Source organism: Lissotriton vulgaris, chromosome 7 (assembly GCF_964263255.1).
Source record: "Lissotriton vulgaris chromosome 7, aLisVul1.2, whole genome shotgun sequence".
In the NCBI taxonomy this organism is placed as follows: domain Eukaryota; kingdom Metazoa; phylum Chordata; class Amphibia; order Caudata; family Salamandridae; genus Lissotriton; species Lissotriton vulgaris.
The window spans coordinates 120387088-120963803 of NC_141695.1; the positions used below are offsets into that span (position 1 = coordinate 120387088).

The 576716-nt window shown below is 45.5% G+C and overlaps 1 protein-coding gene, 1 long non-coding RNA gene and 1 pseudogene across 2 annotated transcripts; all 3 read left to right on the top strand.

The window, feature by feature from the left end:
* Positions 1-156679: 156679 nt before the first annotated feature.
* Positions 156680-188971, top strand: LOC147700970 (uncharacterized). The gene is made up of 4 exons (XR_015297149.1): positions 156680-156967; positions 164275-164334; positions 186175-186246; positions 188912-188971. It is a non-coding gene; the product is annotated as an uncharacterized LOC147700970 (long non-coding RNA).
* A 5771-nt stretch (positions 188972-194742) lies between these two features.
* Positions 194743-452537, top strand: LOC147700971 (transmembrane protease serine 5-like). The gene is made up of 15 exons (XM_086929282.1): positions 194743-194748; positions 195590-195661; positions 214023-214079; positions 279883-280018; positions 285682-285819; positions 293199-293348; positions 298812-298956; positions 324177-324296; positions 350964-351007; positions 351615-351780; positions 353045-353214; positions 397249-397344; positions 435702-435844; positions 438086-438238; positions 452398-452537. The coding sequence occupies exons 1-15, from the start codon at positions 194743-194745 to the stop codon at positions 452416-452418; spliced, it is 1617 nt and encodes a 538-aa protein (XP_086785408.1). The 3' UTR covers positions 452419-452537.
* LOC147700972 (uncharacterized) lies at positions 236591-238455 on the top strand (annotated as a pseudogene).
* Positions 452538-576716: the final 124179 nt, after the last annotated feature.

The following is a 576716-nucleotide window of genomic DNA, read 5'->3' on the forward strand; positions in this document are numbered from 1 at the left end:
GTGGGGGTAGTTGACTCCCTACCAGAGGACCTAATAGTGGGAATTGATAACCCTGATTTCCTTGCCCTCTTCAGGAGAGAGTTGAGAGAACAACCCAGAGAAGCATATCTTGCATCCGAACCTTGGGAGTTGGATAAGGGGTTTAAGTTTGCACAGGCCAATGACCCAACACTTATGGACGCCTGGGAAGCAGCACACAGAGAACAGACAACACCATCCCAAGGGTATCCCAAGTTCAAGATCATGAATGACCTTCTACATAGGGAAGGAAAGGCAGGCGAACCCCTTCAGCTAGTTGTCCCGAAGGATTTTAGGGAACAGATATTGTTCTATTCTCATACACACTTGACAGCAGGAAATAGCGGTGCCGAAAAGACACTACAAAGTATTGTGCGTTTATTCTTCTGGCCTGGTATTTACAAGACAGCCAAGACATATTGTAAACAATGTGAAGTCTGCCAGAAGAAGAATATGTACAGGCCCCCAGCAGTGCCGCTTCAACCTTTACCAATCTAGGTAACCCCTTCGAGAGGGTCGGAATGGACCTAATAGGACCCCTTCCACGCACCCCTAGAGGACACACATATGCCTTAGTCGTAGTAGACTATAATACGAGGTTCCCCGAAGCTTTTGCTCTGAGTGCTCCAACCACAAAAAACGTGGCAGAAAAACTGATTGAGTTATTCTCGAGGGTGGGATTCCCCAGGGAGATCCTCACAGACCAGGGGACACCTTTTGTATCCAAAATGATGTCTGAAGTGTGTAAACTATTAGATCTGAAACATATACGTACATCGGCCTATCACCCACAAACAGATGGTCTGGTCGAAAGGTATAATCGTACACTGAGGTCCACCCTCAAGAAGATGTTAACTGCAGAAAACAAAGACTGGGATAAGTTGTTGCCCTTGGCCCTTTATGTGTTACGGTCACAAGTGCAAAGCAGTTTAGGGTTCTAGCCTTTCAAACTTCTATACGGGCGACAGCCCAGATCTCTGTTGGAAATCACAAGGGAAGCCTGGGAAAGAGAAGAAGCGGCAGATCAAAGGTCCCTGTTAGACTATACTACACAATTGAAATCCTGGTTAGGCAAACTAAGAGATTTAGCCTATTCCAATTTGGAAAAAGTCCAGAACCAGCAGAAACTATATTACGATAAAGGGAAGAAATAGAGAACTCTAAACAAAGGGGACTGGGCCTTGGTACTCCTACCATCGTCCACTCAGAAGTTTAGAAGTGAATGGAAGGGACCTTATCTGATCACAGAGACCATAGGCAAAACAACATACAGAGTACAGGTCTCTCCATCACGCCAACAGACCTTCCACATCAATCTGTTAAAAAAATGGATAGGTCCCCCTCCCAAATCAAACCAGCTAGCACTACCAGGACGAGACGAAAGTTCAATCCTGGAACAACTACCCATTAACCCAGAGTTGCCAAACACCAAACGAGTGGAGCTGGTACAAAGATTACAGCGGTTCTCTTCCATGTTCTCAGACAAACCTGGGTGTACGCACCTAGCAGAACACTGTATAGAGACCGAAGAAGGAAAAGTGGTCAAGCAAAGACCATATCGCATTCCAGCAGCAAGGAGAGCCGATGTAAAAAAGGAAGTCAGGGACATGTTGCAACTCGGCGTCATACGACCATCAAAAAGCAACTGGGCTTCGCCCATAGTGATGGTCCCAAAACCAGACGGGTCAACCCGTTTTTGCATGGACTTTAGGGCTTTAAACGCCATCTCCTCCTTCGACGCCTTCCCTATACCCAGGGTGGACGAGCTGATAGAAAGGATAGGAGAAGCAAGGTACATCACAACCCTGGACCTGACCAAGGGATATTGGCAGGTGCCACTGAGGGAATGCGACCGGCATAAAACAGCCTTTGCCACAGATGACGGACTATACGAATTCAACGTTTTGCCATTCGGGCTCCATGGAGCCCCGGCAATGTTCCAGCGTTTAATGAACACCGTGTTAGCCCCACACTCCGAGTATAGTTCAGTATATCTCTATGACATTGTCATCTTCAGTCTAACATGGGAAGACCACTTAGTCCATATAGAGAGTATCCTCACTGCCTTACTAAAAGCCGGGCTTCATGTCAATTCAAAAAAATCGAGAGCCGCTTTTCCCATAGTAAAGTATCTGGGGTACATGTTAGGGGATGGGGTTATCGCACCTCAGGAGGAGAAAGTAAGCGCCATAACCAAAACACAATTTCCCTCTACCATCAGAGAACTGCGTGCCTTCTTGGGCCTTATAGGCTATTACAGGAGGTTCATTAGTGATTTCGCAAACATTGCAGCACCCTTAACTAATCTCCTCAAAAAGAACTCTAACTTCAACCGAGGAAAGCCTCCTCCCGAAGAAGCACGACTGGCGTTTGAAACCCTAAAAAGTACCATCACATCCAGCCCAGTCTTAATTCCCCCTAATTATGAGAAACCATTCATTCTGTCAACAGACGCCTCTGATACAGGGGTAGGCGCAGTCCTGTCACAGCAGGGGGAGGACGGGTTGGAACATCCTATTCTCTTCATAAGCAGGAAACTACACCCCAGGGAAAGAAAGTACCCGACTGTAGAAAAGGAGTGCCTGGCAATACGATGGGCAGTGGACAAGCTACGATACTATCTAGAGGGGAGGCCCTTCACACTGCACTCCGATCATGCTCCTCTACAATGGATGCAGAAGAACATGTCCCAAAACGCCAGAGTTCTGAGATGGTTTTTGTACCTGCAGCCCTTTTCATTTACAATAGTTCACAAAAAAGGCATAGCGAACAGCAATGCAGACTACCTATCAAGGGCACCTAATCTCCCCGAATGGGAGAATCCAAGGGGGGGAGGTGTGTAGCGAGGTCGGCGTGGAGAGACGCACTAACTGGTGGATGCCTGTTCCTAATTCCCCTCGTTCCCTACAGACTAACAACCCGAGGGCTGAGTGGGACAGCGTTTCGGAGCAGGAAGAGGAAAAAGATTGCGTCGCCTTTAACTGGACCTTCATTGAGCAGGACGCGACTCCGCCCCTCTCTGACGTCAGTGATCACGGACTGGACAAAGAGCAGGAAATCCTGTATGGTGGGTGTGTTCACACCTCGGAGGTCGGAAGCGGAGAAGGCGAGCGAGAGAGGAAGTGCGGAGCTGACGAGGAGGACTGGAGAACTGAGAGTGAAGGAGAGCCAGGAGGCCAACGACCCCGTGCACCGCCGTGCCACACGCCCGAGGGAGGAGTGTGGCTTTCCCAGGTACGGAGACGTTGGGCGGCTTGGGTGGGGAAGAAGAACGCCCCTGTGTAAATTTGTAGATATCCTTGTGCGTGCCTTTCCCGTGTGTGCCCCGATACCCGTCTTTCCTCCCTACCCGTCCGGTAACCCTCACGACTATACCCCTCCCCTTTGTCACGAGCACAGCTAGTTAACGAGAAACACGGGTGTCCCTTCACTTTCACTCGGCCCCTGAAGAGTACGACGTATCCTAACCTTAATCTAACGGCTCCCTCTGTTGGTCTCCTTTTCCCTCGGTATACCTGCAATGGAGAACTGAAGCGGAAGAAACAGACGCCTGTCAGGACAGCCTGGACATCCAACACGCCGAAGACATCGCCACCACGAACAACCTGGAGTTCGCAAGGGAAAGACTAACCTTTAGGACAAAGCGTACCATAAAAATAAAACCTAGCTTGAAGAGATATTCCGGTGTACCGCCTATTACTGAACCAGAGCCCACTACCACACCCCCTCCCACGCCCACAGATGGGTATTTATTGTGGCTTACATGTTGAAGTGGAAATGTTGCTGGATACTCCTGCTATCTACTTGTTGATGAGTGTGGGGTGTCATAATGGCATTTTTGACCCCAGCCGATTTCCACGAATCCACATTAAATATTTATTTATTTTTATGGTTTTTTAAAGCGCAAACATAACCCTTGCGTGTATCAGAGCGCTTTACAAATTTACATAATGCGTTACAATAATAACAATAATATCATATTTGAAGAAGAAAAATACAGGATAAAGGCAGCACCCAGAAAAGGGAGGGTAACGACCTAAAATAATCTATTATGATAATTCAATTCAACAGAAAGTTCGAGTTCGATCAGCCTTTTAAAGTCTGAGGGCCTGTATAATATTTGAAAAGGTCGAGTCTGCCACAGCACTGTATTGCCATCACCACGTTCACTCTCACAGAGAAAGCTTTAACACGAGCTTTAACACAATTAAGTGCCTTAGGGTCAGTACACTCTTCCTGTCTGCCCTGGGAGAGCATTTTTCTGTTTGTTTGAGGAGGGCTGGAATCACGAAGTGACTTAAACGCATACAAAAATGTTTAAATTCAAACTAAACTTTTCCAAATTAGCACAACAAAATGGGATTGTGGGGCCGGGTAAGAGTCTGGGGTGAAAGTGTGGTGCTCCTGTTCAGCTCTTTGTTGCAGCCGAGTCGATATATGTGTGCTAACTTACAAAAGGAGGTCGCAGGGGGCCGATGCAGCCCACTCAGCACAATGGTAGGTGCGCGCCTGTCTTGGACGGCGAATTCACACTCACTGACCCTGCTCATGTCACTCGGAATTACAGCCCAGACGCCTTTTTATGGGCTTTAACTTCTGCATTTAAATGACGACAACCTAGAAACGCTCCTTTTGCGCTTCCAAGCCGTCTTCATTTACATGTAATTGAAGACCCATTGGCGCCCCCCTGGGAACGCTTCCACGCCCCCCCCCAGGTGGGCGCGCCCCACAGTTTGAAGACCTCTGCCATAGAGAGACTGATGACTGTACTACCATCGGGATACTGCTGACTGTATTACCATAGGGATACTGCTGACTTTCTTACCATAGGGATACTGCTGACTTTCTTACAGGGATACTGCTGACTTTCTTACTATAGGGATACTGCTGACTTTCTTACAGGGATACTGCTGACTTTCTTACAGGGATACTGCTGATTTTCTTACAGGGATACTGCTGACTTTATTACCATAGGGATACTGCTGACTTTCTTACCTTAGGGATACTGCTGGCGGTATTACCATGGGGATACTGCTGACGGTATTACCATAGGTAGACTGCTGACAGTATTACCATAGGGATACTGCTGACGGTATTACCATAGTGATACTGCTGATGGTATTACCATAGTAACTCCTATCTGCTCTCTGAACTTTCTCTCTCTTCCAAAGAGTCCATATTGTTTTATATTTATTTATGCAACCTCTTGCCCTTTGTACACTTTCTTCTGCTAGAGTACATTAGTCCATTCTTTATCTCTACTCTTCCGGTGGAAGGAGGGTCTGCATTTCTTCCTCTCCTTCCTATGTAGGACTTCGTGCCCAGGAGTCCACTCTCTACCACGGATCTTGAACCCTCCCAGCCAATAGGGATTGGTTAGGATCCAGTGGGCTATTTTGGCCCACCACACCCTCTAGATGCTTGTGTGCACTTCCACAATAGTGAGCTATGATTTGGCTCGCACATACAGTGTGCAGGTATGTGCCCCTAGTATATGTGCACCGTGTGCTGGAAGTGGATGGGCCCTACCATGTGCCAGAGCTTCAAGCGGTGGAGGTCGGCCCTGTGGAGCGATATGACTTGAATCAGTCTGGGTCGTGCAAGGATGGGCAGCCCTCGTGACTCCATCCACGCCTAAAAACCACTTCTCACTCTCCGACTCTCCCATGTCTTTCACTCTTTTTTTCAGTAATGGGTCAATGTGGTGGACCCTCGAACTGCCCCCTCTGCCCAGATGTTAGGTACATCTACCATGGAAGGTAGATGCACTTACAAACTGGCCTGCATCACACACAAGGCCCTTCACACCCAATCACCAAACTACCTAAACAGCAAACTAGTAAAAGCAGGAAAATCCAGAACTATGAAAAGCACTAACTCGCTTCTTCTCATCCCTCCGAAACTGAAAAAAAAAACCCAATGCCGGTCCTTCTCTGGCAACGTACCCAGGATGTGAAGCGCACTCCCGATTGACCTCCGATGCAACCCCTCCTTCTCTTGTTTCAAAAAGGACCTAAAACTCCTCCTCCTCAACCAATACTTTCCACACCAAGTCAACCATCCTAGACTTCAATAACATAATGGACTCCCCCCTCACGTTGACCTTCAAGGATGGTGATTATCTGACTGTGTCAACCCCCTGCGTCTCTCCTCACTGGATGCATGAGTATTATGTCTTTGCTTATATCTTTATACATCCTCATATCCTGCGATGTTATGCAATCTTTCTTTTCCTTTGTGTATGTAAAGCGCTCTGATACCTACGGGTCTAGCTAGCGCTGTATTGAACTTTATAAATAAATAGATGTTCCTAGGTGATGTGAGGCTCCAGAGAGTGGAATTCTGCCAAGCTCTCCAGTTGTGCCATGTAGGTACTGAATGCATGGCAAATCTGGAGATATCTGTAAAGTTGAGACTTAGATAAGTTAAAATCTGCTCTCAGTTGCACAAATCATTTTTTGTGGACTCCCCCCCCCCCCCAATTTGTCCCCAAAGTTCGAGATGCTAATGAGATCCCACATCTGGAAACTTGCCATTTCTGACAGCCGAGCCAGCAGCTGCCATCCCATAGTAGGGTTTCACTGCAAGCCCACTGGGGCACTGTGATGAGAGCACGGCCTCTGCCGCACCGATGTTACGTCATCCTTCTCGATCTGCACCTCAGTCCCGAACCACCAAAACAACCCGGACTCCACCCCTTTCTTTTTCCCTACAGGAACCAGTCCCAACGCGGAACACAACGGAAGTGCCTCCTCGTGACCCCGGAAGTCCCTCCCCCTTTCAGGAGGCGGATCACAGAAAAGCCGGAAGAATCCGAAACACAGCGTTCAAGCAGGAAGACTCGTGGCAGGAGACGGCGTGCGAAGAACCCCCGGAAGAGAGAGACGATCCGGAACCAGGAGACGAGGTCTGGACGGAGGACTGGTGGAGTCCAGAGGAGGACGCTGGAGAGCGGCCGCAACTCAAGGACGGAGTTGCGGCGGGCCAAGTGAGTACCAGTGCCGTGTGTGAATAGTAGGCGTGAAGAGAGTGTGTAAATATATATGCACGTGTATAATATAGTTTCCCCCTCCTCACGATTCACTGTACACTGTATATAGGTTGTATATACGAGTGAGTGGCACTGTCACGACTGTAGATAAATATCCTTGCACGTCCTGACACCAAAGTCACCCTATTTCCTACCCGAACTATATCTCCGTCCCTCTTACCCCCTCCCGTCCCTTTCCTCACAGTCGTTCTAAACCCCAACACTCCGGTGAAGGAACAGGATCTTGTTCTTAGATCCACCGACAGAGCTAACGGCCCACTTTTCTCTCTCCTTTCCCCCCCTCCGAGGACCACCGTCCGAGAGCTGAGCCTATCGAGACCTCGAGGATTGGCCCGACTACCGTCAAGACCAACGGCTGTCCCTGGAAGACCCAACCCGGACAACTTCCTTCCCCGGAATCGGAATCCCATCCCTTTGGAACTCTCTACTTTCTTGTTGCACCTTTGTATAATAATAAACACCGGCTACGAGATAGCCCACTACATACGGCCTCCACGCCTGTTATTCCGGTCCGCTACCCCCACCAGCCCACAAGTGGTGTCAGAAGTGGGATATACCGGAAGCATGGAGGCCGCGGTGCAGAAACTAGCGGATTCCCAAGAACAGCTTGGGAAAATGATGGAACTCTTCCTCAAGACGGCCGAAGAAGACCGCGGACAATTGCACGATGTCTTGAAGGGGCAAGGAACCGCTCAGGGTCAGGCTCTGGGGAAGCTTACAGATGTACTGGGCCAACAACGACCCATCGCGTCCCTTCCTTCGGTGGTCCTCCAAAAATATGTACCGGGCGAAGATCCGGATTTCTTTTTTACCAATTTTGAACGGTTAGCCACAGCCGCTGCCTGGCCTGCCGACCGCTGGGGTCATTACCTGGGTCCGTTACTAACCGGTGAACTGCAGGCAGCCTTCCAACAGGCCAATGTACAGGGCCTGACCCCTTATGCCGACATCAAGAGGTGTATACTTGAAAGGTTAGGTATCGATGATGAAACCTATCGGGTACGACTCCGTCAAGCAAAGGAAGGACCACAGGAAACACCAAGAGCCCTCTCCTATCGAATCAAAGATCTGGCAGACCGATGGCTGAAATCCGCAACCGCCACTAAGGAAGAAATACTTTCAAAGATTTATTTGGAACAATTCTTGGCTTCACTCCATCCCGCCACTCAAAAGTGGGTTCGTCAGCACGCACGGTTGACCCTAGAGAACGCCATTGAAATTGCCAGCGCGTACAGTCGCGCCCAGGACTTACAGAAACCTAAAGAAGAACATAGTCACCGCCCTCAGCCCCATGGTCAACCCCGAGGACCCCGGCCATTTGTAACCAAGAAAGCAGAACCTCCTCCGTTAATCCCTTATCCAGTGATGTCCAGACCCCCGCCGCCTGGTCCCCAGTGCTACAATTGTGGAGGTTACGGACACATTGCTCGGGTTTGTCCCCAAAAAGAAGAGCCGATGGAGGTGGGAATGGCTCGGAACTATGTGTGTTTGGCTTCTGGCCCATCTCCTCCTGCTTTCCATCGACCAGTACGAATTGATGGACATCAGGTATCTGCCCTTGCTGACACTGGATGCAGACAGAGCGTTCTCAGACCTCAAGAGATACCCCATGCAATCGGACCTATAACTGGTACAGTTGCTATTCAGTGTGTACACGGAGACACCAAGGTGTACCCTACAGCCGAAGTCAAAGTGCAACACTCCCTGGATCCTGGAAGTACCCTGAATGTCGGACTTATTCCTTCCCTGCCAGAACAGGTTATTTTGGGCAGCGATTACCCTGGTCTTCCTCGACTTCTCCAGGACACCACCACTAGCCTAGAGAAGTGGTGGTCCGAAGCTCCTTTTCCCGACAGTTCTCCTGTAGTCGGAACCGAAAACATTCGACCCGTCAAAACAAAAACCCAAAAGAAAAAGGAGAAGAGGAACTACTCCACAGCGTTTCCAGTACGTGTAGAAGAACATCCATGGGAAGTCGACCAAGAATTTCGCGCTGCTCAACAGGAAGACCCTATTCTACAAGAAGCCTGGGGAAGAGCCCTGGACCAAGAAGATCCACAGCATGTAGGTCCTCACTTCTATAAAAAGGACGGTCTCTTATACAGAAAAGGAGGACCCCAACAACCGTCCCAGTTATTGGTTCCAGGACCCTTCCGCGACAAAGTATTGTTTCTGGCTCATAGCCATCTACTTGGGGGTCATTTCAGTGACGAAAAGACGAGTCAGGCTATCCTAGAAAAGTTTTACTGGCCAGGCATCCATCAGCAAGTCAAACAGTACTGTAGAGCCTGCCCCATTTGCCAGAAGAATAGCCGGTATCGCCCTCCTAGAGTCCCTCTACAACCCCTTCCTTTGATAGACATCCCCTTCAGTAGAGTGGGGATGGATATTATAGGCCCTCTGCTCCCTTCCCGAAGCGGTTGTCGGTATGCATTAGTCCTAGTAGATTACGCGACCCGCTTCCCTGAAGCCGTCCCTCTCCGTCAGCCTACCAGTCAGAACATTGCTAAAGCCCTAATTTCCATTTTTTCCCGGGTTGGTTTTCCCAGGGAAATCCTGACAGACCAGGGAACTCCTTTCATATCCTCCCTCATGAAACAGGTGTGCTCCCAACTAGGTGTAAAACAAATTAGAACATCCGCATACCACCCCCAAACGGATGGTCTGGTGGAGCGTTATAATGCTACCCTGAAAACTACCCTGAAGAAACTCTTGGCCCTAGAAAGTAAGAGGTGGGAGGAAATGTTACCCCTGGCCCTCTTTGCCATACGCTGCAAGGTGCAAAGCAGTACGGGGTTTTCCCCTTATGAACTTCTGTATGGTAGACCCCCTCGGACCCTGCTTGATATGGCCAAAGAGGCCTGGGAGGCAGAACCCAACCGAACCCGACCTCTGCCCGAGTACGTACAAAATCTCAAAACCCACCTGGGGCAAATAAGGGACATTGTTCGCCAGAACCTGGTTGTAGCCCAAGCTAAACAAAAGCAACAATATGACAAGGGTACCAAACCTCGTTCCTTTCTTCCTGGCCAGTTGGTCCTTCTCTTAATGCCATCTTCCGACCACAAACTGTTAGGACAATGGCAAGGTCCCTTTCCAATTCTGAGACAGGTCACTCCCGTGACCTATGAAATTGAGCTCGACCCTGTCCGTCGAACCACACAAATCTTCCATGTGAATCTATTAAAAGAGTGGGTTGGACCTCGTCCGGTCCTACTGACCAGCTCCCCAGAGTCAGACCTCTCCTATGACGTCTGTATAGACTCGGAACTAGGGGATCAACGGAAACAAGAGCTCAGGTCCGCCCTTCGACCCTTACAACAGGTATTCTCCTCCTCTCCTGGCCTCACCTCAGTAGTCGAACATGCCATCATTACGGAACCAGGCAAAACGGTCCGTCAGCGGCCTTACCGGCTACCTGAGGCTCGTAGACCCATTATCCGAGAGGAGGTAGCCCAGATGCTTGACATGGGGATCATCGAGCCTTCCAGTAGCGATTGGAACTCACCGATAGTACTAGTCCCCAAACCAGACGGATCGGTTCGTTTTTGTATCGATTTCCGTGAAATCAATAAGATCTCCTCCTTCGATACATATCCCCTTCCTAGGGTTGATGAAATGATCGAACGTATCGGTAGGGCCAAATTCATCAGCACGTTAGACCTTTGTAAAGGGTATTGGCAGATTCCCTTACGTCCTGCCGACAAGAAGAAAACGGCTTTTTCCACCCCTGAAGGTCTATACCAATTCACGGTGATGCCCTTCGGGTTGCACGGTGCTCCAGCCACCTTTCAGCGAGCCATGAATTTGGTATTAAAACCCCATGTTTCTTACGCTGGTGCCTATCTAGATGACATCATCATCTATAGTGATGATTGGGAGCAGCATTTGGGTCATCTCGCCAAAGTAGTACACTCTTTGGGGTCTTATGGGTTCACGATCAATCCCTTGAAAACCACATTGGCTGCTCAGACGGTAAAATATTTAGGTTTCCTGTTGGGGGAAGGATTGATCCGCCCCCAAAACAATAAAATAGCCGCTATCCATGCCATCCCTTTTCCTCAGACCCAGAAAGAACTACGGGCTTTCTTAGGCCTTTTAGGGTATTACAGACGCTTTATACCCCGGTTTTCTCAGATCGCAGCACCCCTCACAGACCTGTTAAAGAAAACTGTAAAAGCCGAAGAAGCACTGAGACAACCCCACCCCTCCTTGCTTGATGCCTTCCAATGTCTAAAAGACGTCCTACTTTCCAGTCCCGTTCTTATCAGCCCAGACTACTCAAAACCCTTTATACTTCAAACTGACGCTTCCGAGCAGGGGCTGGGAGCAGTTCTCTCTCAGAGCGACCACAATGGCGAAGAGCGACCCATCCTTTTTTTGAGCAGAAAATTATTTCCCCGGGAGAAGAACTATGCCGTAGTTGAGAAGGAGGCCCTCGCCATCAAGTGGGCGGTAGACAGTCTACGTTACTATCTAGAGGGTAGAGAGTTTGTACTGTACACTGACCATGCCCCTCTGGAATGGATGGCCCGTAACAAAGGACACAACGAAAGAGTCCTTCGTTGGTTCCTTTCCCTCCAACCCTTCAGGTTCAAGACTCTCCACAGGAAGGGCGCAGATCAAGCCAACGCTGACTATCTTTCCCGATATCCTTGTCAAATTACCCGATCAAGAAAGACAGCTAGGGGAAGGGAATGTGATGAGAGCACGGCCTCTGCCGCACCGATGTTACGTCATCCTTCTCGATCTGCACCTCAGTCCCGAACCACCAAAACAACCCGGACTCCACCCCTTTCTTTTTCCCTACAGGAACCAGTCCCAACGCGGAACACAACGGAAGTGCCTCCTCGTGACCCCGGAAGTCCCTCCCCCTTTCAGGAGGCGGATCACAGAAAAGCCGGAAGAATCCGAAACACAGCGTTCAAGCAGGAAGACTCGTGGCAGGAGACGGCGTGCGAAGAACCCCCGGAAGAGAGAGACGATCCGGAACCAGGAGACGAGGTCTGGACGGAGGACTGGTGGAGTCCAGAGGAGGACGCTGGAGAGCGGCCGCAACTCAAGGACGGAGTTGCGGCGGGCCAAGTGAGTACCAGTGCCGTGTGTGAATAGTAGGCGTGAAGAGAGTGTGTAAATAAGTAGTCTGTATATATGCACGTGTATAATATAGTTTCCCCCTCCTCACGATTCACTGTACTCTGTATATAGGTTGTATATACGAGTGAGTGGCACTGTCACGACTGTAGATAAATATCCTTGCACGTCCTGACACCAAAGTCACCCTATTTCCTACCCGAACTATATCTCCGTCCCTCTTACCCCCTCCCGTCCCTTTCCTCACAGTCGTTCTAAACCCCAACACTCCGGTGAAGGAACAGGATCTTGTTCTTAGATCCACCGACAGAGCTAACGGCCCTCTTTTCTCTCTCCTTTCCCCCCCTCCGAGGACCACCGTCCGAGAGCTGAGCCTATCGAGACCTCGAGGATTGGCCCGACTACCGTCAAGACCAACGGCTGTCCCTGGAAGACCCAACCCGGACAACTTCCTTCCCCGGAATCGGAATCCCATCCCTTTGGAACTCTCTACTTTCTTGTTGCACCTTTGTATAATAATAAACACCGGCTACGAGATAGCCCACTACATACGGCCTCCACGCCTGTTATTCCGGTCCGCTACCCCCACCAGCCCACAGGCACCCAGTGCATTTCAGTGCCGCTTCTTAGTGAGGAGGGGGTTTAGCACGAAGGCTCCCAGTGCTGTACAAGTCACTAAAGAGATCAGTGTTCTAGTGAAAGCAATCCAGCCTTAAGGCCGTGTCATCACTGTCGCAAAAGAACCAGTTGTTCAAAGTAATCAACTGGGACGCCCAGTAATACAACTTAATAAATGGGATCCAGAGTCTCCCACAATCCTTACTCCCCCTCCTCCCCACAAATTAACTGTAAGGGCCCTTATCAGGAACCAACTGCAGCTTGCGCTGCCTATTGCCCCTGCCAGCGCTGCCAATATACAGTACCAGCACAACTAAACAGCATCACACTCCTACAAGTGTGACAATTCAGACTATTCCAGCCCCCCAAAGTTTAAAAGAAGGACTTGAGCGGCAGGAATTTGCTGTTTTCAATGTATATTGAATTCATTAGTAACTGTTGTTCTGCTCATCTGTATATTAGATAGACAGCGCCACCATGTGGCAGACTGTCATAACCGCCGGTGTTGACAATTAAGTGCCAGGGCAGAGAACCGGAAACCACTGGCTCAAATTAAGCACTGGTCCCCTATCATAAGGGGCTTGAATGCACTTGCCAAAGGATACTCTGGAGATGCCACGCACCCAGAGAAAGCCAACTAGCAGTGATCAGTTGGGCTGGAAGAACTGGAGGGGCAGCAAATATGGGTTTCATCATGTGTGTTTTTTAATGTATCCTTGACTTTAAATTGAAGAGTTTATTAACGTAAATGATAGCAACTTAAAAGTGTAATGCTTTTGAAAGCAATTAATTCCATCATTTTTGCATCGCCTTTGTATGGCGGGTATTCGAGTGGGCATGGGGTGAGTGTTGTGCTCTCTGTTAAGGTATATTTAATTGTTGGTATTTTACCAAATGTATTATTGCTAATGGTCTTAGGGAAGAGTGCAATGTGCATGTTACAAAACATGTTACAAAACATTGAGTTACTTGTATGGGTGGACACACAAGAGAGGGCACAACAGGTGCACAGGTGCATTCTCAGCTTGGGCAGGAGAACTCTTGGCCGGCCCTATTGACAGGCCTTTCAGGTGCTTTGGAGCTGGGAGTTTTTAATGCCCTGCAGCCTTGTGTCAACAGAGACTTCAACTGGCCCTGCCTATTAAGGTTTCACAAGTACAGCGTTTGAGCTCTGCTTGTGAAATCTCTTGTATTTACTATTTAACATAGCATGTTTATTTGTAAAGCACACGTTCACCCGTAGGCATCTTGGAGCTGAATAACAGATGTTTATTGTTACCCAACTCAATGGTACTCATTTTTTTGACCTCCGATGGATGAAAGGTTGAGTGGACCTGCCAGGGTTTGAACCTGTGACCATGAGGTCGAACACGGGTCCCTGCAGTGGACACATTAGTCCACTGAGCCACAAGACCCGGAATGTACCTTAAAGGGGGCTCTTATCGGTTCACAAGCAGAATTACTTTGTCCATCCACTGTTGTGTGGGACTTTTTTTGTTGTTTACTATTCCTGGCTGCACACATTGAAACAGCTGTGTTACATTCCTGATCTTTTCATTGTGACGCCTCACAGGTAGCCACGGCCCGTGGAGTGAGTTTCGTTGGGGCGGAGAGGCGGGGCGGGGGAAGGGTAGGATGAGGGGTGCTAAAAACCGGAGTATGGATAATTGAAGGTAATTAAACAATTTAATTAATAAATCAAATTTCGTAGCGCGCCCTGCATCACATTTTGCGATGCAGTGTGCGCTACGAAATTAGTTTTATTAATTAAATTGTTTACTTACCTTCAATTATCCATACTCCGCTTTTTAGCACCCCTCACCCTGCCCCTCCCCCGCCCCGCCTCTCGGCCCCACCAAAACTCCCTCCACGGGCCGTGGCTGCACACAGGAGTATTCATTTGATCTCACTCTACATTTCCCTGTGCTTAGGTTCTTGAATTCGATTTTATGACTTTGTTTTGGGCAGTTATTAGTGTGACTGCATGAGCCTTGTGAAGATCTCACGTCACTCTCTCCCCATAATGGAAGAACTGGACAACACTGCCATTTACTGGTTAATTTTTTAATTGAATTTAAAAATTGCTCTTGCACACAATTTCTCTTCAGGTTTTATGTAAGCCTGGGTGGAGTTTGTGGAGTTACATAGCGGAGTGCAAAAAAACCTCCAACTCGCTACTCGGAGCTCCATGAGCAGCGGAGTGCATTAGATAAATGCTGTTAGCTGTGATTTTCAGTGCCAGGTGCTTGTCAGCACTGTGCAATCATCGTGAACGGCACCATGCACAGCACAAGCGGGGGCTGCTTCCTTTCTGCCGCTCACGTTGATTTTTACTCGAACAGCAGCTTTCTCAACGCGAACGGACGGTTTCACAACGCAAGCGGTCCCGAGCATACGCGACCACTCGCAATGAGAAATCTGATCGCCCGCGTTGAGAAATCTCAAAGGGAAGTTGATTTTCTACGCTCGCGCCTGCCATCTTGATGTTGACGACAGCGAACGAGGAAAAATCTTGCCGGGAGGTGGATTTTCCTCGCTCGCCAACTTGACGTTGACTTGAGTAAAGAAAAATACTCTGCCACGCGAAGCAGAGTTTTTGGGAACTCCGCGAGCTCCGTGTAACACAGAGTGCGGAAAACTGCACATACTCTGTGAGCGGAGCAGAGTTCACCACTCAGACTTCTTTTTATGTTGCTCGTGTTTTTAACCATATACCGCTAGTTAACTCGGATATAAAGTTGGATATCTTTTTTTTTAGGTTTCACCTGCACAAACAGCTTATTGTTAATCTCATAGGCACAATCTACCACATTTACCAATGCTTGTTTTTATTGCTAGCTCATATGTATACCTGAGGAACAGGGCTTTAAGTGGGGCGGGTCCTACCAGGTTTCACACCTAGCAGTAATTTAAAAGCTGACTTTGTAATGGGTCCCTGCTAAGTCCTCACGCATTTAACTTTACAGGTGAAAACACGGATTGATTTCTGAATGACTGTGAAAACGGTTGTATGACACTACAACGCGGGCTATTAGCACGCGTGCCATTACAACGCTGTTTTTACAATGCAAGTCGTTACAACGACTTGCGCTGGATAGTGGAATAGTTAAATTTTCTATTCCAACTCCAGCCCACGTTACAGTAGGGAAGGTGTTGGAATAGAAAATTAAACTATTCCCTATCCAACAGCGCCCTCCAGCGCAAGTCGTTGTAACGACTTGCGTTGTAAAAGCAGCGTAGTAATGGCAGCGCGTGGTAATGCCCGGGTTGTAAATGCTGCTCACCGTGAAAACACCTAGCAATCCATGTTGGTGACACAGTACCTGTTACATTTTACTTTCTAGCTTTAACTAGGCATATTTGCTGTTTCTTGTGTTTCTCTATTTTTTCATGCAGTATTTGACTCTTGTATATTGCACACTGGGAACTGAGTAGCCTGTAGGTGTTCGGTTCGGTTCATGTTATGGGTGGTTGAGTTTGTCAAGGCTGGGCTGAGAGCTTTTTAGCTGAGGCTGAAGGCAAAGTACATTTCTCACCATGCGTGTCAGTGCAGTTTGTCATAAAGATGCTCAGAGTAGATGCTCATCCAATCCTTGGCCTCTCTGCAGAGCACACAGAGCAATGGTTATATATGTGCATATTGAAATAGCCAATATTGTGTGAAAGTGTGTGAAGGAGGCACACAACACAACACAAAATATTGGCAACACCAAAGGAAAAAGAAATGCTGTGTTCCAGGTGGGGAGGGAGAGGTGTGTGAGAGCGGAGTGCATGGTGAAGTGCTGATGATGCACGGAAGGGCATGTAGAGAGACAGTGAGAAGATGGTGATGAAGTGGAAGAAGATGGCGTGTGAGATGCAGACGAAGGATTTCAGAGATGTGGAAGCAAAATGGTGTACGTCCCACAGTGAGACTGTAGTGGAAAGTAGTGTGAAGAGTAGAACTGGGGAGATTGGTACACTCGTGAGGCGACTAACCTTCCAGAGACATTAGTCATGTTTAATTCACAGCAGAAATTTTTTCTGTTTCAATTATTTATAACAAGATCATTTCATTACACATTTTCTGCTAATGCTCACAAGCATTGGTAAAGCCAAAGGTTCTGGCTTGTTTTAGGCCTGTGTTCGTTTTTAGGTTGAGCATTCAAGACCTCTTGTATATACTTTAGTATACATTTATATACTTATGTGTGTATGTTCTTTGTGGGCTCTGAAGATCAGCCCTAGGACTTGTCTGCTTTCGCTTAGGGACTTCTTTTTTTCTGTTTAACTGCCTCTACTTAACTGTCTTGATGGAAAACGACCACCAGAGGTCAGTAAAATACCAGAATTGCTTTTGCTGAGGGACTTTCTTTATTTTTCTGGCAACTGTCTCTATTTCACTTTACTGATAGAAAACTACCAGCAGAGGTCAGTAAAATACCAGAATCACTTTAGCATTCTCTAGATTTCAGTCCATAGAAATTGTCTTCCACAAACACCCGCAGACCATAATATTTTTTTCAAATCTTGTATTTTCAGTGAAATGACTACCCAAGGCCCTAATTTTATATAAAAAACAGATTTTTGGAATATACCATTTCCAGCTGAAAGGCATATTTCTCTCCATGTGTTCCCATACCTGGCGTGTCACGTAGTTTGGTGCGTACTTTCCCTCCATGTTAAAGAACAGTAGATGTTTCAGCCCCCAGGCTAATGTGCTGCATAGTTAAATACCTATAAGGTCCCAAAGGCGAGACCGATTGCATTGCAAATGCTTGTTGTGTGATGCATCTGGATGCAGTAACAAAGATCTCACTGAGAGTGACTCAAATACTGCTCAGGTGGCATGGTGTGTAAAGCACAGGATTTTAGTTCATGTGTTTTAAGCCACAGTCTTAATAGCATAGGCCACGCCTCTTGGACATGATTATGCTTCTTTGGCCACACCCCCTTTAGAGACCCTCCACCTTTTCCATTCCTGTTATAGCAGACCCACTAGGATTGAACGGCCACTAGGTTTTTTTTGCATGATAATACATTTGCCGCATTTGCCACATATTCTATCATCTGCAGATTTAAACAAAAAAAGATTCCAACTCAAATGGTTCAAAAGTTACTAAAAATGCATTGACACCTGTTACCGTGCAGTGGGAAGCCCCTTACAAAGGTTGACTGGTCACCTTTCTGTTGCTTGTTGCTATATTAGGGTGTTAAACAGGTACGAAAGAGATGCAGCCGATGCCCAAACAGTGTAAAATGACAAAATTATGAAGTTATACTGTAGCAAAATGGGCCGCATTGCACCGCATAATTTGCATTTGCCCCGCATAATTTTTTATTCAACCATGCCGTATAATTTGGTCCTGTCTTGCTGCATAATTCCAGTGGCCTTGCTTATAGCCTCCGAGGGGCTCCCTGCAAAGGTAGTGGGTGGCAGCGTCCCTGCCTTCCTCTCTCTTGCAGCGCCGCTGAACGGTTGTGTAACAGTAACCCCTGGGCAGAAGAGGTGGATAGTGCACGGCTGTCTCAGTGCACTACCGTGCTATGCACGCAGTGACGTTGGCCCGGGGTGGGGCGCACCTGGAGACGAGGACAGACAGACCGGGGCAGGTGGAGGATGGTGATAAACGTGCATTGCTACCTGACACCCTGGCTGCACCCTGCACAGATGGAGTCCTCCCGAGAGACAGGTGTCCGGTGACTCCGCCTGCCAGGTAATACAACCAGCTCTGCCCCTTCATTCAGGCACCCGTCCCTGCCCCCACCCAGTACCCCCTCCGCGGGCGCGCGCCGCTTCATTCACTGCGTCTGCTCGGCCGGCTTGGGTTACCTAATGCCGCAGAGATGTAACCTGTAATCTCACGCTGAGTGTACATACACAGGCACACACGGTATGAGACGTCACACCCCCTGGGTATAGACAAATATATGATTGTAAGCGAGGAGATGTCTCCTCCCCGAGGCTTAGGTTAATAGTAAAGAGAGTGTGTCCGAAGACTCATGAGATGTCACCTTTCATGTATATATGTTAATATGCACCGAAAGAGATGTCTGATGGTGAGTGAGATGTCACCCCTGCTTATACCTTAATATGCACCGAAAGAGATGTCTGATGGTGAGTGAGATGTCACTCCTGGGTATACCTTAATATGCACCGAAAGGGATGTCTGATTTTGAGTGAGATGTCACCCCTGGTTATGTGTTAATATGCACCGAAAGACATGTCTGATGGTGAGTGAGATGTCACCTCTCGTAGATATATTTTAATATGCACCGAAAGGGATGTCTGATGGTGAGTGAGATGTCACCTCTCATAGATATATGTTAATATGCACCGAAAGAGATGTCTGATGGTGAGTGAGATGTCACCTCTCATAGATATTTGTTAATATGCACCGAAAGGGATGTCTGATGGTGAGTGAGATGTCACCCCTGGTTATGTGTTAATATGCACCGAAAGAGATGTCTTAGGGTGAGTGAGATGTCACCTCTCGTAGATATATGTTAATATGAACCGAAAGGGATGTCTGATGGTGAGTGAGATGTCACCCCTGGTTATACCTTAATATGCACCGAAAGGGATGTCTGATTTTGAGTGAGATGTCACCCCTGGTTATACCTTAATATGCACCGAAAGGGATGTCTGATTTTGAGTGAGATGTCACCCCTGGTTATGTGTTAATATGCACCGAAAGACATGTCTGATGGTGAGTGAGATGTCACCTCTCGTAGATATATTTTAATATGCACCAAAAGGGATGTCTGATGGTGAGTGAGATGTCACCCCTGGTTATACGTTAATTAGCACCGAAAGAGATGTCTGAGGGTGAGTGAGATGTCACCTCTCATAGATATATGTTAATATGTACCAAAAGAGATGTCTGCTGGTGAGTGAGATGTCAACCCTGGTTACATGTTAATATGCAACGAAGACATGTCTGATGTTGAGTGAGATGTCACCTCTCGTAGATATATTTTAATATGCACCAAAAGAGATATCTGATGGTGCGTGAGATGCCACCTCTCATAGATATATGTTAATATGCACCGAAAGAGATGTCTGATGGTGAGTGAGATGTCACCTCTCATAGATATATGTTAATATGCACCGAAAGAGATGTCTGATGGTGAGTGAGATGTCACCTCTCATAGCTTTATGTTAATATGCACGGAAAGAGATGTCTGAGGGTGAGTGAGATGTCACCTCTCATAGATATATGTTAATATGCACCGAAAGAGATGTGTGAGGGTGAGTGAGATGTCACCCCTGGTTATACGTTAATATGCACCGAAAGAGATGTCTAATGGTGAGTGAGATGTCACCTCTCATGGATATATGTTAATATGCAACGAAGACATGTCTGATGGTGAGTGAGATGTCACCTCTCGTAGATATATTTTAATATGCACCGAAAGGGATGTCTGATGGTGAGTGAGATGTCACCCCTGGTTATACGTTAATACGCACCGAAAGAGATGTCTGGGGGTGAGTGAGATGTCACCTCTCATAGATATATGTTAATATGCACCAAAGAGATGTCTGATGGTGAGTGAGATGTCACCTCTCGTAGATATATTTTAATATGCACCGAAAGGGATGTCTGATGGTGAGTGAGATGTCACCCCTGGTTATACGTTAATACGCACCGAAAGAGATGTCTGAGGGTGAGTGAGATGTCACCTCTCATTGATATATGTTAATATGCACTGAAAGAGATGTCTGATGGTGAGTGAGATGTCACCCCTGGTTATACCTTAATATGCACCGAAAGGGATGTCTGATTTTGAGTGAGATGTCACCCCTGGTTATATGTTAATATGCACCGAAAGAGATGTCTGATTTTGAGTGAGATGTCACCCCTGGTTATATGTTAATATGCACTGAAAGAGATGTCTGATGGTGAGTGAGATGTCACCTCTCATAGATATATGTTAATATGCACCGAAAGAGATGTCTGATGGTGAGTGAGATGTCACCCCTGGTTATACATTACTATGCACCGAAAGGGATGTCTGATGGTGAGTGAGATGTCACCCCTGGTTATACGTTACTATGCACCGAAAGGGATGTCTGATGGTGAGTGAGATGTCACCCCTGTTTATACGTTAATATGCACCGAAAGAGATTTCTGATGGTGAGTGAGATGTCAACTCTCATGGATATATGGTAATATGCGCCGAAAGAGATGTCGGATGTTGAGTGAGATGTCAACTCTCATAGACATATTTTAATATGCACCAAAAGAGATGTCTGATGGTGAGTGAGATGTCACCCCTGGTTATATGTTAATATGCACCGAAAGAAATGTCTGATTTTGAGTGAGATGTCACCTTTCATAGATATGTGTTAATATGCACCGAAAGAGATGTCTGATGGTGAGTGAGATGTCACCCCTCATAGATATATGTTAATATGCACCGAAAGAGATGTCTGATGGTGAGTGAGTTGTCACCCCTGGTTACATGTTAATATGCACCGAAAGAGATGTCTGATTTTGAGTGAGATGTCACCTCTCGTAGATATATGGTAATATGCACCGAAGAGATGTCTGATGGTGAGTGAGATGTCACCTCTCATGGATATATGTTAATATGCACCGAAGAGATGTCTGATGGTGAGTGAGATGTCACCTCTCGTAGATATATTTTAATATGCACCGAAAGGGATGTCTGATGGTGAGTGAGATGTCACCCCTGGTTATACCTTAATATGCACCGAAAGGGATGTCTGATTTTGAGTAAGATGTCACCCCTGGTTATATGTTAATATGCACCGAAAGAGATGTCTGAGGGTGAGTGAGATGTCACCTCTCATGGATACATGTTAATATGCACCGAAAGGGATGTCTAATTTTGAGTGAGATGTCACCCCTGGTTATACGTTAATATGCACCGAAAGAGATGTCTAATGGTGAGTGAGATGTCACCTCTCATGGATATATGTTAATATGCACCGAAGAGATGTCTGATGGTGAGTGAGATGTCACCTCTCGTAGATATATTTTAATATGCACCGAAAGGGATGTCTGATGGTGAGTGAGATGTCACCCCTGGTTATACATTACTATGCACCGAAAGGGATGTCTGATGGTGAGTGAGATGTCACCCCTGGTTATACTTTAATATGCACCGAAAGGGATGTCTGATGGTGAGTGAGATGTCACCCCTGTTTATACGTTAATATGCACCGAAAGAGATTTCTGATGGTGAGTGAGATGTCAACTCTCATGGATATATGGTAATATGCGCCGAAAGAGATGTCGGATGTTGAGTGAGATGTCAACTCTCATAGACATATTTTAATATGCACCAAAAGAGATGTCTGATGGTGAGTGAGATGTCACCCCTGGTTATATGTTAATATGCACCGAAAGAAATGTCTGATTTTGAGTGAGATGTCACCTCTCATAGATATATGTTAATATGCACCGAAAGGGGTGTCTGATTTTGAGTGAGATGTCACCTTTCATAGATATATGTTAATATGCACCGAAAGAGATGTCTGATGGTGAGTGAGATGTCACCTCTCATAGATATATGTTAATATGCACCGAAAGAGATGTCTGATGGTGAGTGAGATGTCACCCCTGGTTATACATTACTATGCACCGAAAGGGATGTCTGATGGTGAGTGAGATGTCACCCCTGGTTATACGTTAATATGCACCGAAAGGGATGTCTGATGGTGAGTGAGATGTCACCCCTGTTTATACGTTAATATGCACCGAAAGAGATTTCTGATGGTGAGTGAGATGTCAACTCTCATGGATATATGTTAATATGCACCGAAAGAGATGTCTGATGGTGAGTGAGATGTCACCTCTCATAGATATATGTTAATATGCACCGAAAGAGATGTCGATGGTGAGTGAGATGTCACCCCTGGTTATACATTACTATGCACCGAAAGGGATGTCTGATGGTGAGTGAGATGTCACCCCTGGTTATACGTTAATATGCACCGAAAGGGATGTCTGATGGTGAGTGAGATGTCACCCCTGTTTATACGTTAATATGCACCAAAAGAGATGTCTGATGGTGAGTGAGATGTCACCCCTGGTTATATGTTAATATGCACCGAAAGAAATGTCTGATTTTGAGTGAGATGTCACCTCTCATAGATATATGTTAATATGCACCGAAAGGGGTGTCTGATTTTGAGTGAGATGTCACCTTTCATAGATATATGTTAATATGCACCGAAAGAGATGTCTGATGGTGAGTGAGATGTCACCCCTCATAGATATATGTTAATATGCACCGAAAGAGATGTCTGATTTTGAGTGAGATGTCACCTCTCGTAGATATATGTTAATATGCACCGAAGAGATGTCTGATGGTGAGTGAGATGTCACCTCTCATGGATATATGTTAATATGCACAGAAGAGATGTCTGATGGTGAGTGAGATGTCACCTCTCGTAGATGTATTTTAATATGCACCGAAAGGGATGTCTGATGGTGAGTGATATGTCACCCCTGGTTATACGTTAATACGCACCGAAAGAGATGTCTGAGGGTGAGTGAGATGTCACCTCTCATAGATATATGTTAATATGCACTGAAAGAGATGTCTGATGGTGAGTGAGATGTCACCCCTGGTTATACCTTAATATGCACCGAAAGGGATGTCTGATTTTGAGTAAGATGTCACCCCTGGTTATATGTTAATATGCACCGAAAGAGATGTCTGAGGGTGAGTGAGATGTAACCTCTCATGGATACATGTTAATATGCACCGAAAGGGATGTCTAATTTTGAGTGAGATGTCACCCCTGGTTATACGTTAATATGCACCGAAAGAGATGTCTAATGGTGAGTGAGATGTCACCTCTCATGGATATATGTTAATATGCACCGAAGAGATGTCTGATGGTGAGTGAGATGTCACCTCTCGTAGATATATTTTAATATGCACCGAAAGGGATGTCTGATGGTGAGTGAGATGTCACCCCTGGTTATACGTTAATATGCACCGAAAGGGTTGTCTGATGGTGAGTGAGATGTCACCCCTGGTTATACGTTAATATACACCGAAAGAGATTTCTAATGGTGAGTGAGATGCCACCTCTCATGAATATATGGTAATATGCACCGAAAGAGATGTCGGATGTTGAGTGAGATGTCACCTCTCGTAGACATATTTTAATATTCACCAAAAGAGATGTCTGATGGTGAGTGAGATGTCACCCCTGGTTATACCTTAATATGCACCGAAAGGGATGTCTGATTTTGAGTGAGATGTCACCCCTGGTTATATGTTAATATGCACCGAAAGAGATGTCTGATTTTGAGTGAGATGTCACCTCTGGTTATATGTTAATATGCACTGAAAGAGATGTCTGATGGTGAGTGAGATGTCACCTCTCATAGATATATGTTAATATGCACCGAAAGAGATGTCTGATTGACGTAAATAATTAATTTACTCTCTTAATTTCTATGCAGGTAAGTACTTAATCAATAATAACTCAATCAGAATGAAAAAAGACAGAGTCCGTGGTGTTAGAGTTTCTAAGGGTTTTATTCCTCATAAAGGAATGGTCTTGATCAGGATATCATGTTCTGACCACCACAGGGGTGACAGAAGGGATAGAGCGCTATATTTTATTGACAGTACATAGCTTATATACTTAATTCATATCATAAAGAATAATGTAAGAGGCGTAACAGCTGAGAGAAGACAAGATAACAGTATACACGTGATACTAATACGTAATCAAGAGGCGTGAACTAGGCGTGAACCAGAGGTGTGTGCTAGAAACGTCACTGATAGGTGACGCAAGTGGGTGGCACCAAGGGGTGGTGCTAACAGAATTGTTGCATTGTCAGCAGAAATCGGAAGCTTGGATGCGCGCGCAGCTGCATGACGTGTGATTGACGGGGTGCAGGGGACTTGACATTTACACTGACGGAAAGAGACAGAAGTCTGGCATGTCAGATCAACTTGTACTTCTATCATATCTGATATCTGATGTTTAGGAACTATACTATCTGGGCGAAAAGGTCTCTAGGGCAGAAGCTATTCTATGCTAACTGTGGATGCGTGTATAAGCGCCTAAGTGTCTACATGTGAAGCGTGGGGCACGGGGCCTTCCGTGGAAGCATGGCAACAGAGGCTATGAATTACTTGCATTGAGACAGGTCGGCCCTTTGGCTCTGCAGCTGGGGAGGATGTTTACAGGATCTAGTAGGCAGGAATGTATTCTCGGGGAGCGGAACAGATAACTCGAAGGTTATAGTCAGTCTTGGCAGAAAGCAGGCTTGAGCTGAGCGCGAGGGGCCGCGCTGAAAGTAAGTCAGAGTTCACGGGTACAGAGGTAGCCTGGGCAGGGGCTGCCAGAGTCAGGAGCCACAAAAGAGGTTCGATGGCAGAAATTCAGGGCCTACTCTGCTAGAGCAGGAAAACATGTAAAGTGTACTACAAAAAGACGGTGGCATAGCATACTTAGGAACGGACTATATAATCCATTCAGGGTGGATCTGAAAGAGGACAAGTTAACGTTGGACGCAAATGTATTTGCGTCTTCATAGCTGGCACAGGAGGGAAGTTACATGCACTTTAAGCCGGTACATGGAGTCGGTGGGGTACGCGCTAGGGAACATAACATGACCAAAAATTTAATTTTCCTCATTCCCTCCTTGTTCCCTACGGACCCTTCATGAAATATCGATCCTCATGAATCGATCAGTTTGTTCTTGCAACATCATTTGTTCTTCTTTCTTTCGATTACGTTTTGAGAGAAAACTGGAGTGTTCAATACAAGAGGTGGCACACAGTCCACAAATCGCTGGCCCACACTGCAGGCACAGGCAGCAACTGAATACTAGGACTAGGCCAATGCCTAGGAAGGATAGGATCTTCCATCCCCAAGCTGTTAACGTTGTCCAGAACCAACCGGACCAAGTCCAGGTGCCTGGATTCTGATGTATCTGATTTGCAATTTTATGAAGACGGGTGATAGCTTGATATACAGATGGTGCGTTTTGTGGTATGAAAACACAGCAACTTGACCCGATGACCTTACAGGCTCCACCTCTATCTGCCAAGATGACGTCAATTACAAGACGATTCTGAAGGACAACAACCCGCATGGCGGACTGCTCTTCTGCTAGGTTACCTAAGGCGGAGGCAGTTTCATTTACTACTGCTTCAAGTGTTCTAGTTAATCTGCGTATTAATTTACTATTCTGGACAGGGCCTAAAAAGAAAAAGAATCCTTTATTAAAATCGGTGTACTGTTCCCATGCCGTTTCTGTGTAGTCGACAAGTGGGATATCTCTTCTGGGTCTATTCTTTACTAGATTGGTATTTCTATGGTAATCAGGAGGAGCTAGAAAAACAGGTGGCAGAAGGAATGCAATGTAACAGGTACCATCCCAATCTGGAGGTAGACGAATGTATGCGGTATGACCACAAACAAAGTAAGAGTGACTGATAGCTTTAAAAGACGATTTTCCATGATCACTGAATTCGACCACAGTAGTGCATTTACTATGACCTAAGTGTACTGAACCTTTCTTCTTGATACATAATTCACCAGTGACTGGCAGTACTGACATAATGGGTAGAACTGGTGTGGCTTCGGATTCGACAGTGAGAATCATAAGGCTAATTGTATAATTACCTAATCCATATACTTCATTTTCTAGATCAGTTCCTATTCTAGTGGGGAGTCCCTCCTTATCTGGGTAACAGGCGTCTAGTAGGACTAAGTTCAGGTTTCCCCAAACCCAGCCCCCATCGAAAACAGCAATATCAGGATCTACAGAATTAATTATTTTAAACCATGCTCCGCAGGAGCCATTGTGAGTGAACGGGTACGGAAAGAGAGGCAGAGCTCCCTTGTAATTCTGGTAGGGAGGGAGTCGGCCACATATCCAGCAATTTGTAGCATTGTTAGTTTGATGAGAATGATGTAACATACTAATGAATGTGTTGTTGCGCAGCGCAAGTCTGTAGGAAAGCTCGTGAGGAGGTAACTCACTAAAAGTGTGTTCAGCAGATACATTGTAAGCAGATTGTTCACGCTTGAAAATAGGGTAATAGATAGGCAATAGGATGCTAGTAATGATAATTAAAACACTGAGAATAAACATGATTATTAGTGTCACTATGCAGTGACTACGAAGTGATTTACAATATGTACGTTTCTTTGCTTCTCTCTCTCTATCTCGATCTAGGGGATACATGTCAGAAACTATTTAACCGATTCACCTAGGGGAGGACTTAAACAATTAAACTGTCTGACTTGCTAGATCGTAATTTCATGCGATATTTTTCTTGAGGAGTTTCTTCTCGTTCAGATTCTGTAAAGTCTTTTTGTTCGACACAGTCTTTGGTGGGGGTGGACGAGTCTCGGTCACGTTTCAGTCCAGAAATTTTTTTATATGACTCGTGTGGACCCACCCCTTTCTTCCTTCGATTTTCACGGCCGTCCTTGTTGTAAGCAGTACGGTCTTCGGAGACTTCCAGCGGGGCTCCAGCGGGCTTTTTCTGTCGAAATTTCGGACGAGTACCGTATCACCAGGACGGACGTCGTGTGGCTTTACATCAGTGTTGTCAGGGAAGGCTGCGGCAACCTGTGAACGACATGATTGGAGTGCAGACATCAAGGAGGCAAGGTAATCTGTCAACATGTTAGAATCAACATCAGTAATCTTTTTTGGAATGGGCGTCCCCCACATATTCGGTGGTCTTCCAAAGACCACCTCGTACGGGGATAGCCCTGATCTCGAATGGGCAACCATTCTCATGTAGAATAGTGCCACTGGCAGGGCGACTATCCAGTCGACCCCTTTCTCCTGACATATTTTGGCAAGACGGATCTTTAGTGTCTGGTTATGCCTTTCAACAAGGCCTGCGGCTTCTGGATGTCGGACACAATGGAACTTCCACTGGTATCCCAGTAATAAAGAAACTTCTTTCATTAAGGCAGATGAGAATGGCTGACCGTTATCTGAGTACACGACGCGAGGCAGGCCGTATCGTGGGAAGAATTCACGAACCAACTGCTTGGCAGTGGTCGGAGCAGTGTAATCTGAGACTGGGTATGCTTCGGTCCAGCGGGACAGAGCACAGACAACTACGAGAACATATTTAAATCCTCGACAACGGTCCATCTGGATATAATCCATCTGGAGGACTTCAAAAGGGTGATCGGGAGGATGAAATCCACCTTGCTCTACAGGGACGCTTTTACCTGGATTGAACTGACAACAGATCATGCAAGTACGCACTTTCTGTTTTGCGGCTGCTCGTAAGTGTTTATTGTTCCAGAGATTTTGCAAACTGTCTAACATTGCTTTCTCTCCTAGATGTGCAGGACTATGTGCTGTATTTATCATGACTTGAACCATAGAGTCAGGGAGAAACCATGTAGATTTTCCCTTCGTCATCCAACCTTGATCTGTCTGGATCCCTCCTAGTTCAATCCATTTCTTTATTTCTTCTGGAGTAGCATGTGTCTGAATGTCAATAACATCTAGTGTGGGATCCCTGACTGTCATACAGTTTGTCGGATCTGTTGTCTTTGTCGTATCATTTGTCTGAGTGTGAGTCAGTGCTGTATGTTTTGCTGTCTGATCTGCCAGGTCGTTACCCTGGGAAACAGAATCTGTGACTTTAGTATGTGCTTTACACTTCATGACGGATATGGCTGAAGGCAGATGTATTGCTTCTAACAGTGCTTGAATGAGAGGACCGTGTTGTATCTTGGCACCATGAGAGGTCAAAAAACCTCGTTTTTGCCACAGCATGCCGAAGTCGTGTACGACTCCGAACGCATAACGGGAATCTGTGTATATGTTGACATTTCTGTTCTTGCCTAGAATACAGGCTCGGGTCAGAGCGATGAGCTCTGCCGCTTGAGCAGACAGTGTATCAATACGATGTGTTTCTTTAACTTCAGTTTCAGTGGTCACTGCATACGCGGCCACTAACTCTCCTGTACTTGTTCTCATGCATGAACCATCTACATAAAGTGTCAGGTCTGGGTTTGTCAATGGAATATCTGTTAAATCTCGTCGGGGCTTTGTTACTGCATTAATGATCTCTATGCAATCATGCGGAGCTGGATCTGTCATAACTGTAGGTAACAGTGTTGCTGGGTTCAGGATACTGCAGCGTCTGATTTCTATGTGTGGCTGGAATAATGTCAACTCGTAACCTGTCAGTCGTGCTATAGTCAAGTGTTGAGTCTGGGTTCTGTTTAACAGAACCTCTACAGAATGTGGGACTTGTACTGTTAACTGATGACCTAGAACAATTGAATCGCTTTGTCTGATTGCTAACGCTGTCGCTGCTACTGACTTTAAGCACGCAGGGAGTGCCTGGGCTACTGAATCCAATGTACTTGAAAAATAAGCGCAAGGCTTATGTGAACCTGCTTGATCTTGAGTGAGGACAGACAATGCTGTACCATCACGTTCTGTAACAAAAAGTGTAAACGGTTTGCTGTAACATGGTGTCGCTAAAACTGGTGCTTGGCATAAAGCTTTCTTTAATTCCTCAAAGGCTTGTGTGTGTTCCTGAGTCCAAGGGAGGGCAATGGAAGTTGCTACCTCCTGCGTCGTTAACTGGATGAGTGGTTTAGCTAGAAATGCATATTGAGGAATCCATTGTCTGCAGTACGAGGTGAGGCCTATAAAGGCCCGCACTTCCTTTTGTGTCTGGGGTCGTGGCATATTTACAATTAACTGAATGCGATCGGGAGTGAGCTGTCTCCCCTCTTTGGACAGCAAGTGACCCAAGTACACAACTTGCTGAACACAGAATTGTAGCTTCGAAGGAGACACCTTGTGTCCCTTGTCGGCCAGGAAATGCAAAACTGTTAACGATGCTTGTTCACATTCGGGCTCACTTCGTGCGGTGATCAGCAGATCATCGACGTATTGCAGTAAAGCGGTATTAACTGGCATTTGAATACAATCTAGTTGTCTTTTCAGTGCTTGACTATAGATGCTGGGGCTTTCTGTAAATTCTTGAGGTGCGCGGGAAAATTTGAAACTTCGTCCATTTAAACTGAATCCGAAGAGATATTGGCTCTCCGGATCAATAGGTACACTGAAGAAAGCGTTCTTGAGGTCAATTACAGTAAAGAACGTTGCTTCTGAATCAATAGCAGTCAATAGGGAGGAGATATCGGGGACCACAGGATACTGTGGTACAATGCATTTGTTCAGCTCTCGAAGATCAATCACCAGCCGATATACTGGCGGTGCATTGCGGTCTGTACGTTTAAGAATTGGAATGATGGGTGAATTACAGATATTGGAGTCGGTCTCTACGACCACCCCCTGGGCAATAAGCTCTTCAATGATTTTCAGTAAAGCCACTACAGCATCGGGTGGTAACTTGTATTGTCTGATTCTGGGTAGGACAACTCCTGCCTTGAGTGTAACACGGTATGGAGTGATATGCATACAACCTACATCAGCTGGGCCTTTTGCCCATAAGTGATCTGGTACATTTTTCAATCTGACATCAAAATCACGTAAAACATAATGACCCTTGAAATCCCGTAGAAAGAGTCTGACTCCCTCCGGGGAACAGCATATTATAGCTCCTAGAGCCTTCAGTGTTTTAATTCCTAACAGATTTTCTGGACATGATTTCGTAAGTAACAAATCTGTAACTCGGGATAATGGACCCACAGCTAATGGTACTGGTTCCGATACTTCATTTACAATAGGCTGTCCTGAAAAACCAAGGGAAACATTCTGTGAGCCTGAGAGGGGTGCCCCTGGGACTTCATTGTGACTGATTGTAGTGCGACTTGCCCCTGTGTCAATTAAAAACTTTCTGTCTTTTCCCAATACGTGACTGTGTACATAAGGACCTTCTTGATCTACAGGAATTTCAATAAGAGGCAAACCACCTTCCCTCTCTAGGCTGTTTCATGTGTATCGGGGGTAATCTGGATATGCAGATTGGGCATACTGGTACATCTGTTGTGAGACTTGCTGAGTCGCGGCAATGGGCTGTGGCTGCGGTACTGCTACGGTCTGTGCTGGGTGGGGTGGAGCATGCATAGGCTGTGTATTCTGCATTGGCTGTTCGTTCTGTGAGGTCTGTTGATGACCATGTTCATGTCTAGGCGGATGCGGTCTTTCTTTAGTTTTACCTGTCGCGATGTTGTGTTTCAGGACTGGACATTCATGTACGTAATGACCTGGCTGCTTGCAATAATTACATGTCCCTTTAACGGGAGCTGCAGAATGATTAGTCTGGGCCCCACCTTTTCTTTGACCGTCGGCTGGGACTGTCTGAGCTACTAGCATTTTCATTTTCGTGTCTTTCATACGTTTCTGTTCCTGATCTTGTTCTTCCCTAATTCTGTTCTGGTGATATTGTAACATTTGTAACATCTGGGATGGCGTATTTGCCTGCCAAGTACTTTCAACTTTGTACACTCTATTTTTTACTAACGGTAGGGAATTCTCTACTAATTTTGATACAAAAAGGTGTGGATATGACTCGCTACTAGGTTGTAGGCCACTATTTATAATGAAACATTTCTCGAATCTGGAATAGAAGTCACTAGTATCTTCATCTTGTTTCTGTTTACAGGACGAGATTGCGTCCCAATCTTCCTTTCTAGTTGTCAATAATCTTGGCAAAACCTGTACTATCAAACCTGGTAATGCTTTAGTCTTATCCCCAAGGCCTAACCCTGGGATTCGTTTGCTTTCTTCGTCTTCTATTTCTGCCCATGCTATCTTAGACTTTCCCACCTCCCAATCCTTTTCCTTTAATTTCTCGTAAATGCCCGTGTCAACAGTACTTTTAACATTTTCATAATATCATCATACGTGTAATCTCCCATCAGTAACATGTCTTTGAGCTCTCTGTGAAAACCTGCAGGGTCTTTATCATGACACGGGACTAATTTCTTCATTTCTAACAGTTCTAACTTAGTCAGTGGTGTGTGAACATACACACGTTTCAAGACTTGATCCGCACCCATAACTGGGTGTACTTCTCGTAAGGGGTTCTGACTTTCAATGCCACTACCGCATTGCATGTGATACGTTTTCCTTTCTGGAGGCGGCGGGGGAACATATTCAGAGCTTATGAAGGTGTTATACTTACGTCGTTGTTCTAGAATTATTTGTATTAATTTGGTACTGAAACCTCTCCATCTATCCATGAGTAGTGCTTCTAATGTTTCGTGTAAGGGCCCTGGATCGGAGTGATTGTTTCTGAACTTGATGAGGAGGTGCTGAATCATGTATACACCTGCTATTTTCTGCTCTTCTGGGGAAAGGTTCAAGAATGTCTGCACTAACGTATCATCATTATATATGTCTGGGTTTTCGGCCCATAACACGGCTGACCGGGCTAGTTCCTGTTCATCCATAGAATTGAGTACATGGTACCCCATTCGGTCTCGAAGTCTTTTATCAGTTTCCTGGAACTGATGTTCAGAAGAATTCGGATTTGTTAAAGCAGAGAAAAGAACTCTCTTGCTTTCCGGACGAATACCTTTCCTAAGGTAGTTTCCCTTACCTACATACGCTATAGTATCTGTAGACCTTCCTGGTGCTTCATGTTCTTCTTCCTCCTCGGAGGAAGCTTTATCATTTTCTTCCCGATGTGCAGTTAATACTGCCTTTCTAATTTTCTGGGACATACTGACTATGCAAGCCCCCCTATCATGTTTTCCTTCGGCTATATTTTGACCCCACTTGTTTAGTCCGTCTAATTCATTTTGATCTGTCTCGGGCCTGTCTCGTTCTCTTATTAGACAATTTATGAAAAATCGTAATATCTGGGCTTGAATGTCAACTTTCTGTTTATGCATGGCATCTTTGACACTGTCAGGGTCTTTCCCTGTCTGTATAAACTCATATAGTCTGTCGAGACGTTCCTTCATTCCTACATAGCATAGCAAGCTATCGGTGGCAGATCTTAATCGTAGTGATGCTAATATCATTAGATCATTTTTTCCGGGGACTGGATCATATCTGCAAACTGACATGTTTTCTTTTAATGCGTCAAGACGCGACAAGTGGGGAGACTGGAAAGGATTCTGCGTGTCCCTTAAATTGAATCTGTGTATCAATGGCGGGGTCTGAGGACCCGCAGTCGCACCTCCTGAGGCGGATGCTTGGGCATTATCTCTCCGCGGAGTCTGGATCTGAACTGGAATTTGTCGTTTAGTAGGATCAGGTAGGACTTGTTTCGGTAGGTCAATCTTGAGTGCGGGAAGCGGCGGAGCCGGCGGAACAGGGGAGGTCTGTCGCGGTACCGGCGGAACCGGATCTGGGGGCGTAATGCCACCCCCATCCCTGTCAGTAGGCGGGGCACGAACAGGCAGATTGGTGTAAGCTGGTGCTACATCCTCTAAATATGAGTTTAGGAATATGTCTTTAGTAGTTTTATGCATTACTTTAGTTGGAACTAATGGTGTCGGTAAGTTTTTCGGTATTTCTGATAGGGCTTCAGATGTTCCATCTGCTGCAAGATACATACCGTTTACAAGATTATTTCGGGCACGGTCTATTTGTTCTGTTTTTACTCGGATCCCTTCAGTAACTAATTCGTTTTCTTGGTCTTTCTCTGATTCTTTAAGTCTGTCTTCTCTACGGAGTGCTTTGTCAGCACGCTTACGTGATTCCTTACGCCAAAATTCTATGGCGTCTTTCTGAGATTGTCTAGCTTTCTTTTTCCACAATGCTTCTTCTACCCTCATGATGCACTCGGCATCCCATGTTCCGGTGACAGGCCATCTGTGTCTTTCGTCTAGGTGTTTGGTGTAATCGGCCCATAAATCTAGATATAATATGGCATCTATGCCATGCTTGTTGTACATAAAATTGCCGGGAGTGTCCCTAGGGGGAATAGGAATTTCTTCCTCCAGTATCCCTTTCCTAGTTCCTATCTGCTTTAACTTGTTGAAAAACGGCATTTTGCTTACTTATTACTGAATGTTCAAACCTTATTCCTTAATACTCTTGACAGCTAGATTATACGAGAAACACAATAATACACGTTTAAACAGTCACATTCATACCACAACATTAATCACATAAGGACATTGAAGACATAAATGACTACCCCCCTATACTGGATGTACTGCTCAACAGTACAGATACACTGGTGTAACAGTGCAGAAATTCGGAATACTAGATATACTGCTAAACAGTACAGATACACTGCCTAAAAACAGTGCAGACCGGACTTGCGTACCCAAACCCGTCTAGATACGACCCAGCAATGGTACTCACCGGGAAGCACGGAAACAGAAGGCCTCGGAAAACTCGACTGGACTCGACTCGGTATTTCGGAAAACTTCGGAAAACTTCGGAAAACTTCGGAAAACTTCGGAAAACTTCGGAAACCTGGTGGGCCTCTTGACACCTCGGACCTTGCTTCTTTCGGCTAGGCTCTGGTCGGGATCCTCCGCACTCCTCACCGCCTCGTCTGGGCACTGATCGCAGTCTTCGTCACCTCCGTGGGTCAGAGGGAGATGCAGGAAATCCTGCCAGTACGCGTTTGTTCCATCTAACTGATGGCAGGGGACATAGCTTGCAACGCACCAACCGGCGCGTGAGGTGGGGGAGGGGTCCCTGTTCGGGCGCCAAAATGACGTAAATAATTAATTTACTCTCTTAATTTCTATGCAGGTAAGTACTTAATCAATAATAACTCAATCAGAATGAAAAAAGACAGAGTCCGTGGTGTTAGAGTTTCTAAGGGTTTTATTCCTCATAAAGGAATGGTCTTGATCAGGATATCATGTTCTGACCACCACAGGGGTGACAGAAGGGATAGAGCGCTATATTTTATTGACAGTACATAGCTTATATACTTAATTCATATCATAAAGAATAATGTAAGAGGCGTAACAGCTGAGAGAAGACAAGATAACAGTATACACGTGATACTAATACGTAATCAAGAGGCGTGAACTAGGCGTGAACCAGAGGTGTGTGCTAGAAACGTCACTGATAGGTGACGCAAGTGGGTGGCACCAAGGGGTGGTGCTAACAGAATTGTTGCAATGTCAGCAGAAATCGGAAGCTTGGATGCGCGCGCAGCTGCATGACGTGTGATTGACGGGGTGCAGGGGACTTGACATTTACACTGACGGAAAGAGACAGAAGTCTGGCATGTCAGATCAACTTGTACTTCTATCATATCTGATATCTGATGTTTAGGAACTATACTATCTGGGCGAAAAGGTCTCTAGGGCAGAAGCTATTCTATGCTAACTGTGGATGCGTGTATAAGCGCCTAAGTGTCTACATGTGAAGCGTGGGGCACGGGGCCTTCCGTGGAAGCATGGCAACAGAGGCTATGAATTACTTGCATTGAGACAGGTCGGCCCTTTGGCTCTGCAGCTGGGGAGGATGTTTACAGGATCTAGTAGGCAGGAATGTATTCTCGGGGAGCGGAACAGATAACTCGAAGGTTATAGTCAGTCTTGGCAGAAAGCAGGCTTGAGCTGAGCGCGAGGGGCCGCGCTGAAAGTAAGTCAGAGTTCACGGGTACAGAGGTAGCCTGGGCAGGGGCTGCCAGAGTCAGGAGCCACAAAAGAGGTTCGATGGCAGAAATTCAGGGCCTACTCTGCTAGAGCAGGAAAACATGTAAAGTGTACTACAAAAAGACGGTGGCATAGCATACTTAGGAACGGACTATATAATCCATTCAGGGTGGATCTGAAAGAGGACAAGTTAACGTTGGACGCAAATGTATTTGCGTCTTCATAGCTGGCACAGGAGGGAAGTTACATGCACTTTAAGCCGGTACATGGAGTCGGTGGGCTACGCGCTAGGGAACATAACATGACCAAAAATTTAATTTTCCTCATGATGGTGAGTGAGATGTCACCCCTGGTTATACATTACTATGCACCGAAAGGGATGTCTGATGGTGAGTGAGATGTCACCCCTGGTTATACGTTACTATGCACCGAAAGGGATGTCTGATGGTGAGTGAGATGTCACCCCTGTTTATACGTTAATATGCACCGAAAGAGATTTCTGATGGTGAGTGAGATGTCAACTCTCATGGATATATGGTAATATGCACCGAAAGAGATGTCGGATGTTGAGTGAGATGTCAACTCTCATAGACATATTTTAATATGCACCAAAAGAGATGTCTGATGGTGAGTGAGATGTCACCCCTGGTTATATGTTAATATGCACCGAAAGAAATGTCTGATTTTGAGTGAGATGTCACCTTTCATAGATATGTGTTAATATGCACCGAAAGAGATGTCTGATGGTGAGTGAGATGTCACCCCTCATAGATATATGTTAATATGCACCGAAAGAGATGTCTGATGGTGAGTGAGTTGTCACCCCTGGTTACATGTTAATATGCACCGAAAGAGATGTCTGATTTTGAGTGAGATGTCACCTCTCGTAGATATATGTTAATACGCACCGAAGAGATGTCTGATGGTGAGTGAGATGACACCTCTCATGGATATATGTTAATATGCACCGAAGAGATGTCTGATGGTGAGTGAGATGTCACCTCTCGTAGATATATTTTAATATGCACCGAAAGGGATGTCTGATGGTGAGTGATATGTCACCCCTGGTTATACGTTAATACGCACCGAAAGAGATGTCTGAGGGTGAGTGAGATGTCACCTCTCATAGATATATGTTAATATGCACCGAAAGAGATGTCTGATGGTGAGTGAGATGTCACCCCTGGTTATACCTTAATATGCACCGAAAGGGATGTCTGATTTTGAGTAAGATGTCACCCCTGGTTATATGTTAATATGCACCGAAAGAGATGTCTGAGGGTGAGTGAGATGTCACCTCTCATGGATACATGTTAATATGCACCGAAAGGGATGTCTAATTTTGAGTGAGATGTCACCCCTGGTTATACGTTAATATGCACCGAAAGAGATGTCTAATGGTGAGTGAGATGTCACCTCTCATGGATATATGTTAATATGCACCGAAGAGATGTCTGATGGTGAGTGTGATGTCACCTCTCGTAGATATATTTTAATATGCACCGAAAGGGATGTCTGATGGTGAGTGAGATGTCACCCCTGGTTATACATTACTATGCACCGAAAGGGATGTCTGATGGTGAGTGAGATGTCACCCCTGGTTATACGTTAATATGCACCGAAAGGGATGTCTGATGGTGAGTGAGATGTCACCCCTGTTTATACGTTAATATGCACCGAAAGAGATTTCTGATGGTGAGTGAGATGTCAACTCTCATGGATATATGGTAATATGCGCCGAAAGAGATGTCGGATGTTGAGTGAGATGTCAACTCTCATAGACATATTTTAATATGCACCAAAAGAGATGTCTGATGGTGAGTGAGATGTCACCCCTGGTTATATGTTAATATGCACCGGAAGAAATGTCTGATTTTGAGTGAGATGTCACCTCTCATAGATATATGTTAATATGCACCGAAAGGGGTGTCTGATTTTGAGTGAGATGTCACCTTTCATAGATATATGTTAATATGCACCGAAAGAGATGTCTGATGGTGAGTGAGATGTCACCTCTCATAGATACATGTTAATATGCACCGAAAGAGATGTCTGATGGTGAGTGAGATGTCACCCCTGGTTATACATTACTATGCACCGAAAGGGATGTCTGATGGTGAGTGAGATGTCACCCCTGGTTATACGTTAATATGCACCGAAAGGGATGTCTGATGGTGAGTGAGATGTCACCCCTGTTTATACGTTAATATGCACCGAAAGAGATTTCTGATGGTGAGTGAGATGTCAACTCTCATGGATATATGTTAATATGCACCGAAAGAGATGTCTGATGGTGAGTGAGATGTCACCTCTCATAGATATATGTTAATATGCACCGAAAGAGATGTCTGATGGTGAGTGAGATGTCACCCCTGGTTATACATTACTATGCACCGAAAGGGATGTCTGATGGTGAGTGAGATGTCACCCCTGGTTATACGTTAATATGCACCGAAAGGGATGTCTGATGGTGAGTGAGATGTCACCCCTGTTTATACGTTAATATGCACCAAAAGAGATGTCTGATGGTGAGTGAGATGTCACCCCTGGTTATATGTTAATATGCACCGAAAGAAATGTCTGATTTTGAGTGAGATGTCACCTCTCATAGATATATGTTAATATGCACCGAAAGGGGTGTCTGATTTTGAGTGAGATGTCACCTTTCATAGATATATGTTAATATGCACCGAAAGAGATGTCTGATGGTGAGTGAGATGTCACCCCTCATAGATATATGTTAGTATGCACCGAAAGAGATGTCTGAGGGTGAGTGAGATGTCACCCCTGGTTACATGTTAATATGCACCGAAAGAGATGTCTGATTTTGAGTGAGATGTCACCTCTCGTAGATATATGTTAATATGCACCGAAGAGATGTCTGATGGTGAGTGAGATGTCACCTCTCATGGATATATGTTAATATGCACAGAAGAGATATCTGATGGTGAGTGAGATGTCACCTCTCGTAGATGTATTTTAATATGCACCGAAAGGGATGTCTGATGGTGAGTGATATGTCACCCCTGGTTATACGTTAATACGCACCGAAAGAGATGTCTGAGGGTGAGTGAGATGTCACCTCTCATAGATATATGTTAATATGCACCGAAAGAGATGTCTGATGGTGAGTGAGATGTCACCCCTGGTTATACCTTAATATGCACCGAAAGGGATGTCTGATTTTGAGTAAGATGTCACCCCTGGTTATATGTTAATATGCACCGAAAGAGATGTCTGAGGGTGAGTGAGATGTAACCTCTCATGGATACATGTTAATATGCACCGAAAGGGATGTCTAATTTTGAGTGAGATGTCACCCCTGGTTATACGTTAATATGCACCGAAAGAGATGTCTAATGGTGAGTGAGATGTCACCTCTCATGGATATATGTTAATATGCACCGAAGAGATGTCTGATGGTGAGTGAGATGTCACCTCTCGTAGATATATTTTAATATGCACCGAAAGGGATGTCTGATGGTGAGTGAGATGTCACCCCTGGTTATACGTTAATATGCACCGAAAGGGTTGTCTGATGGTGAGTGAGATGTCACCCCTGGTTATACGTTAATATACAACGAAAGAGATTTCTAATGGTGAGTGAGATGCCACCTCTCATGGATATATGGTAATATGCACCGAAAGAGATGTCGGATGTTGAGTGAGATGTCACCTCTCGTAGACATATTTTAATATTCACCAAAAGAGATGTCTGATGTTGAGTGAGATGTCACCCCTGGTTATACGTTAATATGCACCGAAAGAGATGTCTAATGGTGAGTGAGATGTCACCTCTCATGGATATATGTTAATATGCACCGAAGAGATGTCTGATGGTGAGTGTGATGTCACCTCTCGTAGATATATTTTAATATGCACCGAAAGGGATGTCTGATGGTGAGTGAGATGTCACCCCTGGTTATACATTACTATGCACCGAAAGGGATGTCTGATGGTGAGTGAGATGTCACCCCTGGTTATACGTTAATATGCACCGAAAGGGATGTCTGATGGTGAGTGAGATGTCACCCCTGTTTATACGTTAATATGCACCGAAAGAGATTTCTGATGGTGAGTGAGATGTCAACTCTCATGGATATATGGTAATATGCGCCGAAAGAGATGTCGGATGTTGAGTGAGATGTCAACTCTCATAGACATATTTTAATATGCACCAAAAGAGATGTCTGATGGTGAGTGAGATGTCACCCCTGGTTATATGTTAATATGCACCGGAAGAAATGTCTGATTTTGAGTGAGATGTCACCTCTCATAGATATATGTTAATATGCACCGAAAGGGGTGTCTGATTTTGAGTGAGATGTCACCTTTCATAGATATATGTTAATATGCACCGAAAGAGATGTCTGATGGTGAGTGAGATGTCACCTCTCATAGATACATGTTAATATGCACCGAAAGAGATGTCTGATGGTGAGTGAGATGTCACCCCTGGTTATACATTACTATGCACCGAAAGGGATGTCTGATGGTGAGTGAGATGTCACCCCTGGTTATACGTTAATATGCACCGAAAGGGATGTCTGATGGTGAGTGAGATGTCACCCCTGTTTATACGTTAATATGCACCGAAAGAGATTTCTGATGGTGAGTGAGATGTCAACTCTCATGGATATATGTTAATATGCACCGAAAGAGATGTCTGATGGTGAGTGAGATGTCACCTCTCATAGATATATATTAATATGCACCGAAAGAGATGTCTGATGGTGAGTGAGATGTCACCCCTGGTTATACATTACTATGCACCGAAAGGGATGTCTGATGGTGAGTGAGATGTCACCCCTGGTTATACGTTAATATGCACCGAAAGGGATGTCTGATGGTGAGTGAGATGTCACCCCTGTTTATACGTTAATATGCACCAAAAGAGATGTCTGATGGTGAGTGAGATGTCACCCCTGGTTATATGTTAATATGCACCGAAAGAAATGTCTGATTTTGAGTGAGATGTCACCTCTCATAGATATATGTTAATATGCACCGAAAGGGGTGTCTGATTTTGAGTGAGATGTCACCTTTCATAGATATATGTTAATATGCACCGAAAGAGATGTCTGATGGTGAGTGAGATGTCACCCCTCATAGATATATGTTAATATGCACCGAAAGAGATGTCTGAGGGTGAGTGAGATGTCACCCCTGGTTACATGTTAATATGCACCGAAAGAGATGTCTGATTTTGAGTGAGATGTCACCTCTCGTAGATATATGTTAATATGCACCGAAGAGATGTCTGATGGTGAGTGAGATGTCACCTCTCATGGATATATGTTAATATGCACAGAAGAGATGTCTGATGGTGAGTGAGATGTCACCTCTCGTAGATGTATTTTAATATGCACCGAAAGGGATGTCTGATGGTGAGTGATATGTCACCCCTGGTTATACGTTAATACGCACCGAAAGAGATGTCTGAGGGTGAGTGAGATGTCACCTCTCATAGATATATGTTAATATGCACCGAAAGAGATGTCTGATGGTGAGTGAGATGTCACCCCTGGTTATACCTTAATATGCACCGAAAGGGATGTCTGATTTTGAGTAAGATGTCACCCCTGGTTATATGTTAATATGCACCGAAAGAGATGTCTGAGGGTGAGTGAGATGTAACCTCTCATGGATACATGTTAATATGCACCGAAAGGGATGTCTAATTTTGAGTGAGATGTCACCCCTGGTTATACGTTAATATGCACCGAAAGAGATGTCTAATGGTGAGTGAGATGTCACCTCTCATGGATATATGTTAATATGCACCGAAGAGAATTCTGATGGTGAGTGAGATGTCACCTCTCGTAGATATATTTTAATATGCACCGAAAGGGATGTCTGATGGTGAGTGAGATGTCACCCCTGGTTATACGTTAATATGCACCGAAAGGGTTGTCTGATGGTGAGTGAGATGTCACCCCTGGTTATACGTTAATATACACCGAAAGAGATTTCTAATGGTGAGTGAGATGCCACCTCTCATGGATATATGGTAATATGCACCGAAAGAGATGTCGGATGTTGAGTGAGATGTCACCTCTCGTAGACATATTTTAATATTCACCAAAAGAGATGTCTGATGTTGAGTGAGATGTCACCCCTGGTTATATGTTAATATGCACCGAAAGAAATGTCTGATTTTGAATGAGATGTCACCTCTCATAGATATATGTTAATATGCACCAAAAGGGGTGTCTGATTTTGAGTGAGATGCCACCTTTCATAGATATATGTTAATATGCACCGAAAGAGATGTCTGATGGTGAGTGAGATGTCACCTCTCATAGATATATGTTAATATGCACCGAAAGAGATGTCTGAGTGTTAAAACCAAGACTGCAGTGTCAACATTATCGGCGCCATCTTGTTCCCCTTTTGAGTCCTTTCATGCGCGTAAGCGGCAGCCATTTTAAAATACCATGGTCTCTCTGCCCATCGCCCACAGCCAGCGCGTCTCTCTCTCTCTCTCTCGACCTCGCAGGTATCCCCCGCGCGCTGACAGCCCCCGCTCTTACATGCCTTGGGCCATAAACCCCTCTTCAGCGCAACTCTGCCTCAGAATCCCATCCTGTTCCCAGCTCAACACCTCCCTCCATTCCTTTCATGATCCCGGGTCCTTTGATACCTGGCCCTGCGGATGCTGTTTATTGCCCCCCCCCCCATACAGTAGGAAGCTTCTCCCATCAAAGGATCCACGAGTTGATCAAAGCCCCCACCCCATGAGATCCGATCAACCACATACATTCCGTGAATCGGCGGAATATCCAGCTGCGCAACAATCGTCACCTGTTGTGACCGGGGTGGGGACTTCAACTGTATATGTGTGTGGGAACGGGCCTGAAGCGGGGATTCCGAGGATGTCCTTTCATACTTCAAAGCATTTGCAAGAATGTACCACATGCAATAAACTGTAATAAAGATCATAAACCTGTGTATAAGAGGCCAGGCCTGAGAGATGCGGTTAGAGCACCTCGAGAAGATACCCTGTTGTCTGATTTGACGTGTTCTGCTCCGTCGGAATAAAACTTCTGTTTCCTGCCTTCCAGTCTCCAGCGCCTGCCTCTTTGTTTGGTAACTTGAGTGGTAATAGAGGCCGTTAGCGCCGGGCAACTTTGAAAAAGGTCGTCGGCCCCTACCCTTTTCTACAAATGGCGTCCCAAATGTGGGGCCCATCAGTGACTCGTGGATCCAGTGGGAGAGGTCCTGACGACAGAGTGAACGACTGCAACGATCGGGAGTGCACCTGCCCGATAGACCCTCGTCTGGCAGCCGATCATCCGAACTTCACTGGTTCCGAACAGACCTCTCTCGAGTGATCTACGGTCCTGACTGGGAACCATCAGGAGTGCCGCGAAGATCACGAAGAATAGAGGACGATCGGGCGCTGGATTCGGAAGACAAGAAACTGTCCATGCGGTCCGGGTAAGGTCGTGTAACGCGACAAATTGCGAAATGATTGTTTGATTTGGATAATACTAGTATTACTCTTTGAATTATTGGTTCTTTTGGAGATTCACTGTCTGCAAACGGAGAAACAACAGGCTCTCTCTTTGCAAGCAGTGAAGGATAGGTAACGCAGACTTTTGTCCCCGTTGTAATCCGTTGTGCCTATCTTCCTCCCCCACTGATTGATTGTTTGGCCCGAACTGTTGTTCGCTGATTGTTTTCTGGAGATTCTCTGTCTGCAAACAGGGAAGAACAGGTTCTCTCTTTGCAGGTAGTGAAAGGGTAGGTAACGCAGACTTTTGTCCCCGTTGTAACCCGTCGTGCCTACTTATTCTCCCCATTGATTGTTTGTTTGACCGAACATTGACTGTTCGATATTGGTTCTTTTGAGGTATTCACCGCCTGCAAACAACGAAGAATAGAAATATTCTGTCTAGTCTTTGCACGCAGTGATAAGATAGGTAGTGCAGACGTTTGTCCCCGTTGTAATCCGTCATGCCTATCTTCTCCCCACTGATTGGTAGCCTGTTTAGCCCGGACCGCTTATTAGAGATGAACCATCCAGCTCCACTGGAGGGCACCCCTAATAAGGACATGTTCATGAAGCATGGATTGATCGCTATAGCTTATAGCAAGCTGTGGGATAAATAGACGAAGAAGGATCAGAAAAGTGAGTGGCCACTGATAGGATCCTTCGACGAGGATAAAATAAGCGCGCTAGAAACAGCCCTTTGGAAACACAAGACAACGCCCACTATGCCCGATAGTCTCGGCATGTGGCGCAAAGAAACCGAACAGCATAAAAAGAGAAATGAAAGTAGGTTGGGAAAAGAGCTGCGAAAGGCAGCCCACCTAGCTGCTAAGAAATTAGAAGAAGAGATTAAGGAGAGAGAAGAAGCCAAACAGAAACAAGAGTTAGCGACATCAAGCCAGTGTCCGGTTAGAACGCCCTCTACGCTCTACCCTGAATTACCCTCAAAACAGCGAGCCAACGATGATCTCTTGTTAGGTCCTCCGATCATCTACATGCCCCCTCCATATGCCCCTTCCCAACCCTTAGTGCAACACCCACTACCCTCAAGCACAGACGAGAATAGTACCAGAGCTTCGGTCCCCATGGCCTCCGCGCCGACCGAACCCCTTGTACTAGATACAGCACAAGCGACAGTGTTAGATGACCCAGAGGCCCAAAAGACAGATTCCACAAGAACGAACAGGTTAAGCAAAGATGAGCGAGCGGGGATCGACAAGATAGTGAGGACACTGGTAGAAAGAAAGGAGAGTGAGGAGCACATCACGGATATGTTCAACTCATATGCAGGGAGCCACAGACGGCACTTTGCCGTACGATTGTGTTATCATGCCCTGAATGCGTATGAGGACCGATATCGAGAAAAAGGTCCAGAGAGCCTAACGACTCTGTATAGAAAGGTCGATATCAGGGATGAGGGCGAGTGTGACGTGACGGACCTCCTTATGCGTACGCTTGAGGTTTTCCGCCACCTCACTGAACAGGAATCGGAAGCTAAACCTACGACACCTGTAGCAACCGAACCACGAACTGAGCGAGCTAGCACCATGATGCCTATAAGAGAGGCGGCCCCCTACTGGGTTCCCCCACGAGGTCTAGGAACACACGATGACGTCAACCACCAAGATGCAAGAGGGAGGGTAGTGTACAACTGGGTCTACCAGCCATGGGATCGGCAAGATATTCTGACGTTCCGGAAATCTCTGCCCGATTTACGTAAAAACCCCACTGCCTTCTACACTGAATTAGGTACAGCCCTAGGTTCAACGATTATGACCCTGGCTGACATCGACTTGTTTTTCGGGTTATGTCTGCCAGCTGATGTGTGGAAGCAAATCCGGAAAGTAGACCACCTTGAGCTGTTCGGACATACCTGGTCACAACTCGATGGCATAAATAGGCAACGAGAACCTGGACAGAAGCCTTTGAAATCCATTTTAGACCTCCCAGACAAAATTGTACAGAAATTGAAAACCCTGATCCCAGAAAAGAAAGTGGACTGGTCGATAGTAACGGCTTGTCGTCAGAAACCCCAGGAAGACATATCGGAATACTTCTCCCGTTTTGAAACAGTGTTCTCCGATTACAGCGGCCAGGACATGACCACTGCAACTGGACACCATCTGTTTGTCCAGAATTATGTCAAGGGTTTGTCGCCGGAGGTCTCTCAGAAACTACAGGCTAGTGAGAGTAGTTGGGCGGCCTCCAAACCTGCGGCTATCCTTCAGATGGCCCAATATTACGAGCACCAGAAAAATGAAAACGATAGAGCGACAGAAAAAAAGAAGAAAGACTGAAAAGAGAGGGTAATGATTGCGCAGTTGCAAGGGGTGACTATAGGACGAGAGCAATACAAAGGGAACTACCAGACAAATGTCCCTAGGAGCGCACCTCCTAAAGACCGCACCCCAACACCCCACATTGGACGTAGAGACATTAGCGAGGACCAGTGTGCCTTCTGCAAAGGATTCGGCCATTGGAAATCCCAGTGTCCGGTTCTGTTGGAGATGAACAGAAATAGGGACCCCAAGGACGTAGCGGGTGGACCGAGAAATAGAGGACAGCAACGGGGGTCCGCACATGACACGACTAACGATAGATCAAACAGACCAAACACATTTGACCGACCCCGACAGAACCAGTACCAGCAGTCTGACTGCGACGATGCCCACGACTTCGCATAGGATTGCCAAGGGCAAGGGAGGGATCCAGTCGAGCTCTATGTTGACCAGCAAGGTCCTTATGTCAATGCTAAGGTCCTAGGTACAAAGTCTCCATTTCTGGTAGACACTGGCGCGACACGTAGTGCGTTATCTAAACGACTGATTCCAAGGGCACCCTTGTCTGGCTCGCTTGTAATATCGATAGGTTTCGATGGAACGCCCTCCACTAACCCTTTGTCCACACCGATCTCCTTTGACTTAGAGAACAACACAACTGACACAACATTTTTGCTTTCCGCCAATACTCCTGACGCCATTATGGGACTTGACTTGCTGAAGCATTTCCGAGCGACTATTAGATGTTCACAAGACGGAGTTCGAGTTTTCCTGTACGACAACCCCATTCTGCTCAGACATTGCCCTTCCCGACGCATGTTTTCTATCACTGACACTGACTCGTCCCTACTTGACACTCTGCCTCCGTATCTGTGGGCCAAGACAGATTCGGACGTAGGACGCATGATGATTGACCCAGTGCACGTCACTGTTCGACCGGACGCAATACTCCCTAAACTCCCACAATATCGGATATCGCCCGAGGGCGAGAAGGCATTGGTAAAGATTATTCAGTCACTGATAGACGCAGGAGTGGTAGAGGAAGTGGTTAGCAATGTTTGCAACAGCCCTATCTTGCCCATCATCAAGAAACAAGGAGAGGGAGATGAGAAAGCATACCGCTTCATTATCAACCTTCGAGAGATCAACAAAGTAGTTGTACCCCAGTACCCTGTGGTCTCAGACATCACCACTATCCTGACTTTGATTCCTTCTACTGCCACCACCTTCACTGTCATTGACCTCAAAAACGCATTTTTCTCTATCCCCATCCACCCAGACAGCCGATATCTCTTTGGCTTCACCCTAAAAGCCCACTCATATAGATTCTGTAGAGCACCCCAAGGCTACACAGAAAGCCCCAGCATCTACAGTCAGGCCCTCAAGAGACAACTGGATGAGGTCCAGTTACCCGATGGAGTGGTGTTGATACAATACGTCGATGACATCCTTATGGCGGCCGATACCACTCCACTAGCAGTCACAGCCACCATTCAACTCCTGCACTTCCTTGCGGAAAATGGCCACAAGGTCTCCAAGAAGAAGTTGCAATTCTGCCAACCCCAGGTCACTTACTTAGGCCACCTTTTGTCCAAAGACGGAAGGAAACTTACTCACAACCGGATCCAAACCATTCTTGAAACCTCCGTCCCTAAGACTCAGAAACAAGTCCGCTCCCTACTAGGCCTCACCTCCTTCTGTCGGCAGTGGTTGCCAAACTTCAGCCTCATTGTGAAACCGCTGCTTTCTCTGCTAGCTAAGGATGTCCCCTTCCCCCTCCCTTGGACCCCTGAATGCCAATCCTCCTTCATAGAGCTACGAGATGCCCTTTGTTCAGCCCTTGTCCTAGGAACCCCCGACTACACAAAGCCCTTCTCCCTCTATACTCACGAAAGGGAGGGGTGTGCTTTATCTGTCTTGACCCAGTCCATTGGCCCAAAGCAACGACCATGCGCTTACTTCTCTGCCACTCTTGACCCCGTAGCCAGAGCCTTGCCTGCCTGCCTTCGAGCTGTAGCTGCCGCTGCTATCTCTATCCGACAGAGTGAGGGGATCGTGCTCTCGAATTCCCTCACGGTATTAGTACCCCATGCAGTTGACACCCTCCTGAACCAAACTAAGACGCAACACCTGACGAGTGCACGACTGACTGGATACGAACTGACTCTGCTTGCACCCCACATCACCCTGAAAAGATGCACCACACTGAACCCGGCAACTTTGTTGCCCCTACCGGAGAACGATCCAAATGTGTCCCCTGTACATGACTGTGTGACCCTCACAGACGAACAGACTAGAAGTAGGGTTGACCTCAGAGACACGGCTTTTCCTGACCCTGACGGAGAGCTGTGGGTGGACGGCTCTTGCATCAAACTCCCCGATGGCACCACTTCAGCTGCCTATGCAGTCACCATGGCCCGAACTGTAGTAGAGACTGCCCGCATCACACAACGATCTGCACAGGCAGCAGAACTGATTGCCCTGACACGAGCATGCATCCTAGCAGCAGGAACCACAGCGAACATTTACACCGACAGCCAGTATGCCTTCGGGGTGGTTCACCATTTTGGGCTCCTTTGGAAGGAAAGGGGATTCTTGACCTCACACGGCACCTCCATCTTACATGGAGATCTAGTCTCCCTCCTGATCGAAGCCGTCCTTCTCCCCAAATGACTTGCGGTCATCAAATGCCAGGCACACAAGAAAGTGACAGACATTATTGGACAGGGAAATGCACTAGCCGACACCACCGCTCGGACCGCAGCTGAGAATAGGACGACGACACGCATGTACGTGACCAGGTCACAAGCAGAGAAATGGACAGACGCTAGGGACACTATTAGGGACATTCAAATGGCTAGCTCACAACACGAATTGACTGAATGGGCACGGGTGGGACTGAAACACGATGAAGGCTGCTGGCGGACAAAAGACACAAACAAATGGTTGCTACCTGACTCATACCTGATTCCCATATTGACTATGGCACACTCCCCTGCCCACATAGGATCAGCCCCCATGATTGAACTTGTCTCCAGAGTTTGGCACAACGACAAAATCACAGACTCCGCCAAACGTCTGGTCCAACAATGCTTGATATGCTTGCAACATAACCCCGGGAAAGGAACTGTGGTACCCCGGGGAGGGTTTGGGGTTCCCAATCACCCGTTTGAAGTCCTACAGATGGACTACATCCAACTAGACAGATGCCAAGGCCTGAAATACGTACTTGTTGTGGTGTGTGAATTCAGCAAATGGGTGGAAGCATACCCAACCCGTGATAACACTGCTATGGCCACTGCAAAAGTACTATTAAAAGAATTTTTCCCTCGCTACGGCCTTTGTCGAATTTTATGGAGCGACAATGGCGCCCACTTCGTAGCCGAAGTTATCCAGCTCATCTTGAAAGGGCTGGGTGTAAAACAGAAGTTCCACGCAGTCTTCCACCCCCAGTCTGCTGGACTTGTTGAGCGACACAATGCCACACTAAAACTAAAACTAGCCAAGATAGTGGCTACCACAGGACTGAAATGGCCAGACGCTCTCCCACTGGCATTGCTATCGATGTGTTCCACCCCCACCAAACACCACTTGACACCTTACGAGGTCGTTTTCGGCCGACCCATGAGCATCTGGTCTCCACCAAAACTGACTTCCATTCATGACGTCCCGGATGTCCTATTGTCTGATTTCTTGTATAAATTGACTGAAACTCTGTCTGTCATTCACCAACAGGTGCTGCATGCCATCCCAGATGCTTCCAGGGGTCCCGGACACGACCTGCAACCCGGGAATTTCGTGTTAATAAAGAACTTCCAGGGCGCCAAGAGTCTGGAACCCCGGTGGACGGGCCCCTGGCAAGTCCTCCTCACCACCCGAACAGCTCTTCGAGTGGAAGGAAAGCGGACCTGGGTGCATGCGCACCACTGCAAACGGATCCCCCCGACTCTGACGACGACCGAAGACGTGACCGTCCAGGAAGAGCTCCTGAACAAAGACCGACCATCACTGAACTGCTATCCAGACACAGAGACACTTGAACTTGCAAAGATTCCTGACCCCACCGTGCCATCCAAAGAAGGGTATAACCTGCGACAAAAGGAGGGAGTTTCGGCTAAGCAGACCATTGACTAAGTCATAATTCTCAGATCGGTGGCCTAACACTACAAAGGCTGTCAGGAGAGAAAGCTAGACGAGGTTTTTGGTTCTGCCCGCTACCGAGCTCCCTTGAAGATGATGGAAGCGCCCGATAAGAAGATGATGGAAGCGCCCGATAAGAAGATGATGGAAGCAACCGGACATCCGAAAATTCGCTACAGAAACCCAAAGACAGACCAAATCCACAGTTCAAAGACAATAGCACTTTTTATCACGATCCTCTTCTGCCTTCTCCTCATGACCACACTCTGGATTGTGGAAGAAAACGCACCCGCTCATGAGACATTCCTGACCACTGCACAGCCTACCACCATGAAGGAACATTATTTGATTTTTCTCTCACCCCAACTCAGAGAAAGGCGAAAGGAGTTTTGGAACAACTCCTTCGTGCAGCTGCTGCAACAGCACAATCTTGCCACCAATGCCACCAACTGCTGGATCTGTGGGTTGCTACCCCATGCCACTGGACATTCGATACCCTTCATCCCTTCACCCTTCTCAATTCACGGCTCCTGCCTTGCTTGGCTGATCCTTTTGCAAGAGAGCTATAGGGACAATGCCACCTCCAGCAAAACTATGACACATTTCTTTCATGAGGTCTGGCGAAACAAAACGAAGACACATTTCTGCCCGCAGACCTCCAACGACTCTATCCACATGGACATCCCTGCCAAAGAACGAATTGAAATGCAGGTGTTCAACAATCCGACCAGACCCACCTTCTCCTACCTTCGGAAGCGAACAGCCGCCACCCTGACTGTGGTCCTATCTGTCATCAACGTCACAGACCTTATGTGCATAGAAGGGCTTGGGACACAGCTGGTGGGCCGCAGTGCTTGCCGCTTCACCAGAACTTTGGACTCCACCGATCCACCTTCCTTTGTATCCTCTCCAAACATGTACTTTGTTTGCGGCACAAAAGCCTACACCTGGCTCCCCAAAGGCTGGGGGGGGCACCTGTTTTATCTCCTTCATTCTTCCTCCGACCTACGTGGCTCCGGTGAATCACCATAGACAAAAACGAGCCAAGGACATTGAACAAGCCAACTCTACAGGAGCACAGTTCCTCGATGCAATGAAGGGACTTGTTCCACTCTGGGGCCCGATGGCAAACAGCCGTGCCATCCGACATTTGACTCAGGCAGTCGAGACAACAATGAACATCACAGCTGGTATCCTTGCAAACAACACAGCCGAGCTCCAAGCGGTCCGCCTGGTGGCTCTCCAGAACCGCCTTGTTCTAGATGTGGTTCTAGCGGATCGTGGTGGAGCATGCCGCATTATTGGGTCCAGCTGCTGTACATATATACCGGACAATTCACCCTCAGTGTACAAAGCCATCGAACATCTCCACAGACTCTCCTCAGAAGTTCACCAGGAGCAGGAAGAATGGTCGCTTGGTGGATGGTTTTGGAGTACTGTTAAGAACTGGGGCTGGAGACTGTTTACCTTTATCCTGATTCCTGTGGTTGTAATATGTGGGTTCTGCCTAGGGATTTAATGCCTGCCACCTCTGTGTTCATTATGTGTGAATTGTATCTGTCCTAAGACTGTGGACTTTGGAAAGGAACGCATGAGAGCACTGTATGATGTCGAGGTTAGGAATCTAATGCAGATAGACATTGATTAGACAAGCTGGCTAGATATGTTCAAAAGGGAGGACTGTTAAAACCTAGACTGCAGTGTCAACATTATCGGCGCCATCTTGTTCCCCTTTTGAGTCCATTCATGCGCGTAAGCGGCAGCAATTTTAAAATACCATGGCCTCTCTACCCATCGCCCACAGCCAGCTCGTCTCTCTCTCTCTCTCTCTCGACCTCGCAGGTATCCCCCGCGCGCTGACAGCCCCCGCTCTCACATGCCTTGGGCCATAAACCCCTCTTCAGCGCAACTCTGCCTCGGAACCCCATCCTGTTCCCAGCTCAAAACCTCCCTCCATTCCTTTCATGATCCCGGGTCCTTTGATAAAACCCCCTTTCCTCTGTGCCCGATTGTCTTACTCGTTCCCAGGCCGCCACCTGGCCCTGCGGATGCTGTTTATTGCCCCCCCCCATACAGTAGGAAGCTTCTCCCATCAAAGGATCCACGAGTTGATCAAAGCCCCCACCCCATGAGATCCGATCAACCACATACATTCCGTGAATCGGCGGAATATCCAGCTGCGCAACAATCGTCACCTGTTGTGACCGGGGTGGGGACTTCAACTGTATATGTGTGTGGGAACGGGCCTGAAGCGGGGATTCCGAGGATGTCCTTTCATACTTCAAAGCATTTGCAAGAATGTACCACATGCAATAAACTGTAATAAAGATCATAAACCTGTGTATAAGAGGCCAGGCCTGAGAGATGCGGTTAGAGCACCTTGAGAAGATACCCTGTTGTCTGATTTGACGTGTTCTGCTCCGTCGGAATAAAACTTCTGTTTCCTGCCTTCCAGTCTCCAGCGCCTACCTCTTTGTTTGGTAACTTGAGTGGTAATAGAGGCAGTTAGCGCCGGGCAACTTTGAAAAAGGTCGTCAGCCCCTACCTTTTTCTACAATTGGCGTCCCAAACGTGGGGCCCATCAGTGACTCGTGGATCCAGTGGGAGAGGTCCTGACGACAGAGTGAACGACTGCAACGATCGGGAGTGCACCTGCCCGATAGACCCTCGTCTGGCAGCCGATCATCCGAACTTCACTGGTTCCGAACAGACCTCTCTCGAGTGATCTACGGTCCTGACTGGGAACCATCAGGAGTGCCGCGAAGATCACGAAGAATAGAGGACGATCGGGCGCTGGATTCGGAAGACAAGAAACTGTCCATGCGGTCCGGGTAAGGTCGTGTAACGCGACAAATTGCAAAATGATTGTTTGATTTGGATAATACTAGTATTACTCTTTGAATTATTGGTTCTTTTGGAGATTCACTGTCTGCAAACGGAGAAACAACAGGCTCTCTCTTTGCAAGCAGTGAAGGATAGGTAACGCAGACTTTTGTCCCCGTTGTAATCCGTCGTGCCTATCTTCCTCCCCCACTGATTGATTGTTTGGCCCGAACTGTTGTTCGCGGATTGTTTTCTGGAGATTCTCTGTCTGCAAACAGGGAAGAACAGGTTCTCTCTTTGCAGGTAGTGAAAGGGTAGGTAACGCAGACTTTTGTCCCCGTTGTAACCCGTCGTGCCTACTTATTCTCCCCATTGATTGTTTGTTTGACCGAACATTGACTGTTCGATATTCGTTCTTTTGAGGTATTCACCGTCTGCAAACAACGAAGAATAGAAATATACTGTCTAGTCTTTGCACGCAGTGATAAGATAGGTAGTGCAGACTTTTGTCCCCGTTGTAATCCGTCATGCCTATCTACTCCCCACTGATTGGTAGCCTGTTTAGCCCGGACCGCTTATTAGAGATGAACCATCCAGCTCCACTAGAGGGCACCCCTAATAAGGACATGTTCATGAAGCATGGATTGATCGCTATAGCTTATAGCAAGCTGTGGCATAAATATACGAAGAAGGATCAGAAAAGTCAGTGGCCACTGATAGGATCCTTCGACGAGGGTAAAATAAGCGCGCTAGAAACAGCCCTTGGGAAACACAAGACAACGCCCACTATGCTCGATAGTCTCGGCATGTGGCGCAAAGAAACCGAACAGCATAAAAAGAGAAATGAAAGTAGGTTGGGAAAAGAGCTGCGAAAGGCAGCCCACCTAGCTGCTAAGAAATTAGAAGAAGAGATTAAGGAGAGAGAAGAAGCCAAACAGAAACAAGAGTTAGCGACATCAAGCCAGTGTCCGGTTAGAACGCCCTCTACGCTCTACCCTGAATTACCCTCAAAACAGCGAGCCAACGATGATCTCTTGTTAGGTCCTCCGATCATCTACATGCCCCCTCCATATGCCCCTTCCCAACCCTTAGTGCAACACCCACTACCCTCAAGCACAGACGAGAATAGTACCAGAGCTTCGGTCCCCATGGCCTCCGCGCCGACCGAACCCCTTGTACTAGATACAGCACAAGCGACAGTGTTAAGCAAAGATGAGCGAGCAGGGATCGACAAGATAGTGAGGACACTGGTAGAAAGAAAGGAGAGTGAGGAGCACATCACGGATATGTTCAACTCATATGCAGGGAGCCACAGACGGCACTTTGCCGTACGATTGTGTTATCATGCCCTGAATACGTATGAGGACCGATATCGAGAAAAAGGTCCCGAGAGCCTAACGACTCTGTATAGAAAGGTCGATATCGGGGATGAGGGCGAGTGTGACGTGACGGACCTCCTTATGCGTACGCTTGAGGTTTTCCGCCACCTCACTGAACAGGAATCGGAAGCTAAACCTACGACACCTGTAGCAACCGAACCACGAACTGAGCGAGCTAGCACCATGATGCCTATAAGAGAGGCGGCCCCCTACTGGGTTCCCCCACGAGGTCTAGGAACACACAATGACGTCAACCACCAAGATGCAAGAGGGAGGGTAGTGTACAACTGGGTCTACCAGCCATGGGATCGGCAAGATATTCTGACGTTCCGGAAATCTCTGCCCGATTTACGTAAAAACCCCACTGCCTTCTACACTGAATTAGGTACAGCCCTAGGTTCAACGATTATGACCCTGGCTGACATCGACTTGTTTTTCGGGTTATGTCTGCCAGCTGATGTGTGGAAGCAAATCCGGAAAGTCGACCACCTTGAGCTGTTCGGACATACCTGGCCACAACTCGATGGCACAGATAGGCAACGAGAACCTGGACAGAAGCCTTTGAAATCCATTTTAGACCTCCCAGACAAAATTGTACAGAAATTGAAAACCCTGATCCCAGAAAAGAAAGTGGACTGGTCGATAGTAACGGCTTGTCGTCAGAAACCCCAGGAAGACGTATCGGAATACTTCTCCCGGTTTGAAACAGTGTTCTCCGATTACAGCGGCCAGGACATGACCACTGCAACCGGACACCATCTGTTTGTCCAGAATTATGTCAAGGGTTTGTCGCCGGAGGTCTCTCAGAAACTACAGGCCAGTGAGAGTAGTTGGGCGGCCTCCAAACCTGCAGCTATCCTTCAGATGGCCCAATATTACGAGCACCAGAAAAATGAAAACGATAGAGCGACAGAGAAAAAGAAGAAAGACTTAAAAGAGAGGGTAATGATTGCGCAGTTGCAAGGGGTGACTATAGGACGAGAGCAATACAAAGGGAACTACCAGACAAATGTCCCTAGGAGCGCACCTCCTAAAGACCGCACCCCAACACCCCACATTGGACGTAGAGACATTAGCGAGGACCAGTGTGCCTTCTGCAAAGGATTCGGCCATTGGAAATCCCAGTGTCCGGTTCTGTTGGAGATGAACAGAAATAGGGACCCCAAGGACGTAGCGGGTGGACCGAGAAATAGAGGACAGCAACGGGGGTCCGCAAATGACACGACTAACGATAGATCAAACAGACCAAACACATTTGACCGACCCCGACAGAACCAGTACCAGCAGTCTGACTGCGACGATGCCCACGACTTCGCATAGGATTGCCAAGGGCAAGGGAGGGATCCAGTCAAGCTCTATGTTGACCAGCAAGGTCCTTATGTCACCGCTAAGGTCCTAGGTACAAAGTCTCCATTTCTGGTAGACACTGGCGTGACACGTAGTGCGTTATCTAAACGACTGATTCCACGGGCACCCTTGTCTGGCTCGCTTGTAACATCGATAGGTTTCGATGGAACGCCCCCCACTAACCCTTTGTCCACACCGATCTCCTTTGACTTAGAGATCAACACAACTGACACAACGTTTTTGCTTTCCCCCAATACTCCTGACGCCATTATGGGACTTGACTTGCTGAAGCATTTCCGAGCAACTATTAGATGTTCGCAAGACGGAGTTCGCGTTTTCCTGTACGACAACCCCATTCTGCTCAGACATTGCCCTTCCCGACGCATGTTTTCTATCACTGACACTGACTCGTCCCTACTTGACACTCTGCCTCCGTATCTGTGGGCCAAGACAGATTCGGACGTAGGACGCATGATGATTGACCCAGTGCACATCACTGTTCGACCGGACGCAATACTCCCTAAACTCCCACAATATCGGATATCGCCCGAGGGCGAGAAGGCATTGGTAAAGATTATTCAGTCACTGATAGACGCAGGAGTGGTAGAGGAAGTGGTTAGCAATGTTTGCAACAGCCCTATCTTGCCCATCATCAAGAAACAAGGAGAGGGAGATGAGAAAGCATACCGCTTCATCATCAACCTTCGAGAGATCAACAAAGTAGTTGTACCCCAGTACCCTGTGGTCTCAGACATCACCACTATCCTGACTTTGATTCCTTCTACTGCCACCACCTTCACTGTCATTGACCTCAAAAACGCATTTTTCTCTATCCCCATCCACCCAGACAGCCGATATCTCTTTGGCTTCACCCTAAAAGCCCACTCATATAGATTCTGTTGAGCACCCCAAGGCTACACAGAAAGCCCCAGCATCTACAGTCAGGCCCTCAAGAGACAACTGGATGAGGTCCAGTTACCCGATGGAGTGGTGTTGATACAATACGTCGATGACATCCTTTTGGCGGCCGATACCACTCCACTAGCAGTCACAGCCACCATTCAACTCCTGCACTTCCTTGCGGAAAATGGCCAAAAGGTCTCCAAGAAGAAGTTGCAATTCTGCCAACCCCAGGTCACTTACTTAGGCCACCTTTTGTCCAAAGACGGAAGGAAACTTACTCCCGACCGGATCCAAACCATTCTTGAAACCTCCGTCCCTAAGACTCAGAAACAAGTCCGCTCCCTACTAGGCCTCACCTCCTTCTGTCGGCAGTGGTTGCCAAACTTCAGCCTCATTGTGAAACCGCTGCTTTCTCTGCTAGCTAAAGATGTCCCCTTCCCCCTCCCTTGGACCCCTGAATGCCAATCCTCCTTCATAGAGCTACGAGATGCCCTTTGTTCAGCCCCTGTCTAGGAACCCCCGACTACACAAAGCCCTTCTCCCTCTATTCTCACGAAAGGGAGGGGTGTGCTTTATCTGTCTTGACCCAGTCCATTGGCCCAAAGCAGCAACCATGCGCTTACTTCTCTGCCACTCTTGACCCCGTAGCCAGAGCCTTGCCTGCCTGCCTTCGAGCTGTAGCTGCCGCTGCTATCTCTATCCGACAGAGTGAGGGGATCGTGCTCTCGAATTCCCTCACGGTATTAGTACCCCATGCAGTTGACACCCTCCTGAACCAAACTAAGACGCAACACCTGACAAGTGCACGACTGACTGGATACGAACTGACTCTGCTTGGACCCCACATCACCCTGAAAAGATGCACCACACTGAACCCGGCAACTTTGTTGCCCCTACCGGAGAACGATCCAAATGTGTCCCCTGCACATGACTGTGTGACCTTCACAGACGAACAGACTAGAAGTAGGGTTGACCTCAGAGACACGGCTTTTCCTGACCCTGACGGAGAGCTGTGGGTGGACGGCTCTTGCATCAAACTCCCCGATGGCACCACTTCAGCTGCCTATGCAGTCACCACGGCCCGAACTGTAGTAGAGACAGCCCGCATCACACATCTGCACAGGCAGCAGAACTGATTGCCCTGACACGAGCATGCATCCTAGCAGCAGGAACCACAGCGAACATTTACACCGACAGCCTGTATGCCTTCGGGGTGGTTCACCATTTTGGGCTCCTTTGGAAGGAAAGGGGATTCTTGACCTCACACGGCACCCCCATCTTACATGGAGATCTAGTCTCCGCCCTGATGGAAGCCGTCCTTCTCCCCAAAAGACTTGCGGTCATCAAATGCCAGGCACACAAGAAAGTGACAGACATTATTGGACAGGGAAATGCACTAGCCGACACCACCGCTCGGACCACAGCTGAGAATAGGACGACGACACGCATGTACGTGACCAGGTCACAAGCAGAGAAATGGACAGACGCTAGGGACACTATTAGGGACATTCAAATGGCTAGCTCACAACACGAATTGACTGAATGGGCACGGGTGGGACTGAAAGACGATGAAGGCTGCTGGCGGACAAAAGACACGAACAAATGGTTGCTACCTGACTCATACCTGATTCCCATATTGACTATGGCACACTCCCCTGCACACATAGGATCAGCCCCCATGATTGAACTTGTCTCCAGAGTTTGGCACAACGACAAAATCACAGACTCCGCCAAACGTCTGGTCCAACAATGCTTGATATGCTTGCAACATAACCCCGGGAAAGGAACTGTGGTACCCCGGGGAGGGTTTGGGGTTCCCAATCATCCATTTGAAGTCCTACAGATGGACTACATCCAACTAGACAGATGCCAAGGCCTGAAATACGTACTTGTTGTGGTGTGTGCATTCAGCAAATGGGTGGAAGCATACCCAACCCGTGATAACACTGCTATGGCCACTGCAAAAGTACTATTAAAAGAATTTTTCCCTCGCTACGGCCTTTGTCGAATTTTATGGAGCGACAATGGCCCCCACTTCGTAGCCAAAGTTATCCAGCTCATCTTGAAAGGGCTGGGTGTAAAACAGAAGTTCCACGCAGTCTTCCACCCCCAGTCTGCTGGACTTGTTGAGCGACACAATGCCACACCAAAACTAAAACTAGCCAAGATAGTGGCTACCACAGGACTGAAATGGCCAGACGCTCTCCCACTGGCATTGCTATCAATGCGTTCCACCCCCACCAAACACCACTTGACACCTTACGAGGTCGTTTTCGGCCGACCCATGAGTGTCTGGTCTGCACCAAAATTGACTTCCATTCATGACGTCCCGGATGTCCTAATGTCTGATTACTTGTATAAATTGACTGAAACTCTGTCTGTCATTCACCAACAGGTGCTGCATGCCATCCCAGATGCTTCCAGGGGTCCCGGACACGACCTGCAACCCGGGGATTTCGTGTTAATAAAGAACTTCCAGCGCGCCAAGAGTCTGGAACTCCGGTGGACGGGCCCCTGGCAAGTCCTCCTCACCACCCGATCAGCTCTTCGAGTGGAAGAAAAGCGGACCTGGGTGCATGCGCACCACTGCAAACGGATCCCCCCGACTGACGACGACCGAAGACGTGACCGTCCAGGAAGAGCTCCTGAACAAAGACCGACCATCACTGAACTGCTATCCAGACACAGAGGCACTTGAACTTGCAAAGATTCCTGACCCCACCGTGCCATCCAAAGAAGGGTATAACCTGCGACGAAAGGAGGGAGTTTCGGCTAAGCAGATCATTGACTAAGTCATAATTCTCAGATCGGTGGCCTAACACTACAAAGGCTGTCAGGAGAGAAAGCCAGATGAGGTTTTTGGTTCTGCCCGCTACCGAGCTCCCTTGAAGATGATGGAAGCGCCCGATAAGAAGATGATGGAAGCGCCCGATAAGAAGATGATGGAAGCAACCGGACATCCGAAAATTCGCTACAGAAACCCAAAGACAGACCAAATCCACAGTTCAAAGACAATTGCACTTTTTATCACGATCCTCTTCTGCCTTCTCCTCATGACCACACTCTGGATTGTGGAAGAAAACGCACCCGCTCATGAGACATTCCTGACCACTGCACAGCCTACCACCATGAAGGAACATTATTTGATTTCTCTCTCACCCCAACTCAGAGAAAGGCGAAAGGAGTTTTGGAACAACTCCTTCGTGCAGCTGCTGCACCAGCATAATCTTGCCACCAATGCCACCAATTGCTGGATCTGTGGGTTGCTACCCCACGCCACTGGACATTCGATACCCTTCATCCCTTCACCCTTTTCAATTCACGGCTCCTGCCTTGCTTGGCTGATCCTTTTGCAAGAGAGCTATAGGGACAATGCCACCTCCAGCAAAACTATGACACATTTCTTTCATGAGGTCTGGCGAAACAAAACGAAGACACATTTCTGCCCGCAGACCTCCAACGACTCTATCCACATGGACATCCCTGCCAAAGAACGAATTGAAATGCAGGTGTTCAACAATCCGACCAGACCCACCATCTCCTACCTTCGGAAGCGAACAGCCGCCACCCTGACTGTGGCCCTATCTGTCATCAACGTCACAGGCCTTATGTGCATAGAAGGGCTTGGGACACAGCTGGTGGGCCGCAGTGCTTGCCGCTTCACCAGAACTTTGGACTCCACCGATCCACCTTCCTTTGTATCCTCTCCAAACGTGTACTTTGTTTGCGGCACAAAAGCCTACATCTGGCTCCCCAAAGGCTGGGGGGGCACCTGTTTTATCTCCTTCATGCATCCTCCGACCTACGTGGCTCCGGCGAATCACCATAGACAAAAACGAGCCAAGGACATTGAACAAGCCGACTCTACAGGAGCACAGTTCCTCGATGCAATGAAGGGACTTGTTCCACTCTGGGGCCCGATAGCAAACAGCTGTGCCATCCGACATTTGACTCAGGCAGTCGAGACAACAATGAACATCACAGCTGGTATCCTTGCAAACAACACAGCCGAGCTCCAAGCGGTCCGCCTGGTGGCTCTCCAGAACCGCCTTGTTCTAGATGTGGTTCTAGCGGATCGTGGTGGAGCATGCCGCATTATTGGGTCCAGCTGCTGTACATATAAACCGGACAATTCACCCTCAGTGTACAAAGCCATCGAACATCTCCACAGACTCTCCTCAGAAGTTCACCAGGAGCAGGAAGAATGGTCGCTTGGTGGATGGTTTTGGAGTACTGTTAAGAACTGGGGCTGGAGACTGTTTACCATTATCCTGATTCCTGTGGTTGTAATATGTGGGTTCTGCCTAGGGATTCAATGCCTGCCGCCTCTGTGTTCATTATGTGCGAATTGTATCTGCCCTAAGACTGTGGACTTTGGAAAGGAACGCATGAGAGCACTGTATGATGTCGAGGTTAGGAATCTAATGCAGATAGACATTGATTAGACAAGCTGGCTAGATATGTTGAAAAGGGAGGACTGTTAAAACCTAGACTGCAGTGTCAACATTATCGGCGCCATCTTGTTCCCCTTTTGAGTCCATTCATGCGCGTGAGCGGCAGCCATTTTAAAATACCATGGCCTCTCTGCCCATCGCCCACAGCCAGCGTGTCTCTGTCTCTCTCTCTCGACCTCGCAGGTATCCCCCGCGCGCTGCCAGCCCCCGCTCTCACATGCCTTGGGCCATAAACCCCTCTTCAGCGCAACTCTGCCTCGGAACCCCATCCTGTTCCCAGCTCAACACCTCCCTCCATTCCTTTCATGATCCCGGGTCCTTTGATAAAACCCCCTTTCCTCTGTGCCCGATTGTCTTCCTCGTTCCCAGGCCGCCACCTGGCCCTGCGGATGCTGTTTATTGACCCCCCCATACAGTAGGAAGCTTCTCCCATCAAAGGATCCACGAGTTGATCAAAGCCCCCACCCCATGAGATCCGATCAACCACATACATTCCGTGAATCGGCGGAATATCCAGCTGCGCAACAATCGTCACCTGTTGTGACCGGGGTGGGGACTTCAACTGTATATGTGTGTGGGAACGGGCCTGAAGCGGGGATTCTGAGGATGTCCTTTCATACTTCAAAGCATTTGCAAGAATGTACCACATGCAATAAACTGTAATAAAGATCATAAACCTGTGTATAAGAGGCCAGGCCTGAGAGATGCGGTTAAAGCACCTCGAGAAGATACCCTGTTGTCTGAGTCGGAATAAAACTTCTGTTTCCTGCCTTCCAGTCTCCAGCGCCTGCCTCTTTGTTTGGTAACTTGAGTGGTAATAGAGGCAGTTAACGCCGGGCAACTTTGAAAAACCTACCTTTTTCTACATGAGGGTGAGTGAGATGTCAGCCCTGGTTATATGTTAATATGCACCGAAAGAGATGTCTGATGGTGAGTGGGATGTCACCCCTCATAGATATATGTTAATATGCACCGAAAGAGATGTCTGAGGGTGAGTGAGATGTCACCCCTGGTTACATGGTAATATGCACCGAAAGAGATGTCTGATTTTGAGTGAGATGTCACCTCTCATAAATATATGTTAATATGCACCGAAATAGATGTTTGATTTTGAGTGAGATGTCACCTCTCATGGATATATATTAATATGCACCGAAAGAGATGTCTGAGGGTGAGTGAGATGTCACCCCTGGTTACATGTTAATATGCACCGAAAGAGATGTCTGATTTGAGTGAGATGTCACCTGTCATAAATATATGTTAATATGCACCGAAAGAGATGTTTGATTTTGAGTGAGATGTCGCCTCTCGTAGATATATTTTAATATGCACCGAAAGATATATCTGATGGTGCGTGAGATGTCACCTCTCATAGATATATGGTAATATGCACCGAAAGAGATGTCTGATGGTGAGTGAGATGTCACCTCTGATAGATATATGTTAATATGCACCGAAAGAGATGTCTGAGGGTGAGTGAGATGTCACCCCTGGTTATACGTTAATATGCACCGAAAGAGATGTCTAATGGTGAGTGAGATGTCACCTCTCATGGATATATGTTAATATGCAACGAAGACATGTCTGATGTTGAGTGAGATGTCACCTCTCATGGATATATGTTAATATGCACCGAAAGGGATGTCTGATTTTGAGTGAGATGTCACCCATGGTTATACGTTAATATGCACCGAAAGAGATGTCTAATGGTGAGTGAGATGTCACCTCTCATGGATATATGTTAATATGCACCGAAAGGGATGTCTGATTTTGAGTGAGATGTCACCCCTGGTTATACGTTAATATGCACCGAAAGAGATGTCTGATGGTGAGTGAGATGTCACCTCTCATGGATATATGTTAATATGCACCGAAAGAGATGTCTGATGGTGAGTGAGATGTCACCCCTGGTTATACCTTAATATGCACCGAAAGGGATGTCTGATTTTGAGTAAGATGTCACCCCTGGTTATATGCTAATATGCACTGAAAGAGATGTCTGATGGTGAGTGAGATGTCACCCCTGGTTATACCTTAATATGCACCGAAAGGGATGTCTGATTTTGAGTGAGATGTCACCCCTGGTTATATGTTAATATGCACCGAAAGAGATGTCTGATGGTGAGTGAGATGTCACCTCTCGTAGATATATTTTAATATGCACCGAAAGGGATGTCTGATGGTGAGTGAGATGTCACCCCTGGTTATACGTTAATACGCACCGAAAGAGATGTCTGAGGGCGAGTGAGATGTCACCTCTCATAGATATATGTTAATATGCACCGAAAGAGATGTCTGATGGTGAGTGAGATGTCACCCCTGGTTAAACCTTAATATGCACTGAAAGGGATGTCTGATTTTGAGTAAGATGTCACCCCTGGTTATATGTTAATATGCACCGAAAGAGATGTCTGAGGGTGAGTGAGATGTCACCTCTCATGGATATATGTTAATAAGCACCGAAAGGGATGTCTGATTTTGAGTGAGATGTCACCCCTGGTTATATGTTAATATGCACCGAAAGAGATGTCTGATGGTGAGTGAGATGTCACCCCTGGTTATACGTTAATATGCACCTAAAGAGATGTCTAATGGTGAGTGAGATGTCACCTCTCATGGATATATGTTAATATGCACCGAAGAGATGTCTGATGCTGAGTGAGATGTCACCTCTCGTAGATATATTTTAATATGCACCGAAAGGGATGTCTGATGGTGAGTGAGATGTCACCCCTGGTTATACGTTAATATGCACCAAAAGGGTTGTCTGATGGTGAGTGAGATGTCACCCCTGGTTATACGTTAATATGCACCAAAAGAGATTTCTGATGGTGAGTGAGATCTGACCTCTCATGGATATATGGTAATATGCACCGAAAGAGATGTCGGATGTTGAGTGAGATGTCACCTCTCGTAGACATATTTTAATATGCACCAAAAGAGATGTCTGATGTTGAGTGAGATGTCACCCCTGGTTATATGTTAATAAGCACCAAAAGAAATGTCTGATTTTGAGTGAGATGTCACCTCTCATAGATATATGTTAATATGCACCGAAAGAGATGTCTGAGGGTGAGTGAGATGTCACCCCTGGTTACATGTTAATATGCACCGAAAGAGATGTCTGATTTTGAGTGAGATGTCACCTCTCATAAATATATGTTAATATGCACCGAAAGAGATGTTTGATTTTGAGTGAGATGTCACCTCTCATGGATATATGTTAATATGTACCGAAAGGGATGCCTGATTTTGAGTGAGATGTCACCTCTCTTAGATATATGTCAATATGCACCGAAAGAGATGTCTGATGGTGAGTGAGATGTCACCTCTCATAAATATATGTTAATATGCACCGAAAGAGATGTTGGATTTTGAGTGAGATGTCACCTCTCATGGATATATGTTAATATGTACCGAAAGGGATGCCTGATTTTGAGTGAGATGTCACCTCTCTTAGATATATGTTAATATGCACCGAAAAAGATGTCTGAGGGTGAGTGAGATGTCAGCCCTGGTTATATGTTAATATGCACCGATAGAGATGTCTGATGGTGAGTGAGATGTCACCTCTCATAGATATATGTTAATATGCACCGAAAGAGATGTCTGATGGTGAGTGAGATGTCACCTCTCATAGATATATGTTAATATGCACCGAAAGAGATGTCTGATGGTGAGTGAGATGTCACCCCTGGTTATACGTTAATATGCACCTAAAGAGATGTCTAATGGTGAGTGAGATGTCACCTCTCATGGATATATGTTAATATGCACCGAAGAGATGTCTGATGCTGAGTGAGATGTCACCTCTCGTAGATATATTTTAATATGCACCGAAAGGGATGTCTGATGGTGAGTGAGATGTCACCCCTGGTTATACGTTAATATGCACCAAAAGGGTTGTCTGATGGTGAGTGAGATGTCACCCCTGGTTATACGTTAATATGCACCAAAAGAGATTTCTGATGGTGAGTGAGATGTGACCTCTCATGGATATATGGTAATATGCACCGAAAGAGATGTCGGATGTTGAGTGAGATGTCACCTCTCGTAGACATATTTTAATATGCACCAAAAGAGATGTCTGATGTTGAGTGAGATGTCACCTCTCGTAGACATATTTTAATATGCACCAAAAGAGATGTCTGATGGTGAGTGAGATGTGACCTCTCATGGATATATGGTAATATGCACCGAAAGAGATGTCGGATGTTGAGTGAGATGTCACCTCTCGTAGACATATTTTAATATGCACCAAAAGAGATGTCTGATGGTGAGTGAGATGTCACCTCTGATAGATATATGTTAATATGCACCGAAAGAGATGTCTGAGGGTGAGTGAGATGTCACCCCTGGTTATACGTTAATATGCACCGAAAGAGATGTCTAATGGTGAGTGAGATGTCACCTCTCATGGATATATGTTAATATGCAACGAAGACATGTCTGATGTTGAGTGAGATGTCACCTCTCATGGATATATGTTAATATGCACCAAAAGGGATGTCTGATTTTGAGTGAGATGTCACCCATGGTTATACGTTAATATGCACCGAAAGAGATGTCTAATGGTGAGTGAGATGTCACCTCTCATGGATATATGTTAATATGCACCGAAAGGGATGTCTGATTTTGAGTGAGATGTCACCCCTGGTTATACGTTAATATGCACCGAAAGAGATGTCTGATGGTGAGTGAGATGTCACCTCTCATGGATATATGTTAATATGCACCGAAAGAGATGTCTGATGGTGAGTGAGATGTCACCCCTGGTTATACCTTAATATGCACCGAAAAGGATGTCTGATTTTGAGTAAGATGTCACCCCTGGTTATATGCTAATATGCACTGAAAGAGATGTCTGATGGTGAGTGAGATGTCACCCCTGGTTATACCTTAATATGCACCGAAAGGGATGTCTGATTTTGAGTGAGATGTCACCCCTGGTTATATGTTAATATGCACCGAAAGAGATGTCTGATGGTGAGTGAGATGTCACCTCTCGTAGATATATTTTAATATGCACCGAAAGGGATGTCTGATGGTGAGTGAGATGTCACCCCTGGTTATACGTTAATACGCACCGAAAGAGATGTCTGAGGGCGAGTGAGATGTCACCTCTCATAGATATATGTTAATATGCACCGAAAGAGATGTCTGATGGTGAGTGAGATGTCACCCCTGGTTAAACCTTAATATGCACTGAAAGGGATGTCTGATTTTGAGTAAGATGTCACCCCTGGTTATATGTTAATTTGCACCGAAAGAGATGTCTGAGGGTGAGTGAGATGTCACCTCTCATGGATATATGTTAATAAGCACCGAAAGGGATGTCTGATTTTGAGTGAGATGTCACCCCTGGTTATATGTTAATATGCACCGAAAGAGATGTCTGATGGTGAGTGAGATGTCACCCCTGGTTATACGTTAATATGCACCTAAAGAGATGTCTAATGGTGAGTGAGATGTCACCTCTCATGGATATATGTTAATATGCACCGAAGAGATGTCTGATGCTGAGTGAGATGTCACCTCTCGTAGATATATTTTAATATGCACCGAAAGGGATGTCTGATGGTGAGTGAGATGTCACCCCTGGTTATACGTTAATATGCACCAAAAGGGTTGTCTGATGGTGAGTGAGATGTCACCCCTGGTTATACGTTAATATGCACCAAAAGAGATTTCTGATGGTGAGTGAGATGTGACCTCTCATGGATATATGGTAATATGCACCGAAAGAGATGTCGGATGTTGAGTGAGATGTCACCTCTCGTAGACATATTTTAATATGCACCAAAAGAGATGTCTGATGTTGAGTGAGATGTCACCCCTGGTTATATGTTAATAAGCACCAAAAGAAATGTCTGATTTTGAGTGAGATGTCACCTCTCATAGATATATGTTAATATGCACCGAAAGAGATGTCTGAGGGTGAGTGAGATGTCACCCCTGGTTACATGTTAATATGCACCGAAAGAGATGTCTGATTTTGAGTGAGATGTCACCTCTCATAAATATATGTTAATATGCACCGAAAGAGATGTTTGATTTTGAGTGAGATGTCACCTCTCATGGATATATGTTAATATGTACCGAAAGGGATGCCTGATTTTGAGTGAGATGTCACCTCTCTTAGATATATGTTAATATGCACCGAAAGAGATGTCTGATGGTGAGTGAGATGTCACCTCTCATAGATGTACGTTAATATGCACCGAAAGAGATGTCTGAGGGTGAGTGAGATGTCACCCCAGGTTACATGTTAATATGCACCGAAAGAGATATCTGATTTTGAGTGAGATGTCACCTCTCATAAATAAATGTTAATATGCACCGAAAGAGATGTTGGATTTTGAGTGAGATGTCACCTCTCATGGATATATGTTAATATGTACCGAAAGGGATGCCTGATTTTGAGTGAGATGTCACCTCTCTTAGATATATGTTAATATGCACCGAAAAAGATGTCTGAGGGTGAGTGAGATGTCAGCCCTGGTTATATGTTAATATGCACCGATAGAGATGTCTGATGGTGAGTGAGATGTCACCTCTCATAGATATATGTTAATATGCACCGAAAGAGATGTCTGATGGTGAGTGAGATGTCACCTCTCATAGATATATGTTAATATGCACCGAAAGAGATGTCTGATGGTGAGTGAGATGTCACCTCTCATAGATATATGTTAATATGCACCGAAAGAGATGTCGGAGGGTGAGTGAGATGTCACCACTGGTTACATGTTAATATGCACCGAAAGGGATGCCTGATTTTGAGTGAGATGTCACCTCTCTTAGATATATGTTAATATGCACCGAAAGAGATGTCTGATGGTGAGTGAGATGTCACCTCTCATAGATATATGTTAATATGCACCGAAAGAGATGTCTGAGGGTGAGTGAGATGTCACCCCTGGTTACATGTTAATATGCACCGAAAGAGATGTCTGATTTTGAGTAAGATGTCACCCCTGGTTATATGCTAATATGCACTGAAAGAGATGTCTGATGGTGAGTGAGATGTCACCCCTGGTTATACCTTAATATGCACCGAAAGGGATGTCTGATTTTGAGTGAGATGTCACCCCTGGTTATATGTTAATATGCACCGAAAGAGATGTCTGATGGTGAGTGAGATGTCACCTCTCGTAGATATATTTTAATATGCACCGAAAGGGATGTCTGATGGTGAGTGAGATGTCACCCCTGGTTATACGTTAATACGCACCGAAAGAGATGTCTTAGGGCGAGTGAGATGTCACCTCTCATAGAGATATGTTAATATGCACCGAAAGAGATGTCTGATGGTGAGTGAGATGTCACCCCTGGTTAAACCTTAATATGCACTGAAAGGGATGTCTGATTTTGAGTAAGATGTCACCCCTGGTTATATGTTAATATGCACCGAAAGAGATGTCTGAGGGTGAGTGAGATGTCACCTCTCATGGATATATGTTAATAAGCACCGAAAGGGATGTCTGATTTTGAGTGAGATGTCACCCCTGGTTATATGTTAATATGCACCGAAAGAGATGTCTGATGGTGAGTGAGATGTCACCCCTGGTTATACGTTAATATGCACCTAAAGAGATGTCTAATGGTGAGTGAGATGTCACCTCTCATGGATATATGTTAATATGCACCGAAGAGATGTCTGATGCTGAGTGAGATGTCACCTCTCGTAGATATATTTTAATATGCACCGAAAGGGATGTCTGATGGTGAGTGAGATGTCACCCCTGGTTATACGTTAATATGCACCAAAAGGGTTGTCTGATGGTGAGTGAGATGTCACCCCTGGTTATACGTTAATATGCACCAAAAGAGATTTCTGATGGTGAGTGAGATGTGACCTCTCATGGATATATGGTAATATGCACCGAAAGAGATGTCGGATGTTGAGTGAGATGTCACCTCTCGTAGACATATTTTAATATGCACCAAAAGAGATGTCTGATGTTGAGTGAGATGTCACCCCTGGTTATATGTTAATATGCACCAAAAGAAATGTCTGATTTTGAGTGAGATGTCACCTCTCATAGATATATGTTAATATGCACCGAAAGAGATGTCTGAGGGTGAGTGAGATGTCACCCCTGGTTACATGTTAATATGCACCGAAAGAGATGTCTGATTTTGAGTGAGATGTCACCTCTCATAAATATATGTTAATATGCACCGAAAGAGATGTTTGATTTTGAGTGAGATGTCACCTCTCATGGATATATGTTAATATGTACCGAAAGGGATGCCTGATTTTGAGTGAGATGTCACCTCTCTTAGATATATGTTAATATGCACCGAAAGAGATGTCTGATGGTGAGTGAGATGTCACCTCTCATAGATGTACGTTAATATGCACCGAAAGAGATGTCTGAGGGTGAGTGAGATGTCACCCCAGGTTACATGTTAATATGCACCGAAAGAGATATCTGATTTTGAGTGAGATGTCACCTCTCATAAATAAATGTTAATATGCACCGAAAGAGATGTTGGATTTTGAGTGAGATGTCACCTCTCATGGATATATGTTAATATGTACCGAAAAAGATGTCTGAGGGTGAGTGAGATGTCAGCCCTGGTTATATGTTAATATGCACCGATAGAGATGTCTGACGGTGAGTGAGATGTCACCTCTCATAGATATATGTTAATATGCACCGAAAGAGATGTCTGATGGTGAGTGAGATGTCACCTCTCATAGATATATGTTAATATGCACCGAAAGAGATGTCTGATGGTGAGTGAGATGTCACCTCTCATAGATATATGTTAATATGCACCGAAAGAGATGTCGGAGGGTGAGTGAGATGTCACCACTGGTTACATGTTAATATGCACCGAAAGGGATGCCTGATTTTGAGTGAGATGTCACCTCTCTTAGATATATGTTAATATGCACCGAAAGAGATGTCTGATGGTGAGTGAGATGTCACCTCTCATAGATATATGTTAATATGCACCGAAAGAGATGTCTGAGGGTGAGTGAGATGTCACCCCTGGTTACATGTTAATATGCACCGAAAGAGATGTCTGATTTTGAGTGAGATGTCACCTCTCATAAATATATGTTAATATGCACCGAAAGAGATGTTTGATTTTGAGTGAGATGTCACCTATCATGGATATATGTTAATATGTACCGAAAGGGATGCCTGATTTTGAGTGAGATGTCACCTCTCTTAGATATATGTTAATATGCACCGAAAGAGATGTCTGATGGTGAGTGAGATGTCACCTCTCATAGATATATGTTAATATGCACCGAAAGAGATGTCTGATGGTGAGTAAGATGTCACCTCTCATAGATATATGTTAATATGCACCGAAAGAGATGTCTGATGGTGAGTGAGATGTCACCTTTCATAGATATATGTTAATATGCACCGAAAGAGATGTCTGAGGGTGAGTGGGATGTCACCCCTGGTTACATGTTAATATGCACCGAAAGAGATGTCTGATTTGAGTGAGATGTCACCTCTCATAAATATATGTTAATATGCACCGAAAGAGATGTTTGATTTTGAGTGAGATGTAGCCTCTCATGGATATATGTTAATATGTACCGAAAGGGATGCCTGATTTTGAGTGAGATGTCACCTCTCTTAGATATATGTTAATATGCTCCGAAAGAGATGTCTGATGGTGAGTGAGATGTCACCTCTCATAGATATATGTTAATATGCACCGAAAGAGATGTCTGATTTGAGTGAGATGTCATCTCTCATAAATATATGTTACTATGCACCGAAAGAGATGTTTGATTTTGAGTGAGATGTCACCCCTGGTTAAACCTTAATATGCACTGAAAGGGATGTCTGATTTTGAGTAAGATGTCACCCCTGGTTATATGTTAATATGCACCGAAAGAGATGTCTGAGGGTGAGTGAGATGTCACCTCTCATGGATATATGTTAATAAGCACCGAAAGGGATGTCTGATTTTGAGTGAGATGTCACCCCTGGTTATATGTTAATATGCACCGAAAGAGATGTCTGATGGTGAGTGAGATGTCACCCCTGGTTATACGTTAATATGCACCTAAAGAGATGTCTAATGGTGAGTGAGATGTCACCTCTCATGGATATATGTTAATATGCACCGAAGAGATGTCTGATGCTGAGTGAGATGTCACCTCTCGTAGATATATTTTAATATGCACCGAAAGGGATGTCTGATGGTGAGTGAGATGTCACCCCTGGTTATACGTTAATATGCACCAAAAGGGTTGTCTGATGGTGAGTGAGATGTCACCCCTGGTTATACGTTAATATGCACCAAAAGAGATTTCTGATGGTGAGTGAGATGTGACCTCTCATGGATATATGGTAATATGCACCGAAAGAGATGTCGGATGTTGAGTGAGATGTCACCTCTCGTAGACATATTTTAATATGCACCAAAAGAGATGTCTGATGTTGAGTGAGATGTCACCCCTGGTTATATGTTAATAAGCACCAAAAGAAATGTCTGATTTTGAGTGAGATGTCACCTCTCATAGATATATGTTAATATGCACCGAAAGAGATGTCTGAGGGTGAGTGAGATGTCACCCCTGGTTACATGTTAATATGCACCGAAAGAGATGTCTGATTTTGAGTGAGATGTCACCTCTCATAAATATATGTTAATATGCACCGAAAGAGATGTTTGATTTTGAGTGAGATGTCACCTCTCATGGATATATGTTAATATGTACCGAAAGGGATGCCTGATTTTGAGTGAGATGTCACCTCTCTTAGATATATGTTAATATGCACCGAAAGAGATGTCTGATGGTGAGTGAGATGTCACCTCTCATAGATGTACGTTAATATGCACCGAAAGAGATGTCTGAGGGTGAGTGAGATGTCACCCCAGGTTACATGTTAATATGCACCGAAAGAGATATCTGATTTTGAGTGAGATGTCACCTCTCATAAATAAATGTTAATATGCACCGAAAGAGATGTTGGATTTTGAGTGAGATGTCACCTCTCATGGATATATGTTAATATGTACCGAAAGGGATGCCTGATTTTGAGTGAGATGTCACCTCTCTTAGATATATGTTAATATGCACCGAAAAAGATGTCTGAGGGTGAGTGAGATGTCAGCCCTGGTTATATGTTAATATGCACCGATAGAGATGTCTGATGGTGAGTGAGATGTCACCTCTCATAGATATATGTTAATATGCACCGAAAGAGATGTCTGATGGTGAGTGAGATGTCACCTCTCATAGATATATGTTAATATGCACCGAAAGAGATGTCTGATGGTGAGTGAGATGTCACCTCTCATAGATATATGTTAATATGCACCGAAAGAGATGTCGGAGGGTGAGTGAGATGTCACCACTGGTTACATGTTAATATGCACCGAAAGGGATGCCTGATTTTGAGTGAGATGTCACCTCTCTTAGATATATGTTAATATGCACCGAAAGAGATGTCTGATGGTGAGTGAGATGTCACCTCTCATAGATATATGTTAATATGCACCGAAAGAGATGTCTGAGGGTGAGTGAGATGTCACCCCTGGTTACATGTTAATATGCACCGAAAGAGATGTCTGATTTTGAGTAAGATGTCGCCCCTGGTTATATGCTAATATGCACTGAAAGAGATGTCTGATGGTGAGTGAGATGTCACCCCTGGTTATACCTTAATATGCACCGAAAGGGATGTCTGATTTTGAGTGAGATGTCACCCCTGGTTATATGTTAATATGCACCGAAAGAGATGACTGATGGTGAGTGAGATGTCACCTCTCGTAGATATATTTTAATATGCACCGAAAGGGATGTCTGATGGTGAGTGAGATGTCACCCCTGGTTATACGTTAATACGCACCGAAAGAGATGTCTTAGGGCGAGTGAGATGTCACCTCTCATAGATATATGTTAATATGCACCGAAAGAGATGTCTGATGGTGAGTGAGATGTCACCCCTGGTTAAACCTTAATATGCACTGAAAGGGATGTCTGATTTTGAGTAAGATGTCACCCCTGGTTATATGTTAATATGCACCGAAAGAGATGTCTGAGGGTGAGTGAGATGTCACCTCTCATGGATATATGTTAATAAGCACCGAAAGGGATGTCTGATTTTGAGTGAGATGTCACCCCTGGTTATATGTTAATATGCACCGAAAGAGATGTCTGATGGTGAGTGAGATGTCACCCCTGGTTATACGTTAATATGCACCTAAAGAGATGTCTAATGGTGAGTGAGATGTCACCTCTCATGGATATATGTTAATATGCACCGAAGAGATGTCTGATGCTGAGTGAGATGTCACCTCTCGTAGATATATTTTAATATGCACCGAAAGGGATGTCTGATGGTGAGTGAGATGTCACCCCTGGTTATACGTTAATATGCACCAAAAGGGTTGTCTGATGGTGAGTGAGATGTCACCCCTGGTTATACGTTAATATGCACCAAAAGAGATTTCTGATGGTGAGTGAGATGTGACCTCTCATGGATATATGGTAATATGCACCGAAAGAGATGTCGGATGTTGAGTGAGATGTCACCTCTCGTAGACATATTTTAATATGCACCAAAAGAGATGTCTGATGTTGAGTGAGATGTCACCCCTGGTTATATGTTAATATGCACCAAAAGAAATGTCTGATTTTGAGTGAGATGTCACCTCTCATAGATATATGTTAATATGCACCGAAAGAGATGTCTGAGGGTGAGTGAGATGTCACCCCTGGTTACATGTTAATATGCACCGAAAGAGATGTCTGATTTTGAGTGAGATGTCACCTCTCATAAATATATGTTAATATGCACCGAAAGAGATGTTTGATTTTGAGTGAGATGTCACCTCTCATGGATATATGTTAATATGTACCGAAAGGGATGCCTGATTTTGAGTGAGATGTCACCTCTCTTAGATATATGTTAATATGCACCGAAAGAGATGTCTGATGGTGAGTGAGATGTCACCTCTCATAGATGTACGTTAATGTGCACCGAAAGAGATGTCTGAGGGTGAGTGAGATGTCACCCCAGGTTACATGTTAATATGCACCGAAAGAGATATCTGATTTTGAGTGAGATGTCACCTCTCATAAATAAATGTTAATATGCACCGAAAGAGACTTTGGATTTTGAGTGAGATGTCACCTCTCATGGATATATGTTAATATGTACCGAAAGGGATGCCTGATTTTGAGTGAGATGTCACCTCTCTTAGATATATGTTAATATGCACCGAAAAAGATGTCTGAGGGTGAGTGAGATGTCAGCCCTGGTTATATGTTAATATGCACCGATAGAGATGTCTGATGGTGAGTGAGATGTCACCTCTCATAGATATATGTTAATATGCACCGAAAGAGATGTCTGATGGTGAGTGAGATGTCACCTCTCATAGATATATGTTAATATGCACCGAAAGAGATGTCTGATGGTGAGTGAGATGTCACCTCTCATAGATATATGTTAATATGCACCGAAAGAGATGTCGGAGGGTGAGTGAGATGTCACCACTGGTTACATGTTAATATGCACCGAAAGGGATGCCTGATTTTGAGTGAGATGTCACCTCTCTTAGATATATGTTAATATGCACCGAAAGAGATGTCTGATGGTGAGTGAGATGTCACCTCTCATAGATATATGTTAATATGCACCGAAAGAGATGTCTGAGGGTGAGTGAGATGTCACCCCTGGTTACATGTTAATATGCACCGAAAGAGATGTCTGATTTTGAGTGAGATGTCACCTCTCATAAATATATGTTAATATGCACCGAAAGAGATGTTTGATTTTGAGTGAGATGTCACCTATCATGGATATATGTTAATATGTACCGAAAGGGATGCCTGATTTTGAGTGAGATGTCACCTCTCTTAGATATATGTTAATATGCACCGAAAGAGAAGTCTGATGGTGAGTGAGATGTCACCTCTCATAGATATATGTTAATATGCACCGAAAGAGATGTCTGATGGTGAGTAAGATGTCACCTCTCATAGATATATGTTAATATGCACCGAAAGAGATGTCTGATGGTGAGTGAGATGTCACCTTTCATAGATATATGTTAATATGCACCGAAAGAGATGTCTGAGGGTGAGTGAGATGTCACCCCTGGTTACATGTTAATATGCACCGAAAGAGATGTCTGATTTGAGTGAGATGTCACCTCTCATAAATATATGTTAATATGCACCGAAAGAGATGTTTGATTTTGAGTGAGATGTCGCCTCTCATGGATATATGTTAATATGTACCGAAAGGGATGCCTGATTTTGAGTGAGATGTCACCTCTCTTAGATATATGTTAATATGCTCCGAAAGAGATGTCTGATGGTGAGTGAGATGTCACCTCTCATAGATATATGTTAATATGCACCGAAAGAGATGTCTGATTTGAGTGAGATGTCATCTCTCATAAATATATGTTAATATGCACCGAAAGAGATGTTTGATTTTGAGTGAGATGTCACCTCTCATGGATATATGTTAATATGTACCGAAAGGGATGCCTGATTTTGAGTGAGATGTCACCTCTCTTAGACATATGTTAATATGCACCGAAAGAGATGTCTGATGGTGAGTGAGATGTCACCTCTCTTAGATATATGTTAATATGCACCGAAAGAGATGTCTGATGGTGAGTGAGATGTCACCTCTCATAGATATATATTAATATGCACCGAAAGAGATGTCTGAGGGTGAGTGAGATGTCACCCCTGGTTACATGTTAATATGCACAGAAAGAGATGTCTGATTTGAGTGAGATGTCACCTCTCATAAATATATGTTAATATGCACCGAAAGAGATGTTTGATTTTGAGTGAGATGTCACCCCTGGTTACATGTTAATATTCACCGAAGGGATGCCTGATTTGAGTGAGATGTCACCTCTCATAGATATATGTTCATATGCACCGAAAGAGATGTCTGATTTGAGTGAGATGTCACCTCTCTTAGATATATGTTAATATGCACCGAAAGAGATGTCTGATGGTGAGTGAGATGTCACCTCTCATAGATATATATTAATATGCACCGAAAGAAATGTCTGAGGGTGAGTGAGATGTCACCCCTGGTTACATGGTAATATGCACAGAAAGAGATGTATGATTCGAGTGAGATGTCACCTCTCATAAATATATGTTAATATGCACCGAAAGAGATGTTTGATTTTGAGTGAGATGTCACCCCTGGTTACATGTTAATATGCACCGAAGGGATGCCTGATTTGAGTGAGATGTCACCTCTCATAGATATATGTTCATATGCACCGAAAGAGATGTCTGATTTGAGTGAGATGTCACCTCTCATAAATATATGTTAATATGCACCGAAAGAGATGTTTGATTTTGAGTGAGATGTCACCTCTCATGGATATATGTTAATATGTACCGAAAGGGATGCCTGATTTTGAGTGAGATGTCACCTCTCGTAGATATATGTTAATATGCACCGAAAGAGATGTCTGATGGTGAGTGAGATGTCACCTCTCATAGATATATGTTAATATGCACCGAAAGAGATGTCTGATGGTGAGTGAGATGCCACCTCTCATAGATATATGTTAATATGCACCGAAAGAGATGTCTGATGGTGAGTAAGATGTCACCTCTCATAGATATATGTTATTATGCACCGAAAGAGATGTCTGATGGTGAGTGAGATGTCACCTCTCATAGATATATGTTAATATGCACCGAAAGGGATGTCTGAGGGTGAGTGAGATGTCACCCCTGGTTACATGTTAATATGCACCGAAAGAGATGTCTGATTTGAGTGAGATGTCACCTCTCATAAATATATGTTAATATGCACCGAAAGAGATGTTTGATTTTGAGTGAGATGTCACCTCTCATGGATATATGTTAATATGTACCGAAAGAGATGTCTGATGGTGAGTGAGATGTCACCTCTCATAGATATATGTTAATATGCACCGAAAGAGATGTCTGATGGTGAGTGAGATGTCACCTCTCATAGATATATGTTAATATGCACCTAAAGAGATGTCTGAGGGTGAGTGAGATGTCACCCCTGGTTACATGTTAATATGCACCGAAAGGGATGCCTGATTTTGAGTGAGATGTCACCTCTCTTAGATATATGTTAATATGCACCGAAAGAGATGTCTGATGGTGAGTGAGATGTCACCTCTCATAGATATATGTTAATATGCACTGAAAGAGATGTCTGAGGGTGAGTGAGATGTCATCCCTGGTTACATGTTAATATGCACCGAAAGAGATGTCTGATTTTGAGTGAGATGTCACCTCTCTTAAATATATGTTAATATGCACCGAAAGAGATGTTTGATTTTGAGTGAGATGTCACCTCTCATGGATATATGTTAATATGTACCGAAAGGGATGCCTGATTTTGAGTGAGATGTCACCTCTCTTAGATATATGTTAATATGCACCGAAAGAGATGTCTGATGGTGAGTGAGATGTCACCTCTCATAGATATATCTTAATATGCACCGAAAGAGATGTCTGATGGTGAGTGAGATGTCACCTCTCATAGATATATGGTAATATGCACCGAAAGAGATGTCTGATGGTGAGTGAGATGTCACCTCTCATAGATATATGTTAATATGCACCGAAAGAGATGTCTGAGGGTGAGTGAGATGTCACCCCTGGTTACATGTCAATATGCACCGAAAGAGATGTCTGATTTGAGTGATGTCACCTCTCATAAATATATGTTAATATGCACCGAAAGAGATGTTTGATTTGGAGTGAGATGTCACCTCTCATGGATATATGTTAATATGTACCGAAAGGGATGCCTGATTTTGAGTGAGATGTCACCTCTCTTAGATATATGTTAATATGCACCGAAAGAGATGTCTGATGGTGAGTGAGATGTCACCTCTCATAGATATATGTTAATATGCACCGAAAGAGATGTCTGATGGTGAGTGAGATGTCACCTCTCATAGATATATGTTAATATGCACCGAAAGAGATGTCTGATCGTGAGTGAGATGTCACCTCTCATAGATATATATTAATATGCACCGAAAGAGATGTCTGAGGGTGAGTGAGATGTCACCCCTGGTTACATGTTAATATGCACCGAAAGAGATGTTTGATTTTGAGTGAGATGTCACCTCTCATGGATATATGTTAATATGTACCGAAAGGGATGCCTGATTTTGAGTGAGATGTCACCTCTCGTAGATATATTTTAATATGCACCGAAAGATATATCTGATGGTGCGTGAGATGTCACCTTTCATAGATATATGTTAATATGCACCGAAAGAGATGTCTGATGGTGAGTGAGATGTCACCTCTCATAGATATATGTTAATATGCACCGAAAGAGATGTCTGATGGTGAGTGAGATGTCACCTCTAATAGCTTTATGTTAATATGCACCGAAAGAGATGTCTGAGGGTGAGTGAGATGTGACCTCTGATAGATATATGTTAATATGCACCGAAAGAGATGTCTGAGGGTGAGTGTGATGTAACCTCTCATGGATACATGTTAATATGCACCGAAAGGGATGTCTAATTTTGAGTGAGATGTCACCCCTGGTTATACGTTAATATGCACCGAAAGAGATGTCTAATGGTTAGTGAGATGTCACCTCTCATAAATATATGTTAATATGCACCGAAAGAGATGTCTGATGGTGAGTGAGATGTCACCTCTCATAGATATATGTTAATATGCACCGAAAGAGATGTCTGAGGGTGAGTGAGATGTCACCTCTAATAGATATATGCTTATATGCACCGAAAGATATGTCTGATGGGGAGTGAGATGTCACCTCTCATAGCTTTATGTTAATATGCACCGAAAGAGATGTCTGATTTGAGTGAGATGTCACCTCTCATAAGTATATGTTAATATGCACCGAAAGAGATGTTTGATTTTGAGTGAGATGTCACCTCTCATGGATATATGTTAATATGTACCGAAAGGGATGCCTGATTTTGAGTGAGATGTCACCTCTCGTAGATATATTTCAATATGCACCGAAAGATATATCTGATGGTGCGTGAGATGTCACCTCTCATAGATATATGTTAATATGCACCGAAAGAGATGTCTGAGGGTGAGTGAGATGTGACCTCTGATAGATATATGTTAATATGCACCGAAAGAGATGTCTGAGGGTGAGTGAGATGTAACCTCTCATGGATACATGTTAATATGCACCGAAAGGGATGTCTAATTTTGAGTGAGATGTCACCCCTGGTTATACGTTAATATGCACCGAAAGAGATGTCTGAGGGTGAGTGAGATGTCACCTCTAATAGATATATGCTTATATGCACCGAAAGAGATGTCTGATGGGGAGTGAGATGTCACCTCTCATAGCTTTATGTTAATAAGCACCGAAAGAGATGTCTGAGGGTGAGTGAGATGTCACCCCTGGTTATACGTTAATATGCACCGAAAGAGATGTCTAATGGTGAGTGAGATGTCACCTCTCATGGATATATGTTAATATGCAACGAAGACATGTCTGATGGTGAGTGAGATGTCACCTCTCGTAGATATATTTTAATATGCACCAAAAGAGATATCTGATGGTGCGTGAGATGCCACCTCTCATAGATATATGTTAATATGCACCGAAAGAGATGTCTGATGGTGAGTGAGATGTCACCTCTAATAGATATATGCTTATATGCACCGAAAGAGATGTCTGAGGGTGAGTGAGATGTCACCCCTGGTTATACGTTAATATGCACCGAAAGAGATGTCTAATGGTGAGTGAGATGTCACCTCTCATGGATATATGTTAATATGCAACGAAGACATGTCTGATGGTGAGTGAGATGTCACCTCTCATAGATATATGTTAATATGCACCGAAAGAGATGTCTGATGGTGAGTGAGATGTCACCTCTCATAGATATATGTTAATATGCACCGAAAGAGATGTCGGAGGGTGAGTGAGATGTCACCACTGGTTACATGTTAATATGCACCGAAAGGGATGCCTGATTTTGAGTGAGATGTCACCTCTCTTAGATATATGTTAATATGCACCGAAAGAGATGTCTGATGGTGAGTGAGATGTCACCTCTCATAGATATATGTTAATATGCACCGAAAGAGATGTCTGAGGGTGAGTGAGATGTCACCCCTGGTTACATGTTAATATGCACCGAAAGAGATGTCTGATTTTGAGTAAGATGTCACCCCTGGTTATATGCTAATATGCACTGAAAGAGATGTCTGATGGTGAGTGAGATGTCACCCCTGGTTATACCTTAATATGCACCGAAAGGGATGTCTGATTTTGAGTGAGATGTCACCCCTGGTTATATGTTAATATGCACCGAAAGAGATGACTGATGGTGAGTGAGATGTCACCTCTCGTAGATATATTTTAATATGCACCGAAAGGGATGTCTGATGGTGAGTGAGATGTCACCCCTGGTTATACGTTAATACGCACCGAAAGAGATGTCTTAGGGCGAGTGAGATGTCACCTCTCATAGATATATGTTAATATGCACCGAAAGAGATGTCTGATGGTGAGTGAGATGTCACCCCTGGTTAAACCTTAATATGCACTGAAAGGGATGTCTGATTTTGAGTAAGATGTCACCCCTGGTTATATGTTAATATGCACCGAAAGAGATGTCTGAGGGTGAGTGAGATGTCACCTCTCATGGATATATGTTAATAAGCACCGAAAGGGATGTCTGATTTTGAGTGAGATGTCACCCCTGGTTATATGTTAATATGCACCGAAAGAGATGTCTGATGGTGAGTGAGATGTCACCCCTGGTTATACGTTAATATGCACCTAAAGAGATGTCTAATGGTGAGTGAGATGTCACCTCTCATGGATATATGTTAATATGCACCGAAGAGATGTCTGATGCTGAGTGAGATGTCACCTCTCGTAGATATATTTTAATATGCACCGAAAGGGATGTCTGATGGTGAGTGAGATGTCACCCCTGGTTATACGTTAATATGCACCAAAAGGGTTGTCTGATGGTGAGTGAGATGTCACCCCTGGTTATACGTTAATATGCACCAAAAGAGATTTCTGATGGTGAGTGAGATGTGACCTCTCATGGATATATGGTAATATGCACCGAAAGAGATGTCGGATGTTGAGTGAGATGTCACCTCTCGTAGACATATTTTAATATGCACCAAAAGAGATGTCTGATGTTGAGTGAGATGTCACCCCTGGTTATATGTTAATATGCACCAAAAGAAATGTCTGATTTTGAGTGAGATGTCACCTCTCATAGATATATGTTAATATGCACCGAAAGAGATGTCTGAGGGTGAGTGAGATGTCACCCCTGGTTACATGTTAATATGCACCGAAAGAGATGTCTGATTTTGAGTGAGATGTCACCTCTCATAAATATATGTTAATATGCACCGAAAGAGATGTTTGATTTTGAGTGAGATGTCACCTCTCATGGATATATGTTAATATGTACCGAAAGGGATGCCTGATTTTGAGTGAGATGTCACCTCTCTTAGATATATGTTAATATGCACCGAAAGAGATGTCTGATGGTGAGTGAGATGTCACCTCTCATAGATGTACGTTAATATGCACCGAAAGAGATGTCTGAGGGTGAGTGAGATGTGACCTCTGATAGATATATGTTAATATGCACCGAAAGAGATGTCTGAGGGTGAGTGTGATGTAACCTCTCATGGATACATGTTAATATGCACCGAAAGGGATGTCTAATTTTGAGTGAGATGTCACCCCTGGTTATACGTTAATATGCACCGAAAGAGATGTCTAATGGTTAGTGAGATGTCACCTCTCATAAATATATGTTAATATGCACCGAAAGAGATGTCTGATGGTGAGTGAGATGTCACCTCTCATAGATATATGTTAATATGCACCGAAAGAGATGTCTGAGGGTGAGTGAGATGTCACCTCTAATAGATATATGCTTATATGCACCGAAAGATATGTCTGATGGGGAGTGAGATGTCACCTCTCATAGCTTTATGTTAATATGCACCGAAAGAGATGTCTGATTTGAGTGAGATGTCACCTCTCATAAGTATATGTTAATATGCACCGAAAGAGATGTTTGATTTTGAGTGAGATGTCACCTCTCATGGATATATGTTAATATGTACCGAAAGGGATGCCTGATTTTGAGTGAGATGTCACCTCTCGTAGATATATTTTAATATGCACCGAAAGATATATCTGATGGTGCGTGAGATGTCACCTCTCATAGATATATGTTAATATGCACCGAAAGAGATGTCTGAGGGTGAGTGAGATGTGACCTCTGATAGATATATGTTAATATGCACCGAAAGAGATGTCTGAGGGTGAGTGAGATGTAACCTCTCATGGATACATGTTAATATGCACCGAAAGGGATGTCTAATTTTGAGTGAGATGTCACCCCTGGTTATACGTTAATATGCACCGAAAGAGATGTCTGAGGGTGAGTGAGATGTCACCTCTAATAGATATATGCTTATATGCACCGAAAGAGATGTCTGATGGGGAGTGAGATGTCACCTCTCATAGCTTTATGTTAATAAGCACCGAAAGAGATGTCTGAGGGTGAGTGAGATGTCACCCCTGGTTATACGTTAATATGCACCGAAAGAGATGTCTAATGGTGAGTGAGATGTCACCTCTCATGGATATATGTTAATATGCAACGAAGACATGTCTGATGGTGAGTGAGATGTCACCTCTCGTAGATATATTTTAATATGCACCAAAAGAGATATCTGATGGTGCGTGAGATGCCACCTCTCATAGATATATGTTAATATGCACCGAAAGAGATGTCTGATGGTGAGTGAGATGTCACCTCTAATAGATATATGCTTATATGCACCGAAAGAGATGTCTGATGGGGAGTGAGATGTCACCTCTCATGGATATATGTTAATATGCAACGAAGACATGTCTGATGGTGAGTGAGATGTCACCTCTCATAGATATATGTTAATATGCACCGAAAGAGATGTCTGATGGTGAGTGAGATGTCACCTCTCATAGATATATGTTAATATGCACCGAAAGAGATGTCGGAGGGTGAGTGAGATGTCACCACTGGTTACATGTTAATATGCACCGAAAGGGATGCCTGATTTTGAGTGAGATGTCACCTCTCTTAGATATATGTTAATATGCACCGAAAGAGATGTCTGATGGTGAGTGAGATGTCACCTCTCATAGATATATGTTAATATGCACCGAAAGAGATGTCTGAGGGTGAGTGAGATGTCACCCCTGGTTACATGTTAATATGCACCGAAAGAGATGTCTGATTTTGAGTAAGATGTCACCCCTGGTTATATGCTAATATGCACTGAAAGAGATGTCTGATGGTGAGTGAGATGTCACCCCTGGTTATACCTTAATATGCACCGAAAGGGATGTCTGATTTTGAGTGAGATGTCACCCCTGGTTATATGTTAATATGCACCGAAAGAGATGACTGATGGTGAGTGAGATGTCACCTCTCGTAGATATATTTTAATATGCACCGAAAGGGATGTCTGATGGTGAGTGAGATGTCACCCCTGGTTATACGTTAATACGCACCGAAAGAGATGTCTTAGGGCGAGTGAGATGTCACCTCTCATAGATATATGTTAATATGCACCGAAAGAGATGTCTGATGGTGAGTGAGATGTCACCCCTGGTTAAACCTTAATATGCACTGAAAGGGATGTCTGATTTTGAGTAAGATGTCACCCCTGGTTATATGTTAATATGCACCGAAAGAGATGTCTGAGGGTGAGTGAGATGTCACCTCTCATGGATATATGTTAATAAGCACCGAAAGGGATGTCTGATTTTGAGTGAGATGTCACCCCTGGTTATATGTTAATATGCACCGAAAGAGATGTCTGATGGTGAGTGAGATGTCACCCCTGGTTATACGTTAATATGCACCTAAAGAGATGTCTAATGGTGAGTGAGATGTCACCTCTCATGGATATATGTTAATATGCACCGAAGAGATGTCTGATGCTGAGTGAGATGTCACCTCTCGTAGATATATTTTAATATGCACCGAAAGGGATGTCTGATGGTGAGTGAGATGTCACCCCTGGTTATACGTTAATATGCACCAAAAGGGTTGTCTGATGGTGAGTGAGATGTCACCCCTGGTTATACGTTAATATGCACCAAAAGAGATTTCTGATGGTGAGTGAGATGTGACCTCTCATGGATATATGTTAATATGCACCGAAAGAGATGTCTGAGGGTGAGTGAGATGTCACCCCTGGTTATATGTTAATATGCACCAAAAGAAATGTCTGATTTTGAGTGAGATGTCACCTCTCATAGATATATGTTAATATGCACCGAAAGAGATGTCTGAGGGTGAGTGAGATGTCACCCCTGGTTACATGTTAATATGCACCGAAAGAGATGTCTGATTTTGAGTGAGATGTCACCTCTCATAAATATATGTTAATATGCACCGAAAGAGATGTTTGATTTTGAGTGAGATGTCACCTCTCATGGATATATGTTAATATGTACCGAAAGGGATGCCTGATTTTGAGTGAGATGTCACCTCTCTTAGATATATGTTAATATGCACCGAAAGAGATGTCTGATGGTGAGTGAGATGTCACCTCTCATAGATGTACGTTAATATGCACCGAAAGAGATGTCTGAGGGTGAGTGAGATGTCACCCCAGGTTACATGTTAATATGCACCGAAAGAGATATCTGATTTTGAGTGAGATGTCACCTCTCATAAATAAATGTTAATATGCACCGAAAGAGACTTTGGATTTTGAGTGAGATGTCACCTCTCATGGATATATGTTAATATGTACCGAAAGGGATGCCTGATTTTGAGTGAGATGTCACCTCTCTTAGATATATGTTAATATGCACCGAAAAAGATGTCTGAGGGTGAGTGAGATGTCAGCCCTGGTTATATGTTAATATGCACCGATAGAGATGTCTGATGGTGAGTGAGATGTCACCTCTCATAGATATATGTTAATATGCACCGAAAGAGATGTCTGATGGTGAGTGAGATGTCACCTCTCATAGATATATGTTAATATGCACCGAAAGAGATGTCTGATGGTGAGTGAGATGTCACCTCTCATAGATATATGTTAATATGCACCGAAAGAGATGTCGGAGGGTGAGTGAGATGTCACCACTGGTTACATGTTAATATGCACCGAAAGGGATGCCTGATTTTGAGTGAGATGTCACCTCTCTTCGATATATGTTAATATGCACCGAAAGAGATGTCTGATGGTGAGTGAGATGTCACCTCTCATAGATATATGTTAATATGCACCGAAAGAGATGTCTGAGGGTGAGTGAGATGTCACCCCTGGTTACATGTTAATATGCACCGAAAGAGATGTCTGATTTTGAGTGAGATGTCACCTCTCATAAATATATGTTAATATGCACCGAAAGAGATGTTTGATTTTGAGTGAGATGTCACCTATCATGGATATATGTTAATATGTACCGAAAGGGATGCCTGATTTTGAGTGAGATGTCACCTCTCTTAGATATATGTTAATATGCACCGAAAGAGAAGTCTGATGGTGAGTGAGATGTCACCTCTCTTAGATATATGTTAATATGCACCGAAAGAGATGTCTGATGGTGAGTAAGATGTCACCTCTCATAGATATATGTTAATATGCACCGAAAGAGATGTCTGATGGTGAGTGAGATGTCACCTTTCATAGATATATGTTAATATGCACCGAAAGAGATGTCTGAGGGTGAGTGAGATGTCACCCCTGGTTACATGTTAATATGCACCGAAAGAGATGTCTGATTTGAGTGAGATGTCACCTCTCATAAATATATGTTAATATGCACCGAAAGAGATGTTTGATTTTGAGTGAGATGTCACCTCTCATGGATATATGTTAATATGTACCGAAAGGGATGCCTGATTTTGAGTGAGATGTCACCTCTCTTAGATATATGTTAATATGCACCGAAAGAGATGTCTGATGGTGAGTGAGATGTCACCTCTCATAGATGTACGTTAATATGCACCGAAAGAGATGTCTGAGGGTGAGTGAGATGTCACCCCAGGTTACATGTTAATATGCACCGAAAGAGATATCTGATTTTGAGTGAGATGTCACCTCTCATAAATAAATGTTAATATGCACCGAAAGAGACTTTGGATTTTGAGTGAGATGTCACCTCTCATGGATATATGTTAATATGTACCGAAAGGGATGCCTGATTTTGAGTGAGATGTCACCTCTCTTAGATATATGTTAATATGCACCGAAAAAGATGTCTGAGGGTGAGTGAGATGTCAGCCCTGGTTATATGTTAATATGCACCGATAGAGATGTCTGATGGTGAGTGAGATGTCACCTCTCATAGATATATGTTAATATGCACCGAAAGAGATGTCTGATGGTGAGTGAGATGTCACCTCTCATAGATATATGTTAATATGCACCGAAAGAGATGTCTGATGGTGAGTGAGATGTCACCTCTCATAGATATATGTTAATATGCACCGAAAGAGATGTCGGAGGGTGAGTGAGATGTCACCACTGGTTACATGTTAATATGCACCGAAAGGGATGCCTGATTTTGAGTGAGATGTCACCTCTCTTCGATATATGTTAATATGCACCGAAAGAGATGTCTGATGGTGAGTGAGATGTCACCTCTCATAGATATATGTTAATATGCACCGAAAGAGATGTCTGAGGGTGAGTGAGATGTCACCCCTGGTTACATGTTAATATGCACCGAAAGAGATGTCTGATTTTGAGTGAGATGTCACCTCTCATAAATATATGTTAATATGCACCGAAAGAGATGTTTGATTTTGAGTGAGATGTCACCTATCATGGATATATGTTAATATGTACCGAAAGGGATGCCTGATTTTGAGTGAGATGTCACCTCTCTTAGATATATGTTAATATGCACCGAAAGAGAAGTCTGATGGTGAGTGAGATGTCACCTCTCTTAGATATATGTTAATATGCACCGAAAGAGATGTCTGATGGTGAGTAAGATGTCACCTCTCATAGATATATGTTAATATGCACCGAAAGAGATGTCTGATGGTGAGTGAGATGTCACCTTTCATAGATATATGTTAATATGCACCGAAAGAGATGTCTGAGGGTGAGTGAGATGTCACCCCTGGTTACATGTTAATATGCACCGAAAGAGATGTCTGATTTGAGTGAGATGTCACCTCTCATAAATATATGTTAATATGCACCGAAAGAGATGTTTGATTTTGAGTGAGATGTCGCCTCTCATGGATATATGTTAATATGTACCGAAAGGGATGCCTGATTTTGAGTGAGATGTCACCTCTCTTAGATTTATGTTAATATGCTCCGAAAGAGATGTCTGATGGTGAGTGAGATGTCACCTCTCATAGATATATGTTAATATGCACCGAAAGAGATGTCTGATTTGAGTGAGATGTCATCTCTCATAAATATATGTTAATATGCACCGAAAGAGATGTTTGATTTTGAGTGAGATGTCACCTCTCATGGATATATGTTAATATGTACCGAAAGGGATGCCTGATTTTGAGTGAGATGTCACCTCTCTTAGACATATGTTAATATGCACCGAAAGAGATGTCTGATGGTGAGTGAGATGTCACCTCTCTTAGATATATGTTAATATGCACCGAAAGAGATGTCTGATGGTGAGTGAGATGTCACCTCTCATAGATATATATTAATATGCACCGAAAGAGATGTCTGAGGGTGAGTGAGATGTCACCCCTGGTTACATGTTAATATGCACAGAAAGAGATGTCTGATTTGAGTGAGATGTCACCTCTCATAAATATATGTTAATATGCACCGAAAGAGATGTTTGATTTTGAGTGAGATGTCACCCCTGGTTACATGTTAATATTCACCGAAGGGATGCCTGATTTGAGTGAGATGTCACCTCTCATAGATATATGTTCATATGCACCGAAAGAGATGTCTGATTTGAGTGAGATGTCACCTCTCTTAGATATATGTTAATATGCACCGAAAGAGATGTCTGATGGTGAGTGAGATGTCACCTCTCATAGATATATATTAATATGCACCGAAAGAAATGTCTGAGGGTGAGTGAGATGTCACCCCTGGTTACATGGTAATATGCACAGAAAGAGATGTATGATTCGAGTGAGATGTCACCTCTCATAAATATATGTTAATATGCACCGAAAGAGATGTTTGATTTTGAGTGAGATGTCACCCCTGGTTACATGTTAATATGCACCGAAGGGATGCCTGATTTGAGTGAGATGTCACCTCTCATAGATATATGTTCATATGCACCGAAAGAGATGTCTGATTTGAGTGAGATGTCACCTCTCATAAATATATGTTAATATGCACCGAAAGAGATGTTTGATTTTGAGTGAGATGTCACCTCTCATGGATATATGTTAATATGTACCGAAAGGGATGCCTGATTTTGAGTGAGATGTCACCTCTCGTAGATATATGTTAATATGCACCGAAAGAGATGTCTGATGGTGAGTGAGATGTCACCTCTCATAGATATATGTTAATATGCACCGAAAGAGATGTCTGATGGTGAGTGAGATGCCACCTCTCATAGATATATGTTAATATGCACCGAAAGAGATGTCTGATGGTGAGTAAGATGTCACCTCTCATAGATATATGTTATTATGCACCGAAAGAGATGTCTGATGGTGAGTGAGATGTCACCTCTCATAGATATATGTTAATATGCACCGAAAGGGATGTCTGAGGGTGAGTGAGATGTCACCCCTGGTTACATGTTAATATGCACCGAAAGAGATGTCTGATTTGAGTGAGATGTCACCTCTCATAAATATATGTTAATATGCACCGAAAGAGATGTTTGATTTTGAGTGAGATGTCACCTCTCATGGATATATGTTAATATGTACCGAAAGAGATGTCTGATGGTGAGTGAGATGTCACCTCTCATAGATATATGTTAATATGCACCGAAAGAGATGTCTGATGGTGAGTGAGATGTCACCTCTCATAGATATATGTTAATATGCACCTAAAGAGATGTCTGAGGGTGAGTGAGATGTCACCCCTGGTTACATGTTAATATGCACCGAAAGGGATGCCTGATTTTGAGTGAGATGTCACCTCTCTTAGATATATGTTAATATGCACCGAAAGAGATGTCTGATGGTGAGTGAGATGTCACCTCTCATAGATATATGTTAATATGCACTGAAAGAGATGTCTGAGGGTGAGTGAGATGTCATCCCTGGTTACATGTTAATATGCACCGAAAGAGATGTCTGATTTTGAGTGAGATGTCACCTCTCTTAAATATATGTTAATATGCACCGAAAGAGATGTTTGATTTTGAGTGAGATGTCACCTCTCATGGATATATGTTAATATGTACCGAAAGGGATGCCTGATTTTGAGTGAGATGTCACCTCTCTTAGATATATGTTAATATGCACCGAAAGAGATGTCTGATGGTGAGTGAGATGTCACCTCTCATAGATATATGGTAATATGCACCGAAAGAGATGTCTGATGGTGAGTGAGATGTCACCTCTCATAGATATATGTGAATATGCACCGAAAGAGATGTCTGAGGGTGAGTGAGATGTCACCCCTGGTTACATGTCAATATGCACCGAAAGAGATGTCTGATTTGAGTGATGTCACCTCTCATAAATATATGTTAATATGCACCGAAAGAGATGTTTGATTTGGAGTGAGATGTCACCTCTCATGGATATATGTTAATATGTACCGAAAGGGATGCCTGATTTTGAGTGAGATGTCACCTCTCTTAGATATATGTTAATATGCACCGAAAGAGATGTCTGATGGTGAGTGAGATGTCACCTCTCATAGATATATGTTAATATGCACCGAAAGAGATGTCTGATGGTGAGTGAGATGTCACCTCTCATAGATATATGTTAATATGCACCGAAAGAGATGTCTGATCGTGAGTGAGATGTCACCTCTCATAGATATATATTAATATGCACCGAAAGAGATGTCTGAGGGTGAGTGAGATGTCACCCCTGGTTACATGTTAATATGCACCGAAAGAGATGTATGATTTGAGTGAGATGTCACCTCTCATAAGTATATGTTAATATGCACCGAAAGAGATGTTTGATTTTGAGTGAGATGTCACCTCTCATGGATATATGTTAATATGTACCGAAAGGGATGCCTGATTTTGAGTGAGATGTCACCTCTCGTAGATATATTTTAATATGCACCGAAAGATATATCTGATGGTGCGTGAGATGTCACCTTTCATAGATATATGTTAATATGCACCGAAAGAGATGTCTGATGGTGAGTGAGATGTCACCTCTCATAGATATATGTTAATATGCACCGAAAGAGATGTCTGATGGTGAGTGAGATGTCACCTCTAATAGCTTTATGTTAATATGCACCGAAAGAGATGTCTGAGGGTGAGTGAGATGTGACCTCTGATAGATATATGTTAATATGCACCGAAAGAGATGTCTGAGGGTGAGTGTGATGTAACCTCTCATGGATACATGTTAATATGCACCGAAAGGGATGTCTAATTTTGAGTGAGATGTCACCCCTGGTTATACGTTAATATGCACCGAAAGAGATGTCTAATGGTTAGTGAGATGTCACCTCTCATAAATATATGTTAATATGCACCGAAAGAGATGTCTGATGGTGAGTGAGATGTCACCTCTCATAGATATATGTTAATATGCACCGAAAGAGATGTCTGAGGGTGAGTGAGATGTCACCTCTAATAGATATATGCTTATATGCACCGAAAGATATGTCTGATGGGGAGTGAGATGTCACCTCTCATAGCTTTATGTTAATATGCACCGAAAGAGATGTCTGATTTGAGTGAGATGTCACCTCTCATAAGTATATGTTAATATGCACCGAAAGAGATGTTTGATTTTGAGTGAGATGTCACCTCTCATGGATATATGTTAATATGTACCGAAAGGGATGCCTGATTTTGAGTGAGATGTCACCTCTCGTAAATATATTTTAATATGCACCGAAAGATATATCTGATGGTGCGTGAGATGTCACCTCTCATAGATATATGTTAATATGCACCGAAAGAGATGTCTGAGGGTGAGTGAGATGTGACCTCTGATAGATATATGTTAATATGCACCGAAAGAGATGTCTGAGGGTGAGTGAGATGTAACCTCTCATGGATACATGTTAATATGCACCGAAAGGGATGTCTAATTTTGAGTGAGATGTCACCCCTGGTTATACGTTAATATGCACCGAAAGAGATGTCTGAGGGTGAGTGAGATGTCACCTCTAATAGATATATGCTTATATGCACCGAAAGAGATGTCTGATGGGGAGTGAGATGTCACCTCTCATAGCTTTATGTTAATAAGCACCGAAAGAGATGTCTGAGGGTGAGTGAGATGTCACCCCTGGTTATACGTTAATATGCACCGAAAGAGATGTCTAATGGTGAGTGAGATGTCACCTCTCATGGATATATGTTAATATGCAACGAAGACATGTCTGATGGTGAGTGAGATGTCACCTCTCGTAGATATATTTTAATATGCACCAAAAGAGATATCTGATGGTGCGTGAGATGCCACCTCTCATAGATATATGTTAATATGCACCGAAAGAGATGTCTGATGGTGAGTGAGATGTCACCTCTAATAGATATATGCTTATATGCACCGAAAGAGATGTCTGATGGGGAGTGAGATGTCACCTCTCATAGCTTTATGTTAATATGCACCGAAAGAGATGTCTGAGGGTGAGTGAGATGTCACCCCTGGTTATACGTTAATATGCACCGAAAGAGATGTCTAATGGTGAGTGAGATGTCACCTCTCATGGATATATGTTAATATGCAACGAAGACATGTCTGATGGTGAGTGAGATGTCACCTCTCGTAGATATATTTTAATATGCACCGAAAGGGATGTCTGATGGTGAGTGAGATGTCACCCCTGGTTATACGTTAATACGCACCGAAAGAGATGTCTGGGGGTGAGTGAGATGTCACCTCTCATAGATATATTTTAATATGCACCGAAGAGATGTCTGATGGTGAGTGAGATGTCACCTCTCGTAGATATATTTTAATATGCACCGAAAGGGATGTCTGATGGTGAGTGAGATGTCACCCCTGGTTATACGTTAATACGCACCGAAAGAGATGTCTGAGGGGGAGTGAGATGTCACCTCTCATAGATATATGGTAATATGCACTGAAAGAGATGTCTGATGGTGAGTGAGATGTCACCCCTGGTTATACCTTAATATGCACCGAAAGGGATGTCTGATTTTGAGTGAGATGTCACCCCTGGTTATATGTTAATATGCACCGAAAGAGATGTCTGATTTTGAGTGAGATGTCACCCCTGGTTATATGTTAATATGCACCGAAAGAGATGTCTGATGGTGAGTGAGATGTCACCTCTCATAGATATATGTTAATATGCACCGAAAGAGATGTCTGATGTCACCTCTCATAGATATATGTTAATATGCACCGAAAGAGATGTCTGATGGTGAGTGAGATGTCACCCCTGGTTACATGTTAATATGCACCGAAAGAGATATCTGATTTTGAGTGAGATGTCACCTCTCATAAATAAATGTTAATAAGCACCGAAAGAGATGTTTGATTTTGAGTGAGATTTCACCTCTCATGGATATATGTTAATATGTACCGAAAGGGATGTCTGATTTTGAGTGAGATGTCACCTCTCTTAGATATATGTTAATATGCACCGAAAGAGATGTCTGAGGGTGAGTGAGATGTCAGCCCTGGTTATATGTTAATATGCACCGATAGAGATGTCTGATGGTGAGTGAGATGTCACCTCTCATAGATATATGTTAATATGCACCGAAAGAGATGTCTGATGGTGAGTGAGATGTCACCTCTCATAGATATATGTTAATATGCACCGAAAGAGATGTCTGATGGTGAGTGAGATGTCACCTCTCATAGATATATGTTAATATGCACTGAAAGAGATGTCTGAGGGTGAGTGAGATGTCACCCCTGGTTACATGTTAATATGCACCGAAGGGATGCCTGATTTTGAGTGAGATGTCACCTCTCTTAGATATATGTTAATATGCACCGAAAGAGATGTCTGATGTTGAGTGAGATGTCACCTCTCATAGATATATGTTAATATGCACCGAAAGAGATGTCTGAGGGTGAGTGAGATGTCACCCCTGGTTACATGCTAATATGCACCGAAAGAGATGCCTGATTTTGAGTGAGATGTCACCTCTCTTAGATATATGTTAATATGCACCGAAAGAGATGTCTGATGGTGAGTGAGATGTCACCTCTCATAGATATATGTTAATATGCACCGAAAGAGATGTCTGATGGTGAGTGAGATGTCACCTCTCATAGATATATGTTAATATGCACCGAAAGAGATGTCTGATGGTGAGTGAGATGTCACCTCTCTTAGATATATGTTAATATGCACCGAAAGAGATGTCTGATGGTGAGTGAGATGTCACCTCTCATAGATATATGTTAATATGCACCGAAAGAGATGTCTGATGGTGAGTGAGATGTCACCTCTCATAGATATATGTTAATATGCACCGAAAGAGATGTCTGAGGGTGAGTGAGATGTCACCCCTGGTTACATGTTAATATGCACCGAAAGAGATGTCTGATTTGAGTGAGATGTCACCTCTCATAAATATATGTTAATATGCACCGAAAGAGATGTTTGATTTTGAGTGAGATGTCACCTCTCATGGATATATGTTAATATGTACCGAAAAGGATCCCTGATTTTGAGTGAGATGTCACCTCTCATAGATATATATTAATATGCACCGAAAGAGATGTCTGAGGGTGAGTTAGATGTCACCCCTGGTTACATGTTAATATGCACCGAAAGAGATGTCTGAGGGTGAGTGAGATGTCACCCCTGGTTATACGTTAATATGCACCGAAAGAGATGTCTAATGGTGAGTGAGATGTCACCTCTCATGGATATATGTTAATATGCAACGAAGACATGTCTGATGTTGAGTGAGATGTCACCTCTCATAGATATATTTTAATATGCACCAAAAGAGATATCTGATAGTGCGTGAGATGCCACGTCTCATATATATGTTTATATGCACCGAAAGAGATGTCTGATGGTGAGTGAGATGTCACCTCTAATAGATATATGCTAATATGCACCGAAAGAGATGTCTGATGGTGAGTGAGATGTCACCTCTCATGGATATATGTTAATATGCAACGAAGACATGTCTGATGGTGAGTGAGATGTCACCTCTCGTAGATATATTTTAATATGCACCGAAAGGGATGTCTGATGGTGAGTGAGATGTCACCCCTGGTTATACGTTAATATGCACCGAAAGAGATGTCTGGGGGTGAGTGAGATGTCACCTCTCATAGATATATTTTAATATGCACCGAAGAGATGTCTGATGGTGAGTGAGATGTCACCTCTCGTAGATATATTTTAATATGCACCGAAAGGGATGTCTGATGGTGAGTGAGATGTCACCCCTGGTTATACGTTAATACGCACCGAAAGAGATGTCTGAGGGGGAGTGAGATGTCACCTCTCATAGATATATGTTAATATGCACTGAAAGAGATGTCTGATGGTGAGTGAGATGTCACCCCTGGTTATACCTTAATATGCACCGAAAGGGATGTCTGATTTTGAGTGAGATGTCACCCCTGGTTATATGTTAATATGCACCGAAAGAGATGTCTGATTTTGAGTGAGATGTCACCCCTGGTTATATGTTAATATGCACCGAAAGAGATGTCTGATGGTGAGTGAGATGTCACCTCTCATAGATATATGTTAATATGCACCGAAAGAGATGTCTGATGGTGAGTGAGATGTCACCCCTGGTTACATGTTAATATGCACCGAAAGAGATATCTGATTTTGAGTGAGATGTCACCTCTCATAAATAAATGTTAATAAGCACCGAAAGAGATGTTTGATTTTGAGTGAGATGTCACCTCTCTTAGATATATGTTAATATGCACCGAAAGAGATGTCTGATGGTGAGTGAGATGTCACCTCTCATAGATATATGTTAATATGCACCGAAAGAGATGTCTGATGGTGAGTGAGATGTCACCTCTCATAGATATATGTTAATATGCACCGAAAGAGATGTCTGATGGTGAGTGAGATGTCACCTCTCTTAGATATATGTTAATATGCACCGAAAGAGATGTCTGATGGTGAGTGAGATGTCACCTCTCATAGATATATATTAATATGCACCGAAAGAGATGTCTGAGGGTGAGTGAGATGTCACCCCTGGTTACATGTTAATATGCACAGAAAGAGATGTCTGATTTGAGTGAGATGTCACCTCTCATAAATATATGTTAATATGCACCGAAAGAGATGTTTGATTTTGAGTGAGATGTCACCCCTGGTTACATGTTAATATTCACCGAAGGGATGCCTGATTTGAGTGAGATGTCACCTCTCATAGATATATGTTCATATGCACCGAAAGAGATGTCTGATTTGAGTGAGATGTCACCTCTCTTAGATATATGTTAATATGCACCGAAAGAGATGTCTGATGGTGAGTGAGATGTCACCTCTCATAGATATATATTAATATGCAACGAAAGAGATGTCTGAGGGTGAGTGAGATGTCACCCCTGGTTACATGTTAATATGCACAGAAAGAGATGTCTGATTCGAGTGAGATGTCACCTCTCATAAATATATGTTAATATGCACCGAAAGAGATGTTTGATTTTGAGTGAGATGTCACCCCTGGTTACATGTTAATATGCACCGAAGGGATGCCTGATTTGAGTGAGATGTCACCTCTCATAGATATATGTTCATATGCACCGAAAGAGATGTCTGATTTGAGTGAGATGTCACCTCTCATAAATATATGTTAATATGCACCGAAAGAGATGTTTGATTTTGAGTGAGATGTCACCTCTCATGGATATATGTTAATATGTACCAAAAGGGATGCCTGATTTTGAGTGAGATGTCACCTCTCGTAGATATATGTTAATATGCACCGAAAGAGATGTCTGATGGTGAGTGAGATGTCACCTCTCATAGATATATGTTAATATGCACCGAAAGAGATGTCTGATGGTGAGTGAGATGCCACCTCTCATAGATATATGTTAATATGCACCGAAAGAGATGTCTGATGGTGAGTAAGATGTCACCTCTCATAGATATATGTTATTATGCACCGAAAGAGATGTCTGATGGTGAGTGAGATGTCACCTCTCATAGATATATGTTAATATGCACCGAAAGGGATGTCTGAGGGTGAGTGAGATGTCACCCCTGGTTACATGTTAATATGCACCGAAAGAGATGTCTGATTTGAGTGAGATGTCACCTCTCATAAATATATGTTAATATGCACCGAAAGAGATGTTTGATTTTGAGTGAGATGTCACCTCTCATGGATATATGTTAATATGTACCGAAAGAGATGTCTGATGGTGAGTGAGATGTCACCTCTCATAGATATATGTTAATATGCACCGAAAGAGATGTCTGATGGTGAGTGAGATGTCACCTCTCATAGATATATGTTAATATGCACCTAAAGAGATGTCTGAGGGTGAGTGAGATGTCACCCCTGGTTACATGTTAATATGCACCGAAAGGGATGCCTGATTTTGAGTGAGATGTCACCTCTCTTAGATATATGTTAATATGCACCGAAAGAGATGTCTGATGGTGAGTGAGATGTCACCTCTCATAGATATATGTTAATATGCACTGAAAGAGATGTCTGAGGGTGAGTGAGATGTCATCCCTGGTTACATGTTAATATGCACCGAAAGAGATGTCTGATTTTGAGTGAGATGTCACCTCTCTTAAATATATGTTAATATGCACCGAAAGAGATGTTTGATTTTGAGTGAGATGTCACCTCTCATGGATATATGTTAATATGTACCGAAAGGGATGCCTGATTTTGAGTGAGATGTCACCTCTCTTAGATATATGTTAATATGCACCGAAAGAGATGTCTGATGGTGAGTGAGATGTCACCTCTCATAGATATATCTTAATATGCACCGAAAGAGATGTCTGATGGTGAGTGAGATGTCACCTCTCATAGATATATGGTAATATGCACCGAAAGGGATGTCTGATGGTGAGTGAGATGTCACCTCTCATAGATATATGTTAATATGCACCGAAAGAGATGTCTGAGGGTGAGTGAGATGTCACCCCTGGTTACATGTTAATATGCACCGAAAGAGATGTCTGATTTGAGTGATGTCACCTCTCATAAATATATGTTAATATGCACCGAAAGAGATGTTTGATTTGGAGTGAGATGTCACCTCTCATGGATATATGTTAATATGTACCGAAAGGGATGCCTGATTTTGAGTGAGATGTCACCTCTCTTAGATATATGTTAATATGCACCGAAAGAGATGTTTGATTTGGAGTGAGATGTCACCTCTCATAGATATATGTTAATATGCACCGAAAGAGATGTCTGATGGTGAGTGAGATGTCACCTCTCATAGATATATGTTAATATGCACCGAAAGAGATGTCTGATCGTGAGTGAGATGTCACCTCTCATAGATATATAATAATATGCACCGAAAGAGATGTCTGAGGGTGAGTGAGATGTCACCCCTGGTTACATGTTAATATGCACCGAAAGAGATGTCTGATTTGAGTGAGATGTCACCTCTCATAAGTATATGTTAATATGCACCGAAAGAGATGTCTGATGGTGAGTGAGATGTCACCTCTCATAGATATATGTTAATATGCACCGAAAGGGATGTCTGAGGGTGAGTGAGATGTCACCCCTGGTTACATGTTAATATGCACCGAAAGAGATGTCTGATTTGAGTGAGATGTCACCTCTCATAAATATATGTTAATATGCACCGAAAGAGATGTTTGATTTTGAGTGAGATGTCACCTCTCATGGATATATGTTAATATGTACCGAAAGAGATGTCTGATGGTGAGTGAGATGTCACCTCTCATAGATATATGTTAATATGCACCGAAAGAGATGTCTGATGGTGAGTGAGATGTCACCTCTCATAGATATATGTTAATATGCACCTAAAGAGATGTCTGAGGGTGAGTGAGATGTCACCCCTGGTTACATGTTAATATGCACCGAAAGGGATGCCTGATTTTGAGTGAGATGTCACCTCTCTTAGATATATGTTAATATGCACCGAAAGAGATGTCTGATGGTGAGTGAGATGTCACCTCTCTTAAATATATGTTAATATGCACCGAAAGAGATGTTTGATTTTGAGTGAGATGTCACCTCTCATGGATATATGTTAATATGTACCGAAAGGGATGCCTGATTTTGAGTGAGATGTCACCTCTCTTAGATATATGTTAATATGCACCGAAAGAGATGTCTGACGTTGAGTGAGATGTCACCTCTCATAGATATATCTTAATATGCACCGAAAGAGATGTCTGATGGTGAGTGAGATGTCACCTCTCATAGATATATGGTAATATGCACCGAAAGAGATGTCTGATGGTGAGTGAGATGTCACCTCTCATAGATATATGTTAATATGCACCGAAAGAGATGTCTGAGGGTGAGTGAGATGTCACCCCTGGTTACATGTTAATATGCACCGAAAGAGATGTCTGATTTGAGTGATGTCACCTCTCATAAATATATGTTAATATGCACCGAAAGAGATGTTTGATTTGGAGTGAGATGTCACCTCTCATGGATATATGTTAATATGTACCGAAAGGGATGCCTGATTTTGAGTGAGATGTCACCTCTCTTAGATATATGTTAATATGCACCGAAAGAGATGTCTGATGGTGAGTGAGATGTCACCTCTCATAGATATATGTTAATATGCACCGAAAGAGATGTCTGATGGTGAGTGAGATGTCACCTCACATAGATATATGTTAATATGCACCGAAAGAGATGTCTGATCGTGAGTGAGATGTCACCTCTCATAGATATATATTAATATGCACCGAAAGAGATGTCTGAGGGTGAGTGAGATGTCACCCCTGGTTACATGTTAATATGCACCGAAAGAGATGTCTGATTTGAGTGAGATGTCACCTCTCATAAGTATATGTTAATATGCACCGAAAGAGATGTTTGATTTTGAGTGAGATGTCACCTCTCATGGATATATGTTAATATGTACCGAAAGGGATGCCTGATTTTGAGTGAGATGTCACCTCTCGTAGATATATTTTAATATGCACCGAAAGATATATCTGATGGTGCGTGAGATGTCACCTCTCATAGATATATGTTAATATGCACCGAAAGAGATGTCTGATGGTGAGTGAGATGTCACCTCTCATAGATATATGTTAATATGCACCGAAAGAGATGTCTGATGGTGAGTGAGATGTCACCTCTAATAGCTTTATGTTAATATGCACCGAAAGAGATGTCTGAGGGTGAGTGAGATGTGACCTCTCATAGATATATGTTAATATGCACCGAAAGAGATGTCTGAGGGTGAGTGTGATGTCACCCCTGGTTATACGTTAATATGCACCGAAAGAGATGTCTGGGGGTGAGTGAGATGTCACCTCTCATGGATATATGTTAATATGCAACGAAGACATGTCTGATGTTGAGTGAGATGTCACCTCTCGTAGATATATTTTAATATGCACCGAAAGGGATGTCTGATGGTGAGTGAGATGTCACCCCTGGTTATACGTTAATACGCACCGAAAGAGATGTCTGGGGGTGAGTGAGATGTCACCTCTCATAGATATATTTTAATATGCACCGAAGAGATGTCTGATGGTGAGTGAGATGTCACCTCTCGTAGATATATTTTAATATGCACCGAAAGGGATGTCTGATGGTGAGTGAGATGTCACCCCTGGTTATACGTTAATACGCACCGAAAGAGATGTCTGAGGGGGAGTGAGATGTCACCTCTCATAGATATATGTTAATATGCACTGAAAGAGATGTCTGATGGTGAGTGAGATGTCACCCCTGGTTATACCTTAATATGCACCGAAAGGGATGTCTGATTTTGAGTGAGATGTCACCCCTGGTTATATGTTAATATGCACCGAAAGAGATGTCTGATTCTGAGTGAGATGTCACCCCTGGTTATATGTTAATATGCACCGAAAGAGATGTCTGATGGTGAGTGAGATGTCACCTCTCATAGATATATGTTAATATGCACCGAAAGAGATGTCTGATGGTGAGTGAGATGTCACCCCTGGTTACATGTTAATATGCACCGAAAGAGATATCTGGTTTTGAGTGAGATGTCACCTCTCATAAATAAATGTTAATAAGCACCGAAAGAGATGTTTGATTTTGAGTGAGATGTCACCTCTCATGGATATATGTTAATATGTACCGAAAGGGATGCCTGATTTTGAGTGAGATGTCACCTCTCTTAGATATATGTTAATATGCACCGAAAGAGATGTCTGAGGGTGTGTGAGATGTCAACCCTGGTTATATGTTAATATGCACCGATAGAGATGTCTGATGGTGAGTGAGATGTCACCTCTCATAGATATATGTTAATATGCACCGAAAGAGATGTCTGATGGTGAGTGAGATGTCACCTCTCATAGATATATGTTAATATGCACCGAAAGAGATGTCTGATGGTGAGTGAGATGTCACCTCTCATAGATATATGTTAATATGCACCGAAAGATATGTCTGAGGGTGAGTGAGATGTCACCCCTGGTTACATGTTAATATGAACCGAAGGGATGCCTGATTTTGAGTGAGATGTCACCTCTCTTAGATATATGTTAATATGCACCGAAAGAGATGTCTGATGTTGAGTGAGATGTCACCTCTCATAGATATATGTTAATATGCACCGAAAGAGATGTCTGAGGGTGAGTGAGATGTCACCCCTGGTTACATGTTAATATGCACCGAAAGAGATGCCTGATTTTGAGTGAGATGTCACCTCTCTTAGATATATGTTAATATGCACCGAAAGAGATGTCTGATGGTGAGTGAGATGTCACCTCTCATAGATATATGTTAATATGCACCTAAAGAGATGTCTGATGGTGAGTGAGATGTCACCTCTCATAGATTTATGTTAATATGCACCGAAAGAGATGTCTGATGGTGAGTGAGATGTCACCTCTCTTAGATATATGTTAATATGCACCGAAAGAGATGTCTGATGGTGAGTGAGATGTCACCTCTCATAGATATATGTTAATATGCACCGAAAGAGATGTCTGATGGTGAGTGAGATGTCACCTCTCATAGATATATGTTAATATGCACCGAAAGAGATGTCTGAGGGTGAGTGAGATGTCACCCCTGGTTACATGTTAATATGCACCGAAAGAGATGTCTGATTTGATTGAGATGTCACCTCTCATAAATATATGTTAATATGCACCGAAAGAGATGTTTGATTTTGAGTGAGATGTCACCTCTCATGGATATATGTTAATATGTACCGAAAAGGATCCCTGATTTTGAGTGAGATGTCACCTCTCATAAATATATATTAATATGCACCGAAAGAGATGTCTGAGGGTGAGTGAGATGTCACCCCTGGTTACATGTTAATATGCACCGAAAGAGATGTCTGAGGGTGAGTGAGATGTCACCCCTGGTTATACGTTAATATGCACCGAAAGAGATGTCTAATGGTGAGTGAGATGTCACCTCTCATGGATATATGTTAATATGCAACGAAGACATGTCTGATCTTGAGTGAGATGTCACCTCTCATAGATATATTTTAATATGCACCAAAAGAGATATCTGATGGTGCGTGAGATGCCACCTCTCATAGATATATGTTAATATGCACCGAAAGAGATGTCTGATGGTGAGTGAGATGTCACCTCTAATAGATATATGCTAATATGCACCGAAAGAGATGTCTGATGGTGAGTGAGATGTCACCTCTCATGGATATATGTTAATATGCAACGAAGACATGTCTGATGGTGAGTGAGATGTCACCTCTCGTAGATATATTTTAATATGCACCGAAAGGGATGTCTGATGGTGAGTGAGATGTCACCCCTGGTTATACGTTAATACGCACCGAAAGAGATGTCTGGGGGTGAGTGAGATGTCACCTCTCATAGATATATTTTAATATGCACCGAAGAGATGTCTGATGGTGAGTGAGATGTCACCTCTCGTAGATATATTTTAATATGCACCGAAAGGGATGTCTGATGGTGAGTGAGATGTCACCCCTGGTTATACGTTAATACGCACCGAAAGAGATGTCTGAGGGGGAGTGAGATGTCACCTCTCATAGATATATGTTAATATGCACTGAAAGAGATGTCTGATGGTGAGTGAGATGTCACCCCTGGTTATACCTTAATATGCACCGAAAGGGATGTCTGATTTTGAGTGAGATGTCACCCCTGGTTATATGTTAATATGCACCGAAAGAGATGTCTGATTTTGAGTGAGATGTCACCCCTGGTTATATGTTAATATGCACCGAAAGAGATGTCTGATGGTGAGTGAGATGTCACCTCTCATAGATATATGTTAATATGCACCGAAAGAGATGTCTGATGGTGAGTGAGATGTCACCCCTGGTTACATGTTAATATGCACCGAAAGAGATATCTGATTTTGAGTGAGATGTCACCTCTCATAAATAAATGTTAATAAGCACCGAAAGAGATGTTTGATTTTGAGTGAGATGTCACCTCTCATGGATATATGTTAATATGTACCGAAAGGGATGCCTGATTTTGAGTGAGATGTCACCTCTCTTAGATATATGTTAATATGCACCGAAAGAGATGTCTGAGGGTGAGTGAGATGTCAGCCCTGGTTATATGTTAATATGCACCGATAGAGATGTCTGATGGTGAGTGAGATGTCACCTCTCATAGATATATGTTAATTTGCACCGAAAGAGATGTCTGATGGTGAGTGAGATGTCACCTCTCATAGATATATGTTAATATGCACCGAAAGAGATGTCTGATGGTGAGTGAGATGTCACCTCTCATAGATGTATGTTAATATGCACCGAAAGAGATGTCTGAGGGTGAGTGAGATGTCACCCCTGGTTACATGTTAATATGCACCAAAGGGATGCCTGATTTTGAGTGAGATGTCACCTCTCTTAGATATATGTTAATATGCACCGAAAGAGATGTCTGATGTTGAGTGAGATGTCACCTCTCATAGATATATGTTAATATGCACCGAAAGAGATGTCTGAGGGTGAGTGAGATGTCACCCCTGGTTACATGTTAATATGCACCGAAAGAGATGCCTGATTTTGAGTGAGATGTCACCTCTTGAGATATATGTTAATATGCACCGAAAGAGATGTCTGATGGTGAGTGAGATGTCACCTCTCATAGATATATGTTAATATGCACCGAAAGAGATGTCTGATGGTGAGTGAGATGTCACCTCTCATAGATATATGTTAATATGCACCGAAAGAGATGTCTGATGGTGAGTGAGATGTCACCTCTCTTAGATATATGTTAATATGCACCGAAAGAGATGTCTGATGGTGAGTGAGATGTCACCTCTCATAGATATATGTTAATATGCACCGAAAGAGATGTCTGATGGTGAGTGAGATGTCACCTCTCATAGATATATGTTAATATGCACCGAAAGAGATGTCTGAGGGTGAGTGAGATGTCACCCCTGGTTACATGTTAATATGCACCGAAAGAGATGTCTGATTTGAGTGAGATGTCACCTCTCATAAATATATGTTAATATGCACCGAAAGAGATGTTTGATTTTGAGTGAGATGTCACCTCTCATGGATATATGTTAATATGTACCGAAAAGGATCCCTGATTTTGAGTGAGATGTCACCTCTCATAGATATATATTAATATGCACCGAAAGAGATGTCTGAGGGTGAGTGAGATGTCACCCCTGGTTACATGTTAATATGCACCGAAAGAGATGTCTGAGGGTGAGTGAGATGTCACCCCTGGTTATACGTTAATATGCACCGAAAGAGATGTCTAATGGTGAGTGAGATGTCACCTCTCATGGATATATGTTAATATGCAACGAAGACATGTCTGATGTTGAGTGAGATGTCACCTCTCATAGATATATTTTAATATGCACCAAAACAGATATCTGATGGTGCGTGAGATGTCACCTCTCATAGATATATGTTAATATGCACCGAAAGAGATGTCTGATGGTGAGTGAGATGTCACCTCTAATAGATATATGCTAATATGCACCGAAAGAGATGTCTGATGGTGAGTGAGATGTCACCTCTCATGGATATATGTTAATATGCAATGAAGACATGTCTGATGGTGAGTGAGATTTCACCTCTCGTAGATATATTTTAATATGCGCCGAAAGGGATGTCTGATGGTGAGTGAGATGTCACCCCTGGTTATACGTTATAACGCACCAAAAGAGATGTCTGGGGGTGAGTGAGATGTCACCTCTCGTAGATATATTTTAATATGCACCGAAAGGGATGTCTGATGGTGAGTGAGATGTCTCCCCTGGTTATACGTTAATACGCACTGAAAGAGATGTCTGATGGTGAGTGAGATGTCACCTCTCATAGATATATGTTAATATGCACCGAAAGAGATGTCTGATGGTGAGTGAGATGTCACCCCTGGTTATACATTAATATGCACCGAAAGGGATGTCTGATGGTGAGTGAGATGTCACCCCTGGTTATACGTTAATATGCACCGAAAGGGATCTCTGATGGTGAGTGAGATGTCACCCCTGGTTATACGTTAATATGCACGGAAAGAGATTTCTGATGGTGAGTGAGATGTCAACTCTCATGGATATATGGTAATATGCACCGAAAGAGATGTCGGATGTTGAGTGAGATGTCACCCCTGGTTATATGTTAATATGCACCGAAAGAAATGTCTGATTTTGAGTGAGATGTCACCTCTCATAGATATATGTTAATATGCACCGAAAGGGGTGTCTGATTTTGATTGAGATGTCACCTTTCATAGATATATGTTAATATGCACCGAAAGAGATGTCTGATGGTGAGTGAGATGTCACCCCTTATAGATATATGTTAATATGCACCGAAAGGGATGTCTGAGGGTGAGTGAGATGTCACCCCTGGTTATACGTTAATACGCACCGAAAGAGATGTCTGAGGGTGAGTGAGATGTCACCTCTCATAGATATATGTTAATATGCACCGAAAGAGATGTCTGATGGTGAGTGAGATGTCACCCCTGGTTATACCTTAATATGCACCGAAAGGGATGTCTGATTTTGAGTAAGATGTCACCCCTGGTTATATGTTAATATGCACCGAAAGAGATGTCTGAGGGTGAGTGAGATGTCACCTCTCATGGATATATGTTAATATGCACCGAAAGGGATGTCTGATTTTGAGTGAGATGTCACCCATGGTTATACGTTAATATGCACCGAAAGAGATGTCTAATGGTGAGTGAGATGTCACCTCTCATGGATATATGTTAATATGCACCGAAAGGGATGTCTGATTTTGAGTGAGATGTTACCCCTGGTTATACGTTAATATGCACCGAAAGAGATGTCTGATGGTGAGTGAGATGTCACCTCTCATGGATATATGTTAATATGCACCGAAAGAGATGTCTGATGGTGAGTGAGATGTCACCCCTTGTTATACCTTAATATGCACCGAAAGGGATGTCTGATTTTGAGTAAGATGTCACCCCTGGTTATATGCTAATATGCACTGAAAGAGATGTCTGATGGTGAGTGAGATGTCACCCCTGGTTATACCTTAATATGCACCGAAAGGGATGTCTGATTTTGAGTGAGATGTCACCCCTGGTTATATGTGAATATGCACCGAAAGAGATGTCTGATGGTGAGTGAGATGTCACCTCTCGTAGATATATTTTAATATGCACCGAAAGGGATGTCTGATGGTGAGTGAGATGTCACCCCTGGTTATACGTTAATACGCACCGAAAGAGATGTCTGAGGGCGAGTGAGATGTCACCTCTCATAGATATATGTTAATATGCACCGAAAGAGATGTCTGATGGTGAGTGAGATGTCACCCCTGGTTATACCTTAATATGCACCGAAAGGGATGTCTGATTTTGAGTAAGATGTCACCCCTGGTTATATGTTAATATGCACCGAAAGAGATGTCTGAGGGTGAGTGAGATGTCACCTCTCATGGATATATGTTAATAAGCACCGAAAGGGATGTCTGATTTTGAGTGAGATGTCACCCCTGGTTATATGTTAATATGCACCGAAAGAGATGTCTGATGGTGAGTGAGATGTCACCCCTGGTTATACGTTAATATGCACCGAAAGAGATGTCTAATGGTGAGTGAGATGTCACCTCTCATGGATATATGTTAATATGCACCGAAGAGATGTCTGATGGTGAGTGAGATGTCACCTCTCGTAGATATATTTTAATATGCACCGAAAGGAATGTCTGATGGTGAGTGAGATGTCACCCCTGGTTATACGTTAATATGCACCAAAAGGGTTGTCTGATGGTGAGTGAGATGTCACCCCTGGTTATACGTTAATATGCACCAAAAGAGATTTCTGATGGTGAGTGAGATGTCACCTCTCATGGATATATGGTAATATGCACCGAAAGAGATGTCGGATGGTGAGTGAGATGTCACCTCTCATAGATATATGGTAATATGCACCGAAAGAGATGTCTGATGGTGAGTGAGATGTCACCTCTCATAGATATATGTTAATATGCACCGAAAGAGATGTCTGAGGGTGAGTGAGATGTCACCCCTGGTTACATGTTAATATGCACCGAAAGAGATGTCTGATTTGAGTGATGTCACCTCTCATAAATATATGTTAATATGCACCGAAAGAGATGTTTGATTTGGAGTGAGATGTCACCTCTCATGGATATATGTTAATATGTACCGAAAGGGATGCCTGATTTTGAGTGAGATGTCACCTCTCTTAGATATATGTTAATATGCACCGAAAGAGATGTCTGATGGTGAGTGAGATGTCACCTCTCATAGATATATGTTAATATGCACCGAAAGAGATGTCTGATGGTGAGTGAGATGTCACCTCACATAGATATATGTTAATATGCACCGAAAGAGATGTCTGATCGTGAGTGAGATGTCACCTCTCATAGATATATATTAATATGCACCGAAAGAGATGTCTGAGGGTGAGTGAGATGTCACCCCTGGTTACATGTTAATATGCACCGAAAGAGATGTCTGATTTGAGTGAGATGTCACCTCTCATAAGTATATGTTAATATGCACCGAAAGAGATGTTTGATTTTGAGTGAGATGTCACCTCTCATGGATATATGTTAATATGTACCGAAAGGGATGCCTGATTTTGAGTGAGATGTCACCTCTCGTAGATATATTTTAATATGCACCGAAAGATATATCTGATGGTGCGTGAGATGTCACCTCTCATAGATATATGTTAATATGCACCGAAAGAGATGTCTGATGGTGAGTGAGATGTCACCTCTCATAGATATATGTTAATATGCACCGAAAGAGATGTCTGATGGTGAGTGAGATGTCACCTCTAATAGCTTTATGTTAATATGCACCGAAAGAGATGTCTGAGGGTGAGTGAGATGTGACCTCTCATAGATATATGTTAATATGCACCGAAAGAGATGTCTGAGGGTGAGTGTGATGTCACCCCTGGTTATACGTTAATATGCACCGAAAGAGATGTCTGGGGGTGAGTGAGATGTCACCTCTCATGGATATATGTTAATATGCAACGAAGACATGTCTGATGTTGAGTGAGATGTCACCTCTCGTAGATATATTTTAATATGCACCGAAAGGGATGTCTGATGGTGAGTGAGATGTCACCCCTGGTTATACGTTAATACGCACCGAAAGAGATGTCTGGGGGTGAGTGAGATGTCACCTCTCATAGATATATTTTAATATGCACCGAAGAGATGTCTGATGGTGAGTGAGATGTCACCTCTCGTAGATATATTTTAATATGCACCGAAAGGGATGTCTGATGGTGAGTGAGATGTCACCCCTGGTTATACGTTAATACGCACCGAAAGAGATGTCTGAGGGGGAGTGAGATGTCACCTCTCATAGATATATGTTAATATGCACTGAAAGAGATGTCTGATGGTGAGTGAGATGTCACCCCTGGTTATACCTTAATATGCACCGAAAGGGATGTCTGATTTTGAGTGAGATGTCACCCCTGGTTATATGTTAATATGCACCAAAAGAGATGTCTGATTCTGAGTGAGATGTCACCCCTGGTTATATGTTAATATGCACCGAAAGAGATGTCTGATGGTGAGTGAGATGTCACCTCTCATAGATATATGTTAATATGCACCGAAAGAGATGTCTGATGGTGAGTGAGATGTCACCCCTGGTTACATGTTAATATGCACCGAAAGAGATATCTGGTTTTGAGTGAGATGTCACCTCTCATAAATAAATGTTAATAAGCACCGAAAGAGATGTTTGATTTTGAGTGAGATGTCACCTCTCATGGATATATGTTAATATGTACCGAAAGGGATGCCTGATTTTGAGTGAGATGTCACCTCTCTTAGATATATGTTAATATGCACCGAAAGAGATGTCTGAGGGTGTGTGAGATGTCAACCCTGGTTATATGTTAATATGCACCGATAGAGATGTCTGATGGTGAGTGAGATGTCACCTCTCATAGATATATGTTAATATGCACCGAAAGAGATGTCTGATGGTGAGTGAGATGTCACCTCTCATAGATATATGTTAATATGCACCGAAAGAGATGTCTGATGGTGAGTGAGATGTCACCTCTCATAGATATATGTTAATATGCACCGAAAGATATGTCTGAGGGTGAGTGAGATGTCACCCCTGGTTACATGTTAATATGAACCGAAGGGATGCCTGATTTTGAGTGAGATGTCACCTCTCTTAGATATATGTTAATATGCACCGAAAGAGATGTCTGATGTTGAGTGAGATGTCACCTCTCATAGATATATGTTAATATGCACCGAAAGAGATGTCTGAGGGTGAGTGAGATGTCACCCCTGGTTACATGTTAATATGCACCGAAAGAGATGCCTGATTTTGAGTGAGATGTCACCTCTCTTAGATATATGTTAATATGCACCGAAAGAGATGTCTGATGGTGAGTGAGATGTCACCTCTCATAGATATATGTTAATATGCACCTAAAGAGATGTCTGATGGTGAGTGAGATGTCACCTCTCATAGATTTATGTTAATATGCACCGAAAGAGATGTCTGATGGTGAGTGAGATGTCACCTCTCTTAGATATATGTTAATATGCACCGAAAGAGATGTCTGATGGTGAGTGAGATGTCACCTCTCATAGATATATGTTAATATGCACCGAAAGAGATGTCTGATGGTGAGTGAGATGTCACCTCTCATAGATATATGTTAATATGCACCGAAAGAGATGTCTGAGGGTGAGTGAGATGTCACCCCTGGTTACATGTTAATATGCACCGAAAGAGATGTCTGATTTGATTGAGATGTCACCTCTCATAAATATATGTTAATATGCACCGAAAGAGATGTTTGATTTTGAGTGAGATGTCACCTCTCATGGATATATGTTAATATGTACCGAAAAGGATCCCTGATTTTGAGTGAGATGTCACCTCTCATAGATATATATTAATATGCACCGAAAGAGATGTCTGAGGGTGAGTGAGATGTCACCCCTGGTTACATGTTAATATGCACCGAAAGAGATGTCTGAGGGTGAGTGAGATGTCACCCCTGGTTATACGTTAATATGCACCGAAAGAGATGTCTAATGGTGAGTGAGATGTCACCTCTCATGGATATATGTTAATATGCAACGAAGACATGTCTGATCTTGAGTGAGATGTCACCTCTCATAGATATATTTTAATATGCACCAAAAGAGATATCTGATGGTGCGTGAGATGCCACCTCTCATAGATATATGTTAATATGCACCGAAAGAGATGTCTGATGGTGAGTGAGATGTCACCTCTAATAGATATATGCTAATATGCACCGAAAGAGATGTCTGATGGTGAGTGAGATGTCACCTCTCATGGATATATGTTAATATGCAACGAAGACATGTCTGATGGTGAGTGAGATGTCACCTCTCGTAGATATATTTTAATATGCACCGAAAGGGATGTCTGATGGTGAGTGAGATGTCACCCCTGGTTATACGTTAATACGCACCGAAAGAGATGTCTGGGGGTGAGTGAGATGTCACCTCTCATAGATATATTTTAATATGCACCGAAGAGATGTCTGATGGTGAGTGAGATGTCACCTCTCGTAGATATATTTTAATATGCACCGAAAGGGATGTCTGATGGTGAGTGAGATGTCACCCCTGGTTATACGTTAATACGCACCGAAAGAGATGTCTGAGGGGGAGTGAGATGTCACCTCTCATAGATATATGTTAATATGCACTGAAAGAGATGTCTGATGGTGAGTGAGATGTCACCCCTGGTTATACCTTAATATGCACCGAAAGGGATGTCTGATTTTGAGTGAGATGTCACCCCTGGTTATATGTTAATATGCACCGAAAGAGATGTCTGATTTTGAGTGAGATGTCACCCCTGGTTATATGTTAATATGCACCGAAAGAGATGTCTGATGGTGAGTGAGATGTCACCTCTCATAGATATATGTTAATATGCACCGAAAGAGATGTCTGATGGTGAGTGAGATGTCACCCCTGGTTACATGTTAATATGCACCGAAAGAGATATCTGATTTTGAGTGAGATGTCACCTCTCATAAATAAATGTTAATAAGCACCGAAAGAGATGTTTGATTTTGAGTGAGATGTCACCTCTCATGGATATATGTTAATATGTACCGAAAGGGATGCCTGATTTTGAGTGAGATGTCACCTCTCTTAGATATATGTTAATATGCACCGAAAGAGATGTCTGAGGGTGAGTGAGATGTCAGCCCTGGTTATATGTTAATATGCACCGATAGAGATGTCTGATGGTGAGTGAGATGTCACCTCTCATAGATATATGTTAATTTGCACCGAAAGAGATGTCTGATGGTGAGTGAGATGTCACCTCTCATAGATATATGTTAATATGCACCGAAAGAGATGTCTGATGGTGAGTGAGATGTCACCTCTCATAGATGTATGTTAATATGCACCGAAAGAGATGTCTGAGGGTGAGTGAGATGTCACCCCTGGTTACATGTTAATATGCACCAAAGGGATGCCTGATTTTGAGTGAGATGTCACCTCTCTTAGATATATGTTAATATGCACCGAAAGAGATGTCTGATGTTGAGTGAGATGTCACCTCTCATAGATATATGTTAATATGCACCGAAAGAGATGTCTGAGGGTGAGTGAGATGTCACCCCTGGTTACATGTTAATATGCACCGAAAGAGATGCCTGATTTTGAGTGAGATGTCACCTCTTGAGATATATGTTAATATGCACCGAAAGAGATGTCTGATGGTGAGTGAGATGTCACCTCTCATAGATATATGTTAATATGCACCGAAAGAGATGTCTGATGGTGAGTGAGATGTCACCTCTCATAGATATATGTTAATATGCACCGAAAGAGATGTCTGATGGTGAGTGAGATGTCACCTCTCTTAGATATATGTTAATATGCACCGAAAGAGATGTCTGATGGTGAGTGAGATGTCACCTCTCATAGATATATGTTAATATGCACCGAAAGAGATGTCTGATGGTGAGTGAGATGTCACCTCTCATAGATATATGTTAATATGCACCGAAAGAGATGTCTGAGGGTGAGTGAGATGTCACCCCTGGTTACATGTTAATATGCACCGAAAGAGATGTCTGATTTGAGTGAGATGTCACCTCTCATAAATATATGTTAATATGCACCGAAAGAGATGTTTGATTTTGAGTGAGATGTCACCTCTCATGGATATATGTTAATATGTACCGAAAAGGATCCCTGATTTTGAGTGAGATGTCACCTCTCATAGATATATATTAATATGCACCGAAAGAGATGTCTGAGGGTGAGTGAGATGTCACCCCTGGTTACATGTTAATATGCACCGAAAGAGATGTCTGAGGGTGAGTGAGATGTCACCCCTGGTTATACGTTAATATGCACCGAAAGAGATGTCTAATGGTGAGTGAGATGTCACCTCTCATGGATATATGTTAATATGCAACGAAGACATGTCTGATGTTGAGTGAGATGTCACCTCTCATAGATATATTTTAATATGCACCAAAACAGATATCTGATGGTGCGTGAGATGTCACCTCTCATAGATATATGTTAATATGCACCGAAAGAGATGTCTGATGGTGAGTGAGATGTCACCTCTAATAGATATATGCTAATATGCACCGAAAGAGATGTCTGATGGTGAGTGAGATGTCACCTCTCATGGATATATGTTAATATGCAACGAAGACATGTCTGATGGTGAGTGAGATTTCACCTCTCGTAGATATATTTTAATATGCGCCGAAAGGGATGTCTGATGGTGAGTGAGATGTCACCCCTGGTTATACGTTATAACGCACCAAAAGAGATGTCTGGGGGTGAGTGAGATGTCACCTCTCGTAGATATATTTTAATATGCACCGAAAGGGATGTCTGATGGTGAGTGAGATGTCTCCCCTGGTTATACGTTAATACGCACTGAAAGAGATGTCTGATGGTGAGTGAGATGTCACCTCTCATAGATATATGTTAATATGCACCGAAAGAGATGTCTGATGGTGAGTGAGATGTCACCCCTGGTTATACATTAATATGCACCGAAAGGGATGTCTGATGGTGAGTGAGATGTCACCCCTGGTTATACGTTAATATGCACCGAAAGGGATCTCTGATGGTGAGTGAGATGTCACCCCTGGTTATACGTTAATATGCACGGAAAGAGATTTCTGATGGTGAGTGAGATGTCAACTCTCATGGATATATGGTAATATGCACCGAAAGAGATGTCGGATGTTGAGTGAGATGTCACCCCTGGTTATATGTTAATATGCACCGAAAGAAATGTCTGATTTTGAGTGAGATGTCACCTCTCATAGATATATGTTAATATGCACCGAAAGGGGTGTCTGATTTTGATTGAGATGTCACCTTTCATAGATATATGTTAATATGCACCGAAAGAGATGTCTGATGGTGAGTGAGATGTCACCCCTTATAGATATATGTTAATATGCACCGAAAGGGATGTCTGAGGGTGAGTGAGATGTCACCCCTGGTTATACGTTAATACGCACCGAAAGAGATGTCTGAGGGTGAGTGAGATGTCACCTCTCATAGATATATGTTAATATGCACCGAAAGAGATGTCTGATGGTGAGTGAGATGTCACCCCTGGTTATACCTTAATATGCACCGAAAGGGATGTCTGATTTTGAGTAAGATGTCACCCCTGGTTATATGTTAATATGCACCGAAAGAGATGTCTGAGGGTGAGTGAGATGTCACCTCTCATGGATATATGTTAATATGCACCGAAAGGGATGTCTGATTTTGAGTGAGATGTCACCCATGGTTATACGTTAATATGCACCGAAAGAGATGTCTAATGGTGAGTGAGATGTCACCTCTCATGGATATATGTTAATATGCACCGAAAGGGATGTCTGATTTTGAGTGAGATGTTACCCCTGGTTATACGTTAATATGCACCGAAAGAGATGTCTGATGGTGAGTGAGATGTCACCTCTCATGGATATATGTTAATATGCACCGAAAGAGATGTCTGATGGTGAGTGAGATGTCACCCCTTGTTATACCTTAATATGCACCGAAAGGGATGTCTGATTTTGAGTAAGATGTCACCCCTGGTTATATGCTAATATGCACTGAAAGAGATGTCTGATGGTGAGTGAGATGTCACCCCTGGTTATACCTTAATATGCACCGAAAGGGATGTCTGATTTTGAGTGAGATGTCACCCCTGGTTATATGTGAATATGCACCGAAAGAGATGTCTGATGGTGAGTGAGATGTCACCTCTCGTAGATATATTTTAATATGCACCGAAAGGGATGTCTGATGGTGAGTGAGATGTCACCCCTGGTTATACGTTAATACGCACCGAAAGAGATGTCTGAGGGCGAGTGAGATGTCACCTCTCATAGATATATGTTAATATGCACCGAAAGAGATGTCTGATGGTGAGTGAGATGTCACCCCTGGTTATACCTTAATATGCACCGAAAGGGATGTCTGATTTTGAGTAAGATGTCACCCCTGGTTATATGTTAATATGCACCGAAAGAGATGTCTGAGGGTGAGTGAGATGTCACCTCTCATGGATATATGTTAATAAGCACCGAAAGGGATGTCTGATTTTGAGTGAGATGTCACCCCTGGTTATATGTTAATATGCACCGAAAGAGATGTCTGATGGTGAGTGAGATGTCACCCCTGGTTATACGTTAATATGCACCGAAAGAGATGTCTAATGGTGAGTGAGATGTCACCTCTCATGGATATATGTTAATATGCACCGAAGAGATGTCTGATGGTGAGTGAGATGTCACCTCTCGTAGATATATTTTAATATGCACCGAAAGGAATGTCTGATGGTGAGTGAGATGTCACCCCTGGTTATACGTTAATATGCACCAAAAGGGTTGTCTGATGGTGAGTGAGATGTCACCCCTGGTTATACGTTAATATGCACCAAAAGAGATTTCTGATGGTGAGTGAGATGTCACCTCTCATGGATATATGGTAATATGCACCGAAAGAGATGTCGGATGTTGAGTGAGATGTCACCTCTCGTAGACATATTTTAATATGCACCAAAAGAGATGTCTGATGTTGAGTGAGATGTCACCCCTGGTTATATGTTAATATGCACCAAAAGAAATGTCTGATTTTGAGTGAGATGTCACCTCTCATAGATATATGTTAATATGCACCGAAAGAGATGTCTGAGGGTGAGTGAGATGTCACCCCTGGTTACATGTTAATATGCACCGAAAGAGATGTCTGATTTTGAGTGAGATGTCACCTGTCATAAATATATGTTAATATGCACCGAAAGAGATGTCGGATGTTGAGTGAGATGTCACCTCTCATGGATATATGTTAATATGTACCGAAAGGGATGCCTGATTTTGAGTGAGATGTCACCTCTCTTAGATATATGTTAATATGCACCGAAAGAGATGTCTGATGGTGAGTGAGATGTCACCTCTCATAGATATATGTTAATATGCACTGAAAGAGATGTCTGAGGGTGAGTGAGATGTCACCCCTGGTTACATGTTAATATGCACCGAAAGAGATATCTGATTTTGAGTGAGATGTCACCTCTCATAAATAAATGTTAATATGCACCGAAAGAGATGTTGGATTTTGAGTGAGATGTCACCTCTCATGGATATATGTTAATATGTACCGAAAGGGATGCCTGATTTTGAGTGAGATGTCACCTCTCTTAGATATATGTTAATATGCACCGAAAAAGATGTCTGAGGGTGAGTGAGATGTCAGCCCTGGTTATATGTTAATATGCACCGATAGAGATGTCTGATGGTGAGTGAGATGTCACCTCTCATAGATATATGTTAATATGCACCGAAAGAGATGTCTGATGGTGAGTGAGATGTCACCTCTCATAGATATATGTTAATATGCACCGAAAGAGATGTCTGATGGTGAGTGAGATGTCACCACTCATAGATATATGTTAATATGCACCGAAAGAGATGTCGGAGGGTGAGTGAGATGTCACCCCTGGTTACATGTTAATATGCACCGAAAGGGATGCCTGATTTTGAGTGAGATGTCACCTCTCTTAGATATATGTTAATATGCACCGAAAGAGATGTCTGATGGTGAGTGAGATGTCACCTCTCATAGATATATGTTAATATGCACCGAAAGAGATGTCTGAGGGTGAGTGAGATGTCACCCCTGGTTACATGTTAATATGCACCGAAAGAGATGTCTGATTTTGAGTGAGATGTCACCTCTCATAAATATATGTTAATATGCACCGAAAGAGATGTTTGATTTTGAGTGAGATGTCACCTCTCATGGATATATGTTAATGTGTACCGAAAGGGATGCCTGATTTTGAGTGAGATGTCACCTCTCTTAGATATATGTTAATATGCACCGAAAGAGATGTCTGATGGTGAGTGAGATGTCACCTCTCATAGATATATGTTAATATGCACCGAAAGAGATGTCTGATGGTGAGTAAGGTGTCACCTCTCATAGATATATGTTAATATGCACCGAAAGAGATGTCTGATGGTGAGTGAGATGTCACCTCTCATATATATATGTTAATATGCACCGAAAGAGATGTCTGAGGGTGAGTGAGATGTCACCCCTGGTTACATGTTAATATGCACCGAAAGAGATGTCTGATTTGAGTGAGATGTCACCTCTCATAAATATATGTTAATATGCACCGAAAGAGATGTTTGATTTTGAGTGAGATGTCACCTCTCATGGATATATGTTAATATGTACCGAAAGGGATGCCTGATTTTGAGTGAGATGTCACCTCTCTTAGATATATGGTAATATGCACCGAAAGAGATGTCTGATGGTGAGTGAGATGTCACCTCTCATAGATATATGTTAATATGTACCGAAAGGGATGCCTGATTTTGAGTGAGATGTCACCTCTCTTAGATATATGTTAATATGCACCGAAAGAGATGTTTGATTTTGCGTGAGATGCCACCTCTCATGGATATATGTTAATATGTACCGAAAGGGATGCCTGATTTTGAGTGAGATGTCACCTCTCTTAGATATATGTTAATATGCACCGAAAGAGATGTCTGATGGTGAGTGAGATGTCACCTCTCATAGATATATGTTAATATGCACCGAAAGAGATGTCTGATGGTGAGTGAGATGTCACCCCTGGTTACATGTTAATATGCACAGAAAGAGATGTCTGATTTGAGTGAGATGTCACCTCTCATAAATATATGTTAATATGCACCGAAAGAGATGTTTGATTTTGAGTGAGATGTCACCCCTGCTTACATGTTAATATGCACCGAAGGGATGCCTGATTTGAGTGAGATGTCACCTCTCATAGATATATGTTAATATGCACCGAAAGAGATGTCTGATTTGAGTGAGATGTCACCTCTCATAAATATATGTTAATATGCACCGAAAGAGATGTTTGATTTTGAGTGAGAGGTCACCTCTCATGGATACATGTTAATATGTACCGAAAGGGATGCCTGATTTTGAGTGAGATGTCACCTCTCTTAGATATATGTTAATATGCACCGAAATAGATGTCTGATGGTGAGTGAGATGTCACCTCTCATAGATATATGTTAATATGCACCGAAAGAGATGTCTGATGGTGAGTGAGATGTCACCTCTCATAGATATATGTTAATATGCACCGAAAGGGATGTCTGAGGGTGAGTGAGATGTCACCCCTGGTTACATGTTAATATGCACCGAAAGTGATGTCTGATTTGAGTGAGATGTCACCTCTCATAAATATATGTTAATATGCACCGAAAAAGATGTTTGATTTTGAGTGAGATGTCACCTCTCATGGATATATGTTAATATGTACCGAAAGGGATGCCTGATTTTGAGTGAGATGTCACCTCTCTTAGATATATGTTAATATGCACCGAAAGAGATATCTGATGGTGAGTGAGATGTCACCTCTCATAGATATATGTTAATATGTACCGAAAGGGATGCCTGATTTTGAGTGAGATGTCACCTCTCTTAGATATATGTTAATATGCACCGAAAGAGATGTCTGATTTGAGTGAGATGTCACCTCTCATAAATATATGTTAATATGCACCGAAAGAGATGTTTGATTTTGAGTGAGATGTCACCTCTCATGGATATATGTTAATATGTACCGAAAGGGATGCCTGATTTTGAGTGAGATGTCACCTCTCTTAGATATATGTTAATATGCACCGAAAGAGATGTCTGATGGTGAGTGAGATGTCACCTCTCATAGATATATGTTAATATGCACCGAAAGAGATGTCTGATGGTGAGTGAGATGTCACCTCTCATAGATATATGTTAATATGCACCGAAAGAGATGTCTGATGGTGAGTGAGATGTCACCTCTCTTAGATATATGTTAATATGCACCGAAAGAGATGTCTGATGGTGAGTGAGATGTCACCTCTCATAGATATATGTTAATATGCACCGAAAGAGATGTCTGATGGTGAGTGAGATGTCACCTCTCATAGATATATGTTAATATGCACCGAAAGAGATGTCTGAGGGTGAGTGAGATGTCACCCCTGGTTACATGTTAATATGCACCGAAAGAGACGTCTGATTTGAGTGAGATGTCACCTCTCATAAATATATGTTAATATGCACCGAAAGAGATGTTTGATTTTGAGTGAGATGTCACCTCTCATGGATATATGTTAATATGTACCGAAAAGGATCCCTGATTTTGAGTGAGATGTCACCTCTCATAGATATATATTAATATGCACCGAAAGAGATGTCTGAGGGTGAGTGAGATGTCACCCCTGATTACATGTTAATATGCACCGAAAGAGATGTCTGAGGGTGAGTGAGATGTCACCCCTGGTTATACGTTAATATGCACCGAAAGAGATGTCTAATGGTGAGTGAGATGTCACCTCTCATGGATATATGTTAATATGCAACGAAGACATGTCTGATGTTGAGTGAGATGTCACCTCTAATAGATATATTTTAATATGCACCAAAAGAGATATCTGATGGTGCGTGAGATGCCACCTCTCATAGATATATGTTAATATGCACCGAAAGAGATGTCTGATGGTGAGTGAGATGTCACCTCTAATAGATATATGCTAATATGCACCGAAAGAGATGTCTGATGGTGAGTGAGATGTCACCTCTCATGGATATATGTTAATATACAACGAAGACATGTCTGATGGTGAGTGAGATTTCACCTCTCGTAGATATATTTTAATATGCGCCGAAAGGGATGTCTGATGGTGAGTGAGATGTCACCCCTGGTTATACGTTATAACGCACCAAAAGAGATGTCTGGGGGTGAGTGAGATGTCACCTCTCATAGATATATTTTAATATGCACCGAAGAGATGTCTGATGGTGAGTGAGATGTCACCTCTCGTAGATATATTTTAATATGCACCGAAAGGGATGTCTGATGGTGAGTGAGATGTCTCCCCTGGTTATACGTTAATACGCACTGAAAGAGATGTCTGATGGTGAGTGAGATGTCACCTCTCATAGATATATGTTAATATGCACCGAAAGAGATGTCTGATGGTGAGTGAGATGTCACCCCTGGTTATTCATTAATATGCACCGAAAGGGATGTCTGATGGTGAGTGAGATGTCACCCCTGGTTATACGTTAATATGCACCGAAAGGGATGTCTGATGGTGAGTGAGATGTCACCCCTGGTTATACGTTAATATGCACGGAAAGAGATTTCTGATGGTGAGTGAGATGTCAACTCTCATGGATATATGGTAATATGCACCGAAAGAGATGTCGGATGTTGAGTGAGATGTCACCCCTGGTTATATGTTAATATGCACCGAAAGAAATGTCTTATTTTGAGTGAGATGTCACCTCTCATAGATATATGTTAATATGCACCGAAAGGGGTGTCTGATTTCGATTGAGATGTCACCTTTCATAGATATATGTTAATATGCACCGAAAGAGATATCTGATTTTGAGTGAGATGTCACCTCTCATAAATAAATGTTAATATGCACCGAAAGAGATGTTGGATTTTGAGTGAGATGTCACCTCTCATGGATATATGTTAATATGTACCGAAAGGGATGCCTGATTTTGAGTGAGATGTCACCTCTCATAGATATATGTTAATATGCACCGAAAGAGATGTCTGATGGTGAGTGAGATGTCACCTCTCATAGATATATGTTAATATGCACCGAAAGAGATGTCGGAGGGTGAGTGAGATGTCACCCCTGGTTACATGTTAATATGCACCGAAAGGGATGCCTGATTTTGAGTGAGATGTCACCTCTCTTAGATATATGTTAATATGCACCGAAAGAGATGTCTGATGGTGAGTGAGATGTCACCTCTCATAGATATATGTTAATATGCACCGAAAGAGATGTCTGAGGGTGAGTGAGATGTCACCCCTGGTTACATGTTAATATGCACCGAAAGAGATGTCTGATTTTGAGTGAGATGTCACCTCTCATAAATATATGTTAATATGCACCGAAAGAGATGTTTGATTTTGAGTGAGATGTCACCTCTCATGGATATATGTTAATATGTACCGAAAGGGATGCCTGATTTTGAGTGAGATGTCACCTCTCTTAGATATATGTTAATATGCACCGAAAGAGATGTCTGATGGTGAGTGAGATGTCACCTCTCATAGATATATGTTAATATGCACCGAAAGAGATGTCTGATGGTGAGTAAGATGTCACCTCTCATAGATATATGTTAATATGCACCGAAAGAGATGTCTGATGGTGAGTGAGATGTCACCTCTCATAGATATATGTTAATATGCACCGAAAGAGATGTCTGAGGGTGAGTGAGATGTCACCCCTGGTTACATGTTAATATGCACCGAAAGAGATGTCTGATTTGAGTGAGATGTCACCTCTCATAAATATATGTTAATATGCACCGAAAGAGATGTTTGATTTTGAGTGAGATGTCACCTCTCATGGATATATGTTAATATGTACCGAAAGGGATGCCTGATTTTGAGTGAGATGTCACCTCTCTTAGATATATGTTAATATGCACCGAAAGAGATGTCTGATGGTGAGTGAGATGTCACCTCTCATAGATATATGTTAATATGTACCGAAAGGGATGCCTGATTTTGAGTGAGATGTCACCTCTCTTAGATATATGTTAATATGCACCGAAAGAGATGTCTGATGGTGAGTGAGATGTCACCTCTCATAGATATATGTTAATATGCACCGAAAGAGATGTCTGATGGTGAGTGAGATGTCACCTCTCATAGATATATGTTAATATGCACCGAAAGAGATGTCTGATGGTGAGTGAGATGTCACCTCTCTTAGATATATGTTAATATGCACCGAAAGAGATGTCTGATGGTGAGTGAGATGTCACCTCTCATAGATATATGTTAATATGCACCGAAAGAGATGTCTGATGGTGAGTGAGATGTCACCTCTCATAGATATATGTTAATATGCACCGAAAGAGATGTCTGAGGGTGAGTGAGATGTCACCCCTGGTTACATGTTAATATGCACCGAAAGAGACGTCTGATTTGAGTGAGATGTCACCTCTCATAAATATATGTTAATATGCACCGAAAGAGATGTTTGATTTTGAGTGAGATGTCACCTCTCATGGATATATGTTAATATGTACCGAAAAGGATCCCTGATTTTGAGTGAGATGTCACCTCTCATAGATATATATTAATATGCACCGAAAGAGATGTCTGAGGGTGAGTGAGATGTCACCCCTGATTACATGTTAATATGCACCGAAAGAGATGTCTGAGGGTGAGTGAGATGTCACCCCTGGTTATACGTTAATATGCACCGAAAGAGATGTCTAATGGTGAGTGAGATGTCACCTCTCATGGATATATGTTAATATGCAACGAAGACATGTCTGATGTTGAGTGAGATGTCACCTCTCATAGATATATTTTAATATGCACCAAAAGAGATATCTGATGGTGCGTGAGATGCCACCTCTCATAGATATATGTTAATATGCACCGAAAGAGATGTCTGATGGTGAGTGAGATGTCACCTCTAATAGATATATGCTAATATGCACCGAAAGAGATGTCTGATGGTGAGTGAGATGTCACCTCTCATGGATATATGTTAATATGCAACGAAGACATGTCTGATGGTGAGTGAGATTTCACCTCTCGTAGATATATTTTAATATGCGCCGAAAGGGATGTCTGATGGTGAGTGAGATGTCACCCCTGGTTATACGTTATAACGCACCAAAAGAGATGTCTGGGGGTGAGTGAGATGTCACCTCTCATAGATATATTTTAATATGCACCGAAGAGATGTCTGATGGTGAGTGAGATGTCACCTCTCGTAGATATATTTTAATATGCACCGAAAGGGATGTCTGATGGTGAGTGAGATGTCTCCCCTGGTTATACGTTAATACGCACTGAAAGAGATGTCTGATGGTGAGTGAGATGTCACCTCTCATAGATATATGTTAATATGCACCGAAAGAGATGTCTGATGGTGAGTGAGATGTCACCCCTGGTTATTCATTAATATGCACCGAAAGGGATGTCTGATGGTGAGTGAGATGTCACCCCTGGTTATACGTTAATATGCACCGAAAGGGATGTCTGATGGTGAGTGAGATGTCACCCCTGGTTATACGTTAATATGCACGGAAAGAGATTTCTGATGGTGAGTGAGATGTCAACTCTCATGGATATATGGTAATATGCACCGAAAGAGATGTCGGATGTTGAGTGAGATGTCACCCCTGGTTATACGTTAATATGCACCGAAAGAAATGTCTTATTTTGAGTGAGATGTCACCTCTCATAGATATATGTTAATATGCACCGAAAGGGGTGTCTGATTTTGATTGAGATGTCACCTTTCATAGATATATGTTAATATGCACCGAAAGAGATATCTGATTTTGAGTGAGATGTCACCTCTCATAAATAAATGTTAATATGCACCGAAAGAGATGTTGGATTTTGAGTGAGATGTCACCTCTCATGGATATATGTTAATATGTACCGAAAGGGATGCCTGATTTTGAGTGAGATGTCACCTCTCATAGATATATGTTAATATGCACCGAAAGAGATGTCTGATGGTGAGTGAGATGTCACCTCTCATAGATATATGTTAATATGCACCGAAAGAGATGTCGGAGGGTGAGTGAGATGTCACCCCTGGTTACATGTTAATATGCACCGAAAGGGATGCCTGATTTTGAGTGAGATGTCACCTCTCTTAGATATATGTTAATATGCACCGAAAGAGATGTCTGATGGTGAGTGAGATGTCACCTCTCATAGATATATGTTAATATGCACCGAAAGAGATGTCTGAGGGTGAGTGAGATGTCACCCCTGGTTACATGTTAATATGCACCGAAAGAGATGTCTGATTTTGAGTGAGATGTCACCTCTCATAAATATATGTTAATATGCACCGAAAGAGATGTTTGATTTTGAGTGAGATGTCACCTCTCATGGATATATGTTAATATGTACCGAAAGGGATGCCTGATTTTGAGTGAGATGTCACCTCTCTTAGATATATGTTAATATGCACCGAAAGAGATGTCTGATGGTGAGTGAGATGTCACCTCTCATAGATATATGTTAATATGCACCGAAAGAGATGTCTGATGGTGAGTAAGATGTCACCTCTCATAGATATATGTTAATATGCACCGAAAGAGATGTCTGATGGTGAGTGAGATGTCACCTCTCATAGATATATGTTAATATGCACCGAAAGAGATGTCTGAGGGTGAGTGAGATGTCACCCCTGGTTACATGTTAATATGCACCGAAAGAGATGTCTGATTTGAGTGAGATGTCACCTCTCATAAATATATGTTAATATGCACCGAAAGAGATGTTTGATTTTGAGTGAGATGTCACCTCTCATGGATATATGTTAATATGTACCGAAAGGGATGCCTGATTTTGAGTGAGATGTCACCTCTCTTAGATATATGTTAATATGCACCGAAAGAGATGTCTGATGGTGAGTGAGATGTCACCTCTCATAGATATATGTTAATATGTACCGAAAGGGATGCCTGATTTTGAGTGAGATGTCACCTCTCTTAGATATATGTTAATATGCACCGAAAGAGATGTTTGATTTTGAGTGAGATGCCACCTCTCATGGATATATGTTAATATGTACCGAAAGGGATGCCTGATTTTGAGTGAGATGTCACCTCTCTTAGATATATGTTAATATGCACCGAAAGAGATGTCTGATGGTGAGTGAGATGTCACCTCTCATAGATATATGTTAATATGCACCGAAAGAGATGTCTGATGGTGAGTGAGATGTCACCCCTGGTTACATGTTAATATGCACAGAAAGAGATGTCTGATTTGAGTGAGATGTCACCTCTCATAAATATATGTTAATATGCACCGAAAGAGATGTTTGATTTTGAGTGAGATGTCACCCCTGGTTACATGTTAATATGCACCGAAGGGATGCCTGATTTGAGTGAGATGTCACCTCTCATAGATATATGTTAATATGCACCGAAAGAGATGTCTGATTTGAGTGAGATGTCACCTCTCATAAATATATGTTAATATGCACCGAAAGAGATGTTTGATTTTGAGTGAGAGGTCACCTCTCATGGATATATGTTAATATGTACCGAAAGGGATGCCTGATTTTGAGTGAGATGTCACCTCTCTTAGATATATGTTAATATGCACCGAAATAGATGTCTGATGGTGAGTGAGATGTCACCTCTCATAGATATATGTTAATATGCACCGAAAGAGATGTCTGATGGTGAGTGAGATGCCACCTCTCATAGATATATGTTAATATGCACCGAAAGAGATATCTGATGGTGAGTAAGATGTCACCTCTCATAGATATATGTTAATATGCACCGAAAGAGATGTCTGATGGTGAGTGAGATGTCACCTCTCATAGATATATGTTAATATGCACCCAAAGGGATGTCTGAGGGTGAGTGAGATGTCACCCCTGGTTACATGTTAATATGCACCGAAAGTGATGTCTGATTTGAGTGAGATGTCACCTCTCATAAATATATGTTAATATGCACCGAAAAAGATGTTTGATTTTGAGTGAGATGTCACCTCTCATGGATATATGTTAATATGTACCGAAAGGGATGCCTGGTTTTGAGTGAGATGTCACCTCTCTTAGATATATGTTAATATGCACCGAAAGAGATGTCTGATGGTGAGTGAGATGTCACGTCTCATAGATATATGTTAATATGTACCGAAAGGGATGCCTGATTTTGAGTGAGATGTCACCTCTCTTAGATATATGTTAATATGCACCGAAAGAGATGTCTGATTTGAGTGAGATGTCACCTCTCATAAATATATGTTAATATGCACCGAAAGAGATGTTTGATTTTGAGTGAGATGTCACCTCTCATGGATATATGTTAATATGTACCGAAAGGGATGCCTGATTTTGAGTGAGATGTCACCTCTCTTAGATATATGTTAATATGCACCGAAAGAGATGTCTGATGGTGAGTGAGATGTCACCTCTCGTAGATATATTTTAATATGCACCGAAAGGGATGTCTGATGGTGAGTGAGATGTCTCCCCTGGTTATACGTTAATACGCACTGAAAGAGATGTCTGATGGTGAGTGAGATGTCACCTCTCATAGATATATGTTAATATGCACCGAAAGAGATGTCTGATGGTGAGTGAGATGTCACCCCTGGTTATTCATTAATATGCACCGAAAGGGATGTCTGATGGTGAGTGAGATGTCACCCCTGGTTATACGTTAATATGCACCGAAAGGGATGTCTGATGGTGAGTGAGATGTCACCCCTGGTTATACGTTAATATGCACGGAAAGAGATTTCTGATGGTGAGTGAGATGTCAACTCTCATGGATATATGGTAATATGCACCGAAAGAGATGTCGGATGTTGAGTGAGATGTCACCCCTGGTTATATGTTAATATGCACCGAAAGAAATGTCTGATTTTGAGTGAGATGTCACCTCTCATAGATATATGTTAATATGCACCGAAAGGGGTGTCTGATTTTGATTGAGATGTCACCTTTCATAGATATATGTTAATATGCACCGAAAGAGATGTCTGATGGTGAGTGAGATGTCACCCCTTATAGATATATGTTAATATGCACCGAAAGGGATGTCTGAGGGTGAGTGAGATGTCACCCCTGGTTATACGTTAATACGCACCGAAAGAGATGTCTGAGGGTGAGTGAGATGTCACCTCTCATAGATATATGTTAATATGCACCGAAAGAGATGTCTGATGGTGAGTGAGATGTCACCCCTGGTTATACCTTAATATGCACCGAAAGGGATGTCTGATTTTGAGTAAGATGTCACCCCTGGTTATATGTTAATATGCACCGAAAGAGATGTCTGAGGGTGAGTGAGATGTCACCTCTCATGGATATATGTTAATATGCACCGAAAGGGATGTCTGATTTTGAGTGAGATGTCACCCATGGTTATACGATAATATGCACCGAAAGAGATGTCTAATGGTGAGTGAGATGTCACCTCTCATGGATATATGTTAATATGCACCGAAAGGGATGTCTGATTTTGAGTGAGATGTCACCCCTGGTTATACGTTAATATGCACCGAAAGAGATGTCTGATGGTGAGTGAGATGTCACCTCTCATGGATATATGTTAATATGCACCGAAAGAGATGTCTGATGGTGAGTGAGATGTCACCCCTTGTTATACCTTAATATGCACCGAAAGGGATGTCTGATTTTGAGTAAGATGTCACCCCTGGTTATATGCTAATATGCACTGAAAGAGATGTCTGATGGTGAGTGAGATGTCACCCCTGGTTATACCTTAATATGCACCGAAAGGGATGTCTGATTTTGAGTGAGATGTCACCCCTGGTTATACGTTAATACGCACCAAAAGAGATGTCTGAGGGCGAGTGAGATGTCACCTCTCATAGATATATGTTAATATGCACCGAAAGAGATGTCTGATGGTGAGTGAGATGTCACCCCTGGTTATACCTTAATATGCACCGAAAGGGATGTCTGATTTTGAGTAAGATGTCACCCCTGGTTATATGTTAATATGCACCGAAAGAGATGTCTGAGGGTGAGTGAGATGTCACCTCTCATGGATATATGTTAATAAGCACCGAAAGGGATGTCTGATTTTGAGTGAGATGTCACCCCTGGTTATATGTTAATATGCACCGAAAGAGATGTCTGATGGTGAGTGAGATGTCACCCCTGGTTATACGTTAATATGCACCGAAAGAGATGTCTAATGGTGAGTGAGATGTCACCTCTCATAGATATATGTTAATATGCACCGAAGAGATGTCTGATGGTGAGTGAGATGTCACCTCTCGTAGATATATTTTAATATGCACCGAAAGGGATGTCTGATGGTGAGTGAGATGTCACCCCTGGTTATACGTTAATATCCACCAAAAGGGTTGTCTGATGGTGAGTGAGATGTCACCCCTGGTTATACGTTAATATGCACCAAAAGAGATTTCTGATGGTGAGTGAGATGTCACCTCTCATGGATATATGGTAATATGCACCGAAAGAGATGTCGGATGTTGAGTGAGATTTCACCTCTCGTAGACATATTTTAATATGCACCAAAAGAGATGTCTGATGTTGAGTGAGATGTCACCCCTGGTTATATGTTAATATGCACCAAAAGAAATGTCTGATTTTGAGTGAGATGTCACCTCTCATAGATATATGTTAATATGCACCGAAAGAGATGTCTGAGGGTGAGTGAGATGTCACCCCTGGTTACATGTTAATATGCACCGAAAGAGATGTCTGATTTTGAGTGAGATGTCACCTCTCATAAATATATGTTAATATGCACCGAAAGAGATGTCGGATGTTGAGTGAGATGTCACCTCTCATGGATATATGTTAATATGTACCGAAAGGGATGCCTGATTTTGAGTGAGATGTCACCTCTCTTAGATATATGTTAATATGCACCGAAAGAGATGTCTGATGGTGAGTGAGATGTCACCTCTCATAGATATATGTTAATATGCACTGAAAGAGATGTCTGAGGGTGAGTGAGATGTCACCCCTGGTTACATGTTAATATGCACCGAAAGAGATATCTGATTTTGAGTGAGATGTCACCTCTCATAAATAAATGTTAATATGCACCGAAAGAGATGTTGGATTTTGAGTGAGATGTCACCTCTCATGGATATATGTTAATATGTACCGAAAGGGATGCCTGATTTTGAGTGAGATGTCACCTCTCTTAGATATATGTTAATATGCACCGAAAAAGATGTCTGAGGGTGAGTGAGATGTCAGCCCTGGTTATATGTTAATATGCACCGATAGAGATGTCTGATGGTGAGTGAGATGTCACCTCTCATAGATATATGTTAATATGCACCGAAAGAGATGTCTGATGGTGAGTGAGATGTCACCTCTCATAGATATATGTTAATATGCACCGAAAGAGATGTCTGATGGTGAGTGAGATGTCACCTCTCATAGATATATGTTACTATGCACCGAAAGAGATGTCGGAGGGTGAGTGAGATGTCACTCCTGGTTACATGTTAATATGCACCGAAAGGGATGCCTGATTTTGAGTGAGATGTCACCTCTCTTAGATATATGTTAATATGCACCGAAAGAGCTGTCTGATGGTGAGTGAGATGCCACCTCTCATAGATATATGTTAATATGCACCGAAAGAGATGTCTGAGGGTGAGTGAGATGTCACCCCTGGTTACATGTTAATATGCACCGAAAGAGATGTCTGATTTTGAGAGAGATGTCACCTCTCATAAATATATGTTAATATGCACCGAAAGAGATGTTTGATTTTGAGTGAGATGTCACCTCTCATGGATATATGTTAATATGTACCGAAAGGGATGCCTGATTTTGAGTGAGATGTCACCTCTCTTAGATATATGTTAATATGCACCGAAAGAGATGTCTGATGGTGAGTGAGATGTCACCTCTCATAGATATATGTTAATATGCACCGAAAGAGATGTCTGATGGTGAGTAAGATGTCACCTCTCATAGATATATGTTAATATGCACCGAAAGAGATGTCTGATGGTGAGTGAGATGTCACCTCTCATAGATATATGTTAATATGCACCGAAAGAGATGTCTGAGGGTGAGTGAGATGACACCCCTGGTTACATGTTAATATGCACCGAAAGAGATGTCTGATTTGAGTGAGATGTCACCTCTCATAAATATATGTTAATATGCACCGAAAGAGATGTTTGATTTTGAGTGAGATGTCACCTCTCATGGATATATGTTAATATGTACCGAAAGGGATGCCTGATTTTGAGTGAGATGTCACCTCTCTTAGATATATGTTAATATGCACCGAAAGAGATGTCTGATGGTGAGTGAGATGTCACCTCTCATAGATATATGTTAATATGTACCGAAAGGGATGCCTGATTTTGAGTGAGATGTCACCTCTCTTAGATATATGTTAATATGCACCGAAAGAGATGTTTGATTTTGAGTGAGATGCCACCTCTCATGGATATATGTTAATATGTACCGAAAGGGATGCCTGATGGTGAGTGAGATGTCACCCCTGGTTACATGTTAATATGCACCGAAAGAGATGTTTGATTTTGAGTGAGATGTCACCTCTCTTAGATATATGTTAATATGCACCGAAAGAGATGTCTGATGGTGAGTGAGATGTCACCTCTCATAGATATATGTTAATATGCACCGAAAGAGATGTCTGATGGTGAGTGAGATGTCACCCCTGGTTACATGTTAATATGCACAGAAAGAGATGTCTGATTTGAGTGAGATGTCACCTCTCATAAATATATGTTAATATGCACCGAAAGAGATGTTTGATTTTGAGTGAGATGTCACCCCTGGTTACATGTTAATATGCACCGAAGGGATGCCTGATTTGAGTGAGATGTCACCTCTCATAGATATATGTTAATATGCACCGAAAGAGATGTCTGATTTGAGTGAGATGTCACCTCTCATAAATATATGTTAATATGCACCAAAAGAGATGTTTGATTTTGAGTGAGAGGTCACCTCTCATGGATATATGTAAATATGTACCGAAAGGGATGCCTGATTTTGAGTGAGATGTCACCTCTCTTAGATATATGTTAATATGCACCTAAATAGATGTCTGATGGTGAGTGAGATGTCACCTCTCATAGATATATGTTAATATGCACCGAAAGAGATGTCTGATGGTGAGTGAGATGCCACCTCTCATAGATATATGTTAATATGCACCGAAAGAGATATCTGATGGTGAGTAAGATGTCACCTCTCATAGATATATGTTAATATGCACCGAAAGAGATGTCTGATGGTGAGTGAGATGTCACCTCTCATAGATATATGTTAATATGCACCGAAAGGGATGTCTGAGGGTGAGTGAGATGTCACCCCTGGTTACATGTTAATATGCACCGAAAGTGATGTCTGATTTGAGTGAGATGTCACCTCTCATAAATATATGTTAATATGCACCGAAAAAGATGTTTGATTTTGAGTGAGATGTCACCTCTCATGGATATATGTTAATATGTACCGAAAGGGATGCCTGATTTTGAGTGAGATGTCACCTCTCTTAGATATATGTTAATATGCACCGAAAGAGATGTCTGATGGTGAGTGAGATGTCACCTCTCATAGATATATGTTAATATGTACCGAAAGGGATGCCTGATTTTGAGTGAGATGTCACCTCTCTTAGATATATGTTAATATGCACCGAAAGAGATGTCTGATTTGAGTGAGATGTCACCTCTCATAAATATATGTTAATATGCACCGAAAGAGATGTTTGATTTTGAGTGAGATGTCACCTCTCATGGATATATGTTAATATGTACCGAAAGGGATGCCTGATTTTGAGTGAGATGTCACCTCTCTTAGATATATGTTAATATGCACCGAAAGAGATGTCTGATTTGAGTGAGATGTCGCCTCTCATAAATATATGTTAATATGCACCGAAAGAGATGTTTGATTTTGAGTGAGATGTCACCTCTCATGGATATATGTTAATATGTACCGAAAGGGATGCCTGATTTTGAGTGAGATGTCACCTCTCTTAGATATATGTTAATATGCACCGAAAGAGATGTCTGAGGGTGAGTGAGATGTCACCTCTCATAGATATATGTTAATATGCACCGAAAGAGATGTCTGATGGTGAGTGAGATGTCACCTCTCATAGATATATATTAATATGCACCGAAAGAGATGTCTGAGGGTGAGTGAGATGTCACCCCTGGTTACATGTTAATATGCACCGAAAGAGATGTCTGATTTGAGTGAGATGTCACCTCTCATAAATATATGTTAATATGCACCGAAAGAGATGTTTGATTTTGAGTGAGATGTCACCCCTGGTTACATGTTAATATGCACCGAAGGGATGCCTGATTTGAGTGAGATGTCACCTCTCATAGATATATGTTAATATGCACCGAAAGAGATGTCTGATTTGAGTGAGATGTCACCTCTCATAAATATATGTTAAAATGCACCGAAAGAGATGTTTGATTTTGAGTGAGATGTCACCTCTCATGGATATATGTTAATATGTACCGAAAGGGATGCCTGATTTTGAGTGAGATGTCACCTCTCTTAGATATATGTTAATATGCACCGAAAGAGATGTTTGATTTTGAGTGAGATGTCACCCCTGGTTACATGTTAATATGCACCGAAGGGATGCCTGATTTGAGTGAGATGTCACCTCTCATAGATATATGTTAATATGCACCGAAAGAGATGTCTGATTTGAGTGAGATGTCACCTCTCATAAATATATGTTAAAATGCACCGAAAGAGATGTTTGATTTTGAGTGAGATGTCACCTCTCATAGATATATGTTAATATGCACCGAAAGAGATGTCTGATTTGAGTGAGATGTCACCTCTCATAAATATATGTTAATATGCACCGAAAGAGATGTTTGATTTTGAGTGAGAGGTCACCTCTCATGGATATATGTTAATATGTACCGAAAGGGATGCCTGATTTTGAGTGAGATGTCACCTCTCTTAGATATATGTTAATATGCACCGAAATAGATGTCTGATGGTGAGTGAGATGTCACCTCTCATAGATATATGTTAATATGCACCGAAAGAGATGTCTGATGGTGAGTGAGATGCCACCTCTCATAGATATATGTTAATATGCACCGAAAGAGATATCTGATGGTGAGTAAGATGTCACCTCTCATAGATATATGTTAATATGCACCGAAAGAGATGTCTGATGGTGAGTGAGATGTCACCTCTCATAGATATATGTTAATATGCACCGAAAGGGATGTCTGAGGGTGAGTGAGATGTCACCCCTGGTTACATGTTAATATGCACCGAAAGTGATGTCTGATTTGAGTGAGATGTCACCTCTCATAAATATATGTTAATATGCACCGAAAAAGATGTTTGATTTTGAGTGAGATGTCACCTCTCATGGATATATGTTAATATGTACCGAAAGGGATGCCTGATTTTGAGTGAGATGTCACCTCTCTTAGATATATGTTAATATGCACCGAAAGAGATGTCTGATGGTGAGTGAGATGTCACCTCTCATAGATATATGTTAATATGTACCGAAAGGGATGCCTGATTTTGAGTGAGATGTCACCTCTCTTAGATATATGTTAATATGCACCGAAAGAGATGTCTGATTTGAGTGAGATGTCACCTCTCATAAATATATGTTAATATGCACCGAAAGAGATGTTTGATTTTGAGTGAGATGTCACCTCTCATGGATATATGTTAATATGTACCGAAAGGGATGCCTGATTTTGAGTGAGATGTCACCTCTCTTAGATATATGTTAATATGCACCGAAAGAGATGTCTGATGGTGAGTGAGATGTCACCTCTCATAGATATATGTTAATATGCACCGAAAGAGATGTCTGATGGTGAGTGAGATGTCACCTCTCATAGATATATGTTAATATGCACCGAAAGAGATGTCTGATGGTGAGTGAGATGTCACCTCTCTTAGATATATGTTAATATGCACCGAAAGAGATGTCTGATGGTGAGTGAGATGTCACCTCTCATAGATATATGTTAATATGCACCGAAAGAGATGTCTGATGGTGAGTGAGATGTCACCTCTCATAGATATATGTTAATATGCACCGAAAGAGATGTCTGAGGGTGAGTGAGATGTCACCCCTGGTTACATGTTAATATGCACCGAAAGAGACGTCTGATTTGAGTGAGATGTCACCTCTCATAAATATATGTTAATATGCACCGAAAGAGATGTTTGATTTTGAGTGAGATGTCACCTCTCATGGATATATGTTAATATGTACCGAAAAGGATCCCTGATTTTGAGTGAGATGTCACCTCTCATAGATATATATTAATATGCACCGAAAGAGATGTCTGAGGGTGAGTGAGATGTCACCCCTGATTACATGTTAATATGCACCGAAAGAGATGTCTGAGGGTGAGTGAGATGTCACCCCTGGTTATACGTTAATATGCACCGAAAGAGATGTCTAATGGTGAGTGAGATGTCACCTCTCATGGATATATGTTAATATGCAACGAAGACATGTCTGATGTTGAGTGAGATGTCACCTCTCATAGATATATTTTAATATGCACCAAAAGAGATATCTGATGGTGCGTGAGATGCCACCTCTCATAGATATATGTTAATATGCACCGAAAGAGATGTCTGATGGTGAGTGAGATGTCACCTCTAATAGATATATGCTAATATGCACCGAAAGAGATGTCTGATGGTGAGTGAGATGTCACCTCTCATGGATATATGTTAATATGCAACGAAGACATGTCTGATGGTGAGTGAGATTTCACCTTTCGTAGATATATTTTAATATGCGCCGAAAGGGATGTCTGATGGTGAGTGAGATGTCACCCCTGGTTATACGTTATAACGCACCAAAAGAGATGTCTGGGGGTGAGTGAGATGTCACCTCTCATAGATATATTTTAATATGCACCGAAGAGATGTCTGATGGTGAGTGAGATGTCACCTCTCGTAGATATATTTTAATATGCACCGAAAGGGATGTCTGATGGTGAGTGAGATGTCTCCCCTGGTTATACGTTAATACGCACTGAAAGAGATGTCTGATGGTGAGTGAGATGTCACCTCTCATAGATATATGTTAATATGCACCGAAAGAGATGTCTGATGGTGAGTGAGATGTCACCCCTGGTTATTCATTAATATGCACCGAAAGGGATGTCTGATGGTGAGTGAGATGTCACCCCTGGTTATACGTTAATATGCACCGAAAGGGATGTCTGATGGTGAGTGAGATGTCACCCCTGGTTATACGTTAATATGCACGGAAAGAGATTTCTGATGGTGAGTGAGATGTCAACTCTCATGGATATATGGTAATATGCACCGAAAGAGATGTCGGATGTTGAGTGAGATGTCACCCCTGGTTATATGTTAATATGCACCGAAAGAAATGTCTGATTTTGAGTGAGATGTCACCTCTCATAGATATATGTTAATATGCACCGAAAGGGGTGTCTGATTTTGATTGAGATGTCACCTTTCATAGATATATGTTAATATGCACCGAAAGAGATATCTGATTTTGAGTGAGATGTCACCTCTCATAAATAAATGTTAATATGCACCGAAAGAGATGTTGGATTTTGAGTGAGATGTCACCTCTCATGTATATATGTTAATATGTACCGAAAGGGATGCCTGATTTTGAGTGAGATGTCACCTCTCTTAGATATATGTTAATATGCACCGAAAAAGATGTCTGAGGGTGAGTGAGATGTCAGCCCTGGTTATATGTTAATATGCACCGATAGAGATGTCTGATGGTGAGTGAGATGTCACCTCTCATAGATATATGTTAATATGCACCGAAAGAGATGTCTGATGGTGAGTGAGATGTCACCTCTCATAGATATATGTTAATATGCACCGAAAGAGATGTCTGATGGTGAGTGAGATGTCACCTCTCATAGATATATGTTAATATGCACCGAAAGAGATGTCGGAGGGTGAGTGTGAGAAGTTGGCCTGATATGTAGTGTTTCCAATTCTGGAACCACTGGGTATCAGTCCAAACAAACCCCAAAGATGTCAGGTTGTAAGTCAACCTTGTAAACAAGCTATCCTAGTGGTAGCATGGACTAAGCAGCCTTAAAGGCTTAACTTAAGAGGTCGTGTTAAGCGAGCTGTTTTACCACATACAATCCTGTAATCAAATGAAAGGACACCACACAAGTATATATTATAAAAATATATGTATTTATTTCTAAATTACTCCCCAGTACTCTTTATGAGGAAAGGGGCACAAGCGTTAAATCAAAAGCACTGTTACACATATAAAGTTGCACGTTTATGGATGAGGGCGGGTGGCCACTCAGACCATATATTAAAAAAGTGGTATAAGTAACACTTATTGAACAATGGTTAGGCCTAGGGCCTAGAGATTCGCTGGGAGCAGTCAGGACAAGCAATGAAGAAGTCGGGAGTAGCCCACAGGAGACGGGTGCAGCACGGAAAGTGCGGCGCGCACCAATGCACTGTCAATGGTGCGTAAAAGTCAATTAAAGTGAATTAAAAGATACTTCCGCTGAACCTAGGAACACAAAACTTTAGACACAGACCCTAGAGGTGTGTACCAGTGTAAAGACACCGGCGTTGCAAAGTTACCTCACCCACAGGCCGTGGGTGCACAGGGTCGAAGTGGCGTCGGGTTCTGTCACGCAGGTTCTTGGTGCTTGGAAATGTGAGAAGTTGGCCTGATATGTAGTGTTTCCAATTCTGGAACCACTGGGTATCAGTCCACACAAACCCCAAAGATGTCAGGTTGTAAGTCAACCTTGTTAGACAAGCTATCCTAGTGGTAGCATGGACTAAGCAGCCTTAAAGGCTTAACTTAAGAGGTCGTGTTAAGCGAGCTTGTTTTACCACATACAATCCTGTAATCAAATGAAAGGACACCACACAAGTATATATTATAAAAATATATGTATTTATTTCTAAATTACTCCCCAGTACTCTTTATGAGGAAAGGGGCACAAGCGTTAAATCAAAAGCACTGTTACACATATAAAGTTGCACGTTTATGGATGAGGGCGGGTGGCCACTCAGACCATATATTAAAAAAGTGGTATAAGTAACACTTATCGAACAATGGTTAGGCCTAGGGCCTAGAGATTCGCTGGGAGCAGTCAGGACAAGCAATGAAGAAGTCGGGAGTAGCCCACAGGAGACGGGTGCAGCACGGAAAGTGCGGCGCGCACCAATGCACTGTCAATGGTGCGTAAAAGTCAATTAAAGTGAATTAAAAGATACTTCCGCTGAACCTAGGAACACAAAACTTTAGACACAGACCCTAGAGGTGTGTACCAGTGTAAAGACACCGGCGTTGCAAAGTTACCTCACCCACAGGCCGTGGGTGCACAGGGTCGAAGTGGCATCGGGTTCTGTCACGCAGGTTCTTGGTGCTTGGAGCTGTTGCAGCTGCAGGCGCTGTGAAGCAGAAGTGTCCGGTGCGATCCAAGGGTGGATCGTAGTAGAAAAGTACCTGAAAGCAGAGGGGACAGAGTCTGGGTCACTCAGCAGTGACCAGGGTGGAACCAGGACGGAACCAGGCAATGTCGGGCGCAATCAGGCGGTTGTCGATAGGCTTCTCTCCGCTGTCACGTGGGCTCTGGGCATCTGCGACGTCCAGGAGCAGGTCACGATCTGTCCCACGTAGGCTCTCGCCGTCAGCACCGTCGGCTTGAAGATTGTAGCAAACAGCACTTGGCAAAAGCAATCCACGCGGAACCGGGAGATTGCTTATCACTCGAACCAGGAGGGTCAGAGTGGGTGCTCCTTTTCACAGGCGCTGGTGCAGATCTGGAGCAACCAGAAAAGCAAGTCGGATTTCAAAGTTCGTCGGCACAGGGGCTACAAGCCAGCTGGCAAGTGACCGGGCCAACGCGTCGAGCGCACACAAGCAGAAGGGCCCCACGCAGCACTCGTCGAGTGTGGAGGGGTGAGCTTTGGTGCAAGTGGAGCTCGGGGCTGGGGCTTCTCAAACCCCGGTGTACAGCTTCGAGGGTCACTCGTGGGCCGCACGGTCAGCGTCTCGTGGCCTTTTCAAGATGGCGTGCCCCACGCTTCCGGTCGCCTCCACGGGTCTCAGCTCTGCAGGGACTGTGGATCGGGCAGGTAGAAGGCAGGCAAGCTTGATCTCGTCGATCTCTGTCGCTCGAGTTCCGGCGGGAACTGCAACAAAGCAAGGGTCGAGGGCTGGATGGTGCCTGTTTGCACAGGGTGGTCACTCCTTGACCACAAGGGAGATTCTTCAGTCTTCTCACGTCGTGTAGAAAGTCGAAGGGGTCCAGATTTCGTTTCTTATGTTTCTTCAGGATGATCTGAGGTCCGTTGGGACTGCTCCCCCTCTTATTCGAATCTAGGGGGTTGGACATCCTGCTAGGTCCCCTCCTATGGGTGGGACCCAGGAAGGGGGTGGTTACACCCCTCTCCTTTGATCCTGGCCGCGCTGGGACAGGGGCTGGGAGGCCCCAGAACCGGTTTGGCCGGATCCTGCAAGGGGCAGCCTTGTGCTCCCCAGGCAGTGTCTGGTTTCATTGAAACCTCCCTACTCCAATCCACTATCTCCTGTCTGGGGTGGTTTGACACCGCCCTGTGACAGGAAACTCTTTGTCCAGGCCTCCTCTGCCGGGTTTCGGTCAGCAGCAGGAGGTCAGACCCGTGTCTGTGGCAGGGGCATCCATTTTGTGGATCTGAGGCTCATTTTAAATCAACCACGTTTCAGTAAAGTAACATGTCTTCTCCCTCTAGAAGGGTGGAAGGCTACCCCCGTCGCCAGAACTGGCGAGGGGGTAGTATTCCAATTCGTATGACACCTTACACGACATGTTTTGATAAAGCCAAACCAAAGTTGCTATATAACCGCGAGGATTATAAGGCGCTTAAGAGTATATGGTATGGCGTTATCCCGGATCAGCTTAGGGAGTTGTTCCCGACAGCTGCAGACAGGCTCAGCTCATGCCAGAGCACCATCTCACATAAAACCACGCACTCTGCCTCCAGGATTGATGAGGCCTTCCATAGGAGTGGCTTACAGGCTATATATGTGTCCAGATATAGGTTTAGATATAGGTATACTATATCTAAGCAAGGGGTGATTACACCCACTTGCCCCAGCTGAGTGATCAGCCAGTTGTGTCAATTTAAGAACCAGCCAGGGGTGGCAAAAGCTATGCTTCAGCCCCTGGTAGGCCTTGGTGGCACCTATGCCCTGGGCACCTATAGTGCATGGTACAGGGGCTGACAAGGAGTCCATTTCCAATTGTGGTATGTACCTATAGCACATGTATTATAAATTTAGAGAGAGAACAGCAGGCTGGGGGTCTGATTAGCAGGCCCACAGCCTCAGTAAGTCGAAAACCAGTGAAGCAAAAAGCAAAAATTGGGGTGACCATAGGATAGCAGACCCTACTCTCCTACATAACCCCCCCCCCAAACGCAGGGACATTAAACTTAACCTTGACCAGATAAGTCTTCATGTTCTAACTGGAAGTACCTGGAGTGACCATCTCCATTACCATGGTCAGTCCCTGGGCGGTGCTCCACTGTAAAGTCCATCCCCTGTAGGGAAATGGACCACCTGAGCAGTTTGGGATTTCCACCCTTCATCTGATTTAGCCACAAGAGGGGCTTATGGTCTGTCTGAATTAGGAAGTGAGTACCAAACAAGTATGGCCTCAACTTCTTCAGGGCCCAAACCACAGCAAAGGCCTCCTTCTCAATAGCTGACCAACGTTTCTCCCTGGGGGTCAGCCTTCTGCTAATAAAAGCAATGGGCTGGTCTTGACCATCTTGATTAAGTTGTGAAAGCACAGCTCCCACCCCCAACTCAGAAGCATCTGTCTGTACAATGAGCTGTTTGGAGTAGTCAGGACTCTTCAGGATAGGTGCAGAGCACATGGCCTTCTTCAGGTCATCAAATGCCTTTTGACAGCTAACTGTCCACTGAACCTTTTTGGGCATCTTCTTGGATGTCAAGTCATTCAATGGTGTCACAATGGACCCATAGTTCTTTACAAATTTTCTGTAATACCCAGTCAGGCCCAAGAAGGCTCTGACTTGTGTCTGGGTAGTTGGAGGAGTCCAGTCCTGTATGGTCTGGATCTTGCTCTCCAGTGGTTGAACTTGACCCCCACCTACTAGGTGGCCCAAGTACACAACCTTGCTCTGCCCTATCTGGCACTTAGTAGCCTTGATAGTCAGGCCTGCCTTTTGCAGGGCCTCCAGAACCTTCTTCAGGTGGATCAGGTGATCCTCCCAGGTGGAGCTAAAGACAGCAATATCATCTAGATATGCTGCGCAAAAGTCATCCAACCCAGCAAGGACTTGGTTCACCAACCTTTGGAAAGTGGCAGGTGCATTCTTCAAACCAAAGGGCATTACCACAAACTGATAATGTCCACTAGGGGTAGAGAATGCTGTTTTGGCTTTTGACTCTTCAGCTGGTCTGATTTGCCAGTAGCCAGCTGTCAAATCAAATGTGCTCAGAAACTTGGCAGAAGCCAATTTATCAATGAGCTCATCTGCTCTTGGAATGGGATGAGCATCTGTCCTAGTGACAGCATTGAGACCTCTGTAGTCCACACAAAACCTCATTTCTCTCTTCCCATCTTTGGTATGAGGTTTTGGCACAAGGACCACTGGGCTAGCCCATGGGCTCTCTGATGGCTCAATCACTCCAAGCTCCAACATCTTTTGCACCTCAGCCTTTATACAATCCCTGACATGGTCAGGTTGCCTGTAGATCTTATTCTTCACAGGCAGATGGTCACCAGTATCCACCTCATGGGTGCACCAGTTAGTCTGACTGGGTGTGAGTGAAAACAATTGTCTGTGGGCCTGCAACACCTGTCTGCAGTCCACCTGTTGCTGCTCAGTGAGGCTGCCTGCCAAGGCTACTCCATCAACTGAAGCATCATCAGGGTTCTGGGAAAGCAGGTCTGGGAGAGGGTCACTCTCTTCCTCCTGTTCCCCATCTGTGGCCATGAGGAGACTCATGTCCTCCCTGTCAACAAATGCTTTCAAACGATTGACATGGAGCACCCTGTGGGGGCTCCTAGGGGTGCCAAAGTCAACCAAGTAGGTGACTTCTCCCTTCTTTTCAATGATAGGGTAGGGTCCAGTCCATTGGTCCTGGAGAGCTGCTGGCCCCACTGGGTCCAACACCCACACCTTCTGCCCTGGCTGGTACTCAACCAGAACAGCCTTTTGGTCATGCCAGGCTTTCTGTAATTCCTGACTTGCCTCAAGGTTTTTGGATGCTCTCTCCATGTATTCAGCCATCCTGGAGCGGAGACCAAGTACATAGTCCACAATGTCTAGTTTAGGCTTTTTGAGAGGTAACTCCCATCCTTCCTTCACCAAACTCAATGGACCTCTTACAGGGTGGCCAAACAAAAGTTCAAAAGGGCTGTAGCCAACCCCCTTCTGTGGGACCTCTCTGTAAGCAAAGAGCAAGCAGGGTAAAAGGATGTCCCATTTCCGCCTAAGCTTCTCTGGTAAACCTTTTATCATTCCCTTTAGGGTCTTGTTGAACCTTTCCACAAGCCCATTGCACTGTGGATGGTAGGGTGTGGTAAACTTATAGTTTACTCCACACTCTTTCCACATTGCTTTTAAGTATCCAGACATGAAGTTAGTACCTCTGTCTGAAAGAACCTCCTTTGGAAAGCCCACTCTTGAGAAAACTGCAATGAGGGCTTTTGCCACCACAGGAGCTGTGGTGGTCCTCAGGGGAATTGCTTCTGGGTACCTGGTGGCATGATCCACTACCACCAGTATAAATCTGTGCCCAGATGCTGTTTGAGGATCCATGGGACCCACAATGTCTATTCCAACTCTTTCAAAGGGTACCCCCACCACAGGTAGTGGTATCAGGGGGGCCTTTGTTGTGCCACCTGACTTACCACTGGCTTGGCAAGTGACACAGGAGCGACAAAACTCCTTGACATTTTCTGACATGTGAGGCCAGTGAAAGTGTGGAACAAGCCTGTCCCAAGTCTTATTCTGGCCTAAGTGTCCTGCAAGGGGAATATCATGGGCCAAGGTAAGAAGACAGCCCCTAAACTTCAAAGGTATAACCAACCTCCTGGTTGTGCCAGGCTTGGGGTCTCTAGCCTCTGAATAAAGGAGTCCTTCATCCCAATACACTCTATGGGTACCTTGAGCATTCCCTGCAGCCTCAGCAGCAGCTTGCTGTCTGAGGGGTTCAAGTGAAGGGCAATCTAATTGGGCCTGCCCCAGGTCTGCCCTTGAGGGTCCCCCTGTCCCCAGAAACTCAACCTGATCAGGTTCAAGCTCCTCTGAGACAGTCTCCTCTTGGACTGCAGAATCAGTTTCCTGTGAAACTTGATCCTCAACCTGGGGCAAGTGGGAAGGCACAGCCTTAACCCTCTTGCTCCTTCTCTTGGGTTGTGGTTGGTCTATTGTTTCAAGATCCACCACTGGTTCAGGAAGGCACTTCTTAGCCTGAGACCTTGTCACTGCAAGGACATGAGCTGAAATCCCTAGCATTTCTGCACGAGTCCTGTACTCCACTTCTGACCAAACTGAGCTTTCAAGATCATTGCCTAACAGACAGTCTACTGGGAGGTCTGCACTCACAACAACTTTCTTTAGGCCATCTACCCCTCCCCAGGAGAAGTTCACAACAGCCACACTATGGGAAGTAGTGGAGTTGCTTGCATTGGTCACTAGGTAACTTTCACCTAGTACAATTTGTCCAGGGTCCACAAAGCCAGGTGCCACCATTGTGACACTGGCACAAGTGTCCCTGTAGGCCTGAGCCAGTTTCTCATTAATTAAGGGAGTCTGCCTATATTTGCCCAGGTTACTGGGGCTTACTGCAGTGGGCAAAGATAAGTCCACATCATATAGGAGAACTGCCTGTGTGGGGATTCTGACTAGGCCAGATTCCACCTCAGTACCCAGGGTCAACCCTACTAAACCCTTTGGCTGTGTACCACCACTGCTGACTGTACTAGGGGGTGCAGTTGCTTTAGGAGCTGCAGTGGTGGGGACTGGATTTTTCTTAGTGCATTCACTGCCCCAGTGTGAAACTGATTTGCAGGTATTACACCAAGGTTTCTTTGGGCCATCATTCTTCTTTTTCTTGTTTCCATTTTGGGAACCCCCCTCCTTATTGCTAGTTTGGGGGCCTGAAGACTTCTGGTCCTTTTCTTTATCTTTCTGATTCCCACCCTTCTGGTCTGTTTTCTTCTGGTCACCTTGGTTCTGGTTTTTCTGCTTAATCCTTGTTCTGACCCATTTGTCTGCCTTCTTTCCCAATTCTTGGGGAGAGGTCAAATCAGAGTCAACAAGGTATTGATGCAACAGCTGGTTCTGACAGTTATTAAGGATCTGTTCTCTCATCATAAGATTGTACAATCCTGTATAGTCTGAAACTTTACTTCCCTGCAGCCAACCCTCCAGAGCCTTAGTGGCACAATCTACAAAATCAGTCCAGTCCTGAGTCTGTGCTTTTTGGGTGTCTCTGAACAACAACCTGTATTGCTCAGTGGTTAGGCCAAACCCTTCAATAAGAGCACTCTTCAGAACAGAGTAGTTTTTGGCATCCTCAGGTCTAACAGTGAGGAGCCTGTCCCTCCCTTTCTCAGAAAAGGAGTACCATAAAATTGCTGCCCACTGATCCTCAGGGACCTGCTGTACCATGCAGGCCCTCTCAAGAGCAGTCATCCATTTGTGGATATCATCCCCTTCCTTGTAGGGGGGCACAATTTTTGTCAGGTTTCTATTGTCATAGGCCCTGTCTTTTTCTTTAGGAACTTTGCTGCCACCAGTGGCATCTAAGCCACACAATTTTCTCTCTCTTGCTAAAGCAAGTTTAGCTTGAGCCAAGGCTACCTCTTCCCTTTCTATTTGGAGTTGGACAGCCCTCATCCTGGCCCTATGCTCTTTTCTCTGGGAGGAAGTCATTCCTCTTTGAGATTCTCTTGAGGCACTAGAAAGGTGAGAGTCCCTTGACAGAGATCTCTCCCTTCTATTACCTGGGAGAATTTGGTTATGAGATCTGGAGTAGTGCTGGCCCTCTCCATTCCCATGTAGGTCCAAGTTGGCCTGGTTAAGCCTGGCAACCTGTACCTGGTTTCCCACCTGATCCTGATCTTCAGGCTCTTCTACATCAGAGCCTTCCTCTTCCTCTTCCTCCTCCTCTTCTTCTGGGAGATTCTCATTCTCAGGGGAGTTTATCCCTTCACCTGAATCTAAGGGAGCCTGACTCACCTTATCTAGATGATCCTTTTCTAGGAGAGCTACTAGGGAAGGAATGGTAGGGCCTCTGCCCTTTTTTAGCCCCCTGGCTGTGCACAAGGCACTCAGGTCTTTGTGGCTAAGGTTGTCATATCTGGATGTTGTCCCTATAGGATCAACTATTACAGGAGCAGAGCCTGAAGCTCTACCTGTATCAGACATGACTGCTAGTGAGGTGTAAGTGGTGCACTTACCTACACTAAGTGGTTTCCTACTGTACCTTGCTAGTGAGTTGTAGTCAGGGTGTGCTAATCCCTTTAATCTACAACTACTAAGTTCAGTAGAACTTAATATGCTAAGCTTTTGATTTATATGTACCTAGAGGTACTTGATGTGATCTTTCAATTTGATAAAGATTGCAATGGTAAAACAAACAGCAAGCTCAAATCCGCACCGCTGCACACCAATGTGAGAAGTTGGCCTGATATGTAGTGTTTCCAATTCTGGAACCACTGGGTATCAGTCCACACAAACCCCAAAGATGTCAGGTTGTAAGTCAACCTTGTTAGACAAGCTATCCTAGTGGTAGCATGGACTAAGCAGCCTTAAAGGCTTAACTTAAGAGGTCGTGTTAAGCGAGCTTGTTTTACCACATACAATCCTGTAATCAAATGAAAGGACACCACACAAGTATATATTATAAAAATATATGTATTTATTTCTAAATTACTCCCCAGTACTCTTTATGAGGAAAGGGGCACAAGCGTTAAATCAAAAGCACTGTTACACATATAAAGTTGCACGTTTATGGATGAGGGCGGGTGGCCACTCAGACCATATATTAAAAAAGTGGTATAAGTAACACTTATCGAACAATGGTTAGGCCTAGGGCCTAGAGATTCGCTGGGAGCAGTCAGGACAAGCAATGAAGAAGTCGGGAGTAGCCCACAGGAGACGGGTGCAGCACGGAAAGTGCGGCGCGCACCAATGCACTGTCAATGGTGCGTAAAAGTCAATTAAAGTGAATTAAAAGATACTTCCGCTGAACCTAGGAACACAAAACTTTAGACACAGACCCTAGAGGTGTGTACCAGTGTAAAGACACCGGCGTTGCAAAGTTACCTCACCCACAGGCCGTGGGTGCACAGGGTCGAAGTGGCGTCGGGTTCTGTCACGCAGGTTCTTGGTGCTTGGAGCTGTTGCAGCTGCAGGCGCTGTGAAGCAGAAGTGTCCGGTGCGATCCAAGGGTGGATCGTAGTAGAAAAGTACCTGAAAGCAGAGGGGACAGAGTCTGGGTCACTCAGCAGTGACCAGGGTGGAACCAGGACGGAACCAGGCAATGTCGGGCGCAATCAGGCGGTTGTCGATAGGCTTCTCTCCGCTGTCACGTGGGCTCTGGGGCATCTGCGACGTCCAGGAGCAGGTCACGATCTGTCCCACGTAGGCTCTCGCCGTCAGCACCGTCGGCTTGAAGATTGTAGCAAACAGCACTTGGCAAAAGCAATCCACGCGGAACCCGGAGATTGCTTATCACTCGAACCAGGAGGGTCAGAGTGGGTGCTCCTTTTCACAGGCGCTGGTGCAGATCTGGAGCAACCAGAAAAGCAAGTCGGATTTCAAAGTTCGTCGGCACAGGGGCCACAAGCCAGCTGGCAAGTGACCGGGCCAACGCGTCGAGCGCACACAAGCAGAAGGGCCCCACGCAGCACTCGTCGAGTGTGGAGGGGTGAGCTTTGGTGCAAGTGGAGCTCGGGGCTGGGGCTTCTCAAACCCCGGTGTACAGCTTCGAGGGTCACTCGTGGGCCGCACGGTCAGCGTCTCGTGGCCTTTTCAAGATGGCGTGCCCCACGCTTCCGGTCGCCTCCACGGGTCTCAGCTCTGCAGGGACTGTGGATCGGGCAGGTAGAAGGCAGGCAAGCTTGATCTCGTCGATCTCTGTCGCTCGAGTTCCGGCGGGAACTGCAACAAAGCAAGGGTCGAGGGCTGGATGGTGCCTGTTTGCACAGGGTGGTCACTCCTTGACCACAAGGGAGATTCTTCAGTCTTCTCACGTCGTGTAGAAAGTCGAAGGGGTCCAGATTTCGTTTCTTATGTTTCTTCAGGATGATCTGAGGTCCGTTGGGACTGCTCCCCCTCTTATTCGAATCTAGGGGGTTGGACATCCTGCTAGGTCCCCTCCTATGGGTGGGACCCAGGAAGGGGGTGGTTACACCCCTCTCCTTTGATCCTGGCCGCGCTGGGACAGGGGCTGGGAGGCCCCAGAACCGGTTTGGCCGGATCCTGCAAGGGGCAGCCTTGTGCTCCCCAGGCAGTGTCTGGTTTCATTGAAACCTCCCTACTCCAATCCACTATCTCCTGTCTGGGGTGGTTTGACACCGCCCTGTGACAGGAAACTCTTTGTCCAGGCCTCCTCTGCCGGGTTTCGGTCAGCAGCAGGAGGTCAGACCCGTGTCTGTGGCAGGGGCATCCATTTTGTGGATCTGAGGCTCATTTTAAATCAACCGCGTTTCAGTAAAGTAACATGTCTTCTCCCTCTAGAAGGGTGGAAGGCTACCCCCGTCGCCAGAACTGGCGAGGGGGTAGTATTCCAATTCGTATGACACCTTACACGACATGTTTTGATAAAGCCAAACCAAAGTTGCTATATAACCGCGAGGATTATAAGGCGCTTAAGAGTATATGGTATGGCGTTATCCCGGATCAGCTTAGGGAGTTGTTCCCGACAGCTGCAGACAGGCTCAGCTCATGCCAGAGCACCATCTCACATAAAACCACGCACTCTGCCTCCAGGATTGATGAGGCCTTCCATAGGAGTGGCTTACAGGCTATATATGTGTCCAGATATAGGTTTAGATATAGGTATACTATATCTAAGCAAGGGGTGATTACACCCACTTGCCCCAGCTGAGTGATCAGCCAGTTGTGTCAATTTAAGAACCAGCCAGGGGTGGCAAAAGCTATGCTTCAGCCCCTGGTAGGCCTTGGTGGCACTTATGCCCTGGGCACCTATAGTGCATGGTACAGGGGCTGACAAGGAGTCAATTTCCAATTGTGGTATGTACCTATAGCACATGTATTATAAATTTAGAGAGAGAACAGCAGGCTGGGGGTCTGATTAGCAGGCCCACAGCCTCAGTAAGTCGAAAACCAGTGAAGCAAAAAGCAAAAATTGGGGTGACCATAGGATAGCAGACCCTACTCTCCTACAGTGAGTGAGATGTCACCCCTGGTTACATGTTAATATGCACCGAAAGGGATGCCTGATTTTGAGTGAGATGTCACCTCTCTTAGATATATGTTAATATGCACCGAAAGAGATGTCTGATGGTGAGTGAGATGTCACCTCTCATAGATATATGTTAATATGCACCGAAAGAGATGTCTGAGGGTGAGTGAGATGTCACCCCTGGTTACATGTTAATATGCACCGAAAGAGATGTCTGATTTTGAGTGAGATGTCACCTCTCATAAATATATGTTAATATGCACCGAAAGAGATGTTTGATTTTGAGTGAGATGTCACCTCTCATGGATATATGTTAATATGTACCGAAAGGGATGCCTGATTTTGAGTGAGATGTCACCTCTCTTAGATATATGTTAATATGCACCGAAAGAGATGTCTGATGGTGAGTGAGATGTCACCTCTCATAGATATATGTTAATATGCACCGAAAGAGATGTCTGATGGTGAGTAAGATGTCACCTCTCATAGATATATGTTAATATGCACCGAAAGAGATGTCTGATGGTGAGTGAGATGTCACCTCTCATAGATATATGTTAATATGCACCGAAAGAGATGTCTGAGGGTGAGTGAGATGTCACCCCTGGTTACATGTTAATATGCACCGAAAGAGATGTCTGATTTGAGTGAGATGTCACCTCTCATAAATATATGTTAATATGCACCGAAAGAGATGTTTGATTTTGAGTGAGATGTCACCTCTCATGGATATATGTTAATATGTACCGAAAGGGATGCCTGATTTTGAGTGAGATGTCACCTCTCTTAGATATATGTTAATATGCACCGAAAGAGATGTCTGATGGTGAGTGAGATGTCACCTCTCATAGATATATGTTAATATGTACCGAAAGGGATGCCTGATTTTGAGTGAGATGTCACCTCTCTTAGATATATGTTAATATGCACCGAAAGAGATGTTTGATTTTGAGTGAGATGCCACCTCTCATGGATATATGTTAATATGTACCGAAAGGGATGCCTGATTTTGAGTGAGATGTCACCTCTCTTAGATATATGTTAATATGCACCGAAAGAGATGTCTGATGGTGAGTGAGATGTCACCTCTCATAGATATATGTTAATATACACCGAAAGAGATGTCTGATGGTGAGTGAGATGTCACCCCTGGTTACATGTTAATATGCACAGAAAGAGATGTCTGATTTGAGTGAGATGTCACCTCTCATAAATATATGTTAATATGCACCGAAAGAGATGTTTGATTTTGAGTGAGATGTCACCCCTGGTTACATGTTAATATGCACCGAAGGGATGCCTGATTTGAGTGAGATGTCACCTCTCATAGATATATGTTAATATGCACCGAAAGAGATGTCTGATTTGAGTGAGATGTCACCTCTCATAAATATATGTTAATATGCACCGAAAGAGATGTTTGATTTTGAGTGAGAGGTCACCTCTCATGGATATATGTTAATATGTACCGAAAGGGATGCCTGATTTTGAGTGAGATGTCACCTCTCTTAGATATATGTTAATATGCACCGAAATAGATGTCTGATGGTGAGTGAGATGTCACCTCTCATAGATATATGTTAATATGCACCGAAAGAGATGTCTGATGGTGAGTGAGATGCCACCTCTCATAGATATATGTTAATATGCACCGAAAGAGATATCTGATGGTGAGTAAGATGTCACCTCTCATAGATATATGTTAATATGCACCGAAAGAGATGTCTGATGGTGAGTGAGATGTCACCTCTCATAGATATATGTTAATATGCACCGAAAGGGATGTCTGAGGGTGAGTGAGATGTCACCCCTGGTTACATGTTAATATGCACCGAAAGTGATGTCTGATTTGAGTGAGATGTCACCTCTCATAAATATATGTTAATATGCACCGAAAAAGATGTTTGATTTTGAGTGAGATGTCACCTCTCATGGATATATGTTAATATGTACCGAAAGGGATGCCTGATTTTGAGTGAGATGTCACCTCTCTTAGATATATGTTAATATGCACCGAAAGAGATGTCTGATGGTGAGTGAGATGTCACCTCTCATAGATATATGTTAATATGTACCGAAAGGGATGCCTGATTTTGAGTGAGATGTCACCTCTCTTAGATATATGTTAATATGCACCGAAAGAGATGTCTGATTTGAGTGAGATGTCACCTCTCATAAATATATGTTAATATGCACCGAAAGAGATGTTTGATTTTGAGTGAGATGTCACCTCTCATGGATATATGTTAATATGTACCGAAAGGGATGCCTGATTTTGAGTGAGATGTCACCTCTCTTAGATATATGTTAATATGCACCGAAAGAGATGTCTGATGGTGAGTGAGATGTCACCTCTCATAGATATATGTTAATATGCACCGAAAGAGATGTCTGATGGTGAGTGAGATGTCACCTCTCGTAGATATATTTTAATATGCACCGAAAGGGATGTCTGATGGTGAGTGAGATGTCTCCCCTGGTTATACGTTAATACGCACTGAAAGAGATGTCTGATGGTGAGTGAGATGTCACCTCTCATAGATATATGTTAATATGCACCGAAAGAGATGTCTGATGGTGAGTGAGATGTCACCCCTGGTTATTCATTAATATGCACCGAAAGGGATGTCTGATGGTGAGTGAGATGTCACCCCTGGTTATACGTTAATATGCACCGAAAGGGATGTCTGATGGTGAGTGAGATGTCACCCCTGGTTATACGTTAATCTGCACGGAAAGAGATTTCTGATGGTGAGTGAGATGTCAACTCTCATGGATATATGGTAATATGCACCGAAAGAGATGTCGGATGTTGAGTGAGATGTCACCCCTGGTTATATGTTAATATGCACCGAAAGAAATGTCTGATTTTGAGTGAGATGTCACCTCTCATAGATATATGTTAATATGCACCGAAAGGGGTGTCTGATTTTGATTGAGATGTCACCTTTCATAGATATATGTTAATATGCACCGAAAGAGATGTCTGATGGTGAGTGAGATGTCACCCCTTATAGATATATGTTAATATGCACCGAAAGGGATGTCTGAGGGTGAGTGAGATGTCACCCCTGGTTATACGTTAATACGCACCGAAAGAGATGTCTGAGGGTGAGTGAGATGTCACCTCTCATAGATATATGTTAATATGCACCGAAAGAGATGTCTGATGGTGAGTGAGATGTCACCCCTGGTTATACCTTAATATGCACCGAAAGGGATGTCTGATTTTGAGTAAGATGTCACCCCTGGTTATATGTTAATATGCACCGAAAGAGATGTCTGAGGGTGAGTGAGATGTCACCTCTCATGGATATATGTTAATATGCACCGAAAGGGATGTCTGATTTTGAGTGAGATGTCACCCATGGTTATACGTTAATATGCACCGAAAGAGATGTCTAATGGTGAGTGAGATGTCACCTCTCATGGATATATGTTAATATGCACCGAAAGGGATGTCTGATTTTCAGTGAGATGTCACCCCTGGTTATACGTTAATATGCACCGAAAGAGATGTCTGATGGTGAGTGAGATGTCACCTCTCATGGATATATGTTAATATGCACCGAAAGAGATGTCTGATGGTGAGTGAGATGTCACCCCTTGTTATACCTTAATATGCACCGAAAGGGATGTCTGATTTTGAGTAAGATGTCACCCCTGGTTATATGCTAATATGCACTGAAAGAGATGTCTGATGGTGAGTGAGATGTCACCCCTGGTTATACCTTAATATGCACCGTAAGGGATGTCTGATTTTGAGTGAGATGTCACCCCTGGTTATACGTTAATACGCACCAAAAGAGATGTCTGAGGGCGAGTGAGATGTCACCTCTCATAGATATATGTTAATATGCACCGAAAGAGATGTCTGATGGTGAGTGAGATGTCACCCCTGGTTATACCTTAATATGCACCGAAAGGGATGTCTGATTTTGAGTAAGATGTCACCCCTGGTTATATGTTAATATGCACCGAAAGAGATGTCTGAGGGTGAGTGAGATGTCACCTCTCATGGATATATGTTAATAAGCACCGAAAGAGATGTCTGATTTTGAGTGCGATGTCACCCCTGGTTATATGTTAATATGCACCGAAAGAGATGTCTGATGGTGAGTGAGATGTCACCCCTGGTTATACGTTAATATGCACCGAAAGAGATGTCTAATGGTGAGTGAGATGTCACCTCTCATGGATATATGTTAATATGCACCGAAGAGATGTCTGATGGTGAGTGAGATGTCACCTCTCGTAGATATATTTTAATATGCACCGAAAGGGATGTCTGATGGTGAGTGAGATGTCACCCCTGGTTATACGTTAATATGCACCAAAAGGGTTGTCTGATGGTGAGTGAGATGTCACCCCTGGTTATACGTTAATATGCACCAAAAGAGATTTCTGATGGTGAGTGAGATGTCACCTCTCATGGATATATGGTAATATGCACCGAAAGAGATGTCGGATGTTGAGTGAGATTTCACCTCTCGTAGACATATTTTAATATGCACCAAAAGAGATGTCTGATGTTGAGTGAGATGTCACCCCTGGTTATATGTTAATATGCACCAAAAGAAATGTCTGATTTTGAGTGAGATGTCACCTCTCATAGATATATGTTAATATGCACCGAAAGAGATGTCTGAGGGTGAGTGAGATGTCACCCCTGGTTACATGTTAATATGCACCGAAAGAGATGTCTGATTTTGAGTGAGATGTCACCTCTCATAAATATATGTTAATATGCACCGAAAGAGATGTCGGATGTTGAGTGAGATGTCACCTCTCATGGATATATGTTAATATGTACCGAAAGGGATGCCTGATTTTGAGTGAGATGTCACCTCTCTTAGATATATGTTAATATGCACCGAAAGAGATGTCTGATGGTGAGTGAGATGTCACCTCTCATAGATATATGTTAATATGCACTGAAAGAGATGTCTGAGGGTGAGTGAGATGTCACCCCTGGTTACATGTTAATATGCACCGAAAGAGATATCTGATTTTGAGTGAGATGTCACCTCTCATAAATAAATGTTAATATGCACCGAAAGAGATGTTGGATTTTGAGTGAGATGTCACCTCTCATGGATATATGTTAATATGTACCGAAAGGGATGCCTGATTTTGAGTGAAATGTCACCTCTCTTAGATATATGTTAATATGCACCGAAAAAGATGTCTGAGGGTGAGTGAGATGTCAGCCCTGGTTATATTTTAATATGCACCGATAGAGATGTCTGATGGTGAGTGAGATGTCACCTCTCATAGATATATGTTAATATGCACCGAAAGAGATGTCTGATGGTGAGTGAGATGTCACCTCTCATAGATATATGTTAATATGCACCGAAAGAGATGTCTGATGGTGAGTGAGATGTCACCTCTCATAGATATATGTTAATATGCACCGAAAGAGATGTCGGAGGGTGAGTGAGATGTCACCCCTGGTTACATGTTAATATGCACCGAAAGGGATGCCTGATTTTGAGTGAGATGTCACCTCTCTTAGATATATGTTAATATGCACCGAAAGAGCTGTCTGATGGTGAGTGAGATGTCACCTCTCATAGATATATATTAATATGCACCGAAAGAGATGTCTGAGGGTGAGTGAGATGTCACCCCTGGTTACATGTTAATATGCACCGAAAGAGATGTCTGATTTTGAGAGAGATGTCACCTCTCATAAATATATGTTAATATGCACCGAAAGAGATGTTTGATTTTGAGTGAGATGTCACCTCTCATGGATATATGTTAATATGTACCGAAAGGGATGCCTGATTTTGAGTGAGATGTCACCTCTCTTAGATATATGTTAATATGCACCGAAAGAGATGTCTGATGGTGAGTGAGATGTCACCTCTCATAGATATATGTTAATATGCACCGAAAGAGATGTCTGATGGTGAGTAAGATGTCACCTCTCATAGATATATGTTAATATGCACCGAAAGAGATGTCTGATGGTGAGTGAGATGTCACCTCTCATAGATATATGTTAATATGCACCGAAAGAGATGTCTGAGGGTGAGTGAGATGACACCCCTGGTTACATGTTAATATGCACCGAAAGAGATGTCTGATTTGAGTGAGATGTCACCTCTCATAAATATATGTTAATATGCACCGAAAGAGATGTTTGATTTTGAGTGAGATGTCACCTCTCATGGATATATGTTAATATGTACCGAAAGGGATGCCTGATTTTGAGTGAGATGTCACCTCTCTTAGATATATGTTAATATGCACCGAAAGAGATGTCTGATGGTGAGTGAGATGTCACCTCTCATAGATATATGTTAATATGTACCGAAAGGGATGCCTGATTTTGAGTGAGATGTCACCTCTCTTAGATATATGTTAATATGCACCGAAAGAGATGTTTGATTTTGAGTGAGATGCCACCTCTCATGGATATATGTTAATATGTACCGAAAGGGATGCCTGATGGTGAGTGAGATGTCACCCCTGGTTACATGTTAATATGCACCGAAAGAGATGTTTGATTTTGAGTGAGATGTCACCTCTCTTAGATATATGTTAATATGCACCGAAAGAGATGTCTGATGGTGAGTGAGATGTCACCTCTCATAGATATATGTTAATATGCACCGAAAGAGATGTCTGATGGTGAGTGAGATGTCACCCCTGGTTACATGTTAATATGCACAGAAAGAGATGTCTGATTTGAGTGAGATGTCACCTCTCATAAATATATGTTAATATGCACCGAAAGAGATGTTTGATTTTAAGTGAGATGTCACCCCTGGTTACATGTTAATATGCACCGAAGGGATGCCTGATTTGAGTGAGATGTCACCTCTCATAGATATATGTTAATATGCACCGAAAGAGATGTCTGATTTGAGTGAGATGTCACCTCTCATAAATATATGTTAATATGCACCGAAAGAGATGTTTGATTTTGAGTGAGAGGTCACCTCTCATGGATATATGTTAATATGTACCGAAAGGGATGCCTGATTTTGAGTGAGATGTCACCTCTCTTAGATATATGTTAATATGCACCTAAATAGATGTCTGATGGTGAGTGAGATGTCACCTCTCGTAGATATATTTTAATATGCACCGAAAGGGATGTCTCCACCCCACTCGGTATGATTTTGCTAGATGCTGAGAAAGCTTTCGACCGAGTGGGATGGGAGTTTCTCTGGTGTGTACTATCTAAATTAAGATTTGGCGGGGAATTCTTGAAATGCATTAAAGCACTATATGACAAACCAACTGCATTCACTAGCTATGGGGGGTTGGTATCTTCAGATTTCAGGATTTTACGAGGAACCAGACAAGGCTGCCCTCTTTCACCTCTTTTATTTGCACTTTCTTTGGAACCTTTCCTGCTAGCTCTTCAATCTCAAACCCAGATCATACCGTTTAAATCAGGACACCAAGAACTAAAAATAACAGCATATGCCGACGACATAGCGGTCTACACGGAAGATGCTGTAGAGGCTCAAAAAGGAATAATCTTAGAAGCTGAGAAATATGGCAAAGTAGCGGGCTATAAATTAAATCTGCAAAAAACACAAATAATAGTTAACTATGCCCCTCCTGTGGTAATGCCTGAGATATGCAAAATAGCTACTTATTTGGGAATAAGAATAACAGCTAATATACAAGACATTAATAAAATAAATTACGATGAACTAATTAAAGCTACTAGGTTACTATTAAAGAAATGGCACAGGCTGCCTCTCAATATAATTGGCAGAATTAATTTGATTAAAATGAAGGTACTACCTAAATTCCTATACCTATTTCGATCTATACCACTAGCACTAAATAACCAATTCTTTAAGAAATTGGATGGAATATTTAGCAGTTTTATATGGGGATATAAAAAGGCGAGAAGATCATTGAACCTTATGAAAAACGACATATCTGAAGGTGGGCTTAACTTTCCTGACTTTAAATTATATTTTTGGTCTGCCTTCACTAATCGGTTACGTTCATTACTTAACGAAGGAGGGGTTTTATTTTTTCATTATTTCATGTTAAAATCTGATTCCAATTTATTCTTATTTAGAACTAATGATCCCAATTACTACAAAAGAGTCAAATTTAAGACAGCAAGAGATATAATAAAGATATGGGGTAACATTCTATCTTTTTGCGACACTAACTTCTTCTATTCAAATCTACCACTTTGGGGAAATCCAGGCCTGCCAAATGTTTTTAATGACAATACTGGTCACCGATGGTCTAGACTAGGTATTAATACCTTAGGGGACTTATATAATGCACAGGGCTTCATGGAATTTGATACTCTTAAACAATTATACGGCTTATCCGAAAACATGAGATACAAATTCCTACAGATACATGACTTCTTGATCAATAAAAAACAAATCTTGGATGTTCCAGAACCCCCAGAATCTGATATTTGGACTTGTTTACATTCATCAAAAAACAAATCTGTTATAAGTGAGACTTATAATACTCTTATTGCTGTCAAACCTAATGATTGCAGCAAGCTCGCTGATAAATGGAGCAGATTACTGGGATCAAATATAACTCCTACACAGATAACAAACTCTTTAATGAATATCAATAAACGAGCAAGATCATCCAGTTTAAGGCTCCAACAATTTAGAACAACATGTATGCTGTATTATACCCCCGAAAAAATTTCAAAATGGTCTCATAACAACATCCAGAGCGATCGAACTAAATGCCCTAAATGTTCTACTGAGGCGGCAGACTTGATACACATGCTGTTCTCATGCCCGAATCTGAAAATCTTCTGGTGCGAAGTGGAAAAAATCTTGCATATGAAGCAGATACAGATACCAGCTCTAACAGCTGTATCAGTTCTATTAGACATTTATCCAGATCCACTTCCACATGCCGCCCTGATTACAATATTAATGTCCTGTGCCAAACTAACGGTGGCAAGAGCTTGGATTAGCTCAGAAACACCAAAAATCTGGGACTGGTGGGCACTGGTAACAGAAATACATTCAATGGAGCTTGCTTTAGCAAACATTAGGGGCACAAAAGCAACGAAAAATTATGAAAAAAACTGGGGTACTTTTATAGAACGCTGATATCACACTTTTGGAAAAGCTGTTTTATTTGACAAGTTTCATAATGCTTGGAGATTGTTAACATGAAACTACTTTCTCCCCCTTTTTTTTTTTTTTTTTTTTTTTTTTTTCCTCTTCCTTCTTGCCTTCCTTTTGCCTTCAACTGCAATACCGAAATAATTGTGTATTTGCTGTGCATGACTGCCATTATATATATGTATTGTGTTTTATGTACTGCTATTATCTTTTTTTTTTTTTGTTGTTGTCTATTCTCCTCTTCATGCTTGCAAACAATAAAAATTATTAAAAAAAAAAAAAGATGTCTGATGGTGAGTGAGATGTCACCTCTCATAGATATATGTTAATATGCACCGAAAGAGATGTCTGATGGTGAGTGAGATGCCACCTCTCATAGATATATGTTAATATGCACCGAAAGAGATATCTGATGGTGAGTAAGATGTCACCTCTCATAGATATATGTTAATATGCACCGAAAGAGATGTCTGATGGTGAGTGAGATGTCACCTCTCATAGATATATGTTAATATGCACCGAAAGGGATGTCTGAGGGTGAGTGAGATGTCACCCCTGGTTACATGTTAATATGCACCGAAAGTGATGTCTGATTTGAGTGAGATGTCACCTCTCATAAATATATGTTAATATGCACCGAAAAAGATGTTTGATTTTGAGTGAGATGTCACCTCTCATGGATATATGTTAATATGTACCGAAAGGGATGCCTGATTTTGAGTGAGATGTCACCTCTCTTAGATATATGTTAATATGCACCGAAAGAGATGTCTGATGGTGAGTGAGATGTCACCTCTCATAAATATATGTTAATATGCACCGAAAGAGATGTTTGATTTTGAGTGAGATGTCACCTCTCATGGATATATGTTAATATGTACCGAAAGGGATGCCTGATTTTGAGTGAGATGTCACCTCTCTTAGATATATGTTAATATGCACCGAAAGAGATGTCTGATTTGAGTGAGATGTCGCCTCTCATAAATATATGTTAATATGCACCGAAAGAGATGTTTGATTTTGAGTGAGATGTCACCTCTCATGGATATATGTTAATATGTACCGAAAGGGATGCCTGATTTTGAGTGAGATGTCACCTCTCTTAGATATATGTTAATATGCACCGAAAGAGATGTCTGATGGTGAGTGAGATGTCACCTCTCATAGATATATGTTAATATGCACCGAAAGAGATGTCTGATGGTGAGTGAGATGTCACCTCTCATAGATATATATTAATATGCACCGAAAGAGATGTCTGAGGGTGAGTGAGATGTCACCCCTGGTTACATGTTAATATGCACCGAAAGAGATGTCTGATTTGAGTGAGATGTCACCTCTCATAAATATATGTTAATATGCACCGAAAGAGATGTTTGATTTTGAGTGAGATGTCACCCCTGGTTACATGTTAATATGCACCGAAGGGATGCCTGATTTGAGTGAGATGTCACCTCTCATAGATATATGTTAATATGCACCGAAAGAGATGTCTGATTTGAGTGAGATGTCACCTCTCATAAATATATGTTAAAATGCACCGAAAGAGATGTTTGATTTTGAGTGAGATGTCACCTCTCATGGATATATGTTAATATGTACCGAAAGGGATGCCTGATTTTGAGTGAGATGTCACCTCTCTTAGATATATGTTAATATGCACCGAAAGAGATGTTTAGATGTCTATTAAACGTCAGCCACGGGTGATAGACTAATATGCACTGTAAGCAAAGAGATGTCACCCCTCCGAGTCACAGGTTAATATGCGCTACCAGTGATACCTCTTAAGATGCGTGAGATGTCACCTATACCTGGTTATAGTGGCTCCTCAGAGCCCCAGACCTGAGGTGACGTCCCATATTACGGTGGCCCTGCCCCCTTCCATGCCTCTGGACACAAACAGCACACCTGTGTACGTCCTCAGGTGTATCCAGGGTGGGAGGTGAAGTATGAAAAGGTAATGGGGGGCCCCCGTCGCTGCCTCGCGCCGGTTGCAGTTTCTTCGAAACACAAGTGACATCACCGCTGGTGCCACGAGCCTGGTGCGGCTGTAACAGTATCCCCCCCTCCTGCCCCCCAGGGCCTCCTCCCCGAGGTATCCGGTTTAGCTAGCATTCTCGCATTGTGCTGTCCACCTTGAAAGGTACCGGCTGCTGCACAGACGTTATCAGGAGGACCTGGAAATTACTCTCTTAAATCCTAGAGGGGCGCGTGCCGAACACTCAAGAACGAGAATTCACCCCATCATGGAATCCAGATATTTTTTGGAAAAGGCGAATGTGTTTGCTTCTTTCTCGCTTTCTGGCACTCGGGAATGACCCTGACTGAGGACAGGGGGCCGCAAGGCGTGTGCGATTGGTGTAGTGAGCTTAACTCCTGAGAAGTGGCCAAGATCCAGACATGTTTCGGCTCTGAGGCTTCTTCAGGGCTTTTGGTCCCCCTGAAGCTTGGACCATCGGCAGGTGGGGGGACGGCCCACTGGAGAGCAGTAGCGACTGCGCGTGAGCTGGAGGGGGTCTTAGGGCACTGAAGAGAAGGATTCCAGCTGAGATGAGGCCGGAGCACGGCATGGCGCCATCATGAAACAGGTAAATGGCGGGAGGGGACACACGGGGGTCAGAGAGTCAGAGGACCTGTGTTCCAAGTCCCACAAGAACCTCCCCAGTCTAGGTTAACTGCAGTGCCAAGTGTCTCTTGTTACCATCCTTGGGTATTGGGTCTCGTGGGCTCTTGCACTTGCAGTATCTGGACATTTGGATGAATTTCTTGCCCATAAACATGGCACATAGACATCTCTAATGACCGAAGCCCCCAGGACAGCAAGCATGTCCATGGTCGGGAGCATTTCCATGGGCCATGCATAATACCCATTCACTCCTTGGCCCCTTTGCTAAGAGTCCCCACAAAGGCTCCATCTGCTTCTTACAAAAGCGGGCATTCACCTCCCATGGATGGTACTGGAGATGACAAAGTGGTCTGATGCACTTTCAGGGCTCAGACTTGCAGATGTTGGGTGAGTCTTCTGTACCACCACCTGGAATCGAAGATCCAACATGGAGCTTAACAGCACCTTGTTTTACATTAATTCTTTATATAGATCTTCATGCTGTGCTAAGGGTGTTTCAAGGCACTGGTAAGGATCTGGAAAAAGGGACAAGAAGAGAGCATTGGAGGGGACAGAATAGGTAGCATGGAAGGTTGAGTGTGTCTTGTGGGTGGACAGGACCTCATCACAACTGTATTATTTCTCAGAACTGAGTGATGGTGCTTCGTGGGGAACAGGCTGTTGTCTATAGTTCACACACATGGATGTAAGTAGCACATTACATTCATACATTCATGCTTCCAAGCATTCGTACAGTAATACATGTAGCACACTTACGGACACTCATACGTTGACAAAAACACTTGCACGAGGTCACTGTCCTATCAGTACTTACCTCGTGCCACAGGTAATAAATGGAACGTTAGTTAGGTATGTATATGATGTATAAGAATGTTGTGTAGAACTGCGATAAAGACTCCCGTGTACATTATTCCTTTATTTACAACACAGGTATTACCTCCTCGTCTGTCTTCCCTTTCCATTCCTTAACAATAAGCAGCTCGTCTGCTCCGCAGAAACCTATTACCCAGCAGAGGGCAAATACTTCCCCTACCTAATATGGCGCTGCCTACCGGCATGAATAAAGGGGGAAATGCACCACCACCATAGCGTGTTCTTTTTTTCTGCCTTGCAGTGCCGCTTACTTACCGTGGTCAGGTAAGTTATGTTTTATTACTTTTTAGTTTTTTTGAGACTTGCTTTAGCAGTCATGTCATTTTCTTTGGCCTACCCGCCCTGCTCAGCGGGTGTTGGTCTTTTGTTTGGGCTGCGGTGCAGAGGGTCCTGGTGCCCGTTCTTGGCCCCTGCATTCCTCCATTGTGGCGCCCGCCCATATGAGCTGTTTTTAGGTCGAGCCTGGGCAGCTCATGCTCTGCTCTGCTCTGCAAAGCATGCTGCATTGAGGTAGGGACTTGATGCTTTGCCCACTCTCCTCTCACATTTTTCATTGGCTTGTGTCATTGTCCAATGTGGCAGTTCATTGGTCAAAAGGATTAGTAGTCCCTCCTTAGTACTGCCTGTCTCATTTTGTACACTCCCATGGTGACACCTCCTGTTACGTGTGTTATTGATCGGTAGGATGAGAGACTTTGTTTCTTTTGTAGCAGGTGTGGTGCAGGAAGCGCCCGTCTTCATTGTACCTGCGGTCATGGAGCCGGGCGCTTCTTGCTCTGCCGGGGATCCCACAGTGGAAGTGCTGCGCCTCCTGATAAATGAGGCTATTGAGGCTGCATTCAGGACTCGGGAGGCTGATGACCCCCCTGCTAAAGTTCCTCGCCCTGCTCCCTTGGCTGATGCTGCTGAGGAGGATGGCAGGAGGGCTCGCTTTATGCAGGGAGCTGAGCTCTTTGACTTGTTTGCCCATATCAGGAATTATCTGGGGTTTCCTTCACCTGCGGTGAATGACTTGGAGGAGGATTTCTTTAACCAGGATCACCAACCTCATCCTGACTCTTTGCCTTTGCACAATGCTGTCCGCAAGGTGCTGGCTCATGAATGGTGAGACGTAGCTAAATCTGCCTTTCCTCACTTTTTGCATAAATGTTACACTTTGGAGAGGTTTTCAGAGGAGTTCATTCAGTCCCTCAAGGTGGATCATCTGATGGCTAGCCTTTCTTCACCTGGCATGGTTCTTTCCGATGATGCCCTCCCTTCCAACCCAGTAGACAAGAAGGTGGTGGGTGCTGTGAAGAGGTCTTCTGCCTCCTCCAATTTTTCAGTTCTGGCTATGGCATTTACCACTTTTATGGCTCAGTCCCTCTTGAAGGATTTCCAGGCTTTGGCTCTCCAGTTAGGTGGCGGTGGGGATGCTTCCTCTCTGTCTGCTCTCATGGAACCACAGGTTCACTACCTGTCCAACAGCTCCTTTGATAACTCGTGTGCGTCGGCTGCTGCATCAGGGGCTTACAATGCTGCTCGTCGCCATATCTGGAAGCGTTTTGGAAAACAGAGGTCTCGTAGAAGTCTGCACTCCTCAAATTGTCATTTGAGGGTTCATAGGTGTTTGGCCCCCAGCTGGAGGAACTGGTCATGCAGTCGGCAGAGTATCGGAAGCTGGTGGCTCTTGTTTGCCCTTCCTCTCGAGGTAGGGGTTTTGGTTAACGACCTGCTTTAACCTTTCCTCCCACCATGCTATTGCCTTTCTTCTGGCCAGGGGTGCTCAACAGCCCTTTTGTGGGCAGGGGTCATGGCTGGGGGGCCCCTGGAGGGGACAAGTCCTGGTTCCGGTGGTGCTTCCTCAAGATCTTTTTCCAAAGCAGTGACTATCCACCTTTTCCAGTTTGAGGTCGCCTTCGCTTCTTTGGTCAGGCCTGGCAGGGTCTTTCCGATGCCTGGGCTGTTCGTATGGTGACCTACGATTACCGGATTGAATTTTCATCTCGCCATGATCCGGTGTTCAGAGCCGCCCCGCTGCCACGGGATCCCGTGAGGCAGGCGTCCTTGCTGAAGGGCATTCAGCTTCTCTTGGAGAAGGCAGTGATTGTGGGAGTTCTGCCCCTAGAACGGGGACTGCGGTCTTACTCCATCTTTTTTTCTGGTTTGAAAGAAGGATACTACAGACTTGCGCCCTGTGTTGTATCTGAAGTTGGTGAATCTCTACATTCCTCATCGTTGTTTCAAGATGGTGACTTTGCAGTCGATCCTTCAACTGGTGCACCAGGGGTGTTTCCTCATCTCCCTTGACCTGACGGACGCCTACCTGTAGGTTCCCACCCATCCAGCAGATCAGCAGTTTCTGTGCTTTGTGGTGGGCTCCCAGCAGTTCCAGGTGCTTCTTTTCGGCCTTTCGTCAATGGCAAGAGTGTTTATGAAGCTCTTAGCCCCCGTGATGGGTATTTTCCATTCCCAGGGCATTCAGGTTTTTCTGTACCTTGATGATTGGATGATTGTTTCTTCTTTTTTTTCTCAGGCCACAGAGGATGTTCATCAGGTCTGTCTTCTGCTTAATTCTTTTGTTTTTCCTCATCAACCACAGGAAATCCTCCCTTCGGCCCTCCCAGTTTCTGACGTTCCTCTGGGCCCTCTTCCGGATGGATCTGGGGATGGTGTTCTTGTTCCCTGAAAGACAATTGCCTCTGTTCAGGGATTCGCCAGTCTCTGTTTCGCCTTTCCCGGAGGGTGGGTCTGTGGGTTGAGGAGACTATCTTTTCTCTCTCAGCAGTCTTTCTTCCAGGTAGGAAGAATTGGCCTGCGGATTCGTTGAGCCAGGTGTTTCCCTCCTCCGTGTCCATATGTCTGTCTCCCACCTTTTTCGGAATATTCATTCCAGGTTTGGCCTTCCATGGCTGATTCTATTTACCTAAGAGGGTACGCTTCTTCTTCTGAATTTTTGCAGATTGGTTCCGTCAAGGTTGGCCTGGTCAATCAATGCTATATCCATCCTGTGGTCCCAAGGGCACCCTCTTCCCCTTTCCCTTCATTCCCCGGGTCCTCAGAAAGATTCTGCCGGATTGGGCAGAGGTTCTTCTGGTTGTTCCGGAGTGGTCCCGGAGGCCCTGGTTTACCCTTCTCTTGGATTTGGCAGTATGTCCCAATTGGCAGTTTCTCCTGTACCCATCTCTGCTGCGTACTCCTCTTCTCAGCTCATCCTCCCTCCTTCGCCTCCGGCTGGGTGTCTGCCACTTGAGAGGATGACTTTGTTGGATCAGAGTTTTTCGCTTGATGTGGCTCAGTGCATCCAATTGTCTTGCAGGCCTTTGGCCCTGAAGTCTTATGGTCGGTGTTGGCGGCATATTGACTTTTGGCGTTGTGGGAAGGGCCTGTCTTCTTCCTGTGATTCTTTCAAGGCGTTGGACTTTTTAAGAGGTGGTTTTGTCGTGGCTATCTCTACTCTGCGTGCCCAGTGGGCTGTCATTCTAGCCTTTTGTGGTTTTGCTATGGCTTCTGTGTGTCCCTTGAGGTCTCACCTTTTGCAACGTTTTTTGCTTCAGCGTCCTGTCTCCCGCTCTCCGGGTCTGGCTTGGGATCTTCCCTTGGTGCTATAGGCATTGACTGGTCCTCTGTTTGAACTCCTGCTTTCTGTTGGCCTTGAGTTTCTTTTGGGGAACGTTTTTTTTGGGTGGCCATTTCTTCTGGTCGGCAGGTTGGTGGCTTCATTGGCTTCTCCCCCTTTCTTACGTTTTTGTTCTAACAAGGTGATTTTGTGTCCTAGTCAGATTTTTCTGCCCAAGATCTTGCCTCACTTCCACTATCAGAAGGATATTGTCCTTCCTGTTTTTTTCCTGACCCATCTTCTCCCGAGGAGGAGGTTCTCCATTCCCTGGATGCCCTGCAGGCCCTTTGCATATACCCGGTTGTACCCGTGATTTTAGGAAGGTGGATTCCTTATTTGTTACCAACGGTCTCTTTGGGATGGGTCTCAAGCCTTCCTTGTCCAGTTTGACTCATTGGGTGAAGTGTGCAGTTCTGTTGTCATAGGATGCTGCTCATTGTCCTCTTCCATCTTCTTTCCACGGGCGGTTCACTCGAGGGGTTTCCTCATCTTGGACCATGTTTAAGCGTGTCTTCTTATGTGATATTTAGAATGCGGTTCCATGGGTCTCTCCGACACTTTTGTCCCCCACTTCCTTCAGATAGCGTCTTCTGCTACTTTTGGTGCTCATGTTTTGTCTGCTCCACAGGATTTTGTGATTTGTACTGCTTTCTTTTGTCATTAAACCGGCCCGTTGAGTTTTTGCTGCATCCTTCTTGACTTTGTTTTTAAATCACCATGTGCTTTGGTTTGGGCTCATTGTTAAGGAATGGAACAGGAAGAAGGATGAGGAGGTAATGCCCGGTTACTCGCCGGTAATCTTCATTACTCTGAGTCCTGGTCTCCCCGTACTATTCCTGAGCCCGTCCCTCCCTCCTTCTTCATGTGGTGATTGTTTTGTGTTTTTTGTTTTTCTTGGGTTTCTTTGATGCTATTGTGGTGATGCACTTTCCCCGTTATACATGCCGGTAGGCAGCACCATATTTGGGGAAGTGTTTGACCTCTGGTGGGTAATAGGTTTCTGCAGATGCCATTTCAAAATCTTAAGTCTTGCACACAAGACAATGTATGATGCCGACCCGTATTACCTAAAAAAAACTTCAATGGTATATACAAGGAAGATCATTAAGGTCCGGCACTAAATCATACCTTGCCCAGCCTCGTATTTGAGCCTTGCGCTACGGGTGCCGCTCTTTTTTTATACCTTGCCCCTATGCTATGGAATAAATTACCTGTATACATTTCATCCATAGCCGATCACAAATGTTTCCACAAAAAACTGAAAACTTGGCTTTTTCCTCACTAAGCTAATTCGTTTTGGATTGCTGTCTGCTCTACTGTCCTTTAGCTGCTGGCGCCATGAAACCTCACGGTGAGATGTGCGCTATACAAGAATATTTGACATTGACATTGCAGAGCCGACGAGCTGCTCATTGTTAAGGAGTGGAACGGGAAGACCAGGACACGGAGTAATGAAGATTACCATAAGTAACCGGACATTTGGCTTCTGACTCCAGGCATATACCTAGCAAGGACCAAAATGGGGTGGGGGAGTGGGCTTGGACCATCCTATTCAGTAGTTGGTCAGTGTCGGGAGGCTGTCCCAAAAGTTTCTGGCCAGTACGGATTAGTGTAAAAATTGTCAGGTTGGACTGGTGCTTTAGAAGCACTGTATTGACCACACTTGGAGACCACCACAAGTAGGCCAGGTGGCCTCCAAGTGTTTCTTCCAGCTAAAAAAAATTCGGAAGGTCCGTCGTCTACTCACGCCCGAGGCAATCACCCAGGTTGTGATTTCCACTGTCCTGTCCCATCTGGACTACCCGAACCCCATCTATCTAGGTCTTCCAAACTACCTATCTAAACGCCTCCAGAAGGTACAGAACCACGCTGCGAGGCTAATCCTGAAACAACCGAGGCGACAGGCAGCTACTCCCTTACTCAGGAAACTGCATTGGCTTCCAGTCACCCAGCGCTGTACCTTTAAAACTGGATGTATAATATTCAAATCCCTGTACTGCAAAAGCCCCAAATTCATTAATCAACTAATTACCAGATACATCCCATCCTGAAACCTACGCTCACTCCATCAGAGCCTCCTGCAGACGCCCCCTTCCAAACTTAAGCGCGCCGGAGGCCGTAGGTTCGCTACACTTGCCCCCTGCCTATGGAACACCTTTCCTCGGGAGATCCGGAATTGTCAGGACCTTCTCTCTTTCCGGAAAGCCTTGAAGACCTGGCTTTTCAGACAAGCACTTCAATAACTCTCCACCCCTCATCCACGTTTATGCTACTGTTGATCGCAGCGCCAAGAAACCAATCGGTGATAGTGCGCTTAATAAATATTTTAATAACATAACATAACATAACCACCTTGAATTCCTCTGATGTAGAACGGTCACAGCCTCTTTTTAACTCGCCCTCGTTGTCTCAGAGAGTAGCCAAGGGTCACAGAGGAACGAAGTAACGCACCAGGGAGAGACACAAAAGGGAAACATGTGGACAGTGTGATTAGAAATAAGGAGTCTGTTGCCACACAAGGCAGCTGACCCCAAAGAGCAGAGCCCCCCAGCCCTCCTATGCCTGCCCTGAGACCTAACGGTGATTTGTGCGCTATACAAGATCCTTTGACTGTGACTTTGACTTCACCCCGTGCTGCTCTTGTGACCCTTTAGCATAGTGCTCGGCACTGGGACCAGGTCCGAGTCAAAGATGGGTTTTGGAAGCAGTAGAAAGTGCCCAGGAGGAGTTATTATCATCCTGGGCCACAGGTGGCACCAAGGCCTCGTCTCACCCTCACCTCTGCTTTGTCTCTGCAGCCCGAAGCCCCCGCGAGAGTCTCCGTGTTCGACATCTTCCCACGGACCCCCGCCGGACAGGTAAGCGCTGCACCCTCACACCTGCGTGGCACACACACTCATAGTACCAGGCGAAGGAAAGGGTGACCACGGAGCCACTAATGACACCAGCCATTCCCTATTGATCATTCAAAAATGGAGAGCAACCAACGAGACATTATCGATCACTGTCACATAGATGTTTCTATCTGTTGTATTGCATGGTCTGCATAGCGCTTCCCGTCAGCTCTCTGGGCGCTCTTCTTTAGACTGCACGGGGAGCGGGCATCAGATGTTGTTTGGTCAATATGAGAGGTGTTGAGAGAGATGGACTGGGTCAGAAATGTACTCTAAATATGGTGTGTCGGACCAGCGGCCGAAGTGCATTCAAAAAAGGTACGGGAAGTGTGACGGTGTATGAAATGGAGGCGGGGTCAGTGAGCGTGGGGGCGGGGTCAACAAGACATATTCTGTACATGTTTTTTGTCTTTCACCTTCTTGTAACTACATATTAAAATAGCTCACTGCTTATATGAAAAATGAATACAAGGCAAGTTAATCAGGGGGAAATGCAGTATAGCAGTAAATTATGAAACCTCTATTAGTTAATGCACTGCAGAGGTCTGGGTGTCACCAGATAGCCACAGAATTGAATCTTGGTTGATGCATTGGAGAATAGAGGCTTGTGCCATTTTAGTGCTACGAGGTCCCAGCCATGACATAAAGCACTGTAAATATATGCCATTATTTTAAATTTGCTTTACAGACACTATAAGGTAGGCTGCTATAAAATGCGAAAAAAGATTTAAGATAAAAACTTGCTTCCAAAATATCAATTGTGGTATTACCCAGACCGTATGTAGTGCATTTTTTTTATATAACTGTTCCTTAAAAGCACAAACTTCACAGATCAGCCTGTTACTCCTTGCACTACCACTTACAAAGAATAAATCTGTGTCATCAGGAAGCTTCAAGTGATTCCATCGATTAAAGCCGATACCGGCTTCAAGGCACCCTTTACATTTCCAGATTAACCAGATGTGCACATTTACACTTCTTTCAGACAAGCAGGCACCCTGGCAAGAAGGCTTGTACAGTTGTCTGCCCCTCCCTCTGTTTTACAGCACAGGAGACCCCACTGCCTGATACTAAAGCTGAAGCATTTGAACAATTAGAATAAACCATGCCAGAACAGTTGATTTTTCACAAAATTCTCTCAATATATACATCAGAGCTGGTCTTTGCTGACAGCACCTTCACATAACAAAATTACCACCTTCACTGCTGCTGCTGAATACACTGAGGCAGCAGGGGGGCCCTTTTGTGTTCACAGGTCAGCTTCTGGCAACATCACAGCAGTGACATTGCCTCACAGGCATCTCCACACTGCCCCCAACTCACCCGAATCACCCGTAGCTCCGGTCTCCCACACAGGTGTCACGCTGTTTGTTGGGGGTGGTATTGGTGAGTGGCCGGAGGGGTAGAGAAAGAACGACAAGGCGAAGGGCTATTGGAGTGTTAAAAAGGCACCTGCACACGTTAACAAATGATTGAAAGCACAGGAGCCACTGGAAGGACGCTGCTGTTTGCACGACTTCAGTGCAGACAGCGCTGGGCGCATCTTCGATGATTGCTTCCAGGGAATGAGACATCCCGCCCGTGCAAAAAGTCAGCCCTGCATAGCATATACTTTGAGTGGGCTTTGGGTCAGTCCCTTGCTCGTGATTGGATGGATTTCTTGTCCATCTCGCATGTCTTCTCTTGACTTGATGCCTTTCCTCCCTATTCTTGTGCGTGTCCCACCCAGGAGCATTCCAGTCTCACAGCGTTCTGTAGTAATGAAGACACCACACTGGTATGATGTAATTCAAGTAGGTTTATTCAGGTAGATAAACAGGTAGTATAAATCCTCAGTAAGTCCTCATGAACAGCCCCACCAGGAGCAGCCTGCTAGCTGCTCAGCCCCATCCACCACTGTCATCACTCATCCAGTCACCCAAACATACCACTCATGGCCCATTCACCAACATTCCATACAGAGCGCACACACACAGGCTGAGCAGCTAGGACATGGTAACATAGAGAAAGAATCATAGCGCAGGAATACTACATATCTCTTCCCTAATAAACAAAAGAAGAATAAAAACAAAGCATTAAAACATGAGCATGAAAGGAAAACTATAAACAAGAAAGTACAGCAAACGTTAACAGTCCCCAACCCAAAAATGAAGGAAACACCGTCCGCATCATAAAAAGGAAATGAACTAATAAAATAAGAGTCAGAAGCCCAGACCCAGGGATGATGGGAACACCGCATCACGAGAGGGTAAGGAACTAAAGACAAGAAGGAAAGGTGGATACAGAATATACCCATCTGCTCCTCTAATAAGAAAAGAATAAACATAAAGATGCTAGTCATGTGGACCAAAGGGACTAAAACCCAATATCCTGCTCCCAACCTAAACAAGGGACAACAGTGTTACGTATGTGCTCTCCATGTAGGGATACAAGTCATGTGGACTAAAGGGACTGAAACCCGATGTCCTGCCCACACCATTTACAAGGGACAACCCGTAAAAAAAAACGTAAATACTCTCCATGAGAGGAGGCACGCAAGGCAAAAATCCTGCAACAACAAGCATTTGCAATGCAATAGGTCTCGCATTAGGAAAGTTTGAGCTATTGGTATTGTAAATGACACATTTTTTATTTATGTTTTGTTTTTGAAAATAGCGAAATTATAGCTTTGTCATTTATAAAGCCAATAGTTTTAACTTTCGCAAATATGACACCTATAGCATTTGTAATGCAATATGTGTTGTATGTACGTGACTTGCATGTATTGATATTACAAATAACAATGGCTTTTAATTTTTTTAAATAATTAATACTTAAATAAAAGTCATAGTAATTTATAATGGCAATAGCTTAAACTTTAGTAAATAACTTTTGTGAAGATTATGTTAAGTGTATTTTATTGTGACGAAAATCCAAGAACAGAAGTGAAATATTAACATCTTTTTGTTACATTTGTAATAAAGCTTGAAACATTGAGAGAAAATATTTGAACCAGTTGTTGAATGGTTGCACAGATTGATGCTGTGGTGGCGCTGAGTGATGTTGTGATGGCGAACAAGTGATGCAGTGGCGTTCAGTGATGCTGTGGTAGCGCATAGTGCTGTTGTGGTGCCCCTGAGTGATGCTGTGGTGGTGCTGAGTGATGCTGTATGCTATGCTATGTTTTGTTTTGCTATCCTATGTTTTGTTTTGTTATTCTATGCTTTGTTTTGCTATCCTATGTTGTGTTTTGTTATGCTATGTTTTGCTATGCTATGCTTTGCTATGTTTTGCTATGTTTTGCTATGCTATGTTATGCTTTGCTATGTTTTGATATGATATGCTATGTTTTGCTATGATAGGCTATGTTTTGTTTTGTTATGCTATGCTATGTTTTGTTTTGTTTGGCTATGCTATGTTTTGTTGTGTTTGGCTACACTTTATTATGTTTTGTGCTTTGTTTTGTTATGCGATGTTTTGTTATGTTATGCTATGTTTTGTTATGCTATGCTTTGTTGTGTTTTGCTATGTTTTGTTATGCTTTGTTTTGTTATGCTTTGTTTTGTTATGCTATGTTTTGTTATGCTATGTTTTGCTATCCTATGCTTGTGTTTGTTATGCTATGCTATGCTGTGTTTTGTTATGCTATGCTATGCTGTATTTTGTTATGCTATGCTGTGTTTTGTTATGCTATGCTGGTGAGGGTGGGTGTGTGAGGGGATGTGAGGGTGAAGGGATGTGAGGGTGAAGGGATGTGAGGGTGAGGGGGTGTGAGGGTGAAGGGATGTGAGGGTTAGGGGTGTGTGAGGGTGAGGGGTGTGAGGGTGTGGGGGTGTGAGGGGTTGTGAGTGTGTGCGAGGGTGTGTGAGGGTGAGGGGTATGGGGGTGTGAGGGTGTGTGTGTGATGGTGTGTGAGGGAGGGTGAGGGGATGTGAGGGTGAGGGTGTGTGAGGGTGAGGGTGTGTGAGGGTGAGGGTGGGTGAGGGGGTGTGAGGGTGTGTGAGGGTGAGGGGATGTGAGAGTGAGCAGGTGTGAGGGTGAGGGTGTGTGGGGGTGAGGGTGAGGGGGTGTGAGGGTGTGTGGAGGTAGGGGTGTGAGGGGGTGTGAGGGTGAGGGTGTGTGAGGGTGAGGGGTTGTGAGGGTGAGGGGGGGTGAGAGTGAGGGGGTTTGAGATTGAGGGGGTGTGGGGGTGAGGATTGTTGTGAGGGGTTGTGGGGGTGAGGGGGGGTGAGGGTGAGGGTGAGTCGCGTACTTGTGCTGGTTTTCTTCTGGGATTAAGCCTCTCTTCATTAATATGCTGCCTGTGAGCCTGCTTTCAGCCTTGCCTAACGGGAGGGGCCTTGCTGTGTCTGAAGGTGACAATGGTAGTTCTTGAACCCTCAGGAACTCTGTGGGTTCCGACGTCAACATAATTCAGCACTCGGACCTTTCACCTCACAGACCCCACGCCAGACGCATGCTTTTTTAAACGACTCCAGCTAGATGCCCGCCTAGTTCAGTGCCTTAATGCAGGACGAGTTCGTCTTATGTTCGAAATAGACCCTCTCTTGTGCAGAATAACCGCTCACGCTTCTTTAACAAGTGGGGGTTGGTGTGATTCCTTCCCGTAATCACGGGCTGTCATTGAAAATTGGGTTACTCCCATACAGACAGACCTCGGCAAAGATAACAAGAACCAGCCACTGAAGTGTCTACATTCTGAAACAGCCCACTTCTCACTTGGTATATAGCTACAGCAGAGAAAGCATCGTTAACAAGCTCTTGGAATTTCTGTGGGGAGGGGGGGGGGAAATGGGAGACAAAGTACGGCCGGCCGTGGGCAGCAACAGCAGGGGTGACTAATTAAGGGGAGGAGAAATGCCTGAGCAAACGGCAAGCTCGTGCACGGGCACATAAAAACAATGGCCTTGGGTAGTTTAGCTGAGACCAAACGAAAGGATGTACGCAACGCCTTCTCCTAAATGCCCCTGACCGTACATATCACACTCAAAGGGCAGCAAAGCGAAATCAGAACACACGTATTGAAACTGCTCTGGAGTTTCGCCACCACAACAACATCAGCAAAAACAAGCGCAGGGTAGTCACAAGACTATATTTTATTGGCTTTGCCCGCATTTTTATGTTAAAAGCAGTAAAAAAAAACATTCAATAACTTAATGAGCATTCGAAATCACCGCCGCAGCCCTGCTCCGTGTAAACCGGAAGTCAGGCACTTTTGGCCGAGACGGGGGCGGGGCCTGCAATCCAGCAGGAAGTTCCGCCCGCCGCCGCCGAGGAAGCAGTGAAGCCGGCCGACTCCGACCAGCGCTGCAGAGGAGACACGAAACACGCCGAAAGAGCCCGGTGAGTGGGAGGGGAGGGGAGGGCCAGGGCTAATGTGAAGGCCTGTGTGTATGCGTGTGTGCGTGCGTGTGTGTGTGTGCATGTGTGTGCGCATGCGTGACTGTGTGTGATTGAGAGAATGCGAGGCAGGGGATAGTGTGCCTGCGTGTGCATGCGCGCGTCTGTGTGTGTGTGCGTGCATGCAGAGGGGTGGGGGCTGCCTGTGTCTGTGTGTGAGCGAGGGCTTGCGCCTGTGTGTGTGCGTGCGTGCATGCAGAGGGGTGGGGGCTGCCTGTGTCTGTGTGAGAGCCAGGGCTTGCACCGCGCATGCGCAGGTATCAGACGCGCGCTCCCGCGAGGAAAAACGCTCGTAACAGATTGGTGTCCTCATTCCCAACTCATTCCCCATACGGGCGGCAAAAGGTCTGAAGCAGACACTCTCAATGCTCACGCATTGAGAGTAAGGTCTGCTCGACCTAAAAAAAAAACGTGTGGCACAAGGTGTCTTACGCACGCAAGGAAAGTGACTCCTTACAATAAGACAAAAATGGGAACATGAACCAAAACCTAATATAATGCGAAATGACCCATACAAAGTGAACTTGTGTAAATAAGAACTGTACCTATAAACTTGCTCCTGTGTAGGGGTTGTGGGAGTGCACAAAAGAAACCAGGAAAAACCTGTGACAGCCATCCCAAAAGACCATGACCTTCCTTGCGTAAGGAACCCTAATTAAATTCAAAACGATACAAACTCATTATACATGGCAATAACCTTAAGTAAATAAAATAAATAGGCACTGTAGACGAGCAATACATCAAAAACAATTTCTGTAAAAATGTGTAAAACAAATAACCACACCGGTGAGCGACACCTCACCGAGTTGTCCCTTGGAAATACTTGGTACCCTGTAGTGAGTGATGACTCACACCTGTATGCTTACAAAGCCAGGTTCACCTTTTCATAACTAAACAGGAGCACTGTGAGCAAAGGTCCCCTGTACATCTATGTATTTTGATGAAAAGAAACTAGATCATATGGGCGCATAGCCCCGCAGTGAAATAAAACGAGAACACACAGTTAAGGATACCACTCCAGCTTCAGGTACTTTGACAAGGGGCAGTCTCACATGGCCATGCGAGACACTGATGCCTCCAGGAGCAATATGTAGCCACCCCCCAAATGTGCAGAAGCGTTAGATGTAGACATGGGGAAAGCAAGAAAAGTACTTGCATATTTTTGTACTATACAGACAAACTAGAGCTGGAGTGGAGCCGATCTTCACTCTAGGACGCTGCCAGTATTTTGGATGAGAAAGTCAAAGAAACAAAAGTGTACCTTTACTTGAAAAATGTCCCCTTTGGAGACTGTACTTGCACTGTAAAATGATGTATGCTCACTCTAACAGTGAGCTTCCGAAGAATATTGAAGAACATGGGGTGATCCGATGCTTGCGTGCTACTTCAGCAAGATGGCGGCACGCTAATGACGCTGCACCGGATCGCTCACGGCGCGTCCGCGCTCAAACGCGTCTCAAAGCAGCTCGATGATTGTTGAACTGCTGCGACATCAGAGAAGACATTAATTCTCCAACAAGCAAACATCATAAAGCAGGTAAGAGCGCACTCAGCTTATGACTCGCGCTGAGTGTGTGCGCCCTATGTCTCTCGCCTCTGTTTTAAATCCAAGAAAGAGCTATTTAACTGCCGCAGATCTGGATGGCTCAAACAACAACAAATAAAAAACAGAAAATGTCTCACCACAGTGTTTCAACCATTTGACCAGAAACAGGTCAAATTTCAACGCGGTTAGAAAATGCCATATTGAAGTCGTCTTAGTACAGTTAAAAAATCAAGGCCAAAAAAGTGTCACCATACTTTGTCCCAAAGGATTTGGAAGGCTTTGTTACTGTGTGGTCTCAAACACATCCTCACACTTTCTGTCAACCACTGCTTGTGAACATGACAGAGAAGTCCAAGTAAATCTTTTTGCGCACCTCCATGCGTGACTCTGTGCAAGTCCCAGTGTGTCGGGAACACTGCATTAACACAGACAGAAATAAGGCACAAAGTGGAATGGAATGGAATGAGGATTTGTAAAGCGCGATGGCTACCCGGAGGCGTCCCAGCGCTGTAGACAGACTGAAGGGTTGTGCTATAGGGATGGGAGTGCGGGAGGCAGAGGAGCAGGTTAAGTGAGGGATTTATTGAAGAGCCAAGTTTTTAAGAGTTTTCGAAAGAAGAGCAGGTTGGGTTCTGACCTAATTGCGAGGGGAAGAGAGTTCCAGATCCTGGCTAGGTTGTAGGCAAGCGAGCGGCCTCCGCATCTGGCTCTTCTGATGCGTGGTACGGAGGTTAGGTAGGAGGTCGCGGACCAGAGGGCCCGGGAAGGACAGTAGGCTACCACCAAGCAGTGATTTATGGTGGGGCCTGTTCCCCAGTAGGATCGGTGTGCAACGCACATGCTCTTGAATTCTATTCTGGCTTTCACAGGGAGCCAGTGAAGGTCCTTCAATCTGGCTGTAACTAGGGATCGGCGAGGAAGGTTCAAGAGGATTCTTGCCGCGCAGTTTTGAATGACTTGTAGTTTGGACAGTGTGGACTGTGGAGCGCCTAGATATAGGGCGTTACCGCAGTCGAGGCGCGACAGGATTAGTCCTTGGACCATGATCCGTCTGGAGTGAAACGGGAGAAGGGGAAGAATCTTGAGGAGCAATCTCATCAGTCCAAAGCAGATAGCGGCTAGTTTGGTGGCTTGGTAGTTGAAGGTGAGATTATGGTCGAGCCAGATCCCAAGGCTCTTAATTTGATCCTTAGGTTGTGGGGGGCTGCCTAGACAGAAGGGCCAGATGGTGTCAATGGATTTCGGGATGTTATTTCCAAGGAGCATCACCTCTGTTTTGTCTCCGTTAAGTTTTAGATGGGAGGCCGACATCCAGGACGTGACAGCTTTCAGGCAATTGTGTAAGCTGTGGTTAGGGTTGAGAGAAGGGTCCAGAGCTACCACCAACTGAGAGTCGTAAGACTTGTTTGTGAAAAAATGTACTTGCAAGTCACACACTGCGCAGCACACATGAAATAAAAATAGTGGCTCAATGTACTTGAAGGCTCACTCGCAGCTTCCATAAAGTTAAAGAATTGGCTCACAGTATTTGAAGTCAGAGAACTTGATGTAGTTACCACTTGAGACTGGGAACAGCACGCTTAAGTAGGGTCTTCCGTTGTAATGGACACTGGTGGGGCTGCATTGCGTGCTCTTTACATTCCCTTTGTGGCTCCTTAAGTTTCTGTGTTTCATCTTGTGGCTCCTGCTTTTTGCATCTTGTTCCTGTGGTCTGTGCCTGTCATCTTCTCCCTGTTGTAGCTTCATCCCAACATGTTGTAGAAGGCATCTTGAAGTCTCTACAGGCTACTCACACCAACTGTAGTGCATGGGGAGGTCTCCAACCCGCCACCAAAATTGATGCAGTAATGAAGACACCACTCTGGTATGATGTAATCTAAGTAGGTTTATTCAGGTAGATAAACAGGTAGTATAAACCCTCAGCAAGTCCTCATGAACAGCCCCACCAGGAGCAGCCTGCTAGCTGCTCAGCCCCATCCACCAACTGTCATCACTCATCCAGTCACACAGACCTTTTGACCGTACTAAAATTTATTTATACAACACTATAGGGGCTTTGAGCCAGCCCTCTTTATCCGTCAGTCTGTTACTATGTCGTTCACATTTTCAACAATAGCAAATAGAGACAGTGGGTCAACCCACTTCAGCCTTTGGCTAACTTCACTATGAGTGACGGCACATTCACACTCCTTTAAGTGCCAGGGACATTTATGTCAATGTGTGCTTTTTGAGACCAAAAACATTTTTTTTGCCTTACATACATTTTTTTCTTTTCAGATTAAAAAGGCCAGGCAGCTCTCCAACCTAGGGCTAGATGTAGGTAATTGTAAATTACCGATTCGAAAATACCGAATTTTACCAATTCGGTATTTTCGAATCGGTAATTGCTATGTAGATAAATAACCGGTAAAAATTACCGAATCGTTAGGATTCGGTAATTACCGAATCGGTATTTACCGATTCAGTAATTGCCATTCATTCCTATGGGCCATGAATGTCAATTACCGAATCGGTAAATACCGATTCGGTAAAATAGTGAAAGAGTCAAGGGTGTCAGGGTGTCACTTTGACACCCTGTTGCACCCCTGATTAGTGCTTGTGTGTACATGTGGCACACATACATGCCCTAAGGGCATGTATGTCTGCCACATGGCACAGTTGAAAATGCATTGATTTGCATTTTCTAAGTATTCCTTATTTACCACCAACTAATAGTTGGTGGTAAATAACAAATCCTTAAAGCACATGAGCACTGTTTAAAGTGCTTCCTATATCTCATTTACCGAATCGGTAAATGGTGATTCGGTAAATACCAAGGGCCATATGTAGGTAAATGGCATTTACCGAATCGTAAATACCGAATTTTACCGATTCGGTATTTACTATTCGGTAAATGCCATGTAGGTAATTATTCTGTAAATATTACCGAATCGGTAATATGCGGTAATTACCGAATCGGTATTTACCGATTCGGTAATTGCCATTGATTCCTATGGGCCTTGAGGCCCATAGGAATCAATGCAAATTACTGAATTGGTAAATACCGATTCGGTAATTTTACCGATTTGTCAAGGGGGACAGGGTGTCACTTTGACACCCTGTTGCACCCCTGATTTTGGCTTGTGTGCAATGTGACACACATACATGCCCTTAGGGCATGTATGTGTGCCACATGGCACAGGTGTACATGCACAGATGTGCATGTACACAGAAATTCGTTATTTACCATGCCATTGTATTTCATGGTAAATAACGAATTTCTAAGGGCCTGTGGCACTGTTTCCAGTGCCACCTACATCCCAAAATTCCGATTCTGTACATTTACCGAATCAGTACTTTACCGATTCGGTAAAATTACCGATTCGGTAAATATATAGAATCGGTAATTTTCAGGCCCCCTACATCTGGAATTACGAATACAAGTCGGTAACGGCCGAAATCGGCCGTTACCGACCGGTATTTTCCCACCTACATATGGCCCCAAATTGGTAAATACCGATTCGGTATTTGCCGAATCAGTAAATTTGCCCCGTACATAGGAAAAGCCTATTACCGGTCGGTAACGGATGATTTCGGCCGTTACCGACCGGTATTGGCCTTCCTACATCTGGCCCCAAATGTTTTGCAAAAACCATAAGAAACAGCGGCGTCTCTTCCAATATGGCGGAGGAGCGTTGTCCCCCAAAACGACAGGAAAGGAAAAATAAAACAATAACAAACATGTTTTATTATCGTTTAATTTTTCCTTTCCTGTCAAGTCTTGGGGCTGGCGCCAGGGGGATGACAGCAGGAGCACTAGTGCACTGCCTTCAGTGCGCATGAAAGTTTGGACCAAACCGTCATGCTGTGCAGGTAGGAGTCCGGACATCACTTAGATTTGGAATAGTTCATTCAGATATCAAGAAGGACTCAGACCCTCAAGAAAGGCGTGTGAATACTGAATGGAGGGGGCTCTATGTGGTCCATGGATGAGTGAAAAAGAAGCACCCACTCAGAGGCACAGCTGAGGGGAGGGAGGCTGCTCTTTGGGATCCAGCCAGGAGGAAAAGAGAAGAAGATAAAAAGAGAATATGCTCCATGGGGTTTACACAGGTGCACAAGAGGAGAAACCCACTGAGTGGGGAAGCTGTAACGTGGAGCTGCGGTTTGTGGGGTCCCTCATGGACTCATGGACACCAACTGGGAAGGAATGGCCAAAGACCAAAGGGAGCAGTGGAACAGGAGCAAACCACATAATGCAACATTCAAGAGCAGGGGGTGGATGTGTTCTGGAGGTGTCCAACATACTCCAGGAGGGCCACAACCATGCCACATTTTCAGGATATTCGCAGATTATGTAAATATGCGCCCCTTAGATCCATTGAGTGTAAAGTGACTATCCTGAACATCTGGCGAACATTCAGCACTCCTAGGCCTGTGTTGGATACCCCTGCTCTGTGGGGTCCGCCCAAGGGTGGAAAAAAGTGTAATATCTGGGACAGCTGAGGACACTGGAGAACGTGCTCTGTGGTCCCCACCCAGAAGCAAGAGAAGGGCGAACGACCAGGGCGTGCTGCATTCAGGCACCTGAGAGCATCCACATGAGAGTACCACGTGGCGTGAAGAGAGGGACCACAGCAGAGCGCGCTTAGCATCCTTTTGTTGAAAGAGGAATGGCACAAGGACAAAAGAAGCTCTGAGAGTGACAGGCACATCATGGGGGTGGCTTCAACATTAGAAATGTCCTAGAGGTACCACTGTGGCGTGTAGAGAGTGACCACAGCAGAGCACGGGTACCTACAGCGCGGAATGATGCAGAGTGTCTGAGGCACCCAAGAGCATAGCAGCCGGTAAAAGGGGGTGCTCTCAGGTGCCATTCAGTGTTTGGGGAGGAAGGAGTGAAAGGAGGAGTGGCAAAGGTCTGTCTGCATATCTCGATAGGCCTAGATTCTGGGCCTGGATACTAACAGGCACAAACAGGAACCATCCCCTTAAACCTTTCCACCCTTTCTATGGACGCCCGAGAGGGATGCTTTGGGTGGAGACAGTGACATGTGAACACCCCTCCCTAGCATCTTAAGTGGGGGTAACCACTGAAAGATTATACGTTTTAAATTGGCCTTTTCAGTTCCCCGGGCCTCAGAGATAAGCTCAATAAACGACCTAAGAAAGATCAGGGCGGGCTAGCTGGTGGGGGTCAAGTGCTCCTATGTGAGTGCTCAGTGAACGAGAGGGAGACAGAAAGGATGCAACGAAAGAAGAAACTGAGAGTAGCAAACTGTAGACGTGGGAGAGAGAAAGGCCAGTAAGAAAAAATAATGCAAGAACGGAAAAAATTGTGGCAGTTAGAACCTAGACAGGGAGAGGGGAAAAGGAAGCAAGGGTTTATGTAGGGAATGGACCATTCAGGAAGGGAAGTCCGGCATGCTCACTCAAACCTACTGCAGCATGGGAAGGAGGCTGAGGGGAGGGGGAACCCCCCTCCACCCCTCATGAAGAACGGCGGATGGTGGAGGCCGGAGTCCTCAGGCTACAGTAGCACACAGGGTGGGGTTTGTAATATATGAAGGCAGCAGATTGTGTGGACAAGACTCCAATCCCAGCAGACCCAGTGCAAGAGTCAAGCAGCAGGGGGCAGTGCTGCCCCTGGTGCTGCTGTGAACTTTCACCTCAGCCCCAGCTGCTGCTTGCATCGCTGCATTGGTCGGGGGGGGGGGGGGGTGGAAAGGGTCTCTTCACCTGCTTCTGTTTGCACATCTGGTTGGTAGGTGGGAATTCCAGTTCAAATATTCGGTGACTTTCAACAGAGAGCTCCTGGGTGGTGAAGCACTCTATACATTGGAAGATGGTGGGGAGTTGGATATGGGCAGGTGGACAGTTGCTGCATTTGGGGTTTTATTAGCATATATTGGTTTCAGATGTGAAGTCATTGATTGGTGGCAGTTCACCCGCAGTCTGTATCGCTAAAATCCCACATAAGTGTTTTCTGTGAATGTATGAAGTTACAACGCATACATTCACAACGCATACCATTACAACAAAACTTTTACAACGCCAAATCCATTACAACGCATGCTATTACAACGCATGCCATTACAACGCAAGTGCTATTACAACGCATACCATTACAACGTAAGTATTGGTAAGTATTTTTTAATGAAATTAGTGTATGGTTTTAATTTAATAAAATATATTTAAATGTAATTAAATTAATTTAAAATAAAATTAAATATCATTAATTTTAAATGTATAATAAATAAAAATAAATCAATATTAATTAAATTATATTTAATAGGGGGTGTTATAGTAGGGTAAGTTTTTGATGGTGTAGGGGTTAAAATTACTATTCTAGCTTCAGGGGGGTGTATTAGTAGGGTAAGTGTTGGATAGTGTAGGGGTTAAAATTACTATTCTAACTTCAGGGGGGTGTATTAGTAGGGTAAGTGTTGGATAGTGTAGGGGTTAAAATTACTATTCTAACTCCAGGGGGTGTAATAGTAGGGTATGTGTTGGATAGTGTAGGGGTTAAAATTACTATTCTAAATCCAGGGGGGTGTAATAGTAGGGTAAGTTTTGGATAGTGTAGGGGTTAAAATTACTATTCTAACTTCAGGGGGTGTAATAGTAGGGTAAGCGTTGGATAGTGTAGGGGTTAAAATTACTATTCTAACTCCAGGGGGGTGTAATAGTAGGGTAAGTGATGGATACTGTAGGGGTTAAAATTACTATTCTAACTCCAGGGGGGTGTATTAGTAGGGTAAGTGTTGGATAGTGTAGGGGTTAAAATTACTATTCTAAAGAAAATTAAATACTTTATAAAATATTACTTACCTATAAAATTATTATTTTAAAAAATTAATATTAGTTAAATTAAATACTACATTAAATGTAATTAAATTATTTATGTATAAAATAATCTAAATTACTATAATAAATAAAATTAAAAACTTCATAAAATAATATTACTTACCCCTAAAAATTATTATTTACATTTTTTATATTAATTCAATTAAATACTACATTAAATTAAGTTACATTATTTTTATAAAATAATCTAAATTACTATAATAAATAAAATTAAATACTTTATAAGATAATATTAATTAAATTGAATACTTACCCATACTTACATTGTAATGGCATGCATTGTAATAGCACCAAAAAGCACCTGCGTTGTAATGGCATGCGTTGTAATAGCATGCGTTGTAATGGATTTGGCGTTGTAAAAAATGTGTTGTAGTAGTAGTGCGTTGTTATGCCCGCATTGTAATGGCTGTTCCCCGTTTTCTGTTGGTCATGATTGGAATTCCAATCCAATCCAAAAATCTTTATTTCGGTCATTAAGACCATAAAAGATGCATAAAAGGACATACAACATTTAAATCAACATTTGATACATGATATACAAATGGGTACAAGTTTGGGAGTAAAAGTTAAATGAGATAAAAATGAGTAAGAAAGATACATCACAATTATATTAATTGAGTTTTAAAATAACATGATGTAGAAACTTTGCCGTAGGGGGCTAAAATTTGGTTTAAGACAGTGGCCGGAACTATCATCCTATGTTGGTAAAGCCTTAATCAACTTGGACCTAATACGCCACATGGCGAACAGATATTTAGAGACTGCAAAAACAATGTTAGGGGAGGAATCAGATTTCAATATTCTGTAGGAAGTTGAACAGTTTCTTATTGCCATGTTTCTGCATAAAGGCACCAACCAATACTTCCTTGGAGACCTATAGGTGGGGCAGAAAAACAGGACATGGATTTCCTCCTCATCACAGGAATTGCAGCCAGGGCATAGTTTGTCCCCTCCATTGGTCCATTTACTCGTAAAGGATTTAAGGGGGAGGGTTCCGAACCGCCACTGTAAAAAGAGCTTCCTTGCAGTTACCGGGTAGATAAAATCCATAAAAGATTCAAATTTATAGGTATTTTTGGATTGGGTAAAACAGTGGGTTAAAATGCCAATGCTGGGTGCAGTTAATTGGGTCACAAGATTTTGTTGCTTGCAGGCTTTCACTAGACTTTTCCGAGGGACCTTGATACAACCAGTTTCGGGGGCCAACCACAATTCATTTAAGCCTAGCCGGAACAGTTCTTTTTTGACAAAAGTCAGCCAAGGGATCTTGTCATTGACGTTTAGATTCATAACATGCACAAGATCACTCCTGTAGTGGTTAAGCTCCTTGGTTGACCAAAGTCTATGCCAGAATCTTATGGGGTTAAGTTCGGCATCCTCCCTGATGGATGATAAGCCCATGTCAAGACGTAGGGGAAGCAAGGGAGTTGCAGCTGGAAGGGCCAGGAGGCGCCTCATAAAATTATTCTCAACGCGTACCAACTCATTTACAGCTTGGTGTCCCCAAAGTTCGCTGCCATATAGTGCAGCAGGTTTTGCTTGGGTTTTGTACATCTCAACTGCGGGGGCTATAGGTTTATATGTTGAGGTATTGGTGATCTTCAGGATAGCCCCAGACAGTTGAGATAGCCTTATTCGCGAGCTTGCAATATGTGGACCCCATGCAAGGTTCTCTTGGAGGGTTACGCCCAGGTATTGGAATGTTTTTACCCTCTCTAAAACCGTGGAGTTTAGGGACGGGTTGGGTCTAGTTGTGGAGGAGGGGTTAAAGATCATATACTTTGTCTTCCCGGCGTTGATCTCAAGGCCAAACTGCCTGCAGAAGAGATCAAAGCCATCCAAGGTTCTCTGAATACCCATGGGCGATTTGGAAAGCAGGAGGGTATCGTCCGCAAACATAATTGCCGGTACCCTCCTGCCTGCCAAAACCGGGGCGTCGTTGTCTCCGACATTGGCTAGATGCGAGATGACACTGTTCATATAAAGGCAAAAAAGAGTTGGGGCAAGTACGCACCCCTGCCTGACCCCCCGGGAAACAGGGAACCTTTGAGTCAAAGCACCACCCCGCCCACAACGTACCTGGGCAAAATTACCCTGATGGAGTCTTATGATTGCCTGGAGTAGGTTAATGGGGACTCCCATCTCCCTTAGGACCTCCCAAAGTTTTTTCCGTGGTACAAGGTCAAAGGCTGACCTCAGGTCTACGAACACCATGTATAATCTCCCGCCCTCGATGGTCACTGTCTTCCAATAAAGGAGAACAAGGCGGAAGATTTGGTCCATGGTGGACGTATTTTTCCTGAAGCCAGCCTGGAGAGGACTTAAAATTTCATTTTCCTCCATCCAATCCATGAGTTGGTCCAATAAAAGTCGCGAAAAAATCTTCTGGGGGACATCTATCAGGCTGATCGGCCTGTAGTTGGATGGGAGCAGAGGACAGCCCTTCTTGAAGATAGGCACTATCTCTGCCCCCAGCCAAGTGCGGGGGATCGCCATTCCACATGCTATTGAGTTGAAGAGGATGAGAAGATAAGGTGCCCAAATATCTGGATGGGACCTAAAGAGGTCGCCAGGTAGTTTATCAAGGCCGGGGGCCTTGCCCATTGCTAGGCCGTCTATTGCACTGGCCACTTCCCCTAGCGTGAACTCCAGAGTATCCCCGGGGAGGGATAGGAGTGTTGCAATGGTGGCTTCAGTATTTTCTATATCGTCTGCGTAAAGTTTCCCAAAATGGTCTTCCCATATATGTGCAGCTATATTGGGTTCGACCGCAGCTTTGGGTTCCCCTGAGCCAGTGGAGACTATGGACCAAAATCTTCTGGTGTCCTTGGCTATTAATGCTGCTGAGAGATCATGCCATCTATCCCAATCCCAGTCTGACCTTGCGCGGGCCATAATGACCTTGTAAAATTGTCGCAAGGCAGACACCCTATTACGGGGGGCGCACCCTCTTTGACTGCAGCAATAAGATCGGATTTAGCCTTTCTGCAGTCCGAGTTGTACCAAGTGGAAGTTCTGGTTTTATGCTTGGGTTTGGGTACCTCTGGATAGAGGACCTCTCCCAGAGTTCCCACTAAGTCCTCGTGTATGGAGGGTAAGGTTTTGGATAGGTCCTGAGCACTGGAGCGACTAATTACTTCTTCCAAGGCCTCAAATCTTGGGAGAACAAGGCTGTAAATTTTCCCAATATTTTCCTCCGACTTGGAGAATTTCTGCCATCTCACCCTACGCCTGTTAGAAGCTAATACAAGGTTTCCCCGTTCATCTCCTTTCCCCGGGGAGGAAAGTCCGGTGGGCTCAGGGAGATAGTGCAAGGTAAGTGAGAGGGCATTATGATCACTGTCAGTGCGGGGGATTATAATAAAGTCCTCAACCTTTGGCCACAGACTGGTATCAACAAATATGTAGTCCAGTCTTGACTCCTGGTTTGGTCTATTAAATGTGCACATTGAAGGGGAGTCTGAGGGTGTGCGGCCATTGCAAGCTCTCAGCGCATAGTTGAGAGTTAGCGACATGATTTGAACCGCAAGTGGCGTCCAGGCTCTGGGATGAGGGGATTGGCACGATGGTATACCCCAGTAATCGTCTTCTGCCATGAGGGCCCCTTCCCTCAAGCCCTCTAAGGGTTCAAAATGACAGTTGAGATCGCCACCCAAGATCACCTTATAATCTGTCGGCAGCTGACTCAAAAAAGATGCAAGGTCTTCTAATGTAGTAGACTCCGCCGTTGGTCCTACTGGGCGGGAATAAACATTTACAATTGCCAACTTCGGGGCGCCTGTCCAGGTTAGCAGAACACACTGGATATCATGGGAAAGCGTGGCTATACTTTCCGCTACACACCCAGTGTGAGATGCTATCCACACCGCCAGACCACCCGAGGGCCTTCCCCTTCCATTCCAGGTAGCAGGGATTTCAAATACAGCATAGCCAGTCTTGTGGACCGGTTCCCTCGCCCATGTCTCTTGAAAGAGGCAGATCTCGTTATTATTTATCAGAGAATCCCATTCTTCAGTTTGTATTTTGTTGAGGATCCCTGCAACATTCCATGAAAGTACCCTCAGGGCTCTGGACTTAGTATGAAGTGTAGGGCCTTGGCCCTCGGGAGTAACTCCACCACTGCGTACATGTGAGCTGGAGAGCCGTGTGGGGGGAGATAAACTGTGTTTGCTTCCCACTAGATGGGTTAGGGTTAGGCCACAGTCATCTCCAGGCAGTTGCCGGGGAGTGTTAAAAGCTTGAGCAGCAGAATTACCGTGATGCTCACTTGAGGCCCCCTCAGTAGTAGAGTGACCAGGGAAGCACCCCTCAAGTCAATCACAAAAGTCTAATCCAGAGAATGCTTCAAATCTGTTGCTGACTTCCAAAGGTGTGAAAGGAAGCAAGTGGTCCATCCCCCCCAATTGGGAGGAGTGGTCTAAACTCCTATAGTTGGAACCATAGCCCCTCTGAGGGACAGATCCCCACCTATGAGCATTCTTTTGGATCAGGGGGTCAGGGTGCAAGGGAAGATAGTGGTTGTTTTGGTTAGGGCCATTAAGGCCTGTCGGTGGCATAGAGGGCCATGGACATGACAGGGGGGGCACTAGAGCTCTAGGATAAAAATAGGTGAGATCACAAGGCATGATGGATTTGCCAAGGTTTCCTGGCATCCACCTCAGAATGTGCCTAACAGCTTCCGGGTCCCTGAAGTTGATCACAATCAGGTCGCCATCTATGTCTTTCACCCGCCCCCCCAACCAGGGGAGTCGGCGCACATGCACTATGTCCCCATTTACGTTCCCAGGGAGTGGTCTGTTCTTAGACAGCCAATACATGGTTTTATTTTTAAGTTGTTGTGGGCCTTCTCGCTTGTCAGGGTCAAGGGTGGGAACACCCGTGAGCACCACTACATAAGGTAGTGATTCCGGAGGCAGTTCAACCTGGGGGATCCTGCGTTTTTGGACTATACTAGGGGGTTCCCTCTCTTCCACCGTCTGGAGTGGTCTAGGTATCATATTATTTCCGCCCTTGGGAATGGCACCAGTCAGGTGCATATCAGATCTAGAATCATTTTTGGAAGATGAAGTTCCCAAGGGGTTGTTGGCCACTTTTTTGGTAGGGAGATTATCCACGGAGAGAGCGGCTGTTGTGGCAATGGTAGAGGTTATGTGAGCCGCCTTAGCTAGGTTAGAGGAAGTTGGAAGGGGCTTCTTGGGTACAGAAGGTTTTAAACTGTTTGCTGAGCTGGCTAAAGCTGTCACTGTAGTGGATACGGGAACAGCCATCTGGATGTCAAGTTTATTGTGAATGGTCAGCTCCAGATTCCCTAACCGCTCTTCAATGGCCCGTAATTTGTCCATAATTGGGGAAGTGAGCGTCCTGAGCATTTGCCCAAGAAACTCCAAGGTGGGGGCAAGCGGGAGGATCTCCTCAGAGTTTGAGTTTGGAGGGGTAGTGACTGCTAAGGGAGGTGGAGTGTCTTGTATGGTCACTGATGGAGTATCGAGTCTTGTGCCTTCAGTTGATTTAGGAGCAGAGGCAGGAGCTGTAGCTGTCCCCCCCCCCCTTGCCCTTACCAAATTCAGTGTGACTAATTTTGCCTTTATGTATGGAGCCCCCCTTCCTCATTCTCTTTTTGGGCGGAGGGCCATGATTTATCTGAGCCACAACCTTCCTCTGCTGATTTTTGGGGATTGTTTTTCCAGTTTGGATGGAGGCTAGCGGGGGATTCGGGGCTACATCAGAAATGCCAAGCGGTGGGGGGGCAGGAAGAGATGGACTGAAGTGATCCACAAGAGAAGATGGTGTAGACGAAATATCTCTTAAGAGTTCGGGGACACCCTGAGATGAAAAGGGGTCCTCAGTGATCAGTTCTATACTAGGTGATCGAATGGGCAGGGATGTACCCAGGGTGGGTCTAGCCTTATGACCCTCGATGGAGCGACGACGCTCCATCCTTTTCTCTTCCAGAGCTTCTTCTCTTTCAATCTCAGAAATGGATTTCTTAAAATAATTGTCCAAAGTGCCCTTGTTAGGATTAGCCCCCGCTTTCCCAGGTGAGACCATGTCCATTGTACAAAAAATAATCAGCTATAGGTAGTAACCAGAAGCAACCGTCGTAATAGTTACCCAGTCAGCAAGTAAAGGGAGCTTAACAGTCACTGACAATCAGCTCAGCCACGTGGAACAGCACAGTGAGGAAGCATACATTAAGGATTCTAGTTCAGAATTTGTGTCTGAGAGACTCAGGGACGGGGCCCAGCCCAGCCTCACCAGCCACCTAACGGCCACACAACGGCCCGCTCTTTGCCCGGTCTTCGCCCGCGCGCGTCCCGCGTGCGCGTTCGAAAGTTGGGCTAAGTGGGAGGAGGAGGGGGCGGGAAGAGGCCCAGGTGCGCGCGATTACCTGGCGCAGCACCTTTCGTTGCCTCGCAGCCCGCTCCCGCTACCACAGTCACTCCCTCAGCTGAAGCAAAGGTCAGGCCTGGAGTGCGCAGGCTGACTCCTGCAGGGTGCCAAAATCAATTCCCCTGGGGCAGATGCAGCGAAGGAAAGAGCACACGGGCTCAGGCACAGTCCAGCATTCAATCACGGCCAGAGCACAAAGGAGCACACAGGGTCGAAGTGCAGTAGTCCCAATCCGGTAAGCAGCAGCAGTGTAAGAGGCTCCCCACACTTTCGAACAGCAAGCACGACTGCGAGTGGAATTGATTGGGCTATATTGGGGTCAGGTGTTGTCACATGGTCTTTATTCTGCAGACACGGGGCCACAGAGGACCCTTGGTGAAACCGAGCAGGGCCCGCAGACCCGTAGTTCTCATACAAGTGTCTGTACATAGTCAACAGGCCCTGTTGAAGCCAGGTTACTACAAGGCCACAGGGTTTACAGAGACTTCAGGAACACTATGGGACATATGTATCATGCCTTTTTTTAGTCGCAAACTCTGCGATTCGCAAAAAAGCAGCGTTTGCGACTAAAAAAGCAGAAAATACGATGTAGGATGAAAATCGCATTGCAAAATTAAGGAATCGCAAAATTTGCGATTCCTTAATTTTGTGTCAGCATTTAAGGAATCTCAAATTGCGATTCCTTAAATGCTATGTATGAAACACCCAAGTAGTGCGATTTCTCATTAAGAAATCGCAAATTACCACCACCTTCAAGTTGGTGGTAATTTGCGATTTCTTTCACAAATGCACTTTTTGGCAATTGTGAAGGTGCCATATGGCGCACATACATGCCTTAGGGCATGTATGTGCGCCATATGCGCACACATGTTCATTTCAGGGGTGCATCAGGGTTTCCTTATGACACCCTTGCACCCTTGAAATTATTCTCAATTTGCGATTCTGAAATTGCGAATCGCAATTGAGAATAACTTCCCATTCATTCCTATGGGCCTCCTGGCCCATAAAAATGAATGGGAAATTATTCCTTAATTGCGATTCGCAATTTGCTTAATCGCAATTAAGGAATTTGAAGAAATCGCAAAAAAATAGCGATTTTCTACATACATCTCTATTTGCAAATCTCAAATTGCGATTTCTAAAAAAATCGCTATTTTAGATTTGCAAATCAGGATGTTGATACACCTGCCCCTATGTGTTGGTGTTCTGCCCTCGGAAGTCACCTTGTTACTTTATGTAAATAAGATTCACAACTGCAAACTATAGGAGGGGTTTGTAATCCGGTTATGAGAAATGTCCTTAATAGACCTCTGCTCTGGGAGCGTCCATGGAGATGTGCTGCAAGTGTCATGCCATGCTTACCTAGACCACTAGATGTCACTATTATCTCTAGAAGTTCATTAACTTCTGTAACTCCTCGCTCTCCCTCTCTCTTTCTCTCTCTCTCCATCTCTGTCTCTCTCTCTTCCTCCCCCTCGCTCTCTCTCTGTGTTTTGCTGAAAATCTCTCTCTCTCTCTCTCTCTCTCTCTCTCTCCCTCTCTCTCTCTCTCTCTCTCTCTCTCTCTCTCTCTCTCTCTCTCAATCTCCCTCCATCACTCTCGCTCTCTCTCTTTTTTTTTCTCTCTCACCCTCTTTCCTTCAGTCGTTGTATCCGCAGCTGCAGAACCTGGCTGAACATGGCACACCTGTCCCTGATCCGGCAGCAGCAGAGCAGGTGAGACACCGTGCCAAACTTACCTTCACTGAGCCATAGCCAAAACATTGTCTGTGTGGCCCACGGTCTCTAGCACAACACTCCTCTACTGTTTATACCTGAAAAAAGAAACATTGTCAAATACAATAGGTCTGCATTGTGTATACAGATGCATGTAACAAATAAAGAGAGGAACTAAAGAATCGTTAGACCAAAAAAGTCACTCTTATTTTGTAAAAGAACCCTCACTCCCCAACCTAGTTGGTGACATGCTTCATCATAGGGTACCCTCCGGAGAGGCCGAGTGCCCCTCTGGTGTTCTACAACACCCGGGTACAGCGGAGCGGGTTATTTTGAGTGTGAAAAAGTTATGGTGCAAAGAATTATGTGTGTTAAAATTGCTTTTATTCGTCCAATAATAGTTTAATGATGGGGGAATAAGGTAAAGGATAAAAGCAGTGTGGTGAGTGTGGACTCGGTAAATTGCCAAATTAGATCCTATGGTAAAGCAAAAACAATGGTCAACATGTTTCAGCCTCCTTGAGTCAGACAAAAGTCCTTGCTGGAGATGAGACCTTTTCTAGCAGTCTCACAGGCTCCCTTCACTGCCCTCCCAATCTCAGGACAGAGCAGACCCCTTGAATTCATCCTTCTGGTGAAGGTGGAATGGCACAACGACAAAGCAAGTTATGAGTCTGGTAGGAAGAGATGAAAGGAGAGATGAAGGGAGAGATGAAGGGAGAGATGAAGGCCATATAGGCAGCGGGACGCCAGGGGGAGTACCAGCAGAGGAAGGAAGAGGGTGTACCTAAGGGCAGTGGAGAGAGAAGCCGCAGGGTCACTGAGCTGCAGTGAAAGAGGGAAAGGCTAAGTAGAAGCTGGGACTGCCATTTGTTGGTCAGGCTATAAAGGCACAAAGCACCTAGGTATCCATATTAATGTCAGGCTATAAAGGCAACAATCACCACGGTGGCCATCTTAATGTCAGGCTATAAAGGCACAAAACACCAAGTTGCCCATATTAATGTCAGGCTATAAAGGCAAAAAACACCAAGGTGCCCATATTAATATCAGGCTCTAAAGGTAAATAAGCAGTAAGGTGCCCATATTAATGTCAGGCTATAAAGGCAAAATACACCAAGGTGTGTATATTAATGTTAGGCTAAAAAGGCAAAAAGCACCATGGTGCCCATATTAATGTTAGGCTATAAAGGCAAAAAGCACCAAGGTGTCCACATTAATTTCAAGCTATAAGGAGAAAAAGCACCAAGGTGTCCATATTAATGTCAGGCTATAAAGGTAAAAAAAGGCACCAAGGTGCCCATATAATATCAGGCTATAAAGGTAAATAAACACCAAGGGTCCCATATTAATGTCAGGCTATAAAGGCAGAGAGCACCATGGGGCCCATATTTATGTCAGGCTATAAAAGGCCAGAAGCACCTAGGTGGCCATCTTAATGTCAGGCTTCATTTTGCGTCTTGACAAAAAGAATAACAAAAGCTGCACTGCATTGAAAAACGATGAAAAAAAAGATTGCCTTGTAATAGATTTATTTGAAGTTTGTATATGGGGCCTCGTCACTGGAGACCTATAAAGGTGCTTTTACCTAGATCCAGTTTCTATGAGTATGTCAAGGAACACCAAGAAATGAGGGGAGAAGAAAGAGGGGGTGGTGGAAGGGCATGGCCTAAAGGATGGAGCAAGCTAAGGTCAACAATAGCTGCCTGTGAGTCATGTAGTCTCTTCAGGTCTGACAGAAAGGCAATACTTGGGGGCAGCAATAAGGGTAGTATTCTGTGTGGGTCTTCAAGAAGCTTGTCCAATCACTGCAGAGGTAAGGTTTGCAGGTAAGTCTTGGGGCCTTTCCTGAAAGATAGGATGTTGTGACTGCGTCTTAGGTCCAGAGGAAGGGAGTACCACTCCAGAAATGGATTGCTTCAGTTCTAAAGCAGACTTGAACATGGGTGTTTCTAAAGATAAGGAGTTCTGGCTTCTAGATTGTTGTGTAATTAAAGGTCGTTCTCGTCCAATGTAAAATAGTCCCTCATAAATTCCGGTGGAAGAAACTTTCCATAGGAAGCGGATTGATACACCAAACGGTGAACAGTATTTGGAAAGAGAAGGTGGTCCTCTGGTGAGAGGAACCAGAAGCTAAAGATGTCTGTACACAGACAGCTAAAGCTTCCTCTAGCCAGACCTAATAATGGGTAGGAACAGGTATGCCGGACTTGCACAAGTATCCTTTTTATGCATGCTGTATTCAAAGAAGTGGGCTTGTGTGTGGCTCTCCGATGCTTCCCAAACACCTGATCCCTAATACTGCCCCCTTTCAGGTGAGTGTACGTAAATATACATCAAGAGAATTGTACATAAGTCACCCATCTAAAAGGTGTCTACAATAATTTGCCATTAAGGGATGTACACATACACGTACTGCAAGTGACAGTACTTAAATATGGACCTAGGAGAAGATATTATGACAGGATTACAATAAATATGCTTCCTTGCATAGCCCTGTGTCATGGTGAAAGCCTGGTCCCAGGGACATCATGCCACAGTCAGTGCTGCCAGTGTGATATATTGTGTGACGACGAGCCTTTAGTTCTGCTATGCCATGCTCCCGTACACCACTAGATGTCACTGTTGTCTGTAGTTCAATAACATCTTTATCTGTCTCTTCCAGCCTCTCTATCCCCCGCTGCAGAGCTTCGCTGAGCACCGTGCCCCCGCCGCAGCAGAGCAGGTGAGACCCGCTGCGCCAGGTATACATTCACTGCCATAATAAACTCGTATCAGGACAGCAGAGTGTGAGGAGAGGTCCTGAGACGGTAATTCCAGATGTGAAATCTCCACCGCTGTGCACTTCACGCTCAGCCTCCAAGGGTCACTGCTTAGGGTTCTCTGCCATAGTGCCAATATCGGCCCAAACACAGACCTTTCTTCATACAACACACCCTTCCACCAATAATCAACACAACACAATTTGATGGAGAAAGTTTTTGCAGTTTTATTAGCATAAACATAATTCCAACATGTTGGGTTATCTTACGACCTATACTGCGCCTAAAGAAATGGGTGCGGGGGGGAGAGAAGCTACGCAGGCCCCCCTGCACAGCGACAAAAGCGCGGGCCATTGAAGGCCCCTCACCGCAGGCGCGACAAAATGGGAACCCCTTCGGCAGCCAAGGCCCTCCCGCATGAGCCCCCCAATAACGACCAGGCCCGGGGCGACCCTATCGGGAGAGCGGGCCGGCGAACGGCCACCGCCGCCCACTACCCACAGCAGGGCACGAGGAGGAAGACAAAAGGCCGCACGAGGAGGCGACCCCGGCTGGAAGACCCCGCGCCGCCACAGGGAAAACAGGTACCCCGCAAAGGCGCCGCGACCCTCATAACAACCCGCAACCCTACCTGAGGAAACCCCCAACGCAACATTGCCCCCGGCAGGGAGGGTTAGACACGATACCCCGGACAGCAGAACCCCCGTCCCAGTTAACCCAAGACCACCGCAAAGTCAGCCCCGATGTACACAGCACAACACCCTCCACAGTTACACCCAGTACCCAGTCCTCACCTGAAAAGCAAGGCCAAAACGCCGGGCAGTCTTCTAGACCCGCGATGCGGGATCAGCCAGGGGGAGGGGGCGAGGGACAGCTCGCCGCTGCAAAGAACAAAGAGGGCGCTTGACTCTCGTCCCCTAGCCTATATAGCCGTTCAACCCCACGCCCAGGACAGGAAGTGACATCACGAGGGGACCACTGGTCCCCCCAACCACTAGACCGCTCAGGGTCTGTGCCATCCTATGGCACTAAGGGTGGCCGCCCTCGTAGGTGGCCACCTTTGGTGTCCCGGGGCAGCCTAACATACTCTTAAGCAACCGCGGCCGTGCAGGTAAGAGCGGTGGGGCTGGGTGGGGGGATTTCGACAGACGACCGTGAGGGAAAATTATTTATTTATTTTATTTCTCTCTTGATCGTCTGTCAAAATCCCCCCTGCCCCCAAGGCCCACCGCTCTTACCTGCACGGGCCGCGGCTGCTCTTAAGAATGAATGATGCTGTTCTTGGTAGGTCCACCGATGGCCCAAGAGAGCGAGTCTGCGGTACATTCAAATATCACGTTTTTGGCTAGAGGTTTTTATGCATCGATAGTAAACACTACAGTAAGACAAGAGATCATTCATTCATACAAACAAAAGGTTTCCCGCCTAATATTTTTAACTTGCGTGCTAGGCAGTAGTCTTTTCAGGTGGCGCACAGCATTCCTAGGGGTGGGGAAGGAAAGGGTTCCTTTTCTTTAAATAACCCTCGCACACTCTATTTATTTATTTCTAAGTTTTATATAGCGCTAGCTAGACCCGAAGGTATCAGAGCGCTTTATAGAATTGCGAGCAAGGCTAATCCAGTCACTAAGTATATGACATGCAACAATCTTAGGTTCAAGTATAAACAACAATATATACACATAAAAAAATAATAGGCAATGAGGGTGGAATACAATATGTACACTGAACAGAAGTTCGGCCCTGAGGGTGATTACTGATTGTGGACAAATTGCATATTTTGAGTAGAGAGAGAGAACGACCTTCTAGGCAAAAGAGGCAGAGAAAGAGAGACTAATAGAGCCTAGTTCAAGAATTGCTCACGTGTTCTAGTATTTGATAAGGAGACAGCGTTTTAGGTCTCTTTTAAAGACAGTGAAGGAGGGGTTGCATCGTAGGTCCCTCGGGATAATGATAATGATAATGAAATTTATAAAGCGCACAAATACCAAAATTATGTCCCGGCACTAGAACCATGAGCGAACAACCAGCCAAACCCCTCACTGAAACTACCAGGTTTTAAGATTTTTTCTAAAGCCCATAAGAGAGCTGGCCTTCCTAATTTCTAGTAGCAGAAGATTCCACAGCTTAGAAGTGCCTTGCTGGAAACTCCGTCCTCCCCAATGCAAAGTCCGAATCTTTGGCACTACAAGAAGTTTTGCACCTGAGGAACGGAGTGATCTGCCTGGCTGGTACCACGCAAAAAGCTCCCTCATGAACAGCGGACCCTTTTGTGTCAAAGCTTTAAAGGCCACGCAGAGCGCCTTAAATTTGATCCGCTGCATCACTGGAAACCAATGGAGCTTCCAAATCTCTTCTGAGATGGATTTATGCTGGGGTAGGCTCAACAGTAAGCGGGCCGCCGAGTTTTGGACAGTCTGAAGTTCTCTCAGGCACTGCGTTTGGGCATTCAAATAAAGCCCGTTGCAATAATCCAACTTAGACTGTATCAGGGAGGCGATGACTACTTTCCAGGTTTCCTCCGGGATACAAGGAAGTACCTTCCTCATTTTTTTTATCAGGAAGTGAGAAGCAGACACAATGGCATTTGTTTGAGTAATAAACGTGAGCCTATTGTCTATCAAAATGCCCAGGTTTTTTGTCTTTGCCGTAGGGAAGGGCGGAAGGCCCATTTCCACAGGCCACCAGAGATTACTCCAGGAAGGTTGCAAGTTGCCAAAAATCATCACTTCCGTCTTCTCGGAGTTTAATTTAAGGAAGTGACTGCTCATCCAGATGTTAATAGCGTCCATGCAGTTATAGAACTGCACCGCAGGGGAGCTCTTTTTCTTATGAGCTGCAACCACAATCTGCGAGTCATCTGCATATGATGTTAACGAGAAGCCGTAATCCCTGACAAGTGATGCAAGCTCAGTGACATAGACATTGAACAACAAAGGGCTCAATGAACTACCCTGCGGAACTCCACAAGGCAGAACATGGGGTTCCGAATTAAACCTGTCGAGTGACACCGTTGATCTCCTCTCCTGCAGAAAGGAGGCCAGCAGGGCCAACGCCATGCCATCCACACCTAAAGTTTTTAATCGGTGGGTCAGGAGAGTATGATCAACGGTGTCAAACGCGATGGAGAGATCAAGTAAGATTAACGCCGCTGTACCTCCACCATCCATGACTGCTCTGATTTCTTCGGTCACCTTAATGAGTGCTGTCTCGGTACTGTGTTCCTTGTGGAAGCCAAACTGAGAGTGGTCCAGCAGCCCATTGTCATCAATGAACTGGGTCAGTTGGGTATTCATAATCTTGTCCACAATTTTGGCTGGAAGAGGAAGGCGCGCAATGGGGCGATAATTTGATGTCATAGAAGCATCTAAGGAGGGTTTCTTAAGAAGCGGGAGAACGGCAGTCTCCTTCCAAGTAGTGGGAAAACTTCCTGAGGAAAACATCTTATTAAAGATGTCTGTCAGCAGGGGACTCACCAGGTCTGCCAGCTCCATCAAAAAACCTGACGTGCAGGGGTCCGAAGGAGAGCCCGATTTAGAGGCCAGAATATGGTGGCTCACTGTATCAGTTGACACAGGAGAAAACTCTAAGAATCTGTTCATGCCGGCAGCTGTCACCTGCGTACTAGGAGCCGGCTGAGCACCTAGGCCGTCTTTAAAATTGCGGACAATGTCCAATACTTTGGTTTTGAAATTGGACGCCATGTCAGCTCTTTAGAAGAGTATTTTGCTGAGTCAATCTGGGCTTTAAAGTATTTGCTTTTCTCTATAATTTCTAGTGCTTTGTAAGACCTGAGGGAAGTCTTATAAATCTGTTTGTCGGAATCCTGGTAGTTCGGATGCCAACGCCGTTCCATACGGCGGCACTTCTGTTTCTCCTTGCGAAGAAGATCCGAGAACCAGGGAGCAGATGGAGCCGCCCGGTTGCCAGAGATATGCTTAATAGGAACCGCTACGCAAATGGCGTTGGATAACCAGCTATTGAAGTTATTAACCGCTTCATGAGTGGGAACACCAATCAGTTGAGCCAGCTCTGAGGCAATCAGAGTGTCCAAGAGCACCGCAGTATCTTTGTTTTCAGGATCTTCTAAATAAAAGTTACAATCACACAAGATGGTGAATTCCTTGTTAACTAACACTGATTCGAGTAGTTCATCAAGATTGTTCAAGAACGCAGCTTTGGCTCCTGGCGGACGGAACACCAGGATACCCTTAAATGAAAGGTTGGCACTAAGTTTGGCAGTGAAGTGTAATGCTTCACAGCCAGAAAGCTGAACCGGATGGACCGTAACAGTGTAGCAGTTTTTTAATATAATTGCTACTCCTCCTCCTCTCCTACTCAAAGGCCTATCCATCTTAACAAAACTATATCCAACTGAGAAGGCGGTAATGAAATCGGGGTCCGAAGCCATGTCCGCCCAAGTTTCTGTTATGAAAAGCATGTCCAGCCCTATATTTTCAATGACTTGGGCTATTTCATACCTATGCTTCCCCAGAGAACGGGCGTTAACGAGCCCTCCATGCATTAAAATCTCAGATCGCCGACTGCCCGCATAGCTCGTGTTTGCGGTAGAAAAGGCAAAACCACAGCCACCGCATCTACCATGGGCATTAAAAGGACATACCTCATATCCCTCCTTTGGATGATTTAAGGCGAGAAGGTCACTCCTAGAGTACAAAAGCCTATTTTCCTGAAAACTGGCAGCATCCTGTGCGCTCAGCGTGGGCCAGGCGTGGACGGGCGCAGACAGGCACATCCGCGGCGCGCCCGCTGCACGCGCTCCGCTGCACATCCGGTACATGAGTGGCTAAATACCTTCCTTCCAGCGGACGACTAGACCGCGTACTGCCGGAAGTAGGGTTTGTGTGCAAAGTAGCTTCAACCGCCCTCCCCACAAACGGCACAGCAGCCGCGGCGGACCGGGGTCGGTTCCAGATATAAAAACAGCAGAGGATGAATGCTAAGAAATAACCCCAGGTAGCAGAAAGTTCCATATGATCTGAGCGTTACCCGAAAAATAGGGATCCTGGGTAGATTTATTTTTTAGTTTGGGAGTAACGAGAAGAAGATTTTTGGAGCTTCTCTGTGATCTGGTTCTTCCTGCTTTTGTGAGTTTGTTATCTAAATAGTCTGGGGTGAGTGAGTGAATGGCTTTGGGGGTGATACCGGCAGTCTTGTAATTGCATCTTCCTTCAATGGGGAGCCAATTGAGAGACTTGAGTGCAGGGTTGATGTGATCATACCATTTAATATCTGTTATTAGCCGGGTTGTCATGTTTAGTACTGATCTGAGCGAAGCGAGGTGCGATTTCTGGGTCCCTGTGAGGATAGCATTCCCTTAGTCAAGTTTGGAGAGGACCAGAGATTGAATGATTCATTTGAAATCACCCGAGGAAATGAATGGTTTGATTTTGTTTAGGTGTTTTAGTGTGTAAAACGCTCTTTTGGCTGCGTTTTTGATGTGATCCTTCATTGACAAGTTTTTATCCAGGGTGAACCCTAAAGATTTAGTCGAGTTGGAAAGAGTGGGAGAACAATTCAGAGCCTTCAGGTCACTGATCCAGTCTTTGAGTGGAAGGTGGTTACTTTTGGGGGAGAACAGGATTATTTCTGTTTTGGTGGGGTTTAATTTTCGGTGGTTAGTTATACTACAATGGATATTACTCAGTGTGACATTGAGATGTAGGATGTCACTGGGTGATTTCATTTTGTAGTAGAGTTGAGTGTCGCCTGCATGAAGGTGAAATTTGATCCCTGCTTGCTTCAGGATGATAGTAAGGGACTCCATGAAAAGATTGAAAAGTGAAGAGGAGAGGATTGAGCCATCAGGGAGAAGTGTGGCTCAATGATTAGAGCGGCAGACCCTGATGCAGAGGTCTAGCCCGGGACCAGGGTTCAATTCCCCGCCTCGGCGTGTATTGGGCTCAAAATTCCACGGACCTGATAATTCTCGCCTGGTGCCTAGTCCAATCATGGAGTCCCACTCTGCAACTCTGGCCAATAGCTTGCTTAATCTCCACAACGGCCCCCACAACTACAAGGATGCCAGGCCTCCACCTCGGGGGTGCCCAGGAGTGGACACCTCACAGGGAAAGCCAGGATGGGTTCCACAGCGGTATTCGTACAAGCGCCTTGAGACCCTTGCAGCTGAGTAGTGCGCTCTACAAGTATCAGTTTACATTTACATTTACATTTACATTTACATTAGGGACGCCAAGAGAAACAGGTGTGGGTTTTGAGATGCAAGACTTGATTCTGATTTGTTGTGATCGGTGTTGAAGGTAAGAAGTGAACCATTTTAAAACTGTGCCATTGATACCGGAGCTTCAGTGATTTCAGTAATGCTGGGTGATTCACAGTGTCAAAGGCCGCTGATAAGTCATGAAAGATAACTGCAAACTATAGGAGTGCTTTGTAATCATGTTATGAGAAATGTCCTTGACAGGCCTCTGCCCTGTGAGAGGCGATTCATGAGATATACTGCAATTGTCATGTCATGCTTACCTTGACCGCTAGGTGTCACTATTATCTCTAGTTCAATAACTTCTGCATATCTCTCTCTCTCTCTCTCTCTCTCGCAGTCATTGTATCCCCAGCTGCAGAGCCTGGCTGAACATGGCACACCCGCCCCTGATCCTGCAGCAGCACAGCAGGTGAGATACTGCCCCCAACTTACCTTGACCGTGCCATTGAGAGAGGTGTGGAGTGTAATGTTGCTTGTTGGAAATGTAAAAAAAATGTAAATTGATACTTGTATAGCATACTACTCACCCACAAGGGTCTCAAGGCACTTGTACGAATACCGCTGTAGAACCCATCCTGGCTTTCCCTGTGAGGTGTCCTCTCCTGGACACCCCCAAGGTGGAGGCCAGGCATCCTTAGCGTTGTGGGGGCCATTGTGGAGATTAAGCAAGCTATTGCCCAGAGTTGCAGAGTGGGACTCCATGATTGGAATAGGCACCGAGGCGAGAATGATCAGGTCCGTGGAATTTTGAGCCCAAGACCAGCCAAGGCGGAGAATTGAACCCTGGTCCCGGGCCAGACCTCTGCATCAGGGTCTGCCGCTCTAACCATTGAGCCACACTTCTCCACTTGTTGTAATGATGTTACCCCCAATGTCATTATCATGTTGGTGTAAAGTTGGGGGTGTTTTGGTAATGTGCCCGGGCTACTGCTAAAGTGGTTCGTCCCACACCACTTGGAACCAGGATAATAAATACTGATGCTGCCCAGCGTGGCCTCCGAGAGGGACCCTGAGCAGAATTAGGATAGTTACTCCATTGTGTCTTTGATCACTTTTTGCAGATCGGCCCTCATGAGTAAAGGGAAGAGGCTTGTACCCAAACTGTGCTAGCCATACCTGCCAGTCGCTGCATCCTGCACAGTGACACAATATTGGCGATGAGAGAGTGCCCCGTGCTGTCCCCAGTGATGCATAGCAGCCGCGTACCCGGTGCAAGGATGCGCAGTGCTCGTGCTGCATGGTAGGCCCAGCCCCGATTAGCCCTGCACGTCTGTTATGCTGTAGCGGGGTCCTCCGCCACGTCGTGCCATGCAAAGTCAGCATCTGCAGCGAGGCGATCCCACTCTTCTGGTCACAGAGCGAGTTCCCCTCGCAGTGGCTGCCTAGCTGACCCACTGAGAGTAGCTGCAATCAGGCCTTCGACGGTGAGAAAGAAGACAGGCAGGCAATTGCACAGATTGGAAAGATTATACCGGCAAACAGTAGGAAATGTATGCTCTGAAAAAAAATGCAAAGACAATAATAAATAAAAAATAAAAATAAAAAGACACCTATGAAAATGTGTTTCCTCAAGCTGATTGTCAAGAAAGGAGGACAAGCGTAAATATAGCACATATTGTTCTCAAAGGAGGGTTCTCACTGACATCAACCCCAAGGTCACACAAGCACAATTATTGACAAACAACCCCACATCCAGGCTGAGGGTTACTGGAGAAGGCACACAAGGGGAGACTCCGAGCAAGGGACTGGAACTGTCTAATCTTCACTTCACTTGCCTTTCCAGCAGTGGAACCACTCTTAGTGGAAGGTGCCCCATCAGCGCAGGCACCCAAGTGGAAGGAGTGGATGTAGAGAGTAATGCTATCCTTGAAGCCACGAAAAACGATAATGCCCAAAAGCGGGCTATGCTGCTCCGTTTAGGGGGAAGAGACATTTATAAAATATCCAAATCAATCAATGAAGCAGCGCCAAAGACACACCTCACCCTCATAGCAGCCTTAACAGCGCATTTTAAACCAATGACAAACCAGGACTATGAAAGGTTTGGGTTTTGACATGCGAGACAAAAGGCAGAAGAATCCATTGATGTCTTCTATGCATGCCTAAAGGAGCTAGCCAGTACCTGCGGTTTCAATGATGAGACTGAAGAAATAAGAGGGAAAATAATCCAGGGGTGGACCTCAGTGAAACCACTTGAGCGAATCCTGGAGGAGTCAGGCAAATCTATAGCTGACATCCTGACGCTAGGCCGGACCAAAGAACTGTACAGAGTAGGAGGTTTTTTGATCATTTGAGCTCCGGGTGCACTGCCCGTTTAAACGCACACCAGTACAAAGTTGCTAATTGTTTAAGGTGCAAGACGGCGAGTGGACAAACCCTAAACCACTCAGTTGAGTAGAAAGGAACTACCCCTATACAATACGCTCTGTTGCCGTTGCACTCAAGACAGTTTATACAATGTTGGGTAACAATATTCAAACAGGAAATAACAAAAAGTGACAGAATTATCACAACAAAGAAACTCTCAATGAATCTTGGAGTGTTCCAAACAGGAACACGGCCGTGGGGTCCGGACGCACTACACGCTGCTTCTTCGCTGCACCAAGCCTGAAGCACCATAGATAACGGAGCCGTACATGGCATTTCGAGGATTCCCGCAAGACAGATAACGAAGCCACATACGGCAATTCAAGTATACCTTTACCTATAGAGTCTCACCCGACTCGCCGTGGGCAACTATTGGGAAGTTTTACACTTTACGATGTTCAAGCTTGAGACTATGATACAGACCCACGAATAACGGTACTTCATCCGAACACTCGATCACTCGAACGGAGTTTCTACGGTCAAGAGCCCGGCTGGGTTGGAATTAGCACCAGCTGAGCGACCTTGTTTGACCGGAATACAGCCATCTAGCCCTGAGGAATCGCGAGTGCGATGAAACACGTGTCGGCTGGCTGTCTACTGCATTAAAGACTCCAAGATTCATTGAGAGTTTCTTTGTTGTGATAATTCTGTCACTTTTTGTTATTTCCTGTTTGAATATTGTTACCTAACATTGTATAAACTGTCTTGAGTGCAACGGCAACAGAGCGTACCGGACCAAAGAACTATCTAGAGCGTGTGCTGCGCACATAGAAGCCACATTACAGAATCCTATGAAACAGAACCAGTCAACATCATAACCCCGGCCCCTACAGCACAACAGGACAGGAGAAGGAACATGAGGACCCGACCTGGACCTAGACCTGAGGCAAGAAGTGCACAGGGTGGGGAAAGCTTAATCATTTCATGAAAGTCTGCAGCTCAGGAAAGAGGCAATTTCTGCACCCCACTGTCAATGCCATATCAGAGGGACAGGAAAAAAGCAGGCAAGAGTAAGAACACACAGACCACTCAGTCCTCACCATTGGTGCAGCCTACCAAAACACAAGGCGCCTAACACAATATCAAATATTAGTGGGAGAGCACCCCTCTACTGTGGTTGGGCATGAGTGTGACGATCAACATAATGTTGGAGGAAGCCTATGGGGCCATGCATTCTCCCCCATAGCTACTCCCGGCCATTATTAAAGTCTTTGCATATGGTCAAGAGAGACCTCTGGTGATGCGAGGCAAATTCAGGACCACCATAACATATGGCTTTCAATCAGTTGAATCGCAAGTATTTGTTACTGAAGAAGGTCATGGCATGCTTCTGGAGTGCTGAGAGGCGAAGGCTCTAGGCAGCGTGACATTTGCATTTTAGATACATCAGGAAGCCACAAATCACATCCCTGATAATTTCCCAAAGCTATTTGACTGCATCGGGTACCTGAGAGACAAAGACATTCACCTGCATGTAGATGCATCAGTACAGCCGATGGCTCTCCGACACAGGCGCATTACACCTCACCTAAGACCTCTAGTGGAAAAGAAACTGAACAAGCTTGAGGCTGCAGGGATTATTGAGAAGGTGGAAGGGCCCACCGCATGGGTGTTGCCAATTGTCTACGCAAGGAAATCAAACCGACCTGGAGAGGTGGGAATATGTGTAGACATGCACCTACCGAATGCTGCCAACAAAAAAAGAAGAGAGTGGCACCTCACACCAACAATTGCTGACTTAATTAGTGAGGCCAGGGGAGCCAGCTGGTTCTCCAAGCTGGATTTGCACTCAGGGTATCACCAGCTGGTTCTTGCTGACAAGTCCTGTTTCATTACAATATTTTCAACACATGTGGGACTAAGGTGTTACAAACGTTTGAGTTTTGGAGTTTCTAGTGCAGCTGAATTATTTCAGAACACAATTCAAGAACTTCTTATGGACCTCCCTGGAGTTCTGAATGTCAGTGATGACATTTTGATTCATGCAAAGATGGTGCCAGAGCACAACACCTGAGTACGGAAGTTACTGCAACAAATTCAGGACTCTGGTCTCACAAATGTAAATTCCTCCAGCAAAGGCTACAGTTTTTTGGCTACATCTTCTCGTCTGAGGGGGTGCTCCTGACCCCAAGAAGTTGTAGGATATCAAGGAGGCACCGGCACCTACTACTGTGACTGAGATGTGCAGTTTCCTAGGCACGGTCAACTATTGCGATTGCTTAATAAAAGATCTCACCTCGCTAACAAGACCTCTCCAAGAGCTGACCAAAGGATCTGTCCCATGGTCGTGGGGGTCAGAGCAAGAAGCTGCATTTCAAGCCACAAAGGATGCATTATCTTCTTCCATACTGAGTTACTTTGACCCTCAATATAGCACCCTGATACCCCTCTATGCTGGCCATCGAGGATTAGAGGCGGTTCTAATGCAGAGATCCACTGATGAAAATGACTGGCCCCTGTTGCTTTTGCAAGTAGTTCACTGGCCAACACTGAACAACAGTATTCTCAAATAGAGAAAGAGGCCATTGCTATCCACTGAGGATGCCGCCATTTCCACCTTTGTGTGTATGGGAAACCTTCCCTGGTCACCATTGACCATAAGCCTTTAATTCCACAATGGGAACAGCACTGAAACCACCACAGAGAATAGAACAGGGGATGCTCCAGGTCCAAGAGTACAACTGTAGAGCAGAGTACCGCCCTGGATCGAATAACCCAGCAGGCAATTTATTCAGGCATCCTCGGGCAACCACTGCTAGTGAGGAAGACAAAGCGAAGGACACTGAAGAGTATGTGCAAATACCTCTATCCTTTGAAGACCTGTGTTGCAACACCCCCAAGGACAAATGTCTACAGAAAACTCTGGAGATGGTAAGGATGAACCAATGGCACAGTTTCAAGAGCCAGTGGGTTTTACTCACTCCTGTAGCATGGCAGGTGTTAGAAAGTCCATAACCTGTTCGCCAAGAACTGAATGCTGATCCAAATGGACGTCTTCTGCTAGGTCATCCCTGCCTTGCTCATTGAAAGGGTGATTCTGCAGGCCCAGGCTGGTCACCAGGGCATGGCGAAGACCAAGGTTCGACTCCAAACCAAGGTTTGGTTCCCCCTAATGGACGAAAAGGTAGAAGAAGCTGTCAGGTCCAGCCCATTGTGTCAAGCAGTGGGGGATGCCAATCTCCATTGCCCATATTAACTGAAAAAGATCTAGGTGGTCCATGGGTATGCGCTAGCATGGATTTGGGAAGTCTCCCAGATGAAAGGCATACTCTAGTGATAATTGGTGATTATTCAAAATATCCGAAAGTAAAAATCCTGTCTTCTCTAAGTGCGTCTGAAGTGGTACCCAAGAAATCATGGCTACCCATGGATTAATCAAAGAGATCAGAACTGACATTGGTCGTCCCTTTCAGGTACAGGAAATAACCTTGTAAATCAGCTCTTTGGGAATTGTCCACAAGAAAATCACTCCAAGGTTGCCCCAAGATAATGGAGAGGCTGAGCGATTCATGAGGACTCTAAACAAGGTCATCCGGATTGCCTCGGTGAGCCAACAGTGCCCCTATGAGGCCATTTACTCTTTTTTAACAAGACTATAAGCAGACTCCCCACTCTACCATGTGTTGAGCGTCTGGGCACCTTTCGATGGGAAGGATCATTGTGGACTCTATTCGTCACCATCCGAAATGGGTTCCTTGTCCCGTGAATGATCATCTGGTCTATGAGCGGAGGAAGACGTCCAATGAAAAGGTCAGTCATCGGCGAAGAGCCCAGAGTTCAAGTCTACAAGTAGGTGACTTATTGCTTGTGCATGATTGGCATTCAGGTACGAAGGTTAGGCTACTGTTCAAAAGTGATCCCTGGCACATACTGTCTCTGCGTGGCACTCAGGTCACTGAGCGCCGTGGGCAAGACACCACAACTTGGTAAGTTTCAGCATTCAAAAAGTTCCATCCCCACCTAGGCAGTGCCCTAGATGTCGAGGACCCTGATGGTGGGGCCATCGATCTCGACGACTGTTCTGAAAGTGAGCATCTGGAGAGTAGACCAGTGAAGGGTGTTGATCCGAAAATCCTGAGTCATAGTGCAGTATTAAACCCCCTAGAGACTCCTGTCAACCGAGAGGCTGATCTCCAACAGGACAGTGATTCTCAAACCAGGTACAGCTCCGTAGCAAACCCAGGCCCTCGACAAGACTGAAAGACCATGTGATATGAAGGGCTGCTTTGTCCATGGTGTGAGGTAAATTCCTGATCCCAGGTATGGTCGGCGTGGGTATATATTATAATGCTCAGCACTTTTTTTCCACAAAATGTCCTTATATGTTTTGCTATTCTTAATATTGTTTCAAACGCTACTGTGCATGATCTTTTCTATTTTGGGAAGGAATGTAATGTCACGCATTGCAATGACGTCACCCCAGGCGTCGTTATCATGTTGGTGGAAAGCTGGGGGTGTTTTTTTTTTGTAAAATTTTTTATTTTGCAGACAAAAAAAAGGAACATTAAACAAAAGGTACCACATACGGCGCACAGATGGGCCCACACAGTGGGAAAGCGTTAAAGTAAGATGAGGCAATGCTGCAACACCAGAAAGCCAGTGGATGAGAGGCTTCGTCAGTTGTAAGTGTCGGCAGTCCCGTTCCTATCCCCCAACATGGGGTCACCCAGTTAGCGCAAAGCTGGGGGTGTTTTGGTACCGTGCCCCGGGCTACTGCTAAAGTGGTTCGTCCAACATCACGTGGGACCAGGATAATAAATGCTGATGCTGCCGGGGGTGGCCTCAGAGAGGGTCCAACGAAAAAAGTACCTTTACATGCAGGGAAGGGAGTGGTTTTAGCTAAGTCGAGTTCCCATCAGTCCACCATCGAGACCGCCCTTCATCATTTGGGATCTCTTTGGCATTAATGATTCACGATCAGGGGTGAAAAAACCTGTATTGGTGCTTGGTTACCATATACAGGAAAAACCAGTGTGTTAATCCTGATGTGAAATTCTAATGTGAATAAGATAGCGTTTCTAGTGGTGAACTGAATAGCAGTGCTTGAAAGAAAGTGAGTGGTGAAAGAAGATAAGAAGATCTAAAATTAGGTAGTGGTTGGGAAAACAATTTAATAAGCACCCTCACACTCCTAAATCAATAAAAACAGTGCTGAATAGTGGTTTTAACAAATGTCCACTATAAGAGAATATTAGGTCGACATGTTTCTGCAGACGAGTGAGGTCAAAGGATCCTCTGCTGCTTCCTCAGGACCATTAGAGCTACTGCTAGGTTTAAAATAAAAGAATCATATCACCTGAAAGTGTATGTATTAACGTCTTCTCATCCTGAAAAACAAGATGAGAATGGTTTGTGTAAAGGTAAAGGTACAGTTTATAAGCAACAATTTATAACCACATTATGCTAACAGTTTATAATGTGCCAGTCATCCGGTAAGTAATGACCAAAAAGTACAGACCGTCAGAATCATTCTGACCACGCCGAATATAATGGTTATATAAGTATATGTTCACTCACCCAACTGATGAGAAGGAACAGCCCCACCTCACCTGGCACGAGCTCAGGTAGTGGATGCACCGCACTAGAAAAGATAACAAACTGAGATGTATTTATATCTATACACACTCCGTGGCGAAAACACCTCCATACAGGCGCCACCCCTGCGTCGCACGCATACAGCCACCCACACCCTCACCCTGGTCGGGTTTCTTATTATGAGCACAATGGTCTCTAGCACTCTTTAAATCAACAAGAACTGCCTTGGTTAATCCTTGCATCGTACATAATGTGACTCACCTCTCCGTCGGTACACCGGTCGTCCCTCTGAGCTCTTTCGTAGGGAGGAAACGACTCGGTGCACCGACGGGGCTTTTGATGTTAGATCTGAGTCCGCCCTGATGCCGCGTCGCGTAGGCTCTGACGCTCCTAGCGCGTCATCCGTGCGCGCGCGTCAGCCATCCCGCTAGGGATGACGGGGATTGTAGTTTAGTTCGGCCCAAGATGCCGGGTTAGATTGGGAAAACCTGCGCATCATCACAGCACATGCAGTGGAAACCGGGAATTGTAGTTTGAAATGACCCGCGGTGCTGTGCCAGTCGGTGTTCGAATCCCCGAAGGGGGGCAAACATCTAGTGAGGCAGAACCCTTTGAAATTACCGCGAGAGGCGGTATTCAAGGAAACTAGGACGTTAATTATACATACAGTGATACATAGGCTACAGAGATATATGGATATATATATATGCCCATACATCAAATAGACAGGTTTGGAAGCCTTTATTCATTTAAAGGGGCACACTTTTTTCACAGTTATCTATGTCAGGTTCCTATCGGGAGACAGAGCATGGTTGTACACACAATATAGATGGGGTAACCCAGGGATCACAATGACATCCATGGGATTTCATCATTCAACCCATGTGTGTCACTGCGAAGTCTGTACACCCATTTTTGCTCACATTTAAATAGGAATTTTGATATATCAGTTACCGAAGAGGCGATCCGTGGTTGGTCCAGTACCGTCCACGAAATATCCGTGGGTTGGTGGCCCATTTGCAAGAAATGACTCGTCATTTTTGTGGCTTGTTTACAGCAACGGATAGAACTCTTGTGCTCAGAGATCCTGTGCTTGATTTTTCTAGTGGTCATCCCCACGTAATTTAGTTTGCAAGGGCAGGTGATTAAATAGATCAGGTTTGAGCTGTTACAGTTGGTAAACCGTCGCAGCTCCCATGGTCTGTTCGTGCCTATGTCAATGGTTACTGTTTTGGTAGTTTGGGGACAGGCTGCACAGTTCCCACAGGGGTGGTGCCCGGTAACTGATGGCATGTCCCACAATGTACCAACTGCACGTGGCAGGACGGTTTTAGGTCTGGTATGGACCAACTGGTCTCTCAAATTTTTTCCTCTTCTGAAGGCAAACAGAGGAGAAGGTATAGGATCAGTGCCTGTTTTAAGGATCTTCCAATGTTTTTTAACAATTTTTTGCACTTTATTGGAGAAAGTGCTGTATGTGTTAACGCATGTCATCCTCTCTTGTTGATTTCTCGGAAGTGCCGGTTCCAGTAAGCATTCCCTATTGTTGTTAGCAGCCCGCTTTTTGGATTGTTTGATGAGCTGTTTAGGGTATTTTTTGTCTAGCAAGTTACTCTCTAAGGCTAGAGAATGAGTGCCGAAAGCCTTTTTAGTTGAACAATTCCTCTGGATACGCAGGAATTGCCCAAAGGGCAAATTGTCCCTTAAAGCCCTTGGGTGGAAACTGTCATAGCTGAGTAGAGAGTTTCTCGCCATTGGCTTGCGGTACAGTTCGGACTGTAGGCCCCCTCCTGATGCTAAGATCAGTAGATCTAGGAATGCTAGTTGTTTTTTGTCAAATTCAATAGTGAACCTCAGGTACTGATTTCTCCCATTCAACCACGTGTGAAATTGGTGAAGTTCATCTTCTGTTCCACGCCATACGACAAAAATGTCGTCTATGTACCTTTTCCATACTCGCAGACACTGAAGATGGGGGTTAGTGTCTACGAGTACGTGTGTTTGTTCAAAGGTATGGACATACAGGTTAGCGAGACTAGGAGCAAAAACACTTCCCATGCTCGTCCCGCTAACCTGTAGGTAGATGGAATCCTCATACTGAAAGAAATTCTCAGTCATTGCGATCGTGGCCAGAGTCATAATAAACCTTACCGGGGTAATGGAATTGAGCTCTCTGGTGTTTAGAAGGGCCTCAATAGCTTCTAGGGTTTCTGATTGTGGGATCGATGTATACAGACTCTCCACATCGAAAGACACCAAGAGGTCGAGGTCTCCATTGAAATCGATGTCTGGCAAGAGTCTAAGAACATCCTTCGTGTCTTTAAGGAAGGTGGGCATCTCGCGCACAATGGGTTGTAAGAAAAAATCTACAAAGGTAGACAGGGGTTCCAGTAGTGAACCAATCCCTGATATAATAGGTCTACCGGGCGGGGGGCGTTGTGGCTTGTGTACCTTTGGAAGTGTGTAAAAGTACGGCATTGTAGGGTTGACAGTACGTAGATATTGAGACTCTTTCTCAGTGATCCATCCTTCTGCAAGGCCTTCCTCAACGATATGGCCAACGATATGGCCAATAACTGTAGTTAGCCTATCTGTAGGATCGCTATCAAGCTTACGATACGCCCTAGTGTCATTAAGTTGGCGCATGCATTCCTTGCGATATGTGTCCACGTCCATTAGGACGGTAGCTCCACCTTTATCAGCTGGCTTTATTACCACTGATTCTAGATTAGCCAATCCCACAACCGCTTCCTTCATTTTGGTTAGTTTACCTCTACAAACTTGCCACACATACACTCCTGGCTTGCACTATTCTACGTGTGTGCTATCGTCGTGTGTCTCACCTTCAGTAACCATGGCCACGAACCCTGGCTTAGCATTTGACGATGCTGAAATTGACTCAATATTAGCTGATAACCCGAGTATATTGGATACTATATCATCGGTTCCAATAACTAGTGATGATGGATGGGCTAAAGTCCTTGTACTTAAGAAGAACCAAGCAAGGGTTAGTGTCCACGGGATCATTATGGCCGAATACCTTAGGGGTAATTGCGCCCCTGTCTACCTTTGTAGATTTTTTCTTACAACCCATTGTGCGCGAGATGCCCACCTTCCTTAAAGACACGAAGGATGTTCTTAGACTCTTGCCAGACATCGATTTCAATGGAGACCTCGACCTCTTGGTGTCTTTCGATGTGGAGAGTCTGTATACATCGATCCCACAATCAGAAACCCTAGAAGCTATTGAGGCCCTTCTAAACACCAGAGAGCTCAATTCCATTACCCCGGTAAGGTTTATTATGACTCTGGCCACGATCGCAATGACTGAGAATTTCTTTCAGTATGAGGATTCCATCTACCTACAGGTTAGCGGGACGAGCATGGGAAGTGTTTTTGCTCCTAGTCTCGCTAACCTGTATGTCCATACCTTTGAACAAACACACGTACTCGTAGACACTAACCCCCATCTTCAGTGTCTGCGAGTATGGAAAAGGTACATAGACGACATTTTTGTCGTATGGCGTGGAACAGAAGATGAACTTCACCAATTTCACACGTGGTTGAATGGGAGAAATCAGTACCTGAGGTTCACTATTGAATTTGACAAAAAACAACTAGCATTCCTAGATCTACTGATCTTAGCATCAGGAGGGGGCCTACAGTCCGAACTGTACCGCAAGCCAATGGCGAGAAACTCTCTACTCAGCTATGACAGTTTCCACCCAAGGGCTTTAAGGGACAATTTGCCCTTTGGGCAATTCCTGCGTATCCAGAGGAATTGTTCAACTAAAAAGGCTTTCGGCACTCATTCTCTAGCCTTAGAGAGTAACTTGCTAGACAAAAAATACCCTAAACAGCTCATCAAACAATCCAAAAAGCGGGCTGCTAACAACAATAGGGAATGCTTACTGGAACCGGCACTTCCGAGAAATCAACAAGAGAGGATGACATGCGTTAACACATACAGCACTTTCTCCAATAAAGTGCAAAAAATTGTTAAAAAACATTGGAAGATCCTTAAAACAGGCACTGATCCTATACCTTCTCCTCTGTTTGCCTTCAGAAGAGGAAAAAATTTGAGAGACCAGTTGGTCCATACCAGACCTAAAACCGTCCTGCCACGTGCAGTTGGTACATTGTGGGACATGCCATCAGTTACCGGGCACCACCCCTGTGGGAACTGTGCAGCCTGTCCCCAAACTACCAAAACAGTAACCATTGACATAGGCACGAACAGACCATGGGAGCTGCGACGGTTTACCAACTGTAACAGCTCAAACCTGATCTATTTAATCACCTGCCCTTGCAAACTAAATTACGTGGGGATGACCACTAGAAAAATCAAGCACAGGATCTCTGAGCACAAGAGTTCTATCCGTTGCTGTAAACAAGCCACAAAAATGACGAGTCATTTCTTGCAAATGGGCCACCAACCCACGGATATTTCGTGGACGGTACTGGACCAACCACGGATCGCCTCTTCGGTAACTGATATATCAAAATTCCTATTTAAATGTGAGCAAAAATGGGTGTACAGACTTCGCAGTGACACACATGGGTTGAATGATGAAATCCCATGGATGTCATTGTGATCCCTGGGTTACCCCATCTATATTGTGTGTACAACCATGCTCTGTCTCCCGATAGGAACCTGACATAGATAACTGTGAAAAAAGTGTGCCCCTTTAAATGAATAAAGGCTTCCAAACCTGTCTATTTGATGTATGGGCATATATATATATCCATATATCTCTGTAGCCTATGTATCACTGTATGTATAATTAACGTCCTAGTTTCCTTGAATACCGCCTCTCGCGGTAATTTCAAAGGGTTCTGCCTCACTAGATGTTTGCCCCCCTTCGGGGATTCGAACACCGACTGGCACAGCACCGCGGGTCATTTCAAACTACAATTCCCGGTTTCCACTGCATGTGCTGTGATGATGCGCAGGTTTTCCCAATCTAACCCGGCATCTTGGGCCGAACTAAACTACAATCCCCGTCATCCCTAGCGGGATGGCTGACGCGCGCGCACGGATGACGCGCTAGGAGCGTCAGAGCCTACGCGACGCGGCATCAGGGCGGACTCAGATCTAACATCAAAAGCCCCGTCGGTGCACCGAGTCGTTTCCTCCCTACGAAAGAGCTCAGAGGGACGACCGGTGTACCGACGGAGAGGTGAGTCACATTATGTACGATGCAAGGATTAACCAAGGCAGTTCTTGTTGATTTAAAGAGTGCTAGAGACCATTGTGCTCATAATAAGAAACCCGACCAGGGTGAGGGTGTGGGTGGCTGTATGCGTGCGACGCAGGGGTGGCGCCTGTATGGAGGTGTTTTCGCCACGGAGTGTGTATAGATATAAATACATCTCAGTTTGTTATCTTTTCTAGTGCGGTGCATCCACTACCTGAGCTCGTGCCAGGTGAGGTGGGGCTGTTCCTTCTCATCAGTTGGGTGAGTGAACATATACTTATATAACCATTATATTCGGCGTGGTCAGAATGATTCTGACGGTCTGTACTTTTTGGTCATTACTTACCGGATGACTGGCACATTATAAACTGTTAGCATAATGTGGTTATAAATTGTTGCTTATAAACTGTACCTTTACCTTTACACAAACCATTCTCATCTTGTTTTTCAGGATGAGAAGACGTTAATACATACACTTTCAGGTGATATGATTCTTTTATTTTAAACCTAGCAGTAGCTCTAATGGTCCTGAGGAAGCAGCAGAGGATCCTTTGACCTCACTCGTCTGCAGAAACATGTCGACCTAATATTCTCTTATAGTGGACATTTGTTAAAACCACTATTCAGCACTGTTTTTATTGATTTAGGAGTGTGAGGGTGCTTATTAAATTGTTTTCCCAACCACTACCTAATTTTAGATCTTCTTATCTTCTTTCACCACTCACTTTCTTTCAAGCACTGCTATTCAGTTCACCACTAGAAACGCTATCTTATTCACATTAGAATTTCACATCAGGATTAACACACTGGTTTTTCCTGTATATGGTAACCAAGCACCAATACAGGTTTTTTCACCCCTGATCGTGAATCATTAATGCCAAAGAGATCCCAAATGATGAAGGGCGGTCTCGATGGTGGACTGATGGGAACTCGACTTAGCTAAAACCACTCCCTTCCCTGCATGTAAAGGTACTTTTTTCGTTGGACTCTCTGTTAATCTTTTGTTGGTGTCAGTTCTGTTTAGGGGGCTTAACAGACAGGGTCTATAAACTTTCCCCTAGGACCTCTTTTGTGTTTGATAGGCCTCAGAGAGGGACCTCGCGCAACATAATGAAAGTTACCCTGCTGTGTCCTTGATAACTTTTTACAAATGGGCTCTCATGAGCAAAGGGAAGTCGCCTGTGCCCATACTGTGCTAGCCGTACCTGCCCACCGTTGCATCCTGCACAGCCACACAACATGGAGCCGTGGCCCAAGCAGCAGACTTCGCAGCACGGGCTCATGTTCGATCCCCAGCGCCAGCGGTAGCTCAGCTCAGCACTGTGTGATTCTGGGGATTGGCTCACGAAATCAATGGCCCCCAGCGCAGTGAGACACACAGGGGTGGTTAATTCACTCTTTTCAAATACCACATTATTATTATAAGCAAATCATTGTATGTGTAGCCCATGGGCTCTAGCACAACATTCCTCTGGTGTATATACCTGAAAAAGAAGCAGTGGCAAATGCAATAGGTCCGGATTGCATACACGGATGCATGGAAACAGCAGTACTGCAGGGGCTGGGTGTCCATCTTGAGTCAGACACAAGTGCTTGCTATAGAAGGCTGCAGAGTGGTATGAGAGGCCCTTGAGTTGTACACAGCTCCTCGCTGCAGCAGGACGTAGGTCTCTGCTATAGGTCTGTTGAGTCAGACACAAGTCCTTGCTGGAGATGAGACCTTTTCTAGTGGTTTCACAGGTGTGGCCCTCCCACCCCCCTCATCTCCAATGACAGGAAGCCCGAGGGCTATGAACAGAGCAGACCCCTTGAATGCATCCTTCTGGTGAAGGTGGAATGGCACTGCGACAAAGGGAGCTATGAGTGTGGCAGCTAGAGATGGAGGCCATACAGGCAGCTCGACGCCAGGCGGAGTGCCAGCAGAGGAAGGAAGAGGGTGCATCTAAGGGCAGTGGAGAGAGAGGCTGCAGGGTCTCTTACCTGTGGTGAAAGAGGGCAAGGCTAAGTAGAAGCTGGGGTGGTCATTTGTTGGTCAGGCTATAAAGGCACAAAGTACCAAGGTTGCCCTCTTAATGGCAGGCTATAAAGGCTAAAAGCACCAAGGTGCCCATATTGATGTCAGGCTATAAAGGCACAAAGCACCAAGATGCCCATATTAATGTCAGGCTATAAAGGCACAAAGCACCAAGGTGCCCATATTCATGTCAGGCTATAAAGGCCAGAAGCACCAAGGTGGCCATTTTAATGTCAGGCTGTAAAGGCACAAAGCACCATGGTGCCCATATTCATGTCAGGCTATAAAGGCTAAAAGCACCAAGGTGCCCATATTGATGTCAGGCTATAAAGGCACAAAGCACCAAGATGCCCATATTAATGTCAGGCTATAAAGGCACAAAGCACCAAGATGCCCATATTAATGTCAGGCTATAAAGGCACAAAGCACCAAGGTGCCCACATTCATGTCAGGCTATAAAGGCAAACAGCACCAACGTGCCCATATTAATGCCAGGCTTTAAAGGCAGAAAGTACCAAGGTGCCCATATTAATGTCAAGCTTCATTTTGAGCCTTGACAAGAAGAACAGCAAACTGCACTGAAAAACTATCAAAAAGATTGCCATGTTATGTTATGTTATAATACACGTATAACGCACACAGCTACTCAAGAGTGTCCCGGCACCAGAGGTGACCGCAAGAGTGAGGAACTGAAATTTAACTGGGCACTTCAAAAAGTAAGGGTTTTAGTTCTTTTTTGAAGAGCCTAGGATCCTGAGTGTTCCTCCGTTCCGTGGGGAGAGAGTTCCATGCCACCGCTGCTTTGACAGAGAGGGAGTGAACCCCCAAACACATTCTGCAAAAACTGGGAACCACGAAATGTTGTTGTGTAGCCGATCTCAGGGATCTGCCAGGAACATAAAAAGTAAAATGCTTCCTAAGGTACAACGGCCCTAATCCATACAAAGCTCTGTGAACCAGAGTGAGGGCTTTAAATTGTACTCTGTGGGCCACTGGAAGCCAATGGAGATCCGGCAGATTCTGTCTAACGCTAGATCTTCCTGAGATGTTCAACAGAATTCTGACAGCTGCATTTTGTATAATTTGCAATTTTTTGATCAGGTAGCCAGGAATGCCAATGTACAAAGCATTGGCATAATCAATGCGAGACAAGATAAGAGCACGGGCCACCATCTTTGGCTGGCCTAGGTAGCAAGGGAAAAACATTTCTGAGTGACTTGAGAGTACCAAAGCAATCCCCCGCAAGCTTCTTAATCTGCACGGAAAACCTAAGATCCTCGCCAAACCAGACCCTAAAGTTCTTAGCAGGGTTGCCCACTGAGTCTGGATGAGGATGGCCTGAGGGCCACAAGGACTCCCTGAAGGCAGGAGGGAGGGATCCATATAGGAGGATCTCCGATTTGTACTTGTTGCACTTTAGTTGTGCTCGTGCAAGCCATTTAAAAACTGCAGAAAGACATTTCAGAGCTGTGTCCGCCGACAAGTCATTATCCTTTCAATTAAAGAAGAGCTGGGTGTCATCAGCATACGCTTTGATCTTAGCTCCCAGCTCCTCTGCAAGGTAAATCAGAGGCGTGATATAAATATTAAAAAGCAAAGGGCTCAGTGTAGAGCCCTGCGGCACCCCTGTGGACACTTTCCTAGGTGTAGGCGAAAATGGGGGCATCCAGACCTGCTGGGTATGATCCGCTAAGAAGGATTTAAGCCAATCCCAGGCGAGACCAGTTATTCCAATATTCGAAGTCGGGCAAGAAGTTGTTGGTGGGGCACCGTATCGAATGCGGCAGAGAGGTCAAGTAAAATCAGGGGTGCTCTGCCACCTGCATCCAGGCACTCCCTTATTGCCTCCGACATTTCGACAAGAGCAGTCTCTGTGCTGTAAATTGCCCTGAATCCAGATTGAGCAGGATGAAGGGCACCGGATGACTCGACATAGGCGTCCAGATGTCTAAAGACAGCTTTTACGCATACCGTCGCCACCGCAGGAAAAAGGGAGATAGGGCGGTAGCTAACAAGTTTGGTGGGATCTAGGGTGGGCTTCTTTAGAAGTGGCAGCCTGTTTCCATAGCAATGGGACAGTGGCAGTTTGTAATAATAGATTAATAATAGTGTTAATCTCTGGGTAAACCACCTCCACTGCCCCTGCTAATAGTCTGGCCGGACAGGGATCCTTGGGAGAGCCCGACATGAGTGATTTGAGTATAGTCAGGGAGTCTGACAGAGCAATTGGAGAGAATTCCATGAGCGGGGAGGCTGACGGAATAGAAGCTGAGATGTACGGAATGGAAGACTCTGTCTTCTTGGGGGAGCCCGTCCCTAGGCTATCCTGGATGGCCTGTATTTTCCCGATGAAGAAGCATGACAGCTCCTCACACCATTTTGTCAAAGCCGGAAGAGCAATATGTTCAGCGCAGGGTGATAAAAAACTCTGGACAATGGAAAATATAGATTTATTTGAAGTTTGTATGTAGGGCCTTGTCACTGGACATCTATTAAGGCTTTATCTAGAACCAATGTATATGAGTATTTCAGGGAACACCAAGAAAGGAGGGGCTGAGAGAGAGGGGGTGCAGGGACAATAGGAATGGAACAAGGTGAAGTCAACAACATTAAGCATCTGACTGTGAGTCGTGTACTGTCTTCAGTTACTTAGGGGCAGCAATTGTATTGTATTGTATTGTATTGTATTGTATGAATGTTTTGTACCGCGCATACTGTCACCCTACGGGTATCCTGGCGCATAGATTTTACAATATCAGACTCAGATGAAGAAGAAGAATCATGGGCGCAGAGAAGCACTAACAAGTCGGCGGAAAAAGCCAGGTTTTCAGGCTGCGCCTGAAACTCATAAGGGACTGACTCTGTCTAATTAAGGTGATTTTTGTGAGTGGGGCTTTTCCTGAAAGATATGACGTCATGGTTGTGTCTTAGGGTCAAGAGGAAGAGAGTTCCAAAAGCTGAGTACCACTCCAGAAATGGATTGCTTCAGGTCTAAAGCAGACTTGAATATAGGTGTTTCTAAAGAAAAGCAATTTTGGCTTATCTATAGTTGTGTAATTAATGGTCGTTCTCGTCCAATGTATAATAGTCCCTCATATATTCCAGTAGAAGAAATATTCCATAGGTGATCCTCTGGTGAGGGGGACCAGAAGCTGTCTCTAGCCAGACCTAATGATGGGTAGGAACGGGTATGCCGGACTTGCACAAAGTATCCTTTTTATGCGTGCTGTATTCAAAGAAGTGTGCTTGTGTGTGGCTCTCCGATGCTTCCCAAACACCTGATCCCTAATACTGCCCCCTTTCAGGTGAGTGTAAGTAAATTTACATCAAGAGAATTGTACATAAGTCACCCATCTAAACTGTGTGTACAATTATGTGCCAATAACGGGATGTGCACATACACGTACTGCAGGTGACAGCACTTAAATATGGACCTATGGGAAGATCTTATAACAGGATTACAATAAATGTGCTTCCTTGCATAGCCCTATATCATGGTGAAAGTCTGGTCCCAGGGACATCATGCCACAGTCTGTGCTGCCAGTGAGATATATTGTGTGGCGACGAGCCTTTAGTTCTGCTATGCCATGCTCATGTACACCACTAGATGTCACTGTTGTCTGTAGTTCAATAACATCTTTATCTGTCTCTTCCAGCCTCTCTATCCCCCGCTGCAGAGCTTCGCTGATCACCGTGCCCCCGCAGCAGAGCAGGTGAGACCCGCTGCGCCAGGTATACATTCACTGCCATAATAAACTCGTATCAGGACAGCTGAGTTTGGGTAGAGCTCCGGGGACGGTAAATCCAGATGTGAAATCAGCACCACTGTGCACTTCACGCTCAGCCTTCAAGGCCTCTGCCATACAGGACTCAATACCTGCCAACTTGAAGAACAATCTCCCAGTGTGAGGAAGGCGGGCCTCGTACCAAGAAGTTATAATAGCCACTCCCCCTCCGCCCCCCCAAAAAAAGCTTTCTGAGGCCGGTGGTGCTGATGTCTTGGGGTGTTTTCACACCCTTTAATGGACTTCGGCCGTTCATAACTTCTCGAAAACGAGCTAGAAAACCACTATTTACAGTTCGTTTACCCTGCCACAGCTTGATATCGGCTCCTCACCGGGTGACCGTGTGTTGGAAGCCGATATTGTGTGTCTCACGGTGGCACCTTGTGAGTTGGCAGTTATGCATACTCTGAATAATGAATGATACTGTTCTCGGGAGGTCCATTGATGGCCAAAATGGGCGAGTCTGTGCCGGTTCCAAATATCACGTTTTTGGCTAGAGATTTTTAAGCTTCCGTTTTAAACTCCACAGTAAGACAAGAGATCATTCCCTTGATGTTGAAGACCCCGAGGGTTTGTAACAACAAACAGTCATTATCATATATTAATAGGTTTATAACGTTCCCTCTTTTCGGGCTGACCCACCTTATACTTAATTCTAGAACATTCCCCGTAGAGACACTTGACAGCAGAGGTGATAACATGAAGCCTCGCTTTAGGCAGCATATAAAACCCAATCCTAAGAGTTAAACAGCCAGAACCCAGTGACAAGAAACAACGTGATTGGTAGAAATCTCTGCAAAGCAGAAATCAGCAAATGAGGGAGAGATCAACAAACGTCATGTGCAGGGCACAAGTCCTTAAAAAAAAGTGGGGGGGGGGGACGCTGACGTCATGACAGGAAGTGACATCATGGAAGGTGGCTTGCATCATCAGACTCATTGCCTCCTCTCGCTCACCTCTTAGATGCGATTGCATCAGAGAAGGCAGCGCGTGAGCAGCGTTCTGAATGAGCTCCAGGGCTTTAAGTGGGAAAACAAAACTGGGGGCGCTCTAAAAAGGGGCGTGACAAATGTATTAAAGGGGTGTGGCCTATACGAGTAGGGGCGTGGTCTAAATCAAGATAACTAGCATTGTGTGCTTAAGAAAATCATGAAGTCGCATCCAGCAAAGGATAATAAAATAGGCAAAAAGTATATTTATTAAGTATAAGCCATAAAATACCAAACACTTTTAAAAAAACATGTACAAATGATTTACATTACTTAGAAATCTATTGCAGGATTTCCCAAAACCCTTGAAAATATTCACTGTGTCTATTTTGCTAGGGTTTCTCACAACAATTTTCTTCAGCAGACCTTCTACCTTTTGCCAGCCATCTCTTTACATACAGCTTTGCGTCAAATGTTTCAAATGGAGGACCATTGAGTTTTACCCATAAGCAAGAAGAAATGGTCTCTACAAGAAGAGAGGCCCTTGTTGGACTAGCAAATACGTTCATTGCACTGAAACCTCTCTCGCAATCCGCATTACTTGCTGGCAGGGTTTCCATGCAAACTACTAACTTTTTTTAATGCTTCAGGGGTTTTCTTTCCAACGAAATCTTTGAAAAGTCTAAAAGCCTGGATAGTATCTCTTGCTGGCAGCTGAAACTCTGAACACAGTTTCTGGATATCTGTTTCACCATAAAGAATGCAATCATCACCAGAAGGCAAGTTGCCTGCATCTAGCACACTTAAGCTGGCTATAAGTTTGTTCTCAGAATCCGGGGCACATCATTTATTGATATTTACAGACAGACTTTGGTAAAACTTATTTGGATTAAGGGCCACAGAGTTACTTTTACCATGGAAAAGAGGAACATTCTTGAGTCGCAGAAGCAAACTCCCCTGGTAAGTCCTTCATTGCTCTAAATATACGCACTTGACTAACCAAAAGTCTGTGGGCATTAACAATTGTAATGTCCCTCCTCTGTAAGGAGAGCGATAAGTCTTTGAGCTCTTGAAGTGCATCACACATTACCCCCAAATCTCTGATAAAAGAATAGGATGTAAGCTTCTTCAAGAGACCTTCAGACTTACTCTGGTCTCTTATGGGTCTGGATGGGTCTTTAGAAGCATTCTCAAAATGTTTGCACAAGGCACGGAAGCAGTTCCAAACAGCTTTCACAGATCTTTAACTGGATGCTACCCATCTACTATCAAACATTTTCCCTATCTTCTGAAGCTGTACACATAGCTCGCTGGCGGCCAGATTTAGCTCTCTCAGGTTTTTTGGTAACATGCTGTATGTGGCATACAATGAGTACATGAAAACCTTGAAGTGATTGACCCTGGCAACCTCATCAACTGTATCTGCCACCGCAAGTTCTAGTCTGTGAGCCAAACAGTGCCATGTCAGTACAGGATTTGGAAATTCTGATTTCAGCAATGCTACTACTCCTCCTTTTTTAGCAAACATTACTGCTGCTCCATCTGAACACACTGCAATCGAGATGTCATGCAGCAGACTTTTTGTGAGTCCAACTTTTTCGCAGTAGCTTAGGAGAGCTGTCTTCACTCCAAGGGCATTTGTTTCTGCCAGCTCCAGCAGGCCGAAATAGATGGTCACTGGGGTACTTTAATTTCCAAAAATGCCATGGAGGTAGATGATTAAGGTAAAAGGATTGCTAATAGAAGATATGCAGGTAAACATGTCACACAGCATTCCCCATGTTATCCTATGGGCAAGATAGCCTTTCAATAGTGAAAAGCGAAATTGGCAGTATTTTACTATCAAGAAATGTTACCCACATTAACACCAAACAAAAAAAACGGGCGTCTGGTCACCCTACCTTTGACCTTTGAGGCCCGAAAATAGAGCCCCCTAGAGCCCCCTTTCGAGGCCCCCAAATACACTGGGGGGCTCAGCCCCCCCACAGCCTCCCCCCCACTTAAAGCCCTGATGAGCTCTGATCTCACCCCAGAGGGGCCAAAGAGCAAATGTGTGGTTTTATTTGCTCCAGTTATTGAGCTCCCGGTAAAATAAGTGGGGGGACGCCGTCCACCCGCGTGGTACTCCGACTCGAGCCTTAGTCATGTGCTTCCTTGGTGTGCTGAAACAACAAGCTCTCATGGGGCCTTGCATTACATGTGAGTACCGACAGTGTTTTTCTTTGCATTCCAATGTTCGCAGTTCTGAATTTGAGGTGTGATACAGGGTTACAAGTGTTGGCATTTCAAAGAAAAAATACCTGCTATGCTTGTGCTAGTCATGTCCGAGATGGAGACACCACAGGGCTGCTTATAACCTTTGACCCCCCTGAACAGTCTGCATTGGGTATGAAATGGAGAACCGCCAGAGGATGGACATGTCGGCCATATTTGATGCAGGGTCATAGTGCTCCCCAACGTGCAACTCGCTGCCCCCCACTGAGACGACTCCAAAGGAGATAGACAAATGCCAGGGGCGTAGCCTTTTATTCACATAGTCACATTGCATCAGTGCGGAATAATAGCCATGGTTAAGCATACATTATTGTTATGAGAACAAAGGACATCAGATCGGCCAAAGACATGGTTATGAGAATACAGGACGTAAGATCAGTAAAACAAGACTGTGCAAGCAATAAAACAGTTGGCAACGCTTCGAATGTAAAAGTGCCAGCAGGCCCCTTTTCCATATACATCGCCTACACCCTCAACCAATGGTATCCGGAGCATAACTTAGTGCCAACTTCTCCTCCATCACTCAGAGGGATATGCAATACCCACAGTTCCACATACACCAGGGCACTGTATAGCGCCCCCTCCCTGCTGGGATACCTGTCACCGGGCAAACCCGCCAAATTGTTAAACTCCAGGCATCCCGGGGTAGGGCAGAAAAGTCCAGGACTACCAGCAGGTCAGTCCCCCCTCCTGCCTGCCCAGTGCCCGCACAAAACACCCCTCCAAGGTGCAAGTTCAGTAAATCAGTCAAAAGTTTGGGTAGCCCCCTTTTTCAGCTTCAAGGTATTCCACCAATTCCTCCTTCCTCCAGGACTGGGTGGGTGGTTGATAAGGTATGTTGGCGGTGCGCGGTGGAGAGAAAGAAGAGGCTGATCCCTCACCTGGCGATGCTTTACAAGTTGCCGCTCGAAGCACCCACAGATGACATCACTGTCACCCTCTTCCTGTTAAAACAGACGAATGACTCCCTGCTTTGGCTCCTGCCCGTGGGGCGACTAAGCGCTCCCTACTGCAATTTGCAAGGGGCGCCTGGTCATCAACCGCACTAGAAGAAATGATGCCTCAGTCTAAACCCCTGAGGAGCTTTTTCGTCTCTGCCACATATAATATTATTATCAATAATTACTCATTTCATTTGTAGAGCCCACGGCTACCCATTGGGTTTCCCGGCACTAAGCATAGGCATAGCCTCCCGAAGACACCAGGCTTAGAAGGGCCATGTTTTTAAAAGTTTGTGAACAGCATTAGAGAGGTGCAGTGTCTTAGGGAGTGTGGTTGGGCTTTCCAAAGCTTAGGACCTAGGTATGCAAATATACACACACCCATCCTGGTTCTCACAGGCACTGCTATCTCCTCCTACCTTGTTCCTTTCTGTCCTCTCTCTACCTCTCCCTCTCGCTCTGTCATAATATTGAAGAACTCACGGCTAACTTCTGCAAATAATGTATACTTAGATGTTTAGATTCTTTGTAAGAGGCTGACACATTGGAAGTAGCTTATTTTGCTGTCCTTGAGCAATATCCCCATTTCACGTCGGCAACTCCTTAATTCAAAGTAATAGCAAGGAATGACCAGGAGGCAGTAACAGTGTTTATACAGAGGAGGCGTGGCCATACAAGGCCCCTCCCACCATCATGCACCCCTCCTGTAATCTGGAGGCAATAGATGCTCCCCACGCTACAGCTAATAAGCTTTTGCAAAGCCAGTAGATCTTACATTTTAGCGTTGCAAATACAGATCTATTGTAGTTGCATTTTTTTCTAACGATGCTCAGCATTGGCAAAAAAATAAACATATACACACGCACACAAATATATATATATATATATATATATATATATATATATATATATATATATATATATATATACACCAATGCTGAATAGGATCATCAAAAAAAGTGTGATGGTTCAAATGCTTTCAAGTGTCATCACATATACGTGCATATGCACTAGTATCACCATACATGTGTCACTACATATGCATCACAACGTGGTGATCATTTTGTTTTTAGTTTTAATTTACTATTCCAAGATAGAGCATCAAATAAAAAAGAAAGGAGCATCCAGGCAGCAAAACACAGTTGATGGTCTCTGTAAAAAGAACAAAAAAGTACACACAAATTTTGAAAAGAACAAGAATTAAGACTTCAAAGGAGAGTAGCTGTGGAGCCGGCAAGGGTGGTGATTGAGAAAGAGGCACCGGTAGGCGGCGGGAGCAACAGGGGGCGCAACAGAGGAGCTTAGTTGGGGGGAGTGACAAAACCAGCTTTGGAGGGGGGTGGGGGGTTTGGTTGAAGCAATTGACAAGAATGGGGGAGGGGAGGCGGGTGTGCCATAGAGTAGCATGGAGAGACGTATGGTAGAAAACGTAGAGTGGAGTGGCATTGGGTAGAGTGGCATAGAGCAGAATAAAGTGGCATACAGTAGAGTGGCAGAGAGTACCCTAGGGTGGCAAAGAGTGATGTAGAGTAGAGTGGTGTAGAGTACAATGGCATGCAGTGTGTGGACTACAGTGGAGTGATGTAGAGTGGAGTGGCATCGAATAGAGTGGCGTAGGGTAGAGTGACAGAGTGCCGTGGAGTGGAGTTGAGGTGAGTAGAGAGTGGAATGGCATAGTGTGGAGTGGCATAGAGTGGAGTGTCAAGGAGGGTGTAGGGTGGAATGGATATAGTGGAGTGGCAAAGAGTTGAGTGGAGTGGAGAGGTGTAGAGTGTTGCAGGGTGTCGTAAAGTGGAGTGGCATAGAGTGGAGTGAGGCAGAGTAGAGTGGCGTGGCATAGAGTGGAATGGCTTAGAGTGGAGTGGTGTAGAGTACAGTGACGTAGAGCAAAGTGGTGTAGGATAAAGCAGAGTAAATTAGAGTGGTGTGCAGTGCTTTAGAGTGGCATTGTCTAGAGTGGTATAGAGTAGAGTGACGTGGCATAGAGTCGAATGGCTTACAGTGGAGAGGTGTAGAGTAGAGTGATGTAGAGCAGAGTGGTGTAGGATAAAGCAGAGTGGAGTAGAGTGGTGTACAGTGCTGAGAAGTCGCACTTTCTGGAGTGACATAGAGTAGAGTGGAGTTGTGTAGAGTTGAGTAGAGTGCCGTAGAGTAGAGGGGTGTATGGTAAAATGGAGGGGGTAGATTGATGTAGACAAGAGAGGCATAGAGAAGGGTGAAGTGGAATGGCAAAGAGTGGCATCAAGAGGCTTAAAGTGGCGTAGAGTATTGTAGAGTAAAATGGTGTAGAGTGGGGTGGAAAAGAGTTGCATTGAGTGGCACAGAGCAGAGTGGGGTTGAGTGGTATAGAGTAAAGTGGCGTGGAGTGCTGTAGAGTAGTGAGGCGTTGAGTGGCATAGGGTGGAGTGGTGTAGAGTATAGTGGCATAGAGTAGGGTGGCATAGATTGGAGTGGCATAGGTTAGAGTGGTGTGGTGTAGATTAGAATGGCATACAGTGGAGTGCCGTAGAGTCGAATGGAGTGACATAGAGTAGAGTGAATCGGAGTGGAGTGGCATGGAGTGGTGTAGATTGGTGTAGAGTAAAGTGGCATAGAATAGAGTGAGGTGGCTTAGAGTGGAGTGGTGCAGAGTGGAGTACAGTTGTCATAGATTGAAATGGAGTGGCATGGCGTAGAGTAAATTGGCAAAACACAGAACAGACAGTCAGTATATAGCTTGGTTGTAAAATGGAAGGCTTCGGTTGACACAAGTAAATGACTGACAGCACTGAAGGACACAGGGTGTGTGGAGGAGCTCATATAAAAAATAAATATCCGTCAGATATAAAAAGGAAAGAGACAGCCACTGCAGTGTCTCACAGTTGGACCCAACCTGCTTGAGCTCTCTGGTTACGGCTATCTTGGTGACGCAGATTATGGACAGTCAGACTCTATTTTTAGTTGTCAGTCTAAGGCCCGCTCTTACCTTGTGCACTGGATTGTGGAATGCATGCAACCTTTAGACACATAGACCATCCCCGACCTACAAGGAAGCACACAACAGAAAATATCTCAGCAGCCCTTAAGAAGGTGCAAGCACGGGACGCCGTGGAACGAGCAGGCGTGGGCAGGGCAACTGGAAGCAGAAGACAAAAAAATATGGCAGGGTGGAAAATTATGCAGTAAGAAAAGGCCAGTTATGCAGCATAACGTGCACAATATGTAGCATTATTCTTTCTTTAATAGTTTGCCATGCTAACAACTACTATTAATACTGTCTGGGAAAAGGTGCACCTCCCTAGCACCAATTGAACACCTAAATGCAGAAATCAGGCACCGAAAAGTGATCTGTTAACCTTTGCAAAGACTATGCCTGCTGGGAGACCTGATATGGTTCGGGGAGGGGGGGCGCCAAGACCCCTCCCCTTCTAAAATACATACGGCCCCAGGGGATGGGTACCCCGGGGCCTATGGAGGATGGGCGTGTGGCCCCCTCCTCTCTTTAGTAAAATACAGCCCGGGGATGGGTTCCCGGCCCTATGGAGGGTGGGCGCGTGGCCCCCTCCTCTTTTTAGTTAAAATACGGCCCGGGGATTTGGTCCCCGGGGCCTATGGAGGGTGGGCGCATGCCTCCCTCCCCTTTTTAGTAAAATACGGCCCTGGGGGATGGGTTCTACTGGGCTCATGAAGGCTCTTGGAGCGGGACCTGAGGTCCCCTCCCTTTTTTAATTGGATTTGGCTCTGGGGGATGGGGTTTCTGGATCCATTAAAGTCTCATGGAGTAAGGCTGTGCGGCCACCTTCCTTTCTTGTTCCCAGGGTGATGGGGTGCTGCAGAAGTGTTGGAGAAGGGGGCTGCATGGGCCCTTCCTCTTTTTTGTTGAATGTGGTCCCAGAGGATGGGGTCCTCGGGGCCTATGAAGGTCGATGAGCGGGCCCTAAGGCCCCCTCCCTTTTTAGGTCTCACCTGCATGGGCTGCGCACATGCGCAGTCTCGCTGGTGAAATTTTATGATTCAGGAGAGCTTGGAGTCTCTGGCTTTAAGCCCCTCCCCTCTTTCCCATTGGCCGGCGTCACCGTTTATGCTAAATGGTAGCCAGCCATTGGGAAAGAGCTTTTTCCTACGTAGACTTTTCTCTCTGTCCCACTTGGACTGGCTCGTCTGACTTCCTCCCGTCGTGAAAGCTTTCTTATCTTTATGGGGCCAAAACACATGGGCCCCATAAGGACAAGAAACCTTTCACGGCAGAAGGAAAGCAGGCCGCATGATTATTTTTGCATCGTGCTTTCACTTTAAAAGGGCGATGCAAAAATAAACAGTGGCTGACTGGTGAGCCCTTTTTTTTGTGTGTGTTCTTTCCTCGTTGGTTTTTGGTGTTCGTATAGCTCATATTTGTTGGTATGGCCTGGTAGCACTATTTTCCTATGCTTGTGAATAGCATTGTTTTGAAAGTACAATTATCACATACTGCTTTCAGTTGAAGACCAACCACAGGTAATTTCGTTTGTTTAACTGCACTGTGAGCAGAGGGCCTAGAAGCCATCTTTCCTTTCGCGAGAGATCGAACCAGATGTGTTTTTTATCTTATTCCTTAGCTTAAAGCCCATACATTGAATATTCACCCATGGTGGGATTCCAGTGGCAAGGCCTCACCGGTACCGCAGTGCCCTGCAGCTGGAATAATATTTCACACTGAGGGTTTGATATTTGAGTAGTCGGTAGCCTGAATGTACAGATGCATTTAACTAATTCCGCATTTAACCTCTGGCTTGGAATGCATCGAACCCCTCCTATCGCGGTTCTGTCAAGGGGTGTGGCATCCTCGTAGTGGGGCGATTACTGCTAGGACAGTGGCAAGCAACCAGTCGTTTCACGAGGCCACCATGACATCATAGTTGTGCATCTAGGCACGCACGCGTGCAAACAAACATGGAAAATCACCCATACGCATAAACGCAAACAAACACACACAGGCAACCACACATACTCAAACATACCCACCCAGACACAAAAACACATTAATTTTTTTCTGAATGTGCCCAATCACACACAGTCAGCTAGTGGATGAAGACAGCTCCCTTACAAACAAGTCTGCAAGTTTTGTGCACATTTAAATCAATCACATTGAATCGTCGGTTACACGTCAGAAAGGATCTCGACTATCTCCACACTGCATTTAATTGCATAAATGCAATATTAATGTGCTTGCATATAACCGTGTTAAAACTCAGTACCAATAGGTGCCTAATAAAACCCTCATAGCACAGTATACTGCGGCACACATTAAAATAACTTAACCCACCAATGCCCATCAAAGACGCTTGCAACATGTCGTAACATGACCACATACTATGACATTACATAAAATAACATAGCAAGGCAAATCACATCAATGTCACATAAGGATGCATGCAACATAATAGCATACCATGGCAACATAAAATAGCATAGCAAAACACAGAATTTTGCGATGTGGCAAAACATAAAGTTACATATTCAAACCATAACTTAACGATAAAAAGACAGAAGTCAACTTTCCACATCTGAATTATAAAATAACAGAATCCGACAACATACGAGGCATAACCACAGCATAGGGTAGTACACCACAATGAATGGTGATGCCTTTCGGTCACTGAGACTGAAGTGTTCTACCTAGGTGGGGTGGTTGTACCTTCTCTGGCCTGCTGTCCTTAACGCACATTAATTTAAACTATCTCACAGTATCACAGAAATTTTGCACTTATTCTAAAAGGCGCAAACCCAAATACACGATTTTTGCTGCTTATTTAACACGGAATGAGATTGTTTCTGCACGAGAATGAGCACAGAGAAATTATAACATTCGCTATATTTGCGGTGTATATATTTGAAACGGAAGAGGCAGTTAAAATATTGAATCGTTTTTAATATTGTGTGGTTAAAAGTAGGCAGCATCGGTTTGCTTTATTTTGGTTTATTTGTTCAGAGTTATTTGTGGATTACCATGTATTTTCTAACATAACTATTCACAGATAAGGTGTATAAGCAACATATGTTGACATATGTTTTCACCACGGGTTGACTATGAATTTGTCATGGGGCATCTTTCAGTAATGTGGACGGACAATGAAGTCTGTCTGTTCGAGTCCGTATTACACACTCAGGACAGTCGTGCACCTTGGTGTGTCCTGTTATTTGCACAAGTACACAATTTCCATGCATCACTAGTCCTGTCATTACCAAGTACAGGTGTGCCCGCCTTTAGGACTGACTATGGCGCTGGCTCTGTCCGGATTCCTGTATCCTGAGGCATGGTGGTGCCACGTTTGCCTCGTCTGTGTGTGAGAGGAGAGGGGGGTGGACGGGCGTCAATTAGCGTAATTATTTATTTATTTAAATTTATATTCCAGCGCACAGTACCCACAAGGGTTTCCCAGCGCCATCAAGGAGACAGCAAAGGGAGGAGAGACCTATTGGCTGAAAAGCTATGTTTTAAGGGATCTGCGGAAAGAAAGCAGGTCTGGTTGCATGCGAAGGGGCAATGGCAGAGCGTTCCATAAGGTGGGGCCAAGGTAAGAAAAGGAGCGCCCTCCCATGCAAGAAAGTCTAACTTTTGGAACTTGGAATTTCTCTTAGGTGGAGGATCTGAGAGTGCGAGAGGGAACATAAGGGCAAGCCAGATGCTGCAAATAACGGGGGGATTAAGCATGCTTTGAACTTAACCTGTTTCTCCACTGGAATCCAGTGGAGATCTACCAGCAGACCAGACGTTGATGCAGTTTTGGGTGCCCGGCAGAGAAATCTAGCAGCAGAGTTTTGTACTCGCTGCAGTTTACGTGTTACCTCTTTCTTGACACTTAAGTAGAGGATATTCCCGTAGTCCAGCCTAGAAGTAACCAGGGCTTGGATTACGGTGCGCTGGGCGTGGGATGGGAGCATCCACATGATCTTCCTCAACCATTTCAGAATGGTAAAGCAGGTAGCAGCAACCTTGGGAACCTGTTGCCGCATAGAGAGTCGTCAACAATGAATCCAAGGTTGCGCACCTGAGTAGAGGGTGTGGAAGCATACCCATTTATGGCGGCCAATGTTGAGGGCCCCAGAGACCTCTATCTTTGCCCAGGATTATCAATCACTAACATGGGCGATCACTCCCTCTCTCCCTAGTTACATGTTCTTGAGTCATAATTGCCGTTCACTGCCCAAGCATAAACGTGAAATTTTCGACTTGTTAACTGATGAAGCCCCTGACGCACTTTTCATCACTGAAACATGGCTTCACGACAGTTCCGGCCCGGATATTGCCGAAGCTTTGCCTGTTGAGTATGCCATTGTCAGGAGTGACCGTCTTAAAAAAGTAGGGGGTGGCGTGGCAATTATATTTAAGAAAAAGTACCAATGTCAGTCTGATCCTGTCATTATAGGCAGCTGTGAAGCATTGCATTTTAAGCTTGCTCTTAACCCTAAAAACACGGGACTGCTAGTGTATCGCCCTCCAGGCATTGTGAATTCCTGGCAGTCACAACTTCTAGAATATATAGCATCCGTTCTTACATCTTCCAGTAATTTTTTAATTGTTGGCGATTTGAATTTGCATCTCGAAGATCCTACGGACAGCGTGGCTGGTACTTTTACTGCGGATCTAGCTTCTATGAATCTAACCTTACATAATAAGGGCCCTACTCATAAAGGTGGGCATCTTTTAGATCCTATCCTTTCAAATATCATTCAACTAGTCTGATTTCCGGCGCTGCCAGTTTCTTGGTCTGACCATTACCTCGTTAAATTTATCATGACGAGTAATGAAGCACAGTATAATCACAATCCTTCTGTGAATATCAGGAAGAGAGACTGGAATAATCTGGATATTGCTGCTTTTAACAAAGCCTTGCTCGATCTTGCGCCAAACAATCTACCAGGCTTTGGTAAAATGGAAGCTGTGGCTAGTTCTGTGAACTCTTGGCTTCTTGAAGCAATTAACATCTGTCTCCCACTTGCTCAAAAGAAAAGAATTATTCATAAATCACCTGCCCTTTGGTACAACGAGGCACTTCGACTTCATAAATCCAGATGCAAAAAATTGGAACGTGTCTGGAGAAGGGATTATTCCATCTCAGCCGGTCTTATTTATAAAACGGAACTAAAGCAATATCACAATGGAGTCAAGCTATCCAGGCTGAATGAAGGCTGATAGCCAGAAACCGGTCCTTGGATGCTTGATTCCGGTCTGGAAAAGACATGGCTTGGTAGTTCGAACTGGACTGTTCCCATGAGGCACAGGGTCAGAGCTGATTTACATATAGCCAGTGTCTAACCCAGGGTGGTGTGGAGTGCAAAAAAACGATGAATTTAGGCCCAGATCCTTGTACTGGGGTGAATGTATGACATTGTTCTACATTTTGTCCATCAACTGTGTTTTTGCAATTTTCACCCTGAGTGTGCTGGGTTTACTCAGACGTGGGTCCCAGGCTCTCCACACCACTAGAGTCAAGCTATCCAGGCTGAATGAAGGCTGATAGCCAGAAACCGGTCCTTGGATGCTTGATTCCGGTCTGGGAAAGACATGGCTTGGTAGTTCGGACTGGACTGTACCCATGGGGCACAGGGTCAGAGCTGATTTGCATATAGCCAGCGTCTAACCCAGGGTGGTGTGGAGTGCAAACAAACGATGGATTTAGGCCCAGATCCTTGTACTGAGGTGAATGTATGACATTGTTCTACATTCTGTCCATCAACTGTGTTTTTTACAATTCTTGTGCCCACACTAGAGCCACTTATGCAAACAAAATAATCACCGAAGCAATAAACAAATCTAAAGTATTGTTTAATGTAGTCAGAGATCTTGCTGGCTCACAGACTACTGCTACACCCCCCCCTCTATCTAGCAGTAAATGTGATGAACTCGCCCAGTATTTTATCTCTAAAATCGAGAATATTTACCAGGATATTGCAGCCCGAGATGACAGCAATGCCTTGATGAATTCACCCTCTATTACGGGGAATGGCGCAGACCCCTTGTCGCTACCCTCAGCTTTGTGCCCACCTTCGGCCTCACTTTTGACCTGGCCTGATCTCTGCCCTTCTACCTTACTGGTGATCTTGAGCAACATTAAGTCAGGCTCTCCGGTTGATCCATTACCCATTTCGAATTTACGTATACTGGAGCTCCCTCAACTTACCACGATTTGCATTTTACTTAATTTTTCACTTAGCTCGGCCACTGTCCCTAGTTGTTGGAAGTACGTAATGTTCACCCCGCTATTAAAAAACCGACCCCGGATCCAAATGTTGCTTCTAACTTTTGTCCTATTTCGTTATTGCCTGCATTCTCTAAAATCCTTGAGAGGCATGTTCATTTGCATTTGTCACAATTTGTGGGAACTAACAATCTTCTTCATCCTTCCCAGTCTGGTTTTCGTCCGGGTTTCTCTACAGAAACCACTCTTCTAGGATTGACGGAGAATCTTCGCTTTCTATTGGATTGAGGCGAAACGGCTGCACTGATATTACTTGATCTCAGTGCAGCCTTCGACACTGTATCGCACAGCATCCTTCTCAATAACCTAGCTTCCTTTGGCATAGGCGAAAAAGCCCTGAACTGGCTTACGTCTTTTCTCACGGACCGTACTTTCCAAATCTTCTCTCACACGTTCACTTCCAATACTTATGTATCTCCAAATGGTGTCCCCCAGGGTTCTATCCGTAGCCCCCTTCTTTTTAATCTTTACGTTATTCCTTTGGCCCATATTGCACATCGTTCTGGTTTAAATTTATTCACTTACGCTGATGATTCTCAAATTGTTTTTTCCTTATCCCAAGCTGATTCTACTTCTTCCTCCTCCCTGCAAATGGGTCCCAGCGAAATATCCTGTTGGATGAATCGCAACTTTCTAAAATTAAACAGCGGAAAGACTGAGGTATTAGTCTTCGGAAACAAACCTGGTCTTTGGAGCCCGAGACACTGGCCATCGGCCATGGGTTCCTTGCCCATTCCATCAGAATGAGTACGTAACCTCGGGGTCATTATCGACAAAGGTCTATCTATGAAAGATCAGGCCAACAAAGTTGCAGCCACCTGTTTCACCATCTTACGGTGGCTGAGAAAAATCTTCTGGATATTACCTCCTAACACCCAGAGATCCTTGATGACGGCCTTGGTGACTTCCAGATTGGACTACGGCAACGTGCTCTATCTGGGGTCTACCAAGGCGGTCATACGCTGTCTCCAATTGGTTCAAAATGCTGCTGCATGGCTTCTCTGTGGTTGCAGTAAATGGGATCACATTACCGAGCGACTGAGGGAGCTCCACTGGCTCAGTCTGGACAATCGGGTAAAATTCAAGGCACTGTGCTTTATGCACAAGATCAAGATTGGAGTTGCCCCCTCTTATCTTCACTCCCTCGTTACATCTATATCCCTGCCCGTTCACTTCGCTCTTCTTCCCAACACTTATTCTGTATTCCTAAATTCAGACTCTCGAGAATGGGCGGCAGCTCATTCGCAACCTTGGGACCCAAACTTTGGAACTCTCTTCCCTTGGTTCTGCAGATGGAGAAATGCCACATTCGTTTCCGTAGAGCCGTGAAGACCTGGCTTTTTGCCCAATAATTTTCCTGGGATTGTAATTTTGCTGCAATTGTCTTTCAGCGCCGGGAAACCCTTACGGGTAGCTGTCACGCTATATAAACTTAATAAATAAATAAATACATAAATAAAATAAATGCCTCAGAAGAATAATCAAGTTAGAGAGTCCTGAGTGAGGGCAGCATCTGCCTTCCTGGGGCCCAGGGGAGGGGTCCCGGCTGCACCCCGGCCTGATTGGATGGACAGGCCCCAGGCATAGCTGGGTTTGATTGTGTCAGAGCCGCACGGCGGGTTGGGGATCCAGAGTAGCCCTGTGTCCTGTCATGGACCCTACCAAAAGCAAAATAACCATTTGACTGCTGTTGGGCAGTAAAACACAGCTATTATCAGGGTTCACCCGGCCTCGGTGCCACTGCACCTGCTGCACCAATGACAGATACTCCTATGATTACCATGCGTATAACCTGCCCTGTGCAGCATTCTTCGCGGGTGCAGTGCCCACTGGCACCTTGCACACTGCCGTCTGCCCACTCCACAGCGCCATTGCTAGGGTTGACCTGGGTAAGGTATCTGGAAAGTCCAAGAACACTATGCGGGGAGAACCAGACACTAGAACATCCGTAATCAGTGGGAATTGGAAAATCACGTGTATTTCACCACCGAACGATTCCATTGTGCGGCCGCAGCGATTATTCCATAATTATAGCTTGGCCTCATTTGCCACATAATCCATTAACTGCTGCATAATCTGCAGATTTAAACACAAAAAATAGTTTCTAGCTCAAACTGTTGCCGCTCAGTGGAAGGCCTTTTGCAAAGGTTGACTGGTCACCTTTCTGTTTGGGTATTAAACTGGTACTAATGAGGTGCACTCAATAAACAAACTGTGTTGAGTGTAAAAAGTGCAAAATAATGGGGTAATACCTTAAAAAAAGTGCATTATGCCACATACTTTGCTCACTCCCCCCGCCCCTCTCTATTGCAGCAGGACTCCTCATCATAGGATCGAGGGCAGCGCACAGTTAGCAGGCTTGTTTTACTTTCCCAGCCACCCTTCCGTACTGCCCCAAACCTCCATCCACGAGACTCACTCTGCACCCAGTACTCTCTCAGCATTCCGTTTTACCCCGCTTTGCTCCCCAGTTCGCCTGCAAGCACCCCTCTGTCTGTGTCACGATTCACATGCGCTGCCTTTTACTTGGCCAGTTCTCTGCCTGCACACCCCGTTATCCCTGTACATCTGCACTCCGTACTCCCCCAGGTTGTGACCCATACCTCTGGACGCCGTGTCACGCACTCCGTGCACCCCTGTATCGCATACCTCTGCACCCCCGTGTGTCATACCTACGCAACCTTGTGTCTCATACCTATGGACCTGTTGCATCTCATACCCCTGCCCTCCTTGTGCCCAGTAACTATGCACCCTCTTTGCCCCATACCTATGCACCCCCTGTGCCCCATAGCTCTGCCCTCCCTGTGCCCCATAGCTCCGCGCTCCCCTGTGCCCCATACCTATGCACCCTCTGTGCCCCGTACCTATGCACCCCCTGTGCCCCATAGCTACGCACTCCCTGTGCCCAATACCTCCGCACTCCCCTGTGCCCCATACCTATGCACCCTCTGTACCCTTACCTCCGCACTTCATTGTATTCCATACCTCCGCACTCCCTGCTGTGTCTATACCTCCGCACTCCCCTGTGTCTATACCTCCGCACTCCCCTGTGTCTATACCTCCGCACTCCCCTGTGTTTATACCTCCGCACTCCCATGTGTTTATACCTCCACAATCCCCTGTGTTCATTCCTCCGCACTCCCCTGTGTCTATACCTCCGCACTCCCCTGTGCCTATACCTCCGCACTTCATTGTATTCCATACCTCCGCATGGGCATCCGCAGAAATTTTTCCAGGGGGGGGGAAACCTGGCAAATGAAGGGGCATGGCTAATGTTAATCAATAGGGGCGGGGCTAAAATGGCAGACAATGCTCAGGCCAAGCTGAGAAAAACAAGCATTGGCATAGCCAATAGGTCTCGCCTTTGGGACCTTATAAGTATTTAGTTATGCAGCAGTCCCAAAGGCGAGACCTATTGGCTATGCCAATGCTTGTTGTTATATATGGGCATTTTGAGAGGCTACGGGACTGGGTCTCGATGTCAGATTGGGAGCACAGCAATGACCTACTCAATTTGAATGCGTAGGTAATACAACCGGAGGCGTGAAATGAAAGGTTCACTACCAGGAATAACAGGAAGGTAGAAAGTTAGGCTGGTTAGAAAGGTAAGGAGAGGTAGAGGCAGGCACGGTGGTGAGGGGAAAAACAGATGCATGCTAGGAGAGCGCTGTGAGGGAGGGAGGCGAAATGGGAATAGGCCCTGAAAGGTGGATCGGATAAAGACCGTAGTGAGGCAAACAGAAGGGTTGCGAGGGGTGAAGGGTAGACAAAGAAGTGAGGTGTGGAAAAAAAAGATTCAGGTGCAGAGATAGGTAAATCAAAGATGGAGAGGGGAGAATAACGCAGCCATAGAATGAGAGAGGGCCAGGTACAGAGGGAGAGGTGTGTCAGAGACAGGTATAGACAGCTGAGGAAGAGGGAATAATAAAGACTGAGGTCAACAGGTGAGGTAGAGGGGTGCGTTGATATAAAGGAAGTGCAGAGATGTGTCAGAGAGCTGTTACTGAAGAGGAAAAGAAGTAGAGGTATTGAGAAAGGAGTAAGGTACTAAGAAGTAAGGGGGTGAACAGAGGTAGAAAGAATGGAAGGGGAGAGAACACGTAGAAGATGAATGTCAGGGTAAAGTGATCTATCAGGCAGTGTGTGCAAGGTGTGGGGTACAGAGGGGTATATTGTGGCAGTGAGTGCGAGGTGTGGGGCACAGAGGGATATCTTGTGGCAGTGAGCGCGAGGTGTGGGGTATAGAGGTATATCTTATGGCAGTGAGCGCAAGGTGTGGGGTACAGAGGGATATGTTGTGGCAGTGAGCGCGAGGTGTGTGGTACAGCGGGATATCTTGTGGCAGTGAGCGCAAGGTGCGGGGTACAGGGGAATATCTTGTGGCAGTGAGTGCGAGGTGTGGGGTACAGAGGGATATCTTGTGGGAGTGAGTGCGAGGTGTGGGGTACAGAGGGATATCTTGTGGGAGTGGGCGCGAGGTGTGGGGTACAGAGCGATATAAGGCAGTGAGCGTGAGGTGTGGGGTACAGAGGGATATAAGGCAGTGAGTGAAAAGTGTGGGGTACAGAGGGATATAAGGCAGTGAGCCCAAGGTGTGGGGTACAGAGGGATATAAGGCAGTGAGCCCAAGGTGTGGGGTACAGAGGGATATAAGGCATTGAGCGCGAGGTGTGGGGTACAGAGGGTTATAAGGCAGTGAAACACAGGGTCGGGACGTCCTGCCAGACATGACAGGGTGCATACTGGCAGATAGATATGTTATTGACACGAGTCTGTGTATGTTTTAGTGAGATCTGAAATCCGGGCTATGCTGCAACCTCCATTTTTGACTTGGGAGGATAATTTTTATTAATAAAGTTTTATATAGCGCGAACAAGAACCCGAAGGTTATCAGAGCGCTTTACAAAAGGGTGGAAGGAAGGTCAAAAACCCAATATCTACATCAAGTAAGAATACGCAACATAAATAATCGCATGATTCACAGACAAATGACACAAAGGAGAGCGACACAAAAAAAATTCAAGCTTTTGCGATAGGTATCATGTGGTGGGAGACCCTCAAGAAGCGCTAACACTTTCCTCCTAAAACCATTCAAGTATAATATGAGACTGGTGGCTTAGTTGACTAATGTGTCCACCGTGGGGGCCTAAGTTTGACTCATGGCCACAGGTTCAAACCCTGGTAGGTCCACTCAGCCTTTAATCCTTCTGAGATCCATAAAATTAGTACCATTGATATCTAGGGTCACCTTTTCTTCTTTCGTCTACCTCTTTCCCCTGTCTTGTTTCAACTACCTGGTCTCATCCCAGGCTCAAAACTTTACAGCGTGGTTGGCCCAATGGCTGCAGTCAGTAACTGAAAGCATAACAGAAACAAGAAGACTTTGCACTGAACTTGCAGAGAAAATTATAACTAACAGCTGATTATAATGATATTTTCGATGCCCATCTTTCACACCGCATCCTCCATCACACTGCCAGGCAGTGCAACCAAAGTGAAGAGAAGAGTGACACCAAAACGCTTTTCGGACAGCACTATGACAACCATGTACTATTCAACAGTGTAGCTTTCTACCCTTCTTATAATGTTCTTTGGCCCCTCAAAAGAGTGCACTATATAAATGCTACAATACAATACTGTATGCTGATTAGGCTCATGTTAATTCACCAGTCAAATACGACAGCCAATATATGAAGAGAAACTAACATGAGTCGACGACGGGTGTTTTGCTGCTGCTCTGAACAGATTTAGATCAAGCCTCGTCAATAGCTAAGAGCAATGGATTAAATTCTGTAGTCTCCCCCACTTAAAGCCACATTTTACATGGCCTGCTCCTCCTCCTTGCATTTGCTGCAACAGGTGGGTCAGCTTAAGAAGTAATCATACCATGCATGACAGTAGACAGTACAATCATGCTAAAGTTCAGGTGTCCACTTAACCAAATAACTTATTCAAAGCTTTTTGTAAAGGGATGAGAAATAGCATTCAAAGTGAACTTATAAATGATTTATAGTATGGTTGAGCTCAACCATCTTACTGAGCCATAATGCATCGATTCCCCCCAGAACTTCATTCAGAAGACCTCTTGCTCTCATGCTACAGAGTGTTAAAAGGAGGTCTTGGTGTCCACACCTAACCACTCGTGCTTGTGGCGCGCAGCTCAAACCGGCCATTGTCATTCTGTGTGTGATAATCAGCCACAGACACAATGACAATAGGCCAGAGGGGCTGCGAGGAGGAGTGCGAGGCGCCCCATCAGGGAGTTTAGGCCTCTGGCAGGGAACAGCTCTGCTCCCTGCAGGGCCCGGTATTATGGACAAAAGGCGTCCGTAAAAGCATGGGCAGGAGGGGCGCTCCAGGGGGGGGCAAGCGCCCCTCCTTGGCCCCCCCCTGCGGACGCCCATGTACCTCCGCACTCCCTGCTGTGTCTATACCTCTGCACTCCCCTGTGTCTATACCTCCGCACTCCCCTGTGTCTATACCTCCGCACTCCCCTGTGTCTATACCTCCGCACTCCCCTGTGTTTATACCTCCAAGCTTCCCTGTGTCTATACCTCCGCACTCCCCTGGGTCTATACCTCCACACTCCACTGTGTTTATACCTCCGCACTCCCTTGTGTCTACACCTCCGCACTCTCCTGTGTTTATACCTCCGCACTCCCCTGTCTCTATACTTCCGCACTCCCCTGTGTCTCTACCGCCTCACTTCCCTGTGCCCCATACCTCCGTGCCCTTCTGTGTCCAATACCTCTGTATCCTATTGTGTCTCATACCTCCGCACTCCACCATGCCCTGTACCTCCACATTTTACCTGTGTATCTAGATGCCCACTCCTCACCCGTTCCTCCATATTTCCCCTGTGCCACATACCTCCGTGCTCACCTGTACCTCCGCACCCCTCTGTGCCCGTACCTCCATTCTACCCCTACCCCCACACTCCTCCTTGCCCCGTACCTCCACAGGGAGTGCGGAGGCAGGGGCACCCCCCTCTGCCCCTGCCTCCTCACTCCCTGCCTCCACATTTACCTTGTGTCCCATCCCTCTGCACTCCCCCTATGCCACTACCCTTGCACTCCTACGTGGGCCGTACCAACATATTTCTTCTGTGCCCCCTACCACTGCACTCCCTAGTCGTGGTACCTATGCTGGGGTACATGGGAGCCCGCGCGAGACCCTCTACAGTGTGCCCCCTCTCCTCTGAACATGCCTATTCCTACGGTCACCTGTTGAGTGGTAAAGGGGCCTCGAGAGTTTGCACCCTCCTACTCTGGGCTTCCAGTGGGGGAGTGATGGGGGTGCGTGCCCTCCCTCCCCAGCCATGATCACCTGCACCTGTCTATAGTGGGCAACACTACCCCCCACCCCTCCCATTTCCATAGGACCCCCCTCTCCAGCCCTGCCAGTGCCCCCCACATACCCTCGCCAGACATGAATCCCCACACAAGAGTGCCTCCACATGTAACAACACGTGCCCCAGATCCAGTGTGCCACCACTTCCAGGAGAGCAGCAGAGGGCACCACTCTCACACCTGGGGCACACCCCTATCAACTCTCAGAGGATGCTACACACCAGGCATGACATCTGTCACCCATCGCCAGGGAGGTCCGCGTGCAGCAGTACCAGAAGGAGAGCTGCAGGAGGCAGCATTGCCAGACTTTGCTACCAAGGATATAGAAAGTGAAAGAAAGGATGACAAACAGAACAAGAAATAGAGATACACTGATAAAGGAAGAAAGAAGCAAAGAAAAAAGATTCAAAGAAAGAGAAAGAAAAAGAGAATGAGAAAGAACAAGAGAAAAAAGAGTGAGAAAGAAACAAGGGAAGAAAGAAAGAGGGAAAGAAGGAGGGAAGGACAAAAAAGACGGATATAACAGAAGAAGAAAAAGACAAGAGAAAGCAAATTGAGAAATGATAATAGAGAATGGAACAAAACAAAAATGAAACAAGCATTAGAAATGCAATAGGTCTCGCCTTTCATTAAGTTAAAGCCATTTGCTTTGCTATACAATACCATTAGCACAGGGCACAAGTCCTATAAAAAGAAATGGGGGGACTGATAGTATGCAAATGACCTCGTGACTTCACGTGCTGAACGTGTCCCGGTGTCTGAAATGACACCGGGACACGTTCAGCATATTTCTGTGGGGCCCAGCTTCTTGGCAGGGGGGACGGCGTCCACCCTTTGAAAAGAGTGGGGGGAAGCCGTCCACTCGCGCGGACCCCCGACTCGAGCCCTGCATTAGCAATGCAAATGGCTTTAACTTAATCAAAGGCGAGACCTATTGCATTTTCAATGCTTGTTTAATTGTATTTGACCCAGGGGATGGTGTCCCTGGATCCATTAAAGTCTCAGGGTGTGGGGCTATGCAGCACTTCCCCGTCTTGTTCCCGGGGTCTAATGAGGCTTCTTCTCTGATGTAATTGATAATATAATACACACAGAGGGGAAGAGGAGGTCATCTGAATGGGATTCCACCCTCACTGGGAAACCCAAACAGGGTTTTAAATTGCCCTCTCACTAGTTGTGGCATGCTTCAGAACTTTTGCCCAGTCAAAACGTATGCCCCTCGCTACCAACGTGTGGGCGGAGCCAAAGCCCCTCTCAGTAGCACTCCTGAAAGCTCTATTTAGGTCTTGCGTGGTGTACTGCGCACATGCGCAGTCGAGCTAGCGAGATTTTATGTTTTTAGGAGAACTTCACTAGCGAGGGTTAAGCCCTGCCCCTCTTCTCCATTGGCTGGCCTCCTAAACGGTGGCTAGCCATTGGAGAAGAGGTCCTAGGGACGTTCTTCTTTTTCTTTAAGCCCCGTCCTTTTCAGATTGGGTTCCTTGACTTACTGCTGAAGTAAAATGGTTCTTATCTTCTTTATGGGTCCAGATGGCCCCATAAAGAAGATAAGGAACCTTTTACCCCAGCAGGAAGTCAGGGCGCCCAGTCTGAAAGGGACGGGGCTCAAAGACAAAAGTCTGTGTCATGGCGAGCGGTTTTCTCTGACGCCGGAACTTTTTTCTCAGCTCGTTATTTCCTCCCGGAACAGCTTGTCCCTTCCGCTATACTTCCGTATAACTGCTCGGGATGCTCTATGTGCCGATCTGGACGCTGCTTCTTGCTTTAACTCTCTTTTGCCTTTGGATCAAAGTTGTTTACTGGCGAACGAAGGGGTTGAGAGCTGGGGACCTTTGCCCCGCTTTAACTGACAGGTCCTCTGAAATAAATGGCAATGCGGAGAAACCTTGCTGCGCTCGGTCAAGAGAGCCTTCACCTGAGAGGCACTGTGACCACTCCTGTAGGGACCTCTCCGGTCCCTGTGCTACCGTAGAAAGGCCGTGCGCCCCCTCCTTAATCACCAAGCGTTCCTATCAGCCTGCTGCTAAGAGTAGTTCCCATTTCCTTGCTTCAAGGAGATTTAGCTGCACCCCGGCCATCACTGAGAGGCCCTTTTACATCTCCTGTGGGGCTCCTTCTCCTGTGGGGCTACCAACGATAAGTCCATACTTTGTTGCTTTGTTGCTCAGCCACTGAGCAGTCCAGACACGAATGCATTTCTACTGAGAAGACACTCGGCCCCTGCTACCTCCATGTGACACTCGTTGAGCCCTCGCTTGAGAGGCATTGTGATGGTTTTCCCTCCGCAGAGAGGCCCCTTGACATAAATAGGCCCGGTTGCCGTTGTCCCGTCACTGAAGAGTACTGCGCCCTTGGCACTTAGGGACTTATTGAACCATCTTTACTCAAACCCGCATACGTAGTCTGCCCCGAAAATGCAGGCGTTCCGGTCACAGAAAAGGACTGTTCAAAGACACTGCCTGCCGTTGATGCCAAAGTACTTGGAATCTCCTTTACAACAGGGCCCGTTGCCACCCTCTCTAAGGAGGTGTGCCACCCCTGTCCAGGGATTCCGAAGCTGCTTGGTGTCCCCACGTCGGAGAGGCTCCACGTCCCCGGCCTGGGATGCCTTAAGAGGAGCAGTCCCTTCTCCCAGAAGAGCCGTAAGAGCCACAATTTCCCCTGTCCGGAAGACACCGATGTACCTTTCTGCTGGAAGCCAGAGGTTCCACGGGTGAATGTCCCTTTCGACGAAAACGCTGAGAGTCTTGGTGTCTCCAGTCCGGAGAGGTCTGAGAGGTCCAGTATCTCCTACCAGGATACCCCAGAGGGGCCCGGTGTCACCCACCAGGAGAGCCTTGAAATGCATTGTGTCCCCTTTGAGGTGGGGCTTGAGACTTCAGGCATCCCCTACTCAAAGTATAATTGGAACTCTATCCCCTTCCGGGAAAACAAAGAGGGGCCATGTATCTCCCCAGAGAATCCAGGGAAAACCTGGCTATCCCCTAGTAAGTGCCACGAGAGGCCCGGTGCCCCCTCCCAGAAACATCCAGAAAACTCTCAGCCCTCAACTCGGAGTACTTTGATAAGCCTCCTAATGCCCCCTGTTCGGAGACGGCCAGTGGCGCCTCTCGGGACACAGTCGGGGTCCTGACCCCGAAGGATGCGGAAAATCCAGGAGTCACAGAGTGCACGAATAGCAGAGAGACCCATGCAGAGTCAGCTGTGGTTTCCACACCCATGCCATCTACCAGAGGAGCCCAGAGAAGCTGTGTACCCCAAGACCAGAGACGTCCTACACCCAAAATGCTGAAAGGTCCAGAGGGCATGTCCCATGTCAAATGAGTCCAAGTGTTCCCTTTCCTGGAGGACTTAGGCATGTATTGCTCATGCTAGCACACCCTGATGATGAATGCATGTTCTTTGCATCAACCGTCATAAGTTTGGTGTAGTTACACTACTTGCCAGAGCCGCCTCACATTAGACAGGAGCTCGAGACACGCTCTGTAGGGAGTCGCGGATTCATGTGTTTTGATTCACTCCTGGAGCTGTGCCTGGTGTCACTGCGGAACGAACATCACAGGATTCTCCCATCTAGACATCTCAAAATGTAAGCCAGGCGGGAACTAGGGGAGGCGGGAGTGTTGCTGCTTGGCTTAATGGCTTTCAGATGTGGGAGAGATGGCACTGAGCACTGCACTGCACAGCACACTACATCATGGGTGGAACTGCTGAGGCGTTCAGACATCTTACATGCCTTCCTGTTAGCTCGTTTGCCGAACCGACAGTCCTGTGTGCGGCCGCCCCCTGCCCGTGAGATGAAGGAACTGCTGCTGCGGACGTGAACGGTAAGTGGGTGACCACCTCCACCCGAGCCCCGGTCAGCCCCCCCACCAGAGTAAACAAATGTGATGTTGGGGGGACGTGCTGTGTTCATTGGGCAGGATGCGGGGGAGGGGTGCCACCACTTTCCAGACACTGCACCAAGGATGGCCCGGACTATGCTGGCGCTCAGAACCAAAACTTTCATCTGTTCATGTCCTTGAAGCTCCCGCTCCACACACTCACAATACGCATTTGCATCTGCGCTTCTCCTCTGTTGAGGCAGAACTTCTTGTCATCTCGCTAAAATTATCGTTCTGACACCAGTCATCTTAATTATGCGGCTATTCCTCTGTCGCCAACAACCCTCCTCCTGACCGCATCAGCTCTATAGCAAAAAGTGTTTTTAAGACGCGCACATTATTTGATCGGTTTCCTTTTAGGGGCTATACCTCCCGTCGGCAGAGGTCTCAGTGAGCGTTAAGGAAACTAAAACCCACACTCAGAGGACCTAAATTAAAGAGGTCTCTTTGTGAAATTGTTCAGCTAATGCCAACACTCTGCAGGCACGCGAACATTCGATTCCTTACGGAGGCTGGCTCGGGCAATTCAAGCCCGAGCCGCCTCACATCAGACAGGAGCGTGGCTCTGTGTGTGTGTGTGTGGCTCTGTGTGTGGGTGTGTGGCTCTGTGTGTGGGTGTGTGGCTCTGTGTGTGTGTGGCTCTGTGTGTGTGTGTGGCTCTGTGTGTGTGTGTGGCTCTGTGTGTGTGTGTGTGTGGCTCTGTGTGTGTGTGGCTCTGTGTGTGTGTGGCTGTGTGTGTGTGGCTCTGTGGGTGTGTGGCTCTGTGTGCGTGTGTGGCTCTGTGTGTGTGTGTGTGGCTCTGTGTGCGTGTGTGGCTCTGTGTGTGTGTCTGTGCGTGTGTGGCTCTGTGTGTGTGTCTGTGTGTGTGTGGCTCTGTGTGTGTGTGTGTGGCTGTGTGTGTGTCTGTGTGGCTCTGTGTGTGTGTGTGTGTGGCTCTGTGTGTGTGTGGGAGGGCTCTGTGTGTGTGTGGTTCTGTGTGTGTGGGGGGCTCTGTGTGTGTGTGGGGGGCTCTGTGTGTGTGTCTGTGTGTGTGTGTGTGGGTGCAAATGCAATAGGTCTCGCATTTGCAAGAGATTAAGCTATTGGCATTGTAAATGACAATGCCATTTATTTATCTGTTTTCAAAACCAACACATAAATAAAAATGTCATTTACAATGCCAATAGCTCTAACTTTTGCAAAGGCGAGACCGTTGCATTGTAAATGCTTGTTTATGTTGATCACATTACGCCTGGTGATCGCGGCGCTGCCAAACCGGACCTTAAAAGGTGGCACAGCTTGTAAGGAAACCAGGACATTTTAGACAGCACAGTACCTCTGCCAGTAGGGCTGGGGCAGGGTCAGTAGTCTGCAGCAAGGCGCACCTTGCCTCAGCGCTGGTGATATTTGGGAGGTGCTCCCTCGCCCTAGAGCTGGCCGTGCCCCTCCAAGCACCTTTCATACAGTGATAATTCGCTGGCAGTGTTCCAGGTGTGTAAAGGTGAAGATGAGTGTTCTTCTGCACGTACACCGGGTGGTGAGGCATGGCTGAAAAACCAGCGCCTTCCTGCAGGAGGGACTTCTGGCTGGAGTAGCGTGGTCCCTCACACACACACTCTCTCTCTCTCTCTCTCTCTCCCTCTCTCTCTCTCTCTCTCTCTCTCTCTCTCTTACTCTCTCTCTCTCTCTATCTCTCTCCATCTTTCTCTCTTCATCTCTCAATCTCTTTCTCTCTCTGTTGCTCTCTCTATCTCTCCCTCTCTCTCCACACATCTCTCTCTGCCCATCACTCTCCCCCTCTCTCTCCATCTCTCTCTCCCTGTCACTCTCTCTCTCTCTTCCTCTCTCCATCTCTCTCTCTCTGTCGCTCTCTGTCTCCATCCATCTCTCACTCTCTCTGTCTCTATCCCTCTCTCTTTCTTTCTGTCGCTCTCTCTCGCTCCATCCCTCTCTCTCGCTCACACTCTCTCTGTTGCTCTCTCTCCCTCTCTCTCTCTGTTGCTCTCTCCCTCTCTCTTTCTCTCTCTCTACATCTCGGTCTCTCCATCACTCTCTTTCTCTCCATCTCTCTCTCTCTCGCTCTCTATCCATCACTCTTTCCATCTCTCTGTCACTTAATCTCTTCCTCTCTCTGGATCTCTCTCTCTCTCTCTCTCTCTCTCTCTCTCTCTCACTCAATCTCTCTCTCTCTCTTTCTTTCTTTCTTTCTTTCTTTCTTTCTTTCTTTCTTTCTTTCTTTCTTTCTTTCTTTCTTTCTTTCTTTCTCTCTTTCTCTCTCGCTCCCATCTCTCTCTCTCTCTTCCATCTCTCTCTCTCTCTCTCTTCCATCTCTCTCTCTCAATCTCTCTCTCTCAATCTCTCTCTGTCACTCTATCTCCCCCTCTCCCTCCACCTCTCCCCATCTCTCTCTCTCTCTCTCTCTCTCTCACTGTCGCTTTCTCTCTCCATCTCTCTCTCTCGCTCTCCCTTTCTCTCTCTCCCCATTCTTTCTCTCTCTCCCCATTCTTTCTCTCTCTATGTCTCCCTCCCTCTCTTTCGTCTCCATCTCTACCTGTCACTCTTCCTCTCTCAATCTCTTTCTCTCTGTCGCTCTCTCTCTCACCATCTCTCTCTATCTCTCCATCCATCTCTCTCTCTCCCCCTTCTTTGTCTCTCTCCATCTCTCTCTTTCTGTCGCGCTCTCTTGCTCTGTTGCTCTCTCCATCTCCCTGTCTCAACCTCTCTCTCTGTTGCTCTCTTTCTATCTCTCTCCATCTCTCCGGCTTTCTCCTCTCTCTGTCTCTCTCTCGCTCGCTCTTTCTTTCTTTTTTCTTTCTCTTTCTCTCTCTCTCTCCATCTCTCTTTGTCGCTCTATTGCTCCATGTGTCTCTCTCCATCTCACTCTCTCTCTCCATCTCTATCTCTCTCTCTTTCTCTCTATGTCACTCTCTCTCTCTCTCTCTCTCTCTCTCCACTCCCTCTCTGTCGCTCTCTCTCTCTCTCTGTCTCTCTCTCTCTGTCTCTCTCTCTTTGTGTCTCTGTCATCTCTTTCTCTCTCTCCATCTCACTCTCTCTCTCAATCTCTCTCCATCTCTATCTCTCTCTTTCTCTCTCTGTCACTCTCTCTCTCTCTTCACTCCCTCTCTGTCGCTCTCTCTCTCTATTTCTTTCTCTCTTTGTGTTTCTGTCATCTCTCTCTCTCGAACACTCACTCTCTCTTTCTGTCATCTCTCTGTCACTCTCTCTCTCTCTCTCTGTCCCTCTCTCCTCTCTCTCTCTCTCTCTCTCTGGCGCTCTCTCTCTCTCTCTCTCTCTCTCTCTCAAGTCTCTCTCCACTCTCTATCTCTCTATCGCTCTCTCTCTACTTCCCCTCTGTATCGCTCTGTCTCTTTCTCTCTCTGAGACATACAGAGAGGGACATGCACACACACACGCTAACACACTCCTAGACAACCATGCATATAAACCAACAGACATTCAAGCACCCACACCCATAGACATACATTTATCACATACAAAGACTAACAGAAATATACTTACCTCTAATCAATGAACCAGAGACATACAGATAAACAAGCACACGCTTACTAATACTCTTATAGACATCCGTGCTCATAAACCAACAGACATTCAAGCACGCACACCCAAAGACATACACGAAGCACTTACAAAATATACTTACCTCTATTCAAAGACCTAGATACATACCGAGAGGTAGGCATGCACACACACACGCGCTAACACACTCATAGACAACCATGCACATAAACCCACAGACATTCAAGCATGCACCCCCATAGACATACATCTATCACATACAAAACCAACAGGAATATACTTGCCTCTAATCAATGAACCAGAGACATACAGATAAACAAGCACACGCTTACTAATACTCTTATAGACATCCGTGCTCATAAACCAACAGACATTCAAGCACGCACACCCAAAGACATACATGTATCACATACAAAGACTAACAGAAATATACTTACCTCTGCTCAAAGCACGAGAGATATACGGATACACGCGTGCACACACAGGCATAGAAGTACTCGGGCACCCTTGCAAAAATCAGACTTGGGGCACCTATGAACGTATACCACGAAAAATGCAGCCTGTATTGAACACAGTTAAAATGATATTGAGCACACGGACATACAGGTAACCAACAGAGAGGACGTCATCCGTGCACGCAGTAGAAATACAGGTAGCTACATGTCGAGAGGCAGGCTTAATCTTGGGCAACATGTCAAAATCTGCAGAAGATCAGAAAATCTTTAAAGTTGATGTGGTATGCGCTCTAGTCTATGAGCGTATACGCGATGACGCGTCACGCCATAGACTGGAGCGGATAGGCGCGCATGCGCAGATACGTGAGCAGAAAGGCGCGAACATAGGAAAACGGCAGTTGGCGACCGGAGCTGGAGGTAGTTAGACGCTCGGCGCCCTAAGCTCTGTATTACTTTGTACGATCCAATAAACCTGAGTTATTTACCTCACCCTGGCTCAGCGTGTACCTGTGGGGGAAGAAAGGAACATTACAGTGGCGACGAGGCTGGCATCCGAACACCACCAGGCGCAGTGGACGACAGCAAGCACCCCCTACAACCCACTCACACGAGCCAGCAAGGCAGGACACCCACAAGGAAGAGCAAAGGGCGTGGCAGCAGCGCAGCAGCACGGTACAGACCCAAACACCAACCTTATAAGTCAGGTTAGTGCTGCCCAAGACACCAGGAGCCCTCAGCCAGCAACCTGGCAACCAAGGGAGACACCCCCAAGCTAGAGGACGGGGGGAAGATTGAGCAGACCGCGCAAAGTGCGAGGGACAACACCCCAGGTAGTCCCAGGGGCCAGGGCGACACGGCAGAGAGCGCAGGAGCATCCGGTGAGCCTACCCAACGAAGGGCCCAGGAGGGAGACCCTAGAGGCGAAGTCAGAATGGCAAATCAAGCTTCAGCCCTGATGGCACCCGTCCCTTTCCTACCCAGACCGGGAGAACCCCAATTAAAATGGGAAGACTGGAAAGAATACTTTCTCAATTACATTGAGGCTCTCGGAGATGAAAGTGAAGGGGAATACACGCCGGAAAGAAAAAAGAGACTGTTGCTCCACAACTTAGGCCCAGAAGGGGTGAGGGTGTTTAAGAATCTGGTACCCAAGGAGAGGGGTGCAGCGGAGACAGATGTCTTTATGAATGCACTGGACGACTTGGACAGCCATTACCGCCCAGCAGTTTGTGTCTCTATAGACCGCTATAATTTCCAACAGAGAAAACAAGAGGCGGGAGAATCCATTGATGACTATGTGGCGGCACTCCGACGCCTGGCTATCACGTGTCGGTATGGGAATCTGCAGGATGAATACATTAAAGACCAAATCGTGATGCACACCATCAGCAGAGCGGTCCAGGACAAGTTATGGGCGATGAATGAGACATCCCTTAAAGAAGTGGTGGCGATGGTCAAGAAGGCAGAAATGTCTAAGCGAGGCGCAGACGCGGCAAAAAGGGAAAGTGGGCCGAGACAGATGATTAACAAGATTGATGAGGCACCACAGTCCAGCAAGTCCAAAAGCACTTATGGAGACCAGAGGAAGGACACTAGAGGGTCTGGAAAACAGACGGCCCGCTCCAGCCCTGGGAACAAATTTGCGTGTTACAGATGCGGCAGAGCAGCGCACGCGGCTCAGGACAGGCGTTGTCCCGCGTTCCGCGCCAGGTGCTCGTTCTGTGGTATGACCGGCCATTTCGAAAAGGTGTGTCGGAAGAAAGGGTCGAAGTCCACTGTTAAGTGTATCGACTCGACCACAGCAAACTTGAGTGAGGAAGAGGACCCGGAAGAAGATGATTTGGTGCTGTGCATAGAGGACCAGGTGCTGGATGTAGCAGGGAAGCGAAGAGATAAGCCCCGCACGGACATGCTCATCGGGGGCGTGAAGGTACATGTGGCCGTCGATTCAGGGTCTCCCTGGACCATCGTGCAAAGATCGATATGGGAAGAGGACTTCGCACCGGTTGTGGGGCCCGACCTAATGCCGCCGGAATCAGACCCATCTCGTATACAGAGAATTCCATCCCCCTGGTGGGGTGCCGGGACTTCGTGTTCGAATTCAGAGGACAGTCGGCCACGTGCACCCTATACGTAGCGGAGAAGGGCCCATCGGTGCTGGGATGGAGTGACGCTGGAGATCTCGGCATCATACTCAATCCAGGCGGGAAAGAGCAGATACTGTTAACGGATGAATGGCCCCTCTCGAAAGATGAAGACTGGAAGGCGGCATACCCCAAGGTCTTTGAAGGCACGGTCGGCAAACTGGACAAATTCGTACATAAAATGGTCCTTAAGGAAGGGGCAGTACCAGTCGTTCATAAGGTCCGGAACATACCCATATCCACGAGTGATGCAGTGCAACAGGAACTGCTGAAGTTGGAAGAACAAGGCATCATTGAGCCAGTGGACAGTGCGGAATGGCTATCGCCCTTGGTGGTGGTCAAGAAACCGAATGGCAAGGTCCGGCTCTGCGTGGACCTCAGAGAGCTCAACAAAAACCTCATCGTGGAGAGATTCCCTCTCCCCAGGATCGAGGAGATGCTGGCGAGAACAAAGGGCATCACCCACTTCTCCACTATAGACCTCACGTCAGCATATTACCAAACAGAACTGCATCCGTCAAGTAGGAAGTACACATCCTTCATAACGCCCTTCGGGTGCTACCAATTCCGGAGGATGCCCTTTGGCTTGGCATCTGCTGCGGCCGTTTTCCAGAAGTTGATGCATAGGTTGTTTAAGGACATCTCGGGAGTGCAGTATTTTCAAGATGACATCTTAGTGATGGGCTCCGACAAAGGAGAGCACGATAAGAAACTGCATCGAGTGCTAGGAGTGTTGCAAGGAAAAGGCTTAACGGCGGAATGGAGCAAATGTAGAATTGGGACTCACTCGGTGACCTACTTAGGGCACGAGATAGGAACACACGGCATCTCGCCGAAGGAACAAAATGTGAAGGCAATAAGGGACGCCAAAGCCCCAGCAACCAAGGAGGAAGTGCGGTCATTCCTTGGAATGGCCGAGTATTACAGCAAGTTTGTCAGACGTTTTGCCACCAGAACCTACAGGATGAGACAACTAATCAGAAACAATGCAAAATTCGAATGGGACGCAGAGGCTCAATCTGAATTTGAGACAATAAAAGACTACATCAGCCACGCTATTCCACTGCAAGGGTACGTCCCCACCGGCAAGACCATAGTGACGACAGACGCAAGCGACAAGGGCTTGGGGGCTGTCTTGGCGCAGGAAAGGGAGGATGGTTCCAAGGAAACAATCAGTTTTGCGTCCCGAGCGCTATCCCCAACGGAACAAAGATACAGCGTAATAGAAAAGGAGATGCTGGCGGTCACGTGGGCCTTGAACAAGTTTCGGCAGTTTATATGGGGCACGAGATTCAAGCTCCAAACGGATCACAAGCCACTCATCAAAGTGTTAACGTCCTCGGGCCATGACACCGCGACCCCAAGAATCGCTAAAATGACTTTGAAGTTGCTGGATTACACCTACGACGTAGAATATCTTCCAGGTACGCAAAACAAGGTGGCTGATTACCTCAGCCGGGCAGCTGCGATGGAGGAAGCGCCGAAGGAGGCCCCGGACAAAGAGGAGATGGTGGCTAGCATGGAGGATCACGAGATGTCGATTAGTGCACAGGAATGGGAGGCTGCCTACGAGCTAGATGAGGAGAAGGTGGAAGTAAGGAGACACCTCACGTCGGGGTGGCCGGACAAAAAGAAGCTCACGGAGGGAGTGCGACGATTCTATGAGATGAGAGAGGAATTGTCCCTGAGCGATTCGGGAATATTCTTGTACAGAGGTGAAAGAGTGGTGCCCCCAGTGACACTGATACCCAGGCTGTTGAAGTTACTACATGAAGGACATTTGGGCATTGTGAAAACCAAGGCGCTGGTCAAGCAGATGTATTGGTGGCCAGGAATGGACGCCCACATAGAGAGACAAGTGCGGGAGTGTGGGCAGTGCCAAGGAGCGGACAAGGTGCTCCGCCCACTCAGACCAGCATTGGGGAAGTTTGACACCCCGCAAGGCCCCTGGGAAGATGTGGCAATAGACATTCTGGGGCCCGTCCTGGACAGTAGAGGTGTGAATAAATACATATGCGTGATAATAGACAAGTATTCCAAATGGCCTGAAGTGGACATACAAGAGTCGATGGACACTGACACGATTTTGAGATTCCTGACCTCGGTGTTCCTACGAGAGGGGATACCCAAATCCATTCTCAGTGACAATGGACCGCAATTTATATCGGACAAGTGGGGTCGATATATGAAGAGGAACGGGATCGAGGTGAAACACACAGCCGTTTACCATCCGGCATGCAACGGCCAGGTCGAAAGGTTCAACCGGGTGCTCATGGGCTCCATTCAGGCAGCCATATCACAAGGAAAGGACTGGGAAGTGGAAGTAATGAGCATGCTATGGGCCTACCGGATCACGCCCTCTGTAGTGGGGTACAGTCCGTTCCAAGTGCTAAGAGGACGGCATCCCTTCACCCGGGACAACGTAGCATGGAGGGAGAAGACCATCACCAGCAAGTGGTCCCCAGCGGTGGTGCAGCACAATCTGGAGAAGGCCCAGAAGATCTACGCAGCACACTATGACAAGCGACGCAGCACAAAGGAAACGGTGCTGGAAGAAGGGGAATGGGTCAGGGTCAAACTCCCTACCCTACAAAAGAAAGGTGAAAGCAAGTTCAGCCGGCCCCTACAAGTTAAGGAGGTACGAGGCAGGGCGGCTCTTCTCAGTCACGGAAAGGTTTGGTCACAAGACCGCATGGCCAGAGTCAATAAAATAATAGTCTGGCCCAAGGCTGAAGAGGGTGAGAGACGGATGGACTACCAGGAAGCAAGACCCCCATCGGGGCACGGCACAGAAGACCGCGGGGAAGGTGTAGGTGAGGACAATGAAGTGGATGTCCAGGGAGCAGTGCCTATCGATGGAGATGGCACGCCGGCGAATGCAGAGCAGAGAGCGGATTTGAGAGAAGTGGGGAGGTCCCAAGGAGAGACAGAAGTGGGAGAGAACATGCCGGTAAGACACACCCGCAGCGGAAGGGCAGTTACAGTGCCCTCTCGTTATAGAGACTTTGTGATGGATGGACACTAGCTTGTGGTGCCACCTCCCGAGGTGCCCCACATAGACTCATACTCACGGCTGGGGGACACTCAACCTGTTGGGGGGAATGTTACATTTTGTTTATATTAAAGGGGGGAGATATGTGGTATGCGCTCTAGTCTATGAGCGTATACGCGATGACGCGTCACGCCATAGACTGGAGCGGATAGGCGCGCATGCGCAGATACGTGAGCAGAAAGGCGCGAACATAGGAAAACGGCAGTTGGCGACCGGAGCTGGAGGTAGTTAGACGCTCGGCGCCCTAAGCTCTGTATTACTTTGTACGATCCAATAAACCTGAGTTATTTACCTCACCCTGGCTCAGCGTGTACCTGTGGGGGAAGAAAGGAACATTACAGTTGAGTGCTAAAAATATTCATGCAATCTTCTCAATTTTATTTGCAGAAGATGAAACTGAACGCTTTAAACTTTACTCAGTTTTTATTTTTCACACATCTCTGAATATTTAAAAAAAATATGCAAATTAAATATGTGAGCCACCAAGCAAAAACTTTGTACTTTTTGGTGTCTGTTGGCACAACCAGCCGATGTTGGGGTCTTATCACAGTGGTGTATGGTGAAAGGGGCAGAAGAGGCATGAAAGTGGCAGACTGATGGCTGGACCCGCCCTCCCCACTTCCGGCGCTCCGGACCGGTGTTTGAGGTCTAACAGAGCCGCGTAATAGAAACAGCTGAAAGCAGCAAATATCGTATCCAAGAGTGCCCTTGGCAAGATTCGAGCGCCATGTGTGCACCGAGGAGGGCATTCGATCAGGTTTCCAAAGCATTGTCTTGATGTGATACCACTGGCACCATGGTGGCACCGATGCCCTTCACTTAGCACCAGTGCTTTAAATGGGAAAATATAAGTGCAGGTACTCATTAAAATGAGCTGGAGGTGTAGTGAGGGGCGGGGCCAAGGGCAAGACAAGATACTTACAACTTCTATATTAGTTGCAGCACACATCAAAACACATGAGAAATGTGTTTGTATAAACAAAGCAGGCTAACTCATTACACAAAATAAAAGAGAAATGTGATAATATGTTAACATTTCCTTTTTTTGCAATAGTTGCACCTTCTTAACGTCATACTGTTAATTGCTATTTGGCATAATACTATATATTATTGCGCATGCTGGTAGGAAGAAACTGAAATACCCCCATGTCGCACCAAAGCTCTTATGGCACCAAGCAAATGAAGCAACTCATCATGACCTTCCCCAGATGACATCTCTTGTCTCTTCCATCAATCTATCCATTCATCCTTTCATCCTAATATTTTCCTGCTGATGTCCACCATTTAACCTTTACATTCTATTGTCTATTCAGTCTTTCATCAAGCATTCAGATTTTCACCACTCCGTCTATCCACCCTTCATATCCAAACCTATCCATCCATCCATCCATCCATCAATCCATCTTCAAACATATCCATTCATCCTTTTACTCATCCAGCTCTTTATCCACCCTTTCCCTAATCCATCAATCCTTTCACTCATCCATCCATCAACACTTTTACTACTTTATTCCATCCACCCTTTCACTCAATCCCTCCTTTCACTCATCCATCATCCACCTTTTCATCCATCCTCCCTACCTTTCATTCATCCATCCAATCTTTCACGTATCCACCCATCATCCACCCTTTTATCCAATCATCCACCCTCTTTCACCCATGCATGTTTTCACTCATCCATCCATCTATTCATCATCCACCCATCTATACATCCACCCTTGCTCACTCATCCATCCACTCAATAATCCACTCACTCACCCTCCCTTTTACGTTATTTATGAATCTTTGTCACAGAGCAAACATGTACAAAGTGCCACACATTTTCATAAAAATACCTCCTGAGAATGTCTTGATTCTCTCCTTCTTTCTTTCACTTTTTTCTTACAAACCAGGCATACAAATGCAGGCAAACACACAAACATAGCAGACACACAAAAGACTTGGGTATGATAAAAGCCATGCTATACTCTTCACCTACCATGGCTTTTTAAATTGCCACCAGGGCCGGACTGGCCGTAGCCTGATGGCCAATGCCAGGGCACTGACATGATTCCTGTGCTTGCTGGAATGCACAGGATAGTGTGACTGTGATTGACAGCAAAGGGCCTGAACGGACCCTGCTCTGAGAACGACAGGGTGATGGTGAGCACCGGCAGTATGCAGGTGAGCCCTACTGAATAGCTCAGCTGGGGCTCAGATCGGGGCTACAGAAGCGGTGCCTTACAGAGACGCGTTCCCCTCCTGCTCACCAGCACAGCCAATGAGCCTACCTTTTTATGAGTACCAGTACTCTTCAGGGCAGTACAGAAGGGCCGGTACTCAGAGTGATAAATCAAAGTAGTGCCGGTACTCAGTACCGGTGAGTAACGGCCCATTAAAAGCACTGCTTAGCACACGTCACCAGTGCCCGCTACCGAAAGCGTGGGGTTGGATCTTCGCCCCTGACCGGCATCCAGCAAGTAGAGCTGAGACATTACTAGTGCCCGCTGTTCAGCAGGGCATTTGCTCTTTCCCAAATGCCAGCTGGCTAGCTGGTGCAGGTAAGGCTTTAAAGATTCCTACAGTCTAGCTGGTGCAGTTGGGGCTTCACAAATGCCCGCTGTCTAACCGGCACAGTCAAGGCTTCACAAATGCCCGCTGTCTAGTCGGCACAGTCAAGGCTTCACAAATGCCCGCTGTCTAGCCGGTGCAGTTAAGACTTCACAGATGCCCTCTGTCTCGTTGGCACAGCATAGACTTTATAGATGCCTGCTGTCTAGCCGGTGCAGTTAAGGCTTCACAGATACCCGCTGTCTGGTCGGTGCAGTCAAGGCTTAATAGATGCCCTCTGTCTAGCTGGTACAGGCTTCACAGATGCCCGCTGTTCAGCTGATATAGTTAAGGCTTCACAGATGCCCACTATCTGGCTGGTGCAGTTAAGGCTTCACAGATGCCCGCTGTCTGGCCTCTGCAGTTAAGGCTTAATAGATGCCCTCGTCTGTTCGGTGCATTCAAGGCTTAATAGATGCCCTCTGTCTAGTTGGTGCAGTTAAGGCTTCACAGATTCCTGCTGTCAAGCTGGTACAGTTAAGACTTCACAGATTCCCGCTGTCTAGCTGGTGCAGTTAAGGCTTCACAGATGCCCGCTGTCTGGTCTGTGCAGTTAAGGCTTAATAGATGCCCTCTGTCTAGCTGGTGCAGTTAAGGCTTCCCAGATGCCCGCTGTCCAGCTGGTACAGTTAAGGCTTCACAGATGCCTGCTGTCTAGCTGGTGCAGTTAATGGTTCACAGATGCCCGCTGTCTGGTCGGTGCAGTCAAGGCTTTATAGATGCCCTCTGTCTAGTTGGTGCAATTAAGGCTTCACAGATGCCCCCTGTCTAGCTGGTGCAGTTAAGGCCTCACATATGCCCGCTGTCTAGCTGGTGCAGTCCTGCTAGTGCTCACCAGCACAGCCAATGAGACTACATTTTTATGAGTACCGGTACTCTCCAGGGCAGTAGAGAAGTGCCGGTACTCAGAGTGAAAAATCAAGGTAGTGCCGGTACTCAGTAACGGTGAGTACCGACCCATTAAAAGCACAGTTTAGCACACGTCACCAGTGCCCGCTACCAAAAGCGTGGGGTTGGATCTTCACCCCTGACCGACATCCAGCAAGTAGAGCTGAGACATTACTGGTGCCCGCTGTTCAGCAGGGCATTTGCTCTTTCTCAAATGCCAGCTGGCTAGCTGGTGCAGTTAAGGCTTTAAAGATTCCTAGAGTCTAGCTGGTGCAGTTGGAGCTTTACAGATGCCCGCTGTCTAGCTGGTGCAGTTGAGGCTTTACAGATGCCCGCTGTCTAGCCGGTGCAGTTAAGACTTCACAGATGCTCGCTGTCTAGCCGGTGCAGTCAAGGCTTCACAGATGCCTGCTGAGTAGCCGGCGTAGTTGACTAAATTATATTTGACAATGATTATCCTGTAGATCTGTCATAGGTTCACCTCTCACTCTTTGTGGTGCAGAAGGGTGAAATTGAGCATAGAACTTTTCTACACATATCCAGTCTTTTAATGCTTGTTTTGAGTGGTATGTAACATGATTTTCTGTTCATTAATGCACTGGCTAGTGGATGAATATATACGCAGTGCTTTAACTACCAATGGTGTACTCTCTTTGGGATGTTTTGGCATCTTCCAGCTCATTTATCTCTTTCCCTGATATAGGACTGGCACCAACTGCCACGAGCCAAGCAGGGTAAGGAGACCCAGGTGTGTGCCTGCTCTTGCCCCGTATCTTGGTCTAGTATCCAGGGTTTGGCGCATTAATGCTTTCCTAGTCCATGGCACCTTTAACAGTTGGCATCAGTGTTACACTTGGTATCGTCGCCCATACCCTGAGTCCAGCACTTATCAGATGGTAGGTAAACACTGCTCCCTACACCAGACTCTCCTGACTCTTGGAGAGCCTCTTTTGCATACCTGAATGATATCCTAATCTTAGAATCTGGGCAGGCGGTGGCATGCCAGACTGGACCCAAGGTAGAATGTTTCTATCCTAAATGTGAATTTCAACAAAGATTGGTTGATTCTGAGAAATTATTCATCTGGTAGCCCCACATATACACACACTATTTATTTGGGTGGCAAACTTTAATTGCTCACTCTATGGACATTGGGATTGACACCACCCTGAGGAGGGGATGAAGCCTGGAGCGATTGCTGCTCTGAAGCAGATTTAAGCTGAGATGGGAAGGGTAGAAATCTGGCGATTGAAAACTACAACAGATAGAGCGTTCTCGTGTCACTCACCCACACATAACACAAACAGTAGAATTGACTATATTATAAGAACGTGGACTTGTTTGATGTGAGTTGGTACGTTTGCATATTTACACAGCTTCCTTTCTGAGCACTCACCTGTAGTGCTAACGAAGAAGCAAACGAGGGCGATACAGAAGTTCCCTTTGTGGAGACTGAAACTTGAGACACTGTCCAGCCCTCCATTTGTCGCACATGTATGAGACCTTACTTCCTATTTCCTTGAGGCTGACAGGGACGCACCACAAACCAGGGCTGCAGAATGGGAAGCCTATGAGGCGGTCCTGAGAGGGGAATTCATCTCCCACATTGGAGGAGTTAAAACTGAACTAGAACAGAAGCTCCGTGATACAGAGGTGGAGATGGCAAGGCTGGAGGAGGTGTCCGACCCGGGGAACTTGCGCAGCCTCGTAGAGGATAAACCGAGACTATCTGACACATGGAACAGGCTAGTTAAGTATGCACTTACTACTCACAGGCAGACTCTACAGCACAGCTTTCCAAAAATGTCATGTTGGTGACACACTTTTTAGAGATGCATCATTTTGTGACACAGTAAGGCAGTGTAGCGAGCCCGAACCACATAAGGGGGGTTTAGGGGAGGGGGGTTTCTCCCCCAGAAGAAAGTTTTGAAATAAAAATGGGCAAATAGTCTCCCTCTGTATGTCTCCCACTGAGGTAATATGAATTTTTATGGTCAATTGTGTCCCCTATCGTAGACCCCAACGGCTCCATGTACGTGCTTCAAGTACATGTATGTTCCCTCCGCAACCAGCTATGAAGACGCAAATACATTTGCGTCCAACGTTAACATGTCCTCTTTCAGATCCACCATGAATGGGTCGGATATTCAGTTCCTAAGTATGCCTTGCCACTGTCTTTACATGATGCACTTTCACGTTTTCCTGGCTCTGGTGAGCTAGGCCCTGATTTCTGCCATCGAGTCCTTTCTGCCTTCTGCCTCTGAAAGCCGCAGCCTGCTGCTTCCATGACCCTTGCCTTACTCCCTGTGCGGCGAGCGGTGCCCGGCTCGGCCTTCTTGCCTGCCAAGACTGTATTCAGCCTTCAAGTTATCTGCTCCGCTCCTCAAAAATACATTCCTGTCTAGTAGTTCAGGTAAACATCCTCCCAGCTGCAGAGCAAAGGGCCCGGCCTTACTGTCTCCATGCAAGTAATTCACTGCTCCTGTTACCATGGTAGGCCCAGGGCCCCCGTACTACATGTAGACACATAGACGCTTATGCACGCATTAGCAGTCAGTATAGAATAGCCTCTGTCCGAGAGACCTTTCCTTCTAGATAACACAGTTCCTCAAACACAAGATATTAGATATGATTTGGGATTAGGTTATTCTGACACGACAGACTTCTGTCTCCTCATGAAGAGCTAAATGTCAAGTCCCCTTCGCCCTCCAGTTCCACGTCAATCACACGTCATGCTGCTGCGCGCGCATCTCTGCCATGTATTTCTGCTGACACTGCAGGATTCCTCTATGGATCCACCTACCTGTGACACTTTCATGTGACGTTGTCTAGCACACACCTCCGTGTACGCCCTCGTGCACGCCTTCTGTTACGTACATGTGTTCTTATCTCTCTTCTCTCAGCTGTTACGCCTTCTGCATCCATCACCATTAAAATGCATTTACTATATATATTGTAACCTGTTAATAAAGCATTGTCTATCCCTTCCTGAACCCTCGTGGTGATGGAACATGATACCTGGTTCGAATCAATTCCATTATATGGAATAAAACCCTTATAAAACTCAGATACCACGGACTCTGCCTTTCATTTTGGATTGAGCTATTTTATTGAACTTTACCACATAAATTCCGCATAGGTAATTTTTATTTACCACATAATTGGCGCCCGAACAGGGACCCCTCCCCCACCTTACCCGCCGGTGGTGCGTTGCAGGCCTAGCCCCCTGCCACAGCCGCGACGGACAATTACGCGTACCCGCAGGATTTCCTGTATCTCCTTCCAGCCAACGGAGGTGACTGAGACTGCGATCGACACCCAGACGAGGCGGTGAGGAGTGCGGAGGATCCCGACCAGAGCCCAGCCGAGAGAGCAAGGTCCGAGGTGTCTAGAGGCCCACCAGTTCCGAAGTACCTACGTCACGAGTCCAGTCCAGTCCAGTGTCGAGTTTCCGAGGCCTTCCGTTCCGTGCTTCCCGGTGAGTACCGTTGCTGGGGACGCATCTAGACGGGTGCATTAATTTGTGTCCGGTCAAGACGGGTTTGGGTACACAGACCCGGTCTGCACTGTTTTAGCGGTGTATCTGTACTGTTTAGCAGTATATCCAGTATGCAGTTATCTAGTTTTATTCTAGTTATTGTTGTTCGTTTTCAAAATGTTTAAATGTGTTTTAATGTCGTGGTATGAGTGATTGTTCGATCTTCATTACTGTGTTTATTGTATTAACTGTGTTCAAGTCCGAGTAAGTATCAAGTAGCCAGGTTCAAAATGCCTTTATTCTCCAAACTAAGACAGATAGGAACTAGAAAAGGGATACTCGAGGAAGCTGTTCCCATCCCACCCAGGGACACTCCCGGATATTTTATGTACCATAAACACGGCCTAGATGCCGTATTATACCTTGACTTGTGGGTGGACTACACCAAAGATTTAGCAGAGAATCAGAGATGGCCCGCTACGGGGACATGGGATGCCGAGTGCATCATGAGAGTAGAGGAAGCATTATGGAAAAAGAAAGCCAGACAGTCACAGAAAGATGCCATTGAATTGTGGCGTAAAGAATCACATAGACGAACAGAGAAAGCGCTCAGAAAGGCAGAGAAAAGTAAAGAGGATTCTGAAAAAGCCAAAGAAAAAGAATTACTAGAAGAAGGGGAACGAGTCAGAATAGAACAACACGACAGAAAGAGTAATGCCATTATGACAGGACTGTATCCGGTCCTGGCCGAGGGCCTGCCCAAGGCAACCCCGGAAATACCGAAAAACCTGCCCCCTCCATTGCTCCCGACTAAATTACGTCACAGGACCTCAGCAGACATTTTCCTTTCTTCCTATTTAGACGACGTAGCTCCCGAATATACCAATGTTCCGCCTGCACGTATACCACCCGCTGATCATCAACCCCCTAATAATCTTCCACCACTTCCTGCACCCCCTATTAATCAGCTTAATCCTTTCGGGCCTGACACGGCCCTACCGACAGATCCTGCTCAAGCCTCCGCTTCAGGAGGTGCATCAGGAGGTTACCATACCCCGCCACCAGCACATCGATTAAACACTAGAGACTTAGCAATGCAACGTACTCCGAAACCGATTACAAGTGAAAAGGCGAAAGAACTTATCACATACTGTAGATACGACCCCATACCAGGCAAAGATGGTTGCATGTTATTAGCATCAATACGCATAAGACGTGCTGCAGATTTTTTAGTTCTGTTTCCAGGAATGATAGAAAATCTAGACAGGATATATCATTTTGTTCAGACGGCGGAGGGTCAGGAATGTATTCAGGAGGCCATGGCGCATCAGAAAGTAGACATTCAGATCCTACTATTAAGATTCCTCATAAACTGTTTCATAAGAGAACGAGACCGGCCTGGTGTAAATAAAGAAGAGATGAAGGTACTAACTACATGGAGTCAGAATATTTCAGACGGAAAACATGATAAACAAAAATGTATGGATTCTATGTGGAGGAAAATCCGTAAAGAAGTAGTAGTATTCCATGAAAAAGAGAAAGCTGAAAGGGAAGCAGATTCAGATGCAAGTAAATCCTCAGAGGAGGAGGAGCCAGAAGATAAAGGAACGATAGCATATGTAGGAAAGGGTAGATCCTTTAATAAAACGATACGCCCAGAAAGCAAGAGACTTTTTCACGCTGCCATGTCAAATCCGAGGACTCCTGAACATTTGTTTCAGGCTACCGATAAAATACTTCAAGAACGAATGGGGTACTATGTACTCGATTCCATGGATGAACAAGAATTAGCCAGGTCAGCAGTACAATGGGCTGACAATTCCGATAAATATAATGATGACGCAATAGCACAAACCTTTTTGAGTCTTTCTCCAGACGAACAGCGATTAGCTGGTATGTACATGATACAGCACCTCCTTATATTGTATAAAAGCCAACACTCTGATCCTGGTCCCCTACCTGATATATTAATAGAGCTACTCATGAATAAATGGAGAGGCCTAGGTACCGACTTAATTAAAGTAATCTTGGAACATCGACACAGGTATAGTGCTTTCCTGAGTCCACAGTTTGTTCCAGCTCCACCCCCAGAAAGAAAAATGTATTACATAGACAGACAGAATCCCTTACGAGAAGTGCACCCAGTCAGGAATGATGATAATACTTTTAGACGCGTGTTTGTGTACACGCCCATAACCAAAATGGAATTATTGGAAATGAAGAAAATAGTGCCTAGTCATGATAAAGACCCAGCAGGTTTTCACCGTGAAATTAAAGATATGTTACTCATGGGAGATTACACCTATCCTGACATTATGAAAATATTAAAAGTATTACTGCCTGCCGGTATTTACGAAAAACTTAAAGAAAAGGAATGGGAGGTGGGAGACAAAAAGATAGATTGGGCTGCATTAGAAAATGAAGAAGCGACTCGAACCCCAGGTTTAGGTCTTGGGGATAAAACAAAAGCATTACCAGGATTGTTAGTACAGGTCCTGCCACGTTTGTTAGCAACTAAAAAGGAGGACTGGGATGCAATCTCAGCCTGCAAACAGAAACCCGATGAAGACACTAGTGATTTTTATTCCCGATTCGAGAAATGTTTTATTATTAACAGTGGCCTGAAAGCAAGTAGCGAGTCATATCCACATCTTTTTGTATCCAAATTGGTCGAGAATTCACTGCCCCAGGTTAAGAACCGTGTACTGAAAGTCGAGAGCACATGGCAAGCTAATACACCTTCACAAATGTTGCAAATGTTACAGTACCACAAGAACAGAATTAGGGAAGAACATGATCACGAACAAAGACGTATGAAAGACACAAAAATGAAAATGCTAGTTGCTCAGTCAGTTCCATCTGATGGTAATAAAAAGGGTATGACACAGTCTAGTAATTCGGCAGTTCCCGTTAAAGGGACATGCAACTATTGTAAACAGCCAGGTCACTATATAAACGATTGTGCAGTTTTGAAACACAATATCTCCACAGGCAAAACTAAAGAGAGACCCCGTCCACCTAGACAAGATCAGGCCCAACAACAAGTACCCCAGAATGTACAGCCCATGCATGCTCCACAACAGACCGTACAGACCGTAGCAGTACCACCGCCACAACCGATTGCCGCAACACAACATGGGTCACAGCAGATGTACCAATATGCACAAACTGACTACCCCGACTATCAGCGATATACATGAAATAGCCTAGAGAGGGAGGTTGGCTTGCCTCTTATTGAGGTTCCTGTAGATCAAGAGGGTCCTTATGTACATAGTCAAGTATTAGGGAAAGACAGAAAGTTTTTAATTGATACAGGGGCAAGCAGGACAACTATCAGTCACGACGAGGTTCCAGGGGCACCCCTCTCAGGCTCACAGAATGTTTCCCTTGGATTTTCAGGAAAGCCTATTGTTAATGAAGTATCGAAACCACTTCCCCTTGCCGTTGGTCCATTGACACGTACTACAGATTTATTACTCACAAAATCATGTCCAGAAAACTTGTTAGGTATCAAGACTCTGAAAGCTCTAGGAGCTGTTATTTGCTATTCTCCGGAAGGAGTAAGGTTGTTTTTGCGTGACTTTAAGGGTCACTATGTGTTGAGAGATATTGATTCCAGGTTACAAAATGTCCCTGCACATTTATGGGCACAAGGCCCCACTGATGTAGGTTGTATGCACATTACTCCATATCGTGTTACACTTAAGCCAGGAGTAGTACTACCACGAATCCGACAATACAAGCTACCTCCAGATGCTGTAGTGGCTTTGCTGAAAATCATTGACGAGCTCATTGCCCAAGGAGTGGTTGTAGAAACCGACTCAAACCTCTGTAACTCCCCTATTATTCCAATTCTTAAACGTACAGACCCAAATGCACCCCCAGTTTATCGATTAGTTATCGATTTACGAGAACTGAATAAATGCATTGTACCACAATATCCTGTGGTCCTAGACATTTCGTCTCTATTGACTGCTATTGATTCTGAAGCAGCGTTCTTTACTGTAATTGACCTCAAGAACGCCTTCTTTAGTGTTCCCATTGATCCGGAAAGCCAATATCTCTTCGGATTCTGTTTAAATGGTCGAAGCTTCAAATTTGCACGCGCACCTCAAGGATTCACAGAAAGCCCTAGCATCTATAGCCAAGCATTGAAAAGACAACTTGACAGTATACACATGCCTGACGACACTGCCCTGCTTTAATACGTCGATGATCTACTGATCACCGCCCGTAGCGAACCTGAATGTGAACGAGCATCACTGACGGTTTTGCATTTCCTGGCCGACAAGGGACAAAAGGTGTCTCCTTCGAAGCTGCAATTCTGTGTTCAGCAAGTTGTGTACCTTGGGCACTTGCTGTCCAAAGGGGGGAGACAGCTAACACCTGACCGTATCCAGTTAATTGTAAACATGTCACAACCCAAGACACAAAAGGAGGTACGGGCCTTTATAGGTCTCACTTCTTACTGCAGACAATGGATTCCCCAGTACGCATTTCTAGCAAAGGCACTCATACAGTTGACAACCCAGGAGGCAGCGACATCGACTGTCCTCCCTTGGACCCAGGAACATACACAAGCTTTTGAAGACTTAAAGAAAGCCTTATGCCAAGCACCTGTTTTAGCGACACCATGTTACAGTAAGCCTTTTACACTTTTTGTCACAGAACGCAAAGGTACTGCATTGTTAGTGCTGACCCAGGATCAAGCAGGTTCACACAAACCGTGTGCTTATTTTTCTAGTACACTAGATCCAGTAGCCCAGGCTCTGCCTGCGTGCTTGAAATCTGTAGCAGCAACAGCTCTAGCCATCAGACAAAGTGATTCCATAGTGTTAGGACATCAATTGACAGTACAAGTTCCACATTCCGTGGAAGTTCTTCTAAACCGAACACAGACTCAGCACTTGACTATAGCACGACTGACCGGTTATGAATTGACATTGTTTCAACCACACATAGAAATCAGACGTTGCAATACATTGAACCCTGCTACACTCCTGCCATTAAATGAGACAGACCCTTTGGCACATGATTGTATTGAAGTCATTACCATTACTACAAAACCCAGACAAGACTTGACAGACACTGCATTACCAGATCCAGACCTGACACTTTATGTGGATGGTTCATGTATGAGAACAAGTACAGGAGAGTTAGTGGCCGCATATGCAGTCACGACCGAAACCGAAGTCATAGAAACAAATTGTATTGACATTCTGTCAGCCCAAGCAGCAGAGCTCATCGCTCTGACTCAAGCCTGTATTCGAGCAAAGAACAAGAGAGTTAACATATACACAGATTCACGTTATGCTTTCGGAGTCGTACACGACTTCGGTGTACTCTGGCGAGAGAGGGGTTTCTTGACCTCTCACGGGGCCAAAATCCAGCACGGTCCCCTCATTCAAGCTCTGTTAGACGCAATTCATTTGCCTACAGCGATATCCATCATGAAGTGCAAGGCACATACGAAAGTCACAGATACCATTTCCCAGGGTAACGACCTGGCAGATCGAACAGCCAAAAATACAGCTCAGACTCACACCCATACAACTGATATGACAAAGACAATAGTTCAGACACCGACACATTGCATGACAGTTAGGGATCCCGCCCTAGATGTAATTGACATACAGACACATGCTACACCAGATGAAATAAAGAAATGGACTGAACTAGGAGGGATCCAGACAGATCAGGGATGGATGACGAAGGGAAAAGCCACATGGTTTCTCCCCGACTCTATGGTTCAAGTTATCATTAACACAGTACACAGTCCTGCACATGTAGGAGAAAAAGCCATGTTAGACAGTATTCAAAACCTCTGGTTCAATAAGCATTTACGAGCAGCAGCCAAACAGAAAGTGCGTACTTGCATGATCTGTTGTCAGTTCAACCCAGGTAAAAGCATTCCCGTAGAGCAAGGTGGATTTCATCCTCCCGATCACCCTTTTGAAGTCCTCCAGATGGATTATATCCAGATGGAACGTTATCGAGGATTCAAATATGTCCTCGTAGTTGTATGTGCACTCTCCCGTTGGACAGAAGCATATCCAGTCCCAGATTACACTGCTCCGACCACTGCCAAGCAGCTGGTACGTGAATTCTTCCCCAGGTATGGCTTGCCCCGTGTCGTATACTCAGACAACGGTCAGCCATTCTCATCCGAGCTCATGAAGCAGGTATCACTCCTGCTAGGCTATGAATGGAAATTCCACTGTGTCCGACATCCCGAGGCAGCAGGTCTCGTGGAACGTCATAATCAGACCCTGAAAATACGTCTTGCCAAGATCTGTAGAGAAAAAGGCGTTGACTGGATAGTAGCTTTACCAGTTGCGCTCTTTTACATGAGAATGATAGCGCATTCAAGAACAGGGCTATCCCCGTATGAGGTGGTCTTTGGTAGGCCACCGAATATGTGGGGGACGCCTCTGCCTCGTAAAATCACTGATGTTGACTGTACTATGCTGACAGATTACCTTGCCTCCTTGATGTCTGCACTACAATCATGTCGTTCACAGGTCGCTGCAGCCTTTCCCGACAACCCCGAGGTGAAGCCACACGCGATTGTTCCGGGGGACCTGGTGCTCGTGAGGAATTTTGACAGGAGAAGTCCGCTGGAGCCCCGCTGGCAAGCGCCGAAGCTCGTGTTATTGACCACAAGGACCGCGGTCAAGGTGGAGGGGCGCAAGGGCTGGCTTCACTCGAGTCATGTTAAAAAACATTATGGACTGCCTCCGAAACTAGACTCCCAGCCCTGCCCCCTTCCAGAGACTGATCCAAAGCTTCCCCTGGTAGAGAAAACTCCCTCCCAGGAATTCCGTATGAAACTGAGGTCTAGCAAGTCAGACAGTTTAATTGTTTAAGTCCTCCCCTAGGTGAATCGGTTAGACAAGTTTCTGACATGTATCCCCTAGACCCCAATAGAGAGAGAGAGATAGACAGAAACAGATCAAGAAACATGAGTATTGTAAATCTCTCCGTAGTCACTGTATCGTGACATTATTGATTATGTTTTTTCTGAGTCTTTTGATTATTGCTGCAAGTATACTGTTACACTTGTATTTTCCTATTTTCAAACGTGCACATTCTTTTTCAAATGACACTGTCGAACACACTTTCAGTGAATTACCCCCTCACGAGTTGTCATACAGACTTGCGCTGTGCAACAATACTTTCATTAGTATGTTACATCATTCCCATCAGACCAGCAATGCTACCAATTGTTGGATATGTGGCCGACTCCCTCCCTATCAGAAGTACAAGGGAGTTCTGCCCCTCTTCCCGTACCCGTTCACACACAATGGTTCCTGTGGTGCATGGTTTAGTTTGATAAATTCTTTAGATTCTGATTCTGTAGTTTACCAAGGCAATTGGGTGTGGGGAAATCTGAACACAGTTCTGCATAAAGTATGTTTTCCTGACAAGGAGGGTCTTCCCCAAAGGACAGGTACTGATCTAGAAAACGAAGTATATGGATTAGGTAATTTTACACTTAACCTCATGATCCTGAATGTCCAGTCCGAAACAGAACTAGTCTTGCCTGCTATGTCAGTATTACCAGTAAAAGGTGAATTATGTGTCAGAAAGAATGGTTCAGTACATCTAGGTCATAGTAAATGTACTACTGTGATCGAATTCAGTGATAAAGGCAAGTCCACATTTAAAGCTTCCCGTCATTCCTATTTCATTTGTGGTCATACAGCATATATACGCTTACCTCTAGATTGGGATGGTACCTGTTACATTGCATTCCTTCTGCCACCTGTTTTCCTAGCCCCTCCTGATTATCATAGGAACTCCCATCTAGTACACAATAGACCCCAGAGAGATCTCCCGATTGTCGACTACACTGAAACGGCATGGGAGCAGTATACAGACTTCAATAAAGGTTTCTTTCCCTATTTAGGTGCTGTCTTTAATAGTAAACTGATACGTAAATTAACCAGAACTCTCGAAGCGGTAGTGAATGAAACTACTTCCGCCCTAGGCAACTTAACGGAGGAGCAGTCTGCTATGCGGATTGTTGTTCTTCAAAATCGTCTTGTCCTTGACGTCATCCTGGCCGATAGGGGCGGAGCTTGTAGAGTCATCGGATCGAGTTGCTGTGTTTTTATTCCAGAAAACGCACCGTCAGTATATAGAGCTATAACCCGTCTCCACAAGATTGCAAGTCAGATACACCAGAATCCAGGCAACTGGACCTGGTCCGGTTGGTTCTGGAGCGTGCTGTCAGCCTGGGGATGGAAAGTCCTATCCTTCCTCGGAATAGCCCTACTCATAGTATTCAGTTGTTACCTATGTTTACAGTGTGGACCAGCGATCTGTGGTCTGTGCGCCACATCATGTATTCCTCATCCAAATCCACATCCTAAATCCCGCCTGAAAAAGGAAGAGCAACTGGTGTTGCGTGAACAAATAAATAGACTAATGCAGATTGATATATCATGAAGGGTCCGTAGGGGACAAGGAGGGAATGAGGTAATATGAATTTTTATGGTCAATTGTGTCCCCTATCGTAGACCCCAACGGCTCCATGTACGTGCTTCAAGTACATGTATGTTCCCTCCGCAACCAGCTATGAAGACGCAAATACATTTGCGTCCAACGTTAACATGTCCTCTTTCAGATCCACCATGAATGGGTCGGATATTCAGTTCCTAAGTATGCCTTGCCACCGTCTTTACATGATGCACTTTCACGTTTTCCTGGCTCTGGTGAGCTAGGCCCTGATTTCTGCCATCGAGTCCTTTCTGCCTTCTGCCTCTGAAAGCCGCAGCCTGCCGCTTCCATGACCCTTGCCTTACTCCCTGTGCGGTGAGCGTTGCCCGGCTCGGCCTTCGTGCCTGCCAAGACTGTATTCAGCCTTCAAGTTATCTGCTCCGCTCCTCAAAAATACATTCCTGTCTAGTAGTTCAGGTAAACATCCTCCCAGCTGCAGAGCAAAGGGCCCGGCCTTACTGTCTCCATGCAAGTAATTCACTGCTCCTGTTACCATGGTAGGCCCAGGGCCCCCGTACTACATGTAGACACATAGACGCTTATGCACGCATTAGCAGTCAGTATAGAATAGCCTCTGTCCGAGAGACCTTTCCTTCTAGATAACACAGTTCCTCAAACACAAGATATTAGATATGATTTGGGATTAGGTTATTCTGACACGCCAGACTTCTGTCTCCTCATGAAGAGCTAAATGTCAAGTCCCCTTCGCCCTCCAGTTCCACGTCAATCACACGTCATGCTGCTGCGCGCGCATCTCTGCCATGTATTTCTGCTGACACTGCAGGATTCCTCTATGGATCCACCTACCTGTGACACTTTCATGTGACGTTGTCTAGCACACACCTCCGTGTACGCCCTCGTGCACGCCTTCTGTTACGTACATGTGTTCTTATCTCTCTTCTCTCAGCTGTTACGCCTTCTGCATCCATCACCATTAAAATGCATTTACTATATATATTGTAACCTGTTAATAAAGCATTGTCTATCCCTTCCTGATACTTCTAAACCCATTCCAAGATGGCCCCGGTTTATTATGACCCGGTCTGCGCTATCTCCAGTTAACCCCTCTTTGCTGTTGACTTCCGCGCGCCGTAACCTGGCGACTGGAGGGACACACCCCTCTGCGCGCGTTTTCCACTCCCTTATCTACACTGGACATCGCCGAACCACCGTGCCGGCTGTCCAGTTACCTGAGTTCTAGTGGGAAGGGTAGGTGCAGAGAAGCCTGCCACCGGCGACCTTTGAGGTAAGGTGTGGATCCGAGCCCTGACATACAGCTTGCAATTTGTTTACACACGCAGCAAGCCCTCTCTCACGATTGGGTTACCGGCTGGGGAAACTTTCCTTAATGATCCCGCTAAACACACTACTTTCCCCATAGGAATTCCTCTCTCGCTGCTGGCCCCACCTGGACAGCTCGTGAGGCTTTAACGAGGAATCCCAACGGGTAAGTGGAACAGTGACTCCTAGACTGGCGTTTTCTTAGGCGCACGCGTTTTTGTAGGCGCACGCGTAGAGCATGGCATGTTGACTTGTTTAAACCCTTCATTTCTGGCTGGGATACACGACCTTCCCGCCAACGTCGAACTAACCTTATTACAGAGTGTCAAATCGCCTCCAATGGTTTTTAATTGTGCGGTTGTTTCCCATTTGTGGCCTAATTCTTAACCTACAAATGTTTGTATAATATTTCATTATTGGCACCACCCACCGCTCGACTTAACGAGGAAGTGCCACCATTACCCTGTACAATACACAGGTGAAAATACAGCGCCTCCACCTAGATGCATGCTATAGCAACCCAGCATGGCAGCACTATGCATGGCAGTTCAGCCACGCGCACTGTTATTTTTAAACCACTCTCACTCACAGTCCTACCAGACCCTGTCACTATCTAGACAGAACGCTACCCACTGGGCACGTATCCTCTGGCACACTGGATACAGGCACAAATATGATGTACTCTGATCCATATTTTCTTCTGACATCAATGTCTATGTGCTTATTTCTTTCCATTGTTCCAGGAGGTCCCTCATAAGGAATCATTTACGAACGACACTATACAGGTCGTATATCAGTGTCCTCTCAATCCGGAGGATGCTAGCAATCATATGAGCACAAAGGTCCTGATGAATCGCCTTTAGGGCGAGAAACATGTTGACCGTTTTCACAACAAGGGTTGAATAAAGGTTTGGTCTCATTGTTCACCACTCCTTAATACCCCTTCACCTTTTTTAACAAAGCAGTGAGCCTGACCAATAAACTCTTCTCTCTTCAGGACTCTACTGACTTTTTTTAGATACACCACCACGCTCACTATTGCACCTTCAATAGGCCCCTCACACCCACACACCCGTTGGCTCGGAATAGAAGATCTCTGCCAAAGCGCAGCTTCCCTTGCTGCCCGACGGGCATTGCACCGCCAGCCTGTCGCAGGAGCAGGATACCGATGATGACGCTGGACGGTCATCGGCTGGGACAACAGTTGTGGTCCTGCCGGTAGCCTGTGTGAGGTATCCTTACATTCTGAAAAGGGTCTACACCATGCACTTAACCCCCACTTTTTTATTGAGTGAGAGAGAAGAGAGGCTGAGCTAAATAATAATTCTTTAGCTCCCCCTGGGGAACTCTGTACAATACTTGTTGTTGCTGTCTCTTCGGACGAGTACATTGGACCCCATTCAAAAATCGTCCACCCCCTTTTTTGTCCCCCTGTTTGATACCAGTTTCAGCGTGCTTTGTGCACGGGAATCACTTAGGTTACCAGGGGCAAGGACCTCCCGCCCCTTGGACCAAACCGCATAGCAAACCCTCAGTACACTCTGTTGAGTGGGTTTATTTGACACTCTGCTCTGGCTTACGTAGCACAGGGCACCCCGACTAAGTCCCCATCCCACACTATTATGGAGGATGTTCCGGGTCTCAGCTTTGACGAAGACACTATTGCTGAAACACTAAGGAACACGCCTTCACTCCTCAACAATCCTCCAACTACCGTATCAGGAACCTCTTCTGACGAGTGGTCCACACTAAGTGAGATGAAAAAAGAACTGATCAGGATAACGATCCACGGGTTAATGATGACAGAGTACCTGAGGAGCAATATAGCGCCACAGGGACTAATTGTTAACATCGTGCCTAGGCTGTTCTTAGACGACAAACGGTTTAAAGTAGACTGGTGCCAGGTCTCTTGGAAGTGTACCAAGGACCTGTTGTTTCTGATCAGCCAGACTGCCAAACGATTGTCTGAAGCGCTCCAAGAGAAAATCTCTGCCATGGAAGCAACCATGAAAAATGCCACGTCTAAAAACAATAAACCAGCATTTACAACAAGACTCGCTGAGATCAACCAAGAGATGGCTGACCACCATGACTTCCTGCTCAAACAGAAAACCACCAAACTGGAGAAAGACATAGCCAAATTTGCAAAGGAGAAGGTCTATCCCTACCTCAAGGATGATTATAAAGGAAAGAAGAACACCTACTCCTCGGACGATAATTCAAGCACAGACAATAGGCGGGGCTCCACGAGCAGCGATTCCAGTGGAGGCTACCCGGCGAGAAATGCACGACCCACACGTCCCTGGCAACAAGGATATCACCAAGGACCAGTATTCCATGGCCCACCCCATGTACCACCACAGTGGCAATATCCCTTCTACCCTCAGGGCCCCCCGCAATTCTACCCCCTTAATCCGCCTCCTTTTCAAGGCAGAGGTTGGGGCAGAGGAAGAGGGCGAAAGCGAGGCGGGAACAAGGGTGTACAGTGGCAAGACCAGATGCCAGAGCCGTCGGGAGTGGAAACCAGGAGCGCGACAACCAGAGGGAGAAGAGTTTGATCGTGAACCTTTCCAACAGAAATCTTACTACTACAGAGGAGACCGTCTTGGAAAAAGGACTGGGCTTTGTCCCTACACCGATCCCCGACTCATTTCAGGAAATGATCGAGCTGAAGCAGTTCTTCAGGAAGATACGTCTCCGAGCCTTCTTCAATGACCGGCCAGACTTACCCTGTGAGGATACGGGTCTCAGGAAGCCTTCCTCCTTCACCCCCACTGATGGGATGGTCCCACCAGAGGTCTTGACGTTCGAAAGAGCAGTTTTGCGCACTATGAAGAACAAACCCTCAATCAAACCTTTTAACAATCTTTCCAATGTTGAAAGACAGGCTGCTTCCTCCCTCGGTAAGGACACTTCAATTGTCATCAAGCAAGCTGATAAGGGGGGAGCTACTGTGATACAAAATTATGACGACTACGATCAGGAATGTAGACGCCAACTAGCAAATACGACCCATTACAGGTTACTGACAGAGGATCCAACCAACCGTCTGACCACCACCGTGATGTCTCTGGTCATTGAAGCAGAGACTAACGAATGGTTAAGTAAAAAAGAGGCAGAATTTCTGGTAACCACCGACCCGGTCATACCATACTTTTACACCCTGCCTAAAATACACAAGGGTACTACCCCAGTCCCAGGAAGACCAATCGTGTCGGGCATCGGTTCAATTTTAGAACCCCTATCTCAATTCTGTGATGCCTTCCTGCAACCCCTGGTTAAATCCATCCCTTCTTACTTGCAGGACACGAGAGATGTGCTCCGGCTTATCGATGATATGGATGGCAGGAAGGATATTGATCTTCTCTTGACACTCGACGTGGAAGCGTTGTACACGAATATACCCCAACAGGCAACGCTGGAAGTTGTGGACTCTCTCCTACGCCAAGAGGAGTGGTTGTCCCCTACCCCGGTTTCATTCATAATGGAGTTGGCACATATTGCATTGACTGAAAATTTTTTCAAATACGAGTCCAATTTGTACCTCCAGATCCGTGGGACATCGATGGGCTCGACCTTTGCGCCGAGCCTGGCATGCCTCTACATGGCATCGTTTGAGAAAAAATGCATCTACCCGCCTGAACACAACCCATTCCGTGAAAATCTCACGTGTTGGCGTCGGTACATCGACGACATCCTGGTGTTCTGGAAGGGGGATCGGACGACATGTGAGGCCTTCTGTACTTGGATAAACCAACAAGACCCTTTCCTTAAGTTCACGGGCACCATTTCCGATAAATCCATACCCTATTTGGACCTCAGCATAATCCTGGAGCCAACTACAATTAGCACCAGTCTCTACACGAAGGAGACTGACAGGAACAGTCTTTTGCCTTACTCCAGTCACCACACGAAATCCCTTAGGGATAATCTCCCCTTCGGACAATTCCTCCGCCTTCGGAGAAACTGCAGTTCAATCGCTGACTACAAACGACATGCGCAAGCCCTGCAAACCAAACTCCTGGACCGGGGGTATCCCACACGCCTTCTAAAAAACTCTACCAAACGAGCCCTCAACAACAACAGAGAGGCGCTCCTTGAGGCACACCCCCAGGAGCCAGATGACAAGATCACTTGCGTTACCTCATTTACAAGAAACTCCTCATTCATCAAAAAAACTGTCAGTACCCACTGGGGCATTCTAAACTCCGCAGGTATGGAGTTACCGCATCCACGGTTTGCCTTTAAAAGGACGGCCAACCTCAAGGACACCCTTATCCATACCCGTCCCAAGAAAACCAGCACCCAATCTGTTTATACGCTTTGGGACCTCCCCCCAGTTACTGGACACTACCGCTGTGGTTCCTGTGTTGTCTGCCCTCAGACCATCCAGGGCAAGACCATTGTACTTAATAAGAACTTCACTTGGACAATGAACAAGCACACCAACTGCAACAGTTCCAGATGTATCTATGTTCTGATTTGCCCTTGCGAATCGTTGTATATCGGGATGACAATGCGTCCTGTCAAGCAACGAATAATGGAGCACAATAGTAACATCCGTTGTCATAAGACACACACAAAGCTGTACGAACACTGCAAGGACAATAATCACTCTCCAGAGAACATCCGATGGACTGTCCTTGAGTCTTTACCAACCCTGAACCAACAAGCTCTGTTCAGATATGAACAGAGATGGATACACCGGCTTCAGAGCGATGAATTGGGACTGAATGATGGGGTGCCTTGGGCGACACTCGCCAGATAGTTATCATTCTGGACCAGTTGTCCAACAGCTAATGTCTTAACATGCCTTGCTAGACTTCCAAACCCATTTCAAAGATGGCCTCCGTTGTGTATGACTAGGGCGGCGCTATCTACATCTAACCCCTCCTCGCTTTCGACTCTTGCCTTTGACTCGCACATGCTAGGGCGAGACCCGCCAGATAGCCACTGTTATTCTGGACCATTAGTCCATTTACCAAGCGCTTTAAACATGCCCCGCTAGACTCCCAAACCTTTTCAATAACGGCGTTAGCACCACCTCCAGCTAACCCCTCCTTGCTTTTTACCCGCGCATGCCAGGGCGAAACTCGCCAAATAGTCACTACTAATCTGGACTAGTTGGCCACTTTCCAAGTGCCCCTAACTTGCTCCGCGATACTTCTAAACCCATTCCAAGATGGCCCCGGTTTATTATGACCCGGTCTGCGCTATCTCCAGTTAACCCCTCTTTGCTGTTGACTTCCGCGCGCCGTAACCTGGCGACTGGAGGGACACACCCCTCTGCGCGCGTTTTCCACTCCCTTATCTACACTGGACATCGCCGAACCACCGTGCCGGCTGTCCAGTTACCTGAGTCCTAGTGGGAAGGGTAGGTGCAGAGAAGCCTGCCACCGGCGACCTTTGAGGTAAGGTGTGGATCCGAGCCCTGACATACAGCTTGCAATTTGTTTACACACGCAGCAAACCCTCTCTCACGATTGGGTTACCGGCTGGGGAAACTTTCCTTAATGATCCCGCTAAACACACTACTTTCCCCATAGGAATTCCTCTCTCGCTGCTGGCCCCACCTGGACAGCTCGTGAGGCTTTAACGAGGAATCCCAACGGGTAAGTGGAACAGTGACTCCTAGACTGGCGTTTTCTTAGGCGCACGCGTTTTTGTAGGCGCACGCGTAGAGCATGGCATGTTGACTTGTTTAAACCCTTCATTTCTGGCTGGGATACACGACCTTCCCGCCAACGTCGAACTAACCTTATTACAGAGTGTCAAATCACCTCCAATGGTTTTTAATTGTGCGGTTGTTTCCCATTTGTGGCCTAATTCTTAACCTACAAATGTTTGTATAATATTTCATTATTGGCACCACCCACCGCTCGACTTAACGAGGAAGTGCCACCATTACCCTGTACAATACACAGGTGAAAATACAGCGCCTCCACCTAGATGCATGCTATAGCAACCCAGCATGGCAGCACTATGCATGGCAGTTCAGCCACGCGCACTGTTATTTTTAAACCACTCTCACTCACAGTCCTACCAGACCCTGTCACTATCTAGACAGAACGCTACCCACTGGGCACGTATCCTCTGGCACACTGGATACAGGCACAAACATGATGTACTCTGATCCATATTTTCTTCTGACATCAATGTCTATGTGCTTATTTCTTTCCATTGTTCCAGGAGGTCCCTCATAAGGAATCATTTACGAACGACACTATACAGGTCGTATATCAGTGTCCTCTCAATCCGGAGGATGCTAGCAATCATATGAGCACAAAGGTCCTGATGAATCGCCTTTAGGGCGAGAAACATGTTGACCGTTTTCACAACAAGGGTTGAATAAAGGTTTGGTCTCATTGTTCACCACTCCTTAATACCCCTTCACCTTTTTTAACAAATCAGTGAGCCTGACCAATAAACTCTTCTCTCTTCAGGACTCTACTGACTTTTTTTAGATACACCACCACGCTCACTATTGCACCTTCAATAGGCCCCTCACACCCACACACCCGTTGGCTCGGAATAGAAGATCTCCGCCAAAGCGCAGCTTCCCTTGCTGCCCGACGGGCATTGCACCGCCAGCCTGTCGCAGGAGCAGGATACCGATGATGACGCTGGACGGTCATCGGCTGGGACAACAGTTGTGGTCCTGCCGGTAGCCTGTGTGAGGTATCCTTACATTCTGAAAAGGGTCTACACCATGCACTTAACCCCCACTTTTTTATTGAGTGAGAGAGAAGAGAGGCTGAGCTAAATAATAATTCTTTAGCTCCCCCTGGGGAACTCTGTACAATACTTGTTGTTGCTATCCCTTCCTGAACCCTCGTGGTGATGGAACATGATACCTGGTTCGAACCAATTCCATTATATGGAATAAAACCCTTATAAAACTCAGATACCACGGACTCTGCCTTTCATTTTGGATTGAGCTATTTTATTGAACTTTACCGCATAAATTCCGCATAGGTAACTTTTATTTACCACACCACCCTCTGTCTCCATCCGTCTGTCTCCCTCTGTCTGTCTCCATGTCTGTCGCCCTGTGTCTCCCTCTCTCTATCTCCGTCCCTCTGTGTCCGTCCCTCCCTCTGTCTCCACCCCTCTGTCTCCCCCCTCTGTCTCCCTCCGTCAGTCTCCCTCCGTCAGTCTCCCTCCGTCAGTCTCCCTCCGTCTGTCTCCCTCAGTCTGTCTCCTCCTCCCTCTCCCTCGGTCTCCCTCTCCCTCTGTCTCTCTCTCCCTCTGTCTCTCTCTCCCTCTCCCTCTGTCACCCTCTCCCTCTGTCTCCCTCTCCCTCTGTCTCCCTCCCTCTGTCTCCTTCCCTCTGTCTCCCTCCCTCTGCTCCCTCCCTCTGCTCCCTCTCCTTCCCTCTGTCTCCCCCTGACTCCCTCCCTCTGTCTCCCCCTGACTCCCTCCCTCTGTCTCACTCTGCCTCCCTCTGTCTCACTCAGCCTCCCTCCCTCTGTCTCCCTCTCTCTGTCTCTGTCTCCTCCCGCTCCCTCCCTCTGTCTCCCCCTCTCTCTCTCCCTCTGTCTCCCTCCCTCTCTCTCTCTGCCTCTCTGTCTCTGTCTCAGCCTCTATCTGTCTGTCCCTGTCTCTGCCTCTATCTGTTTGTCTGTCCCTGTCTCTGTCTGTCCCTGTCTCCCTCCCTCTGTCTCCCTCCCCGTCTGTCTGCCTGTCTCTGCCTCTATCTGTCTGTCCCTGTCTCTACCTCTGCCTATTTCTGTCCCTGTCTCTGTCTGTCTCCCTCCCCCTTTCTGTCTCTCTCTCTGTCTCCCTCCCCCTCTCTCTCTCTCTCTCTCTCTCTCCCTCTCTCTCCCTGTCTCCCACTGTCTCGCTCCCTCTCTCTATCTCTCTCCCTCTCCCTCTCTCTCCCTCTCTGTCTCCAGCTGTCTCCTCACTCTGTCTGTCTCCCTCTCTCTCTGTGTCTACCTCTCTCTGTCACGCTCTGTCTCCTCTATCTCTCTTCCTCTGTCTCCCTCCCTCTTGTATGTCTCTCTCTTGCCTGTCTCCCACTTGCCTGTCTCCCTCTTGCCTGTCTCCCTCTTGCCTGTCTCCCTCTTGCCTGTCTCCCTCTTGCCTGTCTCCCTCTTGCCTGTCTCCCTCTTGCCTGTCTCCCTCTTGTCTGTCTTCCTCCCTCTGTCTCCCTCCCTGTCTCCTTCCCTCTGTCTCCCCCTCTCTGTTTCCTCCCTCTCTGTTTCCCTCCCACTCTGTCTCCCTCCCTCTGTCTCCCTCTATCGGCCTCCCTCTCCCTCCCTCTGTCTATCCCGATCTCCCTCCCTCTGTCTCCTCCTCTCTCCCTCCCTCTGTCTCCCTCCCCATCGGTCTGTCTGTCTCTGCCTCTATCTGTCTGTCCCTGTCTCTGCCTCTGTCTATTTCTGTCCCTGTCTCTGTTTGTCTCCCTCCCCCTTTCTGTCTCTCTCTCTCTGTCTCCCTCCCTCTCTCTCTCTCTCTCTCTTTCTCTCTCCCTGTCTCCCTCTGTCTCGCTCCCTCTCTCTATCTCTCTCCCTCTCCAGCTGTCTCCTCACTCTGTCTCCCTCTCTCTCTCTGTCTACCTCTCTCTGTCTCCCTCTATCTCTCTTCCTCTGTCTCCCTCCCTCTTGTATGTCTCTCTCTTGCCTGTCTCCCTCTTGCCTGTTTCCCTCTTGCTTGTCTCCCTCTTCTCTGTCTTCCTCCCTCTGTCTCCCTCCCTGTCTCCTTCCCTCTGTCTCCCCCTCTCTGTTTCCCTCCCTCTCTGTCTCCCTCCCTCTCTGTCTCCCTCTCTGTCTCCCTCTATCGGCCTCCCTCTCCCTCCCTCTATCTATCCCGGTCTCCCTCCCTCTGTCTCCCCCTCTCTCCCTCCCTCTGTCTCCCTCCCCGTCTGTCTGTCTGTCTCTGCCTCTATCTGTCTGTCCCTGTCCCTGTCCCTGTCTCTGCCTCTGTCTATTTCTGTCCCTGTCTCTGTCTGTCTCCCTCCCCCTTTCTCTCTCTCTCTCTCTGTCTCCCTCCCTCTCTCTCTCTCTCTCTCTTTCTCTCTCCCTGTCTCCCTCTGTCTCGCTCCCTCTCTCTATCTCTCTCCCTCTCCAGCTGTCTCCTCACTCTGTCTGTCTCCCTCTCTCTCTCTGTCTACCTCTCTCTGTCTCGCTCTGTCTCCCTCTATCTCTCTTCCTCTGTCTCCCTCCCTCTTGTATGTCTCCCACTTGCCTGTCTCCCACTTGCCTGTCTCCCTCTTGCCTGTCTCCCTCTTGCCTGTCTCCCTATTGTCTGTCTCCCTCTTGTCTGTCTTCCTCCCTCTGTCTCCCTCCCTGTCTCCTTCCCTCTGTCTCCCCCTCTCTGTCTCCCTCCCTCTCTGTCTTCCTACCTCTCTTTTTCCCTCCCTCTCTGTCTCCCTCCCTCTGTCTCCCTCTATCGGCCTTCCTCTCCCTCCCTCTGTCTATCCCGGTCTCCCTCCCTGTGTCTCCCTCTCTCTCTGTCTCCCATGGTTTCCCTCTCTCTTTTTCTCTCTCCCTTTGTCTGTCTCCCTCTGTCTGTCGTCCTCTGCATCCCCTTCTGTCTCCCTCCTTCTCTGTCTCCCTTCCTCTGTCTCCCTCCCTCTGTGTCTATCTCTCTCTCCGTCACCCTCTCTCTCTGTGTCTCGCTCTATCTGTCTCCCTCCCTCTATCTCCCTCCCTCTGTCTCCCTCCCTCTGTCTGCCTCCCTCTGTCTGCCTCCCTCTGTCTGCCTCCCTCTATCTCCGTCCCTCTATCTCTGTCCCTCTATCTCCGTCCCTCAGTCTCACTCTCTCAGTCTCCGTCTCTCTCCGTCTCCCTCTATCTCTCCCTCTCTCTCTCTATCTCCCTATCTCTCTGTCTCCCACGGTTTCCCTCTCTCTCTCTGTCTCCCTCCCTCTGTCTCCCTCTATCTGTCTCCCTCTCCCTCCCTCTGTCTATCTCGGATTCCCTCCCTCTGTCTCCCTCTCTCACTGTCTCCCACAGTGTCCCTCTCTCTCTGTCTCCCTCCCTCTGTCTGTCGCCCTCTGCCTCCCACTCGGTCTCCCTCCCTCTGTGGCCCTCCCTCTGTTGCCCTCCTCCCTCTGTCTCCCTCCCTCCCTCTGTCGCCCTCCTCCCTCTGTCTGTCTCCCTCTATCTGTGGCCCTGTGCCTCCCTTCCTCGATCTCTCCCTCCCTCCGTCTCCCTCCCTCCGTCTCCCTCCCTCCGTCTCCCTCTGTCTGTCACCCTCTGTCACCTCACCCCAGATTCCCGGGCACACACACAGCTGCCCCCTAGCACTTCACATGTCTTTAAAAGACCATAGAGCAGATTGTCTAGGAATGCCTCTTAATTAGCAGCAGTTATGTGCTAAGTGCCCGCGACACACCCACCATTTGCAGGCGACACAGTACTGTGTCGGGACACACAGTTTGGAAAGCTCTGAGGGTGCACATCTGGTCCTCACCAGCCTGGAGCATGGCCGGATGCCCCCAGCTCGGAGGCATTCGAAACTGCCCGGTAGTCAGTCCGGCCCTGTCCTGGAGCTGAGGAGGAAATGACCTCACACCCACAAATGACCAGAGATGAAATGCAGGGATATCTCGTGAGTGTGCCCCTGCCCTCTCTGTCCTGGTAACAGAGGGAGGAGCTGGAGGCTCCTCACAGCTTAGGAGCTCCTGGAGGTATTCAGACAGGATGTAAAAACAAAAGTTACCTGGTGTGGACAGTGATGGAGAAGCTCCTTAATGTGCTCCTCAAGCACTGATTACATTGAGCCCAAAAAGAGACAGAGATCCAATGCTAAGAGCCTCATATCCCCCCTGCCTATGCTCAGTACTGATGTGAAAATATTAAGCAAGGCCTTGGCTATCAGGATGCTTCGGGTTCTGACTACCTTGATCCGCTCCGACCAATCAGGCTTTATATCGGGCAGGAGCTCTATGCACACACCCAACACATGTGATGACCTCTGATGCTGGTGCTCCTTAAACATTCAGCAAATCAAAAAGGAGAGAGAGGACTAGATAAGCCAGTCCGAATCCCCTGGTTAATATGTATTATCAATAAAGGACTAGCTTAGTTGTGTTTTTCGGGAGACTCAGTGCGTACGTCTGATGGCAAACCAGTTGGTTTGGTTGTTAAGCCCTCACCCACCAACCTAGTTGGTGGCATGCTTCATCATCGGGCCCACCACAGTGACACCGAATGTGTCCAGGGTGTGCTACGACTCCAGATTACTGAGGAGCTGGTATACTTCTCTGAGTGTGCTGTGAGGGGGTGTGTGAGATAGTGATTTAAAAGCTATGCAGTGGGTCCCAGTTCCCGAGGGTATATGGATAACTTTAATATCTGGGCCCCTGCTAGCAAATAAAAAGGCAGTCGGACGTCGTGGAGTGAGTTATGGGCTCCCACGTCCTATGTGGTCTACATGTTTCAGCCAGGCCTTTTGTTTACATCTGGCTTTTCTCAGGACCAATGAGTATGTGTGAGTGAAAAAAATAAATTATATTAAGTGATAAGTGTTGTTAATAAAAGTTTCGCACACGCTAAGGTGCTATACGTGTATGGAGGGGGATTCCCTCCGCTTTAACTTGCTATTTGCTGTTAAAGCCTCCTGGGTCACCTGGCAGGGGGAGAGGACCGGAATTTTCGGTCTGCGAGCTCCTTGAACCTGTAGTCCTGCTACGGTGTCCCCTTAAACATTAGCATGAACTATTCTTACTGTAGAGCAAACATTTGATACAGTTTCATGGCGATATCTCTAGACAGGACTGGAGTGCATGGGTTTAGGCCAAGCTTCTGCTCATGGGTACACCTGCTGTATCAGCAGCCAACAGTGGGGGTGAGAACTGGAGTTTGGGTTCCGGATGAAAGGACTCTGGGAAGAGGAACACAACAGGGGTGCCTGCTGTCCCCGATGTTATCCGTATTTGCCCTGGAGCCTTCAGTCTACAGAGTGAGTGCATCCATGTTGGAATGGGTTATATGCTTTGCTTATACAACTCGTGTGATATCGTACTATGCATCATATGAGACGATGGCATATCTGAGAGCCCCACAACTATTGGTGCCAATACTGGGTCTTGAGTTGACTGCCTTTGGTGATGCCCCAGGCTGAAGGTCAACTGTATTCCATTGCTAGTATATTCTTTGTAGTATTTTCGAGAGTTTGACCATGGGCAGCTTCTGAAGGTGGAAATTAGATACAATTTGGGATATTTGGGATATTTCAATATTCTGCTGCAAGTAGACCCTAACCCACAATTTGACCTAAATATGGGAAGGCTGATGTGGAGACTCGTAGGCCCAGTAGTATTGAAGACGACTTTGCCACTGTCCATAATGGGACGAATAGCACTAGCGAAATCTGGTGCTCCTCCCCCAGTACCTATACATGCTACTTAATACCATCTGCCTCTTACTCTCTAAAGTTTGAGAGCTGGATAGATTGCTTAGTTCTTCGGTTAGGGCTTGGAAGTCCAGCCGAGTTGATTGGACATACCCCCTAAGGGAGGACGGGGGGGGGGGAGTGGGGATTACCTGATATATTTACTCAGCAGCTCAACTACAACAAGTTGCACATTGGTTTGACCAGAATTACTGTTGGGGAAAGGCCTTAAAGCGAGAACACACACAATGCAAGACTGGATTGAACCCTTTTATGATGGTTTTGGAAAAAGGTGGGTCGGGCCCTCCCAAGTCTGGTCAGGCAAGCAGGATGTTATGGTAAACAGGGATTACTGTGGTGTTGAGAAACCAATCTACAACCCAACCATTCCGTTATGACCCTACAGCCCTTTAAAGATATAAATGATAAGATCATACAGGCTGTAGGTGGCTGGAAGGAGGCTTTATATGGTGGGAGACATTTATCGAAATAAGCATTTTCTCACATATGATCAAGCGAAGGAGGCTTTGACCGTTCCCGACCAGTTTTAGTACATATATGTACCGCCTGGACAGCTGGGGTATTATGGGCTGCTTTCCAGGTGGCCCTTCATCAACCCAAGCTATGACTATGCTCCTGTCTCCAGCTATCCGCAGGTGCTGCCCTGGTGCTGCCCTGGTGTCAGATGGGGGTAAGCACAGTGAATTCAAGCGAGAGGGGGTCACAAGCATGCATGGAACCCGTGACGGATGCTAAGTGGATGAAAGCGTGTGACTGAGTGACAAGTCTCACCACAGATGCAAGATTCAAACACATTCAGTTCCATCACCTTCTCATGACCTACCTAAGACCTAAAAAGCTAGCTGGAGTTTACACAACTAACACACCCAGCATGTCCCTCAGTGTAATGACTGGCGGCGAACATCCTACATATGGTACAGAGATGCTCTGAAGTGCTGGGATGTTGGGAGGGGTTGTGAGAAGTCTGCAGATAAATGACAGGTGGCTGCCTGAAGAATCCGTGAAACAATGCTTACTAGGCAGATTTCCTGTCACACGACACTCAAAGATAAGAATTGGACGGCGACGTTGGGCACGGTGCTGGCAAAGTGCAGAGTAGTTGTTCATTGGAAGTCTCCTAGGGCTCCTGAACACAACACAACACTTGGACCAGGCTGAAGCTGATGAGCAGAATTTCGTGGCAGAACATGTGATGCTGGAATACAGAAATATGATACGGAAGGGGGTGTTAGTAGCAGTAGTGGATGGCGTGAAAGCGATAAATTAAATTTATACCTATGCAGGGGAGGGATAAGGGTGGGTTTTGGGACATTGCGAATGCTGGAATGCATATTTCTTCCTTTGTTTGGTCTGTTTTCACTTATAAGTTAAAAGCAATAAGGTCTATTAAATTTAAAAAAAGATGAAATTTTCCTCAGGGTAGGAGATTTTTTTGCTGCAATGAGGGATAAATTTAGAAATTGGTGTTTCGCCACCGATTTCCTCAGTTTAACCAATTCACATAGCGCCATACTTTACTTGGCGAAGGATGAATGGACAAATAGCAGAGGTGCGGGTTTCCTGCAAATCTTCCTGATTCAGAGGGCAACTCCTGATGCTGACCAAATCGATATCTACTAGGACCTTGTAGTGTGAGCACACACTACAGGGTTTGCACTATGCAAAAGGAAAAGCTGTTGGTTTTGTAAATGCTTAGTTACCTTTAACTTCAAAATTTACAAAACCACTCACTGCATTATAATAATATCGAAAGGATGAGCTCTTACTTTCGTTTTTTTTCTTTATTTGATCAGCAGATTGTGGGTAATGAAACAAATTTAAAAAATAAGAATTCCTCCTGTAACAGATTGATTTCAAGCTGGTCTAAATCAAGGTTCTGGTCTAAAGTGATTCTTTTTCTGAATCACACGATTTACCTTTGCACAGGTAAAAATATAAATGATTGCGCTATTGAATATCGAGTACAAGAATATTGTGCCACTCTAATATTGTGGAGGGAATATTGAGGGTCAAAATACAGAAAGGTCATACCCAGAAGGAAGTATAGGTTTACTATTCCTAACTCCACATCCACGTGACTTGATGATATATGTATTGGCAAGTTATACAGATGTGAAGATCGATATACGCTATGCTATGTGAATTTCTAAAGCGCATAGTTACCTGAAGGCTTCACAGCGGTGGGTTAGTCATAGCGGGCACCTACACTTGCAGCGGTACATATGGAGGGTATGGATTAATGGGGTAGAGCCCGGTTTTAAGCTGTTTTCTAAACAGTGTCTCATTGTCTTGGTTTCTTAGTTCTGCTGGCATTGTGTTCCACAGCTTAGGTATAAGATATAGAAAAAATATTCATACTTGTCTTTCAATATTTTGACCACTATATTAGTGTCCTATGACGTCCTGGTGATATTCATTAGCCACACCTGCAGAAGTCCAGTATCTGAACTCAGCCGAGTTTCAGCTGAAGATCTATTAAAAGCCTATGGGCCATATTATCAAGAACGGCAATAACATTATGGCCGCTTTAGCGACAGGAAACTGCTGCTAAAGCGGCGATAAGGGGCTTGATAATATGCCCTAGAGAATTCCAATGGAAGCCCAGGTTCTGGTGTGAAGGACATCAAACCTGGGCTTCTATGGGAATTCTCAATGGCATATTACCAAGCCCCTTATCGCCGCTTTAGCTGCAGTTTCCTGCCGCTAAAGCAGCGATAATTTTAGGGCCATTCTTGATAATATGCCCCTTAGTTGGGTGAACCCACATTTCAGCATTGTATGTAGCTCGGTTTCATTCTATACCACTCCCTCCGCCTGACCTTTCATGGCTCTCTCACCATCTCTCCTTCTTTACCCCTTTCCCCCCAGCCCTCCAGCAGCCCCCCTCTGAGGCAGCAAGAGACCGCCCGACCAGGGGCGGAGCACCCAGAAGGGGATGGCTCCTCCACGCCGATCGAGGTGTCCGCCATCACTGTCCAAACGGACGACGAGCCACCCAAAGCAGGTAAGGGTAGTCCTTGTGAGTGGACATAGAAGGGAAGCAAAGTGCACCTCAGAAAGTAACTATTAAAGACGCATTGGCAACACCAGTAGAATTGACGAGTGCATGGCGTGTGAACCTATTGACTTTTCTGACGCTTGTTTGGCTTTTCCGCACTGGTAAGTGAGCACTGACAAAAGTATTGGACAAAATGGATGCTACAGAAAAAAGGTTGCTTTGATTGATTTGTTGCTGTTCATTACCACCACACCAGGTACCAACTGAATTGAAATGTAAAATGACCCCTCATGCATTGCAGTAAAGGGAGAAGGACACATCCAGACAACCGGTAGAAAAATGGAGTATGTGAAATACTCCTATTGGTGGTCCAAGATGTGATTGAAATGAACTTAAGCCAACAGGTGAACGTTCCAGAGCCAAAGAAGCCAATGACTGAAGGAGAATGACTTAAAGCCCCTTAAAGTAAACATAGAAAACAATACGTTCACCATATGCATCAAACTCAAAGATGAATCCGGGATAGGCGCTGGGATTATGGGCGTGGGGGTGGTTGTGATCAAAGAGGAGTGAAACAAAGCAGACCTCCAATAGCACCCAGTAAATAAGATGGTTGAAAGAAAATGTCCAACTCTCAGTGAAAGAGTGCCATCCACCCAGTCTTAAACCCCTCAGTGGGGTTGAAAAGGGCTGTCTGGTTACTATTGCGATAGACGCAACCCCCTATGTATGAGGGATGAATGGAGCAAGTGGGGGAACCAAGGGTCGCTTGTAGAGCCTGGATCAAGAGTTCCCCTAAAATGCTACATTACAATATATTCCCAGTACATTGACTAATTTAGGCCTTAACTGAAACACGTGGCCCTATAAGCAGTTTGCTAGCCCCAGTGTGTATAGCGCCCCTTTCCATTTACAGACACTTGTAGATGACACTAGACCTTCCCAGAGAATTATTCAAGAAAACTAAGGGCCCCTTTAAGATGGCGGGCGGATTGCCCCCCCATCCCTATTGAAAAGACCCCCATCACCATATTGTTATGGCTGGGGGGTCCGCGGCGGACGGAAAGACCGACCGCCACATATCCGCCCCGTCGACTTGCGACCGGGCGGAAAAGGCTGCAATATGGTGGCGGTGTCTTTTTGGACACAGCCAGCCATATTACAATGTGCATTTAGAAATGGCTTTCCGTGGCAGCAATGCATGCGGAGTCTGCTAGGGGGGCCCGTTGCGGGGGACTCCGAGGGGTGGAGGGTGCACATGGGGGGTACCTATGGTACCCCCCCTGCAGTTCCATGCACAACATGGCAGGCACCGCGCGGTGCCTGCCATGTAGTGCATGGAAGTGCACAACATGCCTCCCTAATATTGTGGCGGGCAGTGCTGAGTGCACCGCCCGCCACAATGTTAGGGATGTAGGATGCGCCTGCCACTGTGGCGGGCGTATCCCAATAGCACCCACGGGACCCCCACCCTTATGGCGAGTGGTTCATGTTCATGACGGGATGGCGGGCGGACAAAGTCCCCCCGTCATCCTAATGGGGCCCTAGATGTTGTACGTGTTCCCTCTGGTCTGATTAGCGCCAAGACACCATTTAGCGCCAAGACACCATTTGGAATTTCCTGCACTGTACACATTTTAATAACATAACATAATAACATTCCTAGCCATGTTTGAGTATTTCCCACGGGTTCCTTGATAGTCTGGGAGAGATGAATAAAGAGACTTTGTAACACAACCTCCCCCCCCCAGCCGGGACAGCACTGGGGGAGGGGCTGTATATAGACTCTCTGCTCGGTCCAAAGGCGGGTGGGAGTTCATTTACTCCATCCTTGGCCTTTCTTAAGGGATGGCTGGGTGTGCGCTGGTGCTTAGGTCAACAGAGGGAAGGCAGTTTTACTTTGGGGGTCACCCCCCGCTTCAACTTGACAAAGCATGAGGGGGAACTGGAAAACCCTCCTCGCCTACCCCTTAGGTTGGATGAGGAAGAACATTGCCCTCTCATAACCCGATGCAGCGGGGGACTGCTGAATCAACATTGCTTCCCCTTCCCTAAAGGTGAGGAGGTGGAACATGTTTGCCCCATTTCCCCTCACCTTGTTTGAGGATTAGGAGAGAAGATGTCTTACTCTTCCCTCTAACTTCCCAGGCATTGCCCAAGTGCTGGAGAGACTTTCACTGCCCCCTCTCACCTTGCTCAATGGTGGGGGGAAATTTGGAAGAAAAAGAAAAAAAAGTGGGGCAGCTGCCCCGCTGCTCTGGGCCACTGAGGAGCGGATAACTCGCCATTGGGAACAGACCGTAGGAGAGGGTTCCAGCTGGCTACTTCCTCCTAAAGCATTGTAGCCCAAGGAGGAACAGGACAGACGCTGACCCACTTGTGCCATCTCCTGCATCCTGTTGCCATCAGGCATCAGAGCAGATGCCACCACGCCTGGTTGTCGATGGCCTGCAGAATGCTAGGGGTTATATAGGTGTGAAGTAACTCTGGCACAGGATTGTGTGAGCCTTGGAGAGTTGGTGCAATGGTTTTTTAAACCAACTCTCGCTCTTGGGCAAGAACAGGAGGACATGGGGTCACACACATGGGCAGGACAAGGGTAGGGGAGATTTTAGACCCCTTTGGGCTGATGTTCTTTTTTGTCTTTTGTACCATTTTATGAAATTTTTATGTATTAGAAGTCACTGAACAAGAAGATTTTCTTGTGCGTTTTGCTATCTGAACTTAATTCAAAATGATCATATATATAAAAAATAAATTTTTCTAAAATATAATCGACTTTCTGTGGGTGTTTTGGTTGAATCCATTTACTGGTTCTTTATCATTTGGGGAGGCCCCTTTTCATGTTGTTGTAATACGTTCTTTTCCCTGATTGGTTACTCCCATAGCCTTTACTTGGTTTAGGTTCTCAGGGTCCCTCTTCTGTTCTTGTTATATGAGATTGTATACCCAACCCTTGCCCTTAGGCAGGGCGGTGGGAGTCATGGGTTCAGATTCTACCACTTCCCTTGAGCCTGATAGGTTACTCATGATTCAACAAACCTCCCAGTGGTGCCATCCGCCAAGATCTAAATCAGGCCCTTTATCTCCTGTGCTTTACGAATATCGGAAGAGATTAACCTGAGTCTAGGGGTTAGGCGGCTTAAAAAAAACACCCAGCAATACTTGGGCTCAACTTTTATTTGAAATCCTGTAGATTTTTTCGCTGACAATGGGAGAGGGCAATAGCAAAGCCAATGGGTCTGGCTTGAAATTGCATTTGCAGCTTCAAGCTGGACGTACAGCTTGGCCAATTTTGGAGGCTTGGGGACAAAGAGAGAGGTTATAGGGGTGTTGCAGGATGACACAGAGAGGATGCAGGGGTGGTGTACAGTGGCACACAGAGGGGTTACAGCAGCAGTCCAGGGTGCCAGTGAGAGGGACTGCAGAGATAGTGGCACACAAATAACCTGCAGATGAGACATTTTCACATAGAGGGGTTTCTGGGGCAAATAGATACTGCAGGTTGGAGGGAGTATAGTTACCATCATATGACAACATACTCACCATCATACGTCAATACACCCACCATCATACGTCAACACACCAATCATCATAAGTCAACACACCCACCAACATACGTCAACACACCCACCAACATACGTCAACACACCCACGAATATAGGTCAACACATCCACCATCATATGTCAACACATCCACCATCCTACCTCAACACGCCCATCATCATACATCAACACACCCACCATCATATCTCAACACACTCATCTTCATACGTCAACACACCCATCATCATACATCAACACACCCACCGTAATACGTCAACCCACCCCTCATCATATGTCAACACACCCACCATCATACCTCAACACACCCACCATCATACCTCAACACATCCACCATCTTATGTCAATACATCTACCATCAGACCTCAACACACCCATCATCATATCTCAACACACCCAACGTCATACGTCAACACACCCAACATCATACGTCAAAACACCCACCATAGTACATCAACATATCCACCATCATACGTCAACACACCCACATCATGCGTCAACCCACCCACCTTCATGCATCAACACACCCACCAACATACATCAACCCACCCACGATTATATGCCAACACACCCACCATAATACATGAACACACCCATCATCATATGTCCACACATCCACCATCATACATCAAGATCCACCACCAACATATTTAAACACAATCAACATCATTCATAACCCATTCAACACCATATGTCAGAACGAATCATTATACTTCAACTCACCAACCTTATACATCTCCACGACCACCATCAGATGTCGACACACCAGCACTCATACGTCGACATAACCTCTATCATATTTTTGAATTCTTTTCAAAATGTTTTTCCGTTTGCAGAATTCCCTTCTCAAGTCCCAGTCAAAATATGTGTATGTTTGGAACTATTTCTTTCTCTAATTGCAAACCTACTCCGCCTTTTTATTTAAAACTAAATTGAGATGTAAAGTTGTGATGCACCTCAGAACTCTTCTTTTGAAGGAACGCTACATAATCACCTTGATTACAGTACAAACCATTAAGAGAAAATGTCTCCTCCTCCTGTCCTCTTGCACTAGCTGTGTCCATCCTCTCCTCATACTTCCCTCTTCTGTACTGCACAGTTGTACCCCTGCCCAGTTCTGTTTGCTTTGTAGCTAAGTTTACAGTATATAATGTCCATACCTACATTTAGGGAGGGGAAAACCGTTGGTATTATTTGTGAGCCCACTCTAAGCTACAGTTTATTTTGGTTGTTTCCACATTCCCACTGTTCACCGAACCTCCCTGCAAACCATACATTTTTACATCCTTGAACTAAACTCACGGCTGCAAAATAATGCATTACCTGTTGTATTTTCTATTGTCGTGAGTACCTTCTGTTTCTCCAGCCCCTGAGTCTCTGAACCAGGACCTGTGTTTTGTAGATGTAGACGATACTTTTTGCACTTCTGCATGAACCTGGGAGTGTCAGAAGCTGTGTAAATGAGCTTCTCCTTCTCTCAACAATCAATTATCATCAAAAAAGTGTGGATCAGCCTTCACTTGGCAACTTCAAAGCATAAGACACAGCCAGTATTAAGTCAAAAAACATTTTGTGCATATGGTTTCTTATCACCTCGCCTCCTGAAGCAACCCAACACACAATAGTGTATACATGGTGCTAGAGATTTAGTTGTTATTTTTGCATGGAGGTGCTAAATATTTAATAATGTTATAAAATGCTCCACTCTGGTGTACAAAAGTCTCCAAGCTGTTCGCAGAAGATGTCCCCACCTCCCAGGCTGATAGGCGCTGTTAACGATGAGAAGAATGCCGGTCTGGTGGCTCAGTGGACTAAAGTGTCCATTGCATGGGTCTGTGTTCGACCTCATGGTCACAGGTTCAAATCCTGACGGGTCCACTCAGCCTTTCATCCATCTGAGGTCAGTAAAATGAGTACCATTGAGTTGGGTAACAATGAACATCTGTTATTCAGCGCCAATCGCCCACTGGGTGAACGTGCGCTTTACAAATACACATGTTATGTTAAGTTCAAATGAACCACAGGTGTGGATTATACATAGGTCACCAGACTGCATATGGTCAATATGTCACACATCATCTTGATTCATGGTTGTCTTCTTCCAGATGTCTCCAGCATTGAGCAGCTCAGTGAGGAGGGCGATCCGGCTCGCGGCTGCTCTCGACAACAATTCTACATCTGGTTCGTGAACGTCTCCATCATCTTAGCACTGACGGCTGCCGCGCTCTCCATCTGCCTCATAAGTAAGTCTGAATCTCCAGAGAAGACCCCTTGAAGTGTCCTCAGTCTCTCTTCAAGAATCCAGAAAACTTAACCTGGCTCCACTGTGAGGTCAGTCCTGTTCTTCTCCTGGTCGACTACTAATGGATCATAAAACTGTGGAGAACACTGGACATCTCATCCTTTCGCCATCCAATCCCAAATCACAATACTGGCAGGTGAAAGCTCGGACCTCTCCTCGTCCAATCACAAACTACAACACCGACAGAGGAAGAACTGCCCCTTTCTTCGTCCAATCCTAAATCATGACACTGACAATTGAACATCTGCCCATCTCTTCATCCAATCCCAACTCACAACCCTGGCAGATGAAGGAGGGCTGGCCCTTTTCTCATTCAATCTTAATCCACAACACTCACAAGTGAAAAGACTCCCTCTCCCCTCCTCCAGTCTCAATTCATAGCATTGACAGGTGATCACGTGTCCCTCTCCCCATCCAATCCCAAGCCATGTCACTGGGAAGTGATGTTCATGCTCTGTGCTCCTCCAAACCCCTCGTGCTCTTGGGGGTTCTGATGGGTTGAGCATCTTGGGGGCCACAACAGGAGAAGTGGAGGGAAAATGTACGTGGCTAATGTTCAACTGCTTATTATGCCAGTAGCATTGGTATGGGTTCAACACCACTTTACAAGGAGCTTTGGTGTTTAAGGGAATGTAGTTACTAAGGATGCACAATTAACATCTTAATTCCGCTAGTGTATTTGAAGACCACTTTAATAGAGTTCACCCCCAAAGACTCTGTGTTTTGTGCTACGAAGAGCCCCTTAGACAGAATCCTGGAGCAGCAGCTGGGATTGTCCATGCACATCTGGCCCTCATATGGGGCTCTGGTCAAAGTTTCCCATTAATTTTTATACAAAAAATTATAATTTTCCTGCTGTCAGTAGCCCAATAATTCATTCAATTCAATGTTTCCAACTTCAGGTTGAGGGGTTCCAAGTGGAACCTCAAAAGGTGGTGAGCCCTTGTTGCATTACATCAGATCAACCCCATGGCCTCCTCCCTCCATGACCCAAATGATTGCTACTTCTGCACAGAAAGAATTTAGACAGGTGCCATAAGTTGGGGTACCATCTTACTCCCCTTGTGCAAGTCAGTTTTTTCAGTTTGGGTGGAAGGGAAGGTATCCTACGTGACAAGGTTTAGGGAGCCCCCCCCCACAAGTCAAGTTTAGGTAAGATTATGCACAGGTGCAACTTTCACAGAATGGCCACCTCTAGTCGGCCACTGGATCTGTTCATGCAGATCTGTATCCCAAAACAGTCTTACTGATTAGGACAGTTCCTTGTCGCGACTTGTCTTTGCTTGTGGGTATTCTCCCAGAGGTTGTGCCTCACGTTTACTTGGGTGCAGAAGAGGTGGCTTGGCGGCTGTTAGAGGGGGTGCCGATCGGTGTACACCGTCAGTGTCTTCGGTAGTATCACTTTGACTGCGGGCCCCTACATGTGTCCACATGGCAGGCTGAATTGGTGAGAGCTTGCCTTCGGCAGGTGTGGCACCGGGCCAAAGGTCCTTGGCAGATACAGTCTCCAGGCCACTGCACAATACCCCTACTTTGATGGCCGACAGCTTCTCTCAAGTGTTTGCCACTCACTGGCAGTGGCAGCATCAGTCGTTTACTGTAGAAGTGCCCTGGCACAGGCAAATTCAAATGACCTTCATCATATAGTTAATCACTAGAATCACACTTTAGGAGAAGAGACGACCCCCACTGGGTAGTCAGTTTCTTTTGTATGTTTCACCCACTGGAGACATAGCTATCTCCTCCTCCTGGACAGTCACTCCGCCTACAAGGCCAGGCACTCTCCTTTTTTTGGGCAGGCAGGCGTCATGGCTCATGACAGAGCCACAGCTTCTTGAGCAGGTTACAGCCATCTGATGATGCCCCCTGCCCTCTGGGAGATTGGGATTCAGAAAGACACATGCCCTGGTTGCAAGACACTTTGTGGTTCGCCTTTTGCCTTGGTCAAGAAGAACGTGAAACTGGAACAAAGTAGGATGGATTGCAGCACATTTTTATGCTCATTTTCTAGATGGGATGTGGATTCAGTTTGAGGTGGTTACTTGTCAGGTGTCAGTTTTTGGCTGTCGTGCAGAGACAATGTTTCTGCAAGGTGATGCCTCTCAAAGCAGGAAGTAATGGATCTGCCCTCATGTAGGGGTATCCAAAACCTGGGCACAAAGAAGAGTCAATATCCTGCACCTTGCTGTCGCCTTCCTGAAGTAGTAATCAGGGACAGGCAAAAGGGCAGTTTCTGCCTAGAATCATTCCCACCTTTAATTACTGATTCCCCCCTCTCCTCCACCATCAACTATACGGCAGAATTACTGCCGGGGTGGGGGCAGGTTTTGCAGGTCCATCAAAGACTAGCTACTCCAGTTCAGAGTCCGTGAAGTCCTGGTTTTATAATGGGATAAATAAAACTACAAGTCACAGGCTGCAAAGAAAAGAACCTGGACTAGAGCACCTAGGTACACATGGATCTAAAATCTTTGACAGGGCTGTCACTGTTGATGTTCTGTGTTTTGCTGTCCATGGAGGCTTATGCATTGCAAACATAGAAGATTTTCTGTGTTTGTACTTTCAGTCTGCCCTTTTCTTTCTGGTTATGGTCTGGCTTGACAGCGCTACTGTTGCCAGACAATTATGTGAGAATCTCCAGGAGAGGCCTAGGCTTTGGCTCTGCCTGAATGCTGAAAGCCAAGAGTACATGTTTTGAATGGGATGAAGTTGTATGCGTCCGTTAAAAAAAGTGCCTTCCCTCCACTCAGTTGTGATCATTATGTTTATTTATTCAGCTACCTTATTTTGAAATTTTAGGGGCACACACATCATTGCAATTCTATAAAAGTGTCTTAGACAACTAAAGAATTGATGGTATTTTCTCTATATGCATTTGGGAGGAGGGGAGTCATTAGCATGCACGGATGTCTAAGTCGGCCTTGACAATGCATTCATAAGCCAGATCTATTGAAATTGCCAATGCTTGTTTTAGTGATATTCTCACTTCTCCTATTATGTTGCCTTACCTATGGTTCCCCTGTGCCTCTCTGTCTATGCATCTGCATTCTTTGCACCCAAGCCCAGCTCCCTGTGCCCTCTTATGTACATATGAAGAACGACAACGAAAACCTCTCCTTAACATTCAATTACTATTCGGGGATTTCCTCCATCATCAAAAAATACATTGTCCAACTACTACATTAATTATTCATCTTTTTACTTATCAAAAATATTTATGTTTTATTATAAATATATTCATTTGTTTTCCAGTTTGTTTACAAAATCTCAACAAGACTGAAGCCCAAAGGGCAAGTAAAATCAATATCTCACAGTGCACTCAAACAATACCAGACACACAACCAACAATCATGCATAACACACTCACACTACATGACACAGCTAACCTGAACAATTCAATACATATTATAGTTCATTTGATAGATACACGGAACAGCCAAAGAAGAGAGTGCCGACACGCGTTTCGTAGTGGGGTGACAAACCCACAGTTCCTATGTCAGGGCGAAGCAGGTCAATAAATCATTAGGTGATCAATTGTCATCCAAAAACACCCTGGTAGTTTCTTATATGTGGTGCGACAGGGGCAGGGCTCTCTATAACAATGGTATTTGAACCTTAAAATCAATATTTCAGGACGTGGCAGGAACTAACTATCTAGACCGAATGTAAGTTATATGCCCAGGAACCTATTTTCTTTCCTCTTCATAAGTAAGATCATAAGTGAAATATTTCAAATTCTTTTGGGGTTCCTTAATAGAGAAGACAATAGGGGGCGATTACAATCTCAACACCGGTTGTGTGGCTGAAGCTTAAAGACTCTCTGCAGAGAATACTGATATCTAAGGGTAGGGGTCCAGAACCCTAAATTGATTATGGTATAACTTCTAGATATTCCAGATTTTACAAAGCGTAATATCTGCGGTCCCGCTCCGCATTGATAGGTAAATAAGTAACGGGTCCAAACAATCGGGCGCTATTGAATTCTTTCAATACCACAGACGGGATGACGCCGCCATGTCTACCAAGAGCGGGCAGACAAGCCAGTACCTCCCCATGCCTTATTGCTCCTCATGCACCATCTTTCCTGTGTTCTGTCTTGGCCTCTGCACTTGTGTTCCTGGGTTTTTGCCCCGCTCATGCCCAGTCTTTTTCTGCCTGCTCATGCCAGTCTATGCCTAGCTGCTTCTATGCCCCAATGCCACCCATGCCCCCTCTGCTTCTCACCCTCTTTGGCTACACCCCATTGCAACCATCTTCCTCCATGCATCACCTTGCCCCTAAGTCAAACCCCACAGGCTCAATCATGCCACTCTTGCTCCTGCTGTGCTGCACTGCTCCTCCTTCCCCTGTGCTTCCTTACTGTCTCGCCTACCAGCCCACCCATCATGTGCCCTCTGTACCTATATGCCTGGGTCTCCTCTAGTCCTGGATCATCTCGACTTTGTCCCATTCACCATCTAACCCACTCTTCTTCCTTCCTACCCATGTGAACCTATGCATTCATAGTTACTTTTATAATACACACCTAACTGGGAAGCAGCAGAACAAAAAACAAACCGAATAGAAGAGCAAAAGCCCAAGGTATGTTTGAAGAGTGTTTACAGTCAGACAGAACATGGGCTCTGTGAAGAGGTGTGTCTTCAGTTTCTTTTTGAGTTGCAGGAGAGTGGGAGTTATAGTGACCAGAAGAGTTTGTGTCATTACGTCCATTTGTTTCTCCTTTCCTAGGCATTCACATGACAACCTGATGCATTCTTGGTGTTCTAGCCTTGTTTTTTACCATTGATTTAATTAGACTAACACAGCTGACAGCAGTGATGGGTCGGTTAAACATTAAAATGGAAACGATTTTCTTAGCGATATGGGGTAAGTTGGATACCCTACTGTGAGCACTTTTTTTTCAGTTCAAAATATTTTATTGAAGAATTATTTAACATATATGAAACACAATACAGAAAATAATACCGAACTATAGAAAATGGAAAACATACTAGAATATCTAAGAGAAAGAACAATTGCATTACCAACATTATAAAACAGTATAAGCATAATATAAATATTAGAACAAACATAAAAGGGCTATATCAATAAAAGATAAATTATTACAAAAATGGAAATAAGTAGCCTAAATTGTAAAACATGTACTAATGTACGAGTCCAAACTAGACCACATACTAGATTTAGAAGGAGAAGAGTCCTTATGAGAATGTGGATAAAAGCATTGCCCACGTCTCAAAAAAATAATCCACTCCCACCATGCATTAACCGAAAGTGAGGTAGCATCCTTCCAATTACAGGTGATAGATTTGAGTGCAGTGGAAATAAGGAAGTCAAAGTCAGTGGGAAAGTATTCCCAAATCCTGGGTGCCTAAGCCAAGAAGACCTGCCTTGTCTTTTCTTTCTAGCACCTCCTTCTTTCTGGTCTGGTGCTGTCTTGTGCTTAGTGTGGCCCTGCATGTCCTTGATGGCTAGTTTTGATGTCAGCTGTACTTTGCTTTGGTTTCTCAGGTCCTTGTAGGTGACACAACTTGTCTTGAAGATTATGGTGGCCAGGAGTGGGAGAAAGTGAAGTTTCTTCAGTGTCGCAGTAATGTGGTTGAGTTTTTCAGGTGCTCAATGAGACAAGTCTCTGCATATAGGATGTTTTCTTTGGGTTCCAGTATAAAGTCAAGAAAGTCGCTGAGCGGAGCGGAAAGTCACGGAGTGGAGCGGAAAGCCGCTGAGCGAAGCGTTGCCTCTATCGAGTCGGGATAAAACCTCTGATTGCACCTCGGTTGTTTTTAGATAGGAAGCGCCTAACATTTTCATGAGGGAGGGTTAGCGCCATTCCATCTTGGTTTTCTTAGAGATGGCGAAGTCTGTGTCAATAGTTCATACAAGAGATTTAGCATTTGTTGTCATAGCCATCAAGTTTCGTGTTTACTAAACAGGCGGAGAACAGGAGTAATTATGCCTTAGCTTGTGTTTTAAGTGCTTGTTATCCAGTTGTAAATTACCCCAACAGTGGTCCCATGCACAAGAGAATTTAGAGCACAGAATAAATATAGACAGATTGGAAACTGTATTAAGTACTGACTTGTCCAGCCGGACAGAGGTCCAATTTTTACTTTAAACAACAAATGTTTTGAAAGGATACCTTCAGCAATTCCATAGAGAAGGGCACAAGCCTGTACCCAAACATATACAAATTGGCATGGTGAGGAAGGTGGACAGAGAATAGAACAGAGTTTTTAGCCAAAAGCTGTTGTTTTCTGTAGATATTACAGTGACAGAAATTCCATTTAACACCATTACTAGCCTAACATAGCAATTTGTACATTTCACAGTATATGGTGTTTTAAATGTCGATGGGACCACTGTTGTCTTCATTAATATGTTCCCCGAGGTCCTGTGCTGACTCGATTGGGTGCCCTTGTTGTTTTGTATAAGTAAATTACCCCAAAGCATGTTTTAAGTCACTGAGTGTTGGCCACTGGGGAGATGTTTAGGTAGACTTTTGTATTGCCGTGTATTGGTGGATCTTGATGTTGTCAGCGAGCAGCGTACACTTCCATGCGTTAAAGATGTAGGGGGAGAGCATGGATCCCTTGGGGGTCTCCGCAGGAGGCTGGGAGATTCTAGGATCTTGAGGTTTCTTTTTGGAAGAACTAGTGGCAACAGGTGAGAAGAGGACGGTGTGAAACCCACAAATGTTTTGAGGGTGTTGATCAATGCTTGCTGTTGCTGATCAACTGTGCCAAGATCAGCTAAGAGGTCAAGCAGGACCATAAGACAGAAGTTGTCATTGACTACTTGGGTAGAAAATTATCTAGTGCTGCTGTGGTGTCTCAAGCTATAGGATGTTGTTCTTGATGATCTGATCCTGTGGATGGGTGCTGCTTTCTCAATTTTTCAGATGAACTCAACTTGAGTGTTTGGTTGATGGTTGATACTTGTCTAGGTCGCCTGGTTCTTGAATAGGTGTTTTCCAGCAGTGGAAGCATCTGTTCTATTTTGAGCTTCTTCGGGAAAGTTCTTTGGCTGATGAAGGGTTATAGGACGGAGGGGTGTAAGGGCACCTCAATGAAGATAGGGTTTATGGGTACCTCTATGAAGATATAACATGTGGAATGATGGCAGAATGGGGTCTTGGGAGGGGCTGCCTTTGAGTGTGTTGAAGAAGCATGTGAGAGGAGGCACACGGTTGTCCACTGTTAGACAGAGTGAAGTCTCAAACTTTACGTCCCATGGCCTGAATGTTTAGGGTGGTTCATGCTCCCTCCATGATAAAACAAAAAGCCTTCCTGGTTTTCATTGAGTTTTGTGCTTCCATTCCTACAGTGAGATACGTCTACTTCCCGCCAAGCCAGAAAGCCTGCCCGGACTATGTGGAGCTCTGCATCCTGTCTGAGAACTGCTCCACTCCTGCTGGTGGAAACGGCTGCTCCGCCGCCAAGCAGCAGGCCAACAAGAGCTTCACCTCTGCATCCAGTGAGTAACCGAGCTGAGACAGGGTGACCCATGTCTATGGTGGGGGCGGAGGAGGGGTTGTTCTTCTCAAACCTGGAAGGTTCCATAACAGACTGTGCTTCAGAAAGTACAGGAGGAGGTGAGGTACTTATGCCATTGGACATCCAAAAGGCCATTCCAGTTGGGCAGAGCCAGCTAGGGTGCAAAGATTCTCAGAGACCAAGGCTAAATTATCTTTTGTCCTTTGTCCCCTAGTTACAAGGCCTTATTTAAGGCTTTGTGTTGTAATTTAGCGCCCTCTTGTGGCCATTTGTCGGGGCAACATAAGGCCTTAAAGTAGCATAGGCCCCAGGGAGAGTCAATTGCATGTCAGGCTCACAAAGGTTAGTACATTGTGGACAGAGTAAGTCACCATGTAATAAGCGCTGGGGATGAGCTAGAATCTGTCCTATGACAAAAGCCATTTTCGCTGAATCTAACAATGGGGTGCTCACCACATTCCGTTCTAAGTGGCAACACTAAAGTGCCAACATTTCAAGGGGAGGGCAATGGCCGAGGATGACTTGTGAGTGGGGGCAGGTGTTTACTGTGTGAAAAACGCTGCTTTGGACATTTCCGGATTTTGGCCCAGTGTTGAAGCTTGTCACTAATATTTCACAAAACACACCTTCCAGGATAGCTGCCAAGGTTTCAGATTGCTTAGTGACATTTTCATATTTCAGTGTAATTATGAGTGACATTCAACGACAATGAGTGACACTTTCTTGTGAATAGTATCATGTCACCCACACTTAGTAGCAGTATGGCACAGCTCATAGCCTGGGTGGGACACCTGTTGCCAGACAGGGGGGGCAGAGAAACATAACATTAGAGAGTCCCTGCCCTAGCCAACCTGACCTCATTGGCTGGCAATCAATCAAATTAATGGCATGATCAGATCATGATCAATTGACAGAGTCTGTCCAGGCTCTCTGCCGTGTGGGATACATAGAGAGGGAGTCCCTTCCTCTGACATATACTTGGTATGGATGCCGACAGAGGTAGGCCCTGTCGTTAACAGATCTTGGTATGGATGCTGACAGAGGAAGGCCCTGTCTCTAACAGATGCCTGGTATGGATACTGACAGAAGGAGGCCCTGTCTCTAACAGATGCCTGGTATTGATACAGACAGAGGGAGGCCCTGTCTCTAACAGATGCTTGGTATGGACACTGACAGAGGGAGTCCCTGTCTCCAACAGATGCCTGGTATGTATACAGACAGAGGGAGGCCCTGTCTTCGCCAGTGGCCTGGTATAAATACTGACAGAGGAAGGCCCTGTCTCCGACGGATGGTTGGGATGGATACCGACATAGGGAGGCCCTGTCTCTGACAGATGCTGGTATAAATACCGATAGAGGAGGCCCTGTCTCCGACAGATGCTGGTATGGATACGACAGAGGGAGTCCATGTTTCCAATAGATGCTTCTCTGGATACTGACAGATGGTGTCCCTGCCTCTGATAGATTATTAGTATGGATACTGATAGACGGAGGCCCTTTCTCTAACAGATGCTTAGTATGGACACTGACAGAGTAAATCCCTGTCTACGACAGATGCCTGGTATGGATACAGACCGAGGGAGGCCCTGTCTCTAACAGATGCCTGGTATGGATACCAACAGAGGGAGGCCCTGTCTCTAACAGATGCCTGGTATGGATACCGACAGAGGGAGGCCCTGTCTCTAACAGATGCCTGGTATGGATACCGACAGACGGAGGCCCTGTCTCTAACAGGTGCCTGGTATGGATACCGACAGAGGGAGGCCCTGCCTCTAACAGATGCTTGGTATGGACATTGACAGAGGTAGTCCCTGTTTTCGCCAGTGGCCTGGTATAAATACTGACAGAGGGAGGCCCTGTCTCTGTCAGATGCTGGTATAAATACTGATAGAGTAGGCCCTGTCTCCGACAGATGCTGGTATGGATACGACAGAGGGAGTCCGTGTTTCCAATACATGCTTCTATGGATACTGACAGATGGTGTCCCTGCCTCCAATAGATTATTGGTATGGATACCGATAAATGGAGGCCCTGTCTCTAACAGATGCTTAGTATGGACACTGACAGAGTGAATCCCTGTCTACGACAGATGCCTGGTATGGATACCGACAGAGGGAGGCCCTGTCTCTAACAGATGCCTGGTATGGATACCGACAGAGGGAGGCCCTGTCTCTAACAGATGCCTGGTATGGATACAGACAGAGGGAGGCCCTGTCTCTAACAGATGCCTGGTATCGATACAGACAGAGGGAGGCCCTGTCTCTAACAGATGCCTGGTATGGATACCGACAGAGGGAGGCCCTGTCTCTAACAGATGCCTGGTATGGATACCGACAGAGGGAGGCCTTGTCTCTAACAGATGCCTGGTATGGATACAGACAGAGGGAGGCCCTGTCTCCGACAGATGCTGGTATGGATACCGACAGAGGGAGGCCCAGTCTCCGACAGATGCTTGGTATGTATACCAACAGATAGAGGCCCTGTCTCTGACAGATTCTCGGTGTAGATACCGACAAATTGAGGCCCTGTCTCCGACAGATGCTGGTATGGATACCGACAGAGGGAGGCCGAGCCTCCGACAGATGCATGGTGTGGATTTTGACAGATTGAGGCGCTGTCTCCGACAGATTCTCGGTGTAGATACCGACAGATTGAGGCCCTGTCTCCGACAGATGCTGGTATGGATACCGACAGAGGGAGGCCCAGCCTCCGACAGATGCTTGGTATGGATTTTGACAGATTGAGGGCCTGTCTCTGACAGATTCTCAGTGCAGATACCGACAGACTGAGGCTCTGTCTCCGACAGATGCTTGGTATGGATACCGGCAGAGGGAGTCCCTGTCTCCTACAGATGCTCAGCGCTGAGCCAGGTAGATGAGGACTCTTCTGTAGGGTAGATAGTGGTGGATGAGGTCTAGGTGTCGTTTGGTGCCGGGTTCTATGCATGAGGTCCATTACCCTGCATCTTTGGATACCAGGTACCTCGCTTGGTAGACAGACTGTAAGGGGATTAAGGCAATAGAGGACTGCACTTACCCTAGCAGTAGGGACAGTTGGATTCTTACTATGGTGCAAAGAACCAGATGTTCAACCCCCCTCAGCTTCCAAAGAGAAAATCTCCCAACTTTACATCAATCTACAGTGGTTCAGCACCCTAAGATATGTGAATCATATCACTTATATTAAATAGGAGTTCAGAAAACGTATTCAAATAGTTAGCACACACATTACATGTTTTCTGCAGTACATAGTATCCATTAGACCTATTGATAATCCATTCAAAACCGTACCATACCAGGGTGGCGTAAATATAGGGTAACGCCAAAATAAACACGCCAAAAAAATCTGGTCTTAACATGGTGACACAAGGAGAAATGCTTTATTTTCCCATATTTTAGCTGTTTCCATGTGTGCTGCATTGTGCAGCACACAAGGAAACAGCAAACTGCCATGCGCAGGAAGGTGTCTCTTCACATAAACAATAGTTTTAAAAATGACGAATTGCAACTTCTGTGTGTGCTGCATAAAGCAGACCACATAGAAGTTACTAATCGCCATTTAAGATTGTTTATGTGCAGGAAGGGACACCTTCCTGCACATAAACAATCATTCCCAAAACACAACGTACCTGCGTTGGCACTAGGCAGATGTAATTCGCACCAGCGCGGGGAAACGCAGAAATGCACCTTATTATTGTAAATATGGGGCAGCCTTGCGTTTCCAAAGTGGTAGAGCACAGCCTTACCCACTTCGCCGCGACAGACATTCTGCCGCTGTGCGGCCAAATCTGACGTCTGCGCAGAACGAACGGCACCCGGCTGTCCTTTGCACATGCCCACCGTGACGTCGTGGTTAAGCCAAGAAGGCTAATGCCGCGCTCCATCTCTTTCCTTGTAAATATACCCCTGTGAGTCTCTGCAGCCATGGGCAGCACTGAAGCTATTAACCATACAGCATGAGCGGAGCTATCAAAGGTTCAGCAGGTTGAGTGGCACCATGGCACAGTGGCCTGAAGGGCCCACGGAACACTGATTATTGTGCTGATTTACCAGTCAGCTAGGGGCAGTCAGTGAGTCCTTCTTCTTTCCTTGCACGTGGGTCAATGGCACATTTGCTACGCCATTGCCTTGCATTGACCCGGAAGCTGAAGTCGACAATTCAGCTGATACATTTACACTTACGGACTCTTTCTCCACCTCCCTCACACACTACACCTTGTGGGGCGGAGGAGGTTGTGCCACACAATGTCCTGCATGTTGCTTTTAACACACTACCCAAAGCTGTCTCATTTCAAAACACTTTTATTTTTAGATTTTTTTCTTTTTTTATGACGATGAACTTTGCCCAAGACACCTTTGAACAGAATAGAGGAGGCCGCTGGGTGGCTCTATCGAAAGAGGCTCGAACTAGTCTTAATTTCCGCACGTTTTCACCCTTCGGGTAACCAACCGGAAGCAGCGGGGCGGCCTCTGTACTCTGTCTAGAAGCTGGGGTGGGTTTCCACTTACCTGGGCTGGGTCTGTGCTTGTGTTTGCGGTCATTAGATTCTTAATGGTGAAACCCAAGAGGGTGAGGGCTGTGCCCTGCTTATGTCTGGCACAGACCCCTGCTGATGAGGGCTCTCTCTGCCAACGAGAGAGAGAAACATAGAGATGGAGGGAGAGAGAGGGAGAGAGTGAGAAAGAGCGAGAGAGTAACAGGAAAAGAAAGAGAGATCGCGAGTAAGAAAGAATGAGCGAGAATACATGAGAGTGAGAGCAGTGACTAAAACAGGGAGTAAGAGAGACTTATAAAAGAGAGAAATAATACATGAAAGAGGAGAGAGGGACAGAGAAATACCTATGAGTATCTCATTTATTGTCGGGGGGAAACAGACAATAAATGAAAGAACGAGAGACACAGACAGAAAGTGATTCTCATTCGAGAGAGACAATAAACGAAGGAGCGCGAGAGACAGACAGAGTGAGAAAGAGACATCTGAAGAGAGATCATAGACCGAAACGGTCTTCAGATAGAAGTTACCTGAGATGGGACCCCCCACCCTCCTTCCAGAGAGACCGGATGGCCCTGGCACAGAGCTCCCCTCCCTCTTTGAGGTGTCCCTTCAATGAGAAAGGGACAGGGCAGGACAGGACTGGACATTCAGCTCCCCTTCTGGAGCCTCTCTCATGCTGCACGCACGCACGTGCAGGCACGCGCCTAGCACCCTCCCTCCTTTCTTTCTATCTTCTAGTTTTGTATGAATTGCAATAATTTTAATTTTCTATTTTTGTATGAATTGCAATGATTTTAATTAATTGTGCAAATAAATCTATCTATCTATCTATCTATCTATCTATCTATCTATCTATCTATCTATCTATCTATCTATCTATCTATCTATCTATCTATCTATCTATCTATCTACCACCCTTCCTGCGGCTAACACGCTCCTCCTCCTGCAGGTTACAGGAACCCGGTGCTGCTGCTGGGGGGCAGCTCCCTGCTCCAGGTCTACAACGGGTCTGAGGGCCGCTACTACACTGTTTGCCATGAGGGCTGGGACCCGGCGCACGGCTGGATCACGTGCAGGGAGCTGGGCTTCAACAGGTGAGTGAGGGCGGAGGTGTGAGGGGAGGGAGTGAGAGTGGGGCAATGGCGCCCGGTCTACGGGCGTCTCTGTAGGGGCCTTCCTTTAAGGCGAGTGAGGTGGGGAGGAGTGAGGGCAGAGAGCGAGACAATGGGGCCCAGCCTATGGTTGCTTCTTTAGGGACTTCAAGGTGAGTGAGGTGGGAAAGTGAGACAATAGTGCCCGGCCTCTGCATGTAAAGACATGTCCTTCAAGAGGAGTGAGGTGGCGAGGTGTGAGGGAGAGTGAGACAATGGTGCCCAACCTGTGGATGTAAAAACCTGTCCTGCAAGATGAGTGTGGTGGGGAGGTGTGAGGGGAGAGTGAGACAATGGTGCCGGCCTGTGGGTGCATCTGTAGAGACTGTCCTTCAAGGTGAGATAAAGTCAGAGAGAAGGTGTGAGGGGAGAGTGAGACAATGGTGCAGGCCTTTGGATGCTTCTGTAGAGAGACCTGTCCTTTAAGAGTAGTGAGAGAGGAGGGGTGAGGGGAGAGAGGGAGACAATGGTGCCGGCCTTTGGGTTGCTTCTGTAGAGACCTGTCCTTTAAGGGTAGTGAGAGAGGAGGTGTGAGGGGAGAGAGTTAGACAATGGTGCAGGCCTTTGGGTTGCTTCTGTAGAGACCTGTCCTTTAAGGGTAGTGAGAGAGGAGGTGTGAGGGAGAGTGAGACAATGGTGCCGGCCTTTAGATGCTTCTATAGGGAGACCTGTCCTTTAAGGGTAGTGAGAGAGGAGGTGTGAGCGGAGAGAGTGAGACAATGGTGCAGGCCTTTGGATGCTTCTATAGGGAGACCTGTCCTTTAAGGGTAGTGAGAGAGGAGGTGTGAGCGGAGAGAGTGAGACAATGGTGCAGGCCTTTGGATGCTTCTGTAGAGACCTGTCCTTTAAGGGTAGTGAGAGAGGAGGTGTGAGGGAGAGTGAGACAATGGTGCCGGCCTTTGGATGCTTCTATAGGGAGACCTGTCCTTTAAGGGTAGTGAGAGAGGAGGTGTGAGCGGAGAGAGTGAGACAATGGTGCAGGCCTTTGGATGCTTCTGTAGAGACCTGTCCTTTAAGGGTAGTGCGAGAGGAGGTGTGAGGGGAGAGTGAGACAATGGTGCCGGCCTTTGGATGCTTCTGTAGGGAGACCTGTCCTTTAAGGGTAGTGCGAGAGGAGGTGTGAGGGGAGAGAGTGAGACAATGGTGCCGGCCTTTGGATGCTTCTGTAGAGAGACCTGTCCTTTAAGAGTAGTGAGAGAGGAGGGGTGAGGGGAGAGAGGGAGACAATGGTGCCGGCCTTTGGGTTGCTTCTGTAGAGACCTGTCCTTTAAGGGTAGTGAGAGAGGAGGTGTGAGGGGAGAGAGTTAGACAATGGTGCAGGCCTTTGGGTTGCTTCTGTAGAGACCTGTCCTTTAAGGGTAGTGAGAGAGGAGGTGTGAGGGAGAGTGAGACAATGGTGCCGGCCTTTGGATGCTTCTATAGGGAGACCTGTCCTTTAAGGGTAGTGAGAGAGGAGGTGTGAGCGGAGAGAGTGAGACAATGGTGCAGGCCTTTGGATGCTTCTGTAGAGACCTGTCCTTTAAGGGTAGTGAGAGAGGAGGTGTGAGGGAGAGTGAGACAATGGTGCCGGCCTTTGGATGCTTCTATAGGGAGACCTGTCCTGTAAGGGTAGTGCGAGAGGAGGTGTGAGGGGAGAGAGTGAGACAATGGTGCCGGCCTGTGGATGCATCTGTAGAGACTGTCCTTCAAGGTGAGATAGAGTCAGAGAGGAGGTGTGAGGGAGAGTGAGACAATGGTGCAGGCCTTTGGATGCTTCTATAGGGAGACCTGTCCTTTAAGGGTAGTGAGAGAGGTGGTGTGAGAGGAGAGAGTGAGACAATGGTGCCGGCCTTTGGATGCTTCTGTAGAGACCTGTCCTTTAAAGGTAGTGAGAGAGGAGGTGTGAGGGGAGAGAGTGAGACAATGGTGCCGGGCTTTGGGTTACTTCTGTAGAGACCTGTCCTTTAAGGGTAGTGAGAGAGGAGGTGTGAGGGGAGAGAGTGAGACAAGGGTGCAGGCCTTTGGATGCTTCTGTAGAGACCTGTCCTTTAAGGGTAGTGAGAGAGGAGGTGTGAGGGGAGAGAGTGAGACAAGGGTGCAGGCCTTTGGATGCTTCTGTAGAGACCTGTCCTTTAAGGGTAGTGAGAGAGGAGGTGTGAGGGGAGAGAGTGAGACAATGGTGCCGGCCTTTGGATGCTTCTGTAGGGAGACCTGTCCTTTAAGGGTAGTGAGAGAGGAGGTGTGAGGGGAGAGAGTGAGACAATGGTGCAGGCCTTTGCATGCTTCTGTAGAGATCTGTCCATCAAGGTGAGGGAGGAGGAGGTGTGAGGCAGAGGAAAAGAAGGCACCAGCAAGGAAGGAGTGAGACATGCACAGTGTTGCATAACCTTGGAGCTTGGTGGAGCTTCAGTGTGCTCGAGGTGTCCTGGCAGGAGGTGGAACAGAAACCTTCTCACACTCTGGTCACACTGCACAGGTTTCCCGACCACCATTAACTCTAAACCAGTAAATGAGGGTTTCCGTGTGCCTTTTTACAAATAAGGGCATCTGTACTAGTTAATGCCAGAATTTCTAAGGATTGTGAAAAGAAGAGGGAACTCCAGGTAAGTTAGAGCCTCTTTATTATAGACCAGTCCCGTCAACTCCCAGGCAGCAACTGCCAGAGCCCCCACATTCCATGTTCCACGCAGGGAACATGGATGTAGGAAGGGTCCATGCAGACACAAAGAAAGGACCCAACACACCTCCCTTCGTATAACAAGAAAAGAAAAAGAAAACGATGAAAGAAATAAAGGGGAAACTAAATGAGAAAATATAATAACAAACAATGAAGAACCAATGTAACCCTTACTGCAAAACACAAGGTAAATAGAATAAACATTGGACAAGAAATGCAAATAACAATACATGCATATTAATACATGGCATAATCACAAAACTTGGTCGGCATAGATCTCATCCTCGAAGAAAATCTTCTCTGAGCAGAAGAGAATTACTGACCACACCCAATTGAAGGAATGACCTTAGAAGAAGAACCGCTGGAGCCAGAAGGTGAATCAAGAGTAGCACGTGAAAAAGAACTGGAGCCAGAAGGTGAATCAAGAGTAGCACGTAAAAAAGAATCGACAGAAGGATGAACACAGACACCAATCTTCCCTCCTACATACACAATTTTGGATTGAGGAACAATAGAAATGGCACACTTATTCCACACCTTCCTATTCTCCAACACCACCACACGTTCTTTTACTTCTTTGACCCTTGCAGGAGCAGAAAAACGAGAATCACCCTTGCGAACAAAACCGGGTTTCTTGATTCACCCTATCACCCACACGCACAGGAGAAACATTCACAAAAACAGTGGCATACTCGGACTGAACAGCCGTTCTAACATCAACGACGCCATTAAGTTTAGATGGATCAACAACCTTCCTGGACATCCAATCTTTGTTCAATTTAGAACCGGCAACCCTACCCCTGAGTAACGTAAAAGGAGATATTCCAGTATTAATATGGGGAGTAGTTTGAAAAGCCCATAACATATCTGCAACTGCAGTATGCCATGACAAACCATTCACAAGAACTAACTGTAGGTGGTCCTTAATGACGCGCTTAAAGCGTTCAACTAAACCATTGCTGCGGGGATGATAAAGAGATGTCAATACATGCTTAATGCCAAGTTCTTTTAGAAAATCTTGCATCTCCCACAAAACTAGTTGAGTCCCATTATCCGTTACCAGTTCATCCGGAAGCCCTTCACGAAGAAACACATCCTTAAGGAAACCAATGACAGAAGATGAATTAACACAATCAACAAATTTGACTTCGGCCAATTAGACATATAGTCTACTAAAACTAAGGCATACAAGGGTGACTCACCAGAAATACCAAAAGGACCAGCGACATCAAAAGCGAGTTTAGACCAAGGGACATTTTTAACTGGCACAGGATTGATGTGTTTTATCTAGGACCCCGATCAATATTGTGACCTCATGCCCCTATATGGCTATAATCAATACATATCCCTATAATGGCATAACAATCAGAGCCATATTTCAGTAACTTGTCTCTGCAGTTCATGACAGTCCATGACACAGCAGAAGCCACTTCCTTTGATTTCTAGATAGCACACCGAGTTCTTTCGACATACCAAACCCCCAGCAACCTGGGAAAGCCCCGCTTGCTTTGTTTTGATTAGTAATAGAACTCCTGCAAGCACTGTAGGAACGACCAGTTCTTAGTGACATCTTTATTGACGTCTTATGTCCAAAAACTTACATCAAACTCGGCACCTTTCAGGTATAAATATACCAACGTTGCCTTAAGCAAGCACACGGTGGTGGTGAATATTGGAGCAGAACAGCTGTCCCCTTGCAGAGAGCCCAGCAGATGCGAGAAGCCTACGGACGCTGCCCCTCCTCCTTGACGCGCAGAGAAAGACGCTGTCTTTTCTCCTGCTGAGAAAATCCAGCTCCGGCGTTTCCAGCCTACCCTTGCGGGTGACTGGGATATCGGGTCCTGAGAGGAGATACCAGACCTCCTGCATTCTATTCCAGAGGTACGGTGCTGACTAAACCCTTAGAGAGAATTCTTGAAACAAACTCTTGGCAAAACCAACATACCTTAAACTGCTACTTACTCCCTCCCATGTATTAGGCTTAGGTCAGGTACACCGGGGTAGGCGTAATTAGAAGCACCAGTTGAGGTCGTTAGCCAATGTATATATGAATGTATATATTTTATTCATTTTAACTATCTTATGGCTAAGAAACCATATCAATGCTTTTACAGTATTATTTCGTAATACTCCTTTTACTGTACGCACTCTTCATAATAACACGTCTTGCAATTGTGGCAATTCATTTCTCTTGCATGAGAAGGAAGACTGCTCAATAAATAATATCTTTTATTGAAAACGCCCGTCTCTCCATTCTCTGCACTCTGGTGAAAGTAAATCTGAACAACTGACTGAGTGAAATAGCTGTCTATTGTTTCACACAACTCTAGAGATTGACTCTTATTCTGAGGAGCAAAGTTGTCATGTTTATGCGGTTGTCGGAAGCTGAATCCCTTCTTGTCTGAGCCAAGGAAGCTGATCACTTCCTATTCAGTCAAGAAAGTTTCCAGTGACCTCTGAGCTAGCTGGCGCAAACCTAACTTAAGTCTAACATAGTCAGTAGAGACCTAGAAGACCGCAGTCCTACGTCTACACTGCTGTTTATGTTATTCCAATGCGCAGGGCCTATAGGGAAAATAGGAACTACAGTACATGGCGCCCAACGTTTGGTAAGGCGATAAAACTAACGCAAGACGTTAGAGTTACTCAGTCGTGCTTTTTCACACAGACCCTTTCTCCCGTATATACTCCAATAGATGTCTGGAGTGGGTGAAAGGTTAAAATCCGCCGGAACTTAGTAGGAAGAGATTCCTATGTAGAGTTCCTGGTTTAGTCAACGTTGAAGGATACAGTGTTCCAAAATATTGTGCACTTAATCTTTGTTTCCTTGGAAACCTGCTCTGCAAACCTTCATTAATACAATGTCAGTAAATGGCAATAACAACGGAACCAATGAAGTTGCAGTAGACGCGAATCAACAAGGTCCCGATGATACAGGAATTAATGAACCGGGTGCAATTATCATCCCGACAAACATAAGAAAATCTATAACTTCAAAACTTATAGAAAACGGACTGACATCACGAGGTGGTACAGTCATTTTTGTGATAGAGGCACACGAATATCGGCAGACAGAGGTATTCTATTCTTGGATAAACTTTCCAGCGGCAAACGCTACAACACAGGAGTTCCCTTTTTACAAAATAGAGGAACCACCGGAAGAGTACACACCTTTCGAGGAGATTGAAATCCCATTAAAATACCAAGAGCACCCGCTCTGGTTTAAAGGCGCCTTAAAACAAAATGATCACATCACCAGGCTCGGTCCACTAGGTAGACCATGAGCAACGTGGCCGGTTCTAGCCAGCTATACACCACATCCTGACATTGATAAAATGTGAAGAGAAGAACTTTTAGCACAGCTAAAATGACTAATTAAAATACACAGACAGTTAGTCCAATATGTAATGCGGACTGCAACAGTCCAAACAGCTGTTAATATTCCACAGCTAACCCCTCATCAGGGCAACACAAATAAAATTACACCACAGAACATACAATCCTGTCTTGGAAAAGCTCCTGCAAAACGGGAACAAATTCCTTTATGGTTAGCACAGAGATTTACTCAAATAGAGGCAGTATTCCCGAATACTACCCCTATTGAGAAACACAGAATTCTGACTATCTGCCTTCCAATGGGGGTCGCACCACATGTGGAGGACTGTGACACTTGGGGTACAGTCTTTGCTTCCATTTACACAAAAACACATGGTGTTCCGTCCATGGCGGTAATACCGGATGTGCTAAAACAAATTCAGAATGAATACGGTCCAGAACCTGCTTTAACTCTTGGTATGAAATTACTGAAAGACTTCAAGCAGGTCTCGGCTATATTACTAGCCAACATAAAAGGAGAAGCAGCATCTGTGGCGATCCTCCAGAAATTGAAAGAAACAGATATAACAGATCAACCAATTGAGCTTGCCTGAATTATAGAAAAATGCTATGAAGAATTAGGTAGAGATGGATTGGGTGGGAAACCAGTAGAACCCCAACTACTCGAAAACCCAGAAAAATTATTTATTAAAAATAGTCTAAATACTCCTAAAAAGAGCTGGGATGGAAATAAACAATCCACTCCCAAAGAAAAAGTTTTCCAGTCCAGAGGAAGGTCTCCTCGGCGGAGGGAAAGAACTCCGACTCGAGAACACCAGTCTCCCCAGAGGGAGCACTCTGAGAAAAGATATAACCTTAGAAATAGGGATAACTTGAAAAAGCCTGATAGATATCAAAGTATTGATACACGTCCCTCTCGATCTTTTTCGCAGAAATCGGAAAGAAGAGGACGGTCAGACCCAAGGGAAGAGCACACCAAGTCCAAAGACAAGGAACCTGCTCAAAGTAAAAAATTACAATTCCCGAGGAAGAAGGTAGCCAGTATAAGAGTAATCGAACATGCCGAGAATACGGAGGACACAGCTGAAAAACGGAGAGTGGGCACAGACAATGCTAGACAGTGCAGCAGAAATCAGCATAGCTCGCAAGATCCTGATGAGTCATCTGGAGACAGTGGACACGAATGAATACATTCAAGTAGAAACTGCAGACACCAGAGTTAGCGAACCCCATAAGATATACGAAATAACACTGCGTATAGAGGGAGATAAGACTAGGAAAATAAGGGGTCTATTTTGGGATAACCTCTCAAAAGGCTATGACATCCTGTTAGCTGAGAAAGATTGGCACCTGGAGTTGGTCAAGGAGTGCCCTCATGGCGAAGAAATGATTATGCCTGCCTTCTCGAATCACGTTCCAATTCACTCTAAATATATATATGCAAGGAAATGGGCAGTAGCCCAGGCACCAGCATTATATAAGAATCATGTAGGATGGGATGAGGACTCTCCTCCTCACAAAATCCAGTTAAAATGTCAACCAACTGCACAAAGGCAGTACCCAATTAAGCAAGAAGCGAAAAAACAAGTCAGGGAGATTTTAGATCAACTTGAATACCAAGGGGTAATTGAAACATGCACCTCTCAAATGAACAATCCTTTGTTTCCTGTCTCCAAACCAGACGATTCGTATTGTCTAGTCTTGGACTACTGACACCTTAACTCATGTTGCAAAACATTTGCAGTACAAAATTCGCATAGTGCTGCACTAATGAATAACATAGTTCACAAAAAATACAAGACGACATTAGACATATCTAATGGATTTTTTTGCCAAAATATTGCACCAGAAAGCAGGTACTTGACCGCTTTCTCAATAATGGGGTCACAGAAAAATTTCTGTCCTGAGAGTGAACACATTACCCCACAAGAAATTCCGAAAATACTGAACGCCCCACCATAAGGCCAAAGCCTCCTTCTCGATGGTGGAATAGGAGCCTTCAGCACCACGGAGAGTCCTGGAAGCAAATGCAATCACTTCTTCACAACCGTCATGTCTCTTTTGCATTAAAACCGCCCTTAAGCCAATGTTGCTAGCATCAGTAGAAACAATACATTTGTCATTAATATTAAATAGTTTTAAAGGGCGAGCTTGAACAATTTCCTTTTTTAAGATGCAAAATTGATGAGCACACTTGTCACACCATACAAATTTGACATTCTTCTTGAGAAGTTCTCTTAAGCTTGAAGTTTTGTCAGAAAAAGTTCCAACAAATTTTGCGTAATACTCCACGAGTCCAAGAAAGGAGCGCAATTGGTCTTTATTGGAAGGTGGAGGAGCATTTTGAATAGCATCTAAAATTTTGACTTTCGGTTCAATCCCCTTAGTAGAGATGTGGTGCCCTAAATAGTGAACTCCCTCACGAAAAAACGTACACTTTTCCTTCTTTAGCGTAAGGCCATGGGTCTTTACTGTATCAAGAACTAATTTTACCCTGCTGTCATGTTCAGTTACCGTAGGTGCATGTACCAAAATGTCATCCTGGAAGAACACGACTCCCGCTGTGTTTCTAAACAGATTGCCCATTAAACGCTGAAACACAGCGGAAGCCGATGCCAGGCCGAAAGGCATGCGTTTATGACGAAACGCACCCTCCGGGGTGACAAAGGAGGTAAGATGTATGGACTCCTTGGAAAGCTCAACCTGATGATAGGCCGAAGAAATGTCGAAAGAGGAAAAATACTTGGCCCCATCAAGCGTAGCCAACATTCAGCAATGGTTGGCGGTCAATCCAAATGTTGGCATTCAAGTCGCGCAAATCCACACACATCCTAAGGGACTTATCCGGCTTACGTGCAAGAACAATGGGAGCCAACCATTCTGATCCCTCAATGCCCTCAATGACATCCATGCGACACAATCCTTCCAACTCCTCTTTCAGTTCGGCACGCAAACTCGAAGGTACTTTACACACTTTGTGCACAACAGCTTTAGCACCATCCTTTAAGACAATGCGATGTTGAAAACCTTTTAGTTTTCCAAGTTTATCGCAAACAACATCGGGATACCTCTCAATCCACTGATCAATGGCCTCTAAATAACTTTCGAAAGTGTCTTTCACTGTTGCCATAACATAGGAGGTCTACCAGGAGATTGAAGAAATGGTGGAGGGGCCGCAATATGATCCATGGTCACAGATAACACGTGGGTAAATGAGTTGCTGCCCACACTAATAAAGATAGAAATGCACTGTAGCACAAGCTAATTCACAAAAATAACATCAAAGCAGTGTGCACTTCTGAAAAGAAACAAAAATGAAGTTGTGTGCATCAGGGCTGATTTTAGTAGAAACAATCCAAAGGAAAATACACAATAAATCCACAAGATGGCACTATTGTAAGTACCAGCAAAATTGTCTCAAGGATAAGACAACTGTGTCAAATGCTGTTCACTTAATGCTCTTAATGCATTTTAAATAGGACATTAACGATGGATATAGCGTATGAAAAATGCTTTCGCAAAGAGTCTTTTCTTACCAAAATTGCCAGCAGCCTTGGGAAAATTGCACAAGTTCATTTATTGGTGTTGCGCTCTTCCGTTGTCATGGAAACAACAGGAAACAGAGAATAAATCAACAAAACGGTTGCTACGTCGTTCTGACGTCTTTTGGTTAGGAAATTGATCTTGTTTCACAAGCGTGATGTGGTTTCAGCAGGCAATTGGGCACACGTGACGTGATGCTGCAGCAACTCGAGATCGCCACAGTCTGCCACCACCAGCTCGCGCTCAACACAGCATCGACGGCTCCTCCTCCACAAACATGGGCGTCCGCAGAAATTTTGCCAGGGGGGGGGGTAAAATGTTAACGTCATCACCATCCTCCAACATGATGTGTGCCAGGTGGGGCACAAGAAACACTGGGGCGCAGAACTAGAATAGACTCAATTAAATGCCAGGAATCCAGGACATGTGACTGACCCTGTCACAGGCCAACAAACACCACCTGTATGGAAAACGGCTGTCTTCAGCCCAATTCGATTTTTATCAGAATACTTTAAAACAGCCTATGATTAAAGCACCAGATTAAATACACTGTATGCACAGTGTGTTAGGGATTATTTGTAGCACACATATTCACCAATATTGGCTTCTTGGTGCTAGAATTAATGATACATTTTATCCAAAGTTAAATCACAACGTCAAAGTTAATAATAAATAATGCAGCAATCACACATGCTAGTGATTCGTCAATGGGTGCTCCCTTTACTAGAATTCCCTGGGCATTGTTAAATTTTACACACATTCAATTAATTTATACAAAATAAAATGTATAGGTCCAAATGTTAGATATATTTTTGAAAAGAAACTTAGAGTCCCTCTATGTGTAGTCAATGTCAAAGTGACAACGTGCGCACGTTTAGGGATACAATAATGGCCACCTCCATTATGCAGAAGCCCGGCACCGTAAATGTGTTGCACATGCGGTGCCCGCAGCAGCGGCACACCACAGGTCCAGGGATGCTGAGTCTTACACAGTGGTCGAAGTGGGGAAAAAAAGTAGGGGAACAGTGGGCGGAGAATCAGAGGGCGGGAATAACCCAAGGATTGGATCTGTGGGTGGAGCCAGAGGTATGGCCAGAATGCGCAGAAATCCCAAATTTTTAGTATATGTTTGGCATTTAACTGCCCAGTTTATTCAACCAATGGATACACATGATTATTTAAGGTTATAATGAGTTATTGACCTTAAAATATATTCACAAAGTGGGATATGCTTCTAATAACAGAATGTACCAAATACGATAAAATGTGGAAACACAAGCCATTTGTCTCCGAGCCATGGAGTTTCTGTCATCAGCACTTCTCCCTTTTCCCACAACAGCAGTTCAAACATGAATGGCAAAATATCCGAGTTTGCAAATGTTTTCTCTAAAATTATGGCTGTACCATATTTGCCGCATAATGCAAGATCTGCTGCATGATCTGACCATTTAAACTAATAAATTGTTTCTAGCTTAAACATATCAAAAGTTAATATAAAATGTGAAGTGTGTTTCTGCGGAGGGGGTGGCCTATTGTAAAGGTTGACTGGTCATCTTTCTCACTGCTGCGTTTGTATGATACACTGGTACTAATAAGGCAAAATCTTTCCCGAGACTGTTAGCATGTGTACACACGTCAAAATAATAAAATATCTGAAAATATACTGCATTACACTGCAGCCTTTTTTTAATGCATAATTAAGTCAACACTACGGCATAATGTTGTCATCCTTTGCTACATAATTAATTCCAGTGGCCCCACAGCAGGCAGCACATGTTAAAAGTGCATGTGAATGAAGCAGGGAGACTGTGAAGTTTGCAAACTTAGTTTGGTGTGCGTGGAAATCCTGCATTGCCAATCCCCGGTGAGTTGCAGCTACTACTGCTGAAACAAGGCCAATGGAGGTACCTATGGGTGAGGCAGACTGGCCTCAAGGGTAGGGCCAGCGACAGCACTGGTGGTGTCCTGTGCATTAATGTTTGTTAGTGCCCCCCAATGACCACCTCTGCCATAGATTCCCTCACTACCACCCTTTAACTATGCCCCCCATTTTCCATAACCACTCTCTCTCAGATGCATTAAATTTGATTTACTGCGCCACTCATACCATTGTAGAGTGTCAGAGCACTTTACATCACACACATTACACAGAGACAATCAATATGTGTGTAAATCACTGTATAGAAAATGTTACATAAGACTAAGGACTACAAGGTGTAGGAGTCACATGACAGCCATACGAGTAGCCCTTATAGTTTTATAGTGATAGGTCTGGAGAAACACAATACCCGGAATTTAAAACATAATACCATGGTTGGGGATTCTCCTTAATAATCAGAATTGATTTTTGTCCAAAAGAACACTTTTTGGGACATTAGGATAATCAAAGACGGGGGGGGGGGGGGGGCATAATGCTCTAATTTATATATTGCAGTTTGTATGCAGCTGTTAGATGACAGTTAATTGCTCACTGTTTTAAGTTATGATTTTACCTTATAAACTGCAAGTAACAAAAGGGTCTCTCTGACAAAAGCAGTAGCCCACTGACCTATTTACATTATGTGCACTTTGTGATCTGCATGGCGCATGTTCTTTGCAGCTGGTACATTAACCCTCTGAGCTACCTTTCCATGAGTCAAAACTTCCACTAGACAAAATTCTGATCTCTCTCTAGGAAGAACATTAATCACCAGAGTCATCACGACATTTTTATTGTTGCCGAAATGTGCTGGAGACCAGGAAGGAGGCAACACGCGTTTTTAAAACCAAACATGATGCCTCCACCTAGTCAGTACCCGGTGCGGTCACACTGGTTGCACTGCCTTATAGCTGGCCCTTCCCAAGGGTCCTGTGACCTCAGTGACTGTTGTTCTAGGGTGTGCTGCGTCATAGGCCTGCCCGCAAGACTGGAGGTGATCTTCAGAATAGATAGTGGTTGACAAGCCTTGAAGGTTAACCTACACTTGTCATGCTAGGGTCCACCTGCTTGTGCGAAAGACACCAGGACTTCTAAGGTTTTGTGAAGCCTTCTAAGGTCTAGCATGTGACTGTGCTCTCGCTGGAGAGTGGTCTGGTGGACTGGTTGTTAAGGCTGAACCTGGTTCCCAGTTCCAAATTCAGCAGCTCTGACCATAGTGCCACATCCTCTTCCCCACTGAACACCGTACTGCCCCACTGAGAAAAACTCCCACTGTCTTTAACTACAACCCAATTTTTACCCGCTATAAACACCTGGATGCAGCTCAATTTAAATTACGCACTAGACAAGAGCAATATGCGGCCTACAAAAAAAAAAGTAACAACATCCTGGAAAAAGCAAACACTTATAGGGAATAAAAAATTTAGCAAACCATGGGAAATGTAAGCAGGAACAACATGGTTACCTTAATGCTTTTACACTCACTATTCAGAAATCAGTGAGTGCTTTTGCCTGAAAAGTTAAGGACACGACTACAGGGCCCTGAATGGACCCATTTCAATGGCCATTGCTTATATCCTTACAAAACGTAAGCAGTATGGTAAAAAGACCACATCCCTGGACGCAGAGCCGCAGCACACATTTTGTTTTCCAATCCACACATTGCAGTACCTCCAGGATTGGTGTACTAGTTCCAAGTCCAGGGAAAACAAAGACAAGAAGACAAAAATAGCGCTTCACTGGCAATCTCTGTAAAAGTGGCGCTAATGTGTTTCAGTGTCAATAAAATCAGTTTTGCCAGTTTGCTACCACTCTGTCTTACTTTATTTAGTTATTTATCTATTTATCTATTTTTCATATTTTTAGCCTTTTATTCCCAATGCTGCACTTTGGAATTAAAATGCAACATTTCCAGCAAAAGCGTCTCTTTTTTGGATCCATTTCACAGGGAAACAAATAAAAGAAAGGAGAGGAAAGAGAGTGAGAACCCCATCTTGAAGTCATGGTTTTCATGGGCGTCTGCAGGGAGGGCAAGGAGGGTCGCTCCAGGGGGGGGCAAGCGCCCCTCCTTGCCCCCCCCTGCGGACGCTCACGTCCACAAATGCGGGCTCACTGGCACACAGCAAATCCGGCTACACAAAGCACTTCGGCGATAGTGCAGCCACAGGAACAGCACGCAAAACACTGCGGCTCCGCAGAATCATCAGAAGAGAAGTCGAGTGCCACACAGCACTAGAAGCCTGAAGCAGGAGCACAGAGACAGCACAGAAACTGGAGAGCAGGACTGGCCAAATCGTCAACAATGAAAAGAAGAGGGAACTCCAGGTAAGTTAGAGCCTCTTTAATATAGACCAGTCCCGTCAACTCCCAGGCAGCAACTGCCAGAGCCCCCACATTCCATGTTCCACGCAGGGAACATGGATGTAGGAAGGTTCCATGCAGACACAACGAAAGGACCCAACAGATTGTGCATGGCTGAAGGCAGGCCTAAGGCAAGTTCGTCTGCGCCCGTCAGCGTCCCGGAAACGGCCGGCGCCAACCCCTATGTCCCTGCTAAGAAACTCTAGTGTAAGATTGACATATTCAAAAGAGGAGCTGCTCACCCCTAACATCCTAACTACCCCTTCTAACACACTACTCCCTCACAAGACAAATCCTACCCCCACCTGCACGCTATGCAGCCTGGAGCTCCAGGTACACCCTTCTAGAGAGGCTAGTGCCGACAAACCAAGCCTTGACCCTATTAAAGCTTTACTTGGTAACGCACGGTCTCTCATAAACATGCAGTATGGTACATGATATTCTTTTTAATGAGAGACCCGATGTCCTTTTCATTACTGAAACTTGGCTGTTGGCCTCCTCCAAATCTGTCTTGCAATCTGCCCAGGGTAGACTGACCTAGCAGGCACCGGGCGTTCTCCAGTGTGCCGGAAGGGTGGGAACTGGTTTTGAAGCACTGGGGGTGCTTTCAGGGCCGGACTGGAAATCAAAACCGGCCCTGGCAAACTGCTCGGCAGGCCCTTCTGGGGTGAGGGGTGGTGCACCGAGCAGTTTGCGAGTTTCGTCCAATTTTGTTACAGGGGGCTGAAATTGCAGACCCCCAGGTGCCAAAAGCCGCCCCCAACCTAACGGCCACTGGGGAAACGCCCGGTGCCCACTACGGCCAGTTCGGCCCTGATTGCTTTTGTTAATAGGGGCCAGCTTTGCAGCCGTACTGCAATATCCGCCCCCTGTAACAAAAGCAGCAGTAGTGTTTCCCACCAGCAACCCCCTCCGGGCCGGTCCGACTTAACTGCTAGGCCTGGTTTGTGTTCTCAGTTCGGCCGTAAATTCCCTCAATGAAGCGGTGGTACAGGTCTTGCCACGCTTCTCATACTGTCTAATATTAGGTGACTTTAATATTCATTGGGACTCTCCCACTGATAAAGACATACTGGGGGTGATTTACTAACATTTTGCGCCGTGTTTGTGTCACAAAAGTGACACAAATCATCTCAAAATCTTTTTTTCTCAATTTACTTTCCAGTGCTAAACTTGTTTAGCGCTGTAAATAATGGAAAAGTAATGCGAAGAAGCGCCTAGCGCTGCTTCGCATTACATTGCGCCATGAGGGCGTATCAAGGGTGATGCATGGGAATTCCCTTGCAACCACACAAGGTTCCTGGCGCAAAACCCAATTTAATAAACAAAGTAAACAGGGTTTCGCTTAAAGAACTGCGTCCTTTCAAAGTAGGCCCAAGAAAGGAGAAATGCTTTAAATTCGACTTCTTTTTCCAACTTTCCACGTGTGCTGCACTGTACAACACACATACAAATTGGGAAACGGCTTCAAGTTAGTCTAAACATACTATTTTCTTCCAGTACAAAACCTATGCTAGACTCATATGGAGACTCCCTTGCACCCTGGCACAAAGGTGTCTCCGTGGCGCACAGCAGTTGATTTTAGTGCCTGTGCAAGGCAGAGGGGAGGAGAGTGCCTTATTTCAGTAAATTGGGCACTCTCCTTCTCTCTCCTTTTCACCCAGCATAGTGTAGCATTTGTGGCTGCTGCATAGCAAATCTCCCCCACTGAGTCTATAAGATAGTATGGCTCCTCTTGGCCTCTCGAAAATGGTCACCAACCCTACACACTCTTCTCTAATACCATTGTCTGATTCATATCGGATGGCAGATGGCCTTTCATGGAGGTTGTGGAGCTTCCTCCACACCTAACAACACTCAAATTTTTCCCACGATCCCTCAGGATAGGCTGCCTAGCACCCTTGAAAGTACTGCACCAAACCTTCCTGGTCCTCTTGATCTAGACACACAGGTATTTGATAATTTAATCTGTTCCTCAGTGTAACAGTTAGACCCCCTCCCCAGAACTCTGACAGGATGAACCAAGCAATCCTAATTTAACGAAACTCTGAGGTAGGAGAAAAAATAAGGCCAAAAGTGCTTAGTGCCAAAATTATAGCTTGGCAGGCAAAGCTAAATACAGGTTGGCAATAAAAACCTATACCAATCTAAATAATTCCAGTAAAAGGATATTTCTTGAGGGAAGGATAGATAGGGTGGAAACCAAGCCCAAAGAGATCTTTACAATAGTCAAAAAATTCTTAGACCCGCTGGCTTGCCGCCACAGTAAAGCTTCTTCTGTCAAGTGGGGCGAACAACTGGCATGTTTTTTTTTAAAAATAACATTTTAGACATTCAAAAAGGTTTAACCATAATAGGACACCTATTCATTGATCCTCCACCCCAAGTCAATGTCACCTGCGTTCTTTCCTCTTTTGACCCGATCTCAATGGATGACTCGAGAGCTGCCATTTTAATCCTTAAGTCTGGTTCCCCCTCAGACTCTTGCCCTCCTTTTGTACTTGCTCAGGTAGTAGACATCATCAATCCGGTCCTGAACTCCCTACTAAACAAGTCTCTGTCATCCAGCATTGTCCATTCTAACTGAAAATAGGCCAAAATGTAGCCTCTTTTGAAAAAATCCAATGCAGACCCAAACATTCCAAGTAGCATAAGGCTTATTTCCTTACTGCCTGTCTCATTAAAACATGTAGGGAGGTTTCTAAACTGGCAGATTTGAGACTATATTGAATCCAACTCTCTCCTCCATCTCAGCCAGTCAGGGTTTAGACCTATATTTAGAACAAAGACAGCACTTCTTGGGGTGTCTGAAGTGATAAAATGTATGTTAGATGCAGCAGCAAAGGCAGTCCTGGTACTGCTTGAGCTTTCTGCCGCATCATGGGTAAATTCCTTGGATAAACCCATTCCACAGCTAACTGAGAGACTGATGCTTCATACTGCGTCCCTGTACAGGACTTGTGTGTTATCCTGCCTACTGTATGACTCTGTTCCCTGTAAAATGCCCTGATGTATAGTTATCCCTATACCTATTGTACCCATCGACCCTGTAAGCTCTCTGATGTACAGGCCTTCTATTTCTGTATTACTCTATGAATATGTAAAGCGCTCTGATACCCTCACGGGTCAAGTTCGCGCTCTATAAAACTTTAAAATAAATAAATAAAATAAATAAATCTGAAACGGTTCTGTACTCTAGGCTACTTGCTCGTCTATTTGGCATCAGGGGCACAGCACTGAAGTGGTGGAAAAATCCTTCCTCGAAGACAGATACCCAGAGGTTTGGATGCCACCTTACTCGTCCTGCAACTGCAGTATCTCGGTTGGAGTGCCCCAGGTCTTGGCCCATAGCCCAACCCTGTTTAACATTTATTTGACCCCTTTAGCAGCATTGGTTGAGTCTTCTGGGGCTAAAATAATCTCATATGCCAATGGCACTCAGCTGCTGCTCTCTTTCAAGAAGGGTGAGCCTACTTCCAATGACGCCATTAAAGCCCTGCCTATCAGCAGTTTTCCACTGGATGAGTATTAACCAGCTTAAATGCAACACCACAAGACAGAGGTTCTTAGTTATGGCTTACATTTTTCCCTCAACCACCTGCATACCCATTGGCCAGATGGAGCTCTCCTACCAAACGTGCAAGCTGATGTAGTAAAAACACGTGGGAGTCAAGTTTGACAAATAGCTGACACTACATAAACAAGTTAACACAGAAGTCGGCACAAGCTTCGGTCTAATGGGAACTGCCAAAACATTTCTACAAATCCTCTCCTTGCCTGTGAGAAAAACTGTGGTCCTGGCCTTGATGGTATCTGATTTTTGGTCTTAGTGCCGGGACACTCCTCAGAGTTGCTGTGCGCTCTAGAAATCCTGATATTCATTCATTTATTCATGGCTAGTTGGTGGTCCTAGCAAAACAAGTGATCTGGTTAATTGTTTCTTTTTGCGTCTTGGCTCACAGCTTAATAGCCTTGATTTATTGGCAACCTGTTCTTTTGGTAGTATTCCTCATGCTGATAGAGAAAAACTCACAAAGCTATACACTCTTATGTGCTGAAAATTCAATTCACCACTCAAGAACTCAAAAAAAACACTTGACTGAATCTCATCAGAACCATATTCCTCTCTCAGTCTAGCTTCCCATTGAAGGCCACCTCATGTAATGCCTTCTAAATACTGCAAAGAAGAGCCCTTCTACAGGGGATGCCTACTGGTGGGGATGGGTGACAGGTAGGGTCTGCATGCACCAGGATCTTGAGCCTTGCGGCGCGTGAGCTCACTCTACAGACACTACTTTTTAGAGCCCCCTCCCTCCCTGATCAAACCTCTCTGAATGAGATGTGGGATATCACATTTGCCCTTTAAGGTACAGTCGCACAAGTTAACGTACATACATGGGAGTGAAATCATCATATGTATAGATCAATGAGGGCTAGCTAGTTTAGGAAGAGTATAGATGACTCAGGTACGTCAGACAATAATAATAAGGAAAAAAGCACTGTTTTCCTTATAAAGCCCTCACCCACCGACCTAGTCGGTGGCATGCTTCATCATCGGGCCCACCACAGTGGCACCGAATGTGCCCCGGGTGTGCTGCAACGCCAGGTGACTGCGGAGCTGGTATATTGCTGAGTGTGCAGTGAAGAGGTGAGACAAGTGAAGATTAAAAAGCTATACACGAGGTCCCAGCACCCGAGGGTTAACAATTTTTAATAAACTGGGCCTCTGTTAGCAGGTTAAAAAGGCAAAGGGACGTAAAAGGAGTGCTATGATGACCTCCAGCGTCCAGTGTGGTCTACATGTTTCAGCCAGTGCCTTTTGAATTCTAAGCTGGCTTTCCTCAAGACCAATGAGATATGTGATAAGGTGCAAATTAAATTATAGTAAACTTAAATTAAGTGTTTGTGTCATACTTTGGCTATGTGTAGCGCACGCTAAGGCGCTGTAACTGTTAGAGGGGGATTCCCTCAAGCTTTACTACACAGAACACATAGGACAAAGACAAGACGTACAGGGTAGAGTCATATTAGAGTGGTATGTCTTTAAACCACTGATTGCCGGCTTATAAGGTGGTGTGCGACCTATATGCAGCTAGAGTGAGCTCATGGCAACTGCATGAAACTGGTGAGGGTTTAATGAAACCGTTAGTGAGTGGTGGTGGGCTAAAAAGCGAAATCACAAGGTGAGGTACAGGTAAGTACAGATACTAGGTCCTCACTCTGTTATTTCTTTGTTAAAAGCCTCAAGGGTCGCCTGGCAGAGAAAGAGACCCTGTGGAAATAAAAGAGTTTTACAAGGCTGCCTAACCTGTAGGGAGAAAGAGTTGTTGCTTACCCCATTTTGCAGGACAAGTGGTCTTGTTTACTCACGAGTAGTTCGGTCTGGTTCCTCCATGGACCTATTCGTCCTTCCGCAGCGCCCGATATGAGGTGAGTGGGCCGCCTGGCTTCTTATTTATGCTACTCGCTAAATGCGGATTGTATGTGGCCCACTTTGAACACATACACATACAACAACCCACCAACCCTTTCTCCACTAACATAAGAATGTGGCATCGATATATCGACGATATTCTCTTGATATGGAAAGGTAACCAAGAATCACTGGATAACTTCATGCTCTGGATTAACCAACTAGACTCCTACTTACGCTTTACATGCACTAGCAGCTCCACTGAACTCCCCTTCCTAGACTTGAATATCAGACCTGAGAATGGAAAACTCACCACCACCACCTTCTACAAACCTACAGCAAGAAACTCTCTACTAAGGTTTGACAGTTTTCACCCCCGGCACCTGAGGGAAAACTTGCCCTATGGGCAATTCCTACGCATCAGACGCAACTGGTCTCTTTCTCTGCCAGGCGACCCTTGAGGCTTTTAACAAAGAAATAACAGAGTGAGGACCTAGTATCTGTACTTACCTGTACCTCACCTTGTGATTTCGCTTTTTAGCCCACCACCACTCACTAACGGTTTCATTAAACCCTCACCAGTTTCATGCAGTTGCCATGAGCTCACTCTAGCCGCATATAGGTCGCACACCCCCTTATAAGCCGGCAATCAGTGGTTTAAAGACATACCACTCTAATATGACTCTACCCTGTACGTCTTGTCTTTGTCCTATGTGTTCTGTGTAGTAAAGCTTGAGGGAATCCCCCTCTAACAGTTACAGCGCCTTAGCATGCGCTACACATAGCCAAAGTATGACACAAACACTTAATTTAAGTTTACTATAATTTAATTTGCACCTTATCACATATCTCATTGGTCCTGAGGAAAGCCAGCTTAGAATTCAAAAGGCACTGGCTGAAACATGTAGACCACACTGGACGCTGGAGGTCATCATAGCACTCCTTTTACGTCCCTTTGCCTTTTTAACCTGCTAACAGAGGCCCAGTTTATTAAAAATTGTTAACCCTCGGGTGCTGGGACCTCGTGTATAGCTTTTTAATCTTCACTTGTCTCACCTCTTCACTGCACACTCAGCAATATACCAGCTCCGCAGTCACCTGGCGTTGCAGCACACCCGGGGCACATTCGGTGCCACTGAGGTGGGCCCGATGATGAAGCATGCCACCGACTAGGTCGGTGGGTGAGGGCTTTATAAGGAAAACAGTGCTTTTTTCCTTATTATTATTGTCTGACGTACCTGAGTCATCTATACTCTTCCTAAACTAGCTAGCCCTCATTGATCTATACATATAACCCAGGGGATACGGGCTAGCCTACCTAGTCCTCTCTCTCCCTTTGATCTGCATAAAGTGAAATCATCATGACACCCTTGCAGTAGTTCTGGGGTGGAAGAGGAACAGACCAGTACTGACGGGGTAAGGAGGCATTTAAGGAAGATCAACAGGGGTCCTTACGTCAAGACGAATGCAAAGTGAGAGCCTATGAAAGGACCATCCTTCTCATTGCAACAGTGGGGAATTACATCTGCCCTTGTAGAACCCCAGAGTAAATGGCATTTTGCAGCCTCCCTCCCCTGGCAATAGGGACAAATGTGATACTTCAAGGAGAAATCTGATGAACTTTGCTGGTTGCACCTTAAGCTGCTTTCAAATGTCACCTCAATGGAACACTTCTCAGAGGTGGACGAGTTGTGGTCTGTCAAAGAAGACAGACTAGAAAGAGCAGGAGAAAGGGAGAGAGCAGATTTGGCCTAGGTTGAGAACCAATTATCCTGATGCCTCCTCGGTCCCTTAAATCCCTCTCCTACCATAATACTATCCTTGGCCTCTTCTGTCCCACAAAACCTTCTCCATCCACATCTATCCTGGTGCCTCCTCTGTCCCACAAGTCCCTCTCCATCTATGCTCTCTATCCTGGTGCCTCCTCTCTCCCCTAACTAGAGTATGTCACATGGTCTATTATGCCAGGACCGGATCCCCTCATGAATCTCCTTTACTACTTTACACTATCACTGTATCCTGTAGGTTCCTTATCATTAGTTTATTGCATCAGGACTCCTAGTTCTCCTTGCGGCTTCACCTTGGGACAGACTCATAGTAAGATCGCAGTCTCAAAGGGCAGTGAGTATTCTTTTTCCTCTGTTGTTTCCAATCCTCCAGGTTGGCAGCCAGATTTCATGCGTCCTTGTGTGTGCATAGTGCCGCTTGTCTACGCAGTGGTCACCACGGACCTTCTGTGTCTCCACTGCCTCTTGCCAAAACCAAGGGCCATAGACTCCTGCTGTACTCAGTCTGTCTTTGTCCAGATGATGACCACTTGAACTGCTTAAGAGACGAAACATCATAGACACATGCAGCTACAAAGACGTTTCTGCAAATTAGTTCAACATAGAGAATAATGGGTGGAACATTATGAACTTCATAGACGCATTGCCCTATGCAATTGTATTATTTATAATCTGTTGCCGTTCCTTCCATAACTTCTTTCTTTGGGTTGTTATTTCTTATCACTAGCACTGTGCATTCACTTTCCACACTTAGCACATATAGGTGTGGTGTTGATGGCAGACATCTATGCCCTCACTGCTCACTATAACTCTACGATGACCAAAGTATTCGACCAAGCCGCTCCGCCAAAACTCAAAAGAATTCCGGACAAGGATCAAAACCCATGGTTCAGCGGAGCCCTGAATGATGAGAGACGCAAACTTTGATCAACGGAACAAAAATGGAGCCAACATCCCTCCCCCCTCCATCTCAAACTACTCCGGAAAGCCAGAAAATCATACAATAAAAATATTCTAAAATCAAAAAAATACTTCTTCAAATCAGAACTAGAGAATGCCAAAAATAGACCAAAAAAACTCTTCGAAATTCTGAAACAACAATCGAACTACTTGGCCAAATCCTCACTCTTAACATCAACTTCACAGCTAAGTAGTACGAATTTTCCTCAGTCTTCACAGCAAAAACGAATTCCCTTCAATTTATCAACTTAGCCACCCCAAAGATCATTCAAGCCACTAACCTGGTACAACATAAGCTAACCCTGCCCAAAAATAACTCTCACTGGTCTACTTTCAAACTTTATGATGTTAATGACATCACCAAAATTCTAACGACTATCAAACTCAACAACCACTTCAATAAACCCGTCCCAACAAATTTCCTACCCCACATCTATCATATCATCTCCCCTCTCTGGACCAAAATCATTAATGCCTCGCTAACACAAAGTCACTTCCCGGACTGCCTAAAAACTGGTCAAGTCACCCCTATCCTAAATAAACCGACAGCTAACACCTCCACTTCCGACCAATAACCAACATTCCCATGCTAGGAAAGGTCTTCAAAAAATGTGTTCAGCAACAACTGAATCTACACATCACAAACTTTAATTTATTGAACATCCACCAATCAGGTTTCAGACTTGACCATTGCACTGAAACAGCCATCCTACATATAGTAGACGACGCCCTCTTAGCTCTTGACCGCAATAAAACATGCCTGCTAGTCCTGCTCGACCTATCACCAGCCTTCGACACGGTCAACCATGACAAACTTTCAAGAAGACTAGAAGACAGGAGGAGCTTTTCCGGCACAGTCCTTCTATGGTTCACATCCTTTCTGGAAAACAGGACGCAATCGTTCATGACCGACAAGATTCTTTCTCTCTCCTCACCTAACTTACTAGGAGTACCACAATGCTATACCCTATCCCCCATAGTATTCAACTTATATGTTGAACCACTCACTGATCTACTACAGTAGGCGAACACCTCCTACCACATGTACGCGGACGACACCCAACTTTACATTAAGATCACTTCCATTGAAGAGATAAAGTCAATGAATCTAGCTCTTGAACAAACCATCTAATGGTTAACCAAGTTCCTCAAGCTAAACTCACAAAAAACTGAATTTCTTTTATTCCCCCCCACCCCCCAATAACTCACAGGAAATAAAGGAATGGATCAAAATGATCACTGCTCTAAACTGCACGGCAACGTTGGTGGACTCTGCAATATCACTTGGAATCACACTGGATAAGAACCTTAATATGCAAGCTCACATGAACTTGATGGCTAAAAATGCCCGCTTTCATCTCAGCTATCTCAGAAAAATGAAGCTATTCATCGAGAAACCAGACCTCAAAATGGCAGTTCAGTCCTTAATCATATCGAGGCTGGAGTACGGATGTTCTACCCTCTCAGGGCTTCCCAAAATCTCTACAGCCCCTCTAAAGCCTGTCTTAACGCCGCAGCAAGACTCATAACAGGATCTAGGAAATTTGACCACATATCGCCACACCTGAAGGCACTCAACTGGCTACCTTATAAAGTTCGTATTCACCTAAAGATGGCTTGCATCACTCACAAGGCGCTACACCAAAACACGCCCCCAGTACCTAGCCCAAAAATGTACACTATCTGGAGAAAACAGACATTCTAGGGGCGCAGATAATCTACTCCTGAAACCCTCACAGTTCAACATGACTAAAAACTCCAACAGAGCTTTTTCTGGAGCGGCGCCAAGAATCTGGAACTCGCTTCCGACAATCATCAGAAAAATCGCCTCGACACCCCTCTTCAAAAAGGAAGCAAAATCATTCTTGATGAGCAAATTCCTCCCTTAAAATCCGCACAAACACCATGCCAGCTTACAACCTCAAACTCATCTATACTCTCCGTCCATTGATATTTCGAAGCTGGGACGTGCACAATCTCGAATTGACTCCTTTTGCTGAGAACAGTTCTCTACTCTGCTTTTATCCCCCGAACTCTGTTATGCTTTGTTGTTACTTTGTATGCATTGTTTTTGTATGCTATGTTGGTACCAAATTTGCTATTCATACCTTGCTCACTAAGTAAAGCGCTCTGTTACCCTACCTTGGGTATGGTTCGCGCTATAGAAAACTCTAAAAATAAATAAATAATAAAATGTATTTAACACCTGTCTATGTCCTACAATATATAAATTATTTTCGACATTGAGTTTTTGTATGGTCATTTTTTGGATGATGGTTCACCTATTCATTCACTGCTTATTGTTATCTATTGAATACCTCACCATAATTGCTCTTGTTGTATATATTACTAAACATGTCCAACTATGGCCGAGGTTTATAATATTCTGTACTTCCCTTTCTGACACTTATCCAACTCCCTGTGGTGCTTTCACCCTCCTCTCTTCAGCTGATCCTGGAGGTTTCAATGATTGTCTGCAGCAGGAGCCTCTGTGGCACCTCTGCATGGCCTTCCGCACTGATCCCTGCCCTGGCACCCATCTTCTCTGTTCAGAAAATGGATATTTAGGCTGAAGATAGATCTTTCTCCGGGCAGCAACACTAATTCATTGATGTCTCCTTGCTTCTTTTAGTCCACTTCATACCCTAATATCTGACATTAGAGATCAATGGATTACAATATGCTCCAGAAGTTAGCAGTTTGTTTTAGGTGAAGCCTCAAGGCTTTCCACCACATATCCCAGGAAGATGAAAACCACAATGTCTTACCTTCCTAGGGCAAATTCTCTTTAGGGTTCTTCATATTTCTGATTTGACCTTTTCATTATCCCTCATTTTCTCTTTTGTCCTTTCCTATTTTGTGTGTGTTTTCTTCTGAATGTGTTTTATTTTTTTGTTATTCCCCCACTTTGTGGTTTGCTATTTCAATCTCTGACACGTTTTGTTCTAGACTTTTTATTACTTTCCCTTTTTTGTACTGTTTCTACTCCCTCATTTGTGTCTTACATTTCACACGCACCCTTCGCTTTGCTATTTTTTACACTGTGCTTCCTTGTATGCTATATTTACTATTGCCTTCAGTGTTTTGTTTTATTGCTTTCATTATCTCACTTCTGTGTGCTTTGTATTATCACGCCTAGTCATTGTGTACTTTATTTTTTACCTTTACCTTTTCCTTCACCTTCTACAGCCACATAGACTCAGAAGCGGTAGATCTGCCTTCACCAGGGCCTTGGTGCTTGGATGGTTTTGCTTTAGTGAACAGAGGTGGAGACCTGCCCAAAACCATTGACAGCTTCCTGCTTCCAGTGTAAGTTCTGGTCATGTTTAGGGTAAATTCATTCTGGGTCCACTGTGAGAAATATTGTGGCAGGGGTCGCGTTCTGAAACATTATATATGTAGGATATGTAATATACTTAACAAACATTTATTTAGTGAATATGTACCGCAAAAATATAGTTTTGTAATTTTGTGTTGCTACCAGGGCATAATTTCGAAAAAAAGAAGTGGGGGGACGCTCAAAGTTAGGTGGTGTCATCGGAAGTGAGGTCACGCCACGAAAGGTAGTCACCTCTCATTACAGGGCTCGCTACACATCAGTTACTAGGCATTGACACGGAAGACGGACACCCAGTCATTGGCCAGGTGTCTCTGTTGCAGGCGTGCCGCAGTCTGGTGCTCCGAACATGGCTTTTGTCCTCCTGCTGCTTCGTGCATCTGCTGTGCCTGGACTTCATGAAGGCCAAGAAGGAAGACCCTGTCTTGGGAGAGCTGCGCTCCAAGAAGATCGAGTGCAGCTGCTAAGGGGAACACTTGCAGAAGCTGGATGCCTGTAGGACTGCAGTCATGCCCACGGCCCAGGATCGACTGGATATAATTAGCATGGTAGCCTAAGCACCATAATTGAAAGTGCAGCTTTTGGGCACTGGGGACGGTGTCCACCCAGTAAAGTAAGTGGGGAGCCGCCGTCCACCCGCGTGGTACCCCGACTCGAGCCCTGGACTTGCTACCAAGGCTTTGGAATACCTTACCAACATCTTTGAGGGGTCACCGCACCTTCAGGTCAAATATTAAGAGACTACGTCCATGGAAGCCTTCTCCATTAATGACATTGTAGTACTGATCTGATCTCTGCCCTCGCGGTCCACTCCCATGCCCTTCTACAAAGGCTGTTTCACTAACCGAACACATACGAGATTCAGCGGTTTGGCAGCAGTCTCCCCAGCTAGCACGGTGCCCGTCATACACAAACTGTTACAGACAAACAGACAAACGTACATGCTGCTTTAAAGAGAAGCTCCTATGATTTCCATATCTCAAATGAACCCTTCTGATCCTGCTGCGGCTAACCTCTGTCACTGCTTTTAAATATGTATGCTATCCTGTTTGGCAGAGGCCATATTGTGCAGCTGGGGGTCGCCATTTTGTTTTCATCCTGCCTCCTGTGAAACCGGATGTGATGCACCTATGAAGATCAGAGTGTTCAGGTCACAGCTACTAATGCTCCAGCATTCCTTTGTGAGAAGAAAACTAATTGAACCACAAGAATACAACATTTTATAGCTATCGCGACAAGAATTTTAGATTCTATGAAGGACACGGAGGCGAGGACTATGCTTACTCAATTTCTTTACTGCAAACACAGCAGCCAATGAAAGTAAAACTACAATAATAAAAACATCAATACCCATGAGGCTTTGAACCACGCCTCCTATGTCACAGCCAATCACTGCATAATCAAGTATACAAAGTAGAGAGACACCAATCTGGCTTCCTCTTTCTTTGCGCGAACTCAGTCCAATAAGAACGAATCAACCAAAGTCTTAACTCTCAACGGAGAGATGAACAGTTCCTTATGAATTCTCAACGGAGAATAATTCACAGCACGCAAAGTCATCCGCTTCTGTCACAAAGACGATGTATCTCCATCCGGAGAACCCAGTCAATTCTTATTGGAATCATTTCCTAGAACAGGAACAAGATTGAGAAAGGGAACCCACAACATCCGTTTTCATCGGGTGGGCATATAACATTGTTAGAACCATATAACATCAAACAACTTCACAGTTGCATAAACTGTCCCAACGGATGGGATAATCCACGCCTCCGTGTTCTTAATAGAATCTAAAATTCTTGTCACGATAGCTAGAAAGTTTTGTATTCTATAGCAGGACCGGAAGCTTCTGATTCTGCTGGTTCAAAGCTCATCAGTCACAGCATTAGAAACATGAGAAATAGGTTTATAATAAAAAACTTTAAACATAGAATCAGAAACGGGATACTAACAAGTAGGCTTTGGAGTCCATAGCCCCTCTGGCAGAGTGTGCACCATAAACAGAAATGTCAACACCTGCCTCTGACATCACCCATCGAACCCACCTAGTTAAGGTAGCAGCAGAGACTGGTTTGAATGGCTTCTGGACAGAAATTAACAATTGACCCAAATGATCAGATCTGTGTGCAATAGTACACTCTTCATAACACTTCAAACACTGTAATACACATAACTTGTTATTATGAGGAAAAGAAGGATACTCCACTGAACGGGACATGGTCTTAGTCCGTCTTGTGATCACATTCTTCAAAGACAAATCAACATTATCCGGCCAGGATTGCAGAAGGGAGAGAACTTTAGAAACATCCCATAAAGTGGCATACCAGGGCTGGGGAGGGTTAGCCACCCGGACTCCCTTGAGTAACTTACAAACCAGGGGATGCATCCCCACAGGCTTACCATCATCAGGATGGAAGAAGCCCGCGCTTGCTGTATAAAGTTGGCAGCTGCCTGTGAAAGTCCTGCAATGCTCTCATGTCTCCTGAGTATGTCCACACCATCAGCGTTAACTGATTCTGCAGGACCAGTCGGGGGAACGGAAGATCCACAGATAACTCCAACATTGTGGGAAACCACAACTGAGCCGTCCAAAACGGCATCACCAACACTAATGAAGCCCCCTGCCGATGGACAAAGGCTGCCACCCTCTGGATCAGAGCAAACTGAGGAAATGCATAGTTCCTCTGATGCCTCCAATGGTGAAGGAACACGTCCGTTCCCATCGCCATCGGATCCGGTCTCCAACTGAAGAGCAGGGGAAGTTGGGCATTGAGGCGAGAGGCAAACAGGTCTATCTGGCATGGGCCTCGCATATCCATGATCTGTGCAAAAAGCAAGGGATGAAGTCTCCAATCGCTGTAATCTCGTAGGAACCTGGAATTCCAATCCGCTACGTGATTGAGCTTCCCCGGGAGATATTCTGCCACAACAGAGATCTTGCGATCTAGGCAGAAATGCCAGAACTCCTTAACTATGTGGACTAGCATGCAGGACTTTGTCCCCCCTAGTCGATTGATGTATCTCACCGCTGAGACATTGTCCATTCGAAGCAGGATGCAACAATTGCTTTTCAGGGGTGAGATAGATCTGATGGCAAAGGACCCTGCCAACAACTCTAGGCAATTTATGTGCAACTTTAGTTCTTCTGCTGACCACCATCCTCCTGTGGTAAATTCTCTACAACGAGTGCCCCATTGGCTGGTGTCGGATTCGACAACCACGTCCGGGGCACCGCCGAAAATTGCTCGCTCATTCCAGGCCGTCATGTGTTCCAACCACCAATAAAGCTCCTCTCGAGCTTCCGGGGATAAGGGAATGAGATGGTCGTAGTGGAACCTCTTTTGAATATAAAAGATCTTGAGTCTCTGAAGGGCCCTGTAGTGTAGTGCAAGGGACCCTGGAAAATGGCCTGGATCGAGGACGCAAGAAGACCCACAAATGTCGCTAGAACCCTCAAGGAAATCATTTCTTTGGACAAAGTGGATCTGATCGCCCTCTTTATGGACCTGATCTTGCTCGGTGGAAGGAGGGTCTGCGCAGAAACTGGGCCTATCAAGAATTTCAGAAATTCCATTTGCTGACTCGGTATCATCACTGATTTCTTGGCGTTGATGACAAACCCCAGATTCTGTAACAGGGACATCGTCCACTCCAAGTGTGTGAGGAGGAGATTCCAATCCTGCGCCAGAATCAACATGTCATCTAAGTACATAATAAGGCTCACCCCCATCTCCTGGAGACAGGAGACAACAGGCTTGAGGAGCTTGGTGAATACCCACGGGGCCGATGAGAGACCAAATGGAAGAGTGCGATATCGGTACCACTACCCTTTCCATTGAAATTGCAAGAATTTTTGATGTGAGGAGTAAACTGGGACAGTAAGGTAGGCATCCTTCAAGTCCAGCCAGACCATCTAGTCCTCCTCTAGCAGGAGATCCCTCAAAAGATGGATACCCTCCATCTTGAAGTGTCGATACACCACATATGGATGGAAATCTCTTAAGTTCAACACTAGACGCTGACCGCCGCCTTCCTTCCTTCTGAACCAAAAAGACGTTGCTGCAAAATCCTTCGGGGATGAAGTCTCCCACGGCAATAGCCTCTTTGGCCAAAAGCTCTTCTAGTTCTGAGTCTATAAAACACTTTTCTTGATGGGAAAAAAGGAGATGGCGAGGGGGAAACACCTGACGGGGACACTCCAACAATTCTATCTGGTAACCCTGTACGGTCTGAAGGACCCAAACATCCGAAGTGAGGTTCGTCCAATTGAGCACAAAATGTAACAACCTGCCCCCTAGGGGAATCAATGGACACACAGGACTTACCAGAGGATTGATTGTCGAAATTCTTATATCCTCGGTTGACACCCCGGTTAAAGCGGCCTCTATAGACGTGCGATCTGGACGGATAGAAACCAGCCTGCTCGGTTCTTGGGTGTAACCTCTGCCACGCCTGGGGGCGTATCCTTTCTGAGGACTTGGGTTTGAGTAGCGGCCGGTCGAGCGTCCTCTGCCACGCCCAACCCTACCAGAGACCTGGTGTAGCACTCTCTTTTAGGAGGCCTGAGATTTGTCAAGGGAAGCAAACGTGCTTACAAATTTGGCGACATCTTTAACAAATTTGTCTCCAAACAACTGACGCTCGGCCAAGGGCCCCGGTTCCGATGAGGCCAACTCCACCAACTGTGGATTAATCCTGAGCAGGACGGATTTCTGTCGTTCCGAAGCCAGGGCGCAGTTAGCGTTCCCTAACATGCAAATTGCTCTTTGTGCCCAACCTCGGGATGGATGACGTCTTCTGTCTCCTGAGCCTGGAGGGCCAATTCAAGAATCTTTGCCAAAGGGCCCGAATGGTCGAGGACCTTATCTTGGCATGCCCGGAGGGCACAATCAATCCCCTTCTTGGGATCCTTTTTATATTTCTCTAGAAAGGTGGTCATCGAGGTATCTATGTCGGGGGTGAGAGCCACCTTGTGGGCTAAGTCTGGGCGGGGACATTCTGACTTTTGGTGAGCCCTGACTTCCTTGTCGAAACCCTTAAGCAGGTGGGTCTGTAAGTATTCCGTAGTGTAGATTATCAAGGAGGACTAGCTAGGTTGTGAAAGGAGACTCAATGGGTACGTATGTGGGCAAACCATTTGGTTTGGTCATGAAGCCCTCACCCACCAACCTAGTTGGTGGCATGCTTCATCATCGGGCCCACCACAGTGACACCGAATGTGTCCCGGGTGTGCTTCGACTCCAGATTACTGAGGAGCTGGTATATTTGCTGAGTATGCAGTGTTGGTGAGTGTGAAAGGTGATGGTTAAAAGCTATACAGTGGGTCCCAGTATCCGAGGGTAAATGGATAGACTTTAATGACTGGGCCCCTGTTAGCAACTGAAAAGGCAAACGGACGAGTTGGAGTAAATTATGACCTCCTTCGTCCTGTGTGGTCTACATGTTTCAGCCAGGCCTTTTCTTTACAACTGGCTTTCCTCAGGACCAATGAGTATGTGAAGGTGCAAATAAATATTTTAAGTGATTGCGATGTTGTTTAAAAATGTGTCTGTAACAGGCGGGACAGGGATAGGCAGGAGACGTGTTTTGGTTACTAAACCACTTGGCTTTATTTGAGTCAAAAGATAGTCTGTACAAGTTTTTCTTGGTACTGTTCTCCTAGGGGAACGGCTTCTTTCTCTCCGACTCTTTGTGATCACCCCTTCCTCCCGTCTCCTTGTCAAAGTCCGCTGTCTTTCGATACTTTCCGGCTCCGTCTTGGCCTTGGCTCCACCGGTAGGGAAAGACAAGAGAGGTATTTATCAGGAAAGCTGTCTGTTATACTAGTGCAACCCGGGGGGGGGATGTGAGGAGAACCCGGTCCTCAACACACACTAGTGGAAGTGAGGGACGTGAACTCCGTGTTATTTTACAACTCTAACAAAAAGGGATCAGGGTTGACTTTTGCGTTTAGCCTTCCTCCCCACCCAACCCGCTATACGAGCACGCACCTCTGTGAGCCACACCCCTCCAGGGGAGCGGCTGGGCGGCTTGTGGGATCGGTGGCCTCCTGGCTTCTGTGCGCCGTCCTCTCTCGGTCCGGCCTCTGCCTCGGTTCTCTCTCGATACTCCTGCTCGCGGGGATTGGCTTCTGGTGTTCCTCCGTCCCCGCCTGCCTCCGGTGTTGGTCTCGCCTCTCCTGATGCCGTCGGCTCTCTTATCACGTCTCCGAATCTCCAGACTTCTCTCCTATCCCCCTCCTCCGTAGTCGATGCTTCTCGCCTTTCTCTTCCGTCTAGCGATGCCTCCTGCACCTCGTCCTCTTCCCACGCTTCGCTGCTCTCTTCCCACTTGCTCCACGCCGCACCTCTCCTTCTGCTGACCGCTCCTCCGGTGTATAGACACACCTGTACCTGTTCTCCTTCTTCTTTTAAGGCGGAATCGGGCCCCGCCTCCACAGTCCCAATGTACCAGTTAAAGGGGCCGCAGTCAGTCTCTTCCTCGTCACAGCTGTAACATTCCTCGAACCGGTTCCACGAGGGAGGAAGCGGGGGCTGTAAAAACAAGAGGGAGGGGTCATAGGTTACTTTCTCACATGGGGGCACCAGGGGTACCCCCTTACATACCTCCCCCCCTGGACTCTTCCGTTCGGGAAGGGGATGTCGAGATAGAAAGTCGGCCTCTTTATTGTCGATGCCTTTTTTGTGATGTACTGTGAAGGCGTAAGGTTGTAGGGCCAGGAACCAACGCATGACCCGAGCATTGTTAGATTTGTTTCGGGCCATCCATTGAAGGGGGGCATGGTCAGTATAAAGGGCAAACGGTCTCCCCTCCAAATAGTATGCCAATTTGTCGACAGCCCACCGGATCGCTAAACATTCCTTTTCAACTGTTGAATACTTCAACTCCCTCGGGAAAAGCTTCCTACTTATGTATAGGATGGGATGGTCAGCCCCGTCCTCCCCCACCTGAGACAACGCCGCCCCTATCCCATAGTCTGAGGCGTCCGTGTGTAGGGAAAAGGGACAAGTAAAGTCTGGGGATGTCAGGATCGGAGTGGATGTAATACTTCTCTTCAGGGAAGTGAAGGCTCTCAGCATCTCTGGAGTGGGGATGTTCAGGGTTTTTTCAGGAAACCTGCTTTGTAACGTGTCTGTGAGGGGAGCCGCTACCTGGGCGAATTGGGGAATGAAACGTCGGTAGTATCCGATCAGCCCTAAAAACGCTCTCATTTCCTTCTTGGTGTTAGGAAAAGGAGTTTCGGCTATAGCGCTGATTTTTTCGATTTGGGGCTCGATTAGACCATGTCCTAGAATATATCCTAGGTATTTCACCCACTGGAACGCCATCCTTGATTTCTTGGCGTTGATTTTCAGGCCCACTCTACCCAGGGTTGCAAACACTTGGTGCAGGTGTGGAGAAGCGTGGCTCAGTGGTTAGAGGCGGCAGACCCGGAAGCTGAGATCGACCGTGGACCAGGGTTCGTTTCCCTGCCTCGGCGGGTCTCGGGCTCAAAATTCCACGGACTCGACAATTCTCGCTCTGGTGCCTACTCAACTCACGGGGTCACACTCTGCGACTCGGGGCAATAGCTTGCTTAATCTCCACTACGGCCCCTCGCGGCGGGATGCCTGGCTTTCACCTTGTGGACACCCTGCCGTGGTTTCTCACAGGGGAATACCAGGACGGGTTCCCTAAGCAAGCGCCGGGACGCTTACGGGCAGCTGTGCGCTTTACAAGTCCAGCACATTTACATTTACATTTACAGGTGGGTCAGGTGTGTTACCCAGTCTGGGCTGAAGACCACAATGTCGTCTAGATACGCAGAGGTAAAGGACGTTAATTCCTTTAAGACCGTATTCATTAACCTTTGGAAGGTGGCGGGGGCGCCGTGGAGGCCAAACGGTAACACCGTAAACTCGAAGTGTCCGTCCTCGTTTGAAAAGGCAGTCTTGTGTCGATCTTCTTCTTTAAGGGGTACTTGCCAATACCCCTTTGTTAAGTCTATCGTACTGATGTACCTGGACTCTCCTAGTTTTTCGATCAGTTCGTCGATTCTCAGTATAGGGTAAGCGTCAAACATCGAGATCTCGTCGAGGGCCCTAAAATCCATGCAGAATCGGCATGACCCGTCCGGTTTTGGAATCATCACGATGGGGCTGGACCAGTTGCTCTTCGAGGGGCGGATGACTCCCAGGCTCAGCATGTCTTGTACCTCCTGTTTGATCCCTCTTCGTCTTGCTTCGGGGATGCGATATGGTCGTATCTTCACGATCTTTCCGGGATGTGTCTGTATTTGATGCTCTGCAAGGGAGGTTCTGCCTGGAATGTCTGAGAACACCTCAGCGTGCTCCTGTAAGGTTTTCCTCAAGTCCTTTCTTTCCTCTTCCATCAGGTCTTCGTTTATCACTAGTTGGTCCAGGGTGCTGGGGTTCTCTGGGGGTTTGGAGTCCATCAAATGAACCCCCACGGGAGGGGAACCCAACCATTTTTTCAACATGTTGATGTGATAGACTTGGACCTTTCATGGTGTGATCTGTAGTCGGTAGCTGGTGTTTCCAATAGTGGCGACTTCCCGATACGGTCCTCCCCATTCGGCTTTGAACTCCTGAGTAGAGGAGGGTAACAGCACCAACGCCCAGTCTCCTATCTGAGGTTTTCTCCACCGTTTTCCTTTGTCATAAAAAGTCTTTTGTTTTTGTTGATTTCGCTCCAGATTGGTATAGGCTAAGTCTCTCAACTTTCCAATCTTGGATCTCAGGTAACGGGCGTATTCCAAGGTTTTCACTGTCTCCTCTGGGGTCTCTTTATCCCAGGCCTCTTTGATCATCTCGAGGAGCGAGCGAGGTTGTCTGCCGTACAACAGTTCAAAAGAGGAGAATCCCAGGCTGCTTTGTTTTTGTCCCCTAAACATGTATAAGGCTAACGGCAGCACTTGATCCCACTCGGTCCCATTGACCTCCAACATTTTCCTCAGAGTGCTCCTCAGGGTTCGGTTATAGCGTTCGACGAGACTGTCGGTTTGGGGGTGGTACACAGCAGTCCGGATCTGTTGGATGTGCAGCAGTTGGCATACCTCCTTCATTAATCGGGAAACAAAGGGGGTTCCCTGGTCCGTGAGGATTTCTTTGAGGAACCCCACTCGTGAAAACAACTCCAGCATTTTATCTGCTATCTGTTTGGTCGTGGTCGTAGTCAAGGGGAAGGCCTCTGGGAACCTTGTAGCGTAGTCCACCATCACAAGCAGAGAAGTGTGGCTCAAGTGGTTGGAGCGGCAGACCCTGATGCAGAGGTCTGGCCCGGACCAGGGTTCAATTCCTCGCCTCGGCGGGTCTTGGGCTCAAATTTCCCCGGACCTGACAATTCTCGCCTCGGTGCCTATTCCAATCATGGAGTCCCACTCTGTAACTCTGAGCAATAGCTTGCTTAATCTCCACAACGGCCCCTCGCAGCGGGATGCCTGGCTTTCACCTTGGGGATGCCCAGTAATGGGTTATCTCGCAGGGGAATACCAGGACGGGTTCCCTAAGCAAGCGCTGGGACGCTTTCGGGCAGCCATGCGCTCTACAAATCAAATTTCATTTCATTTCATTTCATTTCATTTCATTCAAGCACGTATTGGAACCCCTTGCGTGTTTTGGGTAAGGGTCCGATGAGATCCATTCCCACCCGCTCAAAGGGAACCCCTATAATGGGTAAAGGTTGCAGGGGAATGGCCGGAGGGCGGGTCATATTCCGCTTTTGACATACTTCGCACTCCTGGCAATACATCATGGTATCTTTGTAGATACCCGGCCAGTAGAAATGGCGGAGTATATTTTGGGTGTTTTTTTCTGCTCCTGTGTGTCCGGCCACCAAATGCGCATGGGAATAGAAAAGTACCTGTTCCCTAAAGGACACCGGTACTAACAGTTGTTCTGGATCATCCTTCTGTCCTTGTCTGTACAGCAGGTCATTCTTCACAAAAAACCTGGGATACAGGATAGGGTCCTGGTCCTGGGTCCTCTCGGCGGCTTCCCAAGCGTTGAATAGGGTGGCGTCGTTTGTCTGTGAGAACCTAAAACTGCGATCTAGTATCCATGGTTCGGAGGACACAAGAGCGGGGATAGGCTGTTTCGGTGTCTGTACCCGGGTTGGTGTCTTCCCTGTCTTCAGACTTCGGTTGAACATATCCAGAAACTCGGGGTTATCTGTGCCTATAATAAGGTCCTCTGGAAGAGTGGCCAACACCCCTACTCTGATGGTATGTGGTCTGCTACCTTGGGGTTGTATAGGCAATAGGGCTATCGGGTAGGGTCTAACATCCCCGTGTACACAACGGATATTCACCTGCTCCTTGGTTACTATCTGGTCGGGCTTTACGTGTACAACTGACTGCCTACAACCGGAATCTAGTAGGGCTTGGAGGGAGGTACCGTTTACCCCTACACTTACTCGGAACGCATGACCCATCTCAGTTGAATACATCACCAACCGGGGAAGATAGCCCACTTCCATGGGTTCCTCGGGCTGTCTCCTCCTTGGACATAGTCGGGCTATATGGCCCCATGCACCGCAGTCAAAGCATTGTGGCCCACTATGCGGGGGACCTTTGGGTCTCCATGGCCTTGTCTTGCTTGGCTCCGGGACTTTTAGGAGTTTCTTTTCCAATTTGACACTAGGTTTGTGTCTCTCATTTTCCCACAGCTGAGAGAGCCTAGGTTGGACCCGTGAAAAGGTGGTTGCCATGTCCACTGCTTTGGCTGTGGTGAGGTGGTGGTGTTGCCTCAACCACCGCTGAGTCGCAAAAGGAAGGGCCTCCAAGAATTGCTCGAGATACACCCGATCCATAATCTCTTCCTTGGTACAGAGATTAGGGGTCAACCACTTGTCGGCCGCCATTTTCAACCTCACAAACAATATTTTAGAGGTTTCAACCGGCACGCCCCTCTCTTTCCTGAACCTTAGGCGGTAGGCCTCCTGATCCAGGCCCAAGTGATCCAATATTATTCGCTTAATGTCCGTATAGGCGGTATCTCCCGTCGGATTGGCCCCTGGTAGGCAGCCTGGGCCTCGCCCACCAGTAGGGGAGCAAGGAAGAACGGCCATTTGGCCATAGGCCACCCGCAGGCTCGGCGGCTCTCTCGAAATTAAGCAGGAAGGAGTCTGGGTCCTCTCCCGGCTTATACTTCTGCAAGGACACCCCGCTGATGTGTTGGGAGGGTGCCCCTAGTGCTACTGGTCCGGCTATAACGGGCGGGTCAAGGGCGCGGGCGGCCATCGCTGCTTTCATTATCTAGCGGTCTGCATCCGCTGACAGGAGCTGCTGTTGTATGGCCCATTCTATTCTTTCCTGTCCCTTCACCAGGCTCTGTACAACCTCTTCCATCTTCGTTAAGCAGATGGTCCCTGTGCCCGCATTCTCCACCACTGTAACAGGCAGGACAGGGATAGGCAGGAGACGTGTTTTGGTTACTAAACCACTTGGCTTTATTTGAGTCAAAAGATAGTCTGTACAAGTTTTTCTTGGTACTGTTCTCCTAGGGGAACGGCTTCTTTCTCTCCGACTCTTTGTGATCACCCCTTCCTCCCATCTCCTTGTCAGCGTCCGCCGTCTTTCGATACTTTCCAGCTCCGTCTTGGCCTTGGCTCCACCGGTAGGGAAAGACAAGAGAGGTATGTATCAGGACAGCTGTCTGTTATACTAGTGCAACCCAGGAGGGGGGGATGTGAGGAGAACCCGGTGCTCAACACACACTAGTGGAAGTGAGGGACGTGAACTCCGTGTTATTTTACAACTCTAACAAAAAGGGATCCGGGTTGACTTTTGCGTTTAGCCTTCCTCCCCACCCAACCCGCTATACGAGCACGCACCTCTGTGAGCCACACCCCTCCAGGGGAGCCGCTGGGCAGCTCGTGGGATCGGTGGCCTCCTGGCTTCTGTGCGCCGTCCTCTCTCGGTCCGGCCTCTGCCTCGGTTCTCTCTCGATACTCCTGCTCACGGGGATTGGCTTCTGGTGTTCCTCCGTCCCCGCCTGCCTCCGGTGTTGGTCTCGCCTCTCCTGATGCCGTCGGCTCTCTTATCACATCTCCGAATCTCCGGACTTCTCTCCTATCCTCCTCCTCAGTAGTCGATGCTTCTCGCCTTTCTCTTCCGTCTAGCGATGCCTCCTGCACCTCGTCCTCTTCCCACGTTTCGCTGCTCTCTTCCCACTTGCTCCACGCCGCACCTCTCCTTCTGCTGACTGCTCCTCCGGTGTATAGACACACCTGTACCTGTTCTCCTTCTTCTTTTAAGGCGGAGTCGGGCCCCGCCTCCACAGTCCCGCCGTACCAGTTAAAGAGGCCGCAGTCAGTCTCTTCCTCGTCACAGCTGTAACGTTCCTCGAACCGGTTCCACGAGGGAGGAAGCGGGGGCTGTAAAAACAAGAGGGAGGGGTCATAGGTTACTGTCTCACCTGGGGGCACCAGGGGTACCCCCTTACATTGTCGCACTCGCTAAGGTGCGTTACGTGTTAGAGGGGGATTCCCTCTGCTTTACTGTACACATAATATAAATGACACAGACAGACGTACAGGGTGGAGTCAGTTAGCATGATAAGTTTAGGAACACAACGTATTGCCGGCTGCTAAGGTGTGTGAACGACCTAGAACCCGCAGAAAAACGTGGGCATGCTAATTGCATGGCTGGTGTAGTTTTTAAGCGTAAAATCGGTTTGTGGGTGGTGGGCTAAACAGCGGGGTAAGTGCTGGGTGAGGTACAGGTAAGTATAATACGTTTTCCTCACACTTGCTGTTTGCTGTTAAAGCTTCCTTGGATCACCTGGCAGGGAGAAAAGACCCTAGATTTTGTTGAGAAAGGCAGAGGTTAGCGCCAAACCTGTAGGGAGGAAACTGCTGCTGCTTACCTAGATCGTAGTGGTAGGACAGTGTTTTACTCACGGAATTGCCGATCTGCGTGCTCCTTAGACCTGTTGTCCTGCTGTGGTGTCCCGGGTAAATGAATGGGGCCGCTGGTCAGGTTTAAGTAGCCCGTATGATTCACAGCACCTGGAGCTAGATTACAAATAGAAGATGGTGTGGTCACGCTCATAGCGCTGAGTCATCTAGTACCCTGCGCATGTGTGCGGGATCAGTGATATATGCGCATGCGCTGTGGGCAACGGTACTACGAAAGTAGTGCCGCGATGGTGCGCATACGTGTTGCATCGCGAGATTATGGGAAATTGAATAAAGGAAAAACAGAACCGCGATGTGTGGTCTATTTGAATACAGTTAGGGTAGCAGTGTGCGTTTTATGCTAACTGTAAGTGTATTTCTTATTAGGTGCAAACTGGGATACCGAGATATTGGGGGAACAGAGCTTTTGTTTATAGTGTAACGAGGTAGGTAGGGGTTGCTCATCCTACCAGCGCATGTGGAGCGCATGGTAAGATGACCTGCAGTTCAATAATGTACATTAAGTCTTACAAGATTACACGATGAGTGTGGTCAACCTGGGGGCAAAGATGGGTTTCAGATATCATGGTTGGAGCCACTCATAAACGTGTGTTAAAGTGAGGTAAATGGCTCAGGTTGTCAATGAATTCCATGGCATGGAGTCGTTCAGCCCATCTATATGCGTGGACAGGCGGTATATCCAGCGCTGTTCCTTCACAAGGAGGGCCTTTTTATTGAAGTGTGTCACATCAAATTGTTCGATGACTGTCCAGGTGAAGTCATTCGGGGTGTGGTTATGGGTAAGGAAGTGTTCCGTGAGTTTACTTATGTTTTTTCCGCAACGGATGGTACTCCTATGTTCAGTAATTCTTATCTTGACTTTTCGGGTTGTCATGCCAATGTACCTCAGGCCGCACCTGCACGTTATGAGGTACACTAAGTTGGACGAGTTACAGGTGGTGAATTGGCGCTGTGTCCAGGTTTTGCCGTTTTCCAGGGAAAGGGTTTTAGAAGGGGATGTCAGGTGGCAAACGTTGCAATTGTTGCACGGTTGGTGGCCAGTAAGTTTCGGTAGGCCCCAAGCGTTCAAGATCGTGTTTTCTGTGGGGCTGGGGTTCTCCCTTGGTCTGGTAGACACCAATTGGTCCTTTAAGTTCTTGGTTCTTTTGTACGCGAAACGTGGGGTTTCCCAGTTTCTGGTTCCTGAGTTGATGAGTATTCCGCCACCACGGGGGAAGGGATAACAGAGAGGAAGCATGCTTACGCTTCTTTGCGAGGTTTGGAAGCCTGGGAGGAATCTGTGTCAGTACCTGTATCAGTAGTAGTATCCACAACAGGGATAGGAGTGGACTGTGGAAGGGGAAGGGAAGGAGCGGCATCTTTGGCGCTTTCTTTGGACTTGTATAATTTAGCATAGGAATGGACATTAAGCCAGTAGGACCCAGAGGACTCACGCGCCGGGGGAGCAGGGACCTGGTCAGAGTTAGAGGGAGGGAGGGTTTGGGGAGCAGCAGGAACAAGCAATTCCAGGGCCTTATCTAATTTAGCATCAAGTTTCTTATCAATAATGTCCTCCATGGACTCTTCCTCGTAGTATTCATCGTCACCCTGCCCATCGCACGCAGCAGCCTCCTCCTGATAGCAGTCGAATTCTGCCATATTCAAAATAGAATAAAAATTCTGATCAAAATCCCCAGATGGATGCTCAATTATCAGCCCAGAAAAGGGCGTCGGTTGGGAGTAGTGCCGGGCACAGGAGTCAATAAAACACAATACAAAGTCCCTCAAAGTCACTCACAGTCTATGCAGTCCCACTCTAGGACTAATGGAGGGAGGAAAAACCCCTATCTGCATCCAGAAGATAGGGACACCAGAAATTGTGTCTCTCAGGAGCCTAGCCAATGCAGGGGTTAATGATTAGCACAAGCCTGAAGATCGACTGACCAAACGCTGCCTAAAGGTGTGAAAAAAATGGCACTGTTGATATAAATATAAAATACACAGAAAGAGGCCCAGACGACTATTCACGATGACGTGTCTCTGCGTACTGTGAAGGAGAATGTCTGTCTTACGTGGCGCAGCAATCCTGTAATACGGCTCCCCTCCTCATACAGGGGATGTGAAGCAGCTCTGCTGTGGAATGGAGGGGTTTTCACTTTGAGCTGTTTTACCGTATAAATCACTTCTATAACTGTGGAACTGAAAAGAGGCGATTTTATATGTTGTATTTTATGCATTTATGTGACTCATGTACTTTTTGCCCCAGGTGGGCGTCCGTCCATGATGGGGCACATCCCTAAAGGGTTTAAGAGGTGATGAGTTCCTCATTTCCGCAGGCGCGCACTGGGCTGGCAGTGTCAATAGGCCAGTCTCTCCTCAGACAAGGCTGGGCCCTGTCAGTGTGGGATCGGCGACTGTGCCGCTGACAGGACTTCACGCGCGCCTTCCAAAGGACTCGCAGGGCACGAGCTGCTTTCCTCCCATTCAGCGCCCGAATATCATTAGTGACATTCAGGGGTAGACAATGTTATCCTGACCAGCCCTTTGGCATCCCAGCCACTTTGTCCCATCCCAGGAGCCACTAAGGCAAGACTAGATTGTAAACAAAATTCTTTGCCCTCACCATATCCCTTAGCAGAAGATAGGAGTTCTGATGATGAGCCAAGAGGTCAAATGGGTAGATTGTCAAATACCTTGTGATGTCACTTCCAATACCCCTAAATAAACCCAACATAAAAAATGCAATAGGTCTTGCCTTTGATTAAGTTAAAACCATTATCTTTGCTATACAATACCGTTAGCAAAGCAAATGACTTTAACTTAATCAAAGGCGAGACCTATTGCATTTTCAATGCTTGTTATGTTATGTTATTATCAATTTGTATAGCTCACGTATACCCTTAGGTGTCTTGGTGCTTCTGGTACTCCATACTGTGTTGCAGACCAATAGTACTAGAAGAGCCATGTTTTCAGTGCTTTCTAAACTCAAGGAGCGTTGGAATTTCCCTCAAGTGTTGTGGGAGGGAGTTCCACTCCTTTGAAGTATTATAGCTGAAGCGCCTATCTCCCCAATTCACCTTTCTTATCCTGGCCAGATCAGTGTTTGCAGATCTCAAGGATCTGTTAGGGATATACCATTTAAAAAGCTCCCATAAAAATGTTGGGCCTTCTTTACAAGGGCTTTGTGAGCTATACACAAAGCTTTAAAGTTTACCCTTTGGGCAACTGGCAGCCAATGAAGCTTCTGAATCTCTTTTCTACCTGACTGATATTTAGGTATGTCCATTACGAGTCTTGCAGCGGCATGTCGTACCGTTTGCAGTTATTTGAGAAGAGTAGACTGGATGTTAATATATAGGCCATTGCAATAATCTAGTTTGGGTAGGACTAGCGAAGTAACCACTGTCTTTCTAGATTTTAGAGGAATAAAAGGACATATTTTCCTTAAGATTTTTAACATAAAATATGCAGAGGACACCACTTCAGATACTTGAGGTTTTAAACTCAACTTATCTATGATAACTCCCACGTTTTTGGCTTTGGTCACAGGTGTAGATGAGGGGCCGAGATTATCCTGCCACCACTCAGGGGACCAGGGTGGAAAGAGATTCCCTAACATGATCACTTCTGTCTTGGTTGAGTTTAAGTTCAGGCAGTGATCACTCATCCAGGTACTTAGTTGGATCATACGATCATGGAGCTTAGTGGAATGATTGTTGTCTTTGTCCACTGTCAAGATAACCAGTTGGGTATCATCGGCATAGGTGGTAGGAATCAGATTGAAGCTTCTGATTAAAGGGGCCTATTCCGCCACATAAATATTAAAAAGCATTGGGCTCAACGAAGAACCCTGCGGGACCCCACAAAGCAGTGTGAAGGGTGTTGATTTAAAATTGCCCAGATGAACAGATTGAGCTCTATCTGACAAAAAAGAGGTCAAAAGGTGGAGAGCAGCTCCTCCAATTCCTGTTGTCTTTAAATGTTGCACCAGAAGATTGTGATCTACAGTATCAAATGCAGCGGATAGGTCTAGAAGTATAAGAACTGCTGACCCACCGCTATCTAAAGAAGATCGAATTTCTTCTATGGTTTTTTATCAAAGCCGTTTCCGTACTCTTATTGGTTCTAAAACCAAATTGACTATGGTCCAGAACCTCGGTATCGGTGATAAAAGCAGAGAGTTCGGTATTTATGATTTTCTTTATTATTTTTGCAGGTAAAGGAATTCTAGCAATGGGTTTATAGTTGGTAGGATCAATTTGCATTAAGATTAGATTTTTTCAAGAGAGGAAGGATGCAGGTCTGTTTCCAAACAGAAGGGAAGGATACTTGTGCCAACATTTGGTTAAACAATTTGGACAGATAAGGTCCTATAAAATGACCGATACTTTTTAGAATTCTAGGGGGGCAGGGGTCTTCCGGTAATCCTGATTTGGCCGTAGAGATGGATTTAACTATTTGAGTTCTGAGGTAGGGGTGAAGTTAAGAGAGTGTTTTGACTGTGTCTTCCTGCCTTATCTTCTCACCTGATTTGGAGGAAGCACATTGATCAAAGATTTGATCCATCTTGGATTTATAGGTGTGAGCAAGTGTACTGCATAATTCTTGGCTATGATTGGCAGAGTCCTCTTTTATACTTCAAGTCAGATGTTTGACAGTCTGAAAAAGTTCCTTACTTGAGTGACCTGCTTTTTCAATTAAAGATGTATAGTATTGGCGCCTTTCACAGATAACTTTTCTTTAAAGTCTAAGAGCAAAGCTTTGAATTTGACTTTTTCTGGTGCTTCATAATGTGGTCTCCATTCTCTTTCTTGTCTTCTGCAAGCCTGTTTATCCAATCTTAAGGCTTCAGAAAACCATGGGGCTGAAGGCGTTTTTCTATTTTTATTAGTAGTCACAATAGGGGCAAGTGTAAGGCAGTTGGAATCTAACCATGAAGTATATTTTATAGCTGAAGATTCTGCATTTAGCTCCGAGTTTGTGCTAAATTGTCTACCAATGCTAGAGGCTCAATGCTATGCCAAGATCTGCCAGTAGTAATGCTGTGAGCCCTACTCCTGTTGTCACATAGAGGAGGCTTATATCTAAAAAGGATAGCGTGATGGTCAGACTATGTTAGCGGAAGAGTAAATATACTGTGAAGAGCAGGATTATTGGAAAAAAGACCATCTAGAGTATGTCCTGCTAGATGTGTGGGTTCTTCGATAAGCTGACTATCACCCAACTCAGACATCAACTCCAAGAGCTCCTTCGTGTCTTTGTCCTCCAACATTTCTAGGTGAAAATTCCAGTCACCCAAAAACGTAAAACATTTGTGTTGGAAGCTTAGTTCTAAAAGTGGGCTTAAATTAGCCAAAAAGTTGATTCTAGAACCAGGGGGGCGATAGATTAAAAGACCATTAAAAGAGTCTTGACCCCGGAATGAGATTTCATAGTGAAAGGCCTCGCAGCCGGAGGAGAGCACCACTGAACAATGGGCACTAAATTAAATTCTGTGAATTAGTGCAAGGCCACCTCCTCTGCCCAATTGCCTGTCGTGTCTGAACACTTTGTAGCCTTGAGGGACAGCAATGTTAAAATCGGGATCCGAAGTGTCATTGCCCCATGTTTCGGTTATGAACAATACATCTATTCTATTGCCAGTAATGAGGTCAGCTATTTCATAGCTATGCTTTATTAGGGACCTGGCATTAATGAGAGCTAACTGCAGGTCACTAGACCTGGAATTTGGGACACTGACATCAATAGGTAAATCTGTAGTATGATTTAATGTTTTTTGTTACTTTATATTGCACCCTAAACATTGTGCATAGTGAGATTATATTGAATCTTCCCCCGTGAATACATTGCATGAGTGCTGTCTGAGTGAACATAGTGGTCTGAGGCTTTTTCCGGCATAACATAATCTTGTCTTTTCTATGGTCCCTGAGCCAGGGGTTCTGGCCCTAGGCCAAGTCCTGGCATGGACGGGCGCAGACGGGCTTGCATTTGGTGCGCCCGCTGCGCACGTCCGCTGCGCGTCCTATCCAGAGAGCCTCTAAATTGGCACGTCTGGCCACTGGACTGCTAACCTGGGCGGAAGTAGGAGCCCGGAAGGGGTGTTTTCAGAGGTCTTCCCTCCACAACATTCGGAAGAGCCGCGGAGGACCGTGGAAGCCTCAGGGAGGAGTGAACTGATGAGTAAACGTTAGTTTTAAAAACGTGAACCATTAAAAACAATTGTGCAAATAAACAAGTCTAAAAAGAAGTTTACGTTTTAAAAATGTAACCTAGTGCAAAATCAGAAAAGTGGAGCCATGAGCTCCATGAGATCGGCATGAGATTGTGTGCAAATAGCAAGACAAAAGTTAGCAGGCAACCTACTTATGGTCAGGAAGCAGCAGTAGGAGACTTGTTATGTCTGAAGTTGGGCAAATGAAGTTCTCTTCCTCCTTCGCGCAGACTCGCTATTCAACTGTTGCGATTCAATTGTTGCAACAATTCTCTGTGAGTCTTCTCATCCTGTTACCGTTTACTTTACAAGCTTCACAGAGTCTTGGCCTCTAAACCTCGGTTGTGTTTTTGTGAATGTGGCCTTTGCTATGTTGGGCATTTTATGAAAAGCTAATCTGTAATGTGCCATGCTATGTTTGGTTTGGAGCTGTACTGCATAGCACCAGCCCATTAAGGCACTGTACGGATGCCCTCTAAGCATGCAGAAATCCCAAAGCTAACAAGGCCTTGGTCAAATGAGTGAGCATGGTATTGCAGTGTGTAAGCAAAGGGAACTGCTCCTCTCTTCCTCTTGGCCTCCAACACCACTTTTGAAGATAACCCAACCCTCAACCCAATCTATGGACTGTTAGCTGCATGGCCTTAAGGACAGATGACGCTGAGCTTTAGTCTCTGACTCCTTGCAGTGCAAACACCCCATCATGTCCATCCGGCACCCCAGCTCTGCGCTCGGCTATGAGGGGGGACTCTGGCCTTTGCTGCCACTTGGTCCATCTTACACTGCAGAGGGCTCCTATGAAAGCTGTTGGCATAAACCAGCAATTGTTACTGATTCAGCCAAGCAGTGGAATCCGGGTGACCCTTGGGGTGCCTATGCAAGCAGATATTCAAGTCAAGGAGAGACCTACTCTTCATGATTGCAAATGTTGTCTTAATATCCTATTTCTATGACGCGAAAAGGCTAACCCTGGGCATAGGACTACGCTACGCTTTGGAGCGTGCGTAGTTTGCGCTACTATGCACTACGTGAATTGCACGTAAATGGTGTAAAAACGCGGTCCTCAACGTCAAGTTGGCGACCGCGATCGAGCAAAATCAACATCCAGGCGAGACTTTTTCCTCGTTTACATAACATAACATATGTATTTGTAACGCGCTAGTTCACCACTATGGGTATCTCGGTGCTGAGTAACAGATGTTTGTTGTTACCCAACTCAATGGTACTCATTTTATCGACCTCAGATGGATGAAAGGCTGAGTGGACCATGCGGTGGTTTGCGATCAGCAACATCAAGTTGCCGATCACGAGCGTGGAAAATAAACTTCCCGGCGAGATTTTCAACGCGGGGAGGTCAGGTTTCTCATTGCGAGTGGTCGCGTATGCTCGCGATGGGAAATTACCAGTCCGCGTTGAGAAAGCTGCCGCTCGAGTACAAATCTACTCAAGCGGCAGAAAACGACTGCTTGCACTGTGCAAGATGCCGTTTGCAATGATTGCACAGTGCGGACAAGCATCTGGCACTGTGCAACCAGTACGAATTGCATTTTCCCTACTGCACTGCGCAGTTCGCGTAGCTTGCGTAGTGTGAAATGCACTTCGCGTAGATATGCGTAGCGTTACTACGCAAACTACGCCCAGGGTTAGAAAAGGCATATCAGAACTGATAGATGGCTCTGAACCTCCTATAAATGCCACACCACTGTTTAAAGTACATGCCTCACCCAAAAGCAGTTATATTTTATAGCAGCAGTTTGAGTCCAAGTCTTTCAAGATGAATTGAAGCCATAAGATAGAAGGCTGGGCAAAGTTTTCACCGCAGCCGCACCTCATCGCAGGAACTTACCCTCCACAAAGGTGAAATGCATCACCTGAAAACAAGATCAACAAACTAAAGGAAACTTTCGACCCAGGACTTCCTACTGAAATCTTGCTTCTGAAAGAATACATTTTGTTTCTGGTGAAAGCTGAGCTTTTTTTAACCATGAATTTGAACCCAATATAACTTTTATAACTTTTTTTGTTTTAACGAGTCAATCTTTTTTTCAACTTTCATAAAATGTTATTGCGTTATTAAAACAGCGCTAACCTTTTAAAGAACTTCTAAGAATGAACAATTGTAGCTATTTTAAAACCATCAAATGCCTATCAATAAAGTTTAGAGCTTAAAACAGTGTTTCTAATGATTGTTGAAAAGGTATGTCTTGTGGAAGTGTTTTCAAAGGTTATATAAGTTATGCTAGTGATTTATATATTTTAAAATAAATAGACTTTTGTTTTAGATAATAAAGATTATGTAGGCATTTTTGAAAAGCAATGGCAACTTTTTAATATATTATTACAAATACCAGAAGTAAACACAAAACACATTTTACAATTAACTTACAAGCTCTACAAGCTATGATAAATAACCAGATGATTCTGGAATTTAAGTCTCTGCTGCTTTCCAAGTCAAGCTGCTCCTCTCCAGATTGCCTGCTGGCCTTGGAAAATATGGAAACGCCATCACCATCATCATCATTATCTGTCTCTATTTCGGTAAAAATATCATAAAAGACACAGGGAATCGAGGAACACGTTTCACACATTTCAATATAAATTGGACAATGCACTTCAATGATAAAAGCAATACAATTAAAAAATATCATTGGATATAAAAAATAAACTAATAGACGGTAAAAGAACAGACATAAGGACCTACCCAGTACTATGTAGATCTCAGTTATCGTCTTGAGTTTATACCAGCTTGGAAGATAGATATGCAGCCTGAGCAAGTCCCATTCCAGAAGTAAAGACATGTTTGATGACATCAATTATGTTCGCCAGTGCAACGGGGCGTAGTGTTCATCGCGAATATCATCCCGCAAGAAGGGTTGAAGTGATAATTTAGCAACGTCCCGTTGCTAAGATGCAGACAAACTACACATTTGGCATGAACCAGATTCTAATGCAGATGCCTTGGCGGATGTTTGTTACATTCTTCAATTAGGCAAATCATTGTTTCAATCACAGGTTCATGTCCACGTGGAACGTGAATGTGCAAAATCTAGCAAATAACTGTTATTAAAAAAGCAAATGCTAAAGAAATCAGTCACATATGTAATAGAAGCATTAAAACATTTCATACTAACATATAAAAGGACTAAAAAGTGTTACTTGCATTATTAGGTTTGCTGTTCTGTGTGGCAAATGTGTTTAATGGGAATTGAACGTGTACGCTGCTCACAGGGCTGAGCCGGGAGGGAGTCAACGCCCTCCTTCTGATTGTCCATGCATTTCCCAAGTTTGTTGCAGCTGCACACACAAATAGGGGTCTGGCATCCGATTTTAGTATGCACAGAGCCACTTTAAAGTCTCTGGTACCAAGTTCTCTGCAGACAGGAGAAAGCCATCTGCTCCAAGGTTTGGTGTATGCTTTACATGCAAAGAAGAAGTGTACCATGGATTCTTGTGGGCAAGGACAACAGGGCTTTGCTTTGTTATGCAGCCAAGGATTTGTGAATGCATTAATGGGCAGGCTGCCAAGCCTGAACTGGATGTATAGCTTCCTACCAGCCGCCACTTTAATGATGTCAAGGTAACTTTCGAGGGTACAGCTATGCTTGAAATCACTGAATTCCTCATTCACTCTCGCCTGATTGCCAGCTAAGTAGGCAATGCGCTCAACTCCTTCCCAATAGAGAGATATGATTTGTCTTCTAGCGAGGGGTATTGGGCAAACAATGTTGTGTGACATAAGAATTTTGACATGTTTGGTCCAACCAATTTTGTGCATGGTGTCTAAGGCACAGATCTCCTGGAAAGCAGCAGCATAGGGCAACAGTTCCGGGGTGCAAACAATCCGCTGCCTGAACAAAAGGGGACGGAGCTTCGCTAGGTCGCTTATGGGTTTGATGCCCATGACAAGCAGTATTGGGCGAGTGGGGGTACTCTGTGGCAAAGAAACCAAACCTGTTCTCCAGGGATGTCAGGTCATTTGTTCTTGCCATATCCCACAGCTCAGCTCCATAGAGTGCACTGCTCACGGCCTTGCCACTATACAGTTTCAATGCTGGTGCAACAGACTTGGTGTGAGAGAGGCGATGTTCTTTGCGCAGGGCCCTGGTTACCTGGGAGAATTTGAGGAAGGCATTGTTAAGATGGTGGTTCCAGGCCAGATAGTTTTATTCCCAGGTAATTGAAGGAATGGACTCTCTAGTGGGACATTGTCTAGGAGCAGATTGCCCTTGAATGACTTTGTGGGGAAAAGCATTAGCTTGGTTTTTGATGTATTAATTTCAAGCCCCCTCCTATCGCAAAAGAGCTTGAAATTATCTAACAGTTATCGCAAGCCCTTTGGGGTCTTCGAGACAAGAAGTGTATCATCTGCGAATAGAGGGTGGGTATTCTTTGCTTTGCTAAGGACGGGGCATCCACTCGGATGACAGATAGAACCTCAGCAATGTGGTTGATGTACAATGAGAATAGAGTTGGCGCCAGGACACATCCTTGGCGGACTCCCCGCTGGACCTTGATGGGATTGGTAACCTGTCCTTGGCTACCCCAGCTGACCCTGGCAAAATTCTCATCATGGAGCCTAATTAGGAGTGCAAGGATGCCCGTAGGCATGCCCATCTCTCTGAGTACCCACCATAAATTGTCCCTGAGAACAAGATCAAATGCATTTTTTAAATCGATTAATGCAATGTACAGTCTCCCTTTGCCCAGCAAAACCACCTTCCAGTACAGCATAAACAGTTGAAAGACCTGATTGACTGCCCGTTTTCGCCGGAAGCCCGCTTGAAGGGAAGAAAGAATGTTGTTTTCTTCCATCCAATATGTGATTTTGGCTAATAGCAAGGGACAGACAACTTTCTGGACACAGGCTAATCGGTCGGTAGTGTGCAGGTATAGACCTGTTGTCCTTTTTGAAGATGGGGATCACTTCAGCCCCCTTCCAAGATTCTGGGATGCTCCCTCCTCCCGCAATATCATTGGCTAGGGTTAGTATGTATGTAGGCCAGTTTTTCCTGTCAGATCTAAAGAGACCCCCTGGGATGCCGTCAGGGCCGGAGGCCTTGGCAGGTGTAATTGTATCCTGTGAGGCCAGTATTTCCTCTCTAGTAAATGTTAGATCGTGTGGTAGTTGCATTAGATCAGGAACTGTAGCTTCCATGGCATAACTTGTGAAGGTTGAGCAAAGAGAGCCAAAGTGTTCCTGCCACAGATGTGCCAGGATGTTGTTAGCTAGAGGTGGGGACCGATCGCAGTTGCCCTTACCCATGAGTGATCAGGACAGTCGGGCATCTGGACTTGAAATGGACTCTCCAAGTTCTGCCCAACTCCTTTCGTCCCAGTCCCTCTTGGCCTTCACTTGGGCCGATTGGTACGACTTCCTCAGTCCCCAAATTGTCGGTATATCCCCATGCCATGGGGCAAGGGACAGCTCTCTTTTTAGGGATCTGCACTCTTTTGAGAACCAGGAGGTCATTTTCTTAATTTTTGCTTTGCTCGACCTCAGTTTGTGTTGGTGGACAATAACATTTTTGGCCAGCTGGTCAAAACAAGTGTTAGTCGCTGCGGCTAGCTTGTGTGAGACAGTCTCTTGAAGGGGATGAGAGGAATTCTAGATGGTTCTCGAGATCGCATTTTAAGGTGTCAAGCTTTGATTTGTCCGCCAAAATTGTGGACCATTTTAGCCGGCTATTATCATTGGAGTAGATCACCTCCCTTGTAGAGGGGAGGTCATAGACTGCACTGGCATTCTCAGCCCTCGGTTGCTCAATTATAAGGCGCAGAGGATTGCAGTCGCTTTTGCATGTCTGAATGATAGACATGTCAACTACAAGTAGCCATAGGCAGAGAGTCCAAAAGAATATAATCGATCCGGCTCGACCCTTAGGGCCCAGCGAAAATCATTCCCCCTTCTTTGTCTGACAGGGTCCTTCCATTGGCAACCCGTAACCTATGTGTATGGGTAAGGGAATTTAACTGAAATGCTGCTTGGAACCATTTCTTTATTGGTGGCAAGTCCAATGAGGGAACTAAACACATGTTATCCTCCTCGTTGATCTCAAGGATATCTTCCCGGTCGAGGGGCTCACATGTGACGTTAAAATCACCTGTCACAACTAGGGGAAGTTCAATTTGTCTTGCATCCAGTAATTCGTCTAGTGACTGCAAAGTAGGTGACCTGCCTAGTTTGGAACTCCTTGCATAGACATTTACAATATCTAAGGACTTTCCTTGGGGGCCTTTGAGTCTGACGCAGAGGAGGTTGCTTTAGTTGGTGTGAAGCTCCTCTGTTTCATGATTTAGTGCTATTTGGATCGGAATGAGTAGACTCCGGAGGGGCGACCTTATTTAGAGGGAATTGCCGGTTTATAGAACGTGACAAACCCTGGGATTTAAACAGGTGTCAGACTCTAGGTTTCTTTCATGATACAAATATTGTGCTGGTTAATTATCCCATGCCAGTGGGGGAGAGGAGACCTAGTTTCCCCCTTTTTTACGTTTTGTTTGCTCTACCAGGTGCATTGGGCTGAAGGGCGGCGATGCTGCAGCTGGATAAACCATATCGGAGTTCAAGCGGATATGTGTGGTTTCATCCCCATCCTGGTCATTTTCTCCTAGTTGAAAATGAGGTACAGTGTGTGGGGAGGGGCCTTAAAATCACTGCCTCGAGCTCCAGGAGACCACCCTCCGGACCTTTGTTCATCGGTGTGGGAATTAGATTGGAATCGATACTGGAATTACACGCATAATTCTGAGAGGGATCTGGGAATAGTCAGTCACTGTATGACAAAGTGGAAGAGGGTGAATCCCTTTGAGGGACCACTACATTCTTGCAATTGGCTTCCGGTGAGGGGATATTGAGCTTCAATTTGATATTGGTGCTAAGGGGAGGGCAGGATCTTGCTTCCAGGGCAACTAAATCATGCACTAGATTTTCATTCATCAATGTTAGTTGTACTGCATCAACTGGACTATTTTTCAGGACGCCTCTCCCAGCCCTCAAGATGTCATCCCTTATCACGATCGACAGCCCCTTACCTGCCTAAACCAATGGATGGCTTTGTTTTTTTGGGCTTCTCCATATTCAGATTTGTTTTTACAGTTGAGCTTTGGTACGTTGATCATGAAGATATTAGACTGAGGAATGACTTTGGAATTAGACGTGGCCTTAAAGACAGGAGGGTCTCGCTACGGCCTTCAGGTCGAAGGAATGGGTCATTCACCTTAGCAGTGTAGGACCCGGTCAGACCCCTACAATATTCTTTGTAGCCTACTCGAGCAATATTGTGATTAAGTAAATTGCAATGGTGGCCCCCCCTTGCCGCCACCTCGATTATCAACTAGAAATGCAAGAGTGGTGATTAAAGTGTTAGATATTGCTTGTGTGCTATGAGTAGTAGGGTGATTCCTTTATTGGGTTCAGTGTTGCTTCTGTACATGCGTTTTATTCAGAAAATCATTTAGAATGCTCTGCAAAGTAAAGAGGGAGTGGCCTTAACAATCTCTAAGTTGTGTTATTGTCTTTTTGTGGCACATGAAGTCAGAGCTGTCCCGCTCAACAAGGCGTCTCCCTGCAGTGCACAGGTAACACTTCGGAGCATCACACCTGTTCCTGTGGCCCTGTGTGCTGTGTTTGCTGGGCACCATGCCCAGTTGAGTGTCTTTAAAGAAACATATTGGTTGCAGACTGTTGTTATTAGTGATGGTCCTCTGAAACCCTGAACTGTGCATGTTGACGGAGTTCGATGGCACTTGCTTTATGATGGATGGGACCAAGATTTAGTAACCTTTGCAGATTTATCAGAATACTTCGTTAAAATCTGGCATGGCGGCTGTTCAGAATGAGGTATTGTGCATGCATTGTGGTACATGAGATAAGTTCTTGTCTACAGAAGACCTAAACTGCTTTTCAGGTAAATCTCCAGCTTTTCTCTGTAGTTCAGCCTCATCTCAACTCTTGAACCCCTGGGAAATGGGACAGAGTGGGCCTGGAATCACCCTCGCTTCCAATTGATGCAGTGTATTCTATCTGTGTGTCCTGTAGTCTGCTATAGAGGGTGTTATGGGTCTGCTGTTTGTGTGTGGTTCTGCAGTGTTGGAGTGGGGTGTGCTCTGCTGTCCCACCTTGTTACCCTTTCCACACACCCTTTTTTCTACTCCTAGTATCTCTCCCTTGTCTGTCCTTCTGTAGACTGTGGACGTCGGCCTGAAGTGGGGCAGCGCATCATTGGCGGGTCCCCCTCATCTGAGGGGAGCTGGCCCTGGCAAGTCAGCCTACATTGGGACGGGCAGCATGTTTGCGGCGGTTCCATCATCTCGTCGCAGTGGGTCCTGAGTGCTGCCCACTGCTTTGTGCTGTGAGTATCTCTTTTGATATGTTATGTGAGTAACCTACCCCGGTGCTACAGTTCTCATGCTAGCCGATGTGCGTTGAGGACCTCCCCTACGCTGAATGATATTCAACTGTCCATTTGTGCTGTGAACATCTCCCTCTTCCAGGTCTGGTCTATGAGTTATAAATATGCTCAGAATATCCTCTAGGTGTTATCTGCTAATTTGTGTTCTTCGTGTACATGTTTTAAGTACCCTTAGTATATGCGCTGTAACTTTACTCCATACGTATGTTGAGAATGCACTTCATGTATGCCCTCAAGTGTCCTCTGAGTGTATGCTTTGAGTTTCATGACTGCAATTTTCTTTCTTGTTTTAGAAACCTTACTAAGTTGGTCTAGACTTTCGTCATGGATTGCTTATTCAATAGTCTATGCTTCATGCCCACAATCCTCTGGCAAGCTGAGTTATTGCTTTCTACAGCACACGTTTTATCAGGAGAATGCTGACAATATGACAATAGTTTTGTCCAGTTTTGCCTCACCAGTCTTTTTTATGGCGGTCAGCTGTGCTGCAAATGATCACCCCCATGTCTGCCATCTTTTCTCTCTCTTTCTGTCCAAGAGTTGTAGGCACTACTCTTGCCAGGGTTCATTGAGCCTTGTTCTTGGAGGCCATCTGAATCTATGGGCCCGCTATTTATATTGCCCACCCTCATTCACTAGGCTTCAAACCATTGCCGTTACCTTCTTTAGTTGACATTTCTCATTCAAGCTGATCAACCATGCGCTATCCTAGATTTTGCAATCTGCCACCCATGACTTGAAGACCTGGTTCTATGAGGGCCAAGTTTGACCAGACAAACTATTCACTGACTGTTTTTCCGTGGTACCAGCCAAGGAACTCACAAAGATAAGTACTTACTGGTGATTTCAGATGTGATCTTCAGGTCACAAAGCTGGTGCGTCAGAACTTGCTTCAATTTGCACAGGTGCAATTTCACCACAGACCTAGCTTCCCATGGTTAGTTACACTGTCCTTGGAACCACATGCCAGCATTGTTGGGATCAGTAAAAAGATGATTGCCCTACATAGATCACTCATTCTAAAGCCAAAAGGTAATTTGTCATGGTGAGCCTTGATTACCTGACATAGCATTGATTGCCCCGAGGGTCACGTCTCTTTTGCACCCTATGGTTGTGACTCTTCCTTTGTTCACCTGAGTCCCACCCCACCTGCCCCTAAGCAAGTCTGCCTTTAACAAGTAGACCTTTCTACCCTGTATTCCAGGTCCGGCCTGTTTACCGTCAATAACTGGAGGGTCCATGCTGGCTCCACCTTGATTGGGGGATCTGGGATTTATTCAGTGAAAAAAATCTACTACAACGCGCAGTTCTCCACATCTACCACTGACTACGATGTGGCCCTGCTGAAGACATCTGTACCTCTACAGTTCTCAGGTGACCTGGTCTCATGTTAGAAGAAAGTGTGATATTAGTTACCACAGGCTGTCTCACTGCTGGAATTTAATGTAAAAACACAGATTGTAATATGACATATAAAATCTTAACTGTATGTCAATTTAATATAGCCTTATAGCCCGCCGTAGTGGGAAATTTCAGCTAATAAAGGCCCGCTCCAGCGTTAAAGGCGAGGGCCTTTAACAAGGGATCGGGCCTTTAATGGCTGGTCTAGCCCAGATACAGTGTGCTATAAGGCTGTTAGAACATTCCGCCCCTAGAGGCAGCATGTTCTAATTTGTATCCACTCCACTATCTTCAATGGAATGAATGAATGAATGAAGCAGAATTTATAACTGCGCAACTTAGCCCAGTGGGCGTCAAGGCGCCTATCTCAATATAAAGCTGAAAACACCAGATGGACAGAGACTTACTGATACGCTTTAATGAAGCACCAGGTTTTTAGCGCCCGACATTCCAAAGTTCTAATGTGAATTTAATTCTTATATCCACCCACAGTCACATCCCACATATTTGCGTGCTGGTGTAATTTTCTTATTCCAAGTCCAGTCGTAGCATATTTGGTGTAAGCAGTTAATAGTGGATTGACATTTTGTAGGGAGATATTTTGCAAGGTTGAGGTGTTGGTAGTCTAACTTTTGGGGTTTATGTTTTGGGTGTTGTGTTTTCACACGCACCCCAAACTTGCAGTGGCCAGCAGTTTTTCACAGTGTTTGTACCGGTTTCTATTCCCCTTGACAATGACATGTGCACGTAATTGTACATGTGCCCCATTTAACTCCTTCCTGTCTATTCTGACTCGCCTCTCTCACACTCTCCCGCAGCTCCCCCAACATAGTCCCTGCAGCAGCTTGTGAGCTCCCTCCCTCTTTCCCAGGAGCCCCTGCTCCTGGCCTTCTGTGTCTACTAAAAACATCTTCCACAGAAATCTACATATTAACCATAAGTGTACAAAAAAGTGATGGATGGAATGCTTGAATTAATCTCAGCCACAAGTAAGTACTTGGGCTGCATTCCAGTTCATCATTACTTTGTTTCCCATACCACCTCAGTTTTAGCCCCACTATACGCATTTCAGTCTTGACCTTGCTCCAATGGGAACAGTCCAGCCCGAACTGCTACGCCAGGTCCTCACTGAACCGGAACACAGGCAACCCAAACCCGGTTTCACCCTAGTTAGTACTTATCAGCCAACTATAGGTTGGTTCCAGTGACACAGTGTGCACAGGACCCACGTCTGGGCATACCCGTCCCACTTAGGGTGTCACACTGAAGTCTACAAAAAAGTGATGGATGGAAGGTTTGAGTCACCCTCAGGCACTGGTAATTAGTCAAGTCGCATCCCAGTACATTGTTATTTTGCACACTATTTCGCCTAAATGTGGACCCAGTCATATGCAAATCATTCTTGACCATGCTCCAATAGAAACAGTCCAGCCCGAGCTGGACACCTAGGCCAGGTCCTCCCTGAACCGGAACAAAAGCAACCAAAGACTATTTTTGCCCTTATTAGGCCTCACAATCTGGTTTATTTTGATTCCAGTGGCACAGTGTGTAAGGGACCCATGTCTAGTCATACCCGCCCCATTTAGGACATCACACTGAAGTATACAAAAAAGTGATCGATGAAAAGCATGATTTAATCTCAGACACTGGTAATTACTTGTGCCCCACACTAGTCCCTCATATTTTGCACGCCACTCCACCTCAGTATAACAAGAACAATGGACTGAGATGCAGCCAGAGTAATTACCAGTGTCTGAGATTAATTCAGGCATTCCATCAATCATTGTTTTGTACACTGCAGTACATATTACCCAGAGGTGGCCTTTGCTCAGATAGCGCTGTGAGTGAAACACAGTTCAGCACCCCCCTTCCACTTGCTAGCTTTAATTGTCAGTGCTTTGGGAAACTGAAAAGGTAGAGGAGACATTGAAGGAGGACAAGAAAAAGGATAAAAACAGAGTTCAGAGCAGTAGTTACTACATGTTTCTTTAGAGCAAAGTTGTAGAGAGACTGCTGCCTGCTGTCCCTGAGCCCCCTTGAATGTTGGTGCCCCCGCGAGGGCCCTGGCCCAGCTCGCCCATGCTTAAGGCAGCCCTGATAGTAACCCAGCTCTCAAGTGTGACCAGTCACTTCAGTAAAAAACATGTTAAGTAGCTGTTGTTGAGAATGTATTATTTATTTATAATTAATAGGTGCTGGTTAAACTGGGTGATGGGGTTTTCACCATTTAAAAGATATACTATAACTGTTAAACCACGTGTTAGTCCGATGGTGAGGAGACGTACCTCCATTGGTCAGATGGTGACCATGTCTTTGTTATAACGGGTCCTTATGCATCATGTGTGATAATAGCAACAACAGCACAGGGACAGGAGTTGCATGTCTGGATGTGTCTAGACAGCAGGGCATGAGCCAGGGGTGCACGCAGGTGGAGAACGTCCAGCCACTATTTTCAAAGGGTGAACGCCGTCCACCCTGCCAAGATTTAGGCCCCACAAAATAATGTGCTGAACTCGCCCTGGTGTAATTTCCAAACACCATGACATTTTCAGCAGCGCCTGCACGTTGTATGCTTTCTATCTGCAACAAGCAACAACGTGCAGGTCTCTTGGCTGGGAGTAGTCAGGAGCCTCACACCTAGATGCAAATGAGGTGAAACAAGGTTAGCACTTCACACATACTTAACCCATGAGCCGCGGCGTGAATTTCGCCATGGTGGAGGGGGAGTGGCGCTGCGGTGCTCATGACGGTTCCCGGCCGTCATAAATCATGTTAGGAATGTGCTCATGACGGCTAGGTGCCGTCAGAACTCCACCCACGGATTTATTCGCCCGCACAGGCGGGGAATTAATTGCGTGTGGGAGGAGCAGCAAAGCTCTGACCCCCGGCCATCATGAGCACACACCTACCGTGACTCATGACGGCCGGGAGCCGTGATGAGCACCGAAGCTGTTAAGAAAGGCAGCTTTGGGGGCATGGCCAGGCACCAACGAAGATGCCCGCTTAGCCCGGTAGGTCCTCGTAGCCTCAACCCGTCGCCCCGTGAAAATCCGGCATTATCCGTAGGTGCCGCACTTTGCCTGTATTCCGGAGCTGGGGAGATAAGGCGGAGCCAGTGGAGCCCATCACGGTCTTCCTACCTGATCCCGGAGCCGTGCTGTGGCCGGAGATCGGAGGCCGAGCACAAGTCAGAGGCGTTGCTGCGTGGCTGGATGACCTGGGCGCCACGATAGGACCTGGCTTTTGGGCCTTCACGGACATGAACGGGTGCCGCGACTGACGACACAGCTTTGGGCCACGACCTGCTGCAGGCCCCTAACTCTGCTTTGTGTGCCGCCTAGACCCCCTGTGGGCCGCACGATTCCAATGCGGCCGGAGCGGGAGCAGCCTGCGGGAGGCCTGGAAATCGGTGCCGGACATTTTAGTCGGGCGGAGCGCGGAGTGGCACCAACATCAGGGAGCGCCGACCCTGCGCATTGGGGAGCCCTTTACATGGCGAGGGGCCCTGGGAGATGCCTTTGAGGGCCAAGAAGGTACTGAGAGCAGACAACATCGGGAGCCACTGCGTGCCCCATGGCAGACCGCGTTTGCACCCGGTCATAGGAACCAGATGCCCTACACTGTGGACGGGCTGGTAGCCTGTTAATACGTGCACCAAAGACCACGCGCTGGCTGCAGTAGGGCCTCCTGATCTCCTTTGAGAAAGTGGTAGCTGGTGGAGGCAGTGGAGGGGGACCTGGTACAGGCACAGGCAGAAGACCACACTGTGACTCTGGGATCTATGCCAGGGCCTGCTTGGAGATGAAAGGCCTCGCTGGCTGGCCTGGTGACGACACTGCTGACGCAGAGTGAGGGGATCTGATCTGCGAAGGGAGCTGGCGCATAGGGGCAATGTCTTCGGGAGCCACGCTACACGTGGGAGACACTGCATGGCGACAATGCGGCCCAAGCAACCCACCGCCACACAGACCAATAAACTTGATAAGTATACGGTGCAGAAGGGGACACCACAGGCAGACGGTGCAACAGGGGACCCGGCTGGGCAAAAGGAACCGTCGCTGGTGTCCATTATGACAGCCATTGCAAACAAAACAGGTGATGGACAGAATGTGGATCAATGTCACACATTCACCCCAGTCCGAAGATCTGGGCCCAAATCCATCGTTTTTTTGCACTCCACACCACCCTGGGTTAGACAATGGCAATATGCAAATCAGCTCTGACCCTGTGCCCCATGGGAACAGTCCAGTCCGAACTACAAAAGCCATGTCCTTCCCAGAACGGAATCAAGCATCCGAGGACCGGACCGGTTTCGAGGTAACATCTCTCATCAGCCCGGCTAGCTTGACTCCAGTGGTGTGGAGTGCCTGGGACCCACGTCTGAGCTACCCCAGTACACTCAGGGAGAAAATTACAAAAAACAATTTGATGGACAGAATGTAGATCAATGTCTTACATTCACCCCAGTACAAGGATCTGGGCCTAAATCCATCATTTTGCATAAAGCCATTATCTGACCCAGGGTGGTGTGGAGTGCAAAAAACGATGGATTTAGGCCCAGCTCCTTGTACTGGGGTGAATGTAAGACATTGATCTACATTCTGTCCATCAAATTGTTTTTTGTAATTTTCTCCCTGAGTGTACTGGGGTAGCTCAGACGTGGGTCCCAGAGCCTCCACACCACTGGAGTCAAGCTAGCCGGGCTGATGAGAGGTGTTACCTCGAAACCGGTCTGGTCCCCGGATGCTTGATTCCGGTCTGGGAAAGATATGGCTGTTGTAGTTCGGACTGGACTGTTCCCATGGGGCACAGGGTCAGAGCTGATTTGCATAAAGCCATTATCTGACCCAGGGTGGTGTGGAGTGCAAAAAACGATGGATTTAGGCCCAGATCCTTGTACTGGGGTGAATGTAAGACATTGATCTACATTCTGTCCATCAAATTGTTTTTTGTAATTTTCTCCCTGAGTGTACTGGGGTAGCTCAGGCGTGGGTCCCAGAGCCTCCACACCACTGGAGTCAAGCTAGCCGGGCTGATGAGAGGTGTTACCTCGAAACCGGTCTGGTCCTCGGATGCTTGATTCCGGTCTGGGAAAGATATGGCTGTTGTAGTTCGGACTGGACTGTTCCCATGGGGCACAGGGTCAGAGCTGATTTGCATAAAGCCATTATCTGACCCAGGGTGGTGTGGAGTGCAAAAAACGATGGATTTAGGCCCAGATCCTTGTACTGGGGTGAATGTAAGACATTGATCTACATTCTGTCCATCAAATTGTTTTTTGTAATTTTCTCCCTGAGTGTACTGGGGTAGCTCAGACGTGGGTCCCAGAGCCTCCACACCACTGGAGTCAAGCTAGCCGGGCTGATGAGAGGTGTTACCTCGAAACCGGTCCGGTCCCCGGATGCTTGATTCCGGTCTGGGAAAGATATGGCTGTTGTAGTTCGGACTGGACTGTTCCCATGGGGCACAGGGTCAGAGCTGATTTGCATAAAGCCATTATCTGACCCAGGGTGGTGTGGAGTGCAAAAAACGATGGATTTAGGCCCAGATCCTTGTACTGGGGTGAATGTAAGACATTGATCTACATTCTGTCCATCAAATTGTTTTTTGTAATTTTCTCCCTGAGTGTACTGGGGTAGCTCAGACGTGGGTCCCAGTGCCTCCACACCACTGGAGTCAAGCTAGCCGGGCTGATGAGAGGTGTTACCTCGAAACCGGTCCGGTCCTCGGATGCTTGATTCCGGTCTGGGAAAGATATGGCTGTTGTAGTTCGGACTGGACTGTTCCCATGGGGCACAGGGTCAGAGCTGTTTGCATAAAGCCATTATCTGACCCAGGGTGGTGTGGAGTGCAAAAAACGATGGATTTAGGCCCAGATCCTTGTACTTGGGTGAATGTAAGACATTGATCTACATTCTGTCCATCAAATTGTTTTTTGTAATTTTCTCCCTGAGTGTACTGGGGTAGCTCAGACGTGGGTCCCAGAGCCTCCACACCACTGGAGTCAAGCTAGCCGGGCTGATGAGAGGTGTTACCTCGAAACCGGTCCGGTCCTCGGATGCTTGATTCCGGTCTGGGAAAGATATGGCTGTTGTAGTTCGGACTGGACTGTTCCCATGGGGCACAGGGTCAGAGCTGATTTGCATAAAGCCATTATCTGACCCAGGGTGGTGTGGAGTGCAAAAAACGATGGATTTAGGCCCAGATCCTTGTACTGGGGTGAATGTAAGACATTGATTTACATTCTGTCCATCAAATTGTTTTTTGTAATTTTCTCCCTGAGTGTACTGGGGTAGCTCAGACGTGGGTCTCAGAGCCTCCACACCACTGGAGTCAAGCTAGCCGGGCTGATGAGAGGTGTTACCTCGAAACCGGTCCGGTCCTCGGATGCTTGATTCCGGTCTGGGAAAGATATGGCTGTTGTAGTTCGGACTGGACTGTTCCCATGGGGCACAGGGTCAGAGCTGATTTGCATAAAGCCATTATCTGACCCAGGGTGGTGTGGAGTGCAAAAAACGATGGATTTAGGCCCAGATCCTTGTACTGGGGTGAATGTAAGACATTGATCTACATTCTGTCCATCAAATTGTTTTTTGTAATTTTCTCCCTGAGTGTACTGGGGTAGCTCAGACGTTTGTCCCAGAGCCTCCACACCACTGGAGTCAAGCTAGCCGGGCTGATGAGAGGTGTTACCTCGAAACCGGTCCGGTCCTCGGATGCTTGATTCCGGTCTGGGAAAGATATGGCTGTTGTAGTTCGGACTGGACTGTTCCCATGGGGCACAGGGTCAGAGCTGATTTGCATAAAGCCATTATCTGACCCAGGGTGGTGTGGAGTGCAAAAAACGATGGATTTAGGCCCAGATCCTTGTACTGGGGTGAATGTAAGACATTGATCTACATTCTGTCCATCAAATTGTTTTTGTAATTTTCTCCCTGAGTGTACTGGGGTAGCTCAGACGTGGGTCCCAGAGCCTCCACACCACTGGAGTCAAGCTAGCCGGGCTGATGAGAGGTGTTACCTCGAAACCGGTCCGGTCCTCGGATGCTTGATTCCGGTCTGGGAAAGATATGGCTGTTGTAGTTCGGACTGGACTGTTCCCATGGGGCACAGGGTCAGAGCTGATTTGCATAAAGCCATTATCTGACCCAGGGTGGTGTGTAGTGCATAAAACGATGGATTTAGGCCCAGATCCTTGCACTGGGGTGAATGTAAGACATTGATCTACATTCTGTCCATCAAATTGTTTTTTGTAATTTTCTTCATTATGACAGCCATACAAACGCTGCGGGCCACTCTTGAGACCAAGATAGATAAAGTCTCCATCGAGGTCAATCTACTGCGCACGGACCTTGGTAAAAGCTCAGAAAAAGCCAAACTAATGAAGCAGACATCTGAGTTCTCCAAACATCTGCAAAGGCCATGGAACAACGGATCAACGAACTTGTACACCAATACCGACAGATGGCGGCGTGCCTTGAAGACCAGGAAAGGAGGGCCCGCAGAAGTAACATCCGCGTGGTGGGGGTCCCGGAGGAGCTGGAGGGGCCCAGTGTGGGACTCTCCTGCTGGAGATTGTCCAGCAGCAGGAGGTCCCGTGTCTGTGGCTGCAGCATCCATTTTGTGATGCCAGGGCTCTTTTAAAATATTACCGGTTAGACCAGTTTGAACATGTCTCTTCCCTCTAGAAGGGTGGGATTCTACCCCCCGCCGCCAGGACTGGGGAGGGGGAGGGAGGGGGGAGGGGTAGGATTCCAAAGTGTTTGACACCAAACACGACATGTTTCCATGCAGCAATTCCAAAGTTAACATTTACTGCGAGGTTATAATGCATTTAAGAGTATATGGTCTGGCTGCATCACAGAACAGCCTCAGATAATAGGCTCCGAAAGCTGCAGAGGAGCCCAGCTCATGCATGGGCACCCTCTCACACAAAACCAAGCACTCCGCCTTCGGGATTGATAAGGCCTGCCTTAGGAGTGACTTATAGGTTTATAAGTGTCAGTGATTAAAGGTAGATATAGGTAACCTATATCTTAGTAAGGGGTGCATGCACCACCTTACCCAGGCTGCAGCAGCAGACCTGTGGTGCCATTTTGGAAGGCTTCCAAGGGGTGGCATAATACATGCTTCAGCCCCTGCTAGGCCTCAGGGCTACCGATGCCCTTGGTACCTAAGGTACCATATACTAGGGACTCACATGGGTAACCCAGTAACCAATCTGGAGTGTACCTAAGGTACATGCAATCATTTTAGAGAGGAAGCAGCTAGGCTGGGGTCCTCAATAGCAGGGCCCCAGCCAGACTAAAGTCGAAAAACAGTGAAACACTAGCAAAAAGTGGGGGTAACCATAGTCTGCAGATCCTACTCTCCTACTCAACCCCCCCCACCCCCCCCAAAAAAAATAAAGCAGGGACATTAAACTAACCTTGTCCAGTTGAGTCTTCATGTTCTAATTGGAAATATCTGGAGAGTCCATCTGCATTGGCTTGGTTACTCCCAAGTCTATGTTCCACAGTATAGTCCATCCCCTGTAGGGAAATGGACCACTTCAAAGGTTTGGGGTTTTCACCCTTCATCTGTTGTAGCCATAAGAGGGGTTTATGGTCAGTCTGAACAGTGAAGTGAGTGCCAAACAATTGTGGCCTCAGCTTCTTCAGAGCCCAAACCATATCAAAGGCCTCTCTCTCAATAGGGGTCAGCCTTCTGCTAATAAAAGCTACTGGCTGATCCTGACCTTCATCATTCAATTGTGTTAGCACAGCCCCTACCCCCAACTCAGATGCATCTGTTTGGACAATGAATTCTTTGGAGTAGTTAGGACTTTGCAGAATTGGTTCAGTGCCCATGGCCTGCTTCAGGCCCTCAAATGCCTTTTGACAGCTAACTGTCCACTGAATTTTCTTTGGCATTCTTTTAGAAGTTAAGTTATTCAGGGGTGTCACAATTGAACCATACCCCTTGACAAATCTTCTGTAGTACCCAGTCGGGCCCAAGAAAGCTCTGACCGGAGTCTGGGTAGTTGGAGCAACCCATTTCATGATGGTCTGGATTTCGCTCTGTAATGGTTGAACCAGGCCTCCAACTACAAGGTGGCGCATGTACACAACCTGACTCTGCCCTATATGGCACTTAGTAGCCTTGATAGTTCGGCCTGCCTTTTGCAGGGCCTCCAAAACATTTCTCAGGTGGACCAGGTGATCCTCCCAGACGGAGCTAAAGACAGCAATATCATCTATGAACAAAAGGGAAGAGACCTGTGGTTTACCTGAAACTGAGTAGAGTCACGAATGATGACTGAAACTAGACTATGCTAGGGGGAAACTGATTCAAATAAATCAGTTAATGTAACACTAAATAGAAGTAATTTCAAAATTGTTTAAGCACTGTCCATGATGTATAGCTCCCCACAAAAAATTATACTTAGTTAGCACAATCTAACAGGTGAATACGCAACAAAAGAATTTAAAAGGTATAAACACAATTTATTAAAATACCTCCCTAAGAGGGTTACAATCTAAATAAAACACAGTAAAATATTCACATAAGTGAAAATAATCTAAAAGAAGGAAGTGGTCAAAGTACAAAGGTCGACGCTGCGTTTCGGTGTTGTTTTATATTATTTACACCTTCTTCAGGACACTTTGACGATTCACAGTTTATCTAGAAATTGAGAAAACATTTTTAGATACATACTCCTTCAACACATAATCTGTCATTGCTACACAGTGTTTACCCTCCTTGCTAAGCTATATTAAAACATAGTATTCACTGTTAATCCTGTTGTCAGAGAATGATGGGTGGGGGAAAGGAACATAATGCTGAGCGGGCGTATTATGGCTCTTCAAATGGACATTTATTTACCAAGCTGTAGTCTTGTATCCTTTATGACATTTCGATGTTGATCTTATCAATAAACATACGAAAAAGCCGGGATTTAAATTCATAAAGACGGGGTTTGAGATTTACAAAAACATAGTAACTGATATTGTTTGAAGATTCTCTTTTAGCCATTAAGAGGACTTCATGGTCAACCAGTTATATATGGATCATCAGATGTATACCGCGTCATCAATTACTGCGATTTTTTCTGTCACCTTAATGGGTGAGATTGATAAAATACTCAAAAAATTGGGTTCAAGTTTTGGATTTTTAAGTTTAAACTCTTTTGCATAAATTTATTTAAATTTAATTTAGGGAATACCTGCTTGTCAAATCGAGGTGCAGATTATAATAAACACGGAGGAGCCACCGGACTTCTCTCTTAAATTGGAGTCTATGTCGGGTTCTTGTCAGTGCTTTTGGGATCCCTGTAGGAAAGGGCATACATATGTGCATATATAGTATTACTGCTATACTGGGGCTACTTTTGGGCTTGTGTTTTGAAACCCTTTTAAATAGAACATTGAGCTATGATCAACTTACCACAATTATGTCGCCTTTAAATCAACAGTTTGTGTATTTGGATAGCAGAGGTTCGTCACCTGTTTAAAGAAAGGACGTTTGCTTTAGGAATCTTGAATGGTGGACTATACTTATTAACATTTATTAACATTTTCCTCCCTATTTGAGGTCAGTTTATGGGCTACTTTTCCTTCTTTAAGAAGCCGGTGTTCAAATTTAGGATGTTCAATGGGATAATAGAATGATAAAATATATATCCCTCATCCTGCATTGCATTAAGTCTAGGTGCTAATTCTGTAAGTAATATTTTAATTTTTTTTAAAAAACGTATGCAAATAGTCATACAGTCAATCTCTATTGGTCCCCCAACTATTGTTTAGCCAATGCAGGCTCGAAGGGTGGCTTTTACCAGCTCCCGAGTTTAGTATTGCACTTGTGCTCGTTAAAGTTAACAAACCGCCCCAGTTCTCTTACCTTAAAGTTTCAGGTCGGCCTCCCTGCTCCTCCGTGTATCGCGTTGATCCGAGTAAGTGAAAAATGGGACGCGGCGCGTAATTTAAATACTGTCGCTCCCCTGTATGACCCGGAAGTGCATCGCCGGGATTATACAGTTTTCCATTGAATAAGGGGCATATTTTTAGGAGTTGTTATTGATCTTACTAGGGTCATGTACTGGTATTCTTATTGACACCTAGTGCGCATTTTCCGATTGTTTTCTTAATTCCTAAACCGGAAGTATATCGGTTATTGTCCGTCCTGGACCGCGGTTTTATTCAGGTGTTCTTATTATTTCCTTATCAATATAAATATGCCAGGTTGCAGCCATACTTATGGAATAAACAACGTTATTAATGATCTCAATTTGTATATGTTTTCCCGCCTCGCGCATTGACTTTCATTTTCATTAGCGCGGCCATTTTAGGTTGGGAAAAGACCTGCACTGCTTGCCCCCTTCGGGTAAATGGTAACAAGACTAGAGCATTTGAGACACCGCTATGAATAGGGTGTCAGTCTCATCTGTATTTATAGAAATTTCGAGTCCTGTTCTAGTAGGTAGATTTAGGACGTTCTGTTTTTGTTATTTTGTATAATATAATGGCCATTTATTGATTGGGGAAAAAACCTGATGTGCTTAGTAATACCCAACCCGAAGTGCATATGCAATACAAATTCATAGGGTCGACTACATGAGTATTCTTACAGTCCAAAAATCAAACATAATGTACCTCCATAATTGACATAATAATGTTATTAAGCACGTTGCTTATAAATATGCAAACTTTATAACATACAATATCCAGATGGACTTGGTTTCAGATACACTTTTGGTGTTTCTTACATTCATTCTGGTTCATATTAAACATCACCAGGTTGCAGTGGTATATAGTATAGCATAAAACATAAAACATACTAATGCACGATACATAGTGTCATCTGCTATTCCGCTGTTACATTTAGATGTTGTAATAGAAATCAAAACAGAGAGAACTCATGGTATTCCTAATTGCATGAAATGCCCTAATGCAGCTATGTGTATAAAAGCTCAACCTAACCTTGCCTATGTTGGGTAAAGTAACGATTTACAATGTAGTTGTGTAGAGGGCTGTTATTAATGATTACTAATGTTAATATAGTGTATATCATGGGGGGTATGGGATAAGGGGCTATTATTCCAGATTACTCGTGTGAATGTATGTTGTAATTAGGGAGATCTATATAACCAGCCTTTCACATTCTTCTCTATTATTTAAACCTGTTCTGAAGGTGTTAAAGAGGGACATGAAGAATTGTTACCTGCTTTTTCTCTTAGCCTGTAGATCACACCCTCTAAGGGTTTGGTGCATTACTTCAATGCCACACCATTTTAGATCTTCGATTTGATGGTTGTGAGACAACCAGTGTTCCACAAGGGGTGCTGTTCTTTTTTTTGTTCGGATGGCTGAAACCAGAGTGACAGAGCACAAATCAGCCATCCGAACAAAAAAAAGAACAGCACCCCTTGTGGAACACTGGTTGTCTCACAACCATCAAATCGAAGATCTAAAATGGTGTGGCATTGAAGTTATGCACCAATCCCTTAGAGGGTGTGATCTACAGGCTAAGAGAAAAAACAGGTAACAATTCTTCATGTCCCTCTTTAACACCTTCAGAACAGGTTTAAATAATAGAGAAGAATGGGAAAGGCGGGTTATATAGATCTCCCTAATTACAACATACATTCACACGAGTAATCTGGAATAATAGCCCCTTATCCCATACCCCCCATGATATACACTATATTAACATTAGTAATCATTAATAACAGCCCTCTACACAACTACATTGTAAATCGTTACTTTAACCAACATAGGCAAGGTTAGGTTGAGCTTTTATACACATAGCTGCATTAGGGCATTTCATGCAATTAGGAATACCATGAGTTCTCTGTGTTTTGATTTCTATTACAACATCTAAATGTAACAGCGGAATAGCAGATGACACTATGTATCGTGCATTAGTATGTTTTATGTTTTATGCTATACTATATACCACTGCAACCTGGTGGTGTTTAATATGAACCAGAATGAATGTAAGAAACACCAAAAGTGTATCTGAAACCAAGTCCATCTGGATATCGTATGTTATAAAGTTTGCATATTTATAAGCAACGTGCTTAATAACATTATTATGTCAATTATGGAGGTACATTATGTTTGATTTTTGGACTGTAAGAATACTCATGTAGTCGACCCTATGAAGTTGTATTGCACATGCACTTCGGGTTGGGTATTACTAAGCACATCAGGTTTTTTCCCCAATTAATAAATGGCCTTTATATTATACAAAATAACAAAAACAGAACGTCCTAAATCTACCTACTAGAACAGGACTCGAAATTTCTATAAATACAGATGAGACTGACACCCTATTCATAGCGGTGTCTCAAATGCTCTAGTCTTGTTACCATTTACCCGAAGGGAGCAAGCAGTGCAGGTCTTTTCCCAACCTAAAATGGCCGCGCTAATGAAAATGAAAGTCAATGCGCGAGGCGGGAAAACATATACAAATTGAGATAATTAATAACGTTGTTTATTCCATAAGTATGGCTGCAACCTGGCATATTTATATTAATAAGGAAATAATAAGAACACCTGAATAAAACCGCGGTCCAGGACGGACAATAACCGATATACTTCCGGTTTAGGAATTAAGAAAACAATCGGAAAATGCGCACTAGGTGTCAATAAGAATACCAGTACATGACCCTAGTAAGATCAATAACAACTCCTAAAAATATGCCCCTTATTCAATGGAAAACTGTATAATCCCGGCGATGCACTTCCGGGTCATACAGGGGAGCGACAGTATTTAAATTACGCGCCGCGTCCCATTTTTCACTTACTCGGATCAACGCGATACACGGAGGAGCAGGGAGGCCGACCTGAAACTTTAAGTTAAGAGAACTGGGGCGGTTTGTTAACTTTAACGAGCACAAGTGCAATACTAAACTCGGGAGCTGGTAAAAGCCACCCTTCGAGCCTGCATTGGCTAAACAATAGTTGGGGGACCAATAGAGATTGACTGTATGACTATTTGCATACGTTTTTAAAAAAAAATTAAAATATTACTTACAGAATTAGCACCTAGACTTAATGCAATGCAGGATGAGGGATATATATTTTATCATTCTATTATCCCATTGAACATCCTAAATTTGAACACCGGCTTCTTAAAGAAGGAAAAGTAGCCCATAAACTGACCTCAAACAGGGAGGAAAATGTTAATAAATGTTAATAAGTATAGTCCACCATTCAAGATTCCTAAAGCAAACGTCCTTTCTTTAAACAGGTGACGAACCTCTGCTATCCAAATACACAAACTGTTGATTTAAAGGCGACATAATTGTGGTAAGTTGATCATAGCTCAATGTTCTATTTAAAAGGGTTTCAAAACACAAGCCCAAAAGTAGCCCCAGTATAGCAGTAATACTATATATGCACATATGTATGCCCTTTCCTACAGGGATCCCAAAAGCACTGACAAGAACCCGACATAGACTCCAATTGAAGAGAGAAGTCCGGTGGCTCCTCCGTGTTTATTATAATCTGCACCTCGATTTGACAAACAGGTATTCCCTAAATTAAATTTAAATAAATTTATGCAAAAGAGTTTAAACTTAAAAATCCAAAACTTGAACCCAATTTTTTGAGTATTTTATCAATCTCACCCATTAAGGTGACAGAAAAAATCGCAGTAATTGATGACGCGGTATACATCTGATGATCCATATATAACTGGTTGACCATGAAGTCCTCTTAATGGCTAAAAGAGAATCTTCAAACAATATCAGGTACTATGTTTTTGTAAATCTCAAACCCCGTCTTTATGAATTTAAATCCCGGCTTTTTCGTATGTTTATTGATAAGATCAACATCGAAATGTCATAAAGGATACAAGACTACAGCTTGGTAAATAAATGTCCATTTGAAGAGCCATAATACGCCCGCTCAGCATTATGCTCCTTTCCCCCACCCATCATTCTCTGACAACAGGATTAACAGTGAATACTATGTTTTAATATAGCTTAGCAAGGAGGGTAAACACTGTGTAGCAATGACAGATTATGTGTTGAAGGAGTATGTATCTAAACATGTTTTCTCAATTTCTAGATAAACTGTGAATCGTCAAAGTGTCCTGAAGAAGGTGTAAATAATATAAAACAACACCGAAACGCAGCGTCGACCTTTGTACTTTGACCACTTCCTTCTTTTAGATTATTTTCACTTATGTGAATATTTTACTGTGTTTTATTTAGATTGTAACCCTCTTAGGGAGGTATTTTAATAAATTGTGTTTATACCTTTTAAATTCTTTTGTTGCGTATTCACCTGTTAGATTGTGCTAACTAAGTATAATTTTTTGTGGAGAGCTATACATCATGGACAGTGCTTAAACAATTTTGAAATTACTTCTATTTAGTGTTACATTAACTGATTTATTTGAATCAGTTTCCACCTAGCATAGTCTAGTTTCAGTCATCATTCGTGACTCTACTCAGTTTCAGGTAAACCACAGGTCTCTTCCCTTTTGTTCACAGTACTCTACCCCTACCTGTGTATATTTAACAGGGGAACCTTCCACATATTTTGAAGCAATGTCATCTAGATATGCTGCACTATAGACTTCCAGGCCTGTTAGGACTTTGTTCACCAACCTTTGAAAAGTGGCAGGTGCATTCTTCATATTGATAGTGCCCACTAGGGGTAGAAAATGCTGTTTTTGGCTTTGCATCATCAGCTAATCTGATCTGCCAGTAACCAGCTATAAGACCAAATGTCCTCAGAAATTTGGCTGAGGCCAACATATCTATAAGCTCATCTGCTCTTGGGATTGGATGGGTATCAGTCTGTCAGGGTTCGTCAGCAGCGCCAAGGATAATACACCACTAACCTTAGGTACGACCAGCAGGAAGGATGCCGTGAAGAGTAGTTCCCAGTGTCCCTTAAACACTACTCTCCCCAGAATACTCGTAACACACTATGGGAAGAGAAGTATCCCAAGGGAAAAAGGGAATGGGATAAAATAACAAAAGGTGTCCTGTTGCGTCACAGGAGTTGGCACCCGTCTTTTGCACACCCTCTGGGATCCCTGTATGTACAAGAAAGTAAGAGTAGAATGAGTATTCCCACAATCACACACAGTAGGGGACAGAAGAGTAATACCAATGCCTTTTGAAACTTACAGGAAACACAACCAGGATGTACCTCCTAGAGGACTCTGCTGGGATGTACTTGAATAACACGCACACCATACAATTAGGAATTAAATCCGTATTCGGAAAGACTTTCCACAATCAGTAAGATACAGATGCAGAAGGGTGGGTGCCTAGAGAGGAGAGCGCCTTCATGCGCAGTCTCTGACCCTCTAGAGACACCCGAATAACTGTTTGGTCTGATGGTTCCAATGGGGGGTGATGCCGGATGACGGGAGGCAGCAAAATGAGAGGAGAGCGCCTTTACGCGCAGTCTCCGACACTCATGAAGGACTCCTCACCAGGACAGTCTTGCATCACAAGGGACTCGGATGTAATTAAGGTCGGCACAGTATCCGGGAATGCGGAGCGCTTCTTGTCTTGTGCCAGAAAAAGAAACAAAAGCAAAATAAACAGCGTTCTCTCGTTCGGCTCCGGAACGGAGACGCGAGCACCCACTTGGTGCTTTGGAGCTTCAAAGATGATCCGGCCGCGCTGCAATGTAGTGCGGTCACAGTGCTCCATGTAGGTCTTTAGGTTGTGGCGTCTTCCACCGCGAGGAGACCGCGGAACGCCCGAAACATCAAACAAGTCCGTAGGAAGGCTCAGCAGGCAGTTTGTCAAGCACTGTTACTCTAGGAGGCGGGGCTTAAGTAGGAGTTTGCTTCTTCCTGTTTTCCGGTGATATGCCCCTAAGCATTGTGGGACATGTAGTTCCTGACCCATACGTGACATTCGAAACCGTGAAAGGTGAGGGATGTCTGCTCTGTATGTACCCATAATCCCGACACAGTCCTAGTGACTGCATTAAGACCCCTGTAGTCAACACAAAACCTCATCTCTCTCTTACCACCCTGTGTGTGGTGTTTTCGTACCAAGACCACTGGACTATCGCAAGGGTTATCTGAGGGTTCAATAACTCTCAAATCCAACTTTTTCTGGACTTCTGTCCCGATACAGTCCCTGACATGATCAGGTTGCATGTAAATCCTATTTTTAACAGGCATACTGTCCCCAGTGTCCACTTCATGAGTGCACCAGCTAGTCTGACTTGGATTCAGAGAGAACATATGTCTGTACTGATTGAGCACCTGTCTGCAATCAGTTTGCTGCTGATCAGTGGGGCTACCTGCCAAGGCTACACCATCACTTGACCCATCGTCCGGGTTCTGTGCGAACAGGTCAGGGAGTGGATCACTCTCTTCCTCCTGTCCCTCATCAGTAGCCATAAGCAAGCCCATGTCTGCCCTGTCAATATATGGTTTCAGTCTGTTGGCATGAAGCACCTTATAGGGGCTCCTGGGAGTCCCAAGTTACACCAAATAGGTAATCTCTCCCTTGTTCTGTTCAACAATTGTGTGGGGGCCACTCTACTTGTCTTGGAGAGCTGCTGGTGCCACAGGCTCCAACACCCACACTTTTCTGTCCTGGCTGGTAAACAGTCAGTATAGCCTTTTAATCTTTTTTGTTTGAATATATTTTATTGGTTTTACAATGTACAATCACAACACTCTCCAGTGCCTCAAGCAGTAAGTAGTACAAACCACCCCTTCAAACCATTACATTAATCAGAAACAACAGTAATGTATTTTGGAACTTTAGTCACTTATCGGATTTTATAGGGCGGGTACAATAATAAATGGAAAAGGAAATAAAAAAGTGAGCTGGGCTCAGCATTCCCAGACAGCGTCCTGTAGTCGAGGGTGCATTTCTTCTGCACAGCTCAGCGTGTATGATACAGGAAGGTGATGTGCAATAGGAGTGACATGTTCCCTGTGCTTCGGTTTGTATGTATGTAAATAAGGCGTGTTGCAATAGGCAGTTGAAAGTGAACTGTGAGCCATGAGGACGCCATGCGGCTCTTGGTGTTTCTTGTTTTTCCTTTTTTTTTCTCTTCTCTTCTTCCACCACAGCATGGCTGTGACTTGCGGGTTTGCCAGACTCAACGCCGTTTTTAGATCTTCAGTAAATGGTACGCCATACTTTGTGGTCCCATGTGTGTCCGTTGTGTGCTGAGTGAAATGAAGGATTAGGGTGATATATTCAAATGCTATAAACTATATACGAGGAAAAAGCAGCCAAGGGTAAAAAGTTGGCTGAAATATAAGCAGAGGAATACTGGTCGAAAGGGGGAAAAAGAAAAGGGTGTGTGGAGTGTATGCAGCCTGGATGTATCCATCCGTGGGTGTGTATTCCGGGCGGCATTAGCGTATTAGTGCCAGGTGAAGGGGTTGCTTGCGGGGGTCCATCGCGGTCACAACTTTTAAGCGTCAGGTCTCATGGGTCGTAAGGGAAAAAAGATAAAGGTGGGGGGGTGGGCGACTACCGCTTTGCAGGGTGGTGGCATCCCTATTTGACGTGGGTACGGTATGCTGTGTGTTGGCGATAGGGAATCCTGTCACAGGCGCTGATCACTCCTCATCGCATCTGTTACTCAGTTCCCACCCAAGGGGAGGAGGGGATCCAGAGGACTCCCTGATCTAGGCATGCCTGGTGGAAAAACTTCAATGTGTGGAGGGTAGTACTTTCTGCCCTTGCCCAGTTATCAAACGAGGCGCGCCAGTGCTTGATATGCGGGAATTCGCTGTGTTTCCAGCGTTTGGTGAGGAGTCTCTTGGCTGTAATTAGTCCTAGGTCCCAAAATCTGGATAGAGCTTTGTTGTGCTTTGTCCGTTTATACAGGCCTAGCAAACCCGTCTCCCATGTGTGCTGCAGCTGTGTGTCAGTCCCTTTGCCAAGAGGGACGCCATGGCGTGCCAGTACGGCTGTATCGTCGGACAGTTCCAGAGCATGTGGAGGAGATCTGCATCAGTCAGTGAGCATCTTGGGCACACAGCAGTGTCTGTTGCGAAGTATTGGTTAATCTTGTTCGGCGATAGGTATGCCCTATGCAATATATAGAATTGTATAAGCTTAAGGCGGGAGTTACGTGGGACGTGGGTGGGTCCCTCCATTATCATTGCCCACTCCTTATCTGTCCATTCCTTTCCCCTGTTTGTCGCCCGCTTGTCTCGCACTGGCTGGAGAGAGATCTCAGCACAGCCTTTTAGTCATGCCAGGCTTTCTGTAATTCCTGGCTAGCCTCAAGGTTTTTTTTTTTTTGGAAAACCTTTATTGGTGATTCAAAGTACACCGCTATTCAGCCGTACATCCCGAAGGCTAGGCAGCATTATAAAAGCAACGTAAAGGTGTGCACAAAACAGTAAAAGGAGCAATCAGGTTTAATTTTATAATATGAACGTGAACCTAAAGAACAAGGTAGGAACCTGAAAGGAACAAGAGGAAGAAAGGAAGAGGGGAGGGGAGGGGAAAAGGAAAAAGATGGCAAGGCAAAAGAGAATGGAAAAGCGGTAAAGCACATACCCAGGGGGATGAGTGGGAACTTCAGCACCCTGAAATAAACATACCAAAAAGAGCATACATTTGTGGGGGGAGAAAGAAACAGGATTTTATCACGTGAAACTTGGGCGGAGGGAATAGCTAAGGTGAGAGACGAACCTCCAGCCGGACTACCTCAGGGGGCACACAAATATCGCCTCTATATGCATTCCATGCCCCCCAGACCAACCCCCACATCTTGGGCTTACCCCAAGCTAGGTAAACAGTTTTCTCACGGAGCATGCACCAGTCCATGTTGGTTTTCCAAAGACTCACAGAGGGGGGGGTCGGGGCACCCCATTTCTGAGCGATATCCCTCTTGGCCACCATGTTCCCTAGCGTGACCCAGCGGGTTTGAGCATTGTTGTAATCAGTCGGACCCCACACGTTCAACAAGCAGCGCCTAGCTTCCGCAGGCAAATCAACACCAGTCACATCACACATAACCGCATGCACCCGTTCCCAATAGGAGGCAATGACCTGGCACTCCCAAATGGTATGCATAAAGGTGGCCAGCGCACCACATCCTCGCCTACAAAGGCCATCCTGGGAAAGCCCCATATGAATCAACCTGGGGCCAGTGACGTAAACCCTGTGAAGCACTTTCAGCTGAACCAAGCGCAGCCTGGCTGAAATTGCTACTTCCTTGGGGGAGGATACCGCACACTGCCAATCCTCATCGTCCAATTCAATCCCATCATTCACCCACTGATCTCGCACTTTCATCAACAGGTCCGTCCGAACATTTATTAGTTTTTTGTAAGTCAGGGAGATGGCGCTGTCCGGCATATGGCCGTCTAGCACCCTGTCCTCCAGCGGGGATGACTCGGGAACTTTCTCACCAACAGGCAGGGTGGACGTAAGGGCGTGTCTCAACTGTGCATATCTGAAATATTCTGTGGCACCAAGTTGGAATTCAACCTGTAGAGCATCAAACGATGTAATTGCCCCTCTGGCCATCACATCCGCCACCTTGGAAATGCCGATGAGATCCCACCGATCAAACCCTTTTGAGTGCCACAACCTTCCCAGCAAGTCAGAATCGTAAAGGGGAGTTGCCATGGTGAGCCTACCCTTCCACCCCAGTGCCTTCGTAACGGCCCTCCATAGATGCACAGCGGTCCTGGTGGGACCAGTCAATTTTCGGTCCAGAGATCTAGAGTACAACGCTCTGTAGTACATCCCGTCGTTCATGAGCCAGCGATCCATGGCGTACCCCGGACTTATAGCCGGTCCGTAAAAGCCATGATTAAGAGCCGCCAATTGGGAGGCCCAGTAGTACCGGCGGACATCGGGCAAGGCAATACCGCCGTCGTACCACGGAATGGTCAACTTAACTATGGCTGTACGCGGCCTACCTTCCCACAAAAGGGTACGCTGCAAACCTTCAATCTCCCTGAAGTATTTGGAAGGGACTGGGTCCTGCATGTTTTGAAGCGCGTATAAGAATCTCGGCAGGGACATCATTTTGAACAATGCCGCTCGGCCCAACAGGGACAGCGGCAATCTTTTCCAACCCTCCACGTCACGCCGGAGGCGCGCTAGGAGAGGGAGCAAGTTGTTAGCGTAGCATGCCCAGGCATCCGTTGAAATATAGATACCCAGGTACTTGAAGCCCTGCTGCGAGACCTGTATCGCACAGCCCCTTGGAAGACGTGGAGTGTCTCTGTGAAGCACATATAGGTAGGACTTGGACCAGTTAATAACCAGGCCCGAGTATCCACCAAAGGTACCCAGTGCATCAAACACCACAATCAAAGACCGACAGGGGGAGGTAAGGTAAAGCAGAATATCGTCCGCGTACAGCGAAACACAATCCTCAAATCCCGGTGACCACTTGATCCCACTGATATCAGGGTGAGTGCGGATCCAGGCAGCAAGCGGCTCAAGCGCAAGGGCAAAGAGGAGCGGTGATAATGGACAGCCCTGTCTAGTACCCCTGCGCAAGGCAAAGGAAGCAGACATGCGGCCATTGACCGTTATGTTGGCCAACGGGGAGGAATAGAGAAGCCGGACCCAACTGATGAAGTCAGGGCCAAACCCAAACTTGGACAGCACCGCCCAGAGATAGTTCCATTCAAGAGAATCAAACGCCATCGTCGCGTCCAGTGAAGCCAGGACAGTTGGCTCGCAGAGCATGTGCGCCCGTGCCATGACAGCGTGAAGCCTTCTAAGAATAAGGGCAGTATTGCGGTGGGGTATGAAGCCCGACTGGTCTGGATGGACCAAGTCTGCAATCACACCCACGAGCCGATTGGCCAGCAACTTAGCCAGGATTTTGGGTTCGGCATTCAGCAAAGAGATAGGGCGATATGATCTACAGAGGTCTCTAGGCTTCCCTTCCTTATGAATGACCACAATGGTGGCCAAGCGCTGATCTAGTGGGAGTGCACCAGCCTCCCGGGCTTCCAAGAACATACTCCTCAGGGGCATTGCGATGGTATCTGCTTTGATCTTGTAAAGCTCCACCGGGAGACCATTGGGACCGGGAGCCTTACCGGAGCGCAGGGACCGTATTGCAAGTGCCACCTCATCCGCCGTAATGCCCCGGTCCATGTCGTCACGCTCGGTGTCCGACAGGCAAGGGAGCTCAACCCTCTCCAGAAAAGAGGCCGAGTCTGATTCAGTCAGGGCGGAGACTGAGGTGTAAACCGTCTCAAAGTAGTCGGCAAAGGCCGAGGCGATAGCATTGGGGTCAGTAACAACCACTCCGTCTTCGCCCAAAATCTCAGGTACTACACGGGAAGCCAACTCTTTCTTATCTAACCAGGCAAGGAGCTTGCCCGCCTTGTCCCCGGCATCGTAAATCCTCCCTTGCTGTTCCCTGCCCATCGCCTTGGCAGCGTCAGTGGCAGTGGCTCTATATTCCGACTGCTTCAGGGAGAGAGCGTGTAACAGTTCGGGTGTCGGACCCAGCGCCAACTGGGAGTTCAGTCCCGCAATATCCGACTCCAGCCGCACCATGTCCTCATCCCTTCGTCTGCGCACCTCGGCTATCAAGGAGAAAGCCTCTCCTCTCAGGACAGTCTTAAAGGCCTCCCAGAGGGAAAGGGCCGACGTTACCGTACCTGTATTCTCGGTGAAATATAGGTCGATGGCTTTAGCAAGGAGGTCTCGAGTCCTGGGGTTGCGGAAGTACCAGGGATTGACCGGCGCCATCCTAGTCGCCGCCGCAATACCAAAGTCAAAGGATACCCAAACTGGGGAGTGATCCGATATACCTCTGGCCATAAGGCGAGCTCCAGAAACGGTCGATGCCTGAACCGCCGGAGTCAAAATTTAGTCAATTCTGGAAAGGCTGCCGTGTGCACCCGAGTGAAAAGTGTACTGCCGCTGAGCAGGATGTAAAAGCCGCCAACAGTCTATAAGGCCCATAGTACTCATGAAGTCCGGGAGCCATGATTGTGCACAGCGCAGATCTCTGGACGGAAAACGGTCAAGGGTACCCGAAACCACAGAGTTAAAATCCCCACCCAGTATTAGCAAGCCCTCCGGGAGGCCCAAAATGGCGCCTCCGAGATCCTGAAAGGTAGTCGTCTGCAAGCCCGGGGGGACATGAACAGAAACCAAAACCAGGGTGCGTCCCTCCCATCTGCTCACCACAGCAACATAACGGCCCCTATCATCAATCACTTTGGACTCCACCTCCAGGGGAAGAGACATGCGCACCATGATCCCAACCCCCCGGGATCCCGAAGTGAACCCGGAATGGGCCACCATTTTGAACCCCTTTCTGTTTAGAGCCTGGCAAGTATTGCCAACGAGATGAGTCTCTTGCAGGAGGATAACATCGGGCACACAACGTTTAAACATTTGTAACACAACACCACGTTTAATACGATCCCCCAGCCCATTCACGTTCCAACTTAGCACATTTAAAGTCTTACCCCCCATCGTCAAAGATGCCCCGTCCCAACCACCCCCCCAGAAAGCAGCCACCGCAGCGTTGTAATCAGAACAGTAATAGCCTCGCCATGAGAAAGGAGAGGAAAAGCAAAAGAAGAACACACAAACCAACCACCCCCCACCCTGCACCCCTGCATTAGACTAAAAAGCCCCCCCAACTAGCAGTGTGCCTGTCGCCCCGTATAAACTAACCTACAAAAAGCCCCCAGAGGAGAAAGGAGACATCCTATCACCCCCCGTTACCCTCCAAAGTTGAGAAAACAGGAGAAATAGAAAAAGAATACAAAAGTCAGTGAATGATTGCATCCGCAGAGCCCTCCACCGAAAGAAGTCCAACGCGGCACAGTTTATTCCTGGGAGCCAGGACCGCCCGACGCCTCTTCCGACAGATCCTCAGGAGTAGTCCGACGCTGAGGCAAAGTGTCCAGCGAGTCCCCAGCTGCATCCGGCAAGTCAAAAAACAGCGTTCGAGCGCCATGCTCTATTCGAAGTTTCGCTGGATAGAGCATGGAATATCTCAGCCCCATCTCCCTCAGTCTCCGTTTAACACCCATGAAACTTTGTCGGCGCTTCTGTACAGCCTGAGTGAAGTCGGGGAAGAAATTCACATCAGCATTCTGAAATTTCAACGGACCGCCACTTCTCGATGCCTGTAGGATCACGTCTCGGTCTCTGTAGTTAAAAAGTCTGGCAATGATAGGGCGCGGGGACGCACCCGATTTCGGTTGGCCACCAGGCAGTCTATGAGCTCTCTCCACCGAGAAGAACTTACTCAGGCCCCCGGGAGCCAAGTGCTTCACCACCAGTTCCTCCACAAACAAATCGGCAGCGTCCTCCTCCGCACCCTCCGGCACACCTGTAATGCGGACGTTCTGGCGCCGTGCCCGTCCTTCAAAGTCATCAAGCCGGCGGGCAAGCATCAAATTGGCGGCCTTCAAATCCCGAACCTCCGTCTGTACATCAGACATGTCAGTAGTCAGACTCGACGTCTTGATGTCGAGTGACTTGACCCTGTCATTTGTCTTCCCGAGGTCGGCTCTGATGAGGTTGAGCTCAATCGTGAGGGTATCAACCTTGTGGGACATCACTTCATGTTGTTTGTGCATTTCGGCCTTTACGCCCGCGATGGCTCCCATCACGTCCCGGAGGGTGGGTTCAGCATCTTCCGGGGACACATTACGATGCGAGTCTTTGGTACGGCCCGATGAGCCAGGCGAGCCTTTAGAGAGAGAGAAGCGTTCAGGAATGGTGGGCTACGAGAGGGAAGGTTTCCTGCTGACTCTCGGAGCCTTCCCTTTGTCCGGGTCTCCTCTGCCCGCCATGATGGGCGACGGGGATCGTGCGACCCGAGACGGGGTCAAGCCACCACTTCCACCACCAAACGGTCGAAGTCAACAATCACCTCCACCGTCCCTAGTGAACGTTAGGCTTCCAATCAGAGCAGTACGGTCACCGGCCCTTAGCAAGGCAGCTCATCCCCTCTCAAATGCCACCGCACAGGAGCGCCGCCGCCATCCCCACAATGCCAGGCTGTTATGGCGTCGTCGTCACCTGGCTTCACGACGGTGTAACTCGGTACAGGAAGCTCGGATCTTCAATCGGAGAACAGGCGCCGCATCAGCATCAGCACCGCAACTGATTCCCACCGCCGTGGGACAGGATAGTTAACAGGATCGATACGGAGGATCGGAGGGTCTTCGGAGCTCCGAGCTTACGCGGCCATCTTGGTTGCCCGCGAAGCTCCTCCCCAGCCTCAAGGTTTTTAGTTGCCTTTTTCATGTACTCGGCCATCCTGGAGCAGAGACCAAGTACATAGTGCACAATGTCCTGTTTAGGGGGTTTGAGAGGTAACTTCCATCCCTCCTTCACTAGACACAGTGGGCCTCTTACATGATGCCCAAACAGAAGTTCAAAAGGGCTGTAGCCAACCACCTTCTGAAGAACCGCGCTGTATGCAAATAAAAGGGTAGTAGGATGTCCCATCTCCGCCTAAGCTTTCCTGGGAGACCCTTGATCATACCCTTTAAGGTTTTGTTGAATCTTTCAACTAAACCATTGCATTGTGGGTGGTAGAGTGTGGTGAATTTGTAGTTCACACCGCACTCCTTCCGCATTGCAGTCAAGTAGCTAGACATAAAGTTTGCCCCTCTGTCAGAAACTACCTCCTTAGGGAAACCCACTCTTGAGAACACTCCCAAAAGGGCTCTTGCCACTACAGGTGCTGTAGTGGTCCTAAGTGGAATTGCCTCTGGGTACCTAGTGGCATGGTCCACCACTGCTAGGATAAACCTGTGCCCAGATGCTGTTTGAGGATCCATTGGTCCAACAATGCCAATTCCCACTCTCTCAAAGGGAATCCCCACCACATGGAGTGGTATCAGGGGGGCCTTTGTGGTGCCACCTGCCTTACCACTGGCTTGACAGGTGACACAGGAGCGACAAAACTCCTTTGTGTCTTCAGACATGTGGGGCCACTGAAAGTGAGGGACAATTCTGTCCCAAGTTTTCAATGAAAAACCACAGTGCGGCTGACCAGGTCTCAGCACCTCAGTTTCTTAAGTAAAAAACGTTGTATATTGTCCGTGCAATCACATCTGGAGTATGCCACACTTATGCTCCACTGGCGACCAGATAAGAAGATTCACAAGTGGAAGGACAGTGCACCGGGATGAAGTCAAATAGTTCCAAAAGTGTTCCAAAATATATTCTTTATTTAAAATTTTCAACTTAAAATTCGGACATCAGCCAACGCATTTCGTTCCAAAAAGAACTTTGTCAGGGCTGAAAAAGGTACACAAATATAAACACATTAAGTGTCTCCTACATGAAACAGCACAATGACAAATTGACAAAAATATACAACATGTATATAAAACCAAATATAACAACATATAAAAATATATAAATTTAAAACATTGAAAGAACGGCAAATCAGAACAGTAACAGTGGAACTCAAAAATTTCCATGGTTATTATTTATATCCATACATAAAAGTGCTGTTAGCACAGATGGAAGAGTGAACAATTAGATATATGATTATATCCTAAACCAATCCACAAGCGTCAATATGAATAGGTTTCTAATCAAAACAATTCTACTAACGCAGTAGGAAGCTCAAAATATTTCTGATCTTTCGTCACAAGCGATAGAAAAAAAATTGGATACAAAGAGAAACCTATATTCGAAAGCTTTATATAGAGAAAATATACACCAAAGGGTGCAAATTAAAAGGCTCATGTAAAATAATAAGACCGATGTGCAAACAACGTGAAAAATACCAGATATCCCAAGGATAAGAGTAAACAGAGAAGGAAAAAGAGCAAAGGGAAAAGAGAGAAGAATGTTCCTCTCTTGAATACAGTAAGTTAATATACAACACAATATTCATAATTAGACCATCAAGTAGTCTCACCAAGAATGTCTATGTCTCGTTTGGCTCAATCGGTGTCCGAACGTTAGTGGATCCCAAAAGGTTTATTTGTACATTTACAGTAATCTTTGAAGACCTGGATTCTAATTTGGAAAAAAGGTCAAAGCTCTAATCATCGAGTAATCGGCACAATATCTCAAAACATATCGTCACTGTTAATCTCATCTGGTTAAAGGAAAATACAAATTCAAATGCTGTACCAGAACCACCCAAAAACACGATATAAGTCAAACAATAGTGTAAAGCTTACCAAAAATCATGTACCAGGTACGACGTCCTACAAGCTTCCAGCTGGGCTGTTGGAAAAGTAAAACCCAGGTCCTAGCCACAAGGATACGTCAAGTATAAGATAATGTCACTATATTCTTGAACATTTTCACTAGTGCTGCAATTAAAATTATACATATGGTTCATCAAAAACAATCTTAACCACCAGTAACTCCAGTCCTATCCATAATACAGGCTATGATTTAACTATGGCCAAAAATAAAGTAAGGTCAGACAAAATGCATCGTCTTACCTTCACATTCAAATCCACCTTCACTAATCTCTTCAGATTTTAAGAAAATCCAAAGGCCAAAATCATGGCCACAAGTCCTGAATGGAGAGAATAAGTGCTTACATGAGGCCCCCCTTTGTTTACAAAAAGCTAGTAATCATGCATTCAATATCCAACATTTTCCGGTTTCATAATTCGTAAAGCCAACATCCTGTGCCAAAAATGCACTCCTCATTTAAGGCAGGCGACATTAATCGCCGCATGCAAAAAGCTACTTATCCCATTAGGTCCGTAGCCCTTAGCCAAAATTGCACTCCTCATTTAAGGCAAGCGACAGTAATCGCCATATCAGAAAGAACGGCCCATATGTAAGAGGCTACTTTTCCCATTAGGTCTGTAGCCCTTATACATATGACAGCGACAGTAAAAGCAAATCCTTATGGCCCATTTACCTGCAAAAAGTTGCAAACAACACAACAGTACCAAAGAATACCTTAAAGGGACATCACAGTCAGGATCATATACACGGAAATTAGTATGTATGTTACCACATTACTCACGCAACACCGGGACCTAGTATCTAACCCTGCGATTGGGGAGCAACATAGAACGGTAGGCTAAGCAGCCCCCCACCCATCCCGCGCACTTACCTTGTCAATGTTGACGCCTACACTATTCGTCCCGTATGTGGACTGACAAGAAAAGCCGCCATATCGTCACGGTCTTAAGTAAAGAAAAAATGCCTCGCAATTCGTTTCACGTGACCGCATCTATGGTCACTTGTGTTTACTAAGAAGCACAGGCGCCATCTTAGAACGGTGGAAGATCGGCAAAAACATAACCACAATAGGTTCATCACTGTATTTACAGAGGACTTGCACCCTCAAGTCAGTAATTTAAAATACTTTTTTATTTATTCATTGAGTTAAGATTACCCAACATACGAGTACGCCAGCTATAAATAGAAACGTTGCTGCCTCGTGGCTTACCCCATTTCAAGCCCAATCCAAATATACTTATTTCAAAAACGCAGGCGCCATATTAGAACTATAGTTCCCAATATTAAAATCGTAACTAGCCAATGGTTGTCCATATTAATAGAAACAAAGACCGAGAAGAAAACCTATAAGCGAAAATATGTAAACAAATGTTTGAAGCCCAGAATTTAGAATTAAAATTTATACCAAAGTTCTATTATGTATCAATGAATATGTACAAGAATATGGAACAACGTTTTATATTTCAAATACATGAACTACTCCTTCTATCGTTTAGTCACTACTACGGAGGGCCTTCCTCAGGGTAACTATACACACAGCATAGATGTAATGCCCATACCCCTGTGTCCACATGGTTGCTCCACAGACAAGGCACAGACAATAAGGGAACCCATAGAAGAACACAGTAACAATCAAAAGCCCACAACTTTAGAAATGATCTTAAAAAATGTACAGTACCTCTGAACAAATGCACAAGGACCCCAAGACAAAATCAAATAAAGTATGGTTAACTAACTTATGGGCCGTTCACGAACAGTGTTAGCAAAGGATAGACAGGAGAAGACAGCCATAGACTTAACCCCAAATGTAGAAAAAGTGGATCATAGTCAATAGTAGCTTGCAATATAAGGCACATATCTCATTAAACAATCCCAATGGTAACACTTTTAAACTCCCCATATTTTATAAATACAGTAACTTAACCAGCATCTCATATCCAACCAATACGCAACATAACCAACCCGCACCGGCCTGGAAGTGCAATTCAAACATATCTATAGAAAATAATGCATTTCCCCATCAGTGTTATGCCCCAGACAGGTCGCCCTCAATCAGCAAATCCATTTTGACTCCATTTGTCTAAGTAACAGATCTCTGTTACCTCCTCTCGTTTGTAATGGTACGTGGTCTATTACATGGAACCAAAATATAAGATCATCCGGGTGTTCACTAGAAGAGTGATTTGTAATGGGATACCGGTCATCCTTAGATGTAATGGCCCGCCGATGTTCCTGTATTCTCAACTTGAGGCAGCGACATAATTAAAAGCATACATACAGCCCAAAATGTAGACCACATGTGAGGTGTTACAGTTACGAAAGTGGCCTATATTGAATCTTTTCAATGTATTATAGCAGAAATCCACGGTCTTATTTCTACCCAAAGGGCATACATTCCACATTCTGCATACATAAAAGCCCTTTGGCTTTGCCGGTAGCCATGTGTGTGTTGTCTTAGGTGTAGTCACATAGCTAGGACTGAGAAAGTTTTTTAGAGATGCGCCCCTCCTGTATGTAACGGAAGGTTTGTTCTCAATAGAATGCTTAAGTCCTGGAATATCAGTCTATAAGTTCCAATGCCTACGGAAGATGTTAAAGATGGCACCACTATGTACTGTGTACTGAGTTATAAATCTCGATTTTGAATGGGCTCTATAAGAAGTTGTTTTTTCCGTAAGTGTAACATTCCTATTCAAATTACACACCCTTTGTTGAGCTTTGTCAAAGACGCTCTGTGTATATCCCCTTTTGGCGAATCTATTTTTGAAATCCCTGATGTTGATTTGAAAGTTCTTTTTTTCACTACAAGTCAGCTGGATCCTGGTCAACTCACCAAAGGGTATGTTGTTTTTTACAGAACTGGGGTGTGCACTTGTGGCTTGCAATACAGAATTGCAAGAAGTCTCCTTCTGAAAAGGGTACTATGTATCTGGCAATGTTGAATATAAAACTGAATGTCAAGGAAGTTGATACGTTCCTTGTAATACAACATAGTAAACTTCACATTGTAGATGTTATCATTTAGGAAAGTCAGGTATTGATGTAAAAGTTCCACTGAACCAGACCACAAGCAGATAACATCATTGATGTACCTCCCCCAGTACACAATGAAGTTAGTCCAGGGGGAGGCACCTCTGCCCCAAGCATGCTCCCTCTCAAACCACCCCATAAAGAGGCAGGCGTAAGAGGGAGCAAACTTGGAGCCCATTGCAGTACCATGCACCTGTTGGAACCAGCAATTTTCAAAAACGTAAAAAACTGTTAGATAAGATAATGTCATTCATGACGAAAATCATTCCATTGTAGTCAAAGAGTCCCGCGTCCTCCCTATCCAGAAAAGACTGGACCGCTTTGATTCCGAAGTACTTATCGATGCACGTGTAGAGACTCTCTACATCGAAGGTCACAAACATAAGGTCTTCAGATCAATCGAAATCCTTAAACTTCATGAGAATATCTTTACTGTCTCTAATATAGGATGTTAAATTAGGGACATGTTTCTGGAGTCTCAAGTCCACGTATTGGGACAATTTCTCAGTCGGCGATCCTACGCCAGAAATAATGGGTCTACCTGGGGGAAACTGCCCACCCTTATGTATCTTAGGCAAGACATAAATGCAAGGAAAGGTTGGACAGTCTACCCACAGGTACCTACATTCATCTTCTGTCAGAAGGCCAATTTCCTTCCATTCTGATAGATTAGCGTTAATCATGCTGGTGATGGTTGGGACAGGATTGTTTGTGACTTCACGATAATACAGTTTATTACTGAGTTCTCTAGAAATTTCCTGCATATAGTCAGTGTGGTTCATCACGACCACATTCCCCCCTTTATCAGCCTCTCTTATTACAATATTTGGGTCCTTATTAAGTCTTCTAAGGGCCATCCATTCTGAAGCTGTGATGTTATGGGGTACTTTAGAGGTGAACTTATTAGGAGATTCTAAGTCATATAGGTCTTCCGTAACTTTTCCATAAAAGATATCAATATTGTGATAGTAGGAATGCATGGGTAAAAACTTTGACTTGGGATTGAGTCCATTGTCAATATTTACATTTAGGGGAATATCAAGGTCTCTAAGGACAGAGGTAATGTCGTGGTCCTCCACATTGTCAAGGGTCAGTAAGCAATGTGCATCACGAGCATCGCGATTAGTGTGAGTCCCAGGGAAACCAGTACTAGATGTCCCCCCTGGGACATGAGGCCTGTTTGAAAAATAATCCTTTAGTTTAAGGTCCCTGAATAATTTATACAGGTCCACATGTGCATTGACAAAGTCACCCTCCTAAGTGGGGCAGAAATTAAGTCCCTTGCTCAAAATATTGACTTTATCACTGTCCAAAACTTTATTAGAAAGATTAACAATTTTAAGGTTAGTATTCACACTTTGGTTGACATTGCAATTAGGTACAACACATGAGTTCATTACAGTTATTTCTTCGATTTCATTCCCAAATTTTTTTTTTCACTGAGCCCCCTCTTGTATCTGCCTTTTGTCCCCCTCCCTCCCCTCCTTGTTTTGATAGATCTCTTTTTTGTTGTAGGCGATTGCTTATTCTTAAATTCGCCAATTCTTTTTGAAAGGAGGAGTCCCCTTCCCCTAAAGGGACCTCAGGCACTACAGTGTTGGAAGTGGAGGTGCTCACTGATGAAACGGATAAACTACTAGAGCCGGTTTCCTCACTTTCCTCTCTATCGTCTCTTGTTCTCTTTTTATTTCCATCCTCAAGTCTCTGTACCCCGTCAAATTTTTTGGTAAAGGTATAGACCCTACCATCCTTTTAGTCTTTATCGTCCCTTTTTATTTTTCTGAGTTTTTTATCCTTCAGATACAAATGATGGTTTTCCATCACCTGCTTTAAAATTGCATATTTTTTTCCAATCAGATCTTTTTGTGACATACTATTGATTTCTTTTTCAAGTATCTCAATTTCCGCCTGTAATTTCTCCCCTTTTTGAGCAGCGTGTCTTACTAAGATCTTCATCATAATTATTGAAGTCCCTTCCAAATTGCATTCCCATTCTTTCAATAAGTGACTACTTAAATCCTCGAAGAAGGGAAAGATCAGTATCCGCAAACCTTTTGGGATCTTGCCATTTTTCATGTACTGCTCTAAGGTCACCCCGTCCCACCATCTACTAAATTCTTGTTTACATAGCCGCTTTAACCTTTGAAACAATGTCTTAAGACTTGTCACACTATTTGCAGCTTGGGCAGTTAAATTATCTTTTGAGGTACTATCCCCAAATAAATCCAAGGCTAGTTCCTCACGACCATGCAAAAATCTAGGCATCTAGCACAGAAAATCAAATTCTAAATCAAGTACATAGATATATAACAATAGAAACGAGTGCCAAATAGTCCAAAAGTACACAATGAAAAAACCACAGTGCGGCTGACCAGGGCTCAGCACCTCAGTGTCTTAAGTAAAAAACTTTCTATATTGTCCGTGCAATCACACCTGGAGTATGCCGCACTTATACTCCACTGAAGACCAGATAATAAGATTCAAAAGTGGAAGGATGGTGTACAGGGATGAAGTTAAATAGTTCCAAAACTGTTCCAAAATATATTCTTTATTTACATTTTTCAGTTTAAAATTCGGACATCAGCCAACGTGTTTCGTTCCGAAAGAAACTTCGTCAGGGCTGAAAAAGGTACACAAATAAAAACACACTAAGTGTCTCCTCCATGTAACAGCACATTGACAAATTGACAAAAATATACAACATGTATATAAAACCAAAAATAACAACGTATAAAAAATATAAATTTATAACATTGAAAGAACGGCAAAACAGAAGAGTAACAGTGAAATCTCAAAATATCCCATGGTCATTATTTATATCCATACATAAAAGTGCTGTTAGCACAGATGGAAGGAGGAACAATTGGATATATAATCATATCCTAAACCTAATCCACAAGCATCAATATGAATAGGTTTCTAATCAAAACAATACTACGAACGCAGTAGGAAGCTCAAATATTTCTGATCTTTCGTCACAAGCGATAGAAATAAAAGCTTTGGATACATAGAGAAACCTATATTCGAAAGCCTTATACAGAGAAAATATACACCTAAGGGTGCAAATTAAAAGGCTCATGTAAAATAATGAGACCGATGTGCAAACAAAGTGAAAAATACCAGATATCCCAAGGATAAAAGAAAACAGAGAAGGAAAAAGAGCAAAGTTTTGTTTTTTGCCCAGGTGTCCTGCTTAAGGAATATCATGGGCTAGTGTCAACAGGAAGCCCCTAAGGTTCAAAGGTATAACACACCTCCTGGCTGCACCAGGCTTGGGGTCTCTACTCTCTGAATACAGGAGTGCATCGTCCCAATACATCTTATGGGTGCCACTAGCATTCCCAGTAGCCTCAGCAGCAGCCTGCTGTCTGAGGGGTTCAAGAGAAGGGCAGCTCAGCTGCTCCTGACTCTGATCCCCAAGAACTCAACCTGATCAGGCTGAAGCTCATCTGGGACAGTTCCTTCTTCAGGAGCACAATCATCTCCCTCAAGAGACTGATGTTCAGTCTGAGGCAGGGGGAAGGCACTGCCTTAACCCTGCTGCTCCTTTTCTTGGAAGGCACCTGGTCCATTATTCCAGAATCCAGGGCCTTTTCAGTTTTAGACATTTTGGTATGTGACCTAGTCACAGCAAGCACATGTGCAGAGATTCCTAATATTTCTGGGTCCTTAAGACCACTTCAGACCAGGCTGAAGTCTCTAAATCATTGCCAAGCAAGCATTCTAGAGGGAAGTCTGCACTTACTACAACTTTATTGAGGCCAGTTACCCCTCCGCAGGGGAAATTAACAACTGCCAGGGCATGGTTGGTCCTGACATTGCTAACATTGGCCACTTGGTAAAGTTCCCCAAGTATGATCTGTCCAGGGTCCACAAGGTCTTGTGTCACCATTGTGACACTTGCCCCTGTATCCCTGTAGACCATAGCCTCTTTTCCATTTATCAAAGGCTGCTGTCTGTATTTGCCCAAGTTACTGGGACTCACAAAGGAGGACATATCCATGCCTCCATCACAGACCAGTACAGCCTCAATTGGAACTCTGACTAGGCCAGAGTCCACCTCAGAACCCAGGTTTAACCCTATTACACCCTCCTGCTGAGTACCACCACCTGAAGCTGAACTAGGGGGAACAGTTGCCTTAGGGGCAATGGTAGCTGGAGTTGAGTCTTTATTTCTAGTGCAATCACTAGTCCAATGGCTGTTCTGCTTACAGATTTTACACCATGGTTTCTTTTGGCCTTTCTTTTTGGAAGATTGGGTATCCCCACCGTTAGAAGATTTTTGGGGGCCTTGTGAAGACTTCTGGTCTTTACCCTTCTCCCCACCCTTATTAGGATCTTGCTTCTTCTGTTCACCACCTTGGTTCTGTACCTTCTGCTTCACCCTGGTTCTGACCCATTTGTCTGCCTTCTTTCCCAATTTTTGGGGAGAGGTCAGATCAGAGTCTACCAGGTGCTGATGCAACAGCTGATTCAGGCAGTTATTAGGTATCTGCTCCCTCATAATCAAGTTGTATAATCCTGTTTAATCACACATGTTACTGCTCAGTACCCAGCCCTCCAGAACCTTAGTAGCACAATCTACAAAGTCAACCCAGTCCTGAGTCTGTGTCTTTTGGGTATCTCTGAACTGTATTCTACACTGCTCAGTGGTTAGGCCACCCCCATCTATTAGAGCACTCCTCAGGACTTTGTAATCATCAGCATCCTCTTTTCTTACTGTGAGGAACTTGTCTCTACCGTTCTCAGCAAAGGAGAGCCAAAGGATTGCTGCCCACTGCACCTGGGGGACCTTCTGAACTTTGCATGCCCTTTCCAGTGCAGTTATCCATTTGTGGATGTCATCCCCACTCTGGTAGGGAGGGACAATCTTGTTTAAGTTTCTATGGTCATAATAACTTTCCCTACCACTAGGGAAGTTGCTGCCACCATGGGGCTCTAGCCCCATCTTTTTCCTAGCCTTTTCATGCACAACCTACTCTAGTTGTCTATCTACTAAATTCTATAGAGTTGTAGAAAGGGTGTGCTTCAGCCCTTAACACACAACTCTAAGTTCAGTAGAACTTACTGTATTTGAGCTTGTATTATATGTTCCTCTGGTACCTTTAGTGGTTTTCAAATGATCAATCACTTTGGTAAAACAATGGCAAGCTGGAATCCCACACGCTGCACACCAATGTGAGAAGTTGGCCTGGTATATGCTGTCCACTATTCTAGTGGGCACCTTGCACCTGTCCAAACAACCTTTATTGATGATAGGTTTAACGACAACCTATATAGAAAGCTATCCTAGTGGTAGCTGTGGAGAGCAGTTTACAGGCTAAGTCTTGAAGGAATGTAAAGCAGCTTGTTTTACCAGTCTATAATCTCATGAATGACCAAATTAAAGGAGAACCACACCAGTTATATATATAAAATATATGTATTTATTCTAAACACACCCCTCTAGTCTCTTTATGAGGCTAGAGCCTCTTTATGAGGCTAGAGGCAAAAGTACAATCAGTAAACTTAATTAGCACAATATACGTTGAGCCCTAGGGGCGTACCAAATCATATATTAAAAAAGTGGTATAAGAACCACGACTGAAATAGAGACAAGGCTTTGGGCCTTTAGAACTGCTGGGACCACCAGGAACCACCCAAGGTAGTGACACAGGGGACCCACGGGGGACGCGTGCAGTGGCTAAACACAGCAACAAATCACCATTAACTTCTAAGGGGAAAGTCGCGGCTGGAATTTTAAAGATTAAGGACACTTAGAAGAGGACTTGGAGCAAACCCCTGTACAACTAGGAGGTTCTAGAGTAAATACCCACTGGAGCACCGGAGTACTTGAGTTACCTCACCCAGGGAAGCCGGGTGCATAGGTGTTTTTCGTGTCGGGTTTCGATGTCGATTTCTATGGCGATCTGCTGCAAAGTTCTGCTGGCGTCCAAGTGGAAAGTGTCCGAGTGAATCCAAGGGTGGATCGGAGATGTGAAGAACCTGAAAGCAGAGGGGACAGAGTCTGGATCACTTGCCAGTGACCAGGAAGGCAATGAGAGCGGATGCCCACCGACGTTGTGTGATTTCAGGTGAAGAAGGGGAAGCTTGACTCTTCAGCCACGAGGACCAGGAGGCGTCGACGACGACCAGTAGCTGGATTCGAGCTGTCCCACGAAGGATGTCAAGAGCTGCGGTGTCGGTTTCCGGATTGGACCCAACAAGCCTTGGCGACAGCAACCCATGCAGAAAGCAGAGATTGGCTTTGGTGCAGACCAGCAAGGTCTGAGGGACTCACCACTCGGTGGAGAGTCAAGGCACATCTGGAGCAACCAGGTAAGCCCAAAGGAAAGTTAACTTCATGGGGACCCACCAGTCGACGGACCAGGGATCGCAAAGGGGCTTCGAGCAGAAATGCTTGAAGCTTGCTCACGGAACACTCGTGGAGTGTAGGCCCATAATCTTCGGTGCAAATGGTACTCGGGGCTTGAACTACAAGTAGCCCAACGCACAACTTCGGAGAAGCTCGGAAAGTTGATGCACTTGCAAATGTGCACGGTGTCCAGGAGTTCCGGTCCCAGGTCACTCGTGAGGGCTGCAGGTCTCAACTTTGCTGGGATCTCGTGTCGGCCTCTGATAAGTCTGGAAGTCCTTGTCTTGAGTCGCAAACACTTCGGGGTCCGGCGGGAGCCTCGGAAATGCAGACCGGCATGATGCTTCTTTGGTGCCTGCTTGAGCAGGGGAGTCACTCCTTGACACTAAGGGAGATCCTTCCGTCTTCTAGTCGTGTAGAATGTCAACGTTCCAGGATACATGTATTAGAGTTTCGTCCAGGTGTAATCTGGAGTCCTAAGGACTGGGGTCCCTTGTACTAAGAAATGGGGTTGGACATACTCTGGGTCTGGGAAGAGGGGTGGATACACCCATTCCCTTTGTCCAGTTTCACGCCAGAGCAGGGGCTCTGTACAACCAGTTTGAACAGGGATATGCACAGGAACCCCAACTGTGCCCCCAGCACTGTCTGAAAAGCATTCCCTGAATGCACCCACCCAGCCCTAATACACTAAAGCCTGTCTGGGAGGTGGTTACACCTCCCTGTGACAGGAAACCTATTGTCCAGGTTGGAGTTTTGTCCAGCAGCCGGAGGTAAGACCCGTGTTGGTGTCTGCAGCATCCATTTTGTGATGCCAGGGCTCTTTTAAACTATTACCGGTTAGACCAGTGTGTACATGTCTCTCCCTCTAGAAGGGAGGATTCTACCCCCGCCGCCAGGACTGGCGGGGGGAGTAGGATTCCAAAGTGTTTGACACCAAACACAACATGTTTCCATGCAGCCATTCCAAAGTTAGCATTTACCACGAGGTTATAATGCACTTAAGAGTATATGGTCTGGCTGCATCACAGAACAGCCTCAGAGAATAGACTCCGAAAGCTGCAGAGGGACCCAGCTCATGCATGGGCACCCTCTCACACAAAACCAAGCACTCTGCCTTCAGGATTGATAAGGTCTGCCATAGGAGTGACTTATAGGTTTATATGTGTCAGTGATTAAAGGTAGATATAGGTAACCTATATCTACGTAAGAGGTGCATGCACCGCCTTACCCAGGCTGCAGTAGCACACCTGTGGTGCAATTTTGGAAGGCTTTCCAGGGGTGGCATAATACATGCTTCAGTCCCTGGTGGTCCTTTGGGATACTTATACCCTTGGTACCTAATATACCATATACTAGGGACTCACAAAGGTAACTTAGTAACCAATCTGGAGTGTACCTAAAGTACATGCAAGCATTTTAGAGAGGAAACAGCTAGGCTGGGTTCCTGAATAGCAGGGCCCCAGCCAGACTAAAGTAGAACAGTGAAACACCAGCAAAAAGTGGGGGTAACCTTGTTAAGCAGATCCTACTCTCCTACATAGCCCTACTCATCCCAATGCAGGGTATCAGAGCGCTTTACATCAACGCGCACATATTACATGTACAATACATTATATACATTTGTAAGTGAATGTACAGGATTTGTTACATAAAACTGGGGGATTGCAAGGTGTAGATGTCACATATCATCATCCATAGCTGTGCTATTATCGTCTCAATGCACTCAAACGTTCACCTGATAGACCTGATAAGCAGGTATTTGAGGGTTGTAGATCTGATGTCACTTCTTGTGATGCCACTTCCTGTAAAATCACGGATTTTGATGCTACTTTTTATGATGTTAATGCCTGTGATGCCATGTGTAATGTCGTGTTGTGATGTGCGCTGTGATGTCGTGCGCGGTGATGTCGCACACCGTGATGTTGTATGCCATGATGTCAATTGCAAACAGATTAACTAGGTTATTTGCCCCACTTCTTTTTAGGGCGAGTCTGCGTCAGCGCGCATGTGCTGCTTTGCAAGATTTTTTGAGGTGGAGTATGTAAGTGCCCACTCTCCACACATATTTTTCATTGGCTTGTGTCATTGTCCTTCCTCAACGCTGGCTTGCGATTTGTTGATAGGGTAGTTAGTCCCTCCTTGGTACCACCTTGTCTGCATTTGTAAACACCCATGGTGACTTGCTGCTTTACCTCGGGTACGACACAGCATGCCTTATTTAGTTTGTAAGCACTCTTTTCTTTAGTGGGTTTCTCCTACTGCTAGCACGGCGTGCTTTCCTCGCCATGCCCGCTTTCACTTTCAAGCAGCCCGGGACAATGGCGGCTAAGGTCTCTCATTTAGAAGAGTTTGAGCTATTGCCATTGTAAATGACAGTAGCTTAAACGTTCATAAATGCGAGCTGTATTGTATTGCAAATGCTTGTTTTCGGACTTTGTGCCCTGCTATACAGTATGAATGACAGTACGACTGCACACTGTCGTATTCATGCCCCATGTCTGCCACAAAACTCTACTGCATTCACCGTATCGAAGAAATTATTATGAGGGCACAGGAAAAATGGAAACATCCACCTTCAACAATTCATAGGAAAGTCTAGGTAAACCTTAAAGTCCATAATCCCTTTTAAAGATGTGCAGAAAGCTGTCACTGTCAGAGATGTCATATTTTGGAGGATCGGGCTTCCCAATCCCAGGGCCCATGTAGCCTGCATGTGATCCTCTCCTCTCACCTGCCTGCCTCTCCAGTGAGCCTTCCTTGTTTAATAAATGTAAGTATGACCAATCCCCCTGCATCTGCCCAGCCTGTGATTTATTCTGTATGTAAGACACTACAGGCTGTGCACGGGTGAGGCGGGGCAGGGGGGAATAGAAAAATCAATTTCAAAGTTACTAACCTTACTGCTGGATCGCCGCCTCCTGTTGTCCTCTTTTGTTGTTGCTTAAAGCAGGAAGCAGACCCAGGCTCCCCTAAGCCAATCACAATGCTGCAATGCAGCGTTGTGATTGGTCTGAGTGCCATGGTTCGGCGCTCAGAAGGCAGTGGAAGCCTGTGCATGTTCCTCACCACGCTGTGTATTACAGCCTGGTGGGGAACATGCAAAGTGTGCATGACTGTTTGGCCGGCCCAAGATGACCGTCATCACACGTAAGTGCCCTCCACTCCTCCCCTTGCTGGCTGCGACGAAAGCCAGGCCCCGAATGCCCTGCCCTGCCCCGTAAACCTGCCTGACAACAGAATAATAAAATGATAACATATTGTTATTATCATTGTATTTTCCTTTTTTCCACTGCTCATAATGCAGTGGGCGGCACTCCTCTGCCTTAGCGGAGGAGCTGCCATCAGCACAGGTCTGAGTTCACCAATGACTGTCATTAGAGATTGACCAACAAGCCCTGGCTGGGCCCAGGAAGGTGATGGCGGCTGAGAGTGAATTGCCTGATGTAGGGTGGGTTAGGAGGGCCTTTTTCTTTTTTACTATTAGGGCCCGTGGGACTTTTGCTCCTCCTCTGACTATCCCACGAACACTATACAGGAGAAAAGACCAGCAGCATTTGCGCTACACTTCTGTGTTGTCAAAGAATCTATAAATCTCTGAAACACTTTTTCAGAAGCGTGTACAGCGCGGTTGTATAGTGAAACCGCATTGGCTCATTGATGAGCTTTGTGACACAGTGCGGCGCAGCAAGTCACCTTGATTCGCTGGGTGAATTGGAAAACGCAGGATTGCGCTATATTTAATGGAATATGGCGCATTCATGTCCTTTTCAATGCGCTAGCGCACAATGTGCTGCCTAGCGCCAATGCAGGCACCTGGGAGCCTTATTCCTCTTCCCATGTGTGCAGCAGAATGCAGCACTCCGAGAAAGAGGAAAAACGAGGAGAAATAGAGATATTCTCTTTGTTTCTTCTTCCCTGGCAAGGTGTAAGATTTTGAAACATCCCAAGGTTTACAAGTTCTTGTAAATCTGGGAAAGCATCACAATCCGTGGACGTTGCGAGGGAGCACCCACGCAAAGCCTATTGAACGCCTTCCCAGGGCAGAGTAATGCGACGCAGCAATTTGCGCTGCATTGCATTACGCCAGATTTCTAATCCACTCAGAGCCACGCAAAGTGCACAGCCTTCTACAGGCGGCAATACTCATGTGTAGAATAACTGGGGGAACATCACCCGGAGCAATATCGCCAGCTGAAGTTCACCCCTAGCAATTTCAACTCTCTCCGAGTCTCGATTCAATGGGTCTGCAAGCTCCAGACCCTATCATTCCGTAAACACTGGTGTTGTCTTTAGTGTGGAAGGGGCAGCATCACAGGCTGGCCCCCGTCTGACCCCTGCAGCACTATGTGGGCAGCAGATGGTGCTCCGCCTGGACAAACGCAAGCCCGGCTCTGCAACTCCTCAAACTTACCCCAACCCCTATCAGACATTTCCCAGACATTTCCCGCCCTTCACAGAGATAGTAGAAAATGCCTGTGGGTTATTCACCAGAATCGGAGAATACCACACAGAAAATAACCCCATTTTGGTTAGTCTCAAGTCTGGAGGCAAAGCGTCTGATTGCCATAATTTGATGCAGGAATGTTGACCAGAGTCAGAAATGTGTCAAATTAGTAATTAGAGCCTTAGCATGAAAGAGCCAGGGAGAGCAGCATGATGGGCCAAGGGCCAAGAAGTCCACATAGAGCCAGACTGGCTATATATTAGGCTAGGTCTGTATGTACACACTTTGCCAGGGGATCTAACATTACACATCCACTATGGTGGATCATTAAGTCCTTTGGAGCCTTGGTGAGAACGGTCAGGCCCTCCATCACTGAAGAGCCCAGATGATCCATCACCATGATGAATCCAGGGTGATGGAGGTCAGATCTTCCTTCATATAGGGCCACACATTACCCACCCACCATGGGCTTCTCTGAGCCTTTGTGATGAAGGTCCAGATCCTATTCACCTACATCTTTCATCTAGGACGTGCACCCCAGAGCTACTTTCAGCCCTAATGATCAAAGGTAGACCCTTCCTCCATGACCTAGCTTTGACCTTTCTTCGAGCATTAGCTTTTGAAGCTCTGGTTGGGATTTTTCATTATTGCACACATTTATTAAGAGTGTTGGAGGGTGCTTCAGATTATGATTTGAACGCTGTACATTTATGGGCTTTAAGGACTTTGGATGTCACTCATGACATATTAGTAAATATGAACATGTATTATAGATTTTGACGGTCTCTGTGTATTATAGTTGTGTTTGGTTTAATTTTTGATGGTTTTACACATGGTTGACACTAAAGGTGGGACAGTTATGTGTCAGATTTTTGGGATATCCATTTGACATACATTTACATGCAATAGGGCCTATTCACAAAGATACATTTACACATGTACATTTACTCGCATGTAAATCTGCTACTGCACATGATAAGCAACTTTAAACTTGTTTTGGCATAGGCCCGCTCAGAGTGTAAAATTAATCTGACGTGCAGAATTGCAGGTCTCCTCTCTGGTGGAGCCTCCTAGAACAAGATTTATAAGTGTAAAGTTCCTACTAAAATTTTTTCACATATAGGCAGAGGTCTCTGCCATCGGAGGTGTGATCTCCTTATGGTAAAGTAAAAGAACACGTATTAAAGCTTATTAAACTTTGAAACAACTTAGAAAATAATAATGTGAAATACTTTTATATATTATAGGGCCTGATTTATACGTTAGCAGAAAAGGCACTCGGTCGCAAAAGGCAATAAAGTACCCTTTCCGGCAACCAGAAAAGTCCGCCCTCCTCATTTAGAGTCGGCTGGACTTTCAGTGTGTACACAACAGAGACTACTTTGTTTAAGCTGCCTTCACACACCTTTGACGGAGTAAGAGCCGCTGGAGGTATCACCATATGTCCACCCACCATATTTAGAGTGGGCAGACACATAGCCAGTTTTCACTGTCCTTCACCGCCATGAAAAACGTGGCAGTAAGGGGCAGTGAAAAATGTTAAATGACCCCGATGCCATGGGAGAATGTTTCCATGGTGGGGGTCACTGTTTTTTATTAAAAAAAAATAAAAACCTGCTTTGGGATTTTGTTTTTGAAAATAAAAAAAAATTGTATTTTGACGGATCCATCCGTAAACCTTACAATACATTTCCAGGAACCTCAATGACGGTGGTTCTGGGAAATACAAGACATGCCTGCAGGGGCAGTAGACCTCTCTAAATGGAGCGTACAGAGTACCTTCACCATGGCGGCCATAAAGTATTCTGCCATGGCGATGGTAATTACTCTGTCTGCCACCATTTAAATCAGCCCCTTAGTAAAAAATAAAATGTTAAAGCACATTAACTTAAGTTTGTATTAAATATTTATTTAACATATATATATATATTTAATTTTAAAAATAATATCCTTAAAGAATACATTTTAAAAATCCCAACTACATCATTTTTTTGTAATTTAATATGTATTAAAATTCATTAAAAGTTATGTATATAATGTTTAATAAATACTAATAATTGTTCAACACACGTTTTTTAAATGTATTAAAATGTTTAATATTAAAATACCTTCTTAATAAATATTTAAATGCTATAATCATTATTCATTAATGATATATGGGTTAAAACTAAACAAAATCTATATATTTATTTAAAAAGTGGAAATAATTTCATTTATTTAAATGTTATGTCCTATGGCTTTCATTTTAAGTCACTGTCTCCTTTGCTTTCTGTGGGAGTGTTCTGCAGTACCTGTGAGGGGCCATGTGTGGTTCTGGACTCAATTCAGGGATGGGCTGGAGTGCATTTATGACTGTTTTGGGATCGTTTTGTCAGTTGGGACTTTGTTGGGACTTTGTGAATAGTAGTGTGCTAACTCTTGTGTGGGTGCATGTTTTATTTTTGAATGTCCCTCCCTAAATCCTCCTTACCCCTCCCATTTAGGGATCAGTGTTCCACATTTTCCGGCTGTTCCCATTGCCCCTTCCACACTTACTATGAAACCGTAGACCTACATGTGCAGTGTAAATTTACTAGTGGAGGAGATCTCCGCATACAACAGATAGGAGAGACAGAGGTGTCCACACGTAGGCTTGTGTATTGCATTTTGTAAAACCCGTGTAGCAACACTAAACATCATATCAAATGCAGTTTGTGAATAGGTCCCAGTGACAGTAAATGTACCTTATTTACATAGTCTGCAGTTACCCTCAAAGTCTATGTATTTTGGTTGGACACAACTGGTTCAGATATATTAAACTCTGTGCTTGCCCGTGTTTATTCACTCGGTGGTGCTGCTTAACTGTGCTCCTGCTCTATTTGAAGATGTGCTATCAAAAAGAGAACACACAATCTCTTTGGGACCACCATGGTATCCTTAGTACAACATCACCCAGCTGCTGCTTGAGACTTGACCTAGAGCTTATAAAGACCACCTCTGTGCTGAAGACCCACAATACACCCGCCATCCAACTGATGTAAAACCTCTTGGCTTTCTTCTTTTTTGCAGAAACTCTGAGGCCAGTCTGCCTTCCTGGATACCGACAACAGTTCCAGCCCAACGGCAACTGTTGGATCACTGGCTGGGGCCACCTCAATGAAGGGGGTAAGCAAGGTGGAGATACCAAACAAACAGCAGTCACCCCATCTTTCATGGTGCACCCATAGATTGCATTGATATTACACCAGCCAATCCCTTGGACCTCTTCTGGGAGAAAGGTGGGCCAGGGTATTTATTTATTTACATTTCTTTATTACCCATAATCCTCTCTAATGAGTCATAAAGTGATTGAAATTTAAGATTTCTGGTGTACCTGGTCCTTGGGTTTAGAATAGCTTTTTTGTGAATCTCTGATAAGGCTGGATACATTTCATATTGGTGTAAACGATCCCTACGAAGGAGGTGCGCATTGCTTATTTGCGCAGTCATTAGGTGATATAAAGTTCACTCCCATCTTTAAATGTCATCAGGTTAAAACCTGCTAGAATATAACTAGGGTAAAAGACCTTTAGCCGGATTCATGAAGCCGAAATGGGCTCGCAAAGGGCCAGATTCCGAGAATCTGGCCCTTTGCGAGCTCTATTTTTGCATTTGGGATTCATCATCCCAAATGCAAAAATCGGTAATTGCGATTTCGCTATTTTGCGATGAATTACATTTAAGGAATCTCAATTTGAGATTCCTTAAATGCAAATCATCATCCATTTTAAAATTGCGAATTCGCAATTTCGGCCCGCTATTTACTGCGAGGTCAAACCTCGTGGTAAATAGCGAAAACGTAGAAAAATGCTTTTAAAAGCATTTTTCTAAGTTGCATGTTACACACACACATGTCCTCTGGACATTTGTGTGCGCAACACCTGTTCGTATTTACTGTTAAGGGGTGCTCAGGGTGTCCTTTGGACACCCCTGGCACCCTTTAAATCGCAATCTTCCTTATTTGCGATTAGCAAATTGCTAATCGCAAATAAGGAATACTCCCCATTCATTCCTATGGGCCTTTTGGCCCATAGGAATGAATGGGGAGTTATTCCTTATTTGCGATTAGCAATTTGCTAATCGCAAATAAGGAATATGTAGGAATCGCTTTTGTTTTTGCGATTCCTACATGAATGCCGTTTTGCGAGTCTGAAATAGCGATTCCTTATGATTCGCTATTTCAAACTCGCGAAACGGCACTATGATGAATCAGGCTGTAAGTATATTACACACATGGGAATTTGGGTGTGGTAAGCACCAAAATCCGCAAGTTACTCCTTACTCACTTGGAATTTGTGACCTTACTTTCTGATTTTTATGGTATGCGCTAAATATAGCCACGGAGAAGAGCTACTCGCAGTCAGGGCGATAGTGCATGAAACAATACGTTGATAGATTTATTTTATTTTCGAGTTTTGCAGTTTTATTTAACACTTGGTCCAAAGACATTAGATTTCTTTACTTGAGACCCAGAAATTTTAAACCAGAGCCATGCGTTACAATTTTTTTAAGGCACGGGAGGTTAAGTGATTTGCTCAGAATTACAGCAACCAGGGAGGGAGCTATCATCACCCCCACAACCAGTGCATGAGCTTTTGGTGTCAGAAAGGGGAGGGAAGGTTTCACTTTGCTAAGCTGAAGACCACTGCTGTGCGCCCTGCAAACCTGGGGCAAATGTTTTACTTTGTCAGCAAATTTGAGATTGGGGCGAAGGAAGTTGTGCGGTACCAAGCACTTCAAAGCACAAGTCGCTTTCCTCCCAAGATGATCACTTGTCTCTTTGTGTTGTTGACAGGCATCAGACTGGATCTGGGAAATCTTGAGCCGTACCACTGCATGCCGATAGGTGGCAACGATTGGCTCCGAGTAGGTTTCGTAAGTGTCGTTTACGCCAGATGTGATGTTCGCGATGCCTATATAGAAGCCACCCCAGAATACTGACATCAGTTCTGTCCTTTCTGCGCCATCAGTGCAGATTTTAGAAGAGCTACCTCAGTCATTTTTTGACTACTGTTTCCGACTTTTTGTTGACCTTTTTTCAAGCAATTATGCTCCCAATGTCAAACCTACTGCCCTGCGCTGGTCCAACTCATCAAATGAGGAGTGGGAAAGACGCCACAAGACCAGGCCCGCTTCCAAAAGTCACCCCCAGGAGTTTAAGTCTGGGTCTAGTCTGCGCCTCCCAGAATTGTCTCTTGTTCAACTGCAAGTATTCTATGAGGCTATGCACCTTATATTTAGGCGAAATGACCCCTCTGGAGTGCTTTTGGGCCCTATGCATTCTGGCGGTAGCAAAACTGTATTTCCACCTGCAGGTTTGCCCTGGGTGCCAGCCAGGCCCTTTGGAACCGTTCCTAGATCCAGATCGTCTCCAGTCAAGAATCCATGACCTTCACTGGAGTATGATGCATTGGTGTCATCCCGAGGTCCTTCAGTAGCGCCAACCCCATTGCCATCCTAAACTCTGATATGGAGTTGGACCGAGGGCGACGGACATGGACTCTGGCGCCGCCAAGAGCAAGACCCAACCGGTCGGAGACCGTGCCTCCAATGTTTGACGGGCCCTGTGAGGAATATGCTTAGAGCAGAAATGAGGATCCTTTTGGTTTTCCTGACTCCCTTGAGGAACACTTGACCAAGGATAACTGGTATGAGGAACCCGCTGATGCCAGTGGTCTGGACACTTCAACAGATGTTGTCCTGGTCTTTCCTCCCACTGTGGATATAGAGGAAGAGGCTTCTTTTACCATGGTGGTTCAGAGGGTGGCTGCAGTCATGGACCTTATGCTGCCCTCAGTGGCCGTCAAGACCAATGTTTTTACAGAGGTGTTTCAAACTGGGGTAGCCCCTCTGTACCTCTCCTCCCCTTCAATGAAGCCCTCGCCCATTTTATGCTCGGGGCAAGCCCTGCACAGGCACTCCAGTGCACAAGAGAGTTGCCTGCTGCCACTGCCTGCTCCTGGGGATCCAGCTGCCCTCCCCCAGCACCCCACCCCTGAGACCCTGGTTGTGCAGGCCTCAATGTCCAAGGTTAATCCTGGTGCGTACCATAATCACCGGATAAGGAATCCGGGAGGCTGGACACCTATGGTAAGAGGATTTTCTCTTACATCAGCTTCCACTGTGGTCAGTGAACACTGCATGCCGCTTGGGCTGGCATACCCACACAGTGTGGGACATGGTCGTGCAAGTGCTGCCCATGGGTTCAGAGGAAGCCCGATGACAGGGATGCAGCAAAGTTCATGGTACACTACAGACTGGACATGACAGACTCGTTGGGTAGAACGATTGCTTTGTCAGTGGCGCTCCACAGCCATGCCTAGCTGAAGTCAACTGGCTCCTGGGGAAATGTCCAGACATTCCTTATGGATATGCCCTTTAATGGCAGTTGCCTGTTTGGCAACAGCATACACTCAGTGCTTAAGCGCTTCAATATAGTAGAACCATCTCCCAGTCTTTGAAAATCACCATGGCCCCACGCCAGTGTGCAAACGCCTTGAAAGAAAGTGGCGGACTAATTACAAACCCATTGATAAATCCACTTATAAAGGGGCCTTGAAAGATCCCTATAAGAAGATTCGTGGTGGAAAGAAACTTTTCTTTTCCACTACAATTGATCAGGCTGGTAATAAAAGCAGAGAACTCTTTCATATTGCAAGATTTCTCATCCCCTAAGGCTGGATCACTGACTAAATATCGACGGACACAATATAGACTACCCAAAATATCGATCCCAAAATATTGACAGACAAAATATCGAATTCCTATCTACAAATAGGTAAGTACCAAAATATCGAATCCAAAATATCCTTTAAATATATATACTTTGGAAAAATATCGACTTTCTTAAAAATAATGTAAAATTTAAAAAATATAAAAAATAAATAGCTTAAATATACTTAAAAATACTTAAATTACCTTAAAATTATTAAATAATTATTTTAACTTATAAAACAAATATACAATCATATCTGTTAAAACATATATATATATATTAACATAATATTAATAAAAAATACACAATATTATTACCGTAGGATAGCGGGAGTGAAAAATTACTATTCCCACTCCTGGAAGTGCAACAGTAAGGAACGCGTTGGATAGCGTAGGGGTAAAAATTACTATTCCCACTCCAGAGAGTGCAACAGTAGGGAAAGCGTTGGATAGCGTAGGGGTAAAAATTACTATTCCCACTCCAGATAGTGCAACAGTAGGGAAAGCGTAGGATAGCGTAGGGGTAAAAATTACTATTCCCACTCCAGTGAGTGCAACAGTAGGGAAAGCATTGGATAGCGTAGGGGTAAAAATTACTATTCCCACTCCAGAGAGTGCAACAGTAGGGAAAGCGTTGGATAGCGTAGGGGTAAAAATTACTATTCCCACTCCAGAGAGTGCAACAGTAGGGAAAGCGTTGGATAGCGTAGGGGTAAAAATTACTATTCCCACTCCAGAGAGTGCAACAGTATGGAAAGCGTTGGATAGCATAGGGGTAAAAATTACTATTCCCACTCCATGAGAGTGCAACAGTAGGGAAAGCGTTGGATACCGTAAGGGTAAAAATTACCATTCCCACTCCAGAGAGTGCAACAGTAGGGAAAGCGTTGGATAGCTTAGAGGTAAAAATTACTATTCTCACTCCAGTGAGTGCAACAGTAGGGAAAGCGTTGGATAGCGTAGGGGTAAAAATTACTATTCCCACTCCAGAGAGTGCAACAGTAGGGAAGGCGTTGGATAGCGTAGGGGTAAAAATTACTATTCCCACTCCAGAGAGTGCAACAGTAGGGAAGGCGTTGGATAGCGTAGGAGTAAAAATTACTATTCCCACTCCAGATAGTGCAACAGTAGGGAAAGTGTTGGATAGCATAGGGGTACATTTTACTATCCCCACTGTAGTGAAAATAAATTAATATAATTCACATAATTATCAATTAATCAATTAATACAAATTAATTATCAATTAATAATTAATTAGTTACCAATTAAAAATGAATTAACAATTTATTCAAAATACCGTAGGATAGCGGGAGTGAAAAATTACTATTCCCACTCCTGGAAGTGCAACAGTAAGGAACGCGTTGGATAGCGTAGGGGTAAAAATTACTATTCCCACTCCAGAGAGTGCAACAGTAGGGAAAGCGTTGGATAGCGTAGGGGTAAAAATTACTATTCCCACTCCAGAGAGTGCAACAGTAGGGAAGGCGTTGGATAGCGTAGGAGTAAAAATTACTATTCCCACTCCAGATAGTGCAACAGTAGGGAAAGTGTTGGATAGCATAGGGGCACATTTTACTATCCCCACTGTAGTGAAAATAAATTAATATAATTCACATAATTATCAATTAATCAATTAATACAAATTAATTATCAATTAATAATTAATTAGTTACCAATTAAAAATGAATTAACAATTTATTCAAAATAAATACCACTAAATTAATTAACATATTTAATTAATTATAATTAAATTCCTTCCCACCCTATTCCCCTATAAACACAGGCCTAGTTTTTCTACAGAACATTTCTACAAAAGAAACATGCTATGGGGTGCTACATCATATGAGAAGGGCATTAGTTATTAGAAAGAGGTATGAGGTCATCCTTCTGTGATCGTTGCATTAACCCTGCTCCGAACTAGCTGTTGCATAGATATTTTATAATTGTAGCTTCTTATAATTCATCAACTTTTACTTATTGAATGTTGTAGGGGTCTTATTATTATGCTATCTCTACACTACATAAGTTATACAATGGTCGCTGAAACGCTATTTTAACAATTTTACTTTTTAGCTGGAAAAACATTATTTATTTATTTTATGCATTATATATGCTCTTTTTATTGACTTTCATGGTTCACTCCGAATAAAGATTTGGATTCAGTCAGACTCAGGGACCACGTTCCAGCTCCAGCTGATCCACTACCAGTATTTGACTTGAGTTCATTTAAACCTTTGGGCTTTGAAATGTTTTTCTTAAAGTTACTAGAAGAGTCTGTTGTGAGGGAAAAGAAGAAAGCCAAGCAGGATTGCACAGGATTTAAGACAGATTTGCGTTTGAATCTACTTAAATCTAGTCAGGAGGCTGCCAGCGAGGAGGATGGTAGTCGAGAGTCTGCTAGTGAGGAGGAAGGCAGCAAGGTTTGTTGTTCCCTCGACTCTTGTGTACGTGTACAAGCAGTTGCACATGTGTTTTTGGGGACTGAAATAAATGTGGAAAAATACTTGCGGTAGCGTCGTCTTTTGCTTGTGGCAAAATAAATGCGGATAAATACAGAAAAAATGCCCCAAAAATAAATATGGATAAATACAGACGGAAATGGCAAAAAAATAAATACCATAAAACCAGGAGCACTAATTATAATTAAATTACTTCCCACCCTATTCCCCTATAAACCCACAACCCGCTACAGAAAATAAATTAATATTATTCACATGATTATCAATTAATCTATTAATAAAAATTAATGATCAATTAAGACTTAATTATTTACCAATTAAAAATTAATTAACAATGTATTCAAAATAAATACCAATAAATTAATTAACATATTTAATTAATTATAATTAAATTATTACCCACCCTATTACCCTATAAACCCACAACCCGCTACAGAAAATACATTAATATTATTCACATAATTATCAATTAATCAATTAAAAAAATAAATATAAATTAAGAATTAATTAATTACCAATTAAAAATTAATCAACAATTTATTCAAAAAAAATACCAATAAATTGATTGACATATTTAATTATTTATAATTAAATTACTTCCCACCCTATTCCCCTATAAACCCACAACCCGCTACAGAATTAAATTACGCAAACATTAAATAACATTAAATTAATTACTTAAAATAAATTACTAAAAAATATACACTTTTCAGACATATACTAACATACAAAACACTTTAAAAAATTCGATATTGTTAAAAATTCGATATTTAATAACCTTTATTATGTACTTCGATATTTTAACTGTCTATATTTTTTAAATCAATATTACATTACTTACCTTCAAAACGATATTTTTGATGTCTATATTCTGTCCATTCGATATTTTGTCCATTCTATATTTTGGACTCGATATTTGTGTTCCTCGATATTTTGGACTCGATATTTAGACCATATACCCCTAAGGCTATCAGTAGCCCTTTTATTCCCACTAGTGATTGGACCAACCATATGGCCTGCTTTTTGTAAGACAAGATTAAAATAATTCAAGATTCTTTTGAAGCTCAGTCACCAGCATTAGAAGCAGACACGGATCTGCCCCCTGTTGCCAGCCGTAATACCGGTCTCTCCCTCACGTAGTTTCCTGCCATCACTTTGGAGAAATCCCTTGTATTAATGAAGGTCCTTAAGTCTGTCTCACCTTCTGATCCCTGTCCAGCAAAAGTATTGGCATCTATTGCAGAAGTGATTAACCCTGCCGTTAATTTAGTCTTGAATACTGCCCTGCTTGAGGGACAAATGCCGCAAAGCTGGAAACATGCAAACATTCTCCCACTTTTAAAGAAACCCACGACAGACCCTCTGGTCGCTGGTAACTATAGGTCTATATTTTTGCTGCCCTTTTTCTCCAAGGTTTTGGAGAAATATGTTCACATTGTCCCCACAGATAATGTGGAGGCCAACCATCTTCCGCACCCGAGCCAGTCGGGCTTCAGAGCAAATTTCAGCATGGAAATGGCTCTATTAGAAGTTGCTGAAACCATAAAAGCTACCAGTGGCGGCTCGTAATGTCGACGAGTAGTGGGGCGGGCATGCACAAGCACACTCCCTTCCTCCCATCCCTCACAAGCACCCACACACACATACTCACTCCCACCATCTACATGTGCACTCACACCCATCCATTCACAAGCGCGCACACAAACACCCACCATTCGCTAGCACATACCCATGCACACACCCATTCAAAGCACACAGCACTAATTCACATACATGAGTATGTTCTGTTACAACCCAACTCTAAACCAGACAATGGCTGGCTGTTGGGGGTTGTCGGGCGCAGGGCCCTAGCCTTTACTTGCCCTTTGGTAGTGGTACCCCTGGCACTAATCTAGTACCCCTGGCCTCAGGAGTCATGGAGGCAGCTTGTTATGCTATGTTATGTTATGTTAATGGTGGTCTTATAAAGCACTCGGCTACTCGGGCAGAGTGTCCCCGCGCTATACAGACCTGTAGAAACTAGGCCAAAAACAGTAAACTTTCTGCATTTTACACTCGTGGCGTTCCCCCATCCGTGGATCAAGAGAAGAGACAATAATCCACGGATGAAGGTGGCAAGGGGCCCACTTTGATGGTATCGGTTGTCAATGGTCGCATGATGTAATTTCTGCTACCTTAGGCAGTCTGTAGAATTCTTCAATCAAGACATACATCGGCACCAAGCATCCTCAATTCAGGCTCCCTGAACCCAAAGTCACCAGAGGCCGCGGCAACATGTGCTTCACGGCGGACCAGCCAGACGCTGCAGCAGTGCCAGCCAGAGCCGCAGTGTCGAGGCCCAGCTCCTGAGGGAGTCTGTGCTCTGCTGGAGAGGTCGATGTTGTTATTTTGGTCTCTATTGTACTACTGAAGGGCAGAGAGAAAATGCCAAAGGGAGTGTCGAACAAACGGAGAAGCTGTGAATAGGCAGTCGCGGCTGGCATTATGGGCGAGTGGGTAAAAATGGGGTCGTCGTGCCGCGGAGGGGATGGGGGGGAGGCGGCAGGGGTTTAACGGAAAAATAAATATAAAATAAAAGTTAAACTTACCGTCCCGCTTTTCCTCACGTCCCGAGTCTCCCGACTCCCGACGTCCGGCTTTTTGAATTCTGCAGCGCTTGTCATCAGGAAGGCTGCAGGCAGCCTCCCTCCCCTCCACCAGTCACAACGCTATTGCAGCGTTGTGATTGGTGAGGCGGCTGCCCCACCCGGGTCATTTTCTCTCTGTATGCTGCAGCATACAGAGAGAACAGGGAGAGTAGGCGGTGTTTCTCGAGAGTGGGGGGAGTGGCTTGCCCACTGTTGTTCATACTGACTGTTTGGGCGGCCTCAGGCTGCCCAAACAGTCAGTATGAACAATAGGGGGGAAGCCACTCCCCCTGCTCTCGAGAAACACCGCCCACTCTCAACCAGGAACTTCAGCTTTCTGGCCGTGCGAGAAGGCAGAAACAGATGGTAGTTATTACCATTTATGTTTCTGCCTTCTCGCACTGCGAGAAAGCAGGGGGGCGGCCCCCAAACGCCCCTATAGAGGAGCCGCCACTGAAAGCTACACTTGACAAAGGGGACAACGCGGTTTTGGTGTTGCTGGTGGCCGCAGGACGTGTCCCCTCCCCGCTACTTCAGTCAGCATTGTTAAAAATCTTGGGGTCAAATTGAACGCTGCCCTTTCTATGATGGCTCAGATTGAATTGGTGGCTAGGACCTGTTTTGGGTTATTGAGAATGCTAAGGAACTTTCTCCCCCTGCTCCCAGTCTGTCACAGGAAGACAGAAGTCAAGGCCTTGATGGTATCGAGACTGGACTATGTAAATGCCCTGTACTTGGGTCTTCCTGACTATTTACTAGGCCATCTACAGGTGATCCAGAATGTGGCGGCCAGAGCCATTCTCTTGGCAAGGCCTACGACACGAACGACCCCTCTTCTGTCTTCCTTACACTGGCTTCCGGTTTGGAAGAGGATTCATTTTAAAGTATTAGTTTTGGTCTTTAAAGCCTAGGCGATACCAAAGGGGATGATGGACGGAGTGCCTAAGCAAATCAAACACTCACCCCGAGTCATTCTTTAGCTCATTCCACCACCCCAATTCTGACATGGCCATATGCAAATCAGTCTGACCCTGTGCCTCATGGGAGCAGTCCAGCCCGAACTGCCAAACCATGTCTTCCCTGGACCGGAAACAACATCCTGGGACCAGTTTCGGGTTCATAACCCTAATCAGCCAGGCTATCTTGAATCCAGTGGCGAAGTCAGCAAGGGACCTACGTCTGGGCATACCCTGCCAACTTAAGGCGAACAAAGCGATACCAAAGGGGATGATGGATGGAGCGCCTGAGAAAATCAAACACTCACCCCCAGTCACCTGATCTGAGTTTAATCCATCATCATTCTTTAGCTCACTCCACCACCTCAGTTAAGACATGGCCATATGCAAATCAGTCTGACCCTGTGCCTCATGGGAACAGTCCAGCCCGAACTGCCAAGCCATGTCTTCCCTGAACTGGAAACAAGCATCCTGGGACCAGTTTCGGGTTCATAACCCTCATCAGCCAGGCTATCCTGAATCCAGTGGCAAAGTGAGCAAGGGACCCACATCTGTGCATACCCTGCCAACTTAGGGCGAACGAAGCGATCCCATGGGGCACAGGGTCAAGACTGATTTGCATATGACTGGGTTCAAACTGGAATGGCATGGTGAGCAAAGAAACGATGGATTTAGGCCCAGATGTCTGTACTGGGGTGAATGTATGACATTGTTCTACATTCTGTCCATAAACTGTTGTTTTTGCATTTGTCACCCTGAGTGGGATGGGTATGCTCAGACTTGAGTCCCATGCTCTCCACACCACTGGAGTCATGCTATCCTGGCTGATGAGGGCTGAAAGCCAGAAACCGGTCTTAGGATGCTTGTTTCCAGTCCAGGGAGGACCTGGCTTGGCAGTTCGGGCTGGACTGTTCCCATGGGGCACAGGGGAACATTCTGTTCATCAACTGTTGTTTTTGCTTCCATGAGGGAGGGGCCACATATCTTGGGTAAAGGTTCCAGTACTATACACCACAATGAACCTTGAGGTCTTCTGTCCAGTTTCTGACAACTACCCCAAAATTCCTGCATTCCCGGCAGATCTTTTCAAGTGGTGGTCTCTCACTTTTGGAATAGCCTGCCCCTTTCTCTCAGAGAGGTGCAGGATCTCCTCAGCTTCAGGAGGAAACTAAAAACATGGCTTTTTCAACTTTAGATTTTGCCGGGCTCTGCTTTGATGCACTCTGTCTTGTGTTACGCGGTCTTTCATAGCGCAGGGACACTCCCTGGAGTAACTGAGCACTCTATATATACCAACTAACATAACATAACATTCAGCATTTCTCTCTTTCTGTGGCTATGGTAGGGGCTACCAGCCACGTCCGTTTCCACCCAGCCACTATGGCGTGCAGGCTTCCCAGTTCCTCAATGGCCATGTATGTGGCTCTAACAAGCCTTATAGGAACTAAATCCAGAGATCTGCCCAGTCCGTCACCCGCTCCCCCAGCAGCCCTAGCCTCCACAACTCTTTAACATGCCAATGCAACATCAAGGGCAACTGGTTGGTGGCAGGATCAAGCACCACCTGCCCTTCTGGCAGTCCATAAATTCGGTATAGTGGGTGCTCCAAATGTTTCCAGGGAGCTATGCCCTTCCATTCACGGACACCCTGCCATGCATTGACCCTTCAGATTGGCTGATGGAGGATATTCTTTCCCTATTGCATCGGTAAGTACAGGCTCTTTTAGCCGTAGAGGGCAAAGAAGAGAGGATGTGGACATCAGAAGTAGGTCATGGTTGCTATTCGCACTTTTTTCAGATGCCAAAGAAGGATAGAGCCCTCTTCCTATTCTAGACCTGCGCCTTGGCTCAGGTACTATCGGCATTCAATAAGGAGCATAGAGGGAAAAAGGAGCCCTGGTCGTCCTCCACTCAAAAACCATCAAACAAAAAATGACCAGGCTCCTCAGACTACAAAACTATCTTCTATTGACTTTTAATTTGTAGTCTACGTGGAGATTTGTAGTCTTCTACATAACCCTCACTCAACATAAGTTTGTAACAAATTTCCAATGTATTACATAAAAACCCTTTTAAACTTTGTTGACAATTTTTAAAGAAACATGGGACTTACACAGAATATGCTCATTAGAATCCTCTTTCTTGTAGTCCCATACACACAACTGTTGTGGAAAAAATTTGAAAAGGCAAAATGACCCCTCACGGGCGCACCACCAACAGGGTAACTGGCAGGTACTCACCAGATAAGTCCATTTTTCTCATCATTGGCAGTCATTTTGCCCAAAGAAAAAGTGTCCAAAAAGAAAATAAAAGTGAGTAAAAGTGCATACAGTGAAGTGACAACAAATCACACTTCACGTTGTGGCAATAAGTGATTAAAATTGACAAGATTCACTCAAACTCGCAAAATCTTTACTCTTTACCGAGTGAACCCAATCAAAAGTAAAATCCAAGTAGGATGCTATTTATGCATACCATTACTGAAAGCCAACATGTTTCACTGCCTCTCGTTTTTTGGGCAGTTTCTTCAGGGCCAGACTTTTCCCCACAGCACCTAGGTTGGACACATCATTCTAAAAAACCTCAATAAGCCACTGTGTCGCCTACCAGCTTAGAGGTTCATGAAATCATAAAAAAGGCTCCCCACATTATGTTATGTTATCTGCACTTATACCGCGCTCAGCTGCCCCGGCAAAGGGACGTCCCGGCGCTTTGCAAGGTACACAAAACACAACTCAGTCAATAAGCCAAAAAAATGAAACAACAGCAAAGCAGAATAATACAGGCTAAGCGAATAGAAAAGTCTTGATGGCGCGCCTGAACAGCAAGAGGTCATCAAGGGCCCGAATGTAAGGGGGGAGAGAGTTCCACATATTCGCCGCCAGCACCCGGAAAGAGCGTCCACCGGCTCTGCTCAGCCTAAAGCGCGGAACAACTGCCAGATTTTGGCCCAAGGATCTGAGGGTTTGCGAGGGTACATATGGCACCAGCAGATTCTCAAGTATTTGAGGAGATGAACCCTTGAGGATTTTAAAGGCAAGGCATAGTACTTTGAATTTTTTCTCTGGTTCACAGGAAGCCAGTGAAGAGAGCGCTGCGTTTTTGATACAGAGCACAGCCTCGGCAGACCAGTCACCACTCTGGCTGCAGCATTTTAAACTCGCTGCAGCCGGATGACTTCTGCCTGATTGATCCCCACCAAAAGCGAACTAGCATAATCCAGCCGGGATAACACCGACGCCTGAACCACTAGCTGCCTGGTGGGTGCGCCGAAAAATTTCAGGATAGGTCTTAGACCTCGGATAATGCCGCAGCAAGTAGCCGCCACCTTCTTGGTGTGGCAGATAAAGCTTCCTACAGCTGGCCCCTCCCTCCCGCCATGTAGCATCATTCCTTCGTCAACCCCTAAAGCCCTCATGGCTTTTTATCTTAACACCCGGTCCGCTGTCGCCCACGCGCATGAACTCTCGGTCCTGCTGGATCTTCATGCCCCAGATCTTCTTTTCCTAACGGAGACCTGGTTCTGCGATGACTCCCTCCTTGCCCTACTATCCACCTTACCGGCCACTTACTATGCCCTCAGGGCGGATCGCCCTTCTGGCAGAGCCGGGGGTGGCGTGGCGGTCATCGCACGGGCCGATCTTCCCTTTCAAATTCTATCCCTACCTGACATCGCGACCACCGAATTTCTGGTGATTCGCACCACCTCCACCTCTCCCCCCCTGACCTGCTTTCTCACTTACCGTCCTCCTCAAACCCCTTTACAGTTTCTCCCTGACTTCCTGGAAGTCTTGGCCACTATTACAGTCAATAACTCCTCCATTCTGCTTCTTGGCGACTTCAATTTCTGGCCCTCCGACCCCGCTGAATGTTCGTCCTCTAAGGAATTCTCCGAAACCCTCCAATCCCTTAATTTCACATCCTACGTTCACTCCCCCACCCACATTAAAGGTCATACGCTCGACCAGATCTGGTCCCTGAACTGCCCTGTGGAATCTCTCTCCATTTCGCCCTGCTCGTGGTCTGACCACCACCTGATTTCATTCTCCCTTCCTATCCACCCCCCAGCTAAGCCCCCCTGCCCCAAAAACACCTGGGTTCGATCGTGGGGCCGAGTTAACCCGGAAAGTCTCTCCTCCCTTCTTTCCTCCTCCCTTCCTTCCCTGCAGGGCCTTTCCACTCTCTCCCAGGTAGATGCCATAGACCAGTGGCTCTCCTCTGGCCGCGACTCCGTTGCCCCGCTCAAGCGCATCACCTCCAAACGAGAGAAGGACGCCAACCGGTGGTTTAACGAAGAGCTTAAGGCCACCAAACTTAAAGTACGCCGCGCCGAGCGGGCATGGAGGAGAAACTATTGCCCCACTTTAAAACTGGAGTATACCAACATCCTTACCCAGTATAAAAAAGACATCTTGGAGGCCAAAACATCATACTTCTCCTCCAAAATCTTAGCAGCGGAAAACAAGTCTAAAGAGATTTTCACGATCGTCCACAACCTGGCGTTCTCGGACAGAACAACCCTTAAGCCCGCCCCGTCCGAAGAACTCTGCCTCTCCCTCAACAATTACTTTATTCATAAAATTGCTACCATCAAGGCCAACATCCCTCCCCCTTCTCCCTCCTTTGTTGACCCCCAATGTCCCCCTCCCAAGGGTGAACTCACCACCCTCCCCCCCATCACTAGGGAATGTCTGACCTCCTTAGTGCCTCTGGTCAAGTCTGGTTCCCCGCTTGACCCCTGTGCGGCCCACATTCTCCGTCACATCTTTGTTACCTGCCCAGACCCCCCCCTTCACCTTCTCAATAGCTCTCTTGCTCAAGGCGTAGTCCCTAACCCCTTGAAGTCCGCGGTTATTGTGCCTATTCTGAAAAAACCTGGGGCAGACCCTTCCGTCCCTGCCAATTTCCGCCCCATCTCCCTCCTGCCATTTCTGGCCAAGGTGCTCGAGCGCCATGTCACCTGCACTCTGAGCTCCTTTGTGGAGATGCATGGAGCCCTTGCCCCCCGCCAGGCCGGCTTCCGCCCCGCACACTCTACAGAGTCCGTTGTCATCTCGGTCCTGGACAACCTCAGGGAGGGCATGGATACCAATCAGCACCAGGCCCTTGTGCTCCTCGATCTCTCAGCCGCCTTTGATACGGTGGATCACACCATCTTGCTATCCCGTGTCAAGGCGGCGGGGATCGGGGGGACCGCCCTGGTTTGGCTATCCTCCTTCCTGAGCGACCGCACCCAGGCCGTTCGCCTGGGTGACTTCACAGCGGACGTCCGGAAAGTTCAGTGCGGGGTTCCCCAAGGCTCTTCCCTTTCCCCCCTCCTGTTTAATTTGTATGTCGCCCCTCTTATTTTTTCTCTCCAACAGATGGAGGTCGCCGTATTTAATTATGCGGATGACCTCCAGCTTGTCTTCAATCTATCCTCTTCCCCCTCTTCTGTCCTAAACTTTAAATCTGTCATGCTCCATATCAGGGACTGGATGAACCACAATCATCTCAAACTTAACCCCGACAAGACCGAGCTGGTGTTGACGGGTAGTTCATCCAGCCCCTGGTCCTCTCTCTTCTGGCCTCCCTCTCTTGGCCCCTCTCCTGCACCCTCCTCCTCTGTCAAAACCCTAGGCATAAAACTTAATTCTCAACTCACCCTTCACTCCCAGGTTAGCTCTGTGGTATCTTCTTCTTTCCTTTCACTGCGCACTATACGCAGGGTGTCTCGTTTCTTCACTTTCTCTGCTCTCAAGCTTATCATCCTGGCCATGGTGGTGTCCCGCCTGGATTACGGCAACGCCCCATATGCCGGCATCCCTGCATATAGCTTGCGGCGCCTACAGCAGATACAGAACCAGGCGGCCCGCCTGGCATTCAAACTTCCAAAATTTCACCACTCTACCCCTCTTCTGAAATCTTTACACTGGCTCCCCGTGCGAGCCAGGGTCCAATTCAAGCTCGCCTCCATCACCTTCCTGGCCCGTCTGGACCTGGCTCCGGCGTTCATTTCTTCCGAGATCGTTCCATATGTTCCCACCAGGGAACTACGCTCGTCTTCCCAGTCCCTCCTTACCATCCCACGCTACCGGAGAAAGAAGTGGGGAGTGGAAAGTGCCACCCTTGCCCCGACCCTCTGGAACTCCCTTCCCCTTGAACTTCGTTCCATCACTCTGTACCCACAATTCCGTAAACACCTCAAGACCTATTTGTTTACGAAGTCTTTTGAATAATACTCCTTCAGCCCCCCCTGCCTTTTTTGCCCCGGATCCTGTTAGCTCTAGCGCCAAGAAACCGCTGGTATACGTGCGCTTTACAAGCAATTTTAAACTCAAACTTAAACTCAAACTCAAACTCGGATCCAGCCATACCCCTAGATTTTTTATCTCCGACGCTGGGGTAGGAGTCCCACCCAGTTCAGGAGGCCACCACATGTCACCCCATAACTCCGCCTGCTTGCTGACCACCATGATCTCGGTCTTTTTGGCGTTTAACTGGAGACAGTTGGTATTCATCCAGTTGGCCACTGCCCGAAGTCCGTCACGAAACCTGGGAGCCTCCATGTCAGAGTCCCCACTCAACGTGATCGCCAGCTGCGTATCGTCAGCGTATCAGACCATCGTCATGCCCCACTGCTTGACGACCGCAGCCAGCGGCCTCACGTAAAGGTTGAACAGAGTGGGGCTTAACGAGGAGCCCTGTGGGACACCCAGTTCCAACGGATATGATTTAGACTGGCAGGGCGGGATCGCAACCTTGAAAGACCGTTCGGCAAGGAAGGAACGAAACCAGTGGAGGGCGGAGCCCGTGATGCCTACTTCCTCCAGGCGCTGGAGCAAAATCCTGTGCGAGATCATGTCGAATGCGGCACTGAGATCTAATAGCAATAGTGCCGCCGTCCGACCCGAATCAAGCACAGAACGCAGGTGTTCAACCATAGAGAGCAAGGCCGTCTCCGTACTGTGACCAGAACGGAAGCCGTTCTGAGTGGGGTCAAGGATGTTAGCCCTCATGAGATGGTCTGAAAGAATACCGTTCACGTGGACCTCGGCTACTTTCGCGGCCCAAGGAAGAAGGAAAATAGGGTGGTAATTCTCAGGTTTGAGGGGGTCAAGGGTAGCCTTCTTCAAAATAGGTGTGACTACGGCCTGTTTCCACCTAGTGGGAACCACACCTGAAGATAATGACAAATTAATCAAAGAAAGCACCGGAGCACGGCATAAAGGGGACATGATCCTGAACTGAGCCGGTTTAAGCAGATCCGCAGGAGATCCTGATTTGATTTTAAGGCTCAATGTGTTAAAGGCCTCAATTGATAGATAGGGCAGGGTAGTAAGAGACTCACATCCACCCAGGCTACAGCTGACCGGCTCCGGGATGTGAGTGCCGCTCGGGAAGGTTCGATAGATGGCTTGAACCTTCTCGAGAAAGAAGGAAGCCAGGTCCTCACAGTGGGAATCCGAACAGATTTCCGCCGCTGTTGCCCTTTTAGCCATCAGGACCTTTAGCACCTTAAATATGAGTTTTGACGGATTGGAGCTATTTTGGAATTCTTGGGCATAAAAGGCTGCTCGTGTTCTACACACCCCCCTATGGTAGATTTTTATTTTGGCGAAGTAGCATGCCTTTTTCCTAGGGTCAAACGATTTCCGCCACTCCCTCTCAGCCTGTCTACAGGATTTTTTAAGAAGCGCTAGAGAGCTATCATACTAGGGGCTGGGTTCTTTTGGGCGACACTTAGACCAAACCATGGGGATCAATGAATCGAGGGCACGGGTAACCCACTCACAGAAGAGATCGTAGCCGTGTTCCGCATTGATTATGGGACCCAACGGGGCCTCTTCCAGCAGATGGTAGAGGTCCTCCAATCTCAGTTTGTTCCAGTGGCGCCTGAGTACTGTTCTGTCCTGAGGTTTAAAGGGGTGCTCATGAGAGGGGCATAGCATTTTCCCCAACATATGGTCTGTCCAAGGGATCTGAATAGGGCTTAAAGCCCTAGCCCCCGCTAGGCTGGTGAAAAAAGGGTCAAGGATATGCCCTCCAATGTGCATAGGACATGTGACCAACTGGGTAAGTTGCAAGGCCTCTAAGTCGGCCAGAATACTACTGATAGTAGGGGAGGTCGGGCAGTCAAAATGAAGATTGAGGTCTCCGAGAATACTGAAATTAGCACATCCTAGTGCCAAGGTGCTAATTAAATCAGGGAGGGCTGCCCTAAAAGCAGAATCACAGCCATGAGGGCGATAAATCAAAATGCCAGAGAAGGTGAAGTGATGACTAATTGAAACTTTGAAGAGGGCGCTCTCACAACCTGGGAGTTTTAAGACTTTCCATTCACACGGATAACACGACTTGATGACCATCGCAATACCTCCACCCCTGGTAGCACGATTGAGCGTGAAGATGGAATATTCCGGGGGGAAAGCCAGGTTGAGGATGGATGTATCCGTATCCTGCAACCAGGTTTCTGTCAAGAAAAATAAGTCAGGAGACTCATCCTTGATGAGGTTGTGTATCTCCTGATGATGTTTTACCAGCGACCTTACATTTAGGTTCCATATACTGAGCTCACGCAATACTGTCGTGCTCCTATGCAAGAGTGGCTTCTCCACAGCTCGAATAGGGACAGGAGTGTCTAAGGACCAGCCTCCACATGCACACAGGTAAGGACCACAAAGCCGGCTAACAGGGCTGTGGTCACAGTTAATGACCCCACCTCTGATGGCCAGCAATTCGTCCCTTTGATATATAATTGTATGCGACGTCATGATGATGAGACTGGAGCTCAGAGTCCCGCCAAGACCCGCGCCTTCTAAGCGCTGACGGGCGCAGACGGGCAGGACTCTGGCACAACTCAGGCGCAGAGAAGGCGCGCCCGCTGCGCGAAACCTCTGCGCGTTGAGGGGAGCATTAAATAAGCGTCCCGCGTGGCTGCCGGAGCGCTAGACCGCTCGATAATGGAGCCCGCAAAGTGTCACTACCACACCTAAGATGGCGCCTGTAGTTCACGCCCCAAGAACCGGACCCGCTAAGCAGCGGTGCTCAAACAATTATGGTGCAAGTGAGGGGGAGATTGTAGCCCAATTGAAAGCAAGGGAAACAAACTGAATTCAACACAAATAAGAAACAGGTAGGTTAAAATGTAAACAGCGCGCCTGATAGAGAGCAAAAGCGTAGGAAGCCTCGTAAGCAAAGCGGCGTGAGGGTACCTTGTCCAGGCTGCCCTCAGAAGTGGTCGCCTTAAATAAGCGTCCCGCGTGGCTGCCGGAGCGCTAGACCGCTCGATAATGGCGCCCGCAAAGTGTCACTACCACACCTAAGATGGCGCCTGTAGTTCACCGCGCCAAGAACCGGACCCGCTAAGCAGCGGTGCTCAAACAATTATGGTGCAAGTGAGGGGGAGATTGTAGCCCAATTAAAAGCAAGGGAAACAAACTGAATTCAACACAAATAAGAAACAGGTAGGTTAAAATGTAAACAGCGCGCCTGATAGAGCTCAAAGCGCAGGAAGCCTAGTAAGCAACGCGGCGTGAGTCCTCCTTTTTGATTCAGTCCTTCAGTCGTTACATGACTCGACCAAGGCCTCACGGAGCATGTTGTCTAAGGAGAAGGTTGCCAGATCAACCCTTCCTGACCAAGTCACCTGTTGTGTTGTGACACATTTTCTAATGGGTCTTAAACACATTTTTGCTTCCAAACTGTTTATTATGCCACAATGTGTCGGTAAATTGGTTTTAATCTTGTCACCCTTTGAATCCATACATAAGTGCCCCCTAAGACTTCTAACAATCAAGACAGACTTTTTGTTGGCCATCACATCAGCCAGGAGGCTTAGCGAGCTGCAGGTGCTTTCTGTTCAGCCTCCGTACACCAGCTTTTTCCCCAGACAAACTGTTTCTCTGCACCGGTGCCTCGTTTCTGCCAAAGGTGGTGACACCTTGCCACATGGACACGGCATCATGCTGCCTATCTGCTTTTCTCTGCCTCACCCCTCCAAGGAGGAGAAGGTACTCCACCACTTTCACCCAAAAAGAGCATTGTTCTAAATTGATCACACCAAAGAACACCGGAGGATGATCAGCTATTTGTCGGGTCATTGGAACGTAGAGAGGGAAAGCAGTTCAGAAATGGACAATCTCCAGATGGATTGTACTCTGCATTCAGATCTGCTACAGAATGCCATAAAAGCAACTGCGTAAGGGCTTGTGGGCTCATTGCACCAGTCAAAGCTGTGACCACTACGTTAGCTCATGGATATTCTGTCTTGGACATCTGTCAGGCCGTGATGTGGGCATCATTGCACACATTCACCAAACACTGCTGCCTTGACAGTCAGATGTGTTCTGGTGGGAACTTTGCCGATTTGGTCCTAGAGGACTTTTTGGCCTGAACCAGCTTGCAAACCCACCACCCAGGTGGTATTGCTTTGATACCTATAATCGGTAGCTTGAAGTTTCTTTCAGATGAACAAGTTACTTACCTTCTGTAAGGCCTTATCTGGTAGAGACTCTTTCTAATCACAGATTCCTTAACGACCCTCCAAGCCACCCAGGGTATGCGTACCAGTCTTCCTACCTAAAAAGCTTCCTGTATGCCATTAGTTTCTGCACACTGGTCAATAAGCCTTCTGGCATGGCTCTATGCTTCTGGCACAGGAAGAGTTGTGTAAAGAAATTGGTGTCTGTGTGCTAGGGTGCCGGCTTTATCAGCACTGCATACGTCACATCTGGCACGATAGATGCTTATGTGGAGCTAATCAGCACCACCTACAGGCACGCAGATGTTCCGGTCAAGATTTTATGGTTCCAGTTTGACTCCTGGGGAATATTCTAAGGTAAGGAATCTGTAGCTAAATAGAGTCTTCACCAGATTAAGTGTTACCAAAGGTAAGTACGTTTTTTGTTAGCGCTGCACGGTCTTCTGTTCCTGTGATGATTCCCTCTTCAGATGCAAACTCCACCAGCTTCTTGAGAAGTACAATTGGTGTTGATGCCCTCACAGGCTTCCATACAATGCCTGCAGACAGAAAACATGTTGGAACCATGACCAGTGGTTATTGCTTCACCCGCTCATTGTTTGCTCAATAGGATCTCTCGGGGAGATGCAGATGGTGATTACTCTTAGCAAGCACCAATGCCTCATAGGGACCCTGCAGTCTACTTCGCTACTGGTTGTACCATGTCATTCTGCATTCAAGAAAAGGTTATTTTGTCATGTTTGTTGGGCTTTCGTTTCTCCTTCAGAGATAAAATAATCACTCATGCCACGTGCTGTGGTATGCCCAGACTTGGGTCCCTTGCTCACTTTGCCACTGGATCCAAGCTAGCCTCACTGATAAGGGTTGTTACCCCGAAACCGGACCCAGGATGCTTGTTTATGGTCCAGGAAAGACCTGGCTTGGCAGTTCGGTCTGGACTGTTCCCATGAGGTACAGGGTCAAGACTGATTTGCATGTAGCTAGGTCTGAACTGGGGTGGCAAAGTGAACAAAAGAATGATGATGTATTCAACCCAGATCTGTGACTGGGGTGAGTGTCTGAAAATTTTCAGCGCTCCATCCATCATCTCCTTGTATTTACTGTGTGGGAGGAAATAGCGTCACTAGTTATCAGGGGCTTCTCCATACCTTCTCTGTTACTCTTGCACTGGATTACCACAAGTCCACACCAATGAACCAGTCTCACTCTGCATTTCCTAGGGATTGAATGGCACTTGATGATTCTGGAAAGGTTTAAAGATTCTTACTTTAAATTGTAAGCTCTGGAACAAACATCTGGCATACCATTTCTTAGCATATCTTGATCCACACCTCCATCCTAAATGCACCTTCGGTAGTTGTTATGCTTACTGCTTCATCTCAGCAATGCGGTTACCCTCTCATTTACTCACCTTGCATAAGTGCTTCTGTGGTACTGAGGGCTGGGCTTTTCTTCCCTGCAACCACTCACTTACTGGATAACCCTCTCTTCTGGACAGAGTTGGTCTCTTCAGTTACCACAAGTGTGTCTCGAATGCTGAAGGAATTTATAACACTGTCTCATCACTTTCTCCACTGTTGGAAATGTTCTGTGGTGCCAAAGATGAGTGTATGATTGTCTCCTTCAGTTAAAATTGGAGACCCTACATTGTATACTGTAAGGTACATCAAATGACGAGCACATGACTCTCGTGATTATAAGGCCATTAAACACAAGCATTTGTTCTCTGTTATTTTTGTCTTCCACAGGTCTCACCAGTGTATTGTAAACCACCAAAAGTGAGACTACTGGTGCTGTAGGTTGTATTTGTTCCAATCACACTTTTAAGTGTTTCTATTATATTTCACTTTTCTTCACTTTATCACATTGTTCCGCAGTAGCATTAAACATCTAAGTCCTGAGGAAGGCCACAATACCACTGAGGTCATACTGGCTGAAACATGTAGACTTGTTTATTGGACAGATGCAGTTAATATTTTTAAACTGCACATGCACTGTTTTTAACCCTGACACCGAGAGTTAACTAATAAAGCTCTTTGTTCTCTTGGTAGTTAGTTTTAGAACACGTATCACCCTTTTGCACTGCACCCAAAACTCAAATACTTCAGCGCTTTACATCTGTTTGATTTTAGTAGATCCTGTACATAAATAGTATCAAAAAACATCCCTGATCTCCTCCCTTATTGTGAGGAGGTTATAGCCCTTGGCTGCACTAGGTGTTTCAGCCAAGAGGAGAAATCGCAGATGATAAAGCATGCCACTCTGGTGGGTGATGGGATTTCGTCCATTTTAAAGGATTCCCCCCATGTATGATTTAGAGCCTTTGCTTGTGTTTTCTGTTTCAAGTGCTTTTCTAAGCCTGTCAGACCCGTGGATAACTAGGTGTTGCAATAGGTCAGGGGAACAGCCATGGGCACCTGCTCAGCCTCTAGATATGCCAATCTACATATGGGCTGGTGGGAGGAGCAGGTCCTCGTAATGTAGTACGTCACAGAGTGGGCGGAGAACGTGATCCTTTGGACACGTTTTATTGACGATCTATTTATTCTGTAGAATGCTACTCCTGAGTCTGTGCAGGCATTTGCACAACAACTAAACAACAACAATTTTAATCAGAATTTTACCTCCGATATTAGTACGACTTAGGTAGGCTTTCTTGACTTTTTTGTTTTTGTTAAAAAAACAAAAAAAACAATACAAACACACAAAAAGCCTACGGCGGGAAATTCGATTTTGCATTCAAATAGTTTTCATCCAAGTAAATTAAAACAAAGCATTCCATATGCTGAACGTCTTCAGATAAAGAGAAATTGCAGCTAGGAAACCACATTGAGGGAGTTGCAGATGGAACTTCAGAATAGATTTGCTGAGAGGGTATAGCCCTCAGGTATTAGATCAAGCAAAAAGTTAAGCAGGGAGGATGTCAAAAGAATCCTTACTGTTTGCACAAAAGGGAGTAGGAAAAAAGTAATGTGACAAACAGGATCTTAGGTTGATCGGAGGGTATCATACTTCTCACCAGAAATTGAGAGGCATACTAACTAGGCACTGGAACCTCAGTAAAAGTGATCCTGTGATTGGCTTTTTGGTTCCTATAAAGCGCCTGCTTATGAGCAGATGTGCCAAGTCTTTGTGCCAGGAATTGGTAGTCAGTAGTCAAGACACAACTATCTGACACCTGGCTAAGAGGTAATCCTGAGTTCCAAAAATGTTATTGGTGCAAGGCATGTAAACATAGTCTGAATATCAAAGTCCCATCACCCTTATTGAAAACTCGGTTCATAATACGCAATTCATTCAATTGCACTAGTGACCGTGTCGTCTACATACTACAGTGTCCCTGACCTAAGATTTATGTAGGGAGCGCCATTCATATGGTGCATGTGAGGATTCTGCAGCATTTGACAGAAGTAAAACAAAACAATTAAGGCAGGAATTACCCAGTTACCTGATACATGCATGAGGCCCACAATGGTAGATGTGACGAATTACTGTATTTTGTAATTGATTCGGCTCCCAAAAGAAGGATGTGAGGCAACAGAGAATTAAGATTGAGGAAGTTGGAGTCCAAATATATTGTCATCCTTAATACAAAAATTCCGACTGAATTCTGATGAAGAATTACATATGAATTTAATATCAAGACCACGATCAACCTTGCCTGCTCATTAGAAGACCAGTTTTAGATAGATGTATTCATTAGTACTATAATAAAAATGTTAGGCACAAAGAGCATGCACTGGTTTTGCACGTTATTGTTAGATTAAGTATTTTTAGTTTTTTTGTGCTATGACGGGATGATGTTTACAATATTCCTACTAGTTTACTTAATGAAATCTGATAAATAAGGCAATAAGAGTGGATTACTACACTAGACAATTGTTTTTTAGGTCTTGCCTACGCAGCGCGCATGTGCTGCATAGAAGGAGACCACTAGAAATCGATTCCGTTTTTCAGGCAGCTCATTGCACTGCTTTGAATGGCAACGCGTGCACGTTTGACGATTCCCTTGCGGGAGCGAGCTTTGAAACCATCTGTTTGTAATTAACAGATGGTTTCTGCTCGCTCCTGCAAGGGAAACAGGCGAAGGCCCCCTCCTCTCTCCCCTCCCCCTGCTGCCTCCTCCTCTCTTCATCAAACTTGTTTTATTTTTAACTTTCAGCGCGAGGTGCGCGCACTTGTTTGTGGTAGATATTGTGACGGCTGCTTGTCTCCATCTGTCGTTTAAGTTAAAAGTAATACAGATGATTTCCCCGCATTGGAATTGGCGGAACCTTGCTTCTGTTTTCAATAGAACAAATACCGAAAAGCATGGAGTACCCTTTACCAGCAACTGAGTAGAATAAATGAAGGCACTGGCGGCAGTTTCGGAATTATCGTTTGTTTGAAGTTTCGGAATTATCGTTTGTTTGAAGCTCACTACAAAAATGAGCACAATAGAGTTTTGCTCATACTTTGTTTTGCTGACGGGTGTTTCGAGTTGTCCATTTTAGTATTGCAGACCAGAAGTTTTATGAGAGTTCTGCGTCATTCACCTTTAGATTAGCTTTCACTCTAATTGCCCCATTTTAGGCTGGAGTGTGAAAAAGTTATTGTGGTTTTGAGGATTCGGTGATTGAGATGAATGCTGAGAGGCATGCTGCATCCATTATTTTAAACTAGTTTGTTCAGGGCACTAATTGCCAGGTTAGGCTCCATTTGTACAGAGTCTATCATCCTGAGGGCTCTCTTGGTGCTTATAATTGGCAAGCCTGAAATTCCGCCGGGTTAAGTTGCATTACTTGACCTAAAATGTTTCTACATACTAAAGTATCGTTCTGTTACCATTCAGATTGGGCATCTCCGTTGGGAGTTTTCAATATACATGTATATAATACTTTCCCCATGTTTCATCGATGTGCTTAGACCGTCAGCCTGGTTTGACAATTGAGGTTGATGTATGCTTTATGAATTAGTGGGGTGTGATGCTTTGGGTCTTGATGCATGGAATTAAACCATCTCAACACCCCCACCCCCATTTCCAGTGAAGAAGCTGGATTTAGAACTATAGATGGGTGGAGGTCTCCTTACATAACTAGGCGGAAGCTGCTACCTGGTCCTTATCCCAGGTTAAACCACGGGAACTGATGGGCTAGAGGCCGTTAAGACTTTTGAACATTTATTGATTTGTAATTGAAATTTATTTTAGACTCGTAACTCAAAGGAGCACACTATCTGTTCATCACTTTTTACTTTACGGTATGATTAACACCCGCAGTACAAGTGAGGTTAGCAGGCCGTGTATTGACAATGAGACGTCAGCGCGCGGCCTTGGCATGTCGGCCGCCCAGATGTTCGGTAAATACATTACACAGCACAGGCGGGTTGACGATAGTGCTTGTTTGCCAGTTTGCAAGGACAGTGGCAGTATGGATTTTCGAATTAGGAAGAAAGGCACTGTTCTTTCCTTTTGCTGGAACAGCTAGTTGATGGTAAACTGAAAATTGACATTAGAACAGATTGTTGACTCAGTGTCTGTTTTGAAAATGTCTGTTAATGAGTAGATACACAAATATTTTATTTTTGAGTCCATATCCCACTACAGTCCCTCTTTGAGGAATGCAGTCGGACGACAATACAATGGTAAACAAGCGAAGAACAACCTGGTGTGGTTTTTTTTCCGTCTTTCATTTTGGCTGTACTCCTAATAATTACTTCTTACAGGGTAGGAATATTGTAATCTGTTTCCATTTTAAACCCGTTTGTAGTTTTTCAGAAGGTCCACAGACTGCCCTTTTAATGCCACCATTGTTTAAGTCTGGCACTTTTGAAGTGATTATGTGTAGAAGACGGATGCTGGTGCGCTGTCTGGGGCTGGTTTTTCGTTCATTCGAGGCACAAAAGAGCTGCTTCCTCACTTGTCCTTTGCCAGGCACAAACTCGGTGTTCCTTCACGCAAATATTCCATATATTTGTGTGTAGCGAGTGTAATCCAATGGCTGCGCTGCCACCTCCGGCGGAGAAGAGGTGAATCTCTAGGTCTGTCACCTTGCAACAGTCCATCGAGAAGACGGTGTAAAAATATGTACTCTGGATTCAATATTAATGACCTCCTGTGTGAGGGTTTTATCTTTTCTATTGTAATGTATATAATTCCAGTTTCCCCAAAAGGTGAGTCAAATCTCCATGCACTCCCGGTTATTCTTTTACCAATTATAATCATACACCAAGGTTTGTAGGGTGGTTTAGATTTATTTTCGCTTGTCAGCCGACCAGTGGTGCTGGAAAACACCTACATACACTAGGTAACACTATGCGTTGGGGTACCCCTATGATTAGCATTTCCTCCTCTGTAATGCCCTAGTACATAATAGGGCAGGGGGATTAAAACTACCTCTTAAAATGCGCTTCGGGCGTGTTTGCACAATGGTGAAGGGAGGGGGCGGCCTGAGGTGACACGTGTCCAAACACGTCCTGTGGCAGTTTTAAGTTGGGAGATTAAGTCCCCTTGAATCCTGACGGTCCCTGGGGTCCAACTAGCCAACCAGGTACCTCTAGTAAGTGCCACAGACCTGCATTGCAGAGAGGTGTAAAAAGGGGCGTGGTCTGGCCCACCTCTCTGCAACGCAGCACAGTGACGCTTACTGGAGCTACCTGTTGGGGTTGTTCGCCCCAGGGACCCTCAGGATTGAAGAGGAATTAATTCCCTAACTTAAAATGTACCAAAGAGTGTGTTTGCACACGTCACCTCAGGCCACCCCCTCCTTCACCACTGTGCAATGGCGCCCGTGGCGTGTTTTAAGTTGGGAGATTAAGGCCCCTTGAATCCTGACGGTCCCTGGGGTCCAACTAGCTAACCAGGTACCTCCAGTGAGCGCCACAGAGCTGCATTGCAGAGAGGTGTAAAAAGGGGCATGGCCTCTGAACAACTCTCTGCAACGCAGCTCCCTGGCGCATAGTGGATGTACCTGGTGGGCTAGTTGTCCCCCAGGGACCCGCAGTCTTCAAGGGGAATTAATTCCCCAATTTACAACGCGCCAGAGGGCGCGTTTGCACAGTAGTGCAGGGAAGGGCATGGGCCTGAGGTGACATGTGTGTAAACACGCCCTGTGGCACGTTTTAAGTTGGCGCGTCTCTGTGGACCCTACCTGAGGAGAGCGTTTGCTGAGGGGAGGAGGACTTGCTTGCTTTCTTTGCACATCGCACAGCTTTGCACATCGGACCTCGCCTCCTGGAGATTGAGGCTGTCATCGAGGGTGTTCTGAACTATTGGTCCCGGGCAGAGGCAGGTAACGGGGCTGCGAACGTTGCAGGGACTCCATTACCCAGGAGTCCCAGCCTGACCGACACCCAACTTCCGGTCCGCTCTCCCTGTTGCTCCGCCCTCTGGCCACCTGAGGAGCATTAAAATCCCCTGCTTGCTGCTATTTGGCGGGCGCGTCTCTGTGGACCCTACCTGAGGAGAGCGTTTGCTGAGGGGAGGAGGACTTGCTTGCTTTCTTTGCACATCGCACAGCTTTGCACATCGGACCTCACCGCACCCGCTTCGCGGGTGCCGCTTCGCCTCGTGGAGATTGAGGCTGTCATTGAGGGTGTTCTGAACTATTGGTCCCGGGCAGAGGCAGGTAACGGGGCTGCAAGCGTTGCAGGGACTCCATTACCCAGGAGTCCCAGCCTGACCGACACCCAACTTCCGGTCCGCTCTCCCTGTTGCTCCGCCCTCTGGCCACCTGAGGAGCATTAAAATCCCCTACTTGCTGCTATTTGGCGGGCACGTCTCTGTGGACCCTACCTGAGGAGAGCGTTTGCTGAGGGGAGGAGGACTTGCTTGCTTTCTTTGCACATCGCACAGCTTTGCACATCGGACCTCGCCGCACCCGCTTCGCGAGTGACGCTTCGCCTCGTGGAGATTGAGGCTGTCATCGAGGGTGTTCTGAACTATTGGTCCCGGGCAGAGGCAGGTAACGGGGCTGCGAGCGTTGCAGGGACTCCATTACCCAGGAGTCCCAGCCTGACCGACACCCAACTTCCGGTCCGCTCTCCCTGTTGCTCCGCCCTCTGGCCACCTGAGGAGCATTAAAATCCCCTGCTTGCTGCTATTTGGCGGGTGCGTCTCTGTGGATCCTACCTGAGGAGAGCGTTTGCTGAGGGGAGGAGGACTTGCTTGCTTTCTTTGCACATCGCACAGCTTTGCACATCGGACCTCACTGCACCCGCTTCGCGGGTGCCGCTTCGCGGGTGCCGCTTCGCGGGTGCCGCTTGGCCTCGTGGAGATTGAGGCTGTCATTGAGGGTGTTCTGAACTATTGGTCCCGGGCAGAGGCAGGTACGGGGCTGCGAGCGTTGCGGGGACTCCATTACCCAGGAGTCCCAGCCTGACCGACACCCAACTTCCGGTCCGCTCTCCCTGTTGCTCCGCCCTCTGGCCATAACCACCCCCATATATTGGGGCTGGTCTCCCGCAGCGCGGGACGCAGCTCGGGGCGAAGACCGGGCAAAGAGCGGGCCGTTTGAGGCCGTTCGAGGACGGTAAGGACTGGACTGGGCCCTTTCCCTTTTAACTTTTCTCATTGCCCATTATATCCTGCTTGCAATCGGGTCAGAGACATACCATGTGTTCACGAGGAAGTCGCAGTAAGACCGCTAAGGGATGGAAAATGGCGAACGGAACACTTGATGACTTTTTCAATTCAGTAAGATTTTATTGAATTTTTGGCAATGGAGAAGTACATAAATACATACAAAAAAGTGAAGAAAGAATTCATTAAATTACAAAGAAGCGAAAGAGAACAATCTCAAAAAAATACATTCATCAATAAAATACATTGCAAGAATAAATTGTCATTCAAAGGAAAACATAAGAAGGGGAAGGAAGGGGAGGGAAAGAAGGGAAAAGGGAAATACACATTTCATAGCATAAATACTTAGATAAGTAGAGTTACCAATAAGATATTAGCAATAAAACAACAATAATTATAACTGTACATATGAATCTATAGGAGACCAAAAAGATTGAAAATGTGAAGAATTATGACGAACACCTTGTAATGATAATTGAGCACCTCTTCTTGTAAAGATAATCCAAGACCACCAAGCATGGACTGAAAGAGAAGTAGCATCCTTCCAACAAAAAGTGATGGATTTTAACGCAGCCGATACCAAAAAATTAAATAATTTTGCTTCATTATCATCAAGGGGTACACTCAAAGCAACAGATTTACATATAACTAAATTATAAGAGGGTAAATCAGAAATAGGTAAAATTTTCAGTATTACATTCCATACTTCAGCCCAAAATGTCATAATAGTTGGACAATCAAATAACATATGACGTAAAGAACCAGGATGCAAATTACAATGCCAACATAAATTAGATGGTAATAATTTAGCTTTAAACAAACGCAAATCTTAAATCTTTAGAGAAACAAATAGCTCATTTTGAGCGTTTATTTATTACGTCTAGTGATCCCCAATATAAATTAAAGTTACAAAAGCTAAGGTATGAATTTAATGCTATTCTCAGTACTAGAGCTGGGGTTCAACTCTCTAAATCCAATGCTAAATTTTGCTTTAACACCAAAAGGTCTGGTAGACTTCTGGCTAATTATTTACGTATTAAACGAGACAAAACACAGATTACCTCCATTAAATGTCCTCAAGGTAAAATTGCTTTTTCCCATAATGAGATTGTTCATGAGTTTTTGAATTTCTACTCCACTTTATATAATAAACCAGATTTTTGTGATGACTCTATAATTGATTCCTTTTTACAAATTCTGATTTACCTCACATTTCTTCCTCTGATAAACTTAAGTTGGATTTACCTATTACTAATGATGAAATTCTCTCAGCCATTAAATCGCTTCCAAAGAAAAAATCCCCTGGTCCGGATGGTATCCCTGCCGAATTTTATAAAGAGTTCCAACATCATCTTTTACCTTTTTTTGTGCCAGATTTTTCTCATTTTTCTTCATCAGGTACCATTTCAGGTTCTTTTTCTGAAGCCTTAATTGTTGTACTTCCTAAACCTGATAAAGACCCTACCCTTGTTGCTAATTATCGTCCCATTTCCTTGATTAACCAGGATTGTAAACTATATGCTAAAATTATCGCTTCCAGGTTAGCACCTATCCTTCATTCAATTATCCACCCCGACCAATCTGGTTTTATGAAAAATCGATACTCTGCTAATAATACGAGGACGTTATTACATATTATTGAGCAAAGTTCTACTATCATTAGCCCTGCTGGTGTTATGGCATTAGATGCTGAAAAAGCTTTTGATAAAATCCATTGGCAGTTTTTATTTAAAACTTTGTTATCTTTTAATTTTGGCCCATCCTTTATTCGTATGATTTCTGCTTTATACTATGCTCCCACAGCTCGATTATTTATTAATGGCCAGATTTCTAACCAATTTTCTCTTTTCAGAGGAACTCGTCAGGGTTGTCCCCTCTCCCCTCTTTTGTTTTTGCTGGGTATAGAACCATTTCTTAATTACATTCGAAAATGCGATAACATTCAAGGAATTACTATCAATGATATTACTGTTAAAACTTTAGCGTATGCTGATGATGTGTTATTTATTAGTAATCCTGTTTCCTCTGTTTTTGCTTGATATTATTTCTAAATATTCCATTGTGTCAAGTTATAAGTTAAATGTTAGTAAAACTGAATTTTTTCCACTAAATATGTTATGTACTCCTGATATGCTACCCTCACCAGATATTGTTTGGCAAAAGAGTACATTGAAATACCTTGGAATATTGTTTTCATCATCCCTTCATGCTACCTTGAAGTTAAATTGTGAGTTCATTCTTGAGTATATTAAGCAATAAACATCCAAATGGTCCTCCCTTCATCTTTCCTGGTGGGGGAGAATGGAATCTATTAAAATGACTATTGCCCCTAAAATATTTTATTCTCTTGCTATGATCCCAACTCAATTTCCACTCAAATTTTATAAAGATATTGACAAACTTTTATCGAAATTTTTATGGAATAATAAACCTCCCTGTATTGCTTATAAAAAATTAAAAATTCCCAAATGTCAAGTTGGTTTTGCCCTACCTGATTTCTTTTTGTATCATAAGGCATTTATCCTTAAACAGAGTTCATTATGGTTTAATATTTCCCCTTTGCTTAATCCCCCAATCTGGTTTCATATTGAGACTTCCCTTGTAAAACCTTTTTCTTTACTGTCCTTGTTAACCATGTCTCCTGTATCTAAAATTGTACATTCCCCTTCCATAATCAAATCATCGAGATTAATATTTAATGATTTGGACTCCAATTTTGAATCCCCTTTACTTTCTACAGGGCATTTGTCCTTATGGCATAGTGCCTTAATCAAATTAAATAGGAATATTTATTTTTGGTCTTCCTGGATTGATAAAGGTATTTTTTATTTTAGAGATGTTTTCTTGGATGAGGCATTTATTCCATTTACTCAACTCCAATCAAAATTCAATCTGCCTTTATCTGATCTGTTAAAATATCAATTTCTCTGTAATTCTATTTTAGATTCTTTCCCAAATGGCATTCCTTCTAAAATGACAGCTGATTTTTTGCTTTATGTTAATACTGTTTCTTTATCCTCTAAAGCGGTGTCTGTATTTTATAAGAAACTTACCGTATCCTTAGGTTCCAATGTTGATACAATTTCCACTTTTTGGAATAATGAGTTATCTTTATCTCTACCAAACGATTCCTGGTCATTAATATGGACTCATTCTATTTCTGGATGTTTACCAGTGTCAATTTATCAAACTAATGCTTCTATTTTATTTAACTCCTTATGGACACTTGATGACTTTTTAACAAAGACCAACATGGCCATTGATAATGAAATTACCAAAATGCAACATAGAGTTTCTATCGAGTTAGACGCGGCTAGACTATCCCAGGACCTAGCCATGTCAAAAAGGTCATCCTTAGGTAAAATTGTCTCCGCCAAAACTCCTGAGCACCCGTTAATAACAACAGAGGCAGTTATTCATCATCCTACAGTCACTTTTCCATCTGTGCAAGCTATTACCTCTGGCCCGACTTCTCCCAATCCTGAGCCAAAGTCTCTTCCCCCTGTACTAGATTTAAATATCCCCAACAGAAATTCTGAGGAGAATCATGTGGTTGTGAGTCCCAATCATCATAGGGTTGTTAATCAAAAAAGAAAAAGCATTGCTAGATCAGCCTATGCTAAAAAGAAGGCCAAAATCGCAAGGGCACAATTCTTTAACAATAGAAGACCCCCTGTATTAAGCAGGGTGGATGAAGATGTGCCCCAAGCTGACCTAAGTCTCAGTGATGTAGAGCCCTGTACAAGCACAGATAAAGTTGAATTAGATATATTAGCCAATGAGGCTCGCTCACATCTCGTCGCGGGGATTAATGGAGGACCCGTGTGCGAGTTAGAGGGGAGTGATGAAAACTTTTTAAGAATAGTATGGGAGACCCTGAAAAAGCTTGTATCTCCCCTTGAACTCAGACTCTCACGCATAGAAAATCATCTGCTAGAAATGGACAAGACTATTGTCACACTAGCTAGCCTTAGCCTTAAGCAAATGGAACCAAACATTTTACTGGGAGAAGAGAATATTGCGCAGGTACCAGTAGCAGCTCCACCAGTTCAGTCCCCACCCAAACCAGTACCCAAACCACGTACAAAGGCTTATAATCCCACAGCCACTATTCCCCAAACTACTGCCCCCACTCCCCGCCCCGTTCAATGTATGCCACCTACCAAGCAGGTTGCTGCCCCTAGACCAAATAACACTGTGACTCATCGTACATACCCACAGGGATCCCGAAATGTACATAATTTTCGCGGGGGTTTTATAGATCTACCCCCGGATGCAAGGCCCTATGTCGTGATCTTGGCTGGAGTGCCTGTATTGGAGACACAATCCCAGGAGAACTTCTGGTCTTTAAAAAATAAGGTAATTCACTGGCTTAATACAAATAGACAATTACCTAATCATTTAAGAAGTAATGTCCTAATGGTGCGTAGGGTCCCTTGGATAGGCCCAACTTCTAAATCCATACCTGGTGACTGTATTGTTGTCTCCTTTGCAGATCCTCACACGGCACAACATTTATGCTCTTGGGATGCACGAGGTGAAAATTCTACAATTGTTGTTAGACCACTTACTTTCTTCTACCCCCCCCGTGGCCAAGTTTAAATCAAGATGGGAATTGGTCATTAGCTCGAAACCCAGTGCGGGGTGGGCGACTGGATGGATGGCAAGGTCGCAATGGTTGTTGGGAAGGGGCCCCAACTTTCAATTGGTATGGATGTTTAGATGAGGTCGACTGACTTACGAGGATAAAGGCACCTGCTTATGACCCTGAATATATTCCCCTTTCTGTGAGTTCTGTCTCTATTTCACCTGAACATTGTGAAGACACTGTATGTCTGTCCGAAGGTCCCAGTCAGAGCCTGAGTTTGAGTCCTGTCCTTAAGATTACTGAAACCAGGGTGGCGGATGTTAACTTACTAGAGACTAACCCTGCCTGTAGCCAAGTGGGGTTGCTCAAAGTGGTCTCCTGGAACATAGCAGGGTTAAGGGGTTGTTTGGATAATGAAGATTGGGCCGAATACATCGACACCTTTGACATTGTAGTGCTGCAGGAGAGCTGGGCAACAGCCCCGTTATTTAGAGCAGGATACTTAAATTACTATAAACCTGCTATCCAGGGCCTAAAGGGAAGAGCCTCTGGAGGATTGGTGGTGTGGATTAGACACTCTCTGGGATACCGACCATCCGAAATTCTGGTGAACAACCCGGACCTCTTATGTATCAAACTCAACAGGGGAAATGATCGGAGTCTCGTGTTAATAAATATTTATTCCCGGGGCTGCCAAGGAGGTCGTAAACAGCCAGTCTTGAATGACCTCGATTTGCTTTTGAGGGAATTAGGTAGTGACAATTTTATCCTAGTGGCAGGGGATTTAAATTGTTCATTCGAACCTATCCTTAATTTAGTGGAGAATGCGGGTGTCGATGAGGATACTGTTTGGAACATCCCGCCATTCACCATAAGCAAGGGTGTCAGGGGAACCGAGGCGGCACTTCTCTGGACAGGATTTTGTTTGGAGTGGGGGTTGAGGGCAGTGAATGGGCGCACACCCTCTGATCAGTCTGGTCAACCTACCTTTAATAATGGGGTTAGTATGAGTCGGATAGACTATGTACTAGTCAAACTAGATCTTTGGCCTTTCGTGGTTGATATGGAGGTTGTGGTTCGGCCAGAGAGTGATAATAACCCTCTCTCATTGGGACTCAGAATACCCGGTGCGGGTGTTGGACCCTCTGCAACAGCAGTTTTAACATCTGATGTCATCCTGTGTAATGACAGAAGACAGGTAAAATGGACTAAGGTCATTGCAGACCCACCCCTTATCAAAGACATAGAGGAGGTAGCAAAGCAAACAATGGGCGTCATGGCGGATCTTCCATCTCACGCTGGTGTTAACTCCCAAATAATCGATTTACATGAGAAATGCTTTAGGGAACTAAAAATGTTGCTCACTAAGCCACTAAGGTTAAAGAAAGATAATGCTCGCAAAAGGTGGTATAATAAGAGTTGTAGGGTAGCACATAGTAAATTACTTTCTGCACTTAAAACCAGGGACATTAATGACATTAAAATTGCCCGGTCGTCATATAAACAAATATTGTGGGCAGCTAAGAGGGAGTGGTATGATAAATATTGGGCAGAACTCCTTGTGGCGTGCCAATCATCCAACCAAACAAAGTTTTGGGAGACTGTAAAGTGGGGCAGGAATCCCGATTCCCAAATACCTGTGAACCATGTTTCTGCAGTAGATTGGGTGGTCTTCTATTCTGCCCAATTTAAAGACATGAGTGCAGTACATGAAACACAGCAGGTGCATACAGCAGATCTGACTCCCTTCGATGGGGCAGTGCTTACCTTTTCATGCACTGAGACAGAGCATGCCCTTGGTTCGGTACAGTCAGGGAAAGCACCTGGACTGGATGCAATCCCAGCTGATCTTTTAATTGAATCTTGATGTATGGGTCCCGTACATAACCAAGTTGGCCAACGCCATTGCAGCAGGGGCTAGGATCCCCGACTCCTGGAAAGGGGCGGAGATCTTACCTGTTTTTAAAAAAGGGGACTGTTCAATCCCAGGAAATTACCGCCCTATAAGTCTGATAGACTCACTTCAAAAAATAGTTGCTAGGATGGTACTGGCAAGAATACAGGGGTGGATCGAGTTGGAAAACATATTGTCCCCCATGCAAGCTGGGTTCAGACTGGGCACTAGCACCATAGACCAGGTCTTTAGTCTTACAATGTTATATTGGAAGGTGGTTCTGTTGGGTGGAGGGGTAATTTATGCCGCTTTTGTGGACCTTAAGTCGGCTTTCGACTTGGTTCCAAGAGCTAAATTGTGGGACTCACTGAGACTTATGGGCCTACCCGTAGAACTTCTGGACATAGTTATGAGATTACACGAGGACAACTTTGCCAGAGTTAGGTGGGGTAAACAAGGACAGGTGACCGACAGCTTCCCGGTGACACGTGGGGTGCGCCAGGGATGGGTGTTGGCCCCTACTCTTTTTCTCCTGTTCATCAACCAGGTAGTCAATTTTTTTTCCACATCCCAGACAGATGCACCATCTTTGGGCGGGTCTAAATACCCGATGTTAATTTTTGCTGACGACACTCTGCTTCTCTCTAAAACTCACAGTGGGTTACAAACAGCCCTGAATAGGTTTGCAGAGTTTTGCAGGGTAAATGACCTACAGATTAATGTTGATAAAACCAAATTTATGGTCTTCAGTAATAAAAATCCAATCACTAGCTCTGTTAGCTTGAATGGTGTTCTGAAAGAACAGGTGAAGACAATGACTTATCTGGGTGTGACTCTGGATTATCATCTAAATTGGAAACCCCAGATTGAGGCATTATACCTCAAATTTGTACGACTCACGGGTTGTTTGCTTCTGGAACAAAAGAAATCCCTGACTAAACGAATCACCCCTGTATTAAAAATCTATGAAGCTAAGATAAATGCAGCCACTTTGTACGGTGCGGATATCTGGGGTTTTAAAGACTTATCCCTCCTGGTCAAAGCACAGAATAAGTTCTTGCGAAATTTAGTAGGCCTTCCTCAGTCTACACCCATAAAACCGCTGTTGCTAGACTTAGGTTGTAAACCCTTAAATGAGATGGCCCGGTTCCGCTTGGTGGCATTATGGCGACGGATCTGGACGACTCCGGAGCTTAGCCTTTTTGCCAAAGAATTAGACGAGGTTAAATCTTTGTGGGGAGCTTCTGGAATCCCATGGCTTAGGTAAGTGAAAAAGGTTTTGCTTGAAATGGGTCTCCATCAGCTCTGGATTAATCCGGGGGGGTTCCATCTTTCCCTCCAAACAAGATTTTAAAGACCAGTTTTGGGCATCTGTTAAATTAACTACAGTCATCCAATCGGAACTTACTAATTTAACAGGTCTTTTTCTGACTTATAAACTGACACCTTCCCTTGAGCCATATTGGGACGTGATTTGTAAAACCCTCGACCGGAAATGATATCATCAATTCCGTGTCGGGACGCTCCCTATCAACTCTTTTACTGCTAAGTGGAATGTGAATTCAAATAATTGTTGTCCTTGGTGTCCAGGTCATCTAGAGAGCATTGGTCACTTTTTTTTTGCCTGCCCAGCCTATCGTGCCCCACGCCTAAAATGGATTAAACCCTTATGTTGTAGACTGGATAGCAAGGGGTACCTTGAAGCCCTGAGGCTTTTTCGTACTAACCTGTCAGAGTTTATTGTGGTCGGTGTGGCCAAGTTCCTAGGTTGGGCATGGATAATTCTCACCAGGAATTTGAACATTTTATGATGGTTTTATATATTGATGCTGATTTATAATAGATAATGTCCAAAGGCATTTTATTGTAAAGTCTTTATCAATTGTTTAATAACTTTTTAAATGTTCTACCGACATGATGTTTTATTAATATTTCATGAATTGTTTATTGTCTTTTATGAATTTTATTTCGAAATAAAGACTTACTGAAACTGAAGTTGGGGAATTAATTCCTCTTCAATCCTGAGGGTCCCTGGGGTCCAACAAGCCCACAAGGTACTTCCAGTAAGCGCCACTGCGCTGCGTTACAGAGAGGTGGCCCAGGCCACACCTCTTTTTACACCACTCTGCAACTCAGCTCGGGTCTTTTTTTTCAAATTTATTTTTTTAAGAAGGGGAGCTGTGTGTCCCCCCTTTTTTCCTATTTCATTGGCCTGGGTCCTGGTTTGAAGTGTTGACAGCCAATTAGAATGCAGCTCGTGATCAGCATGGTGCGCGGATCCTCTGTGCCTCTATATATCGAAACTTTTATTATTTGATTTTCTCAGCAACTACTGAACGGATTTACATCATTTAAAAAAAAGAGTGCTTTCTGAAACAGGCACTACCTTTTTGCCAAATGTGGTGTAATTCTGTTCAGCAGTTCGAGCTGTAGCCGTGTCTAAAGTTTCCTATGGGAAATGCATTTTTTTTTACCTTTTTTTTAAATTTCTCAGGAACTAATGAACGGATTTACACCATTTAACAAAAATAGTTCTTTCTGAAACAAGGGCTACCTTTTTGCCAAATTTGGTGCAATTCCGTTCAGCAGTTCGGGCGGTAGGCGTGTCTAAAGTTTCCTATGGGAATTAACATGGAGAAAACACGTTTTGGGACCCCCCCTTTTTTCTCAGCCCCCGCTTACCGAATGCCCCCGAAACATTCAAGATAAGAGCTGACTAGAGCGCCTCACTAGTTTTGAAAATTTCACGAAGATTCGTCAACCGAACCAGTTTTTTGTGAAAGAAAAAAATGCTTTTAAGAGAAACAAGGTCCTAACTAGAACTACCTACTGGTAGCTGACGACCGCCAGTAGGTAAGGTAATATTACATATATATATATATATATATATATATATATATATAAAAACTTTGTTACTCTCCTCAAATATCACCCGGGAAGTGTGATTTTTTAAAATCATTTTTTCAGTAGTCTGACTGACTGTTGTTACTCTTTTGGCATTGGTATTCTCTTAGCAGTCTGGCTCCATTTTAGGCAGGCAGTGATCCATCTCTTAGCTTTCCAGTAAACACAATCTTAGACTGAAGCCTTTGAAGACATTATAAGAAGAAGCCCTGTTCCTTCACTCCCCAAAGTCATCACATGGTGGTCAAGGTGTCATCCCAAACCCCATTAGGGAACTCTTACTCTGTGGTGAAGTAATACTTTCTGCTCTCTTTCTTTTCAGGAAAAGTCTCTCCAGTCCTCAGGGAAGCCAAACTGCAGTTGATCGATGCTGTAACGTGCAACCAATCGCGGTACTATGATGGCACCATCACCCCTCGCATGATGTGCGCTGGGTACCTGGATGGCACTGTGGACACCTGCCAGGTGAGTCCTTCGCTTCCTGCCCTAACTTCTCTCCATATCAGTCTTGTGCTCCTGATTCTGAAATACTGCAGGATTATAGATTCACATATTTTTGAATAGTGCCTGGTGTCAGCTGGAGATTCCCTTGTGAAAATAGATGAGTACATTCTAAACTGCCACAAAACTTCTGTCTATAAGCAGTAGGGCTTGTTTTCACCCACCTATGTTTGTTCTGCTAACGCAGTAGCTCAACCCATAACTAACAAATTAGTTTGTTTCTTCATCACATATTATCCTGAGGGAATCCTACAAGGAGTTGCTTCTCTACTTGCCAAATTTAAATATAAAATATTTTGTTACTATACCCTTTGTTACAAAGGTTTGTGTCTAAGATTGTTTCTATTAAACACTGTATCGAGCAGTGGCGAAACAATGGTATCATGGGTTTAATGCAAGCATGGCAAATGACACTCATTTACTCATTGGAGGATATTAAAAGTATATATAATTGGGGTGCAGAGGGCCCCTCACAGCCCTAGGTGCAGGTGCCACTGCACCTGCTGAACCATTGATAGCTCCACCCCAGTAATGACACCCGTAATTATTTTCTGGTTACAATATTATGTTATGTTTTGCTATATCATGTGTGTCTGTATCGTGCTCAACTCACCCGGGAGGATATTCTGATGCTGAAACAGGAGCTGTATGGTCTGAGCCAGGGTCAAGTCTAGGTGAGAGCCATGTCTTTAGTTTCTTGAGGAATTCATGAATGGAGGAGGAGGCTCTGATGCACTGGGGCAGGTCATTGTAGGAGGTTATGCAACTTTTGTGGGGAGCCATTTGAAGGTCTTGAGCATCTTGTGTGTGTGGAAGCAGGAGACTGAGAATGCGCGCATGCGCTCACTTGTCCAATCATGGTGTTTTGGTTGTTGACTGCTATTCCAAAGTATTTTTTGCGTGGCTTGCCTGGAGGGTTGTGGGTCTGAGTTCAGTAGGCCTCTACATGGAGTCCCAGAGTGAGGTGTCTTTGCGGAAGATAACTACTTCTGTTCTAGAGGCAGTTGATTTTCATCCATCTGGCGATTTTGGTCATGCAGATGGGGAAATTGGACAGAGTGTTTGGCGTCTTGTCAGAGAGGGAGAGTATAAGCTGCAAAAAGAACAATTGATGGATGGAATCCTGGACAATGTCAAACATTGACCTCCAGTACAAATATCTGGGCCTAAAGCCACTGTTTCCTTTGCTTGCCACGCCATTCCAGTTTGTTTCCAGCCATATGAAAATCAGTCTTGACCCTGTTCCTCATGGGAACAGTCCAGCCCAAACTGCCAGGCCAGGTCCTCCCTGGAACGGAAACAAGAACCTAGAGACCGGTTTCAGGGTATCACCCCTCATCAGTTGGGTTTGCTTGACTCCGGTGCGATGGCTGGCATTGGACTCACTTCTGGGCATACCCATCCCACTTGGGGTAACAAATACAAAGAAAAAACAATTGATTGACAGATTGCTCAACAAGGTCAAACATTCACCCCCAGTACAAAGATCTGGACGTAAATGCATTGTTTATTATCAGTGTGAGATAGGCCATACACAATGCAATAACTGCATTAGAAAAGGAAAAGGTCTCATTTTAAAGAGGCAGGCAGCAAGCGCTCTTAAGAAGACTCCCATGAAGTCTGTACAAGACCATCACACCCCAGCTTGTGAGATCTACAAACTGTTCTCAAGTTGAACTGGGAAAGTGAGGGCGATGATGATGGAATCAAGGAAAAAGCAATCCCTTATGTAGGAAAAAAACGCCTGCTTATACCATTTTTTCAAAAAGCTGCCGACTGTTTAAAAGGTTTAGTGCTGAAGGCTTTCCGAGGCCACTTAAGGAGCTACGTCCCATTCCCCTTCAGTCAAGAATCCTCATACCATTTGTTCTCCGCTGAGCCTCAGGCACTTCACAGTAATGGCTTCTTTGTTGAAAGCACCAACGTCTGCCCCAGTGTCTGGAACTATCCCTCTGCTGCCACTTCACAATGTCAATACTATAGAAGTTTCTGTTAGCATTCCCAGCAGGTAAGGCTCTCATTATGAGCTGGACGCCAAGGGCTGATATGTGCACACAGAAGACTCAGGGGGGATTATAAATCAGAGAAATGTGATTATGGTATTTACTGAGTGAGTTAAATGTCCTGCCCTACTCACACAGCTTGTAATCAGGGCCCCTGACATTCTCGTTATCTGAGTGACATACTTCATTTCTTTTTTTGTAGGGTGATTCTGGCGGACCCCTTGTGTGCCAGGAGGATGGGCTGTGGTGGCAGGTGGGCATCGTGAGCTGGGGAGAAGGCTGTGGCAGGCCCAATCGGCCAGGGGTCTATGCCAACCTCACTGTGCTGCTGGACTGGGTCTACCACCGGCTACAGGTGAGGGAGCAGTGTCTGCAAGCATCAAGCACCCAGTCAACTACAGAAGTGGCTCTACAGCTGTGCTAACCTCTGGAGCCATGCATGTGCCTGGACACCCTCCAGGGTGACAAGCAACGCTCTACAAATTACATTACATGCCTACAGGCAACAAGTTTTGTATCCATGGGCCAGAGCCATCCATGCCTAAAAGTGATGGGCTCTGATTCCCTGTGCCAGTCTCTTAAGTCATCCTTTCCTAAAGTTGTCAGGTTCTGTATCCCTGTACCAACCAGCCCTAGCAGGGGCACTGTGCTGCAGTGCCAGTCCCCATCTCTACTATTTGTTACAGATTCTGTATCATTAAACCAGTCCCAAGAGGCGGCAGGCTATGTATCCTGTGACCATCTTCTGAATCGTCTAGGTAGATGGTGTATGAAAATATGATAGAATATTGTCTGACATCAATATTGCGTCCTAAACATTGGAGTTAATAATAGAAAGTCTACACCCCATTTGACAACATATATGTCAGACAATATTTCCAACTATGATACACTGACACGCAACCCTCTTGCCATTGTAGTGACATGCTCTGTACTCTGCAACCCTCTAGCCATAGTAGTGACACGTTCTGTACCGCAGCTAACCTCTAGCCATAGTAGTGACAGGCTCTGTACTTCTGCGACAATCTAGTCGTAGTAGTGATATGTTCTGTACCTCTGCGACCCTCTAGTCATAGTAGTGACATGTCCTGTACTTCTGCGGCCCTCTAGACGTAGCAGTGACATGTTCTGCATCCCTAATCATAATAATAATATCAGTATGTGCAAAGCGCACAGCTACCTCCGGAGAGATGTGCCAGCGATGGGGGCCGTCAGTAAGAGTAAGCGAGCTATTGCCCAGATTCACTCTAGACACAGTAGTGACATGTTCTGTACCTCTGTGACCCTCTAGTCGTAGAAGTTACATGTTGTGTACCTCTATGACCGTCTATCCATAGCAGTGACATGTTCTGTACCTCTTCGGCCTTCTAGATGTAGCAGTGCCATGCTTTGCATCCCTACGACCCTCTGTGACCTTCTAGTCGTAGTAGTGACCTGCTCTGTACCTCTCTGACCCTCAAGCCCTAGTAGTGACATGCTCTGTACCTTTGCGACCCTCTAGCCATAGTAGTGACATGCTCTGTACCCTTGTGACCCTCTAGCCCTTAGTAGTGACATGCTCTGTACCTTTGCCACCCTCTAGCCATAGTAGGGACATGCTATGTACCTCTGCAACCATCTTGTCATAGTAGTGACATGCTGTGTACCCTTGTGACCCTCTAGCCATAGTAGTGACATGCTCTGTACTTCTGCAACCATCGTGTCATAGTAGTGACATGCTCTGTACCTTTGCCACCCTCTAGCCATAGTAGGGACATGCTCTGTACCTCTGCAACCATCTTGTCATAGTTGTGACATGCTCTGTATCCTTGTGACCCTCTAGTCATAGAAGTGACATGCTCTGTACTTCTGCAACCATCGTGTCATAGTAGTGACATGCTCTGTACCTTTGCCACCCTCTATCGATAGTAGTGACATGCTCTGTACCTTTACGACCCTATAGTCATAGTGCTGACATGCTCTGTACCTTTGCGACCCTCTAGCCATACTAGTGACATGCTCTGTACCTCTGCAACCATCTTGTCATAGTAGTGACATGCTCTGTATCCTTGTGACCCTCTAGTCATAGAAGTGACATGCTCTGCACCTTTGCGACCCTCTATCGATAGTAGTGACATGCTCTGTACCTTTACGACCCTATAGTCATAGTGCTGACATGCTCTGTACCTTTGCGACCCTCTAGCCATACTAGTGACATGCTCTGTACCTCTGCAACCATCTTGTCATAGTAGTGACATGCTCTGTACCCTTGAGACCCTCTAGTCATAGAAGTGACATGCTCTGCACCTTTGCGACCCTCTAGCGATAGTAGTGACATGCTCTGAACCTTTGCGACCCTCTAGCCCTAGTAGTGACATGCTCTGTACCTCTGCAACCATCTTGTCATAGTAGTGACATGCTCTGTACCCGTGTGACCCTCTAGTCATAGAAGTGACATGCTCTGCACCTTTGCGACCCTCTATCGATAGTAGTGACATGCTCTGTACCTTTGCGACCCTCTAGCCATAGTAGTGACATGCTCTGCACCTCAGTGCGAATCCCCGATCCCTTCAGGAAAGGAAGTAACATCCTCCATATCTCTGCACAAGTCTCGTGACAGACACTCTTAAACGGTGCATGCCTTGTGTCTCTGACGCCTTTAGCTGTAGAAAGAACATGTTATCATTTCTCTACATCTAATGAAGAAAAATCACCTAGGCAACTATTGGTCTATTAAATATACAAGACCATTATTCCCACATGATATGTAATGTAAAGACTCAGTGTACAACAATTATCAGTAAAAAAATATTTTTATTCATACAAATTTGTTTAAAAAGACCATTGTGAGTTATATATTATTCCTTGGAAAAAACATATATGGGGTAACAACATCACAGCATAAACAACAATAACAGTGATAGATGTTTTTCAGATACTGCATACAACAGGCAAAGCTGTGTGTTCTATACATATGGTCCATAAAGGAAGAAATGCACAATCAATCATAAAGGGAACTGAATACAAATTTATGAAGATAATAATAAACAAAACATCATAAATACAATAAACTTGAAGGTGCAGTTGAGTGGCTTTTAATTAATGATGAATCTTCATAGTATCTACGTGTGTTTCTGCCATAGAATAAAAAAATGTACACTGAGTGTCAATAAAAGCTAACACATAAGAAATGGTTAAAACCCTCTAGCTGCATAGATACAAACAAGCACAGATATTAACGTGAGGGAAGAGAGATCGTCATCACCAGACCAAGTGCGTCTCTGGCTAGTTCATGGACAAAAAATGTATGGAGTTACTGTGAGATAGTAAGAGACATGAAAAGATAGCTTGGATAGGCCAGACAGATTAAAAGGAGCCAGATTGTGTCTCTCTTTACCTGAAAATAATTTTTTACGTCGTATTTTACGAAAGAATGTCAAGATGTCTTGATAAAGTTTGAATACGTTGGTAGTTGTGTAAGGCATGAAAGAAAGTCCTTTAGACAATATAGTCATACAGAGAGTGTCTAGAAACACAGAGGATAAGTTAAAAATGGGTATCAAATTCCCTGTCTCCAGTACTGGCCATTTCTTTTTTTGTTTCTAAATCTTTTTATTAAACATACTCGACATAGAGGTACAATTCACATATAGGTCAATAACAGGGTGGACAGCGAAATCCAGATACATACAGATACAGTAGGATAATGTATGGAAATCACGGGGAGGGGGGATCATCACAATTAGGGTTACAGGGAGGAGTACATATATTGCCATGATATTCATTCCTTGAAGCCCAAACCTTAGACCATTTTCGGGGACAGCCCCGGGCTGCGTACACTCGAGGTCCTTCTTCCAATCCGCAATTTTAGGAGCATGTGGCGCCCCCCAGAGTTGAGCTATGTTTCTCTTAGCAATCATGCAGCCCTGTGTGACCCATTGTATGGCGTGTGCATTGAGGTTGATAGGTCCCAGATGTTGAGGAGGCATCTAGGGGCCTCCAGCTTAATTTCAATTGCCAGTATTTCACTCATTACATCGTGAATTTTGCGCCAATACCCTTGGATTGGGTCGCAGTGCCATATGATGTGTATGAACGTGCCCGTGTGGGTGCATCTCCGCCTGCAAAACCCATCTGTCGGACCCCCCATGTGTATCAGGTGGAGACCCGTAATGTAAATTCTATGCAGTATCTTTAGATACACTAGGCGGAGACGTGCAGGGATGGCAACTGTTTTGGGGGAGGAGACTGCTGTCTGCCAGTTTTCGTCATCTAATTTGATCCCGTCTCCGACCTATTTCTCTCGGAAGGACATCAGAGAATTGTTAATGAGTTTCCTGTAAGTCAGGCAAATAGTTTTTTCAGGTTGGTGGTCGTCAAGTAATCTGTCCTCTAGTTTGGGAATAGTCAGGAGGGGAGGAGTCACGGGGCATTACTGTTTGTAGTGCATGTCGGATTTGCAGGTAATGAAAACGCTCCGACTCTGCCATAGCGTATTGACGCTGCAGGGCGTCGAAGGTGTTCACGTAATTTTTGTCCCAAAGGTCTCTGATGTAGGAGATGCCGATTAGATCCCATTTATCGAATGCTTTGGAGTTGTCCAGGTCACCTAGCCTCTGGGAGTCCCCCAGAGGAGTGGCAAGAGTCAGTCTACTGTCCAGCCTAACGATTTAGTAGCTGAATGCCAGATCTTGACTGTGTGGTTGGTGGGATCAGTAAGTGGGTACATGTTTGGCTTATAGTATAAGGCTCGGGTGTAGGTTCTATTTGGAAGGATCCATCTGTCCATATTGATCCCCGGGTCATCAGGCCACCCATAGGTGCCATGGTTTATTGCTGTAAGATGTGCTGCCCAATAGTATTTCTTGATGTCGGGCATTCCGATGCCCCCATCGTACCAACTGAGCGTAAGTTTTGATAACGCAATACGTGGTCATCCATCCCAAAGAAGATCCCGCTGGAGTCCATATATTTCTTTAAAGTACGAATTTGGGACAGGGTCGGCCAAGTTCTGAAGGACATAGAGGAAGCGGGGCAGGGACATCATTTTAAAAAGGGCAGCCTTTCCCAACAAAGAGAGTGAAAGCGATTTCCAGTTTGTAATATCACGTTTGAGCCTTTGCAGCGAGGGAACAAGGTTGCAGGCAAACCAGAGTCAGCTATCAAGCGAGATGAATATACCCATGTATTTGAAGCCTTCTGAAACTATTGGTATGGGGCAGCTTCGGGGTATCGTGGGGGGAGGGGGTCTCCACATAGGACAAATAGGAGAGATTTCTGCCAATTAATACAAAACCTGGAGTATCTGCCAAAGATGGCCAAGATGTCAAATACAGCGATAAGGGACTGTTTGGCGGACGCAAGATATGAGAGGATGTGGTCTGCATTTAAGGAGATACGATCCTCCCAATCTGCCGACCATCGTAGACCTCGGATCATCACATCCCGATGAATCCAAGCTGCAAAGGGCTCGAGGGCCAAGGCGAATAACAAGGGAGAGATGGGACATCCCTTTCGGGTCCCCCGGCTGAGTAAAAAGGTATCTGATTTTTTGTTGTACACGACTACCTGTGCCATAGGGAAGCTGTACAGCAAGCGCACGTACTGACTAAAACCCAGTCCAAATCCCAACTTTGTGAGGACAGCTAAAAGGTAGGGCTATTCGATTGTGTCGAAAGCCATAGTGGCTTCGAGGGAGACAATGACTGCATCTTCACGGATAGTCAGCACCCTGCCCAATACCCCATGGAGTCTGCGCAGGTTTAAGGCAGTGTTTCTTCTGGGCATAAACCCCGATTGATCCGGGTGTACCAGACCGCTTATTACCTTAAGCAGCCTGTTTGCAAGCACTTTGGCCAAGATTTTAGGTTCTGCATTAAGCAATGAGATAGGCGGTAGGAGCCGCAGTCAGTTTTGGGTTTCCCTTCCTTATGAATTGCGACAATGGTTTCAATTCTTTGATCCAGGGGCAGTGACCCTCATTCTAGGCTGTTTTCGAACATAGATTTCAGGTATGGGGCTAACTTATCTGGACGGAGCTTGTAAAGTTCGATCGGGATCCCGTTTGGGCCAAGAGCCTTGCCAGAGTGAAGTGCTCGGATTGCTGTTGCTATTTCGTCAGCGGTGAGGGCGCTATACATAAATGCCCGGTCACCGTCCGATAACAGAGGGAGAGAGATATCTTATAGGAGTTCGGCAGAGTCTGTCTCGGTATATGGCGCGACGGACTGTAGACTGTGTGAAAGTGTGTTGCAAAGTGGTCGACTATGTCTTGGGGATCTATTATGGGAGATCCCTCAGCACCACTTAGTTCGGGGACAAGTCTACTGGCATGTTCCTTTTTGTCCAACCAGGCGATTCATTTTCCTGCCTTATCTTCCCTGTCATAAAGTCGGCCCAGTCTGTCCTGCCCCAGTAGTTTGGCACAGTCAGTGACTAGAGCCCTATATTTGTCCTGTCGGAGACGTAGGGTATGAAGCACGGCAGGTGAAGGATCAGAATGGAAAACTTGCTAGAGACGATAAACCTCCTGCTCTACGTCGGTGATGTCTTTTACCTTGTCCTTTTTTGATCCCGCTATGAGAGAGAGAGCCTCACCTTGAACCACAGTTTTAAAGGCTTCCCACAATGTTTGCGGTGAGTTAGAGGTACACTCATCTACAGACCACCAGGACCCCGCACACAATTCAGCGAAGACATCGCTGACTTTATCAGCCCACACGTCCTCCCCTCCGAGGACTACATTCTCTTAGGGGACCTCAACTTCCACCTGGAAAAGAACAACGACAGCAACACCTCCACCCTTCTGGACAACCTCGCCAATCTCGGACTCAAACAACTGGTTAACACCCCCACCCACTCCGCCGGACACACGCTCGACCCAATCTTCTCCTCCAGCAAGTACGCCTCCTTCAACCACGCCACAGGACTCCACTGGACGGACCACAGCTGCGTCCACTTCAACTTCAGAAAGACCACGACCCACCACCACACACAACAAGTACCCCGCAGAAACTGGAACAAAATTACCACCGACCAGCTCACCACATCGCTAAATCAAAAAGCATCGGACCCAAATCAAGCAGCCATCAATCTCGCATAATGGATCACAAATGGCGCTGACGAATTAGCACCCATGAAAAACCATCACAAGCCAGGTAGCAAAAAAGCCCCCTGGTTCAATGACGACCTCAAAAACTCCAAAAAGAACTGCCGCACCCTCGAGAAAACCTGGCGAAAAAACCCAACCACAGACAACATGACCGCCCTCAAGGACGCCACCCGCAAACACCACCAGCTGATCCGATCCACCAAAAAATCAGCATTCAAGGATCGTCTCGACAACAACGCCCACAAAAGCAAGGAACTTTTCAGCATTGTCAAAGAGCTCACCAATCCCTGCTCCGGCACCAACGACATCACTCCCTCTCAAGACCTCTGCGACTCTCCAGCCTCGTTCTTCCACAGCAAAATTGCTGACATACATAATAGCTTCAACGACCAGTCCACCCCCCCCACCACCGAATTGAAGCTCCCCACCACCACGCTTTGCGCCTGGAACCCGATCAGTACCGAAGACACCATCTGCTTGATGAACTCCATCCACTCCGGATCACCAACCGACCCATGCCCCCACCACATTTTCAACAAGGCCAACTCCACCATCGCACCCCATCTCCGAGAAATCTGGAAACATGCCAAATTCAGTGCCCTCCTGAAGAGACCTACAGCAGACCCCACTGAACTCAAGAACTACCGCCCCATCTCGCTCCTCCCCTTCCCCGCCAAAGTCATAGAGAAGACCGTCAGCAGTCAGCTTGCCGCTTTCCTCGAGTTTAACGACTGCCTCGACCTCTCACAGTCCGGCTTCCGAGCCAAACACAGCACCGAGACCGCCCTCATCGCAGCCACGGATGACATCCGAACAGTACTCGACAACGGGGAAACAGCTGCCCTCATCCTCCTGGACCTCTCCGCAGCGTTCGACATGGTCTGTCATAGCACCCTGGTACAACGCCTATACAAGGATACAAGGAAAAGCATTGGATTGGATCATCTCGTTCCTCGCCGGAAGAACCCAGAGAGTCCGCCTCCCCCCTTTCAAATCAAAGGCTACCGAAGTCATCTGCGGCGTACCACAAGGATCATCACTCAGCCCCAACCTCGTCAAAGACTACATGAGCCCCCACGCAGCCATCGCACGCCAACACAACCTCAACATCTTCTCTTACGCTGACGACACACATCTGATCCTCTCCCTCACCAAAGACCCAAACATCGCCAAAACCAACCTACACAAAGGGATGAAAGAAGTAGCCGAGTGGATGAAGAGCAGCCGCCTAAAACTGAACTCAGACAAGACGGAAGTCCTCATCCTAGGATCATCCCCTTCCGCATGGGACGACTCATGGTGGCCACCAACCCTGGGCAGCGCACCCAAACCAACAGACCATGCTCGCAACCTGGGATTCATTCTAGACTCGTCCCTCTCGATGACCAGACAAGTCAACGCCATCACATCATCTTGCTTTAACATCTTACGTATGCTCAGAAAGATATTCCGATGGATCCCCACCGAAACAAGAAAGACGGTCACTCAAGCACTTATCACAAGCCGACTGGACTATGGAAACACCATATAGTCCAAACGAGAAAGGCTGTTGTGGGCCCCAGAGTGGAAAGTGTGTTGGATCTTGTCGGGGTGGTGCGTTCTCCAACCGTCCATTAACCCCATCGCTTCTAAGAAGCTAGAGAAGGAGTGTGCAGTGTGAGGGATTGTGCGGAGGGGATGTCTGTCCAGTGAGCCCAATATTATGGAGTTGAAGTCGCCGCTGAGCACGAGGTGTCCTTCCGGTAGCGCTAGCAGCACTGTGCTGAGATCAGTAAATGTTGTGGCCTGTAAGCCTGGAGGTGCATATACTGACATGAAAGTTATGGTTTGGCTCTCCCAGGTGCCCGTAATACCAACATATCTGCCACGGTCGTACATGTAGGTGGACGTAGGTGACAGGGGGAACGACTTCTTTTGCATGATGCCCACCCCTCTGGAATTGTACGCAAAGCCTGCATGCACAACCATCGAGTATCACCATCTATGCGTAGCTTTACAAGTGTTGCCAATGAGGTGAGTTTCTTGAAGCAGTACAATATCCGGTGCCAATCTCTTGATATATTGCAATATTATGCTACGTTTAATTTTGTCCCCCAACCCGTTAACATTCCAACTTAAGATTTTAACTTCCTTGTTACGCTGTACACCCATTGAACTGCAGGTAGAGCGCTGCGGCGGCCTCACCCACAGACCGTGACTGTACCATCAAAGTAATGTCGAGAATGATAAACAAAAACACAGAACAACTAAAGAAAATACCCCAGCCCAACAGCCCCGCACCCCGCTGCCCTACCCTCTGAGCTCAAAACTGCCCATCAAAAAACTAGCAGAGTGCCTGTCACCCAAAAAATTCAAGGAAGAAAAAACAGGGGTGGAAAGCTCTGGGCTCCGTGTCCTGCCCTATGCTACATCACTGTCCCACCCTTATTGAATATTGAACGTAAGACCATAGATAAGTCAGCAGTTCCTTTTAGATGAAATACCGTTACCACCCCTCCCCAGCCCGTCCCGCGCCAATTGTCCCCTTTACTTCTCTAAAAAGCGATCAAGTGGAGTTTCGACCATCGTTCGAAACTCCGCCTCAGGCCGGTCAGCTGTCCGCATGGCCCCCGGCTCCTCCCTCAGTTGAGTTTTTAGTCCCTTGATAGCCAATCCAGTCTGCAACTGCCTCAGGACGATCAAAGGACCATGCTCTTCCCTCCGCCTCGACTCGGAGGCGCGCTGGGTACAGCATCGAGTATTTCAGGCCCCTTTCTCTCAGGTCGCGTTTGACAGACAGGAATGATCTCTTCTGCTTCTGCACCCTTTGCGTGAAGTCCGGGAAAAAGGAGATATCGCAATTTTCGTACCGGTGGGGGGCACTGGCCCTGGAATTTTGGAGGATCACCTCTCTGTCCCGGTAGTTTAGGACATGAGCCAGCATGGGTCGCGGGGAAGGGCCTGGTTTGGGTCGGCCGCCCGGGACCCTGTGAGCCTGCTCGATCATGAAAAATTGACTGAGGCCTTTGGGTTGCAGGTGCTTGAGGATGAGGTCCTCAACGAACAGGTCCGGAGATTGCCCCTCTGATTTCTCCGGAAGTCCTATGATGCGGAGATTATTGCGGTGAAGTCGGCCTTCGTAGTCATCCAGCTTGAGGTCTGTGAGATTACGGGAGTCCTAAAGCTCCTGGACCTCTCTTTGCAACTGTGTGACATCACCCACTAGGCTGGTAGTCGTGATTTCCACCTGCTTCACCTTTTCATTAAGTTTCCCCATGTCGGCCCTAATAAGATTAATGTCAATGGCCACTGAGTCCAGGGAGGTCTTGACACCTGTGATGTGCCTCCATGACATCTTTGAGGGAAAGCTTAGGGTCCTCTTCCCCAGGGCCCCCTGCACCGTTTCCTCAGATGGGTGGCCCCATTGCAAGTCTTTGGGCACTGTGTACCGATCCAGCTTGTTGGTTTGGATTGGCTTCGGTCCCCTGGTCCCAGACCCCTTAGTGCGCTCCATTGTGGTAGCCAGGGTGAGTCACAGATGGCCGCAAGTTATCGGGGGTGGTAGGGTGAAGAAGTGCGCTGCTCCAGGATAGATGCAATGAGAGTGGTACTGAGAGTCTCGCACCCTATCCCATTCACCGCAAGGTTAGAGCCACAGCAGGTAGATAGTGCAAAAGGATCCCAATCCAAGAGGCAACTCCGAGCCCCGCAGGGTGAGTCTCACTGGGCACTGGAATCACCTGTTACAGTCCGAACGCTCTTGATCCCACGAGTAAGCGGAGAAGGCACAGGGGACCATCTGATTCTAAGAGGAGGGTCCGTGGGGGAACAACGATAGGAAAGACAGAAAAAGAAAGCTCACCAGTGAAGCAGTCTCGTAGTCTCGCTACCCTTAGCCATGCCACAGTCAGCCTACCTCGGTTGGCCTCAAAGTGGTGTGCAGATTTATGGCGCCAGTGCACCTCGAAGAGGTCGAAATTGCCGCTGTTGATGTTGTGTCTTGCGACCCTCCCTTCATGCACTCCCGCTATGCCTGGCGCACAACAGTGCCGCAGAGTCTCGAAGCCACCGTCATGAAGCCACAGGATGACTGGGGCTGCCGGTTGGTAGAGCCGTTGCCACGGGTCCCGGCTTCAGGCTTCTGTATGGGCCTCAATACACAGATGGCAAGGGGAGTCTGCTTGTTTACGGAGCAGGCAGAGGCGGGTCCGTCACAGTCAGGGACGCGCTCCCGCCACCAGCTGCTCCATGGCCGGCGCGCCCCAGTTCCCACCAGTTGCCCCCTCAGATTACGATCAGTACCTTGGTTACGGAGCTGTGATCGCCCCGCTGGTCCTTATAGTGAGCCCCTCTAGGTGCCAACGGCGATCAGAACCGTAGCGACGCTCCTATGTGCGGCACCGCAGCGGGGCAACAAATGCCAAGCTGACGTGCTTTTTGGGTTTCAGTTCCCACCTCGGGCCGCAAAAGAATGTAGGCACACAAGGAGGCAGCAATGGGGTAGGTGGAGTGAGAGGCTCCACTATGCGAGTCGCGCCGCCGCCATTTTGAGTCTCACGGCCGGTGCTCCCCAATTTTCTGCAGCTCTAGCCCTCTCACTCTCACCGGTGTGTCGGCGTGCCTGCGTTGATTGTACGGCCTTCCCAGGTCTTCAGCGATATCTCAGGCTGTTCCAGTGGCAAGTTATCGGGGGTGGTAGGGTGAAGAAGTGCGCTGCTCCAGGATAGATGCAATGAGAGTGGTACTGAGAGTCTCGCACCCTATCCCATTCACCGCAAGGTTAGAGCCACAGCAGGTAGATAGTGCAAAAGGATCCCAATCCAAGAGGCAACTCCGAGCCCCGCAGGGTGAGTCTCACTGGGCACTGGAATCACCTGTTACAGTCCGAACGCTCTTGATCCCACCAGTAAGCGGAGAAGGCACAGGGGACCATCTGATTCTAAGAGGAGGGTCCGTGGGGGAACAACGATAGGAAAGACAGAAAAAGAAAGCTCACCAGTGAAGCAGTCTCGCAGTCTCGCTACCCTTAGCCATGCCACAGTCAGCCTACCTCGGTTGGCCTCAAAGTGGTGTGCAGATTTATGGCGCCAGTGCACCTCGAAGAGGTCGAAATTGCCGCTGTTGATGTTGTGTCTTGCGACCCTCCCTTCATGCATTCCCGCTATGCCTGGCGCACAACAGTGCCGCAGAGTCTCGAAGCCACCGTCATGAAGCCACAGGATGACTGGGGCTGCCGGTTGGTAGAGCCGTTGCCACGGGTCCCGGCTTCAGGCTTCTGTATGGGCCTCAATACACAGATGGCAAGGGGAGTCTGCTTGTTTACGGAGCAGGCAGAGGCGGGTCCGTCACAGTCAGGGACGCGCTCCCGCCACCAGCTGCTCCATGGCCGGCGCGCCCCAGTTCCCACCAGTTGCCCCCTCAGATTACGATCAGTACCTTGGTTACGGAGCTGTGATCGCCCCGCTGGTCCTTATAGTGAGCCCCTCTAGGTGCCAACGGCGATCAGAACCGTAGCGACGCTCCTATGTGCGGCACCGCAGCGGGGCAACAAATGCCAAGCTGACGTGCTTTTTGGGTTTCAGTTCCCACCTCGGGCCGCAAAAGAATGTAGGCACACAAGGAGGCAGCAATGGGGTAGGTGGAGTGAGAGGCTCCACTATGCGAGTCGCGCCGCCGCCATTTTGAGTCTCACGGCCGGTGCTCTCCAATTTTCTGCAGCTCTAGCCCTCTCACTCTCACCGGTGTGTCGGCGTGCCTGCGTTGATTGTACCGCCTTCCCAGGTCTTCAGCGATATCTCAGGCTGCTCCAGTGGCAAAAAGTTGCGGCGGCGCCTAGCACTGAGGCGCCACCGCAGGGCGAGAGCGAGCTGGCTGGATCCCTTATGCGGGATGCTCCGCTGCTGTGGGCCCTGGCCTCAGGACCCCGTGTAGGCCGAAACTGTGAGAAGGAGATCACTCCCTTATTTTGCACGATTCATGCACCGGAGCAAGCGGGATGGGCTCTGCTGTCGATCCGGCTTCAGGGCCTGCAGTCGGGTGCTGCATATAGTGGCTCAGCATAGTTAAGGAATAAAACGGGCGACAGAGCACTCGGACTACGTGGCCCCAACTGGCCATTTCTTGTTTCCAACATGTGTTGTTTATTCAGCTGGTAGTACTTGATTTGAAAATTGACCCTGAAGTGGGACTGAAAGCAGGTTTTCTGACTGCATCTGCGGTTGCCAGGCTGGGCTAACAAAGGTTGCATCCTGCCTTGGTTAGAGTCAAATGGAGTACGTTGTCCTTGTTGATTAATATGGTGTGTATTCCCTAAAGTAATCCTGTACATCATGGCAATAGTAACCTAGACATTGGCTATCACCCTACTTATACTTATAATGCCATTTATTATCCCCATTTCTCATTCCCCACCCAGCTGACAGCATTTAATCGCCCAGCACTTGTATGATGTACATTTTCTGACCACAATCTTTGTGCTTTAGGTAAGCAAGCTTCTCTTTGATCTTGAGTTTACTTCATTACCCATGGTTCCTATGAGATCATGATTCTGGGCTTTATCTTCATGTTCTTTCTTGTCATGTCTCTTACTATCTCACGGTAACTCCATACATTTTTTGACCACAAACTACCAGGAGACGCACTTGGTCAGGTGATGGCGATCTCTCTTTCCTCACGTTAATATCTTTGCTTGTTTATATCGATGTAGTTAGAGGGTTTTAACCATTTCTTATGTGTTAGCTTTTTTTGAGACTCAGTGTACATTTTTTTATTCTTAGGCACAGGATTTATTGTGGCTCTCCTGATGAATGTGCCTTTCTCACCGAAATGCACGTAAATACTAAGAAGATTCATCATTAAATTAAAAGCCACTCAACTGCACCTTCAAGCTTATTGTATTTTAGATTTTTTGTTTATTATCATCTTTATGAATTTGTATACAGTTCACTTTATGATTTATTGTATATTTCTTCCTATATGGAGCATATGTATAGGACATACAGCTTTGCCTGTTGTATGCAGTATCTGAAAAACATCTATCACTGTTATTAATGTTGTTTATGCTGTGATGTTATTACCCCATATATGTTTTTCCAAGGAATAATACAGGACTTACAATGGTCTCACAATTTTGTATAAATAAAAAGATTGATAATTGTTGTACACCGAGTCTTTACATATCATGTGGGAATAATGGTCTTGCGTATTTAATAGACCAATAGTTACCATGGGGATTTTACATTGTTTAATCACAAATGGTCTCTGTTGCCAGAGATCAGGAGCCTAGCCAATACCTATATTCCTATTCACAACATTCACTGGAGTCGGAATAGTGAATATAGTAACAGAAAAGGAGAATTGCTCTTTTTCTTGGTGTCCCCTCACTCACCAGGGTTTTACATTGTAACATTTCTCTACTTCCAGCTCATGTATGTGTTTCTCTACAGGTTGATAACGAGATTCCTTGACGTGTGGTCCAACCCCTCGTGCTGAAATTATTAAACGAGAGCAAGCAGTCTGCCCTGGTGAGAAATGGCACAGCTAAATGGACAATTGGTGACTTGAAATAAAACATGGAAAACTCCTTAGTTTGTCTCTGAGAATTATTTCTGCTGCTGGGTGGTGGGGATGGGAAGGAAGCATCTCTCTGCTTCTAGATGAGACCTGGGAATCTAGCACCGAAGAGGTCTGCGATGAGTGCACTAGTGGACCCCTTCAAGCAGTCTCAAGATTGCTACTCATGGTGGAGGGACTGGAGCAGGTTACTGACTGTCCTCATGCTACTGATGGCACAGGGTCAGCTCTCAGTCAGAATATGAATGCATCTGCCTTCATTCCTGTTGCCTCATTGCTTCTGGACATAAACATACATGTCCACAGTATGTAACATGCCATAGCCATTCTAGTATATGTATGCTCACTAATATGTAGAACATGTTTGTCTTTCCATTATCCATGGACATCCAACAGGTAAAGCACTGCTGCCATTCCATTGTGTAAATATCTCCAGGAAGCAGCATTGACATACCAGTATTCACATGTCCCTGGTGTGTAAGCCTCTATTGCTTCGCCAGTAATGCCCTTTATCAGCCTGTCGGATGTGAAACACCATTACTATTCCTACAGCCACCCTTCCAATACATAAAGTATTATTGCTATTCCACTAACCACACACCATCCATGTGAAGCATCATTGGCATTTCAAGATCCACATGACCCCAGCATGTAAAGCACTATTTCCAATCCCATCAACCACATCCCTCAAGTACAGAGAGCACTTCTATCACTCCAAAATCCACATGCCTCAGTACAAAGAGCACTTCTGTCACTCCAGAATCCACATGCCTCAGTACAGAGAGCACTTCTATAACTCCGGAATCCACATGGCTCAGTACAGATAGTACTTCTGCCACTTCAGCATCCACGCGCCTCAGTACAAAGAGCACTTCTGTCACTCCAGAATCTACGTGCCTCAGTACAGAGAGCACTTCTGTCACTCCAGAATCCATGTGCCTCAGAACAGAGAGCACTTCTGTCACTCCAGAATCTATGTGCCTCCAGTATAGAGCGCACTTCTGTCATCCCAGCATCCACATGCCTCCAGTACAGAGAGCACCTCTGTCACTCCAGAATCCACATGTCACTTTAGAATCCATATTCCTCCGGTATAAAGAGCATTGTCACTCCAGAATCCGCATGTCTCCAATACAGACCACTTCTGTCACTCCAGAATCCACATTCCTCCAGTACAGAGAGCACCTCTGTCACTCCAGAGTCCACATGTCTCCAGTACAAGGAGCACTTCTGTCACTCCAGAATCCGCATGCCTCAGTACAGAGATCACTTCTGTCACTCCAGAATCCACGTGCTTCATGTCAGGGAGCGCTCCTGCCACTCCAACATTCACATGCCTCAGTACAGAGAGCACTTCTGTCACTCCAGAATCCACATGCCTCAGTACAGATAGCACGTCTGTCACTCCAGCATCCACGTGCCTCAGTACAGAGCATTTCTGTCACTCAAGAATCCAAGTGCCTCAGTACAGATAGCACTTCTGTCACTCCAGAATCTACATGTCTCCAGTACAAGGAACAATTCTGTCACTCCAGAATCCACATGCCTCAGTACAGGGAGCACTTGTCACTCCAGAATCCACATGCCTCTAGTACAAGAAGCACTTCTACCACTCCAGAATCCACATGCCTTCAGTACAGAGAGCACTTCTTCAGTCCAGAATCCACATCCTCCCGGTACAGAGAGCGCTTCTGTCCCTCCAGCAACCACATCTTCCTGGTACAGAGAGCACATCAATCACTCCAGAATTCCCATGCCCTCAGGACAGAGAGCACTTCTGCCACTCCAGGATCTACATGCTCCCATTCTAAAATGAAACCACTATTATCACTCCAGTAGCCACATATACTCACGCAGCCCTGCCTTGGCAAGCTCCCCACCTCCACCAACCCACTAAGCATGATACATATTTCCCATCGCTTGTTTCTTTTCCTGGCGGTGTCGGTCTGTCTGTGTCTATTCTTCTATAGTGAACAAATAGCAGGAAAGCAAAGCAAGGATGAGGCCCAGGGATGTTCATTAAATGCTTACAGTGAGGCAGAGAGATGGTGTCTTGCTTCGCCCTCAGTCAGATAATACAGAATAGCACTTGATGGCTCAAACACGACGGAGCAATACGTATAACACAACACCACCTAGAAAGGGGTTTCACTTTATAAAATGAAACACATCAAAGACTGTCTTTGTAGAATAAGGCTTGGGGTTTTATTTATGCAATGCTCTCGAACAGAAAGGCTTTCCCAGGTGTCAAATGAACAACATTCAATTATATATACTTATATTTTTTCCAACACTTGGTCACTGATCCAAAATGAACTAATTCCAATAAAGCGCACTCTGAGTCATTTACGATGTCCAAATCGCCATATTTATTTTGATGCTGCAGTCAAGTTAACAAACGCGTGGCCGCCTTTGTCAGTGTTAACATATAAAGTGAATTTGTGTGTTTAAATAAAGCACTGCTGTACAAAATCTTGTGTGCATAGAAAGTGACCGTGTGTTTTTCATTGACAGAGATAAAAGGAACTGAAAATCACCTTGTTTTTGGCGGCCATTTTGTAAAGGTCAAATTGCACATCGTTTGATACAACTTATCAAACAAACAATTCTTTAATTATTTTTGTATCCAGTTTCACCTATTTTTCGTGAAAAAGCATATGTACATAACATTTGTTTCAATTTTGAAAATTTCATTAAACATTTGTAAGTTTGGTCACTACAAATCACTTCGCATTTCTGGCGTTTAGTGCAAATTAATAGACTTCAAATCTGATCATGGCTACTCTATTTATGCTGTGATCAGCTACTATGCCATTGTCTCACTACATTATATGTACACATATTTACACTTATTTACAACTACAGCAGCGTGTTCCAAGATACCTCTGCAGTAGCCTCTTTGTTGGAATCTCTTTTTAGATTGCGATATCGCTTTTTCACATTCCTGCTGGGTGGAGCAGTTACGCTTCATTCTGAGGAATTCTCCCAAGGGGATGTTATTAACTACACTCCTTGGGTGGCAGCTTCCTGCATGCAGGATTGTATTCCCTGCTGTAGGTTTTCGAAAGAGAGCGGTTTCTAAGTTGTTTTCTTCTACATATACCCTCAAGTCTAGATAAAATACCTCCTTGTTGCTGATACAGCTAGTGAATTCAAGATTACATCCATCAACATTCAAAGTCTGAATATATTCTTCAGCTTCGCTCTGTGAGCCCCGCCACAGGATGAAAATATCATCGATGTAGCGGGTCCACAGAGCGATTTTGTCCATCATGTTTCATGGATGGACGTGCTTCTCCCACCAGCCCACGAACAAGTTCGCGTAGCTGGGGGTGAAGCAGGTGCCCATCGTGGTACCCTGTTTTTGTAAATATAATTGTCCTGAAAATATAAAGATGTTATTGTTCAGGCAGAACCTGGTCAGTTCTATGAGCATCTGATTGTGTGTCCGATACTTGAGTGCTCTTTTCTCTAAAAAGAAGCTCATTGCTCGTAGACCATCTTCGTGTCTTATGGAGGTGTATAAGCTTGAAATGTTAAGAGTTATTAGTAGCATGTCCTCCTCCCATCTTGTTCCTTCAACGATTCTTAGGAAATCTTTAGTGTCCCGTAGATAGGAGCTCAAATCTTTAATGGAGGTGGAAATAAAATGATCAATATATGTAGAGGTATTCTCCAGTAGGATGTTTTTTGGCGACACAATTGGCCGTCCTGGTGGTCATACTTTGCTCTTGTGCACCTTTGGAAGGTGGTAGAACATTGCTAATTCGGAATGGTCACATTTCAAATACTTCCAGTCCTCCTGGTCTAATATCCCTTCATCTCTCCATTTTGTGATTAAATTGGTGAAATTGGAGATGCTCTTGAGATATTGTTGTCTACTGATTGGGATGTAGTGTACTTTTTTCTTCAATTGGGATAGTGCTTCATCCTCATATTGCAGTTTGTTGAGAATCACTACATTCCCACCCTTGTCAGAGGGTTTTATGATTGTAGGTTCTGCCTGAACAATAACATCTTTACATTTTCAGGACAATTATATTTACAAAAACAGGGTACCGCGATGGGCACGTGCTTCGTCCCCAGCTATGCGAACTTGTTTGTGGGCTGGTGGGAGAAGCACGTGGCCTGGCAGGTACCAATGAAAAATGGATGGACAAAATTGTTCTGTGGACCCGCTACATCGATGATATTTTCATCCTGTGGCAGGGGTCACAGAGCGAAGCAGGAGAATATATTCAGGCTTTGAATGTCAATTAATGTAATCTTGAATTCACTAGCTGTATCAGCAACAAGGAGGTATTCTATCTAGACCTGAGGGTTTATGTAGAAGAAAACAACTTAGAAACTGCTCTCTTTCAAAAACCTACAACAGGGAATACAATCCTGCATGCAGGTAGCTGCCACCCAAGGAGTGTAGTTAATAACATCACCTTGGGAGAATTCCTCAGGATGAAGCGTAACTGCTTCACCCAGCAGGAATGTGAAAAAGCGATATCGCAATCTAAAAAAAGATTCCAACAAAGTGGCTACCACAGAGGTATCTTGGAACAAACTGAAAATAAATGCAAAGCAACAGAAAGAAGTCAACTGTTGGTAGATAAACCTAGAAACCAAGATCAGAAAGTAAGAATGATTACCAACTACACAGAAAAGTCCTCAGAAGTCTTCCAAATTCTTAAAAGAAATTGGAAGATTCTCCAATCAGACAATGTGGTTGGAAAACTAATTTCAGAAAATCCGCTAGTGACAAACAGAAAGGGCAACTCACTTATAGATCATCTAGTGAACAGTCATTATGAATCAAAAAAGAAAAAAGTGGCACCAATCAAGGTTTTTATCCTTGTATGAAATCTAAGGCATGTAAAAACAGCCATAAAGTAAAAGAGTACCTCATACCAGGAAATAAGGCCAAACCCCCATCTCCAAATTGCTCAATTGTAATTCAGACTACACAGTCCATTGTCTTGTTTGAACCTGTGGAAAGCAATATGTGGGGAGTACAATTCACCCACAAAAAAAGAATTCTCGAGCATCTCAGGGCTATTAATAATAAAGATCCCAATTACCCAGTTGCTCGTCACTTTGAAAAAGAACATGAAAGTAACAGCAACCTACTCACATTCTTCATCCTCGATCAGATTGTTAAATCAGTAAGGGGAGGAGATTGGGTAAGGAAGTTACGCACACTAGAATCGAATGATATCATCAAACTACAAACTAAAATACCAAGAGAGCTAAATAATGAAGAAGAGATGTGGGTTCACATAGAGTAGCCACTTATGTAAGAGAGAACATATAGTTTTGTTCTGTTCTCATGATAAGATTTTTAACTGAGCCTAGACAGAAGGCATATTGATAAGAATGCTCATGAGGTTTCCCTTTTCTTTTGTCCACTATATCTGTTCCCCTCCCTGCTTCCATCTATCCACACGACAAAATATATGCCCATTCAGCGCAGTATCTTTCTATCTATCCAATATCGGAATTGAATATAAGATAACTCGCTGCTATAGTTGTAAATATGTGTACATATAATGTAGTGAGACAATGGCAAAGTAGCTGATCAAAGCATAAATAGAGTGGCCATGATCAGATTTGAAGTGTATTAATTTGCACTAAACGCCAGAAATGCGAAGTGATTTGTAGTGACGAAACTTACAAATGTTTAATGAAATTTTCAAAATTGATACAAATGTTATGTACATATGCTTTTTCACAAAAAATAGGTGAAACTGGATACAAAAATAATTAATTAATTGTTTGTTTGATAAGTTGTATCACGCGATGTGACCTTTACAAAATGGTCGCCAAAATCGAGGTGATTTTCAGTTTCTTTCTCTCTGTCAATGAAAAACACAGTCACTTTCTATGCACACGAGATTTTGTACAGCACTGCTTTATTTAAACACAAATTCACTTTATATGTTAACAATGACGAAGGCGGCAACGCCGAAACGCGATTGTTAACTTGACTGCAGCATCAAAATAAATACGGCGATTTGGACATTGTAAATGGCTCAGAGTGCGCTCAATTGGAATTGGTTCATTTTGGATCTGTGACCAAGTGTTGGAAAATTGTTTACGCACTCCACCGTGCGTTGAGCAAGCACCCGCGGCATTGTGGAGCTACGGCTGGTGGTTCGGAGTAGGGACATTATATATATATATATATATATATATATATATATATATATATATATATATATATATATATATATATATATATATATATATATATATATATATCCACCACAAAAAGAGCCATTGTGAGGAAAGCCCCAGATACGTGATACTTCGTGATTCAATTCAAAGCAGCTGCAGGAATAGTAAAATAAAGGCTTCCATCACGTTTAAAAGTTCAAACCAGACGTATATGCGGCTGAAGCCCAGTCGCGAGGAAAGCTCACTACGCAGCAGGCCCGTAATGGGGTCACAGAACTTCATCTAATAAACGGGAGGCGGTGTTGTGACAAGGCAGCTATGAAACAGCAGCGAATGGAGATACTAGCTGTTTATCAACCCACTGAGGTAACACTGGCATTATTTTTGCACGTCGGATCTACTCACTTGAGGAACACTGCTCACTGACACTACGAGTACCAGAAGGCCAGAGGGCCGGCCACACTCACTGAGGCAGGTGCTCTTATTTAAAGAGTCAGGACATTCAGACCGATGTTTGCAGCAAGTCACGCCACTGAGGAAGGGAACTTATGTTCCTGAAACACGTCTGGTTTGAACTTTTAAACGTGATGGAAGCCTTTATTTTACTATTCCTGCTGCTGCTTTGAATTAAATCACGAAGTATCACGTACCTGGGGCTTTCCTCACACTGGCTCTTTTTGTGGTGGATATATGCCGCTGAAGCCCAGTCGCGAGGAAAGCTCACTGCGCAGCAGGCCCGCGATGGGGTCACAGAACCTCATCTAATACACTGGAGGCGGTGTTGTGACAAGGCAGCTATGAAATAGCAGCAAATGGAGATACTAGTTGTTCATCAACCCAATGAGGTAGCACTGGCATTATTTTTGCACGTCGGATCTACTCACTTGAGGAACACTGCTCACTGACACTACGAGTACCAGAAGGCCAGAGGGCTGACCACACCCACTGAGGAAGGTGCTCTTATTTAACGAGTGCAGGACATTCAGACCGATGTTTGCAGCAAGTCACGCCACTGAGGAAGGTAACTTACGTTCCTGAAACGCGTCTGGTTTGAACTTTTAAACGTTTAAAAAAAAAAGTTTTATTATTGAAGTTCTTGTACCATAATTTCAGTTAATAGAAAGAAAATACATATATTGGCAACCAAAGAGTACAAAATCATAGTTTACAGAATACAATGTCCAATATTACTCAAAATACAATTTCCAAATTTTGTCAAATTTCCTTGTCCCATCAATTCGCTGTGCATAACGAAATTCACTTATTCTAACATTTCTCATTTTCTGAAGCCAGGTATTAAACGAAGGAGCTTGTATTCATTTCCAATTCTGGAGCACCAGAGACCTTGCTACTGCCATCACAATAAATAATAATTTAACCATTTGTTCTAACAATCTAAGATCAGAATCATATCCATAGAGTATTAATTTAACGTTGTAAACGATCTGAATCCCACAATACTTTTGTAAATATATGAAAATGTCATTCCAAAAAGGCACAATTTTAACACAGTGAGCTATAGTGTGAGACCAATTAGCAGGAGTATATTGCTGACATCTGAAACAGGTGGCACTAGCATTCACATACATTTTAGAGAAGACGGCAGGAGTAGGATATAGAAGCCATTTACTGAAAAAAAACATTTTCCTCCAATTAGATCCTCGAAGAACACTAAAATTCATCTTATTTATACTTTTCCAGGTATTCATAGTAAGAACATGATTTTCTTGTTCCTGCCATTTTTTGATGGCTTTTGTACTGAGATCTAATTCAATATGTTGAGCTAAACAACATTCCCATGCTCCTGGCTTCCTCATCTGGGGAATCAAAAACAAATCGTCCCACATCTGGCAAGGAGAATCAATAATTCTTGGCTCAACGTGTCCCAGTGTTTTAAAAATCGAAACATAGGAACTTAATAACATAAAATTCCCTGAAAGTAATTGCTGCATCTCTCCTGGTAACAACCAAACCCCTTCTCTTAAAAAATCTGATAGAGTACAGAACCCAGCCTGTTCCCATTGAAAGGCAATATCTGCTCCAATTTTCATTCCCATGAAAATGAGAGCATTCCTTAGGGGAGTTCTAGAATTAAACTGCGGGAGAGAATACCTTTTTTGAAAAACATCATGACGTTTAAAAAACCAATACATCATTTTATACCGGGTGGGTTTTGGTAATTTAGAAATGTATAGAGGAACTGGGGTTTGAACTTTTAAACGTGATGGAAGCCTTTATTTTACTAATCCTGCAGCTGCTTTGAATTGAATCACGAAGTATCACGTATCTGGGGCTTTCCTCACATTGGCTCTTTTTGTGGTGGATATATATATATATATATATACACTGTAACGTGGAGAGGCCATCACCCACGCAGCCCAGGAACTCTTCACCCCCATGTGGGGATTCATTATGTGACCCCCCACCTATTGTCTCCGCAGCATAACGATTGGAGGAGTTCAATGGAGCAGTGCTACTCCCGGGATGAAGAGGAGGAAGACGGCGGTCTCTTTAACTGGCCCACACTAGGCGAGGGGGAGGAGCCTACAACAACATCAAGTACCGCAGCTGACGGCACACAGGTGTGCTTGTTCACCGGAGGAGTTGGAGGCGAGTTTGGAGTGGAGTCGAGTGAGGAGTCGGAGAGAGAAGCGAGAGAAGCAGATGAGGGAGGAGGAACCGGTTTACCATCTATGGCAGAGAGGAGAAGAGACCCATTGGCGGCGCGGGAGCCAGGAAGCCATCGGCAACACGAGCCGCCCAGCCGCACGCCTGGAGGTGTGTGGCTCTCAGAGGTACAGAGCCGTATAGCGGGCTGGGTGGAGAAAAGGGGTAGGTCCGTCCCATGACCTGATACCCTGTTGAATACCCCGGTATCCCCTCCAGACACAACCCCTGTCCCTCTCACCTGTTTGTATAGTGTCACGAGTGGTGTTCCCTCACTCCCCATCCCTTGCAGTAATCACGAGCTCGGACTTAGGACTGATACCTGTCCTTTCTTCCTTTCTTCCATACGGCACGCCTACCAACATCACGGAGTCGGAAGTGATTCGTTCCCGTAGGAGCCCCTGAAGTAACCAAAGGGAAGAAGACAGCACCAGAACGAACAGGAGAACAATAAGAAGCCGATCACCCCGGAGGCCCCCTTGGAGAAAAACGTGTACAGACTTTCTGTATTCTCAAATAAAGCCTGCTGTAACGAAACCCCGCCTCCTGCCCTTTCCTGTGCAACCCGCTACATACACACACACACATCCTACTGGCAGTCACCAGTAGGTAGTTATAGTTAGGACCTAGTTACCATAGGAAAATCGCAAAATTCTATTCCCAATACCTTTGGCGCTGATTGACTAATGTTCGCGAAATTTTCAAAACTTATGGCCCACTCTGGTCTGCTCCTATCTGGAAAGTTTCGGGGTGATTCGGCAAGCAGGGGCCGAGAAAAAAGGGGGGTCACAAAACATGTTTTTCCCATAGGAAACTTTAGCCGCGGCTACAGCCTGAACTGCTGAACAGAACTACACCAAATGTGGCAAAAAGGTAGCCCTTGGTTCAGAAACAACTCTTCTTGTTAAATGGTGTAAATCCGTTCAGTAGTTCCTGAGAAATTTGAAAAAGAAAAAATATCGATATCTGGGCGGAACCTAACCACAATTGTCATTGTGAGATCTGATTGGCTGACAGGACTTTATCCTGGAATTGCTGGCAGCCATTTTGGGACCAATATACATGATAGTTCCCCATTGAAATGCATTGTAGTGAATCGAAGATTTTGAGGGTTACCAAAAGGAGAACTATTAAGAGTGATAACAGACTTTAGTTACATTAGAATTCATTTGTTGATGGTACCATACTAATTTCAGGAATTGTGGTGTGTTCTAAGGTGATTTTACCCTGTGAAAAAAACCTTCTGCTGGGATATCATGAATCATGTTTGAGAGAAAACTATTTTCACATGCTTGTCACATAGAGTTTTGGAAGGTGCTCCACAAGCTAAAATGAGAGCATGTTTCTGTAAATTCACATTATCTTTCTCTGTCATGTGAGAATGAAGTCTGACATTCTCAGTAAAACATCTACAACCAACAAGGGCAGAGACTGTCAGTTGATTCCTTTGTGTTCTACTGCAGCTTCCCAGAGTGTTCTAAAGAATAACTAGAGTGCTAACAGCCTTACTTATGACAAAAGTATGGCACACCTGAAGCCATCTTGAGTGGAATAAACTGGTAATACTTAGAACACTTAATTTAAAAAGGAATACAATGATGGGGTTCATTTTGTCATAGAAATTATGGTTAGTGCTGTAGAAAGAAAAATTAGGACCTGTTTCAAGTGTGATCTCAAATATCTTCCTGTTATATTTCAACAGGAGCAGCCTGTCAGTTGATGCCTTTTTGTTCTACTGCAGCTTCCCAGAGTATTCTAAAGAACAACTAGAGCGCTAACAGTCTTACTTATGACAAAATGATGGCTGTTAGGGTTCAGGGGCAAAGCGGGAGTCATTGATTTGCGTTCAGGGTCTGAGCAAACACAAAGAAAACAATACTTTACAGACGCTCCCTAAACCCTTCTAAAGAGACGACTATCACGTAAGCCGACGCTTGGCTTACTGACCGCGTCCGTGACCATGCCCCCCCTCACTTCCGCGTTTCCCGAGTGGCGTCCTGCGTCTCCTCTCCTGAGTTTCGTGCTCGATCCTGGTGCTCTTTTGGAAGTTTTCCCATCCTGGAAGTTTGGTATTTTGTGTGTTGGCAGCTCTTCCCTTTGCTGCTTTATGTTTCTGTTAGTGCTGCATTTTCTAGCGGAGATTGCCTCATCTTGCTTGACCCTTTGTTTATGTGTCTGCACATGCTAATTTTGAACGTTGGTTTGTTCCGCTCTATCATGTTCCTCTGGAGTCGGACCTCACTTTTCTAAACCCTTGCCTGAGTGTGTTGCTGTGTCGCTCCGTGCTTTCCCATGGAGCCGGACGTCACACCTCTTGAGTGTGTGTCTGCTCCGCTCTCCTCTGTCGGTAGAGCTGGCCGGAACATCTCAATTCCTCCCCCTAGCCTCTTGGCCCCCTGTAGTTATTGTATCCTATCTGAGGAGGTCCGCTATTAATTTTCTCCTTATTTGGGGGTACTTAAATTGTTTCATTTTCTACCACCACAAACTCTCCTGGTATGAATGGTGTGTGAGAGTGTCCTCATTCAGCACAATTAACAGTGATATATTGAAAACATTTGATATCACGCTACTGCTTTGGATCCCTTTCTGAAACTCCTGTTTTATGCTGCCCTCCTAAAGATCTGGGGTAAGTGTGATAAGACACTGAACTCATATCAATGTATTACCAGGATATAGAGTATATAGAAAGATAGTGTATTGTTATTGTTTTCTTTCCAGCACCTGTTCCTGGCTGCTACAGACTCCTCAACATTCTTCAACCACGTATGGGGAGAGTGGTGGACACTCCTTGGTTTTATTCCCCCATACTTTTGGAGAGCAGTTCCTAAGAGTGGTTATATCACATTCCATTCTGGGTACTGTTTTTTGGAAGTTAGGGGTGTTTATCTTCGCTCCTGTGGAGTTTGGCTGATCCCTTACCAAACAGATGGCACACCTGAAGCCATCTTGATTGGAATAAACTGGTAACACTTAGAACATTTAATTTAAAAAGGAACAAAATGTGGGGGTTCATTTTGCCTTAGAAATTATGGTTAGTGCTGCTGAAAGAAAATGTAGGGCATGTTTTAAGTGAGATCTCAAATCCTCTTCTATTTCATTAGAAAATTCTGACATGCAGATTGAAACAATCACTTTCCATACCAGTAGTAGAATTCCAGTTAACTTCCTGGTGAGCAGTAGCTTTACTACAGTGATCTAATGAATAACTAGAAAGCTAACATTCTTATTTTATGGCAAATGTGTGACACATCTGAATGCCTTCTTGATGGAATCAAAGTAAAAAAACTGAAAGCATTTCCTACTGAGGAGACTTCAGCAAATGAGGAAATTAGGAAACTTCATAACAAATAAGTCTCCCAAGATGGCCACCAGAGAAAAAAATAGCCCAAATGTAGCACAAATATCACCCAGATGTAGCCCACATATAGCCCAATGACAGTGTGCAAAACACTTTTTATTTTTAGTTTTTCTGCAGTTTAATATAGTGCAGACTGGTCAGGTATTGGAGCTTTACATCTTACTTGGACTCCTTATTGCGTATTTTGCACGAAGTACATGAGATTGATCTTGCGAAACATTGAACTTTACAATTCTGTTAACCTGAAGTTGCTCTGAACCGGGCTTTGTAACACCTGTTTTTTCCTACTGGTTTTAATTAATTCTCACTGTATTGTATTAGTTAAGAGGATTTACAGTTTTTTATGTACACTTTTATGATCTATGTTTCTAAATCAGATCGAATACAGTTTAATAATTTCCATGGCAGCACGGAGGCGAGGATTATGCATATCTTTCCTCACTTTATTTGCATAGCAGTTCAAAGAAAACAAAACACAACAGTCAATAAACAAAATACTACACAACCCATGAACCATTAGGGGGGTAGTCCCTAAGGCAACTATAGTCCAGTCATATCACAGTCCATCGTATATAATATCGTGATGTCCCTTCCACTTCCTCTTTCTTCACTGCTCGTCAGTTAAGTGCATTCCTTACATTCTTGGCTTAATCTAGCTTTGTTGCTGTTTGTATAGCGGTTTCTTGTGCACTTTATTAACATTATTGCCTTTTTATTGTTTCATATTCCTTGTGCAGCAGCCTCTTGCCCGAGCGCGTTCTACCCCTCACAGTTTCTCCCGCTGTGCGATCTGTGTGCAGTGAGATCCTGTCGGGCGCGTCTGGTCCGAGCGAGGCAGCTCCGTTGAGCACTCCCGCTGGTCTTTGCGCACGTTTGGGAATCTGGTCACTCCTTAAGTGTCTGCTCCATTCCCGACCAACTCTCGCCTAATTTTGACACCACTACACAGTGATTTCCCCACCCGGACACGTTAGTGACCAGCGGCACCTGGTGGTGGTATTTATTACTGCGCCTCAGTCTAGTCCGGGAAAGCCCAGCTGTTGAGCACCGGCGAGGGGGCTGCCATAAGGATTTTAAGGGCATTTGTTCTGTGCTCACACACTCTGCTATCATGTCTTCTCAAGAAGACCATTTTTACTCCTACCAGGACGTGGAGGAGGAATGCCCCCCCAACTTCTCCCTCCAGCAGTGGACCAAGCCTCTCGCTCTGGCGCTGGCTCCTCTTAGGGATCAGGTTCATAAGCTGGCGAAAAGCATCCCTGGGATGTTCAGTGACCCGGATCTGGTGGTGGTGGTCCCCAGTAGCTCCCAGATGGGGAATAAAAGGGCCGTTAAGTATAATGCGGGGCACTTGGAAGGATTTGATACATTTACGGAGACTTTCCTCAAGAGTGCGCAGATGCTAAATCATGCCCCCTGCCGGGAGGAGGAGAAGCCCAGAGAAAATTGCGACGCTGTCACCACTATTGTAGACCCTGGCAGTGGGTTTCCCTCAGAGGGAGAGGGTGTATCGGAGGACGATTTCTCCTCCGCTGAGGATAAGGACTCGGGCATTCCTGGCGTCCAGAGTCCCACTCCTCTCAGTCCCTGGTTGGAGACAGGATCCACTCGGACATGTTCGAGCCTACCCAAATTTACCATCCTTGGTCGGCGGAGTGGACTCCTATGTGATGAGGGGGGGGGGGGTAAATCCATCAACCCCTTGAAAGGGAGGTCAGGAATAGGATGAGGGGCGAATGCCCCAGGCCCTCACTGAAGGGGAAGGTGGCACACACGCCTGAAATTGATGAGAAACTTTGTACCTTTTTCTCCAAGTATATGAGGGATCCCAAGAAAGGAATTGGTAGGTCTTGGACGTGGTAGGGCCCTTGACCCAAATTATTCAATTGGCGGAGCGTTCAAAAGAGTCAGGATCTCCTTAGTCTAAGGATATTGTGGCTGGTTGGGCATACTACCCTAAACCCTAAAACACTATCCCCAGCACGACACCCTACACTACCCAAACATAACTGCACTACCCTAAACCCTAAAACACTACCACTATTACAATTCCCTACACTTTCCCAAACACCACTGCACTACCCTAAACCCTAAATCTACCGCCAGCACAACTCCCTACACTACACAAACACCACTGCACTACCCTAAACCACTACCTTCAGCACGACCCCCTTCACTAAATAAACACCACTTCACTGCCTTAAACCCTACAACACTACCCCATCACAGCCCCATACACTACAGAAACACCACTGCACTACCCTAAACCCACCCCCAGCATGACCCCCTACACTACACAAACACAAATGCACTACCCAAAACCCTAAAAGACTACCCCCAGCATGACCCCCTTCACTACCTAAACACAACTGCACTACCCTAAATCCTAAAACATTACCCCAGCACGACCCTGTTCACTACACAAACACAACTGCACTACCCCAAACCCCAAAACACTACCCCCAGCACGACCCTCTACACTACCCAAACACCACTGCACGACCCTAAATCCTGAAACACGACCGCCTACAGTACACAAACAGCACTGCATTACCCTAAACCGTAAAACACTAGAACCCAGCATGACGCCCTACAGTACACAAACACCACTGCACTACCCTAAACTCTAAGACACTACCCCCTACACTACACAAACACCACTGCACTACCCTGAACTCTAAAACACTACCCCTACAATACGGAAACACCACTGCACTACCCTAAACCCTAACAAACTACCCCCAGCATGACCCCTACACTACACAATCACCACTGCACTACCCTAAACCCCCCTACACTATAACCCTAAAACACTAACTCCAAGACGACCTGCTCACAACACAAACACCACTGCACTACCCTAAACCCTAAAACACTACCCCCAACCCGACCCCCTCACACCACAAACACCACTGCACTACCCTAAACCCTAAATTTACCCCCAGCACGACCCCCTACACTACCCAAACACCACTGCCATACCCTAAACCCTAAAACACTACCCCCAGCATGAACTCCTACACTACCCAAATACCACTGCACTACCCTAAACCCTAAAACACTACCTCCAGCACTACCCCCTACACCACACAAACACCACTGCACTACCCTAAACCCGAGAACACTACCCCTGCACTACCCCTACACTTCCCATACACCACCGCACTACACTAAACCCTAAAACACTACCCCTAGCATGACCCCCTACACTACTGCACTACCTTAAACCTTAAACCACTACCCCCTACACTACCCAAACACCACTGCACTACCCTAAACCCTTAGACACTCCCCCGAGCACAACACCCTACACTACCCAAACACCACTGCAGTACCCTAAACCCTAGAAAAGAAACCACCACCCCATCCCCAATCCCCCTTCCCTCTCACTCCTCGTGGTTCTTCTCTCCTCGTGATTCCAGCTTCACGTCGTCTCTGAGGGGCGGTGCACGTCGTTGTGAGGAAATGGAACTGCCTCTGTTTCCTTACAACAACGTGGATCGTCTACATGTTTTTTAGAACGCATAAATACCTTTACAACAAAATTTGTTGTAAAGGCATGCGTGGTAAATGATCATGCATTCTAAATAAATGCGTATTAATGACTTCGCGATGTACAACGTGGTAATGCATGTGTTGTAATGGTATCGCAAAGTAAAAAAGTCATTGTAACGGCTGTTAACAGATAGAAGCTGGCCCCTGTTCTTCAGTTAGACGTTTATTTGATTGATTAGGAGGAAGTAAGGTCTTTTTTTTACCGACAAGTGCATTCCCGGCTGTTGAATTATGAAAGTGTCCAGGTGGCCTGGTTTTCACTTCTGGTGAGAGAGTGGAAGAGTCTGTTTGGATCTAAAGGAGTTCTGTTGGATGGGGCTGGCGCGACATGTCATCAGAAAACAGAGCTAATGGAAAGCGTCCTCCCCGAAGTGTGGAGCAGTGCCAAGAGAGGTCAATGAGTGTGCGTCCCACCGCAGTATGACCATACCGCGGGACCCATGTGCCGCCTCCAGGGTACGGGAGGCAGAAGCGGCATCACAGGTCCTCTTGAAAGCCGTTGTAGCACTAATTCTACATTTTGGTACTAGGGCATTTTAACTTTGTTGTTCCTGCCAGATACAAAGAGAAGATCCTGTGTTATTCAGTGACCTTGTTACCTTTCTTGTGGGTTGTGCTGCTTGTCTCTTTGTTGCCCCGCTGGTGCACATGACTGGGCACCCCACCTCATGTGCCATCTGCAGGGCCTCTGCCCTCGGATCACTGGTTTCGGTTTCTGGAGTGGCAACATAAACAGTTTCTCCCAAAGGACTAGACTGAACACTTAGGTGAATATCCCCCGACCAGCATTCCACGGAAATTCTTTACTAGCTCTCCCACGTCGACGAGGACGTCATAGTAGCACGGCTCGGCTCGCGACACTGTATGACGTCATCGGAGCCATAAGAGTAACCTCGTTAGTGTGTTGACGTCAGTTACACACATTTTATCCGTGCCACAGATGCAAACAGGCAGACCAAGACATTTTCATATGTATACATAGTATAATAAATATATATATATTCACTGAAAAAACCATAGGTTTCAGGCGCGTTATAGTTAGAAATTAGCATTTAAAAAACCTTCGAAATTCACAGAAAAAACGTAGGTTTCAGGGGCGTTATAGTTAGTTGGACATTTCACTCGTACAAAACCATAGAAATTCCCCTGATATAGTTAGTTCAGCTAACTATAACTTGCCCGCCCGCAATGCACTCTTGATGAGGTCACATATTACATCACTCATGAAATCACTTATGTGATCATCCAGTGAATGTGTGTTTTTCAGAAAATTAAATATGTTTTATAAATGTATATCTCAAGGTCGATGGAAGAATAAATGGGTATATAAGTGTCTAAATGGATGTTTTTTTTGTTGTAAAATTGATTGTATAACTGACTGATTAAGTGTATGTTAGCGAATACATGGGTTAGTGAGTAATGTTTAAATATGTAAATATATGTATCAGTCTCTCACTTTGTGTATAAGTGGCTGCATGGGTTGGTGAGTAGCTACATGAGTGTCTATATGGGTTATTAGTTGGTTTTTTGAGTATCAGTATGAGTGTCTGAGTGTCTATGGTTCGGTGGGGGGTATTACTTAGTGCATAGATGCATGAATGAGTGTCTCACTGTTTGTATGTGTTGAAGACAGCATGTGTGCAGGACTGTATAGGTGGAAGAGTGTGTGTATGGGTGTGTTAGTGAGTGAATGACTGTCTCAATAGTGTATTTTTGAGTAACTACATATGTTTTAAACTAGTATATGTGAAAATTGGTGTATATAAGTGAGTATATGTGAGAGTGAGAGATTGGAAGAGTTCCTGTACAAATAAGTAGGTGTTCCTATAAGTGATTGTTTAAGAGAGTAAGTATGGAGTAGTTTCTGTCCTGTAACTCCAGTTCTGTAGTAGGGGTATCTCTGTTATAGTCATAATCTAGTGAATAGTCCCGCCCATGTGCGTGGACCCCGGCAATCAAAAATAATCTCTTAAATTGTCAAAAAATGCAGAACTGCAATGACACTTAAGAGAGAATTTAAAGGCAAATAATGCAGCCTATATCCACAGGCTACACTGTCCAGTACTCCAACTAGAAATTCCACCAGAAAAACCACACACACAGCACATCCTGCCCAGTTTCTTCCATAGAGAAACTTGCCTCTACCAGTAAAAGCCTCTGGAATGATAGAGAGGAAGGCATGGACAGACAAGCCCCATACGCTGCCATTATGTGGCTTGAATAGGATACTGTGCCTTTAAGAGAACTTTCCAGAACTTCTCCCAGTATCCCAGAATGCACAGCAGGTCCCTTTTACTTTCAGTTCTTTTTGAAGGCGTAACACGCCAGACCTGTAGCATTCCTTACATGAATATCTTTCTCCACCGGGGAGGAGGGCGGGCACTTATGACTATAACAGAGATACACCTACTACAGAACTGGAGTTACAGGACAGAAACTACTCCTTCTGTAGTAGGGGATCTCTGTGTATAGTCATAATCTAGTGAATAGAATGGCAAGCCCATCCCCACACCAAAGCGGCGGTGGAGAGAAGAAAATTAACACCACTATTGTGCGAACAAATTCCGCAGCGAAGCCTGCCCAACCTGAGCATCTGCCCTGGCATCAGTGTCCAGACAGTAATGCTTAGCAAAGGTATGAACCGACTTCCAAGTGGCCGCCTTGCAGATCTCTGCAATCGGAAAATTACGGAGCAAAGCTGTCGTTGCAGCTTTCCCCCTGGTGGAATGAGCCTTAGGTTTACCCCCTAAGGTCTTATTAGCTTTTTGGTAACACAACTGTATGCAGGACACAATCCACCTAGAGATGGACTGCTTAGAGGTAGCAAGATCCGTCCTGACCGATCCATAATTGACAAATAATTGGTCAGACCTACGAATATCTTTGGTTTTATCCAGATAAAATTTCAACACCCTCCTAGCATCCAGGGAATGCAGAGACCTTTCCGCTGGAGAGGAAGGATTCTGAAAAAACGTAGGCAACGTTATAGTCTGGTTGACATGAAAATCAGAAATAACCTTGGGAAGAAATTTAGGGTGAGTACGCATAACAACCGTAGCAGCATGAAATACAGTATAAGGTTCTTGGCAACACAACGCCTGAATTTCACTCACCCTGCGGGCCGATGTACTGGCCACGAGGAATGCTGCCTTCCAGGAAAGGTGCTGCAACGAAGCCTTATGAATAGGCTCAAAAGGCTCCTTCATTAATCTGGACAGCACCACGTTCAATTCCCATGAAGGCGAAGGAAGCCTGACAGGAGGGAACACTTTCTTCAAGCCTTCCAAAAAATCTTTGATCACAGGGATCTGGAAGAAGGAAGTCTGTGAAGGGCATTTCCTGTAGGCAGTCAATGCAGCCAGATGAACCTTAATGGAATGAACATTAAGTCCAGACTGCGCCAAATGTAGAAGGTAAGGAAGGATGACGTCTTCCTTGCACGTCGTCGGGTCATAGTTCTTGGACTTGCACCAGATACAGAACCTCTTCCACTTGTAAGCATAGGAGGTCCGAGTGGAAGGTCTCTTAGACTCCTTAAGTATGTCCATACAATCTTCGGGCAGATTCAAATGGCCATCTCAGGAGCCATGCCACCAAACTCAAAGGCGAGAGGTTGGGGTGCAACATCTGCCCCCCGAACTTCGTGAGAAGGTCCGGCCTGCACGGCAGCCGTATGTGAGGAAGGAGAGACCGGTGAAGCAGGTCCGTGAACCACCACTGTCTGGGCCATTCCGGGGCAATGAGTATCATCCGAGCCCTGGACCGGGACAGCTTGATGAGTACCGCCGGAATCAGGGGAATGGGTGGAAAAGCGTACAGAAAGTTGTTCGACCAGTTGATCCATAACGCATTCCCCAGCGTCCCCTGCTGGTAGTACCTGGAGGCGAAGTCTCGGCATTTGCTGTTTTCGGCGGTGGCGAACAGATCTACGTCTGGAGTCCCCCACCTTGCGAAGACTTCTCCTAGTACTTCGTAGTTTATGACCCATTCGTGGTTTTCCTGAATTAGTCTGCTCAGTGCGTCCGCCTGAACATTCTGCACACCTGGTAGATGGGTAGCCGTTATCGTCAGTCCTCTGGCCAGAAGCCAGTGCCAGATCGCCTGCGTCTCCTGTGACAGAGTGAGTGATCTCGAACCCCGCTGCTTGTTGAGGTAATACATCGTGGTCGTATTGTCTGTCTGTACAAGCAAAGAGTTGGTCTGAAAGGACTGATGAAAGGCCTTCATTGCCAAGTGAACAGCTCTGAGTTCCAGGAAATTGATGTGATACGTGGCCTCCATCAGGGACCACGTGCCTTGAATCGGTAAGTCTCTGGAGTGCGCCCCCAACCTTGGAGAGAAGCATCCATCACGACAGTCTGCGTGGGAATGTCCTTGTGGAATGGAACCCCTCTGAGGAGATTCTCCGCTGAACACCACCACTTCAGAGACTGAAGAGCATGCAGAGACAGTCGTATCTTGTCGTCCCAAGATCCTTTCCTCTGATCCCACTGGTCCTCCAAGCACTCTTGCAACGGTCTCATGTGCAGTCGTGCGTGTGGCGTTAGGAAGATACAAGAGACTATCGATCCCAGTAGAGAAGACATCGTCCTTACTGTTGTAGATGGCGTGGTCATTAGAGCCTGAGCCTTCCGAAGGAGTGATAACCGTCGCTCCTCCGAAGGAGACACGCTTGCTGACAGCGTATTGATGGAGGCTCCCAAGTACTGTATGCATTGGACCGGAGTTGGGACAGACTTGGACATGTTGATGTGCAACCCCAGCTTGTTCAAGAGAACGCACGTCTTCTGGAAGTGTGCTCGAGCTTCTGAGAAGGAGGAGGCCTTGATCAACCAATCGTCCAGGTACGGGTAGACAAACACCTTGTTCTTCCTCAGGTGTGCTGCTACAACCGCCGTGCACTTCGAGAATGTTCTCGGCGCAAACTTTAGTCCGAATGGGAGTACTGTGTATTGATAATGATTGGTGCCGACTTGGAATCGCAGGAACTTCCTGTGTTTGTGTGCAATGGGCAAATGGAAGTACGCATTCTGTAGGTCTATAGCACATAGCCAGTCTCCCTGTTGCAACTGAGGATAAATCTGATGCAACGACAGCATGCAAATCTTCTCTCTGCGAATCCACTTGTTTGCTTGTCGCAAATCCAGAATGGGCCTGAACTCGTTCTTGTCCTTCTTGCGGACCAGAAAGAACCGGGAGTACAGACCTCTTCCTCTCTGAGACAGAGGTACGTCTTCTATCGCCCTTTTCCTTAACAGGATATCGGCCTCCGCCTGAAGCTCGCGCAGCTGAAACTGCAAGCTGACTGGTGGAATTGCTTGAGGCGGGCTGGTGAACCGAAGACTGTATCCATTGCAAACAATATTCAGCACCCACTTGTCCTAAGTAATTTTTCTCCACTCTGCCAGAAAAAATTGAATGGTTCCCCCCACCGCAGTGGGTAACGTTTTCGGGGGAAGTAAGTGCTCAGGGCCTAGACCCGGCCGGGCCTTTGGTCGCTGGTGCCGACTGTTGGCCGCCTCTGCCCTTCGGGCGCTTCTGGAACGGCCTTCGGAACTGCTGCTGTTGTTGCTGTTGCTGTCCCAAAGCTTGGCCACGCCCTCTGCCCTTTCCACCGAACCGTCTTTGGAACGGGCGGTACTACTTCTTTGTCTCTTTGGGCTTTTCCAGACCCACAGCCGTGAGTGTTTAGGACTCTGCCTTCATGCGGGCCATTTCGTCATCCGCATGTTTCCCAAATAGGGTTTCGCCAGAGAATGGAAGATTGGCAACCCTTTGCTGTGCGTCAGGTTTCAGAGACGTAAGGCGGAGCCAGGCGTGCCGTCGCTGGTTAATCCCATGGCAGAAGCCATGTGCCGCCAAGCGGGACGAATCGGCTGCAGCGCTGATGATCTGATTCGCCACCAGCATCCCCTCATTTAACACCTCCTGGAAATCTTCCCTCTTCTCACGAGGCAGGTGTTCCGCAAACTGCTGGAGGGAGTCCCAGAGGGCACGGTCATAGCGTCCCAACAGGGCTGTGGCACTCGCAGCCTTCATGGAGGTCGCCGACGTCCACACACCTTCCTACCAGCCGAATCCATCCATCTAGACTCTTTGTCAGGGGGGACTGTGGATGGCGGGGTGGTAGCATGCGAGCCGCCGTCCCACTCACAGAATCTGGAGGAGGTTCCACTCTTAGAAAAGCCGGATCAGAATCGGGAGCCCGGTATTTTTTCTGTAGTCTCGAGGGGGCCGCCTTAGTGACTGCCGGGGTGAGAAAAAGGTCCATGGCCGGATCCTCCAGGTCCGGCATCAGTGGCAATAATGGACGAGACAGATGTTTCTGGTGCAGCGTCTCGAAAATTACCAATGTCTTGGGCGTGGGCACCGTCAACGAGATGCCCAATTTTGCTGCACCTCTTAACAGGACATCGTGAAAGGCCACCAGATCATCAACCGGCGACACCCTTGTCTCCGGTGACCCCGACAAAGTCGGAGAGTAGTCCCTGGTCCCCGAGGAACTCGTATGGGAGCGAGACCTGTGCCTCCTGTGTCGGCGTCTCGACCGCGTGGATGACCTGTTGCGCGATCGTTCCCTTCTCCTAGAAACAAGAGCGTGACCTCCCAGTTCGTGGGCGCTCCGCAGGTTTCCGTGGAGGCGTCTTCCGTGGCCTATCCTGGGGTTTCGGTCTAGGCGTCCCCTTAGGCGGTGTAGGAAGAGGGGGTAGTGACTCCGACCTTGGCGGAGGAACAGGAGGTATCTCCAACCGAGGGGTGGGCCCATGAGGCGGAAGCGGTGGTGGTGGTTGTCCTGAGGGAGGAAGTGGTGGAAGCGGGGGGTTGACAGGAGGATCCTCCTTAGGTACAGGGAGAGGGGGAGCCTTCGGCCGAGGTGGTGTATATACCACCGAGTACACCGAGCCCGGTGACTTCTTCGGGGGAGGGGACTGCAAACCAGCCCCTCCAGCAGGTGATCGCTGTCTCCGGCGCGCTCCACCAGACCCAGCGTGACTTCTAGCGCCAGAACTCCTTCTGCGCCGCTTAGGAGAGTAGGAATCACTAATAGACGCCGATCTCTTCCTTCTCGATGCTGAGCATCGCTTTTCCGCCGTCGAATGTCGCCTCCACGACTCTGGCGTCGAACGCCGCCTCCGCGACGTCGACCTCTTCTTCCTCGATGCCGAACGCCGCCTCCGCGACGTCGACCGTTGCATTTTTGACGACGAGCGTTGACTCCTCCTCAACGCCAACCTCTTTCTCGAGGTCCTCAACGCCGAGGATCCCCTTGACGCCGATCGTCTTCTCGACGCCGATCGGCGGTGTCACCTCGACGGCGAGCGCCGACGCCTGTCGCTCCTCCGACGCCGATCGCTCGACGCTGACGTCGACGACGACGATGAAGATGCCGTCGACGGTGGTCTCGACGGCAGCCTACCCAGGCCCTTCGACGTCGAATCTTCACGCCGTCTCGACCCGGAGCCCCGGGGAGGCCCGTCTTCATCCCTCTCGACGTCGTCGGAGACCGGGACCGTTTGCTGGTCTTCCTGCCTCTGGGGAGCCCCCCAGAGGCCTCAGCAGAGGCAGAGGGAATCTTCCCAGCCTGCCCAGACCCACCTGCAGCCTGCAGTCTTCTCTCCTCCAGGCCTTGAAGCCTAATCTTCAGCCTTTCCCTCAGGGTCCTTGCTGAAAGTTGCTGGCAGATGTCACAATCTTCAGGGACATGTGCTTCAGGGAGACAGATAATGCAGATGTTGTGTGGATCAGTCTTGGCCTTCTTCCTTCCACATGCAGGGCATTTGTCGAAAAGAGCAGGCTTTTTAGAGCCCTAAAAAGCCTGAACAAACACACAGGAGTGAAGGGAAACACCAAGAAATATAAACTGCAAACACTTTTATTAAAAAAGTGAACAAAAATTCAATAAACCCTTGAAAAGGGGAGAGCTCAATGCCAGGGTCCTGTTAGCAGGAGCCAGAAAAAATGGCAGCCTATGGGGCTTGTCTGTCCATGCCTTCCTCTCTATCATTCTAGAGGCTTTTACTGGTAGAGTCAAGTTTCTCTATGGAAGAAACTGGGCAGGCTGTGCTGTGTGTGTGTTTTTTTTGGTGGAATTTCTAGTTGAAGTACTGGACAGTGTAGCCTGTGGATATAGGCTGCATTATTTGTCTTTAAATTCTCTCTTAAGTGTCTTTGCAGTTCTGCATTTTTTGACAACTTAAGAGATTATTTTTTATTGCCAGGGTCCACGCACATGGGCAGGACTATTCACTAGATTATGACTATACACGGAGATCCCCTACTACAGAAGTGTATGTTTCTGTAGAAGTGTGGTAGTGTGTGTATAACTGTATATGCAAGTAAATGGATGTTTGATACTTTGCATGTGTGACTATGTGTGCGAGTAGCTCTATGGATGTGTGGCAGTGTGTAACAGGATGTATAGGTATATGAGTACATATGATGAGTGAGTACATGTATGAGTGACTGTATAGGGACTATTGGTGAATGAGTGGATGTGTATGTAGATCTTGGAATTACTGAATAGGTGTGTTGTAACTGGTATTGGCATGCCCATTGTTTTGAAAATGTTAGTTTGTATTTTTGACTGTGTGTATCAAAGGTTATAGTAGGGTGAGAGGAGGTATGCCACTCTATCACAAAAATTATATCATCAGTGATGTCATCAGTGAAGTCATTTGAGATGTCATGAGTGATGTCACAGACCATGTCATGAGTGATGTAATATGTGACGTAATCAGCAGTGCATTGCATTGCGGGCGCACAAGTTATAGTTAGCTGAATTAACTGTAACGGGGGAATTTCTATACATTTTGTACGAGTGAAATGTCCAACTAACTATAAAGCCCCTGAAACCTATGTTTTTTTCAGTGAATATATATATATATATATATATATATATATATATATATATATATATATATATATATATATATATATATATATATATATATATATTACCTACTGGCGATAGCCAGTAGGTATATATAGTTAGGATTTTTTTCCTATGGGACTTTTGAAAATTCTATGTCTAATAACGTTGGCGTTTGTGGACGGAATCGTCTGAAATTTTCAGGAAAATGGCACATTTTGTTTCTGAGCAGCCCTTGAAAATTTGGGGGGGTTTTGTCAAGGGGGGGCCGAGAAAAAAGGGGGGTCCCAAAACGCATTTTTCCCATGTTAATTTCCATAGGGCGTTTGGCCTCACTTTTAGCTCGAACGGCTGAATGGATTTGCACGAAACTTGGCAAAATTGTAGGGACTGTTAGCCCGATGTGCCTTTGCTGGGTCTCAATATATGTGCTCCAGTGGATTTTGAGAAATTAACGTTTTAAAAAATGTATATATCTGTGACAGCGTCCCAGATAGCGCTCCAGATCGCGTACTTTTCGTGTCACGGAGCTTTGCGAAGCGATGCTGATTGGCTCTCCGATGTCTGTCAACATTCTAAACAGTCCGGAGCGGCCGCCATCTTGTCTCTCGGTGGGATCGAGAGACAAGAAGAGGTGAAAAACGAAGGGGGAATTTAATGAAAGGGGGCAAGGTAGACCCCTCTTGACCCCCTAGGAATGATGTTGGGGTTATTAAAGGGTCCCGTGGGGATAATTAAAAAAATGTGATTTTTCACGGTAGAAGCGTTTCTCGGTTCGCAAATTAACGGCTGAATGGATTTGCACGAAACTTGGCAAAATTATAGGGACTGTTAGCCCGATGTGCCTTTGCTGGGTCTCAATATATGTGCTCCAGTGGATTTTGAGAAATGAACGTTTAAAAAACAGGTATATCTGTGACAGCGTCCCAGACCGCGTACTTTTCGCGTAACGTAGCTTTGCGTAGCGAAGCTGATTGGCTCTCCGGTGTCTGTCAACATTCTAAACAGTCCGGTGCGGCCGCCATCTTGTCTGTCGGTAGGATCAAGAGACAAGAGGAGGAGAAAAACGAAGGGGGAATTTAATGAAAGGGGGCTAGGTAGACCTCTCTTGACCCCCTAGGAATGATGTTGGGGTTATTAAAGGGTCCCGTGGGGCAAATAATAAAAATTTGATTTTTCGAGGTAGAAGCGCTTCTCGGTTCGCAAACTGGTAGCGAAATGTGAATTCGCCATTTTGTGTTTTGATTTCATTAAATTACTAGGTATAAGGGGGTACGGGAGACGTATCCTGACCCCTTTTGTTTTCTGAGGGTGGCTGAGGAGGCTCATATATGTTGATACATGTCTTCCAGCGGCTGTGCGTGAGCGTTTTTTTTTTGTTGCGTGACGTCTGTTAACGTTCGATTCGATGGAAATCAGGAAGTGTTGACCGCCATTTTGTCACTGCGAGTAAATATTTTGTTTTAAATAATTGTTATAAATTAATCCTTATTGATAAACATTGTCTGCGCCATCTTGTCTTTTTTGCAATGCCACACTTTTGTTGAGCACGGCAGCCATTTTAGATGCCTTGACCAGACCCACTCTCTGCACGCCGCCGATCCTCAGCATGGCTCCTCACCCTCGCAAGCATCTCCCCCACGCACTGGTCACCCCCGCTCTCTCTCTCATGCATGGGCCAGAAACCTCCTCCCATGTGCGCTGCTCTTCCCTGAGAATCACACCCTGTGCCCGCCCGACACCACCCTTTTACCCTATTCACTACCGCACCCTCTGACACTCTTCTTCCTCTGTGTCCGATTGTTCAGGCCGGTCCCAGGCTATCACCTAGCCCTGCAGATGTAGTTTATGGCCCCAGCTGTAGAGAATCACCCCTCTTCAAAGGAGTTACGGTAGATCTGTCACACCACACGCGTTCCTACTATCTGATAACCATCCTGTATTGTGCTTGGGGAGGGGATTCTCACTGTGAGGGTGTGTGGGACCGAGCCTGAAGCGGAAGATTCCAGGGATGCCTCTTTGTACATCAAAGTTTTTACAATTATGTGTCACATTATAAATATATAGTACTCCAACAAAGTAGGATTATAACACTTTAATAATTTTAAATATATAGAACGCAACAAAAACAGTAAATACATTTAAACATTTTTTTGAAAAAAGAAGCAACAATGGTCAGTAGCTGTGTTTTGTGCGAATAGTCCCAAGGCAGCACAATGTGCTGAGTTCTGGAGGGCACCCAGGTGATGTTACCTGGGTGCCGCACCGGTTTTTGGTATCCTACAATGCAGCTCCGAAAAACGGCGTGGGGCGTCCCGGGGGGTGCGCGGGGAGGCCTCGTCAGTAGCGGTCTGTTGTGCGAATAGTCCCAAGGCAGCAGAACGCGCTGAGATGTGGATGGCACCCAGGTGATGTCCAGTAAGTTGTCGCACTGGTTTTGGCATCCTACAATGCTACTCCGAAAAACGGCGTGGGGCGCCCGGGGGAGGCGGCGTGAACGGGTCTCCCCAGGTGGAGGCTCGTCGGCTGTACAGGGGCGCCCCTTTACCGTTTCAGTTGCCATTCCGCCCGCTTTTGCTACACTGTGCCTCATCCGCCATTCAGCTGTTTATCGCCCGCTCTTGCGGCTTCAGCGTCTCACTCACCATGTAGTTGAGTTGCGCCCACTCTTGCGGTGCAGCGATAGGCGGCTGCCACAGGACTCTTAAAATGGCGGACGGCTCTTCGGATTTGGGCCTGGTCCACTAACATGGCCCTGGGACACCTTGGAACTCGGACGTCCCCTGATCCTTGAAGATTTTACAAAAGTCTTGGGGGCTCCCGACTCCTGCAGGCTTCCGGTGGGGAGCGGCTGCCATGATTGCTCGCGGAATGACCACGATGGAGCCACGAGATGGTGGTGCTCTCAGGCTGATGCCAGCTTTAGTCTGAAACATCTAGAAACAAGGTGGGGCTTTCATCGTTTGGGAAAAAAAAATGTTTTAATCCAATGAAAAGTGATATTTTTAGGTCATATGATCAAGCCTTCCATCATTAGGAAACCAAAAGTAAAATGAACCAATGAAAAGTTTTATAAAGAAGTCACATGACCTGTTATGCTTACGCTATGCGCTGCTATAAAAAGCGTAGAAAATCCGTTGGCACGTGAGGCGGCGTCAGTAGCGGACCGATGTGCGAATAGGCACAACGCGCCGAGATCCGGATGGCACCGAGGTGGTGTCCAAGTTGCACTGGTGTGGCCATCCTACAATGCTGCGCCGAAAGTTGGCGTGGGGTGCCTGGGGGGGGGGGGGGGGGGCGCAAACTGGCCTCTCTCGCCTCCCCAGGTGGAGGCACCTGATGTGCAGTGCGGCGCCCCTTATCTTTTCACTCGCCGTCCAGCAGAGTTGCGCCCGCACTTGCTGCTACAGTAGGCCGAAGGCAGCACAACGCCCCAAGATCCGGATGGCACCGAGGTGGTGTCCAGCAAATTGCCGCACTGGTGTGGCCATCCTACAATGCTGTACCGAAATTCGGCGTGGGGCGCCCCGTTGGCCTGTGAGGTCGCGTCAGTCAGTGGGGGCTGTTTGAGAAAGCAATGTGATGCTGTGCGTCGCCCCCAAGATGGAGGCTCCTCGGCTGCAGTGGGGCGCCCCTTGGTGTTTCACTCGCTATCCAGCTGAGTTGCGTCCGCACTTGCGGCTACAGTAGGCCGAAGGAAGCACAACGCGCCGAGATCTGGATGGCACCGAGGTGGTGTCTAGCAAGTTGCCGCACTGGTGTGGCCATCCTACAATGCTGCGCCGAAAGTTCCATGGTCCGGCGGAACTTTTTTCCTTTTCCTTTCTGCATCTTGTCCCACAATCCGTTTAACCTTTATACACGACCAGGTCCCTGAATGTGTGCAGGGGGACGCTATTGATTGAATCAAAATGGCGGCTTCACACAAAGCTGACTCAAGCGTTGCTGGTGATGCTATACAGACAAAAAATGGTTTTCAGTTTGTACATTCTTCAGGATTTTTCCATCCAAGTCTGCTTGAGAGTTTGTAGAACAATGGCTTTAGATCTTGCCCTCCCCTCTTTTGACTGTTGGTCTTGTTGCCTATGTCTTCTGTTGTCATTTAACTGAACCTTTTTTGACTGCCGAAAGGGGTTCTGGTCCGACCGCTGGTTGGTGGAGATATTTTGACTATATCCTGGACCTGCCCGGCCTCGCCCAAAATGGCGCCGGTATAAATGGGACTCGTACCTCCTTGTTGTGTACTGGTTGCACAACCTTGATATCACGAGATACGTATGCAGTTTTGAAGCACATGGCGGGCGGGAATGAAAATTGATTGAATATTTCGACATCCCTATTGATATTAAGTTCTGATGTGTTATTGATTTCTGTACTATTGAAAGTTTGAATTAACGTCACCCATGGTACTTGCCCGCAAATGTATATCTAGAGAATTTTATTGTAAGTGGCCCTGTCGTATTTTAATTACAAAATGTACGTCCACCGATTCCGCAACTGTTAGACACCTTAGTTCTTGCAACCTAATGGCCCGCTCGTTGCGTTCCTCTACAGTGTAAATGTCTCCTCATCATATACGATTCCAGTTTGCTCCGTGGCCGGCCCACGTGGTTATAGGCCCGTATTTGTATACTGACATTTTCACAATAAAGGTTTTTAAAACAAAACACGGTAGTAGTATTTACATTGGTAAAGTTTTTAATTTTAGTCACTGTTTTCGAATCAGTAAAAGGCAAGTGAAATAAAGCAGTCCATTTACATGACGGATAAAAGGTATAATACGCAGGAACGCAGTAAAGATAAATGGTCAAGGGCTGTTGTGTTTTTTACTCCTGCAACATAAAGTGATCGATAAGAATGTGATATTCGGGCGTATCGGCGACTAAGACAGCAGGCCGAGCATCTTTTGCTCAACGGCTCCGTCATGGGACGAAGAAACGCCCTTTTGCTAGAAAAAGGAATATATTTTACTTGCAGGACAGTTGTAAATTTTCCGGGAAAATACATTAGCCTGGAACATTATAACATATATGTTTAAGAAAAAATAATGTTCGAAAGCAATAAAAAGCGTAATTTTTAGGTCATATGACCAAGCCTTTCATCATTACTATAACAAAAGTAAAATGAACCAATGAAAAGTTTTATTAACAAGTCACATGACCTGTTATGCTTACGTTACGCGCTGTGCGCCGCGCCCCGGATCCCTTCCGGGAAGCTGCGCTTCGCGCACTGGAGTACTTCCGGGTGCGCTAACGCGGCGTGTCATATAACGCATTACGCGACAACGTAGGTCCAGAATTTAGTCAAAATGTCTCCACCAACCAGCGGTCGGAACACAACCCCTTTCAGCAGTCTAAAAAGTTCTGTTAAATGACAACAGAAGGGACAGGCAACAAGAACCATCAGTCAAAGAGGGGAGGGCAAGTTCTTCCCTACCGGGTCACGTTGGGGCGCTACCGGAACTGATCGAATTGGTAGTCTACAGTGTTTCTGGATGTTTCAGACTGAAGCTGGCGTTAGCATGAGAGCACCACCATCTCGTATCTGAGTCGTGGCCATTCCACGAGGAATCATGGCAGCCGCTCCCCACCAGAAGCCTGCGGGAGTCGGGGGCCCCCAAGACTTTTGTAGAATCTTCAAGGCTCAGTGGACGCTTTCGAGAATGGGGCCCAAGCCCTAGCAGACAAGCGTCCGAGTTCCAAGGTGTCCCATGGCCATTTTAGTGGACCACGCCCAAATCTGAAGAGGCGGCCGCCATTTTGAGAGTCCTGTGGCAGCCGCCTATAGTTGCATCGCAAGAGCGGGAGCAACTCAACTACATGGTGAGCGAGACGCTGTAGTCGCAAGAGTGGGCAGTAAACAGCTGAATGGCGGAAGAGGCACAGTGTAGCAAAAGCGGGCGGAATGGCAACTGAAACGGTAAAGGGGCGCCCCACTACAGCGTGTCTTCAGGTCAAACGGATTGTGGGATAAGGTCCAGAATGGAAGAGTCATCAAAAGGCAAAAAGTTCCGCCGGACCCCGGGAGCCGGCCGCCTATGTCGGGGGCGATCTTAGGCCACGCCAGGGCAACACGACTTGGGGAGGGGGCAGAAGTCAAGCGCACCCTCCCAGTCCGCGCCACCACACCGTATGTTGAAAATCTGAAGCCATCGTTCTACAAACTCTCAACCAGCCTTGGATGAAAATCTTGAAGAATGTACAAACTGAAAACCAGTTTTTGTTTGCATAGCATCAGCAGCAACGCTTGCTATCAGAATGCATGAGTTTCATGCTCGATCGATTGAGCTAGCCGGATCAGGCAACAAAAAGTATAAAATAGTTATGTAAATAGTTATTTAATAAAATGTTTTACCCTGTTACTTTGCTGGTGTGTTGTATATATTTATAATATTTGCATAGAGTTTATCGTTATTTTGGGCGGGGTGGGTGGCGGAGCCGAGCTGTCTTGCAGCCATCATGGTGTGGAGCTCAGTTCATCTCACTAGTTTTGTATTTCTCATGAAGGGTTGTTCCTAATGTTTCTATTTTAGCGAGGTCAAAAAGAGATCCCATTAGTGGCCTACTGATTTTGCTCGATTATTTTTTTTTTAACACGATTTTTCACTATCTGCAAAGACTAAACAGAGTATTGCGGCTTTGTGCTTGTTAGTAAATAGAGAATGAACCAAAGAGAATAAATTCTAAAATAGTAAATGCTTGGATAACAATCAATCAAATGGAGAGACAAGCAGGCACGACGGATTACAACGGGGGCAAAGGCCTGCGTTAACTACCCTTCACTATCTGCAAAGAGAGAGTACTTCTAAGAGAAAAGAGGGGGGGGGCAGCGTTTAAAGCACATCAGCGTGCATAAACACGAAAATGTTTTTACCTATCACGTACTTGACATTTGACAGCTTTTGATATTTGTTATTAAAAAAACATTGAAATTCAATGAAAAAACCATAGGTTTTAGCCCATATATAGTTAGGGATTAGCATTTTCAAAACCTTATTTTACTCGCATAAAACCATTGAAATTCGCATATATAGTTAGATGCGCAAACTATATATCGCGCACCCGCAATCCACTGCTGATGATGTCACATATTACATCATTCATGACATGCTCAGTGACATCACTGATGACATCACTGATGACATCTCAAATGACATCACTGATGACATCACTGATGACATCTCAAATGACATCACTGATGACATCACTGATGACATCACTGAAGACATCTCAAATGACATCACTGATGACATCTCATTTGACATTACTGAGCACATCACTAATGACATCATTCATGTGATAATACGATGAACCTCTTCAGACTCTAATATAACCTTAGATACACTCAGTGTAAACAAAAACTCACAGACTGTCACTCATCCATGGAGTTACTCACACACCTAGTCAGTCATGCAAAGAATCAATCACACCTCCATTTCCTCTACTATACAGTTATACACACCTTAATTATTCAAACATATACTAACACATATTTACTCTCTTATACAATCCCTGATACAAGTTCACAAGGATCCATACAGCCACTCACACATTCACTGGCTCTTATGCACAGTTATTTATATATGTCAACTCTCACATGTACTGTGTTTTACATATGTACTTACTTTGACATGTAGCACTGAGATATCCATTCACTCACCAATACACTCATGCACACAGTCAACCACCCATACAGCTGTTTCCACATGCACTTTTAACCCATACATCTAGTGAATCAACTGCTCACACATCTATGCACAAAGTCATACACCTCCCAGTCACCCACACACACTCAGTCTCCCATACAAATACTTGGGCAACCAATCAATAACCCATATAGTTACTCATATAGCTACTGATCAACACATGCAGCAGTTTACAGAACAACAGACATAATGATGCACAAATTAAGACAGTTTAGTCACTAACCCATTCACTCAGTGAGACACATTTAATCACTCACTCCTACAGTCAGTCATGCACCTACCAAATCCTTCATCCAGACACTTATACATCCACTCATTCTTCAATATGTAAGACATATTTTAACTTTACAGAAACATACAGTCACTGGATGTTGTCATCAGTGATGTCATTTGAGATGTCATCAGTGATGTCATCAGTGATGTCACTGAGCATGTCATGAATGATGTAATATGTGACATCATCAGCAGTGGATTGCGGGTGTGCGATATATAGTTAGCGCATCTAACTATATATGCGAATTTCAATGGTTTTATGCGAGCATCGGTATGACTCTGTAAGCGGACTTGAAAATGGTTCACCAACAGCAACACGGAACAAACAGACACTTCCAAACAACACCGCCTAATGGAGGGCAGATAAACTACTGCTGCCATTAAAACTACAGGATCCAGCATGCCTCGAAAACCACGTAATGACCATTGAAGGTCTTGACCACTGGGGGTCAATAAAAGGAACTTTGGCAATCACCTGTGGATTGGCAGCAGCAATGGTGTAAGGGGTAACCTTTGAAAAAGTCCAATGGTGGGCGAAACGCGTCAGGAAATTCCCCCGTTAAGTGAATAAATTACCTGTTTGACAACCCGTTGGTGTGCGACTCCGTTTCCTACGTTGGTGGGAGTTTGGTGTCAATATTTGGCGGTGTGGTTCTGCCGCGGGAGGACGCACAGTCAGCAAGCGCGCCAGAGGCTTTCCCGACCTGAACCACCTCTTCCTGGTCGTGACGCACGAGAGGGGAAGCGGTTGCCACCGATGACCGGCATCGGTATGACTCTGTAAGCGGACTTGAAAATGGTTCGCCAACAGCAACACGGAACAAACAGACACTTCCAAACAACACCGCCTAATGGAGGGCAGATAAACTACTGCTGCCATTAAAAATACAGGATCCAGCATGCCTCGAAAACCACGTAATGACCATTGAAGGTCTTGACCACTGGGGGTCAATAAAAGGAACTTTGGCAATCACCTGTGGATTGGCAGCAGCAATGGTGTAAGGGGTAACCTTTGAAAAAGTCCAATGGTGGACGAAACGCGTCAGGAAATTCCCCCGTTAAGTGAATAAATTACCTGTTTGACAACCCGTTGGTGTGCGACTCCGTTTCCTACGTTGGTGGGAGTTTGGTGTCAATATTTGGCGGTGTGGTTCTGCCGCGGGAGGACGCACAGTCAGCAAGCGCGCCAGAGGCTTTCCCGACCTGAACCACCTCTTCCTGGTCGTGACGCACGAGAGGGGAAGCGGTTGCCACCGATGACCGGCATCGGTATGACTCTGTAAGCGGACTTGAAAATGGTTCGCCAACAGCAACACGGAACAAACAGACACTTCCAAACAACACCGCCTAATGGAGGGCAGATAAACTACTGCTGCCATTAAAACTACAGGATCCAGCATGCCTCGAAAACCACGTAATGACCATTGAAGGTCTTGACCACTGGGGGTCAATAAAAGGAACTTTGGCAATCACCTGTGGATTGGCAGCAGCAATGGTGTAAGGGGTAACCTTTGAAAAAGTCCAATGGTGGACGAAACGCGTCAGGAAATTCCCCCGTTAAGTGAATAAATTACCTGTTTGACAACCCGTTGGTGTGCGACTCCGTTTCCTACGTTGGTGGGAGTTTGGTGTCAATATATATATGTATATATATATATATATATATATGCAATTCACAGTCCTGTTCCGCTGCCTCAAATCAGGACCAAGATCCAATCTGCCACACCGGATACCACAGGTACAAACCACTCCACAGCGCAAGGATGAAATATTCTCAAAGTTTATTCACACGATTTCGCCAGCATGACGCGTTTCGGTCACTCCACGGTGACCTTGATCACATGAGGTTTTATATATATATATATATATATATATATATATAAAACCTACTGGCGGTCGCCAGTAGGTAGTTATAGTTAGGACCTAGTTTCCATAGGAAGAGCATTTTTTGTTTTGCTTATAACTTTGGCGTCGTTTGATATAGCTTCATGAAATTTTCCAAACTAATTCTTTATTTATATCAGCTCCTATGTTAAAGGTTTGGAGGTGATTCGTCAAGAGGGGGCTGAGGAAAAAGGGGGGTCCCAAAACGTGTTTTGTAATGTAATGTAATGATGTCTGGTAAAGCGTATGAATCACCCCACATGGGGTATCTCCGCGCTGTAGACCGCTGGAGAACCCGTCCTGGCTTTCCCTGTGAGATGGACCCTACTGGGTATCTCCAGGGTGAAACCAGGCATCCCCGGCGTATGTGGGAGGCCGTTGTGGAGATGAGGCAAGCTAATGCCCAGAGTTGCCGAGTGTGATCCCTGGTTAGAGTAGGCACCGAGGCGAGAATTATCGAGTCCGCTGACTCTGGTCGACGACCCTGCCACGTAGGGAATTCAACCCTAGTCCCTCTGCCGCCTCTAACCAGTGAGCCACACCACTACCATTTCCTAATGGTAATTTCCATAGGAAACTTTAGAAAAGGCTACAGGTCGGACAGGTGTACGGAATTACCCCAAATTTGGCAGGCAGAAGGGTCTTGGTCTAGAAAGCACACTTTTGGTGTAAATCCGTTTGAGAAATATAGAAGTTTACAGAAATCAATATTTGGGAATTCTGCCATGTGATTGGCTGAGGCGTTACGAGCACGAGCTTGCTGTTTATTGGCTGCACAAGTTTGCCACTAGGAAGTGTTGGGTGCCATTTTGTGATTCTGTTGAAGCGAGTAAGGGGAAAAAAGGGCGAAAAAAGTAGGAAAGAGGAGGGGAGGAGCACTGTAACCTTTATGGGGTGTTTAGGGTGTGCTATAGTGGGGATGCGAAGCAAAGTATTCACCCCTACCGGTGTGAAAGTGCTGGGCTATGGAAATTTAGTGAGGTATTAATTAGAGTCTGATGCTGGTAAGGTGAGCTGGTGCGGCACTCGGGGATTAAAGTGTTAGCCCAAATTGTGTGTCTTATGCTGTGAAGTCATGTGCCGTGGCCGCTGTACTACACCTGTTGAAGTAGTGTCAGCATGTGTTCATACCTACTAGGACGAACCCTAGTCCGAAAGTCCTGGGGTATGGAAAATATGTGAGGTACTGTCTAGAGTCTCATGCTGCTAAGCTGAGCTGCTGCCGGACTTGGGAATAAACACGTGAGCCCAAACTGTGTGTCATATGCTGTGAAGTCATGTGCTCTGGCTGCTGTGCCACATCTGTCCAAGTAGTGTCAGCATGTAGTTATACCTACTCGGAGGAACTTTTGTTTTTGAAGATTTTAACTTGGGTATGGTGATTAGGGGGTGTTATATAGGGAGTGCGAAGGTAAATTTGCACATATCAAATGAATTCGGTATTTGTAAAGTGGAAAGCACTGACTCCTATGGGTCTGATGGCGATCGGGGCGTAAGCTGAGGTGCTGCTGGAGTAGGGGATAAAGCTGATGATCTACTGACCCCTGTTGTGAACTTTTAACCTGCACGTGCTGTTAAATGTTTGATAAAATGTTGCAAAACTACATTGTTAGGTTAAAAAAAACAATTATGATCTTTTAACCTGCAGGTGTCGTAGAATGTTCCAGAAAGGGTGGTGATAAAATATGTTGAACTTCTGACCTGTATGTGGTGCGGAATATTAAGTAGCTTTTCGTATGGAAAACTGAACATTATCCAATGGAGATAAGTTTTGGAATGTCGCTGAAGGAATGAAGTATTCTGAGTTGTTCTTTACATGTATTTATGTGTGGAGCGACAGAGAAATTGAGCCATTACTGGTTCCATTCTTGATGAAAGCGGTGCATTAAATGTACTGTGTGACAAAGAAAGAAGTGTATGTGTTTGTGATATTTGCAATCTGAATACCAACTACAAAGGTGAGGTAGAAATGAACAAGGTGTGTTATGTGTTCTGTAGTAGTGATTAAGTATTTGAGGTGATGTTTTTAAGTTTGAAAGTATTTTTTATTTAAAGATAATACAGTGCTAGTGAAGTGTGGTGTTTCTTATTGGTTATAAAATATGTATAAAGTTTGACCCGTTGTTAGGTAAGTACTTTATATATGTTTAGGAATTTTTCACAAAGAAGAAGTGTAGTTTGTGATCTTTGAAGGACTGCATGGTTTTGATAATGAGGTACAGCGTTAACTTGGGTTTGCTAATGTATTCGGGCGTTCTAAACAAAATATCCCACGTTTGCAAATTATACTTTTTGTGGAAATACTGGGTTTGGGGGATAGGAGATGTATGTGTTATTAAGTTAAAAGCGATAAAACGAAATCCAGAACTGTTATGTGGGCAGGTTGTGGTCTCATTTTTGACACTGAGAGGTAGATTTGAATGTAGGTCGATTTAGGTTCTTGTACTGTGAGGCCACCTACAGTGTTTGTAGAGTACATGGAGAGGAGATGGAGCTAGAAAAAGTGATACGTTCCTTTTATATGTATGCATAGTTTGAATCATTTGATCATAGGTTGAGATATAATATGAATATGGTTTCTGGTTTTATAGCGTAAAGTTAAGCAAGGGCGGGTGTGTAGGTGGTGCAGTGGTACTGCACTATTTATAAGCCGTCTTATGGTATGGTGTATGTTTTAGTTGCAAAATTGCAGGTTTTAATAGCTTTTGCTGATTAGCGTTCCGGCAGACACCTGTTGACATTAAGTCTATGTATGGCTATAGTGGTGGTAACGGGAGTGCTGGGGCTTGTTGTTTGATTTTGTAAGGTTAAGCAAGGGCAAAGGTGGGGGTGGGGGAGGTGGGTATGTTGCTGATTATAACACGGACATTTGTAACATGGACATGTGTAGCTAGTAAAGGTAATGTAGTCCACTGGGCCTATTTATAAACCGTGCTATGAGATGGTTTATGTTTCACCCTCCAATTTGCATGTTTGAATACTTTTTGGTGATAAGTGTTCCGGCAGACACCTGTTAAAATGTACCCTGTGTATGGGTATAGTGGCGCTACTAGGAATGGTGGGGGTTTCTGTTTGATTTCGTATGGTTGCGCAAGAGTGGGGGCATGGGTGTGGGGGAGGTGGGTATGTTGGTGATTAAAACACAGAATTTAGTAACGTGCAGATGTCGAGGTACTAAAGGTGATGTAGTACCACTGGGAGCACTTATAAAGCGCCCTACGGCATGGTATATGTTTTAGCCGCAAATTTGCATGTTTTATTATGCTTTGCTGATGAGCGTTCCGGCAGACAGTTGTAGAATTTAAGTTCCTGAATTGCTATTGTGGCTCTCCTAGATTTGCTGGGGCTCTTTCTTTGATTTTGTAAGGTTAAGGAAGGATGGGAGGAGGATGGTGTAGTGGCAGTGGGCCCATTTATGAATCACTTTATGGTATGGTATATGTTTTTCTGGCAAATTACCATGTTTTAATACCTTTTGGTGATGAGTGTTCCAGCAGACAGCTACACAAATCACTCAACATTTCTGTGTATAACAAATCTTCGTGCTGATAGACACTCTTGCTCTGTGGTAGAAGGCAGCCAGCGTTGATGGCACATTATGGATTTGGTGCCATTGTAGATTTCAATGGAAGCTTAGACTATTTCTTTGTTACTATGGTGTAGTCAGGGTTTTAAGTGGGGAAAAAATAAACTGGGGGTGATATAAAAGGAGGGCTAACCTCTTGAAGTGGTGTGGGCTATGCAAGTAGGGGCGTGGTCTAAATCAAGATAAGTAGCATTGGGTGCTTTGGAAAATCCCCTCCAATTATCCTACGTTCAGAAAAAACATTCTTTAAAGGATTTCCCTTCCTTGTACAACGTGGCTCACCTAGCATGATGTCTCCAGTTCTCAGTAGTAAGCAAAATGAGCATGCGTACATTGATGTGCATGCTGTCAATGCAATGCAATAAAAATAAAAAAAGAATTGACTATGTTTGCGAGGGCTGAACATAGAGCCCAATAGAGACCCATTTGGAGGCTCCATTAAAATAACTGCCGGTGCTCAGACCAGGCCCAATTAAAGCCCAGCATCCATCCATCCTAAGCACTGCGTCATCCAACCATCCTTTAATTGATGCATACATTCCTACTTATATACATCCATCCATCTGTTCCTGCACTTATCTTAAGGATCTAGGAGCCCAGTCGCCTATGGTAAGCACTGTGCCATCCATGCAGCCATACGCCTATATATCCATAAATTGTCCCAGAACCAATCCTATCATCTATCAGCCCACCCGTCTATCCTAAGTACTGGTCCATGCATCCATTTATCCTTCCATCCATACATTGATACAGCCATCCATCTACCTATCCATTCATCCATCTGGCCATGCATCCACACACACTTTATTCAACTATCCGTCCTAATTTCCGTGCACCCTCCCCCCGATGCTAAATATGGCATATTATACTCATCTACCCAGCCTCTTAAGGGGTCGAAAAGGCTGGCGATAAGCATTGACAGGCAGATGTTTCTTTTAAAGAACAAAGCAGCTTTGAGTTGCTCTTTGTGGATCATAGTTCACCACCCTTCTCTGGTGTTGTTTTAAACAAAGGTTCATCTAGCGAAACAACTGTGTAAGACGTAAATTTAGAAACATAATTTTTTGTCCAGTTGTATATAGGAACACTGCTTTAAAGTGGCCGTGACTCACAGATAGTGAATACCTGTACTTCTTACATTTGAGAGAGTATACCAGAAAGCTAATTTGGGGTGGTGAGAACCTGCAGTTCTATATTTCCATGTGAAGCACAGTATAGAAATATAAAAGGAATTGCAAAGCTTTTATCTTCATATTAAAGAGAAGGTGTGAGAACAAAGTGAGCCAGGCAAAGCATGTGTTTTCGTAGCACTAATACAAGACAGGTCAGAGCAGGGTCGTGCTGGAGTTGCCTGCTTGTGGTCGTCTGCAGAGGCGCAACCAGAGCGAAATTTCGGGTGAGCCTAATTCTTTCAGCAATAGGCAGAGTGCGATTTAGGGGCTGTAAAAAGGGGTGAAAAAGAACAGAGTCTCATTTATAAAAAAATGGTCTTTTGAAGACCTGTGAAGTACTCGGTGTGGCTCTGTGTTCGCGCCCGGGAAACTGTCTCAGAGTCCGGGGCAATAGGCGTTGCACCTGTTGGTCTGTCTGCTAATCACCCTACAATGATGTTGCTCCTGCGTTGCAAAAAGAGAAGGGAAATCCTGAGAGAAAATGGCTCTCTTTAAAGGATTTCTCTTCTCCTACAATGCGACTCACCTGGCATGATGTCTGCACTCCTCAGTAGTGAGCACTGTGCATGCACTCAGTCTCACTGCAGTGCAAAAAAAAAAAAACAGACTACCTTTGCGAGGCCCGAAAATAGAGCCCCATAAAGACCCATTTTGAAGCCCCCAAAAATAAATTGCTGGTGCTCAGACCCCCACAGACAACCCCCTTCCCCCAATTAAAGCCCTGGGTGCAGTGTTATTGTTGCAAAATTGTAGATAACATTGTTAGACTAATAATAGTAATTTTTGTGTGTGTCATTTGATTGATAATATCATCCTAAGGACATAGATTACAATTTAAAAAAATACTATCTATAAAGTTGTCTGTGGTGGGTTGCAGAGAGAGTGCTGTGGGGTGGTGGGGTGCGGCAGACAGGTGAAAAGTATGAGGTAGTGCAGTTACATATAAATTGTAAAGGTGTATGTAAATAATTAAATAAATACTTGCTGTATGTTCTATGGCACTACTTGTCATCCTTTTGCTCCCCTGTCGTGCTCAATCACGTTGCAGCACTGGGTCTGGAAGTCGTTAGTAGAAGTTTTGTAATTGTATGTTATGATTTTAACAAAGTGATCAGATGTAAAAAATAATTGAATCTATTTTTTGTTTTTCAGAAAATTATTTTGTTTGGATTAAAATTTGCAAATGCCTAGAAGAAGTGAGAAAAAAAGAAAAGAGAAGAAAAGTATATATTTGACCAAAAGGAAAGATCTTCAATTAGAAAAAAATGCGAGTAGTAGAGAAACTGTTTGTTCTAGTAAAAGAACTAGACAATTTGTGAAAAAAATATTACGAACATTTAATGAAAACAACACAACACAAAGCAAAAAGAAGATTTTTTCAAGTAAGGTGCAGCAGACTTCAATTTCAAATACCAGGAAAAGGAAACATGATAAAGAAACAGTATCTGTTACTCGGAGACAAAAACTATTTCAAGAAATTCGTCAGAGACTTTTTCTATCTAGAGTGATTCAGAATTTAATGAAAAAATGCTGCAAATATAAGAGAAAAGTGTTGCAATTCAAAGAGAAGCAGTGTATTGAAATTCTAGTGGGTACTGATTTCAATTTAAAACAGAAGTTATTCATTCTGATTTTGAAGACAATTAAACTGTTGGATAAAATAGTCAAAGTGTTGAAAGTCAAAAGTAGAAAAAAGAGACTTGTGAACAGAACCAACTTTTGCAAAATCTTTAGTGGACATTGGAAACATACTTCTTCTAGTTAGCCTTTTTTTAATGAGGAAAGTTACCTCCAGGAAAATAGTTTACCATTTGCAGTTGATACTGGAGGTCGTTGCTACAAAGTTCAGGATGGTTGTCCTCTTCCAATGGAGGAAATGGTTGGTAAAAGTGCAGAAGACTAAATAGCTGAAGAAGTGCAAGGGAAACGTCCACAAGCTTCTGTGTATAAGTGGGGTCGTAGTGGTATTTGTAGTATTCGACAGGAATCTATTGATATAATGCAAAATTTGGTACGAGAATATACACAGAAAAGTATTAAACAGAAGATTAAGTTGTTACAAGGACTAGATCCATGTAATGTAAGAAAATATACTGAGAAGTATGGGCATTTCCTGGCTTGTTTTTCAAGAAAAGTTTGAAAAAGTGTTTTTCATCACTTGAGGATGTTAGCAGTACACTATTCAGAAATGTGGAAGTTTGTAAGGAAACTGCACTATGTAAAAAGTCCTGCATCATGTTTAAGTGAACTGTATTTTATATGGTGCTTTATCAAATGTTTGAAAAAAGTGTGATGATATCGAAATGCAATATTTTGGTTCAGAAGAGCAGTCCATAGAAAGTGAAAGTTTGACAATTACAGATGTTGGAGGAGATGGGAAAGTGATTAGTACTGATCAGTTTGAAGACAAAATTGGAAAGTTTACTGTAGTGTGCTTTGAAATACCAAACTATGGGGCTCATTAGGATGGCCGGTGAACTTTGCCGCCCGCCACCCTCGCGGAAAACGGGAGCGTCCGCGAGCTGAGCGGCGGTCCCGCACTGCATATTAGGATGCGCCAGCAACAGTAGCGGGCGCATCATGCATTTTTAACATTGTGGCGGGCGGTGCTCTCAGACATTGGGCGGGGACTATGACACTTATGGCAGCGTTGAGAAAATTGCCGCTCTGTTCATTTTAAAGCTGAGAGCCCCAGAAGAAGTGTCAATCACACGAAACGCGTTGGGCTGGTTAATGTTTGGCGGACTGGGCTGACTCGCCGCATCACTTACTCCATTAAAGAGTGTTGGCAGATACATACCTGGTGTTTGGGCCCTTTTTCAACTGCAGGCAACTTTTGTGGTATAAATAAAATATCTAAAAATAAATAATTTATAATAATTTAGTAAATCAGTATAAAAATATAACAATTAATACATTTAAAAATTATCATTTACAAAACCATTGAAATTTGCTGAAAAAACCATAGGTTTCAGTCACGTTATAGTTAGGAATTACCATTTAAAAAACCTTTGAAATTCACTGAAAAAAGCATAGGTTTCAACAACGTTATAGTTAGGAATTAGCATTTAAAAAACCTTGCAAATTCACTGAAAAAAACATAGGTTTCACACACGTTATAGTTCGGAATTATCATTTTGAAAACCTTTGAAATTTACTGAAAAAACCATAGGTTTCACACATGTTATAGTTAGCTGGACATTTCACTCATACAAAACCATTGAAATTCCCTCGTTATAGTTAACTATAACTCGTGCGGCCGCAATGCACTGCTGATGATGTCACATATTACATCACTCATGACATGGTCAGTGACATCACTCATGACATCACTGATGACATCTCAAATGACATCACTGATGACATCACTGATGACATCATACAGTAAATGTGTATTTCTGTAAAGTTTAAATATTTTGCATATATATCTATGCCAAGGTGTATTGAAGAATGAGTGCATTTACAAGTGCCTGAAGGCATTATTTAGTAGGTGCGTGACTGACTGTATAAGTGAGTGATTGAACGTGTCTTAATGAATGCATGGGTTAGTGACTAAACTGTGTGAAAGTCTGTATTAGTCTCTGTTTGTGTGTAAGCCGCTGCATGGTTTGGTGAGTAGCTACATGAGTGTGTATATGGGTTATTAGTTTGTTTTTTGAGTATCAGTATGAGTGTCTGTATAGTTCGGTGGAGGATATTACTTAGCATATAGATGCATGAATGAGTGACTCACTGTTTGTATGTGTTTTGAAGACAGCATATGCGCCGGACTGTATGGGTGAATGATTGTGTGTATGGGTGTGTTAGTGAGTGAATGACTATCTCAATAGTATCTTTATTAGGCATGGGCGAATTTTGCGAATTCGCAATTCGTGAATTTTGCGAATTTGCGATCAGCAAAATCTGCGGATTACTGGATTTTGCGGATTGTGTGGGGAATGGCCGGGCGGGAAAACGGTGCACCCCGCTAGTGTGAGGGGCAGGGCCAAACGGGCGAGGCTTATATGCGAGTTCACATGCCTCTTGTGTGCATAAAAGGACAGGCACGGATCAGAGAAGCTCGTGGTCACAGGAACTGCACAGGGATTGAGCTCGTAAAAGTCAATAATGCAAAGGCCTCCATCAAGCATCATAGCTATTTTTCGACGATAGATATGGGGAGAACGCACACCTGCCCAGCCTCGACAAAACTCACATTTTTGGGGGGCTGATTAACTTTGCCATCACACCAAAGAGCGCCGGGGTCCCTCGAGTGAGCTGTCCATCAAGTGGGTAAAGGGCGAGAAGACGGTGCACACACCGCTAGTGTGTGGGGGGGGCCAAATGGACGGGGCTTATATGCGAGTTCACATGCCTCTTGTGTGTATAAAAGGACAGGCACGGATCAGAGAAGCTCGTGTCACAGGAACTGCACAGGGATGGAGCTCGTGGAAGTCAATTGTGCAAAGGCCTCCATCAAGCATCATAGCTAATTTTCGACGATAGATATGGGGAGAGCGCACACCTACCCAGCCTCGACAAAACACACATTTTTGGGGGGCTGATTAACTTTGCCATCACACCAAAGAGCGCCGGGGTCCCTCGAGTGAGCTGTCCATCAAGTGGGTAAAGGGCGCGAAGACGGTGCACACACCACTAGTGTGTGGGGAGGAGCCAAACGGACAGGGCTTATATGCGAGTTCACATGCCTCTTGTGTGTATAAAAGGACAGGCACGGATCAGAGAAGCTCGTGGTCACAGGAACTGCACAGGGATGGAGCTCGTGGAAGTCAATTATGCAAAGGCCTCCATCAAGCATCATAGCTAATTTTCGACGATAGATATGGGGAGAGCGCACACCTACCCAGCCTCGACAAAACACACATTTTTGGGGGGCTGATTAACTTTGCCATCACACCAAAGAGCGCTGGGGTCCCTCGAGTGAGCTGTCCATCAAGTGGGTAAAGGGCGCGAAGACGGTGCACACACCACTAGTGTGTGGGGAGGGGCCAAACGGACGCGGCTTATATGCGAGTTCACATGCCTCTTGTGTGTATCAAAGGACAGGCACGGATCAGAGAAGCTCGTGGTCACAGGAACTTGAGCTAGTGAAAGTCAATTATGCAAAGGCCTCCATCAAGCATCATAGCTAATTTTCGACGATAGATATGGGGAGAACCCACACCTACCCAGCCTCGACAAAACACACATCATCCTAACTATTTTAGGATGGCGCCGGCAAGCTGCCAGAGCCATCCTAAAATAGTTACTAAATTAGCTTCATCAGGAAGCACTAATAGATAAAATAAAGCAGGTGCTCTAGAGGAAATTCAAGTTACTGTAGCTACGATTTGAATTAGTTTTCAGAATCAGTAGTGGGCTGAAAGATGCAGCACTGAGGTCTCTCTTGATAAAAGGTGAGTAAATCGGAATTCGTAGTTCGGCTGATTTTACAGGAATTTTTTTAACTTCCAAAACTCCACAGTTAGAAAAAATTCCATGTGAAACCAGTCAATGTTTGCCTATGGAAGGAAATTCAAGTTACTGTAAGTATGGTTACACTTACTTTTCAGGGTCGGTCCTGGGCTCAAAGATACAGCACTGACGTCTCTCGTGATAACAGGTGAGTAAATTGGAATTCGTACTTCGCCTGATTTTAGAGGAATATTTTGCTCAATAGTGAAAGATGTGGGCGGGGCCTGAGGACACATGTGTACAAACAAGCCCTGTGGCGCGTTTTAGGTTGGGGAATATATTCCTCCTCAATCCTGAGCCAACTAGCTCATCAGGTACCTCCAGTTTGCGCCAGGGAGAGATGTGTTCAGAGGGCATGCTCCCTTTTTACAACACTCTGCAACGCAGCTCCATTGCACTTACTAGAGGTACCCGTTGGACTAGTTGGCCCCTGGGGGACCTCTGGATTGAAGAGGAATATATTCCCCAACCTAAAACGTGCCACAGGGCGTGTTTGCACACATGTCACCTCCATCCCTGCCCCCTACCTTCACCACTGTGCAAACATGCCCCGTAACACATTCTAAGTTGGGGGATTAAGTCCCCTTGCATACTGGGGGTCCCTGGGGGCCAACTAGCACACCAGGAACCTCCAGTATGCACCAGGGGGCTGTATTGCAGATTGGTGTAAAAAGAGGCGTTGCCTCATTACACCTCTCTGCAACGCAGCCCCCTGGCGCGTTTGCAGAGGGGGAACTAATTCCCCTTCCATACTGGAGGTCCTTGGGGGCCAACTAGCCCACCAGCAATCTCCAGTATGCGCCAGGGGGCTGCTTTGCAGAGAGATGTAATGAGGCCACGCCCCTTTTTACACCTCTCTGCAATGCAGCCCCATGGCGTGTTTGCAGAGGGGGAACTAATTCCCCTTGCATACTGGGGCTCCCTGGGGGCCAACTAGTCCACCAGGAACCTCCAATGTGCGGCAGGGGGCTACTTTGCAGAGAGGTGTAAAGAGGCCCGCCCCTTTTTACACCTCTCAGCAATGCAGCCCCATGGTGCTTTTTCAGAGGGGGAACTAATTCCCCCTGCATACTGGGGGTCCCTGGGGGCCAACTAGCCCACCAGGAACCTCCAGTGTGCGCCAGGGGGCTGCATTGCAGAGAGGTGTAAAGAGGACATGCCTCTTTTTACACCTCTCTGCAACGCAGCCCCCTGGTGCTTTTTCAGAGGGGGAACTAATTCCCCTCGCATACTGGGGGTCCCTGGGGGCCAACTAGCCCACCAGCAATCTCCAGTATGCGCCAGGGGGCTCCATTGCAGAGAGGTGTAAAAAGGGGCGTGGCCTCCTTACACGTCTCTGCAAGGGAGCCCCCTGGCCAATACTGGAGGCTCCTGGTGGGCTAGTTGGCCCCCAGGCACCCCCAGTATGCGAGGGAAATTACTTCCCCCTCTGTAGACGCGCCAGGGGGCGCGTTTGCAGAGACGTGCAGGGAGGAGGCGTGGTAAATTGATACTTGTATAGCGCACTGCTCACCCGCAAGGGTCTCAAGGCGCTTGTACGAATACCGCTGTGGAACCCATCCTGGCTTTCCCTGTGAGGCATCCACTCCTGGGCACCCCCAAGGTGGAGGCCAGGCATCCTTAGCGTTGTGGGGGCCGTTGTGGAGATTAAGCAAGCTATTGCCCAGAGTTGTAGAGTGGGACTCCATGATTGGAATAAGCACCGAGGCGAGAATTATCAGGTCCGTGGAATTTTTAGCCCAAGACCCGCCGAGGCGGGGAATTGAACCCTGGTCCCGGGCTGGACCTCTGCATCAGGGTCTGCCGCTCTAATCATTGAGCCACACTTCTCCACCCGATCCTGATCCCGTTTAAAAAAAAAAAACTTTTAAGAAGGGGGGCTGCCCCCAATTTTTATTTTATTTTTTTTTAAATCGGGAAGGGGACCGCGTGGCCCCCCTCACGTGGCCTATTTCGGACCTGGGGACTTTTTTATTTTTTGTGGAGGGGGCTGCAGCCCCCCTCCTATGCCTCCCTTAAGGCCCCAGGGACCCCATCCCTCGGGTCTGCCTTTTTAAAAAAAAAAGTAATTTTTTTTGGGAGGGGGGCCGCGTGGCCCCCCTCCCGGGCCACTGCTGGCCCTGGGGACCCCCATCCCCCGGTGCCTGGCCTTCCTCGTTGGAGGCCGTGGGGGAGTCCCCAAGCCCCCCACGGTCTCTGCCGGCTGCCCGCATCCTGCGGGAACCGGCATTGCTTTGCTGCATGGGGAGCAGCTAACATGCTGCTCCCCATACAGAAAAGCAATCGGCTTTGATTTTTGAAAGAGAGAGCAGGTTTCCTGTTCTCTCTTTCAAAAATCAAAGCAGTTTGCTGTGGTAGGGTGGGAGCCGCAAAGCTCCCACCCTACCACAGCAAACAGCAGTGCCCTGGGGGTGGGCACCCCGGGACACTGCAGGAGCCGGCCCTGGGGGATGGCGGTCCCCAGGGCCATCAAGGGCTCAAGGAGGGGGGGCCACGCAGCCCCCCTCCCAACATGTACAAAGCCCCGGGGGTGGTGGTCCCCGGGGCTGGGGGGTCCGTCAAGGACCCCCCAATTTGCATATTAGTGCCCCCCCACACAGGTTTTATTGTATAGAACGAAGCACCAGGTGGCGGTCCCCGGGGCTGCAGGGGAGCCGTGAGCCCCTGCATACTTAAAAAGAAAGCCCCGGGGGTGGCGGTCCCCGGGGCTGCGGGGGGCCGTGAGCCGCCCGCATACTTAAAGCCCTGGGGGTGGCAGTCCCTGGGTCTTGGGGGCCTAAGAGGCCCCTCATCACTAACAACAGAGCCCTGGGGTGTGGCGGTCCCCGGGGCTGCGGGGGGGCTCTATGCCCCCGCTAGCATAATAACTTCGCCCCGGGGTGGCGGTCCCCGGGGCAGTGTGGGGGGGGGATTCGGGCCCCCCCTACACTTTTTTAAAATATCCCAACGGAATTTGGTCCCCCAGGGGCTAATGTTAAAAAAGAACACCAGTTTTTAAAAAATAATAATTTTTTGGGGCTTTGGGGGTCCTTGTGGGACCCCCTGAGCAGGCCTAGGGGGGTCAGGGTGTATCTACCCTGCCCCCTGGTGTGTTTTGCGCATTTGTTTTCAGCTGTCTTGTGCCTCGGTTCTGCCGAGGCACAAGATGGCTGCCAACACTTCCTGGTTTGGAGTGTTAACAGACAGTTGACAGCCAATTAGCAAGCAGCTCGCGCTCAGGAAGGTACGCGTACCGTAAGCTCACTGTACAGAGTACAGTACAGAGTACGGTAAGCTCCTCTAGATATACTTATGATTTTCACAGGAACTACTGAACGGATTTACATCATTCAACAAAAAGGGTCATCTGCGAACCAAACTCAACCTTTTTGCCAAGTTTGGTGTAATTCCGTTCAGCCGTTCGGGCTGGAGTCCTTCCCAAAGGTCCTATGGAAAATTGCATGGGGAAAACGCATTTTGGGACCCCCTTTTTTCTCGGTCCCCGCTTGACGAATCACCCCCAAACTTTCAAGGAAGGAGCGGAGCAGAGCAGGCCATTTTCTTGGAGAAATTCACGGAAGTTCGTCTACCGACGCCAAAGTTATTCCAAATAGAATGTTGCCGATTCCTATGGAATCTTGTAGGTTTTAACTATAACGACCGCTAGTAGGTTATATATATATATATATATATGTATATATATATATATATATATATATATATATTCAAAGTTATCACCTTCAAACGTTTCTTCACTCCAAACAAATGACGAAGAGCAGACCCAGATTTTAGTGCAGAATTTAGAGGGCTTTAATTTCGCCCAGACTGTCCGCCATAGCGCTTTTCGCTTCCCCTGAAGCTTGATCACATGACATGTTGCATTAGGATGGACCAGTATTTAAAGTGCAAGTGCTGATCAATCAGAGTTAAAGCAGGCATTGACATAGACAAAGTACTACAGTCCTGTAGCAGTTGATGACCTCATCCTTTTAGAGGTAAATCGAGCTTGTACATAAATGTTTAAATAAATATAAATACAATATTTAAAATTCATGTTTGTATCAAAAGTTCTTAAAAACCACATTTGTTTGATTCTAAAAAAACAATTTGATAAACAATTCGCCATAAATATTTTTAAAGCAGTACCGCCCTGAGCAGTGCAAATTAACTGCAAAATACAGATATGCTGTTCCTATTCGCTACATAAGTGGATAATTTAGAATCCAATGCCCTGTTTGTAAATAATGCCCAAGTGGGCTAAGACAAAATCACATTGATCATATACTCTGATGCAAAATTGTACCCATATACCCGGTCCTGAAAGATCCATTAGTGAAATCTTTATACGAAAAAAGTGCCTGAGTGCTCATGCAAAAATATATAATTAAAGTGCATGTTCAAATTACATCTTATTTTTTTTTTTAAACTCCTAAAATTACCCAGAGGCGCAATTAATCAAGTTTCCAACAAATATCGTTATTCATTCTATTACTTCATTTTTTACACAGTTACATAACCAAGCCCCATTGATAAAACACAGACTGAAAGGAACTCCTGAACCTTCTCAACTCTAGCCTAATTACAAGCAAGTGTACAAGTCTTCGCTTGCATTCAGCCCATTAGGATTTTTGCTGTCCAGTTCTAATATGTAGCGCGTTTCGAGGAGGCGTAGCTTAGCTTCCCTGTCTCCTCCACGCCTTAAGGGTAATACTGTATCTATCACATAGTACTGGAGATGGGCTGGATTGGCCTCATGAGTTATTTGGAAGTGTCTAGCCACTGGATAGGCTTGATCTTTGCTTGTTATCGCCCTAATGTGATGGAGTATCCGTTTGTGGACGGGCAACCTGGTACTACCAATATACCTCAATCCACACGGACACTCCAGCACATAAACCGCGAAATCCGTTTTGCATGATACTCTCTTAGTGATTTCCAGCTGACTTTGTTTAAAAGGGCTATTATAGCTGGTCTTGTTGCATCCGTAATGGCAAGCCTTACATTGGGAACACTTCTTAAATCCTTTACTCAGGGCCATCCAAGTGCTAGAGATGAGAGGTTCTAAGTTATTCTTGACCAAAGCCTTGGCCATTGAGGGACACCTCCTGAAAGTAAGCATAGGCTTGTCTGGGACATGTGGGCCAATAATCGGATCCCCTTTAACGAGATTCCAATTACGATAAAAAATTCACCTCAAGTCTGAGAGCTGCCTACTGTAAGAAAGAATCATGCGTGATTGTATATCCTCATTGTTGTGGGCATTCTGTTTGTCCTTAGACTTGGATGTTAGTGCTTTTTGTCGGGGCATATTGCGAGTCCGAATGATAGCAGGCTCTATAATATCATTAGAGTATCCCCTGACCAAAAATCTCAGCCTGCTGGCCTCCTGAGCAGCCACTAATTCGGCCTCTGAACTGCATATCCTCCTGCTACGCAGCATCTCCTCGTAGGAGATGCTGCGAATCAGGTCGTGCGGATGATGGCTAGCCGCATGCAGGATAGTATTTCCAGCCGTGGGTTTTCTATAAAGTTTAGTGGCTAAGATGTTATTATCCACGTAAACCTGCATATCTAGAAAACAAATGGAGGTAGCATGAATGCTGGATGTAAACTTAAAATTAAGACCATTGACATTCAATTCCCTGACAAAATCCCTTGCTCCCTCTTCCGTACCTCTCCAGACAAAAAATAAATCATCTATATAGCGGAGGTATAGGACAATGTTCTGCTCCATGGTGCCTCTGAGTTGTTGCATGAGGACCGGTTCCTCCCATAGTCCCATGTGTAAACATGCGTAACTGGGGGAGAAACAGGCCCCCATTGCAACTCCTCTAGTTTGTTGAAAAATTTGATTGTTAAAAACAAAGAAATTCTGTTCTAAGCACATTTGTGCCATGGACAGTAACATCCTGTTGTGCGCAGCAAAGTTCATTGGTCATCTGTCAAGGAAATGTTCAATGGCCTTCAGCCCATCATGATGTCTGATAGAAGTATATAGGGCCAACACATCCAGAGTCATCAAAACATCCCTGGACCCCACTCCACATGTGTAATCTTCCGGATAAAATCCGAGGTGTCCTGCACATAGGACCTCAGTCCCCTGACCCAGTCCTGAAGAAAGAAATCAATGTACTTAGAAACATTTTCTAATGAGCTGTTGATAGCTGAGATAATAGGTCTCCCGGGGGTGGGGGGTGGGGGGGGGGGGGGGGTTTGGAGTCCTTATGAATTTTGGGGATTAGATAAAAAGTAGGGATCACCAGGTGTTTTTTTTTTTTTTTTTTTTAGAAAACGGAATTCATCTACTGATATCAGACCCCCATTCCTCCAAGCCTGGAGTTTAGCATGTTGATCCATCCACGTAGCTTTAGCAATCTGTATGTTACTTGTCCTGTAACATGAGGAATTGCCCCATTGCAAGTCAGCCTCTGCCAGGTATAGTTGGCGCGGCCATAAACCTATATTTCCACCCTTGTCCGCTTGCCGCACTAAAATATTACAATTTTGCTCAAGCTTGCCAACCAGCTTGGAATAGCACGGATTTTGGTTGCTGATGGCATACCTTTTTCTATTGGTGGAAATATACAATTTTTTAAGATCCTATATTACCAAGTCCTGATATACATCTATGTTATCATGTAACATTACTGCCTGGAAAACTGATTTAGGCTTGAATGGAGTTTTGCAAAGGCTCATCTCTTCCTTCCTCATGCCTCCTGCCACGTGATTATCATCCCCATTTTCATTTTGTAGTGACCAGATCTCTTCAAAAGCTTCCTGGTCCCCCACATTTACCAGCGATGGATTTTTTGTAGCCTCAGGTGTTATCTTTTTCTTTGGCACCTGTCGATGAAATTTGCTTAATTTCAATTTCCTGATATATAAAACATATTTACATTTTACAGAAACACACATTCACTGGATGATGTCATCAGTGATGTCATCGGTGATGTCACTGACCATGTCATGAATGATTTAATATGTGACATCATCAACAGTGCATTGCGGGGGCGTGAGTTATAGTTAGCTGAACTAACTATAGCAGGGGAATTTCTATTGTTTTGTTTGAGTGAAATATCCTTCATGGACTTGTAGTGATTCAAGTTTTCTACCCTCAGTGGGTTGCAGCGTGGTAACCTCAATAATAACTTGAATCACTACAAGTCCCAGAAGGCCACTCTGGCGACCACGCCCAACAGGGCGGGATTGACTGATATATATAAGTGCTTCAAATAAATCGCTGCGCTGAAAACCTTTCATTGCCCAGAGCCCATGAGGAAGGGGTGTTCATGAAACGCGTCGGGCTGGGACTGAATTTTAATTTGTGAAATCCTCCCGCTGCATTTGACTTTTGCTGTTTCTCCATTAAATGAATGGCGGATTCAACTTACCTGTGTTGGCGATTTCTTCTACAGGCAACTTTCGTTGGACATATATATATACTAGCAGCCCGTCACGACGTTGTCCGGGTATGAATTGCTGCCGGCCAGTGGTATACTGTTTTGTAGGATTTCGTTTTGATAGCATTTCTAATCTGTGACAGGCCTGTGAAACGCTCTGATTCACAGTGCACTGCTGATGCACTTAAGAGTGCTCGTTCAGTAGTGTGAACTCGAGTTTCCCTACTTTATTTTTCCTTGCAATATTATATAGCGCAAACTCGACAACATGGCATGAGCACAATTTACATTACAGAAGAACACATTCATTTGTGGTAGGCACGGGGAGACAAAGCGATTTGCCTGGAATCACAGGATGTTGAGCTGATACTGAGATACGAATGTAGCTCCCCAGCTCTAAAGTTCGCAATTCTAGAACTTGTGGCGGGAGGTGTGTCTAAAAGTGTATGTCAGTGCTGGCCATCAATGAGAGAGACCTGTGCATTTTTCAAATGGGTGGTGAAAAAATATGAGTATGTTGTTGGAGATGTGGGCCTCTGTGCCACCAATGTACTTACCAGGGGAGGGTAAACACCCATTATTCCGCAACTTTCTTTCCGCATTCCATGACTCCGCATATTTTCATTCCGAAAGTACCATGACTCCGCAATGCCATTATAACGCATGGCATAAAATTTTATATGCTTTTACCATGCATACATTTACAACGAAATTTGTTGTAAATGCATGAATGGTAAAAGCATGTTTTTTTATGTTTGGATAAGATAAGCATGGGTATAGGGGTATATGTTTTGTAGTACTGAGGTATATGATTTGGGGTGTTTGGGTATTTTATGGGTACAGATATAGTTTTGGGTTATAGGGTACAGGGGTATTTTTAGGGTTCAGGGCTAGGTTTGGATTTTGAGGTATAGGGGTATTTTTAGGGTTCACAGGTAGGTTTGGGTTTTGGGGAACAGGTATTTTAAGGGTTCAGGGGTAGGTTTGGGTTTTGGGGTACAGGGGTATTTTTAGGGTTCAGGGCTAGGTTTGGGTTTTGGGGTACAGGGGTATTTTAGGGTTCAGGGCTAGGTTTGGGTTTTGGGGTACAGGGTTATTTTTAGGGTTTAGGCTAGGTTTGGGTTTTGGGGTACATGGATATTTTTAGGGTTCAGGGGTAGGTTTGGGTTTTGGGGTACAGGGGTATTTTTAGGGTTTAGGGATAGGTTTGGGTTTTGGGGTACATGTTACATTTATAGGGTTAAGATGGGTTAATGTTTAAGGGTGTTGGGGTATTTTAAGGAGTAAGGAGGTTATGATTATGGGGTGCAGGGGTATTTAAAGGGAACAGGGTGGGATTACTTTTTAGGGTGTAAAGGGTAATAAATAAAAATAATAAATTAAAATAATATAAATAATGCAATTTAAAAGAATAAATGTTTTAATTAAATTAAAAAAATGTTTATATATATATATATATATATATATATATATATATATATATATATATATTGCGCTCAAGATTTCCTTTCGTTCCTCAAGGAAAAAATATAGCAGCACTCAAGAGGATTCGGGTGTCCACATATTTTATTTCGTGCAGGAGCTACACAGAAGCGTTTCGGCGTGCTGCCTTCGTCAGTGTGTAAAGCACTCCATTTTCAGCATGTTAATAAAGTTTTTCTCTCTCTCTACATCATGGTAGGATGGACATAGACATAGGACATTACCCCTCTACGACGCTATGGGAGCCATCTTGTAGTGATGTTGCTACACAGTTCTTTTAAATGCATTGATTGTACAACATTTCTCATGCCCACAAATGGGTGGCAATTCTGCGTCAGAGGGTATAGTTATAGTAAAATGCAATGTAATAACATTGTTATTAGGCCGTGGATCGGCTTTTGTCTCATGTTCTACCATAGCCCATGTGATTATGATTTCAAAGTACACGGAGACAAAATATCGTTTTTTAAATCAGAAAAGAAACAGATCAAAAGATCAGAACCCACAGAACTTCGAATAATGATAATTCATGCCAATACATAATCTCATCAGAAAAAGACATAATATTTTTCAAAGAAGCTGCCTTTAGCTACAAAGGTCTAAATAAAACTTCCAAAAACCAATATAGCTAAGAACAGCCAGCAAAATTACATCAAATATCTCCCAACCATGGTAGCCTATGTGATGTTAAGTAATTCATGTCCAAAAAAGGCTTTCAAAGTCTCCAGATACAGTTTACAATCATGTAAATCATTGTTTTCCACTCTACTGGTATATACGTATATACACATGTATACACTAATGCGCACCTATATGTTGAAGAATACACATGTCTCTCTTCCTGTGCAAATTGCGTCACACAGTATAGGCAGATTATGCAGTTCACATCAATCACAGTCCAACATTATTTGCCCAGATGGAAAGCCATTTCTATTCAGACCTCGAGGGTGTTTAGTTGATAGGTCAATGATGTACCTAGACTCAAGTCTGCGTAGTCGTCTAAGTCTGTCTCCACCCCTTACACTCGGTTGAATGGTGTCTAAACCGAAGTACTGTAGCTGATTTCGGTCTCTATTGTGACTCTCTGCGAAGTGACGGGCCACTGGATATGATGGATCTGCCTTGTCTATGGCCCTCAGATGTTCTAATATTCGCAGTTTCAGATGGTTAATGGTACTGCCGATGTAGCGAAGGCCACATGGGCATACCAAACAGTAAATTGCAAAGGGGGTGCTACAGGTGATGAACTTTTTTATATGCATCGTTCTACCTGTGTCTGGTATGACATAGGATAGAACTCGTTTGCTACCTGAGCAGGCTTTGCAATGCCCGCAGGGAAAGAAACCCCTCACTTCTTTTAATGTGTTGTTTCTAGGTAGCGGTTTCTCAAGATGGCTGGTGACTAGTAGATCCCCCAGTGATCTAGCTTTGCTAAATGTTACCAGTGGGTATGCGGGCAGGTCTTCACTGAGCACATTATCCGTTTGGAGAATGTGCCAGTTTTTCTGTAGCATTTCTCTCAGATCTTTTGCTCCTGAGGAGAAGGGAGTTATCATTCTGAATTTCCCTTCACCTGTCGCTCTCTTTTTCCCTTGTCCTCCCCTAGAAGAATTGGATGTTAACAATGTGCATCTAGGGATCAGCCTCACCCTCCCTAGTGTATCTTGCAACAGTGCTTCCCCATATCCTCTTGCTGTAAACCTAGTCAGGCATTCTGAAGCAGCCGCTTCAAAATCTTGATCTCTTGAGCTATTCCTACGGAGCCGTAATAGCTCTCCATACGGAATGCTCCTGACTAGTTGGGGTGGGTGGCTAATACTGGCAAAAAGAGTCGAATTCCAACACATATATACAAACATATATTTGATGTTTTAATAATGTACTTTTACAATGTATATGACTTTACCACACATGCATTTGCGTTATAATGGCATGCGTGATAAAGTCATATGCGTTGTAAAAGTTTTAGAAAATATGTCTTTGCAGAGTAATATTCCTGCGTTATAAAAATTGCGGAGTGATGGTATGCGGGATGTTGGTTTGCGTTATATCATCACATATTCCCAGGGGAGATATAGTCCCTTTCTTGCTATTTCCGTGGAGGCGGGCCTTGTGTCCGGATGTGCGTGGGGCGAGGTCTAGGCGCAACAGAAGTGGAAAATCTCCAGTGTGCGCTTCAGGCGTCACTGGAAGTTAAGGCGAGATTACATTTCCTGCACAATGGCCCCTGTTTGCGCTCCTTCCGGCCCTTGGGAATAGTGCCATGCCTGACCTCCATACAGTAAAGCAGGTGCACGTCACTGGGAGCGCGGGGCAAGCACACCCGGAGCTGGAATGTACAGAACCTGGGAAGAAAAAACAATGAAATATTGGGCACAACGCTCGCTTTTTACCCGTAATCCCGTGCCCCGCATACGCCCACGCCCCCAGCACACTCCCACAGCACACGATATGAGACATGGCATGAAGGGCGGAACGTACCACACGCCCCCAGCGTTTGTCACGCCCTCAGCACACACCCACAACACAACGCAGACACGCCCACTAGGGACTACTTTGCTGGCATGGTTCTTTTACCTTTTAAATGTATATGGTGGGCATCTGCATAGCCTATGTCCTTCTGCTGCAACTGCCCTTTCCAACGCTGTATTAGGTGTTGTGATTGGTGCTGTGGTTCCTGAGATTACCCGCCTCAAAGATTTGGGCTCTCTCTTTAATATAATTATATATATATATATATATATATATATATATATATATATATATAAATATATATATATATATATATATATATATATATATACGCCAAACAATTCCCACCACTTCCGTTTCCCGGCGAAGAAGGAACTCAGACCACCACAGCAATTCAGGCAAGATGTCTGCAACGACGCGTTTCGGGCTTCAGGAGCCCTTGATCACATTACTATCTATATATATATATAAATATATATATATATATATATATAGATTCCAGGAAACCATCTTTTTATTGTATAACATATATGTACCTGATGTATGTCTAGATCCATGCATATGCTATAATGCTGGAATATTTTATCATGTATAAATATTAATGTACTCAATATTTTTTATCATTTAATCATGTTTTATAACAGAAATTAAAATACACAAATATGTGAAAAAACGTTTTTTGATTATATTTTTTTCTAAAACCATGTTTGGGCTAATGCCACTGTTCATGTGCTAGTGTCTCTATTGAGGATTTGCCTGGGTATTTTACTCACATAAATTCTTGCCCTGACCCAGGAAATTGATCCAAAACAGGGGGTCCTTGTTTATTTTACATAGTATATATAGATTCCAACCAGAGGTTGATGCGGCGCTTCCACAACAAACCCAGTACGCAGACACAGATGGATAAATCTATATATATATATATATATATATATATATATATATATAGATATATTCACTAACACCACTCCCACCTCAAACTCCGAACACAGGGCGGGTGCTGTCTCCATAAATGAGGGTGGGACCTCATTCTTGCTGCACAGCAACTTCAAGACACATTTTTGGAGCACTCGCAGGGTCATTTTGGCTTTGTTTGTTAACAGCAGACGCGTTTCGGCGTTCATCGCCTCCTCAATACTGTAATGCTTGTCCATAGTACGCTGTAAATGATTGGACTGTTATATTCTGTCCACTTCAGCCATTGGATGATACCGGGCCAATTGGGTGACTCTGATGTTCCGTCAAATCCATGTCCGATTCTTTGTATCGCCATACCAAAAGGCCTTATGTTCCTCGCCTACAGCCGCCGGACTTTGTATGATGTTTTCCCAGTTGGTATCAGATAATTAACTGGCTACCACAAGTTTGAATAGCTTGAAACTTTAATGTCAGCCGGAAAGACTCATCGGTGGCGGTTCAAGAGTTCGAAATTACATTCACTAACACCACTCCCACCTCAAACTCCGAACACAGGGCGGGTGCTGTCTCCATAAATGAGGGTGGGACCTCATTCATGCTGCACAGCAACTTCAAGACACATTTTTGGAGCACTTGCAGGGTCATTTTGGCTTTGTTTGTTAACAGCAGACGCATTTCGGCGTTCATCGCCTCCTCAATACTGTAATGCTTGTCCATAGGACGCTGTAAATGATTGGACTGTTATATTCTGTCCACTTCAGCCATTGGATGATACCGGGCCAATTGGGTGACTCTGATGTTCCGTCAAATCCATGTCCGATTCTTTGTATCGCCACACCAAAAGGCCGTATGTCCCTCGCCTACAGCCGCCGGATTTTGTATGATGTTTTCCCAGTTGGTATCAGATAAATAACTGGCTACCACAAGTTTAAATAGCTTGCAACTTTAATGTCAGCCGGAAAGACTCATCGGCGGCGGTTCAAGAGTTCGAAATTACATTCACTAACACCACTCCCACCTCAAACTTCGAACACAGGGCGGGTGCTGTCTCCATAAATGAGGGTGGGACCTCATTCTTGCTGCACAGCAGCTTCAAGACACATTTTTGGAGCACTCGCAGAGTCATTTTGGCTTGGTTTGTTAACAGCAGACGCGTTTCGGCGTTCATCGCCTCCTCAATACTGTAATGCTTGTCCATAGTACGCTGTAAATGATTGGACTGTTATATTCTGTCCACTTTAGCCATTGGATGATAACGGGCCAATTGGGTGACTCTGATGTTCCGTCAAATCCATGTCCGATTCTTTGTATCGCCACACCAAAAGGCCGTATGTGCCTCGCCTACAGCCGCCGGATTTTGTATGATGTTTTCCCAGTTGGTATCAGATAATTAACTGGCTGCCACAAGTTTATATATATATATATATATATATCCATCCTCCCAAGTAGCAAACACCACAAGTTGACGAGACTGTGTGCTGGCCAATGAAATGTATTATCTGTCAGCCCATCGCACGCGTTTCGCCTGACCAGCAGGCTTGATCACCAAAATTTCATGTGTTTACAATTGCCATTTTAACTACTGTGCACCACACGCGATCACTTGACAAGAACTACACAATATTGCAATTATGGGCAAAACTAGACTCGGTACAGAGATATGGTAGCTAAATTATAAGTAAGCATGTGTAGCGGTATTGTAGCCCACTGAGGCAATATCTCAGCGAAACATAAGCCTAATATATTGTCTCAAGCAGGCAAATTGAGGCAGCAATATTTATGAAATAATCATTCTGCTGATTAATTATGATCATGCAATGATAGTTGCTGCCGACAAACGTAGTGCACAGCGGTACTAATAAAGTAACAGAGCGAGGTTAATGGAAAAAACTGATGCCTTGCGATGAGACTAGGAAAGGTAAAAAACTGTTTAAAAATTGTCTTTCATTACACAATTTTAATTAATGTTTGTTTGCCACTGTGCTAGGCTTTTTCCTTTTTGCATTGTGAAATAATGTTAATTTGAATGTAATCTCTGCATCGAATGTAGAGAAACTACGAGTCTTTCTTTGTTGAAACTCTCTGTGTAGTTCTTGTCACGTGATCGTGTGTGGTGCCCAGTAGTTAAAATGGCGATTGTAAACACATGAAACTTCGGTGATCAAGCCTGATGGTCAGGCGAAACACGTCCGATGGGCTGACAGATAATACATTTCTTTGGCCAGCACACAGTCTCGTCAACAAATCAATGGCCATGTTTTTACTACCTTTCCAAATCACAAAAATGTCATCTATGTATCTTAGCCACATAGTGACATTCTGGAATCCTTCTTGTACATCTGGTCTGTTTCTCATGTCCGCCTCCCATGCGCCCATGAACAAGTTGGCAAAGCTCGGGGCAAAACATGTGCCCATCGCGGTGCCATGCAGTTGGACATAGATGTCATCGTTAAACAAGAAGAAATTGTTGACTAGACAGTATCTTATCATGTCTAGAATCATGGTGGTATGCCCCAAGTATTTGATGTTACGGGTTTTCAGGAATCTCGCACATGCCTCTATGCCCTGATTGTGTTCTATAGAGGTGTACAGTGAACTAACATCTAGTGTTATAAGCAGTAGATCTTTATCCCACTTAATGTCCTTGATCTTATCAAGAAAATCCTTAGTGTCACGTACATATGTGGGTAGATTTTTTACATATTCCTGTAAAAAGTAATCCACGTATCTGGAGATGTTTTCCAGTACACTCCCTCTGGACGAAATGATGGGTCTGCCTGGTGGATTGTGTTTACATTTATGGACTTTTGGAAGTAGATATAGAATCGGAAGAATAGGAAAGTCTCGTTTTAAATAACAGTATTCCTCCCACTCAATCCATCCCTTATCTTTCCAATCTGACAGCTTATCCCAAATATTGGTAATGCTCAGATTGTATTCCACTCTGTTACTTTTTCTGTATGTTTTTCCATCCGTCAGTTGTCTCATCGCTTCCCCTATATACATCTCTTTGGGTAGAATTACAATATTACCTCCCTTGTCTGCAGGACGGATGATAATACTGTCATCTTCCGATAATTCAACCATGGCTGATTTTTCTGCCGATGTAAGGTTATGTTTAAAAGTTTTCATTTTTTTCTGCCAATTATGGCTCCTGTAGTGAAGGAGTTCCTTTCCTACCATTTCCTGAAAGGTGTCTATGTTATCATGATACAACTTCGGGGAAAAGGTGGATTTGGGTTTGAAATTGCTCCTAGTACTGTTGTCATGTTGTATCTCAAGAGCTTCTAAGATACGTTTAGCTTCCAAACTTATATCATGATCATCCATCTCCCCATTCACTTCATCCAAGGCCAGTAGGTTGTCTATGTCCCCAATAATCAAATTGTCTTCCAATTCTCTAGTATCACTTGTGCCCATATTCCTACTTCTAGATGGTTTCAATATATGCCACTTTTTAAGTTTCAATTTGCGGCAAAACTTGAATAAATCAATCTTGTTGTTCACATAGTTCATAGGTACAGAGGGACAAAATGAAAGACCTAAACAAAGAGTACGTTTGTCTTTCATACTGATGTTTCTTGAGGAAAGATTAATAATAGTGCAATTTACCTGGTCTTCATCCATATTTAATATTTCTTGTTCTGGCCCTTCTTGTTTCCCACTGGGCCTCTTGTTCTGTTTCCTCCTCTGTTTGTATTTCTTCCTCTTCTTGTCCCGGTACCTCTTGGCCTTCCTCTTATGGGTGTCGGATTTTGCTGATTTTTCGCCTGTAGTCGCGCAGACGCCCTGGTCACTTGTCGGCTCTGGTTCATGAGCCGATACATTTCTAAAAAATTGGGTTTTGATTTTTGGGTTACTCCTTCTGCTGCCATTCCGCTGCGTGAGCTAGTTGTACTATCAATGGAGTCTGAGTTGTCCGTAAGTGATGTGCTGGTGTATTCATCATCTTCGTCCAGTTCTACATTACTCGCTCCATTGGTTTGATCTTGTTGTTGTATCTGGTCATACAGATGATCATACTTCTTAGCATGTGTCAGTATTCTCCCTGACTCGTAATCTCCACAGTCCCTGTGGAGTTTGTATTGCTTGCGCTTCTTGATGTCATCTTCTAGAGTCTTAAGTCTTATTTTCATTTCACTGATATATTCCACGATTATTGCTTGATCTTGATGTTTGTTCAGCTCACCTGCAATTTCTTCAATTTCTTTTTTGATTTTTGTTCTGTCAGCCCAAGCATATTTCACAAGGATTTGCATCATCACTTTGGAGCTTTGCGCTGAATTCGCAGCCCAATCATCCATCATTTGAGGGTCACGTGATTCATATGAGGGGGTGATGTAGATACGCAATCCTCTCGGTACCATATTCTTTTCCAGATAATCCTCCAGGGAGGTGGCTTCCCACCATTTGGACACCTCCTGTTTGTGAAGTTTTTCGTATTTTCTTAATAAGTCCATGATGGGTTTGTTCGCTTTTACTGGTATTGCTGCAGAGGCGCCTTTGCCCGGCGCTCTAGCGAACAAGGACAGTGCAGCTTCCCTTCTTTCCTTCTCTTCCTCCATTAGAAACCTGGGATTGAGACTTCAATCCCTTGACAGGCACTGCAACAGTGGCGTGGAAGGTGTACCCCTCCGTGAGATCGGAGTTCCCCCTCGTCTTCAGCAGGAACAGCAGGTTGTCTAAGCGTTATAACAATAAACGCAGTACAAAGCCGATATGACTTTTGGCTGTACCGTGTTCCTGTGAGCACTTCAAAGACCCGAGTCACGGCTCAGGAGTAATGTATCACTCCGCTCTTGACTCGTTTGATTTGCGAAGTGAATCCAGCTGCATAGGTCTCTCTGTGACGAAGACTGCGTAGATACCCTCGGTAATAGAACATCCAACGGCAACCTCAATGGAGTATCCCTCGTCAAGTGGGGGTGGCGCGCTGCCGGCGAGGAGACCGGTAGTCAATATTCTGGCAAAAACGGCGTTCCAAGCGCGCACTCAGGTACCCAAAGAATCCACACCAACAAGCAGGTCTGTCAAGTAGGTAGGGTTTATTCACGCCATAAGCCCTACGTGACGCGTTTCGCACTCCGTGAGTGCTTGTTCACACAATGATGCTTGAAAAATTTGCTGTATTTACTGTGTGTTTACATGAACATAAACATAGGACTGTCTGTATTTACAACGTTCTACGAGCGCCATCTTGTAATAGCAAAGTTAGTCTTACATTGATGGTCGACAGTCTTAATGCACAGTAGTAATTGAATCACATTACAAATAACTGGCTTTCTAAACATAAACGATTATTAATTGTGCAATCAATTCATGTTTCTTTGGTTAGACCACGTGAACCCCAACAAATCATAATTGTGTTCTGTATTGAACAGTGGACCCATGTGTCAATTTTACAAACAAAGTAAAAAATAATAACTCTATAAGTAGTAAGGCACCCACTCGTACGTGTATTTTAGCGCCAAACACGTTCAGCCAATCAACTGTCGGGAAGTAGACACGTGATCGGCATACATCGGTAACCAAGGTGACGAAGACTCGCAAATGTGCCGGAGTCCCTCTCGCTTTACAGTGGCACTGTGTGCGAGTATGTTTGTATAAGTGAGTCAGATGTATATGCGGGGACTCTATATAAATGAGCAGAGTATAATCTGCAAGGAAGACACGCTCAAGCATCCAATTGAATGCCAGTACTGTTTACACGTGATCGGCACTGGAAACACAGATGGTTTCCTTGGTTACCTAGGTAAACATATGTATAATCACATTGATAGACATCGACATTATGATGGGTACCTGAGTGCGCGCTTGGAACGCCGTTTTTGCCAGAATATATATATATATATATATATATATATATATATATATATATATATATATATATATATATATATATATATATATATATATATATATATATATATATATATATATATTCACTGAAAAAACCATAGGTTATAGACCATATATAGTTAGGAATTTGCATTTACAAAATCTTGAAAATTCACTGAAAAAACCATAGGTTATAGACCATATATAGTTAGGGATTAGCATTTACAAAACCTTATTTTACTCGCACAAAACCATTGAAATTCCATATATAGTTAGTTGCACTAACTATATATCGCGCACCCGCAATCCACTGCTAATGATGTCACATATTACATCATTCATGACATGGTCAGTGACATCACTGATGACATCTCAAATGACATCACTGATGACATCACTGATGACATTTCAAATGACATAACTGATGACATCACTGACATCTCATTTGACATTACTGATCACAGCACTGATGATATCATTTATGTGATAATACAATGAACATCTTCAGACTCTAATATAACCTTAGATACAATCAGTATAAACAGACACTCACAGACTGTCACTTATCCATGGAGTTACTCACACACCTAGTCAGTCATGCAAAAAATCAATCACACCTCCATTTCCTCAACTATACAGTTATACACACCTTACTTATTCAAACATATACTAACACATATTTACTCTCTTATACAATCCCTGATACAAGTTCACAATGATCCATACAGCCACTCACACATTCACTGGCTCTTATGTTCAGTTATTTATATATGTCAACTCTCACATGGACTGTGTTTTACATATGTTCTTACTTTGACATGTAGTACTGAGATATCCATTCACTCACCAATACACTCATGCACACAGTCAACTGTCCATACAGCTGTTTCCACATGCACTTTTGAACCCATACATTTAGTGAATCAACTGCTCACACATCTATGCACAGAGTCATACACCTCCCAGCCACCCACACACATACTCAGTCTCCCATACAAATACTTGGGCAACCATTCAATAACCCATATAGTTACTCATATAGCTACTGATTTAAACATGCAGCAGTTTACAGAACAACATATATAATGATTGCCAAATTAAGACAGTTTACTCACTAACCCATGCACTCAGTGAGACACATTTAATCATTCTCTCATACAGTCAGTCATGCACCTACTAAATCCTTCATCCAGACACTTATACATCCACTCATTCTTCAATATGTAAGCCATATTTTAACTTTACAGAAACATACAGTCACTGGGTGTTGTCATCAGTGATGTCATCGGTGATGTCATTTGAGATGTCATCAGTGATGTCATCAGTGATGTCACTGACCATGTCATGAATGATGTAATATGTGACATCATTAGCAGTGGATTGCGGGTGCGCGATATATAGTTAGTGCAACTAACTATATATGGAATTTCAATGGTTTTGTGCGAGTAAAATAAGGTTTTGTAAATGCTAATCCCTAACTATATATGGTCTATAACCTATGGTTTTTTCAGTGAATTTTTAAGGTTTTGTAAATGCAAATTCCTAACTATATATGGTCTATAACCTATGGTTTTTTCAGTGAATTTCATTGGTTTTTTAAAAGCTAATATCTATAGCTGTAAAATATATTCTTTATTACGTGACGTATCACGTAGCCCGTGAGACGCCTCACAATGCATCGCATAACCGTGACGTATCGTCTCTGCAGCGCAAACAAAACCCGTAACGGAAGCGCGCCAGAGCACGCTTAAAGATATATATATATATATTTTTAACCTTAATTAGACAAAATCCACACGTGCACATATCACAAACGTTCCAAAAACACAATATGTCGGACTCCCGTTACGCTGCCGGTTAGCTGCCCGGTTAACGTACCGGGAAGCACCTCTACCGCGAAAAATCGCATTTTTTTTTCTTTTGCCCCGTGGGGAACTTTAATAGCCCCCTCATCAATCCTAGGGGTTCAGGAGGGGTCTACCTTACCCCTTTCCTTCATTTACACCTTTTTTTTTCCACCTCTTGTCTCTCGATCCCACCGAGAGACAAGATGGCGGCCGCTCCAGACTGTTTACAATGTTAACAGCCAATCAGCTTCTCCTCAGACTCCCGTTTCGCTGCCGGTTAGCTGCCCAGTTAGCTGCCCGGTTCGCGTACCGGGACGGGCCTCTACGGCGAAAAATCACATTTTTTTTTTTTGCCCCGCGTGGCTCTATAATATCCCCCTCATCAATCCTAGGGGGTCAGAAGGGGTCTACCTTGCCCCCTTTCCTTCATTTCCCCCTTTGTTTTGGCCTCCTCTTGTCTCTCGATCCTACCGAGAGACAAGATGGCGGCCGCTCCGGACTGTTTACAATGTTGACAGCCAATCAGCTACTCCTCAGACTCCCATTACACTGCCGGTTAGCTGCCCGGTTAGCTGCCCGGTTCGCGTACCAAGACGCGTCTCTACGGCGAAAAAAATCGGATTTTTTTTTTTTTTGCCCCGCGTGGCTCTATAATATCCCCCTCATCAATCCTAGGGGGTCAGAAGGGGTCTACCTTGCCCCCTTTCCTTCATTTCCCCCTTTGTTTTGGCCTCCTCTTGTCTCTCGATCCTACCGAGAGACAAGATGGCGGCCGCTCCGGACTGTTTACAATGTTGACAGCCAATCAGCTACTCCTCAGACTCCCGTTACACTGCCGGTTAGCTGCCCGGTTAGCTGCCCGGTTCGCGTACCAAGACGCGTCTCTACAGCGAAAAAAATCGGATTTTTTTTTTTTTTGCCCCGCGTGGCTCTATAATATCCCCCTCATCAATCCTAGGGGGTCAGAAGGGGTCTACCTTGCCCCCTTTCCTTCATTTCCCCCTTTGTTTTGACCTCTTCTTGTCTCTCGATCCTACTGAGAGACAAGATGGCGGCCGCTCCGGACTGTTTAGAATGTTGACAGACACCGGAGAGCCAATCAGCTTCGCTTCGCAAAGTTCCGTTACGCGAAAAGTACGCGAACCGGAGCGCTGCCCGGAGCGCTGTCACAGATATATATCTTATTTTGAACGTTAATTTCTCAAAATCCAGTGGAGCACATATATTGAGACCTAGCAAAGGCACATCGGGCTAACAGTCCCTACAATTTTGCCAAGTTTCGTGCAAATCCATTCAGCCGTTCGAGCTAAAAGTGAGGCCAACCGCCCTATGGAAAAATGAATGGGAAAAACGCGTTTTGGGACCCCCCTTTTTTCTCGGCCCCTCCTTGACGAACCCCCCCCAAATTTTGAGGGGCTGCTCAGAAACAAAATGTGCCATTTTCCTGAAAATTTCAGCCAATTCCGTCCACAAACGCCAAAGTTATTAGACATAGAATTTTCAAAAATCCCATAGAGAAAAAATCCTAACTATATATACCTACTGGCGACCGCCAGTAGGTAATATATATATAACATGTGACCAAGAGCCTGTGCGCTCGAAACGCGTCTGTTTTTTTGCCCATTAAAAATACCTTGAACCCTACCCGGCTGGAGTGGCTCGTGATTCCTTCGCATCGCACGGCTTGTGCAGGAGATCGGACAGAATATATATATATATATATATATATATATATATATTTTCTACGAGTTTCCAGAGTCCAAACGATGCATACGAACCAACTCGGAAAAGGAGAATAAAGCCACCAGATAAGCGCGTTTTCCAGTTTCAGTGCAATTTATTGTGAATGTGCAGCCCACCAGTCGTCATGACGCGTTTCGCCTCAGCCGAGGCTTGATCACATGTCATGCAAGGAAAATAGGAGGAGACATATATACTTTGGGTGGTCATGTGACCAGTGCACAGTCATACATTCTTAAAGTCACAGTAGCAATACAGGAAGTAATGTTGGGCATAGTGCCCTATTTTGAAATATTCAAAAGGATCCCTGCTTCCCACACTAAATTGTAGTGCGAAGGTCGTATTAATGTGCAAAATATGCAAACACATAAATATAATATAGTCTATATCTAGAAAAAGTCGTTTTTCTTAAAAGACATAAATATATATACACGTCATAAATATGAAGTTAATATATATACATAGCATACATATTATTAATTTCCTTAAAAAATTAAAAAAAGGAAAACTGTTATAAAAACCATTTCATTTAGAGCAATAAAGTTGTGTTGTCTAAAAGCCAGTATGGAATTCATTAATATGTTGGTATTGCACATAAATCAGGGAAAGATTGGATGTAAACATTACACTGTGATTTGTTATATTGCCCAAAGTGAGCAAAAAATATCTGTCAATCATCCATAGTAAGAAGTATGAATAGTGCACAAAATATGGAAACTCCTATAGGGTTGTATTTAAATAGTGTATAAAGTGCTAGTGTCAGAAATCAACAAAATCATAATAGACAAAATTTTAGATTTTCAGGTTTTCGAATCAGTATTTAAAATATGCATACATGTATCACAACTAGAAGTGGACCCTTGATGTTGTATCATAAGCATGTGTAAAGGTCCTCACTACTGTTGAGCCCTCCTGGCTGCTTGCTATTAAGCTCTAATATATAGCGCGTTTCCAGGAGGCGCAACTTAGGATAGGATAGGATAGGATGTACATTTGTATAGCGCGAATTGCTGCCCGGAGGCGTCCAAGCGCTAGGAGAACCGAGTACCTACAGCAGGCTTAGAAGGAGAGTTTAGGGATGAGATTAGCTAGATTGAGTGAAATAAATGAGTCTTTAGTTGTCTGCGGAAGGTTGAGAGGTTAGAATTAGCTCTAAGGTGCAGTGGGAGGGCGTTCCAGGCTCTAGCACCATTGAAGGAGAAGGTCCTGCCTCCAGATCTGGATCTTTTTATTTTGGGGGTTTTTGCAAGAAATGTTTGACTGGAGCGGAGGCTTCTGTTGGGCACATAATGGGTAATTAAGTCTTGGGTAATTTTAGGGCCAGTGTTCCAGAAGGCCTGGTGCGCAGTGCACATGGCTTTAAACAGGACCCTCTGTCGCACCGGTAGCCAGTGGAGGGTAGTCAGACCTGCTCTCACTGACTGTCTGCGGGGAAGGTCTAGTAGAACGCGTGCTGCGCAGTTTCGAACTATCTGGAGCCTTCTGAGGGTGGATTCGGGGGCACCAAGATAAAGTATGTTGTTGAAGTCGAGTCGCGATTGAATTAAGCCTTGTATGGCAGTTTGTTTGGCATCCCAGGGAAGGAGGGGGAGGATTCTGTTCAGCATTTTCATGATGCCAAAGCAGGTGGCCGAAAGTTTTGTGGACTGCGTATTAAAGGACAGGGATCTGTCCAGCCACACTCCAAGGCTTTTAATGCTGTTTTTGGGAGTAGGAGGGGGGCCCAGACTGGGTGGCCATAAAGAGGGGGGAATGCTGGGGTCTGGGGAGCCCAGGAGCATCAGCTCCGTTTTGTCCCCATTCAGTTTTAACGAAGAAAGGGACATCCAGGTCTTCACTTCCTCAAGGCACTCTCTAAGCCCGCCTGGAGCCGATGGAATGGCTTCCTGAGTCATGGAGACCACCAGCCGCGTAGGAAATGATCTTAATTCCATACGGACGGACGACGTCAGCCAGTGGCCTCATGTACAAGTTAAAAAGTGCAGGGCTTAGAGATGATCCCTGAGGGACTCCACATTTCAAAGGTCTACTGGCAGAGACAGAGTCGTCTTCAAACACGCAGAAGGATCTGTCTTGGAGGAAAGATTTGAACCAGGACAAGGCTTTGTCTTCAATCCCAACCTGGGACATGCGATATAGCAGAGTGTTATGGCTAACCGTGTCAAAGGCCGCGCTGAGATCAAGGAGGATCACTGCCACTGATCCTCCTTGATCCAAGATCTTTCTCGCTTCCTCAGTGACCATAAGGAGTGCGGTCTCTGTCCCATGCTTGGGTCTGAAGCCCGTCTGGGTCGGGTCCAGTAGTTGGTGATCTTCCAGAAAAGTGATTAGTTGTTTATTGATATATTTTTCCAGAATCTTGCTGATCCATGGGAGCAGGGATATGGGGCGATAATTACTCAGATCATTAGGGTCCAAGTTGGGCTTCTTCACTAGAGCTCTGACCATGGCCTGCTTCCAGGCAGTCGGGACCACACTAGATGAAATGGAGGCGTTTAGGATGTCCTTAATTATAGGCAGAGTAGTTTGAGATGCTGCCATTATTATGTCTGGAGGTGCTGGGTCGTTGGGGGAACCAGATTTAACACTCCGTGCTAGGGGCTCAAGAGTAGCTAGCTCTAGTGGGGGGAAATGTGTTAATGTAGGCGAGTGAAGAGAGGGAGTCATGGAAGGACAAGTAGGAATTGAGAGGGTGAGGTTGTTCGGTGGGAAAGCAGAGTAGATGGTATTTATTTTCTGATGAAAGAATTCAGCGACGTCGTTACAATGGGTAGTGGACTTATCTGCCTGATCACAGGGGGACTGTTTAGTCAGTTTTTTTATGATCTTAAACATTTCCTTAGGTTTGGATTTAGCAAGGGAGATTTTCTCCGAAAAGTAAGCGGCTTGAGTCGATTTTATCAGCATTTTGTATTCCCTGATGGCTTCATGATAGAGATTTTTTTTTTCTAAGGAATAATCAACTCGCCAGCTTCTTTCCGACTGCCTACAGCAGCGTTTCTTGGCTCTGAGATCTTCAGTATACCATGGGGCACTTTTTTGAAGTCGTTTTAGTGTGATTTTTTTTTGGGGGAGAGCTACGTCTAGAGACTGAGTGATCCAATTAGAATAAGCCAGATTAGCAAGGTTAGGGTTATCTTTGATTAGGGGGGGATTCTCAGCAAGTAAATTAGTCCATTTGTCAATTGCGAGGTTAGACCACGCTCTAGTGAGTCTTGTGGTCGGTGTCAATTTAGAGGGTTTCAGTGCAGACCAGCTGATAGGGATCAAAAAATGATCGGTCCAAGGCAAGTGGATGGGTGATCCTGTTGTAAGGCCGATGCAGTTGCTAAAAACCGGGTCCAGCAGATGACCCTTAACATGGGTGGGGGAGGTAACTTTTTGGGTCAATTGTAGAGCTGCGAGGTCTTCTGTTAGAGTAGTGGCTATGTGGTCCAAATCCGAGTCGAAATGGAAATTAAAATCACCTAAAACGGTAAAATTAGATGAGGGATTAAGGCGTTCGGCTATGTTTGAGGGTAAGCAGACGTGGAACTGATTCGGGGGGCCGGGAGGGCGGTAAATAAGCGTGCCGGAAAGGCAATTGTTAGGTGAGAGTTCCACATGGAAAGTGATACTCTCGCAGTCCGGGATGGATTCGGCTGCTACACGGCAGCGAAATCGATCTTTATAAATTATCGCTAGACCTCCTCCTCTCCCTTTGGGCCGGTCTTGGTGAGAGATTTGAAAGCCTGAGGGGAGGGCTTCCAGAATCGCTGGCTCAGCGTCAGGAGTTAGCCAGGTTTCTGTTAAAAACAGTATGTCAGGCGAAAGTTCCTCTATTAGGAGAGAAATTTCAACCCTATGTTTTGGGAGGGAGCGACAGTTCAACAGGTAAATGCGGTAGTCATATAGCAGTTCAGGTGCAGTTTTGGGCTTAAGGTGGAGGTTACAATTGGGGCAGGTAGGGGGTAGGGCATCAGCTTGAAATCTATGTAGGCATCCCTTGCTAGTGGATGTCCTAAAACTGTGCAGGATGTCAGGGCTATACTGCAGGGGTACTGAGGGGTGAGGAGTAGGGGGGCTGGCCCTAGGCCCGGACTCGGCGCGGACGAGCGCAGACGAGCTTGCCTTATGCGCGCCTTCGGCGCGCATTCGTCGCGCCCGCTGCGCTCGTCCGCTGCGCCTCCGGTACATACACATTATTATAGGACGGAGGGAGGGGGGTGTGTCCGCAAAGTGGGCGTGTCCCTCGTTCCGTCGGTCTGATGGCGCCTACGAAGCCTCCCACGAGCTCTCCCTCTCAGCGTGTCAACCGCTGCTGGGTAAGCTTTCCAGGTGGAATACAAGGCAGGTAGAGCGTGCGCCTTTAAAAACAATTATGTGCAACTTTTAAAATTATTTCGTTCTAAATCAGCAACACCTATCTCCCGGCTGTGCCTCAGGAGGTTACGGCTATCAGTGGACGCGCTGGTATCAGCGTTCTATTTACGTGCTTGCAAGGGGGCGTGTCCGCAAAGTGGGCGTGTCCCTCGTTCCGTCGGTCTGATGGCGCCTACGAAGCCTCCCACGAGCTCTCCCTCCCACGAGCTCTCCCTCTCAGCAACTTGCCATCTCTGTCCCCTCCTCATTTGAGGGGCAGGACTGAGTCTATCAGGTAATACTGTAAAAGGTCTGGATTACTGTTGTGTAAACTTTCAAAGTGTCTGGCAACGGGATAGGATTGGTCCTTCCCCGTGATGGCTCTTAGATGTTGTAGGATGCGTTTGTGTGCCGGCAGCCGAGTGCTGCCGACATACTGTAGACCACATGGACATACCAGAATGTAGACTACGAATTCAGTTTTACATCCTAACTTTTGTTTTATCGTAGTAGGCTTTTCCTGAAAAGGACTTTGATAGTGGGTTTTATTTATTGCATGTTTACAGGCCTTGCAAGTTTGGCATTTCTTAAAACCTGTAATTTTCTCCCACCACTTCTTTGGGACCTCAAGAGTGTTACTAACCAGGGCACTGCCTAGTGAAGGTGACTTTCTAAAGGTAATTTCAGGTCTCCCTTTTACCAACCCGCCTATAACAGGATCCCCCTGTATTAAATTCCAATTTCTTGTGAATATTCTGCGGATTTCGGCATGCTGCTGACTGTAGGTGATAATGGCCCTGCATTGTGTTTCACCTTGCTCTATGGTAGAGACTGGATGATGCTCTAGAGTTTGCTGTCTTGTGAGCTTAGTAGTTTTTTTAATTGCTTCATCAACAATATTGTTGCCATACCCCCTCTCTAGGATTCGTTTCTTGCTGAGGCTCTGTGCAAGAGTGCATTCTCTTTCAGTGCTACAGATTCTCTTGAGGCGTAGCATTTCCCCGTAGGGGATGCTACGAATGAGGTGGCAGGGGTGGTTACTGGAGGCGTGCAGCACGGTATTGCCTGCTGTTATTTTTCTGTGCAATTTAGTTTGAATAAGTCCGTGCTCAACATATACCTCAACATCAAGAAAGTTCACAGATACATCACTAATGGAAGAGGTGAATTGTAAGTTCAGTTCGTTCACATTTAAATTATCAATAAAGGCCCTTGCACTCTCTTGAGAGCCCCTCCATATGAGGAAGAGATCGTCAATGTATCTCAGATAGAGAACAATGTGTTGCTCGGCCGTATTTCTGTGCTGCCCCATGAGAACCTGCTCCTCCCACAGCCCCATGTGTAGACACGCGAAGCTGGGGGAGAAGCAGGATCCCATGGCCACACCCCTTAGTTGCTGGTAAATCTGGCCATCAAATGTGAAGAAATTCTGCTCTAGGCAGGTATATATAGGTAGTTATAGTTAGGATTGTTTTCTATAGGAAATCCGCAACATTCTATTGGGAATAACTTTGGCGCCGGTTGAGGAATCTGCCTGTAATTTTCCTTAGATTTGCCTCGCTGTGCTCCGCTCCTTCCCTGAAAGTTTGGGGGGGGATTCGTCAAGCGGGGGCAGAGATAAAAGGGGGGTCCCAAAACGTGTTTTTCCCATGTTAATTTCCATAGGGCGGTTGGACTCACTTTTAGCCCAAACGGCTGAATGGATTTCCAAAAAACTTGGCAAAATTGTAGGGACTGGTAGCCCGATGTGCCTTTGCTATGTCTCAAGATATGTGCTCCAGTGGATTTTGAGTGATGTAGGTTCAAAAAAATATATATATCTGGGCGGAGCCTAACCACACATCTGATCTGATTGGCTGTCAGCACTTCATCCAAGAAGTGTTGGCAGCCATCTTGGGACCAATATACATGATAGCACCTCATTAAAAAGCATTGTAGTTAACCCCTTCGATGCTGGTGACGGAACCATTCCGTCATCAGTCACGGTTGAGCTGTGCTGATGACGGAATGGTTCCGTCACAACCACACCCTAATCATAAAATAGCAGCACAGCAGGAAAATTCCTGTAGCAGCGATGTGGTTAATAGAGGGTTTTAGGACTTTAGTTACATTATAAATCACTTGTTGATGGTACCATACTCATGGGATTTCATCATTCATCATTCTGAATGATGAAATCCCATGGGGGGCCTTTCGCCCTTAAGCCCCTTGTAATTATGAAATGACCTGTGATAGTGGAAACCAAACTGAATCAATTGAAAGACTGCCCTTAATCATGAACAGGTCTTTCCATAACAATAGAACACCCTCCACTGCCTTCCTAACAAAAATAGCCTCTAGCGCTCAAAGACAACAAACCACTCTACCTAATGTCGAATACCCGTTTTTTCATAAAAATATGGCTAACCTTATCTTGTAAAACATCATCTATCCGTGTGTAAAATAAATGTGTTCTAAATTGATTTATTAAAATGCCCCCATATCCAGCATCACTTTAAAGTATTTGGTATCCTTTATCGCGGTACAAATCCGGAGAAAAACTTAAAACCCTTCACCACTCGCGCCGAGCGCGATAACATACCACCAAGATGGCCGCACATGACAAGCGCTCTAGTGTACAGAGACTTCCCGGCAACCCGGAAGCTCGCGCCTTCTAAATACACCGCGAGCCCTGTTCCACTTCAGTATGCGGTCGGGTGAGGAAGCATCAGGTAGTACCGAGCGGGTTTGCCGATAGGAAGTAAGTGTATTGCAACGCTATTTTGCAAGGATACCGGCAATTTTTAAAGGGAAACATAGAAACGGAGCCTTCTAACTCTAACCTTAATACTCCTTTTTCAGCAATGTTTCCACGAGGCGTTCCTGCCCTTGCCTAAGACCATGGGGTGTAATCAAACACTCTTTTAAGTAAATATAACCATCTGCCATGCTATTATTTTGTGTGTATGTGTTGTGTGTCTTGTCAATAGTCACATTAAGTCTATATGTCTTGTGTGTGAAACCACTAAACCACTTGATTCACAGTGCTTTATTTTTCCACACCGGTTTGAAAAGCAGCACGCACCAGTACGGTGCCCAGGGCACACTCACGCCCTAGATGAAGTGAGATGCATGTGAGTTGTTCCCCCTTTTTCCGAAAGGGGGTGTCCATCATTTAACAACTGTCATTCTCTTTTCACAGAATCCAGAGTAAATACAAACCGTATGTAGAACAACACGCATGTTTTATTAATAACAGCGTTGAGCATAAATAATTAGTATTTATTTTAAAAACACCTTTTTCATTTGAATACAGGAGTGGCAATACAGGGCTGGACCCTGTATGGTCCTGAAGAAAAGCTTGGGGGAGCTTGAAACATGTCGACCATAACACTGATCTAGCTCAGTAAAAGTTAGAACACAGTGTTACCCCTTTTTAATTTTTATACCACACTAGGAGCAAAATAAATTGTTGAGGCCCACTAGCACGGTATTTTTAATTCCACACCCACTCCACCATCACCACACTTGCACCACACATAGTCATCTCACAAAACCAGTGCTCCAGCGTAGTCGCCTTGTCGCAGCACGCCCCTTTTCGTAGAGAACTGGGATGGCCCCAATGATGAAGCATGTCACCGTGGGGCAACCCCGGTGAGTGAGGGGACTCTAGAAAGAAATTTTTCTTTCTTACATAATTTGGTACACACTGACTTAGTAAGCAGTAACCACACAACACCTACCAGGTCTCTGGACCCTTGACATAGGGTTCCTGTATTGCATATACTGTCTGTGTGTATGCGCATGCGTGTGTGGTGCTTGAGCTTCCCAGGAGACAGCGCCTGGCCACAGCACGCGTTCCAGTTTCAAATCGCCTCCAAGGCGATGCGCGCGGCCGGCACTGTCTCCTGGGAAGCACAGTCGGCAACAATAGATCTCTAGCGAGACCTAAAAATTAGGGATCATTTTGAGTGACTTCTCAAATCCTCTTCTATTTCATTAAAATAATTCTGACATGCAGACTGAAACATGCACTTTGAATACCAGCAGCAGACTTTCCTGGTGAGCAGTAGCTTTACTACAGTGATCTAATGAGCAACTAGAGTGCTAACATTCAGAATTTATGGCAAATGTGTGACACATCTGAATGCCTTCTTGATGGAACCAAAGTAAACAAGCATTGAAAATGCAATAGATCTCGCCCTCGTTTAAGTTAAAGCCATTCTGTTTGTAATGAGGTGGCTTTTTAGCTTTGCTTTTATTAGTGTTTTTTAAAATTTCATGTAAATAACATGCATCTGTATGCATATATGTATATGTATGCATGCATTTATATTTGTATTTATATAGATATACAGATTATATATGTTTATGACTGACTGACTGAAGTACTTATAAAGTACTTATAAAGCGCTCGAATGCCGCGGCGTCTTGGCGCTGGATGACTGAAGAGAGCGGTGAGAGGCGATCTTAATGTGAAGAGGTTTTCAGTGCCTTTCTGAAACATAGTTTAGATTTTTGTGAGCGCAGTGCAGGGGGCAGAGAGTTCCATAGTCTGGATGTATGTATATATATATTTATATATATATATACATACACATACATATATATAAATGCATATGCATATATATGCATATGTATATGTGTGAGTGTAGAGAGAGGTAGAGAGTTAGAGGTGTAGAGGTAGAGAGGTAGAGGTAGAGAGGTAGCGGTAGAGAGGTAGAGACTAGTAGAGAGAGAAGTAGAGAGAGGTAGAGAGTAGAAACTGAGTAATAGAGAGTAGAGAGTGAGTAGTAGAGAGTAGTAGAGAGCAGTAGAGAGAGTAGCAGAGAGTGAGTAGTAGAGAGTAGTAGAGTGAATAGTAGAGTGAGTAGTAGAGAGTGAGTAGTAGAGAGTAGTAGAGAGTAAGTAGTAGAGTGAGTAGTAGAGAGCAGTAGAGAGTGAGTAGTAGAGAGTAGTAAAGAGTGAGTAGTAGAGAGAGAGTAGTAGAGAGTGAGTAGTAGAGAGTAGTAGAGAGTGAGTAGTAGAGAGAGAGAAGAGTAGAGAGTAGTAGAGAGTGAGTAGTAGAGACTAGTAGAGAGTGAGTAGTAGAGAGTAGTAGAGAGTGAGTAGTAGAGTGAGTAGTAGAGAGTGAGTAGTAGAGAGAGAGTAGTAGAGAGTGAGTAATAGAGAGTAGTAGAGAGTGAGTAGTAGAGAGTAGTAGAGAGTGAGTAGTAAAGAGTGACTAGTAGAGAGAGAGTAGTAGAGAGTGAGTAGTAGAGAGTAGTAGATAGTGAGTAGTAGGGAGTAAGTAGTAGAGAGAGAGTAGTAGAGAGTAGTAGAGTAGTAGAGAATGAGTAGTAGAGAGTGAGTATTTGAGAGTAGTGGAGTAGGAGAGAGTAAGTAGTAGAGAGTAGTGGAGAATATTCCAAAGTTTGGCACAGCACCACTTGCACAATAAGTCCAATCAAATCATATCACTTAGAGTCCTTATTGAAGCACTGAATCTTGGTGTATATTCAAATGCTTTTATTTTCCTTAAGTTTATGTACCAAAGCCAGCCGAAACGTTTTGTTCTGTACAACAGAACTTCTTCAGGGCGTTCTTATTTCCTTCAAGTTATGTCGGTATCCTGTTGTCATATAACTAGATATTTCTTCCAAATGTTAGACGAGACGTAAGTACATTCTTATTCAAAGTGACCAGGTATCAACTTTACCCACACAATTCGGACAGACTTGAGTAATTTATAGCATCCTCAAAGTCAGTCTTTCAAAAATTCCAAAGTATAGGACTTGATAATCCAAATCCGAATGTTTCTCAAGAAAAGTCATTTTCAATCGTTCGGAATATCGGTGTTTGGGCAGATATGACTCAGGGACACCCAGTATGCAAGGGGAATTAGTCCCCCCTCTGCAAACGCGCCAGTGGCCTACGTTGCAGAGAGGTGTAAAAAGGGGTATAGCCTCATTACACCTCTGTGCAATGCAGCCCCCTGGCGCATACTGGAGGTTCCAGGTGGGCTAGTTGGCCCCCAGGGACCCCTAGTATGCAAGGGGAATTAGTTCCCCCTCTTCAAACATGCAAGGGGGCTGCGTTGCAGAGAGGTGTAAAAAAGGGTGTGGCCTCATTACACCTCTCTGCAATGCAGCCCCATGGCGCATACTGGAGGCTCCTGGTGGGCTAGTTGGCCCCCAGGGCCCCCCAGTATGCAAGGGGAATTAGTTCCCCCTCTTCAAACATGCACGGGGGCTGCGTTGCAGAGAGGTGTAAAAAGGGGCGTGGTTAATCAGTTTAATACTTTTCTCTCCATAACAAAATGTCCTTCCACAAAATTTGCAAACAATTTTGAAATCTCCAAACTGGGTTTGGATGTTTGGGACCATCTCACTTGTCTCTGGACCCGATGGAGTGGGTTGCTTACTTTGGGAGGTGCTGGGTGAAGATTGGGGAGGGTTTCTGGTCAGTTCTCTGACCTCTGCCACGGCATAGTTGTTTGGGTGCCGGCGTTGCATGTGGCGAATCATGGTGTTGTTGCCAAAAGAGTACTTTTTGGCAGGGTTCCCCCTGGAAAGTACAGTGCCACAGATCAGACAAGTAACCTTTGGCGCATTAACTTTCTTGAGGCCCCTTAGGATTTTAAAAAACTCCCAGACAATGTGCTCCTTTGGCTTATATGTGGTAGTATCTTCAGGCAGGTACCGCCTCTCCTCCTCCTCCGCCTCCTCTTCTTCTTCTCCACCACTGTGGTGTTGTGGTGGTCCTTGTGGTGGTGGTGGTGGTGGTGGTGGTTGAGATGCTCCTGCTGCTACTGCTACTGTAGCCATTTCTCAGTACAAATAGGTACAAATAGGTCTGAAAACAGGTCTTCCTCAATCAAAGTAAAAAGTGAGAATGAGGAAAAAAGGTGGGGGCTTTCATCTTTTGGAAAACAAAACTGTCCTGAACCAATGAAAAGTGTTATTTTCAGGTCACATGACACTGGCTTTATCATTTGGAAACCAAAACTGTCCTGAACCAATGAAAAGTGTTATTTTCAGGTCACATGACCCGACGCGCTTACGATACGCGCCCCGGGGCGCGCCCGGTGGCGCTTACGTAGCGCAATCGTATGCACTCGAGTGCTTCCGGGTGCGCTTACGCCGTGCGTATCATGCGGACGCGGCTACGCGATACGTCACGATGATGTTTTCGTTCGCGGCAATAGCGCTAACGGGACGCTCACCGGTAAGTGCACCGGGGCGCGCCGCATGACTGCGCTTACCAGTGCGCTCACCGGTACGCGCACCGGGAGCGCTACAGGGCAAAAAAAGATTTATTTATTTTTTAAAACCATGAACAATATACATAAAAAAAATAGTATTACATAAATATACAATATAGAATTCATTATAAAAAATATTACATTTCATAGCTATAGAAATTTGCTATTAAAAAATCTTTGAAATTCACTGAAAAAAACATAGGTTTGAGGCCCTATATATAGTTAGGAATTAGCATTTAAAAAACCTATGAAATTCACTGAAAAAACCATAGGTTTCAAACCAGTTATTGTTAGGAATTAGCATTTAAAAAACCTTTGAAATTCACTGAAAAAACCATAGGTTTCACACCAGTTATAGTTAGGAATTAGAATTTAAAAAACCTATTAAATTCACAGAAAAAACCATAGGTTTCACACCAGTTATAGTTAGCTGGAAATTTTACTGACATAAAACCATTGAAATTCCCACGTTATAGTTAGTTGGACTCACTATAACTTGCGCGCCTGCAATGCAATGCTGATGACGTCACATATTACATCACTCATGACGTGGTCAGTGGTCCCGATGTTGTCCGGGAATGAATTGCTGCCGGCCAGTAGTATATTGTTTTGTAGGATTTCGTTTTGATAGCATTTCTTATCTGTGACAGGCCTGTGAAGCGCTTGCGCAATTTGCTCTACTATATTCAGGCGGCCAGCCTCGGTCGCGGAAGGAGCTCCACTCTGATGGCGGAACATGTATCCTGTCCTAAGAGACTGAGGCAAGATCAAACACACTTGCCTGTCAGCGCAACATCCATTTGAATATAACGTGATGCCCGCAGCTTCCCTCCCATCCTACTTAAGGGTTTTATTGACAGTAATGAAAGTGCAGACACACCAACCTACTTAAGGTCATTATTTTCTTTCTCTGCACAGGACTACGTCAACCATGAGTCCCGGTGTTGCCAAACTCCACCCACTTAGGGAGGACGACGCCAGCTGTTCAAACAAAAACGCGTTTGACTAGCGTGAAGAGAACATGGTGTTGAACTGCGCACAGTCCATGAGGAAGGGGCGTTTGTTGGCCCCGAAACGTGTCAGACTTAATTTTTAACTCAAGGGAACCTGTGAACATTGCAGAGGAGCCAAACACAGACCGGAGGGTCGGATGAAGCGGTGAGCCCTCCCGAAGCGCTTGCGCAATTTGCTCTACTATATATATATATATATATATATATATATATATATATATATATAATGTTTATATATATATAAACATTGCTTTGTTTTCGGCGCATTGTGTGATCAAGCTCTCTTGTAGAGCGAAACGCGTCATCTCTATTAAATACGTTTTCCCTGTTATCCACTGTGGATCTACTTTTGTGAGGCTTTATTGGATTGCTGGCTGTGAGGTTTTGTGAGGTCTCGACCGTTGGTTCCTGCACCTTTAGGAACCTGGACTGTTTGCTTCATATATATATATATATATATATATATATATATATATATATATATATATATATATATATATATATATACACATATATACAAACATATATTTGATGTTTTAATAATGTAAAGTTGCGGAATAATGGGTGTTTACCCTCCCCCGGTAAGTACATTGGTGGCACGGCGGCCCACATCTCCAGCAACATGCTCATATTTTTTCACCACCCATTTGAAAAATGCACAGGTCTCTCTCATTGATGGCCAGCACCGACATACACTTTTAGACACACCTCCCGCCACAAATTCTAGAATTGCGAACTTTAGAGCTGGGGAGCTACGTTCGAATCTCGGCATCAGCTCAGCATCCTGTGATTCCAGGCAAATCGCTTTGTCTCCCCGTGCCTACCACAAATTGATGTGTAATGTAAATTGTGCTCATGCCATGTTGTCGAGTTCGCGCTATATAATATTGCAAGGAAAAATAAAGTAAGGAAACTCGAGTTCACACACTACTGAACGCGCACTCTTAAGTGCATCAGCAGTGCACTGTGAATCAGAGCGTTTTACAGGCCTGTCACAGATTAGAAATGTTATCAAAACGAAATCCTACAAAACAATATCCTACTGGTCGGCAGCAATTCATACCCGGACAACGTCGGGACAGGCTGCTAGTTGTCTTATGGAGTGCAAACTTGACCCGAGGGTATCAGAGCACTTTTCAGGGTAAACGTAGCAGTGTACAATAGGCAAGGAATCACAGTAGGGTAGTGGACACCTATGAACAGTTTACAAATAAGTAACTCCATATAAGGCCCCAGATTTCTTGAAGAGGTAGGTTGGTAGTCCGAAGGCAGGCGCTAGACCGTATTAGATCAAGGTCTGTGTATTGGTCAAACGTCTGTGTATTGGTAGGAGGCAGCATTTAGGAGAGGAATTTACCCATAAGGAAGGTTTTAGCCTCTTTTTTGAAACGTGACAGAGAGGTGTTTCTTCTAGTGGTACGATCCATACACTGCATTCAAGGTTTGTCTGTTACTGCTGCAGTAACAAGTATTGTCATTCAGTTGATTCATTGCCACATTGATATAATCCCCTCGTTTCCATAAAACCGCATTCCCACCTTTGTCTGCACTCCTGATAACTATTTCACTGTTGTTTTTTAAGTAATTGATTCGTTGATGGTACAGTAGTTCCCTTTTGTTCTTTTTGTTCTTGTTTATAGTGCTGTTTTTATTTGTACTTTGGATTTTACGATTGAGATTCTTTAAGTCACTCACGACTTGTTCTTGGAATACATCAATCGTGTCTTTCAGCATAATATGATAAAAGGTACACGGAGGCTTGGATGGCGTTTGACCTGATTTATATGTATTGGTAAGAGACCCGATGTGTCTGGGTTTGCACTCAAAGTATAAAGAACAAGAAGAGCTGGAGGGTCTGTGAAGAAAAATGCTAAGTCTACAAGGTCCTCAATGAGAGCTACACACTTGGATTGCACTGAACCAGACCCAAGTGGTCACTAGACACTAGGTGTACAGTAGATATCCTATCAGCCCACCCACTTGGCGGAGCCTCGTCATGTAGGACGTCTAGAACCAAGTTGGTGTATCCCAGCCTAGATGAATTGGCTAGACATCACACAATTATGGTTCACACGATGGAAGTGTCCACGCCACTGGCGGTGCTGGTACAGTGCAGTGCAAAGAAAAAAAGTGAGTGAGTGATGTTAAAATGACGGTCGAGGCAAAAGAAAATCCCTTTATTATTATTCACCTGGACGTCAGATTAAAAAGAGGTGCAAGACAGTGTGACAAAATCACTGTCTACTTTGCTGTGTGGTGAAATAGGCCAACATGTTTCTGCCATTAGGTGAAACTACACCGGCATTCTTCAGGGCCACTTGTATAAAATTTGCTACTGCAAAGATACACTCTAGTAGTAGTGCAAAGAAAGTGAAGATGACAGACCAGAAGTTAAGACTGTCAGACTACTAATGTGGTCAATTGGACCATCCTACCGTATCCTCTTGAACCGTTTGATGATAGAGGATGCAGTCCTGTAAACAAAAAACAGAGAAACAAATACTATTTTGTGTTCTCTAGACAAACAGACTTTCAGGAGCAATTGACCCCAGAAAGAGCTGTACTATCATAACATGAAGACCAAACAAGACTTAGCAAGGCCAGTCCAGATTAGAACGGCCACTTAATTAATTACTGGTTGCACATAGGATAAACCACAGAAATTTCTGAATACAATTTGAAAAAATAAAGAGACTTACCCAGCAATGTGTGGGAGTCAAGCCTCACCTCACCCGGCAACGGCTCGGAGATTGAGGCCCCGCTCTATGCACAAACAAATATATCTAAACATGTAAACCGGAGCGACTGTAAAGATCTAGTAAGTATCCTTAGTCAATACTATGTATCAAAAGTTGTGCATATAAACAACTGGTTATGAGTTGCCCACAGTGATCACAGTCCCATGGAAAAGGAAAGGGGAAGGCATAGAGTCTAGTTTAAACTAGTGGAGATACTGACTAACAGGGCAAATAATGTGTTCATAGCACTATTCACCCATAGTGTCGATTAGCCTAGCGAAAACCCAAAGCATGCAAACCGCTGTCAGTTTGAAATGCAGTGTAGCACTTACAAAAATGGAAGGGATGGTTAAGCTGACTTTCTATTGCAGCCTATTCTTAAGGGAAAGTACAGCCTCTAGCTTCACTGGTAAAGCAACGAGGAGAGGTGAAGACGCGCATTATATACCCTCTCTGATTGGTGGGGGTACCCCCACCAATCAGAGAGGGTATATAATGCGCGTCTTCACCTCTCCTCGTTGCCTCCCCTTCGGCTTTGGTTCTAGCCGAGAGGTACCGACGGAGAGGTGAGTTGTCACGACGCGTTCCGCTAAAACTAGCCTAATTTTGTTTCTCTGGTACATACTGAGGGATAATTAAACTGTTTTACTCGACGATGCAGTAATTATAAAACTGGCTTGGAGTGGTAACATCAGATTCTGCTTTACTCTACCAGTGAAGCTAGAGGCGTCAGATGCTGCTTTGCTTTACCAGTGAAGCTAGAGGCTGTACTTTCCCTTAAGAATAGGCTGCAATAGAAAGTCAGCTTAACCATCCCTTCCATTTTTGTAAGTGCTACACTGCATTTCAAACTGACAGCGGTTTGCATGCTTTGGGTTTTCGCTAGGCTAATCAACACTATGGGTGAATAGTGCTATGAACACATTATTTGCCCTGTTAGTCAGTATCTCCACTAGTTTAAACTAGACTCTATGCCTTCCCCTTTCCTTTTCCATGGGACTGTGATCACTGTGGGCAACTCATAACCAGTTGTTTATATGCACAACTTTTGATACATAGTATTGACTAAGGATACTTACTAGATCTTTACAGTCGCTCCGGTTTACATGTTTACATATATTTGTTTGTGCATAGAGCGGGGCCTCAATCTCCGAGCCGTTGCCGGGTGAGGTGAGGCTTGACTCCCACACATTGCTGGGTAAGTCTCTTTATTTTTTCAAATTGTATTCAGAAATTTCTGTGGTTTATCCTATGTGCAACCAGTAATTAATTAAGTGGCCGTTCTAATCTGGACTGGCCTTGCTAAGTCTTGTTTGGTCTTCATGTTATGATAGTACAGCCCTTTCTGGGGTCAATTGCTCCTGAAAGTCTGTTATGTCTAGAGAACACAAAATAGTATTTGTTTCTCTGTTTTTTGTTTACAGGACTGCATCCTCTATCATCAAACGGTTCAAGAGGATACGGTAGGATGGTCCAATTGACCACATTAGTAGTCTGACAGTCTTAACTTGTGGTCTGTCATCTTCACCTTCTTTGCACTACTACTAGAGTGTATCTTTGCAGTAGCAAATTTTATACAAGTGGCCCTGAAGAATGCCGGTGTAGTTTCACCTAATGGCAGAAACATGTTGGCCTATTTCACCACACAGCAAAGTAGACAGTGATTCTGTCACACTGTCTTGCACCTCTTTTTAATCTGACGTCCAGGTGAATAATAATAAAGGGATTTTCTTTTGCCTCGACCGTCATTTTAACATCACTCACTCACTTTTTTTCTTTGCACTGCACTGTACCAGCACCGCCAGTGGCGTGGACACTTCCATCGTGTGAACCATAATTGTGTGATGTCTAGCCAATTCATCTAGGCTGGGATACACCAACTTGGTTCTAGACGTCCTACATGACGAGGCTCCGCCAAGTGGGTGGGCTGATAGGATATCTACTGTACACCTAGTGTCTAGTGACCACTTGGGTCTGGTTCAGTGCAATCCAAGTGTGTAGCTCTCATTGAGGACCTTGTAGACTTAGCATTTTTCTTCACAGACCCTCCAGCTCTTCTTGTTCTTTATAGTTCCAATAGGGGTTCTTCGAGTTTGGACGGTCTATAAATATATTCCCCTTGACCCTCCTGTAATAGTTGTTTTTTTGCACTCAAAGTCTCACATTAATTTAACAGGTCATGTAACACGTCGACCAACTGATTCTCAGCGTCATTGACATTCCTGCCGTTTCCTCCTCATGTGTCTGGGTATTGGTGCCCTCATTGGTTTTATGCGTGGCCCCGGTTTTTGACCACTTTGATTGCCTGAAGTATTTTTGTAATTTTAGTTTTCTGACACTTTTGTAGATGTCTACTTGGGTGGCTGCACAGTTAAAAGCACTATCGGAGCAATAGGAGAGCCCCAAAGACAGAAGTTGTTCCTCTGCTTTATTCAATAAGTGTACGTTAGGTTTTGACTGTTTTATTTGTAGCCTCTAAGGTCTTTGGTGTTATTTCCGCCAATATTTCTTCCGTTGGCGTTTTGGCTGCCTTTTGTTGCTTTCGTCGCCGGCTCACCTTACGCCTCTCCCTGCGCTTTCTGCTTCTGCTGATACCTGATTGCCCGGTTGTTTTCTCGGGCGCAGGGACGGCAGACGTTCCCGGCATAAAAAATCCACCTCCTCAATTAAAGAAAACTTCCTGGCAGATTGTTGCCTTGCTCTCCTGCGGGACTCCGTTTCTGGCTCACTTTCCGCAGCGAAGCTGGAATCGGACGAAGATGCTAAATCTGGCTGCATGTTAGTTATAGTTGCTCCTGGGGTGTTGTTATGCAGTGAACCCGTTTTATCATCTTTGAGGGTGTCAAATTTTCGTGAAAAAGTAAACACCCGTCCACACTCGTAGTTGCATCGCCTCAATGAAACTTGAAAGCTTTGCATTCTCGTATTGTGTCTTCCTCCTGTTTTAGTCTTTTTTTCATTTCATTTATTATTTTCTCTAGTTCCTCAGTTTGATCCATTTCCTCAAGTTCTTGGTGTAAAATTCAGGGGTAAGGCCTAACACGTGGCAATACTATGCGTATATATATTGGACACAGACTCTCGTACTCAGTTAGCCGGAAAGACCCCGAGCGGTCTTCCGCATCTTTATTTATACCCCGGCGCGAGCCCGCCCCGGGGTTGTGCGTGCGTACGTGGGGGAAAGGATACAATGTAGGAGAGAGCCCGGGTGGCTCTCTACATCCCTCCTTTGTTTTAGTTCTTTCTGCTCCCACACACTAGGACCACAGTTCAGGGAGATGTCCATGCAAAGTCTCTTAGCCGTTGGCTGGGCTTCGGATTGGGCCTCAGGCTGTAGCGATGATTCCGGGTCCCTGATGGTTCGACAACCCCAGCCGGGGTTGTCCTTGGATCTGCGCTCGCCTCTACGGCCCTTGGTTGACTCGGCTCGATGCCGAGGCCGGGTGACATTGGCCTCGGTTGAACATCTCCTCGTGACGGTCCTGGCAAAGAACTCGGGAGACTGTGGTAGTCTAAGTCTTCCAGCACCAGCTCCTCTGGTTCCGTTCCTTCTCCTCGCTGGTGTCCGGCAGCTGTTTCAGTTGCCTTCCTGAAGCACGAGATGTTTCGTGTCACGGTCTGACCGTTTCTCATTGCGGTGACCATTGTCCCTTGGATCTTGTCCACTCTCCACACTTCGGGCTCAAATGGCGTTCGAAACTTCCATCCGGGATGGCGATCCTTAACAACCACGGCATCCCCTTCTTTGATGTCTGGTTCTTTGGCACGGCGATGCAGGCTCGCTTTGGCATTGGTGGTCTGCCTCCGGGCTTGGGTAGCCTCAGCGTCCCTCTCTTCAGGCACCCACGTGCTCGTGGTGGGTATACCGTCCCGGGGAGCCCGCTTGAACAGCACGTGGGCCGGGGCGCACTTGGTCGTCGAGTGCGGTGTCTGTCGGTATGCTCCTAGAAACTGGTCCAGGGCCATCTCCAGGTCTTCCCCATTGTCCACCGCTATCCGAAGGGCTCTATTTATGGTTCACATCAGTCTCTCAACTTCTCGTTGGCTTGAGGCCACAGCGGGGTGATCTTTCTGTGTTTGATTCGGAGGGCCTCCAGGTACGACTGGAACTCTCTCCCTTGAAAGGGGGGTCCGTTGTCGGACTTGATTTCCTCGGGGAGCCCCATTGTGGCGAACACACGGTTTAGCACCTTCTTGACGTGTGGAATGCTGTGGATTCTATGACTTCCACGATTGGGAACTTTGAGAACGAATCTACCAGCACCAACATGTGCCTTCCGTCCGGGAAGCTGCCGAAGTCGATACTGAGTTGAGCCCAGGGAGCTCGAGGTGCTTCTTCCGTGATTACGGGTGCTGGGATGGGTTCACCCCCGGTGATCGTGCAGGCGTGGCAGGACCGTATCATCGCTTCCACTTGGCTGTCCATTGCCGGAAACCACAGCTTACTCCTTAGGCGTGCTTTTGTTTTAGCCATGCCTTTATGTCCCACATGGGCTAGGCTCAGAGCTCGTTGTTGGAGGCTTTCTGGCATGACAATGAGGTGCCCTCGCAGGATCGCTCCTTCGTCTCCCACACTGAGCTCGCTGCGTATTTGCCATAACTGCTGTCTAGCATGGCTTACTTCTGGTCGGAGGCTAGAGGCGCCGTCGAGGAAGCGGGCCCAGCAGTTTTCCTCGAGGGCTTGGCGGACTTTCATCAGAGTCTCATCCTTTGCAGTGGCGTCTCCGATCTCTCTGAGCGACATGTTCTCTGGACACGCGGCCTGCGTGACCATGTGTACAATCTCTTCCACCTCTTCTCCGTCCTCGGTGGGTTTCTGCTGTGAGGTGACATCCGGGTGCCGTGACAGATAGTCGGCGGGTTTGTGAGCCCCAGGTCGGAACACGACCTTGAATCGGTAGCCCTGCAGCTGGACAGCCCACCGCTCGATCCGTGGGGGAGCTAACCGTGAGGTCCCGGTAAAGAGGGGCAGGAGAGGCTTGTGGTCCGTGACCACCGTGAATTCCTGTCCACAGAGGTAGAGATGGAAATGCTGGCATGCCCACTTGATGGCCAGGGCCTCTCTCTCAATCTGTGCATACCTGGTCTCCGTGTCCGTCAGTGCCTTGCTGGCGTAGGTGACTGGTCTCCACTCCTCCGGCCCATACTCTTGCAAGAGAACGGCTCCTAGTCCCACGGGACTGGCGTCCACGATCAGCTCGGTCCTTCTCCGTGGCTGGAAGTAGGCCATTGTGGTGTTGTCTAGAAGACCAGCCTTGACATTCTGGAACGCTTTGTTTGCGGCTGCAGTCTAGTCCCATTTCTGATCAGCTCGGGTGAGGGCCCCGAGGAGTTCCGCGATGGCCGCCAGGTTTGGAATGAACCGGCCACAGTACGTGGCCATGCCCAGGAAACTGCGCACTTCAGTTGGGTTTCGAGGTGTGCTGGCAGCTTTGATCGCCTCCGCTTTCTTAGGGTCCACTTTCAGGCCTTCCCTCGTGAATGTGTATCCAAAGAAGTCCACCGACTCTTGGTAGAAGGCACACTTGGCTCGGTGCAAGGTCAGCCCACTGTCAGCAAGCCTCTGTAGGGTCGCCCTCAGGTTAGCGTGGTGCTCTTCGAGGGTTGTGGAATAAACGAGAATATCATCGCTGAGGTTAATTACTCCTGTCAGACCTGATAGCACCTCGCGAATGGCGTTTTGAAAAACCTCGGCCGCAGATGAGACGCCGAAGCTGAGCCGGGTGTAGCGACGCAGCCCTACGTGCGTCGAAAAGGTGGTGATGTACCTGCTGGCCGGCTCCAACTCCAGCTGGTGGTAGCCTGAGTTAAGGTCCAGCTTCAAAAACCATTTTGCCCCGTTGAGGTCCGCTATGATATCATCCATGGTGGGGGTGATATGCCTCTCGCGCTTGACAGCTGTGTTCGGAAGCCTCATGTCCACGCACAAGCGAATGGCTCCTGGCTGCTTTGGTTTGGGGGCGACGACCAATGGGGAGACCCAGGGTGTCGGTCCCGACACTTTCTCGATTACTCCCAGGTCTTCGAGCTTCCGCAGCTCCTCTTCTACTTGCGGCCGGAGATTGAAAGGTACCCGCCTGTGCCTGAGTGCTACGGGTTTGATCGTCGTGTCTATGTGTAGTTTGAACCTCCGTCCCTTGAGTTTGCCTAGGCCCTTGAACAGCTCGGGGAAGTCCTTTAGCATGAAATCCGCGTGTGCCTGGTGCACCTGGTTGGCGAAGAATACCAAGCCGAGATCTTCCGCCGTGTGGTAGCTAGGCGTGGGCGGAAAATCCGTTCCGCTCGCGGATTTTGCGGATTTTCGGGAAATCCGCAATCCGCGAGATTTGCGAATTTCCCGCAAAATCCGCAAATCCGCGAGCAGCGGATTTTGCTCGCACTGCTCGCACTGTTCGCGTGAGTTCGCGCCCCGCGAATAAGTGCAAAATTGCAGAAATACGATCTTAGCAAAACTGAAAGTAACTACTTACCAGGTTCAAAAGTTCAGGCTCATCATTAGTAGCCATTTCCTGGAGTGCTTCCTGAGGGGCCCCTCCAGAGTTCAGTTGCCAGTTGAAACTATTATGTGACCCTGCTCTGAACCTCAGAATAGTTACACATATGCCACAAAGGTCCTGAATTACAGCTAAGGGAGACAAGCAGGAGCCAGGCTGGAAGTTAAAATCCATTAATCAGCCCCTAATTCATTATTGTCAGTTGGGGCAGGGCAGGTGTTGTAACTAATTTTGCAACAATGAAAGCACTTAGCAAGTGCAAAAGATCACTAATCAGGGCGCACTAAGGAAGCAGGTGCCAGCTAAAAAAATATTCTGTGACACATGAATCAGCCCCAAATTAATTCAGGTCACTTGAGGCAGGGAAGGTGTGCTTTGCTTTGCCGAAAATAATGTACACTGGACAACCAGAGGGTGTGGTGATGAAACAGAGGGTGGCATGGGTGGGCCAGAGGGTGGCATGAGTAGTCAGAGAGTGGCAGTGGTGACAGAGAGTGGCAGTGATGAAGAAGAGTGTCCCAAACAGGCTGGACACGTAGAAACAACAAGTTCGCGAAACTTGCGACCCGACAGGTAAGTTCGCAATTTGCGAAAGTGTACAAAACCCTCGCGAACTGGCAGAAACACGGGCGAACACAAAAAAAAAAAAAATCCGCAAATTCGCGGGAATTCGCGGATTTTGCAGATTGCGAATCCGCAAATCCGCAAAATTCGCGAACGCGAGATCCGCAAAATTCGCTCATGCTTAGTGGTAGCTCAAGAGGGTGCCCTTTTTGCCCTCCGTGATGTGGAACTTGGTCTCCGTAGAGTATTCCCCATTGACTACGGTTGTTTGGATCACTCCTCGAAGAGGTAGCGGTTCAGTCCCTCCATAGGTGTAGATTCTCGCCACTGATGGTGTCAGTGTCGGTTTCGGGGACATCCTTTCATATTGATCCGAGTCCATGACGTTGACGGACGCTCCGGTATCTATCAACGCATTGACACTCGTCCCGTCAACCGTTATGGAGCACATGGGTGGCGGCCTCCTTTTCGTAGATGCTCGGCTGACATAGGAGACGACGTATACCTCGTCATCTTCGTCGTCCTCGTACCTGGTCCGTCGGTCTTGTGCCTCGGTGTCAGGCGGAGGTCGCTCCTGATCAAGCGATAGCTGTTGGATTCGCTGTGTCACCGCTCGGGCACGTGGGCCTGCTGATCTGAACTTTCCTCCCCGGCAGACGGCGGCAAAATGATTTAGACGCCCGCACTTGAGGCATGTCTTGCCTTTGGCGCCACACGTGGCGGTGGCAGGGTGGTCGTCGCCGCAGTATCCACATCGGTTGCTTCGTGGTGGGCCTTGTCTCTGGCTTACTGGCGGGAATCGTCTGTGAATTGCGTCTACTCGCTCTTCTTTGATGGTCGGCGTTCTCGCCGTCGTCGGGGCGATTACCGGGGTGCGCAGCGCCACCTCCATCTCCTCGGCCCTGGCATCGGACAGTTCATGTGATCTGGCCAGGATGAGTATCTCGTCGAGCGAAATCCCTGGTTGCCTGAGGATCAGCTTTCTCAGCAGCTTCGACTTGCATCCGACTATGATTTGATCCCTGATTTCCTCCCGTGGGTCGGTGAATGGGCACGTGCTTGCAAGGCGACGGAGTCGAGCGTAGTACATGTCGACAGATTCGGACTCAGTTTGCCAGGCTCGCTTGAACTTGAATTTTTCAAAGTCATTGTTGAGCTGTGGGTCGAAATGTGCGTTGAGGGCCGCAACGGCGGCGTCGTAGTCATGCTCGGGTCCGGTATTGGGGAGCGACTCAAACAGATCGTAGATCTCTTGACCTCCATATAAGATGAGGAGTCACCTCTTTACTGTCCCATCCGTCTCCCTGGTGCCTTTGAAGTATAGATTGAGGCGTCCGACCCACACTCTCCATCGGAGCGCAGCCGTTGCTGGGTCTGACGTTTCGCTGAAAGGCGGGATGGGCGCTGCGCCGGCATGCAGGTGGGCAGGAGGTCCCGCTAGGGCTTGGGCACCCGCTTGGGCTTGGGCCTGTGGGAGGACTGCAGGCGCCGGTGGCGGTGGCTGGACCGCTGGTGGTGGTGGCTGAACAGCCCCGTCTTGGGCCGCCCCTCTCGCGTCTTGGTTCATGGTGGGGCACTATGCGAGGCGTTCTGGTGCTTTCCGGTGTTGTGACTGTGCGCAAGGCAGGGCACCTCGGGCTCCAGGGAATGGCAGGACTTCGGATGGTGTGCCAACGCAGGTTACCCGTGTGATGGGTTTATTCTCCACTGCCACCCCTCACTGTGTTGTGTCCCTTTCTCCCTCTTTGTAGTGTTCTTTTTTTTTTTTCGGTGCGTGATTGTGTCACTGGAGGCCGTCGCCGTGTAGGTGAGCAGATGTGGAGCCTAGATTGCCTTTGCCAATGTTTGTTGAAGGGATCAACAACAAGTGTACAGAGTTCCCCACAGTGGGTAGACTAAAGTAACGAAAGGAAACCTCTCTCTCTAGAAGTGTACGTGGCACGGGATGTAATAATCCCTTAGCGGAATTAAGGATGCCTCACACAAGTCAAAGGTTGGACGACTGTTGCCATCCCACCCGATGATCGTACAGTGTCATCATTGGCTTCCTGCTCCTGCGGCAGGCTGGCGATGCAATGCCCGTCGGGTAGCACTGGGTGCTACGCTTTAGCGGAGTTCTTTTATTCCTTAGCCAATGGGTGCATGTGTGTGAGGGGCCTAAGAAAAAAGTGCAATAGTGAGCGTGAGTGAGGTTTAAAAGAGGTCAGTAGAGTCCATTAAGAAAACTTTAATAACATGGCTCACTGCCTTATTAAAAATTGGTGAAAATGAGGGGTACTGAGGCGTAACAATTAGGGTGATCAAGCCTCATTCAACCCTCAATCAAAGTGTGGTCGACATGTTTCATGCCTCTAAGGCAATTCATCAGGACCAAAGTGCTCATCAACTTGCTACAGATTCCCCCCGTTTTTGAAGGAATCGAGTATACGACCTGTATTGTGTCGCGGGTTCAACCCTTCATTAAGGCCCTCCCTAGGACTAGGAAAGGAAGAAAAGAAGGGTACAGTTAATAATATGTATGTTCAGAGTATGCATATACATGTGATAATAACATGCTGATAGAGTTGTGGTTGAGAGGATCACAACCCCGGTAAAGTGATAACACTCGTGTCAGAGAGGGTTCTAAGACTAAGTGAAACAAGGCGGGAAGGTATGTCCTGCAAACGCCATATGTGATCAACAATTGGGATGCATTATTTTTGTTCACATATGTGGCATGCCACACCATGCTAACTCACACATGTGTGTCATGCAGGCATAAGTAGGTGTGCGCATTCACACAAAAAATTAACATTGAAGAAATAACCATTGAAACAAACTAACTACTTAGAAGCTGAGCATATCAAAGTTTGCACCCGTACTGTAGGGATAGTCCTAAAGTGAGGTGTTTTGTGCCGGACCAACCCGGGTAAGTATAAACAAGAAGGTCTTACCCGCAGTCCCTGATCGGTAAATCCACACACTGTCCTCGTGGGGCCAGAGCTGTGTGAAAATCACCTAAAAGGAATCAATTTCACCGCTTGTTATGGTGTTGGTTAGCGGTACAGGGTACGATTATTTGCGGTACCAGTCGGCGTTGTACCATGGCAATCGTTAACCGATGCCATTGGTCAATTTTGCATCGGTACAGCGCACCTTACCTTGCTCGCTTCTGGCATCGGGCACGCAGTCACCTACCCAGCCCACATCGGTCAACTCGCAGGACAGCCGGTCGATCCATTGTGCGACCCAGCCGCTTAAGTTGGCGAATAACGCGGGCGCCGTGATGGGCGTGTCCCGTGAGTGTTGCTAGGCAGCGCGACGCGGTAAGGTGCAGAAAGGAAGGATTACCACGCGTAAGTGGGTTGGTAAAGGCAGGCGCCATCTTGGAACGGGTTTAGGGAAGAGTACTTCAATGTTAATATGGATGTTTGCTCGGACATGAGTGGAGAAGTCCGAGTTTTAGTTATCTAGCCAGCATAGTCCAAGGCACATCATTCAGGCCAAGTTCATCAGCATGCAGACGATGTACCCATCTTTGTTCCATTCTAAAAAGGGCCTGTTGATTTATTGAGGGATGGCATTCCAGGACAGTCCATTGCATATTCTCTGCCAAATGATTCTGTTCTTTACAGTGGTCATATAGTCTTGTGTGGGTCTTTTGACAGCGGATGTTGCTATTGTGCTCCATGATGCGTTGTTTCACCGGACGCATCGTCATCCCAATGTAGATCATCCTGCAGGGGCATATTAATACATAAATGCACCTAGAACTATTACAGTTTGTGTGTTTGTTGATGTTCCAGGTGAAGTCCCTTGGCAGTGTTATAGTTTTACCCTGGATAGTTTGAGGGCAGACTACACAGGATCCACAGCGGTAGTGTCCCGTAACCGGTGGTAGGTCCCATAGGGTATTGACTGGGCGAGTGCTTGATTTTTTGGGGCGAGTATGGATTAAAGTGTCTTTAAGATTCGCTGTTCTCTTAAATGCAAACCGGGGGCGAGGCAGTTCCATGCCCGCTGTGTTGATGATCGCTCAATGTGAACTCACAGTCTTTTTTATGAACGTGGAATGCTTGGTATAGGACGTCACACACGTGATCGTATCATCTTTTTCTTTGGTGTGGACTTCAAGCAATGACTCTCTGTTGTTGTTGAGAGCTCTTTTTAGTGATGTCTTTAGGAGTCGTGTGGGGTATCCCCTGTCCTGGAGCTTATGTTGACTTGGGTAGGGATGATTCTATTGTCATCAAACAGGCAGACAAAGGGGGAGCCACGGTTATACAAGATTATGAGGACTACGACCGCGAATGCAGACAACAATTGTCGAATACTACACACTACAGACCACTCATGGAGGATCCCACGAAACGGCTGACTACAACCATCACAAGCCTGATTATTGAAGCCGAGACCAACGAGTAGATCAGCAAGAAGGAAGCTGAGTTCCTGACGACATCGGACCCTGTCACACCTTATTTCTACACCCTCCCCAAAATTCACAAGGGTACCACTCCAGTCCCAGGGAGACCCATTGTCTCTGGTATTGGGTCACTGTTGGAGCCCTTGTCCCAATTTTGTGACGCCTTTTTTCAACCCTTGGTGAAGCAGATTCCGTCGTATTTACAAGACACCAGAGACGTCCTCCGTCTGATTAATGACATTGATGGAAGAGAAGACGTCGACCTACTCTTAACCCTAGACGTAGAGGCGTTGTATACCAACATTCCGCAACAAGCCACATTAGAAGCTGTGGACTCACTGATGCGACAGGAAGAATGGACCTCCCCTACCCCAATAGCCTTCATCATGGCGCTAGCCCACATAGCCCTGACTGAGAATTTCTTTAGATACGAATTGCAACTGTATCATCAGGTCCGTGGAACCTCGATGGGTTCGACTTTCGCACCGAGCCTGGCCTGTATCTACATGACCACTTTTGAAAAGAATCACATCTACCCTCCGGAACAAAACCCCTTTCGAGAGAATCTAACACTCTGGCGTCGATACATCGATGATATTTTGGTTTTCTGGAAAGGTGATCGCACTAGCTGCGAGGCCTTTTGTACGTGGATCAACCAGCAGGACCCATTTTTAAAGTTCACAGGCACAATCTCTGAAACATCTATACCCTTCTTAGATCTGACCATTCAGTTAGATCCCTCAATGATTACTACAACCCTGTTTAAGAAGGAGACCGACAGGAACAGTCTATTCATGTATAATAGTCATCACACGAGAGCCCTAAGGGAGAACTTGCCATTTGGGCAATTTCTCCGCCTTCGTAGAAACTGTAGTTCTGTACAAGACTACAAACAAGAAGCGAGTATCCTGCAACATAAGCTCCAGGACAGGGGATACCCCACACGACTCCTAAAGACATCACTAAAAAGAGCTCTCAACAGAGAGTCATTGCTTGAAGTCCACACCAAAGAAAAAGATGATACGATCACGTGTGTGACGTCCTATACCAAGCATTCCACGTTCATAAAAAAGACTGTGAGTTCACATTGGGTGATCCTCAACACAGCGGGCATGGAACTGCCTCGCCCCCGGTTTGCATTTAAGAGAACAGCGAATCTTAAAGACACTTTAATCCATACTCGCCCCAAAAAATCAAGCACTCGCCCAGTCAATACCCTATGGGACCTACCACCGGTTACGGGACACTACCGCTGTGGATCCTGTGTAGTCTGCCCTCAAACTATCCAGGGTAAAACTATAACACTGCCAAGGGACTTCACCTGGAACATCAACAAACACACAAACTGTAATAGTTCTAGGTACATTTATGTATTAATATGCCCCTGCAGGATGATCTACATTGGGATGACGATGCGTCCGGTGAAACAACGCATCATGGAGCACAATAGCAACATCCGCTGTCAAAAGACCCACACAAGACTATATGACCACTGTAAAGAACAGAATCATTTGGCAGAGAATATGCAATGGACTGTCCTGGAATGCCATCCCTCAATAAATCAACAGGCCCTTTTTAGAATGGAACAAAGATGGGTACATCGTCTGCATGCTGATGAACTTGGCCTGAACGATGTTGTGCCTTGGACTATGCTGGCTAGATAACTAAAACTCGGACTTCTCCACTCATGTCCGAGCAAACATCCATATTAACATTGAAGTACTCTTCCCTAAACCCGTTCTAAGATGGCGCCTGCCTTTACCAACCCACTTACGCGTGGTAATCCTTCCTTTCTGCACCTTACCGCGTCGCGCTGCCTAGCAACACTCACGGGACACGCCCATCACGGCGCCCGCGTTATTCGCCAACTTAAGCGGCTGGGTCGCACAATGGATCGACCGGCTGTCCTGCGAGTTGACCGATGTGGGCTGGGTAGGTGACTGCGTGCCCGATGCCAGAAGCGAGCAAGGTAAGGTGCGCTATACCGATGCAAAATTGACCAATGGCATCGGTTAACGATTGCCATGGTACAACGCCGACTGGTACCGCAAATAATCGTACCCTGTACGGCTAACCAACACCATAACAAGCGGTGAAATTGATTCCTTTTAGGTGATTTTCACACAGCTCTGGCCCCACGAGGACAGTGTGTGGATTTACCGATCAGGGACTGCGGGTAAGACCTTCTTGTTTATACTTACCCGGGTTGGTCCGGCACAAAACACCTCACTTTAGGACTATCCCTACAGTACGGGTGCAAACTTTGATATGCTCAGCTTCTAAGTAGTTAGTTTGTTTCAATGGTTATTTCTTCAATGTTAATTTTTTGTGTGAATGCGCACACCTACTTATGCCTGCATGACACACATGTGTGAGTTAGCATGGTGTGGCATGCCACATGTGGGAACAAAAATAATGCATCCCAATTGTTGATCACATATGGCGTTTGCAGGACATACCTTCCCGCCTTGTTTCACTTAGTCTTAGAACCCTCTCTGACACGAGTGTTATCACTTTACCGGTGTTGTGATCCTCTCAACCACAACTCTATCAGCATGTTATTATCACATGTATATGCATACTCTTGAACATACATATTATTAACTGTACCCTTCTTTTCTTCCTTTCCTAGTCCTAGGGAGGGCCTTAATGAAGGGTTGAACCCGCGACACAATACAGGTCGTATACTCGATTCCTTCAAAAACGGGGGGAATCTGTAGCAAGTTGATGAGCACTTTGGTCCTGATGAATTGCCTTAGAGGCATGAAACATGTCGACCACACTTTGATTGAGGGTTGAATGAGGCTTGATCACCCTAATTGTTACGCCTCAGTACCCTTCATTTTCACCAATTTTTAATAAGGCAGTGAGCCATGTTATTAAAGTTTTCTTAATGGACTCTACTGACCTCTTTTAAACCTCACTCACGCTCACTATTGCACTTTTTTCTTAGGCCCCTCACACACATGCACCCATTGGCTAAGGAATAAAAGAACTCCGCTAAAGCGTAGCACCCAGTGCTACCCGACGGGCATTGCATCGCCAGCCTGCCGCAGGAGCAGGAAGCCAATGATGACACTGTACGATCATCAGGTGGGATGGCAACAGTCGTCCAACCTTTGACTTGTGTGAGGCATCCTTAATTCCGCTATGGGATTATTACATCCCGTGCCACGTACACTTCTAGAGAGAGAGGTTTCCTTTAGTTACTTTAGTCTACCCACTGTGGGGAACTCTGTACACTTGTTGTTGATCTCTATACTACAGGACATGTACATTGGACCCCGATAAATATTGTCCGCGTCCTGTTCCCCCTCTTTGTTACAATGTTTGTTGAAGGCCAGAATGCCTCTGCCAATGTTTGTTGAAGGCGCGCAGTGGAGCGCGATCAGGGCCGGTGCGGAGCCTCGCGAGCACACGTGGTAGAGGCGCCGCTCGAGCGCCGTCTTCAGAGGGGCGGGTCCGCTGTAGGCCGCGGTCACGTGGTTCTGCCGCCGGGCCTCGGAGGCCGCAGGCACACCTCCTCCACGCCGGCCGGCGAATCGAGGGGAGCGCGGTGAACGCGCAGGCGGGGCAGAAGGTACACTCACCCGCAGGATGACGAGGCTGCACCGTGGCTCCGCGAGTCCCGCCAGCTGAAGGCGCTCCCTCACGGGAGACGCGTGGGTGGGTCTCGGGCAACGGAGGACGCGGCACAATGAAGCGGGTGGGCACCGCAGCAGGATACCAGCAGCACGGCATGCAGGAGGCAGCAGGCACGCGTGATGAACGACCGGCCTCGTCGCCAGTGTAAAATTCAGGGGTAAGGCCTAACACGTGGCAATACTATGCGTATATATATTGGACACAGACTCTCGTACTCAGTTAGCCGGAAAGACCCCGAGCGGTCTTCCGCATCTTTATTTATATCCCGGCGCGAGCCCGCCCCGGGGTTGTGCGTGCGTGCGTGGGGGAAAGGATACAATGTAGGAGAGAGCCCGGGTGGCTCTCTACACTTGGGGTTTTATTTCTGCAATGCTCTCTAACAGAAAGGCTTTCCCAGCTGTCAAATGAACAGCATTCATATATATATATATATATATATACATATATATTGGCCGTGTGGAATTGCTCACTTACGCTATGACCCACTGTCTCATACTGGACAGCAACTTGGACGCTGGGAGGAAATCACGGGCATTAATCAGAATTGCATTTTGAAATGGATTGAATGTGAAGCAACTTTTAGCATCGAACATTTTGGTGCTTGAAGCAAAAGAGACTGTTCGCTTGTAAAGCATTCTTTGACCAGGCCCGTTTAAGTTTTAATATAATTAGCCTAATTAGGGAGAAGCCGAAATGCGTCTTCTTAAGCCCATGGTCGAGGGAGACCTGGAAAGATAAAGATGCCATATTCCTGCAGCTTTCGAGTACGTGCCTTCTTCTTTGGGAGCTGGATTGTTTGTGTATATATATATATATATATATATATATATGAAACAACGGGAATTCCCTGGTGAGGAAACCGCCCACGGAGGGATCAGCGCACACAGCTGCAGGCAGCAACAAACACAGCTTCACTCGTAGCTGCCAAGGATAGCCATACGCGTTTCAAGCAATTCGCGCTCTTCGTCAGTGGCAGAAATGAATACAAAGTAGCTGCGTGTAGCGGAAGCACATTTATTGTAATTTTAAGTCCCACCTCATTAGGCGCAAGGCACCCTGGATGATATAGTCCATGAATTGGCTGCCAGGACTCTGCTTCCGTCAAAACCCGTTTGGGTGCAACTGTCTTAGGAAGTATTCAAATAAATGTCTCTCCCCATGTGGGTTTATGGCAATTAGAGGAATGTTGTGCTGCTGCCAATAGTTCCTCTCGGCGAGGAGGCCCCGCCGCCGGACATTGCGGATCCCAAAAGCTCGCAAACGCGGGCTTTATCAGGAATGGAGGGTGCCTAGCTGAGAGGAACTATTGGCAGCAGCAGTAGGTATATATAGTTAGGATTTATTCCCTATGGGATTTTTGAAAATTCTATGTCTAATAACTTTGGCGTTTGTGGACGGAATCGGCTGAAATTTTCAGGAAAATGGCACATTTTGTTTCTGAGCAGCCCTTGAAAATTTGGGGGGGTTTTGTCGAGGGGGGGCCGAGAAAAAAGGGGGGTCCCAAAACGCGTTTTTCCCATGTTAATTTCCATAGGGCGGTTGGACTCACTTTTAGCTCGAACGGCTGAATGGATTTGCACGAAACTTGGCAAAATTGTAGGGACTGTTAGCCCGATGTGCCTTTGCTAGGTCTCAATATATGTGCTCCAGTAGTTTTTGAGAAATTAACGTTCAAAACAAGATATATATCTGTAACAGCGCTCCGGACTGCGCTCCGGTTCGCTTACTTTTCGCTAAACGGAACTTTGCGCGCAGAAAGCTGATTGGCTCTCCGGTGTCTGTCAACATTCTAAACAGTCCGGAGCGGCCGCCATCTTATCTCTCGGTAGGATCGAGAGAGAAGAAGAGGTGAAAAACGAAGGGGGAATTTAATGAAAGGGGGCAAGGTATACCCCTCTTGACCCCCTAGGAATGTTGTTGGGGTTATTAAAGGGTCCCGTGGGGAAAATAAAAAAAAAATGATTTTTCACGGTAGAAGCGCTTCACGGGCCGCGAACTGGGCCGTAAACTGGTAGCAAAACGGGAATTCGCCATTTTGTGCTTCGTTTTAATTAAATTACTAGGTATAAGGGGGTGCGGGAGACGTATCCTAATCCCCTATGTTTCCTGAGGGTGGCTGAGGAGGCTCATATATGTTGATACATCTCTTCCAGCGGCTGTGCGTGAGCTTTTTTTTTTTTTTGCTGCGTGACGTCTGTTAACGTTCGATTCGATGGAAATCAGGAAGTGTTGACCGCCAATTTGTCACTGCGATAAAATATTTTGTTATAAATGAGTCCTTATTGATAAACATTGTCTGCGCCATCTTGCCTTTTGTCCAATGCCACAATTTTGTCGTGCACGGCAGCCATTTTAGATGCCAGGCTGGTCCCAGGCTATCACCTACCCCTGCGGATGTAGTTTATGGCCCCAGCTGTAGAGAATCCAGACATGCCAACCCTCCCGATTCAGGTGTGAGACTACTGATTTCAGTGCTAGTCTCCCGCCTCCCGATTTCTGCAAGCAAAAACCCGGGGGCATATTACCAACAACTAGCGATAATTTTTGTCTCTAACTTGTTTAGAGACAAAAATTATCGCCGCACATCGGCGATTTTTATCGCAGATAAACCTTGCTATTAGCAAGGTTTATCGCAAATGCGATAAAAAACGGCCGCAATGCATGAATATCGCAGAAAAGTCAGCGATATTCATGTATTATCGAGCAAATGCTCTTAGCCATGTTATCCACCTCCCATTGGATAACATGGCTAAGAACTGCTCAGGTCAGGTGTTAGCTTTTGGAGATACTCGTGCTTAGCGCGAATATCTCCAAAAGTTGGTAATAGGAGATAGCGATGTTAGGGACTGTTTCCAGTCGCTAACATCTTGGCAGGCCCACTTTGCATGTCATTAGTGATAAATATCACTGACATGCAAAGCGGGGCCCAAGATGGTCGCTATCTCCTTTTAGCTGTCACTAACTGGTGTTAGCGACAGCTTGGTAATAGGGAGATAATTTTATCTCCGCTTTCTTGGCTTTTAAAGCCAAAAAAGCGGAGATAAACCCCCTTGATAATATGCCCCACGATTCCTCGGGGGTTTCAGCTGACAAGGCTTGGTATTGTGTTACGTGGTAATTCTTCCAGGAAACGTCAGAGGGTCGATGCAGGGGTTCTAGAAGGGGTGATAAACCATTTAAGCCTCATGAACAAGCGCATGGTCTTTTAAAGATCTGTGAAGTACTCGGGGCGGCGGTGTGTGTGTGTCCTCTTTCAGGAGCGGGCGGGGGGGGTGCACTGCCAGCAACTTCCAGGCCAGGCAGTGTTCAATAGTTGCATCACCCTTTCTCTGCCTGCTATTGCGCTCCATGCTTCGGAAAGGTAAGAAAAAGAACGTGCATTTGAGTTTGAAATGTCCGATCCTGTAGCAGTACACTTGCAAAGCCCACACATGACAATAACCCGATTCAAGGCCCCATTCACCCGTTTAAAAAAAAATATATAACACTCCAACTAAGTAGGATTATAAAACTTTATTAACTTTTAAATATAACGAACGGAACAAAAACTGTAAAAACATTTAAACATTTTTCACAAAAAAAAGCAACAATGGTCAGAAGCTGTCTTTTGTGCGAATAGTCCCAAGGCAGCACAACGTGCTGAGCTCTGGACGGCACCCAGGTGATGTCACCTGGGTGCCGCACTGGTTTTTGGGATCCTACAATGCAGCAAAGAAAAACAGCGTGGGGCGTCCAGGGTGGTGCGGAGGGAGGCCTCGTCAGTAGCGGTCTGTTGTGCGAATAGTCCCAAGGCAGCAGAACGCGCTGAGATGTTGATGGCACCCAGGTGATGTCCAGTAAACTGCCGCACTGGTTTTGGTATCCTACAATGCTGCTCCGAAAATTGGCGTGGGGCGGCCCGGGGGGGGGGGGGGGGTGGGGGAGGCGGCGTGAACGGGCCTCCCCAGGTGGCGGCCATCCAGCTGAGTTGCGCCCGCTCTTGCGGCTACAGCGTCTCGCTCACCATGTTGTTGAGTTGCTCCCACTCTTGCAGTGCAGCGATAGGCGGCTGCCACATGACTCTTAAAATGGCGGACGGCTCTTCGGTTTTGGGCCTGGTCCACTAAAATGGCCCTGGGACACCTTGGAACTCGGACGCTTGCCTGCTAGGGCTTGGGCTCCATTCTCGAAAAGCGTCCCCTCAGCCGTGAAGATTCTACAAAAGTCTTGGGGGCCCTCAACTCCTGCAGGCTTCCGGTGGGGAGCGGCTGCCATGATTGCTCGCGGAATGACCACGACGGAGCCACGAGATGGTGGTGCTCTCATGCTGACGCCAGCTTCAGTCTGAATCATCCAGTAACAAGGTGGGGCTTTCATCGTTTGGGAAAAAAAAATGTTCTAAACCAATGAAAAGTGTTATTTTTAGGTCATATGACCAAGCCTTCCATCTTTAGGAAACCAAAAGTAAAATGAACCAATGAAAAGTTTTATAAACAAGTCACATGACCTGTTATGCGGCATAGGGCTACAAAAAGCATAGAAAATCCGTTGGCACGTGAGGCGGCGTCAGTAGCGGACCGATGTGCGAATAGGCCGAAGGCAGCACAACGCGCCGAGATCCGGATGGCACCGAGGTGGTGTCCAGCAAATTGCCGCACTGGTGTGGCCATCCTACAATGCTGCGCCGAAAGACGGCGTGTCCAGCTGAGTTCCGGTCACTCTTGCGGTACAGTGACTCGAACGCGCCGAGATCCGGATGGCACCGAGGTTGTGTCCAGCAAGTTGCCGCACTGGTTTGGCCATCCTACAATGCTGTGCCGAAAGTCGGCGTGGGGTGCCCCGTTGGCTTATGAGGTGATGTCAGTAGTGGACCGATGTGTGAATAGGTCGGAACCAGCACAAGGCGCCAAGATCCGAATGGCAAGTCCTGGATGTTGAGTGCCATAGTTGAGAGTTCTGAGCAGTGCTTGTAAGACTATCTGAAGCTTATTTGCACCTGCTGCAGCTTCACTATTGCCCAAGGTGGTGTCCAGCAAATTGCTGCACTGGTGTGGCCATCCTACAATGCTGCGCCGAAAGACGGCGTGTTCAGCTGAGTTCCGGTCACTCTTGCGGTACAGTGACTCGAACGCGCCGAGATCCGGATGGCACCGAGGTGGTGTCCAGCAAGTTGCCGCACTGGTATGGCCATCCTACAATGCTGCGCCGAAAGACGGCGTGACCAGCTGAGTTCCGGTCACTCTTGCGGTACAGTGACTCGAACGCTCCGAGATCCGGATGGCACCGAGGTGGTGTCCAGCAAGTTGCCGCATTGGTGTGGCCATCCTACAATGCTGCGCCGAAAGTCAGTGTGGGGTGCCCCGTTGGCTTATGAGGTGATGTCAGTAGTGGACCGATGTGTGAATAGGTCGGAACCAGCACAAGGCGCCCTGCACTGTTGAGCTTTTTTAAATGTCTGTTTTTTGTTGTTTCCCCTCCATCAAAAACAAAAAAAAAATATAAAACTGTGCAAAAATACAAAAAAATGTTTAGAAAAGCAGTGCTTGTAAGACTGTCTGAAGCTCTTTTGCACCTGCTGCAGCTTCACTATTGCCCTGGTGTGGCCAAAGATCGCCCATGACATAGGCGGCCGGCTCCCGAGGTCCGGCAGAACTTTTTTCCTTTTCCTTTCTGCTTCTTGTCCCACAATCCGTTTCACCTGAAGACACGACCAGGTTCCTGAATGTGTGCAGGGGGACGCTATTGATTGAATGAAAATGGCGGCTTGACACAAAGCTGACTCAAGCATTGCTGTTGATGCTATACAGACAAAAATAGGTTTTCAGTTTGTACATTCTTCAGGATTTTTTTTTCCATCCAAGGCTGATTGAGAGTTTGTAGAAAAATGGCTTCAGATTTTCCACATATTACTCTTCAACATTCTTCCTAAATGTAACAATGTGAGACTCACTAGGAGAACGGCTGTTTATCTTTCCTTTCAAAATGCTGCCAACAATATTTTCTGAATGGAAGACACCATCTTGTAGCATAAAGGGCCGAAAGGGGTTCTGGTCTGGCCGATTGTTGGTGGAGACATTTTGACTATATCTTGGACCTGCCCGGCCTCGCCCAAAATGGCGCCGGTATAAATGGGACTCGTAACTCCTTGCCCGCAAATGTATATCTAGAAAATTTTATTGTAACTGGCCCTGTCTTATTTTAATTACAAAATGTACGTCCACCGATTCCGCAACTGTTAGACACCTTAGTTCTTGCAACCTAATGGCCCGCTCGTTACGTTCCTCTACAGTGTAAATGTCTCCTCATCATATACGATTTCAGTTTGCTCCGTGGCCGGCCCACGTGGTTATAGGCCCGTATTTGTATACTGACATTTTCACAATAAAGGTTTTTAAAACAAAACACGGTAGTAGTATTTACATTGGTAAAGTTTTTACTTTTAGTCACTGTTTTCGAATCAGTAAAAGGCAAGTGAAATAAAGCAGTCCAATTACATGACGGATAAAAGGTATAATATGTAGGAACGTAGTAAAGATAAATGGTCAAGGGCAGTTGTGTTTTCCACTCCTGCAACATAAAGTGATCGATAAGAATCTGATAATCAGGCGTATCGGCGACTAAGACAGCAGGCTGAGTCTCTTTTACTCAACGGCTCCGTCATGGAACGAAGAAACGCCCTTTTTCTCGAAAAAGGAATACATTTTACTTGTAGGACAGTTGTAAATTTTCCGGGAAAGTACATTAGCCTGGAATATTATAACATATATGTTTAAAAAAAAAATGTTCGAAAACAATAAAAAGCGTAATTTTTAGGTCATATGACCAAGCTTTTCATCATTAAAATAACAAAAGTAAAATGAACCAATGAAAAGTTTTATTAACAAGTCACATGACCTGTTATGCTTACGTTACGCGCTGCGCGCCGCGCCCCGGATCACTTCCGGGTGCGCTAACGCGGCGTGTCATATAACGCATTACGCGACAACGTAGGTCAAGAATATATTCAAAATGTCTCCACCAACCAGCGTTCGGAACACAACCCCTTTCAGCAGTCCAAAAAGTTCTGTTAAATGACAACAGAGGGGACAGGCAACAAGAACCATCAGTCAAAGAGGGGAGGGCAAGTTCTTCTCTTCCGGGTCATGTTGGGGCGCTACCGGAACTGATCGAATTGGTAGTCTACAGTGTTTCTGGATGTTTCAGAATAAAGCTGGCGCCAGCATGAGAGCACTACCATCTCGTAGCTCCGTCGTGGCCATTCCACGAGCAGACATGGCAGCCGCTCCCCACCAGAAGCCTGCGGGAGTCGGGGGCCCCCAAGACTTTTGTAGAATCTTCACGGCTGAGGGGACGCTTTCGAGAATGGGACCCAAGCCCTATCAGGGAAGCGTCCGGGTTCCAAGGTGTCCCAGGGCCATTTTAGTGGACCAGGCCCAAAACCGAAGGGCCAGCCGCCATTTTGAGAGTCCTGTGGCAGCCGCCTATCGCTGCACCGCAAGAGCGGGAGCAACTTAACTACATGGTGAGCGAGACGCTGTAGTCGCAAGAGCGGGCAGAAAACAGCTGAATGGCGGAAGAGGCACAGTGTAGCAAAAGCGGGCGGAATGGCAACTAAAATGGTAAAGGGGCGCCCCACTACAGCGTGTCTTCAGGTCAAACGGATTGTGGGACAAAGTCCAGAATAGAAGAGTCATCAAAAGGCAAAAAGTTCCGCCGGACCCCGGGAGCCGGCCGCCTATGTCGGGGGCGATCTCAGGCTACACCAGTGCTATAAGACTTGGGGAGGGGGTCGGAGCCAAGCGTCTTCTCCGAGTCCGTGCCATCACACCGCCCCTCGGGGGCCTCCGTCAAGCGGTTTAGGGAGGTACCATATAACATTGTTTTCAAATGCAGTCAGGTCCACAAACGACCCTCACTTACTTTGAGAATAGTGAAGCTGCAGTAGGTGGAAATAAGCTTCAGACAGTCTTACAAGCACTGCTTTTTTAAACATTTTTTGATTTTTTTTGTATTTTTGCACAGTTTTATATATTTTTTTTGTTTTTGATGGAGGGGAAACAACAAAGCACAGGCATTGAAAAAGGCTCAAACTCAGAACTCTGAACTATGGCACCCAACATCCAGGACTTGCCATCCGGATCTTGGCGCCTTGTGCTGCTTCCGACCTATTCACACATCGGTCCACTACTGACATCATCTTATAAACCAACGTTATGTAAATAGTTATTTAATAAAATGTTTTACCCTGTTTCTTTGCTGGTGTGTTGTCTATATTTTTAATATTTGCATAGGGTTTGTCGTTATTTTGGGCGGGATGGGTGACGGAGCCGAGCTGTCTTGCAGCCCTCATGGTGTGGAGCTCAGTTCATCTCACTATTTTCGTATTTCTCATGAAGGGTTGTTTATAATATTTCTATTTTAGCGAGGTCAAAAAGAGATCCAATTAGTGGCCTACTGATTTTGCTCGATTACTTTTATTTTTTTACACGATTTTTCACGATCTGCAAAGACTAAACAGAGTATTGCGACTTTGTGCTTGTTTGTAAATAGAGAATGAACCAAAGAGAATCAATTGTAAAACAGTAAATGCTTGGATAATAATCAATCAAATGGAGAGACAAGCAGGCAGGACGGATTACAACGGGGGTAAAGGCCTGCGTTAACTACTCTTCACTATCTGCAAAGAGAGAGTACTACTAAGAGAAAAGAGGGGAGGGGGGCAGCGTTCAAAGCACATCAGCGTGCATAAACACGAAAAAGTTTTTATCTATCACGTACTTGACATTTTAAAGCTTTTCATATTTGCTATTAAAAAACCATTGAAATTCACTGAAAAAACCATAGGTTATAGTCGATATATAGTTAGGAATTTGCATTTACAAAACCTTGAAAATTCAATGAAAAAACCATTGGTTTTAGGCCATATATAGTTAGGGATTTGCATTTACAAAACCTTATTTTACTCGCATAAAACCATTGAAATTCCATATATAGTTAGATGCGCTAACTATATATCGCGCACCCGCAATCCACTGCTGATGATGTCACATATTACATCATTCATGACATGGTCAGTGACATCACTGATGACATCACTGATGACAACTCAAATGACATCACTGACAACATCACAGATGACATCATTCATGTGTTAATACGATGAACCTCTACAGACTCTGATATAACCTTAGATACACTCAGTGAAAACAGACACTCACAGATTGTCACTCATCCATGGAGTTACTCATACACCTAGACAGTCATGCAAAGAATCAATCACACCTCCAATTCCTCAACTATACAGTTATACACACCTTACTTATTGAAACATATTCTAACACATATTTACTCTCTTATACAATCACTGATACAAGTTTTCAATGATCCATGCAGCTACTCACACATTCACTGGCTCTTAAACACAGTAATTTATATATGTCAACTCTCGCATGTACTGTGTTTTACATATGCACTTACTTTGTCATGTAGCATTGAGATATCCAATCACTCACCAATACACTCATGCACACAGTCAACCACCCATACAGCTGTTTCCACATGCAGTTTTGAATCCATACATCTAGTGAATCAGCTGTTCACACATCTATGCACAGAGTCACACACCTCCCAGCCACTCACACACATACTCAGTCTCCCATACAAATACTTGGGCAACCAATCAATAGCCCATATAGTTACTCATATAGCTACTGATCAACACATGCAGCAGTTTACAGAACAACAGATATAATGATGCACAAATTAATACAGTTTAATCACTAACCCATGCACTCAGTGAGACACATTTAATCACTCCCTCATACAGTCAGTCATGCACCTACTAAATACTTCATCCAGACACTTATACATCCACTCATTCTTCAATATGTAAGACATATTTTAACTTCACAGAAACATACAGTCACTGGATGTTGTCATCAGTGATGTCATCAGTGATGTCATTTGAGATGTCATCAGTGATGTCATCAGTGATGTCACTGACCATGTCATGAATGATGTAATATGTGACATCATCAGCAGTGGATTGCGGGTGCGCGATATATAGTTAGTGCAACTAACTATATATGGAATTTCAATGGTTTTGTGTGAGTAAAATAAGGTTTTGTAAATGCGAATTCCTAACTATATATGGTCTATAACCTATGGTTTTTTCAGTGAATTTTCAAGGTTTTGTAAATGCTAATTCCTAACTATATATGGTCTATAACCTATGGTTTTTTCAGTGAATATATATATATATACATACATATATAAACATATATCATCTGTATATCTATATAAATACAAACTTAAATGCATGCATACATATACTTATATGCATACAGATGCATGTTATTTACATGAAAGTTGAAAAAACACTAATAAAAGCAAAGCTAAAAAGCCACCTCATTACAAACAGAATGGCTTTAACTAAACAAGGGCGAGATCTATTGCATTTTCAATGCTTGTTCCATCAAGAAGGCATTCAGATGTGTCACACATTTGCCATAAATTCTGAATGTTAGCACTCTAGTTGCTCATTAGATCACTGTAGTAAAGCTACTGCTCACCAGGGACGTCTGCTGCTGGTATTCAAAGTGCATGTTTCAGTCTGCATGTCAGAATTTTTTTAATGAAATAGAAGAGGATTTGAGAAGTCACTCAAAATGATCCCTAATTTTTCTTTCTGAAGCACTAATCATACTTTCTATGGCAAAATTAACCCCCTCATGTTGTTCCTTTTTAAATTGAGTGTTTTCAGACTTACCACTTCATTCCAATCAAGATGGCTTCTGGTGTGCCATACTTTTGTCATAAGTAAGACTGTTAGTGCTCTAGTTGTTCTTTAGAACACTCTGGGACATTCTGTCATTGGGCTATACTTGGGGTACATCTGGGTGATATTTGGGCTACATTTAGGCTCTTTTGTCTCTGGTGGCCATCTTGGGAGACTGCATGTCAGAATTTTTTAATGAAATAGAAGAGGATTTGAAAAGTCACTCAAAATGTGCCCTAATTTTTCTTTCTGCAGCACTAATAATACCTTCTATTGCATAATATACCCCCTCATTTTGTTCCTTTTTAAATTAAATGTTTTAAGAGTTACCACTTTATTCCCATCACGATGGCTCCAGGTGTGCTATACCTTTGTAATACGTAGGACTGTTAGCGCTCTAGTTGTTTTTTAGAACACTTTAGGAGGCTGCAGTAGAGCACAAAGGAATCAACTAACAGTCTCTGTCCTTGTTGGATGTACATGTTTTACTGAGAATGTCAGACTTCATTTTCACATGACTGAGAAAGATAATGTGAATTTACAGAAAATATGCTTTCAGTTTAGCTTATAGATCCCCTTCCAAACCACTGTGGGAAAATCATGAGATATTAGTTTTCTTTCAAACAATATTCATGATATCACAGCAGAAGGCTTTTTCACATGGTAAAATCACCTTAGAACCCACCACAATTCCTAAAACGAGTATGGTACCATCAACAAATGATTTATAATGTAACTAAAGTCCTAAAACCCTCTATTAACTACAATGCTTTTTAATGAGGTGCTATCATGTATATTGGTCCCAAGATGGCTGCCAACACTTCTTGGATGAAGTGCTGACAGCCAATCAGATCAGATGTGTGGTTAGGCTCCGCCCAGATATATATATTTTTTTGAACCTAAATTACTCAAAATCCACTGGAGCACATATATTGAGACCTAGCAAAGGCACATCGGGCTAACAGTCCCTACAATTTTGCCAAGTTTCGTGCAAATCCATTCAGCCGTTCGAGCTAAAAGTGAGGCCAACCGCCCTATGGAAATTAACATGGGAAAAACGCGTTTTGGGACCCCCCTTTTTTCTCGGCCCCCCCTTGATGAAACCCCCCCAAATTGTCAGGGGCTGCTCAGAAACAAAATGTTCCATTTTCCTGAAAATTTCAGCCAATTCCGTCCACAAACGCCAAAGTTATTAGACATAGAATTTTCAAAAATCCCATAGAGAAAAAATCCTAACTATATATACCTACTGGCGACCGCCAGTAGGTAATATATATATATATATATATATACTAACATAATAAAGAGAGCCCAAACCTTTGAGGTGGGTAATCTCAGGAACCACAGCACCAATCACAATACCCAATACAGCGTTGGAAAGGGCAGTTGCAGCAAAAGGACATAGGCTACGCAGACATCTACCATATATATTTAAAAGGTAAAAGAACTGTGCCAGCAAAGTAGTCCCTTGTGGGCGTGTCTGCGTTGTGCTGTGGGCGTGACAAACGCGGGGCGTGTGGTATGTTCCGCCCTTCATGCCATGTCTCATATCGTGTGCTGTGGGCGTGTGCTGGGGTCGTGGGCGTGTGCTGGGCGCGGGAATGCGGGGAAAAAAAAGCGAGCGTTGTGCCCAATAGGTCATTGTTTTTTCTTCCCAGGTTCTGTACCAGTGCTTGCCCCGCGCTCCCAGTGACGTGCACCTGCTTTACTGTATGGAGGTCAGGTATGGTGCTATTCCCAAGTGCCAGAAGGAGCGCAAACAGGGGCCATTGTGCAGGAAATGTAATCTCGCCTTAACTTCCGGTGACGCCTGAAGCGCACACTGGAGATTTTCCACTTCTGTTGCGCACAGGCCTCGCGCCACGCACATCTGGACACAAGGCCCGCCTCCACGGAAATAGCAAGAAAGGGACTATCCCTCCTCCGGGAATATGTGATGATATTCCTCAAACCAACATCCCGCATACCATCACTCCGCAATTATTATAACACGGGACTATTACTCCGCAAAGACATCATTTCTAAAACTTTTACAACGCATATGACTTTATCACGCATGCCATTATAACGCAAATGCATCTGTGGTAAAGTCATATACATTGTAAAAGTACATTATTAAAACATCAAATATATGTTTGTATGTGTATTTATATATGTTAGACCTGTCAGCCCTTTGGGTGGTCCCTCCTAATTTGTATCCCCTTTTTGCCTTCTCATTTGTTTTGTCCACTACATTTTTCTATTGTGTTGGCTTTAAAACTCTGGGCGCACCATCATTACTAATAATGGTGAGGCGCAGGTGCTCCTCTAAAAATGGAGGATTGGTGCTCTGCCCTAAAATTGTGGCCTGTCAGAAATTACCTCAGAGCCTTGGGCCATAAAGGGACATGAGAGTTTCTGGAACCTTCTGGTCCACTCTAGTCACTTGGGCCCAGGCTATATATAGAGGGAGTGCAGGGTGGCCATTTTAGAAGAAGAGAGTGGTCACCTAGGAGCTGGCTGGAGTACAGGCTGCTGAGTGTGTAGGTTGGCGCACTGCAAGGTTTGACCGCTTCTTGGGGCTGCTGCCTTTCACAGTTGACGCTGCCACAACCTGCTGATCTGACCCCGCCAGTAACCAGCTCCTGGACCTGCTGTTCCTCCGTGCCTCCACAGGAGTGGAGGTTCCAGATTGACCCCGGGGTTCTTCCAGGTCAGATACCGAGGAAGACAGAAGATCCCTGAAAGGTGGTGAGTGCTGTCGCCTACAGCTGGAGGTGAAGACTGAGTGAAGTAACCCCCCCCCCCCTCCTGGGAGCCCTGCTGTTGCGGCCTGGAGCGTTAGTCTGACAGAACTGCCCTCAAACAACCCCTGTGAGCCCAGGTCCCTCCTAGCTGTAGGAGCGCATTAACTGATACCGCCGACAGCTGTGATTTTCCCCTTTGGTGATGCCAGACACACGTTAACTCACTGCTGGAGCCCGGGGATTTCTCTTGTGTGCAAGGCCGTAGGAGTTGGGTGCCGGCCTCCGCTCCTGAAGCGAGTGCTGCTGGTGCAATCTGGTCAGCGCGGCGGCCCGGACTGAGAGGGGAAGCCAGGCCATGTTGTGAGGAAGCTGACTGAGGATCGGGAGAGACGCTGGGCGGGGTCGCCTAGCGACCGAGGCCTCAGCCCAGCGCGTCACTCTCCCGCGTCAGTGCTCCGCCTCCGGCTTCTGCCGATCGACGCCGTTAGTCCGTACCCGGCATTCAGAGCCTGTTGGGGATTCCGAGTGAGGCGAGGTTGTGGCGGTGTCCCCCCCCTTTTCTCCCTTTGTGCGGGCAGCGGCCTGCTTCGATCGGCAACGAACCTCAGGTGAGAAGTGGAGGGAAACACACCCACTGGGACCGATGTGAGGAGAGTTAGGAAGTGACCTCAGTTTGCGGTCTAACAAGAGTGTTTATCCCCACACGTCTGAAAGGCCTTACGAGGTGGAACCAGACTTGACGATCAGAAGCCTAGAAAGCTACCAACAACTCTGGGAGGGAATTGAATTAGAGAGCCAGCCAACTAGGGGTGGAAAATAATAATTAAGATCTTTTCATTCCAGTGGTGACTCTGCAGGGGCCTGAACCTGTGGTTAAACTGATCCTATTACTTCAGGTATCTGGATAATGTTCATTGTTGACCATTCATTTCCCTGCTGGATTGTAGTGCTAGCATTGGCCATTTAGTCCGCGCTCTCAAGCCCTTGTTAGGAACTGCAAATTCTACTGGCTCTCTACCGGAATGAATTTGTCTGAACTGCCTTCCCAGAATGGTACAAGAAAACGCTTTACTGAGATAATTCCAACCTCTTTTACTGTATGTTATTATGTCGAGTAAGAGGGTAATAAGTTGTGCCATTTCCCGGAACCTGCACGTATGCTAAGTGAATAGTTGGCCAAAAAGACTTGATGGTAAACGTATGTAATTTACTACCGTGGGACTATTTATGAATTTATTTATTTATGTAATGGAAGATGCAAATAACCACCTAATGTTTAACCAATACCATTAGTCTCTCGCTTGGTTATAGTGACCCACATACAGCACATTGTCCTGATTACTGAATAATGCTTGATAATGCTTTGAACTAAGTGAAACAGATTTTTCTTTTCCTTATTTAAAGTTTATGCTGGGATTTTGCCTTGCTAAGAACCTGATAGATGAAATGTGTTGACAATTTTAAATATAAGGATTACATTAAGATAAAGCTTTACTATTTTTCTAAAGACGGTGTGGTGTCAGTTTTGGAGTGGAGGTACGCTGAGTTACTGAATTGAGTATGACGCAAGTACAACACAGAAGTCTTGGAGTTAAGCCTTTACCCCTTGTGCCGAGCTACCCTAGGTGGACCGGAGACCCAGGGTCCAACATATTGGTGTTCAGTGGTGGGATAAGGGCTTGTGCTTGCATCCACTTGACAGTGGCTCAGTGTGCACCACGCACCCTACACCTGAAAATTTGGAGTTTTTTCCTAGTTGGTCTCCCTGATTGGACATTTTTGTTTTTTTCAAATTCCTTTCTGGTGGTGGGTTGAAGTAGCCCTTATTTGACGCCTCTCTCTTGAGTAACCCAATTAAATGTCTGAGGGCCCGCCTGGTAAAATAGAGTTTGAGGTGGCTGAGTTAGAGACTTACACAGCGGCCCAACTTAGGGAATTTTGCCAGGAGAAAGGGGTGTTCTTCAAACGTGGTGCAAAGAAAGTGGAACTCCAAACCAGCTTGAGAGCATGGGTGGCAGCTCACCCAGATGGGGAAAAGGGGGAGGAAGAGGGGGATTGTGACACCATCATAGAAGTGGACATGCTGTACCAAACCGAAGGGGGGAATCTGTTAACAGGTCCTGGGACACCTTCGAGGGCGGGCAGTAGTGTGTCTGGAAGGAGCCTGTCCTCAGCAGAACTAGCGGACAGGAGGGAGAAGAGACAATTAAAATTAGAATTAGCCCAATTGGAGAAGGAGCGGGAGGAAAGGAGGTTTCTCCTTGAGCTTAGCTTAAGGGAGTTAGACCTCAAAGCCCTACAGATAGGGACCCCCAGCAATCCTATTGGTGGCAGCGTACCTAAAGAGGTTACGAGGAAGCCCAGACCCTACTTGCCCAAAGATGCAGTCGCCAGTTTTAGTGTATGGGATGACATTGCCAAATGGTTGGCTGCCTATGAGGTCTCGCTAAGAACCCATGGGATTTTGGAAAGTCATTAGGGGGTGGCCTGTACAATGACATGCCTCCAGTGGGGAGGGATGATCTTTTAGCTCTGGAGCCGGAGGAACAGACCAAAAACCCCACAATGAAGGTTGCCTTAATCAGGAAGTTTGGGCTGACCCCTGAAAAATATCGACAGAAATTTCGGAACAGCCACAAACTTACTACACAAAACTGGGTGGACTTTCTGGACTACGCTAAGAAGGCATTAGAGGGCTGGGTGCAAGGCAGTGAGGTTACCGATTATGAGGGGTTGTACAATCTGTTCCTGAAGGAGCATCTCCTTGAGAAATGTTTTCCGGAGCAGCGTCAACACCTGGTGGACAGCAAGCTGACTCACCCGAGGAAGCTTGCAGAGGAGGCGGACATCTGGGCTAGTACCTGGGTGTCGTCAAAAGGAACTGGAGGGGATTCCCAGAGGACTCGTCAGGGCGCCCCCCAGAAGAAAGAGGAGGGAGACAAAAAGTTCTCGAAAGGCCCCCAAAATAGTTCGCAGGGGAAGGGATCAGGTTTCACTCCTGCTGTTGCTTTCTGGAGCGTTAGTCTGGCAGAACTGCCCTCAAATATCCCCCGTGAGCCCAGGGCCCTCCGAGCTGTAGGAGCGCATTAACTGATACCGCCGACAGCTGTGATTTTCCCCATTTGGTGATGCCATAGACACGTTAACTCACTGCTGCAGCCCGGGGATTTCTCTTGTGTGCGAGGCCGTAGGAGTTGGGTGCCGGCCTCCGCTCCTGAAGCGAGTGCTGCTGGTGCAATCTGGTCAGCGCTGTGGCCCGGGCTGAGAGGGGAGCCAGGCCATGTTGTGAGGAAGCTGACTGAGGATCGGGAGAGACGCTGGGCGGGGTCGCCTAGCGACCGAGGCCTCAGCCCAGCGCGTCAGTGCTCCACCTCCGGCTTCTGCCGATCGACGCCGTTTGTCCGTCCCCAGCATTCAGAGCCTGTTGGGGATTCAGAGTTAGGCGAGGTTGTGGCGGTGCCCCCCCCCTTTTCTCCCTTTGTGCGGGCAGCGGCCTCCTTCCATCGGCAACAAACCTCAGGTGAGAAGTGGAGGGAAACACACCTGCTGGGACTGATGTGAGGAGAGTTAGGAGGCAACCTCAGTTTGCGGGCTAACAAGAGTGTTTATCCCCACACGTCTGAAAGGCCTTACAAGGTGGCACCAGACTTGACGATCAGAAGCCTAGAAAGCTACCAACAACTCTGGGAGGGAATTGAATGGGAGAGCCAGCCAACTAGGGGTGGAAAATAATAATTAAGATCTTTTCATTCCAGTGGTGACTCTGCAGGGGCCTGAACCTGTGGTTAAACTGATCCTATTACTTCAGGTATCTGGATAATGTTCATTGGTGACCATTCATTTTCCTGCTGGATTGTAGTGCTAGCATTGGCCATTTAGTCTGCGCTCTCCAGCCCTTGTTAGGAACTGCAAATTCTACTGTCTCTCTCACGGAATGAATTTGTCTGAACTGCCTTCCCAGAATGGTACAAGAAAACGCTTTACTGAGATAATTCCAACCTCTGTTACTGTATGTTATTATGTCGAATAAGAGGGTAATAAGTTGTGCCATTTTCCGGAACCTGCAAGTATGCTAAGTGAATAGTTGACCAAAAAGACTTGATTGTAAACGTATGTAATTTACTACCGTGGGACTATTCATGAATTTATTTATTTATGTAATGGGAGATGCAAATAACCACCTAATGTTTAACCAATACCATTAGTCCCTCGCTTGGGTATAGTGGCCTACATACAGCACATTGACCTGATTACTGAATATTGCTTGATAATGCTTTGAAATGAAGTGAAACGGATTTGTCTTTTCCTTATTTAAAGTTTATGCTGGGATTTTGCCTTGCTAAGAACCCGATTGATGAAATGTGTTGACAATTTCAAATATAAGGATTACATGAAGATAAAGCTTTACTATTTTTCTAAAGATAGTGTGGTGTCATTTTTGGAGTGGATGTACGCTGAGTTACTGAATTGAGTGTGACGCAAGTACAACACAGAAGCCTTGGAGTTAAGCCTTTACCCCTTGTGCCAAGCTACCCTAGGTAGACCGGCTTTTGACGTTACTTTTGATGTCTGCAAACCCGTTAGTACAACCAAGCACTACCACGACGAGTTGGAGTATTATATATGTCATGTGATCAAGGTACGTTGTGTACCGAAACGCGTAATGGCCGACATCCTGAACAGCTAACAATAAAAAGAAGATTGTAAGCACCTATCTGAGTCTGTGCTCCACGTTTTTTTCTGAGAAGAAAAGCGCAAGCGACTGCTCGTGGGAGTGAAGTGGTGCGATATATATATATATATATATATATATATATATATATATATATATATATATATATATATATATATATATATATATATATATATATATGTATATATATATATATATATATATATTTTCCACAGCTCCCTCACAGGAAACAAATGGGTCGCACTCCACGGGTTATCTTTTGCAGTTTTTTATTTTTCCATTACATTCCACAGGCAGATGTTCCGATCTACGCGTTTCGGTATTTCAAATACCTTGCTCACGATGAGCAAGGTATTTGAAATACCGAAACGCGTAGATCGGAACATCTGCCTGTGGAATGTAATGGAAAAATAAAAAACTGCAAAAGATAACCCGTGGAGTGCGACCCATTTGTTTCCTGTGAGGGAGCTGTGGAAAATATATCAGCAGCGTGGTTCAGCTGCAGGGCGCCGCACCCGTATCGAGCGCTGTCTGAGTGGCAAAAGGAACTGGCTATGGAGAATATATATATATATATATATATATATTCACTGAAAAAAACATAGGTTTCACACCAGTTATAGTTAGGTGGAAATTTTACTCGCATAAAACCATTGAAATTCCAACGTTATAGTTAGTTGGACTCACTATAACTTGCGCGTGCAATGCACTGCTGATGACGTCACATATTACATCACTCATGACATGGTCAGTGACTTCAATCATGACATCACTGATGACATCTCAAATGACATCACTGATGACAACATCCTTGTATGCTGATCCTCCTATCAGCATAAAATAACCTTTGACACACACATTCAAAAATTGAAACTAACATTTTCTTAAAAAAGGAGAAACCAATACCAATTACAACAACTTATTAGGTAATTCCAAAATCTACATACACATCCACTCATTCACCAACAGTTCTATATAGTCGCTCGTGCATGTACTTACTCATCATATGTACTCATACACCTATACATCCTGTTACACACTAATACTCATCCATATAGTTACTCACACACAAATTCACACATGCAAATAAACTATCAAAAAACCATTTACTTGATTATACTGCTATATACACACCACTACATATACTTCTACAGAAACGGAAACATATTTACTCTCTTAAACAATCAATTATAAAAACACATACTCACTAACCCACCCATACACACAATCATCCACCCATACAGTCTTGCACACATGCTGTCTTCAAAATACATACAAATAGTGAGTCACTCATTCATGCATCTGTGCTCTAAGTAATATCCCCCACCGAACCATACAGACACTGATACTGATACTAAAAAAAACAACTAATAACCCATATACACACTCATGTAGCTACTCACCAACCCATGCAGCCACTTATACACAAAGTGAGACACAGATACAGATATTTAAATATTTAAACATTACTCGCTAATATATGTATTCACTAAGATACATTTAATAAGTCAGTTAACCAATCAATTTTACACAAAAATACATCCATTTAGACATTTATTTACCCATTTGTTCTTCCATCAACCTTTAGATATACAGATATAAAAAATATTTATTTTTCAGAAAGATACACATTCACTGGATGATGTCATCAGTGATGTCATTTGAGATGTCATTAGTGATGTCATGAGTGATGTCACTGACCATGTCATGAGTGATGTAATATGTGACGTCATCGTTTTTTCAGTGAATTTAATAGGTTTTTTAAATGCTAATTCCTAACTATAACTGGTGTGAAACCTATGGTTTTTTCTGCGAGAGGAGGCGCTTGTATCATTCATTTCACGCGCATTCCAGAGGCGCGTTCAGATGCTCGCTCGTTGCAAGTGGCCTGGAGAATCTGGTTCCTGCTACGGCATTGCTCGTTTCTACACGTTTGTGGTAATCTCCAGACCCGCCGGCAGTCAGAGCAATTTGAATTGGCTTACTGAGACATTGCCTCTGCCAGGACGGGATGCATTGTCCTCCTGCCCCCTTTGATTTGCTACTCTGAATTTCGGTGGACGAGACACGGGGACCCGAGGCAGCACAAGCAGTTACATTTGCAGGTTTCTACGCGTTGCAGTGCACCCTACCCCCGCTATTCTCTTATATTTCACCAAGAACGCCCGTCAGCAAAACTTACCTGGGAGCCACTGGTGCATCCTGGGGGATCGAGTCTTTGACTTCCTCAGAACAGCTGAAACACATTTTGGAGATTAACATTGCTGAGGGGCGGAGCTGTTATAATGCACCTATCAGAGTGCGGTGTGGTGCATTTTACCTGCAGAACGTTGGGACTTCCTTTTTATTAAACCGCAGGCGCTGACGAAGGCCAAACCGGCCGAAATGCATTCGCCTTGTATCTGCATTAAATGTTGCTGTCTTCTCACCCCCACAGTGGCTTCTGCTTCTTTCTGCGAGAGGAGGCGCTTGTATCATTCATTTCACTAGCATTCCAGAGGCGCGTTCAGATGCTCGCTTGTCGCAAGTGGCCTGGAGAATCTGGTTCCTGCTACGGCATTGCTCGTTTCTACACGTTTGTGGTAATCTCCAGACCCGCCGGCAGTCAGAGCAATTTGAATTGGCTTACTGAGACATTGCCTCTGCCAGGACGGGATGCATTGTCCTCCTGCCCCCTTTGATTTGCTACTCTGACTTTCGGTGGACGAGACACGGGGACCCGAGGCAGCACAAGCAGTTACATTTGCGGGTTTCTACGCTTTGCAGTGCACCCTACCCCCGCTATTCTCTTATATTTCACCAAGAACGCCCGTCAGCAAAACTTACCTGGGAGCCACTGGTGCATCCTGGGGGTTCGAGTCTTTGACTTCCTCAGATCAGCTGAAACACATTTTGGAGATTAACATTGCTGAGGGGCGGAGCTGTTATAATGCACCTATCAGAGTGCGGTGTGGTGCATTTTACCTGCAGAACGTTGGGACTTCCTTTTTATTAAACCTCAGGCGCTGACGAAGGCCAAACCGGCCGAAATGCATTCGCCTTGTATCTGCATTATCACATACACTTTTTTATATTTTTACTTCCACTCTGATACCATACACTGCCCAAAGATAAAATCACTGTTAAAAAAAAAACTACCTGTCTGAACTTAAACCCAACAGTGCCCTATCTCTACTGATATTTTTTTTTAAATTCAAATTACAGCACAAAAACGGAAGGAGAGCAAAAAAATACCATCGAAATTGTTCTGGAAAACAACAAAGATACAGATATTGAACCCAATGACTCAGAATTCATTGATGAATCACGGGACTATGAACTTCTTCAATGTGTAGAATCAGTAGATTTCCTGATTGAAAATGAGGACATTTCTGACAACCAAATATTAGAAGTTCTTTTAAATTTTGAAAACGAATCTGAGAAATAAATTTATATTTAATAATTCAAAATTTTTTGAGACATTATTCATTTTTATATGTATTTTTTAAACTAGTACCAAATTGATTATAATGTAAAGTCAGACTTTAAATATACTGTGCAACTTTTTTGTGTAACATAGTAAGTTTGCTCATAGTTACTTCCTTTCTCCCACTATTTTATCTCCAATGTGTATTTAACATCTCTTTTTCATCTCCTGCCTCCATATTCTTTCTGCTTTCCTCACAGACTATTCTATGAATTCCATATACCACAATAACTTCTGAAACAACATGCAAGATATCTACAAAGAAAACGGTGTATTTTTAATTTTAGACTCTGCATTGGTACCTACATGTTGGTACTTAAATAAAAAAAATTAAAAAAATACAACAAAAAGAACAATCAATAAACATACAATATTTGAACATTCTTTCATTCTATTTTCCCTATATTACGCTCCCCGGACCGCTTCCCGGTGCGCGTACCGAGCGCTCCCCCCGCAAAAAAAAGATAATAAAGATTATTTTTTTTGCCCCGCGGGGCCCCTTTAAAGCCCCCTCATCAAACCTAGGGGGTCAGGGAGGATGTACTCTGCCCCCTTATGCTCATTTCCCCCTTTGTTTTTGCCACCTCTTGTGTCTCGATCCTACCGAGACACAAGATGGCGGCCGCTCCGGACTGTTTAGAATGTTCACAGTCACCGGGGAGCCAATCCGCTTCTCCTCGCGAAGTTCCGTTACGCGTCAGGTACGCGAACCGGGGCGCTAACCGGGACGCTGTCACAGATATATCTGTTTTTTAAAACGTTAATTTCTCAAAATCCACTGGAGCACATATATTAAGACATAGCAAAGGCACGTCGGGCAAACCATATCTACAATTTTGCCAAGTTTCGTGTAAATTCATTCAGCCGTTCGAGCTAAAAGTGATTCCAACCGCCCTATGGAAAAATGAATGGGAAAAACGCATTTTGGGACCCCCTTTTTTTCTTGGCCCCCCCTTGACGAAACCCCCCAAATTTTCAGGGGCTGATCAGAAACAAAATGTGCCATTTTCCTGAAAATTTCAGCCAATTCCGTCCACAAACGCCAAAGTTATTCGACATAGAATTTTCAGAAATCCCATAGGAAAAAAATCCTAACTATATATACCTACTGGCGACCGCCAGGTGATATATATTCAAAGAAAAGGTACTCTACGCTCGAGAAATGCGAAACCAAACGGCGCAGAAACGCAAGGCGTAGAGAACGTCGCAAATGCGCCAAAAAGCAAAGGGAGGCCACAAAGGAAGAAAAACGTGGTGAACAAGCAATAGCTATTGAAAAAACCATTGTGAATCTGACCAATGTGCAACTTGACCAAGCGGAAAAACAACTGTTGGCGTTAGGATTATCATTTTGTCCTGAAAGCAATTTTAACTATGGGAACACTCGTGTAGATGTTTTCAAGTTTATCAGAAAACTAAAGTTACGTAAATACTATGCCATCAAAGGGGGTTTAACTCAGCCCAAAAAAACCGGGCCAACTACACTCAATGCAGACAGAAGCGGCCTGCAAGGCAGGGATGTCCCCCTTTTAAAATCGATGCATGGGCTGCGTAACGAGTTGACATCAACTCCTTGCACTCAGGAAGTGGCCGACGAGGGAAACATCGAGATCAGCCAAAGTGAACCTAGTGGCTTCAAACCACCCTCGACATTTATTCCGTCTATGCCCAAGGATGCCATAGACACCTATGCAGACCTACTAACCGATGGTTTAAAGAAATTGCACATTCAAGTTAGTAGGAGTAAGAATCACATCAATCCCAAGACCAAGGCTTACAATGAGTTAATGATGAAATTACAATCTGATAACACCATCATCATTAATCAATCTGATAAAGGTGGTAATGTGGTGCTTTGGAGCAAAGCCGAATATATGGAGGAAGCTTATCGCCACCTTAACGACACAGCTTGTTATGAACCTTGTGACTCAAGAACAGTCAAAAACATCCAATTAGATTACTGGAAACAACTCAATGGTTGGAAAAGGGATGGCCTCCTTACCAAGGAGGAAATGACATACTTGTACAAAGAACATCCGGTGATACCGAATTTATACTTCATCCCCAAGGTCCATAAGAGGGTAAGACCGGTACCTGGCAGACCGATAGTGTCAGCTATTCATAGCCTGTTTGAAAACACCTCGAAATACATCGATCATTATTTGCAAGACATTGTGACCACCCTTCCAGCGTACATTAGAGACAGCACGGACTTTCTAAATAATTTGGCCCAATGCAAATGGTCTTCAGATTTTCTGTTGATCACTATGGACATTGCCAGTCTATACACTAGCATATCCCATCAGGATGGTATGAAGGCTTTGAGATTTTTTCTTGGCAAAAGACCAGTTGAATTATACAAACACAGTGCTATGTTGTTATCCATGGTTGAAATGTGCCTCAATAATAATGTTTTCCTGTTTGATGATAAAATGTACAAACAATTACGAGGTGTGGCTATGGGGGCGTGTTTCTCCCCGACCTACGCGGGACTCCACGTGGGTTGGTGGGAGGAGCATGTCCTCAGGGCGCAGTTCTCCACCATTTGGCAGGAAAATATAGTCAAATATATGAGGTATATTGATGACATATTCATCATCTGGAGAGGGAGCAAGGAGGAGGCAGTGAGTTTTGTCAATGCTATCAATGTTAACAACTCCAACCTCATCTTTAGTGCGGATATTAGCAAGACTGATGTCAACTTTTTGGATGTTCAAGTGAGCATTGTGAACAATTCTATAACAACAAGCCTGTATAGAAAGAGCACAGCAGGCAATACCATTCTGCACGCTCACAGCTTTCACCCGGGGCATACCATTCGATCTATCCCGTATGGAGAGTTCCTTAGGATACACAGAACATGCAGTTCAGTAGAACAAAGGAACTTCCATCAAATGGAAGCTATGAAGAGGTTACAAAAGCAGTGCCCTTAAAATAGCAATGAGCAAGGCCAACAAGATTGATAGAACTAATCTCCTGCAGGCCCCTTCTGATGTGATGCCCTCACATGACAACCGTGATGACAGCCGAAATGCACTTAGATTGATCACTGGCTTCAGTCGACAGGCTAGTCAAATCTCAAAGTTAATTAGGAACCAATGGTCGGTTATACTTACTGACCCCATCCTTAAAGAAATGATGCCCAACAAACCATTAGTGACTTACAGGCGAGCATACAGTATGAGAAATGCTCTAGTCTCTAGTTCACCGGAAACAGCTAAAAAAGAAGATTGGTTGTCTCCTCGGAAGGGTTTCTTCCGATGTATATCGTGTAGAGCGTGCAAGTTTGGCACCAATACCAAATCTTACACGACACCATTCAATGATAAACCAATCAACATAAGATCACATTACACATGTAAAACTGAATTAGCTGTATATGTTCTCACCTGCTCGTGTAATCTGAGGTACGTTGGAAGTACAAAATTGCCAGTACACCAACGAATACTACAGCATCTGAGAGCAATAGTGAACTGTGACAAAAACTACCCTGTGGCTCGCCATTTCGACCAATTTCATAACAGAAATCTATCCCATCTAAGCTACTTTGTTATTGATGCGATTAGAACTAGCAAGAAAGGTGGGGACTACGAAAAGAAATTAAGACAGATGGAGTCCCTGTACATAGTTCGCCTCAATACTAAGATGCCAGGAGGTTTGAACATGGGTGAAGATCTTAGCACCTTTCTGTAAATACTTCTGTAAATATCTCTGTTATTGTCGGTCAGTCATTATGTCATGGGCGTTTGTGTAGTTTCAGCCCGGCTATCTCTTCTGAATGTACATATAGTTGCTCTTTTGCTGCCTTTCTGAATTTATCGCTGTATACGCCATTTCATTGTTCATCTTATGATTCTAATTAATCATAGGCATGGCTAGGGTCTGTGGCAGGGACCTTAGGCCTTAATCATGGGTCATTATCATTTACATCCACCTGTGCAACTATTGGGCAATGTTGAAATTCTATGCAGTAGCATATTTTAAATGTAACTGAAGCAGCGAAGCTAAAGATGTTTTGATTGTTTTGTTTCACATAACCTTGATGTTTTCCTGTTCAGTTTAGCAGGACATCACAGCACTCCCTCACCTTCACATTATTTTTGCACTTTTTACGGTACAGCAATATTCAAACATCAACCAGCTTTATATCTATCGCGTACATGCATTGATCCTCTAAGTCTATATTTTTGGGAACCCAGGCAATGCAATACATTTTCAGAGCCTACAATATGCCAATTATGGATGCTATAATGCGATATGGAATCTATATTTTTGCACATAATTGTTGATTTGTATAAACAACTGCGTTTTTTTTGTATGGCAAACTACGAATTTTGGCACAAGAGAATAAGTGTAAAGAATAGATTTTAATTTGTGCATATATATGAAATATCTTCATTTGACTATTAATGTATTTGTACAGGTAGTATGTTGCGTATTTGCACAGTCATAAATCTTTGCGTATTTGCACATGTCAAAATTTGCACTTTGAGGATGTTTATGCATTTGCACTTTACATTTTACTATTCTTTCATCGAATGTGCCGTTGCCATAGTCATCAACCCTTGGTTCCATTTTTCGACAACAAAAACATCATAGTTGTCAATATATAAAAGCATGGCGTGTTTTAATTCAATCACACACCACTCCAAAATGGCGGAACTAATATGTGTGTGTTTTGAGTATGGGTCCCTACCACAGTCCTACTTTGATTGCATTGACTTGTTTGAGGAACGTTTTTGGCGCGTTTTTGCAATTAAGTGATGTATTTAACACGATGTTGTACCGTTAACCCGCTGACAGTGAGCAAGGGCGTTCACGCCCGAAACGCGTCTGTTTGGCAGTGTGTTGCACCTCTGCACCTTATGAAATAAAAGGAAGAATATCAGAAGGAAGTCTGGCTTGGATTTATTCAGCTGTGTCTGCGCACTGGGTTTGGTGTAAAAGGCGTTGCACTGACCTTCCGGTTGGAATTCATATATATATATATATATATATATATATATATATATAAATATAAAATTTCTATGGCAAAATGAAACCCCTCATTTTGTTCCTTTTCAAATTAAATGTATTAAGTGTTACACTTTTATTCCAATCAAGATGTCTTCAGGTGTGCCATACTTTTGTAATATGTAAGACTGTTAGCGTTCTAGTTGTTCTTTAGAACACTCTGGGACATTCTGTCATTGGGCTATAGTTGGGCTACATCTGGCTGATATTTGGGCTACATTTGGGCTCTTTTGTCTCTGGTGGCCATCTTGGGAGACTGCATATCAGAATTGTTTTAATGAAATATAAGAGGATTTGAGAAGTCACTCAAAATGTGCCCTAATTTTTCTTTCTTCAGCACTAATCATAATTTCTATGGCAAAATGAACCCCCTCATTTTGTTCCTTTGCAAATTAAATGTTTTAAGTGTTAACACTTTATTCCAATCAAGATGACTTCAGGTGTGCCATACTTTTGTCATATGTAAGACTGTTAGCGCTCTAGTTGTTCTTTAGAACACTGGGGGACATTCTGTCATTGGGCTATAGTTGGGCTACATCTGGCTGATATTTGGGCTACATTTGTTTTTTTTTGTCTCTGGTGGCCATCTTTGGGCTACATTGGGCTACATTGGGCTACATTTGGGCTCTAACATATATATAGCCCAATGTAGCCCAATATATATTTTTTCAAAGTTAATTTTCGTAAAAACCACTGGAGCATATACCTTGAGACATAGGAAAGGCACATCGGGGTACCAGTCCCTACAA

Coding starts and splice junctions, on each gene's coding strand:
- LOC147700971 (XM_086929282.1), top strand. Junction 285,820..293,198: donor GCTCTCCATCTGCCTCATAA/GTAAGTCTGAAT, acceptor CCATTCCTACAG/TGAGATACGTCTACTTCCCG. Junction 324,297..350,963: donor GACAGCTTCCTGCTTCCAGT/GTAAGTTCTGGT, acceptor TGGCACATGAAG/TCAGAGCTGTCCCGCTCAAC.